Source organism: Symphodus melops, assembly GCF_947650265.1.
Source record: "Symphodus melops genome assembly, chromosome: 1".
Taxonomy (NCBI): Eukaryota; Metazoa; Chordata; class Actinopteri; order Labriformes; family Labridae; genus Symphodus; species Symphodus melops.
In genome coordinates this window covers 13,881,592-14,458,307 of record NC_136691.1, presented here as the reverse complement: position 1 = coordinate 14,458,307, position 576,716 = coordinate 13,881,592, and the positions used below count along the sequence as shown (strand labels likewise).

The following is a 576,716-nucleotide window of genomic DNA, read 5'->3' as shown; positions in this document are numbered from 1 at the left end:
GCAACACACTGTGTAAGACACACTGTGTAAGACAGCAGAAGTGAAAGCGGATCTAGAAGGTAAACTGCTGAATGGTGTTCTTCAAGGCATTTCATTTTTGTGTGTCAAAAGGTTAATAAACTCTATCTGTGATATATAACATCCATGTCACATGGACGCCTTTGATCGAACATGTGAATCTAGCATGTAATTTCCTATCAGAACATTTTCACTTCCCTCCATCTTTCAACCCCTTGGCAACAGTGACCTCTATCTCACAGCTACACTCCACAACAACCAGCTCCAGCAAAATGCATCTATTCTGTTTGAGCTGTTGCTTCATAGCAAAGTGTGATTATGGTTGTGGAGGGTTGTGTTTGGAGGGTGGATGAGGGCATGATGCATCTATTTCTGCAATAAGTTCACTCTGACGCTGGCGCCTGTGTGACAGAGATATCACAGTGAACTGAATATCATTCTCGGAGACGTGAGATATGTGCGCGAGCAGCTTCGTAGGCTGCTGTGCTGTCCAGGGGATGAAAGAAAGGAGAGAGGAGAATCAAGGGGGAGGCTCATCCAGCCCGTGTGTGTGATATCTAAAAGCAGCTATTCGATGGACTAGAGAAGAAGAAGTGGTGACGTCTTGACGTCTTTGACGACATCACAGACAAGACTTCACTAGGGGAATACATCATGTTAACTTTAGGCTAGGTGATATAATATTATTAGGTCTGTATAAATGAATTGTGCTTTGTAATCTTCTCATTTTACTTCAATTCCCTAATCTACACATCAACACAAACACAAACCTCTCTGAATAGCCACAGAGCAGAGTCGCACCACACCTCATTCCGGAGGTTTAATTCTTGTGTGCTTTCGCTCCTTTGACAAAATCCATCATCATCAGCAGCAGTATTTAAAGATGCTCATGAAAGAACATTGCTCGTGTTAGAAAGTGTTTTTCTCAATATTCCTTGATAACATCAGGTGATCCGGTTGTGCGGACGTTTGGCGCTTCGCAACAATCACACTAAACTAAGAGTGCAGGACAGCATCAGGAGCGTGCTGCTGCAGAAAATATAACAAGAGCATTTTAAGATTCTTATTTTAAGCATGCGAGGTGTAAAAAACATGATTAGAAATGATTTAATGCAGTAAATGCCTCCATCATCTACTTCTACAAAAAGGTACAACTCGGAAATATAGCAGAGGCTGAGTAATTAGCAAATGTTTTGCGATGAACTGAATGACACTGGCATTGTCCATTTCTCAATAAAAGCTGACAAACACTTGATAAATAATCATTGATTTAGTTTGGGTTGCATCAGGTTTGTAATAATGAATATCTGTATCATTAGTACACAATAATAAAACACTGCAGGTTTATTGGTTTAGGTGGCTTTATGAATATGAGAGTGTGTCTTGGGTACAATTCATTATGTAACTCCCCATCCAAACTTTCATATTTGGAATTGGAAGTGAAATTTAATTAGTGGCTTAGTTGCCAGGGGTTGAAACAACACTTTTAATACACTGTAAAGGGGCAGACCTTTGAGATGAGGCATTTTCATAAAGGCTACTCTTCTGTTTCTGCAAGGAACACAGCAAGGGTGGGCTGGGGGTGGGGGGGGGGGGGGGGGGGGGGGGGGCTGTGGACAAGTTGGGTTAAGGTTTGTAAAGGGCAACACACCAGCCCTGCCATAGCTGCTGTTCGGCATGCCTCTGTGGCACTGTCTAACAAGTGCTGAATTATTCATTAAGCATCTCCAAATCCCTGTTAACTTTAATTTCTTCTGCAGGAGGGAGGAGAGAGCTACCTACTTCTCTCCTTCTCTATAAAATCTCCTGCACTTGACCCCCCTCCTTCCCCCATCCCACACAGTCTTCTCTCTTTCTTCCTCTCCCTCTCACCCTTACTGTATATGCATTAGGCATTAAGTTAATGGTAACTTACTCACTCTCTGAGGCCACAGTCATCAGGCCTGGTTGGCTCTAATTACTGCCAATTAAAGTAGCAATGCAGAATGGAGTAAATGGAGCGGCTGTGAATGGTACAGAGGCTACATTATATAGGTATCAGAGTCGCCTATGTGTAGAGAGGACAATAGTCTTGTTAGTAGTGCAAGACGAGACTTGAATCTGTTGTAGCGAGCTTGTCCCCTGAAGTTACTGGCCACTAATGTGCGAAACAATAAACAAATCTAGCTAATACACAGTATGGTGATCTAAATTTGGATTTTATTTGTGCTATAAACAAATCTCTTGAGCTTAAATATGGACCTTTGATTGCTCCTTCCTCCTCCCTGAAGTCACAACTATGCAAATAGACGATGTTCAAACTTAAAGAGTGGGTGATGTTAGCCTCTAGCCAGATGAAGTCATCCTGCTCTATAACGAGGCTGTTTAAGCCGTATAAGTTAAGGAGCTGGAGGTTCTTTTAGACAGCCACAGCCCACTTAGGACAGCTGCACCTCCATCTTCCTCAGTGACACTGTGTTTCCAATTATGCTGTCTTTGGAGGAACATTGGGTGTCTGTGGGCATGTGTGAAAGACTAATGTGTGTGTGTGTGTGTGTGTGTTCGCGCCTGTTCACATAGTCATGTGTGAGATACAGTAAATGGAGGGGCAGACGTCAGCAACCTCACAGCAGAGCCTGCAACCTCTCGGTTCCTCGAGGTGATGAAGATGAGGAAATAATGAGGCCAAGTTGTGCTTTTTGTGCATGTGTGTTCTTGCTTTTGTTAGTGTGTGTGTTTCAGGGGCGAAGGAGTAATGAATCTCTTCTTCATCCTCTCCTTTAGACAGTGGCGTCTGCCTCAGCCCATCTTCTCTGTAATTCATCTCACTGGAAAACAAACACAGGCCGCAGAGCGCTGATCTAAACAACAGCCTGTAGAAAGCCACCATTAGAGATGGAGGCAAAGCATCACTGACATGATGGAGTTCTTTTATGTGGTTTGGGCCTAATGACCTTTGCCTTTGTTTGGGCTCAACAACGAGCAACAAACTGAATCTGAAAATTCCACCTGTTCTGTTGTTTTGAAAATAACTCAATTTATCATCCATTACTGAGGAGTTTTCTTCTTGACGGTAGGCCGGATTCAAGGTGGTTGATCCTTGTACGACCTCCAACATAATGTTGATGTAAAGTACAAGTACGCACAGCATTTTAAACAACCTGGCCAACACTGAATCTCCAACATTGACCTCATATTGTAACAGCAGGGGGAACAAACAGAGACATCCTATGTTTATTAAAAGCCCCATCCTTGAACCTTGAACCAATTTACTGTATGCTATTTTCAGACTTGTTAATAGATTACAGTGAAATAGGTGTCCAGCCTATTTCTATCGAAATAGAAATGACATCATCATTAAGGCACTAATGAGCACATTGAGGTCTTGCCATGTTATATCTCCTTCAATCATTAATGATTCCCTGTCTTTTTTCATCATCTTCTATGACCCTTCACAAGAACATCAATAAACAACTACTTCATCTCTTGTCTTGGTGGTCTTCTTTGGTAAAACTACACCAACAAAGCTCTGCTTCACATTTGTTTAAACAGTCGTCTTCTACTGATTTTGGCCTTTGAGCATTTCAAGCCTGCTATCCTCACGAGACCACTTCAGACAACACCACATCATTCACAGGCAGTCATTAAACACTTTTTAGCTTGATGAACCTCTGTTGTATAAATGAGAAGAGCCTGAGATCAATATCATCATTATTCTTGTGACTCATCCTATTTCGACACATCTCTATAATTGGCATGTTGTTTTCCGTATCCTAAAATACTATCCAAATAGACCAAATAAAAAAAGTGTAAATAAATAATCTGTGGCATTTCATCACCCTGACCAGAAATAATGAAAAACAAAAAGCTGATAAGAACAAAATTATGCACAAGATAATCAACATGAGCACTCTGTTGTGAGCCGTAAGCTCCTGATGGGGAGAAAAACAAAGCAATAGATGAGGTTGACTCCAGTACTCTGATTAAGAGCCCCTCGCAGGAACAAGTCCTTGAAAGAGTAATGGGCAGTCGTGAACTGGCTTTACCTCCATTAACCAAACCAGCAAACATTTACATAATGTACACATAATGTGCTGATTCATTCTTTCCTGATTCAAACAAGGCTCACATAACTCACAGCGGCTCTATCACACCATTCATCACAGCAGGTCATTTACATCCAAAAGCACTTAAGAGGAGCTGCACATACATCTTTGTCTACATGCATTATGGGATCTTTTCCGGAGATTGTATAATACATCACCTCATATCATAGGATCAAATTTTCTGAGATAACAAGATGGCTTTGCTCAGCCATTTCTAGCACATGAAGCTGGCTTTAGTCTTTAAATTGATGGTGTGGATGTGATTGAAGGTTTACTGTAGTATTACTTGTATTCATTTTTAAAGAGCACAGGCTGATGACATCACTACAGTACCTCACAAAGATCAAAGAAAGACTTCTAAGTAGAAGTTGGGGGAAAAAACTCCATTTATGTAAAAAAAAAAAAAAAGAAAAAAAGAAAAGATTCTTATGTCCTGAGATTCAAAATAGATTAATAACTGCCAAAAATCAATCAGTCCCTTCCTGCTTAGTGCTAAAGCTAGTTTTTTTTTTTTGTTTTTTGCCTTTTGCCTTTAATGATAGAGGGAGGAAAGTGGATAGAGTCGGAAAGGGGGGAGAGAGTGGGGAGAGACAATGCGGGAAATGGGCCACAGGCCGGACGCGAACCCGGGCCGCTCGCGCGCGAGGACTGAGCCTCAATACGTGGAGTCGCGCGCACTGCCGCTGCGCCACCGGCGACCCCAAAGCTAGCTTTTTTAACAGAGTAGAAAGCCAAATGGAGCAGCAAGAAATTCAACCAGTCTCGCAGATGACTGGCGTAGATCTTGAAGAATGTACCAATTCAAAAATAGACTTTGAATCATGAATCCAGAATAATTTTGAATCGATAATTAAATCTGAAGCAAATCGTGGCCCAAAGAATTGAAATCAAATCAAACTGTGAAACACCCAAAGATTCCCACCACCAACGTATTTGAAACTGTCACTCACAGAGATGATCCAGTCTCAGCTTAACTAGACACTGCAGGGTGATGATAATAATAATAAGAAAAACTTCATTTATATAACAACAGACGTCAACAGACGGGCCAGAGATTACAAAGGTAACATAAATGCAAATGATAAGAATAAGAGAGATAGAATAGGTGAGAATCAAAAAGGACTTAATGTCATAAAATGATACAATGAATGTTAAAATGTAAAAATGTTAAAAGTCAACCAGGAGAGAACAAAATTGCAATAATAATTGAAGGCATGAGACAGCATCACATTACAGCTCTAAACACAAAATGAAGATAAAAAAGAAGGGTGGAAGAGTTAAACATTAAAAAGGAGTAGAAATTAATAATGAATAAGAGCTGTACATTAAATACAATAAGGGCTATATGTAAAGGCTAAAACATTTAGAGAAATGATGGATAAAAAGGTTTAAAGCAATCAAATTCAGAAATGGAATGGATAGAGTAATAGAAATCTTTAAGGTGAAATCACATAAAAGCAAATCCATAAAAGTGAGTTTTAAGATGCCACTGACTCAGCCCGCCAAAGGCTCTGTCTTCTTTAGATTTGAGCATCGACTTTGGAACGACCAGAAACGCGTTGCCTGAGGATCTGAGATGAAGAAGGTGCTGTATCTCCTGCATGTTGGCCTGCGGTGGACTGTACACCGACCAGAATAAATAAAGCAAACTCACAGGGAGAGTGAAAAGGTTTGCAATTAATGAAAAAAAGTTTGCAGCTCAGGAGAACAATCCCTGTTACATCCACACACCAGCCACTGATACTGTCACTTTGCCACTGCTGACATAAAAACAGATCCACTTTTTTTTTTTTTTTTGCCGGAAAGTTGTGCCAGCAGCAGTGCAGCGTCCGCTATCAGTTCATACAGTCACGTCTCTGTGAAACACAAAGCACAGCATGTATAAAAGTCTCTGGTTTTCCCATCTGTAGCTGAAGTTTGTGAAGTTGCGCAGTGAGCACACGTTGGAGAGAAAGAAGCCTGGTAGAGCAGTGCATAGTCACCGCTGGCTTAGACACACGAGCACTCTGGCCCGTTTACCTCTCCTCCGTCGTCTCACTGCGTTGAAAAAGGTGAAAGTACCCTTGACCAGAATGTCCAATGATTCCACAGATTCCGTGAGAAAAGTGGGACATAAGTACAGAATAATAGCTCTTCTCTGTTGAATGAGCTCAGTGTGTTTTAGCAAAAAATTGTGTTAACGCACAAAAACAGACAAAACGACACACATCAACACACCAATGCAACCATTCACAGCGCCATATTGGGGGTGTGTACAATGTTTACATATCTACAATTAATTAGCACTCAGAGAAAAAAAGGAAGAAAGTTATTTTACTTTCACAATCTAAACAATATTCATCTAATAATTGAGACAATGAATTTTCCTCTGACATGTTTCGCTATTTAGCAGGATATTACACATTTAGCTTGACATGCTGCCACCAACTCACGTGGCTAACATTAGCTAAAACTCAGCTAACGAAATAATTAGGCCTGACAACATCAGTTGATAAGCTTCTCTATGAAATCAAGGCTGCATTGTTTCAAAAATACTGGAATAAGCATGCATCTACGATGGAGCATCGGATGGATCACTGTAATGAATCTGTTATGATTAAAGGCATGCATGAGTCAAAGAGGTTCACCAGCTAATGACTTTATCTTTCTCCAATCTGACTCATAATTTAACTTATTGCACCTGCCGCCAGGACCTGCTTCATCCAACTGAACCTATTAACAAATAGCCTTCTCATCCCACACACTTCCCTCTCCAGGGTATATACAATAAATGCAAGCACAGAGCCAACACTAGTATTGAAGGGATTCAGGAGTTAATAGGAACTGCATAAGCCTCAGTCAAAACTCAATTCTTATCTCAGTGTTCCAAGTTTCTCCAAGCCAATGTTTTCTGCAGATCCTTCAGCCTCCTCCTGCTCTGTGCACACATTTTCTCAAGCACCTAACAGCCCTGCAGCATGATTCAGACATCTGATGAGATAGAAAGTGCCGGTTATACTGACCAAATGGATGAAAGCAAAGCCAGCATGGCTGCTAAACAAACCCCTTCAGCTGCTGTTTGGCCTCTTGGCCTCTTCATGAACTCTATCGACGGATAGCAAACACAAAGCAGACACACTTCCCAAAGTTGGTCTCAAGGTACACGCTGCTGCACCGAGGAGGCGTATGCCAAAACAGGTTAAGCCTTTGACACGCGTGTGTGAACAGGACCTCACTAAAGAAGAGTGTGTTCATGCATATGCTTGAACCCAATGGTCAGACGCCATTTTCGTTTCCCTCTGCATGCACGCATTCACATCTCAGAAGTTGATGAATTCAGTTGTTGCGAGAAAATGCTTTTAAAGATTGCACTCAAGCTATAAACGCAGTATCCTTATTTAAATTCTGTGGCTTCAGCAGCAGCAGAATAGAATAAGGGCTGTGTAAGTCCTTCCTGAGATAACACAAAGAAAGCAGACTATTGTCTTATACTAATCCTCCTTTAGAAGGAACATAGTGAGTGTTATCAGTGAAAAATAAAGATGTGTGTGAAAGCTTCAGGAAAATGATATCCTCAGTCCAGCGGGCTGTTTCTCACAATGGATGTACCACCTGATTGTTATTTTATCACACCCTGGCACAGACTGGCACTGGTTGAGTAAGCAGACATTATAAATGTTCTCTGTCCAACATTCGCATACTTGCAACACTTGCGCTTTTTCTCTCAGGGAAACTCGGCAACATGTCTTTTTTCCCTCTCCTCTGTGTTTCATACGTATTCTGTTTTCCCAGGCTCCTTCAGAAAACTTTAGTGAAAGTGATTTTTTAGAGTGTTGCTACATCACAACCTGCACTGCAAATTCTGACCTGGACTGAGCAGGTTTAATGCACAGCAAAAAAGGCTTAGTGCAGGGACCAAACTCAGAATCTATTAAAGGGGCCTTCCTTTATTTTTGGTGGTCACTAAAAGTGATGACCCAATGCTCTTAATGTCTTTAATTTTATTGAGCACATGCGTACAGTCTTAAATAAAGGAGGGCAGGAAATCAACACATTTTGAGTCTGGCTCTGTAATAGACTCTTTACTTCTGATTTTTGGTCTTCAAGGAGAATTTTTGAAGTTCAAGCTTATTTTTGGCAGAGATTCTGGGGTTCCTAAACAGCAGGAAACTGTGTTCATTTTGAGAAATCCACTCTTCATTCTTTGCATGTAGAAGCATTTATGAAAGTTCAGTCTTTATTTGTCCAATTAGATAAGACGATAAAGGCTCCTACTCACTGTTCAGCTCTCAAGGCTTCTGCGATGTCCTTGTCTCTGCCTGACATCACCCCTGCTCCGCCTTTGTCGACTCTTTTGATTATGATGTCATAAAAGCCGTTTTAATGCCTCTGTTTCTTTTTCCGACAAATTATTTTCTTCTTGTTCTTAAGGAAAACAGTTTGTCCACTTTATTGAAAAGTATTCAAAGTAGGGTTGAAAGTGTTTGGAATGAAAGTGGTGGAAACGGTGTTTTATAGTGCATGTCTGAACATGAGAGTGAGAGGCTGCTTGATTGGGGTTAGCATTGTACCAAACCTTGAACTGGAGAAAGTAATTAAACTTCGATAAGTTTACCTTGGTTTGGAACTCATTAGGTGTATTTATGGGGGCAAATGAAAGACCTTTAGACAACACTGAGACATGGCTCCCAGAATGCAGGCCTGCTAGTGGTACCTGCAGTCTCTAAATGTACTATGGGAGGTAGAGCCTTCAGTTATCAGGCACCGCTCCTCTGGAATCGTCTACCAGTCGGGGTCCGGGAGGCAGACACACTATGTACTTTTAAGAATAGACTTAAAACTTTTCTTTTTGATAAATGTTATAGTTAAGGCTGACTTAGGTATAGACCAGCTCATAGTTATGCTGCTATAGGCCTAGACTACCGGGGGAACTGGCACCAGGATCTCTTATCTCTCTCTCCCTCTCTCTCTGCTTTCATATCTTATTACTGCTTGTCACTAACTTTATATTCAAGTTACTAACCTCTCCTTTAGGTTCCTTGGGACTTTTGATGAGGATGGCCTGAAGTTCTAAAACATCAGATGAGCAGGAGTATTCCAGCTCTGAAGGATCGTCATCGCTGCTTGGCAGATAAACAGACACTGTTCTTCGTCTCTGTGGCTGGGTTGTATTTGTGTCTTGGCTTCCATTTGTAAACTTTGTTTCCTTTGTAGTCAGATACATCTCTTTTGAACTTTAGCAATTTGACTTGCTTTATTTCTTCTTGTAGTTTGTCCAATCCTTCTTTCAATTCTTTTTCAAATGGGAGATGTTGTTCTTTAAATCTTGTAGATAACTCCTCTTTCAGTGTGGCTATTTCATTTTGAGTTTGGTTGTTCTGCTTCTTCAAAAAGTAACAGCATTAAGTCAAGGGAGCATTTATTTTGGATGGATGTCCATTTATGTTAAAACTCTGTATCCCCAAAACCAAAGAATGGGAACTGCTCCTTTTCTCGAGTTATCTAGATTTTGTTTTTCAGCATTTTTGACAGGGTAATTGGCTTGTATATTTAGTGACTATTCCCATCTGCCTCAGTATCATGTGAACATTTTTATGTTAATTTTCTTTAGTTCAAATGTGTAACCATTTTTCTAAACCATGTGATGACTACTGATCATATGACTGGCTATAAGCCTTTAAAGGAAGTCGCTTGGCGGCCATTTTGTATCTGCTCTGATGAAGGCCTATATGTCTGAAACATGCTGGCAAGTTTTTTATGAATCTGTAGCCCTGATGAATTAAAGGCTTTCTATGCTTAACCATCTGAGTGTGTCAGACTTCTTCAAGAGCAATTTGTTTCTTCATTTTTCCATCAGCTGAAATCTTCCTGTTTTTAGTCTGTTGTATTTAATGACCGGCATTTGCCAATAATTGTCTAAAAGATTTGTTTTTTTTTATGGTGGGAAGGGATTTATTGTGAGATTCATTCAGCAGAGCAACATAAGAGCAGCAACCACCAATTATTTCGACAATTAAGCAGTAATTAATTTTATTGGATTCATGAGGATGAATTAGAAATGTAGTCACTGAAAAATCTATCATGTTATTCAGAGGTTTTACAGAGGCCTGGGTAGTAATGAAGCCACAAAGCCTTTCCTTCAAATAATAAAACATAGAAAATTATCAAATCATCAGATATGTTATTGCTGTGTTACAAAATGATTAGATGATGCCAATCATTGCTGATTTGATTTTCAAATTGAATAAAAAAAAACATTGTCAGATCAATTGAACATGATAGCAACACTTTTTATTTCAGAAACTGGTAATTATGGTAATATTGGTAATTACCGTAAATTCCGGACTATAAGCCGCTACTTTTTTCTCACACTTCGAGCACTGCGGCTTCTACTCCGGTGCGGCTAATGCATGGATTTTTTATGGGGGACAATGAGCTTCTGCTGCAAAAACATTTGACTTCGTCACGTCGGATCTTAATATCAGTCATTTTGCGCTTCATGCACGCACCCTCATGATGGAAAACACACGGAGAAATACATATGATGCAGCTTTCAAGTTAAAGGCGATCGACCTGGCTGTCAAAGAAGCTAACAGAGCTGCTGCACGTTAAGATGACACTGACAGCGACAACAGAGACTGAGGAAGTGAGTAATGAAGTCATTCTGAGGCAGTGAATGGATGGACTTTTTCTTGTGAAATATATTACGGTCATCTTTTTCATCAGCCGTGTTACAGACACCGTCGGCTAGGCTTCGTATTGTAACGGTTCATGTTGTAAAGTCAGTAGTTGATAATGTGTTCATAATTCCGATTATGTGGAGAGTCAGTGAATGCACCAGCGAGAACGTGTTGAGTGGCTGTATGAGAGAACGCTGGGGAGAGAGTTGGATTGTTACGGCAAGTTATGTGTTGCTCTCTGCTGTAAACGGCGTGGTCACGGCCGACAGTGATCGCGTTATTAAAAGTTATTATTTGAACGCTCTCGTCGTCCTTTAACGTCCGTACGGACGCTACAGTATTTGCGGATGTTACCGGTAGCCTACGTCTGTGTAAATAGCTCTTGTTATAGCGTGGACACCTGCGGCTTATAATCAAGTGCGGCTTATATATGTACAAATACATTTATTTACTTATTTTTAGCCGCTGCGGCTTATATCCAGGTGCGCTCAATAGTACGGAATTTACGGTATATCGTATAATCATCAAAGCTGTACACACAATGTTTTATGTCTCATTATGTTTTTTCATTAGGAAGCTGTCGGTTGCAGTATTTTGTTTTTGGCCACATTCCAGTTAAATATATTGTTCTTGCAATGGTCAGTGAACCACGAGTCTGCATTAAGCTTCCCCTGCAGAACTCCTTCGCCCTCCCTAATCAGTCACTCGATGAAACATTAGATGCTGTAGCAACATTAAAGCAGCGGAAACTTAGTGAAAATACTTAAAAGACGGCCCTCTAGGAAAAAATGGTAAGCATTTTAAGGCTAAATCGATCAGTGTAAGAGTTGAGCAAAGGTTCTTTATTAACTGCGCAGAGGACCTTCCCCACAGATCCAACAGCCCACAAACACAACTGAAGTGTCAGCAGGTATAAAATGTGCTTAGACAGACTTCTGAGCTTTGTAAATACTCTATGTTAGCTGGCTGTATAGCTAATATCAGCTCTTCTGGGCTGCAGAGATCACATATTACTGTTAATGTTACTTTCATCGTCAATACAGAAAACTTTGACTGGCTCTCTTCTTCTTCTTTATTGAATAAACTTCATTAAAACTGCATCAATCAGGCTGCAGCAGTTTGTAGAAAAAAAGGTTTTTTTTCATGAAGACACACTTACGTAAAAGAAGGATGCGCATATGATAATAAAAAAAAAATATTGCACACGACTCTTGATTCCCGCAACAAAAAAGCAACTAAATGGCCTCAAAAGAAACCAAAGATTGTAGGTTTAAAGAAAGGTTGGGCAAATAATCAAATGAATATTTTCATTACAATGTTGGCTTCATGTGATCATGGAAACAGAGATCACAGAGATTTGTCAATGAGGATTATTTCACCTTTTCATTTCAAAGATTTTGTTGTTATATTTTTTATATTGTTGTTAGATTTTACTTTTGGGTCATCACATCAGCTGTGGTCAAAAAATGCTCACTTACATTTAAAGCTACAGACACAGAAATTGCCTGTTCTGAGCTAGGCTGAAATAGAGGGCTTTATAGGCATGATAAAATGCGGGATCAGAGTGGATTTATAAAGAAACTTCACAGGATTGTTTTAGGGAGCGCTGAGACTTCTTTAAACCGGTTGAAAATAATATGGGATATAATATGGGACCTTTAAGAGTGTTTAAAATGGATAACTTCGGGACTTGATGATGCAGTAAAATCAGTGAGCAATCGTGTTTAATAATAGTGATCTCAATATGAATCAAATTAATCATGATAATGATTTTTGCAAGTTGTACAGCCCTAGTTTAAAACCTCTTAATATAAAGCAGACAGAGAAGCAGAATAGTTTCCCTTCTCTTTCAACACTGCCTTCTATCCTTCACTTCTATTTCCTTGTTGTTTGTTATATAACACATCAATATCAACAGATATCATATTCATGCAAGCCACATCTGAAAGAAACAGTGAGCACAATTCAAGGTGTTGTTGTTGGGAGGTCCAGCTTCAAAACAGCAAATGTATTGCTAATTAAAAATCATAGCTGCAGACCACTAAAAATAGCACGTACAGCCAAGGCCCGTCAATTAACTTCATCCCCAGGGGACAGCTGTAACATTGCTCCAGAGGAATGATGTGCTTCAGCTGCATGTGCAACAAAATAGTGCGAGCTAATGAAGTACACACATTGAGTGCTACAAGGCCAGATCCAAGGACATCATCAGGGGAAAAAATGCATTTCCTAAAAGAATCTCTGCTTGTTATTTCATTAGTGTTGTAGGTTTTTTATTTTCATCAACACTGTGACAGATTTGCATAAAAGGGCAAATGTGAATAGATTTTATAACTGTTTTATTGTTATGTATTACCGATCTGACCATGTACCTGAATGACATTAACATTTTATTGTAATAACTGAACAAATACAAACTGGACAGAACAACTTCTTGGGCGATTTGACTAGTTGAAAATCATCGACTATCAAAGCGGTAGAACTGCAGTGTTTTTGGTCTGCATTTTTATTTTTACGGCAGGAACAGAATGCCCAGGCATCAGACTATGAGTGGCATCGTATCCTTCACAGTGATGTAGTCTTTGTAATGTATATTATATGCAACCTTGTACAGTTTTTGATGTCCTTTGACATAAATGTTTTATGCTATTGGTGCAAGGAAAAATTCCCCAAGGGGGAATAGAACATTTGAAAAAAAAAAAAAAAGAAAGAAAGAAAAAAAAAAAGAAAGACCATTTAACAAATATGTGGCGGAAGATTCCATTTGCATTTAGATAATTGTGAGAAGTCTAGCCCCAAAATCCAAGAAGATTGAGGATCCACGCTTTGTGATTATCCTTAGGTCTGTCTTTCTGTATGCTATCTGGCTTCATTTCCACACCTGCCCCTCCAGCTCTTTAACGCAGCCAAGGTGAAATGGTGCACGGAGGAAACAAGGCTTCGACTGTCAGCTGCTGAGGCGAGTTCAGCCTCTGCTCCGCTGCTCCACTAAGGCCTTCCACAGAAGCTTTCTAAACAAGCTTCAATTCCACAACCCCTGCCCATGTCAGTCCAAATAAACAGATACAAGGATGTGGCCCACACAGCAAGGGCCAGGAATATAAGACAGAGGCAGGCGGGAAAATATCAGAGAAAGTGAGTATTTCTCTCAGAACTACAAACAGAAGCCAAAGAGCTAAAGGGCATCTTATTTAGTGCATAAATGTACGCTCAGCTAACTCTGTCTTTCCTCTGTGACTGATAATTGGATGTTTGGCAACACATTAAGGGCAAAGAGGTCATCAAGTTCCAGATGTATTGGATTTTTTTATTTTGCAGCTTGGCATAAAAAGCCCTAACTAGGAGGGGAATTAAAAGTAGAAATAGAGTTTTAAAATGTACAAAAAAACAAGGAAAAGATCTTTCAGTAGACACTCCTTCCAAATACTTATAGAGGCACTCAGATATAAGTTACTTTATGGAGGAGGAACACTGACATCCATGACCCAGCACTATTTTGCTACTCGTGAGATAAAATTGGACATTCAATGTATAATCAATAAAAGAAACACAATTTATTACTCTATTACTGAACCCTCCCTTTCATCCTATGTACCCAAAAAACAGAATATACTCATAAAGTCATAATAAAAGTGTTTTGGCTAAGTTTACATTTTGTGGAGAGTCTGAAGGTCTGTTTGGACGCTCTCTCTCCAAATAACAACATTTTCATTCACAGCAGAAACATTGCTTTATTTGGCTGTAAGGTTCGATGATATTACAAACAGATCAGCAGTTAGTTGAGGGGCTGCAACCATCTGTGTTCATGGATGCATCTGAGCAATTGAAGATGATTTGGCTAAGTAAGAAAGTGATATTTCAGCTCTTCATTTTCTTTGCAACTTTTAGTTTTTTTAGATTTTGATAAAGCATCTATGGGTTTTAATTTAACAGATGCCTGTTTGGCAGCTGCTCTATAGAGGTGTTGACTGCTAAGAGACTGACTGTGTTACATAATCAGTGGTGTGAAAAGAGGGTCAAGGCTTTCCAGTGTCCTACAGTAGCAGTGCAGTAGAAGACAAAGTATGTAGTTCAGACCTTGGCAGAGTTACACAGGAACAGACTCTGAAAGTAACACCTTTAGCCAATTTATCATGTTTGAGAGGCTTTAAGTCAGGGGTTCAGCATTTTTCGACTGGGGTGGCCCAACTGGGGCATTGACTAATGTAAGGGTGCCTTGAAGTGTGATGTGGGCACAAACACAAATACATATCAATACTCCACCCTTTTTAATTTTCAAAGATCATATCTACTAAAGTTAGAATTGAAATTTGCATGCAAACTCTTCCATAGTTTATTTGCCAACAAATTGTCAATTAGTTTTTAGCAGGGGAGACAGAGTGCATTACTTCCTTGTGCACTTGTCTTATGACCGAATCATTGATTTTAACACAAGTCCAGCTTCTGACAGTGCAAATGGCCATTCATAGTGTAGAAGTTTTGGGGTTGCCAGGTTACTAGGGGGGGGGGGGCATGCCACCCGCTGCCACCCATTTGGACACGCCCCTGTTTGAGTCATTAAAATATAAAGTAATATGTGATGCAGAAATAGAGACAAAATCGAAAAAAGGTTAACAAAATAATTTACAACTTGTATACTGTAAGGCAGGGTTGGAAATGTTTCAGGTGACTTTGATCAACTATACCGGCCATGGTGGTGGTGGAATTTAGTAGCATAACAAAGAGATTTGTTACAGAAAAAAAAAAATATAATTTCTGCTTGTTCTGCACTGACTTTATGAGCAGAGTCAGGTGTTCCCACACACTCACTGACTTGTGTCAGAGCAGGTGCCAATGTTCACAATGACAGGCATTGAGCTGAAATGGAAACTCATTGTGGATGGGACTCATGGTCAAAGGAGTTGCTGTACAAACTACTACGCACTACTTTGTTATTTCCCATTAATTCTATGTTGTGTTACTACACTTAAACTTAGTTAGTTTGATTATTATTGTTTTTATAATATGATTTTATTTCTGATAAGTCCCCAGTTGAAGTGCTTTTATTGTGAAACAGAAATGGGTTTTTTTTCAGCTGCAGCAACTTAACACAATACAAACAGGAGACAAAGATAACTTTAAACCGTATAGATTCAATAAAAAGCTACAATATACAGAGAACTGAATAAACATTAACAAGGAAATCATTTGTATCTGATTCATACACACACAAATTGAATATCGCACAGGCTTGTTTAAGAGGGAGGGGCGGGGGTGGGGGGGTTGTCAATGATAAACTTAAGAATAAACTTTATTGATCTCCCAATGGGGGAAATTTGGTAGTAGGAACATTGCCATTGGGAACACAGGGTTAATTCTTAATCATTTCTTAGTTTTGCAATCATAATGACCTACAAAATGTGTTATGATGTATGAAAGTCACACTTACAGTAGACGTCCACCCTGATGGACTTAATGGCTGGAGATCCCAAGCCGTTCTCAGCCTTGCAGTAGTAGCGTCCTCCCTGCGTCCTTAGGATCTTTGCAATGTTCAACGTCTCGTTAAACACACTGGAATCCTGGAAGCGGTCCGACACACTGCCTGCTGTCTTTGTCCATCGGATCTGTGAAGAGCAAAAAGACAATATGACTGTTGTTTAGTTCTATAGTGTTGGTTTAGAGTTCATCTTCTAATAGAAATAAATATAACACAATTTAATCAATATTTTATATTCTCCAATAAAAGCCGGAATCTAATTTTTGGACAGGGGCAAGGCATTAATGTAATAATAATAGTTGGGATTTATAAAGTGCTTTCCAAGGGACCTAAGGACGCAGAACAAACATGTTTGGTTATAGAACAGGAAAGGGTGCTCTCTATAGCTCCATACATATGGAATATGTAGGGGAGAGATAGTCTCTTCACTCAGAGAACAATAGTTACACCCTGTAACCTAAATTATTTTTACTCAGTTTTCTCACATGAAAAAATGTACACAGCAATAATGAAATTGGTTTTCAGCTATAATTTTTTAATCTTCAGCAGAAACATTATTTTGAATTATGTATTATTTCCAACACCTCAGACACAACTTTCTTTTAATCTTGGGAAATATTTAAGTGCAAACATATTACTTCATGCTAATTTTTCAAATCAAAAGTCTATCAGAGAAGGGAGGAATGATGCACTTAGAGTCATGAATCATTGAGAATCATAGTCATGAATCATTGATCACTCACTTTACCTAAATTATATATATATATATATATATATATATATATATATATATATATATATATATATATATATATATAAACTAGTTATAGTTTAGAATAAACACAATATATCTTCTGTTAATATTCTAACTACTGTTGTTAATACCAAGTCATTAGGTGTTTTCAAAATTGGTCAGAAAGTAAATTGGCATCAGAATTTTACTTAAAAATAAGTTAGATGTAAGTAAAAAGCCTACTTGAAAAATTATAACAAAGTTGTGCTTTCAAACAGAGGATAAACAAATATGTACTATTAGCTTGTTTAAAAAAAGCCGCCAAGAACTTTGAAAAATGTTTACTTCACTATTGTTGTTTTTTGACTTCCAAAGTATTTTTCTGCAGGCTGATGAAGGACACTTTGTTCATTCATCGAATGTCACAGTTTATGATGGCTGACAACCGTTTCCGTTTTCTCTGTTTCACAAAGGACTGACCCGAGCTAACCTTCACAGCATGAACACCTTTCACTAACTGATGAGCCCCGGTTAGCCTGTGGCACTGAAGAGTAATGAAAGGTGAAATGGTGTTACTCTCCAACATGAGCTTGTAATTGACTCTCCATCATCTCCCTCTCCTGTCCTCATTAAAGCATACAGCATGAACAGGTACCGTGACAACTGTGGCCTGAGGGGGGGCACACATCCAGAACGACGGAGCATAAAGCTGCATTCAATCCTTCTTGCTAAGTAAGCCACAGATGGACTGGCTTTGCCTGCAGAGCCTCACATATCTCTGTCTAGGCAGGGGAGGCTGTGAATTAGAATCCAATATCTCCATGCGGTACGGTGGGGCATCATCTTGGATGCTGATAACATCCCATTTTACAGTGATAGCATCAGATGGAGCAGGGATATCATAGCAGGGACGGATGGGGATTGGGTGCTATCTTGGGAGGTTGTCGCTGCGCTGCTAAAGCTTTCGGGTTTTTACCCCTGTCGACTCCAGCCTGAGGTTACAAATGCTTGATGCTCGGTCATTTTCCAGTGAAAGCGAATCAAAGGGTGGGGGGTCCAAAACCTGATAATGGAGCTCTATTCCAAGAGCTTGGGGCTAGAAGATGACATGGAGAGAAATTGAAAAGTTTTTCAGAGTAGTTTCAGATTCTCCATTTAGCTTGTGGTATAACTATTCAGTGGCATAAACAAATTATCCTGAAACTTAAATACTTGTTTATGCTGTATTTTCCCTGTGTGCAGACCTCTATATTTGGAAAGGAAAAAAAAAAGGGAATACGTCATTGTCCAAATTGTGCTTTTATCATATCCCCTTTATTCAGCCTTAACTTGATACAACACCATCAAAAATAAATGTCTCTAAATGAATACAATGCACAGAAGAGGCTTCGCTCAGTCTGTTTCAAATGCATCAAGGGGCACTGAGGGAAAGCTCTCAATATAAAAGCCCACACTCAGCAGTAGATCGATGCTAAAGCCCCACTGTTAGAGAATCTTGAAGCATATTATAACAGCTTTGGAGATCATGAGTTCAGCCAAACAAGCCTTAAAATAACTACAGATTGTAAATGAGATGGAGTCAAAATGTTGGGATTCTGTGTCACTCTCCTATAGTTTTCATGCAAATACAAAGCAAGCTGGTTTATGGCAACCTCAGCAGAATGTAATATTCCTTTCAGCTTATACCCCAAAGTATTTCTTATTTTATCAATAAGTGCATTGTTGGAGTAACGCTAAGAAGTGGGTATTCAAATAACTCTTCATTTTTTCAAAAGGAAAGCACTCCTGTTTGTTTTACAGGGGGCGGCAGGTCACTTTATCAGCAAGCTTTCAACTCTCGCCGTACCCTGAAGCAATTTTCACTTCTCTACTCTTCTGACTTTTCTACATCTGAGCGCCTCGAGCCACAGGAGGGAGTCCTGAAGTACGCCTGCTGAGAACAATTTGACCCTCTTCACTCTCCTTACCGCAATGCAAATACTCTTGATCTGAGAGGAGCTGGTGGATTTGAGCGATATGATAATTGCTCCTCCTTGCCCACCGACAGCCTGGTGAAGTTTTTGTGCTATTTTTACAGCTCTGTTCATTCCTCAGCTGAGACCCATAAGGTGTCTGCAAAAATACACAAGGGGATAAGTCAAACTGCTGAAGAAGTAACATCCAGCTGCTGTTTTATGGCAATAATGCATTATTCCTGTCTCCACCTTGCAGTTGAGTGCATATTTCATTAGCATGAAATGCAAATGGCGTCTGTTTTTTTATGTTTCCCTTCACATAGCTTGTGTGATATTTTACATTTACTAGTTTTTACATCAAAAACATGACACCCCTTAGTTCCTAAAAGCCACCACAAAAATAACACCATTCCCTCTTCGATCAGACACCCTAATACAAAGATGAACATTTGTTTTCAGGGGGAGTAAAAGCTCTGTTAGATTAGTATCCAACAGAATATTCCAGCAGTGTTTGAGACCACCCATGCTGCGATGCAACGGCAAGAGATAATTAAAATGCACCCGGTGTCTGTTGTTATGCAGGGATCATATGCTGGAGCATGCCTCTTCACTGAGTCTCCTATAATGCCTGCTGTGACGTTTCACTTGCCCTAACTACACACTGGTTTTTAATTGCTTGCCATCTTTTTTCTTTCTTTTAGGAAGTGATGGCAGTCCGTATGGCTCAGTGGTGCAGCCAAGTGTGGCTGAGCATGACAATCAAGCGTTTAGACAGAGTAACAGGGGGTCTCAAATCACTAATTGTGAGAGCAAAGGCTCTATAGGTCTATAAATGGACATACTGGCCCTTGTAAAAATGTGGATAACGACATGGAACTTGACTCAGTGAAGTCTTTGGTTCTGCAATTTATCAAGCAGCGACACAAAAGTCAGAACCAAAAGGGAAATGTGCACCAAATATAAAAAGGTAGGCTTAAGCTTGTTTTACATTATGATTTAAATATAGTTTAACATCAATGTTGTTGCTATTTGATTTCTATACTGCCTAAAATGAGGTATCTCCTGTGTAAATCCAGCTTCTTCACAAGAGTTTCCCCTACTGTTTATTTATTTTATTTCAGCAGAGCGTTTCTCTGACTTGTTCAAACACTCCTTTCTAGATCCTTGCATGTGTCGTTCTTACTCTCTGATGTACGTCAGAGATGTCACTTTCAATATAAGCGCACACTAAATGTACTGTAGAATTTAAGACTTGTTGTAGCGAGTTAAAAAACACATGTATGGATTGCCAGACAGGTTTACAACTTGTGACTGCAGCCTACACCCAGCATGAAGCACCGCTTGTTGATGAGGTGAATCATGCAGAATAAAACAGCGATTTTCTATGGATGCACCTTCCCCTATCAATTTATGTTTTACTGAATACATGTTCCCCTCATGTTAAGAGGATGCAAACAAAGCCAGGCAGGCAGACGTTTTGGATCTAAAATATGTTTTGTGTCATTTTTAATTTGATAAAGTAACACATTTGAGAGGCGATTTTTTTAAACATGTCAGACAAAGTACAAAATATCATGCCAAAAAAATCTACAAGTTACTGTATGTTGGTGTCTGACAATTACAAACAACACATGTCGGTGCTTTATACAAAGCTAGCACAACTTTAGCAACCAATGTTTTTCTTTCAATGTATTCATAGTCTCTCGTGGCTCTAGTAAGGAGAGGTACATTGTATAAGCCAATGCTGAAGTCTAGGTAAAATAATAGATTTCAGGACTTAATTACTGATACCTGAACATCTTTAGTAAATGTTTGAATGCTGAAGTTTAACTGAATTTACAACAACTCAATGTAAAGACTGCCTGGGAAAGCTGTAGCTCAAGGATAAATATATTTCCCCCAAATCTTCCCCATACTGTCATTTGTATGGCTGACAGTGAAAAAATAAAAAGGCTAAATAATGTGAAAAAAAGCACCATCTGCTAATGATACCAGCAGTGTAAGCCAAATGCCATGGGAGCTTCCAAAACAGATCACATACTCCAATTGGTCAGTATAAATCAAGCAGTCTCAGAGCCTGAGGTCATCGTATTTGTACTCGCTGACCCACAGCGCTGCAAGCTGAAGCTGGACAGCCAATCATTGAAAAAAAGGTGTTTGCAATGTGGTGTAGCTGGCTATTGGAGCCTGGTACTCAAACAACGAAGTGTGGACATAGTGGACGGAGGCCAGGGCAGGGGGGACGAGGGCAGATGGCTTCATCATCAGGGACTCTTTGGTGTCTATTTGCAGTCGTCGACAATGAAGCGACCAGGGAAAACAGTTACCATAAAAGTATGAACAGAAAAAGCTTTGTGCATGTGGTGGTCTTACATGAGGAGAGTGAGAGGCTGTTAAACATGAAGACAAGGATTATGAGTCCTTATTTAATAGAGGCAGGGCTGAAGCCAATATACTTAGTAAGTATAAGTATCAGTCACTCATTGATATCCCAGTAAACAGTGTAATATATAAAAGGTCAAGAATGACTGAGAGAAGTTTATCACAACTCTAGGGACAACTTCCAATTGTACTGGTATTTCCCTTCCATTCATATACACGGAAAAAAAACATCTATTCTTCACCATTGTAAAGCTGAAATCATTGTTCATATTTTCCAATTTGGGTTTTGATTTTGATTTATATTTGTTAGAGTTATTTAAATGTCTTCAGGAATGTGTCCACTGAATTGCTTTGTTTTCCAGCAAGATACAGAAGGTATCGAAAGAGCAAGCCAATGGGCATGCTTGTGTTTCACCAAAAGGTAATAGGCTCAGGCCAGAACTAAGATTTTTCTGTGTTATCGTTCTCCTCAGAGAGCTATAGGACTCATGCTCATGTAACTGTGCACTTTACGTCTGCGAGAGTATGACTTCATGCCCCCAGAGCCTGTCAGGAGGCAACAGCCACAGTCATTTCATGTAGAACACCTCAAACACCTTGAAATGCCAACCCCAGGAGGCTCAGTGAAACAACTACATATTATACTGTGTGCAGATGACTGACAGGAACATATATTTATTCGACAATTAAATTGGAAGGGGGTGTTGTGGCTGTTGAAGGTGTGCTGGCTTTGTGTGTTTTTGAATGGTTCAAATCACACGTGTGATATTATTGTACGAAAGCCTTTGAGGTGGGTGGACGGGTGTGCATGTGGCTGACTGAGGTCTGCTGTAAGGAAACTACAGCCAAGTTGGACACAGTCCAGAGACTCTATCATTGGTAAAGCCTGAGGGGAGCCTTGTAATTTAAGAAGCGTGCTTATTGATAGATGTGAGGAATGAAATGGTGGCGAAAATTGCCAACCGTGGCCCCATTTGATCTGCACTTGGTCCTTTGTGGTGCGGATGTTGTACTTGGCTCGACACCCCTCGGTCTGTCTGTCATCAATGGAGCTCATAGTCTCTCAAAGTCAGGGAAAGAGACTGAAATCTGGACAGTAATGATGGAAAAATTCAGTAACTGATTTTTTTGTGATTTGCTAATGGGAGGCTAATCAGCAGTAGTCACAATGCCAGAAATGCTATCTCAGCCTAACTTTAAGTCAAACTAAAGACAGGCTTAGAGCTGGAGCTGAGGCAGGTTCTAAGCCTCATGATGAACCGTTACCTCACGCAAACCTGCCAATCATGTCAGCTACGCGCCTTACTATAGAACACATGTCATTTTTAAAATTAAAACGGAGCTGTTTTTAAATGTTTGAATTTTATTGTGGTTTTTTTTAGGGAGCCCTTTATAAAATCTGGCCAGGGACAACAGATGAAAATTAGCCTTTTGGCTAACTCTGGCATATTTACAGAAATGTTTATTAATATGCACTGTCACTGTAAAAATAAAAAATAAAAAAAATAAATAAATAAAAAGGAACCCCCCGTGTGCCAGTGATGACAGTAACTAATCAGACCATTTTGTTTTTTGTAATTTATGATCACATGATTATAAACTGTAGCAACCAGTATTTGTTATAATCTGCTGTTGCTGGTAAGATATCTGCAGAGTTTTCAGTTATTTAAGTTTTCTGTAAAACACTGGGGAGCACTTGACCTGATGATGTAACATTGCTCAGGCTAAAGTATAAAAGATATGAAGGCTCGCTACAGAACAGCATCAGCAGCAGTTTTTAAAAGAGAAAACTTGGATGTGGTTGGTACAGTATTTAAACTTCATAGTACTTTTAACAATATATTTGCTCATTGAAATAACATTAGCCGTTTGATTTTATGTTTCAATGGAAGTCTGAGGTGTTAGTGAGTGGATGTGAATTAACTGCTCAAACATTTCATCTTAAAAATCAAAAGAAATGCAGACCGCAGAAGATGTAGGACATATTTTTTTTTATGAGGAATCAAAGTGTTCATTACAGTTTGGATACTGAGAAAGTTCTGTAATCCTTGTTTCTTTTGAAATTTGAGCTTCATTAATGTTTTATATGAAACTAAACAGAATAGAGTGCGCTGGTAGCCTAGTGGTTAGTGTGCGAGCCTCTCGCACAAAGCTTTAGGTCATTGAGGCGGGTGACTCAGGTTCAAATCTGACCCATGGTTCCTTTCCTGCGTATCGTTCCCCACTCTCTCTCATTCACTCTACTGTACCTCTAAAAATAAAGGCATAAAAGCCCAAAAGTAAATCATGACAACAAAAAGACATGCTAGAACAGAAGTTTATACACTGTATGTACAAAGTGTTAATGGGCAAAAGAAGCTTAGGATAAATGTTAATATGTTTTTAAGGAAGTTGCATGCTTAACCCTTTATAGGGCACTCATTGAAATACTTTGAAATTCAAAAATTCAACATCAGAGTGTTATTGGGGGACATAACAGAACATTATTTCTGTTAAAAAAAATAATAATAATAATTTCATTTAAAAAATAAACGAAGTTACCATATTTGGTTCAAATGCCACAACAGCAAGGTCAGTGACGTAGGGTGATCTCTTCTGATTGGCTGAGTGAGGATCACATACTTCTCGACCTTACTGAGGTGCGGAAGGCTGGCCCTATGTAATGTGTGTAATGTGGAAATTATCAAAAATAGTTAAAGGTTGTGTTCTGTTATTGTCATGAGAAAAAGAAAAGTGTGGTTGAACATTATAACCAAAATAGTATTTCTTCCATTAGTTAAAATGAACCTTTGCTCGTGCCATTTATCAAAGGACACTGAAAGTGCACCATAACCTTTGAAAAGAGTACTGATTTTTGACTTTTTTTTCCCCACATCTGCTGTTGAAAGATGAAGAAACTGGACTCAATTAAATGGTGGAACTTAAGAGTGCAGAAAGACTCAGAACATGTTCAGAGGATTCATCTTTTATTCTAAAGAAAAAAGGAGCTGTTATTGTCGCGTTCGCTTCAGAGTCTGTCTCCGCTGAGGTCACGTACCCATGTGTTTTTTTCCCCGCCAACATCACAGAACCAGCCTGAGGTTTGCCGCCACCCCATATAACCTACCCAGATTCCAAATCATCTCCAAATGAGTGTGCGCTTACCCACACAGTCCCATGCCATTACCAGAGGGGGGTTAGAGCTGACACATGCCAAAGTCCACAGAGACACAGCCGAGACCTGCTGTGCCAGGGAAAACCTTGTGAGTCTCATAATGACTCGGTTTCAAAGGAGATCCTGCTTCTACTGCCACAGCTATGCAGGGCTTTTGATCTCCCACTCCTCTTCCTCTTCCCCTCCCCTCACTCCGCTCAGTGTTTCACAAATTGTAATTAAGAGGGAAGATGGAGAGGATGAGTGTGATGTTTCCCCCCACCCTAACGTCAGAAACCGTGGGTCTGTGAGCCTGTCGCCAATTTAAGAAGCCTCACCTTTTTCGATTGAAATATAAAAATCAATTAGCTAGCATCCAAAGGGGAAGTGTACCGACTAACAGCTCTGTCCATCGATCAAAGGGGAGGTTAAACTAATTCATGTTAATGAGCTTGGCACTGTCCAGAGTGGGTTTTGAATTTTGTGTGATTGGTGCTCTAATGCAAATTGGGAGGAACAGTTGATGTTTGAAAATGTGTTTGCAAATCCTGCCACGATTGATATAAGAACAAATGTCATGGTTCTTTTTTTTTTTTTTTTTTGGAGATTTTATACTGTAATTGGAGTTATGAAGTATAATTTTGTTTTAGTGAGGTGATCGATTTTGCCCCTTTTTCATAATTTGTTAAATTTGAACAATGAACAACAAGAGAACAAAAACAGTATCTACTTCACAATAAGGTAAAAGAAAAAAAAGTTTTTAATTAGTTCAGATCAAAACAAAAAATGAAAGAGTTTGGGAATGAAACTCTTTCTTAGATGCCGAGGACCCCTGAGCATTCACATGACCCAGAGACTCTTTATTGTGTGCTCGTTACAGATTTGTTTTGGCAGATGTTTCTGCTGCTTTGTTTTCTGCATTCTCATTAGACGCGGCAGCTTTCATTATCAACATGCAGGTGCACAATGCAAACTGCACCATCAATAATTAACGGATTAAACTTTTAAGCTGGTTTAGTGCAGAGGAACGTGGCCACCCAATGACGCTAACACAGAATTTAAGATTGCTTCTTAAGTAAAAAAAAGAAGGCTGTAAGATTTGCTCCTTTTTTTTAAAAATATTCTTAAGCCAAAAGATAGCACATGATAGGGTTTCTCCTCACCTGTGGTCGGGGATGTCCAGTCACTAGACAGGTGAGCTCCAGTGTCTCTCCCTCTCTGATGGTGTAGACTCTCTCCGTGTGTCTCTCCTCTTCTACATTACAGGCGTGCCCTGAGTGTATAATACGGACCGTTGGAGGGGCTGTGGAGAGAAAAAAAAGAGCACAAAGTGTGTTAGCATTCTGGTCATCTCTTAAGGAATGAGTAGTTTAGCACAACAGATGGTGTATTGATTAAAAGGCTGTCTCACTGAAACCAAGCAACGGGGCCACGTTTGTACCGCACACAACAAACAAGACATATTTGTACGAGAAAAATGTTAAAACAGAGTTGGCACTTATTTTACTTTTATAGCATTCACTTTGGTTTCACTTTTCAAACACTGCAAGTATATCAAATAGAAAGTCGAGGAAAAGCACTCTGGGAAAGTGATTCACTGCCTAACAACTCTGTAGTTTTTATTCGAGGTTACTTGTGAGAGAAGCACTTTCACAGGTTTGTGTTTCTTATAGATTGTAGTATATAATCTACTGCAGTAGATAGAAGTATTTTTAGGCCCTGTTTAAAAAATGATGTAAGATAGTTATATTTCTCTCTTGGATCTTGAACAAATTTCACTTGTGCTTTGTGTGATTATTTTCAACAAGCAATATTTCATAGTGCTGATGGAAATTGATAGCATAGAAATGCAATAAACATCATGCCCTTATTTTTCTGTGTGTTTTGAACTGAAAGGCAGGGCAGGTATTTTTTTCCAGATACACTTTTTAAGATTTTGGTTTAAATTATCTTTAAGTCCTGACAGTAATTCATAATTCATGTGCTCTGAAAAATCTGTCATCGGTAGCAGTTGTAAACATGTAAAAACATCGACTAGTGTCGGCACTAGAACACGTTTTATAAACCAATCAAGCCTCTCTACCCCAAGCATGCACAAGCCCACATTCAAAGCATGAGCTGAGCATCTTACATTCAGATTAAATAACAGGTCTTTTCAAAACAGAAGTTAAACCTGAGTATGCTGTTCATCTGTACCTATGGAAACACAAGATTTAAATGGGCCTATAGCTGTAGTTGTGGGTGGATGTAGTGTCAGGAGCTAGGGAGCCTATAAAGAGGGGAGGCAGGTCAATGGATCACAGAAAAGCTGATTTTTGAGGGGCACAGGTGGCCGACTGGAATGCACAGAGGATCCAATTCTCTAAGCGGACGGCTCAGGTTAAAATTCAACTGTGGCTCCTTTCCTGCATTTAATTCCCCACTCTCCCTGTCCATAATTTCTGACTCTGTTCTCTCTCAAATCTCTAGAATAAAGGTATTAAAAGCCCAAAATAAATCTTTGATAAGAAATGCTTGATTAGAGGCTACAATATTAATTTGAATCACAAAAGTTGATTCCCCACTTTTTTGAGTTGCATTTAGTCATTGTCAAATGTGTGGTAAAAGAAACTTAATTTTTACTCTGGGAAATTTATTTAAGTATCTCAGAAATGCCAAAATGTTGCTCTCTTGATTCTCGTGTTTCTGTCACTTAATATTTCACGTTTCAACCCTGTACACCCTCATGACAGCTTTTTTTCAGGAGCACCTTAAGCCCTAGTCACACTGAGTTAGACTTAATTTTCAATGGAACAAATTATAGTTTGGAGAAAATATTCAGTATCATGCTGGAAGCATACTCCAATCATTATCACTCCACTTTAAATCAGAATGACACTCAATTTGCATCTTTACCAAATTAGCCACTGTAGGCAGTGATAAAACAAACGCAGTGTCAAGTAGACGACCAACTGTAATCAACTAGGCAGCGTAACAAGTTTTTTCTCTCTCCTTATCCTCTTCACTTCCTTGCTGTGGGGAAATTAATTTGAAACTAGTGCAATTAAGTGCCCCTAGGGTTTCATTACTAAATATTATAAATGTGTGAACTCTCTGGAAATAAGTTTCTTTAAAATTCATCACTAAAAGTAATAAAAAAAGAAGCCATTTACATTTTATTTGAATAATAAATTACTTTGACATTTTCTATATACATTTAAGTATTAACCTTGTATGTCCTAGCTGCCATTTAGTCATATGTAGAGTGGTTGTCCATATTTTTAATAATTTTTTAACACTTTTGAAGCTCATCATTCAGCACATTGATTGTGGTGCATCATTTCCTAAAGCACTGCAATTAAGTGTAAAAATAACGGCAGAAATGGTGATATGGGTAACGTAAACCCACTATTCAGCAGCAGAGTCGTACTGCAGTACAAGTTCATAGCAGGAATCCTCTGAAGTAGCCACAGCTGTTTGTCCACAGCTGTAGTTACTGCACCGGGGTTTCTCTGAACCATCAGCTGACCCTTGTGTGACAGAAAGGTCATTTCAATCTGTGTAGCGTGCAACATACCTCATGACATGCAATATGCGCTCGAGGTTAAAAGGAGACAAGAACAAGTCATCTTAGGTAAACTGTTCACGGTCACTGAGCTGTGAAAGCATGTAACCGACCCTTGACAGTACTAGCATCTGTTAGCATTTAGTCCATTCCAGCTAACATCATTAGTAAGAGGTTTGGGATATGGTGATTTAGGGAGCGGATATGAACCAAAGGAAGGGTACAAAATGGAGAAGAAAAAAGAGAAATGCAGCAGAAATCACACAAAGTTACAGAGTGACTTCCTTTCATGTCCGACTAGCAGTTTCCTGTGCGGGCCTCTATCTCTCTCTCTCTTTCTCTCAGCAGACTCAGAGCCGGCAGCAGTCTCGATGTCTTATTCAGGCTGTGATGCTAATGAGCGTAGTGACACTCCTCCCCAATGCTGTGGTGGGAGTCTCAACCAGAGTGTAGCCTTAGCCGCGTGCTAACTATTAGCCAATCCCTGGAGCCTTAATGCTGTTTATCTCATTCAGCGTAATGCTCTGCCATGTGCTAACAAACGGATGCTAACTGGCTACTCATAGAGCCTCGTTGGAGTATTCTCGCTCTCACCCTTCATTGTCTTCCTCTCTTTCATTTGGAGATGAATACACTGGTGGGAAATTCCATTGGGGCGGATAAGGGCCTAAGAAATAGGCTCAGTGTAAAGGAGCTTCATGCAACACTGCCACTTGAAACAAAAAAGGCTTAGAAACAAGACCCCAGGGCACGAGTCGAACACTGTGCTGAGGCGATTTACTCCAATGAGCATGTATCTCTACAGCATACTATCAGTCCTGGAGAGAGGCAGGGAAACACCCTTAATTAATGATCTTCAACTGCTATTGCTGTTACCACTACACAAATCATAAACACAAGTGTTCTATGCAGACAACACTGAGCTTTCAACAGACACAGGCGTATAGCCCTCTCTTAAGTGAACATAATGAGCACCATATTCTCAGAGTCGCACATATCCTCAAACAGCAAAGACGTTCTCTCTTGGCCCGGAGCGTGAACTGAAATGGCTGTCATTACTACATAATTCATGTTTGTTTAGTCTTCATGAACGCAGCATGATGCTTCCCTGACTTTAAATACTCATAAAAGATTCAGAAAACGTTTCTGAGAAGGATACTTTTATGTTCTGGCATTTGGGTAGCATGTAACAAGGTTACATGTTAACCTGGGGACATGTTTAAAATGAGGATGTCCACAACATCATACTTTCTCCAGGACGCAATAGTGCACATAAATGGTTTTATTTGTCACACAGAAAATAATTGATTGGATCTAGTTTGATTCAATTGTGCCCTTATTACTAAAATAATGACAATGTGTTGAACTTCACTTTGTGGCTCCTTTCCTGCATTTAATTCCCCGCTCTCCCAATCAATAATATCAATAATAATAACTCTTATAATTATTTTACTGGACCTCAAACATGTACAGAGTATCTTTAAGGACATTTGTTTGTGAGCAATATTTTTGCATCGCATCAAAAAATGTAGAATTTTTAAGCCTCAAAATAGTGGTTGGATACGACAGGTACCAATTTGAGATTGTCCGAGTACAGGACAATGCAAATAAAACAGGGACCCTCTAGTCCAAATATCTACATCCCATAGTCTCAATACTGTTACAAATGACAACTCCAATTTATCTTTCTACCTTGGAGACATTTTAGACAGTAAATCTCCAAACGGCATGTTTGAACACACTTTTTCTGAAAGGTTGGGCAGGATAAGAATTAGAGGATGGACTTTTCTCATAGGGGGGTTGAAGATACCCTCAGGAAACATATTATAGAATATTAGAATATTAGAAAATCATGTCAAAGTGGATTTTAATAATATGTGACTTTTGAATAAAATACACAAAAATTGAATGATTTTAGTTAATTGCAAGGTTGTGCAGTGGTAAGCGCTGTTGCCTCACAGTGAGGAGGATCCTGGTTTGAATCCCAGTTGGACAGGGTCTCTCTCTGTTGAGTGTGCATGTTTTCCCCATGCATGTGTTGGTTCTCTCCGATTCTCTCCGGTTACCCCGGCCTTCCTCCCATGGTCCCACAGATATAATCGCTAGGTTAACAGGTGTGAATGTGAGTGTGACTGGCTGTCTGTCTCTTTATGTCTGCCCTGTGATTGACTGCAAAACAGTCCAGGGTGTACCCTACCTCTTGCCAAATGGCAGCTGGGATCGGCTCCAGCAACCCTGAATGTGAAAAAGCGATATAGATAATGGATGGATGTTCTTAAGTACTATGCGTCAATTAAATTTTAGTTGTTTTCCGTTCTTCATTGAGTGTACATGTCAAGAGACAGCTATTCTCAAGCACCGTTTTTTCAACTTCCTGCAAGTAGTCATGGATGTTGAGCAGCAGTGCAATGATCAATGGAAGCAATGAGACAGAAATACAATTCTGCTGTTGGCACATTTGAATGTTTGCTAGACACTTTTTCTGTTCCTTTTTTAGCCAGTTGGGGAATTGGCATCGACACAAGGAGCACATCTGCCGCTCACACTGATGTGAGAAAAGAAAAACCCTTTAGGAAAGACAAATAATTAATGCTTAACATTTAGGGTGACTGTGTCTTTGTGTGGTTTCAGAAGGTTTGCGGAGTTCATCTGTCCAACAATTAAACCAATCAAGGCTGACAACGAGTGAATTTAACACACTCGTTAGCCCACTGAGGAACCTGGATGAAGAAAAGCACTTTCAAAACTTTCGAATGTCAATGGGACGATTTTCTTCATAGTATACAGTACTTTCGTACTTTAATATTTCCGTTGTGACTGGAAAAGCAGCTGCCAGATATGATGTTCTGAGCAGACTAATCACAGTCCTTGTGGTTCACGTCAACGCGAACCGTAGGATTTTTTTTAGGCGCACGTCAAGCTACAGCGTAGGGTCTGTGTAGGCGTCCATGTCGATGGCATAGCTACAGCGACGTCGTGACGCAGAAGTATAAAATAGGCTGAAGATGTGCCCTCTTTTTTTTATTTCATTGTCTTATTTCTATAACAGTGACATCATTGACCCTCTGCAGAAACACTTCACAAGAAGAGCAAAGGAGAACTAAAGGATGTTCGAGAACAGGTTTACCCCTCTTTCAACATCTTTCATCTGTATATACATTTGTTTGTGTTGGCTCGAGTCTGCATTATGTCGTTGTGTATTGAATGAGTGACTCCCAGTGAAGTGCCTGGCCTTCCTTGGCCTCAGTTATGGGGATATGGAGACAGCTTTATCCACTACAGCCAATGGAGATTAAATTGGATTTGGCTAAAAGCAGCCTTGTCACCATGCTGCTGGAGTGTCTGAGTGTCAGAGGGGGTTCTTGGCAATAGTGGACACTCTAAATTTGACAAACAAATGAATGTGTGTGTGTGTGTGTGTGTGTGTGGGGGGGGGGGGCGCTTTAACAGCTGGGGATCGTTGTCACTGCGGGCTAAATGTCCTCAGACTGACCCCACAGGACCACTAACCAGATCCTGTTAGTTTCCTGGCTCCTTAATCACCTCTTCAGAATGAGTGAGCTAAAGATAGGAAACAGAAGAGAGAAGGTAGCAGCAGAAGTAAAATATATGCAAACAACTGAAAAACAAATTGTTTTTGTTAAAACACCACACACATTATGAATTCTCTCCAGGGTCATAGAAAATAAACTACTAGCTGTTTAAACTTCATGGGGGAGATGTAATGTCAGCAGTATGATAAAACTGCACAATGTTAATATAAGAAAGTGGAGCTGAAACGATTCCTCGAATAACTCGAATAATTCGATTACAAAAATTCATCGAGGAATTTTCGCTGCCTCGAGGCTTCGTTAATATTTTTTTTTTTGCGTCATCAAAACTTTGGTATGAGTATAAAACACGTTTAATGTAGCTGCAGCTACCTGCTCCTCTCTCTGACACACAGACACTTCAACACGCACGCACACGCGAGCGCGGCGCGCCCCTTTTAACTTTTAGTCAGCACACAGTTGATCCGTGATCCATACGGCCGAGTCGGGAACACGTGATCCGGTCAAACGGTCGGCTTTTCTCCGTTCACTCTCTCCGTGTCTGCAGCTAACATAACGATAGCAGCGTCCTCTCACAGTCTCTGTCATAGACACGTTTATGGTCTCTGTAGTCTGTGAGCGTGCTGAATGCACGCGCTGCAGGAGCAGAGAGAGATACACTTTTAACAATATACAGGCTGATTATATGAAATGTCTAATGTCTTCAAAGCTAAATCAAGACAGAACTTGTTTGTGGAATAATAATTTAGCAAATATATATTTAAAGTTTCTCAATTTCCTTATCTGACATAATGATTGATTCTGTGATTGATTCAACAGAACATAATGCTTTCTCAATTAAATGTACTGTAACAGATGTGTTGGCTACACAAAACACTATTTGTTATTTCAGCCATTAAAACATGTTTGGCCTGTATTTTTCATCTACCTGCCGCCTTGACCAATGAATCAGAAAGTGAATTTGGGACCCTGTCAGTAATATGGTGAGCATCATCAGCAGCTGTAGAGCAGAGGTGGTTGGCTGTAACAAGCAGGCGTTACCACGGTAACTGCAAAGAAGCAGGTTTGTAGGGACGACCCAAGACGAGTTCAAACTTAATTAAGCAAAAGTATGATTTATTCGATTACTCGATTAATCGACAGGATATTCGATAGAATACTCGATTACTAAAATATTCGATAGCTGCAGCTCTATAAGAAAGCTTAGTAAGGACTTGAACACACCCACATCCCAAATAACAACAAAAAAAACTATTCTCCCACTAGCTATGGCTTAAAATAAAACTCACAGCAATCTTCAAATGTCATGAGATATACTAAGCCCACATTTAACCCATTTAAATTATACTCAACAAAAATATAAACGCAACACTTTTGTTTTTGCTCCCATTTGTCATGAGATGGACTCAAAGATCTAAAATTCATTCCAGATACACAATATTACCATTTCTCTCAAACATTGTTCATAAATCTGTCTAAATGTGTGATAGTGAGCACTTTTGCTTTGCTGAGACAATCCATCCCACCTCACAGGTGTGCCACATCAAGATGCTCATCAGACACCATGATTAGTGCATAGGTGTACCTTAGACTGTCCACAATAAAAGGCCACCCTGAAATGTGCAGTTTTTGCTTTATTGAGGGTCTGGGGACTCAGAACCAGTCAGTATCTGGTGTGACCACCATTTGCCTCATGCAGTGCAACACATCTTCTTCGCATAGAGTTTATCAGATTGTCAATTGTGGCCTGTGGAATGTTGGTCCACTCCTCTTCAATGGCTGTGCGAAGTTGCTGGATATTAGTGGGAACTGGTACGCGCTGTCGTATACGCCGGTCAAGCACATCCCAAACATGCTCAATGGGTGACATGTCCGGTGAGTATGCTGGCCATGCAAGAACTGGGACATTTTCAGCTTCCAAGAATTGTGTACAGATCCTTGCAACATGGGGCCGTGCATTATCTTGCTGAAACATGAGGTGATGTTCATGGATGTATGGCACAACAATGGGCCTCAGGATCTCATCACGGTATCTCTGTGCATTCAAAATGCCATCAATAAAATGCACCTGTGTTCTTCGTCCATAACAGATGCCTGCCCATACCATAACCCCACCACCACCATGGGCCACTCGATCCACAACATTGACATCAGCAAAGCGCTCACCCACACGACGCCACACACGCTGTCTGCCATCTGCCCTGAACAATGTAAACCGAGATTCATCCGTGAAGAGAACACCTCTCCAACGTGCCAGACGCCATCGAATGTGAGCATTTGCCCACTCAAGTCTGTTACGGCGACGATCTGGAGTCAGGTTAAGACCCCGATGAGGACGACGAGCATGCAGTTGAGCTTCCCTGAGACGGTTTCTGACAGTTTGTGCAGAAATTCTTTGGTTATGCAAACCAATTGTTTCAGCAGCTGTCTGAGTAGCTGGTCTCAGACGATCTTGGAGGTGAACCTGCTGGATGTGGAGGTCCTGGGCTGGTGTGGTTACACGTGGTCTGCGGTTGTGAGGCCGGTTGGATGTACTGCCATATTCTCTGAAACGCCTTTGGAGACGGCTTATGGTGGAGAAATGAACATTCAATGCCCGAGCAACAGATCTGGTTGACATTCCTGCTGTCAGCATGCCAATTGCACGCTCCCTCAATGCTTGCGCCATCTGTGGCATTTTGCTGTGAGACAAAACTGCACATTTCAGAGTGGCCTTTTATTGTGGGCAGTATAAGGTACACCTGTGCACTAATCATGGTGTCTGATGAGCATCTTGATGTGGCACACCTGTGAGGTGGGATGGATTGTCTCAGCAAAGCAAAAGTGCTCACTATCACACATTTAGACAGATTTGTGAACAATGTTTGAGAGAAATGGTAATATTGTGTATCTGGAATGAATTTTAGATCTTTGAGTCCATCTCATGACAAATGGGAGCAAAAACAAAAGTGTTGCGTTTATATTTTTGTTGAGTGTACAATTCAGACTCAGGTTGTCACCGTTGAAACAAAGCATAAAGTTGTCAGGGACATCACTGCTTAATCAAAGATTTATAACACAGAACGAGTAGAGATGAAAGGACGTCAATGTCAAAGTGGTTACTGCATGAGAGTCAGGCATTGTGAAAGACGAGACAAGCTATTGTGTAACTCACTCTCTTTCTGTAAGTCACTGGGAACTATTTGGAAAAAATGTTCAACTAAAACACTTTCAGATGTGCTTTAGCTTCTGTCAGGTGACCATACAACATTACAAACGGTGAAAACAATGAAAAAAAAAACTATTTTCAGGATTAAATAATAGTCGTGTGAACTTTTAAAAAAAAAAGTATTAATGAATATGCGAAGATCATGGCAGATCCACACTGAGGAGCTTTTGTGAAATTTTCTACGACACAGTAGTGAGTAGTGTGAGAAGAAAAGGTTTGCTTGTTAATTTTCCCCAAAACAATACTATGTGTCAAGGATCTGTAAAGGACTGGATAAGTTAAAGCTTGAATTATACCACCATTGTCCAGGTGCCTTGAATATATATAAGAAAACACAAAATCTAGTTCTTTCATCTCATTGTTGGTCCCCACCAACTACAGAGGGTGTTTTGGGATTTTGCAGCTAAAAACTTAACTCTGTTAGTGAGTTAGTTGCATGTGATATTTGTTGGTGTCCAGAAAACATAATACATTTGATTCATTATTGGGTTTTTTTTGGTTTTTTTATTGAAAGCAATTGTTGGATACTTGGTTGATGAGAGCAATAAACTCAACCGCTAATGGAAAAGCCAAAAATATTGACATATGGCTTACATATTACCTGACATATTGATAATACATAATGACATATTATAATCACATTTATGTAGGCACCTATATGATTAAAAGTATGGCTGACCTAACCAATGTCAACCATCTCCATTCCATCGTTCCACAACCAAGCAGAGCAACACATATTGAATTTGAACCCTGAGTTATTTTAATCAATATGTATTTTATTTAATTTAACCATGAATATGGCCAACAAGGGGTGTCACACAATGATGTTGATTATTTCTTTCACCAATGCATTCAACTTTGAAAAGCTTAGACTACAGCAGCCTTTTGTGCTGTATAATTGAGAAGCAATCCACGGGGTCATCCATGTGTGTAAGGCCTTGAAATGGCTTGCCAGCAGCACATGCATATTAGAACATCAGGGGTTGTCAGAGCCTATTGATTACACACTGTAATGCACTCGCATGCACTCCTCAGCCTACACTGTTATTGTAAATGAAACTCTGTATAGATCCAGCTTTGCACGGCTCAGATCATTTATCACATAGTTTGTACAGTCGGCTGGAGAACACTTTCTTACACTGCAAAGGCTGCAGCATATCAGGTACATAACAACAAGTTTGGAGTCTTTACTAAAATTAAACTTAATAGTCAGGTGTGGTTTTGTTGCACAAGGGTTCAAAGTGAAGCCTATAGTTAGAAACCTGTAGTTGAGTGGAAGTCGCTCATTTTCAGAGTATAGGACATCATTTGTCTGATCATTGAATGGACATGGAGCACCATCAGAGCATAGCTGTGGCTCTGGTGCTATTTATAGAAAGAAGACACATACACAGATAATCAAACAAACACATGCACAGAGTCTGAAGCTGCCAAAGCCCTGCTGAGAAGGGGGGGGGGGGGTGCGAAGGTGGGGAGATTTGGAGGACAGATTCAAGCTTGCGCAAACATAAATGTGATGCTCAGCAGGGGTTACAGATCCTGACTGCATACAGCTGCATCCATTATGTTCTTGCAAACTTAATGCCATGCAACCCATTTTGAGGAAGTGACACAAACACGCCTGGTTTCATCTGTTCTATTACTTAGATGCTAAGTAGACAGAGCTGGTTAAATCAACAGTACAAGAATAAGAGGGGGAAACGCTTTGAGATGCACTTTGGTGTTGGTTAGAAGCAGTGTGATGCTTGTGGCTCTGTCCATGGTTCTGAAACATACAGCGCCACTTATTTGAGCCAGGCAGGGAGGGCTCAGCAAAAACAAAGTGAATAATACAGAGTTGCGATTTTTAACAAATGAATCATTAAGAAAAAAAATTGATAATCAGATAATTGTTCAGAAATGTTTCAAGCACTCAAAAGCAATGCAACTGTATTCAATTTATTTAAAATGTATTTTATTATGCCTATGAAGCCCTCTATTTCAGCCCTGTTCAGAACAGGCTGTTTCATGTGCCTATAGCTTTAAATGTAAGTGAACTGTTATTATATACTGACCGAGCCCCTCTCTTGAATGGCTTGGGTGGCTCAGGCATTATCACTCCATGCCCTATTGATTACAGTGAGAAAGCAAACGGAAGAAAGACCTAGCTGTGAGAGTGTTACCCACCCGGGGGAGGGGTTACTGCCCTTTGTGATGTAATGAAGGGATAAAAAAAAAAAAAAATCTTTTGCAAACGGGAGCAGGTGAAAGACAGAGAGGATGTACTTTTTTCATAATTGGGTTTTTTTAGACAGACTACAGACACATATTTAGCGTTAGTAAAACACGGTCAAATGTATTTTACATTATGTGACCTTTAAGAAGTTTCAAAACTGGTTAGACAGAGTTGACAATGATAGTTGCAAATTCTACTAGTTCAAGAGCCTTTATTGGACAACTTTTCTAACAGATTTTCTCTGAGCGTATGAGAATCGTTATTTTAAATGATCTTAATTCTGTTCAAATCAGCATTTACGTGTTTAGGTTTGGTGATACAGATTTTCACAGTTAACAAGCACAATTGAATTAATTTTTCTGTAGGTATGTTCAAAGTGTATTTTTTAAAGGTTGAAGATCATGGTATGCACAATAAAAGGCCTCGAATAAGCACACTTATTGTCATCAGTTATGTGATTTATGCTGCTAAAAGATGAGTGGGTGAAAGAGTAGTGTCTATAGTAGCCCTCATCCGTCTTCATTTCTGACATAATATGTCTTTGTTGTGTCTCTGTTAATAATGAACAACAAAACAGTGTAGAACAGATCCTTCTGTAAATTGCTGTGAGATAATTTCTTGTGATTTTGTCTCATTTAAATGAAAAGATGACTGATTGATTGAGTTTTAGAAGCATCTCATGCCTCTCCACAACTTAAATAACATCTAGAAAAAGTTTGATATCATTTTATAAAAATATGATCAGAAATAATTTCATGGATTTATGAACAAACAATCTTTTTAGTATGCCCTTACAATGATTTACTAAACAGGGGAGGAGATAGAATATATAGCTTACTTTTTTCACTGGAAAAGTAGAGCTTGTGAAGCACTTAAACCTGTGCAACTTCTGATCTACTGCCTTTGTCAACTTAAAGTGTGGATCCATTAAACAGAACATGAGCACAGAGAACTGTAAACACGTCCTTGGCTGGTCTAACACAATACAGGTTTATGAGGAGTGAACTTGCATGCCTTTAAAGAACAACACACTGGTTAATTTAGAATCTCAATAGTGGAAGGAAGTTGTAGCGCGAGGTATTATTTAGAAAGGTCATCAAGCTGAGGTGTGAAACTACACTTTGCCTATAAACAAAGCTCCACATACAAACCCTCACAGTGTGACAGCCAGAGTATCGCAGCGTAACAGTGAAATAATCCTTTGTGGTTTTTTCCTATCCCATTCAACCAGTTTCTCCATTCACGGTGCCACATTGGCACAGCGTGCCTGTTGTGGCAGTTTGATTTCCCTAAACAACACTAATCGGACATCTGTAGGGAAGGATAAAGCCCCCATTGGCTGTTATCGTACAGCCGTTCTCTGTCGATAGGCCTGTTTCTGGCCAACACTCCCAGGATTGGCTGTCGTGAAGAAGCCGCTTTCTTTATGGTTGGCTAGCAATGAGCCAGCAACAGCTCACTGAGGATAGAGTATCTGGCATCCCTCTGAAGATTGGGTGCTGCCCGCCAAGAAAATGCCTCATGATTGGCTATGGAGGCTCCAGAGTGAACTGATTGTCCTATCAATGCCCACAGCGCAGGCTGGCTGAAGGTACTGCCTGCTGGCTGACTCTGCAATATGCATCTATCCATAACACCTCCAGGGGGCCTATGTCCATGTTTTTGAGTGTGTGTGTGTGTGTGTGTGTGTGTGTGTGTGTGTGTGTGTATGTGTGTGTGTGTGTGTGAGAGAGAGAGAGAGAGAGTGTGTGTGTCTGTGTATGTGTGCGATCGTATACCATCCATAACTTTTTCCAAAGGGGGAGTGTGTGGCTAAGCCCTGCCAGCAGGCTCTAACACCTCATTATTCCAAGCCAGGCAGGAAATGGGTTTTAGAGATCTCTCACTGAGCTGAGCTCTTGGAAATGAAGGCTACAGGTCTCCCAATATCAACAGCACTGAACAGGAAATGTATGTGTAGCTCTATTTAGCCTCCCTGCTTCTCTTACCAATAGTCAAAACCAACTGACAAGACACGTACGTTATGTATCAACAAAAAGTATTGTGCAAATTAGTTTGGGTTTTAGGGTCTCAGAGATTTAATGAATTTGAAATTTTCCACACAGTCTTGTTTACCGAAGGGTGCTTATTCCATGTGATTTTTAATACAGCTCAGCAAAATGATGAATATGAAAAATAACAGCGCCTAAAGCCTCATTAGGGGATTTTCTACATTTGGGGGGGAAATTTAAGCACGTTAACTTGTACACTGACTGAGGCGTTTACAGAAGGAGGTAAAAGAGGAGGCGGATGAGGATGGATTAAGAGACAGAAGAAGAAATAAGGCCATATGTTAACCCAAATGTAAATAAAACATACAATGTTAAATTGTTTTTCCACCTCAGACAGGCTTTGATTATGAGTGGAAAATGCAGGGTTTACTTGTAGGGTTTTCTTTTGCATATTTTGTTACACAGCCATTGTGACATCTTAAAGAGGACATTTTTATCAAAAAAACAAATGATTAACAACTTCAACAATTTTTTTTAAAGATCCATTGATTCAAAAAGCCCAACAGGGCATATATTATCAGTAATTATAGCTAACATGCTACCAGAGAGTCCATATCGTCGTTATTATGGACACCATTCAGTAATTATCCCTCTTACACAATGGTCTATTTCTTGTCAAATAAAACAAGATGGTTATGCGATGGTGGCATGGAATTCATTGCCAAGTTTTCTGATTCCAGAAATAAATTCAAGTTAAGATTTAATTTGTTTCCACAAGACGTATAGGATGGATTTTTTTTTTCTTGCGATTGAGTTGCGAGACATTTTCCATTTTTCTTTTCATAACAACTGAAGTGGAGAATATATAAATATTGAGCTTATGGATGCATCAGAGAGTTTTTGAGTTTGTGTTGTTTGTTGTATGATGCATTTGTTATGTCACGTGTTTTGTTATACTCTCAGTATGAGTGTCATGGATGTGTTTTAAGTAATTTAATGAAATCTTGTTCATGGAGATATGATCACCCCAGGAACAGAAGCTAATGGGGATCTTACTAAACAGACAAACATCATGTGTATGTCATTATGAAGTCCCTGGCCACACCTGAGGCTTTGCCTAATACCCAAGACACTAATAGCCTAATAGGCTCTGGTAAATTGATATTTTACAAGGAACCATAAACTGACCTCCTGCATCCAATCAGAATCTAGTATTTACCAAATATAAAACTATTGGGTTGATTTCACATGAGTTGAGGTGCAATATGATGTAAATCCACCTGAATGATAACAACTCATAACTGGAAGAGGAACTCCATTAAAGCACAGAGCTGGATCATGGTAGAAGAAATTACAAGAACAAACCTCTTGATCTCATATTCAAAGCAAATCTTTATACTGCGCCCACGTTTCTCAAACACCTCTACCACTTAACTCCCCACAAACGTGCCAAGCATGATGGTAAATAAACATGAAGGTGGCTAAAAACACCCTGACAAACTAGGCTGCAAAGATAAGACCCTTCCATTGTGTAATTGGATACAACACTAACAGACTTCATCCATTAGACCGGGTGTGACTGATGTAAGGAGAAGCGACTTACAAACAGCCATACAAACAGCTAAACACAACATCATGATTACAGTGAAGCCATCGTGAGCAAAAAGTGATTCTCTTTAAAGTCAGCTGAATCTAGATGTGCAGCAAGAAGTCTTCAGCCATGCATGCACCACTTACATGTTTAATGTCACTGATGGCACTAGATTACAATTTTAAGAGATCTCTCAAGTGATCTTAAGGGGCATGTGTGCTAAAAGACATTATGATCAGAATCCCTTTCAATCCAACTGCGTTTAAACTTTCAAAAACAGTTTCCAAAAATATATTGACAAGCTAAAGGGCTCAGGAGCTTTTGTACATGTCATCAAAGAAACTGGAATACGGACCAATACTAAGCATTTTCTTATTATTGATGACATGAGGCTTTTAGGTTCAGAGAGTTATTTTCTTTAAGTCTACTTAATTTTATAAATGATCTAAGCATTAAAATAATCACATTATCTACAACGAAAAGCAGACAGAATGGGTTTATATCAGTAACTGTAGCCTGAAGGGAAGGAAACGGCCGACTTTCTTCTCTGACATCTTCACTTCTAGACAGGCTGTTGGTGAGCAAAGCTGATGAGTCACACTCTGCCCTCCTTTTAAATACTCTTGAGCAAGGCATACATGGGGGAAAAAACCACAATGTATGCTTCAGTATGATTATAAGGAGTTTGGGGTATTTCAAGTGTTTGTTTTTTATTTGAAAAGGAGAATGCATGAACAAGAATAGATCGTCTATTTTATTGGCTAGAGAAAGATTAAATGATTTGAGTTTATTTTTCACTTCATCTTCTTTAAACCCTTACTTCCATTTCCTTTGCACAAATACCACATACCAGTATGTGTTTTTTCATCCCACTCGCATGTAACACATTAATTAATCAATCAACACGTTAAACAAACTGTGCTACTGGATTGTATCTTAATGAATTGCATTGCTACAATAATACGCCTAATAAAGACTTCACACAATTATTACAAGTCTGGTAATTATTTCTAATTAAGAAGGTGCTCGTATTTGATATGTTTCTGTTTGTCTGCATGTCAATTAGATTGAACAAGATGTGTGTACTTTCTCAGATTGACTCAGAGAGGGGGGAAACAGAGAAAAAGAGGATGATAGGTTTGTTGTTTTTTTCATACAACGTGTTAAAAAAAATCTTCTAACCCTGAAGAAGTTACTCAGCCATTGGGGAAATAACGCAGGGTGCATGTGGCTTTTTTTAAGACTTGCTTGTCGAAATACACAAGTGGGATCACGGGGGAATGCAGTGTACAAAACAGTTCATTTTTATCTTACATACAGAGCAAAAAGCGAGGGTAGGGAGGGTAAGTAGGCCATCTGTGTCGGGTTGTAGGAGGAGGAGGAGCAGGAGCACGGGTGAGTAAGAGGCAGCAGAGCAGGCTAATGCGTGTCATTTCACACCGTGGTTATCATGGCAGCTGACTTCCTGGCACACACACTCCCACTGAACAACAGTGCAGCCGTTTTAAATGTTAAGCACATTGTTTAATAGTCCATTACGTAAATTGATATTGCTCATTGACTGTTGTCCTTGACCGCCCACGTCGTGTCAGAGACAAAGACGGAGTTGTACTTTAGTGCGGTGAACGGCTCATAGGGAACGCCATGACTGTTTTTTGGTGGTCAGGGACAGTGTGCCAAAACTTCCCATCTGTTGCACTTCCCCCATCACCAAAGCCCACATCTAATACTGCTTAGGTCACAATGAAGTGAGAAATAAGTTTTTCCAGTGCTGCACCTTTAATAAATAAATATATTGATATGCATCACATCCACCTTTGCAGCCTTGATTTGTTGTTGTCGTTTGCACTATTTTTGTGAGCAAACGATCAGTGTGCTCAGTTCAACTGTATACCTTTAATGTGGATGAATAAAGATTAAAGTTGGCTCGGCTTGGTACTATCTTCATTTTACAAGCACTCTACCCCTGCTAGGTCATTCAAATAACCCTGAAAACTTTGCCTCTAAAAGCATCACATTTGGGACCATGTTCTGCAGTGTGTATCTGGATATTCACCCATGAATAATGTTATAAAAGACTTATTACAATTAAGGTTAATCCTGAAATGTCTAAAACCGACACACACTTAGAATAAGAGCATGATAAATACTGTATCTGTTGGCTGACAGAAAACACTAATTTAAAAATGGTGACATGACATAGTTTATCTAGAGCACATTTTGAATCCATATAGATTCAGTACTCACAACAATGTTTTTAGCACGTGCAGCAGTCCGGAGTAGCACTGGTTGATAACGTATGCACGTCTTAAGAGTAAAAATAAAGTTCAGAGTTTCATAAACACTTAACTTCCACTCCCCTCCCCCCGTTCGTCCCTTACCTTCTTCCTGCTTCTCCCCCTATTCCATTTTTCTTCTGTAACATAATAAAGAGTAAGATCTTTTTACCTAGTCATGGCATAAAACGAATAATATCCAATCAATTCAGCTTGTTTAGAGTCAGTTTTCATTCCAGCTAAAAAAAAAATTAACTTCAGCAGCCACCATCTTTAAATGCTGATTGTTTTTTTTTTAATCTGTTTGTTCAACATTCTCAAGACTCAGTTAAAACACACATATCGGTGGTATGCCAGTTCTACTCCAATAACCCTTAATGTGTTCAATCACGGAGTGACTCTGAAATGTGGTTTAGAGTGACATCATAGTTGAGATCAAATCAGAGGAATAAATAAAATAATAAGAGGACAAACAGGCAAACAATACATAAACTCATACTGTGTATTAAACTGTGTACTTAAACAACTTCTGTCTCCCTGAAGCTTCTCCTCTGCTTAACCAATTACAGATGGAGGAAAATCTAAATCTACTTGTTATGACCAGCTCCAGACCGACATTCAATTAAAAAAAAGATCTGTCTTTCCCTGAAGTTTGAGAGGCATTAGGAAAGAAGCTCAACCGAATGGATGGGTCATACATCATTGAGCATTACCTGTGCCGTGCTGTGCCTCTAAAACACAAATTTGATTACCTGTGCACCCACGCTGATCACTCGATTTGTACAGGCACATACAGGAAATGCCCAAACTCTCTCTCTCTCTCTCTCTCTCTCTCTCTCTCTCTCTCTCTCTCTCTCTCCTCTGTCTCTCTCACACACACACACACACACACACACACACACACACACAGACACACACACACACACACACACATGCTTTGTATGTACAGTATATGTGTATGAAGAGCATGATGTAGACATTATAAACTGTACAAATACATAGGGTTTTATTGGGCTTGCAAAAAAGAGACCACACATGCAGCTCGCTGTAAGACACAAACACACACACTTGCAATTTTTGTACCCGAATAATAAATGCCACATTATTCTGATGTACAGCCGAGGTTCGCATCATATAAAGGTTGCCGTGATGGAATCTCAGTTTGAAGCTGTCGGCCTTGACACGCAAAATCAGATCCTAAAACTGTTTATGGCACCATGCAGCTAGACAGCCTGCCTCTTCTCTTGTAAACAATCTACAGGAAGCTCATGATTTATTATCCTGGCAGCCAATAAATCTGAATGCTCATCTCTCTAAACAACCCCTTTCTGGTTTGAGAGTTTTTAAGAAGGCTGCTTTTTATTTCTCACAGTCTGGTGGCCACAGTTGGCCTTTCATGCTCACATCATCACTGATGCAGCAGTGATGCTCCAATAATACATCCCTGACTTTACAGCCAGTCACTAATTGGGCTATAATTATTAGCATCTGAAATAACACATTAAATGCAGAAGCTTAACAATACAGAGTTTATACAGCCAGTAAAAAGGAAGAAGCTGTTGGTGAAATCCAAAGGTTGTAGAGGCCACAGAGGTTGTTGGATAATGGAAATTAGGGGTTTCATAGGTGATGCACTCTTCAAAACTTAAGTTGTTGGTGATTAAGCACATGAGTGAAAGCAGACACTAATAATGAAATTAGCTGATCTTTGGCATAATAAAGAAAGAGTTTCTGGCAACAAAAGTCAGCAATTGGAGCTGCCAAAGAGAAGCCACAAACCAAAGACGGGGTCACAGTGTTGGCGCAGCTTCCTGTACAAATACAAATCTTGATTCAACTTGTTTGAAGATTTTAAATTCCCCTTTGATAATCCATGAAGGAACTGTTAGCAAAGGACCAGAACGTGGTCTTTTATTATGAAGGGTGAACCACAATGTGTTCAAGCTTTGAACTAATTTAATGTGAAAAGCTCTGAGGTCGCTGCTGTAAAAACCAAAAGTGAGATCAGGTGCAAGCGATTGCCTTCAGGTTGATAATGCATCCAACAGATGGATGCCTTTTTTTAGGCCGCTCTAGATTGTTAATCAAACGGTAAAAAGCACAACACAGTCTGTGTTACTTTGGGTTTGCATCACTGCTGAATGGTTTAAAGTCTGAGTCAGGTTAACACTGAAGCAAGGCCCTTTGTGTAACAACAAAAACAGGACACACATTTGGGGATTTAGAACTAACAACTGTTTGTCTCTTTTCTGAAGAATTCCTCACAATTCAGTCCATTAATCTGTCAGTTCAGTTGAATTATAGAAACCTATCATAACAGCACAATCAAAGACAAAACTCACAATATTTTTTTTAAAAAAGCCTACAAAACTCTTAAGGAAAGGGAAAAAAACAAGCTGCATTTGCTTCAACTTCCCAAATGCAAAAAAAAGTAATAGGTCATGACATTTTTTTGTTCAAATGTTGTATCTGTTATTTCTGGATTAAAACTTTGGGACAGGCCAAGTTCTCATGCATGGACTCCCTGCTGGTTGAAAAGGCCATCTGAAATCTGATGCTAGGCGAGCCGACAGCAGCCTTTGGTCATAGTAATCCCCTCCAGAATAAGATTATCCCTGTGTGGCAACAATGTGGCAGGGGCGGGAAGGGCATTCCCATCAGCTGTGTGTTTAAGACAGAGCCCATTGAACACCTACTGCTAATCTCTGTCCATAGACACACCCTGACAGCCTGAATATATAAACTCAGTCCCAGTTGGGATCAGAATCAGTCCTCTGTGACCAAGAGGTCTCTGAAGCGATATCTAAAGCATCACTGGCCCCAGACAAAAATGGACATCAAATCGACGGGTTCTCTTCTGCTGCTGCTGCTTCTGGGTCACTGTAACGCACAAAATGTAAGATAAAACTCACTAATCAGTTTGTATGAGCTGAATGTATTGAAAAATGACCTGTTTAACTTAGGAATGTCAAACAATACATTTTTTAACACAAATTGCTTAATTGAGAAATTTTAATAGGTAATCTTCATTAAGTGCATTTACATGGACTTGAATATTCCGATATTGATTGGGGTTTTAAGTATCCTATTTTTGTATTTGTGCATGTAAACGTCATATCATGGTATCAGACAGTGGTTTTGAGAAACCCGATTCAAGTAAAATGAAATCAAAGATGTATTAGTGAGAGACACTGCCATTTTTATCCATGGTGCACCTGAAGGTACAAAATAGCGTGTGATTAATATGAACGCCTATAGATCTCAATTCACCACCATTAACTACCGCATACTGACAACTAGTTTAAATAAAGCAAAACTGGTTTATTTCTCTTCATTTATCTGCAGGATCTTGGTGTTGATAAAGGTATGAAACCTAACTTTTACACGTTTATGCATTTGGAGCCCAATCTCACAAACCAAATCTATCAGGTATTACACTGTGTGTAACAGAAAATGTTGAGTTCCCTCACTTCAGCTTTACTGTCATTGATTAGATATCTCAGTGAATACGTTGGACAAAGAGGACATTTTCACAACTATTCTGAGGATGAACAATGGTGAGTATTCAACCATGATATTCCAAGAACACGAAGGAACATTGGTTTCTCACAATATGAATGCAGATGGTCTATATTCAATGACAGAACTCACATATAATGGAAGAGACCTCTGCAAACACATTGGGATCAGCTGCTTTGTTTTCATGATGTCATGCCAGGTAGATTTTTTTTCATTCTCCCAACAGGATCCACTGAATATCTGACGGAAGGAGATATGGTGATTCCAAAAACCAGGACGGCTATGAAGTGCATGAGTAAAGCCTTTTCCTGCCTGTGGCCAAAGTCTTCATACAGGGTTGTAGAAATCCCATTCCTTATAAACTCAGATTATGGTAGGTTTCATTTTTAGAGATACTATGTCAATGGACCTGAATTTCAAAAAGTCACATATTTAATTAATTATCTAAAATGAACACCTTTGTTTACATTTCTAGACAACAGTGAGCGGAATATGATTTTAAAAGCAATGAAGGGTTTTGAATACCAAACCTGCATTCGCTTCATTCCACGCGTAGCTCAAAGGATGTACCTGAGCATCGAACCGAAGTTTGGGTGAGTTAATGGCAAAAGCACTTGCATATGTGACAGAAAAAAGTACAATGGTTGTAACCTATAGTTTAGCAGTTATTTATAAAATATAGATTGTAAAATGAATCAAAATTACAACAGTTTGTCCTTCTACAATAAATGCCAAACCACCACAGAGAGGTTAAACTTGACTACATAGGAGATTTAAAATGACAACAAAAAGACTCTAAAAAACTTCTAAGTGTGAAAACTTCTAAGTGTGAAAAGGTGTGCATGAGTCTTAGCATTGTAACAGAGTTTGCATGCAATTTTCAAAGTACTTCTAAGCACATCTCCTTTTCAGTCACCATAGATCCCAAAAGGATAGACAGGGTAACATATGTATATGAATGTGTGTGTGTGTGTTTGCCCACTTCATCATGCAACCCCTTCATAAGAGATAAACAGGTAGACAACAGCCATTTTTCTGTTGCTTAAATGATGAATCTGTAGTTGACAGAAAAACTCAGCTCCCTGCTATGCTACCAGATAAAAAAATAATTCTGACACATAATCAAAAAGCCAATTATTCTCAGCATGTTCTGTGCAGGGTTGCTGATAATGTAAATTACATTCATTTAATAATCAAATGTCAAACTGAATAACTCTAGCTCTGTTTCTGTCTGTCAGCTGTTTCTCTTTACTTGGTCGTATTGGAGACAAGCAGGTGGTGTCCCTGCAGAGGTCTGGTTGCATACAGCACGGAATCATCCAGCATGAGCTCATGCATTCACTGGGTTTCTACCACGAACAGAACCGCAGTGACCGCGACCGGTATATCAGGATCAACTGGGAAAACTTGAACGATTGTAAGAATCTTAAACCAACATCATTCAATCATCAATTATTATCGGTAAAGTATCTTTTTTTTCTCCAGATGTAGCCAACAACTTCAAAAAGAAAGACACAAAAAATCTTAACATTCCATATGACTACTCCTCTGTAATGCACTATGGAAGGTAAGTAGAACAAACTGAAAAAAATAAATAAAAAATAAATTATATATATATATATATATATATATATATATATATATATATATATATATATATAATCATTTTATTTATTTTAAGAAGCACATTTCTGAGTTATTGATTGCATTTTCACCGTTGTCTAAATCTCCAGGACTGCCTTTGGACGTGGAAAAGAGACCATAACCCCCATCCCCGACGCTTCTGTTTCCATTGGGCAGAGAGATGGCCTGTCTAGGGTCGACATCCAACGAATTAACAAGCTCTATCAGTGCTAGAACTTCATGTAAATGAGGATTATTGACACTTGAGGACGAAATGATTAGCCCCCCTATAAATTTCACTTTTTAAAAAATATTTCCCAAGTGCTATTAAACAGAGCAAACACTTTTAAAGACGTTTTTTTCAAACATCCTAGTTATATTTTGCATGCTTAACATTATTTGTCTTAGCTTTGGAGAGCTAATAATTTTGCCTTCATGTGTAGGTTGGATTCTGTCATGATTCTTGACATTCATGTGACAGTATGATAATAAAAAGGTTGCAGTTGATTTATCTATTGTCATTTATTCAACAGCAGCAAAACATCCATTTTGTGTGGGTTAAACTAGCTAGAGCTTAAATCAAATGAACACTCTGACTACGGATTTTCACTGACAGTTCAGCTGGAATTGCTTAAATAGATAAAGTACTTATGTTTTCTTATTAAGTCTTTGCAAATGCCGCTTCCTTAAATTACTTTTAGAATACTGATAATTGTTCTTCAGTTGTACACAATATTGTAGACCTCACTCTGTTGATGTTCTGCGACATATGCAAAAATGTCTATGATAAGTCATATGGGCCTGATACTAGCTCCCATCCATGTTAGCAGGGCTCTATCAATAGTCAGTAGCAATAGATTAAAATTGCAGACATCAAGGACACAATATTTCAACAAAAGTCAGTGTTGTATTAGGGACGGCTAAGTCAAATAACATTTCACGACGACATTCTTGTGTCACATTGTCTAAAACTCAAGTTTAAAAGTGAGCATTCAATGTTAATTTATTTCACTTTTTATACAGATACATGAATGGTAAAAGGATTTTAGCTTGTATAGCGCTTTTCTATTCTTCTAACTACTCAAAGTGCTTTTGAACTGTACGTCACACCTACTTTTTATAAACCATTGATGGCAGTGGTTGCACTTGCTTTTATAGAGTGCATCAGAAGCAATAGGGGCGGCTGTGGCTCAGGGTCCTCGTCTCTCAAAACCAGAAAGTTCGATCCCCAGCTCCAACGAGCAACATGTCCGACGTGTCCTTGGGCAAGACACTTAACCCCAAATTGCTCCCCCTGCTGTGTCAGGGGTGTATGCGGGTCGCTGTTCTTGTGATCGACTGCTTGGTGCTTCTCTGTGCCATTGAATTGCCGCATGGGGATAAATCATGGGTGATTTAAAAAATAAATAAATAATGTATCCCATTCATGCAGTCATACACCGCAGAAGAAGCAGCGGGAGCAACTTGGCATTAAGTGTCACAGATATATTGGATATGTTGCTGCAGTAGCATGGAGTAAAAAAAAACAACCTTTTGGTTAAGAGACAACTGCATCCACCACTGATCTACAGCAACCCCATAACCAAGTATGTCACGACCCTGCCACTCCCACCTGCCTGCCTCTCTGCCCATAAATTCTGCTCACCTATTCGTTTTCATCACACACCTGTTCCCTATTGCCTGATTAGCTCCCAGCTCATCTAACCAGTTCACTTTCACTACACTCTGCCAGATTCTCTCCGTGTTTCCCCACCTTTATAGTGTTTCTGTTGTGTAAATTTATTGATCATTTGACCCGAGCCTAGATATCAGATTTTACCTCAGCCTTACCACTTTAACTGTTTGCCTGCCTGGAATTATTTTTCTGGCTTTTTCTCTGTAAGTAAAAACTGCTGTTTTGTTTTTTTTGTTTCTTTCTTTACCAAGTTTTGCAATGTTTATTTTGCCTTGGAACTGTAACAAAGCAACTGTGGACTGAATCTGTCTGTCTACAGGTATCTCACACAGCACTGACATCTTCAAGCCAACAAAATAATTAAGACCTAGGGCTCTGCTTGGTTTAACGTCTTGCACTTATTTGAAGCTTAAATATTCTGCAAATGAACCTCAGAAAATCCAATAAAATGAAGTAATTTGGCTTTAAACATACAAAATTAACAATCCTGTATGATTGAGACGATTAAGACATTATTCATGACTAGAAAAAACGTTGTATATATCAATAAAATTGTCACAAACTAAACTTTTTTTGTTATTCCACATTTTATAACCACGAAATAATTGTTTCATCACAAAAAAAGTTGTAAATCTTTGTGGAGTTTAATTAGAAATTAAAAAGGCTTAAGGGCAAATGTGTGTTAATATCTTAATAAGTGAGTTCATTTTCATTTCAGTGCGTAATTAAGTTTGGGATTTGTACACTAGTGAGGAGTACGGTGTTTTATCAGAGGAAATCGGTGCTGAAGTATTCACAGAAACTTTGCAGGGCTCTGTCCCTGTAGAGAGACTGCTGCGTTAAAAGAGGAGATAAACCCCTCTTCTATTACTCCCTAATCCTGCAGAGACATCCCATTCTTGAATCTATAGGGTTTCTTCCAGGGTTTTTTTTTCCTTTTGTCCTTTTTCTGTTGGGGGGTGGTTATACTTGCAATGTTTTTTTTTTTCCTTTGCTAACCCTAATTTAAGAAAGGAGCCGTGTTGGCTGAGAAAGAAGTGGCACAGAAGTGTCAGGGTGAAATGAAAGAGGAGAAAAACAGATTCCCATTAAGCAAATGTCCCTCCTTTACATGATGTATGAATGCACGCACAATCATGACAGTGTTGCGTGTATTTCTGTCTTGAATGCAGCTACAGAGGCCACAACATTAGCCATGCTCAGAGAAAACCAGTGAATCTGTATATTTCAGATGGACACAGGGTCTTTAATGTTTCATTGGGTAGTTTCAGTTCATATCAATCGTTTCTGCACATCAAATATTCAAGATCTACTTGTTTATTGAAATATTTAACGCTTCAGCTCTATTCATGCTCCAAGAAGCTGGGGAAGACTTTTTGGCTGGGTATAAGTCAGCGATCCTACCACTGAAGTACAAGCTGGCCAAAACTGGAACATACTGTGGCTAAAAAAATCCAATGAAACTGAAACACATTTTGTGAAATATTTCTACCATTTTTCTGACTGATCAGCTTCTCCTTTAGTTTTGGTTTAACTAGGTCAAGTAATGACAATAGTGTATCAGTTCATATTTCTACTGACAGTTATTTGACGAACATTGTCTGCGAGGCTCTCTCTGGGATAATCTTTGACCGAACATTAAAGGGCAGCTTGTATATGACCAGCAGGGTCTCCTGTAGGAAGTCTGTTCTAATGAGAACAGGCTGAGCGGAGCCAAATGCAGTCTGATCCGTGATGTCCCTGGTAATACGCTGGCAGGCCATAACCGCTGGCTGGCTGAGCGGCTCTTACTGCTGTGTTATTAACACAGATCAGTGTACCTGCATCTCTTCAAACACGGTAAGCTTCAGCACACAGCTCTACTCGGTTCACTGTGTGAGCTCCCTAATACCCAACAAAAAGGAAATTAAAAATGTTCTTTCTGAAGGCTGCTACCATCTTAGTAAGTCCAACGCTGAGACTGTCTCAGAGTTTTTCCTTTGACCTTTCTAGATTGAAATCTCATTTAAAGTTATGATTTCTGTGGCTCTGCAATTGTACACCTCCAACAACAATTGAAGATAAACTTTTCATCCTTATCTGTTGAAATAAATACAAAGTGAAGACTATGAATCAATCAATTCATGAAGGGAAAGGCTCAGGAGAATTGGATGGGAATAAGGTCATAGTGATCGATACCACCAGAATCAAATTAATGCATCCCGAAATTCAAGTGGGAATTTGTGCCAGATCTGAAGAAATGCCCTCATGGCGTACCTTTGAAATATACTTTCCCAAGAATGGAGGGGATTGATAGATGGAAAACCTGAAAATATAATATTTCAAGCCATGTCTGTCGACAGCTCATAGAAACACAAATAGACCAAAATGTGGTTTTTCGTTACAGCTATCATGTTATTACCATGTACCAAGGACTTTTTTATCAAGTTGGTTGTCCCACTAACTGTCATGTGTCATGATATTCTTTATCTCCCAGTGTGTTATAAAGAGAGTAACTTACATGTAAGAAAAGAAAACTGGCCAAACAAGTCGTCTATTTGCACAATATCAATGATTTATTATTTCACTTCTTGTTTGCAGTTAAATTTGAATTTAAGAGTTATTTGGTCATTATCTCCAATGTAATCATAAACAAATATTTCATCTGTGTAAGAATATTAAGAAAAAAGATGCTTCTTTATTGAAGTAGAACTTTCCTGAGAATCAACAAGCAAGATTTCTTCATGTAAAAATACCACTGACAGATCTGTTGGTATTTAGTAAAGAACGGTTTTAAACTAACTGGAATGATTTAAAAAATCATGGCAGGTGCCAGCCCAGCATAAATCAAGTAATCCATTTTGATTTGTAAAAAACATCAATGGTTAGGAGTCCTGCGAGGGTCTTTAACCAAGCAAACAGCAAACAGAGGTGTTCTTTGGGGAGGGTGGAATGAAAACAATAGGCCACATGTGTTTATCACTTGAGCAAAGTAGGCAAACACAATAAGGTAACCAAGGCACTGTGTGCTGTTACAAAAATTAAAAAGCCTTTATGGTTTCATGGTTTCGAGTAAAGTTAGAAACATGTGGCACATTGGCACGTTTCAGTTCATCAGAGCCTAGACCTTTAATCTTTTGTTATGGAACAATGGATCTTGGTCAGCTTTTTGTGTTTGCTTACTTTAAACTTCCGAGGACTTTATTCAATCAAGCGATACACACTTCTAGCCTACTGTTTTCATGAGTCCATTTTGATTGTTTACTTTTGCTTAACTGAAAATGTACACGTAAGTATTTCCCTAATATTTCTCGAGCTCAACCCGAGTACTGAACCATTAATACAATTCTTATATTTGTCAAACATTAACACTTCCTGCTACTACAGTATATACTGATATAATACAGATGTTATGAATCTGTGGCAGTATACAAAAATAAATTCTTGTCTAAAGGATGTTCAAGTTGTTGGCATTTTCAAGTAGGAGAAATTCACATTTGACGACCTGCCTTGACACGGAATGTAGAGCCTTAAAGCCTGTTAATAACAAATGAAATACAAAACAAGCTAAACATCCGTTTCTATGTAACAAGCCATTCTGAAGCAGCTCACAAAGAAACTGGAGAACAAGCAAATGGGAGTGTTGTTTGAAAATGTCTATAACTGCAAAGTACTCACTTGGTTTTTCCATCAGACTGCTCCAAAGACTGAAGCCAGTGGATGTAAGATGTGTTTGTTAATCTTTATTGCACTCCTACATTAAAATCTCATTGGAACGGGACATTTTAAAAGCAAGGTTTGAGAAGAAGAATGAGATCAGCAGACAGTATTTTCTTCAATGAATGCATATCAGTATTGTTTAACAAATACAGTATGTGGTAAATCAAACAGCTGGATAAATTACATGCAGTAGCTTGCCAATGAATATGATTAAATTGCCTATTACCCAACCAGAAGTAAAAAAAAAAAAAAAAAGGAACAGCCCAATGAGTTTTTGCCATTTGTGGTGAGCTTCTGCTTTCAAAGCTTGTCCTGGGTCACAAGCAAGTCAGCTGTTAAGTGCCCCATTTTGAGAGAGATGAAAGCTACGGTCCCAAAAAAAAACCAAGTAAATTTAGTTAAGGAGGCAATCAAACGAAATAACAGATTGGCATACAAATTCTGGGAGACTTTGTTGTTGCCCTGCAGGACCCTGTGGAAACGATCAGTGGCTGTGAGATGGAAGGCAAGTCAAACTCTAACATGTGCTGTTGTTGAAGCTTTCATGAAGTTTCACTTAGCTTCTCTTGTGCAGATCTGAGGAGCCCGCGGAGCAAAAGACGAACTTCTAAGACGTCTAAACCTAGAATAGCACACTGACGAGTTTCTGTCTGTTGTCACTGCATTCTCAAATCTCATAAATATTAGATGCATTGTGTTCCCTGATACTGAGATTGTGGCTGACATTACTTAAATAATAAAATAAAAAAGGGACATTTTCGAAGACAGCAAGATGTGTGAAAAGCACAGACTCTGCCCCAGAGATTGCAAAGGAAAGGAGTGAAGCTTTATGAACGTCGGCGTCTTTGCAGGCCATGTGGCATTTCTATGCATCGCCAGACTTTCTGTGTCAAAGACAAATTATGTTTTAAGAAGGCCTTTGTAAATGTGTAAATCAGACGCAGGCATTAGTCTACAATCCCTCTGAGCTGTGTTTCGCATAGCCGTGCCACATCTCTGTTTGTCAGCATTGAGGAACAGCAGCTGTCGAAAATGATGCGGTCCCATTAGTGATGGAATCCAAGCTGAGTCGGAGCCAGACATAAAGCTGCTGCAGGGACAAGACGATAACAAGGTACTCATTGGAGATGGGAGGTATGGTGTTCAGGCATAACTCCCTATGTGAAGGAGAGATGAAGGGGTTAAGATAAAGACAGAGACAGAGAGGCAGAGCGAGAGAGAGAGAGAGAGAGAGAGAGAGAAAGGAGAATAAGAAAGAAAGGGAAACTGTTCAGGAAAAAAAAGATGGTTGAGATAAGACAAGACAAATAGAGAGGGGAACAATGTGACTGGGGAGGAAGACAGAGTGAGAAGAACGGTAATCACAGGGAGTCAACTCTGAAACACACAAATCAAAGCCTTGACAGAGAGAGGAGCATATACAGAGACCCAATAGCCAGAGTACGCTAAAATATTGGCAGCTTTATTCACAGGGAGCCACTGATCTGTCATCATGCTCATTGTTTCACCTCTGAGATAAGCTATGTGCATCAAAGCTGGATAAAGACACAGGCACACTGGCTCAGCCAGAAAGGTTTAGCTATGATTACCAAGCAGGCTGATTGATTTCTTGATTTAAAAATAATAATAATAACAACATTTTGATGTAGAGGCCAGGTAAACTATCCTTACAGTCAATATGATTGAACTATAGTTCAAAAGGTATATTTTAAAAGTTGGCTAGCTGTTATCACGTCAACAATATGAAGCTGCAAGGTAGGGATGAACCCAGAAAACAACAAACATTGGAATCAATGGTATACAATGCCAAATATATAAAATCTATCAAATCTACAAGTGCATTAACTAAGCAATAGCAAATGTGGTGAACCCTGTCTTTGTCAAACAATGTGGCAGCAACACTAAGCATTAGTAAAACTCAGCATAACAACCCCTCCTGCTTTTCCAAACCAAATTATGAGGGGGGCTTCTGGTGTCTTTATGTTTGACTGTTAGCTTTAGCCTGGCTTAAAGATGCTAACTAGCTAATAAACTAACCAAAATTTGTTTTATTAAATTGCATAAAACACTGAAAAAACTTCAACGGAACCAAATGCCCTTGTTCACAAGTGCTTTACTTGAACTTTCCTGCCACCTATTGTAACTTATAGCTCCTGTGAGGACTTCTGAGTTGGTTATGAAACAGTCTGAAATAGGGCTGCCACCCTTCACTCAATGGTCGATGGGTTGGTCGATGAGCTCTTGTCTGACCAAAATCTCATCTGTTTGACAATCGCATGCATAACTTTCATAGGAAAGACAAGCTAAATCCATTAGGCTTATTTGCAGGGGTGGGAGGGAAACTGGATGAGTGATATTGTGTTAGAAATAAGATTATGACTAAAATGATGTAATGATCTTACTCATATATTTCTGGTTTAATAATAATATGGTTTAATAACAGCCGTCATGACTCTGGAGTCTCCTCTTCTACATGAGACTCACTACCACAAGGCACATTGATCTGCCTCCCGTTGGCAACATGTCAGAAAAAGTATGGTCTACCTCACTGTGATTGATGCTGAAATATATATAAATATAAATAAATATATTATGATAGGCCTAAGCTATTTAGCTGCCCACAACAGAATAGCGATTACACGGTTTTCTATAAATAGATGATTCTCAGACGGGCCACCAGGTATAATAAGCCAACCTTTAGACTACCAGCCAGGGTGCACTGAATTCAACTGTCAATGACTAGATTCATCTAGAGACTTTTTTTTTTCCAACAACCAATCAATTGGTTGATAATTGGCTGTACTTGTGTTCTTTGGTTGACCACAAACCTTGTGCCTCTTTAGAAAAGCAAAACACATCATCAGTATGAAAAAAAAATACAGCCCTCTAAAGAAACAGTATAGCCTTTTTTTCGATTTCTATGAAAATATATTTTTTTAGAATGATAATTTGATTGTTAAAAAAAAACAGGATTAAAAACAAACATTACACATATATGGGACTGATTGGGAAAAAGGAAATATATTTAGCTGGACTCAAACTAAAAGTTGCTAACAGGAGCTTTAGTAATCCTAAAGCTGCAGTGTGTTTCCATATAACACCGCTAAAACTGAGGCTGGAAACAGTTGAATATTATTAAATCAACATCCGAATAGGATTTGAATAAGATATGCTACAATATAACTTTCTAATGTTTGTTTGGTTTTTTTTGTTAATGTATTGTGTTAGATTTGAACCATATTGTGCCACTTAAGAAGAGCCAATAATTCCGTAAATTCTGCTACTCTGATGAACAACACATATGCTGATACTTGGTGCAAACTCAGAGAAATAATAACCTCAAAATAATGCCATACAACTTAATATATAATCAGAGAACCTGATATACAGGAAACAATAATGAGTGGCACATCTATGTACAAAAGTCAAAAAGAAATACTTGGAGTTCAGGGTAATCTATTCAGCACACAGAACACACCACTTTAAATCTTGGACAATATCATTTTGTTCTGATTTGACTATATCAAGATTGTGGGTGCCCCATCTCAAGATTTAGAACTAGTCATAGGAACATAAACTCATGATGGAAAATGCTTCCTGAGGTAGTAAATCAACTGAGAACTCTGATCTTTTCTTATTTCATCAACTCTCATTTGTAACCAGTGCAGTCTACCCCTGTCGGCCATTGCAAAAAAAATGCAATTGTAAGGTACCCCTGCAATGTCTGCATATACAAAATGAGGGGCATTGTCCATTTTATACAAAATGCATAATAGCAACCATCTAAAGGTAGTTTTCAGTTTGAAATTATAAAGTGGAAAAAAACAAAATCTCATTCATGTGTCTGTGCATTATGCACTCGAATAGTAGTGCAAGTTCATTAACTGTGAATGCTAAGAGCTAGTTAGCTTTTACATAGAAGAGAGTGTTTGCTGGAGAGCATGTGCTGTGTGTGAGTAGTGTGTCAGTGCATTTAAGCATGCATATAAAGGTGGGATTGTATAATTACTGCTATAGAAATATAATTGCATCCTTGAAATGTGGCAATTATATGTGGTAATTACACAGGTTTTATGAGTCAGACTTCTATGAGCAGCCAAATGGATGACAGCTCCCGAGCCCTATGAGGCCTTCCAAGACCATTTATTGCATGTTATATTAATAGCACTTCTCTTTCACAGCGAGGGTGCCTACTCTTACTGTTTCAGGTAATTACAATGGCATGACACTGTTGCACACTCTTTGTCCTAGGTGGACTTGCCAGCAAACCCACGGGGATTGTGATCGTGTGACAGCTGTTTCTGATTTTCAGTTGATTACACGCATTGTATACGCACAGCCCTAGTTTTAATTTTGGTGATTGTGCTTAATTAAGATTTTGTGATGGCTCCCAAATCACGTTTAAGCCAATAACTTGGATCTGATTTGCAATCAAACTGTGTTTTAATCAGAGCACAGTTTTTATCATAAGTGCATACTAAAAAATAGATATAAAACTAAAAGACCACGATGAAATGACAAAACTAAAAAGCAATCCCAACAGCATTGTTAAGAGCTCCCCAAAGGTAGGATGTTTACTTGTTCTAAGTGATGAAGAACAACAAATACAAATTCTAGTGCTTCCAGATAAAGCCAATAAGAGGGAATTATGTTTGTTTTATAAATTCAATTTTTTCTCTTTTCTTTGTTTATAACTTAATGTTCCTAGGAGGACATCTTATCCCTGCAGAGATGCACATTTGAGATATTTTTAACTTATTATACATGCAATTCGCCCAATTAAATCTACAATTAATGCAGCAGTGTGTGCTTCAAGGAAAATCTAATACATATGACATAAAGCCAAGAATAAGCTCCTCACACACGCTACGAAATGCATCAAACTGCAAACAAAGAACAAATAGCAACTGTGTCCTATTGTGCTTTAAAATGTTATTGCTATGACATTCTCTTGTATGGTGGTTTTAGTGGTCTCGACCCTCTGCTGATTATGTATCTCTACACATTTTCTCAACCTTTATGTACTTCCATCATCTTACAACAGACAATTGGAAAATGTAATTTCTTCTTGTTGAGCGATTGGGTTGGAAAGCACATGAATGTCCACTTGGGCGATGTATGTCTCCGTCTTGGAGAAAACCCAGACAATCCACAAGGACATGCTTAATCAGCAGATCGTTCAGTATGCAGAAGAAAGCGAGACCATTATGCTATAGGAACCCTTTGTTCATCTCTCCATCTATTACTTCTGGGAAATAAATGCATCTGAGGCTATATATGTTTGTAATAGATAGGAGAAATGTTCTTTGTCCTACGTTTACACTGCCTGTCCATTTTCCATTTTAGTCTGTACTGCATACATGGTTTCGGCGATGGCATTCAGCCATCGACATCCAACTTGAAAATATATGTATCCATTCAGAAGAAGTTTAAGTACACTTCTATAGTCTGGCCTCTTGCTGTCCTTATTGTGCAATGCATCTACTGTACAAATGTTTTACTTTTAAAGGGGAAAAACATCTATTTGTGCCACATTTCAATGAAGAGATGCAAACCAGCAATAACTCTCAGAGAAGAAGCTCCAGCAAAGGAAAAGACAACTGTGCACAGTGTTGGCCCAAATATTTTAGTTCATTGCATCTGACATATATGGAACAAAGGAGCCCATAGTTCTCCCAGCAACCTCTGACATCAATAAGAACAGGAGCTGTAAATGGAAGCAGGCAAGCCTTTTTGACTGTGGTCTGCACACAATACAGGAATACAGCTGATGATTTTTCAAGGCTGCTGCTGCAGTTTTCTGAACATTTTTGAAGATAGTGCTTCTGCATTACAATAGTGCAGAGGCTCATTATCATTTTTCTCAGTTCACCAGTTCTGATAATGAATCCTTTCATCATTGTGTCTGTGTATGTGTGTCTGTTATCTGTCAGTGAGAGTTTGCATCTGTTCGAAATATATTAGAATGACACCTTACGGGTGTTAAGAGTTATATCTGCCAAATGTCTCAAAAAGACAGAAATGTATCTTACGACAAAAAGTTAAATTGGATTCACAATTCGATATCTGAAAGTCATAAATATATAATGTGTTGAAGTTTGAACTCAGGCTCCATTTAAGTTAGCAGCAGAATCATTTTTTTCTGAGTGGCGGTAGTGCCTCTTTTTTTGAGGTAGTTGTTTCACAGCGGTAGTCTTCCACATCAGTTAGTACAAGAAACTAATAAAAAGTCATTTTTTCCCATCCTATAACTAACTTGACATGTTGTGAGCCACTATGATACCTCATGCGACGAGACGGTCATTAAACCATGAAATTGAGAAATGTAACCTTGCCTTGAAAAAAAAAGGAAGGGAAAAAAATGAGAGGAGTAAAGAGTCGGAAAAAAATGGAGGCATGAGAGACATTGTACATTTTTAAGCTACAAATGCATTTGCAAAAGACATTAAAGGCCTGATTCATAAAAGGATTGTGTTGCTTTTGCCCCCGCTAAACCTTTGCACAGTATAATTCACATGCAGTGTTACATACATTCATATCTGTGTTGCAGAGCCAAAAACCTCTACGCGAGCTCTGTAAATAAAGTCTATAAATGTTACCTTGATATGAACTATTATTAATTTAACCAGGGGTTTCAGGCTTTCTTTGTAGGATATAACCTCATAATAGAGAAAAAACTGTGAGCTCTGCACCTTTGTTAAAAGCTATCCCCTAACACTGTCAGCAATGTGTTTTTTTGCCGTTGTCTTATCCACTCATTAATACTGTGTACAAATAGACACAGAGCTGGGTAGCAATTATTAGCACAATGACTGGAGCAAGAGCAAACAGCAACTATGACCATCAGAAGAAAAAAAACAGTGCCTTCTGTCCAACAGAGGCTTCTTGAAGTGTAAAAATCATGTCCCCTGCCTATAATACTTCAGCATACAGAATAACCTGCTGCAGCATTCAGCAAGGAATGAACATTAGATGAATGAATGTATAACATTCGGGTTTGCTGACAGGTTTTGTTACAACCAGACAGAGCTTCTCAAGCAGTTCCTCCTCTCGGCATGCTTACCGAACCATTTTTGGCTGTAGCTTTATTTAGCATAAAGGGACATGAGTTGTAGAATCCTTCTAAAAGCTCAAAACACTAGGCAGTTTGTCTAAGGTATTCATTTTAAGGTTTTTTCTACATGTAATTAATTTTTATGCACAGTAACGATAGGCCACCTTTAAGTGACTGTATATATATATATATATATATATATATATATATATATATATATATATATATGTATATACCAGTATATATTTTTATTATTTTTATTTTATTTATTTATTTATTTATTTATTTTTTTGGGGGGGGGGGTTGCTATGTTCAGAAACTGTGTTTTTTGAGGATATAATTTATAGAACAATTTATATCAAGTAAATGGAAAAAAAAGACTGCCAAGGGAGAGAAACCAATCTTAAAACTTTTGGTACTTTGGAAAGTACAGTTTGTTCTAGGTCTAATGTGTAGTTAAGTAAGGGTGTGTTAAGATGTCAATAATGTGCTAAAACCCACCAGAAGTGGCCCTCAATCACACACAAGACCCTTCAAAGGGAGAGCTTTAAAACTCTACTGGGTTTAAAGTTACATGCACAAGGATAGCAACAGTCTGACAAGAGGCCTGTCATGCAAACATTACAGCAATGTCAATTGAAACTATTCAATGTACACTAACATGCTGGTGCGGGGGTACCTGGACTCAGCAGGTAACTTCTAGGTCTAACACACTGAAGAGTAAAAAGTGCAACATTTCGGAAGGTGTTTTGTGAGGGGTGTAGTGAGGTAATAAAAAACAGTGTTGCTCCATGGAGTGTAAAATGGGAGGGCTTGGCAATGTTGCAGGAGGGGAGGACAGCAGGAGAAGGAGTGTGGGTCGCTGGAGTAATTTAGCTCTGATGGCAGCGCGTTGTCATGAAGCAGTGGGGAGGGAAGCCCATGCATCACACTGCAGCTGTGTCCGGAGTTCTCTCCGATGATTGATCACCTCACACCCCGCTTTAATTTAAAGTCAATGGCGTCTATAGATACCTGTCAGAGCCGAGCAACCTGTAATGTCTCCTCACAGGCCGGGACATGCACTCCTCGTACAGAGGAGATGCCAAACGCCAAGCAGAGCTTTAGCAGCTTGACCACACCAGAAACAAGAGGAAGAGAAAGGAAGGCGAGCCAAGTAATCAGTCATCCAGCTGTTTGATTCCTGGCTGCTGTGGCACAAGGTGGAAGGTAATCAGCGATGATATGAAGGATTGCAGTAAAGTAGTAAAGTGAAACTGATAGCAAACATCTTAAAAATTCCTATCCACAGATCTATAGTTGTATTTTCTACTTCAATTTCACCTTTATTTTAACAAGGATATTCCCAATGACACCGTGTCCTAGCAGCACGCGAGTGCATGTCGCACAGAAATGGGCACTCACTGTCCACTCACTGTCCACACTGCATCCGTTAAATACTAAATTCTCTACAGTATCCCCCTTGCAAGGAGAATATCATCGAGTGTTTTTGTACTGAAGGTGGGCAAACAGATCTGTGGTCCTTTCTTTTAATGAGCAGCTGACTCAAATCACAGTCCTAACTGTCGCTCACAGGCAGTTAGGACTCTCCAATCGCTAATGCTCGCTTGCGCCGCGTGCTGTTTACAGGCTGTGAGAAACAAAATCTCTTCATCAAGAGAGTTCTGGCCTAAAGCTAACACAAAAGAAAGGACAAACAACAGACTATAATGATCCGATACTACATTGGTGAATAAATGAGCAGTGTTCAGCTGCAGGACATACATACAGTGGGAAAATAATCACTCATTTAGATTTTCTTACAAACACCTTTGTTGTCTAAAGCCAGCTCTTATTTGAAATGGTCTTCATGTTCTTTGTTTTTCTCATTAAACTGAATCACAAGGGGAAAGGCAAAGAAGACATATTAGGGTCTTACAGATGAAAAATGGGCAACGTGTAAAAAAGTTCCCTTCATGTACCTGGCGATTCAACATTTCCATCTTACAATCAGGCCACCCAGAGAAGCAAGATCACACCCATTAAATGGCTAATTTCCTTCAAAGACTACAGTTTATTTTTGGCTGGCTAATCATCAAAAAAGAACAAGATGGTGATGCTGAATTGCTTGAGTGCCAAATGACATCCTTGGATGTAGAGGTGGGTGATTGCGAGACGTTTACCAGACTGTGAACGTCTCTCTGGCTCATTTAGAGTTTGTGTTCAAAGTAGGCCACAAACCATCATATTGCAAACTCTTCAGTTCACTGTTTCTGACCCCCTATTGGTTTGTAAAATAATTCCAACAGTTGGATATAACCAGGATGGATTTGTTTTTATGGACTAACTCTTAACTTTTGTTTTCATGTTCAGTGGTGATCCTGCTCTGCTGTAGAGCAAACAAGGAGGGGAAGACGCGCCTGCATCGAAGCATAAACTGCAACATGATAGAATAAACACATCAGTCAGGTTCTGTCTGCTTTGACAGACCATCAACACGAACATCCCTCACGTTCTAAGATTGTTATATCGTACACTACTATCTTGGATAGACGATTAAATAAAAAATAACAGGGATTTTTTTTGGTGGCAAAGATTTTGTTGCTTAACCTTTCAAAATACAATTCTGAAATTAAAACCAGTGTTGCAAGGTTTTTGAAAAGTCAGTCACCTCTTACATCACACTACACGGTCTCCCTCCTCTGCTTTTGTCTTTTTGCCAAGTAGTATCAATATCATTAAAGCAGACCCCTAGGATCCCTGCAGGCAAAACCGTATTCTGATTCGTTGTCCTTGACCTCCACTCTTGCATTCATAATGCAGGACCTCATCCCGGTGGGTAGGACAAGCACCTACACTGCTTCAGGGTGGGAGTAGCCTGGAGCAGGAGAGGTATGAATATTTGACATCGCTTCAGGTTTAAGGTCATGTACTATGGGTTGTACATATCCACAGAAACACACACACGGGATACTTACAAAACAATACGGCTTTCTGTTGTGGAGGATCTGGTTTATGTAACTGTTAAGGAATACTCCCCATGAAACACATTTTCATGGGGAGTATCTAACTGTCGTGTTGTGATGTATTTCCAACTGAAACTGGATAGAACCAATTACAAGATGAAGGCAGGATATAACATCCGGATGGATTTGATTGGATGTTTTGCTTTGACAAAGTAACGAATGGCTGAAACTTTAGTAAACAGCTTTGAGAGCAGGATTAATCATCAGACATTTAAAAAATGAAGTTTCAGGTCAAGCTGGACAATATGGCATAAAAAAGAAATCCCCAATTTTTTTGACACTACACCTGATTTATGATTTTGATCGATTTTTTCACAAACAACCTACAAAGCACAGAACAAGAAATTTATCAAATGTGATTACTTTTAATGTCATTGTTTTTTTGTTGTTTTTTTAAATAAAATGTACCTCTCGTAAAAAAAATGTTATATTATATTTGCATGGCATGCTTAATAGTCTATGTAATAATCAAACATTAGGTGCAGGTAAATACTGCCTGCGGCATGTTACACTGAAGGCCGTTAGCCTTGACAAAAAAATTAAAATAAATAAGACAAATAAAGACTTATTCCAAGGTTCTCTTATTCTACTGTGTTTTCGTTTACAGTCTTAGAAATAGCTTACTTCTAGGTGAACAAATAATTATCAATGATGGGGTGTTGGGGCCAGCCAGAAGGCCAGACAGTTGCAGGCCTCCAGCCCTTACAAAGAACCATGACTAGTAGTTATTTTTGATGACAACAGGTCAAAAGACTCTTAATCCCAGCATGCCTTGCAGATACTTCCAGAATGCTCTGCAACACATAACATAGATGTGAAGTTTGGGGTGAATAAGACTGGTTGCCTCCCACTCTTCAAATGCTTCTAGCATCCAGAGGCACAAGTCTACCTCTGTTTCACATCACGCTCCTCGTTGTTCAAAAGTTTGGGCATGCAGGGAACCATAGGCTTCAAGAAGAACAGTGTTCAGAATCCCAAGCTCAGATCATCCACGGAACGCATCTCAACGGAGTTTCTCGGAGAGCGTCTTATTTTTTACCAAATTAAAATTGTATTTCGACACAGGAAAGATGACGTCTCGTTCCGTCTTGCAAAGAACGAGACATCGACAGAGATTGCCTCACTCGACGGAGAACACACCGGCCTTGCTCATACTCTGGGAACAGCTGCCATCACCACTGATCTGCACAGAAACAGACTGGAGATCTGGTTTCATCGTCTGACCTATCCTCTCATCAAGTTTACAAGTGAAGTTTAATTATGTCTGGGCAGTTTGCTTGAAAGAGTCGGTTTAATAACTGAGTTATTATTGTGAAACTGTGATAATATTTGCTTGTTATTTGACCACTCCATCTTGGGTTTTAGTTGTGTAAAACTTCTTTTATTTTCTTTATTTAGGCTGCTGCGTCCCGTGTGTCTCTCTGTGAACTCTAGCGTTAAAGTCGTACTGTCAAGATAGATAGATAGATAGATAGATAGATAGATAGATAGATAGATAGATAGATAGATAGATAGATAGATAGATAGATAGATAGATAGATAGATAGATAGATAGATAGATAGATAGATAGATAGATAGATAGATAGATAGATGAAGAAGGCTTTTGAAAATATGGTAACAGAGATTTCATTCAGCTATATCAATTTAGAATATACTCTTTTCATTTAGAGAAAATAGGGCGGTATTATAAAGAGGAACAAAATCTTTTTGTGTGCAGCCAACAGAAGGCTATCACATGTTAGGCTTGAGCCAACTCCAGCACAGAGCACCCACTGCAGGGGAGGAGGAGCATATGTCCGTTTTGTTCATTTCACGCACAGTAAACTGTGTCTGATTGTGCCATGTCACCCTGTTGTTCCAAGTCTGTGTCTGCACGTGCATACCTGTGCGTGAGGGCGGTCAGCCTGTGTAGGCAGCAGCTTATCTGCCATAGAGAATCACATTTTTGGATACACTCCATTTCACACTGTAATTGAGATAAGTGCTTTTGCCCTGATCATCCATGCAGAAAACACAGAGGGAGTAAATCAATGTCCAGTCATAAAGCCTGAAGGGTCAGAGAGGAGGTCTGGTGTTGTACAGTTTAGTCAAAGTACATTATTTCCGGGTCAGACCCAGAACCTGCTGCATCCAAACATATAAGATGGTAGAATGTTTTTAAAAAAAAAACCTGTACATTATTGAATTGCTATTAAACTTTAATTGTTTTTGAACAGATGGAGCACATGCGGAAGTGAGAATGTGTCATAAATACAACATGGCTTGCACTTGAACAGATTTGCATGCATGAAGGGTGCAAGAACTCAAAAAAGCCAAGACATATTGTAAAAGTGTGAATGAGACAAAATTAATGGTTTGCACCAAGATTTTTTTTTTTTTTAAATCATTGGGTACAGCCTAGTAGTTACTCTGGTATATTAGATAATATAAGACAAAAAGCTTCATTAACCAGCTTCTTACTTCTTATGACAGACATTCAGCATCTTTTTAACTGAAAAGAGTTTGATTAGAGGTGAGATTCTTCTCCTCTAAGATTCAAGATTGATTCTTAACTTCCAAAAATCTTTTCTTTCTTTTTTTTTGGAACAGGGTGAGGGACTGCTAATCAGAGACTGCCTGTGCTTTAAATCAGTAGAATGCCAAATAGAGCATCAAGAAATTCAGCGAGTCTCACAGATGACTGGAGTAGATCCTCATGTCATGAGACACCCAAAGATTCCCAGCCCTAGGTTTGAGATCCACTGACAAACAAACAGAGCCACCCTTGCAGTCCCAACTATCCAGAAGGTCAACCTTGACTTCAGCAACTGTGCAAACTAAATCTACAAACTACATTAACTATACAGTATTTACATGGTAGCCATGTTTCTCTGAAATCACACTTATTATGAGAACCTGAAATGCTGTTGTAAGATTGTTTTTTCTAGGGTTAAAAATCATATAAACATATAGAAACAAAACAACTCTAATCATTTCACCACTCCTCTATCAATCATCAATAAATAAAAATACAAATAAGTAATATTAATTAAGACTTAAGTATTTCAAGATAAATCAAACAATTTGATAATCTGTTAGCAAATCAAAACAACAGCTAACATAAGCATTCAACTAATTCATTGCTCACATTACCATTAGCTATCTTACATCATTTTATTAAGACTGGAAATTGGTTTTAATAGCTAAATAGCATAGATTTCCATTAGCACATCAGCAGATTACATTAGCTACATTTCCATTAGCAATACATTTACACATTTCTAACACTGTTCAGAAACATTTTCAAATGGTAATGTTGGCTGGGATGTCGTTAAATGCTAACATAGTGTACTTAATTATCTTTATAAATTAAAAACGTGGCCCAATGTTTTCCCATATTTTAAAAAAAGTCAATCAATCAATCAATGGAGAAGTTGTGGAATGATAACAATAGTCCAATAATAGATTCCATTATGTTTACACAATCTGCAACCTAGAACAGAACAATGCTGAAATGACCATAGCATTGAGCTTGCCAACATGAGCATGATGTTGAGAGGACAAAGAAGAAAATGTAAATATGTGAATGTATGACTTAGATACTGCGGAACTGAATGAAAAAGTAAGTTGTTGAAATGATGACTCATAATAACCCGTGTGCAGCTACAATCATTGTGAAAGCCCAAAATTAATGGGATTTCCAAATACCATTTAATGCACTGTTTTTACTTATTTCAAGTGAACTGAACTCTAACACTGAACCAAAGAAATTGCCACTTTTCTTCCCAATGAAAGGCTTCCAATTATACAGTCAGCAAATCACACATTATTACTTAAATTGCAGTAGGCCGTGACATGCATGAACACACTGTGACATACAGAGACATAAAAGGCAGCTATGTACAGAAATGTTTCAAACTGTGAAACATTCAAAGCTTCAATTTTATCAGGAACTCTTCCAGTGGGAGAATTTTATAGCCTGCTCAGTTTGCAGATCATAAAAGGCTTTTATCACCTCCTGCATTACAGTTCATCAACATGCAGAGAACTAAATGTGTGCCTATTTGCATGTACATTACATGATAAGCTCGAGCACGCCAAAGCCAAACTGTTTCCTGCGCTGTACTTAACGACCCACTCCACGCTACGGGGCATGACGGAGCTGCTCTAATAGTCAGCGCTTAGTCAAAGTAGGCATCCCTGAAATGTGAAAATCAATCATGGATGACAGCTCATTTGGGCTATCTAGCAGGAAAAGGCAGAGAACAGGAATAAAAGAGTAGAAATTCTAATTACACACTTGATGACCATATGTGCAACCTCTGGCTGACGGTGTTGACGCCTCCATCCAGTTGTATAATGAGCATGCTGTGGGTGTAACTTATTCACTGGAGTTTAAACATCAGAAGAAAAAAGAGAGTGCTGCATTGTATTAGATATCCAGGTGTTTCTATTGGGGTAAGGATGAGATAACAGACAGCTATTATGTCACTGTCACACTATGACAGGCAAATTATCTCATGTAGCTGGTTGAACCTGGCTCCCTTTAGCTGATTAGAGTAATTAGAGTATAGCATTATATACTGTCAAATAACTGTCTCATGCAATATGCTGTATACCATCTATTTTCATACACAATGCATTGAGCAGAGTAAGACTCCTGCAATTCATATGATAGTGAAATGTATTTAGGGAGTGTGCTTAATCTAACAAATCATTTCTGAAATTAGTGAGAAAAATTGTGTACATCTGAAGAGAGATGTTTTTTTGCTATGTAAAACAGAAATGGTTAATCTGACATGTGACAGTTGATATAGGAAGGATTAAAAAATTAAATAACGATAAAATGTCATTGTTTATTTCACTGTGTCTGAGATGAATAAAAGAGAAAGAACTGTAAACATTTTTTGTAAATGCCAAGAACAGAGGGTATGTCACAATAATCGTTGCCAAGGAAACACATGGATGGAAGTGGGAACTGCTCCTGAAAGCTGCTGTACTGCTGCTGTACAGTGTGTGCTGCTGTGATAAAAACAAAACAAAAAAAGATCATGTGTATATGTAAATTATACTTGGATACATTGTCGGTACACATTCTCTTCATCTGGCTCGGTTTAGCCCGTTCGTTTTCACTACAGTCAACCTCGGAGTCACTCCCATGATTTCCCACCAGCCTCAACGTCATCTTTTGTGATTTTATTCGTTTATAAAGAGCCCCCTGGTGGCAGAATGTACATACTGTGCATTTAATGAGAACACTTTGAACATTTTGTTAGACTGATGACTGAGTTATAGTTTAGATTTGTTTTACATTGGTCCGTCTGCATGAGGGGAAGAAAAATCATCTTTAGGCACACACAACAAATCAAAAGATGACATCACCGTGCCTCAGACTGACAGCAGATTACATGACCCATTTAACCTCATTGCAAGCAATGCAAACCCCACAATCTGTTCATCGGCCCTCCTGTCACCCGTGGACAGAGCAGCACAGCCGCCTGCCTTGGAATCAAACTGCTCAAAACTAATATCATTTTGTCTGGGCAATCTAATAAAACACAGGAGCCATTTTCCTCTCTTTCCCGTCCCTCCTCCCATGTCTGTCCTGCCGGAAACGCTATGATTCATAAGAGATGTAGCGATGGCTCTCAGTGTGCGATGAGCGAAAGGCACCTTGGGGAATTTTATGATCCATGACGAAGCGTCCGGGATCATTTTGGATGTATGCATGTGTCACTGCATATTAATAATGGCCTCTGTCTCATGAAAGCGCTAGCACACCTTCAAAGGAGATAATTTAATCTTCTTCCCGCTGAGTCTCCTCTCCTCTCGGTGCGCTTGCTAAGACTTCCCTCAGAATGGCAGTCAAAGGAGCCATCTCTTACACCGTGCACCTTGGCTTTTGGTTAATAAAAAAGAAACAGGAAATGATCAAGGGGAAGTGGAGCCCACCAGGAGGAGGAAATAAGCTCTGGGTTTAGAGGGAGATAGACAAGGAGCTAATGGAGATTCTCTTGTCTTCTTTTTTTGAGTGGTTACATAATGTCACCAAGGAGCTAATTGTTGAGGAAATTGACTTTTTACCTCATCCGCTGCAGAGAATCATGTGCAGCCACTTAAAAAAAAAACCCTCATTATAAATGACCATCCTGCAGTGCTCTTGTTTCCTATTGTCCTCGCTTTTGCAATACAAGCCTGAACTCAAGCAAAAAAAAAGAAAAAGAAAAAGTGGCATCATCTTCAGTGAGCTCCATGTACCCTTTACCCCGCAGAGAGTTTCCTTTCTTTTTAAAGAGCTGGCACCCTGCGATGAAACTGACAAATGAGGAGAGCGTAGTTGGATCGTGGACTTGTTTATGGAACGGCATGGTGAGAAACAGCAGAGCCAATTGTCATTATTTAGAGTCTGCACTTCGCAGATAAAAACACGGTGAAGCCACGGTGTGCTGTGTGATCTGATAACTGTGTGTAAAATCAAAGTTGATATCTAATAACCTTATATGTCTTGCTGTTTCATCGTCACGCATGATGTTGTGGAGCCAAAGAACGTGTTAACCTCCCTCTAAGGAGAGCTGTCTCCAATGAAACCCGTCATAAAAGATGTTGCATTATGTAAATAGATCCACCGACATTCCCTGTGTACCAATAAAGAATTCACTGCAGCCGTGTATCAGCACACATGATGACATACTGCTGTTAGCAGGGTAATGTCGGGGATGTAAGTGCATTAAGAGGACTCGTAAACCTATAAAAAGGAAACCATTAATAGTACATCTTGAGAGTATCCATCCACAGAAAAGCAACATCAGCGTCAGATCTTAAATACAACATGGCACCTACTTGCAAATGCATGCAAATCGAGGGCTAAATCCATTCAAAGACTGCAAAGAAGACTTAGCATATAACCACAAGAGCTTGACCTCTTGATCCTGACGTGTGTAGACTAAAATAAGTTTTAAAAGCTCCGCGGGGAAGCGAGTGCAACCGTTTCCTTTTGTGTACTCCAGTGAATGGCAGTGATTAGTTATCCAGCCGTTTTACTTTTCCAAGTCGAGAAAATGCTTCATTAATTTTCTTCTTTATCTTTTTTAACAGCGCCGGGTGTTTAGCTTTTATTGAGGGTGCCAATATGTCTGTAGGGCAGCACATATCTGAGAAGAGCAGCACTTAAGACAAAAGGCAAGGAACAACACAGAGGATGTTTTCTTGTTGTTGTTTTTTTATGATTTCTGGTGAAGGCATATGAATTGCTTTTTGGCTGCTTAGATTACAAACAGAAAAACAAGCTGTGAAGTTTTGCAAATGTTGGGGAAACACAAGTAGTGACACATAAAAACTGTGCAAACAGAGGGGGTTTACTATAAATACACTCATTGAGGCCTTAAGTAAAGCATATATGGTAATAAATACGATTGACCTTAACTTTGAGTGTGTGTGTGTGTGATAAATGTAATATCTACTGGCCTTTATCAGCCAGAGGTGTGACTACAGTGCAGGGAAGGATCAGGGCAAAATGTTACTGGAGCACAGTGATGGATTTTTTTGACACACCAGGGACAGCTGTGGAGACAGCTGTAAGTGAGTTAAAGACACATGCTGTGCTATATTGAAGGCATAAAGGGGCCTGAGGAGGCAGAAGGAACAAGCCTCTCTGGTTCCCTCTTCTTAATACGAGTATACAGTACATCTACTTTAAGTCAACCTAAGTATACTTATCTACGCGTCAGCGACAACCCAAATCTCCTCATATGTTATACATGTACAAACAGCTGTGGGACTTTCTACTAACATGCAGCACCTTCATACTTCATGCATACATATACATAGATAGGTCTTTGTCTCTATGTTTCTTTGTAAGTCAATTTGCATCTTGTTTTTTATAAGCGCCTCATTAAGTTGTCATAAAGTGTGTGAACAAGTAAAGTGACTCTCAACATACTTCCTGCTTTCCAAATGCCTTCCTATCAAAGGCAGTGAAATATTGAGTGTAACCCCTTCATTTCCCTATCATGTCAAATAAGAAGACCGCTTCCTGGATTGGAAAAAAAAAGTCTAAGAAAACAGCAGATTTAGAAGCGTCAACATTTCAAAGTATACCGTAGCCCATGTTAAATAACAGGTTCAACCTTGCAACACAAAGTGATACAAAAAGAACACACCAAAGCCTATATACAGTATGTAACCACACAGTCTGTTCAAGAGCTTCCTAAGAGGTTTGACATGACGTGATCGTTTAAATGACATACTGTATAAGAGGTTGTCGACGTGACGAAACATTTGATGAAAAGAAAGTAATGTACTTACATTTTTCTTTTTGTTCTGTTTTCTCGCTAAATTTAAACTTGACCTTAATATTATGATTTGTGCATCCATGTGATGAACATAAGGCGGATTATGTTTCTTGACAAGCATTTTACATCCTGAATTGGACAGAAACAGACAACAACTCTTTACTCGTTCCTTATAAGCAAACACATAGCAGGTCATACAAAGGCTCATTATTAGTCAATTTCAAGAACTTATAAATGCTATACTGAGGACTGGTTCTCATGCTATCTGGTGCCCACCAATCCTATTTACTTCTTGTATCAAGCTGAACCACCTCATACAGCTCAAATGTCAGTCGTCACTGTTGCTGCAGAGCCAAATTATTTTGCGGTGCAAATTTATGCCACAAGTTAATAGAGTTTCTTACGTCATGGGCCAGTGTCGTTAGTTAAGCTTACGGCTGTTCTCTTCTTGGCTTTCAGATGACGTTATCATCACAACTGTCTCCTACTTCTGATGAAGCTTCAAACCTCGGAATGTGTGCAACAAGCTGCTTAATGATGAAATAAATGAGTCCGATGCCTTACGCTTCTTGTTTTCACTATTGTGAAAACAAGTGTGTGTGTGTTTGTGTGTGTGTGTGTGATCGAGAGCACAACAGACAGAAGCAAAGACGCAAACCCATGCAAGTGTGATCCTTTCTGTGTGTGTATGTGTGAATGAAATGCACGGTTCAGAGCGCACTCCTTTATTCACTCACATCCCTATGAGTGAACCCTGTTTGCTGCGATGACGAAACCCTCCGTTGTGTTTGAGGTTTTCTTTTCTGTCGCCACACTCTCACCTCGCCTCTAGAGCATGGAGGAGGTGAGAGGGAGCGAGCCTGAGCTGTCATAACAGTTTAGATCAGTGTCCCGCCTCAACCCCCGCTGCCTCCCTTTGCCCCTGCGCCCAAACCTCCAGCAACACATTATGCAACTTCAAAAAACAAGGTCAAAGAAATATCCAGAGAGAAATCAGAGGAGATAAACAAGAAAGGGAAAAGGAAGAAGAAGAAAAAAAAGAACAACCCCTGCCTCACTTTGTTCTCCATTTCTCTCTCTGCCCGCGCCCATTGCAGTGTGTGATTCAGCAGGAGGTCAGACCGCTGAAACAAGAGAGCCTGCAGCATCCCATGCATACAAATGCCTGCAGACACACATTTACGCTCACACACAACAGTGACACATGCACATATTGGATGGTGCTAGCTTCAGAGATTGTAATTTTCAACAAGAAATCATCAATTTTGTCCTCATTAGTGTGTGCATGTGTGTGTGTGTATATTGAGGTGTGTCACTGTATAGATTAATACTCCCCTGCGGTTAAGATCAACTCTTTCAAACAAGGCATCCTCTTGAGTAAGAAACCTTATTCTGACCCCCTCTTTGTCATACATTATTAATAAGGCTCCAAATGAAAAAAAATAGCCCCACTGAGCTAAATAGACATCACCCATCGCTTCTATTATACACAAGGGATCATCAATACCAACTCCTGCAAGGAGAGGCACGATTAAATATGTTCTGTACTGCTTTTACTACATCGGAATAGATGATGACTGGAACAGAATTGTAACATTGAAGACAAGACCATGCAGACAGAAACAGTAAATGTGTTACATTCTTGGTTAAGCAAGTTAGCATGTTGTCATAATCTGAGTAACACCATTACTTAAGACTTAATAGTTTAAATATTTGAGAGATTGACATTTTCAAATATGTGACAATAGAGTTAAAGGTGCTGAAAATCCATAAGCATTCTCATTAAATGTTTCTTCCGCAGAGACTTTTCCGCAGTAAACACACTTTGCACCATGTATCAACCTCTGGTGTTGAAAAGTAAAGCCGATGTGCAAAACCCTGCTGTTTGTCGAGTATCATCTTGAGGCTGTCAGATAAATAACCATTTAGAAAAGCCAGAAACTAACATGCTTACACACACCCCTCTTCTCAAACCCACCAACACATGCATTCACTGTTCAGTGCACCACTATCCACATATTCATCAGTAATCATCACAATTCTAACAGTGCAACATATTTTTCTACCAGTGAAATATGTATCCTCGAGTTTGATTTCATCATTTTACATTGCAAAACTCATAATAACTGTGCATAATAAAACGTTACGTGCTTGTGTGAAAGCACTTCTGAATCTCACAATCCTTCCATTATAATGGCGAAAAAGGGATTGTGTAGGACTTCAGACAATTCATTTTAACAAAACAAGATATTTAAAGACATCCATCATGGCTCGGGGAAATCATTCCGGTATGTTCCACTATTTTGTGGTGTTAAAATAACAATTTATAACTCAATGAAAACAAATGTTGTATTTGCTGAACCTGAAAACATACCTAATGTACAAGCCTAACATGGCATCTCATTACTATCCATCTGTCACCCCAAACACAGCAGCTCATGTCTAAATCAATGTTTAGTATGATAATGTGACACTATACAAATCACTTGACTCATTCTCCTGGTTATTAACATGCTAATGTAGTTGTATCCGCTTGCAGCTGGGGTTTTTTACATGATGAAACTTGGCTGTTCTCCTTTCCCAAACAGCGTCATTAATAAGATTCAATACCCAAAACTATGCCAAGATTTAGGAACATCACCACCCACAAGGGATCATTTAACATGTGTGACACTATGGTGCACCTTGCCCAGAGCTGAATGAGTCAGAATAGAAGAATCAAATCCAGAAAAGTTTCAAAAGGAATATCCTTTAAAAGTAAAAAGGTGTTAACCTTTATTGAATTGTGCGGCGAGCAGGATGTATATCTCCAGTTGTACAGTATGTCTCTGTATGACTGCTATGCATGTATACGGTCATGCCATAACATTCTAATGAGCTTTCCCTCTGATGCTACAGTGCAGCACAGAGAGACGGACGCTGTGATGGAGAGAACAGGGAACCATTTGATGTTCGCCAGTTGAAAGAATAAGCCTTACTTTGGGTTGTGCTTTCAACAGAGGCATGCTGGGATTGAAAGAGCGTTTGCCCAGGGCTAAAGGGGATTTTTGGTGGGCGTCACACATCCAATTACCTCGGTAGCATCACAGAAATCTGCGGGGGGATGCACACCACACAAACAGACACATACACACATCCTGAACGTGCATGGGGGGGCACCCACACACACACCGACATGTAAAGCACCCACTGCAGTAGGCTCTCACAGCAGAGGGGGCACAGCCAAATTTCACTCTTCTGCTTCTGCTGGAGCGCTTGCTACGGAATTCATGAATAATATCAGCATGTGTTGATATGTGGCTTATGATATAAATATGGATAGCAATATGGGAACAGCACCAAGGTTCCACCTCTTTGGAGACCATTATTAATGCATTCAGCGAAGCTATTACTGGATTTGCATGGGATCTTCTGATGAGCCAAGAGGACCTGCAGATCCACTAATATGTTGAGGTTTATTGGGGCATTTCAAAGCTGTTTTGAACTCCTCTGTTCTGCAGGAAAGCTGGCATTTCTTGCAGTTTAATATCCCCAACAACAAACTTTAATAACTACTTTATCCCACATTGGCAAACCAAACACGTCGCCCCACCAAACTTAACTCATTTACAACAACCAGGAATTAATGATTTCCAACCTTCTTTTTTTCTTCCTTCTTCCAGCACAGGTTAATAACCTTCATTTTTTCCTCATCTCTTAAAACAGTGATTTGAAGGCCAATGGGAACTCATATTTCCCCAGGTATTGAATTGAAATTGATTTTGTGGTACATTTTTAATTATACAAGATTTTTCATTGCTTTAAATAATGTGATTGAAAAGGCCAGGGGCACAGTTTTCATGCTGAAAATGATAAATGCCAGATCTTTGTGTAGTGTAAAACCACCTTTGCCACCAGAAGGGAAATTTATTGAATAATCCAAAATATAACAAATTCAGTCTGAAAGGTTGGAATTTGGATAATTCTGCTCAACCCTTTCTCTAGTCTTTAGATCCTCTGTCATTTGTTCACAAGTAAAGTTTTGGAAGTTTTTTTGTCTAACATAATTTATTTGCATTTTGTACTGTAATATTATTTACATCATTAGCAAGAACAGTGCAAGGATAAACTACCTTTCAAAAAGTGGAATCCTTGATCCAGACTTAATGGTGCATCGCCATCTGCTGCGACAGGATAGGCTTTTCTTTCATATTTTATACATTATTATTCTACATCCTGCACAGCTCCTCGTAAAGGATCTTGTGATATAACACGTTGACAATTATAACTCCACACTGACAGGTTTTGACAGGACTTTGCATAACTGCTAAATTTCAGCCGTAGTCCCAAGGCAGGTTCCAGACAATATAAACTTTAAAACCTCACAATGACAAATTATACAATGGATAATTACAAAACAGAAGACAGATAGACAAGATCAAGAAAACATAAAAGATAAAACAGATCACCCTTGCACTAAATGATAAAGATGATGATGATCACATCTTGGATGGTAGTAATGCTGATGACAACTCTATTTCGCAGCCAATCTTGGTGTATATGATTATATATGAACTTTAATTAATTATAAAAAAACAACAACCGTGTATTGCCTGTCAGCACCTGCAGTATCAGCACCAATCAGACTTAATACTGTTCGTGGTCACTTGTTTCTTCTTTTATAGATCCTTGCTTCTGCTGTTCTTACTCTCTGTTGTTTGCCGCTTTGGACAAAGTGTCAGCTAAATGAATTACAGAATTGTAGAGTTTCCTTAAGAACACTGTTTTGTTCTTTTTGCCTGTATGAGATGAGACAGCTGAAAAGAGAGGAGATGTGGGGATGAAATAGTCGGGTAGAAAGGGCCAAGGCTCAGAGTCAAATTTGTGGATCCATCAATCACTATAGCATCTCTACATCAGGGGCTCGCTGTCAGCTAAGCTAAACAGGCCTCTATGTTTCTTTTCATTTCCGTCCTCCCTGTGTGTCTACACAGAAAACTGCCCCAAAGGAATAGGAGTAATGCATGTATTCAGTAAATAAATACAAAAGTTATTTCGATCTTAAGGACTTGGGACAAATCAGTCCCCAAACGATCGACTTTATAGCCACTATTGACCTGCCATTTCACAAAATCAACCTCACCACCAATTGTGTTTAGAGGATAAACAACCAAAGCCAGTCTAGCTGTTAGCTCAAGAAAAAGTTACCTTTCAGGAAAGCTTGTCTGCAGAGCCAAGAGGCTGATAACCAAAAGCTCAGAGCAGACATCTTTGAAAAACTAACTGAAGGTAATCACACAAATGGAGGATCACTGGAGAGGCCAAAGCTTCCTTTTCCTTATTGGTAAGATATCTTAAACGCTCACACACTATGCCTTCAATGGATGAACACATCAACACTCGAGGGAGCTATAATAAAACTGCATGCCAGTGAAAAAGCAAGGTAAGGGCAGAGCAGGGAGCCGACACAGATAAAATGGAGGGAAATGGAGAGAGGTGAAAATCATGAAAAAAGGGAGGTCAGCTGGAGCTGCAAATGTGGCATTTGGTGAGGCCTGCTTCAAGGCATCATCTTAACATGAAACACATCTCACCAGCACTGAAAAAGAGTGAAAAGGACTACTGAGTTTGCTTCTCTGTATGCACGTGTGTCGAAATATAACTTCTGCCATCAACAGATTTCATACAGTGTGTTGGGTGTTCAGGGGCAAGCCACATAAACCATCCTCTTTGTGCTCTGCGACAGAATGCGTACAATTTGGGCAACGCACTTTACGCCGCCAAATAGGACCCTGCATGTTCTTCCATTCTTTATATTCTTATTCATGTTGTCCAGCCTTGCACCAAGCTCGGTCCATGATTTTGTTAAAATTTACTTTCTTTCTTTTCTTTCAGCTCCTGAACATATATCTTCTATCTTTCCTCATGTAACAGTGTTTCCACCATCATTCATTCAGAGGGCAACATGGCGATATACACAGAGCAAGACTTAAGTTCTGTTGGAAATGGATCTCACTCCAGAGAACAACCTGACGTACATAAGAACAGAATTTCAATTCAATTTCAATTTCTCACTAGATGGGTACATTTTTTCATTTATGTTAACGAGAAGAAACAGCTTATTTTGCTACTTTTTCCAGCAGATAAGACCAGCAGGACTGCTCTGTGCATGTAAGAATGGTTTTGTTCTGTTAAATGCTTTATGTATGTACACAATAGACTTATGTAAATGTTAATATTAATACAACAACAAGGCCTTAATAAATGCTGATTCACCCCAACTTTCAGTCAACCTAACAATAGACCACGGCAGGTTTTAAGCTACCTGTTGATCATGTCAACTACGAGCCGAACTATGGATAACACATATCGTTCATGAAATCAAAACATACACCACCTGTACAGTGTGTGACCATGATGACAATAATCCAATAATTTAGTATTTTTGTACCAGGCTGTAAGCATGTTAATTTATGCTGTAAAACTGGCTTTTTTGGCTGCAGTGCGTATGTAACTTCCAGGGCTGCTGGAGCCAGCTTTAAGCAGACCTGAAACAAACTGCAGGATCTTGCACTTCCGCATTCACTTCATCATTTAAGACCGGAGGTTGCTGCTTGATGTACATTCACATCATAATTGGATCATTTTATTTATCCTCCCTGACATCAGTGAAGTTGGAATCCCAGATACTGAATGTTGCTGTAAGTGCAACATAGCAATAGATTAATATAAAATCATCAAGACAAAAAAAGAAGAAGAAGCAACCAGCTGGAGGAAAAGAAAATCTGTGCCATGATGCCAGCTTTTGTTGAGGCCAGGGGAGAGTGAACCAAATCAAGAGAAAGCGTGGGCTGACTCTTTTGCAGTTTGTGGCGAGGAAGAAGCTCTCCAAAAAGGAAGCACACCTCATGCTGTGCAGACACACACAGTCGGGGTTAGGAGCCAGATTGGATTGCTAATAACTGAGGGCCAGCGCATGCATCTGAAATGATGCACAAGACTCAGAGGAAAGTCTACAGCAGGAATTGAGTTGTTTTCTCTGATTAGACTGAAGTCATTCGCCAAAGAAGATGACTTGTGGCTACTTCGATGAGACAAATCCTGCACACCTTGAGTGAAAACTTTTAGCTCCAGGTTACAGAAGACTTGCTGAAGCAGCCTCAATAGAGAGAAAAAAAGCAGATTGCAAACAATCAGAAATGGGCGATAAATGCCTACATCTGCATTAAATCTTGCTCTACAATTTCTTTCTTTCTTTTATCCACTTAGTGAAGTCTCAGTGGAGAAAAGCGGCGCATAGCCCAGATAACTCTACTTGCTTTGGCATAGGGAGTCATCAACCGGCAGCACACGGCTTGAGGTGATCCCCTTGGGTGCAACAGCCTCTGGGATATACTGTGTCTGGCGGGGAGATGAAGAGAGCATGACGCTAAAGAGATTAGATATAACAATGTGATTTCCTATTAGAAGAATAGGTTTTCAGAGACAGTTGGGGGAAACACAAGAGTTAAGCAATACAGGCTCAGTCATAGTTAACATATCCCTTTAAAAGGGTAGGGAGGTTCAGTAAGTATGAGTGCAAGTGTCGAGCGCACGTAATAACTGCATCACATGTTCGCAGGCACTTTGAGGCACGTTATGCATCTGTGATGAGGCTCACTCAGAAGGGCTGATGTGTGATAAATCACGTTGCAAAATTAAAATCTCAGCAAAGCATTGCCCTAGATAGAAGGAAAAGCACGCACGTAGAAAAGGAGCGCACCGACACGCACACAAAGTGCATGATCATCTAGGTTAAAAATTTCACAGTGCCTCTGCAGAGAAACAGTCTCACACTCTTTCTGCAGACACAGGGAATGACTAGATTTAAAGAGAGAAGGACACAGACACAGGATGGAAGAGTCTGTATTTCTGAGGCTACAGTGGGCCAGGAGGTATGGGCATGGTGGCAGTCATGTGCAGGCTATTTGTAAGTGGCTCCCCTACTGTCTGGTTATGGTTTTGAGACTGGAGACTACAAACGGCTTCATTGTCAACACGTTCATTTCAAAATTCTGACACCCAGAAACTGTTTCTGTCTGGTGTCAGAGAGAAGCTAAAACATCACTCGCTACACTGATAAGAAGGCCTCATCCTGCAGTCGCCTCAAAGCAATGAAATGGTGGTTATTTTTGAAGAGACAAATTCAGTCCCCCCCCCCATCCAACCCCAACCCTCTACTCCCCACCTCACAGCAATCTCATCTGCTCTTGTGCACAATTGTAAGGCTGCTGTGAGGAGCTTGCGTTTCTGCAATCACTTCACATTTGTTTCAGCGATTGATTTCCTGGCATCTGAGGGGAAGAAGAGAATGAGCGAGTGGGTAGGCAGCGAGGGAAAGGATGGAAGGGAGGGGAGGAGCGAGGCAACAGGGAAGTCGGAGGATGTGCAATGCCAGGCTCACATACTGTCACCATGACAACAGACATCACTTCACAGGAGCAGCACTTAGGATGCCTGTGTGGGCTGAAGTGACATAGTTGAAGGTTGGCATTAGCCTCTTGCGGGTGCCACAACGCACAAAATCTCTCCAGGCTTCTTTTTTTTTTGTTGCTTTATATCCTCCACAGTGCAGCTAAAAGGCACCCTGTTGCTTGTGTCAGCTACCTATTGGGATTGCTCCGTGATTTGTACTTTATGTGTGTAAATGTGGCTGCTGCCGGTTTGCCTTAATAAAGACAATTCAATTGACTGAAAAGCGTAAGGGAAGACAAGAGGAGACATTCATATTCAATGAGGGCCTTTCATCTCATGCGTCACTTTGAAGCGGGCTAGCATGTTTAATTCTCTGTGATTTGAAGTGATGCCAATCACGGAAATGATAACTGGAGATAAGGAAACACAACACAGACACTAAAAAGGATCTATCCCGGCAGCTAATCCTGCGTTCATTGACACAAATATATGCAACACTTTATAAGGTTATTCTGCTGATGTTTTTCAAAGCAAAACTAATGAGTCATCAATGACTCATCCAGATCTAATGCGTGTATTAATATCTTATATAATACCAGCTTATCATGAATGAACGGTTGAGTTTATGAAATGATATGAAACCTTAACAATCTTCAATTTAAAAATGGATTTTTAAACCCAGTTAAGTAACACATTAATCAGCACTTAATTTGCTGGTAGCAATAAACCAGGTAAAAGAACATAAGCCTCTCGCTCTCTCTCTGCCTCACTAAACAAATGCATTTATCTGTTTCTTCTCTTCAAGCACACCTGGGCGATGGGATTTTGGTCTGTTCGCATCTTTACAGAAAATGTACTGCTGCATGCCTTGTTCTGGCATGGTATGATGTTTTTTTATTTACATATAGTATAAAGTATATAAAGCAGACGTAACTGTACTGCATGCAAACAGCGCAACAGCTGTTTTCACATATTCACTCTGCACCGGATACAAGAGACTATCCGAGGGGGGGAGGGGCTCCTGAAGTAAGACATAATGTAAAAGGAACAACATAGAAGTAGCAGACGAAGCAACAGAGCTTGCTATACAATGCTATAATGAGATATCTGCGTTTATATCAATGCTGCGTGTAGTTCAACGGAATCACCTTATCGACAAAAAGAGCAGAGGACAACATACTGGAGTTCATGAAACGTAATGCAGCCGTTTAATTACTTGCACTGGGATAGTAGTGGTTGTGCGCATTCACCTTTATGCCCCGAATCCACTCACAGTGCACAGTATAAACATCGCTCCCCCCTCCCACTGGCTTTAGATGAATTCTCCAGATAATATCCTGCTGCCCACTCAGACTTACTGCAGAAAAAGTACTAGGAGTCTGGCAGATAAAATTCTGGTTGAGCCAGAGTGAAAAATTCAGCTCTACCAGCTAATATAAGGATTTTTTTTTCTTTCAAAAATGAAAGCCCTATGTGAGTTTCTGAAAAAGAAAAAAAAAGAAAGAAAAGTTGGGAGCAAGAGTTCACCAAACACATCCAGTAAGGGGCATTTTAGCCAAAGCACAGCACATATATGATAATGTTAATGAACGAGTGGTTATAAGAAAGTAAAAAAAAAATAAAGTAAAACTCAGAGTGGAATACAAAGCGGAGCTCTGACTCAAATGAGGGGATCATGCTTAAGCCTGTGGGCTTTACACTCTATTGTCTTAATTATGATTCTCATTTTTCTTCAGCAAGTCTTTACCCCAGAAATTAAGTCTTGGAGCAAATGCCGACATGGTTTGGTTTTAAATCTGCAAATATTCATGCCACAAAACTTGCACTGATCCAACAGTAACCAGGCTATTAAATATTTGAGAGTTTGCTGCCTTTCTTGCTGTTTCTAAAGTCGTTATAGTGTGACGTTTACGATGAGAATTTTATTTTATGCTGTTTAATATATTTTTTCACAATATGAAAATAATGTAATTTTTACTCCACCGCTTTATCTCAATCTTTATATTCACAATATGATCAGTACACAGAAGTTATAGAAGGACAGAGAGGATGACATGTGGAGGCTGACATTCAACAAGTTCCCTGGCAGGATCCCAATGCCAACAGGAAGCCCCTGTTACAAACATCTCAAAAATACGATGTAGTCTCTATGACGGTCCATCTTGAAGCCAATCTCAGTCATCTTCAGGATAACATTAGGCTTAAGTAGAACTGCTACAAAGTGCAAATGACAACAACAATGACATGACATTAAAGTTTCTCATAGTCATACTGTGCCTGCTCTTTATACTCGGATGTTTAATTTCCCCATTTTCTGTTGAAAATAGAAACAGACAGTATAGAGAGGAATATTGCAAGGCAAATGAGAGTATTATTCCAAAGATCTATATCCACTTTGAGCCATGCATCACCAGCACAATTGGCCAGTTTGTCATTTTGAACCAACATATTGAAGCTATAATTTCTTGGAGGTGTACCATTTGTCTGTCAACACAAGGAAATTAACACTATTACAAGATACAAAAACACTAGAGATAAAAGCCTTGCAGCTTTACAAGGTATTTTTTAGCTGAACCAAGGTTGACATTTAAGATTTAAATCTTGTTTATAATGATTCACATGATAAATGGCCGCTTCATTACAATGTCAGGAAACAAAAGGGGGAGAAAACGTTTCTGATTCAGTGGAGGTGCGACTTAGAGGCTGAACAAGACTTCATTAAAATTGCAGAATTACTTTTTGATTATAAATAAAGCAGGGCAAAGGGGGTGGTTCAGTCATGCACCAGAACAGGCCTTAATGAATGAATGACTACAAGATCATTAGCAGCAGCTTTTCTGTCCTCAGCCCTGTACAGAGCACGACAAGTGGCCCAGGGTTTAGAGATGTGGGCTTAACAGTTGAAGCAGCCAGCCAGGTTACAATAAGCTTCTTTGGGCTGCGGTGAGGGATTTGGCCTTGAATGATCCAGAGGTAAATTGTGTTCCTGAACTCATCCAAATCCTCAAAGTAGAAGGAGTAAAGTATTAAAGCTGTTCATGATGTGTGCAAAGTAGTCACAGCTACTTTTTCTTCTTTTTTGGGGGGAGGAGACACAAATCAAGAAAAAACATCCATACAGAATGATGTCTTTCCTTCAACACAGCAACTCACAACTCCATCTCTGCTTTGAACGATAGATAACGGAAAATAAATTGGATAGCTTATTTTTTGAGAAGAGGACAATGTAGAAGTCGACAATACTTTTTACAACCCTAAAGCTTATGGCTTTAGGGCCCCTACTGCCAAACTTGACTCTGCTACATCTTTTTAGAACAGCTAAAGGGGGCACCAAGAGTTCAAAAGTGAGAGTGACATACAGTGAAAAGTGTCAGACAAACTTTCCCAATTCCCAAACACCTCGCATGATGATGTGAAACGTGTCCTCTTCGCTAAATGAGGAGTCAAAGAAATATAATTAACGGAACACTTCTCTGGTTCTACATGTGTGAAAAGTATGACTCAGCTTGTGATAACAGCTCTATTTCTGGCTGAGGAGGGGCTCTCTGGAGTAAAAGAAAATAACCTTAATGATGTCATACTGATGTCATCAGGGTTAACTTGGCTTGGACTAAGAGATTTATAACAGAGGGCCTTTGTTACAAAGTTAAAGCTTTAAGTTTGAAGATGTGAGCATTTATCAGACAGGAAGATTGAAATGAAATGAAACCTATTGATTGTAAGATCCACTGTTTTATTGAATCTTATTTAGGTCTGAATAATGTGTCGTCTTCTACTTTCACTTCCTTCAACCCTAAAAATATGTCCCTCAGTTTTCAAGATTCTGTTTTGTTATTGTTTGGACATGACAGTGGTTGAAACAGGGATGACACAGTAAATGGTTGAGGGTGGCAGTCAAACCTGAGGTCACCACAACAGGGATATAATGTCTGTACATAAGCGGCGCAATTTAATAACTTGAGCTAAACAGGCGCCCCAAGTCCCTTGGACACAATCCTAAAGCAGGCCGTCAAAAAGCTTTGAAAAAGGACTTGTCACAACATTTCATTCCGACACGCGGCTGTTGAGTTTGCCATCATACATACATCAAGAGTACGTTTTATTCCTGTCAAACATATGGTTAACATCTATTTGGTGGTGCATGGAAACCACATGGTTATTGGTGGGAAAGAAGTAGGTTTGTATGCATATCACAAAAGGAGAGGAATAAGTAAGGAAAAAGACTGAAACTCTTGTTTATTTGATGAAGCTCCTGTTGTTTGACTCATCCATTACCCCTCTTTCCAAGATTACCAATATTGCTTCAGATGGGCTTACATTAAATGTTGTTTAAAGCCACGCTGCATATCATGTATATTTTTAAATGGTACCATATTTTTCTGCACGAGATGCTACAAGGCTGTTGCAAAGCATCTACTGACTTCTATCTCCAACCTCAAGAAGACCTTGGTGGTCTTTCTATAGTCTCATTGGAGCATTTTCTCTAAGGGGCCATTATTGAAGCAAAATAGCTCAGGTAACATTGACTTACAATGCATGTTACTCAGCGTTGGTACATGAGGCCTTGGGACTGTAAACTTGCTGAGGTACTAATTTAACTTGGACGGAAAGTCTTTAGTCCGATAACCAAAGTTCACCACCCTGAAAACAGCCATTTCCCCTTAATCGCATTGTATAAGAGTATTGAAGAAACAATGTCAATGGTTATCCAGATATCAAAGAGCACAGCAGGACTACCTCAGACTTTAAGTTGAAACATTGTCTCTGTAGGGTTTATTCAGAACCAGTCTCAGAGGAGTCAGCCCAAAGAGAACTGACATTTGGTATGATTAAGTTGGTGCTATATGAAGCCCCACACAGGGGTACGTTGAAATCCCTGTTGTACACATCACACTGCTACGTTTTACTGCTGCCGAGCTGTATATCCCCAACCACCTCTGATTGAAGCATATATAGTCTGTATGTCCATCCACTGCTCTTTTCCCTTGTGGGATGAAGGGGAAGACAAGCAGAGGGAGAGACAGCCAAAGGAGAAAGACAGGCCTGGAGATAGGGACTGAGAGTGGGAGGGAGGAGAAGAGATAGAGTTATCCATAGTCTCATTACGGTGGGAAATGTGAGGGTCCCGATCCAAGGGAATGATGAAGGACTCTGTGGAGGAGGCCTCTGAGAATCAACAAAGGCGTCTTTAGTTTCACTGGCAGAATGCATTTGCATAGCTTAGAAGCCAGAGCGTCTGAACCGGGACTCATGAAAAGAAACCCCAGCAATTGGTTGGACTTCAATGCAAACGAGAGGGAGGGAGCAAAGGAGATGGAGAGAGAGAGAGAGAGAGAGAGAGAGGGAGAGAGGTAAAAGTGGGATGGGAGAAAACACAGTAGGAACTTTTCCTCTTGGGTAGTAACATGAAATTAGATCAGGAACATCTGCACATCCCATTGGAGATTGTCGCTGACTGACTTTGATGCAAAGGGAACATACTGAAGGCAGTACAAGCGGTGAAACATCTCCACGCTAACACAAGAGTCATGTTCCATTGTGGCTGTTTGATATGTGCATGCAGTGCACTTTGGTTGTCAAAAAGAACATTAGAAATAAACACTATTTCAGAATGTTTACCAGCTTTGTACGAGCTTTAATTTGCTGTGTTGGAGGAGCAGCGACTGGCCTACACGAAGACAAGCGGTAGCAGAGGTAATAGAGCAATCTCCTGGAGAAGAGTGTGGTGTGTGTGCGTGTATGTTTGTTTGTATGTGTATGTGTGTGTGTGTGTGTGTGGCGAAAGTGATGAGAAAAGTGAGACACACTTTAACAGAGTAATAGATAAGGAAAAGAGAAAGAGTGGAGCAGATGTTGTACTTTTTAGTGGTGCTTCTCTTTTTTCCCCCTCTGTGGCCTAGAGTCATGGAGGGATGACTAGCCTTCATCAATCCTCTTTAATGATTCTGGCAGCACCACTTAACAGACTAGTATGTGATTTCTTCATTACTACATCATGATTCCACCATTTATTCTGTGTGATCACGCGTACCAATGCCCTCAGATAAAAATAATCGGAAAAAGTCTAATTTTTGCAAACTGTCCAATCCATCTGCAGGAATTAAACAAGCTAAACAAAAGGGACAGAATCTATAAGAGATTCAGGTAAATGAAACTGACTTGAAAGGAATAATAATATTAAAATCATCAGAATTTATAAACACAAAGATTTCAGAGTTTGACTTCTATAAAACCTACTCCAAAGTTTTCACCTTTATGTTCCCTCTTTTTGCAGCCCTCATTTCATTCAGTCACACACCCACTGCCTTTCAGCTGTGGCAAACAATACTCAATTTCCCTGACCCTTAGTCCTTCACGTGTCAAAACCTTTGCTGAATACCACTGGGAAGAAAGCACAACAGGCATGCTAATGTTTTGACACTTTCAATAATAAATGTTGGCTTTTCAACCTTGTCAATACATTTTCATTCAGAGCATCTCCCTGGAGAGAAGCATGCTTTAAGGGGGAATATATAGGCTGATTTAAAGAGGGGTGAGTTTCAAGTTTGAGTTCATAAATTGCTTTATATCTTTAGAAGTATTGACACACACACACAAACAAAAAACACTGTGGGGATCTGACTGTGCTCAAGGGAATTTTCATTCTGCACAACATACAAGCGCAAACATTGACAGTTTAATGCTCAAACAATTCCATCTGCTACGTCTGCCTCTTTCTTCTTCTGCTGCAGCTACACCAGTCCTCACATGCTACACCTCTCTACATAAGGCATTGCTGGATATGATTCCCTCTAATGAGCCTGCATCTTCATCTGCACCCATACATGCAACAGAATGGACAGCTTGCTCGCACCAAGACTGTGCAGCTTTTGATCTGACATTCATGTGATCAGTTTTGATGTTTAGCGTTATGCACTTCCCGGCTGAATATATACATACGTCTTAGAGATGCTGATTTAGTGGATAAGGAGATCGACAATGATTTCTTTAGACATCAATATTTGATGAGTGGTTGTGCCCTCAGGCTGAAAGCGAAGCTGGAGGATGCCAAACAAACCTACTTACAAGTCTTACACCACGAGCCAGTGTTTTGAGGGTTGAAAACGAGATATAAATAAAGGTAAATTATCCCTGCAACAGGTGTTTGAATGAGAATTGTGGTAGTATAAGTAACTCCTCACATATATGAGCAGTCATGCAGCAGCGGCCTTGACATCAGATATGATTTATTATCCTATTCACCTCTTCCATCTTGAGCAAAAAAGAAATACATCAAATCCCTGTGCATCATTGGTTAAATGCAGACCCATGACATGCTCACAGTAACCTTTCATTGCGACATCATCTCTAGACACACACAAACCGCAAAACAGATCTTTTTTTGTGCTTGGCAACAGCTTCTGATGCTCCAACCACCACCCTGCAACTTGACCTCACATTCTCCATGTTTTGGTCACTACCAACAGGTCAGGTCTGAGCACCCGAAGGTTCCCTGTGTGTGCAAAGGTTAGTTCACACAAATCTTTATTTCTACCCAACACACTGCTGCTGGCGGCTGCGAGGGTGACAACTCATACAAGACATCATCTGTGCCACTGGTTGCACAGGCAGACAGGGAAAAGAGACATAAATGTGTGCTTGTCATTTTTTTATGTATTTGTGTGTAAGGAAGGGAGAGAGGTTTAGACAGAGAGGTAGAGACCACAGATGATCATTTTTCATGCCTCTGCATGCTAAATGTCACTGCTCAACAGATTACTGTCCATATGACATTTAAAGATACATTCAGCCCAATGTAAGACAAGAGCAATGCCGACCTTTCCAACGGTTATTAAGAAATAACATGTATGTTGATGGCCAGACAGTGGGAAACCCAGTAGGTTCTGTTGTAATAAAGTATAAAGGTAGATGACTAGTTTTAGCCTCATAATAGGGCTGTGCATTATTGGTTTCACATGCAATTTGCTGTTTAACCTCAGGGTCGCTGACGGCAATTAGAGCCCCTTACTTAAACATGGCATCAGACATGAACTGGCACCCTTATGTGAGTTAATTTAGCCTTTCTTGTGTTGATTTAAGATTCAACACTGTTGTACAAGGTCATGATCACGTTTGCTTTTCAGCAGGATACAGAATGCACACACTTACCGTACACTCCCTGGCAACGGATGCCCTCCACGATGAGCGACAGCAGCCCCCAAACACAGATAATTAGATCCATCCTCTCACGTTAATCTCTGCATATCCAGCTCTCAAAGGCAAGAAGTCCTTTCAGGGGGCGGTGTAACTGAGGTGCATCCACAGCAACTGGTCCAAATCAACACTTCGACTAATTTAAGTCTTCGATGTTAAGGTAGTTATGGTTGCAGGAGGCAAACACACTCAGGAATTGATGTTTTTTATGTCCACTGCCATGGAGTCAAAACGCGGAGCACTCGCGTCACAGAGACAACGCTTGAGGATGCGGGGAGTGGGCTGCAGAGAGCCCGGCCTTACAACAAATAGAAACCCCTCCTTGACTTTAGGTGGGCGCCCTTCTGTGATACTGTCTGAGCCTTGACTTTAGCGCGGACCCCCGAAGCGTCTCACCAAAGGGGCACCCTGATACTCTCGACTACAGGCAGATGGAGACTCGGTTTCCGCGTGCATAGCTCCCCAAATCCAGCTGTGGTCACGGCTCGCGCCGCTGATGCTGCGTTGACTTTCTGCTACTAAACGAAGCCATCACCTCCGCTTTAAAAAATAAAAAAAAAACCACTAATTCACACCGTATTCACCTTCCGGGAGGCGTGAGTCTGCTGTTGTAGATGCTCGTGCGCTCATACAGTCACATCACGACTGCACCTCGACGCCGCGCGCTCGACTCATCTCTCCCGGTGGCGATGACGGAGGGAAGTATCCAAGTGGATGCTTTCTTCACAGTTCCCTGCTGATGTCCGCTGTTTTCTCTGCGTTATGAAAACACCTTGTAACGAATTCACGCAACGGTGGGAGCCGGATGTGCCCACCGTGCAGCCAGTGGAGCAGCAGTCACGTTGCGCAATACGTGCTACGGAAAACCGAGTGGCACCGCAAAACCGGTCTGTGGCTACGTCAAGAGGTGCGTGGCTTCAAGCGCTCATCTGTATGGGAGGCTTCGCTCAGCGTCAGGAAAGAAAGGCATGAGAGGCGCAGCTGCTGGAAGCTGAGAGAGAGAGAGAGAGAGAGAGAGAGAGAGAGAGATGGCACGATTGGCATTCAGGAGATTGAGCTCTGACAGACCTTTGCAATCAACACCAAACACACAGTCGCTCCTCCTGTCTGTTCATGTTTCACCGTGCTTCCTTTATCAGACAGGCAGGATGAGCTGCTGTCTGTCATGTAGCATTCATCTGCTACATCACATTTCTTTGGTTTGAAACAGGAAGACGTATTTGTTGGTCTTTCCGAGCAAACATCGCTCCAATAGGGCAGCAAAAAGGAAAACTGTTTTGCAACTTTTTTTTTTTTTTGCAACATATGGGTACACATTTAAAAGTTGTTATAGAAGTTCAGCTATGGTTTCCAAATGGGGTCCTATGGCCCCAGGGGACCTGCTGGCAGTTCCAGAGAGCTCTTGTAAAAAGTGAAGTCTATTTCATTAAGTCCAATTGTGAGTAGAAATACTCCAATTAAAAAAGGTGTAAAACTTGCAGCACTGACCACACGGTTTATCTTAGCATCACCGTTAGAATACAGCACACTAATGACTGACTAATGGAAGTTACTCAAAGTGGCTTCTCTGAATGTAACTTTATTATACATCTCACTTCAGTGTTAAGTTATATCAATACTGTCAGCATCTTAAACGGGGACTGCAGCTGTTTCCTAGCAACAATTTCATTTAATTGGAAGTAATTACCATCTTATTTTTCCTTTTAGAGAAAATAATGTATTTTTTGAGCAGGAATGTCAAGAGCTATAGTCTGATTCCTGCTGAAGCAAGAGTAACAACGCTGTGTTTATTAAGGTTACTCAATTGTGTCAAGGAAACTTATTATTATGTAAACTTTTCATCATATATGAAGCTTAAAAGTGCAGTTCGAGACCAGCTGGAGAAGTGACTGTTGGAGCTGCTGTGGGTAGTTTGGCGCCCTCTACAGGACGCCATTAAATATATTCCTAATTATGGAGTAACTGGGGGTTATACCCAGTTTGTGACTAGGCTATAACTTTGACTGTAATATGCAGACTGTTTAAAATGGAAATAAAGATTACATCATGAGTATTAAATTGCCAGAGTAATTTTGATGATTTTGATCATTGTCATTCAACTGAGAAGTTAATATCTGATCCTAAGATACAGTAGGGACCTCAGTGGAACTGAGGAGTAAAATGAATTTGGGGGAATTAATATTTTATATTCGCTATTCTAAATCTAATTTTAAGATATGAATGATTAATCTTGTCCAGCCCTTTTATACTGTCATTAGTGTGATGGCCTTGAACATGGGAGTGGTGCTGTGAAGATAGAGGCTGTGGTATTTAACGTGTTTCAGATCATTTTCTGGCCATACCTGCCTGTTCTTTATCTTAAGGTGTGTGAAGTTAAGAGCTCTATAGCTTTATCATCTCATTAATTCTGAATGTTTAATTCTTGCTGTCCCATCATTCTCTGTGTTGGAATTTTTTGTGCCAGTTTTTTGCAGAAAATGTGTTCTTTCACAGCTAGACAAATACTAAAATAGCTATGTTAAGTATTTTAATACCAATGGTCTACTTGAACCTGACTTCTTTTAAAACAATTTACTGGCTGAAGCAAGTAGATTACTATAATTCTCTATTTGCCAAAGTGTTGAAATCATTGGACTTTTACTATATCTTTGACAAGGTAACAAAAAAGGCTACATTAATGTACAGTAAGCTACTTATTAATCTGTCAGGGAACAGTTTAGCAGTTTCAACGTTGATAAAAGTTAGTTTAGTAGCTCTGTACATATGAATACTTTTTGTTCATAGACTCTAAATAAGAGGCGGACACAGTCTCCATGTTTTAAAACGCACAATTGCCATAAAAGTTTCTGTCTCAATTTAAAAAAAGGGAAATGTTTGTTTGTCCTCTGAATGGCCAGAGGTTGGTGACTCATGTTGCAAAACGAAGTTTGATTGTATTAAACAAGAAATGGAAGTTCCCAACTTCTAAGATGGTTACCTTAAAAAGCTGTCACCCAATGTTTGACTGTCCTATGGTCTCAATTCTTAGATTTCAAGTTTTTTTTTGTTTTTTTTTGAGGCTTCGAGATGTGTATTTTGTTAATCAGGAAAACGTGATGATACAGCAGGGTGAGCTTTTGAGTGTGGCTTCCCTTGGTGACGAGTTTCCATGATGTTGTTTGACAAGTTCTCCTGCAAGAGATCCCTCCACTTATCCATATGCATCCACTTCTGGCTCTAAAAATTAAGATGCCAAAGGTCAAAATGATGAACACATTTTTAAAAAAACGGATTTACAAACAAATCATTGACACTGTCGTAGCCATGCTAACTTCTATTTTACAGTCCATTGTTTGTTTTTTTTCCACATATTGTCCCTTTTCCACCACCTGCCTGCTCACAATCTTACCATTACATCAAACATCCAATATGGACCAGAGAGAGACACCACAGGGAGAACTTAGACTTTAACTCCCCATCTGTCTATTGTGAGCAGTCTGCTCTCAGCTCTACTCTCTCCCTTGCTCTCTTTCTGACTACAACTTCCCTGGTGGACTATATGCAACCCTTTTTTATCAAAGATGTCTAATGCTTCTACGGTGCACTGACATAGCAGGGAATGCAATTATAAACTCTATTGTGCAACATACAGTACAGTGTCTGTATGTACAGTAGCATCATAATCGTGGCCTATAAATATAATGTGTCCTCTCTACTTGGAGCTGTATGACATTTCCCTAAATGCACTAAGTCTTACAGTACATGAAGTGTTGAATATGCTATGAAACAAGACAATTTGCCATTTGAAGAAACCTCTCTTGGTTTTCTCATCAAACCTAAGAGACCTTGATGATCTCACAGAACAAAATGCAACGGTCAGAAGGGAAGTGGGTGTATATCTGTGTTCATCTGAGAGAGGGTTATGGCTTCGGTGCAACATTCTGCTCTGGTTGGCATCACACATGAGCAAATTTCAAATGGAACAACATGTATTTTTCCATCTCGCTGCTTTTAAAGTCATGAAGCAGCCAATGGCCACCTGTGGAAGCAGTTCTGTCGACAAATTTACCTCAAAGCTTGTTCATTTTTTTCTGTCTACATACTAAAGTTGTCTGCATTGTGGTATCAAAGCAGCATCTGAAGCAAATTACTGCTCTAAATGTCTGTTTCCTCTGGGACTTGTGGGATAGAAAAAACATAGGCCATCCATACTTTGAATAAAAAGTTTTTTAATGCAACAATTAGCTTTTCATCTTAAAGAGTCTTTAAGCATTCAGCTAAAAATGGCAACATTTAGGGTTTAAGAACTCAAAGGACAACACAATTTTGGCCAACACTCAAACATTGAACATACCTGACTTCCTACCAACCATGCATGCGTACCACATTGAATGACACAATCAAGGATCACCACCATGTGCCACTGTTGACGAATGATTCCAGAAAATAGGTCACCTCAGAGCTGCCAGAAAGATTTTAAAAAGGGGTGAAACTAAAAAGTGGGGAGGTGATTTTGTTCCCCAAAGTTGTTTACAAGACCAAAAAGCCTTGCATGTGGCTTATTTGAGTCCAGCTGGAGGGAAAGAGATGTTGGATATAAATGCATCTAACAAGGCAACCATCCTCAACTCATACTCGAAGAAAGCTAAACAGTAATTGTCAATGCCTCGAGAAAAGAGCCATCTCCATTTAGTTTTTTTAATCTTTTTGTGAGAAGAAAAAAACGTCTTTGTGAACTCCTTTGACATGCACAATTGTAAGATTTCTCAAAGAAAGGCAGCCCTTCGCCTGACTATAAAAACAAAAGGCAGTTCTGATGGCCATGACGTGCATTTCTATTCTACAAATGCTCCCTCAGACACCAATGTTTTCCCTGGGTAGCTGCACTTTGACACACTCAGTATTCACAACGGCAGGGAGCCTGTCGGCAGTATTTACACACATAACTGGGGTGAAAGGAGGTAGATTTCACAATGAGGTGCAGCGGTTCATGGCAGCTGGTACCAAGATGCCGTCAGAATTCGAAAAACCAAAGTCCTTTGTGACTGTTTCTGGTGAGATATCAAGGATGGCAACCTCAGTGTTTGAATTGTCATTGACTTCAGTGAAGTGGTGTGAAGTCATATCCACATTTCAAGCTTTGTAAAACTTGTCATCAGTGTGTCAAAAGTGCAAAGCTCACAACTCTAGCCCTTACACATATCTTAAATCAAAATGAAGTTTGCACATAACAGGATTCATAAAGACACTCTCATGCTACTATCTGATAAAATTATCCATGAATCAATGTATTCATTTGCCTATACTGTCAATACGAAAAGCTGTCAATTTTTAACAGAACAGGGATACCACTAGCCTATTGATCCAATGTACTCCCAAGTGATTGGTCCTAACTCAGATTGATTCTGTCGGGCCTGTTATGGTGAGACAGCACAGAGTTAACATGGCAAGCTAATTAAGCAGCATGAACCTACTATATTAATTAAATGGGCCAATACTTGATGTCAAATACAATCAACCTCTATGGATTTCATTTGATGGTTTTATGAAGCAATACATCAAATAAATGGACAGCGTGAACATTATCTGAAGATGGAATTATAAAGGACAAAACACTGCTGCAGATTCCCAAACATTAGCGTAATGTCGTTAAAAAAAAAGGACTTTCCCAGGCCATAAACAAAGTCCCTCATTTCTTACCGGCCTTGACACTTTTGATCCAGTTGTTACCATGACAGCCTCTTGTCCTTTTTGTCCTTTATGCAGTATGCCTATTTAAGGTCACCTCTGTTTCTCTTGCCTTGTATGTTCCATTTTCATTGGAGATTGATTGGTGTAGTGTCGTTTACCAACCTTACCATGTTTTTCTGATACGATCATGCATGTTGGGTTGGTAAATGGTAACTGGACTTGAGCTTGTATATTGCATTTCTAGTCTTTTGTCTACTCAAAGCACTTTACCCTGCTGGTCACACCTACCCATTCACATGCTGATGGAAAAGGCTGCTATGTAAAGTAACTACCAGAACTAATTAATCACATTCAAACACATTCATACGCCGAGGCAGAAGCAATTGCCCAAGGACACATCAGACAGGTGGCTAAAGGAGCTGGGGATCAAACTCCTGACAGACGCTGAGTACAAGTCGGAGCCAAAGAAAATTGTCTCTTTCTGTCAACTTATGTACAGTTATGTTGTTGTTTGGGCAATATTTGTTGGTTTTTTATTGTAATTGTGGTTTTATGTATATGAAGCTCTAGCATAAGTTCAGTAAGGAAGACTATAAGTGATCCATGATTCAGGTCTTTCTCAGTCACCCTATCTCACGCTATAATATTTCCACTGTCATTCTCGAGCTGTTAGTATGGGCTGTCTGTGGGTTAATCAGCTGTCCTGTCAGCGGACTTCATCTAACCAATGGCACGGCGTTCCTCCCTCATTTCCAGCCTATCATCGTTCTGCTCCCCTTTCAAATATGATTATTTCTCTACCCTAGTGCTTCTCCACCATGCTGGTGTCCGTGTGGCCCGCCACCTCCTCATCACCGCCATCTTCAGCAGCAGAGTCATCCATCAAATTCTTCATCCCACTCGCTCTCATCAAATCATCAGTTCTCCACCACCGGGGTCCGGACTCCATGGGGGGATCTATCCTAATGACGCTGAGAATTTCATTCTCCAAACTCATCACCAACCCCATAGAGTCCAAGTGCCAAAGAGTTTCTGTCAAGCCACATTTTCATATTATCATTGTAATAAATAATTTTCTTAAGCTCACTTGTCTCTCCTGATTGAAAAGTGTAGACCACCAACCTGCCAAGGGACTACAGAAGTAAATGAGCTTATGGCCACAGTCCTGCATATTTGGACGTTTATAATTATAAATGTGCACTGTCCCTATTTTAAATAAATAAATAAGGTTGCTTAATGTCGTTTTGTCATTTTGGTGAGATAGTTGGTGGTATTTTTTTTTTGTTGATACAAGTGTACAATGCAGTGGATTTGAACTGTTTTTGATTGCCAAGTTGTTATTGTTTGTGGTTTAATTAGGGTCTTAAAAGCAGTGGTTTTCTGTTTTTGTTTTTTTCTGGGCTATTTTTATATATATAGAAGATCTGAAGATGGATTCAAACTTAGATGTACTGATTTATCAGGTCTTCCTTCATTCTTCCAGCCACAGTAATTATGTAGCCTGGGTATAAAAGTATTAAAAAAAATGAATTTGAATTGACGGTTTACAAATAAAGATTGACTGACTGATTGATATTGGGAGTTATGTTTTTGATGTTCTGATTTTGAGTGTGACAGAGGCAGCACTTGATTTGTATCTGAGTAAAATGTACTATCTGTAGATGTGTGTAAATCATGGTATTTCATCAGCTAAATATTGACCTTCTGCATGTTTGACCAGGGTCCACTGTGTGTTGGTTTTGCTTTATGTAAAGCATAGCATCCTCCATAGAGGATGAGGAAGGGCAAAAGGAAAAATCGCACACCAGTCGCATCTCAAAGGCCTTTGATAGGCATCCTTATTGAAGGACTCGACATGCCGTCCCTTGGTGCTTTTGATGATGCTGATTAACTTCGGCATGGTGCTATCTGTTCCTGATGATCAACGCTGTCAAATGTGTCAAATTACCCAAATTGATATTGACAAAATCATTTGATATCCATTACCTATGGATAAAGATTTAGATTGTGTTTTAAAACATTTATCAACATTAAGAATTGTACACTAAAAACATTGTTCACAGGTTAAACAGTTCTAAAATGTGTCCACCTCTTACGAGCATAGGTGGAGTCTTAAGGTTAACTAATCTGTAGCCTTCAGGCAGAGCTCATGGCCTTTAACAGCTGAGTATGGGTAGATCCCATGGTGCGTGGTGCATGCCGATTGTGAACTTGTTATCTAATAAAGACAAATACTTAAATTGTCTGTCATAAGGTTTTACATTTCAGGAAAATATTAAAATCTCATCATCAAACCTGTAAAAATAAGCCTTAATGAACGTTATTGACACGATGCATGTAAAACGTGTTTCTTACCAGCAGAAAGCCTCCCATTCTTTGTTTAAAACTGAATTCTTTTCATAATAAAATCAAATGGGAAAATGAGAAGATGAAAAAATAATAACTGTGTGTTATCCATTTGGTTCAAAGACCTAAATAAACCTATTTATTTGAGTGATGGTGAATCAGAAAACAAGCTTAATATAAGAGTTGGAAGTGACACACTGATGTTTTAAATGTATCCTGGATAATTTGTTCTTAATACTCATGTTGTACACTTTTTTTTATATCTCAGCTCATTATCACATTGCAGTTGTGTAGAAACTGACCTCTTCTAAGCCTTTTACTCTTTATGCACCTAGTGAAGTTTGGCAATTCATTCTGCAGTTTACAATCTGTTTCCAGGTCAATTTAGTGTACATTTGTTAAGTAAGTGTTATTTTCGCTATAAACTTCAGTGATGATATGAAGTTTCATTGAAGTCCAATGTTTGAACAAATCACTAGCAGATTTGACTCATAGATCTATTTCAATCCAAAACGTGTTTTGTAAATTAATCTCTCCTACTCTTCTTTCTGCATCTTGTCCCATCTCCCCCATCCCATTTCAAGCCCAGCACAGTTTAGCAGATGGCTGTTCCGTCATGAGCCCGGGTCTGCTGAAGATTTCTGCCTGTTAAAAGGAAGTTTTTTCCTGCCACGCTATGACGGATTAAGCTGGGCTCTTGTAATATAGCCATAAGTAAGGTAAGCAAGGTCTTGTTACCTGCTCTTTAGTTAAAGGGATACTTCACGTATTTGCATGAAGCTTTGTATCATTAGAAACATGGTAGTAGTGTTGAATGGTCGTGAATCCAACCCTCATTTTGCCCTGAGACGAGAAAAATATGTTTTTCTTTGCCTGGAAGTTTTCTTCATGTGATGCAATATGACGCTTTTTGCATCACACGAAGTATCCCTTTAATGTTAACAGACAAACAGTAAGGTCCTTTACCTGCGTTTTGTAAAGTGTCTCGAGATAACACCTGTTACGAATTGACGCTATACAAATAAATAAAGATTAAAGATTAAAAGATTAAATTCTCTCTTTGTATTTTCATCTGTAACTCTGTGTTTTTGCTATGGCCTGTCTTGGCCAGGTCTCCCTTAAAAAAATAGTTAAAAGCTAAATAATAAAAGGTTAAATATACTCAACAAAAATATAAACGCAACACTTTTGTTTTTGCTCCCATTTGTCATGAGATGGACTCAAAGATCTAAAATTCATTCCAGATACACAATATTACCATTTCTCTCAAACATTGTTCATAAATCTGTCTAAATGTGTGATAGTGAGCACTTTTGCTTTGCTGAGACAATCCATCCCACCTCACAGGTGTGCCACATCAAGATGCTCATCAGACACCATGATTAGTGCATAGGTGTACCTTAGACTGTCCACAATAAAAGGCCACCCTGAAATGTGCAGTTTTTGCTTTATTGAGGGTCTGGGGACTCAGAACCAGTCAGTATCTGGTGTGACCACCATTTGCCTCATGCAGTGCAACACATCTTCTTCGCATAGAGTTTATCAGATTGTCAATTGTGGCCTGTGGAATGTTGGTCCACTCCTCTTCAATGGCTGTGCGAAGTTGCTGGATATTAGTGGGAACTGGTACGCGCTGTCGTATACGCCGGTCAAGCACATCCCAAACATGCTCAATGGGTGACATGTCCGGTGAGTATGCTGGCCATGCAAGAACTGGGACATTTTCAGCTTCCAAGAATTGTGTACAGATCCTTGCAACATGGGGCCGTGCATTATCTTGCTGAAACATGAGGTGATGTTCATGGATGTATGGCACAACAATGGGCCTCAGGATCTCATCACGGTATCTCTGTGCATTCAAAATGCCATCAATAAAATGCACCTGTGTTCTTCGTCCATAACAGATGCCTGCCCATACCATAACCCCACCACCACCATGGGCCACTCGATCCACAACATTGACATCAGCAAAGCGCTCACCCACACGACGCCACACACGCTGTCTGCCATCTGCCCTGAACAATGTAAACCGAGATTCATCCGTGAAGAGAACACCTCTCCAACGTGCCAGACGCCATCGAATGTGAGCATTTGCCCACTCAAGTCTGTTACGGCGACGATCTGGAGTCAGGTTAAGACCCCGATGAGGACGACGAGCATGCAGTTGAGCTTCCCTGAGACGGTTTCTGACAGTTTGTGCAGAAATTCTTTGGTTATGCAAACCAATTGTTTCAGCAGCTGTCTGAGTAGCTGGTCTCAGACGATCTTGGAGGTGAACCTGCTGGATGTGGAGGTCCTGGGCTGGTGTGGTTACACGTGGTCTGCGGTTGTGAGGCCGGTTGGATGTACTGCCATATTCTCTGAAACGCCTTTGGAGACGGCTTATGGTGGAGAAATGAACATTCAATGCCCGAGCAACAGATCTGGTTGACATTCCTGCTGTCAGCATGCCAATTGCACGCTCCCTTAATGCTTGCGCCATCTGTGGCATTTTGCTGTGAGACAAAACTGCACATTTCAGAGTGGCCTTTTATTGTGGGCAGTATAAGGTACACCTGTGCACTAATCATGGTGTCTGATGAGCATCTTGATGTGGCACACCTGTGAGGTGGGATGGATTGTCTCAGCAAAGCAAAAGTGCTCACTATCACACATTTAGACAGATTTATGAACAATGTTTGAGAGAAATGGTAATATTGTGTATCTGGAATGAATTTTAGATCTTTGAGTCCATCTCATGACAAATGGGAGCAAAAACAAAAGTGTTGCGTTTATATTTTTGTTGAGTGTAATAATAAAAGTGATTTCCCGGTTTAAGAATTCAGCACTAGTCACGGCTTCTGCGAGTGTAATTACTTCTAAAGAAGGTAAAGTGAAGACCATGGTGGCCCCTGTGTCCTTGGCTGCACCGGGGTGGGAAAATAAATCCTGAGCCAATCTCATTCACATTACATTCATTACACATTGCACTTGACAGACAGTAAATTCATTACCAACTCCAGTAAAAATGGTCTGTAAACAGCGACAGAAAGGAAATCCTTACTTCAGAGCAAACTTTGGTTTGAATTTGAGTTGGCCAGAGTGCCACACCAGTCCAACTGTTACCATTAGAAAGGACTCTTGATAATGAGCATTGGTCTCTGTGTGATGCTACCAACATCAGATAATTGGTTTCAAGAGAAAGATACAATAACAGTCTAATTATTTTTTATCTGCAGCAGATCCGAGGACTGATTCTGTGTAAAAGTGTCATTTGAATCCTCGTTACCTTTAGGAGTCATAACAGGGCTGGTAGCAATAGCGGAGAGCAATGAAGTATGGGTAAAGTGTTGTGAGTGTGAATGAAATACAAATTCGATTCCATTCAGCAGGACAGAGTTTGCAATAAATACACACCCAAATGAATAAAGGCCACAATCACTTTAGGCTTAGTTGCGAGCAAACAAATTAATTATTTATGAACAATGAATATTGCATATTGCTCTCAAAATTGTTGTTGCCTCTCCTTCATAAGCCAGCAGATTTGATTTACAGGGCTGGTTGTTCACTTCCATGGAAGCTGAATTTTAATCACATTTTCTACGTCAGCACACAGAGAAGAGAGAAGCAGCCAACAGAGCAGTGGATATTTATGACTGAAAATGATGAAACATTTATAATGAATGTTTTCTTGAGTGATATGTTTTAAATTATTTACATCTAAATTCTCTTGAGACACAACATAAACATGATCCATCCATAGGACACCGAAAAATACAGGCTTTGTACCTCAAAGGCAGCCGAGTTTATGTTTCTATCACCCGAGGTCAACAAACTCTGTGTCTCCAGCAGCATCGCAACATGTTGTGTTGCTTATTTTTTTCACCAACAATGATTTCTGATGTGCCCACTTTATAAAGAAATCGTGTGGTCAAACAAAACTTGAAACAGCCGCTGTGTAACCATCGGCCATGTTTCTATTTTGTGCTGTGATTCACATGTAGGCTAATAATGGTTCCATCATCTGCACCTCAGATTTTCTTTTTCAGTTGGTTTACAACAAAACAAAAGACCAAATGCATGCTGTCTTTTATGCCTGGCATGAATTCAATCTGGCTTTAATAGCACCAAAGATACGTATGAATATATGAGCAAACACTGGGGGCTGATATACTGTATAAAGCAAAAAGAGAAATCATCAATAGTTATTCAATCCACTTCTCTTTTTAAAATGAAAAATAGTTCAGTAAATAGCAGCATTTTAACAGCAGACTCTTATATTCTGTATGCAAATAATACTCATGCTTCTTTGTGTTTGTACAACATTGCCCATACAGACAAAGGTTTACCTTTCCATCCATCCCTCCATCTTCTGTACACGTTCGGGGTCATGGGAGGCAGCACATCCTCGTGTTATTTGAAAACTGGAGGGGGTCGAACAGGAACCGGTCACCAATCTAATACAGTGCTAACACATATGAAGGGAAGGACAACAGCTTTGGAACCTATTTGGAGTTGCCGCTTCAGCTAACCTGAAGATGACTGGACAGGAGAGAGCTAATTGAGCAGCCAGAGAAAAGCCCACACAGACACTTTGAGAACATGTGTTCACCACAAATACAAACTCCAGATGGCACTGGCACTCTCAGACTCCAGGCCTGTCTTCATAATGTGTCATTCTAGGCTTATAATAATCGAAACAGACTGAAATGAATACTAATGCTTCTATATATCCAAAAAGGAAACTAGACCATCAGATAAAGGGCTCTCTACCTCTATTTAATAACTTTGAATGTGTGCAACTCTTGGTACCTGGTTGGTCACAGACAAAGCCAGAATTTTAATTTTTTTTTTTAAATATATTTTTCAACCACAGAATACGACTTAAGCATGTACACAACAAGATCAGCAAGATGCAAGAAATTTTTTAAGGCACCAAAACTGGTACAGAACGGACGTTCATCACAGCAGCTTTCAGTTATAGCGAGCTCCTGGATGTTTGGCTACATGAAGTCGCAAATGGCTATTAACACGCCTGCTCTTTAGCGACAGCTAGGCAACGAAGAAGGACTCTATCAAAGCTTTTGCACGACAGTGCTGATGGGAACAATGCAACTGAAAGCTTCTGCCTGTACTGTAAAATCAAAACAAGGTGATGATGGAGGCTAAAATGTCCAGCATTAAAAAGCCCTGAGGATATTGTTTATAATTCTCTGTGTGATAACAACTTCAAGGAAAACCAGTTTTACAACATACATAGAATTTTCATCCATGGCGCACAACACAATACATAAACCAGTTCAGCTTTAATATTTCATAAGAGGGTAAAGGAATATAAGGTTAACAGATTATTTTTCACTCGCTTTTATCTTTCCGAACAAAGAAGTCTGCTTTTAGATCAATAGAAACTGATATACGGCAACAAACTCCGCTTGTCTCGACTGAACATCAGTCAAATATTGCTGCAGGAAAGGCGTGACAGCAGAAGCCAAAATATATCCAAAAAGACAGAGCCTCGGGGAGTGATCTCTTTGCAATGTGTCAGTAAATTTTAGGAGTGAGATACCGTACTTCATGGCAGGTGATGGATAAGCATTCAACTCGATGCTTTTTCTTTTTTTCAAACATGGATAAAGCTGACATTGGATTTTGCTGTGACCTCAATGAAGAAAGCTTTGTTCATCATAAACACTGTGATCACGAATCTCACAAAGCTTCGCGGCTCAATAATGCTGTGGATCAAAGCCTGACGAGTTTTTACAACTTCAAATACATAATTTATAACAAAATATTCACATAAATTCCAACTTTACACCTGCTAAACTTCCTGCATTTGTGATCAATTATTAAATAGAAAACCTCAGCTTCAAGCTTTTTTCATGTACTGTGAGAGTGTCTGGTGGAGTTCATTGGTCTTTCAAGGCCTATTTTATTCATCCTTTGATTAAGTGGGCTTTTGGGGAGTAATGTGAGCCTACTTTAACATGCTCTGCCAACATTTCAAATATTCATGATGTTGTAAGTTCTGCAGTAACAGAAAACTGTTTCACCGAGTTTGTTGAAACCTCATCATCCGCTAGTCGGAATTTTTTTTTTTGAAATTCTCACCCAAAGCAACACCTGGGACGTGATCGTCTTTTGATAAACAGCTGATGCACACAGTAAAAAGGAGGGAAATTCAGCAACACACTCCCTTTCATTGTGTTCTGTGTCTGCAGAGGCTCCAGTTAACAGTCCAAGCAACTGAGGCTGAGCAACTCACTATAATGTTTTTGAGTTTGAATTCTCACGTACCTGTAGATTTTATGACAATCATCTCGAAACATAAATCGTCCTGCTGAGAGCATTAAGAAAAAAGAATCTTGCTAGAAGCTAAGATGAACATCATATGATAAAAAAAGGATACCTGTCAGCATGTGTAACACCAGCATATTAGAATGTTGGAAGAAAATTAAAAATACCTAAAAAGTGTAGGCGGATAAAACATTTCAATCATCTTTGGCTTTTCTCTCTAAGTATGTACTTATTTCCTATCATCATTTATCACATTTTCCGGCAGTCGTGTAATTGCCGGGCGTGCATCCAACACAGTAGACGTATAGGCTGATAATAGATGTGAAACAAGAAGAGATACTGGGACATAAAAGGGGACATAAATGCAGAAGTTGTTTCAATATAGGATTTGGCATTTTGACAGGCGGCACCGTAATTAGGAGCGATAATTCAAAACCTGATTACTTTGATTCTTTGATCTCTTTTAACACGAGAGCAGCTAATAAGCCCACTTGTACCTTGACTGCGTTTTTTTTCCTTACGAGACAGAAATAGCTGAGAGGAGGGAAGGATCACATCAAGGCCCTACAGTGCATTTGTGTAACATATATTGAAAGCAATGTTTTAAGAATGACTTAACATGTAATCCTTTTTAGAAATGCAATCTTAAAAATAGATTTTTTGTTACTTTGGATTTTTACGTCCTTGACAGCCTCGTATATGTTTGTTTTTAAAGGCTTTATTATCATCGTTATTCAAATACACTGAAGTGTGTTTATTCCTGCAAAGGCACCCAAGCTTGTTTTCGAGCGTATGAGAGTGTTCACCTCTCTGATATGTGCGTCTAAGGCGTGTAGAGTGTCTGGGGTTTGTGTGTGTCGACATGATCTCTTGAGAGCAGAGCCAAGCAGAACTGTTATGTGGAGTGGGGGCCTAATTGTGCTGTGACGCAGGTTCAATGTGCTGCCCTCAGCATTGCTGACCGAACACTTCTAATGGGACACGCAGGTGCCAAAGAACACAAGGAGGGCTGCTTAATAAATAGATAATCACATCGGTTCCCCTCCTCCTCCTCCTCTCAGGTTAATTAAAGCCCGCTCAGGCTGGTCTTCATTAAAGAGCGGGGGCAGCATCGCTCTCGCTATAGGCGGCTGACCGCATTGACACCTGAATGTGTTTCACTCCTACAAGGTTTCACTGATTGTTCTGTTGTTATCATAAGTGGTTCTCAAAGCGGTGTGGAGCTGGAGATGCGATGCGAGTGCCTCCCTGGAGGAGAGTATGGTTGAAGGAAGCAGTCTGCAATGAGTTACACTAACCGTCTGCATACTAATGGGTGAGCCAGCGACGAGAGACGGAGAGGTTGACAACAGATTTAACATCTCAGTGAGCGGATGAGGATGGTGCAAGCTGGCAGCTCTCGTCTTCTCCCTCTCCCTTCTCTACACCCCTGTCTTCACTCAGTTGGCCTCGTTGGTGATGACGGTGGTGGTGGCAGAGAGGCGGTGGCGACGGTGGCAGCAGCGGGCCAGCTGGCGTCCTGTCGGAAGGACAGGTTGGGAGGGCAGCCAGCACGGGCTGTCAGGGGCCTGCCAGGGCAGCCCAGGAACTCTCCGATCTGCTCTGTGTGAAGCAATAACAGGGACCACACACACACACACACACACACACACACACGAGATTACTATACAGCAGAAAAGATATTCTTAAAAGACTAGATTAAGTTTCCTACCCTTTAACCTCTACTTTTAGCTCGTCTCTACACGCTCACGCTAAGGCCTCAGAGCCAAAGCAGCATAACACAGATTTGAACAACTCCAGTAGAACTGCATGATCAGCACTTTGTTTGTGGGATGCTTTGGAATAGGTATACAATTTTAACTTTGATTTTGGCCAGGCATTGCCTGTTTGTAAAAAGACAAGTAGGTGTAGCAGAGTAGGTAGTGAAAGGAGATGGAGGCAGTGTTGACATGTATGAAAATACGCACAATGGTGTCTTAACAACACAATCAACTCTTAATAAAGTTTGTAGTGGTGTTGTTAATGTTTTGAACCTATGGAACTACGGGAATCAGATGTGTCCAGTTACAACACATTGTTTTGTTGGGGGTTTTTTCACCTTCAAAAGTTCCTTCTACACATGAGCTTGTTTTTAATGCATTATTATTATTAACAGCTTTATTTGTAAAGGGACCATGTATAATATTAAACAAATGTTGCCATTTGATGTATTGCACCAGAGTTAGCTCAGAGCTAACATGTACGGTACATGTAGACATGTACAGTCTATACTCAGAAATACCCTCCCTGCAACCCCTGTAACGCCTATCTACCAAGGTGACATTAGCCTAGTGGTTAGTGTGCATGCTATATGTACGGAGGCTATAGTTCTCCAAGTAGGCGACGCAGGTACATATCCGACCTCTGGCTCCTTTCCAGCATGCCATTCTCCACTTTCTCGCTTTCCATTTTATGACTCTTTCCACTGTCCTGTCTCTAAAATAAAGGCATAAAAAGCCCCAAAATAAACCTTGATGTGTGTCCCCTCTCTCAGGCTGATAACAACACCTGTAAAACTGACTGCTGCAAGTTGCATGAACACAAAAGCATGCTGTTTATAAAACTTCGATCATTTTTCCCTTAAAGAAATGAAAGAAACAGCTTTTACCGTGTTTATAATCTCAAGGCCCTGACACACCAAGCACACTGCAAAGAACAAGTGGCAACGAAGGCCGCCTGTTGTGTCACCTCACGCCGCCTTTTGACTTGGCCAAAGAGTTAATAACAATACATAATTCTCCATGCTAGCAGGCAGCAGTAGACCATGGTTATGATACCAGAAGACCATTTCCACATCGCTGTTGCGCACCACTTGGCACTGGTGTTGTCAGCCCTCGGTCTTATCGTGGAAAAAGATGGGGAAGAGCATGAATATTACAGCATTTTCAAGGGGATTTCCCGTATATGTGTCGAGAGCTGGAGATAAATAAAACCACTGAATAGCCAATCAGAGAGACTCAGGCCCCTCCAACCAGCCGGTGTCCAATATTATTTTCACAGAAATAATGTACTTGACACTTAGCAAGGCATTGAGAGTAAGTGCTGTCAGATGGGGCCCCATAAGGAAGGTTTCCTACTGTCATTGCAAAATGTGCACATTTTGAGGCAATGCTGTGGTTTAAAGTTTGCATATTGAATCGGCTGAAGGGGGTGGTATGTCCGGAACACCGCAAACTCCACAAACTCCACAAACTCCACATTTGTGAAGCTGGGTCATGATTTGTGAAGCTGTCATTGGAGTGCAAATAAATAAAGCATCAACTTATAGGTAGATTTTGACTAAATCTTGACATAAGCCTGAATTTTAAAAAAAGTAAAAGTTTATTTCATAACAACAGCCCACCTGCAGCACTTTCAAATTTCAAAATCCTTAGTTTAGAAAATAAGCATTGCAAATATTGGCTAATAAGCACAAACTAAATCTTTTGAAATATTTGGTCTCAGATCCAAGAATACAACATAAAATGTTTAATATGCAATATAACAGAAAACATCACGTAGAAATAGACCCGATGAGCAGAAGTGTGGAAATATTCTCCAAATCATATCATATTTTTAAACTTGCTATAATATTCCACATTCATGTTCACACACTCACTCAGACATCCTTCTGTCTCTCTTGTCATTTATTATGTTTGCCAAACTTCTGCTGTCTGTCTGCATCATCCCACGTATGTCTGCCTGTCTGTGTTTCTGTCCGTCTGTGTGTCTCTCTCCATTAATAGGCTGGTGTGTAGTGAGGCTCAGCAGACATTACATGCGCCATCTATTTGCCAGATGTTATTGCTTACACGGTGGCGATTTCATAAGGTGCTGTGACAATTTCATTAACTTTGGTGGGGAAATCAGGAAGAGATGGAGAAAATTGAAAGAGGCAAAGGCAGTTTCGGGATGTGAATTGTGTTACATTAACAGGATGGGGAGGGGATACATCTATGTGGAATTACTGAGCACAATAGACACGGCAGAGCCTCTCTCCTCTATTTTAATGAGATATGCTCGGCTCATGCTACCTGTAGTCCTGGGCTGTAGGTAAATGAAAACGCACCGGGATGGCATGCTGAATTGTTACTGACAAGAGCCTTGATCTGTTAGCAACGCTGCTGATTCTCATATCTGCTCCAGTATGGATTCAAATTTTCAAATCAAGAGACGTCTGATCATATCATACATATCCCATTTCAGGAGTATATTGTACTCTCAGAGTTAGCTGGTAGGAGGGCTTGGAGAGGAGACAGATTGCAGCTGGAGCTCAGCAGTCACATGGTTAATGGGCTTTCATTGAAAGCACACCGAGGGTTGATAGCCTTCCCTGATCACATTAGTCACATATCGATCAAGCCCCTCTGTCTGCTCGGTAAAGGTGAACACGTAAGACATAATCCCGTTTGCAGCTCTTTCCCTCCCAACCACTCGCCCAGATGGAGAGGTATCGATGATAAGAGTTCCTATCTGTTTGCATCTAATGTTTCCCTAGAAGAGCTGCTTGCAAGCTGCCTTTGTTCAGCCGGTATCTAAACTTACAGTATTCAATGTTTTTTTCTGAAGATCAGAACTGCAAAAGTAAGTTGTTGTCTGTGTCTTTACCACTTACAGTTGAAATATAACTACTGAATAAACACACACAGATTTGCATATATAAATGTGCATAAAGACAGTGTTTTTGACAGCAGTCGTTTGATGCTGAAGCACATGAAGAGATAAAGAGGGAATCATCAAAAAGCAGGATGTTTTTTCTCAGTGTCCAGCGTTGCATAATTCATCGCTGGTCAAATTTGACAACTTCTTATCTTTCCCTTTCCTTTAGTTGAGGAAACAATGCTGCGACTTTTTCCTTCACGGCTGCATTGTCTTTAGCTGCTGCAGGAGAGTGCGGAGCCTAATTTCCATTTTTCGTTCTCGGGCGGCATTAGCATACATTCCTTCACACCGTAGTAAAGAAAGGGATGAGGGAGTCAAGGGAGGGGTATCTGGGGTCCTCATCAGATAGGATTAAAGGAGAGAGTCAGCCAGAGCAGAACAGATTTAGGGAGAGACTGGAGGAGACAGCGACAAAGTGCAGGGAAGTATGGAGAAGGAAGGGACGGAGAAAGTCAGAGCAAGAAACCAGAGAGTTGGACCTAGCATATCGTTCCTCTGTAGTACATCTCAACCACTTTATCATAGAGCAGTTCAGTCTCTTTATAAGAGCTTTGTCTGTTGGCTCTTCTTTTTTCAATTGCCACAATCACTATCTTAAAAAGTACATCCTGACTACCAGGGTCACCATATCTCACTGGTTTCTATCAGACCTTCAAGATGAAAGGGTGCGGGGGGGTGACATAAACATGTTTTTTTACCTCCATAGTTCTTCTTTGTACAATGTCTTGTTGCCCTTGTAACGTACATAAGTGAAACTCATGGTCTTTTTGCATTGACAGTAAAACCTGGACAGAACACAATGAAGGAACAATCACACAAAGGACAATGTTTTGCCAGAAGGAGATATTTTTTAAGCAGTCAAAGGCAATGAACAGATGGACAAGTCTTCAAACTTGCGATGTCGTTATAACCAGGGACCTCATGATGAACGGCTCTCAGTTTCAAAGGGTTATTTCCCCAGCACCTGCCATTCTGCCATTTCAGTCAAATTGTGTCAGCTACCAAACTTCTGCCTTTTCTCTATTATCCCCTGGGTCACGTCAATCAAATGGTATTAAAAGTTGTCCCTTTAAAGCACACATCAAATGTCTTTTATCGAAAGCCAGGATGGATAGTTAGCTCTGCTCTTTACAACCTCAGGAACCTGTACTGAAGTGAAAGGTTTGGTTCAAGGTATAACTTAGGGACCCTGCTTCATGAGAAATCTCTACAGACTTTTTCATGTGAAGTTAAAACTAAAAATGCAAAGGAGGTTATCTGGGCTTTCTGCTGCTCTTGAACGTATGGTCTCTCTGCGGCATGAACAAAGACCACAAAGAGATGAAAGAGTGAAAGCCTTAGAAAAAAAAAACAGTGAAATTAGCAGAGAGGCAGGTGGCAATCCGCTAGGGGGTTTAAATCCCCAGTTTCATCACGATATCGATATGATAGTTGCAGATGTCACAAAGTCTTTCACTTTACGATTTTATTCCATTCAAGGGCCTGCGATCAATTTTACACATTGGTATTCATTTAACAACGTTACATTCAACACATTTAAATTTGTTTTGATGATGTTACTGCGGAAATTGTCATGGGGGGGGGGAATGCACTTCCGTAACTGAAAAAACAATTCAGTTGCATTTACTGCAAATTTAGCTGCAGCTACAATACACCGATTTTAAAATCTCTGCATTGACTACCTGTGTGTTTCAGACAAGGTTTTAAAATTACTTCATTGTTTTTTTAAAGCTCTTAATGGTCTTGCTCCCACTTATTTATGTTATTTGCTTTTAACTTGTGAGCCTACAAGAGCCCTCAGCTCTTCTGGAAGTGGTCTTTTAGTTGTTCCAGCGATCCAGCTCGATGGATGGTTACACCTCTGCAATCCGCCACTCCATACATAAACATGAATCCCAATATTTATTTTTAGACAGAACAAATGTAGTGTTCCAAAAATTGGTCCTCTGATTTTGTATTTCCAATTTCATGTAATCTACTTCAGATAAAACTATCCTATTTAGGGGAAAATGTTTTTCAACTGAAGAAATCTAAAAGTTGTGCTAAATATTGACCCTGAAAAAGAAATACTTTTCCTGCTCTGTGATATCACATGGTCTGACCATTCTGAATGCAACAGGTTGTTCGGGTGATAAATATAGTGTTTATGCAGTGATTTATTGCTGTTTTAATGAGGTTAGCTATCAGAACCATAGATCAGAACTCACAGACTGAGTGGTGTCATGCAGCGGGACATGATATTATCTATTCAGCATGTTAATGGCACCAGCCCTTCCTCCCTAAACTTTCATCATCTCTCATCAGTCTCATGCTAGCCCCCTTGGCCTCTTTCTCCTCCTCTCACTGACAAACCGCTTTGATTTATTCTAAATCCCACTCCCGTGCTCCAACTGGATACGTTTGAGCACATCAATTCTAAATAGTCTAAATATGTAATGTTTGGTTTGACAAACCTGGATCAGACAAAGGCTATCTGTTACATTCTGAGTTGTCTAGGGTGTTCAGAAGTAACGATCTAAACTATTAACTAAACCATAAATACCAGGGAGGGAAGAGATGAAGCGCCGGTAGAGGTTATACACAAAAGTATTTATTAACAACAATATTCAAACTCGAACACAAAACAATCCACTCGAAAGGAGGGACGCCAAATTACAATCAACACCTCTCAACAACAACCAGCTCTCAAGACAAAAAAAAACTACACAGAAGATCTCCACACAGATCTTAACACACAGCGCAAAGGCACAATGAAGGCGAGACGGCGAGACGGCGAGACGGCGTCAATCACAGCAGCACACCGCACAGCTCCACTGACTCCTCCTTTATAACCATCACCTGATCGCCTGATTAAAACATGCTGTGCGGCACCTCCAACCTGCAACAAACAGAGAAACACACACACACACACACACACACACACACGTAACACTATAAAAAAAGGTTCACTGGTGTGTTTGACATGAGCTTTATTCCCACAAAGAAGGAACATTTTCTGTTTTTTTAAAACATTCACATTCAAGACAACTTTTTATTTTGATTTCATGCTGTTTGCTTCCATATGCTGAAGGACTTTTTTTTTTTATTTACCAAATTGTGAATTTTAAGTGTCTGGTTTGAGAGTCAGCTACTTAAACTTTGAAGGTATTGATCTCTGCTGGAAAATGGAGAAGAGGAAGGAGTTATTGATTTAAGCAAACAGTTATGTGTTCTTCCTAAGTGAGGGGAAGTTGTATCATAAGATTGACAGACAGATTAAAGGTAGCAGTAAAGCAGGCATTGTACTGAACTCTTTGTACTGTCTCTCTTGCGGTCAGGAGCTTTGAGTAATGATCAAAGACGGACATTGTGGATCTGAATTAGGTGATAGCTTTGAAGCCTTTTGCAGCTGTGCCCCAAGGTGGGGCAGAAAACGCAACATAGAGGGACATCTTGGCGAACTTGCTAAGCTTGCTGTCTATGATCCAGGCCCAGAAATGCAGGAAAACAAATGGATGGGTGGTTAGGTCTGTTTCAGTTTTGACAGGTTTACCATGACGCCCTGTGTTTAACTTATAGTAGGGGCACTAGTATATAATGTTTAGAGAGTAAAGCTGTTTTAATAACATGTTTTTTTATTGTGTCCGTCCCTCTTAGATAAGGCAAAAATTTGGAAAATCCAAAATGGGAAGAAAGAAATCCTTTACCAGCTTGTTATGAAGATATTCAGCACCAAACTTATTTGACAACAAATACCATTTAAAACAAACTTAAGGCTCAGTCTGAAATATGTCTGCACACTTACACGAAAGTGAATGCTTTCCATCCTTTCATGGGCAGACATACTGAATTGTACACTTCTTAATTTACTCGTCTCCTGAGTGCTCCACACTCTGCGGCCCTGGACACTGTGCAGGCAGGTTTTGAAGTGGCAGTGGGCAGTTTGAAAGAGATTTTTAACCTTGTTGAGGTTTATACAATATCTATAAAATAAGAAATACTGTCACAATGACAGTTGGTCCAATACACACGCTGTAGCAATAATAGTGCCAAGCAAAGTACAGACATGACCTTGTGGCTAAGGACTCTCTGTGTTTGCCAGGTGAGATAATCCCATGGAGTGTATTTATCAGATTGAAAGAGACAAGACTTCACTCTCTCTTCCCATCATGGCATCTCAAACCGGAGGCTTCACTTCCACCTACAGCCGGGGGCGAGACAGTCTGTTCAACTTTTAAGTCGACTCTGCTCACACAAAGGGGTCTAAATTAACATTGCTGCGTGAGGTGCAAGGCATATGGATTTGAGCAGGGATTTATCGGAGTGCAGTAAAGTTATCAGTACCGAAGTGTTAGACAGGATAGTTTGCATTCTGGGTGGCGCAGTCAGTCAAAAACTTTATTCATTGCTTTAGAAACACCATAGAATAATTTCAGTCTTACAGAGCTCCACTAACGCAGTGGGGCTGCTTGATATTGGAAAAATATAAAATTGCATTTTTCCATGAAAAACAGATACAGGAAATAACACCACATAAATGCAGTGTGTTTTCATGCACGTGTACACAATAATTAGGAATGATACTTTTGATAAACTCTATTTTCCTCTCACAAAACCAACCCCACTCTGACTTTTAACCGCCTTCATACCTGCCCATGAGACACACTTACGAGACCGCATCGCAAATACACACACAGGAACGCCGGCCATCACAGCAGCTGTTTACCTTTAGACCAACAGACCAAATCTTTTTTGCCAGGGAAACACACGGAATCCCATCAAACAGTAACTTTAAGATTTGTAAATTTACGGTCACCATGTCTGCATTTATGAACACTCATTGATTTAATGAAAGTAAAGTCATCACACAGCCTGCTGTTAACTGGTCTGGCTAGATATCCACATTATAGATGTCCTATGCTAAATGCTAAAGAGACAGCTAAACCACAGAGAAACAAAAGGCTCTACGTATACTAAAAAGAGCAAACCGTCTCCTTTTATCTGTTCATCATACCTGTATAACACATGGGCTGCTGCTTTACCACTATACATTCTTGGACACATCTGCTCCATGACTGGTCCACATATGTTGCCACAGCGTTAACCAGCAGAGGGATGAGTTGCCGCTGATCTGAGAAAGTTACTGTCTCAAAAGCCAGCTCTTGCAACCGAACATCTGCCTCATGTCTGCAGATGACATATCTGTGACAGCAGCAGTATGTTTACATGGGGGCTATTTACTCTGTGCACAGCCATCAGTTCACTCTGCTCACCTGCAGGACTTCGCTAATGTCATATCAGACAGGTCTTTATTTTAGAATAGTCATTTCAAATCAGAAGCTGGTTCGTTTTATTTTTGCATGAGGCAACAAGAAAGTACAGTACCAGCATGAAATGTTTTCTTTCCTTCATATTACCATATGACTGCAGCATGATTTTTGGTGCGCACTGCAATGATGAGGCTCGAATGATAGAACATGCAGCCCTACTAAGCAGGGTTGCAGCAGTTGTAGCGGTGAGTATAGGTTTAGTGACCAATACTTTTAATGCAGTGACAGCAGCAATGTAATGAGTCCTGCAGATTGCTGATTCCTCTTTATGCATCCCACACAGGAAATCACCAAAACTCTAGCTGCTCATTATCGACGAAGCTGGACATAAAATTCTCAATGTTGATATGAGTTTCAGAACATAGACGCTTCTATGCAACCACACACACATTGCTCAAATAGACCCCACTCCTCTACCCACTCTTTTCCATCTTATATATTTCCAGCATGACTGAGCTTACCGCATTCCCCTACAGAGAGCTACTCCAAACTTACAGATTGCTTGAGCAAACACTGTGTACCGGGCCAATTAAAACTCCTGTGGCGTGGGCGAGGGTGTATGGCAGCATGGGATGGATAGATGGGGCATAACGACCCATTTGGGTAATGACCGTCTTTCCCCTCACCCTCCCCTTCCTGATACTCATACCTCTACTTCTCCTCCCCCTCCTCCTCCTCCTCTTCTTTTCTCCTTCCATGTTGATTGTCTGTCACTCCCTCCAGGCTCCTGGGAGCAGCTAATTGCACCTCTTGCACTCCCCCGCTTCCCCCTGGTGTCATAGGATGCCGATTGTGGTGGGTACTCACTTCAAGCGATCAATGGTGCCAGTTGCTAAACAGCTAAACCGCGCGTTGCTGAAAGCCGGGATTGCGGCTGCAGTTGATGGGAGGCACTTTTACCGGACGGTTCTTTTCGCATTTCAGAGAGGTTTTAACACGCCAAGTATCATCTTTATCTGATGGGTGCTGCGTGGAATAATGTGCATGTCGCAGCAGCCGTTCAAAGTCATACTAATGTGGAGCAAAAACCAAAAAGGAAAGAAGCTTTGTTGACCTTGGATGATGAATAAACGTGTGTTTAGTTTCCTCAAAGTGCAAGTTCAAACCTCTACACTTATAAAAGAACGCCGTCTTCTCTTATGTGTCCCTGTCAGGTGTCATGAAGGTTCAAGTTGACAATGCTGCATTGGGTTCAAGAATAAGAGAGTGAGTTGGCAGGAAGGATAGTGACAGAATGTGTCAAATTATCACTCACAACTTGTCAATCATCCACGCCCAGGGGTGGTTTGTTGTGACACAAATAGCAGCAGTAAACTTAGTCACAGGGAAAGATGACATTTGCAAAGGTATGGGTTATGTATTTGGCATGCAAAGAGATGTTTTTATTCAAAACACCAGCTCTCCTATGTCTGTTAAAAATGGTGGGATGTTCTAACACAGGATTGAGGCCAATGTGCGGCACAAAAAGGAAGCAGGGATTGCTGATAATGATGTCTCGTTACCGTTTATTCACTTTTGCAGACGGATGCAAACAAACACAGCCAATGATTACGTTGACGATTACAAAAGTGCATTTTCTGGAGATTCCTTCTGGCACATTGCTTAAAGAGAAAGGATTTTTTATTCAGAGTTAAACGCACAAAATGTTGTGAGAGAGCTGTCACATAGGATCTGCTAATGTTATTACAGAGTTGTGTCCCCCGGGCGCTGCACGTGAATAGTGAAGAAGGAAGCGAGGAGGAAGGGCTTTTTAAAGTAGGATGGGAAAATCAGGATCAAAAAAATATACGGAGTGTGCTGTTTTTAACTGTATATTGTGGGATTTTGATATGTAAAGTGCCTTTGAGCATTTGTAAAAGAGCTTCCAAATAAAATGTATTATTATCATAAAATGTCTTTACATACGGGGGTGGGGGGGAAGGGGGTGGGAGCATCACTTTGTCTCGAAAACCAGGACAGAATAAAATGAAGACATACATGCCGCTCTCCTCCACCCTCTTGTTTCCATCGCTCTCACAGCAATCCTACTGTAAAGGCTGATCATTAATGCCGCTTCTCATCACTTCCAAATCTAATCAAGTTGAACATTCTTATTTCTAAATCATATTTTCGGAGCAATATTGAACTCTATTCATGTCTGCTAATGAGGGTGGCACACAGATACACTAGACTGGCTCATGTTCCCTTTAATTATCCCCTCCTTGCCTTCTCCATATATTCAACACCATCATTTATTTCTGACCAAAGAAGGAGATCAGCCTGTGAGAATTTTTAACCGACTGCCAGATGTGATCTATATATATATATATATGTGTATATTTTTTGCAATCTCTTCATGGATAAAGCTAAGACAGTGAAACTGCATTTTGGCATTTAAAACAAAAGTCCATTTAAAAGACAAAAGTCTGGCTTTGATAGATTAATGTAAGAAAAGGTTTGATGCCACTGAAGCTGGAATTGGCACTAAAAAGAGAAAGAGTCATAAAGACAACTAAATTATTGAAACTTTTTCTGCTGTCTGAAGTGTATTTCAATGACTCACAATGTTTCCCAGATACCCGGCCATTCAAGTCAATGTTTATTTTCTCTGCCAAGTTCAAGTTTCAATGCCAAAATTGACATCCACTGTATTGGCTCAATTTTCTTGAATGCATCATTTCTTGTTCGAGATCATCAGAGGAGTGTGGCTTGTATTATGTGTTGCAAATAAAGAGAAACCTTGGTTATATTCACTGAGGAAATAGATAAAGGGATACAACTTTCACATCTAGTCCTTACAATAAGAAGAGAGAACAACTTTTTGTCCAAGCAACCTGCATCAAGTTCCTGCAGGGTTTTTCAGGTGTTACTAATGATAGAGATTAATTAGGATAATAAAACTAATAATGTTTATTTAAAGCGCTTATCAAAATCACAAAATGCTTTAAAGGATATAAAAATCTCAAAAGTCAAAAACACAGCAAAAGTGTGAAAAATTAAACAACAATGCAGCAATCATCCAATAAACAGAAAAAAGAAACAACTGAGACAAAGATTGGCAGTAAGTGAACAGTAAAACAAATAAAACATCATGGATGAAACAAGGGTTATTAGAAGGCCTTACAATAAAAATGTGTTTTTAAAAGAAGATACTGATGTGTCTAGTCTGAGATGCTCTGTCTCCTTCAGTTGTTGAATTAGCCGCGTGAACGGTGAGGAGGTTCCTGCCTGAGGATCTTAGGCTGCACACTGGCTGCTACATGTATACTGTGAGGGGACAGCAGTTCAGAAATGTTCAGGGGATTCAGGGAACTGTGTCATTCCCTGAATTGACAATTACCCAACTAGCTAAAGTAAGACCTTTTTTTTCTTTGCTAAGAGTTGTTGAAGACTAAAGTTTGCCACAGTAAAGTAATGCACCTTCTTAATCTGCAATTCAGGACTGAGGCCATCTGGGACCTTAAAAATCAGATCTAGATTATCAGATCAATAACATTTCCCTTTATTTTCATATTTGTGTCAAGAATTTTTTTTTTAAATTTTCCACCTGCGCTAAAATTACCGTCAAACTCCTCCTGAAATCCTCCTTCACAGAGGTAGACAATCTCTCTCGGGCGGCAGAGTTGGGGGTGGTCTCAGGAGACAAGGCATGACGACAAAAGAACAAAACAGAAGAGGCAGCCGAAGAAACAATGTCTGCTATACTGCGCTGTGACTCTTTGCCTTTATATCAATGCTATGTGCAGTTGAACAGAATCAACAAAACAGCGCAGAAGAACATACAGGCAAACAGAAAACTTAATGAAGCACTTCGCCACATCCTCCTGCTCACTTTTACTGAATTTCCTGAACATTTCATGGTGTGTTCTCACATCAGCTCACCCAACATCATCATTATTATTTCCTTCAGGACGATAGCTCAAGAAACAAACTAAACAAGCTAACTAATATGTACCTTTGAAAGCACCTATGACAGTAATAACAACATTACATCACTTTTCCTCCAAATAACGGATGCAGACCTTATTTACTTTAATGTTGCTTCCTACTGATCTTTTATTTTATGAAGTAGTGAATATTTCACTCAACCACAAATTAAATCCACTCAGACTCCTAGGCTTTGTGCAGAACTGCTCTGTGTGCCCTTGCAACAGTGCAAACTGGCTTTATGTGCAGATTCTGTGTATTCACCTTGAGATGGTTTGCTGACATGAACGTTATTGTCCTTGCCATAAGGTACAAGTGGTGAATACATATTTGTTACACTTCAGTTTTTGCCTTATCTAAATGTTTGTTAAACAGTGTGAGAGACCGCAGTCCTCGGATCAATTACAAAAAAAAACATTTGAGCCCCGTTTCCACCAAGCGGTCCAGATCAGTACATTTTGGTGCAGTAAAGCCTGATATATTTATAGTATTCAATAACCAGAGTAGATTGTTTTTCAGAATTACATAACCAGGTCTACATGTCACCAAGTTTGAGCAGAAAACAGGTGATTCAGGCCAGATCAGGTATAATCAGTGCTCCCCTGTTAATTAGCTAATGCTTCACTTCCGCTGGCATCCCACACTTGATGAACGCAGTCCTGTGAGATTACTTCTCCTGAGCAGGAGACAGCCTGGATTACCTAGACAAATTAATGGCTATATAATTTGATTTTCTCTGGATTGTAATGCTTTAGAGACTCCAGCGGAGAGGAACCATCTGAATCAGCCCCACTGCGCTGTGACATTAGCTAATCACATCTGCATGCTAAAGAGACCACCGGGCCACAGGGAAACAAAAGGCTCTGCAGAGGGAGGGAAGAGGAACGCTTATCTTGAGCAAGTGATCTACAGAGGAATCCAAGGGGACAGGTGAGGCTCAAGGTTCACCCAAAAAAAGGTCCATAGTGAAGGATACTGGTTAGGAGGGTGAGAGGTAAATCTGTTACAAAAGGAAGCAGCACACAGTGCATTCTGGGTGGCTGCTTGTCTCTGTTAGGGTGTCTTGTTGAGTCTGTGATCAGCCTACAAACATTTGTCAGGTGTTTCAGGCAATAACCATTGGCTCCATCAGAATACACACACACACACACACACACACACACACACAGACTGACACACACACACACACACACACACACAGACACACACACACACACACACACACGTAAATCTTCTGAAGCCGAACTGACACCTACTTTCTTCCCTGTAGCGCTGAATCTAAGCTGCTCACCTTGCTTTACAAAAACATGCTTCACAGCACTGCAGAGTAACGATTTCACAAAATAAAAGACTGAGCTTAACAAAATAAAAGCCTGAAAGAAGTGTATGTGCCTTGTAGGACACAAATTGATCCTCCGACGATTGGAAACACTGGAAACAATGACATCGGAGAGAACTTGTGTCCTGTTCACAGGTCCCAGTGGAGTGTAATTAAATTGTCTCATCAGGGAATCCTCAGCCTAATGAGCGTCTAACATTTCAACAACTTAACTGCAGCTGCGGAACAGTTGTGACTCAGGCAACCTTTACCGATCCATTCTCTGGGGCAACTCTCTCTGAATGAAAGTATTGCAATTTACTCACACATAATTCTGCTTCTCCAAAGATCAATGTGTGCCTGTGTGTTCTGTTGGACTGATAGCTGGGAATCGGAGTGATTGACGCTGACAGACAGCCAATCAGGGAAGCAGCTCACCCTGTCACCCAGGAAGTCCCATCGGTGCTGACAGTGCAGATTAGATCAGCGCCTGCTCGGGCTGGGGGGTTTGCAAACCGCCCACGTAGCGATGCACTCGGAGATGCTTGGCTTTTCAACACCTAAAGAGATGCAAGCCTTGCAAAGGGGTCGAGTTCTTTATGCAACAAAAGTGCCTCATGCGAGCATTTACAACAGCCATTCTTACTGAAGTGAGAATTCAAGCTTTAATTGTCATAGTAACAGAAATGAATGTGAAATGAGAAGTTGTGTTTATCACTGTGTCCATAATAATTGAAGAACAACATTTTCAGAGGTTCAAACAGAAACCAAAGCATTACAAGCCGGATTCCAAAATTCATGTGGTTACCCTTAGTTCTTCTATGACAGATATGATTTTATACTAACGTACTAATCAAATGAAAGCATTCCTCATGCAGGCTCACTGCATGTATGAATTTTAGGGTTGACATAAATGCAAAATCAACTCCATAATAGCACATTTAAACCCCAAACTACTGTCGCAACTATTATTCTAAAATATCAGCAAGATAAGTCAATGTCCTGTTTGTGATACCCTGAAGCAATTTCATACCGAAAAGCCTCTTTTACAGACACTTGAATACGATTGGGAAACGAAAACAGCCCGTTTCCACCAAAGTCTATCTTATCTGTCAGCAGTACAGCCAATATCAATGAGAGAAGCTCAGGTGTTATTCTTGAGTCCTTTATCAGTCAGTGATCAGCGGGCCTCTTCATCTTGGCACACAGCGTGCTCTGGGGAGACCTCTGGTGACAGTCTCCCTGCTCTGTGATTCACAACACTGAATTGTTGCCATTTGATCTCAGCATACTCCCTGAGGCACAAAGACGGCTCTGTTTTGTGCAGACGAGGAGAGCTGTGGCACACTGTAACTAAGGAGGGTCAGGATGTCAGGACTGAGCCGAGCCACCACTGCAAACGTCCAAACTACTCCAGATACTACAGAGAGGAAGAAAAGCAGTGGAGAAAGAGAAGCAGCCTCCAAAGCTCCAGCAGACATGAAAGGCTAGAGCGTCACTCAGGGGCTTTGGTTGGGAAATGTTCACAGATTAGAGAAGCGAGAAGTGCATGCAATAGCTAGAAGGCTTGGCATGTAGCAGCCTGTCCATGTGCTTGCACGTATTTGTTTTCAGAAACCCATTCATTGTGTTTCTTACTAAGATTTGTCGAGGTTATTTGACGTAAAAGAAACTATTTAGACAAACCTGTGTTCATTATCAGCCACAACCTCATGGGGGCAGCTACGCTAAACGTGGACTATATAGTTCCTTTCTGCAAAACAAAATGACCATCATTTTGGGCCTCATATACTAACAGTTCATATGGAAAAACATGTGCCCAAATCTGAGATTCATCAATATATTCTTACATGAATTTATTCTACTCTGGGAACAAAATATTGAACGTCTTCAGAACAAGCGTACACACAAATGATTGACTAGCTTTCTCGTAAAATGTTATAGACTCTTTTAACTGAATGCACGACATATTAAAAATACATTCAGTTAACAATAATACTTATATAAATGTATGTTTTATTTTTGAAAAGACAAGAATAAAAACGTGACTTAACGGGCACGTGTCTGATGAGTTAGAATGATTCTGATGCACTAATACGCGCATGGTGGTGAGAACAAAATTGGCTTGTACTCCCGTGTAATCAAATCTGACAGTGATTCTGCGTATGCACTTACTTCATGCACAGAGTAAGAACATTTCGACGCACATATTGGTGAATGAGGCCCAATCCACTTATCAACTTGTTCAAAAAGCTACCCAATGCGAGAGAAAAAGCAGAAAAGATGCTGAAAGAAGATCAGGCCCAATTACACAAAAACCATCCACAGAGAAAAAGGAGTCGTTCATCATTTGCATTTGCAACAAAGGTTTGTGGTTAGTCAACAAAGTTTTGATAACCACCATACACAGTGGTTCACACGTTCAAATGAGAAGACAATCTGTGAACTTCAACCTACAATAAACACTGCACATCGAAAAACAACAATAACTGCATTTGTTACCGTTTTACACTCCAGGCTCGAGCTGTAACTAGTGATTACATTAATATTTGGTGGTGACTAAAAACACTGTAGTATTCATTCCAGGCCACTAGTTGCTGACTTTGTATTGAAGTTGTTCAGAGCGGAGAGACGTAAACGTACAAAAAAGTCTAATGCGCAAACGTGCTTCTCCAAGTGACCCTAAACAACACAGTGTATACATTTCACATTTACACATTTACACAAAAGATCTTCCTGAGTAAAACACAATTTTATTAAAACTAGGAGCCCAGTTCTGTCATTACAAAAAAGTAAGAAAACAGCGTATTCTTCCCTGAAGATTTTTCTTAACTTGCAAAGGACAGAACAAAGCAATAAAAAGCTTCTTAAGGATATATCCAAAGAAAAGTAAAGTCTCTCCGTTTCAAATCAGCAGAAGTAGAGATCACTCAGATCGGCAGTCTGTCTGACACGTTGGAAAACTCATCGTCTTGAGGTGAAAGTACCTCTGGGACTGATATTAAAGCTCTGCTTGAATACTTGGCAGGCATATCCACAATTAGATACCGTGGCATCCATGAGAGCATGGGTACAAGCATGGCCTTTGTCTGGATTTTTGACCCTGAAGACGAGGAGTGAGTACACGGAGCAGAGACTCGAACACCTTGTAACAAAAAATGAGGAAAAAAGTAGCCAAAGAACATATTATTCTCTCTAAGCTTCCAGCAGAATTGGTCCGTCTAAAATGCATTACTGCATCATCTCAGTGAAAGCAGTGTGATGAATATCTTTCCAATATGCGGGGGAAGAGAGAATTTCTATTAGCACGCTGCTCAGATAACATAGTAGAGAAAAAAAAACACATCCAGCTGGCTGAGAGAAGCTCCAGTCTCTTCTGCTCGCTGTCCCCTCTGAGGTGCACTCTCCAATCAGCCTCCATTAGGAAATTACACGTTATCTTTTCCGACTGGATCGATAAATTATCACATAACAAGATGTTGGACCCTGATTTGCATTACTGGTCTTGACAGCATGTAACAAACTAATTATTTCTGAGGGCCCCCTTTGCTCTGCATGTGACAATGGAGGAAATGGAGTGGAGACATTTCTAAGATTTGTGAATGCCCACACAGCTCTCACAGGGAAATCAAGAGCAATGACAGTCACAGATTTAAATTGACACTGAGCCAGCACAGAAAAGGCTGCGACGCTAACACTGAAATAATTATAATATAATAATAATATTGTCGTTGAAAAAAACATAACCTCTCCTTACATCAAACTATTCAATTGGCTCAATAAAACCTGAATGTAAAAGATCATTGTGTGCTTGTTTTTTTCAGTTTTTATCACATATATCAGTGTTTCTCAAATGGGGGTACGCGTACCCCTAGGGGTTCCTGGGAGTACTGCAGGAGTTGCTTCCCGACAAATGAGTGGAGTACGATATAAAAATCGTACTCCACTCGTCATGAAGGATCTGAATGCATTGACGATCTGTCAAAGCAGAGAGGTCCTAAAACCAGGCTAATTCTGTCATGCTGCAGTTTGTGCTTCGACACAGACGCTTTTTCCCGATGCATAGCCCGAAAATGAAACTTAAGAGATAGACCGTGAAAAAAACGGTTCCATCCCGGTTATATACAACTGTTAGAGTTATTTCCAAACCGACTGGGTGCGATAAACCCTTATCTGAGGAGTTTGTAAAGTTAAGTTTGTAGTACTTCTGGTAGCAACATAACGAACCCTGAATGAGCCCAAGAGAAGTTAACAGTCTGCTGAGAGTCAGACAGAACCGAGCTCAGACAGTCAGTCAGTGATGGGAGATATAATGCCAGTGTTTAAAATGCTGCTGTCTGGGTTTTCTGCTCTCTCTCAGTTTCGAGAAGTTACTAACAAGCCTCCACTCGAAGCTCACCTGTTGTGATAAGGAAACGGAGGGAGGGAGGCGTTGAGATCAGCCAGGTCAAGACCCTGTTTGTTAAAAAAAAAAAAAAGATTTTTGAACAGTCACCTACAATCATTGATGTCCATGCATTAGTATCTATGCATGCTGCTTAAAGCGATCTCAGCAGCTCTTTCATTATACAGAGAGAGCACAGTCTACCGAAGGTACATTTCTTGTGTGTTAAACATAGCTGGCCAATAAAACTGATTCTGATTTCTCCTCTCCTTCAGTGTGAAGCAGGCAGGTGAGAGTCAGTAACCAATGAGACTGCTGACTGTCTGTCCGTCAATCGACGATGTTCCGCCCCCTCCATTAATAAAACTCTTAATTCAGTAAAACTTCCTTTGAACATGTGTCACAGAACAGTAGCATTTTGGATTATGGTTGAAGTCTACATGATTTTAAATGAATATATAATATATATAAAAGGTTTAAAGACACAGAAGAGGACGCAATACTAAACCATTCATTTAAAGTGGTGCGTAAAAGCATAACATTGTTCTTAAAAAATTGGTCAAAAGGCAGGGAAAGACATTTCTGATTTAAAAATGTACTAATTCTTGAGTGTGGCATGATATCTTTTCCATATCACTAACCAGTGATCTGGAGGAATACATTTTTATGTGATTTACGTAACTCCACATATTCTGATCCTCCCGAAGCATTCTTTGTCTTTTGCAGGGTAACCTCAAACATTCATTTAGTTATGTTCTTTTCCCAAATTATTCCTTGATATAAGTCCTTGACCAAGGGGGTACTGGACTGAAAACTATTCTGAAAGAAGGCTAAAAAAAAAAGGTTGTAAACCCTGACAAAGACTGACAGTTTTTTTGTTTTTAGCATGCCTAAATTGATGTCTTTCAGCACCGTTATTCTGGTTAACTTATGCCCAAGGTGATCATTGCTTCAAAGTTGAACACAGAAAATGTAATGTCCAGGTAATGTCCTGAATAGGCAGCAAATGTGTGGCTCTGTGAAATTGAAAAGGGAATAAAAGATACCATGGCAACAGCTGACATGTTTCCCCTGATAGCGTGCCTGTCTGGACCAATCAGTAACAGTTAGTCAATTAAATATAAATCGGGTATTTTTTAGAGCACAGAGAACTGAAGCCGGAATTTATCAAACAGCAAAATGAATTTACATAAATGTGTTAATAAATGTTTAATATTGTTGTTTGGTTATGTAGTGACAAAGGAAACATTGATGGTAACATCCACCATGTTCAACACCAACAGAACAAACAAAGGAATTGTAAGTCTGTTCATCTTTGACGGTAAAAGATTTAGGTCTTCAAAATGTTTCGCTAAGAAAACATAGAGTGTCCAATTTAGGCTGTTTCGAGAACATAACACATTTTCATTAGGTTCTACGTATACACTGCTCTTTACTGCAGGAATTAATAAAAAATGTACTTTTTATAACTCGTGTTTGGATTATATGAGTCTGTCTGCCAAGAGGACGAGCTCCAACTCTTTGTGTGCTAGAAGACTAACAGAAAGTTTGGTGAAGACAGTATATCCAATGTGAATATGGTTTATGGTTTTGATCAGAATATATTTCTATATATAAAATTAAAAGCTAATTCATTGGTTAGTTGATGGATGGAAAATATTAAGCATTATTAATCACTTATCACTGCAATTACTTTTCCAGAAAAAGTTAAACATTTTAAATCATTCTCTAGTTTGTTGTTGTCCTGTGTTTTATGTCTTTGTGAAAATCTTATGCCAAATACCTTTTGATAACATTTCATCGGAAAGCACTGGTCTACTAATAGAGAAAAGAAAAGCCACCAAAAAGGATCTTTCCTGCTGTAAACATTTCACTCGTAACGCTTGAAACACCTGATGTCACAGCAGCAAATTAAAGCACAAATTAAAAAAGTATTCTTCTTCTTTACTTTCAATAAAAAAAACACTATATAAACACCAAATACTAAATGGAATAATTCTTCCCATTCTGTTCTTCTTTTCTTACCCTTTAAAATGTATTGGATTTCCAAATGTTGGTCACATAAAAACAGTGATTTGAAGATGCTAATGTGGCCTCTGAATAATATAAAATTAGCATTTTTTACAGGCTTGTGATATTTAGACAATCAATTAGTCAAGCTGATAATCTGAGGATTAGTCTACAAAGGAAATAATAATAACCTGTAAACCCAGTGAATACACTGAGAGCAGAGGACATTTTCAGATTGGATATTGTCAGAAAACTCTGATCGCTTATGTTGCACGCGCTCATAGATTCTGGATTAAAGTGGTGTTCCACGATGCGATCATACATTTTACATTAACATTTTGAACATTATGAAATATGGTCCATATATTTCCATTAAGAGCGTTCACTGGATACTAACTGCTTAGAGAAAGCTAAGGAGAATGACAAACAGGTGGTGTGGTTGGAAGACTCAGGAGGAAAGAGAGCTTCCAAGATATATAGGAGTGAGTTTTGAAAGGCTGCCAGAGGATGGAAGGGGGTGTGTGTATGAGAAGGAGAGAAAAGAAAAACCTGTAAGCGAAAGGTATAAAGTGTGTGTCCTTAAAGAGTCAGAGAGTGGGAGAAGGATGCATAACACAGAGAGAGAAAGGATAGAGGAAGGGATTGCAAAATGAAACAGAGGTAGAGAAGGAGGGGTTAGATGTCAGAGAATCTGAGGAGGAGAGTAAAGAACAGGGGATTGGCTGTTTGGGTAAAGGGAGCGTTGGTCCCTATAAAGTCACATTACTGCGAGCTCATAACATGAGGGAAGCTGCTGCCTCCACAGATATGAGCAGTGGCTTTGGTACATGAATAATTCAGCTGGAGGGAAGGACACAGGGATCCGAGAATGCACTGGCATACGGAAGGGCCTTTGCAAAACACCCCGGGAGACGTAACATTGCGGGAAAGTGCCCAAGCTAATCCACATAGCGGTGAGATCTGACCTTACACACCAATGAAATCAGAAAGAAAAATATATCTATCCTTGTACCTTTTCTTATTTGCACTCTACTGGACTCATTAGGCAGTGCAGAAAGAGCATCATGTTTTACAAGAGGTTTGTTAGCATGGAAATGCATGCAAAGCCCCAGTGTGGGACGGAAGCTTTTATTAATCCGGTAAGGCAATAGTTAATAACAGAGATCCGCTGCATGCATTAGATAGCGGCTGTGCTAATGTGAGGCAGGGCTGCTAGGAACCTGGTCAACAGGGATTAGACAGAGAAGTGATCACAGGGAAGGCTTCATCAGAAATGCTGAGGCACCAGGCAGCTCATTACGACTAGCAGCAGCTGAGCATGAGCCCAGAGGTCCTTCTCTGCTCTCTGCAGCAACACACACACACACACACACACACACAAACACACAAGCCAGGAATTACAGTATCAATGCAAAAACAAAGCACAACTGTATATAAAATCGCCATGCCAGCCAACTTGAAAAAAAAAGAGCAAAATAAAATGTGAATCACCTCAATGTCAACTTCAATCATACCCACAATTCATATTTCATGTCAAGAGATGTTGACACTGCACTGCAAATCCGAAGAAAAGGAATGACATGTTTTCAAGAAACAAATTTCAAATGAGGATGAAAGGTGCGACAACCTCTGGCTGAAACCAATTTAAAAACTTAACACTGGTGTTATCAAGTTTTTTGACTTTCACTCTGTGTCCCTATTACCTCATCAGAAACACTAAATTCAAAGTTGCATCCTACCTCAGCCTCCTACACCACAAGAGTATTTAAAGCTCTTTTTGGGGAGATCCACCAGAATAAAAATATCTTGAGGCATGAGAAGTTAGTTTTTCTTTTCTCTCCACTTCTGACATTTCTTCATCTGGGTTGTGGTATTATAGAGACAGTTTGAGGACCCAAAGAGGACAAGTATCTTCTGAACATTAATGTAGTCAAAGTCGTCCGCTCTGTCCTTCAGCTGAAGCTCCAAGTTTGCAGCTATGTCCTCAAACTGCCTCATTACAGAGGGTCGGTAGAGTGGCACGTTCTCAAGTGCTCCTTTTTCTCCATCAGTGCAACAGTCCAAAAAGCACTCCTTAATAAACTCTCCCTCAGAAAACATGTTACTTTTTGTGGCAATTTTATGAGCTAAACTGCTAGCAACGCAGTTTACCTTCACTCATGCACGCACGCACGCGAAATGCGTGCGTCCATACAGATATAATGCGAACAAAATAAAATAAACAAAACAAAACAAAATAAAAGCATCAGCGTTGTATTGCATGCACAGCTTAAACATATGTTTTTGATTTATGATTGGCCTCGCGCAGGCCAGACGGACGCACAACATGCTGGATGTGACCCGCAGGCCGTAGTTTGCCCAGGTCTGATCTAAAGAGTTTACAGAGATAAGTCTGAAAAAAATTAAATAACCCAGTGAGCTACAGTTCTCTGGGCGAAAATGCCTTGTTGATGCCAAAGGTCAGAAGTCAGAGGACAATAGCCAGACTGGTTTAAACTGATAGAAAGGAAACAGTAAATCAAATAACTACTTGTTACAACTAAGGTCCTGGTGTACTAATAGAGCATAATTTAAACAGCACATTCTAACTGAGCATTGTTGCTGACCATGTCCAACCCTTTATGACCACAGAGTACCCATTATCTGATGGCTACTTCCAGAAGCATAATGAACCATGTCACAAAACTCACATCATCTCAAATTGGTTTCTTGAACTGTACTCGGCCTGCAGAGTCACCAGATCTCAATCCAATAGAGCAACTTTGGGATGTGATGGAACGGGAGAGTCATCTGATGGATGTGCAGCAGACAAACGTGCAGCAACTGTATGATGCTATCAAGTTTAATAATAACCAAAATCTCTGAGCAATGTTTCCAGCACCTTGTTGAATCCATGCCATGATGAATTAAGGTAGTTATGAAGGCAAAGGGGCTCCAACAGTACTAGTGATGTGGACATAACGAGAGTGCATGGCCAATGAGTGTACATGTATAATGCTAGAAAAAAGATTGTTTGTCTTTACCATAAACAGAGGAGAGGAAATGTCACAAAAACTTCAACACAACAGTCTCTGACTTTTCAAAAACTTGGAGTGTGCTTTCAACCAACACAGAAACATGTTCTGCTCTAGACTGTACCTACCTGAGGGGAACTGTGTTATTTTATTTCTGTTTTCACAAGTTAAACATGTGTGTTTGTTAAAGGAAGGGACAGGAAGTGGAACATACAGTCAATGGCTTCAAGTCTTCAACCAACATGAGCATTTAATAAGCAGATTTAAAAGGAAAGTTTTTCTGGAAGGTATTTTTGGTTTAGTAATTTTTAGTTAAACTTTTGAGGGAAAAATTGCTTGGCAAAAACATCTCATACACTGCTTATTTTATTTGCTTTTTGTGACTCACAAAAAGTGCAGAAAACACAATGTTTATCCTATAAAGCCCTAAAGCCAAAAATATTTTTATGCACTATGTGTCAGCAGGTTCATGATGGCAATTGTCCATCTCCAGCTCAAAAGACAAAATGACTGTAGTAAAGAGGTAATTGTGGAGTTTGTGTGTTGTGTGAGTGGGTTCACAAGAGACGGCGAAGCACAGCAGATGTTGCAGAGGAGGGATTGGAAAGGACAGTTTGCAACAGAGATGAGAGATGTTTTCTGCTGCAGTTTTGACAGACTTTCATTTTCAGCCAGGCTTCTCCATTAGGCAGCGTTAAGAACAAATGTGTTAAAATTTATCATACACAAATACACAACAAAGCAGAGCAAGCACAGAGGAGACAGACATTGTGTTAAACACAACTTGGCCAGACAGACTGTGGGTAGAAAATGATCACAGTCTGTAAGAGATCCAGACAAAGAAATCAGACACATTGGTGTTCTAAATCCAGACAGATGGTTCAAACAAGTGAGACAATTATTGACTTTGGACGAACAACAGGAGTGAATAAATAGATGAATAAATAAACCACCATTGGAAGAAAAAGTCCTGACACACTTTTCATTAGATGTTCGAGGACATTCAAGTCGGCAGCTTCCCAAACGTACCAATGTTATTAGAATATTCTACAACTTGTAGCTTGTGTCTCTTGGCCAGCTGATATAATTTAGATGGACTGAAATGAGATTTTATAGTGTGATCTGTGTAGGATGTACCTTTGTGACCTTGATGAGTCCTTGACTTCTCCTGAGGTGAGGGAAGTGTAAAATCCCAACATACAACTAATGTCCCAATAAGAGAATCAATTTTAATTTCATAAAGTTGATTTTCATTTAATAAAGCTCTGGAAATGTAAACGTTATGACAACTCATTCTGTTCAAAAGCTTTTGGGAATGTCTTTGGCATTTTAGAAAAGTAACCAACCTGAAATCAAATGGACAGAGCCTCTATGCGTTTTTCTTGGCTCTTTTTATGAACCCAGTATTAAAGCCCTCATGAAAACAAGTAGAAGATGGACAAGTCTAAGACTTGCCAGATCTGCCTTATACCATAAATGGTTACCAAGTCAGGAGGGACAAATTCTCTATACCAGAGAGGTGGTCAGTAAATGGTAATTTCTGTGTCAGTTCTGAGTATTTATTCAAAGTCAAGGATGTGTTCGACATATGAACTGACAAAGAAGCCAGGAACCCAAAGGCTATTTTTGGTGCCAGGACGAAAACCATATTGTTCTTCTTGGATCCGAGGCTTGACTAACAGCCGGATCCTCCTCTCCAGAACCCTAGAATAAACTTTCCCAGGGAGGCTGAGGAGTATGATTCCCCTGTCCCCTGTCTGGAACACAGCCTCTGATCCCCCTTCTTAAAAAGAGGAATCCTCACTCCAGTCTGCCAGTCAAGAGGCACTGTTCCTGACCTCGTCAACCCCTGGTGCGTTGCCACTGAGGAGCTAACCAACCACCTTGGTGACTATGGCTTGGGTGATGGACAAGTCTACCTCTGAGAACTCAGCCTTTGCTTCCACATTGAAAGCAAAGTGGCATTGAGGAGAGCCTTGAAGTATTCCTTCCACTGCCCGACTACATCCCCAGTTGAGGTCAGCAGCTCCCCACCTCCAACGTAAACCGTGTTGGTGAAGCACTGCTTCCCCCTCCTAAGGCGGCAGACAGTTTGCCAGAATTTTCTTCTAGGCCTTCCCGAAAGTCCTCCTCCATGGCTTTCCCGAACTCCTCCCAGGTCTGAGTTTTTGCCTCCACAACAGCCTGGGCTGCAACACGCCTGGCCTGCCAGTACCCATAAGCTGCCTCAGGAGGCCACTCAATAGGTTTACTTCTTTAGCTCGACAGCCTCCCTTATTTAACATGTCCACCACTGGGTTCAGGGATTGCTGCGAAGACAGGCACCAGAGACCCTGCGACCACAGCAGCGTCGACAATGGAGGTGGAGAACATGGTCCACTCGGACTCAATGTCTCCAGCCTCCGCCGTGATTTGTGAGAAGCTCTCCTGGAGGTGGGAGTTGAAGACCTGACTAACAAAGGATTACGGTCAAATCAGAATGTACTACTATTAGAGTCTTTTTTCAAAAACAGCCAAAGACTTAATACACAGGGCAACCAAACACAGGGGAGACTAACAAGAAACAGGGGGAAAAATGAGGGCAATCTCAAGGATGTGAAAACAAACAATGACAGGAAGTGAACGAGACATGAAAGACTGGGGCAAGACCTACAAAATAAAACCAAAAACACTAGACTCAGGACTAATACAATACAAGAGCAGGAAGTTTAACAAGACATAATACACAAGGGGAAAGAACTAAAATAAAACAAGAGACCCTAAAGACTAAACTTAAGAAAACTACATGTGAAATACACACAAGGGACACAGAGAACACTAAAAACCAAATTTGTGAATATTCGGAGTACAGCCACAGGGAGAGAGAAAGCACAAGGATACTAAAACAGGAAGTAAAATCAAAGCACTGAAATAAATAAAATACAAAACTAATTGTCCAAAAATTAGGAGCTTTTTAATTTAATGTTCGCTAATTAATGTCTGCTATTTGATCTATCTGTTTGATGTTCATAAAAGCACAAATAAAAACTGTGTTGTCTCGTACAATTCAATAAGGTTAACCACAATGGCTCTGAACAACTAGATTTTGACAATGGTTATCATCCAAAGCAGAGGCTGTAGACAACATAACCGTCACCTTCAGATTTCTGTGAAAGAAGTGAATCCACTGAACAAGAATGGGATAAAAGACGGTGATAAGAAAAGACATGGCCTACAAGGCATTATTGCCATAATTGCTATGAAATTGTATTTCTGCAGTGCATTTACATGTCTCTACTTGGGTTGATGAATGTAAAATGAAAATGAAACTGACAGGCTAAATACATTGAAAGTGTTTGTGCTATGGTAGAGGGTTTAGTGTGAGCGTGTTTTCGCCAATTATAGAGGAAAGGAAATAGTGAAGAACATGGGCTGGGTTCATAATGAGCAGTTAACCCGGACCTGGCATGCTAAAGGCCCATTGTATGCAGAAAAATTATGGCTCCTATGTTTTGTTTTTTTTAAAACTGATGGTGTACCCCATGCTGCGTAGCTCTTCATGGTGAGTCACCAAAATACCAACAAGACACAGGCAAGAAGAAATCTCACCACTTCAGAAAAAGCCTCGAAGGGCAAAACAAATCCAAGCCTTTTGCAATCCTTACAGGTTCAATGAAACCTTAAAGGTTCAAACCCTTCTCCTCAGAGATCAAATAAAGTTGAACTCACTCAGGGGCCAGAAAAAGACTTCTGATTCTCAGGTTGCAAACAATGAGAATGATCAACTTGCACTTAATGCAGACAAATCTAAACCCATGTTCTTTGCATCATCGAGGATGTTAAAAAAATATTGCCAGGGAAAGATGGTCCAGAAATTGGGAGAAATTAGTTATCATTGAAATTCCTATTTATGTATTTAGCACACATATAAGAATACATCAAACAGGAATGCAAAATATAAAGGGTGTGTCAGGAGAGGTCAAGAAGCTAACAGGCTGATACAAGAGATCTCACCTCCTCAGAGACAAAAAACGACTAAGCGATTAGGTTTCGTATTAAATCTAAAACCATCTTGACTGCTTGAAGTACACACAGGCTCTAACATTACCTTAATTTACATAGGGATTCTAGATGATTACGGACTTTCCAACGAAATAAAAGTATATTGAATACTAACTTTTAGGGATGTAAAGATTAATCGTAAGGCAGTTAGAAATGTATTTAAAGGTTCACTTTGATACTCTGAAAAGTAAATCAAAGTAATCATGGTCCAAAATTAACACCAGCCAAGCGCCAAATGTGGGTAGATTATCCATTTGGTGAGTACATTGCACAGGGCTATCCAAGTTTTATGAAGCTACTGTTCACTGCCCCTCACTCTGCTGTCATGGCAAATATGGACCAAAATCTCAATATTTTTTTTGCCAAATAATAATATATGTCGATATTTACAACAAAAACAACAAAAACAAAATCAGTTCTCTGTTAAATCATCATGGGCCAAATGTCAAAAGTCACACAAACACTCTTATTCACAGCCAGCTGCACAATAACGTGCCATTAAAAAATTAATGAACTGTTTGTGAAATAAATAAAATTAAAAATAATAATAATTGACTCAGGCTTCAGGGATGCCCTGTTGCAGGTTAGGATGTTACCACTGCAACTGAAAACTCTTTCAGAAGGGGAGCTGGTGTTTCTTTGCCAGGTGGCACAGTGCTGAAAAGGCAACTTCATGCCCCTTCCACCATTTTAGAGGGTCCACCTCACATTTTACACAAACTAACTGATAGCTAGAAAGTTATTTCTCTATAACCTCACTCTGTGTGAGTTTTCTGTTGTTGGTGCTTGAAGAAGCTTGATCGTGTTTTCTTCTTTTTAGCTGTGGGTGGTAATGCAACTGCTGCTTCTCCTTGATCTGAAGGCACAGCTGGGTAAGGCAAGTCAGACGGACAGCTTCCCTGATCACAGAGCAGAGACTTTATGTTTCAGTGCATGCAATTTTTCTCTCGGGATTTATTTGGCCCTGAACCGTTGATTCACATAAGAGTGATGTTCAACAGATCTCTCGTAAGTGGATCTGCATATATTGCATTGAGGTAATCCACAATGCTGGTCTTGATGGATTTGCACAGCTCGTTTTTCGCCTTCTTCAGATGCGAGGAGACTGGATTTAAACAGGTGTAGCACAGGTCTCACGTATGAGAGGGTCACAAACTGACCTGAAAGAGCATCAGTAAAGTCCTGATGGGGCTTTAGAGCTTTCTGAACAGCCTCCAGGATCTCTATGTCCTGCCAGGTGGGGACAAGAGATCTGGTTTTCTTGACAGCAGAAAGGACCTCAGCAATTGCTCTTTCCTACTCCCGAAACCTCTCAATCATTTGTAACCTTGATCCACAGCATGTGGCTGCTTTCATAATAAGTTGATGACCTGGCAGATTTAGCTGACCTGGTCAGCCGAATACTTTAGCTGTAGGGTTGTGATCATATTTTAACTGTATTAGGAAATAATTTAATCAAGAAGATGTTTTTTTCTCCAAGAGTCTGATTACAAGGGTAATTGGAGATCTTGCACCTGATACAAGTCTGAAATGAGAAACAGACTCACTGTGATCCTGAAAATGAGTTCACAATGTTGAATTCTAAAGTTGACACAACTCACTCTCATCTCTGGAAAAAATCCAGCCACATATTCTTGTTTTCTTGTTCCTTTTCTAATGTTTCTTCCATTCCGCATCAGCAAATCCAAAGGGATGTCCTTGTAGCGTGACTGTGTTAAATAAAAAACCTGAGTGCGATGCCCAGAGAGGTGGGCTGCTGTCAGCATCTTCTGCTTGATATTCAGAAGGCAAAAAGGACGTCTGAAGAAGCTGGGGAAATTTAGAAATCAATCCACAATCACAAATTCAGTGAATCATTAATGTATCATATTACAGTTGAGACTGCTTTCCGTTTCGATTTTTTTTCTTATTTAGACAACTCGTTTCATGTGAAAATAACAGCAAAAATAAACCAAAACAGAAATAATCATATTCATAACCCCAGGAGTGAGGAAGACTCCAGAAGAACCTGTGTTATGAAAGTGGCTGAGCTGAAGTTAACAGACAGCTTTCACCTTGTCTTGCTCCAGATTTCATCATTTCTTTGCCTTATTTCAACTATATATATGTATATGTACAATAGTAAACTCTAAACCATCACGAGTCATTTTTTATTTGGTATGTTTTAAAAAAAAAAAAGTCTGATTTTGAATTTTTTTAAGCTATCTTGCACCCAATAAAACAAAACATCTTCAATGCCAGGTATCTACATGTAATCATATTCACACTGTTGCCTCTCATGGCACAACTCTTGCTAGACTTGTCCATTAAATGTTGGCTCAGGCTCAAATAAATGCAGACTCATGTACGCACTCAGGGAATGATCGAGTGTAAAGTGACAGAGCGACAATGTCACTGTTTGCAGCTGTTCTAACATGCCATCTACTCTCTTGTTGGGGCTCCCCATGTAATTATGCAGCTGTCACACTGTAATCACTCTAATCTCGGGTGAATCACAAGGAAATAGCGCAGGCCATTCGCTCATTAAGAGCCATGCCTCCACTTCATCAGCCACGCGTTTGTTTTATAAACCTGGAGAAGTAATCTTCTTGTCAGGGATGGGATAAGAAAAAATCTGCTCCTTCATTCGGAAAAAGAAAGAAATGAGAATTAGACTGCAGCTTGTGACAGCCTGAGCAAGATCACACACATGGAAAAACAAATGTTAGAGAAGGGATCAGCAGTTCCAAAAAAGATGTCTGCCAGGGCTGTTAATCTTGGGAATTAACCTGTGGTCAAGTTGAGTTAGTGCAGTGTCCACTTTTTGACGGCAGAAACGATTTGCACAGTCTGCCCATGGAAGAAAGGAGCTGTCAAGTTGTATTGATTAAATGTCAGCAGATGTGACAAGTTCAAAGGGAGGGCATTAAAATGAACGATGGCTGTCATATGCTTCAGTATTAAATGACAACTTGCAAACAGTCGGATACTCACACGCTAAAACCAGAACATTACTGTCCTCATGTTGGGTTTGAACATCTCATGTCATATTTAATTATAATAATTTAGGCCTCAGCATTTAAACTGACCATTGAAACTTGGTCCTCGTAATGAACTGTTTAAAAAGGTCAATATTAACCCCTGATTGTGCGTCTATGACAACTGAAGTTTTCATTCATCCCATTCACTTTACTTCTGACACAGTTCATCTTAATAACCCTACTAAGTACCTAAAAATTCAAAGCCTCCAAAACAGATGTACTTGTACTTGATGTCAAATCTACCTCTGGAGTAAGTACAAATCTCAACTGACAATATAGTGTTGTCAGTTCTCCTGAAGTCTCAAGAGCATCCCCAATTATTTCTATTCTCACGACCATGATGGTAAAACCCTCAAAGTGAGCTGCATAAGTGACTTAATTATTATATTTTACTGTATATTGCACTTTGTACATATGTTGGTATCGATATGTGTTTTGGTTCATTCATATCCTGTACAGTATGAACTTCATTATAGAGACTAGAAAATCAACAGCTGTTAATTGTCAAAAATATTCATGAAAAAAAAAAACCAACAACTGCGGCTCTGTTTTGGGTCTTACTTACAAGCAATTAAAACTATCAAAAAAATATTCATAAGTTTTGTGCAAATGAATTACAAGACGCTGTTTAATTCATGAAACACATACAGGGTTTAAATGTAGCTCTAATTGCTATAATCCAACTGTCCAGTGATCAGGAAATGAGTTTTACACACATGATCTGCATTTAAAGTCTGTAAATATGATTTTGACATTACTATGATTGATATAACCTGATGTTAAAGCAGTATGTGGCTGTGAGCAATTTTATGGGCGTTTGCACCTGAATATCATCAGCTGTACATGCTAAGTGGAATACATCTTCAGTACAGATAGCAGGAGAAAATAGTGCACAATTTTTTGATCTGTATAGTGGTTGCAACCAATCCTCAGTGATTCAAGCACCAAGTGTGGAGACTGTTTAAGTTTGTATGTTGAAGTATGTTATGTCTTTAAGGTTTTAAAATTAAAATGTTAAATATTTAAGAGTACATTTTTACCCAATTACTGTTGCTTGTGTCTCTTTTGTTTACGTTGGAGAGAAGACTAAATGAAAAGAAGGCTAGGAAATAAAATCAGACATTTAAATACTCACACTGTGTATCAGAAATGGAACTTGGACTTTATCAGACTATATGTGTAGCTGCTTAAAGTCCAAGTTTCTTTGTTGGTATTTCCAAATGTGAAATATAAGCATACTTAGTAGGTTAATATACAATAAGGATTTTTTTCTGACATTTAGTGTTATCCATAGGGTTACCTTTATAGAGAAGCGATGTGTAACAAAAATAAGGCTTTTTCAGACTAAAGGACAATACAAAAAGAACTCCTCATACTGCTCCCATGGTGGGTTTACAGATGGACTATGTGCTAGTGGCAATGTAGAGAATGCAGATATTTCTGATGGTCTTACTCCAGGATTTTTCTGCAGAAGAGAGGATTAAACGATGGTGAGGTTTTAAGGCCACGTACCTCGAGGGCCTCTAAGAAGTTAATCAAATGTGTTGGGGAAGGTTTATTTATGTGTGCGGCTGTGATGTATGCATCTGGAATGGCAATGCTGTCACTCCAAACAACCCATGGCTGTATGAGCGCAACTTACTTTTTACAGATGGTATTCCCCATACATTTGTATAATTTCACTCCTCACCATAGAAAAAAGCCCGCTCTTCAAAGAGGGTTGTGTAAATTGATTGGGTAAGAGCTCTTTCTATTCCCCCACCACAGCAATGTGAACACCAGTGCTATGCATCAGAAATAGACCTTCTTTTCAGAAGTATAGAGGGGGGAAGTGGAGGGGCTAGAAGAGCGAGAAAAAAAAAAGTGCATGTATTCAAACTGGAGGCCTCGCTGAATTGATGGGCACCAGGCGTGGAGCTTTTTCTGCGGGGAAATCATTTGCATAATGACAAAGTGGTTGGAGTTGGAGCTGAGAACTCTCCTCTTGTGGGGACAGTCAGTGAAGTGGAAGGAGGAGAGCTCCCATCAGATAAAGGACCAATACGGAGGTTACCCGGGAGGGAGATGTATGCCGCCGATACGCTCTTTGGCTTCCCGTCACCTGCCAATTTCATCTGCAAAACAATTTACCAACAATCTCTCAGACATCCGCGGCCAATATGTACTCAGAAAATTTGCTTTTGAAAGGGCTGGGGCAGATTTGCTCCGTCTTCATTCCCTAAATGAATCTTGCACAATAGTCTTCAGTCAACTTGCAATGATAACGAAGCCGATTCATTCCAAAATTGAAATTCAGCCAAATTAAATTTTTTCGAACACTGCATCTGCGGAAATCGAGTCAAGCTTAGGCTTCAATCAAACATGTCGGCTCAGTCTATTATACTGTAAAACCCTGCTCATACTTCATGCTCATTCAACCATAGGTCCAAATAGCAATTCATGGCCAAGTGCTGCAGCATTATATTGCTATATTATACGGCTAATATTTGTGCTCATACATTAGAGTGGTGCTTATGAAAAATAGCGTGAGAGATGTGGTAGATACAAAGGACAAAGGCGTTTAGACTGCAGCTCTGAAAATGTGTCTTACTGCATGATTTATAGGTCTTTGCCTGCTTTATGCAGTCTTGTGATGTATGTGTGCACTTACCAGAGAGGAGGCATGTAGTGGAGGCTAGGAATCGAGGATCGACGTGAATGATGCTTCGGTCATACATTTTTCAAAAGGTTTAGAGGTGCTCGGTGGTTCACTGTTGCCCGGAATGAATACCAACAACAGTTTGCAGGAAGCAAAACTCTTTCTGGAAAAGTGAAATAGAAAACTGCTGCCCACAGTTTTTCTTGCAGTATGACACACTTTATGCATGTGTTGTTGGGATTTGAAACTAATACATGATGTCCACTTTTTGACAAATGCGGTTGTTTATTAAATGATAGTTGGCATTCAAGTGTTGATTACTAAATATTTATGACATGAAGCCTGGCAGCTAGTTCAGGACGAGCTGCATCATGAAGCAGCGTATGCTTTGAGCAGAGCTTCTTAACAGTCAACACCGACTGGACAGTGTGTTCACTATTTACTATTCATTGTGAACAGCTGCTTTCCCTTTTGCTTCTGCACTATCCCTGCAAAAAACAATATCTGAATATTTGCTATGTATCATATATTTGCACTTGCCTCAAATGATGCAAATGTGAAGCATATTTTAAAGGATAGATGCTAATATTCTGAAGCGCTGGCCTTATTAACCCTGCAATAAGTACTGTGAAATAACTACTAAACTAAACTAAAAATAAGGGCATAGAAAACTGAAGTTCATATGTCATCGATACTTTGATTTGTTCAGTCTCAGTTTTAGTCAAAATCTTGTTGTAACCTCTATGCCCTGCCACGTCTCTGCTTCTCTACTCGCTCTTACTGCCTTTTTAATGTATACCTCCATTCAAACCGACATCATCATGTCAGGCCACGGTGAAAGAGCTGCTGTCAGACGTAAAAGTAACAAATCAAGGCAAGTTTATTTATACCGCACATTTCAGCAACAACGCCAAGACACGCAAAGCATCAACAGAACAGATCAACATGAGCAGACTTTTGTCAATGGCACAGGAAAGAAAATTTTGTTTTCCATTTGTAAAAGTCTAAAAGCAATCAAACTAGAAATACAGAACGGAACACAATGTCCACTGCTTGAACAGAAGAGTGGGAGCATGGACCCTTGCTAACCTTTACTCAAAGGAAACAGGAAGTTTGTGGAGCTGGCGGTGTGTTGGAAAAAGCTCAATGGTATTGAACAGACTACATATACATCAGTCTTTAGAAAGGCCACTCTTGCAGCTTTCAGAGACTCTCTAGTGTGACCGATTGACTTCTTGTAGATTTGAACCAAACAAGCAGTTAATTTGACCTGAGCACTTTATTTTATTCCCGGATGTCTGTTTTAATCAAGGGATGACCGGATGCTTCCTTTCAACCTTTAAAGTCCAGACCACTTACAGATTAAAAAAAGACTAGGTATTTAGAGCTAGGTTACCAATGTTCAGTTTCTTTTCAGCAGCTTTGCCTTGGATATGAAATGAACTCACATTTAGGACAGAAACAGAATATCTGTCTCTTCATAAAGGCTTCAGCGTTCACAGTTGAGGCTTTGAGATGTGTGCTGAAGGTGTTGATGGTTTATTGTAAATGGTAAATTAACTTGAGCTTATAAAAGCTTGGGCTTTTCTGTACTTCTGACTACTCAAAGCGCTTTTAAACTACAAGTCACGACTACCCATGCACACACTGATAGCAGGGGTTGCTATGTAAAGTGACCAAAAGACGTAACTAATCCCGTTCACAAACATTCATACGAGGCCAAAGAAGCAGCAGGAGCAAGTGTCTTACAGTTCTCCAGTTTCTACTTATAGTTGTACTTATCATGCTCAGCATTTTCCACTGAAAATCAGTTAAATCAAAAATACTGTGCATTCAAAGATTACTTTGTGACGCAAAGGACTTTAAGAACACGTGTATAGAATATCTCATGAAGACCTGATGCCAGACTACAACTGGTGCATCATGGCTTGGCTCCACTGTTGCATTTTATTTGAGTGCTGAGATTTGGTTGGTATTTTATATTCAAAACACATTTTTTGCAAACCTGTGAAAACAGACAAATAATTCAACATGTTTCTCTCCTCTTTTTTTTTTATTTCATGGCTTTCAACTAAACGTTCTTTACATGTTTGGCCTTGGAATGTCTTTGTGCATGAGTGTGTAATACTGATGGTAAATGAATATGTCTACAGTAGAAGAGGATGTAATTTAAACATGACGAAGGCTTGTTACTTGGTATGAAAACCAATGCAGATTCCTAAGGCACAGAAAAAAGTTTAAAAAGAATATTTTTCAGCTCTGCAGCATTGACTCACAAATCTCTAGAGTGTATAACAGCAGAGCCTCACGGTTGTTTGGATTCAAATTATCGAAATAGAACATGTCACATTGGCTGACATCGACATGGACTCAGAGCAGTGGTTGTGTTTACATATAGGTAGAACCTACGTTTCCAACCTGTATTTCAAGGTGGTTGACATTTGAGGAACTCTCATAAACTTCTGAAAGTTTGCTTTTATATCAATCAATCAATCAATCTTTATTTGTATAGCGTCAATTCATAACAGGCGTTATCTCGAGACACTTTACAAAAGCAGGTAAAGGACCTTACTGTTTGTCTGTTAACATTAACAAAACAGCAGGTAAACATGCTCATTGTTATGTTTACAAAAAGCAGGTAAATGACCTTACTTATGGCTATATTACAAGAGCCCAGCTTAATCCGTCATAGCGTGGCAAGAAAAAACTTCCTTTTAACAGGCAGAAATCTTCAGCAGACCCGGGCTCATGACGGAACAGCCATCTGCTAAACTGTGCTGGGCTTGAAAATGGGATGGGGGAGATGGCACAAGATGCAGAAAGAAAAATAGGATAGGGTCGGTTTGGGGGGGGGGGGGAGTTTGGGCATATATAGAGGTTTACTCCTGGAACAGTTAGCAGCTATTTACCTAATGCCCTGAGAGGTTCTTATAGCAAAAGACAGTCTGACGCATTTTGGTCCTTTAGTGGCTTCTACCAGTACTTTGAACTCTATTCAGACTTGAAGATTGGAAAGAGACATGAAAACTGATGTGATGTGTGCTGGTTTGTTGGCCTTATGTTAATACATAACATAATAAAAAAATGTCATGAATTGAACCATAAAGATTGACACTGTTCATCATGCATCCACCAAGGCCAAACACTTGATTGGTTCTGTAATGTGTCATGGAGGTTAGAGTTCAAGTCTAAACAGTATAAACAGAGTATAAACAGAGTATAAGAGTAAACAGTATTGTTTGTTTTTCAACTTGAAGTGTAAGGAAGTTAAGATGAATGCTAATCTGTATCCCTCTCCTGTAGTTGCAAAGAAAATACCTTGCTTTTGGCCAAAATATTGCACATTAAAAGTGCAAGTAACGTCTTGGTTAAAAAACTGAGCCAATCCAGAAGTTCAGCAGTGGGTGACTCTCCCGGTTGCCTTAAAAAAAAAAAAAAAGGTAAAGAACTAGACACCTTTTTAATATTGTCCACATGTTTTGAATTACTAATTGTATTTTCTTCTTTCATTAAGCACAATGCTGACTTGGTTCATTCTACTCTCTTTAATATATAATAGAGTAGGTTATGCTTTAAGGCTTGGCTTTCGGTGGTAGACAGATGACTATCACAATGAACTTTTGACCCAAATACAGAAATAGTAAAGTTATATAGTGAGTTTATCAACCTACTTTCCTAATAGAGACAGCAATCACTTAAGTAAAAAATAGAAAGTCATAATTCTAAACCCAAGGCTTTAAAACAGTCAAAGAACTAATGGGTGGTGCCATGCCTGCCGTGTCAACTTCTTTTATAATGCATATTAGCAAATGTTTTCCTTTACAAATGGTTCTATAATACTGTAAATGTTTTGTTGTGCGTCATCTTCAAAGCATAACAGTTGCTGTTGTTGAGTACCATTTACCATTCTGTCGTGTCAAAGGAAGGCAAAATATAACTGGCATGACTATCAATAAATCTCAATCAAACCTCAATCTCAAATCTTTATTTTTTATTGTGCCAATTCATAACAAATGCAATCTCAAGAAACTTACAAAAAGAGGATGTCTAGACCATGCTCTATGATACATATATTCATATTATATTATCATTTACACAGACCCAACAGTAATCAACCATGAGCGCAGCACTAAGCAACTATCAAAGTTACTGTGTCAAGGCAAAACTGCCTTGAAGGAGCAGAAACCTTATGCAGAACCAGACTCACGACAATCTGCAGAAACTGCATTGAGTTTTGGAAGTTGGATAGAGGGAAATGCAGAAAAAGAGATGGTAGTGGCAATTATTTGTGGCACTTATAAATAGACCCCAGTAGGATATGCTTATGAAACATGACTAATGTTTGCCACAGGCTTCTCTTATAAGAGGATAAAACAAAATGCTATTTATAGAGTGGTAGGCAGTTTATCAGACCCACACTAGTAAAGGTTTGATATGCCACTGTAAGTATTAAAGGTGTTTCAGGTCAAGCAGTGTACATTTAATTAACTAATTAATTATTATTTAATTAATTTAAATATTTATTAAATAAAGAGTTTAAATCCATTTTATCACTGGAAATAGAAAAAAAACAATGAACACTTACAATATTTGATTTGTTAGTGAGAGTAAGTGTACCAGGACTCTGGCAGGTCTGAGGGCTTGTGTACTTGGCTTCTTCTTTAGACCCACCTTTACACAGTGAGTGTCAGCACAAGCAGCTCAAAGAACAGAATCGAAAGGGTTTTTTTTATCCTCCACGTTCCACTGGCAGCCCTCAGGTCAATCACTGACTGAATATGAGATAAACATTTTCAACACATTTTTTTTGTCCATTTTTTTCAGAGAGTGGTCAGAAGTTGCGGAAGTGTAATGCTGCCCCTGCTGATCCCAAGAGTCTAAAGTTGAGGGGCTGAAGGGATATTTGTCTGGCTTATGCTGTCGGAAGATTAGGCATGCGTTGGAGTATCTGAGGTGGTGAAGATATTGTAAAACGCATTCTTCATTGCATATCCAATCTTAAGGCGATTGGCTGCACTTCAGTACAGTGGGGAAGTTGTTAAAGAATTCTTAGTGGATGACTGTATTGTTGATTTGTAATATTCAACATTTTCAAGATGTACTGTGGACCATCAATTTATATCCATTAAGACATAAAAGTTGGAAATGTCAGGTTCTAAGGCACAGAGTTTCCTTTTGACTGGACAGGCTGTGCTCTAATTATTAATTTTGCATAAACCTGCCTCCCTCATAGAAAGGAATTATGGAGTGTGTCAGATGCCGATAAAAAAATATGGCTTTAGGTAGGTAGCTCATAAATGTTACACAGGTAACACCCCAGCATCTGTTAAACAGCTAAAGGATGGTATGAGTCCGGGGAGCAGGAGAAAAGAACCTGGCCAGGGAAAATAAATCAGGGAGAGATGGAGAAATTGAAGCGGAGGACTGTTATTAATCAATGTGGTCAAGGGAAGGACTTAACAGATACATGCTTTCTGTTCCTTTTTCATGTAGTCACTTTTTACCCCAGAGCTTTTTGCACTGTTTCCAACCTTGAAGGTTTGTTTGGCTCTTTTACAATCTCATCATTTTGTTGCAGCTAATCTGGTCTGTAGCAGGCACCAAACTAAATCACTAAATTGATTTGGTGATTTAATTAAGACCACCAAAAGTTTCTCCCAAAGTGAGATTATGTTTGCATATTGGTGACATTTTGGTCATATTTTTCTTTTTCCTATTTTAAAAATAAATTGAATATAAATGTGTTAATCAGTTGGAGAAAACCTGGCTAACGCATAACTTACAACTTAGGTCCTACACTTTCAGAGAGTCTTATACTGGATTCTACCTGCTGTCACTCATAGCCATAGAACTGCATCGCAATATTAGGTAAAGAAAATATATGATGCAGAAAAATATTGGAGGAAAACTATATACTCTTTCAAAGGCCCATTGGACTTGAGCAGCATGAAAACACATTCGCTCTCATGATATGCTAATGTCATTTACATTGTCCTATTCTCTCTGCTCACTGCTGCAGTACAGAGAAAGAGGAGGTGAGCGCTGTATATAGTAGGAGCAGGACATGACCACAGCAGTAATACAGTGGCTAAGTATTAATTCACCACTTACTCTCCTCAACAGGCACATCAGGACTTTGGAGTCAAATGGTTTCTGCTGCAGCAGAATAATGGGATCTTTCTTCACGCCACCCTTTGAAGTCAAAGAGCCAGATCGTCGGGGTAAAGACTGCCACTTATGATGTGCCTTAGGTACAAATGAGAGGCATTAGATGGCTGGAGTCTCACATGAATATCAATGCACTGGCCTTTGCTGTGCAAGTCACTTTCTATTTCCCTCTTATGGATGCAGAGTTTTCATTCAAAGTCTCCTCAGTTTTTGTCCCAATTATTTTGCGTTACAAGAATGGTTACTATAACTGTACTACATTTATTAACAGTATGACATCATGTGATATTACAAACTATGTGTTAAATCTATTCATAAATGTCTATATTGCACAACTTTTTTAAATTACCTTTCTTCATCATACTTTCTTTGGCTCAAAATTTGACAGATCTCAGTAATCTCTGAATTAACCCTGTTCATGATTGGTCAAAAGTTTTTCATACTGCAGATTTTTTTCTATATGCTGACCTTGATAAATGATAGTCAGAGCATTGATGATTGGTTTCAATGTTACTGATAACGCATCCAGTTTATGAGCAACAGACCTTTTTTGTGTTCACTTAAAAGAAAGAGCTTGATATCTCCATTCTACACTTCTGCCATTAATGGATTTTTAGTTCTTAGTTTTCTCTTTGGCATTGTCACTATTCTGACAGAAATAAAACTCTGCCACAACAAATGAGAAGCACTGATATTATACTAGTGGGTTTGAAAGGAGAGGAACACGTGTAGACATTTTTATGGGGGCTATAGTAGTTCAGTCTGTAGGGACATGAGAGCCTCAAAGTACATCTGTCTCTAATGCTTGACCTGAAGAACCGAAAAAACTTTTCCTAGCTGTTTTGAGATGATAGATCAAAACTTGTGTCAAAACATAAAAACAATGTGGCGCAGCTGAATAAAGCCTCATTCATCATATCTCCACATGACAGCGTGCACTGAGGCATGTAGCCCTGCTACCAAAAGACAAGCAGAGTGTATCCCTGCACATAGTGGATCTAAAACTGTTGTTTATTACTGACACAGACTGGGGATAACTGGTTTATTACTGCAATATAATCCCACTCTAACAATGTAAATCACGTCATGTGATAGCCTTTAAACAGGCTGCTCAGCTGAAATAATATGTTATGATGCAGAAGTTATGAAACATGATTAACATTGTGCACTCACTGCAATCAAAGTACTTTTATTTTGATGTTCAAGATGTCACTTTGTGTAGGTAAGAGCCTAAAAATAATGTGCATGCACTATTCAAACCTGTATATGCCTTTTTATTTATTTTTTTTGCATTGAATGGCGATAATGCTTATTTTCTTATATTTGTCAAACACTGCCTTTGTGAATGCACTCCAGACGCAGGTCAGCTCAGTCAGGACGCTGCAGCCACAGAGTGTATGAGTTTTTTTTCTTCTTAAAGAACTGACAGACACCTGAACTCTTACTACTAGATTAAACATTTTTAAACCAAATACTAATTTTGGTCTCCTACGATGCCGTTAGAGAGAGAGAGAGAGAGAGAGAGAGAGAGAGAGAGAGAGAATAAGACAGATGGGTAAGGATGCAATGGTCTCGAGCTGGGTTTGAACCATAGACTGTAAAAATAAAATTTAACAGATGATGCTGGGGGCTTTAGCATACCAGTGCATCTGGACACCTTAGAAGAGTTAAATTTTGGGTGTTGGCAAAATTTAAGCAAGTGTAGTTAATTTAACTCTCGAAAGACTCATATCCCTCCAAATGTACTCTCAGTGTAAAAAGAGTTGGTGTCATAAACGAGAGTAAAAACAAAGTGTCAGGCAAACAAATCTGTAAGTGTTACTGGAGCATCTTTAACTCTGAACCTGTCACTCTTAACTCTGAACCTGGATGTGACACTTATCAAGCGTTAGTTATCCCCAACATGCTCAGACATGCCCACGTGCCCAGACCGAAACCAAGCCAGAATGTTTCACTTGATAAAACAGCAGCAGACCATGGCGTGTGTCAACTACTGGATTTGGCCTTACACTTTCAGGTAAGAAAAAACGTAATTTCTGTAATTTTTTCTCATATAGCTATTGATTCCTTTCGAATTGTTTTGAGTTATTGTATTACTGATAAGCCAATGTAGCACTGTAGGCTAATGTTATGCTAACCGATCCAGATATCGCAAGTAGCTTACATGTTTATTTAGCTAGCTTAAAGCCAAACCTCCTAAATTTTGCAGGTAGGGCTTTCAAATGAGCTGTTAGTTAAGCTGTATTGGTTAAATTTAATTTAAGGCTGGCTGAAATAGCTTTTTTGTGTTAACTGCTAAACTTCTATGAGCACTAAGTTAGGGTTGGTACATTATCGTATGGTGAACAACATGAGTAATTTGGCCTTATTTGGTACTCCCAGTTTTTAAGACTTGAATCAATATTTTGTTGTTGTTAAACCACAGCAACCGAAGACAGACAGGCAGCAGTTTGACAGACAGACAGACAGACAGACAGACAGCAGTTTGTCAATACAATATCTGTCAACAATATCTGCCATACAATTAGGCTTTTGAAAAATCATGATGATGCATTTCCATCATCAATAAAGTTATTATTTTGGCTTGTGATCTCAATACATATATATATATCATAGTGCCATTGTTTTAAGGACTTCAGTTATTATATAAAGTATTTATTTGGATTTGATTTGATTTTTTAGATCCAGAAATCCATTTGGTTGCAGAAGAATCAGAGCCATCAGCATCACCAGCTTCTTCCCGTTCAGATTCAACTGTTATTCTCGCATCCACAAAGAACAGGGAGAGGGGCTTGAGAGAACTTCACTATAGAAATATATTGTTAGCTCACCAGTTCTTAAACTGCAAAACTGCAGCTGAAGTAAATCTATAACATTTTCATAAACTTTTCTGTGTCTCCTGTCTTCTTTATATTAAAGTCTGGGATAGTGACATGTCCTCACTCATGCTGCTGTTGCAGCACCTGCCCCCTACGTCAACAGCCAACATTAGCTCAGCACAGGCAGCCAACCACCTTGAGAGATTTGTTAAGGTGTGTACCATAATCTTTTCACATTACCAACATTGTTTTTGCAGCAGTTGTGAAAAAAAAGTGCATGTAGTTTTCTGTAGGAATGCAACAATACACTTTTTACTTATCTGGTATATTTTTGGATCTCTTTCATTCAAACTACAGGAAGGAGTCAGCCTCACTTCTTTTCTGGAGAAAGTTGACGCAATTCAACCCTTCCTTCTTCGCACTGGTGAGCAAAAGAAGAAAATCTAAAGGTTCTTCATTGTTTTGGACAAGAAAGCAATCCCAATTTTTTCTGATGTATGCATAAGACTATCAGTGAGTGTGTGTGTGAGTGATTAATACTGTATATCTGGTGTGCTCTAAGACGGCAAAGTGGGAGATGTTCCTGGTTTTGATTTTTCTTTCGACCCTGCACAGTACCTGTGAATTGCATTGTTGTGGACGTTTGAAAAATAAATGTGATTTTATCAAACATGATATCTGTATTTTTGCATAATTTTGAAAACATTTTTTGATTATTCATTACCCAATGTTTACACCCTGCAGTGTTAATAGAAAAGTAACACTTTTTATAGTTTAAAAATATACTCTAAAAGAGTTAAATTCTAACACTACATTGCAGTGTTAAGCAAAAGTGACACTGGTTAGTGTTACCCAGTGTTAAATTTTAACTCCGAAAAGAGTCAATAATAACACTAGAACAGTGTTAGTGTACAAACTCTCCAAAAAGAGTCAAATTAACACTTTGTGGTGTGGACCCATATAGACACTTTTAAAGTGTTGATATTAACTCCTATAGAGTTAATCTGAGTATCCTGGTTTTGCGTTATTTTTTTTCTTATTGTTCTCTCTTGTCTTACTTTGTTTTTGTAGGTTGTTGAATCGAATTTTTCATTGATTATAATTATCAGTGTGCAAAGTTGAGTTTGAGTTGCACCAGATTTAGCGAGTTGCTAATTTCCATCTGGGGCGCCACATAAAAGTGACGCAAGACAATCCATAAAACTCGACAAAGGACAATTAAGAAACACACCTGACAACACTAAGTACTTTTAAAACTACATGATGAAATGAGCTACACTGTGGAACAATGTATAGAAGACATTGTGTTGGTTATTTGCTCGACAACACTAAGGCGAAACTCTGATTAACGATTCTGGAACTCTTGTTGTTGTATGAGTGAGGGCAACAACAGGAAACACCAGGTCACCTTTAGATTTAAGACGTGACTGTGAGGATGAACTCAGTGACCTGAGGACAGAAGAAGGAATCAGCAGATCTGTAATGTATTGTGGGGCTAATCCATTAAGAGCTTTGTAAACACACACACACACACACACACACACGACCCTGGCTAGTCTCTAGAGTCTTTATTTTGGCTTTATTTTTTGAGCACTGGAGGGAGGGATAGTCATTATTTATCTTCTGTACCACTACACGGTTGTTTGTATGTTTTGTTCAAATAACGTGAAAATGCGAACATAAAGAAGGGATGTTCATTCATGTTTTTGGTGTGTTCTACAGCAGTGGAGGTCACAAGGCACCAAGAGGGATGGCAGGAAGCCTTCCAAAAAAAGTTAACTCATTTAAAGGGATTGAAAAGTTCATGGAAATGACTATTCTGATTCTAGTTCTTCCTATAATACATTACAATATTGATCCATGTGTTTCTTTTGTGGCACCACATGAGTTGAGTTTGGATTGGGCATATTAGTGTGTGTGTGTTTGTGTTGTTGTGTGCTACGTTACCTGCCTTAATCACCTCCAGGACCAGTGGGGATCCCAAAACTCCAACTCTCTCTCTGACCTTTTTCTGGCGGTCCCTTGGTAACCCGTGCTCTGCGGGACCGATCTACAATCAAACTTTGTATTTTGGAGGCAACATACAGAAAAAGTGACTTATTCTCGGCACAATAATAATTCACATTATAACTTGGGTTGATTGAATAGAAATGAGAAAGCCTCCCTGTGCTCCCTCCACATTTCACTTCACGAGCATTAATTTAATGCTTCGTCTATCTAATATTGTAATCCTATAAAAATGTTATGCTATTATAATTTTGCCCATTATCACCTCTGAGTTGAGGCGCACACCCATGAGTCTAGATTCACTCCGACTGAAACTTGACAACTCCGGTGTCTGTGTGTTTGTGTGGCTGAAAGAGCAGGTAGGTCGAGGTTCGTCGTGTTGTGAATGATGCCTTGATTCCGTCCCCAGAGGTGTACAGAGTGCAGTCGTATGTGTGCACGCTGAAAACGCACACAAAAAACACAACCCATCCTCCAGCAGCACTTCCTGTCCCTTGGGAAGTGTGAAAACCGAGCGTGTTTTTTTTTGTGCGTTTGTGAGGGCTGAATGAAAAATATTTGACAGGATTCGAGCCAGAGCACAAACTAAAAACTAGTTCAGGTGTTACAGGGTGCAGTGGCCAATGACTATATCAGAGAGCTAGACACTCCTGGTTTTCCAGCTGGATGAATTAACTGGAATCTGTCTCTTTTATATGGAAAATAGGCCACAAATTACCACCTGAGATGAGCTATGAGCCACTGAGCCAGGATGCAGCCTTCTGACTTTTAATATGCATTCGATAACCTGATTTTGACATTTTATTAATAGGGAAACTGTCAGCGCGGGGATGCAGAATTCTTTATTTAATCAGTGTTACATTACTATGGTGATTGTGTATCAAATGAAAATATGACACAATAATCTAATTTCTATGTCAACGGCATATTAATGTATTTCGGAGGGAGAAGCTATCATTGTGGCGTTTCTCCTCTGCCTGTGGTTTTGCATGAGGCTGTGCTGTCCTTGAGGGAATTGATTGCATGACATTGATATTCCTGCAGCATAAACAACGACCAAACAACCAAAGGCATACGTTTACCTCAACAGCAGATACTGTTGGGGCTGATAATCAATAATGTTTCAGTTCATTAACAAATGTTGACAACATCTTACCACTGCCATTGATTTATACCCAAGTGATTCTAAACTACTTAACACACATTTTCAAATAAAAAAAAAATAAACACTCTACAATAAAGAATAAACATTATTATACCATTAACTGACAATCTGTCCGCAGCACACATCAACCAAAACAAACAGGGAGGAACAGATACTATACTTTAGTAATACCAAAATTCTCATCAGTACAGCATCCACGGCTCGATGTACACTCAGGAAGAACTTCTTTTAACAATATTTTTTACATGTTTTTTTGCGAAACCAGAGAGAGAGCTGGGAGTGACATGCAGGAAAGAAGCCACAAGTCGGATTCGAACTTTGACCACCGGCTTGAAGGACTACAGCCTCCAATCACAGGACGCACGCACCTAATCCCAGCGCTTTTTTTTACGCTGTTGCGTACAAATCAGATGCATTTATTTCTCTCTGATTTGAGTGTGCCTGCGAGTCCACGCGATGGGACGAGGAAACGCCTGCCAGTGAGATAATATCCGATCACTAGGCCATGAAGTTGGGGAAAGCAGACAACGCTGGTGTCATATTTTAACACACAAGTTTTTACATTGCAAGCGTGGAGGCGAGGCTCAAACATGAGAAAGCACGGCCATATTTCAAATCAGCGGCTCATCAAAGAGTTCATAAAAAAGCACGTATAGCTGACCTGACGAATAGATGGTTGGTCCAGAGGCTCACAACCTGCCCTGAAGTTCACTGGAAGTAAGGTTGAGAAAAGCATTTCCATTTTTGATTCCCCACTTTCAACAGTGGACTTTCAGAAGTAGTGCAGTGCAGGGTACACTGTGACTTCAGTGGATTTGCTGCATGGAGACGAATATGGGAGGAGAAAGTTAGACTTTCAGGAGAACACAGGTAGAGAAATCATTTTCTTATCCACAGGGGGTTAATGGATAGAGCTAACACACCTCACTAAGTGGTCATTCAAAAAGAACGTGGTTACTGTTCAGACATGTCACCCGTTCAAAATGACTTCATCAACTTTTCAACCAGCTATTTTGTGACAATTCAACCGATGACTGTGATTTACCTGTCCATTATGTAATGAGGTGGAAATCAAAGGTAATTTGATGGATTGTAGGGTTACTGCTTCCCTCTGTTATTTTGTACAGAATAGGCTACACACTCAAGGCTGAAGGGTCCTCTTACACCTCATACCGCCTGTGACGCTGCCCACTGCTATAACGCCAGATGACAGGCTCTTTTGAAGCACAGACATTTTGCGGTAACTTCAGCTTTCCTGCAATGATGATGAGATTTCTAAGAGGCTCATTTTCAAGACTCGGTAATGACGGAAGCAGTCACTGGATGAAGGTTACGGTGACTCGCGTCTCACAGCTGCAGTTTTAGTTATAATCTTGTCTTGTGTAGCGTCTGTTATTTGGAGCTACATTTTTGTCACAGCCTATCGGGTTGATGGTCAGCCTTGAACTCTGTTTCACCTCCATGTACAGTATGACCACAACCTACAGTGACATTATTGTTTAGACTGGAGCACAGGTCAGATGCTTCAACACAAGACATGAGTAAAGGCTGGGTCTCCACACATTTTTGGGGGATGAACTGCAAAGTATTGTCGAAGCTATAAACATCCTGAAGGAGTGCTTTAGACTTTTATTTCAACCTGGAAGTTGAAAACCTGTGGCCTTGCTCATAAATAGATGCAGATTTCTGAAATCTGAATACAGACAAAAAGGGAGAGAAATAACACCTGTGGACCAACTGTGTGTTTAGGATGGAGGGATTCTTCAGAACCAACTCACCCTCTTGATTAAAAGCGTCTTCTAAGTCAATTATAGAATTGTAGATTAAAAAGGGCACTTGGAGAATTAGTCATTTTTAACTGTGATTTCAGCATTACGCCAATGTGGGGGTTGGCACCGTTTTCTGTATGAGTCCAGTGCAGAGGAAAAAGTATTTCCAAAACTGCCAAAGAGGAAGAAAAAGTAAAAAGTTTCCACAGGGAGTTTTTATGCTTTTTTGGCTGTTATATAAATCTCGAGCTATCACTGAAATGGTTCAAACTGGTAATTTTGTCCAAAAAAGTTTAAAAGAAAAGCTTTGTGTATCTCTGAATGCACTCAGCATTGGAGGGATTGTTCTGAGATAGATTTCATAAACTGCTCTCATGGACCTGACAGACTCAGAGGAAGAAAAAAAAAAGACTTCTTCATTATACAGGATCTCCAGATTTTGCCTTGACTCAGCTCTGCTGTCCATATGCAAATATTCTCCGTCTGTCTGTGCTTCTGTCTGTCTTAGCACCACATAAACATGAATGATTTGTTATGATCCGGCTCATAATACATGAGAAAAACAAGGGAAATACAATGGTTAATTAACCCTGCAAAAAAAAGAATTTACTGGACGAGTGGGGTGTGTTTGTCAGCTGTTGGTTGAGTGTATCAGTTTTATAATGTGAAAAGAAACTCCTAAACTCAAGAACTAAACAACACCGCAATGCCGTAAAGAGCAACAAGGTGAGGAAGAGAGGTTGATGAGAGAGAGAGAGAGAGAGAGAGAGATCAGGTGTCGCTGAACACTGCCCACCAGCGACCTGCAGAAAGAGACACACGCATGCACGCGCACACACACGCTCTGCTGGGGGGAGGAACGACACATTTAATATCTAGAGCCCTCACATCAAGATTAAAAAACTTTGTCATGCTGACGTTTTGTTGAAAAATTATTGGTTAAAAAACAAAACAAAAAAACACAATGAAGCAGGTAAAAATCGTGTTATTGCACAATCACTGAGGCGAAGAGAGACAAATAATTCATAATTACACATTTTGGATTTGGTCGATTTACTTTCAGACGGCGCATTTGAAACAGGTTTTAATACGAGAATTGTACTTTGCAATCCAATACACAAGTTCCTCATGCTGCTTGTGTTGGATTGAGCCAGAAGGCACAGCACATGTGCACGTGTAGGGTTAGAAAGGCAAGGCTGCATTACAAAACAAGATAATGATGAGATACTTGTCATCAACAGCACCGTACAGACGGGTTTAGTCAGAATAATGTCTTTGCAGAATAAGGGCGGGATCTTCAGAGCATGTTAATGTTGCCAGACTGTAGTGTTGTACAGAAAAGAGTCTCAGCCCAAACATGAATTCAGAAAGGCACTCCTGCCCCTTTCCCTGTTATTTGATGTCAACAAGAAAAGCTAATTCTCTCATTTGACTCATCAAAAATAACAGTTTGATATCATCTTCAGTGGTCACAGAACAGACCAATGTGCATGCAGAGTCTGTGTTTCCATTCGACGTCCAATGTAAAAAGACAGGACACACTAGTGCCATCACAGTGACTCATTTAAGCAAGGTAGATTTCAAATCACAGTGTTCCTGCCATCAGGTATCGGCTTGTTCATGCTGTGGCCACATTTAAGGACCATTAGTGGAGCGGACGTGCCGTTGATTGTTTACTCTTAGCAGCTATGAAGTGTTGTGTGAGTCACAGTCAGCCCAAGACGGTGAACTTTGGTTTAATCAGAAGTTACTATCACTGTGCAAACTAAATTAGACTTTTGAACATGGTTGAAAATGGTGGATTTAAAAAAAATCCTAATGTATGTATTTATTTATTTATTTTTATAACGTCAGGTCCTAAATTGAGAATCCAAAAGTGTGAGAGGAAGTCATCCCTTTGGACATGCAGGCTCATGGGTCTCACACTCAATCAGGCTTCTCTGAAAAGGAATCAAGTGTGACAAAGGACACTAACGGCTGACATTCAAGAATAGGTGTTAAATTATTAGACTGAGCCTAAGTCACTTTTAAGATTTTTTTTATTCTGAGATCAAAGAGGAGACGGCATAAGAGAAACCCAAGGTTTGTTTTTGCCTCCTCTGCAGAAAAGTTTGTCTTTGCAGCCAGTGGTTTTGTACTTTCATACGCTATGAAATCAGCTTGTGTGCAGTGGATTGCAACAACAGATGTGATTAGGATTCAGGCACTACTCTCCCACTCCCCCAAACACACACATGCACAAACACACACACACACACACACACACAAACAAACAAAGTCACGGTACCTTGCAGCCAGTCCTTGCTCTCTTCTGGTTTCCAATTCAAATGGGGACACTGTGGAGAGTCGCTGCTAGCAGAAGAGGCTTCATTAATGCGTGTTGATGACACTCTCTGATATCAATAATCAATCATGAAACCTCATGCTAGGATCTAGTCTGTTAAGCACTGCTACAGATCAATACAATGATGAAGCGGCTTGTTCCCCCCCCCCCCCCCCCCCCCTGCTTAGTGTGCTCTGTGGAGACTCTCCTCAGCTGGACATGACTCCCACTGCACTTCTCAGCTGGTCACTCTAAAAACGACTTCCACACCGTCCTCGCTGCAACATGGAGCCGCTGTGAGCTCAGCATACAGCAGGGTGTTTGCATAGAGATCGGAAGCCACATCTCCCCCCATCAAAACAACAGCTTCTTTCATGAGAAATCCACTGATGGATAATAAATATGGAGGCGATAGACTGGATACTGTCATGTTGCTAGTCACCAGTTCAGATTCAGTTCATCTGAGGCCTAAGGCTGTCATAACATATTTCACACTTTTTTTCCTTTTTCTTTACCACTTCAGGCTTTACAAAGTCTGCCCAAGTGTACGTACCTGTTGTATGCTCTTGTTGACTTCTTGCATTCAGAAGAAAGCACAAAGGGAAGTGCAGATGTGACGCCTTTTTTTTTTTGATGCTCTTTCGTTTCAAAAAAAGGTTAATGGCGCATGATTGAATGGAAACGTGTTTTGCGATTTTAGGGGAAGTTGTTGCTCTCTTGGCAACGCTTTTTGGCGAGGCTCTCGTCGCTGCCTCTGCTGCCTGTCAGAGCTCTCTACTGTCTGCTGATTACATCCTCAAGGAGTCAAGGTTTACCTGGAGAGTGTTATGTGTGATGTAAAGCCTCTTGCTACTTTTTCAATCGGTCACTAAAGAAATAAGTTTGCCCTAGGTTTTGTCGCCTGATTGCAGCAGGCCTGAGGGTGCATCATGGGCTATTTTACAAGTTAACCACACGAGCACGTTTGGCGTGGACTTTATGATGAGCTGAAGTGTCTCTGTCTGCATCCATTTAGGTGTATGAATCACAACTACAGGTGATGAGTTGTTGATCAAAGTTATCCTCTGTTACAGCCTACACCTTGCCCTAACACACCTCCACTATTCATACACCAATACATCGACATCATGGTGTGCAGTGATTGAACACTGGGAGTTTTTAAGCCTTAAATAAAATCTATCTGTTCCACTCCAAAACAGAAGGCTGTACAAACTGTGCACTACTGCCACCATGACTCAAGTAGCTGTCACTGTTAACGGCGTCATTAAGTCATTGTTCAAAACGGGAGCAAACGTCACTGAGTTGGAGGTTCAGTGGACACAACAGGTCTGATGGGCGCTTAGTTTTGTTTGAAAGGTCTGATTTGTTGATAAAGGAATTTCTTGTCATGTCAACTATCTGCATGCAAACAGTTAATTATCAATAAAGCCTGAGTGATGTCACTCATCTGTTACTGCAGGGGGGCCTTCGCGGTCCCATCGATGGCAGTGGTAATACTGGAAATCTCCTCTAGGAGAAGACAGATACCGTTATACCAAGTCCAGAAATTGGTTTGGTAGCTCGAGAGGTGCCAATCCACTTCCTGAGCACTGCCGAGGTGCCCTTGAGCAAGGCACCGAACCCCACCCCAAAACTGCTCTGGAGTGCTGGCTGTGGGCAGCTCCCTCACTCTCCATTGATGCATGTCACTAGGATCCTGTTTGTGCATGAGTGTGTATTTATGCATATGTGTGTGTTCATTCCATTAAACAGAGTGTGAAACCAAATTTCCCCTTGTGAGATTAATAAAGTATAAATTATCATATTTGGTCGAGAAAACAATCCTACGCCTTACAGATTGTGCTGATAGACAATGAATGGGGTGTGTATATGACTCCTTATGCTTCAACAGCCAGTCTCAAGTAGAATTGACAAGGATTGTCTGCTGTATGTTGTACCTTTGCATTGGCATTATGTTTTAACACCGTATGTTGTCGCTCGTGTCTGTTTCCTCTTTCCAAAGAAAAGAAGAAAAAAAACGGTACCTAAAATAGGTACAAAACAATAGTTGTGAGTTGAGAGCTCAAATCAGATGCTTCCTCATTTCACAGTGATGTTTTTGGTGTAGATTTTACAAATTGCATAAATCTATCTCAGCTGGGTCTTCTTTTCATTTAAATGAAACCAAAAATGTCCCCAAAGGATTTAGGAACCAGTGCCGTTGCCTTCGTGTCCATGTGAACATAAGGTGTGGTGAGGTTTTGGCGGTTGCCTTTGTTCACTGCTGTTGGCTTGTTTTTACCGTGGTTATTTATTTTTGTGTTTACCGAGACAGCCCCTTAGCTCCTTAGCACACATCACATTTTGATTTTCCAATTATTTCACGTCAGACTTTATGGTTAACTGTTAAACTTCAAAAATGCAGAAGAAAAAAAAAAGTCTCTGTCATTCATTCTCTAAGCATGCAAAACAAGGAAGGCAGACGTTCACATCCATTACAGAGTGAATGGTATACAACAAAGTGTTTTGTAAGTATTATTGGTTTGGCTCTCTGTATTGGCAATTTGCAAATTCATGTATCTGAAGTTTGATCATAAAAAGAGATTAAAAAAAAGGTCTCTAGGTGTGAAACTTATTCTCTAGCTTTATCTGTGGAGAAGGGAGCAAAAGAAAGGTAAGCACACAATGCTCCTGCTAGTAATCATTCCCTTAAGTGCTAATCATGACTACACTGATTCACAACGTTGCTCGATGTGTTCTGTCGGCACTCAATCACACCAACTCAACAAAAAACAGTACAGCAGCTGTTAAGACGAACACCCCGAACAACCCCCCCCAACCCCCCGTTCCACCGCTAGTACAACAAGAGCTATTCATTAATTTATTTATCTGGGCACTCGCAGGAGCAAGGCCATGGAGATACAGCGGAGGGAGCTTTTTAATCAAGCCTTGGCTCCCAACCGGCTGACTGATGTGCAGCGACGCGTGTTTGTTTATCCAGAGCACAGCTGCCAGAGGGCAAGGTGACGAGGGAATTTCGCTCGCTCTCCCTAAGAACAGTTCTGTGAGACTGAATTAAAAAAGGCAAGGAGGATCTTGAACTTCTTCTAACGAGATCTAAAGCACTGGGTGTAATTAGAAGCTGTCTGGAAAGAGGACAATTAAGTGTGGTTTGGGTGTCCCCACGGGTTCTCTCAATGGGTCGAATTAGAAAACTGGTGCAAAAAGATTGATGAGTTCAATGTTTTCCAAATGAGCAGCCTTATACACATAATTACACCACGGAAATGAATGGATCATCATGATACAAACTCAGGCGAGGGTTTGCTAATTGCTCATCAAATGGGAAGGCTGCGGTGTCAGCTACACAACTGCAGTATTCACAGAAAGAAAAAAAGAAAAACGAAGAAGAGCTGGGCAGGGGGCTCTGCTGCTCAGATTAATGTGATCCATCTTCCATTTGTCTATGTTCATTATTCTATATTCAGTATGTAACCCCAAGTTATCTAGTGCGGAGCTCCATGCCAGTCAGAGGAACAAGGAGGCTGGAGTACTTCTCATAGAAGCTCCACAGCCAAACATGTAGAGCCGAGCTGATTTGGGGAAAAGGGGACAGCAGGTTGTTGATATTATCAGCAGAACGACAAAAATTAACTAGCTGACAAAACGGATTGATAGTTAGTTGGTCATGTCATCGCAACTGTTTTTCATCCTGTGGACGAAACATTGTTACCCACTCCTGTTATCTGCATTGGCAGTTGTGTATGTAGAGAATGAACCAGAAAGGGACAGGTAAAAAAAAGACATAACATAATGGTTAGGGCTGGGAATCTGTGGGTGTGTAACGATTCGATTCAGAATCGATTTTCGATTCAAAACAATTCTGGTTCCATGGATCCATTTACGAATGAGTACGTTCATAAATGGATCTACTCCAGCCACCTGTGAGACTGGCTAAATTTCTTGTGGAACTCTACTGAATTTAAAAGAAAAAATGTATGTATTTTTGGAAGATATAAGTCAATTTTAAATCTTGGCAAAGAAAAATCTCGACTTTAACATGAATTCTAATTTTTATCAACTCCAATGATGGTGGAGGCTTCCAAAGAAATCCAGAAACATTTTACCCTCAATGCTGTGAAGCATAGCGTTTACATTGTGTCAGCATCCCAACAGAAGCACATAAGAGACTTTCAGTCCAGTGTCCTTATATGGCACAGTGTCCTGTAAATAGTTTAAGAATCCATCAATATGGATTCAATCATTTTGTAAATAATCAATAAAGACTCGACACAGCGATCCATAGCCTCATCTTTTATCTACACCACGTGCAGTTTAAAGAAACAGACATATTACCTTCCAAAATTTGTAGTTTTAACATACGTGGTCAAAATGTGAGAATCTTCCTCCTCCATCATAAAAACAGATTTTGATTGGATTCTTGCAAAGTTTTCACTCGGCCTAACTTTCCCCAGGGTTTGCAATGACACGAGCTCACAGAACTTACTGGGACATTTTGTCGCTGAGCAGACATCACTAAGTAAAATTTAGTGGAGTGATCTTGGGGATAATGACATGACTAATTTGAATAAATCCCCTCTCTTTGGTACGGGGGTTATAATTATCATCAGAGGTTATAGGACTTCAGAAGCAGCTGCCAAAGCGCCTGTTAAGTTGATGGAAGGAGTCCAAATGAGACTCGGTTTAGAGTGCGAGGACATTAAACCTTTGATCATACTTTTCTGATTTACATTTTTTCAATATCCACACAGTTTCTTTCCCCCCCCCCTCCTGAATTTGACTGTAGCTTACACAGAGGAAGATATTCAGCATCATCTTGGCTGTGGTCCTAGCTTGACCCTGTGTAATTTACATGACGGATGATGTCTCATTTTCTTGCATTTAAATCAGGACAAATCCTTTAAATGACCCATCAGTGAAGTCATCAGCGTTCTGTAAGTCCCATCTCCAAAATCATCAATTCAGACATCATCGCCCACTGCAGAGGCGACCCAGCTCATCTTCACTGCCCGTCAGACCTTTGATATTCTCACACTAAGCCGAAGGTGTCACTGTTACAGGGGACATGATGGCAACGATCTCCTTATCTAATCTCCGGAAACGGAGGGGCAAATCCTTTTTTTCCCCAAAAATTACTCGATATCTGTCCTGCAAGCGTTTCAGCACACTCATCCTGCATTTCATTAGACCACAAGACCCTCAACTTACTCTGCTGGCATGTAGCCTTATAACTCACACGACCCTGTATGAATAAGTGAGAGGAAAGGTTGTCTATCTCTCTTTAAATATCCTCTGGGAGGCTCAGTGTTCCCTCAATGAGTCCATTTAGGATCAGCAGGATTCACGCTACGGGCTCTTATGTCATAATGTATGCCGAATCAACTACATATTTAATATGTTTTTTTTATGGTTCAACAGATGAGCCACACACAGAAACATACAGTATATTAAAAAAAACACTGTTTCAACGTGTAGATGGAATCAAGAGGAAGATCATTTTAAAAATTTCAACTAAACAGTTTCTAATGTTTTTTGGGGTTTTTTCTCTCCCCAGAGGAGTTCGATGTGTCATTAAAGAGAAAACACAAAAGTCAAAGAAAACTCGACAGGCTCTTTAGTGTTGTGATGCTGCTAACGACACAAAGGCGTGTGTCTTCAGAGGGATCCATAGTGAATGTAGGTCACAGCCTGAATTACAGATGTTATGGATCGCTTCATGCGAATGAATGGAGTTGAACTTGTTTGCAAAACATTAACAAACCCATAATGTAGCAACAATCCAATGACTGAGCCGTCCAAACAAGGCCAAAGGGCAGTGAGATGAACATGAAGGGGAAAGAAACTGGGAAACACGTGTCCTCTTCCAGGGAGAACAGTGTTACAGCTGCTCTGTTTCAAAAAAAGTTATTGAGGAGAAAAACAAGTTGTGTAATACAATGTTAATATGAAGCCCTTTTTCAAATGCTTCAATCTACAAGTTCTAAAGGAAGAGCATGTTGGATCAACACGTCACTCATCAATACATTCTTCAAAACGGCTGTTTTGGATCCAGCACCCACTGAGGGATGTGCAATTCTTTTTTTTTTTCCCTTTTGTTTTCATCTTCCACTGAACTCCTTGTGTTAAGAAAAAGAAGAGAATTTATTCATCATTTCAATACCTCAAACTTGATTAGTGTCTTATTAAAACTTTTTTTTTATTGTAGAAAAGCACTGCCCTTTTTTTTCAGCCTTTAAAATAAAAGTGCCCTGATGCCATACCATTCAAATTATTTACGCCCCTGTGACATTTAGCCTTCGATCTGAATGCTGCAGAGGCGTAAAGATAGGGAGAAAAGTGACCTCCATTTTTTTGGGAGGTAGTAATAGAGTCTTTACAGAGGCCAGATAGTTTCAGTGCACCTCTCACTGCGGGTTTACGTGGGGCCCCTCGCTGTGACATGCTTCTGCAACTCAGAGGTGCAATGTCAAATCACAGACATGAAATCAAGAAATAACCTGTGAGATGTACTCGTCCTGAATCAATTAAAATGTTGAACTTGACCCAAAGGAAACTGGACTAGTTGAAGATCTTGAACTAGTCCAGTTACCTTTGGATCAAGCTTCAAATTTACCGTGACGTGGATGACTCACAACCTACACAGACGTCAATGCAAAATCAATAACATCCACTAAGACGTTCAGAAAAAAGCCTCCAAGTACAGGCTGTTCGTCTCTTAGCATCACCTCTCTTGACCTCATCCCCCATAATTCTGTTCTTGACCTCCAATACCTGCTGACACTTAAAATCAAGTATTTAAAAAACGATACGGTAGGGTCAGGTTTGATGGGAGCAGGCATGATAAACCACTGTACACACATACAGTATGAGACTAACTTTTAATAGTCATTTCAAAAAAACTTTTCGTCTCTTGCTAATACTTGAGTGGATTGTTTGACCCAGGCTGAGGTCAGAGAGCAGAACAGAGTTAGAGGAGCTGCAAAACCCTCTGAGAGGGTGAAACATGGACACACATTTAACCCCAGGAGATGTCCTTGACTCTTCTCCCAGCCAGCTGTCACGTTCAGATGGTCACCTTTGAATTATATTTAGATATAACCTGAATTTCATTAATTTCATGTGATGTGTGCTGTGTGTGTGCACGCGTGTCTGTAAAGGATTAACGAAAGGAGGACAGAGATAAAGTAAAAAAAAATAAATAAAAAAAAGTAGGGAGGGAGGAAAACATTGCGTTGTTGTGAAGAGCTTGATAATAGGAGTATGTGTTAGTCAGCACCATGGACAGCACCTTTGAGAAAATTCCAGCCTAAGACTTGCAGCGAGAACATTATCTCAGCCCTCGTGGAGGAAATTGCAACCAAATGAAACGCACACAAGTGCTGGGAAAGCACACTTGGGTCTTGGAAAATATCATCTGCGAGTGTATTTATTCATGTCAGACATGCAGCTTTTCCGAGACCCTTCAGTGAACTACATTGAATCCCATTCTATGCAGGATACATGTAGTCCAGCCTGTGACAAATGAGCTCCAGTGTTAATTATGCTTGGGTTAAAGGATCAAATGAATAAACATGGAACTTGTTTAATTATAGAGATTTTTTTTTTTTTTTAGATTGGAAGGACATAAGCTGTCAGAAGAAGGATAATCTCTCACACCTGCAGGATGACACACACTCTAAGCTCTTCTTCACTTGCCTTTAAATAAGGAGAGTTTTACTCAGTGGAAATGTAGAGGACTGAAAGTGGGGGAGCAGAAATGTATGTGTGGACAAAGAAACGCATAAACAGGACTGACAGACCAACAGGCCCAGAATGAACTGCGTGCCACATCCTTACCTCCATGCTTGGAAGGTTGCGCGTTGGTGGGGTTAACCTGCCGGCTGTCTCAAGGCAGCTCTTCAACTCAACGCCCAAATGCTGGTGTCTGCCTCTGAGCTTATCAGGCGCTCCCAGATGGTGGTTTGAGCGTACTGAGGGAGCAAGTGGAGCACATAGAGGGAGAAGGGGAGTGGAGGTGAGTATATGGAGATGAAACAGACTCTACACTCGGGGTCAAAATAATATTTGGCTTATTCGATCTACCCCTGCACTCCTGTTCTTAGATTCATTTCTGCTGGAGTAAGTACATATTGTCTGAAAAAAGGGCTTGGAGAAAAGTTTGAATATGATGTTTTTTTGAGTTGAACAATATCAATGCTTTTGACACACACACTTAGTATTTGACTATATTGCAATATTGGAGGATACATCTGATATTAAAAGAAGCATTATAAAAACCTATGGTCAAGTAGTTTGACTTTGGAATGTGGTTGCTATCATGGGCTTTTCGAGACACATTTTTGTAAAACTCGAAATGGGTAAAATCAATACATAAAATAGATTACCTATTGATCTAAGCGTCAATCTTCTGAGGATAAAGCTTTTCATGGAGCAACTGCTGCTCACAAAAGATCACCTCGTCAAATTATACGAAGAAGTCTCCTCCTCTCAGAAACAAATGGACAAGGATAATAAAAGCAGGATGTTCAGAGCTTCTAAACTTTCTCTCTGTTAAATTCAAATTTGAATTCAGACTGGTCAACGAGTCTAAAATAAACACCCAGAAAACATCTTGATCATTAACCTATTTAAAGATCAGAAATTGTCCTCCTTTTCAACCAGTTTTTCTCAGAGCTCCCCAAAACATGTCTGTGAAGTTTGTTGTTATGAATCCACACTGATCCTGTATTTAGTCATGTCTTTAAACCTGTCTATTTCAGCCTTGCTCAGAACAGGCTGTTTCTGAGTCTGTAGCTTTAAATGCAAATGAGCTGTGTTAGACCCCGCCCCTTCTGAAGGGCTTGGGTGGCTCATGCTTTATTGAACCAGGCCCAATTGTGGAGGCAGACACAAAGGGTAGCACAAACACCTAGCTGTGTGAGTGTCACCCACCTGGGGCAGGGGTTACTGCCCTTTGTGATGTCACAAAGGGAACATCTCCAAACAGCCTGTTTAAGCACACATTTTCTGAAAAGTGGAGTAGGCAAAAGCTGGAGAGGATAGACTTCTCTCATAATTAGGGGGGTTTGTAGACAGATTAAGGACACACACTAGTGTTTGAAAAACATGGACAAGTGTATTTTGTGTGTGACCTTTAAGACAGCTACCACGGGATCACATCATCCTAGTGTAAACAATGTCTAATTATGGAGTGTGGCTAATGTTAGCAGTGCTTGCCCAAGCAGCCTTCGGTCTTTCTAACAGGTTAATTAACAGGTAAAATGTCTGTGTTGGTTACGTCATTAATGGTAATGTGGTGACCAGCATTACTAGCCTGAATTAATAAAAATGTTGAAAATTAGTTTAGTTCTGGGTCCGACTAGCAAGGGTGACGATTCAAATCATTTAGTCGGCCACATGCAAAGCGAAATTTTTAGACTAACAGTCTATGGCCCCAATTTGTTCTGTGTGTGATAGACTGTTTTATCTATCAATGTAATAATATACTATTATGCTGCAAGTATACTTGCTTTAAGCTTATCTACATTACCTAGATAAATCTTCTTGTGTTTTGTGGATTTATATGACCCTAGTTTATTAATGAGCACTAAAGGGGAAAAAAAGGTTTCTGTTCAACAAAGACAACAAGAAATAAGTCACAACAAGCTTTGGTGAAACATGTGAAAAGCGAGGATTCACTGAAGTGTTTGCATCACAACTGTTCTCTCCACTGTCAATGTGTTCTGTTTTTTCCTGTCGACTGTTTGTTTTAAATAAAATGAAAAATGATGTCCTGTATCGATGAAAGTCCCATAACTACAGTAATTAGTTGCTGTCTTATCCATCAGTTAAACATCATCTATTAACTTGCCGAGGTTTTTTGTATTCGCTGTTATATAATCAATTTCTGTAATTTGTTTACAAAATGTCAAACATGTTTGGCCACGCTAATGGCGGCAAAATAGCAAGCGTTACGATCTGTGGGGGATCAAGTGTTGTGTTACCCGACTGCAGGATGCATCCATGCAAACTCGAGAGCTAATTGACTGTAATGTCGTTTTATCTGCTTCAGCGAGTTATTGACAGCAACATCCCAGAAGCCTGTTCATCCTGCTGTCAACTCGTCAGCATGGGAGAAGCCATTATCATCTCATTACGGCTCGCGCTTTCTTATAATCCTGACATTTCCTTTCCTGCTTGCGCTCTTCCTGAGCTTTGGGATCTGCCTCACTAGGCAGTATTTTAGAGGCAACAGTGGGATGCTCTGTGTGTTGTGTGTCTGTGTGTTGAGGGTGGTGGAGGATTAGAATATGAGGTAATAAAAGACTGGTAACATTTCCAGGAGCTTCTCAACACACCATCATCTCCAAAAAACGACTGCTGACAATTCTGGCCATTGGTAGCATTGTTTGTGTAGCTTTTAGTGATACATACCGTAAATTCCGGACTATTGCGAGCACCTGGATATAAGCCGCACCGGCTAAAAATAAGTAAATAAATGTATTTGTACATATATAAGCCGCACTTGATTATAAGCCGCAGGTGTCCACGTTGTAACAGAGCTATTTACACAGAAAGACGTGACACAAAAACATTGTTTTAACTTTTAATCAAATACGTAGGCTACCGGTAATTTCCGCAAATACGAAGCCTACTGGAAATCCTTTATCGAACAGTGTCTCTAACACGTCCATTCATTCACTGCCTCAGAATGACTTCATTAGCCTGCTCACTTCCTCAGTCTCTTTTTCGTTGTCGCTGTCAGTGTCATCTTAACGTGCAGCAGCTCTGTTAGCTTCTTTGACAGCCAGGTCGATCGCCTTTAACTTGAAAGCTGCATCATATGTATTTCTCCGTGTGTTTTCCATCATGAGGGTGCGTGCATGAAGCGCAAAATGACTGATATTAAGATCCGACGTGACGAGGTCAAATGTTTTTGCGGCAGAAGCTCATTGTCCCCCAACAAAAATCCATAAATAAGCCGCATCCTTGTAAAAGCCGCAGTGTTCAAAACGTGACAAAAAAGTAGCGGCTTATAGTCCGGAATTTACGGTACTTGCTTCTCAAAATAACGTGTTGTGCAGTCAGATAAGCAAAGGTAACCAGTGGCCATGATGGCTGGGAGGTGGTTGTTTTGGGGTGATGGAGGGCTCTGAGCCGTGTGTCTGGGATTATTCTAGTCATCTCTAAATTCACTTGAGGAATAAGAGACCACGCTTCATGTTGTGAAAAGGGGGAAACAACTGTGGAGTCTGTGTTTGTGCCGTTAAAAAGGAGGGAGACAAATAGATGCATGAACCTATTTTATGTTTGCCCATGTGCTGCAGCGATCACATGCTCTTTCGAAAAGGTGTGCAAGCCCAACAGATGACCTTCTCTCTTTTCACCTGCTGTTTCCAGTGACCCACCACTGTGCCCTTTATTAATCTCCCGTAGGAGGAAAAAAAATGTTCTGTTCCATGCGAGCGCCCGATGCAGGGGAATATCAGAGCAATCTATGCGAGGAGCTTTTGTAAAGGAAGAAGCAGCAGCAGCAGCAGCAGCAGGCCTCGTGATGTGGGCGAAGGTGAGAATCCGACCATTTCTCCTGCGGATGCTGCAGAGAACAGAGGGAGAGTTTCATATTTCCACTTCAGCAGCCATCAATAGCTCGCACGCTGTCTCCCTCAGCACTGCTTCATGATTGCAGCTGTTATAGGATGGTTAGGTGTTTGTCAGGTGAAACTGAAGCATACCCACATCCATGAGGACGTGAGCAGAAGCTCTAAGAAAGGGAAGCTGCTGTATTATGTTCAAACTCTGAAAACAAAAAAAAGGTGCATTTCATAAACAAGTTGAATGTGTTTTAGGAAGGACAATTTATTCATCCAAGAATTAAGAAAAGATTACTGTAACACTATCAGATACACACACACACACACACACACACACATATATATATATATATATATATATATAAAATACACAAATCATTATAAGATGAATGTTAATCAATCCATGAAAATGTCCAATTGCATTTTCAAAAATATTGCTGACCATAATTTCTTCGGAAAAAAAAACAATTTGGAAAGCATCATTTTTGTCTGTATTTAACTTTTCATGTTTCTTAATAGAAGTAACGGTTGCCTGACATCAACCTTTTTTTTTTTTAAATTACCACATTGGTGTTCTTTCAGATAAACAAAACAGAAAATACACATTTTGCCAAGTTCAGTTTCAATTTTCGGAAAGATTTCAAAATCTTGGACACACATCATTCATGTGGAATCACATTTCATTCACTTGTGGAAATCAAAGTAGTGTGGTGTTTAGCTGTATAAACCAGACACTTATTGAAGAATGAAGATAACATGGTATTTTAAAAAAAGCTGCTCCATTGGTCTACATTAACCAGTTCCTCATATTATTGTTCTGATCGTTTGTTTGTTATAGTCGTTATGCTCAAATGAACTTAAAATGTTGGTGTTATGAAAACCCCTTTTATAATTAATCATAAATTTTGAATCCAACAGTTTAAACTCAATAACAGAGCAGAAGCCTCTGCAATTTTCCATTTTTCAGTAAATGATGTGAAGTATTACAATAGGTATTATATCATGATGTAGATGTTATGGTAGCATGAGGTCCTTGCCGATACCCAGTCTTAGATAGAAGTGACTCCTAACTGTAGGACACAAAGTCTCTATGGTAAGACGAGTACAGGAGTTTTGCATCCACACTATCTGTTCCTACAAAATCACTTTCTGTGATCATCAGCTGGCAGCACGTTACCTTCATGTTACCGGGGCAACAGGAATGTAACGATTCACTCCACCCACCATACAATTCACCACTCTGAGACCATGATACCCACGATCTCTCATGATTTACTGTAAGAGAATCTGGAGGTGGTTTGAACTTCTCATTGTGCTGTTGATTAAACGCTGCATCGTGTCGGCTGAGCTGTTTGTGAAGTTCTCTGTCTTCTTGTAATATTTTGCACACAGTTTTTGTCTTTCATTTTCTGTCTTGGGAAGTCAAAATGCTTCCACTGCCATGATAGCTTCTTATCACAACCAACCTCCTTTGCTCTACAGCTGCTGACGCTTCACGATATTACAGCGATTTATTTCTCACAGAACTGATTCGAACCTTGACACCTTTGAATCGATTTTTAACGGCCTCACGACTCATCTTTACATCTTTACTGGGCAACAAGACCCACCTTAACAAGCGCATGATTGGCTGCCTGTAGCAGCGACATCGGCACCTTGTTGAACGCCACAAGCTGAGATGTTTCTGTGTTAGCACCCAGAGCGGCTGAATAAACACGAAACAATCACTGTGAGAACTCTGAAAAACACGCTGGGTGCAGCAGTTGCCTTTGCAGAAGCCTCATGCTGCTGATTTCACTCTCTCTCCACACTACTGAAACATGTTAGCGATGCTACCTGCTAGCGGGGCAACGTTTTTATTAACGATCACCTCATCTGCTTCAAACACATTGACTAACATGAAACAAATACCTGCGGATCAATAAACACTATCCAGTGTGGCTGATGTTTAGAGGTGTTTCCTTTAAAAACAGAAAAAAAACAAGGGTTCATTATGCTAGCTCTGAAGCTAATTAGCGAGCTTTCCTAGTAGCTCACAATAGGAGAGACTAGATGTATGAAACTGAACGCAGACATAGCCTCTTTCAGTTTGGATGGAACAACGGATCAAACATTTCCACAGCAATGAAATGTTCCTGTTAATAAGTTCAGAATGAGAGTGGAGATGTGCGTCGGCTGCTCTCGGAAGCTCTCGACTCACGCCTGTCGTTTTTTTCTGTAAAACAATAACGTCACGATGATTGATCCCAGGGGAAATTGACGTTCTTTTTTTTCAATCGTCCAATAAAAAATTCTGACACTTTAGTCAATCCATTTATTTTTTTTTAATCGCTGCTTTAACAGATGCATCCCTACACTTTCCAATTATCACGAAATCTGCTTCAGTAAAACAAGGGGACATAGTCTAACATCTTTAGAGTGTCAGGATGTTGGAAAACTATTTAATTTGCACTAGACACCACAGAAACACTGAAATCATCTTACTTAAAAGACTTTGTGAGTGTTAGGAGAGAACTAATAATGCTTTATAGTAGAGCTGCCTGTTTGGAAAAGTATTTATCTACTCGGCAACATTAATATTATTAACTTCTGGAGGTATGAACGCACGGATTCAGACAACACAATTCTTTCAAAAGAAAAATAGGTGTCTTCTTGTGTCTGATAGAGGTGAGGAGGTGGATTGTTTTGTTTTTTCTCTCTCGTGCTATCACAGCAGTACGTTTCTGTGATCTCTCAGGCTCACGGCCCTTGCAGGACAGAGTGAACTAAGATGCAATCTCTATGCAAGAGACATGATCACTGTGAAGTTGGCCTTGGCTCTGGGATACATTGAAATTATATGAGCATTAGTGCACGCACTGAGACGCTGATGACATTTTCAGATTGTTGTTGCAGCCACCAGAATCGTATTTCCATCTTTCCATGTGGTCTGTTTTTTGCTCAGTTTAATGGAAAGATGCAAATAGTGCATTTATTTCAATTTGTCTGCTTGAACGAAAGCACAGATTTTTTGATTTTTTTTCCTTTGGGCAACTTTACCAACGTTGTAAACATCACACATGTTCATGCTCATCCATTTATCTAAACTGTGACACAAAACGCAACAAACATAAAATACAACATTAAAGCCTGTTCCAAAAGTGTGACAGCTTGCCATAAATCCACTCAGCATAGGAAGAATTATTCTCCCCTGTCATGTACACAACACATTTAGTCGGCTCAGAGCCTATAGAGCTGTTTTTTTTTTTTTTTTTTCACCCTGCTGTTCTAATGTGTCACCACAGAGCTGAAGATCTGCCAGACTGCCAGGAAAGCTCCGTTTGCCAGCTCGGTCCTGTGAGGAATACCTAGAACATGTTCAAACTGCTCAGAGGATGTGAATGGCTCTGTGTTCAGCCTCGGCGTGCAGGCGGAAGGCAGAACACACCGCCGTGTTACAAAAACAAAGTCTAATCGTCTGACTGTGTGGCTCATCAGAGGGAGACAGTTCCTCTTCTTCTGCAGAGCTGAGGCTCGCTGCAGCAGTACTGTGCCTCACTGTACACGTCTGAATGTAACACAGTCTGTGGGCATAAAGTGTGCAAATGCATACGAAGACACCAGCTCTCTCTCTCTCACACACACACACACACACACACACACGTGCAGTCATCATTGTGATTCAAAGGCTGCAGAGAGGGTAGTGCTGTCATACATGAGGGAACATGAGTGATATGGTCTCATGTCTCCAGGCCCGGCTTGTCACTCTGCTAAATTGTTGTAATTTTCTTCTGCTGGACTAACCCGCAGCTGCTCAACAGTCAACTATTCACCTTGACACTGTCCTCAGAGTCGATCGGAGTGAAAAAGTTGTATCCCCACACCTTGTACAAGAGCTACAGAGCAGCAGTACGCAAAACACTGCCTTAAATCTGGTATACTTTCTTGGATTGCTATGTTGTTATTTATTGAATTTCTCTCAGGATCAATAAAGTAAGTATCTATCTATCTATTTATCTATAAAAGTATGCTACTTAATGCAGTGAACTGATATTGTAATTTGTGAGCTTCCCAAAATTCAATGTATTATCTCTCACCAAAGCAGAAGCCTGAAGAGCAAAAATAAATACAATTGCAACTACAACAATCTACGATTTAATAGCAGAAAACAAAAGATTTTAGTTGAACTATAATGTGACAACTCAAATAGTGCGAGCAGAAATATGAAGGAGTAAATAAAAGTTACGTTTGTTAAGTGCATAAAATAAGAGAGCAGATTTGTGCAATGTATGCGGAGGCCTCGAGCCAAGATGCACGTCACGTGACCCGACCTTGTTTTTCTCGACTTGTCTTTAGGTCAAGACACCTTCACCGAACTGATCCTGGCCTTCAACGGCCGTATCAGTCCCATCACAGAGTTACCTTGGCTCCTTCATTTATTCAAAGCCTACAGTCTCTGGCTTCCTTTGCCGATATGTCTTTTTGCATAGCGTCACACAGAGTGAATCGGAAGGACTCATCTTATACTGCTCTGTATGCATTGCTCTCCAGCTCCCTTCTGATCTGACTAGGAGGCGATGGAGTTGTCAGTTTCTCCAACCCAAAGGTCTGATAGCATCTTTCAAAGGTTTGCTTATCTTTGCTCACTGCAGAACACTTAACAAGAGTGGGCTGAGGTAAAAAAGGAATAAAAAAATAAAAAATAAAAAAAGCAGGTGCTTGATCTGCCTCGGGGGCTTGTGTTCAGACGTTTGTGAGGAGTTGGAGGAAATTAATGGAAGACGATATGAGGCCAGTATTTAAGGCAACAGAGGTGAAATACCTGTCACCAAGTGTTTATTTAAAGCCCGACCAGAAGTTGCTCTTACCCACGTTAAGCTTTTCAGACCAGGAGACACACAAAGGCTTCAGATCAGACATAATCTTCCAACATCCTCAAAGCATGTGAACAAAAGCAAACAAGAACTGTATGGGGGAAACCCAACGCCTTCACTCTTCACTGCACGCCTGTCCAGACGCAGACACATTTACACGCCCGGTTTAAGAGACAGCACGCTGGAATGCAGGCGATTCAGACTTTGCCGCTCATTCTGCTGCGGCGTCTCTGACGAGTCTGTTCTGTACACTCAACCTCAGGAAGGACTGGAAACATCATGGTTAAAAACGTGCAGGATTTTCACACGTTTTCAGGAATTTATTCAATCTCGTTCAAATCCCGCAATCCCCTGCCAAAGTTCAGGCCTTGTTTCGTTTATGTACTTTCGATACCTTCAACTGATGTTTTTAAGATTCAATCACAATCGCACAAGATCAGTTGTGGACCTGTACTCAGCTGCCGAGCGTGGCTCTCAGGGTGCCATTTGTCCATTTTCCTGATCCAGAGAGAGGAACAAGGTGCTGAGAGAGACTCCCCGCAGCAGATGGCAGAGTTATGCTCCGCACAGGTGAGAAAGAGCCCATTCGTCTGACCAAAAAAAAAATTACAGCCTGTCTCCTCTTTACAGCTCAGCCTCGGGTACCCCTGACCAGATTGGGACTGTGTCTGACATGATCACCATTCTGCTGCTCTGTTGAAAAAGGCTCTGCCGTTGATCTGTTTTTAGCCGACCCCGTCCTTAATGTAACAGCAATTCACAGAGATGAGATCCACCGGATTAACAATATCAAGAAGAAAATGAAGGAAAAGTTCGGTGGACTCAGTGCAGTTTCTATAAAAAAAAAATATGAGGAGTTTTATGAGTCATCAGAAAAAGAGGAGAAAGGAAAGAAAAAGATTTGAAAAATAGATTAGATAGATATGAGAAGATAGATAAAGAGGCACTACGTAGTTAGAGAACTAACTGCAGAAGGCATCGCAGTGAGGAGTTGGCTCAGACTCACGAAGGCAGACTGAGCAGGGGAGAAGGAGTTTTGCTGCATTTGATTGGGCAGAACATGGTGTACATTTTATCGCTGGGTTTGAAATTACGGAATAATGTTCGTCTCAGAACTAGCCCCGCCCACTCCACACCCAATGCCAGAAGAGTTTCAGAAACTTAAAGGACTAAAAACCGTGAAGAAGTCGTCCTCGAATACTCTGAGAGCAGATATTATGTACCTAAGATCTTAAATATCAAAGTTAAACGCTTGTTCTGGAACGTGCAGTCAGCTGGTCCAGAGTCTTCCAATCGGATGTCCGCTATAGGGGGACAGCGATAACCTGGATCCCTTCTGCCAAATGGTTTATTCCTATCAAGAGGAATTTGAACACAACCTCTTAAGGATTATCCACCAGTAAAAGCTGAGCAATATCCATTTTACATATTCATAATAATCATAATCAACAACCAAAAGTAAAAGACCTTCTTGTGCCACATAAAATGAGTCTGTTGTTGTCCAAACTATCTGATCTGGTTATAAAAAGAGCCGGTGCACTCTTGAGAAGAAGTAATCATCCAGTTTGTCAAGATTTCTTTGAAGCAGATTGGTTTATGGGGCCTCTTTTTCAAAATGTAATTTCTGGCAAATTACCGGGGGGAAAAAAGAAAAAAACCCATCTCTATTCATACCTTAGATTCAGCATGATATAAAAGGATGGTGGACTTGAGCATTCCTATTGAAAGAGTAAGATGACTCTGAATGAATTCTGCATCTTTCCAAGCAAAGACACAGCAGCACAAGGTAGGGACCTGACAGGCACGTGCTGCGAGGACTAGCTTCAGTTATACTGAAAGTAGACAAACAGCCATCGATGGCAGTGTTCTGACGTCGCTTTTGTTGTTTATGGCAGACACTTCTGAGCATTTTTAGGTCACCTACTCCTCACAGCCAACTGAGTGAAAACTGCACATAGCACCCAGTTTATGCTGATGATGTTTATTTTTACAGAAGACAGGACTCAGACTGAGGCAGCTTGGGGACACAATGAAACAGTCACACCCACTTGAATAAGAGGATTTCTTTGCTCAGCTTAAACTTCTGCAGCGTATTAAATTATGTCGGGTTCATAAATAAATGTATAATGTCACAAAGGGCAGCTTCATTAATTTAAGGGATCATTAAAAAAGTCAATTAGGGTCATGAAGGCAGGTGGGGAAATCGTATAAGAAAGTTTATAAAAGGGTAACATATTCAAACACTTGATGATAGACGAGAAATATTCATGACACCGCACACGTGAAGTCAATAAAACATCATCTCACTCGCCGGGATGAGTGCTTTACGGCTGCAGAGCCACACTTCTGTGTTGGCAATAATTATTGGTCACAGTCGTTCACTGATGGTGCCATTAACCATGTACTCTGAAGAAACAACAAAATTGCTGCTGGCTTAAGAAAAAAAAAAATTCTTGTTTGAAATGTATCTGCAAGATATGGAATCTATTTTCTCTGTGTATACAGTATGCCCAACGTTTCAGAAAAGCATGTTGCAGATTCTTCAGCTGTGCTGCATACTGGCAATAACTGATGAACACTGTTTAAATCAGTCTGTATTTCTTTTCTGAGAAGGAGCCTCTAATGACGCAAAAAATGGTCAGTTTGCATCATCAGAAGCTGATTTGTTGCGGGAGTGAAACTACTATGCTAGTTCCTGAAGTTCTCAAACTATTGAAACTACAGACCTATCACAGATCAGTGGGCGGGCCCTCACGGCCAGAATCTAAAACAAACGCCCGCCATCTGTGGAGAAAGCTGGGAAGAACCTACAATGGCGTATGTTTCAACTTCAAAACGATACAGATTTTTTTTTTTTTTGTCGGCAGTGATGAGGACGAGGAGCCCGGGCCGGCTCGAGCTGCGGCCTCTGGACACAGACATCAAGTCTGTTTGCTGCAGGGAATTTCTAGGACGCCAATTCCTTCTGGAAGAAATCTCAGAATCAATTGAAGAGACGGCCATATAGACTCGAAAAAAAGCACTGTAGCTTTAGTGGGAGTGGCCTGCGGTGCTGTGCATTCTGGGAATTGTTGTCTTTATCCGCATTAGCCAAAAAGACACTTTCTGCCTTTTCTCTGTCATGAAGGCACCAACTTCTGTATTTCAAATTTCTACAACATATATGGCCCAATGTCAGTACAGATCCATGTTTCACCACATAGTCAAGGTAAACAAGTCATCTACCAAAAGATAAAACATTAAAAATATTGTTAAGTAGGATACTCACTCAATGTATCTATGCCTTCATCATTTTCCAGTCAGCTTTTTAGAATTAGTTTATTCTAGTGTTTTCCAGAATTATTCATTATTCCGCTTAAAAAAAAAAAAAATGAATAACATTATCATAAAGTTCAACTTAAAATATTGGCCACAAAGCAGAGAAATGGCACATGGTTGTGTTTTCTTTACCCATACTTTAGGTCTACACAACTACACAGCCTGTATCCTGATAAATGTACAAATCACACAGATTTATTTTACTGATTAAAGGTTTATGTTAACATGAAGGGTTACCAGTGCATGAATTAAATACATTAAGGACATGACTTACACTCCTCACATGCAGAGGCTGCATTGAGCTTTCAAAAGAAAGTCACCCAGGACAACAGGAGCTAGTAAGTCATGCAGCATAAACAGAACATGAACATAACAAGTACTTAACATTCAACTTTGAGATGGTTCAACACGCCTACAAATGACATTTAACAGATACAAATACATTACAATAATTAAAATGTGAAAATAATGACTAATGTTGCTTTGCCATCCGCCTTTTCTGTGTATGTGTACAATGGCACAGCAGCTTAATTATTAAAAAGGTCACAGCCTTATAAACCAACAACGAGCAAGTGAAGCTTTTTCACGGTTAAATGATTGATAGATAGATAGATAGATAGATAGATAGATAGATAGATAGATAGATAGATAGATAGATAGATAGATAGATAGATAGATAGATAGATAGATAGATAGATACTTTATTGATCCCGAGGGAAATTCAAGGCATCCAGTAGCAGTATACAGACAGGCAGGACACAAGACATTAGTTACAATACACACCCGCTGTCCCCCCCTCCCCTCTGTATAACAAGATTTAGCAGCCCCTATGTGACTAAGAGTAAATATAATTACAGTTTAAACCTGTGCAGTTAGCATTAGCATTAGACTTAAAACTTATATAGCATAATGTACATAACCTGTGAAGGAGAGAAAAACATGTGCTGGTTAAAAGAGACCTGTAAACAGTTAAAGAGCCTTAGAAACAAAGTGCTGACCTTCTAGAAACTAGTTGCATGTGCATGTACAGAGGTATTTGAGGTAGTGCCAGAGGTGTGAGTACAGTCATTAAACAGTCAATGCAGGGTTGCAAATTGGGCCATTGGCATGCTCAGCAACATCAAGGAGCAGTGATTAGCATTAAGTGTCCAAAACAATAAGGTGAAACCAGGAGTGATTAGGGTGATTGCCATTAAAGTACCCAACTATTGAGGAGCAGATTAGCATTAAGTGTCGAAGACAATAGAGTGAAACTTGACCTAGTTAGAGTGATCATGTCAACCATTACAGATGTAGCATAACACAACAGTAGGATGAAACCATACATGCTTAGGGTGATTATCATTAAAGTGACCTGTGCTCAGTAAGGTGACTATCAATATGCATGAAAGTGTCCAACTGGAGACTGACTCTGAGGTCAGCAGTGCAGATTGAGAGTGAGAAAAAAGTGAAAAATGAGTCCAGGGTTCACCGTGTGCTTCTTCCCTGCCGTGACAGTGAAGTGTTGTACAGTCTTATGGCCTATAGGGGGACAAAAGAGTTCTTGAGTCTGTCCGTGGAGCACGACTGTGACAGCAGTCTGTCACTGAACATGCTCCTCTGCCCGGTGAAGGTGCTGTGCAGAGGGTGGTGTGTGTTGTCCATGATGGAGAGCATTTTGTCCAGAGACCTCCTCTCTACCACTGTCACCAGTGAGTCCAGCTCTGTGCCCACCACAGAGCCGGCCCTCCTCACCAGTCTGTCCAGGCGTGCTGCATCCCTCTTCTTGCAGCTTCCTCCCCAGCACACCACTGCTTAGAAGAGGACGCTGGACACCACAGACTGGTAGAACATCTGCAGCAGCTTTTTGCAGATGTTGAAGGACCCCAGCCTTCTCAGGAAGTACAGACGACTCTGTCCCTTCCTGCAGGTAGAGTCCATGTTAGGCGACCAGTCCAGCTTGTCGTCCAGCTGCAGCCCCAGATACCCGTAGGTCCTGACCACCTCCACGTCGACCCCCCTGATGGAAGCAGGTTCTAGATGTGGTTTGTTCCTTCGGAAGTCCACAACCATCTCCTTGGTCTTGGAGGTGTTTAGCTGCAGATGGTTGGAACTGCACCACGTCACAAAGTCCTCGATCAGGCTCCTGTACTCCTCCTCCTGTCCATCCCTGACACAACCAACTATCGCAGTGTTGTCCGAGTATTTCTGCATGTGGCAGAGCTCAGAGTTATACTGGAAGTCAGAGGTGTACAGGACAGGACAGGGGAGAGCACGGTCCCCTGTGGTGCTCCGGTGCTGCTGACCACAGTGTCAGATGTGCAGTCCTTCAGTCTGACGTACTGTGGTCTCTCTGTGAGGTAGTCCGTGATCCACCTCACCAGGTGCGAGTCCACCCTCATCTCGGTCAGCTTGTCTCTCAGTAGGAGGGGATGGATGGTGTCGAAAGCACTTGAGAAATCAAAGAACATGATTCTCATCACGCTGCTTACAGAGACAGAAAGATCCAAGAGAAAGTGTTTCACAGTTTTGAAGCTCTCCTTTCCTTCGTTAAGTTGAAGTGGTTTTATACCACTTTTGCCCTTCATAGCTGACAGAGCTTTGTCTCCCATCGTGAATCCTCCCGATGTTGATTCCTGATAGCCAAACAAGCTTGATCCGAGCTAACAGTGTTATGTCAATATAATTAGTTTGAGCAGAAGCCAAAGTCCAATCCCTAAAAGGTTAAAAGTTAACTAAACTGATTTTTTTCTTCAGAGTACTATCAGTTTAAAGTTCCAGTTCACCATCTAAAAAAAGGAATTTGACTATTCAACACAACTACAATTTTTATAATCGCGTAGCATTGTCTGCTTGTTGTAATCACCGGATATTCAATACAGCGTCTCCTTGGTTACCTGCAGTACCCTTTTTGACCGGGTCAAACACAGTGCTGAACGTTATGTATTGGACATAACAATCGGGGGGGCGCTGTTTTACCACTTTTTAAAGAACCGTAAAAGAGCTGAGGAGGATAGAACAACAGTATGAAACTGTAAATATTACAATCCTATTATGTGAACGTGTTACAGCACTCAACCCTCTCACCTGGAAGCAAAGAGCCTTCCCAGGTGGGAAAAAGGGGGTCCAACCAATGTAAGTGAATTAATCGATCTTGTGTTAGATTGTAGCAATAACTCCAGCTTCTAGGATTTTATTTTATTAAATAAGCCAAGTGCTTTACTTCAGATTGGTTGTATCAATAATGAGGTAACAAGATGTTTTGCAAATTTCATACAATTTAACTTGTATAAGTGTCAAATCATTTGCCAGCATTTTTTTTAAATAGAGGAAAATACTTAAATAACAGCTAGCAGCAGGTGTTTACGGATTTCAGTGTTGAAACAATTAATTTAAGAAGTACGTTCAAATTAATTTGCCAAAATCAACAGATATGACAAGGAAACATTTAAATCACTGTTTTGAAACATGCTGTGGATCTATCCAGTTTCAGATGCTGAGAGGTCTTCTCATAGCTGAGCACTGCATTATGAACAACTAAAGGTCATATGTAATTTCACTATCTTTAATCTTGTCTAGTACATAGGAATCTTCTGAATTTATGAAACATATATGTTTTTTTATGTTCAAAAAACATTGCAATCTTCTATATCTTTGACTATGCATGCTTTGATTATTTTAGATAAGATCTGATGCATTGAAACATCAAAATCCTAGTTCACTCGGCAATTGGGGCACTTCCAAGAAATATGAACAGTAATAATAAATCAAATGTAGGTATTAAATTATTCCCAACCAACAATAAGGGACATAACATATTAAGAACGCTCTATGACTGAAACTGTGCAAAAGCTATTGAAGATAGTTTCCATTGCAGCAAAAAATAGAGAGGCAAAACAAGCATTAACCAACATTATAATAAAAATAATAAATAGAGGGGATGGGAAAGACAATATGTGCAGTAAGATTTCCCCTGGGCAGGATACCTGTGCTGAGCCAAACTGTGCTGCTGGAAGGCTTTGACTGTTAAAAAACAGCAGGAAGTGTTCGGATTAGCATTGCAAGGGAGTAATCGACTTTCATTAAAGCTGTGAAAAAGCTAAACCAAGGGGAGCTGAGGCTACTATCTGTGTGATGAATGGAACAAAAAAAAAGCAGGAATATGACTTCAACTCCAAACAACAGCAGTTCTGGAGTTGCAGATTGCTCACACAACACTGCCGAAATGCTCCACAAAGTGAGTCTTTTAAATGTCACATTCTCACGCTTCCTGTCTCCCGCATGGCCACACACTCTGGGTCCTGTCAGTTAACTGTGATGTCATTACAGCTCAGACATCATCACACCACGGCTCTGCTCACAAGCAGAACATAAACAGGACTGAAAAATCACCTGCTGAGAATGTGAAATGAAAGCACAGTTTGGTCCTGACAGCACTTCGCTAAAGTGTTCCCCTCTTTGTAGTCTGAATGGAAACATGGTGTATGTGATTAAGTGTGGCATGTACAAAGTGTGCAAAGAAGTATTAGCATGGAAAATAAGTCTGCATTGTGGGGCGTGCAGCTGTACATGACTGTCAGCGATAACAAAGAATTAAACCATGTTTACGAGATGCAAATAAAGGAGAATCTTGATCTGAAGCTGGCAAACAGGTAGTGAAGAGCACATGTAAATTCAACACTAATATTCAGAACATGACTAGTACATAAATATGCATGCAAAGGGACTTCTGAACAGTGCAAGCAATGTTGTGTATCTGATGTCCCAGTAGGAAGACTTAAACTGATGATCACAATTCCTGACATGTAATACAGCTGGCTTAATGCAAAACTGTGAATGCTCGGCGGGACTGTGCCAAATCTGTACTTTTTTCATTGTTTTGCAGATGATGGGATGTTCAACAGAGGCTCAGAGTTTCCTGTCAAAATTCTGACATCTGTTAGATCCCTGATGGTTTCCTTTTTTAAATGAAAGGGCCGACGGCAAATGGCAATTTTCCTCCTGTTGTAATGAAAATGTGCCCAACTTCTACGCTGTGATGTGCCTTAAGTTTTCAACTTTACAGACGTGTTTAACTTCCATAGGTACACTTTGTGTATTCCTGTATGTCCTTCCCACTTCAAATGATTTAGCAGCAGTATGGGTATCCATATGTGCGATATCTCGTCTGTAAAAAGTCAGCAATAGATTTCTGGTATTTTTCATTTTAAGCACTGAACAGATGCACTGAGGTGATGAATACACCTTACTTTGGGAACAAACTTCCCACACAGCTTACCAAGGGATGTCAATCAAAATGTCACAACCCTGTGTGCAGGTGTCTTTGTAACCTTTCACAGTGTGTTCACAGAACAACATCTGAAGTTCAAACTTCAATAGGCATGATATTTTTCTGGACCTTTTTTCCAATTTTTTTCAATAAAAAAATTCTGCCTATGTAGACTGATAAATCTTTTTTTTTTTTTTTATTCCAGGGTGTATTAAAGGTTGATTTCCTCAGTCACAGTTGTCCAGAAAGGCAGAGGCATGAGGCAGCTGAGGTCTTAAGGTAAATAAGGTTGCAAAATACAGCTGTAACTCGAACATGACTTTGAAACTGAATGAATGATGTGCAACCTTACACACACACACACACACACACACACATCAACAGCCGGAGGGAGCTGTGCTGAGACCACAGCGACTGAATGGTCAGTATTTACATCCGTTTCCTGTCCTCATTTGGATGCAGACTACATCAACAAACATAAGAATCAATTGTGAGTGCTGCTGTAGTTCAGAATTTCTCAAAAGTATGTTAATGTACATTTAAGTATAACAACATATGTGTCTGTGTTAACTTGTAGCTGTGTCTGCATTATCATCTTCTGGTAACCTGCAGTAGTGCATTCCTTTTTGGGAATCTGCAGATCAAACACTTGCAAATCGAATAGTGTTGTTCTTTTAGACACAGAATACTGAGACTAACCTTGAAACCTTAAAGAAATAACAAATAAGCACTTTCTGCTTATTTGCACTTCTGGTGAGATGCCAAACCTCATTTCGTTACCCTATACTTGTATATGTGTAATGACAATAAAGTTGAATCTCATCTCATCATCTCAAATAAATAAAGAACCACTCACTTTCCCTGTTTCTTGTTCAGAAATCTCAATTTCCAGGTCCAGCTCCAAATCATTTATACATATGTTTCATCTAATGCCCTACAGTTGTACTTTCTTTCCTGCAGTCACTTCAGCAGTACAGTCATTACCCTGAGAGCAGTCTAATTAGATGTCCAACCTAAAAGAGACTTTTGATGTACCATACATTAGTTGCAAAAACTGCTTCTTCAGTGAGAACCTTTCATGGCCTCAGGTTTCAACATGATTTTTTTTTAAAGAAGTACATTTGAACTCCTCTTTCAGCATGCAATCTATGAAAAGTACTTTAAGTCTTTAGAAGCATCTCTGTTGATGTTGTTAATGCAGCACTGTGTGTTGCCGATATAGAGGTCCAATCTATACAGAAGTCACCTTTTCTTCTGTGCACTTAGTAATAGGATAGAGGCATCATTCAGTGCTCTCAATGGCTCAGGAATCGAGGTTGGATGCCCATTAGTTGATTTTTTTAATGGAAGAAGCTATTGTAATATTTTAAATGTCCCTGTAGGTTTTTTTCTATCTTTTAGTCAAGACAATTGACGATAAAGGAAATCTGTCAGTGTGCACAGTTGCATGTCACAAGGCATACCGTGTTTCTGTAGATGAATGTGTGTAATTAAAATGGGAAAAAAGAGGCAATAAGAATATATTATTATTATTATAGCTTACATCTATATGTGAAATAGTAGTTCCTATGTGCAAAAAAAAAATCGTATAAAATAAATGTTTCCATTTAATAACGACATGAATCACCAACTATAGATGTATTTTTGTATTTCTTTTGTTTATTATCTGTCTTGGTTATGGTTTGTTCGATAAGGACAGATAGTTTACATAAACTGAAAACAGCAATCAAATGCAAGTATGAAAGTGCTTATAGGGGATTCTAATTTGTAGCATTTTCCCGAGCAGGACTTTTGTGTAAATAAAAGATTAAAACATATATAAAAAGAAGAGTCAAAGAGTAAACTGGGAATAGCAACTGTTGTTGAATTTTAAGGTTACAGTAAGAAAACTACCCTGAGCCTTCCAGTTGAAAGACAACCGACTCACCAACTGAGCAGCCAGCCATAACCCTTGTTACTAGTGGATGTTTCTTGTGTCTATTTGTCTTTGTGTTTTGCCTGCCATGTCAGACTTTTTTTCAAATGGGTATTGATGCCTCTAAAAGTAAGTATCGTATTTTAAGTACCCTTTGTTTTGCCAACTTGTTTATTAAATTCAGTGTAAAAATTCAGCATCTGGTGACTTAACTACATGGGACACGTTTAGTATTCTTAGGAGGTAGAGTCTAAAATGTATTTCACCCCACTTTATTGGAAATATTTATCCAACTTTACTCCACCCAGGGCAAATAAAATGTAATGTGTTGTCATCAACCAAACTTCTGCACAGTACACAGCTGTAAAGAATAATTGATTAACTGATTGACAGAATTAACTGGCAACTGTTTTGATTATTGTTGTAAGTATTGAGTAAAGATAATTATCAAATAAGATTTTTTAGTATCTGCAAATATGATGTTGGCACTATTAATGGACAAAAATAACAGTCATTGTCACTTGTGCTTTTTCTTTCAAAACATCTAATTGAATAAATTATTATTATCTGAAAACTGTGGCCTTCTTTAAAATAGTCTCGAGCTCCATGTCAGTCAGCTAAATAGTGGAATCTAATTTTAACATTGATGTATCTAATAATGAAAGGAAAATAACATAAATATTACAAAACAAGGAAAACATGACTGCTCGTACCTCTGAAAACGACTTTTTCCTTTCTTTGCTGTCATATCTACTTTTATCTGTCATGAAGCATCTTTAAAGGTTAAAATGAATATTGTAGTATAATAATTGCAACACTTTCAAATAGAATGTCTTTTTCCCAAGGATTAAACAGCAGTGCTCTCTGTCTCCAGAATACAAACACATTTAAACAGGCCTATTAGAAAATGTTCTTTTCCTCAACAGTTAAACACCAACACAGGACCAAGGACACTTAAAGTAAAGCCTCACTGTGTCTTTACATTGCCCATTCTCTGAGTATGCTTTATAATCAATCACACACTCAATTGGTCACATTAAGCGCGGGGGCCTATTTACTTCGTAAATGAGTATCTGCTCTGTTCATCTGATGTGCACTCCATCTATTGATTAGTTGTCCATCCATCCGACATATGTCTCTCCTTTTCACACACACACACACACACACACACACACACACACAGACACACACACACACACAAATAAACACACACACATTCCTCAAATTGCTTGCTACATGTCAAATCACTTCCTATTTGGGTAAACATGTAATCTTTCAACATCTAGAAATGATTATAAAGAATAAGTACATTATATTGTATATTACGGAGGAATCTCTATTTCACATAATGTGCTGAATTTAACAAGTTGTAGACTGGAACAGCTCGTCTTCTGCACTCCATGTATTGACGTTTTTCTGTCCAATTAGCTTCTATCTTTTGTTTATACACACTCACACAAGTTAACACTGTTTTCTAACTTGAATGTTTTACCCTCCTTATCAGCAGTGTCTGTCTACAATTAAAGGAAGAAAAAAAGGGGTTCTTTAAGAAGTTAGAATTAAGGTGTTCATTCCTTTGGGCTATATACCATTAATTTCACTATAAATTAAGAAATGAATTTTAAAAAAGGATAATCCATACAATGTTCACAAGTGCTTTGCATAAAAATAAGAGCCACCCTTTATTAGTGTTTACTGCAGTCGCATGACGATTTCGCTTTCCCTGAAATGAAGTTATAAAGAGGCATTAAGTGACGATCCCATGGTTCCTGTTAGAGCAGAACTTATCTGATCGACTGTGCAGCTCAACTGTATCCTTCTTGAAATCCATCTGTTTTCTGTCCACGTCTCCACACTGCCCTCCTCAGGGCTCCACAACACTGCTGCTAATGCTGCATGCTGACATAGAGATGTATGTGTAGATCATGGTTTTGTTCTAAAAAAGCGCTCTAGTTATTAGTTGCAGATGTCAATACAGCTTTGAATCCAAGCAGTTTAATTAAAATTGCGGATGTACAGCCTTTTTTTTCACGTGCATCTGCTCTAGTTGGTTTGGTATGCCTGCGGGAGTTTTCACCAACACTACTTGTTTTTGGTTCTGCTCAATATATGTATCCATGGGGAGTTAAGTACAGCTATGTGTATTTGTATATACCAACTGTGCTCCAGTACTATAGCCAGAAACAGCAAATGTTCAAATGTGTACAGCCATGTCAGGCACACTGAGTTTTATCCTCAGAGTAAACATGGCAACGCAGCGTGAAACAACACATCTTACAATCTGAAATTCATTGACAGGATTTGACTTCAGTTCAGCTGTAGTAGCTCATTAACATATAAATAACATGCATAATAAAATGTTTACAAATGACCTGATCCAGTCTTTCATGAGTAACATGTAGAGGAGAAGTGACTTCTCTCTTTTTGTAGGACAATGCTACCAAACAACAACCCCCACATCATCACAGGGTAGAATCAAATGTGATTCATAATGTAACACTTAGGATCAAGTGTTTACCCCTCTACAAAAATTGTGGGAATAAGATATAGTGTTTTCACACTTCTAAAAAACTCCTGATATTTGCAGTAGGCGCTGTTCTGAAATCAGGAGAGATTTGTGTAAGAGTTAACAAACGTTTATTTAACAGTTTAGATAAAGAAAAATATAGCAATGTCTTGGCAAATAGACTCTGTCATGATGATTTCATTTACTCAGAGGGGTAATGAGACCTGTCGCAGGACTGGATAACCCTCTATGGAGTCTAAACACTGGTGGTGGTGATGGTGGTAGAAGTATGCACGATGTTGGGGATTGGGGTTCTGAGGCTGTATTTGACCTCTGCTGTGTCAGAATGGAAGTGAATGGTGCGGAGTAGAGTCACAGCTATCACACTGAAATGACAAACTGATTGTGAGAGAGAGAACAGATTTAAAACTTTGATAGCCCAGATTGATTGGTCCGTAGAGGGTTGTGGTAGAATTTGGTTTGATTATTACTTAAAGCGTTCATAATCTGCTCATCAACACAGCAGCGAGATGTTAGAAAATAACCACTTTTCCTTCTTAAACTTACACTAAGCTCCATGTTTGAAACCAAACAGCTAAGTATATCTTCCCTAACAATGAGATATAGCCTGAAGTTAACAAGGAAATGTATGATGTTTCACAGTAGAATCTTTATCTCAACCACAAGATAGTCCTTTGTGGTTAAGATATAATTTTATGAGTTTGTGGGTGGGGAAAATGTAAGTGCTTAAGATTCTTTATTGAAAAGCTTTCACTGGACATATGCCATCAAATCAACCCTACATTTAAGTGCAAAATCAATACATCATCAATACTGAGACTGTAGACATTCATCAGAGCAGACAGCCTGTCTCCTGATAGCTTCTCTCACTATTACAGCAGGATAATTTAATGCATTTGTGAGATTGGCATTATATAACAGGGGAAGTGATCACACAAACATATTAGACTTGACTTTGATCAAATGTCTCACATTTATTATTTTGCAAACAAATGCATTACAGAGGACTCTTCAGCGATGTTGATGGTCAGGGGGCGATAATGCATTTGCAGACTCGGCTGATAATCAAGTCATTGGTTTAGGGGTCGTTTTTTTGTGTTGTCTATCAGATAGACAATTACCAACATGAGTTGTAGCAAGAGGTCAATGAATGAGAAAGACTTAAAAGATTTAATTTGGCAGTAATTAGATGATGATTCTCTGGGGGTCCACTTTCATATAGTGAAGTTGACTTGCAATCTTGGAAAATGTAGTCTATCATGTGATGACGATGTAAGCCTCTGGGGACATTGGCCAACCTCCAGTGTAGCCAGTTGAGAGTATTATTTCCCTTTCCTTTTCCATGCACAGTTTACAATTTCATCAGCATTTAAAAAAGAACACATGGATCAGATATGTCTGCAGAATAAACACTGACTTGTCGCAGTTCATTACATCCCAGAGAGGAGCACATAAAAAGTAAGTAACACAAACCACAGTATATGAACCTGAGAAGAAAACAACTGTACAATAATTAACTCTCAATAACTGGCCAGTCTGTCCTTGTGAGGAAAACATCTAAAAAATGCTTATTGAATAGAGGTTGGTCAGTTATTTATAAGCCAGAAAGTAAGGAATGTAAGGAAATCCCAACACTGATTGGCAGCATGCTTGAGACATCTTCAGGGATACTGGTCTCTGAAGTTGATATGTGTTGGTATGGAATGGATTGTTATCTGCACTTGCATGCGGATAAGAGCGAAATAAATTGCTGTCCAATTACCTTGAATGGTAGCCCACAGGATATTATTGCAGGTTGCATTCAGCCAAGGCAGTGAGTGTCTGCTTGAGGCTAACTGCAGAAGCACTAAAAGTCACATATACACCCATCAAAAAAGTTTTTTTAAAGCAGAAATTGACATTTTTACAGCCTTTAATACAAATGAAGTAGGTCTGATTAGCTCATGTCTCAGCACACACTGCACAAGGGGGTATTTTTTTGATTACTCATTTGTTTGGATTTTATGAAGGATAAGAGTTATTCTTACATATAGCTAACCTGATTGACAGGATGGTGTGATGTAACAGGTTTTAAGAGTCTTAAAAGATGCCTCAGCTCCAGCTCTTAGCTTGTCATTAGGTTGAAGGAAAGTAAGGGTGAGAAGCATTTCCAGCATGACGTCATTCAGTGATCAGCTTCCAAAGCCCCCAACAGATGGGTGACGTCTCTTAGGCTGCATCCATTAATATTTACAGTCTATGGTTCAGCCTGCATTAGGTCTCAATACAGACTTCTTTTTTTTTTGCAAACACTAAAGCATGCTGATAATACATATAGGACTTCAAACAAATAAAATAAAACAAGCAAATATTTTATTTGTAGATTATATCAACACAGGAAATGTGTGATATGATCCATTGATATAAAACATTAATATAGGACCGTTAACATATATAGAATTAAACAAATCCACCCTCAATACAGTTGTCATTTTAAGGGGCCTTCTGTTTACTGCCAGACTCAGGTTTTATTTTTCAGTTACTTCTGCACTGGATTCCTTGATGCCCCTTCATTAATCAACTCTAATTTTGCAAAAATGCAAACTACTTTCTCCATCCAGCTTTTCTCTCTCTCTCTCTCTCTCTCTCTCTCTCTCTCTCTCTCTCTCTCTCTCTTTCTCTCTCTCTCTCTCTCTCTCTCTCTCTCTCTCTCTCTCTCTCTCTCTCTCTCTCTCTCTCTCTCTCTCTCTCTCTCTCTCTCTTTCTCTCTCTCTCTCTCTCTCTCTCTCTCTCTCTCTCTCTCTCTCTTTCTCTCTCTCTCTCTCTCTCTCTCTCTCAGTCTCTGTCTGTCTTTCCTGTTGCAGCTCCCCCCTCCAGCTCCCTGCTGACAGCTGGATTACCATGTATCAATGCAGTGCCAGGAACTGGCTGCCAGACAAAATCATGTTTTGTCTCATCCCTGGCTACTGCGGAGTGATGAGTGCCAACAGTGTGTGACATTGGGAACAAGACTAGGAGAGCCAGGTGTGACCACAGACAAAGGTGAACGGAGGTCAATGTTTTCTCGTGTATGTTTATATTCAGCCATATATTTATGTTTTTGCAAACACTATGCATCAGCAACTGTCTTTATCAACATGTTGCCTGCCCATAGAAGTTGTACATTTTTGATAGGCTATGTGTGAGTTTTATTTGCACATACAGATATTTTCAGTGTATTATTGTCTGCATTGTGGCCTGTGGAGATGTCTATATGTGCCTGCGTGTGATGTCTGTTCGAAAGTTATAAATGCTTATTGTCCCGCAGACTGTCATGAAATTGCAGCCCGATGAGAAAGATTCTCTGTGGCTTGCAGGGTGAATATTGGATTTTTCCAAAAAGTCAATAAAGGCCTTGATCATTAAAGTGAATAAATATTCTCTCCCCACAAAGCTATTTCAAGACTTGCAGTTTTCTATCGCCACTGTGGCTCTTTTATTATTTACAGTTTTCTGCTGACACACAATCTCTTTCTACACGTTGGCATGTACTGTCTTATATGAAACTGAGAAGAGAAGCAAGATAGGGAAAGTTGCCAATGTTATGAAGACAGCTCTATTAAAATGGATTACCTTTTCCCTCTCTCACTCTCACTCCTTTTCTGCACTCCCAAAAATAATGTTTAAGATTTCTGTCAGGCCGTCTGCAATAGATTGGCTTGTTGTATATATCTGTTTCCCTGAGGAGTAGGAGAGGTTATTTTGGAGCTATTACTTGTTGGTAGTTGGAGGAAGAGATTTGCTGAGGAGGTAAAAACATGACCATGAGGGAATATACAGTATTGTTCTCATTATATGCTCCCCATATAGAAGACTCAATCAGTGACTTGTTTCTGCTGCAGCATGCTGATAAGAGATACACAGAAATAAACCAAAATTAATTATCAGGGAGACGTAAAGTTGACAAAGGCCCTGACAGGCAAACAGAAGGTTTCAGAAGTTCTGATGTTTAGATTCTCAAAATGTCATGTTGAAACTTCTCCAACAGTATATGCCTCTTTATAGTTGATGAATAATTGGAAATGGCATGGGTCATTTTAAATGAGTTGTTAACAAATTGAAGACATTAAGATATATAAAAAATAAGTCAAAAAACAGCTGTCTCTCTTCCTAAAGAAACATTTGCTAAAGTTTTTCTTTTTTATATACGTCTGACCTTCTGTAGAAAATGATTATATAATTTATACATTATGATGAATGAATTTGGGTTATTATGCCATGAAACTCTTTAAAGGTCAACATTTGGATCTTCCAGAAAAATTGAAGAGATTTAAGATTCATCATATTTGCAATTATCCTAATGTATCTCCTTGCATTAAGAAGACGAGACACTCTTCTCCCAGCCCACAGCAGTAGAATAGAAAAAAACACTTATGGAAATGTTTAGAAAAAGCCTCTTATGTATAAACCAATAATTAAAAATAAAATCACAGCTGAAAAATACTCGAAAAACTCTTCAATAAAAGAAATAAAAGTGAAGAGCACATTTGGCTGGACATTTACGTGTCATTGAATCAAAGGTAAAGTATGATACAAGTCCTCAATGCAAACAATGTCCATATAGAAAAAAAGTGACTTTCATCACTGACTATCTGAAATACATCTAAGGCCAGTTGTTCCAGTTTCAGCTACACTTATGAGTCTTTACCTTTATTAGACAAAGACAAATAAAAACTGGGACCTATGATGATATTTTATGACAGTCCAATTTATAGTTTCAGAGATATTTAGAAAAGTTAGTTTCACCACAAAGCACTGCACTTGTTAAACCCTTAATCGTGTTTTTCTCTTCTTCCATTTTAATTGTGTTTTCTAATCATTTCTGCTGGTAAACTGGTAGTTCAGGGATTCCTGTGAGAACAAACTGTAAGAACCAATGATGTTTGCCATCGTCCCTGTTGGTGAAGTAGGATATCCGACGCAGCTTCTTCCCAGAGATGACTAATTGTATCTTGAGAAAGCTGCCCAACTGTTCATCCCTATCTCTGTTGGTCCTTTGCGATATCCCTTCTTCTATTTGCTCACACATTGTTTTAGATTATTTACCAAGCTGCAATCCCCTAAACCCTGAAAGACAGGCGCGGACTGATTTGTATTCATCAGGACTTCTGCTCAACGTGACAGTTGGGAAGGAAAGCAGGAGTGAGTGGGCAGGAAGACGTGAGTGAATGTGTGTTTCAGATAAATATCTCAGAGTTTATGTGCATGTCCAGGTGTGAACACCCCTGCGAATATTGATATGTCTGTGGGACAGCTTACTCCTCCTCCCAGCACCCAGCACTGCCCAAGTTAATTAGTTTATTTATGAGGAAGGCGAGCGGCAAGAGGAGGCAAATGAAGACTTAGTATTGTTACTTATCCTGACAGAGCAGGATAGTGGAGAGATTAACTGTGGGTCCAAGATACAGCTACTGTGGATTGATTACTTCTGAGCAACTGGGAGACAGACTCAACAATTCTTGATTCTAGCAAAGTCCCAATAAACCTTGTATGTCTCACAAGTCACCTCCTCTAAAACTAAAATAAATCAGTTGTCACTGTTTGGGTGCTGAATTGATTCGCTGTTTAATATGCTAAACTCTCATACAAAACATTTTTAATGCCTTCATTTCACCAAGACTTGACACCCGTATTGATTAAAGAGTGAGCCTTTTTACCACTGCTCTCAAATCTTTCAAATAGGGCATTAGTGTCATATATTACTCTGTCCCCAATTCTATGTCTACAGAATTTTTGGGAGTGCCTTCAGGGTCCATCTGCAGGCCACCAGCATTCCTATTCATACAGTACATGCCTCTTAGGTCAGACTTACTGTATGTTTTAATAGAAAATAAGAGCCCAGTAAGGCTTCCAGGACCTCAGAATATTGAAAAAAAAAACAAGATCTTTTAAACTCAGGACAGTGAAATTTCTCTTTAATGCAACTTGTTTTTGCTAAATAATTGACTTAACCTTGTCCAAATCCTTTAGGATCTATATCCTATAAATCTTAATAATGGTATACACACATAACCCCTATATTAATGTCACAGTTTCGTTGATAAACTTGATATTTTCAGCTTTAAGTAACATTACACTTTGAAACGTTTATAAAGCTAACACACAAGTGGATCAAGGAGCCAAATTCAGACTAAACAGTTAGAAAGGACTTTACAAGATCAATGTTCAAATTCACATTCATGGAGTTCAGGATGTGAAGGCAGTCAAAACAAACAGTCCAATTCAAGGGTGCAGAACAGACATTCTGGTCTTAAACAGGTAGAAGGTCAAAACATTGGTAAAATATATCAAAAAGAGAGTCAGGAACAAAGAGGGAAAAAAAGTTGGTTCAGTTGAGTGAACCAAAAATATATATATCACAGCTATCACAACATGGCAGAGTTTTTTAAGGTTTGTTTGAACTGTTCGAAGAAATGTTGAGCAAAGTTTAGAATCTATTCTTTAAATAAATCTTAATGTACCTACAAATTACAGCTATATTGCATCTGTTTTGAAATCCATTTACAGCCTTTGTGTCAAGCTAGATTGGATTCTAAAGTGCTATTGACATGTGCTGTGCCGCAAATCATTACATGTGCTATTTTTTCTCCCCCAATAAACCCCTATCATCCTTCATTTACCCCTGCCATGTCCTCCAGTTGCAGGATGCTGTTAGCTTGCTGAATCAGGAAAAAAGCAGAAGGCAAGCAGCAGAGCAGTTTTCTTCCCAGTTGCTCATCTCTGGCTGCAGATCCTGTTGCAATTAAAAGAAATGGAAACCCTTAAATCAAACACATTTATTTGCACTGTACTCACTAAATGTCACAGATGTTTCCCAGAGGATTAACAACCCAACAGCAGAGACCAAGGTAGAAAAAACAATCCAGCATATTGGCAAAAGGACAAGTCAAGTCTACAGTATCTACGCTGAAGGACTGATTTAATTCAATTCAGAAAACGTTTCAAAGGCACACAGAGCAGTAAATGAACGACAGTGCAGCTATACTAAAAGTTTAGCCAAGGATAAAGTGTCAACAAAAGAAGAAGTGTCAAGATGTAAGTACAAAGTTAAAATTCAAGATGACAAAGATAGATACAAAAGAAGGTATAAGTGGACAGTTGTTGGAGTAAAGATGTAAACAGATTTATATGTAGTAGTGAACAAATGTAAACAGAACTACAGGGCAGTAAATAAGAAATATATATATTACATGGCACATAATAGAACAACACACTAAATATATACTAGAGCTATATAAAAATGATGATATACTGAAAGAATAAAGTGACTGTAGTGCTATGATAGATAAGCTATGAGAACTGATGTCAAACAAAATAAAGTGGAGTAGTACATGAGGTCCAATATAAGCATAATGAACAGTATTAGGGAGTTGAAGTGCAGGCTTGAGGAAAAAACAAACTAAGGTAGGTAGCTAACAATGATGACCACATTATGCAGATTATTATTTTGGAATTTGAAGCGCTGGAATGGTGGCTATATGACCAAGAAGTTTCAAGAGTCTGAGGGCATCTGGTGAACAGGTGCAGAGTTGCAGACCTGGGAAAAAAAAGTATAAGAAAGGTACAGATGAAGCCTGAAAAACACCTTTCTTAATTTCAATGCAGTGTGACTGAGGCCACGCCAATCACAACCATTAAGGTGATAGTAGAATGACAGTTTGATGTTTACATGTTTACATTACCTTTTACCTTTTTCTCTCGACCTCTGTGGCACATTGCTTTTTTTCATTTTTCTTTATCACTTTTTATATTATGGAGCTGCCTCTATTGTATATGTCATCATGACATGTTCCAGTCATGTAATTGAAGTTATTCTGGTAATGCACCCGGCACTGCAGGCTTATACCTGCTGGAGTTGTGTGGCCTATATACTTTATATTCTTAAGATATTGTTGTGTATCTGTAGCCATACATGTTGACATACTTAGATAGATTTTTGCCCTTTTGATTGAATTTTAGTAGCATTTTATGAGCTCAGTGGCATTTTATGAACTTTGAAGGCCATTTTCCCCGTAGGTCTTGTGAATTTCCAAACCTGACATGAACTTATGAACCTGCTGAATCTAGTATAGCAGACAGTTCATTTACTGCCCTCTTGAGCTTTCCTGCTCAAACTGAAGGCTGACAAATAGGACTCAACACTAATAAGAGCAGGTGATTGAAGGTTTTGAAAGCAGACAATGGATGTTGCTTCTGAGTAACTGATGCACAGGTAAACAGACTCAAAAACTGCCACTGTTTTCTTTCAAATGATCTACTGGCCAATTACTCATTATACAAGGACTTTAAGGAGAGGAGCTCGAGATAAAATGATCAATCAATTCTTGTCCTTGCTTGGTACTGCTAGACTGGCAGTACCTTGGATACTTTAAAAGCAGCTTTGAAATGGATCTTTTGTTCGCATGCAACCACCGTAGTTCAGTCAGTGTAGGAGTAAATGTTCCTCTATTGGCTGTAGAGCTGTGGGAACAGCAAGTGCTGTCGTTCAGCACTCTATATTCATAATAGACAATCTGTATTCAGGCTGTACAAGTACACAGAGAGACACTTAAACGAGCACATGCACACACACACACACACACACACGCGCGCGCGCGCACACGCTTAAGAATGACACAAACTCTTCAATATTCCAGGCCATTGTCAGAGGTCTGACGGAAAAAACCTTTGCTACAAATTACTTAGAAAAGATAGGATTTGAGAGTATGAATGCTGTCAACGCAACGTTGTAATGGGTTTGATTCCTGATACATGTTTGAGGTAATGACAAAATGCTTAGTGTGCAGGCAAGGTAATGGATACAATCTGTTTTATTTTAGCACATGTGCCAATTTGGAGTTGTTGTAGTGAGCTTGTTGGGCTGGAACCATCTCTGGTTTGTAGAAACTGACAGTAATGAGCACATCAATGAGAAAACTGAGATTTGCCCCCTCAGCCCTCCTGTCCGAACCTCCTGATGAATTGAAGTCTCCAAAGACACTCACATCCAGGCGAATTTATAGCTATAATATGACTTCCTCTGCTTCCATCAATACTGCTGAGTGGAGGCTTTGGAAGCCAGCTTATGATTGAAGAAATAAAAACACGTGCTGTTAGTCAAGGGTTTGATAATAGAGAGGGATTTCATATCTTCAAACGTCTTACTTTAAATAAAAAGACCTTTAAGAAACAGTTGAATTTTTGGAAAAAGCAGTCTTCCCTTTTATGCTGACAATTTGATGAAAACATCAATTACCCTCCCAAGTATGGGCAATAACGTTACAGCTCGGAGACGATTTGCTTAGCTTAGCTAAGCATAAAGATTAGAAAGAGGTATAAACAGTTAGGACTACTTTTAAAGCTTACATAAAAATGCTGTCTTGTCAAGTGACACATTTAGAATGTTTATGACCATCTGTTGAGTCAGGGGGGTTTCACACCAATTTTTTTTAGCTTTTTGCATTTTGCCCTTGTGATCACATGGCAATCTTTGAATGCAGGCCAAAGCACACTCCAAGGCAGGACTTTCTGTGCACCACTTAATATAATAATTAAATTGAATGCATTTCATGTAATTTGCTCCTGGGTTTGTGTTTATGAAATTCATAAAGATGTCTTTGGACTTTACGAGAAAAATGCTTACATTCACTTTCATTTTGACAATAAATTCGAGAGATTAATACCACTTGGTTGCCTGCAGAATAATCGTGATGCTACAGCTAGCATGTTATTATCTTTGTTAAATACTTGAAACAGGAATGAACATCTAGCTACTAAGTTTGTAGATGCTTAATGGCAATTTTTTTATCCTTCGTACGGTGGCCAGTGAGGGTCAAATGCTCAGCAGCTGATGAAACGACAAACATTTAGAAAAAAGCAAAAAAGCATATTCAGAAAAGCTTCACATTCAAAAGCAAATGCAAAGACACAAATGCTCTGCAAAAAGGCAAAATAACTCCATAAGCATTAACCAGGCTGCAATACAGGGAAAAAAAAACGTAAGTAAAAAAAAACACAGCAAATACAGAAATCCGCTGCATAAAGCAGGGGGATAGATTGTAGATGTATATAAGTCATTATGTTTGTAGCCTGTTCTGTGCACGGATAAGTGAATGCTTACGTGTAAATGTAGGCCATTATCTGATAGCAATACACATTCATTGACCAATGTATAAAATCATTCACTTTGACATGTAGGCTACATCAGCTTCTGCATGCACTTACTGTACATGTTCGTATAAGTGCCTCAAACCTTAAGTCTGGAGTTCGACTCATCAAAGTAGAATCTGATTCCCCAAAAGCTGAAAATGCTGTGCGGTTTTCCAAATGTTTGCCGTATCAGCAGTTGCTGAGCATTTGATCCCTTCCGGCCACTGTACTATAGGCTAATCTGACAGGCTGTTATGTGTAGTGTACAACTTTACAGATGTTGTCGTTATAGCCATCACTAGCTTTTAGCATTCTTTTGTGACTGAACTTTACTTCAGGAGACTCCATTATACTCAGATTGTTTTCTTGACACTGAAAAAAAACTGCAATATTGATAAAGGCTTGGACGCATGAGTCACTTTAACAGTTATATACAGCCAGAAATGTGTCATAGACATAGAGACATGCCGGCCATAAAATGGATTTGTTTGATCACAGAGCGCAGTGTAAAATTGGCTGCCTGTCACATTTCACACATTTATAACTATGGCCTTATTCTAAGTCCCTTGGAAAAGCAGTCATGTCTGGGCATGTAGCATGTGTTTGCATGTATAATTGAGTGTTGTGGAGAACATATTGAACAAAATACGGAGACAGAGAATCATACACATACGTCATAACCGTCAGGCAAATAACAGGACAAGTGACATTTAATTTCCAAATCAGACACCAGCCGAGCAGTAATGGCAATAAAGTCATAGCGATAATGAAATCTGGAGCAGGGGCTCAAACTGAGGTTTTGGAGCTGTATACAGTATGTCTGACTGTGTGCATTCATCCACTCACTCACTCACTCAGGCACACTGTGGGCACATCCGAGTTAAATTAATATCCAGCCAGAGAAGCCTCTAGTGAGTTCCGGCAGGGTCGGTTTCATTCAGAGAGACATATGCAATCAGGCTCACTGTAAAAAGTGACATTTCACTTAATTTTGCTGCATTGTGACCAGATAATACATGCATACACTGAAGAGGGCACCTGTCGGAGCGCTCAAAAGAAAGCAATATCAGAGATTTCTCCCCCTCCTGATAAACAGATTAGTTCAGATTAGCTGGTGACAATATTTCTCTTCCCGCAGGCAATCATTTTCTATCATTGTCTAAAATTTCTACATTTTTTCATGAATTTAGGTTACAAGGGTATTGTAAATTGTAAAACATGGAGAAAGTTCAGGTATTTATGTGAAAAGTCTAGAAATGTTTGTTAAGTACTGTATATTATGATAACCTGCAAACCCAATGTATAACATAATATATAGTGTTTGGTAAAGAGTCAATGTTCATATTAAATGATCCCTTTATTTATGCAAGTGTTTAAATAAAATAAAATCAGATTTAAGACTTCATGCTCACAGTCTAGGTAAGAGAATAATAAATATGAGCCTTTACTATCATTGATTTTCCTCGTCTACAGGTGATGTGAAGTGTCAGTTATAATCTCCAGTCTGCTGTGCAAATGGGAAACTTATCTCCTTTCACTTGTCCCCACTTTAATAATGATACCAATTAAGGATTCAGATCAGGTAGGTGATTGAGCTGTTGTTATCTCCATGGGGTAAACAAGCTTTCTTTTCTTCTCATCCCTTGGCTTCATTAGCAAGCAGAACATACAGCTGAATCCCGACACCCACAAAGACATGAATCTATAGCTCAGAGTGGACTCGCAGATATAACCATGCGGAAAAACAGACACAAACACCGACTTAATATTTGATGAAAGGCTTTAAAGGCAGCATCAGTCCCGGGGAGATGGCGACAGCAGAATGTTTACCTGCCTCAATCTGGATCTTTGCATTTCATGTAAGTCAAACATATGGGAATGGATGGATTGCTCCAGTCCATTTCGAACAACTGCATAGAGAAGCTATGAACGCTTTTTGGAAGGGGACAAACAGGATACACAGTTCCTGCAAATGAAGAAAGATACACTATTGCATGCCCAATACAGTTGTGGCAGTTCTACATGTATCTGGTTCTGCCTGAAGTTTCTGCCTATTAAAAAAAAAGGCGTTTATTCCATTCCACTGCTGCCTGATGTTGACAGGTGCTTTCATTGTGGTGGATAAATGTTGGGTCATCAGACCTTTGATTCTAGATATTCTGTACACACTGATGTCTGTAAGCACCGTTCACTACAGTGCTGTTCGCTGCCAGTCGAGTCAATGCTCCTGTTTCCACATCATGCAGCACGGTCCACCTCAGAAGTGTGCCAGCAGAGCCACTCCGCTCTGCTCCATTTCAAATATGCACTGAGGTTATTTTTGACAGATCGTGCTGCAAATCATGTTGAACAGAGTAGATGGACCTTTACAGGAACTCAGACGAGGAACTGCACAGAGCATCCGCTCAATTTCTAAAGAATACACAATATGAAGAATCCCAATTCTATATTCCATTACTTTATTAACATAAGTCAAAATTGACATAGTGGGGCAGAGTGTGTACTGCAGGAGAGGACAAAACGTTGGCACTGATGGAATGCAGCAGACATGGACTATGTGTAAAAAAAAAAGGAAGAAACTTCTTGTGCTTTTATGTTACAAACAGATGGATCCAATATTGTGAGGATTTCGAACAGAAGGAAACCTTTGTCCTATATGGTTATTCACTTGATATGCTACTTGATTCTAATTTCCTCAATTAGACTTAAACTTCAAACAAATAAAATACATGTTATATACTCACAGTGCTGTAAGTATAAAACATGTATTTATTTGTATTTGTTTTGTTGCTATTTATAACAATACTGTTTGTATTGCCAATGATTGTATTATAGGTTTGTATGTTTTTATTGTAGTGTTTTTAAATGTCTAATGCCTTTCTTTGCCTTTACATTTTTAAAGTAAACCCTTTGAATTGCTTGAATTGAATTTTAAATGAGCTATATAAAGAAAGCTACGTGAAATAGGTAGCTTTAGGCATAGGTAAATAGTTACAGTATATCTCAATATAATAATTGCAGTTATAGTAAACCTTTAACCTTGAGTTTTCCAAACTCCTAGCTTTCCTCACCTGTTGCCAACACTAAAAACCTTTTATAAAGCTGACATTTTCTCTCTCCCTTTTGTAAATGTATGACACCAGACAACCCCTCCTCTTTTATCACCTCATCCCTCCCTATCACTCACCCCCTCTCTGTGTAAAGTGGAAATGCTTTTCATGCTTCATTAAGACCAGCAGCGAGTTTCCATTTAAATCCATTACTGATCAAGCTTAGTGATACACAGTGGTGATGATGTTCTCATAACCCCTTTTAAGATTTCATTGCTTCTAAAATGAGCTCTGGTGTAACACATAAGTAATAATGGCATGTGGACCCCTGTGTTACATTACTGGGCTTTTCGTGGATTTTCATTGGGGAAACACAGTGCTTCATGTAAATCTCTTCAGAGGAATGCACTGAATTCTGCGTCATAAAACCCCCATGTAACATTATATGTCATCAACTGCTGAGGATGCACACACTCCCAAGAGTAAAATATCTCAAACCATCTACTCAAACAGATGAAGGACCCCCTGTCTCTCTTCTGGTGAAGCTAGTAGGAGAGAGGGCTGTACCGTTTATTAACACTGATAAACCTCCTACCTGTACATTCTCATTTTCTTTACCTTTTAATAGGCCCAGGTGATCTGAAATCCATTCTGCCACAATCAGCCACAGTGATTTCTATCTCTTCCCTCTTGCTGCAAGGCTAAATTAGGCCTCGTACATCATCATTTCCTCGAGCTTTAGCAGATGCTCTGAGCAGAATGAGGTGGGGAAGGGTGTATCGAATTAATCTAAATAATTGGTCTTAGCCTGTTTGAGCGGGGCTCTCGTCGTGTTCTCGGACAGCGTAATGAAGTTGCGACCTCTCCTAAGATGAGGCTGGACGTGCGGTCGGCCCTGGCTCATGTGAAGCATGTGTCATAAGTATAATTAAGTGGTTACAACTGAGGTGAGGGAAGCTGCAATGACAGTGTGGCCCTGACCTCAACTCGTAAATCATCATCTTCATGCTGCTGCCTTCATCTTAATTATAAATAACACCGTCAAGTTCCAAGTTTCTGATTTATTGTTTTACTAACAGAGGAGTTCAAATGTTTTTTTTTTCATTTTCTTAAATGTATAATCTGCAAACTAAACAAAGTATTACTGTTATTCAAAAAAAATGGTAGCCATATTGCATGCTCAAGCAATCTTTCAAACATTGCAGCTTTCCTCACCTGTTGGCAGTGGTCTATTGGTGTAGAAACTGGCTGGGATTGGGATATGAGCCATAAACTAGCTTTACAGGATATTTGAAGTTCACTTGTTACCTTATTTAAGCATTTAGGAAGTTTTAAATAATAGCCAAATTTAAAACAACATTAGTGATCACTTAAAAGTAAAGTAAATACTTTTAAATGATTGAAGTTTTACCCTCCAAAATGGTCATTTCCATGTTGCTAATAAGTAGAATATCAAGCTAACCTCACTCTGCTTCACTCAGCTAAGCTTTAAAACCTATTTCAGGTGCTTGAGCATTCAACTTTAGCACATCTTTCATGTTTATTCAGGTAGTATCTTTTTTATTCATCTTTAACGTTTCTTTAACGTTTCCTGTATGAGCTATATCACAGATTTAAACACATTAGCTCATTTCCTTTTTTGTTTTCTGCCTCTCAGCCGCCTATGACATTTTTGAAGTAAATGAGTCTTTCAGGTTCACTGTAAAGGCACAAGGACAAGCAAACAACTAGGGCTGAAATCAAATTACCGTCACTTTAAATAAAATGCATATGTTTAGTTAGTGGAAGCATGAAACATGGTTTTAAAAATACTGATAGTGGAGAGGGATGTCAGAGAAATGGTTAAGAAATCATTACTGAATTGCAAACCAGAGACTGATGTTTATTAATTTATTAAAGATGTTGGTGCAGATGTACTCACTTTGGCTGTTTAGACTCCCCAAATTAAGCTCTGAAAAAACACATATATATATATAAACACATGAAATAGCCATCAAATCATGCATGACATACTGTACGTCAAAGCACATTCACGGATATACCTATAAATAGGCCTCCAACATGGAAAAATATGGAAATTTGCTCATAGAACTTGCACTTTGAAATGTTGACACTCAGCCAATTGGGGATGATTTTGCCCTTGATTTGAAGGAAAAAGTACACAAACTGATGAAAAAATAAATATAGGAAACAAACTTAGGCCACTGAAGCAAATCAGACTGCATGGAACATTATTTCTCACTTGCATTGTTGGAAGAACTGAAAGATTATGCAACTAATATGGCGAAACAGAAGCAACAATGTATATTTGTTTCCATGTGCCTTGTGTCTTTATATACAGTATGTAGCCTATGTACATAATTTAACATTTTTACATCTTTAGAGAGTTTGCATCAGCAACATACTTTCCTCCTGTGATGCAAGTGTACAGTATATAAGAGAGGTATTATTTCATTATATCTGTACTTGTTGGTTTTCCTAGGCAGTATAATGAAGCTGTGGTGTGAAGTCTGCTGTGAGCTCTTTTGTGAGATGTACTGAAGGCATGAGGGCTTGAGGGAACCTACATAATTTACACCGACCTACCTTACTTTAATATTTGACGTTATATTTTTTCTTTATTGATTTTGTTCAATCAAACTTTTTGATAATTTCTCACTTGTGTCAGATGTTTCTTTCTTCTTTGAAATTGTGTGATTTTCTTTTGTATGTTTTGTTAATATATGAAGTTACATATGACTGAATGTTTGTGAATATGTTGAGAAAGAAGTACAGATTTGACTTGATGTTTCAATATGAAAGTCTTCTGAGCATTGTCTGTAGCACATTGTTGTCATAAATACATTATGTTCAAGGTCACAAAGGGGTCAAAATAAATTATTTGTTCTCTTGTCATTTACCTTGTTCTTCCATGCAACTCAAATTATATATATTTTTCTTGTTTGCTCCCATCGTTAAAGGGATACTTCACCCATTGAAACATGAATCTGTATTAACATTGGGTCATAGATGTAGTAGAAATGTGAAATACATTTTAAAGTTGGTGTCTTCTTGACCTGATCTGATGTTGTTTGTAAAGTTTTTTTTTGTGATGAAACGCCACAAGAGGAATGTGATGTCTGATCCTTTCCTTTCCATCTTGGAAACAGACTCTGTCTGTGACATGTCTGTGTCCATAGGCAAACAGTGAGCAGTCCAGCCCAAGCTCCTCGTCCTCGCTGCAGCCAACAGGCAGGTCTTGTGTCTCAGCTTCTGCCGCCTCCTGTTTCTCCCTCCATCAGCCTCAACCGCTTGTCGCTATAATGCGGTTTGTAGAGATCGTAACATCCAATTTGAGAACAAGATCTTCAAAATTCCCTTCATCCAAATCGGTTTAAAGTTGAAACATATTTTTTTCGCTATTTTCGGTTCTTCCCAGCTTTCTTCACAAAGCCTGTTAGCATAGCTTCAGAGCAAGATGGCGGACAAAATGGCTTTTAGATTCTGGCTGTAAAGTCCCACACACTGATTGGTTATGGTCTGTATCTTCAGTGGGTTGAAAACATGAGGAACTAGAGATGTAGTTTCACTCCATCTAACCAAAGCGGCCTCCGATGACTCAAAAATCATTTTGCGTCATCAGAGGAACTTAAGAACTGCAGTCAATGTTGTGCTTTGCCCGTCAAGACCTGTGTATCCAATCGGAGTTAAAGCTGTTTGTTTGGTTTACTGACATTGTTTCCTATTTACTAAATCCTTTTTTGTATTGTACTTACTCTGATGGACGTTGCTTTGGATAAAAGCATCTGCTAAGTGAATTGTAATTGGAGTTTCTAATGATACAAAGCTTAATGCAAATGACTGAAGTATTCCTTTAAGTTTTTCTCTGACTGGTGGCGGATGATTGAGGCAAACCTCAAACTATCTATGTTTTGATAACAGAGAAAATACAATTAGCACTGACAGCAAGAAAAACAATGTGCTTGTGCTGTAATGATAAAAAATAAATAGTTGCCAGTCTGCCAACTAATTTGTATATACAGTATCTCCCAGTCTATGGCTTATAGGTTTCTTTTTATACAAGTGCATGTGGTCAGTAAAAGGAAAAAAATACTCACTTCAGCTGTATCTCTCCACAGGAGTAGGATCAATGCAGATTGTATTGACCAAGAAAACAAGAATCTCCCATTTGGTTTGGATCCATGTCAGAAATCAAACTGTGGCCTGTGCGGAGGTGTCTTGTTGCTTTTTTGCCCTGAAGCTGCTTTGATGGAGTGTACATAAAACAGTGATTGATATGGCAAAGCTGGAGTGGAGGGAGAGAGATGTGAGGACAAACTGGGATGATCAAAGAGATGTGGAGTGGAAGTGGGACCTTTGTTGGATGCTTCCCTTTAAAATAGGTTTTATAAATGAGACTTTTTCTACATTCTCTTTACCTTTTATCATCTGCCCAGTGATCCTCTGTGACATTTATGAATTAAAAAAAGGACAGCAGAATGTCACGGTATCTACTTGTAGTTTTGCCCAGACTGTACTAACAATTAAACCTTCCCCCCATAGTAACACACAAACATTTTAAATCTACACAAATGTTGGTCTACAGAATTAATCTCCCATGGTTTTCATCTTCATATGTACACACGTGCACGCACACACACGCACACACACACACACACACACACACTGACATTTATACAGCAAAATACCATTAGAATTAAGCTAATAAAGTACAAGATACATAATGAAAAACACACGAGTACCACTGTTTATTCAGTAAAAATGCCCCCTTTTGTCTTCTGCACACTGGAGCTTGTCATACAGTGTGGATAAATGAAGGGAGCTCGTGCTGTTCTTTGAGCAGAGAGATAGAAGCATGCTGAGTGTTACTGTGATTTGCTATGACAGCCATGCCCCAGTGCTACATTCATTTAAAGCATAAAGTGCTTTGTCCGTTATTTCTGTTAGTGCATGGGGGATGGTGTGTACAGCAGGGCAGAGAGGGACTAGATAAATGCAGTGACAGTGTGCATTTCCCTGCCAGGTGACTTCTTTAAAAGACAGATGAGCTCAGAGACATCAACATATATCATGTCTCGCTAGACTGATCTGGGGAAAGAGAGAGAAATCCCTAAAGCGCAGATTTTGGACTAAATAATTTCATGAGAGGCTGAACACTGTGAAAATTAAAGCAGACAGAAAGAGAGCTTATTTCCAGGCCCAGTAGGGTGGTCTTCCTGCACACGCTCCCTCTTTGCTGAAATACATCACTAGGTCAGAGACACTAGCACTGTGATATTCCCTCCATTTTGTCCCATCTGTTTAACACGTTGCATTACTTACACAATCAGCACATCTTGGCAGGGTGTATGACAGACTCTGGTAGAACAACAGCAACAGAAGCTTGTGTGTTTACACCACATTTTATCTGAGGCATTGAAAGATTAGTTTAGAAATTGCATCACACCCTAAAATTTAGCTCTAATCTGTTGCTGTGTAACCAACTGAACAGACCTCTTAGTTTGGCCTGTGATCTCGTTTTCTAGAGTTTATTGTAACAAATGGTTACGTTCCCATAGTCCATTGGTATGAAACCAGATGAGATATTGACCTTACTTATTTGAAGGGGCACAGGTTGAAATTTATTATTGGATGGTCCAGTAAAAAAAAAAAAAAGGTGAGCCAACTGTTTTAAAAGACTTTAAACTTTAAAGCAGTCAGAATGATACATTTTTAATCCTCTACAGAGAGCCTCTGTAGATTCCAGCTGTGAAGACCCAGCTCATTATTTCATTGTTTTTCAGGCCTAAACTCTTCTTTTGGCTGGATACATTTTTCATTATGTAATATTGATATGTCTCTAAACTGTTCGATTCACTCAGATACTTTTGGTGTTACAATTATGGCACTGTGTCTTGCATGGGTTGCCACACCTGCATGACTGCCTCATTTGAACACTGTTTTCAGCACTCTTGACTGTCCAGGGCAAGTACCCAGTTGTCTGATAAAGCTAACACGAACAAATCTGGGTGTAAATCCTCATCAGGAGTCAAAAGAGTGAGCTGGTGTCAGTGGGAACAAGTGGCTAGGCTAACTTGTGGCTAAATGAGGCAGTAGAGCCAGGCTGGGTGGCCTCAGATCAATAGAATCTATGGCTTGTCTTCTTCTGTGGCTTGTGGTTTGTTTTTAAATAACACTTTTTAAGAACTTTATTTGACACTGTTGTAGATTTTTAGCCAATGTGTAGTTGACACAGGGCAGACCTGCTGCCTCTCATAACCATAGCATCCAGTTACATTGCAGGGGCTTCCTGCAACTTGTAACCCTTTTCAAGAAGTTATAATTAAACAGATATTTATTTAGTTGCAATTTTATTTTTTCTTCGACAAATTGTGTTTTGCGACTGGCTGTCTGGCCTGTAAATTTTGTGGATGGGAAAAATTTGCTTACACAACAATGAAGAAGTTCAGAATTATTCACCCTTTTGGCTCTTCATCTGTTTTATTTGTGTGATCTTCCTGAATGCCTCCACCTCCCTATCTCTTGCCCTGACCATGTCTGGTGGTCTTGAAGCATTTGTAATGCAAGTTCAGAAGATCAAGTGTGTGTATGTTATTCCCAGACTGGCTCCTTCACACAAGCTGGCTGCCTGTCTCTCTGCGATACCACAGCGAGGAGAAAACAGCATGACACGGACCACGGTTGTCTGCCTCACAGAGGAGCAACATACAGAGGCTATTTCTCATGTTGCTCTGATTTGCTCCAATGTTACATTGATTTCCCGGCAAGATGGTCATGCGGACAGTGTGGTTTGCTCCAGCAGTTTGATTCTGCTGTCAGTCATGCAGCAGCTGCTCTTGCTTGTCTGGAGATAAAAAAAGGTTCACACTTAAAAAATGGGACACAAACACACACACGCACGCACACACACACACACACACACACTGTATAGGAAGGTATGTACAGGCAACACACACCACAGGATCGGCTGTCTGGTGACTAGAGACTGTGCAGCTGTAAAACAGAGCAGTGTACAGCATGTTCTTCAAAAAGGTCAGAGGTCTGGACGTGCTTGTCCCTGTGCTTGTCCTCTGCGGTGGATACAGAGGACGGGCAGTCAGTGACATCACACAGTTCCACTCGCATTGACTTACAGACACTAATTATTGCTTCAACCTCCTGCTCCTGCGAAGTTTGACTCCTCTCCACCTCGCCGCTGACATTTCCACCTGTGACATTTTGACAATCTCTTTCAAATCTCTTGTTCGCTCTTGCTTTAACTTTTTCCTCTCATCTTACCATCAGTGTGTGTGTGTGTGTGTGTGTGTGTGTGTGTGAGTTAGTTTTTTTTTTGTTCAACGCTTGAAAATCCTTCATACAACTGTTAAATACTGCAGCAAAACTTGCAATGTAGTTTTAGTCATCCCTTTGTCCTCTTCTTTCATTCTGTGAATGGACTTTGTCTCATTCAGAGGTCCTTTATAGCTCATTTTGGAACAGAGAAGTTGCAAAAGCAAATTCTAACGAATAACAGAGAAATATTTTTGTGACTATAGAGGCATTTATATAGAAATGTCAACATACATTCGTGAATCTTTCTGTGTGCATTCGATAAATATTTAAACCCATCAAACTCCTATGACCTTGACTGTGTCTGTTTGAGACAGTATATACCTACAAGTATTCCCAAATCCATCCGATTCACAATGACATTACACTGATTTAAAATATTTGATTTAAGATAAGACATTTTCGCAACAAGTCACCACTGTTTGTATAGATATGAACACGCATCTGCAAAGTCACCTCAGAAGTCATTATACCTGTTTCCTAATATTAATCTCTTTAAATGTACTTTACGACTCTGCAGACTTTTTCCTCGTAAGTGAAAATTACTTTTTGTTTTTTTTCTGTACATTTTATTTGCCCAGTATAGATAGAGAGGCAATGGTCCTCGGAGATGGACTGCTCCAATGGTGTTTATGGTTTTGTGGTACAAAAAAAATCCATTTCCCATCCCCGTTTAGAAAACATATTTTTTTAATTTGTTTCTGATCAATCTGGAAGAGATTAAATAAGAACAACTGCAATAACGATTATATGAATTTCAACCTTGAAAAGCAGTCCAACTTATAACAATATTTCAGCTCTCAGCCCTGAGGATTAGTTAACCGAAAATGGTTGCTGTGTGAATATGGTAAAAGGACTGACTGTGAAATCACTTGACTGGATAAAAGGCAACATTTACTGGTATATTTCAAGTCTAAGTTTTGTTGATGATTCAGTTGACATTGTAGGAAAGGTTGGTTCACCCTTTCCAAACTGCTAAATAGAGAGTATTTGGGGTTACACAGATGAATAAGCAAGATCAGGTGTTGAAGTAAACTTTGTCAAAAATTGAAAGAGGTTTGGTCTGCAGCTGCAGTGGGTGGGTCTATGTTTGTGCTCCTGGTTTGCTCTCAGCAGGCTGATATGAAGGAGCCTAGGCAGAGCACTGAGCCTGCCAGCACACCTGAGGAGTAAACATGACAGATGCTGATAGACCCTGACACAGACTGATAAGAGCTCTCCCACAATCCCCCAGTGCCGTCCACAGTGGTGCAGGAACCTTATCATTTAGTGCACCATGCCAAGCCTGCCCTCCCTTACATCCCACCATTCTGATAGGCAGGCCGCACGAGGCTGTTGCCCTATCCCCCTCCTCCCAGAGTGTGACGTAGGCTGCCTACACTCCACCTGCTGAAGCTGGAAATGATACTTGACTCCTGCGATTATTCATTTCATCTTGGTAACCAGCATATTTTATTAACACCCTAAGGCTTGATTGAGCACCACTCCAAATTCAAGTGTAATGATGTAGAGCGGGCTATCATAGAAAAGGAAAATGAATGATGAGATGCCAACATTACACCAGTTATATGTAAATTGGCTAATAAAGAAATCTCTCCAAGAAGTGAAGTGTATGCTGAGGGATAATCAAACAGACACAAGGGCTTGTTAGTGTAAAATATTTCTTTGAAGGGAGAAGTTGTAAAAACTGTGCTCAGTAATTCATAAAAAGATACAGTGGTATAGGATTATTAGGGATAATATTGTTGCTCACAGTCACAGTAAAAGACTTAAGAACTATAAAACGAAAGTACTTTACATGTAATAGAAACTAGAGCACCAGATTTAATTCTGATTTGTTCTGGTTGGCTCAGACTCTCTTCTTTGGAGATTACTTTGGACTTCAGCTTTAAACCCAGGAAGATTCTTTCAGGGCTATACTGAAGGTTGATATCCATACTGGTACGGGTATTGGCCTCCAGTTCTGCCTAAAATTTGTCACCTGGTATCAACCAGTATGCAGGTTAATGAACCAACCCAACATCAAAAGTTATTTGCCACTTAAAATTCACTGTTTCTAGATACATCGTCATGTGATTATATACAAAAAAAAATAAAATACAGAAAGTCCAACATAAGGCAACGACAGCGAAATATAGCCACTCAGTTCAACTGTGTTTTTTTTCACCTATAATATGCATATTGTGAGATTAGAGGGTCGATAAACAAATCTAGTTGCCTGAACCAGTAACAGGAAGGAAAAATAATATCTGGTTCTGCATGTTTGCTAATCTAAAAATCACCGAAATAACTCCCAAGAATGCACTCACTAATTTTCTTCTCACTCATTTGTTTTTTGTTTGTTTTTTTCCTCTAATCCCCCCATGGGGCTGACAAGGCCTGTTGTGTGTGTTGATGTGTGTATGTGCGTCTGCAAGGGACATTTTATGTATATATTGCTATTTCAATCAGGAGAGGACTTAATTAAGAATGAACAATTATTTATTAACAATGAAATGTGCAACAATTGTAGAATGAAATGTACAAAGTCTTTTGGGGGCTAGACTCCGTCATGACGACTTCATGAGCTCTGAGGGGTAATGAGGCCGACGCAGGATAGGAATCATTAGCTATCAAAAAAAAAACAAAAAAAAACTTGAATTTCCCTTGGGATCAATAAAGTATCTATCTATCTATCTATCTATCTATCTATCTATCTATCTATCTATCTATCTATCTATCTATCTATCTATCTATCTATCTATCTATCTATCTATCTATCTATCTATCTATCTATCTATCTATCTATCTATCTATCTAGGATGCCCCCCTGTGGAGTCTAGACACTGGTGGTGGTGGTGAAAAGGATGGAGGCTGAGAAGAGGAGTGGGTTTCAGCCTGGGCCTGGACTCTGCTGAGCTGGATGGAGGTGACTGGGGTGGAGGAGGGTTGCGGCGTATGCCTGAAGTAACGGAATGACTGTGGAAGAGAGAGAGTTTTTAAACTATTGACAGCAAGCCATTGATTGGTAGAGACAGTTCGTGGTAGAGTCTGATTGGTTAATTCCGGGATGATACACGCCCATGATCAGCTGCTCGTCAGAGAGAGAGATACAGGTAGTATTGGGGGTGTGGTTTAAGAATGAATGAAGAGGTGAATGAATGAAAGAATAACACCAGTCTTCTTGTCTGAACTTACGCTGAGCTCCATTTGTTACTTGCTGAGTGATTTATGCTTTTATATATGTTGTTTTGTTCCCTGCCAAAGGGACTGCAGATGTAAATTAGCCTATGGCTAACTCTGGTGCAATGCATCAAATGGTTACATTTATGTTTTTATTGCACATTGTCCTTCACAAATAAAGTTGTTCACAACTTTTTAACTTGCCAACTTTTTTTTCAGCTTTTCACAAGTGTTTGAAATGTCTCCTCATTCATTTCTTTTCTGGAGTCTAAAGCACTTCCAACACCTAAAACATTTCAGTTGATCTTAGTTGACCTGCATTGGTCTTTGCCAATTAATGCACCAATCTGATGCCGCAGCCAATAAGCATCACCCAAAAAGTCAACTGGTTTGATAATGACAGACATTAACAAAGTGGTTAAGGAAAGCCAGCAAAGCCTTTAAAATCATAGCAATCAGTGTTTTCCACCAATATTATCTGTGTTTCACTCTTATTGTAGGAGTACTGTGTATTGGTAAATGTTGGTCCAAGTATCAGAATCAATACCCAGATTGAAAAAAAGGAATCAGAAAACCTTTATGAAGTTGTGTGTGTCCCTCAACTATATTCTGCTTCACAAGCAGGTATCTGCTTGTCGAGATTACATGGCACTTAAAATTTAAAATAACTATCATTAATGTTCCCTGAGAACTTAAAGTATAGAACTAGCTTTAGTAATTAGCATTAATCATTAACACCTCTTAACTCTTGGTGTCGCTCAATGGTGCTTGTTGAAATGCTTATAATTTCCATTGACCCGTCACCATTGATCTCCCTATCTGTTTATACACATTCCTAATCAATCGTAACCTGCCTCTAACTGATCCCTATCACTCTCAATTACGCTGATGAGAGTTTGGTCTGCTGACACCCTCCGGCTTCTGAATATGTGGACTCTGCATCATGTTAACTGGTATCGGATCTTCTTGTGGGCGGACAGGCCGAGATCAATAACCGCAGAGAGGATCCTTGTGCAGCAGCATCAGACAGCCAAGAGTGGGCAGGTCATGCTGCCGAAGGCGAGCGGATGGTGAATCTACTGGGAAAGACATATCTAAGCTCCAAACAACAATGTAAAATGCCAGCCTTTTCTTAATGACTTCTTAAGCCTCTACTTGTCATTGCTGTGGGCAATAAACGATTTTTTTCTGAACCAAGTGATTTTACCTCTCCAGATCCCTGATGTGGTGGAAAATATATAAAGTTACAATGAAATGAACATACGGTGATTTGAGCACAAATGGACCCACTACAGTATATTATTATAATATAGTGTATAATCAAAGGAAGAAAATATCATTGTACATAAACATATGTATTATATGTATAATAATAAGGAAAAATACATTGGCATGATATATTTTCTAATTTTTCTTTACAAAAAAATATAATTATGCCTTGAAAGGTTGTAAAAAAAATGTTTTTACTGTTCATGTGGAGATTTGAACATTAGTTTATTAAAGCTTCTATGAGGAACTTTTGCTATACATTGATGTTGGCGACCCCTGTGGACAAAATGGGACCTCTTACTTGTTTTTTACATAATGTAAATATTATTCTGGGGTTTTTTTGTTTGTTTGGTTTTTTTTTTTTAGTAAAATGTATTGCTCGAGTATTTTTGTCTTGGAAAATGTGAGAAAAAAGGGTGGTACTGCAGTGTGACACCTATAAGGCAGTGGTTTGGGGTATTAAATGAAGGAGAGGGAGGGGAATGTCACACAAAGAAAGCAGCCAGGATTAAGGGCCACAGCCTCTGCACATGGAGCATGACCCAACTGCCAGGCCAACCAGCAGCCCAGGCTCAGGGAAACTTTTGAGCAGCATTTTTCACAATTTCATTTATTCAAAAAGAAGATAAACCTTATTTTTTTCCTGGGGAAAGTTTATCTGCAAGGCTTTCTTCCTGTGTGTCAGACTGCATCTTGCAGTTAATGCAGGAGAGGTAGGAGAAAGTGAAAGTACACATTTCCCCTCATTTTACTCAAGAGGAAAATGGTGATGGTCACAGTGTCATATTTAATGCCAGTCATTTTCTAACATGTTGGTTGGTCCACAGGTATGTTGTGGGTAATAGCCAGAGGTGTAATGGTTATTGTAGAAGTGAGGTTAATAACAAGTAAGAAGAGCTGAAACTGGAGTGAGCAGGAAAGTCTCCATCTTAGCTGCTGCTGGGTTTTCACATTCTGCTCTCTGTGATCCTCTCTGGCTGCATCATTCAGCCTGAAAAATACAGCTGCATCTGTCACATTGTCAGTCAGTGTATCATCCTCTATCTGAATTACCTCTTTCAAAGATGTAAAAAAACTATAGGAAGAATGATGGGGAAAATTAAGTCTAAAAGTCCTCCCTGCTCAGTATTCCTAATTGAACCAGTCAAGTGTAGTTGCTTTTAACCATGAAACATTCATGAGAGTTCATTTTCTCTCCTGGATTAGTTATGTTAGCACCCATGTGTATGAATGCAAAAACAAAAGGTCCAGCGGAAGTGGAGGGTGACAAATGAACGTATTCCTACAGTGCCCATTTTTCTCCGATGCCATACTCATAGTGCTAAGCTCAAATACTGTTACAATGTCAGCTGTAATGCTCAAGCTTGTTAGTCACATTTATTCAGGGTTACTTTGTAGTAATAATCATTTCATCACTCCTCTTTTTATCAACAGCTGAAACGACAATAACAAGTGAAAAGTGTTCTGGCCATATTTAGTTTAAACAATATATGTGTTGAGTACAATTAAACCAAACTTTTTGCTCTCTAAAATGCCTTGAGATTAATCTATTTTTAATTCAATGCTACCCCCCCCCACCCCCTCCCCCCCACCAGAGCGGCCTAATCACCATCTCGTCAAATTATCTGATACTGCACAGGTAGCACTGATGACAGAGGGGGAGAAGACAGACCTTTGTAAAACCAGCATGAACCAAGTGGCACAGTGGTGTGAGCAGAATGCCCTCATATTGAACTATTGGAAACACATAGTACACATCTACTTCAGTTATCATTCACAATAAACTAGCAAACAACCCTCATATTTAAAATCTAAGCGTGTGGACAGTGTCCTTTCCTGAACATGCCAAGTGGATTTTATCCAGAATAAAGTCCAACAGTGGATTTAAGGAGACTGAGCCCTTTTGGTGGCCCAGACTAGTTCTGTGGCCTCTCAGTCCAGGTAAATGCGAAGACTAATAGATCTGCTCAAAGATGGGATGTCACTGTGAGGGGATGTCTTTCCTCAACAGCTGTACTAAGCACACCCTCAGCCTAGCTGATAAGATTGCCCTCTTGACCCTTCTCATGTCCTACATGAGGAGTATCGGCTTTAGCTCTCTGGAAAACACTTCAGGATGTAGAATTACATGAGGAATAAGTTTAAACACTCTTTAATTTTCCATTCGGTATCATTGTTGGACAAAGAAACTATTGTCCAATAAAAGCTGACAATTAATCTAATATGTTGATACATTTGAAATATACGTTTTACAAGCAGTTGTCTTTTAATTTGCTTATTAATCTGGAAGCTGTTCTATATCAACAATTATACCCAACATTTGTTCCATTTACAAGTGGGAATACAGCAGTACATCATTTGTAAGAGAAGAATGCTTCCCTTGTGAATAGTGTGTTGGATGAAAACCACAAAGGCAGCTCAAAACTAGAGTTACAGAGTAAAATATTAGAAACTTCCAATAATACCAATACCAGTGGGTAACAGCTGCTCACTCAGGATCGTGAACATCTGTTTATCATATCAAACAATTCAGGAATTTACTATTCAGAGGGAGGAATTCTGCAGTGGCGCATAACAAATGTTGACATGGTGCAAAAATGGAAATCTTGCATCGATCCATCACTTCCTCTCCTATCATCTTGTGTGCAATACAAAGATTTCCTGCTTTTTTTTAATATGCTCTTCAGGATAATGTTCATGCAAATTGTGTTAAATATTCACTTTCACTCTCAGAGATTCATAAATGTGGATAATGAAAAATGTTAGCATGGGTCATATTCAGGTCAGGCATTGTAAATTCAAAGGTTAACTGGCAAACCAGGGTACAAAACAGATTGACAGACATGGCTCTGTGGGTAGATTTCTATTCCTCATGAAGGGTTAGGGTTATGTGAATTGTCTTTGAGGCATAAAGTCTGAATTTACCTGCGTTCGTACCTTTAGCTCAGTGAAAATGTACTGTCTCTGAGCATGACTGTAATAGGGGATTATAGCAAGAGGCCACACAGTAAAGTATATGATGCGATTGCTCAGCTGTGACCTGTGTGAGAAATAAATTACAATGCTGCCAGAACATCACATCCTCATAGCCGCAAGAAAGAGCTGAAAGACGACGCTCCTCCGTGACACCATTTCTTTGCGGACTGTTAAATGCCACCATTTGATCTTTTCCATTTATGAGTAATATTTTTTTTCCCGCTACCCCTAAGCACTTTGCTCCGCCAAGCTACATATGGCAGGCCATTTGAATACCCAAACAGCCGCTGACCTCCACCCACGTATTATGCCTCCAGTGAATCTCCAAAGCACAGTCTGAGGTCGTTTAACCTGCTTTAACTCAAGGTTTTGTGCCTGCTACCTTCCTTTTCAGCCACATAATGTGTTTTCAAATCAGGCAGCAAATAATAATTTCAGAAAGATAATGGCTCTTCAATCACTCCTCCTTCTCCTTCTCCTTCACCCTTTTACTTTTTCCTCTCTTCCTCTACCTCCATCATCTGCTCATACATGGATATAACAGTTGATATCGAGCACAGAGCAACGATCAGGGCTATCTGTTTGAACATCGTCTGTGTTCACTCTTTGATTTGTCTTTTTTGTTTCGTGAAGGCTGCTGTCCTGCTGCGACTGCCTCACACTTCGCTTCTCTCCTCTTCTCCAGCTCTGCTCTCTACTTCAAATGGCATTGCGTATTCAATTAGATATGCCCCGAGCTGACAGCTTGATCCAGCCTGCAATTCTCTCTCCTTTTTTTTTTACCTCCTGCAACTGGAGAGCTCCTCCCCAGAGAGCAGCACAACTCCTCCTGTCACCTTACCTCCTATCACTCCATGCCTCCTCATCTCCTGTTTCTGGGATTTTTTTGTCATGTGGTGCACCACTGCCCCCACAGGTAGGTTTTAGCGTTGCAACATATTTTTCACTGTATGGTGTGAGCAGAGTGATTTGTTGGTTAGTTTAATGTAAAAAGAAATGTTTGGATGTTAAATGCCATCAACAAAAGAGTAAACAAGTAGGGTATTAGAATCTGTGGCTTTAATGTGAAAAGGTGGCAGCACATTCCATTGACTTAGGTTGGGAACCAGAGGGTGCCAGTTCAAGTCCCTGTATGAACCAAAGTATGGGAGACGTTTGCTTAAGGGGTGCCAGTTCACTCCCAGATTATTGCTGAGGTGTCCCTGAGCTCAGGGGTGACCTCTGTGCTGCCCCCTCCCTCTGCTATCTCTCCATTTATGCATGTTGATAGGAAATGTAGCATTGTGATAACCAGCACTACTATCTTAAGAGCAATAAGCGTTATAGAACGTTTTTTCCATTTTTCATTTTGGTTAAAAAACACAACGACATGTTTTTCATTTCTGGCTGTCTGTCTCATTTCAGGTGTAAAATAACAAAAGCTCATCATCTTCCTCAGACTGTTTTGAAAGGGTGAGATATTTTGTGTTTTCCTCTTGCAACAGGTAAACAGTACTGACTTTAAAATTCAAGGTGATGTTGTAACAACACTTGATGCACAGTGTCTGCATCAGAAGTCTCTACCTAAAATGTGTTGAATAATTCTATTGGAGAAAAGATATGTACATACATCACACAGCAAGGTTATTGTAAAAAAAAAGCTCCAATTCGGTTAACTCATACTGTCTTTATAAACCAGTGTAATAATACTTCAATCGTAATAGCTTTAATAATGACGTACATTCCTGTTACAACACACATTTAAAGGATGAGATAGGTACTTCTCATCCTGAGGCTTTAGCTCTCAGTGATGGGTTTTTTTTAGAAATTGATGCCCGTCATGATTTAAAGTCAGTCATTTCTGTTTATTATAGCAAAATTAAAATTGTAGGTTTTAAAATGTTCACAACAACACACCTTATTTAGTCAAATATTTTATGTTAGACTGGAGATTGGAGTCACATGACAACAAGAAGCAAAATTGGATTTGTAGAGCCAATATCCCCAATGTCGATAATGACATTGGGGATATAAAAAATAATCCGATAACGATATATCAGCCTTAGATCTGTAGAGATAGATGTAGATATATACATTTATTGCGTTGATCCCTACAAAGGCATCAAACAATTGTGTAAACATTTATTCAATGAAGACAAGATGGTCACTCAACAAGAAAGTAACTGTGCATGTCTGTGTATCACTGTTTGACATCCTGGAGAGTGATGTTGTTTGTTGTAATCTATATAGCGCCCTCTGCTGGTTACAAAGAACTGCTGTGTAATAGAATGAAACCAAAACGAAATAACATTTGACTGGTGAATAAATTGAGTAATATCAGCTCATATCTGGGATATAATGAGCTGATACCATTAGTCACTGGAAAAGCTGATTAAAAGGTTGGGCTCTTATGACAACTAATAGTTATAGTCCACAGATGTAGAGGACACAGAGTTTTGTGTAAAACAGAAAAAAGAGTGTTGCTTTTTACAGCAGTGACTTACGAGCAGACGTAGCAAAGATTCAGCTTGTAACACAATGGCTCAGGTCCTTTGAAATGTCCCTGCAAGTTTGTGGTTCAGCTAAAATTCAGCAGGAACCTTTCACCAGCTCAGAACGAAGGAAATGCAGCTATCATCAGTGTGTTAATAACAACTCCTACTGTGACATGTAATCCAAGGATGAAACACTGTCACTTTGGCTGCTAGTCTTTCATGATTTACTGACATTTAATCCTTTTATTTAACATCACTTCTTAAGATAACACAATGTGCTATGAATAAAGTCAGCATTGTGTGCATCGTTGGAGAAATTTATTCAGTGGCTGTAATCTTCCCTGAAATCTATAGAGAAAAAATTGTTTACTAAAGTCATCAACTCCTAAATTGAGTCTTGGCAGCAGCAGCAGAAGAAGCTTATTCCTCAGTGGTTAGAGAATTAGACTCTGTTTGACTGGAACAATTGAGTCAGCAAGGTGCTCCATAGTGGACTGTAATAAAGCTCAGCGTAGTGCACAGCTCACCTCTCAGGGGAATGAGCCAGAGAAGGGGAAATATCCCGGAAAATGCTGTAGTCTTTGGGGTGTTTGCAGTGATATGTATCAGGGTTCTTTAACAAAAGGAAAAATGTATTATTGTTTTTTTAACCTTTGCAGTTAACCTTGCCTAAAGAAAAGGATATCATGTTGTCTGATGTCTGTTTATCCATCTAATTTTAGTAGATAGATAGATAGATAGATAGATAGATAGATAGATAGATAGATAGATAGATAGATAGATAGATAGATAGATAGATAGATAGATAGATAGATAGATAGATAGATAGATAGATAGATAGATAGATAGATAGATAGATAGATAGATAGATAATTGATCCCGAGGGAAATTCAAGTAGTATGCTGCAAACTGTAAATGAGTCCTACTACACAACTTTCTTGTTGTTTGTTGTTTTTTTGTTTTTAGCTGTGTGCACTTTAAGGTGAAGCCAAGTAATCTCATTGTACAATTTGTATAATGACAATAAAGGCATTTTATTCTATTCTATTAAAAACTTTTAAATAATGTGGGCTGCTCTTAACATCCTCTAAGTCTTCATCAATTCATATTAAGACTAAATCATTTCTTTACTGTTTTTTTTCCCATTAATGTTTCTTTTCTATTTGTGCCTGCATGCTGCCCTTTTCGTATTTCCTTGAATTTGCCATCACACTGAACCCACACAGTCAGAAGATGAGGGAAAGCGTGAAGCCCTTTTGAGGAACATTGCAGCAAGAAGTGGCTCTCGGTATAACAACTGAACAACAAACATCTGAAAGCAGGTACAGGTAGACCCTGTGGAATGTTGGTCATGGTTACATGTTCAGTTTATTAGTTTTCCTCTTAATCTATCAGATTGGAGACCCCTGTGATGAGCCATGAGATTTACTCAGAGACTGTAGGTCCCAAACCATCACACCAGTATTCCCTTTAGAGATGATAGGACTTGTGATTTTTTTTTTCAGGTTTACTTTCAGTGTAAAGATGTGTTTGCATCCACACAGCATGTACACAATAATCAATTTAGAAGGAGGCATGTATAGCTCAGCACGTACACGTACACAGATGCACACAGACGACTCCTGTAGAACCACATACAATTGATTTTTCTGTGTATGTGTGCTTCACCACTGCATCGATGCACAAGCATCCCTTGATGGTAAGGAAGCAGCGACCATACAGTGCCATTGTTAAATGAATCATGTTAATTACAATGTAACAAACAATACGTAATGCACTTTGTTCATGTAGCTAAAAATCAAAACCACACATCTCTGTATAGTGTGTATAGTCAGCACTAATCAGTATCTTGGGGATTTAAAATTAAACCAAAATGGCAAGGAATATTGATTTTCCCAGTGACTAACCTAAAAAAGTGTCAAGCCATAATATTGGATTATTAGTGAGATTGTTTGGCTTCTTTCAGCTCATTATTTGGTTTGTTTCTTGGCCCACAAATTTATTGTGGATCGTTTCGAGATTATCTCATCTTTGGCATGAAATCTTGTTAAGAAGTCTATTTTATCAACAGTATCAGCAGTCTATTACAACATCTTATCAAGTTGTACTGTATATTGGATGAATATGAAGATATTGAGATAAGATGACAATAACTCAACTCATTTTAGATTTGTTTTTTAAAATTGCATTTTGTGTCCCCATTATTTTGTAAGAATGCAGTAGCCTACTACTAATTGCTTGTGACTCTCTTTAACATAGTTTTCAATAAGTCTATAAAAAAAATAAAGAAGATTTTCTAATAAGATTTTAAAAAAGCAATGAATGTTATTTGTCGATTGGTGAATAGAACTCTCTAAATATAAAGCTAAGTTTATAAACACCTATAGGCACATTTTTTCAAGAGCTTATTTTGAAATTAAAGGTCACATGTCATGCAAAAAATTAAAAAATAAATAAATAAATAAATATATATATATATATATATATATATATATATATATACAATGGTGCGACCCTAAATTATGAGAAAAGCCTATCTTCTCCATCTTTCAATTCTCCACTGCTTAGAAAATGTGAGCTCAAAGAGGTTGTTTGGAGATTTGCCCTTTGCGACATCACAAACAGCAGCAACCCCTCCCCCAGGTGGGTGACACTCCCACAGATATGTTTGCTCTTTCCTTCAATTCTGACTTGATTTTCAGGGTATTACATTAGTGGCACACGCTGCTGCTACATTTCACTCACAAACTGCTCTGACCCAAGGCACAGAAAAAGAAAGGGCCTTCTTGAGAGGGCTCAGGTCTGATGAAACAACTTCCCAGTTATCACTTGGTTGTCTTGGCAGTGGTGAGCTGAGGAGGCAGCATAACAAGTACATTAATACACTGGAGAAGAGAAATGAAACTGAACTGAACATCAAAGACAACACCTTCCAGCCGCCTCTGTAGTGGACTGACGCAACATAGAGCCCTGGTGTGTTCAGCTCTGTCCAACCAGCCCCCATCAGTCTGAGTTAAAGTCTGGTTACTGCACTCAGATTCAAGAAATCTTATTCTATGTTGCAAAAAAATAAAAAATCTTATTAACGCATATGAGTGTGTGCTTATATAACTGTCTCTATCTAACAATATGCATAAGCCTTGCAGATTTTTCTGCAAACTTTTTGTCTCCATTTAAAGAATGATGATTGTTTCTCACACTATTACTGTCTCAGATGTCAACTATCTGTGCTACACATCACCGTGTATTACAGTTTTAAGAGAATGTGCATTATTCATTGCTTCTAAAAGGTGTTCAATGTTTTTTTTGTTTTCTACAGAGATTAAAGGTCATCTATTCATATAACCTTCACTTTGTTTTGATCTTATTTATCCTTTGCCACATTCCAATCCCCCCCACTGGAATCATTAAGGTTTCATCTTAATCCTGCTGAGCACAAAGTGATTTGTTATTGATGATAAACTGGATTTTGCAAAACATAATTTATTTGTAACCTTGGATTAAATGGCACTCAAACCAAACACTGGGGTGATAAATCATCAAAGTCTATGCAGGATATTAAAAAGCATTGCAGCATCAGCGCAAGCTTAAGTTATAAATGCACCCAAGGATAGTTTTTGAAGAAAAAAAACCCCAAAACATATCTCCTTGTGTTTTAAATCATTTCTGTTCTAAATCAGAGTCCTTTTTAACCACCTGCCTTTCACTTGTCATTGTTCATACACTGACCTGAATAGAAGCTCCCACATCTCTGCGTTCGTTTTGCAGGGGTACAGCTCAATTCGGAATTGTATAAACACACTCACTGATGCTGCTGTTATCGCAAGCGGCTTGGATTCGGGAAGATGAAGTGTTGCTGCCATCTAGTGCTGAACACTAATCCTTCTGTGTAAACTTTTAGAGGGAAATGCATGGAAAACTCAAATCTTCAGTAAATGTTCTGTCAATGCGGACCTGCATACATGTGAAAATATAAAAGAAATTAATTCTGCATGTCGGCATTTGTAAAAGGTCCTTGCCGAGGCCACAGCCTACCTAAAAGCGTGTAAAATGTGTTTTACTTTAGCCAATAAGCTGCTCTTTTCTCCGTGTATTAGATGCTGCGTTGTTTTATATTTTTTGCGGATTTTATTGCGTATTCGGCTGATGGGATTTTTATGTTTTGTAAAGCACATTGTGACGTTGGTCGACTCTTCTTAAGTGCTTTATAAACTTTATCATTATTATATATTAACTCAACTCCTCCAATTTTAGTTGACTAGGAATGACAAAAACCACAATTTGGATGACAGATTATGTAGCTTTCTGCTTTTTTATGTATTGTCTCCCTCTGCCATGATGCCCTGAAAAGCTAAAGACTTCTTCCTGCATCTTATTCCAATTCCCCCATCCCGTTTGCCCAACATTTCTGCTGTGTAAAAGGTTTTTTTTCTTGCCACTGTAGCTTTGCTAAACGTTGCTTAGTGCTGTGATCATATAGCTTTACCAGCATAGCAATGAGTGAGTTATTTTACCCGCTCCTTTATAGCAAAAGAGAAAGTAAGGTATTTCACCTGCTCTTTGTAAATTATACCGAGAAAACATTTAGAAATTGGCACTAAACAAGTTGGTGTGGAAGAATTTTTTTTTGAAGAAACAGACTGTTTGCCTGTTAAGTATTCATGTCTCAGCTTTGAAAGTCTATGTACTAGAGACCCCTCACTTTCAGTGTTGTAGTGGAGGTTCAATAGTTAGTTTACATATTTAATGAGCAATTGGCCACACAACAGGGTACCTATTGAATCGTACCACCTCAGCATGACACGAGTTCCTAGGGGTTGTTTTTATGTGGAGGTATGCTGATTTGATCATTAATCTTTTGAGCAACTGCAGTATCAAATTCTTACAACCACATCTTTACATTTAATTGTACACTTATGTATTAAACTATATTGTGCACCAGTTCTCAAAAGTATAACTCCTCTCTGTTAACTAATCTATACACATTTCATCAAAGTAGATGAGATGCTGCATGGCAATGCTACAACCACTATCCCTTTTAAACAAGTGTATGCACGATATTACGTGCTTACATTTCATCCGAACAAACATTGCACCAACCACTTTATATCAGGCGTGTGCAGCTTTAAATCGTTTTGGTTTCAAGGGACAGCATCAGCTGTGCTAAACTGCTTCTGGATATTTTAGACCTAAAGTGCTCCAAACTTAGTAAAGCTGACAAATTGCATTCTAACACTCATATCTAACAACTTCCAGGTATTTTAATGTATATAGACACTGAACAGCAATGGGTCAGGATACTGGGGTTTTAACTTCGGAATTTGTGACCATTCGCTGTTTTGTAGTCTGATGATTAGATTTTCACCATCCATCTGCATATCCTGACTATATCTGTATACAATCAACACCATGTGTGTAATAGTTTTAGAACATAATAATACACAATTCAAGTAGTGTGGACAAAAAAAACACATTTATTTGCAGTGCCAAATTATCCCATTGTTCCAGGCTTCCACAGGTCCCTATGGTCATCTGGAAGATCAGACATTTAGTCCAGCTGTAAGAAAACAAACATACCATTATAGAAAGTGAAATTCACATGTAAGTTCTCTTCTCTACAAGTCAAACAAATCGAAATTGAATTAAAAAAAAAAAAAGTAATGGCCCCTCTCATCTAAGGGGTCTTCACTATTAATTAAGAAACCCACTGTTTGTTTACATTATACTTTGAGTTAAATAAAGGCTAGGGCTGGGTTGTAAACATAGCCGGACTACAGTGAGTTTAACTCATAAAAATTGTAAATACTTGCCTTGACGAAGCCGATGTCTTTGGCGTACTGCCTGAAGCACTGACGGCACATGTTGAGCCCGTATTTACGGATCAGACCATGTCTGTTCGAGCAAACCCGGCTGTGGAGAGAAAGAGTGTTTTATGATCTTGAGGGTTAAAAATCTACTGAACATGCATCTAAATTCAACTTCTGCAGCCGGAAGTACACACAAGCCAAGAGCCGGTCCTCTCGCTTCTGAAGCGAGAATACAAATAATCTCATACTACCGCTGAAGCTTCTCTTTCCTATGATTATAAAATACTTAACATACATACAACTGTGTTTAACGCTGCCCTTGTACATCCAATAGCTGTATTTCAGCTTCAAAGACTGTTAGCGGCTAACTCATTCGGCTGCTCGGCTAGCTCGATCTTCCCCCGCCATGTTGGCCCCAGAGTTGCGTCCATGCGGTTCATATCAAAAGATAATATCTTGAGGCCTAAAGCTACAAACACCATAAAAATAACACAGCAGTGCACTTATTACAATTAATAACACATTAAAGGCGTCACTGACCAGGATCGGGATCCCTGTCCGAATTTTCTGGGGTGACTCCAATAGAGCTGCTGATGGCCCATCTTGTCTCTTTCGCTCGAGCGTAGGAAAGGAAGAAAGAGGGACGCGCATGCGCAAATGAGGCTTTTAGCTGTCGTGTTTCCGGCTGTGGGGTTGTTTGTTAGCGCCCCCTAGTGGTAGAACAACGTCAGTATCTATGGATAACAATAAATCCTGCTGGTCATATAATATACTTTAAACCCTGTGTAAACCCTGTTAAGCTCATTTAGTGTAGCTGTTCACTCATAACACACACTTGTCAGCTGTACTTTTGTATAAATTGGGAATATATTACAAAGTATGTTTTTATAGGGCTGCTTATCATAATTATGTTGTGCCGAAAAGAGCTAGTCATCAGAAAAATAAAATGCTAAAATTGAAGAAGTTTAAGGCACATAAATCTTCATCTCAATTAGATAGATAGATAGATAGATACTTTATTGATCCCGGGGGAAATTCATAGTACATAGTACAATTAACTATGTACCCATGTAAAACAAGCTGCCTGAGTTAGCAACAAAGAATTTCCATTCCATGTTTCAGGTATAATGACAGATATAATGTCAACTGTCTCCCCCCCCCCCCCCCCCCCCTGTGTATAACTAGCTATATTTATGTCCTGAATTTGCACTTAGAAAATACAAACAATGACACAAACAGCACAGTCCTAGAGAAAAATAAACCCTACAGTAGATAACCAGTTTATTCTGACTCATTCATTGAGGTCTTTTTTTATTATTATTATTAAATAAAGCTGATTTTAACCACTGGTGTCCTGCTCATATCATTGTTCTTATAAGCTATGAATGGGTATGGGTGTAGTACTAAAAAAAAAACTAAACCTACCTTCCACTGTGATATGACCATAGACTGTAAAAATAATAAAATAATATGATAAATATTGTTTCAGCATCATGAGGGTTGTGTCTCGAGCGCCCCCCGCAGGAGCAGTGCATTGTGGGACAGCGGTAGGCTGTGGATCCGTATTTGTGATACATATATATATATTTTTTTTACAGCTAGCTGATAGTTGCGTTTCCATGCAGCCTGCTGGAAGAAATGGAGGAAAATGGGACGCCTCCTTGTTGATGTTACTCTCTGAGAGGACCGCACGGCTGCCCCACTTTTAGGTAAATATTGTAACACGTCGGTTCTGGTTCGTCGTGGACGCTGTTGTTGACGAGGTTTGGTCTGTACGGACTGATTGTAAGTTGTTAGCTGTGAAAGCTAACTTACTGTTAGCATTTAAATGATGCTTCCCCGTTTTAAAATCGCGAAGCTGGGACGCAGACTGGTGTTTTAGTGGATGTGAAAGCGTTTAGTTTGAGCTGGTAGGATAGCAGACACGGTGTGAAGCGTTAACATCGATGTAAGCTCGGTTTGCCTGACACACAGAAAAACGTCAAAGCTTGTAGGCTTCAAGGGAAACATTGCATGTTTACACTGCAAGGAAATACAGTGATGCACTGCAAGGAAGACAGTGTTTGAATTCATCGGTTCTGGTTATGCAATGAATAAGAAATCCGGTTTTTACTGCAGAACTACTTTCACCTGCATAATCCATGTTTTTTTTTTTTCTGATTGTGACCAAATGCAAGAGTGCTGTGCAGGACATGCTCGCATGAAGCAGATGGCCTAGATACCATTTCTATGTTGTCTAATGCAAAACACTGCTTTTAAATATGACTATGTAAAAGTGCATGTCCTTAGATATAATTCAGAAAGCTTTGTTCAGTTTTATAGCAGCTACTTTGAGCATGTTCATTCTTATTTTAACAGATACGAAAAGCTGTCAAAAGCATTAATGAAGTGTCAGGGCTATATTGATACCTCCAACTGGGGAGTGAGAGGCAGGCAGGGAGAGGACACGTTTGTGTTGGGTAGGAAGCCGAGGAGACCCAACTTTTAATAAGAAAACAATTGTGAAAGAGTTAGTGTGGTTTGGGGGGGGGAAGCAGAAAGTGTGATTTTTGATAATGAGGGCCCAGCTGTATTAAAAGATGTAGAAGCATGCTGCAAACGTAAACTGAAGAAACAACAAAAGAGGGTAAACTTTGAACGAGCTTCATTCACACAGAGGCAGGAAGTGGTCCAGGTTTCTTATTTAATCTATACCTTTTGAAAGTGTCACTCTCATTTTTTTTGTTTGTTTTACCAGCCTATTCTTTACGAGCTTGTTTAATTGTTTCTACTGCATCCTAAATATATTTCCAATGGGCAAATGGAGTTACTTTCTATTTTTTCCTGCTTCAGCTTATGATGTAAAAAAAATGATTAATTCATTGTGATATATATATATATGTATGTATATATATATATATGTAAGAAATCTACAAGCCTTGTAGCGTTTACTTTCCTACTTATGTACTATATATATTTCTTTACTTCTGTACTTTTTTTTTTGAGCAAACAGAATTTCCCTCTATTTAGACAAATGTTTTCATCAGTAAACTTAGTTAAAACGAGGATCTTCCACTCCTTTCTCTTAATGTAATAATATCTTCTATTTGTAGTTGAAATGTGTGAAGGTGATCTGACCATATAAAACATTTACACTATGGTTCACATGAGCTCTTAAAACTTGAGCCTTTTTGCATAAGTCTCCATGATGCAATATCCTGCACCCTCACATGACACAAAGATGATGAAATTGTTATTCATGTAGTTGTTTCAACCATTTTGCTCAGTCCTATTTGCCCCAATGCACCTAATGCTATCTATGATCTTATTTCTCATATAGGTGGTTCATGCACACTGCTACCCTGCTGCCTCCCAGCGACCGTAATGCCTTATGGAAAATCCATCCACCATCAATGACATTCCAGTGGGATCCATGTTTACAACAACGGATCATTTTGCCAACAATTAGCCTCACAGCAGCTTTTTTTAGTTAAGCTTGCCCCCTTTGTTAAGCACAGCATCTTAGTTTGAAACCTGTGCTTTTTGTTTCACTGCAACCAATTTTTCTCCTTTTGCAAGAAGCTAACCCCCTATCATGAGATTCCGAATCTACAAGAGAAAGGTGGTGATACTGACTCTGGTGGTTGTCATCTGTGGCCTCGCTTTCTGGAGCAGCGGAAGGCAGAAGAAGAACGAAAGTGCAGCGTTGCCCAAGGAGATAGAGCCGGCGAGGAGAAGCAGCAGCATTAGCAGTAGCAGCAGTAGCATCAACAATCATATCCAGGTGCAAGCTACACCTGCGGCTATTCGGTTGTCTGTTCCACCTCCTGTTATACAAACAAATGACACACACCAGGAAAAAGCTAAGGACAAAGAGAAGATACCCAAGCCAGAGCTCGATAACACCACTTTAGTCTATCGAGGCATTGTTTTCCAGCTTAACTTTGACCAGACAATAAAAAACGAGGAAAAGTTCAAGGCAGCGCGGCAGAAGGATGATCTGGTCGTGGTTGTTCAGGTCCATAATCGACCAGACTACCTTAAGCTGTTATTGGACAGTTTACGGAAAGCCAGAGGTGTAGAGAACATACTGCTGATATTCAGCCATGATTTCTGGTCCCCAGAGATAAACAAGGTGGTGGCCTCTGTTGACTTCTGTCAGGTACTTCAGATTTTCTTCCCCTTCAGCATCCAGTTGTACCCGCAGGAGTTCCCCGGACATGACCCCAAGGACTGCCCCAGAGACATTCCTAAAAAAGACGCCTTAAAGCTGGGCTGCATCAATGCAGAGTACCCTGACTCGTTCGGCCACTACCGTGAGGCCAAGTTCTCCCAGACCAAGCACCACTGGTGGTGGAAGCTGCACTTTGTATGGGAGAGAGTCAAGGCTGTGAAGGATCATAAGGGCCTGGTGCTGTTGATCGAGGAGGATCACTTTATGTCCCCGGACTTTATCCATCTCTTAAAGCTGATGTCGGCTCTGAAGAGGGAGCAGTGCTCCGACTGCGACATCCTCTCATTGGGGAGCTACAGTCACATTGGCTACTCCAGCAAAGCCAATAAGGTGGAGGTAAAAGCTTGGAAGTCCACCGAGCACAACATGGGGATGGCTCTGAGCAGAGAGACGTACCAGAAGCTCATCCAGTGCACCGACACATTCTGCACATATGACGACTACAACTGGGACTGGTCCTTGCAGCACCTGACCGTGTCCTGCCTGCCCTCCTACTGGAAGGTCATGGTAAGCGAGGCGCCGAGGATCTTCCACGCCGGAGACTGCGGCATGCACCACAAGAAATCTTCCTGCATGCCGATCAGCCAGAAAACCAAGATTGAGAACATCCTACAGAGCAGTGGGAACCAGCTGTTCCCAAAGAACCTCCTGATAACAAAGAGACTGCCCGCCAACGGGGCCGGAGGGGTGGCCCCACATGTGAAAAACGGTGGTTGGGGCGATATCAGGGACCATGAACTCTGCAAGAGTTATGTGCGATTACAGTGACCTTAATTACTACTATTATATATTATTGTCTCTTTTGCATCCTCTATAAAGAAAAAAGCCTTTTAAAAGTAAATCTTTATGGACTATCTTCATATTGCCTGTTTTATTGGACTGTTCCAAATAAAGACGAATGTTGGATTTTTGGCTTCTTTAACACAAACATGTCTTCAAATTGACTTATTTAACTGATTCCTGCCAAGTCTACTTTATTACGTTAGTCGTTAATAACAACAATGCTCTTAACAATCTATGGCTTTGTTTCCTCTAACTAGGCTTTAGATTGGTTTATTGCAATAATGTACAAGAGCATTTGACTGAGGTCAATTAGGTAGAGCAAGCAAGTGCTCATGAGGACAGTCTTGAATTTCGTGTGGCCATGCATTTGGTAATTCCACTGTGCATGCATAATTAATTTGAAGATATTTATATAACACAAAATTGCTGAGATGAAAAAAGGTCCTTTGAGACACCTTGTTCCATTTAAACCATGTCTTAATCTTCTACAGGTATGTAGAGCAAGCTGAGACAGTCATTACTCCTGTGACTGCTGAGAGGATCTGAGGTGCACAGTATTCAGACACATGCTAGTAATCCTCCCATATTAGGCACATGGAACTCAAGCAGAGGCTGTTTGTTTGGTGCAGTGCATTTCGTGACTTTTGTTGCAATGCATCAATCTGTAGCTGAGCAGTCAGGGTCCAATCTGACTGTTTAGCCACCTGTATCCTTTTGCCAAGATTTTTTTTTTTTTTTGCAGATTAATGCCCACAATGCACTTGGAGCGGTCCTAAGACACTGATGCAACTTTCTCGTCGCTGTTGTTGCCATTGAAGGTGCATTTACATTTTAAGTGTTTGGACCACAGCTCAGTATTGATGGTTTCCGCTGAGGCCCTAGCTCGATGGCTCATCTGAAGGCTGCATTGATCGACCCTTCCCGCCTCGGGCAATGTTTAACAATCAGTTCTGCACACTGTTCAAAATCTGGAGTTACTGCAAAGTTATCGCTGACTAAACACATCTTTTGGATATTTTAAAATACCTTTCTGGAGAGCTTTCTGAGATCTTGCTCTTGACAAAACTCCTAAATGTTTGCATGAATTAAATATGAAATGCTAAATGTAAGCACAGTGGTTCATTAGGACACACAATTGTAAGATATTGATCAGCACTGGCAGAACAGGCTGCAGAAAAATAATTCTGACTTCGTATTTAATACGTGAACTTAAATTCCTAATGCAGTGTGAAAACGTGTGATTCTGGGGCTGCTGTGCTGAGGTCATGTGGCTGGTGAATTGTGTAGCTGCTCCCTTGGTGAAGTCAATTATTGGGCCCACATCTCAGGGGACACGGCTCAGAATAGAACCGAGAATAAGAGGAAGTGGAACTCTGCTCTGGATTCTTGATGACTAATGTGTTATGTGCACTTGCCTCTAAAAAACGTTTGTTATTCTTCATTTTCTTCATAGTTTGATGACGCAAGAATGTACGGTAATCCTTGACTGCAAAGTCAGTTTGTCAGTAAATGTTTGGGTTCAGAGCACCTTCATACGGTGAAAACCGATGTCAACAAAGAAGAACAGATTGCCCAATGACATGTGGGCAACGTGTGTCAACTGAAGCAGACAGCAAAGATGAAGGATCAACATAAGAATTATTTCCAGTAGCAACACTATAAGGGATGTTTTTTAAACGTAGCCACAGATGTAATATTTCCATGAAATGAATTTTTTCTAAAAAGATAAAGAAACTGTATTATTTCCCTTAATGTGCTTCAATATAGACACAAAACACTTGCTGGAAAATAGAGTCTAACTACAAATATTTAGGACACTATGTATTAATTACACAATATTTTGACTTTATATTTTGATTTTTTTTTTAATGTTGGCTTGCATAGAAAAAGGAAATAACATAATTTTAACTCTTTTTAGCAGAACGACATTGACTTGATTTAAAGTATTAGATTAAAAGTGCTCTAATCACACATTTCAAAATGAGCAAATGAGTCACTGTAAGATATGAATCCTCAGAGAATACTTACCAAACACGACAGCTCGCCTAAGTTTTACACAGAGGTTTAAGGCCTTTAAGCTCATTGTTTTGGCATCCCTGTAGTGACTAGCTTAAACCAATGAATTGTCACTTTTTTACACAATGTAGTTCTTACCTAAACTTATAACTCGTCTCAACAATGGGCTTAATAAATATCCCTGACTCATTTGATAAACTCGGTTCAATTCTTACATTTAATAATCTGTCTCAACCTGTTAAAGAATGACATGACTCCCAACGATGTGTCATTTTGACAACGGCATGCATCCATTATCCCAATCCATTTTATTATGCTGTTAATATAGTGTTTTTTGCAACACACTGAATGCTGCTCATTCTTCTGGGAGGTTATATTTATCATTCACAGCTGTAGCACACATTGCTATGTAAACAAGAGTCGAGGTTAATATGGAGGCACACAGATTTGGGAATTGCGTCTGTGAGAAGATTATGAAAGCAGGCTTCCACATTAGCAATGGGAGTCTCTCTCAATCCATTGAATTTCTATCAAGAGGGACCTATTTCCCTGAGGATGCAAGATAAATGTAGCAGTTTTCAAAGCTCTAACTGTATATTATGATTGCTATTCAAATGGCCTGCTAGTAAAGTGGTTGATGCAGTTCATTTCATACCAAACAAAAAACGTTTGGTATGGTCAAAGTGATGTTTTCTATCTAAGACATCTCACCAAGCACCAATCCTGATACCTGCTCAGTATTGATGTATGCAGCTCTGAGGGGGATCAGACAGTTAGTCAGCGCCTGTCAGGAGTTGATTGATACACTGACAGGATGATCAGGTTTGCCCCAGCCTGCTGATCACTCATCCCACCACTTTCCTTTCTGTGATGCTACACGCTGCAGGTTTTAATGGCTGCAAGTGCTCATATTTCTTCTAAAAGTGTCTTATAAATTATGGAGGAGCAGTTTTATTCCCCCACGTTAAATATAAAATATAAATGAAGTAGTAAGGTTAAGTAGTAGAAATGCAATTGTATAAAGAAGACGGGAAGAGGACATGCACATATAGTGGCTATTTTGGTGATAGCTGTTTTAAAATAAAAGTTTACTTAATGATGAGTACCGGTACTTCTCAAGATTGCATTTGTCTTAGCAATACTGCCACCTACTGGCTACATGGGGTGGGAAAAAAGTATACGGATAGATTTCTATAGTAAGTAACTTGAAGGTGACATGAATCCACAGGTCATATTTAACCAGTACAAAAGCTTAAAAGAAAGATTATCCTGAAAATAATATGCTGAGCTAACCTCATTATTGCGCACAATGGCAGCATGACATGGAGTCTGTCTGTTCATAGTAACAAGCAATATGGTTGTTTCTAGATCATTAGAATCATTTCTTGTTATCAAAACAATACAAGCTTTATTTTCTCGAGGTAATGAGATAAAAAAAAAAAGTTGTCGAGAAAAGAGTGAAAGGAATTATTTGTCACAGGAAAACAAAGTTTGTCCACTTAAGGCTTCTGTGGCAAAAGTAAAAAATGTGGTGTAAAAACACTCAACTACAGCTAAAAATATGTCAATGTTATGAGTCTCATTTATAGAGTTAAAGTAACCTTGTCACAATCTGGTAATTTGATACCACATAATATGATCAGTATAACTGATTCAATGACGTGTACAGGTAACAGAACTGAAAATACCTGTGATTGATTACTGTAATAAAGTAAAAGTGATCACAATGAAAATAAATAGGCTACATAAGCTATAAATAGTGAAAATCTTTTTTTTTTTTTTAAATCAAACAGTAAATAATATTTTAGAAATAGAATAGAATATTGATACTGATGAAACCTGTATGTAAACATAACCATACAGTTAAAATAAATAAAATAGCCAACTATATAAAAGCCAGACTGAATAAACAAGTGGATAATAATATCACGGATCCTCTCATTTTTACATAAAAATGTGTGGTTTGGTCAGCCTTTAAGTAGAAATATTATAAAAGTGGAGCACAAAGCTCATTGATTACTTCATGAACCTGAATAATAGCACCATCTTGTGGCCATTTTTGTAAGACTGAGTTTATCAGTGATTTGGTCTTCTTCACCCAGATAGAAGCATAATAGAAAATAAATTTAAAAAAGTGTTTTTATTTTAAGAGGTCACTGTCTGCAGGCTCATTTAAAGACTATATAGCCTATATACTATAAAAACTAAGCTCCAGTTATTTTTTACATATAGATGGTACATTTACAACAGTAAAATTAATAATGTGAAGTGAACTTTTTAATTGGGTGATAAAGCTGTTGCCAAGTAAAATCTCCATAGTAACCCAGGTTGGTGTCCAGGTTATTCAAACAAAAACAACCTGAAAGCCATTTGAAACAAAACTCACTGAGGGACAGCAAGTGGTTTTAAAGTTTTATATTTTCGACGATTTCTTCCAAAAAGATCCTCATCATCTTTACTGTCGACACGATCAGTACTTTGAGATTAAACGAGGCGGGTGATTTATTAAATGACATTCACATGGTAGCCGAATCTAGCCTCCTGACCGAAAAACACAAAATAACCGAAACTCAAACTATTACAAAGCGTGTAAAGGCCTGTCTTAAGACTATTTCTAGTTAAAATAAGCCCCAATAGCCTCCGACATGAATTTAAGACAACTTTATACCTATAATTTTCACCTTTGTCCCTTTGAAACGTTTATTATTTTCACATCTTTAGGTTAATTCATAATTCATGACCTTTATTTGAGTTTGTTTTTACTAGAGATTATTTATACAAGATATTTTGATGCTCAACTAAATCTAATTGAAATGTTAAAAATGTTAAAACTTAAAAAATAATTATAATTAAAAAAAGGTTTTCATGTGCATTATGAAAGGTAAACAGCATTTTAAATCTCCTTAGTAACAGTTTAAAAGTCGCTGCAGGTTGCTAGGTGACTCAATAAGAAAAACAAACTTCAGAGACTACAGCAAGAGACCAAGAAGTTGGTCTTGGCCATTTTAGTTTCATATTTATTTAATTTTAGTAAGCCTGAAATATGACTGGAACCGGGCTTCATCCAGTAACAACAGTATGATGTCCATGCATCTTTTATTTTTGAGTGTGATCCTTTTTGGTTTGTTTTTTCTTCAGGAACAGGCGCAGAAATCAAAAGAAGAGACAGGAAGCATCCCATAGGAGGCTGACAGAATAAATCAAATAACTAGAAAGATGTAAAAAGATGAGGGCGATGAGTGTCAATGCTAACTTGATGACAACATTTTTCACACTATATACATTTCTCAGAATATAATGCTCACTTTGAGACAAAGTGAATTGCACACAAGTACATTTGTCCAGCATTGGAAGCAACTATATTTATTTATTATTGGTTAATTTAACACAATGAACATTGCTTCTTGTAAAAATACAAAGTATGTTTCCAGACATGGCTAATTTGTAGCCCGTGTCAAGGTTTTCTTTTTCCAAACGCAAATCTAACAAGGTTTAACTATATTCAAAAAGAATTTCACATGGTAGTAAAATAATTAAAAATCGGCATCAAATAATCCACAAAATCCTCCATTAGAGGGCGCTGCATCTGTAGCACCTGCAGTAATACATTTTCCAGCCAAGTCCTCACTATCATCATGTCTGCATTGTGAGGAGGTCAGCTCTTATGAAAAAATGTCTGAGGTGTCTGAGTGGTAAAATCCTGAGCTAAGATGAATACCATGACAATCAAAGAACACCATCTGGCTTACACTAAAAAGTAACTCTCCTCTTTGTTGCCTTTTTGCAAATATGAGTTAACATTCTGTAACAAGTGTTAGTAAGGATCCCTGCCATATCTAAACAGAAATCATTAATTTCCTTACAAACACAAAGCCATGAAATTGGTCAATGCTTTGTTTTTTGCACTAAGCCTAAAGGATCACAGGAAAAGAACCGAAACATGGAAAAGAGTACTCTTTGTGTAAAAGTCTTTATTTAATCACAAAGCAAAACATTTACAAAACACAACACACTGAATCAATGCAGCTGAATGCATCAAATGACCAATGTTTATTTAAAAGGAAGACATTAAGTGTCACTATACTCAACATAAAAAAAGCACAATAAAACCCTCTGCATATTATAAACAAGATGTACTGTATCTATGCTAGCTCATGATTGTCAGTGGAAAAGCAATATCAAATACAAACTCAGTAAAAAAACAAAAAAAACAAATGCATTGTCTGATATCCTGTAAAGGCTTACATACACTGTACATTGAGTTTAGTTTTGAATCTGTGTTTTCTTTCATTCATAAATAAGCTTTTGTTTAGAGGGCATGACGTTAGTGATGCAACATGTTCTTTATTTAAATGGATTACATGAGTAGAGATTTGCAGATTTTAGTCATCATTTTATGTGAAACCAAGTCAACAGTTTACTTATGTACTACCGTAATTAAAATGACCAAATTAAATCTGGTTTTATATGCACTAGAATCAGTACCAGCTTTCAGAAAGAACTCACTATTAGGCTAAATACAGTTCATATTGACTGTCCATAATAAGTTACAAATCAATGGCTGATAATGAGCGCACTCAACTTTTTAGTTAAAAGGAATGGTTCCCAAATGTTGGGATGGGGACCTCTGGAGGGCACAGAGTTATATCAGGGGGAAAACAGAGCGCAAAATGTTGCATTGTGAGTGCTCAGCATACTGAGACAAAAACTTCTGATATCAGATCATCAACAACAATGGCAGAGGCGCTAGTTTTCTTTTTCTTTTAAAGGGAACCATTTCTTAGTCTAGAGCTGCTGCTAATACCAGGACATGACTCCCTCACACTGTGTTTAAGTTTTCTTGAGGAAACTTCCTTGAATTAACACAAATATTAAGCACACTAAAACACACCTCAATGACATTACAGAGGGAACCATAAAAATGTACTTTTGTATTTATTTATTATTGGTTAATTTAACACAATGAACATTGCTTCTTGTAAAAATACAAAGTATGTTTCCAGACATGGCTAATTTGTAGCCCGTGTCAAGGTTTTCTTTTTCCAAACGCAAATCTAACAAGGTTTAACTATATTCAAAAAGAATTTCACATGGTAGTAAAATAATTAAAAATCGGCATCAAATAATCCACAAAATCCTCCATTAGAGGGCGCTGCATCTGTAGCACCTGCAGTAATACATTTTCCAGCCAAGTCCTCACTATCATCATGTCTGCATTGTGAGGAGGTCAGCTCTTATGAAAAAATGTCTGAGGTGTCTGAGTGGTAAAATCCTGAGCTAAGATGAATACCATGACAATCAAAGAACACCATCTGGCTTACACTAAAAAGTAACTCTCCTCTTTGTTGCCTTTTTGCAAATATGAGTTAACATTCTGTAACAAGTGTTAGTAAGGATCCCTGCCATATCTAAACAGAAATCATTAATTTCCTTACAAACACAAAGCCATGAAATTGGTCAATGCTTTGTTTTTTGCACTAAGCCTAAAGGATCACAGGAAAAGAACCGAAACATGGAAAAGAGTACTCTTTGTGTAAAAGTCTTTATTTAATCACAAAGCAAAACATTTACAAAACACAACACACTGAATCAATGCAGCTGAATGCATCAAATGACCAATGTTTATTTAAAAGGAAGACATTAAGTGTCACTATACTCAACATAAAAAAAGCACAATAAAACCCTCTGCATATTATAAACAAGATGTACTGTATCTATGCTAGCTCATGATTGTCAGTGGAAAAGCAATATCAAATACAAACTCAGTAAAAAAACAAAAAAAACAAATGCATTGTCTGATATCCTGTAAAGGCTTACATACACTGTACATTGAGTTTAGTTTTGAATCTGTGTTTTCTTTCATTCATAAATAAGCTTTTGTTTAGAGGGCATGACGTTAGTGATGCAACATGTTCTTTATTTAAATGGATTACATGAGTAGAGATTTGCAGATTTTAGTCATCATTTTATGTGAAACCAAGTCAACAGTTTACTTATGTACTACCGTAATTAAAATGACCAAATTAAATCTGGTTTTATATGCACTAGAATCAGTACCAGCTTTCAGAAAGAACTCACTATTAGGCTAAATACAGTTCATATTGACTGTCCATAATAAGTTACAAATCAATGGCTGATAATGAGCGCACTCAACTTTTTAGTTAAAAGGAATGGTTCCCAAATGTTGGGATGGGGACCTCTGGAGGGCACAGAGTTATATCAGGGGGAAAACAGAGAGCAAAATGTTGCATTGTGAGTGCTCAGCATACTGAGACAAAAACTTCTGATATCAGATCATCAACAACAATGGCAGAGGCGCTAGTTTTCTTTTTCTTTTAAAGGGAACCATTTCTTAGTCTAGAGCTGCTGCTAATACCAGGACATGACTCCCTCACACTGTGTTTAAGTTTTCTTGAGGAAACTTCCTTGAATTAACACAAATATTAAGCACACTAAAACACACCTCAATGACATTACAGAGGGAACCATAAAAATGTACTTTTGTAACCTAGCAAAAATTAGCGCAGGTGAGAAGCTCTCTGAAAGCCGAGGTTGTGGGAGGCTCTTCAGCAAATGTTTGTAGGCGTGGTATGGCTTTGGGTTGTGATTAGTAGACAGTGTAAATGTTTCTAGAACCAAAAATTGAGAGGACAAAAACGGACTGCAAACATTAGCATGTAGTGCTTAATAGTTTCCCAATAAAAGCTGTTATCAAGAATCAAGCTAATGCTATTACCAAACCATTTTTTTCCCCTTTAGGATGAGTTACAAGTAGCAAATGCAATTGTTTTAGAGGAGCTACCAGGGATAGCAGCTCAACCCTTTAATACAAATATAGTATTTCATTCTGACTTTGTATTATCTGAGGAGTAGGTTAACTTTGAGCTATTTTTTCCTCTTTAGATGTAACACCTAAAACAGTTAACATGTGCTATTCAGTGTGCTCTAACAGAGGTTTTGTTTAAAATTAATAAGGTGGCGACATAAAAAATCAAGTGGTGATTGTATTCATATTTTTTTAACCAATTTACTTAGATAAAAGGACGCTATCTGAGTTTAATTAAAAAAGCCTTGGCACATATCACGGATCCCAATCACAAAATAAAATCCTAGACATTTTGGAGCCAATAAAATGCTTGATGCTTGACAAAAATTAAAACATTCAGTGGCAATTGAATCTGGCTCTCATTGTAAGCCGCATTTTCTGACAAAACTAAAATACATCTGACGTTGGTAGGAATTTTCAAAGGAAACTTTTTTGACAGTTGCCAAAGCTCTGTCCCGATTTAACTCATACAGTGTGGATTCTGACTTTGTGCTTGCCAACCAAATTGTACAGCATGAGCACATAATTCTTGCTGGCCTTGGTTAAAATCTTGACTTAGTTCCAGTATTTACGGAAGTTATTAGTTCAACCTGTGCATTCCCGATATAAAAAGTCTCTGCGGTGAAAAGAAGTCTCTGAATCAAGTATCTACAAGATGACAAGCGGGGAATGACAACTGCTTAGACTTGTTCAAAATTTGAGTCAAATCCAAAATATGAAGAAGATGACATTGATGGTAAGTTTGATGTAGTTGGTGTATCCCATTTAAACACCTGAACCTTGTTTAAAAACACAAACAGAGTTTAATCTCACTTTTACGAGTTAAAAAATGTTTTAATAACATTTTGTTGTGATATAAAAGAGGGACAACTATTTTATCAGCTTATAAACTGGAAGCATGACATAGATGTTTGGGAACTGCTAATAAACAGTAACAATGATCACATTGACAGTAACGTTAGAACGTTTTAAAAAATAAATAAGTTATTTTTTCTATGTAAAGACCTCCTATAATATTTGTAAAGTGTCAAATTTAGCACCATTGTGACCTGCAAGGATACAACAAAACAGAAGTGGATTAAAAATGCCAACAGGAACTATCCAGGCAGTTTCATAGCTTTGTGTCCTCTTAGCCCTGGAGTTAACATTCAACGAGCATGAAAAAACCTGTAAATGATAGCATAACAAGCACTGAGTCTATCCAGAAATAAAACAGGAATGTCACTGAGTGTAAACACAGGAGAGGAGGAGAGCTGGATGGAGTAATTTAAACAAACATCAGTCAAACCCACTTAAGTTCTCTCATTGCAGAGCATGAACAGCACAAAACCTCTTCCAACTAACTCAAATGAATTTTAACCCCACACAGACAAAATGAAAATCACGTTTTGGTTCAAAATCTTAAACATACCATTGTACTACACAGTGTTGCTTTGGCGTCTTGCCATTAGCTGAGTGGTGAGGTAGAGAAATGACTGAATGGCAGGCCTGCTGTTAGATAATTTATGGTGGAGATTGCATGTGGAAGCTGTTACATCTGGAGTTCTGCTCAGCTGTATGAGAGGAGCATCTCTACGCCTTGCACAGGAAACCGACCGTAGCCTGCTAATGCACGAAAGAGTTTATGTAAGGGTGTCTGTATCTGTGTGTGTTTGATTCTGTCTGACAGAAATGTTCTGTTAATGTGTGGTTATATCAAACAATTTGAAGGTAAAAATTCACATCATGAATACGTGAGTACAGATGTCCAGGGAGTTATGCTTCTCCGTATGCTGAGGCTTTGTCTTTAAGCATGTCCAGACACAGGTGACAGCTCCAGCTCCCTGTGGAGGTAAAGAAGAGGAAGAAAGAGAGCCTGAAAATCTTGGCCTGTTCCATATACCCTATGTTTACAAGCTGTATACCCATACAAGACATGTTGACATAAACTCTCTGATGCATATTAAATCCTATGAGAGCCATACCTTCTGGAGGCTGGGTCATTGGAGGCTTCAGGCAGTACATGTGGTATCCTCTGTCGCAATCGTCACAGAACAGCAGCTGGTCCTGCACAGGTAGCACACAAACATATTGAAAAGATAAAACCCACAAAATATATGCAGAAAGCAGGAAAATCATTTTAACTCTGCTTTTTAGTTAGTCAATCCTAGTTTTAAATCTTGCTTCTATTATGCTTAACGTTGCATTCAACAGAGAACTTAAAACTCCTATGAGAAGTTTCAAGCTGGTTGGGTTTTACAAAAGATATCAAAGAAAATCTATTTTCATAAAAGAATGCACAAGGCTTGTTTCTCCTTACATGCTTATGTATAAATAATGTTGTATGTACTGTACTTACGTCATTCTCTGAGGTGCCACACAGGCTGCAGGACTTGCACTCTATACACTGCCACTGGTACGTCCTCACTGCCTGCATCATGTTGTCAGTGAACTGCAGACATGTAGGGTGACCTGTGAGGCGAGGATGAGGAGAAACAAGAAAAGTGAATAGGAAGTGAGGATGCAGTGACTCACTGTATACACACCACTTGATGTCTTTTGTCAAGTTTACAGCTACATCTGGGATTAGCTTAGCTTGACTGAGAGGTGGAAAAAAGCTGGCCTGACTCCATCCAGACATAACACATTTGTCTAATGGCATTTCTAAAGTGTTTGTTTATCTTGTTAGTTCGAAGCTCCTTTGAAAATTGTGGGTTTTTGTCAATTTAGCTATACTTTAAGTTACTGAGTTATTAATACTGTTCTTTGATGAGTCACATAAATACCTTTTGATATCCCTGTTAACAAAAACTAAAACTTAGCTGTTCCTCCCCTTCTTCCTAGTTTTATGCCAAGCTAACAGCTTACTCTAGCTTCATAATGAAAGCCTTGATAAGCCTTGGTTTTCTGGCTGTGATTTTGAAATCAATCATAGTTTTCTTTAAAAAGCACTGATTTGGGAGGAATGAAAAGAACCACTTATGGTCTCCTTCAATTTTACAGACCACAAAGACCCTGAAGTTTGATGAGAAACCCCTCTATGTGACAGAAATAGCAGACTCACCTGAGCGTCCACAGTCAGAGCAGGACACCAGCTCCTCAGCCTGGCCCGTCTTCCTGTTGGAGTCCTGGTCTCCCAGGCAGAAGTCACAGTAGTCGTTGGGGATGATAGAGCCGTCTGGAGCTTTCTGAGCTGTCAGCAAGAACAGACACAAGAAGGAGAAGAACCAATGAGCTGTTATTTGACAGGTTTAAGTTATCTTGGACTTTTCTAAATAAAAACACAGACTCTCACTCGCTACGTGGTTAATGTAACTAAATGTTGTCCAGCGTCTTACGTTTGTGGTTGTCGGAGTACCGTGGAGGGGATGGGGCAATATCTGTTTCCTTCTCCTCCTCACCCTCCTCCTCCGCCAGGTGAGTGTGGGTGTAGTGGTAGCTCAGGCCAGGCCGGTTTTTGTAGCGCTTTCCACAGACTACGGAGAAAGCACAGCAGGTTCATTAGAAGAACATACAACAATGTGATACAGTAGAGAGGTAGTATAATGGACAAAGAGTCTGCTTTTACTCAACTGTCAGCCCTGAATAAACTGGACAAAAAACAGATTTATTGCAAAGAGACAAATTGCAGACGCTCTCAACTCACTATTAGTTCTAATGATTGGTAGTTTACTCTGCTTCACATTTATTCTATGTGATTAACAATTATATTTACTGCAGGAACAAGTGCGCTACATCCCCAAGCCGCCATTAAACTGTAAAAACGACTCACTGTGAATACTGTTACAATTAATTCAAGTATAAAAAGTCCACTTAGTAAACACGAATAATTTAAATAATTAATACTCCGATTTGTTTAAGACAATGTTGATAAAAGGTTTGATAATATGCCTAAATATCCAGAACGTTGAATTATCTAGCTATTGTCTGTTCTTTAATAATTAAGAAAGTTACATTATAGCTAAATTAAGGCAACACGATAGCTAGTAGGGATAGCTACTGCACTAAATTCAGTTGCAGAAAGGACAATCATATCTCTGTCTCTAATTAATAAAACATTTTTCCAGGAAACTGTAGCGTATATGGGACATTGGGCCTGTGTCAGGAGTACCAGCCGAAAGCTGTTTTCAAAAACAGCTTGACATGTGCCTTTTTTTTTCAAATTGTGATACCATGAAGTCATAACTTTACCAAATAAAAAACGATTGGCTTGGAAACATTTTGTAAGATAATCATAGGGGAACTAGACTCTACGGTCTAAAATTGTAGGAGCTCTTGGGGTTTTTTAACTAGCACACTAGAGCTGTAGCCATCATAGAAGTCTCCTTTTGCTTTATTTTTCTGCCACGTTTCTTGATGCAGCCAATTCTGCAGCAACTTTAGTGTTACATATTTTATCACAGAATGCCGCCAATTCAACCACTTGGCTAAAAAAGGATCCATGTGAAAATTTTAAGGAATTCCACCCACTATAAACACTTCTACAATGGCTACATCTGTGGATCACATCACTGCTAGAGAGGCCCTAAGAAACATGCATCACCCAGTGCGACAACAGCTTCTATTCGAGCATTATTTGTGGCATGCCTTGCAATGAGCAAGCATGAAGGCTCATGGCGTAGCGTTAGTGACATGCAAATGCTTGCAATGAACTGAGGAGCAGCAGAAAGCATTTAAAGCAGCAGAAACAGTATCTCTGAAAGTTTAGAAATCAGTCAGCCATTTCCACACCAGATGCCCATGAGCAAGAAGGCCGATAATAAAGATGCTACAAAAGACAGGATGGCGACAGTTTCAGGTACCTTCTTCGGCCTTTTTTGAGTTATGCTTTTGTTTGTATCTATCTGGAACAGAGAAGACACAAAAGCAAATAATAAAGGAAAGACAGAACAAGACACAAAATGAGGATGAGATTGAATTTATTGAGTAAGGCTAACTGCGTCCACATCCCCCATTCCTGAAGGATTCTGCCTAAGTATGCAAATGGCATGCTAGTCAGGTCTCGATAAACAGAAAACCCTTTCATCATGCTGCAGAGGACTGCTCTTAGAACAAGAGGGAGAGGTGGCCAACACGAAAGATGAGAGAAAACAACTCGTCTGCTGGTTTTTTCTGTGTTTTCTTAAACACGGCGTACGTAAGAATTTGGACTAGGCATGTCGACAAATCATACGTCATAAAGAAAATAGGTTAGCTTAAAGTTATTTGCTGGAATTCTTTCTACGTTTTCTCTGACTTTAAGAAACAGTGTGACTTACATAGACTTACATGTAAACCAAAAACACATGGCACAGATCACGTGATTTACAAAGAATGATGTTTTCGGTTCTCTTACTGTCACAGACGTAAGGTTTGTCCTGGTCGTCCGTGTTTACAGGTTCTGTTCTTCTGCGACTGGATCCTCTGTTCTATGTCGGGAAAACAACACCAACCGATGATTCAATATTAAAGCACAAATCAAAAGGACTGTACATATAACCGTTTAATAAATACAAGAAACATAGCTTATTATGTTCACTTGTGTATGTTATATTAAGATCAACCTGTCAAATGTCTATTATAGTAGATCTTCCCTGATTTTGCCGTCAGCAAAAGCATACAACAGCAAGAACCTTAAAACGTCTCACTTCAAAAAGGCAGTCACAATTATGTCATTATTGCAACATCATTAGTCAATGTAAAATTTGGAACAGTTACTGAACCCTTGTGGATGTTTGTTTTTCACATGGTTTGTTCACGGCACCTCACAATTAAATTATATGGATTATAAATATCCAGAAAAAGGAAAATAAAAGGACAAACACCAGAGCACAAGCTCGAGGAGACTGTGATGTACTGAGGCGAAGAACTGAATTTAGTCAAAAAAGTGGCGTCTGTTAGAAGCACACAGTCCTGTAACAAATTTCCAGCACATATCAGCGATTGTGAGAACTACTTCACCTTTAAAAGATAACTCAAACATTGGTTAAAAATACATCAGTCCTGTTTTGTCCTATTTTTTCATTGCATGTAATTTCAACATACCGGCACCTGAAAATGTAGGCTGGTTGTGCACAAGTTGTCCTTTTGGTCGTTTAAATAAATGAAAACATTTGTTGAGTGTAAGACCCTTAGGACATGGTTCAGTATCTCATAACATTCTGCTTCAATCCTGAAAAGATGCTGGATAGATAACCTTCACGTTCACTCTATTTAGTTAATTGTACGTTGTTTAAAGTACGGTACATTCCTTTTGGACAGCATGAATTAAACACATTGACTCTTACTTTGCCTCTGTTTCTGTTCTTTCTCTTTGGAGTGTCAAGTTCGAAGTCATCATCATCTTGGAAACCATCTCCGTTTTCTTCTGCCTCCAAAACTCTCTACAGATCACAAAAACACACAAACAGTAAGAAACACCATTAAAGAAAATGTTGGCTTTAAAAACGTGTAAATATTGTTTATTCATTTGATCATTCACACCTCACAGCTCTCATTTAAATCCCTCATATGTTTGTTCTTATATGGCATATTTTCATATGCCTCATATGTATGCATTATACAGCTCATTTGGCTCAAAGAGCTGAATACCTGTATTTCCAGTAGTGTCTCCTCTTCTTTACAGATGTTGTTTTTTTTCTCCAGTACGTTGTCCCCCCTCAGGAGAGCCTCCAAGGCTGTGGCCTCTCCTGGTGGGACCTCGCGCTTGGGGGCCAGCTCGGCCTCTAAGCAGGATGACGATAAAAGAGGGAAAATATCATTAAAGGTGACAGCTCTGAACAAGCTGTGGTCCACACCTGAATACATCATTTTGTTTTCCTGACCTCGTATTTGGGATGACTAAAAGGCACGTCTCGCTGCAGATCGAACCCATCGATATCAATATGTGACATAGTGAGACAGTGTTAGTGATCCCTCTGTTTTGGATGCCGAGGGAGTTTTAGGAACAGAGCCATAGCATGTTCAAGATCCAACAACAACAAAGAAGAGGAAGCAGCTTTAAACAATAGAACAAAATAAGGAACCTTAAAGAGTTGTAGTAAATTGCTTGATTCTACTTTATCTTTTTCCCTCTCCCTTTTTTCATTTCCGTGGCAATGAATTGCTGCTGCATCTCTGTCTTCGTCTTTGAACACTAACACCAGGATGAAGGCAAAATGAAAGCAGAGATCTGATAAGAAAGGCAGGGAGGGAGCGAGACTGTAGAGGCTGTGATGTGTTTTTATTGAATTTAGAGCTGCTGCACGTCCCTAAATCCCTAAACCTGCCACTAACACCACCCACCCCGCCCCCAATAACCAATATCTTATGTATCTTTCTTCACCGCTATTCTCTGCTGATCCCCCCTACCACTCCTCTTCTTCTACACTGAATCACTTTCACCCATTTTTTCTATGCCTTCACCCATCCTGCTTGATCGATGCCTAAGTCTATGGAAGAGAAGAACAACAAGAGAGCTCCCCGAAAGTAAAGCAAAAAGGTTGTGAGTTCCCATTGCTGACTGGCTGCAGTACAGGCCATAAACTCCGTCTCCTTCATGTTTAACAGATGGGACAAACTCTAAAATCACATCAAATAGTTCTTTCACAACCATCGTTTCTGTCTTATGGATAGTAATTCTCATGCCTATTTATAAGTCCAGTGTTTATTTTTCAGATAACTTTAGTATTAATTTGTTATTTTTTTAAAGAAAGCCACACTGTGTGATTGACAGCTCTTTCAATCAGCTTTTTTTTCAAGGAAACGTATCCAACACTAACACCACAGTCATTCAAACTTTCCATAATAAGGAGTGTCACCTTCGAATTGACAGAAGATTGTGTTCATGTTGTAGGCTGATCTAAACGATTTGTAGGATTTCTTCCGTTTTTTTGGGGTAGGTAAAATATGTTTTTTGGCATGTCGAGAGGGTTGAACAGCAATGGGTTGAGACACATAGTCCATCCTCATATACAGTCAATGATTGATACAGGGCAAAGAAGTTGTTTATAACTTTGGTGAAGCAAGTTTCCCACAGATGATATTAGGCTAATGACGCCTAACACATAAGCAGCAGAATAAAAAACATGCTGTAAGATGAACACAAAAAAAAACTGTTAAGAGGTAAATGAAAAAATAATAATAAGAGGTGATTATGTAAATTGTAATCTGAGCGCAAACAAGGACTCAGTGTATACAAATCCCATAACTGCCTCCAACTACAATTATTTCCTGGGCAACATCATTGATTGTTGTTTTTCCAAGGTTTGCAGCTGTTTGTGTTTAATGCAGTCATTTCAAAGGTAGGTAAACTGATGGAGAACTACAAGGGATCCAGGATTGAAACCTGTGGTACGACAGATGTTGGAGGGCGTGTTTCAATAAAGTCTGAAATCTTTCCAATCAAATAATGTTTGTTCTTTTATTGATTTTTTTAGTATTGCAAAAATCTGAACCTAATTTTCTTGCTGATTTTGTTTTAACCCTTAAAAATATGAAACAGGATGCTTATACTGAGGGAGCAATATGACTGCAGGGGTAAACCACTCACACTTTAAGCTGTGACATTGAGGAAAGCCGAGGATTTTGGAGAATTCAATTTAGGTTTCAAACCATGTCAAAATAACCTTGTTACAAAGTCTCCACGTATCTCCACACACAGAGACAAATCTCTCTGCTCTGGAAGTAATAAATAAACATAAAGCATTTTCGAAAAAGCACCGAAAGGGGCGCACACACATTCCTCTGTTGTGTTATGATAGATATCTGGGACAAACTGCAGAGAATTGAATCACTGAAAAAAAAACAAAAAAAAAACCCTCTTCTCTTTTACTCAGCTACAAAGCCTGTCGTGCTCCTGTTAGTGTATGTCTTCCAATGCGGGTACTTAGGTTGGTTGGTTGCTTTGAGGAGTTATTTCACTTTTTTCGCCCTTCAAATAACACTGTCCTCTGCTGAAAGCTGAACCGCTCCTTGTAGAAACCTCTTGAGTATTACATTTTGTCAGGAAGACTATGAGAGGGGACCAATAGTGTGGCAATGGCATGACAAAGATCTGCCTTTATTTCTCCCCCTTATCAGGTTGCTTGGGCATTCCTTGAGCTAAAATCCCCTAAAACACACACACAGGCATGCATGCATGGTTGTACACACGCACGCACACACACACACACACACACACACACACACACACACACACACAGAAAAAGCACACACTTCCACCTCATAGGACTCACTTACATTCTAATGCCTCATGGACAAATGATTATAGAGGCCCACTAAGGGTGCTTCTGTGCTGCAACGGAGAGTCATGTGTGGGGGTGTTTGTGCATTTCGTGTGTGTATGTGTGTGTTGGTGTGCATACTGCCAGAGAACAGAGAGAGGAGGCATTGATTCGGGGGAGAGAATGAACCTGAAGACCTGGCGAGAGAGACAGGCTAACCAGAGCCAGATGGTCAGATAGGGAACATTAAGGCCACTGAGCTTCATGCAGTGATACACTGTGCATAGAGTGCACAAACACAACATATATTTGCATCTCGAAAAAAGGAATGTGAATCCAAGATGAATGGAGGCAGCAGTAAAAGTGCTTTTTACTGCATAACTGTTGGTCAATACTGCCGTTTTTCCTGGTATTCACTCTTGATGCATGTCAATGTGCTGCTTGGTCCTGGTGGTCCTTGGCTGGTGTGTGTGTGTGTGTGTGTGTGTGTGTGTGTGTGTGTGTATTCTGTTTGTGTTACCTAGCCGAAGCTCACACAGGCGGAGCTGTGGATCCAGGGGAGGGTGGAGCCGCTTCTTCTTTCTCCAGCATCTAGCAGGGTATGTGTACATCTGTCCCGCTGCCTGGCCTGGACACACAGACACACACAGATATTTTATGGACGCACACACAAGCAGGGAGAGGAGAGGCACACAGGAAGAATTTTAACAACCATTGGCAGGCTTACAATTTGAACAAAACTTGCATTGAAACCTTGACCCCAGATATATAACCCCCCTCCCAACACACACATACATGCACATACAAAACACAGTACACACAGAGGCGTAGTTTTGTTTTTTTGGATACTCAATATGTCTCTAGTCCAGGTCCATGCAAAAACAGTTTTTAAGTTCATACATATGAAGCTTTTTGTCACAAAAACACTTAAATTGAACACGTTTGGCACTTTGTCAAACATTTAAATGTACAGACATGTATTACTTAATGTTGTGGATGGTGTTATCAGTTTCCCTCTGAATAAATAAACACAATTTTCTGTTATTATTTCAACAAAAAAGTAAGTTACTTTGTACTTAAATTTTATTTTTTGTCTTTGCTCCTGTATGTTTCAGTTTCAACCAGTAGCTTAGCAAAGGTTAGCTTAGTTAGCTTAGACATCAAGATGAAGGGTAAGAAAATTATGTTTTCCTGTCAGCATAAGCAGAGAAAAGATCAGGAGAAGGAGGGGGTATGGGGGATAAACCCAGAATAAATGCATATAATGTGAGTTAGGTCTGCCACAAAGTATAGGGTGTGGCCTGAAGGGCTTTGCATACAAGATGGAGCGCAGGCTATTTGTGTCTGTGTCTCGGTAAAGAGCAGATTGTTCCCTTTGGCTGTACAGGCGACCCAGATGTGTGTAAGAGCATTCTGACTCTTCGTCTAAGGAAAATTCAGCAAGTGGGCTGGCTTTATTGCAGGAGGGGATCCATCCAGTCATCTTTTTTTTATCCAGCAATATGTGTGCATTCCTATTCTCCTAGTTTCTGCGTAGGTCGAAAGTTAACCACTTTCTTTGCATCTTAATAATGCCACAGCCACCTCCAACATAGTTTAATTTACCAGCGAGGCTTAATAACTGAATACAGCACACATGGTTCTGTCCAAACGACACACAATCTGCCTACCAGCAACCCTAAAGCTCCCTGATTGACACTTCAGATATTTTTTGTTTTATCGGTTTATAAAATCCTACAGCGACAATAACACACTAGGTGAAATGAAAATCCAACAAATAACCTCCTGAAAAACCCCAGCACATCGGTTTTACGTCTTGATCAGTTTAGAATCTAAGATATGAAGTTCTGAGTGAGGAAGAGTTATATTCACAATATGAAAGCCACATCAGTGACAAGAAGTCACTATGGGGATTAGATTGAGTTTCCCACCTGGTTGGCGGTGGCGCTTTTCCATCCAGATGTAGCAGTTGTTCTGTGCAACACCAGTTTGCGAGTCCAGGAAGGGCATGCGAACACTGCGTTCTGCACAGAGACGGGCATTGTAGCTGCGACAGTGTTCGATCGCCTCCCGATAGAACTGGTCACCAAGCCTGAACACAGACAGAAAACATGGTGGGTGTGAGTGGTAAGATTACGAGGTAACTCTTGATATAATTCAGGAAACGTGGCCCACGATAACAGTGATGTGATGATACAGGGATGCTGCAGTAATTGATATATAGCAATACAATCATATATGATAGACCTCGATATCTGAGTAACTGAAGAATTCATCTTTCATTCATGCATAAATTCTTTCCACTGCGACAAGACATTATCCATATGTTTTTTCTTCTTGTTAATTTATCCTGCTATCAGCTTCTTCTTCGGCCAATCAACCTTTGTTCACCTAACACCTGTTCATGTTGTAAGCATCATTGTGAGGAGCCATGAAGTAGGGACAGGGTGAGTCACATTAGCAGGGAAATTTGTTATTATTAACCAACAGTTTGATAACTATATTATACAAGACAAACAATGATGATATTAATATGCAACCATATAAATACATTTCCTCTCTGTAGCAGAAATAGATGAGAAGGAAAGACAGAGATATAGTGTGATTTATGTACTGTAATGCATCAAGCTTGTAGTCATTTACCCCTTAAAGGGCCGCACCATTCATCCAACATCTCAAGTAATGTGAAAAAAGATCTCGTTGTAGCTATTAGTAACATTATAGCCTCTTTCTGTTATTGATCTAGGCTATTTGGAGCATGCTTCTTTGATTTCTGCTTTCTGTGCACTGAGTCATTCCTGCTGTTAAAGTCCTGTCAGCTAAAAAATGTTAAGATGGCTCATAGCATAACATGTGCAGAGAGGCTGATAATTTGGTACGGACTGCAAATCAAGTATGATGGAACCTGTTCAGCCTTGGTTAATGTTGGCCTAGTAACAAAACACAAAGCTCTCCACAGTTTTGCTCTGTTTGCCTTAAAGTGCTGGATGTGCAGTTTAAAACAGCTGAGCTTTAAAGGAACCTTTACTCAGGCTGGGAAAAATGTTTCATCTGCCAGATTAATAAATAAATCAGAGTGCTGGATTGAAGATTATACAACAGACTGGCTACACACAGAGAGGTAAGAGAGTATAAATCAAGATGCAAGACATGAATTGTCTCCACAGTACCCGTTTAGAGGCAAGATTTCTGCAAGTAATACCATTACAGAAAGATCAAACTAAACCAACATGGACCGACTATGGACAAAAAAATACATCTGAGTCGGTCATGCTGTATTTAATTACACCTGAAATCCAGACAGGAAGCTAGAGAAAAGAACGTTTTTTTGTTGTTTGATGTTTTGCAGCACACATGGCTCAGCTTCAGAGACCGGACTGGACTCGAATGACGTCTTTAGACCTAGCTTAATGTTCATTTGCTTAAACATTTTTTTTTTTTTTAAAAAGACAGCCATATAACATAGTTTGCTGTTGGTATTTCCACTGAATGATTTCCAGGAATTCCCTTCATTTAGTCCAGCAATGTTGACATGAAGGTTGTAAATGTTTTTACAAAAGGATGAATGCAACTATTTTGGCATTTTCTCCTGTGAGGAGGATTTCATAATGTGTCTTTCTGAATCCAGACAGGCTGAGAAGGGATGGTCTCTCAGTGGATTCTCTTCACAGATATGTAAAGAATGCCAGAGCTGGACAAAGACCAGCACTCTGGTCACTCCAAATCTCACAAAGATGAGCAGTGTTTGGAGGTGGAGGGAGGGGAGGGTGGAGGATGGAAAAGGAAGAGGGTGAGGGAAAAAGGGCAAAAGATTTAATTTGAGTCGTAAGAGGAACTTAACCAGGTTCTACATGTATTAAATAGATGAGACAAAGGAGATTCCAAAGGAGGATACAAAGAAGGCACTTGTCCAGCCTCTGGACAATATTTAGAGGTGAAGGGGAGATTTGTAGCTAATAACAAAGTTATTGGAGGGGCGCAGTCGTTAATGTGCACGCCACATGAAGCGGCCTGAGTTTGAATCTGACCTGTGGCGCCGTTTCTGCACATCATTCCCCCCAAAAATGTTTTCGCTTTTTACCTCTGCTTACCTTTTTGACACTGTTAACAATTATCATGTATCAAGTTATTTCATTATTTTGGTTAGGCACCAGCTGACTACGCGAGCTAGCATCGAGTAGCAGCTCTCTCTGCATTTTATGTGCCTTTATGTGTAGAGACTGTACAACTTATTGAAACACAGGGTTGATGCTAGCTGAGGTCTTGTCAAGAGATCTACGCAGATGAGCAACACAGCTGGGGGGTTTTTTTGTTTTTGTTTTTTATAACAGTGTGACAAACCAGCAGTCACAGAAATCATGTAAAAAAATCCAGATCTCCAGGAGAGACTTCCTGTCACGTAGCAGCAGATTCCCAGAAGGGAGCGTTTGTCTCTGCTTTTAGTATTTGCTGCCTGAGCTGAATCCTGTGTGTGTGTGTGTGTGTTTGGGAGGTTAGACCTTCAGGCATTTCTCTTCATCCCCACTTTTCCTCCATCTCTTCACTGTGTCATTCCATATTGCCTGCAAAGTGTCTGCAGCTTCATAACATCTTACATAAGCAACTGTGCCTGCTGTGCATTTCTTGTTGATGTGTTTGGTTAAGTGAAAGTAAAGAATGTGTATGTGTTTTACTATGTCTGTAAGGCCATCTGTCTGTTGGTTGCATGTCCTCAAAGATCCTCTGCCCAACCTCAGATTCACCCGTCTCACCCACCAGAGATGGAACTTTGCTCCTCTTCTTACCCATTAGTCGTCTGTATGCCTGATCCTTGTGATGAAGCTTATGTAGGTCCAGTTTTGCATGTTGGGGAAAATTCTTCTTGGCCAACGGCTTCCTGGATACTGATGAAATCTGCATTTGTTGTGTGTGTAAGTGCGTGTTTGCTCCCAGACCAGCACAAAGGAGCTTTGTGTGTGATGCTCAGTCTTATCAAAGTACAGTAGTGATAAGTAAAAGTTGACAGAGACAGAGCTTAAGGACAGTGCAAAGTATTTTTTTTTCATGTACAAGAGGTGGAACAAAATATTGATCCAGCAATATATGTCATCCTATAATATACAATTATACAATTGGTGTAAATTATCTAAAACTTGCAGTGAATAAATACAGCATTCCTGCCCTTTACCTTGTAAGGACAATTTCATATTCTTCAGTTATTAGTTTGATATCATTATATGGTTGTTAATGTTTTGTGGTACATCTATTATCACAGAATTGATTCATCTGAATACGGTATACTGTAGATGTTATATTGTAAAAGGAAGCTTGTATAGCGCTTTTATACTCTTCCACCCCACCCCTTTACGTCACATTCACACACTGAAGGTTGAGGCTTCTATGTAATATGTCTGTCAGTGTTAACTCATCCATTCAGAAACATCCACACGCCGCTGATGCAGCAGCAAGAGCAATTTGGGTTCCAGTGTCTTGCCCAAGGACACTTTGCAATATGACTGCAGGATCAGGGAGTTGAACCCCAACCTTGTGGTTTAGAGACTTGCCAGGCCCGGAATTATGAGAGGACTGAAAAGGATTCATTTCATTTCTTAATAAAAACACTTATGCACCCTGTAATCTCTTTGACTCTGACCAACCACTTCTGCTCGACAGCTGCTGATGCTCATGATATTACTGCGATTCGTTTTTCAGTGTACCGATGTGAATCTTGGCACCTTTGAATCGCTTTTAACTGTCTCATGATCAATGTTTACATCCCTACTATAGACAGTAATGTTCTTAAACAACCAAACAGTAGCCTTGGTCAGGGAGGTCTATGTTTAGGTGGAAACACAACCGTAACATTGATTCAGTCAAACTCTGACTGGTCTGACTGGAAACACAAGCTAATGTTGGTTAGACAATATGTATAATAAAAAGAGCCAGCCAGACAAAGCAAGATTTAAGGGGAAAGCTTTAGAAGCTGACACGCTCCGATGCACCAATAAGTCTTTCATCATATCAAGCTTGCAGCTTTTGGTAAACCATTGGAGATGACACAGGTAAGTTATCAGGGCAAGATCAAGATGCCAAATGTGCAACATGAAAAAGAAAAAAAAAAGTGCAAAATGCAAACCACTGCTCAAATGTATGAATCAAGTGAGCCTAATGTATGCAATACAAATAAGTTATTGGCAAATAGTATGTTACAAAAAGAACTATGTTTGAAACACAGCTATGTAGCCCCTCAGCAGCAGCCCCTCAGTTTCCTACTGAGAGTGAGAGTGAGGAAGAGCCATGACCAAGCGTAGATAATAATAACGTGATTTTTAAAAAATACTCTATAACAAGGTTGCAGGTTTGTAGGCCAAGCAGCATTATGATAACGCAGAGAGAGAGGAAGGAGATGAAGCGGGGGAGCCAAGGAGAGAGAATGGGAGGGAGAAGGAGGGGTCCACTATATCTCGGGGCACACGTGTTCCCTTTCAAACCCTGTCACACTGATTTTCTCTCAAATGTGCGGATGTACATATGCACGAGCGCATTCGCACACGCAGACTAGTGCGTGCGCAAACAGAAACACAAAGGGGAATGAAAGGGAAAGGTGGAGAGTGCAGACAGGGGGGGGGGGGCAAGTGGGAGAGGTAGGGGGTAACCCTGATTCAGATGCTGCTGTTGTTTTGCTGAGGAGGAGGAGGATGGTGAGGTGAAGGAGAGGAAGCTTTAAATGTAGGCAGAACGATAATTCCCATCAATCAGCATGGGATTGTAAGGAATATCATGCATCCGTATTCCATCATCCCACTGTCCTCTTTGAAATCTCACACAAACATGGGCCACATGTGCCAGCTCCATGTGCAGGATGAGATTTTTTTAAGAAAAGAAAGGGCTTGATCACCGCATGGAGCCTTCTTTTTATAATAAAATGTTCCTGGCCATTTAATTCCACATGCCTGGAAACCATTCCCAGATTCCTGGGGCTTGCAAAGGCCAGAGTTTGCCTCCTGTGCTCAGGAGTACTCAGTATTATAAATGTATGCAGTAGTAAACGCAGCCAGACAGACAACCCCCCACATACCCCTCAGCCCCAAAAACCTCCATCACTCACTCACGCTGCCTCTCACGCAAATTGGGGGGAAGGGCGGACAGCAACACACAACCGCCTACAAATGCAAAAAAAACACACACGCACTGACCTCCACAGTACACACCATCACTTTCTCTATTTTCCCTAAATGTCAGCCTCTGATTCCCAGTGCAAAAACAATCTACTTTCCACCTGAGCACTGTAGTGTATCAACCTAATGATAAGAAACAAGGTCAAATGGACCCATCATAACCACATTAGGACACCTCTGCATATATAATACAACACTGATTTGAATAGTTCTCATGTCAGCTCTTCATAGCTAAAGGCCTCAGAGGTTTCAATCACAAAGAGGTCTTTTAGAAATGAGATTTTTGGATAAATATGCATGGCTAAACATGGAGAGGCAGAAATATTCAGTGCTGGCTCCAGACATTTGAAAATCATCTTATAGAGCTAAAAATATTATTATTACCAATGTCCTATTTACTGCATATGATTTATCTGATACATCCTGTGGGACAGACTCAATACATTTTATTCAGATTCTACAGTGTATGTTTGCTTTGGTTGTTAGTTTTGTCAGCAACCAAAAATACACTCATTGTTTTGCCTTTTTCCACGTATTGGAGTGGGGGTTGGTTTAGAGCAGTCTTTCTGATTAAATCCTACCATATATGAAGGGCAGATGGGGTTCTCGCTCCTCTGCCCTAGCATCTTGTCTTTAGATACCTCTCCCTCTCTCAACAGATGGACCCAGGAGAATACTGGGACAGTCCTAATCTGCTGCTTTACATGCTCAACTGCAGAGACACTAAACACACATACACTGTGTACCTACATTGTGTACAACCTAATCTGTTTTGATAGAATACAGCAGCTTAAAGCAGCATTTTTTTAAGTAATGGTGATGGGTGTAAAAATGGTTTGGCTCTAAGCAAAGAGCTCACAGGCATCACAGGTTTTTCTCCTTTTGTTGCTCTAAATTTTAAATCTCTGTTTTATATCATTGTTGGTTATGTGAAAAATAGGATTTCCAACTTGCCTGACAATAAATACTACCATTCAACAGTACTGTAAAAAATATGGGTGGACACTACTAAAATGTTATTAAGTGGAAAAAGTTGACTCTACTCCAGACTATTGGTTCAAACTGATTGTATTCCTGTAAAACGTGTATTTTTTGTTTTTAAAAAACTATCAAGATTATGTGCGTGAGATTATGTGACAGTTGCAGACTGTGCACATTCCAGATGATCAGTTGTAAATGTTTGCTGTCAGCCAGTAGGAGGACAGACATGCATTCAGTAATATTAACTGATCTTAAAGTTATGAATACACTTTACTGCAACACAAATGCAGTGCAGACATAAAAGGGGTGTGTTACAGTCTATGGTTCAAACTTGTAGAAAATTAGATCTTTAGGCTATATCAGGCAGTATCAATATGCGATCTGTCATGGAGTTGTTTTCAATATGCCTGTATTCATACCTGTATTTGCCAATATTTAATCTTTTCTTGAAAGTAACATAAATGCTGTCCAATATTGTAGGTCAGATGAAATGAGAAATTGTACCCGTTCCGATCATCAAGATCACACGGTAGCAGCATCGCAGTGCATGGTACATCTTGCTACATGCACAAAGGACGGATATCGCGTATACAAACATAATAATCAGCTATCTTTTAGGAAAAACGCATGTGGCAATCGCAGCAAAAGCACAAACCGCGCACGAAGCTATGGTCAGCTCCTTACTGTGCGCTTTGTGTCAACAATTGCATCAAATTATCTATGCAAATTCGTCCCATTAACACTGACAAAAGATTCATGCGTTAAAACGTTTGTCAACCGTGTTTATGAAGCAGATGATGTGGAAAATAGCAACTTCTTAAAGTCAAACCAAGTGCACGAGTGTTTAAGTGAGGATATCTCCGCGCGGGTTTCTGCAGATTGTGCATAAGTGCATGGCTTTTTATTATACAAGACTGAAAACAACGGTACCTGCAGAAAACACACACGGTCACTGACCAAGTCCATTGCAATAGTTAATTTAATGATTTTTACAGAAACGTGCATTTAACTCTAAATACATTGTAAAGGCAATATTAATTAACGATCAATCATCCAAACATTTTACAGTTGTTTTTCTTCAATGTACTTACGATTTTAGAGGATTATGAATGACAGTCGCCATTTTCCTGCTGGACTGTAACGTAATATTCCAAATCTCGGTGTAGTTTGGGACCCTTATGAAAAAAACACAACAGCCAATGCGGTTGTGGGCACTGTGCTCCCTACCAATACAGCACCAGCATCAAGACAGGGGGCGTGGCTTAATGTCAACCTCAATGTCCCTTTCCACAGAGTGATGATCTCAATTTCTATTTATTAAGTCTAGGATTCACTTTTAATCTGAGAATTTCATAAATAACTTGCCTTGTTATGTGTAGTTTTAGTCAAGGGTTTTGATACCTGTTTTAAACAACAACAACAACAAACTTCTAATCTTCAATTTTATATTCTTCAGGAATCATAAAGCCACAAATAAAACTACATTTGACTGGAATGTACATAGTTGTTTAAATATTTTCAATTTAGGTTGTAAATTCATCATAGTAATTTAATCAATTGCTACTATTGTTTTTACATGTGTGGCTAGTGTAATCACAAAACAACCAATGGGTAACGGAAACGTCATGAAGCAGTGTTAACTCTTAGCCAATTAGTGACATTTAAAGGCGGGACAAAATGGCAGGAACTCAACGTACAGTAGCTAGCATAGTTAGCTTATGAAGCGTCACAGCTATTGAATTTGGTGAGAAAACAGCGTTTTTATTCAACGGAAGGGTTGCGTTGATCTGTCATTAAAAGATTTTTCTAATATTTAATTAATTTTTAAAAGTCTGCCATCAATATAAAGGTGCCAAGCAGACTGATATAACGAGCGTAAGCTCAAGAATGCTAATAACAACAACTTCCTCAGCAAGCTCATATGCTGTTTCACCAGCCTTACTGTCTCCTACTCACTGAAGTGATTGAAATACAAAGCCTTGTCAGGGGTATTTCTCCACAGCATAGATGAAGAAGTGGAACTGGAGAGAAGGGCAGCGACCAAACAGGCGACGCCACGGCTGGTACAGAAGTCACAGACAGAGATCCACGCAGGACCAACCTGGGTGGGATGTTGTCACAAATATAGCTTATTATAAACATTTGGAAATGTTTTACTGTTCCGCTTTGCAACGACACACATGGTGTACCATTCAAATTCTTGTAAAAAAAATGATGTTCCTGTTCCCAGGTCTGGACATAATGAAGCAGGCTCTTACCACAGAACATCCCAAAGATATGATGACCAGACACCCTCATCCTCAACCTCCTCCTCTTCCTCATCTTCTTCGTCTTCCACCAGTGTTGCACCAGGTTAGTAAAATACACTATTTCTTATTGCTCTTTAGGAGTAAACTATGTGTACAGAGATTTCCTTCGTGAAATCAAGCACCCCGATTATGTACTACTATATCTTCATGCTTGATTGTGTTGTCTGTTCTGCTTCCAGAGCTGCCCGGTTTCTACTTTGACCCAGAGAAAAATCGTTACTTTCGCTTGCTGCCAGGACACAACAACTGTAACCCGCTGACAAGAGAGCAGCTGCAGGAGAAAGAACGAGAGAAACAGAGAAACAAAATGCTTGCAGAAGATGAGAAGCCCAGAAAAGTGAGTCTCTGGTGTGGTGAAAATAAAAGTTAGGCCCAGGCAAGATATGCAGTCTCGTTTATTTTACTTACAAGTGCTCAGGGAAGAGTGCATGAGACTTGTTGCTACAATGCAAACCTATTCACTGTGCCTAGAAAGGCTTCATGACTCTTCAATGAAGGAACTTGTTTTTGCTTCCTCACAGAAAGCTCCGCGTACAGGACTAAACACTTCACTGCTGCTACAGAAAAGACATCTGGGCATGTTACCGGAGAACTCCTATCACAGGTACTGAACTGCGTGTACACACATTCATAGACATACTGTAGAGCTGACGTCATTGTATACTGTACATATTACGAAAACCATAGCTGTGGTACAGAAAGCAACCCTAGCAAAAGTATGTTTAAGTCTAATGATAATCAGTTCTGTATGTGGAGCGTGGTTTTCTTTGGAGAACATAGGCCACTAATAACGATGCTAATTGGTTTTGACAGCGGTTTAAAAGACGGAGACATAGAAAAGAACAAGCCAACACATGTTACTGCTTTATTGAATTATTTTAATTGAACTCACAAGAAGAACAAAATAGATTTATAGAAACCTTACTTACAACGTTTCTATCAGCGTAATAGAGATTGGTTCTTATCTTTGTTACCATGGTAACCATTTAGGCTAGTCCATGAGGTGAAGGTGAGTGCAATGAGACGACACAAACTGGAGATCCAGAGCACAGACAACAGCAACCCAAACACTGACAACTTCCGGCTGATAGTGGTGAGAATGCACGTGCAACACGACACTGTTATCACTGTGGTAGTCGTCTATAAATACTTAGAATTATGATCTCTCCTGGTTTATCTCAGGGCGACTCGGCATGTGAGCGAGTGTTCACCGTCAACGATGTGTCGCACGGAGGCTGCAAGTACGGCATCATGAACTTCAGCAGCAGCAGAGGATCTCTGTCTGTGGAAATGTGTGACAACCTGTACTTCACCAACCGAAAGGTGGGTGCTGCCCAGGAACTGCAGTAGTGACACTGAACATTGAGATGTTTCTGGATTCACAACGTACCTACATTTAAAGGAGTCATCATCAGTTTGGCTTATTTTGCTTCAATTGTGCTGAATGTGTCAGCCCACTGATTTTCATTTGAACTCTTAGTTTTTGTCAGTAAAAATCTGCAAATGTGTTTCAGGTGAATTCCATCTGCTGGGCTTCAGTCAACTATCCCGACTCCCACGTCTTGTATCCTTCTTTGGCTTTATCCTTCTCGGTAAACTTAATTGTCTGAACTCTGCCACTTCTCCTTCGTTTCCTTCACTGAGCGGACTTTCAGGTTGTGTCTGGTCGGAGCAGCTGACACCCCCGGCTGCGTCAGCTTACTTCCTGCTTCCCTCTTCAGCAACTCCAACCCAGGTTGTATTGAGGAGGATCTCCTCTCATTTCACAAACTTTCCACACTCTTTATTTTATTTCTTTGCAAAGGTAGAGTGTGTTTACTTTTTCAGATTTTGTCTCAAAGCTGTTATTGATCTGTTATAGGTATTACAATTAGAATAAGTAATTTAATGTACTCATGTGTCTGCAGGCAGAAAGGGAAAAAGACATTTTATGGTGGTTTGTTTTGTGAAGATCTTCATGTTAACGTCTCTCCTCTCGCTTCAGACCAGCCCGGGATGCTGTGTAGCTTTAAGATATCTTCAGCCTGGTCATGTGCCTGGTGTCTCAATCCCCAGTTTGACAAGACCTTCAGCACCGGTGGGTCTCAACCTAGAACAGGTTTTATTTTGTACATTAATGTTCATATATCGCATCCCATATATGGAGGCTGTAGTCCTCAACGTGGTTGGCCCAGGTTCGAATCCAACCTGTGGCTCCTTTCCTGTATGTCAGTACCAACTCTCTCTCCTTAACCTCCTTCTCTATTCACTGCCCTATCTCTCCAATAAAGGCACAAAAAGACCAGAAAAAAAGTCTTAAAAGAGTATATGATTATTATAATCACACATTTATCTGCCTTGGATTCTCTAAAGTTCAGAGTTTGTTTTTGATATATTTATTCAGAGCATGTAACATAAGACAAAGGTGAACATAGAAAGAAGAAGAAAAAAAACAGAACAAAAAAGACAGACTAATAAATTATGACTACAAACAGTGGGAAAGTATAATTCAGAAAAAATAAAATAAATTTGGATAATATAGTTGTAAGATGAACAATTTACACCTACTCGTGTTGTAATCAGTTCATTGACATGTTTGTTGATTTTCTGAATATTTTCGCAGAAAGACCAATCAGATTGATTATTTTTGATTCATGTTGTGATATGACGACGCATCATTAGAATACTAATTAAGAGGAGAGAGCTGTAGTAGCTGTGCATAGCTGTCCTCCTTTCAGATGTATTGATCCAGATTGGCTCATTGTTCTGGCTGCATGTTCAGGTTTGTCTCGCAGAGTGATTCTGAAAGATGCAGAGACGGGTCGAACACAGACGTACGGCACAGGCAGCGATGTGTTGGCTCAGCAGTTTGCCGTCAGAGTGAGTCATTTATTTCATTCAAGCTTCATTTGAGTTCACTTGCAACAACATGTCATATACATTTCTCTCACATTTTTTTCAACACACAAAAGAGAGACTAAGAAAGCAGTGTACCTTTTTTTTTTTTCTTTTTCTTTTTCTTTTTCTTCTTCTTCTTCTCTAGGTTCCTGTGCTGTTCAATGGTTGCAGATCAGGAGAGATCTTCAGCATTGATCTGCGGCAGCGCGGCCGCAGGGATCAGAGCTCAAAGGCCAGTCGTTTCCATCAAGAATCAGCCATCACATCTGTACGCGTTCTGCAGGATGAGAACTACCTGCTGGCTGCTGACATGCTGGGCCAGGTGAGGTTAAAGGCCTGAACGTGTTCTGTGGCCTGCCGCTTATTCTTTGTCTCTTCTCACAAACATTTGGTTAGATATTTCTGCTGTGTTGACTCTGAGTAAGCCTGTTCTATACGTGATAAATATGCAATGAGCAATAACGTTCAATGATGCAATAACAATATGAAGAGCTTTAAACTCACACTTTTATGTCTGTCAGAGGTTCTTCCTGTTTTTTTCCAAAATAACCTGTGTGCACTATGCCAATCCTGAATCCACCAATTAATCCAAAATAAGATTTATCCTCTTCTAAATCAACAATGTGCCCTCTTATCTTTCTTACCTCTTAATCAGCATCCACACACTTTACCCCAGGAGTGAAAAGGTCATTCTTTTAAACATGTATTTCTGTAAAATCAGCGAGTCAGCAAGAAGGCTGCTCACAACATGGAGCAGCTTTTGTGTTAGTATATGACACAACATGCTAAGCTCTTTATATGGAACTGAAATCGACTTGCTTTGCTGGCCAATATCAACCATACCAATGAACATGATGAATATATCTGGTTTAAAAAGCTTTTAGTGTTTACAAAGCTGCGTTATGTTCAATCCATCAGCTACTATATAAATGGAGATTATTTGTTTGCTAGCTTTAACTTCTGTTCTGAAGAAGATATTTCTAAAATAATGTCCAACATGGATACTTTAACTTTGGGCTGTTTTCTTTCTCTCTGTGCAGATTAAGCTGTGGGATGTCAGAGTGACGAAGCCAGTGCAGGAGTACAAAGGACACTACAATGAGCATGCCTACCTTCCCATCCATGTCAATGAGCCTGAGGGGCTTTTGTTGGCAGGTAGGAGAGGACCGGGTTGTCTGCTCCTACGACTGTAGTCTTTGCATGTGGAGCATGACCACTAGGCCATCTGCACCCCAATACTTAGTTTGTGAAGTAGTGCCCCAAGCTTTAAGATGAATGTGTCACACAGTAGCAGATTTAAAGAAACACTGGTATTTAAGTGATTTTGAGAATTGAAGCTGATTTACAACCGTCTTCTAAAAACAGTTTCTGACTCCTCTGTTTTCGTCCTCAGTTGGTCAGGATTGCTACACACGTTTATGGAGCCTGAAAGACGGACACCTTCTGAGGACTATTCCTTCTCCACATCCGGTCGCAAATGACCTGATCCCGAGCGTCGTCTTCTCTTCAAAGCTGGGCGGCTGCAGGGGGCTCCCCGGTCTGCTCATGGCCGTCAAACACGATCTTTACTACTTCCCGTACAACACCGACTATCAGGACGAAGGAGAGGAGCAGGAGGGCGTTTAGGGACAGACAAAAAAAAAAAAATCTCCTGCCAAATTTATCAGAACAATTATTTGCTCTTTTTAGGTATTTTACTGTTAGTGGAGTGGATTTAAAGTCTCAGGGCAATGTAACGTTTGACTGACTATTGGTGCCAACAAAAAACAGAAACAAACAGGAGCAGAGAATGACTAATAGTTCTGTATAATAAGTCCTTTACATAAAGTGCTCTTAATTTCAAGGATGTCTGTGATGGGACTTTTTTATTCAAAAGATACTGCAACTCAAATTAAGTTCCTACTTTATTTTGGGATTGTACACAACAGAAGCTGCTACAAGTTAGCCTTTAATGAAATGAGATGTGGAGATATGACTTGTGATCTGGAGCAGCTTCTGGTGTTGACTTTTTTTTCTCTTTTTTTTTGTCCAGTACTGAATGATGTGCGTGCTGTTTTATATCTTACTGTTTGTACAAAGAATCAGCAAATACGGAGTGATTTTCTGCAGTTTAATACATACTGTATGAGCATACAAGAACATAAAGGTATTGATTGATCGTTCCTTGTAATGATTATTGAACATCTTACTCTGATATGGCAATGAGCCCCTTCACTGATATTTCAGCTTATTTGTTGTGACACCAAAACTGAACCAACGCTCCCAATCAGTTAGTGAAAGAATCCCATCACTACAGTTTGATATTGTAATACCTCGGTAACATCACACGTGATATTTATCGGACAATTGTCAAGTACAGTCTTGTTGCGGTAAAGGCAACATCACACATAGCTTACATTGCTACACAGCCTGAGTCGACAGAGTCATGGAATAGTCTTCTGATAAGCTCCTGTTTTGAGGGGCCAGCCTCAAAGACGCGTTGAAGTCTTTTCTTAAACCACAGTAGGTGCTGTGAGCCAGCCACTGTATCAAAGCAGAGTCTTCTATGTTTCATTACCCTGCAGTCAGATTTTCTCTTGATAGTAGTTTGGACATTTGAAAACAAAATGAGGCCATTTCAAAAATATCCGTAATAAAGTAAACTTTTTCTTCCCTTATATTTATATTCTATGTAAAATTTCAACAGTCGATCCAGGCAGCATTGTCAAGGCTGTCCTGTTATCTGCCCATTCAAGTACACACAAACAACCAGAAAGGATTATAGTAAGAAGTAAATACTAAGTAATTGAGTTGGAATGCATCTTGGTGCTACAGTCCATCATTGGCTTCTGATTGTTTTAAATCCTCCTGAAGCCAAAGACAAGCAAAGAGAAACTAGCGAACCGGTAGTCTAACACGCATCAGAATTCATTGAGGTGTTTCAAGTTTCACATCGTCTTCTGTCAAAGCCAACCCTGAATGCTACATCCATAGCTCTGCGAGTAAAAGTGCAAACCTGGAGTCACTTTAGGATGCTCAGTCAGTACTTCTGATAATTCTTCTTTTTTTTTTTCTTACACAAGTTACACCAGACTGAAGAAAGGTGCTATTATTATGGGTAAGTTACACTGGGAGGGATTGTCAAAGGGGTCAGGGCTTCATGTGAATGGCTACACATTTTTAAAGGATCAAATATACAGTAGGTACATGGCAATGAACCTGACTTTTTAAAAAACATTGTAACGGTATCTTGTCAACCTAGCGCCTTGACATTCAAGTCTCGGTCTGACTGGCATGGTTCACAGTGTAAAATATAGGCAAAATAAAGTGAAATAGCAACGAAGAACTGCCACAGGCGGTCCAGTGGCGAGAATAAAAAGCGTAAGCCTTTTAGTAAAAAAAACTTCCATTCCAGTTTTAGAGGCCGGTGTCCTTGATTGTTTCCTCCTTTTCTTCCTGCTAGAGCTCTCCAGGTTTCTGGTTGCAGCCATTGCAGACCCTCACAGGGTGGTCCCAGCCCCGGGAGGGAACGGCACGGCGCTCCTGAGAGCATTCGTCACACACGCCCTGCCCACAGGCGCGGCAGTGATGGATCGAGAGGCGAGGGGAGAACTCCTTCTGGCACTCACTGCAGCAGTGAATGTCCTGGTCTGGGACCCAGTAGGTTGGACGAGCCGCGTCCTTCATCAGGCCTGAATGAAGAAGAGATGGGACAGATTTCTACAATGATTCCTTTCTCTAATGATTTGGTCTGACTTTTAACAATTATGACAAGAAATTACAACAAAATGGGTAAAATAGTGGTTTAACATTCTCTGGGCAAAGCAGGAAATCAGACTAAAAACATTTACAGTGGAAAAAATTCAAGCGATACTGGATGTGGAATTCTTCTCGCCAATGCTCAAATTTTTTGGTTCCATTTTTGAGATTTTCCAGAACTACAGGTCTATGTACATGTTGCTTTTTTTATCTCTAATGTCTTGTAAAAAGTGACTGCTAAGCAGACCAGCATGACATTTTCATTTCCTGTTATCCATCAGCTGCATTCAAATAAAACTCAACACGTGTTGATTTAGAGGCTCAGACAGTGAGTGTGTGTCCTGCCCTCGGTTGATTCTCCTGTTTGTCTGAGTTTCTGTTTGTAAGTACGACTCATCAGCAGAAACTCTGCCTTAGGGGTCTGTCCTGAACCCTATGTTGTTTGCTCTGTGGCGGCTCCCTCTGGGGCATGTTATAAGAGCTTTTAAAGATTTCAGACGAGATTCAGCTGCACATGTCGTCAGTTTTGCTGGAATTTTTAACTGTAACTGTATAAAAGCTTGGAGGGCTGATCATTTTCTCCAGGTGAACACGGCTGAGAAGTTCTTCTTTCTGCTGTAGTGTGTTAATGGTTTGGTTCTCTTTTTTTTTTTATCATTGTAAAAGTATAGTTAAACTCAGGCCTGTTCACTTCCAGATCCGAGCTGGAGATGCTTTTTTTTTCTCATCTCGGCTTGATTGCTGTAGCTCTTTTGATGTCTTAGCAACTAATCCTTGAACCGCCCACAAGTGGTCCAAAATACTACTGCTAAGCTGCAGACAAAATCATCTATTTTAAAAGGTCTCATGTCACACCTATCCTTGTGTCTTTGCACTGGCTTCCTATTAATCTCAGAATCCAGTTTAACTCGATTGTGATTGTTTATACAGCGTTACATGCACCTGCCTATATTATAGAGCTGCATGCGTCATAACACCAGCAGAACTCTGCTGCTTGTTCTTCGTACAAGCCTTAAAACCAAAGGAGACTGTGCATTTGAGCTTGTAGCGCCTTAACTTTGGAAAGTACTTCTGTTTTGACACTATGCGCTTTTATTCTCCTTTTGAAGACTAAATAAAAATAAATTCATTAAGCAAGCTGGGAAAGACATCTGGAAACCTACCATGAATGGCTTCTGGGTTTTTTTTACACTATAAGATAACATTTTCCATGTTAAACATCAGCTGGGCAGTATGATCACCTTGGTCAACTTTATCTTCAATGTCTTGATAATGATAAAACCATACTATACATCATGCTCACCAAGAGGTATGTCAATGGCACCCACTACAGCTCCTAAAGTATTCTGCACGGCCTCCCCGACCTTCCTGGCTATCAGGGTGCCTCCTTCCTCTTCCAAGGCAGCGTCAAGCAACTCTGCAGCAGGAAAACATGCATATGATATTGAGCGACTTGCACAATATTAACAATGACAACTTGAAAACTACAAGCATGATACAAATCAGACAGTCAGTGGATGTGTAGAAGATAGCCTGTAATGGACGGGTTGCAAAAGGATAGTCTTTTTTTTCTATTACCAGTTGGGATTCCTCTGTTGTGGAAACAGGCATCGCAGACTCGGACAGGCGCGAGACCCCACCCCCTTTCAGGGACGGGTCGGGTTTTTGAGGAGCATGAATCACAGAAGCCCTCTCCACAGGCTCGGCAGTGGTGCTTGGTGTCATTGGGCTGGAACTCCTCCGCACATTTGTGGCATTTCTGCAACACAAAAACAACAAAACGCTGCTGGTTATATTCCTTACAGTAAGAGAGGTTCATGAAAAGTTCTCAATTCCAAATAATAATAAAAAAGCACAATGTTATTATGTACATACCAGGATGAGAGAGTTGGGTTTCCAATACGTGGGTGCAATCTGGTCGGTAAGCCATGAGGTGACTGCTTTGGCAGGTTTGACACTGAGCTCAGACACTGACTGAGAAATGTATTTGACTCCATCAAGCAACCTCTGAGCAGCATTGTTGTTGTCTTTTAAAAAACCATCAGACTGCAGAGAGAGATGTTAACATGTTAGCTTTCACACTTTCTCTTCCGCACATATCATACTAGGCCTACATGTTGTAAGTGCAACTTTCTGTTGAATTATTTTGGTACAGTAGGCTTTTTTTATATTCATTTCATCCAAGTGTCTATACTTGGATGAAATACCTATCCAACATATAGCATTAGCTTAAGTCAACATGTCACTATGATAAAAAAAAAAAAAAAGCATTTATTTCACGGGACATGCACACAGGTGTTGTTTAAAGAAACCTCCATTGGTTTAGGCAGAATCTCATTTAGACTTCTCGTCTGTGTTCGTCTTACCCCAGGCCAGATGTGCTGGATCTCTGTTCGGACCACAGTTTCCACTGGGTCCTGGTTTCCATACCAGTACTGTCTGCTTCTGTAGATCACTGCACAGTTGGGGCACTCGATTACGTATCTGTACAAAAACAAAGAGGGACTCATAAGCTTTGTGTCCTTTGTCTTGAACACCTCACATCACCGGAAAAATCACATTTTCTGAATTGTTGAAGCTACTCAGAGCAACTTTTAGCCCTCACTCGTATCTATTTGCTTTCCTATTTTGTCCTGTACATGTGCAAGCGCTCTTGATCTTAATGGGTTAATTATCTTTTATATTTAACACTCCAGACTGTGTGTGTTTTTAATATCTGATCTGTTTTTCCACGAGTGAAAGTGTACATAGTGTTTATGCCTTGTATTATTAAAGTCTATATAGCTGGGGGGTTTTTTACTTTGTTGCTATTGATGCTGTTTATATTTCGTGTTTACCTGGGGTTTTTTTTTTTTTAATGGAGCTGCTGTAACACCCAAATTTCCCCCATTGGGGGATCAATAAAGTTGATCAATATCCTAATCCTAATCTGGTTAGAAAATCTCCCATTGCTTTCTTTTAAGAGTTAAATGTACCATTTATCAATGATCTTTGAAGGGACAATAAAAAAAGGCTATTTTTGTAGCATGCTGCTCATAACTTTATCTCACACCTGCCTCCCAGAAGTTGTTTCCGACATTAAAAATAACTTGATAAAAATAGTGCTGGATGTCCATTTTGCTTTCCTAGATAAAGCTATTTTTTCACTCTTTCGTAAGCAGCTGCAAAACTTTTTAAATCATTTTAATTAGGTGCAACTGACCTAATGAATGGAAAAACTGTTGGCTGGATCATAATGCTTTGACATATATATATTGTTTTCCATATTTAATGCTGATTCATGTGGCTGTTGTTATTTGATTACTCTATTTTCCTAACAGGAAAGACTTTCAAATCGTTTTTGAAATTGTTGCCAGCTGGACTCACCCAGACCAGGCGTAAATGGCCAGGCCAAACCACGGTGAGTCAGATGAGGCCGTCGTCTTTGGAACAACTATAACCTCTTTTCCTCCTTCATAGCAGACCTGAAAAGTTCATAGGGAGAAACTCAGAGCATAGCCTGGCAGGTTTTCACCAACACGTGTGGCATTCATGTGTTCTTCCCTCACCTTGCAGGTGTAGATACGGTTGTCATACTGAGCGGAGTAGCGGCAGCGATGTTTGGCTTCATGCTCGAGTCCTTCCTTCAGGTGATTCATGCTTCTCTTGCAACCAGAACTGAAATACCAGATTTTGTTTGCAACTGTTTTAGACATTTAATATTTTAAGACTATTAAAGTTCATGTAAAAATACTGTTGGATTACCATGCCTTTGATAGTTACAAACCTGGTTACTCATTTAATTGACACAAACAGAGAGAGTAACATTACAGCTAAGCAGCCTTGTGAGTGTCTGTGAGATACTTCTTGGCTTTACCACAGAATGCCGCTCTGACATCTGAGACTTAACCAAGTTACGCATTTTCAATGATTTTTATAGTCTTACTAATTCTACAGTAACGAATTGCAACAAGGAAAGAAAACCACACACACCCGCAGCTGAGGCAGAGACAAGAACAGGTAAAATACTCGTCAGGAAAGAACGAGTTACTGGTCATGTGCTCATCAGGAATCTCCCCACTGAAGCTCTCACTCAGTGCCTAAAAGAAAGGGTGAACAAGACGGAAGGAAAGGCAGAGTTTAAGACCTTCACTATCAGTAGTTCTTGCTAATCGTGGTCGCCAAATGATTGAAATGTCAACACTGAACTATGATTACAGTTATTAAGCATTATTACCTGCAGAGCCTTGTAAATGACGCTGGCGGAGCGTGGAGAGCGGGTGGTGTTGTTGTCAAGCTGTTGCTCCAGGCTGCGCAGCAAACCACTGAAGTCAGTGGGAGGGTTGTAGGTCCGAGTCCCACGGTACTGGATGGAGCTGAATGCTTCTGGGAAAAGTCCCAGCTTTCTGAAACGCTCCTGGAGAAGACGCTCTGCTGATTCAGTCGGCTTGTCTAGGGATAAGACAAAAAACATATTTGACCAATTGAGGCACCTCTTATCATTAAACTCTGACAGATTTCGCTTTTAAGAATAAAAAGATGACTTCTATGTACCAGATCCTAGCAGCTTGGTGTGAACCGTCTCATGGAAAATGATAACTGCGGGGCCCAGAGTGGACAACGGGACATCCAGACCACAGCGGGTGGTAGTCGCCTTCAGCTCCTTGGTGAAATATTTCAGGTATGCATCTGATGCATCACCAAGAAACTTAAAGAGATCATCATGGAGACGGTCTGCATGGGTTCGATAGATTACCACGTCGGATATGGCTAAGACTTTGAGAAGCAGCCGTGTTCGCTGACCCTGATTGGCCCCTGATGGGAGGAAAAAGTTGCAGTGAATGCCTGTTTCAAACTACCTTTAACTAACTTTAGGAGAGAAGAAAAGAGAAAAGTGACTGTTAGTTTCATACCAGCTCCAAGCAGTCCCTCTGTGTCGATGACTACCACTCGATGCACAGGGTCCATAGCTGCCCATACACCCACGGTGCAGGACTCTTGTGTGGGTGAGGTCTTGAACACCTCTCTTCCAAGGAAAAACGTGTAGTTCAAGGTGTGGGACTTGCCCTCCCCCGTGTTTCCAAAGATGGACACAACTTTGAGAAGCTCATCTGGCTTGCAGCCCAGTCTCTTCACAAAGTCGTCCTCATTTTTCACCTTAAAGTCAAAACAATAACAACCTCATCAACTTGACAATACATTATTGAGTTGGCTACAAATAGATGGGGGGAAAAAATGCTCTGAAAAATGTACCTGCATCTCCTCTCTGTCGTCCACCAACAGGAAGCTGCACACTTTCTCCAGCTCGGCCTTCAGCATCTCTATCTGGGACTCTCCAGCACCCACGCTGTTATCCTGGGGAGCCTTAGCAGGAGGGTAAGGTGTCAGAGGGTGCTTCCTCTTGTTGACTCCACTATGGGTGCGTTTCTGACAGTCCAAACACAGGTTGATCTTACAGCCCTGGCAGCGCACCACCGCCCTAAGCCGCCCACCGTTGACAGAGCCGCTGCTGCCGTCCCCTTTACACGAGTCGCAGAATGGAACATGACCCGGTGCGATCCGGACCCGGTCGTGATTCCTCATCCGCTCCTGGCGATGGAGCTCCAGTTCACAGCGGACACACTGCAAGCTGCCGCATTCATCACATTCAAAGGCAGCTTCATCTGAACCCCCGCAGGCGTAGCTCTCCTGACAGCCGAGGACTGTGCTCACTCCTTTGTCTACAGCAGGACCTTGACCACTCATCTCAAACTTTACAGGGCAGGACGACTGACTGTGAATACTGATGCGATGAGGAGGAAGACTGACAATTATAACCCCACTTAAACAACCTCTATGAGCACACAGGGTGTGTTCAAATTCATAAATAAGTCAATTCACTCGTCTCCAATTCAGTCAAAAAGTTCTAAGAAATGTAATTGAAGTTAAAATGAGTAAGTTATTAGTGACTACTTTTTGGCGATATTGTGTCAGCAGTATGTGTGTGTGAAGCAACTCCAGGCAGCTAATTTTAAACACACTTGTCCCGACTTGTAATAACTCTGTTTTGGCACAACAACAACTCGCCAGCTAACATTAGCATGTCTTGGCTTGATTCAGTAAAATGTGACAAACTTGGCTCACAAGTTTCTATTTAAAAGGCAGCTCGACATAATTTACACAAACAAACAAAAAGATCCGCCCTGAAATTCGGTGATAAATACGCTATCTATCATTAACAACACAGGAGTCACTTCTAATAAACAACCTTCGTCCATCAGACTGACCTAGTAGTAGCTACCAGTCCGGCTGAGTCGACTGATTCCCGGACTAAAAAGCTGCCTCATCCCGGTCTAAAAGTGGACTCAGTACAGTACACACATACAGCTAATGTTAGCTAGTGGAGCGATTTGGTGTCAAAACCCTTGTTGATGTTGTTGCTGCTTTTACATCAGCTGATCGGCTTGTTTTTTTTATCAAGAGTTCAAAAGTCATACAAACGCAGTGCATGCTGGGAAATGAAGTATTTGTGAGCTGCATGAATGAGCCAGGATATTTACAGTCTGTAGAAAGAACGCGGGTTGTTAAATCTTATTTACATGATGTATACAGGGTTTCAAGACATTCACTAACTATTACTCTCTAAAATACTCTTTACGTTTCTAAAGGTAGTTTGTTATTAGCTACATGGCAAATTCAGTTTAGCATCGTCTACCCACAATGCTTTGTACCTTCCAGCTGTTATAAGGTGTTCCTTTTTTTATAAACCGGCGTACACCGATGATATCCTGCTACTGTAAACAACATGTACGATAGTCGGATTAATGTTTATTGATGTATGTATATAAGTATTAAGTGTTTGAAAAAAAAAACAATGGGACGTGTTGACATTATTACCCGCCTGTAACCTTTTCTTTTGTATCACTTCTTCTAAACTCCGCAAACATCCCGGACATGTGGCCACAGCGGTGAATATAACAAATGCACCCAACGTTAGGGCAGATTTATTAGGACAGCGGTATTTCGGTGTTTTCGCTGCTACTTACGTTTTCCAGTGTTTTATTTCAGTGGTTGAATTTACAAGTTGTAGTTTGTATGCAAAATACGTCTCCAGTTTCGCAACAACTTGTGTCTATGTGACTGACCTTGCCTGTTGCCGGTTGACCTACGAGTTCAGCGTTAGCTTGCTAAGCTCATCCTTTGAATTTGTGAGTTTACTTGATGCTCACTGTTCCTCGACTACTTGCTTTGAGTAGTTCATGATGGAAGATGAAGCCTTCACAGACATCAGTGGCAAAGCCATCTCTCTGGACTGCCAGAGTCATTCGGGTTTGTGCAGGGAGTTCACCGTCAGCTCCCCTAAAGTGTCCATCGGTAAAGTGATGGTGTACACCTGCTCTGTTTGGCTCTCAGCCTACACCGTGTTCTTCTTCACGGAGGTAAGACTAAAGACGTGCAGGTTTCCACGCTGCAACATATGAATGGTGCACATATTGACAAGAAGCAAACCCCGTCTATTACTTGTCGTTTGAATGGCGTTTGTTTTTTCCTTCAACGTAAGATTTTGGTAAAATGAACTTATAACAGAGTCTAAAACTGTAATTTAACTTCTCAGAAGGCTTAATGCCCAGCTCCAGTGCCAATAGTAGTTGTAGTAGTGTTTTTTACTGAGCTACAAACATTTTAAAATGTGGTTGCTGATAAGTCACCATGCAGATTGATGCCATTTACACTAAACAATAGATAGATAGATAGATAGATAGATAGATAGATAGATAGATAGATAGATACTTTATTGATCCCGAGGGAAATTCAGGTTTTTTGTTTTTTTTTGTTTTTTTTCCTCTCGGTACCTCTCATTTGCCCTGGTTATACTAAGTGTACCATGTAAAGTGAAAACGAAGCTATCTGTGATGTAGTAATTTACATAATATGACTGTTTAAATAAACTTAATTTGTGTGGCACATTTTCCCCACTATAGATTTTGACTCCAGGCCTTTAATACTTTCATTTCAGTTGGAGTCTCTAGTATTGCTTCTTCTCTTAATTTAAATCTTATTCCAGTAGAGGTTAAATCAGCCTACAATATTTCTAATGAACAAAATACTGGAAATTTTCTCAGTGATGAGTAAATTCAGATATTAATAATATATATGTATTATAGTGGGGTTGTCCTACATGGTCAAATCTGCATGTGACTGTCTTCCTCTTCCTTGCAGAACACTGCCGTGCTGTCCTGTGCTATATTTGTAACCCTGGTTGGCATGATGCTTCACATCCACTTCGTGAAGGTGGACCACGAGTCCTTGCTTGTCATCGGCTCTTTAGGCATTCAGGTGTCCTCCAGCTACGCCTCAGGACGAGAAACCACAACGTTCATTGAGATGGGCAAGATCAAGGATATTGTCATCAACGAAGCTATTTACATGGTGAGTGAAGAAATAAGCTCGCTGTCTTTATTACTATGTGTGTTAGCTTAAATATTTTGCATGGAACTAAAGTTTTGCTTTATGAAGAGTGAATTGATGTCTTATGCTTCATTTTAGCATCAAATCATCTATTACCTGTGTGTGCTGTTGAAGGACTCGTCCGAACCTGATGCAGTGTCAAGTGTTGTGCCTTTGTTTCAGGTGAGCTGAAAAGCAAGATGTACACATTTCTTCTTGAACAATTGCTTTTCAAAAGTAACCTTTTTTTGTTCATTGTTCACCTTTGGCTTTTTGTACACACACTAACATGTTTATAATGAACACCCTGTCTTCACATTTCAGAGTTCAAAGCCCAGGCTGAACTGTTTGGTGAAGGTTTACAAAAGCTGTCAGGAGATTCTTTCAAAGTGCTGATGCCACAACGTGCTGCTTATCCATTAGCCATGTCTTTGGTGAAGCAGCATGCTTTAATATTTCTTTGCTGAAGAGCTGTTCTTTATGGTTAACAACAGACGATAGTTTTTCTTTATTTTGGTGCATTTAGATATATATATTTTTGTTTTTCAGTATATTTATCCTTTTTTAACTTATGAGTACACATGTAGTATATTAATATAATAATAATAAGTCTGCTGACCAATATTATTAATTCAATGGTTTGTTTTTTTCTTGTTATGCAGCTACTGGAGTAAAAAAAAAAAAAAAAAAAAAAAAGCACATTACTTGTTAAAGACCTTAAAGAGCCCATCCTTTCTTTGACATTGAATTGAAAAATAGAAATGTCCTTTGATAACTTTTCTTATTTATTTGTTGTTTTAGATTTTAGTGCACTTCTTATGTAATTTTCTGCTGGATTTGATAAACATTCCTTAACTGTATTTTTCATGAAAACAAATAATTCAAATAAATTTTTACAAAATCAACATTGCTCCTTGTATATTTATCACAAGTAGGAGTGCATGTTCGGGCTGCCAGCCAGTAGGGGGCAGCATTACTCTTACGTTTATTCAAAAATGGATGAATCAATCAGTTCAGACAAAATCACTGCAGATGTAGCTTTTATTGACTTTTGTTTTTTTTATTCACAGCAAAGTTTTTCTTGGATTTCCCCTGTACGTACTAGAAAACTTAAAGTTATTTAGAAATGTATATCACTTAAGTTTAAGATTAGCTCTACAGCACATTTATAAATAAAACTCCACCTTCTGACTGTAACATGTTTCTACTTCATAACTACATAAGCCCTCATCTCTTTGAGCCTCTTGGTCACGTTTACCTCTGTTGTTTTTAATCCTACTTTTGTCTGTTGATACACCAAACCTGTTTTCAGAAATGTTACCCAGGGTTGCCTCAGACTCGGACAGTTATAACAAGTGTGTGCAGAGCTTCACAATGTATGATGAAGTCTTTGACATGTTAAGTTATTACCAGATGTTATTTCTGATTAAACCTTGTAAATAAAAATTCCAATTTTAACTTATCTCATTCAAAGAAGATTGTCTCAGTTAATCTCCAAAGTTTTTGGAAGTTTTTATATAGAATTCATTTTTGGAATATATCCAAGCAAAACATTTTTTTAACATTAGTAATTCAATACATATATGTTAATGTGAATGACATTAACACAGAGGTTGTGTAAATGTTTTCGGTCAGGAGCGGAAAATGTTCCTCCTTTAAATACCTTGTGGCTGTAACCAATGAATTACAGTTGAGGGGTCTCAAATCCCACAGTTTAAAGTTCAGAGTACTTCCTTTGGCCTTTGTCTGCCCTCCAGGCCTTATCATTTCCATCCATTTTAAATGTTGATGACCAGCTGCAGCTCCGCGTCAGACCTGTGTGTGAACTCAATGGTCTACAGGCCAACAAAATAAGCAGGGGGGTGTGATTTTCACGGGGCAAAGTATTCTGCCGTGAAGAGTGGCCCTCTGACAGGATAATAGTCCCTCCTGGAGGTGTGAAACAGTCAGGAACCAAGCAGAGGTGAAAAAAGCTGGGAGCGACACCTCAGGGCTTCTGAATAGGCCTCATAAAGCAGCAGCCCCACTGAGTGTAAATCATAGATGGTGGTGTGGAGGTTTGGCAGGGCTAAAACACACTGAAGAGTTCTTTAGCCACAGGTGTAGACTGTTAATTACCTGTGTGTATAATCAGCCTGTAATAGCACATTAACTTTGACACTCCAACCATAGTTTATTTGTGATTTGTCCAATCTTTTAAAGTCAGAAACACTAAACACCAGTAGCCTCTAACGTGTCGATAGATGATAGATAGATAGATACTTTATTGATCCCGAGGGAAATTCAAGAGTCCCCCTTTTTCTAAATATAAAACATGTACCATATCATTTTTACAGTTTTCTGTTATTTGCACATTGGTGGTGTAAACGTGTGTGAAATCCCTCTGTCTGTTTTGGGTGTAAGAACGTCGTGGTTTGATGGGAGTGGAGGGGTTGGAGCCCTACTGAGATGGGGAGTTGCCCCTTTACCTCCTGCAGTACATAATCACACTCACACACAAATGGTCACTCATTCATTTGGGAAAATAAGCTTGACCACTTTTTTGCAGAGCTTCGATTAAATGAGAAACTTGTTCAATGCTTACAATGTAAATACAAAGCAACTATTAGCGTTAAGTTAGCCTTGCTAGCATCATGGCTGGAAACTGGGAGAGGCAGCTCACCATGCTTTGTAAAAAGGTCACAAAATCCACACTGTAGCACCTTTTTAGCTGAAGTTAACGCGCTATATTGTTTTAAAATAATTTTATACAAAATCAAAAGAAAAGGTCATTGGTACAATTTGGTTTGGTTGCCTTTCACCACTCTAAGCCAATACGTCCAGAACAAAAGTGATGAAAAACCGTCATATAATAATTTCAGTTTAAACAAAGGAGGTATAACTGATGAATTACTTTGCTACTGTCGATCTCTGAAGCTTCGAACAGAGCCAGGCTAGCTGTTTCTCTAGCTCTTTACATGCACAATACAGGTTGAGTGGCATGTGTTTACACACACATCAAAAATGTTTTTACTCTATTCATACTTTTTCCTGCTAGCTACCTTGTAAAAGTTTGTGTGAAGATAGCAAAAATACAGGGTTTTTGCTCCTCTTCTAATGACGCTCTCACACTGTGAATGAACAATGTACGAATCAGGAAGATATTCATCGGTGGGATTTCCTGAACTGTTAAAGAAATGTTCGAGTGTGTAAAAGCTTTTGACCATGCTTTTTATGTAGTAAGCCTACACAAACCCATGAGAGTATCAATTTTCTGAATAAATTCACATCAGGAAGCGATTATGAGTCCACAAATTAAAAACTAGGCACAAATTAAAACAGTATAAAAATGTAGTATCGAAGTCCAACATAATGAATAAAATAGGATTTATGGATGGTTTATGGAAATAAAAAGTGTTTCATAGAATGCCATGATCTTGTTGTGTTGTGTCTTTGAATGATTATTCTTTTGTTGTGAAATCCTGGAAAACAGATGTATAAAGAGGAAAAAGTCATACTATTGTTTGTAATGTGACAGTTTATCCCCTCTTCCTGTCGGCACACACAGGCAGGTGTAACATGATGTCTGTTTAGATTTGAATCTTTAAAAAAAAAAAAAAAAAAAAAAGGAAAAAAGCTGCCATACGTCAGGCAGCGAGTTTTACCTGTCACCTCATTCTGCCTCTACTGAGCACATGTACAGTGTCATGTCACATGGAAGACTCTCTTTCTGTTGAATAAGCTGTTATATACACTTGCAAGCTGTTGTTTCTCTGGACTCATTCAGTAGAGTGGTTTTCTTCTGAAGATAGCGGAGGAAAAAAAATCTATTCTTTATGAATGAATGGCATGATTACAATTAGAGACTCCCGTTTACATTGAGTGTTTGTCATTGGATCTTACCTCTGAGAGTCTAACTGTAGAACTTCATTGTTCTCTGCCATAATGCTCCAACTGTAAATGTGGATCTTTGTTTAGGATGTACATCTTGTTGAGTCAAACAAATACAGTGTATCGTGGAGCAAGTGAAAGATAACAAATGTTTCATCTAGATCTACATAATATACCACTATTACCGTACATAATCCACTAGCCTAACTGACATATATCCCTGCGAATGGGTATTTTAGGATGTGCAAATTTACAGCAAATCATCATGCTCCACACTGCACAGTGCAAACTAGATTGTATTCACGTTAATGTCAAATAAGTGCAGATAAAACTGAGCAGCAGGCTGGAGGATAAGCCTGGTTGGCTCCATGGCATTGCAGAACCGGTCTTGGCGCAACAGAGCACTAATAAAACTCTCCTTTGTAACACAACACACTCGTGAAAAAAGGGTGTTTGAATCCTTTTATTGTTTTCTGCGTCACAATATTTTCACATTGTCTGTGTGATCTTCCACTCTCAAAAAAAAGCTCTGATTCAATGCTACCATGTGTCCTTATATCAGAGCTGGGTGAAAAGTCTTGTCTTAGTTCCTATAAGGTTATTCGAAAAATGCCTTTTTATCTGAGGAATATTCACTAGTAGTAAAGTAAATATGTAACAAACTTTGGACATCTATGTAACCTCTTAGTGCTGTAACTAAAGGCACTAACTTTGTCTTGCTTAAGATGTGTGCAGACGTGATTTATTATTTTCACCTTGGGGGAAATGTGCTTATTTGCTTCCTAGTTAGTTTCCTCCCTGGACATTGAAGTCTATTGCTGTTCTCCCTCTCCCCTCTCTCAGGCAAATACGTTGAACTAAATTGTCGTTGCACTCACAGTTGCTGATGCTGTTTTTTTTTTAATAATCTGCCAGTCAGTTGAAATGCAAATTGTGTTTCAAAAAGCACAATGAAACAAATGAAAGAGACTCATCCAGGGCCACACCTTAGTAGCGTCACCTGCTACATGTGAGTTAAGTGAGACAGACTTCTTGTCAGGCCAGCTGACAGCAGATACGAGAACGAGAAGCCTGCTCGACAGGTCTGTCCAGGGCTCTGACAGCAGTGAGCTGTGGCTGCAAACACACATCCGTTGTCTCTGTTTGTCTTCAGTGGAAAGAGCTAGTCCATTGAAACAAGTGTGTGAATGGGCATGTGGTTTTACAGTATGTAGGCAGGTTAAACTTTCATATTCAAATCATCTGCCCCTATAATAATTGTATTTTTATTAGTCTGAATTTGATTTGATTATTCCTTATACTGGGTGATTTTTTAAGTTTGCTGATTACAGGCTTTATTCCCTCTCCTTTATAAGTCACATTGTTGCTGTGGGGCTGTGAACACAGCTCCCCTTCAAGTGGTGCCATATTGTCGATGACTGGTGATTGAGTCACATATATAATGTCTCGTGTCTGTATATAGAACTTTAAAGGCACAGCATAACTTAACACTTGTAGTAACGCACTGTACATTTTTTAGGCTGTCTTTAACTTTTTATTCTAATATTTTTGCAGCAGCCATCTTTTTGCAGAAGTTTTGCTAGGCTAAACTTTATTAGGCGGTACTGCAGGGATAACACTTGTTTTTCATATGCAGAGAATTGAAAAGACAGTAGACAGTGAATAGCTGAAAGGTAGGCTACATTACTTCATATTTAAAACTAACATATAACAACATATTTGTTAGCCTATAAGCTACCATCAGACAGTTTATGTTAACATTTAGCTACTTCTTAGCTTGATCATGTTAGCTAGGAAGTGCCAGAATGCATTTGTTAATACGAAAGAACACACTACTGTAAATGAGAAAAGTAATGTAAGCAAGGAGTTGAATGCTTACTTAAGCTGTTATCTTGCTAAAAGTGGTTAAAGGAGGAATGTCAGACTTTTTGATCCCGTAGATGTTGCCCTTGAGCACCAGCATCAAACTAAAACAAACTCCTGATTAGTGACAGCTCGCTATTTCAAAGCCTCCTCTTTCCTTCCGCAGCTCACCTCCAACCTCTCTCTACTCGTGTTCACACTAAGGAGTTATGAATTAGATCATACTCTGAGCATCATCAAGCAATAATCCTTTGCTTGAGATGATTTCGTGTGGTCTGCATTGTTGTGTTAGCAGGCTAATGCTAGCACACTAGGAGAAAATTATCCTGCCTTTTCTAGGCTAAGAGTGACGTAGAAAGAAAATGGTTGCTATGTGTAGGCTACATGGTGAATTGTGATTCATCCAAATTCTAAGAACTCATAACAACATATGTAATGACAGTGCTCTCTTCTTCATGTCAGATTATAGTCTCACACAGTTATTTGTGTCACAGATAAGTACAAGACAGATGCTCAATAATGATCTCTTGCAGAGATGTACATTTTGATGTCACTTGGTTGGAAATGCCCCCATTGTAACCGCATAGTAATGCCATTCACTCCACACGCAACGTGACATCACATGAAACAGACAATGGAAAGGATGAGTGAGCATGGATTAAAATACAATCAGGATTTAGATCAGAGAGATAGTATTATTTGACTGTGACCTGAGTTCTTTTTGGAAAATATGAATTCTTCTTTTGTTTCGAAAGTAACAATAAAAGAAAGATCTTCGATTTTGAAATGAGACAAAATAAAAATCTGTCTTTGTACCTTTAAGGAAATATGACTCCAAAGTAAAAACAAGAAATTATCCAATCTTCCTGAAGAAGAAAACATGATTTTAAGAGATACAGGGGTTTAACTTGAAATGACTTAAAATGACTATAATCGGATTAAATTGTTATCTGAGATGTACTTAGAGTCAATAGTGAGGGTCAAATTCACTGGAAAATAACTGAAGTGGTTCATCCTGCGTGCCGCGTCGTTGTAACAATTCTTGGGAAGCCCCCGGAGCAAGTTTCCGTTTTGTCATAAACACATGTCCCAAAACATGTACCTAAAATGACTTCAAACGTCATCATGGCAGAAAAGTATTTTACATTAGAAAGTGCTGAGTGGTTTTATTTTTTACTGTTTCATAAATTAGTTATTTCATAAATTAAACACAGAAAAAATAATTAATTAAACGGTGTATCTATGGCTAGAGAAGCCCAAACTCTTTAATAAAGTTGATTAGATATCAGTGATCCCCAGGCACAGAAGAAAACTGCTTCATTCTGTTTTCTGTTCGCCAGTATGTGCTTCACAGATTTTGTGTCAACCACTAATGATGTCTATATGTTCGTTGGTATATAACAGCAGAAGTTGTCATTATAGCGGATCTGCTCCACCCCTCCCGAGATGTTCTTTTTACGTCATGTCTTGCCTCCTGAGATCCTCTGTCCAGTCTGTCACCTTTTGTGACGTGTGTTTTTCAACAAATAAGTCGGGATTTTGAAACTTTCTAGACATTTTCAGGAGTGCATATTTGAAAATGGTTGATAACTCATCTGCTTTGATTTTATGGAGGATAGGCATTCTTCACAAAAAGCCACGTAGCTAACTTGACTGACATGCGGACGCAATGCTACAGTATGTCAAGAGGCTAAGAACCCGCCTCAGCTCCAGCTCTTAGCTTGTCATTAGGTTGACTGAAGGTTTGGGTGAGACAGCATTTCCAATATGGCCCCGCCATCGATGGGACTCCAAAACCCTCTGCAGTAACAGATGGGTGACATCACTTGGATTTCATGCAGTTATATTTACTGCAATCTCACACTGGGAGAGGACAATGGTCAATGAGAAACTCAGCAAGATTTCACCTGCAAACTGTCCTGACATTGTGTCTAGAAATAATTAAGCTGTCACTCACACACAGACACACTTGTTTGATGGTGACACAAACACACTGAGTAAGCCAATTTACTGAGCTCTGAGTAACCGGACAGCAACCACTCACTCTCTGCTGAACAAGTCTAGACACACCTTATCACTCTGTCAGAAACTAGACTGAAACCAACAATATCTTTTGTCATTATCCCTTCAACTACATCACCTCTTGGCAAATAGTCAGACAGATCATTGTTTTTGTGTTTTTGGGGCAATATGAATTCATTTGTATTAGTGCCTTTTTCTTACTTTACAGCAGTGTTTCTTTCATGTATTATTTCATTATGTATGTGCACACTAGCTGTATGTGTTTGTGCATGTAGGAGTGTGTACGTGGGACAATATGGGTTTTGTTGACTTGCATCATGCCCTCACTTGCTCCACTGCCACCATGTGTGCTGTGTGGATGTCACAACAACCCCCCTGCCTCCCTCCTCTCTCTCTTTAACCCCCAGCCAATGTCACTGTGAGAACACCTCTCCCCTTGGATTCCCAGACGTGAACACACCCAATTTACAGACTCTCAACCAATCACATCACACACTTCCCCATATGTAAAATGGCACTCTGTTTTCTCTCAGAAACACGGATAACTGTCACTTTACAAAAGTGTGAATAAAGAAAACTCCTGGCGTTGTTAAATTGGAGCGATATAGCGCTTTACGATAAATGTAAAGTCTGTAAAACACCCACACAGGCAATTGTGAAAAATCATAATCTTATTTATTTTCAACGCTAGTTGTGGGGAGACAAGTAAGATAAAGGTAAACAGATGGCATACACCAAAGCATTTACCTTTAAGCTAAGCTAATACTATTAAAGCAAGGATAATTTTGGATTTCTGTCCTTGGATGGACCTTTCTTTTAAAAGCATAAAAATAAACACTAAATAACCAAACACAGTCAAAGCCACACTTTTTTTCACAAATTATAGCCTATAGGCATTTCAACCATTCTGAACTTTTGTTTGGAAAGAGATTACAGGAGTAAATACTATTTTACATTATTATTTTTTATTATATATTTTTTTTTCAGAATCTACAATCTCGTAGCTCACACATGATAATGATGTCTAGCTGTTTCACTCCCGAAGACCCTCTTGACTTCTTACAACATAAAGGCTCTTTGAATTCAAATCAGCAGGAAGGTTTTACAGTCAACCTGTTTTCTGTGGAGATAAAACAGATGTTTCACATCTTACAGAGAACGGGGTTTGAAGATGTGTTCTGCAAGGGGTTCAGTGTGTTGATAAGATTGTGACACCTCTGGTGAGTAAACCAGCACTCACAGTTTAGTCAGATTACCTCTTTTCATTACTGAAGAGAGCTTGTGCTTACACAACAATAGAGGATTTCACAATTAACATCAACTTGAACTGTGTGTACAAATGAGTGAGCAAAAGGTGAAGAAAGTGTATTCACACATTAAAAATAGAGACAATTAAACACCATTTTGGAAGAAAGAAGGATATTTCCATTAGCATAAGAACATCAAACGACAGCCTTATTATCTTTGCAAACTATGATTTGACTGTTTTGTGTTTTCTCTGCTACTATTCACTTTTTAATTCACCTCTACTGAGTATTTGATAAAACACTGCACATTGGTGCAACACATAATTGGGTATAGGGGTCAATGTTTGTCTATCAATGTCAGAGTATCTGCCATGTTCATGGCTTGTTCTATTGATTGTACTTAACTTCACTGGCTGCCCAGTTGGGATAATAAAGTTAATTACAGTTGTAAAAATATAAATAAATAAATAAAACAAAAAAAAACCCATCAAATGACAGAAGGAAGGTATATTTAGGGTTATATGTTGCTGTTTTAGTTTTTATTCACATCTGAGTGTGTGTGTGTGTGTGCGTGTGGAGAGACTGGGAGGTCCAGGTTCACTGTGGTTATGACTCCGTCCTTGAATCTGTTTGTCCGAGCTGTTCTTCCAGTCTTCCAGAGGGCAGCATGTCGAACAGATGAAAGCTGGGGTGAGAACTGTCCTTAACAATGTGTTTTGCTCTGTTCAGGCAGCGGGAATTGTAAATGTCCTTTAGAGAGGGGAGATGGCAGCCAATGATCCTCTGTGCTGTGTAGAGTACTCTCTGAAGCCCCTTCCTGTCTCCTTCAGTGCAGCTGGCGTGCCACACTGTGACGCAGTACAGTACAGCAGCAGGCTCTCTATGGAAGAGCGGTAGAAGTTCACCAGCGGCTTCTCTTTCAGGTTGCACTCCCTGAGCACTCTCAGGGAATTGACCCTCTCTATACAGACATCGTTGATGGGAGGCTGGGTCTGCACGGTGCTTCCTGAAGTCGAGGATGATTTTGATTAGTTTTCGTGGTGTTCAGTGCCAGGTTGTTCATTGAACACCATGTTATCAACTTCAGGATCTCGTCTTCCCCTGAGATTGGTCCAACCGCAGTGGTATCGTCTGCGAACTTGATGATGGTGTTTCCAGGGTGCGTTGGGCTACAGTCGTATGTGAAGAGGGAGTACAGTAGTGGGCTCAGCACACATCCTTGTGGAGAGCTGGTGCTTAGTATGGGGGTGAAGGAGGCGTGGTTGCCGGTTTGTGAGGAAGTCTTTAATCCATGAGCAGGTGTGTGAGTAGAGGCCTAAGTCTGTATTTTTAACCAGAATGTTTGGGATTATTGTGTTGAAGGCTGAGCTGTTATTGATGAAAAGTAGCCTTACATAGCTCTCCTGGTGTTCCAGTGTGGAGAGCTGTGGCATCTTCTGTGGATCTGTTTGCTGTATAAGCAAACAGGTGTGGGTCGAAGGTCTGAGAAGGGCTGGCTTTGATGTGGTGTACAATCAGCCTCTCAAAGCACTTTATGATGACCAGTATTCGAGCAACTGGACGGTGCATGCTCAAGAGATCAAGATCTGGGTAACCTGGCCAAGAGAGCAGCAGAACCCATCCTAATAAAAACATGATTCAGAACAAAAGTGAACAAACAAGTTCAGAGCAACAACAGTTAAATGTGCAAACTGTTTTGCAGACAAAGGGCAGGAGTATTATTTTCCCAGCGTTTGAGGCATGAAAAGAGAAAATACAAAATGTGCTTTTAGTGTATTTTCTCTTTTGTGCGTCCACTTCCAGTCCATTTTGGGTGATAAACTTAACCCAATGAATGCATGAATGTCATGAATGTGAATTCAGTGAAAGACGGTGAAAGCTGCAGACACAAGAGAGCAGTCTTCACACATCATTTCAATTAGCTGAAGAGAGTGACTCGTGTCCTGCATGTCTGTGGGTCGTCAACGAGCCCTAACTGTTTGAAGTGTTAATAGTGTCGTCGTTCCCTCAGTGCTAAGACTGATCTTCGGTCATCTCATCTTGAAAGCTGTACTCAGGCTGTGCATGGCTTTGATCATAGTCACTCAGAAGTCATTATGTGCATGATGACTGCAGATTGAGATAAAGCAACAAAATAAAAGACAACCTACAGAAAAGAAAAAAAAGACGTGTATCTGATAATGACCCAGGTGTATTTGAAGTGCCCTGCAAGATGTGCAAAGGTTTCTGATTACAAACTGCTGTTGACTTTGCAAGCGTCTGAGGCTGTTTGCATGTTAACCCCTCGTTGAAGGATTCGAGTGCATGAATGACGAACAGCAGAGTGATGGTGGCAAACCGAAGCTGTTAACTGTGGGACAGAAATAATCGTTGTTGCCTGCAGGCATCGTCACAGCTAGGAGCTAGGACGATTCTCACTCGCTTTAGCTGTCACCGAAACTGACAGTTTATGTTTTGACAGTTTTTTTTTTTTTTTTTAATCAACAGACCTGCACTTGATATGATTGGCAGGTTGGCTTTTGTCATTCAAATGTATTCACTGAGGGGATGACTAGTACATGAGCAATATTAGAAAAGCAAATGTGCAGTAAACTTTTTAAAGTTATAGCTTGTTTTATAGCTTTGTTTAAATACTTAACTGTTTATCATTAGTTTTAAAAAGTCTTCAAATTTGTTTCTAACCATTTTTTTTTTTATCTGTGCCTCCTCCAATCAAATTTTTACACACACCTGTCAAAGATTCTCATACACATATGCAGATAGTTAATTGCCAAGTCTCCTCTAAAACAATAGTGTCCAAACTGCCATATTCAATGGCGTAAGGAACAACAATAGAGAGCCAATTGGCTTTATCTGCAGCCAGACAGACCTGTCTGTGCACCTGCTGATTCCCAGGCCTCGCTGCCAAATCTTACAATTATCGTGAAACCCAGCGAGAGTGAAACTGGCACTGAGCCAGAGGGAGACCTGGCTGACTGCTCCTCCTTACACATTCGCTGAAAAAGCAGGAGATCCTGGGAGCAGGACCTGCCCTGTGAGAGCATAAGAGAGAAAGAAGGATGACTAACCATGTGAAGAGAAGGAGGAGGAGAGTAGAAGGAAGAGTTCACTGAACTCCTGGGAACCAAAAACCTGTCCAACATGGCCTTTACGATTGCTCAATGTGTGTACTGTGACTGCCAACCTGTGCATGCATGTGTCCACATCTTGTATGAGTGTATGAACACACACATTTAGGATAGGACATTTTGTTGTATTCATATAAAGAAAACTGCAAAGCAGCTGTATTTTGGAATTCCCTGAAAGACAAAACAAAGACAAACTACAGAGCGCCACTACTCCCCAACCAGCTGAAATATGGCTACTACATTTAATTGAAAAACACGTTTGTTGTCAAATTTGAAGTTGTTGTTTGATATAGTGTTTGACAGACATGATTTTGATGATGGTATTCCTCCAAAATCATAGTCTAAGACCTGTATACATAAAGACTTTGATCACTTTCATCGCTTTATGAGGTGTATAGCATTCACAACACGCTTCAGAGACATCACAAACAAAGACTGTATGTGCAAGTAGCTGATCTTTGGAACGGCCACTGGATGACGACATTGATGATTGATACCTGACAGGAAAAACATTTTGGAGAGAAATCACTAAAGATTATGGTGGTATGTATGCGCTTGAATGCAGTTTAGTTTTACACAACATATCAAATCCAGATCAACTCAGGCTTGCAATTTTTTATTTTTCTATTTGTCATTATTTTGTGGCTTTGATACACTGCCAAGTAATGTGATCCATTGTGTTTCAGTATATAAGAGGTACAACCTTTAAAATGTTTCATGATTAAAATAAAATGAGAGAATCAGATTTTCTGGTGAGATTTGGTTTAGAAAATAAATTACATCAATAACTGAAAAATGTTACTTTTAAAACCAATTTAAACATTCTTTCAACTAAAGCCATAGTCGTTAAATTGCTTCTCTGTGGAAAAGCATGCACATTGGGTCGGAAAACAGTCATAAATAAGCGATGACATTTTTCAAAAATGAGTGCCCTGACCTGCCTTAACCAATAACTGCCACCTTTTAAGAAATTTATAACCATACAGCTCCTGACAGCTTCAACTCAAAGCAGATAATCTCTTCACTTTCTGGGAAGACAGGCGAATTTAATGAAAAACAATCCCAACAGATTTAAACTCAAAATGAGTTTTCTTGGATTTCATTTTAGCGTCATAGAACTAAATCCACTCACAAGTTAATTGAAGTTGTTTGCAATTTCACTTTTTATAAAAGTCCACATTCTTTTCTCATGACTAATTTCCTCCTGAGATTTATGAACATGGTAAAATGGAAACGGATGTTGGTTATAATCTCTCCCTGCACACCAGTAAAACACTATACATAAACTGTAGTCGTTTGTCAGTAATGTTCTCTTTGTTGAAAAAAAATCTCTGATTACACAGAAACCTTTGTGATTATCTTACTGCTTTTGTTTCATCAGTGTGTGTCTTCTTTTTTTTAGCTTAGGTGTCTCTCTTGTGGGGAAATGTACATGACTGCTGATTTTTAATTAACCCCTTGACACCTGAATTTGTTTCCAAGTAGTATTGTTATTTTTTTTACATGTGTTTCTGCTTTTAAGTAGATACTAAATTAAGTTGAGAACGTTTATTTGAAAATAGCACACAAAATAGATATTACATACATTAAAAACAGATGTTGCTCTGTCTCCAAATGGTCCTCTGATAAACTAATGCTTGAAAAAAGGTTCCGAGGCACATGTATGTATTGAAAGTGCATCAACCGGCAGTGGAGGAATACGGACGCTATATTGGCTGCATTTGGAGCAGAGCGGTTTGATGCAAATTCGCGACAATAGGCGTCAAGGGGTTTTAGGCATGAGATAGATAGCGTATAGGTAAGAATTGTTTAGTATAGATAAAACCTCAGCACATCAATTTCACAAGGCAGGTGAGTGGGAGAGCAATGTCCATCAAAAACTCAAAGGTACACTCCCGCACTGTCTCTAACTTGAAAACAAACGTTTATTGGTTACATTACCAGACTGTCATCAGGTGAACAGCTTGTTAAAATGAACACAACATCTTAAATAGTAAGAGGCTATAAGCCTGAAATCCGTCATTATGATGTTGGCTCTGAATCAAGAACTTAACAAACAAATAGACATCAGCGTCCTGGTTGAGAGCACACATCAGAACCACTTCTGCCTCAGAGGCCATCCTAAATAACATATCAATACATCATTTTTAGTTCATGGGACACTTAAGGTCCAAAAATATAAATTATAATCCAAACACAAAATCAGAAACATTGCAGTAGATAAAAAGTACAAAACTGGCTTGTGGACTAATTTAATTTTTCATCACCTATAAATCCCCAGAAAATAGAACAGTCACCAAAATGCACAGAAATGACAAACATGAGACAGTTGAGGAGATCAGTTCAGGATGAGTACAGAAAAATCTTTTTATTTTTAATTGACATATTCATTTTAGCTTCATTATCTGTTTATTCTACCAGTAGAAGTTATCACATGGAGCTGTACATGCAATAATGAAAATTAATTTACCGTATACATGTGTATAGCAAATGTGTTAATGCTAACATTTGCTTATTCATGCATGAGAAGATACACAGCAACATCTAGCCCTTTGGATGACTGTAAGTCCAGTAATCACTGTTCTTTTAAGTGTTTTTCATATTAGCTGAAACCTCAAGGTAATACCTGGCTCTAAAGCACTTACATTCACCTGTGTTCAGCAGCTAGCTGTAATCCTTCTCACGTTTAGTTTACCACAGTCTGTCACATCTGAAATATTTTAAGTACCGGTAGTGAAAGTTGACCAAACCACTAAAGTGTAGGACTATGGACTCCTAAATCAAAAGCATGATTTGAAAGATGCTAAAAGCTCCAGTGGAGCTATCAGCATACTCAGACCTTTCACAATATCTCACAGTAGTATTACACACTTAAATCATAGCTACACTAATTAGTATCCATCTTTCGAAGTCACTGGAGAAGTTTCCAAAATCTAGCACCAGCGGCTTCCCTTAGGGTCAAAACAAAGTTCATCATGAGTCCAGCTATGTCAGCAGTGTCAGATGACCAAACACCAGCTCCGCTCTGTGACCTTTCCATATGAGGTCATCAGGCCGAGAAGAAGGATGTCCTGCTTTAACCCGTTGACAACAGACGTTCAAACAGAACCCTGAAACACGGCTTTTTGACGAATGGCACTCTGACTTCAGGCAAACAGATTTGATGAATTAGGATGAGCTCATGTTTTGTTGTTCCGCTCATCTGTGACTCATTCAGACTGCTTTGAACAGATTCAATGAGAAACGTTCAGGTCAACACGGGCTACTGAAAACCCTCCCTTCTTCATTATTATATCGCTGCCAATTACCACAGTTTACTGCACAAAGACACCTCCGTCATTGTATTTTATTTATTTAACTCAACTCTGGCTTAAAACTAACACGGTGGAGCATGTATTTATGCTGTTTTTCTATCGTGACACGTCAATGATACATTATCTATTTAAGGGATCACTGCTACGGATTATTTACAATCAGTGAATGTGACTACCCTCATTCATCTCTTAAGCCCTTCAGAGGGGCCTCAGACACAGCAGTCAGTCACAGCATGGCACAGCCAGAGCCAGTCAGCAGCCATGTGGATTGTTTTAGAATTGGTCAACCTGAGGCTCAGCTGGAGGTCAAAGGGTTTCTTTTCATATCCTTGGTAAGAGTAATGGTTCAGGAAAAGTACCTGGAGTGGTGAGTAGGATTATTCTGACTTCCTGCAGAGAACAATGTTCACAGATTTTTAGTTCCTTCACAAAAAAAAAAAAAATCTGCTCCCTGGATGCAATGTTGCCACTACTTTAAGATTTGCTAAATGGTTGTTTGCGTTTTAACGTTTCATCGAAGTTGTTCTAAAAAAAACACATAACTCAGGGGCTATAATTTGCACGTCATTTATTGGCATCACGTCACTCCGACATGTAAAAAAAGACGTGTTAGAGAAGGAGATGACGACAGGGCTATGATCAAATATAACAAAAACAGTGTTTGGAGTTAAAATCCATGTTTTCTTTTATATTTCATTTACATAAAACATGAAAAATGAACTGTTTAAAAAACAGAATACCATTTACAATCAGTTGACTTCTACAAGAAGCATAACAAAGCAAAGTCCTCTCCGTGATCACTTCTATGTCCTCCAGGTATCATCAAGCTGCAATGCAAAATATGAATCCCTTTTACACATACATAACAGACTGACAAGGCTTTTTATAGAAGCGTATTCGTTTACACTAACATTCAAAAGAGGCACTAAATCATCCGCTCACTCTGTGCATACAGGGCCTTTGAGGAGATAAGGAGTGTATTGAGCATACAAACAAAGAGGGGCGAATATAAAAAGCCATGTGGGAGGGTCTGGGTGGAAGTCAAGACTCCTGCAGTGCTAGCTTTCACAAATGCAGATTGATGGGAGGAAGAGACAAAAAGACAATGATTACAGCTCCCATGCAACCTTTCAGCTCAAACAAGAGGATTTCCAAACAAGTTCCTGTGCCTATCTGGGAATTAAGACAAAGAAAATACAATCATTTCTGATAAGTATTAAATGAATCATCCTGCTTACTTTCTTTACACAGATCAGCTCATCGGAGTCTGTTCTCCAAACATACAGTATGTATAAGTGATAAGACTGCCATATAATTAACATGTTTACGAGAACATAGCAGCCAGGGAAGCTTTCACATGAAAGTAAGACTGTGGTGTCTCACACTGCAACATGAACTTTCAGCTGCTGCATATAAATAGGCTGAAGCAGCCAGACAGCTCTGATACAAGACAAGTGGCTAACTCATATGTTTAAACAGAGCATGGACACTTTCTGTTTCTCTCTCACTTGCACTGAAGGCTGCAAAGACCATGCATCATGCAAATTGACAACATTTACATGATAGCCTGCGCTCTCACTCTCTCTGTCTGTCTGTATGTTGGTGATTTTTTTTGCCTCCCTTTGCCTTCATTCAAAGTGCTTTTTTCACAAGTGGCTGCATAGAAAGCAAGGAATATAAATACTTTGATTATATCAATTAAGATGTGTTTTCCTATATAACCTTGGAACAATCAAACATGAATATAATGTAAACAAGACAGATATCCTGAGTGAAACCAGACCCTGAAACCCAGAACGACCCATAATCCTCTCTGTTGCCTCTAAAGAGGTTAGTTCTTAATGCTCTCTGTACTAATGTTTCTCTGCACAGTTTTGATTCCAGAGAAAAAAAATCTATTTTGGGAAAGATTTTAACCTGCCACAGATTGGAGCTGTGACATCAGGCAAAAGTATAAATTAGAGTTCTGTCCACAACCCACGGGGTTAAACAACTGTTAATATGTTTAGACAAAGCAAAAGAACTTTTTCCAGCTACACCTGGAGAAAGCTTTGGTGCGCCTGTCCGAAAACCTCCTCTTCTTGCCTTTGCGTGTTTTGCTCTTAATTGCAGCGAAGATGGCCGCATCAAAGGCCTCTTTCAAGTTCTTTTGTGTGAGTGACGAACACTCAATGTAGTCTGTAGCCCTTATCTTCTCTGCCATGCTCCGGGCTCTGGAGCTCAGAACTGGTTTCACATTTGATTGGTCCAGGTTGATGAGGACGTTCACGTCAAGCAGGCGGTCTGACTGAGTCCCAACCAGAACAATGGGTGACGAAGGGTTATGGGCACGGATCTCTGAAACCCACTTCTTGGTGATGTTGTGAAATGAAGTGGGGTTCACCATGCTGAAGCACAGGAGGAAGACGTCTGTGTGGGCGTAGGACAGAGCTCTGAATTCGTCAAACTCCTCCTGAAAGTAACATAAACAAAGAGTGGAGGGTTGAAACACACTGTGCCGTCATGGTCGCGTGAAAGAGGCTGAGTCACTGAAGTGTCAGGAAATGATCATTCAATACACAATACACGTTGAAAACTTTTTCCTGGTTCACGGGCGGGATGAAGCAAGAAGTTTTTACTATCTTTGTTCATCTTTTACATCATTCAAATAATCAGTAGGCCTATGCTGTGGTATTAATGGGGATTAAATGGCAATAGATTTAATAAAAAATAAAATGGAACAGACACAAAAGTCCCACTGTCGTAAAACTCTCTGAAAAGTAATGCATCTATAATTACAGATTAAATAAATGTATAATAATGTCAGTGAAAATAATGTTGGCACATGCCTACATCATTTCTGGATTACACAATAACACTGAAATATAATCTTACCTGTCCAGCAGTGTCCAGAAGCTGAACTTTGACCGGAGATCCTTCTACTTGGACCTGACCTGAAAATGAAACACAAAAGATTTCAATTTAGTATACTTTATTTTGCACAACTCTCAAAGACATAAAACATTTTCAGGCTTTGAAATGAAGAAAATACACCACCTAATACGCAATTTAAACCCTCCAATCAACATATTAATTTGGAAACATAGTGACACTTGGAAACTTTTAAGACCATCATTTCAAATCCATTACCTCCATACTGAACCAAATAGGAAACACCAGCTCTCATACCAATTTACTGACTTCAATTTATAGCCTATAGGCTACCTATAAACTTGCTATACATCAGAAATAGGCATCCTTATATTCACATTGTCAATAAATACTTAACAATCAATGGATAGTCAGTAAAAAGTTCAGACAGAACTCCTGTCATAAATTTAATTCAAACACTATATTAATCCCACTTGGATCAATTTGTAAATCAATAAATAATAGCCTCCATAAAAGCTATTATGTTTATCCTAGATCGATACTGATAACCAAGCAGACTGATGGAAGGAAGAAACTCACCAGAGAAGACATCAAAACCAGTCTGTTGGTACTCCGCCGGGTATCCATTGGAGGTGTAGCTGACGATCATGCTGGTCTTCCCCACAGCTCCGTCTCCGACCAGCATGCAGCTGATCAGCCCGGGCTCCAGCTCGTCCTCCCGGGTCAGCCCGCAAGAGGAAGGGACTCGGGACTCGTGGTAGAAATAATCCATGTTAGGTGGCATGTCGAGCCGCACATTAAACCTCTTAAAGCAAACTCTCCTGTTGTGTTTTATCTTAATGATAATACTGGATATAGTTGAGGGACAGTTTGATTAGTCAGTGTCTTCTTAGTCTGTGTACCACCAGGTTACCTCTCCTGTTCTGACTGACGGGACACATGTGTGGGGAGGGACGATTTTAGGGTAAGTTTGTGATCAGACAGGTTGTGATTTGCATAGACACTCCCACAAAGGCTGAATTCATGTTGTTTCCTTTTGCAAATGATGCACGGCTAAAGTTGTTTTGATGTCTAAAGTTTATTTTATTTTATATTTATTATTTATTATTTACTTATGCGTGCGTGATTTGTGCCCCTTTTTTTTACAAGTTGTTTATTTTTGCAACACAAGCAAATGATCTGTAAAGCAATGGTTATAATAATGCATTTGTATTCGCTCATCCACTTATTAATAAAGCGTGAATAATATGACGAATATAACATGTTGATATACATAGTGTAACCGAGCTAGTATGCACATTTCTAAAACACATATACATGATGTCATATGTTTTAATTAATTTCTAATCAACTAAATTCTTAAAAAAAAAAAAAGTGAAAATATTTTCTCGTGTTTTAGACAAATTGCGCCCCCTGGTGACAGAAACTAACTATTACAACAGACGTGGTCACATGATTCCATGTGTCACCTGACTGTCCGGGTCCACCCTGTGTTGTGTAGTCAGAAGCTAGGCTAGTTGTTGTATTTATAGCATGAATGATTGAAATATAATATAATTATATGTTCGCTACACGTATATAGTGCTGTTTTCTTCTCCGTTAAGGTTTTAAGAGTCGAGAGGTAATCCCTCTTATACGACCTTAACAGCTGGCTGTGGTGAAAGCTAGCTAGCTTTTTAGCCATGTCGTTTTAAGATAACTACGTCGTTGGTCTTTGTTTATCTGTTCATAACTCCTTTACGGATCGTTTAAATAAGGCGGAACAAGGTCAATAATGGCTTCAATTCTTGACGAGTATGAGGACTCTCAAAACAGCAGGCAAAGTGCGCAGCAGCACAGCCGCTTGTCTTCTGCCAACATCGGCTTGACTCATTCAGGTAAGTCGCCCTCCTTTCTGGAGAGGCTCTGTCTGCAAGGATGCATTCACAATTGAGTTACTTTTGAGGAGTGTACGAGCTCACATTGATAAAATCATGATGTGGACTGAAGGCTTTTGCTGACATTTAGTTGTTCTCGGTCGCCAGGTTTTGTGAATGTGAGACTGGAGGAAGAGAAGCCGATATTCAACAAGCAGAGGATCGATTTCACCCCACCAGAGAAGATAAACCATCTTGCTGTCTGCAACAATCAGCTGTGCATGAGTCTGGGAAAGGACACTCTGCTGAGGCAAATAACACTATCATGACACTGTGATACTGCTCACTATTGCTTGTTAGGATTTGATTTGATTATAGTGTTTGTTTGCTGTGATTTAGTAATCCTCGTCTTTTTGTTTGCTGGTCTTGTTAAACGGAGCTTAAACAGGATGCTGATACTAACGTTTCATGTTGTATTGTACTATATATAGGATTGACTTGGCCAAGCCTGATCAGCCCAATCAGACTGACTTAGGAAGGAAAGATGAAAGCAAAGTGCACAAACTGTTCCTGGACCCCACTGGTAAGAAAAGATATTAAAGACAAATACATGTCAGTTTTGCCAGTTTAGCATGACAAATAAAATCAATGTAGAGACTGCAGCCCAAAAATAATCACAAGATGTTTCTAAATCAATTATTTGATTACTTTAGAAGTGTTATCATGACTTATTAACACAAACTATTTCCTCTTCTTTAATCCCATGCTGCAGGCTCCCATCTGCTGATCAGCTTGAGCACCAGCGAGTGTCTGTACCTCAACAGGAACACGCAGAAGGTGCGCAGTCTGTCCCGCTGGAGAGGCCACCTCATCGAAAGTGTCGGCTGGAACAAGCTGCTTGGTAATGAAACCAACACGGGACCCATTCTGGTCGGCACCAGTCAAGGCATCATCTTTGAGGCGGAGATCTCCACAACTGAAGGCAGTCTGTTCAACACCAATCCAGACCAGTTCTTTAGACAGGTCAGAGGCTGATGAGGGGTGTTTATATAGTATTTAGCCTGTGTTATTCAGGTTTGATGCATCGTTGGTCATGCTTACAAAACTTTTCCCTAAGAATCCTGATATGTTTGCATATTATACATTTAGTATTACTTTGAGGTCTTTTCTTACATTTGTAATCAATAAAAACTGAAATATATATATATATACATCCGTTTTGAATCCAAGGGAAAAATAACCCATCACATTTTCTATCTGAGACAGGTCCATTCCCTGGAGGAGGATGGGAAACCTGCCCCTGTCTGCTGCCTGGAGGTGGAGCGGGGCCTGGAGAACAAGTACTTCATCATTGCCACCACCCGCAAACGCCTGTTCCAGTTTGTGGGGAAGGTGGCTGAGGGGTCCGAGCAGCAGGGCTTCAGTTCCATCTTCAGCCAGAACCAGGACCTGCTGCCCAGTTTCCAGGAGTTCCCAGCCAACATGGGCTACAGTGAGATCACCTTCTACACATCGAAACTCAGAAACTCTCCGAAGGCTTTTGCCTGGATGATGGGAAATGGAGTTCTTTATGGTCAGCTGGACTATGTCAGGCCTGATTCCCTGTTGAGCGATGTGCAGGTAATGCTTACGGTTCTCTCAGTAAAGTGTCATTTACCCCTCTCCACATGTACCCTTTTTTTGATTTTGTGTGTTTCACATTTTTCCTCCATTTTTCCTTCCTTTCATTTTAAAAGGTATGGGAGTACACCCCGGACATTGATCTGAGTGTCAACAAGCCCATCTCCATTGTGCTGACTCAGTTTCACTTCCTGCTGCTGCTCCATGACAGAGTAAAGGCCATCTGCACCCTGAATGGACAGGTGGTTTATGAGGACGTGTTCCCAGATAAATTTGGCACCCTGAAGCGAATGATCAAAGACCCGATTGGCGGCTTAGTGTGGATTTACACAGAGCGAGCTGTTTTTAGGTACCACGTCCAGCGCGAGGCCAGGGACGTGTGGCAGATGTACATGAGCATGAGTAAATTTGATCTGGCTAAGGAGTACTGCAGAGACCGGCCCGAGTGCATGGACATGGTGCTGGCCAAAGAGGCGGAGCACTGCTTCCAAAACAAACGTTACATCGAGAGCGCGAAATGCTACGCACTGACTCAGAACTACTTTGAGGAGATAGCGCTCAAGTTCATCGAAGCCAAACAAGAAGAAGCCCTGAAGGAGTTCTTGTTGAAGAAACTGCATAATTTGAAACCGAGCGAGAGAACGCAGATCACCCTGCTGGTCACCTGGCTTGCCGAGCTCTACCTGAACCGACTCGGCCAGCTGGAGAGCGACGGCAACAGCATCATTTTCCAGGAGACCCGCGAGGAATTTCGCAACTTCCTGAGCAACTCCAAGCACAAAGAGTGCCTGTACAACAACCGAAGCACCATCTACGACCTGCTAGCCAGCCACGGCAATGTCGACGACATGGTTTACTTCTCAGTTGTTATGCAGGATTACGAGAGAGTGATATCCCACTACTGCCAACACGACGACTACAGTGCCGCTCTGGAAGTCCTATCTAAGCACTGCGATCAAAAACTGTTCTACAAGTTCTCCCCGGTCCTCATGCAGCACATTCCCAAAAAAGTGGTGGATGCATGGATTCAAATGGGCAAGCGACTGGACCCAAAGAAGCTCATCCCGGCTCTGATGAACTACAGCCAGATGGGCAGCACCCAACAGATCAACGAAACCATCCGCTACATGGAGTTCTGTGTGTACGAGCTGACTGTGACAGAGGAGGCCATACACAACTACCTGCTGTCTCTCTATGCCAAGTACAAGCCAGACTCTTTGCTCTGGTATCTGGAGCAGGCAGGGACACATGCATCAGAGATCCACTATGACCTGAAGTATGCCCTCAGACTGTGTGCAGAACATGGCTACCTCCGAGCCTGTGTCCTGGTTTATAGAATTATGGAACTGTACGAGGAGGCGGTGGATCTCGCTTTACAGGTAGGTGTTTGCATTTTAACAGTATCCATCTGAGTTTTTTAAAATCATGTATAAATCCAGTTTATTATAAATATTGCTGCCGTCTTAAATCTGAGAGAGATTTATACAAACCTGTTTCTAACTCGCTGTATAATTCTTGTCTAAAGGTGGATGTAGACTTGGCCAAGTCCTGTGCAGACCTGCCTGAGGACGACGAGGAGTTGAGGAAAAAGCTTTGGCTTAAAATCGCCCGGCATGTGGTGCAGGAGGAGAAAGACGTGAAGAAAGCGATGAACTGTCTGTCCAGCTGCAATCTGCTCAAAATTGAAGACATCCTGCCCTTCTTTCCAGACTTTGTCACCATCGACCATTTTAAGGTGTGGGAGAAAGTGTTTCCTTTTTGTGTTTCTGGTTTCTGACACTTACAAACGTAATTTTATGAATTAAAAAAAAACCCATCAGCACACATGTTTTTCTCCAGGTGTCATTAACTGTAGAAGTTAACCTGGGTGCCCTCTGCAAAAATTTAACTATTATGTGTGTGCATGGTGTTTGGTGTACCTAACTTAACACATGAACATAGAATATTTATTGATCATCCTCCGATTGTTATGGTTTGTTAGGAGGCGATCTGCAGCTCCCTGGAGGAGTACAATCAGCACATCGAGGAGCTGAAGCAGGAAATGGAGGAGGCCACAGAAAGCGCGAAACGCATCAGAGAAGACATTCAGGAAATGAGGAACAAATATGGTGTCGTGGATTCCCAAGAAAAATGTGCTGCTTGTGACTTCCCATTACTCAACAGGCCCTTCTATCTCTTCCTGTGTGGCCATATGTTCCACTACGACTGCCTCTTCCAGGTAACAACCTAACACTGCAAAAATCTCTGTTTCAGTTAGTATGTGCCTGTCCATGTTTAACAATGTGTCACTTAGTATTAATGCCACAGTCTTTCCTTTTTTTTTTTCCACCTTCCAGGAAGTGACCCCTCATCTGTCGGTCTACAAGCAGAGTCGTCTGGAAGACCTGCAGAAAAAGCTGGCTTCAACCACACAATCCTCCAAGTCACGCCTACGCACAGTTACTAAGGACGAAGGAGACACCTCCAGTCTAGGAAAGGGCAATGCGGGCACAAGCCGTGAGCAGATCAAATCTGACATTGATGACATCATTGCATCAGAATGTGTTTACTGCGGCGAACTGATGATCAAGACCATTGACAAGCCTTTCATCGATCCACAGAGATTTGAAGAGGAGAAATCCAGCTGGTTATGAATTAGACCTCCTCAACTTACTGTGAAAAGACCGGATAGCCCGTCATTTATATGTCAAAGAAACTGCACCATCAGTTGTAGTACTGACTAGTTCAGTTGAAACAGACTTAACCTGATTGCCTGTTGGAAGTGCCTCCTGCAGAAACTTGAATCAGCTTCAGTTGTGTACACTTATTTTGCTGGCAGTATTTGAGGCTCGTTTCAAGACCTTTGCACTTTGTACAGGAATGTGAAGTAGATAGTTGCATATAATTGGCAATGGTATAAGATGATCTGGGGGTGTAAAGAATAGCAAGGGTTGTGCAGTGTGTACAATGTGCTGGATCCTCTAATTAATATGGCAGAACAAGGATTTGAAAGCTGTAATCGGATATGATTGCACCAAACAATAATTAACTCATTAGCTCATGCACCTTTGTTTGTCTATTGAAAACATAACCTGCACTTAGACCATTTCTGTCATTCCTTTGCTCAGTTTATCTGCTCTTCTGTGTAGCTTTGTGTTCACCTTCAACTGAATAAGGATCTGCATTTATATATCAATTCAGAATTCCACTGTGGCCAATTCAGGCTTGTCTGTGTTGATCAACTGTTTATTCTGGTTGTTTGAAATGTAATAAATATCTAACAAATAATTTCAACTATTGATTGAACTGAGAATAGAGAATAACCTTCATCACAGTGAAGAATCAACATAAATCAGCACATCTTGGAATGGAAGCATGACAAGGATACATCTTTGTCACATACAGGGAGTATGTAAATACGTTCAGTATAGTGTAGCTGTAAAACTGGTTTAGAAGTTAGATTTGAGTTTACACAGTCCTTTTAACGAACATATTTTAAACTATAAATTGACAATAGTGTTGTAATTATACAAAGGAATATGTTTACATGTAAAAAACAAACAAACTGTAGAGACACTTTTCAAGAGTAAAATCCTAAAATTGTATTTGTATCACAGACTGTTAAAAGATGTATCCAACTGGCTTACTATACCTAAAAAGGAGTTTCCTTCTGATGACGTAGAACGTTGCTCGGTAATCTTCGCAGTGAGCAGACGTTACTAATCAACTTCGGAAATTCATCGATTCAAGTGCATAAGTAGTGCTTAAAGGTCCAAATTAGCACGCAGAGTGGACGCGTACCTCACCTTTCTAAATACGATACTGCTTGGATTACATGTCCACGATCATGTCCTCGGAGACAACGACTGCAGGCGTCCCTCTCTCTGTGATTGATTAATACGCCTGCTCCTTGCTGTCCCCTCGCCATGGCGTCGTGTCTCTGCTCTCTCAGTAACAGAAAGTGGCCGCCTCTCTGCTGCTGCTGCCGACTCAAAGCTCACAGACTCGCTCGGCGCCTCACACCGCCATTTTGGAGTCAGAGAACCGAGAGTCGGCAGCAGCGAAGAGAGAGGCGGAAAGGGGGGACACGGGGCTGAGGTGAGAGTCTCCGTGGTGGATGTTATGGCGAAGGAGCAGTGGGGGAAGATGGCCGGGAGGGAGAGAATTAAAACATGGGGATCATTCGTTCACCAGGCAACCGAGTCCCCGCTCGTGCTCACATCATGGGCACGAGAGGCGCGGGCCTCGGGCCTGGCTGTCTCTGCATCACGACTAGCATGTTAAAGTAGTTACAGTCTACTGATGTGGTGTCTTAAAACAGTGTTTAGGCGGGGAGGTGGTGGCCTTAAAGAGACAGGGCCGGTTTGAATGCTTCATATTAATGGAGCGAGAGGACAAAACGCCTTCAAATATCATAAGCTAACGTCAATGATGACAAGCTACATTAGACAGGAGATAGCAAAGAGGCAGCAGCCCTGGGACAAAGGATAAAGCTTTACGAACAACAATAAACGTAAATTCACATATTTATTGAGGGTTACTCATGTCAGTGTGCGTAAACCAGCAGCTTGACCCTTTACTATCATTGATCGGAGGTAACGCCGCTAGCCGTGGATAGCTGTGAAGGTTAGCCGGCAGACTGGCTAACGCTGCTTTTGACATGCTAACATGCCAAGGATAGCATAACGGAACAAACCGCAAAGACAAGCTTTATCCAAATAAAGGGCACTCCGTTTATTTTAAGAAGGCCAAGCTCATCTTCTTTCTTTCTTATTAATTTTTGCCATCTTCCAACACATGAGGCACAGAGAGCCAAAAGTGAAATACAATGACAATTACAAAGTACAACTAACTGAAGTTTACAATACCATCTTCACTGTCAATACAAGCACTTCAACAAAAGTATACGAATACAAGTCCCATTATAAATAAACTTTTAGAATATAACTGTTCTAATTTATACTCTAGTTCCCTTTTTACAAATTTGATTGGTATGAATTTAACATACAATGTGGGGATGACAACAAATAGTCAAGTTTCCCTGCGCATCTTAAGCATCGAGGTTCACAGTACATTTCCCTATTTATTTTTTGTTCTATATATTTAAAAAAAAACATACATGTGTAATGCTCCTATTTCAGGTGTTGCACAATAAATGAAACTCATTGAAACATAACACAAAATGTATTATTATGCATACCAGTGTATAACTGCGGGTTTCTCGTTCTGTAGGGGTCTTATCCTTTGTAGAAACATTCATCTTGGAATAAAGAACAATGGCATCCCTTACTGAGAAGGTAGGTCTGCTGTCTATGTCGTTTTTGCTGGTCTTATGTTTGTACAATTCTGTATATGCAGACATTAGACAACACTAGTCTGATATTGGACTTAAACGTTGTCATAGTAACAAAAAGGTTAAGTTGTAGGCAGTGCTAGAAAGGTGAAAACTAGACTAGAAGGAGAGTAACTCCTACATCTTTTAAAAGTATCCTCTTAGACGTATCAAGCTTCATACCTTCAGTTCCTGCCAAGATTTTGGTGAATTGCAATCTAAGAGCAGAGCCTTACCGTCCCACAGTAAGTGGTGTCCTGTGCTGCTTTTTCTGACCTTGAGACATCTGCCTGTCCCTTTTTTCTTCTTTGCACTTTTCTCTCTCCAGTAAAAGTTGCTGCCCTGCTGGGCAGAGCTGTCTGTTCTGCATGGCGTCGGGGCAGGGTGGCCGACTGGAGGTTGAGTCATCGGGGAGCTCCGGCCTAGCCAAACCTCTTTACCTGCAGCGCTTGGAAAGATCCCTGAGGTTGGACAGTTTTCTGCGTCAGACATCCGTCGTCTTTAACCGGGACATAACCAGGTACTGGAGGAGTGGAGTTGGGAAGGGCAATCAAATTTCAGTTTCAGTGATTTCAGTGTGATTTTAAAGAAAAGTTCATGTTTGGATATAGTTTAAGTGGTTGACTCAAATCTATGCATGTTCCAGTGATGATAGTGATGACAGCGATGACAGCGATGGTGCTTTGGGGTCAGGCCTTTCCTTGGACCCCTCTACTCAGCAGACAACGCTGACAGTGAAGACTGAGCCATGTGAGGAAAGGGATGACTTGTCAGAGGGGAAGCCCCTCAATGGAGTTCTTCTGCAAGGTAAAGGTAAGAGCCATACAGACACACTGATGTGTTACTACTCACTACTACAATGCAAACCCCCTCTAGGTTTATTTAACTGCTCATGAAAGAGGATGTCTCTCTCCACAGAACAAAAGGCAGACAAAGCTAGTCTTTACAATTTCTCCAAGCTCAAGAAGAACAGGAAATGGCTGAAGGTACTTTTTTTATTTTTAAAGAAATATTCTCCCTTGTGTTACATATTCGAGTATTCATGCAGCTGCAATACACGATACAACTCAATCACATTGTTCAGAAGGTTCCACTGCTTTGCTAATCTTCTTACAGTTTACATCATTTCTCTTTGAGCCCATGCATCCTCCTCTGTCTCCAACAGAATATCCTGCTGAGTGATGACACCACAGACTCAGACACGGACTCGGATGACTCTGACTTCTGTTTGTCTCGGGAGGAGCTACATGACATGCTACGGCTACATCGCTTCACCAGGCAGCATCAGAGCAAGTTTCACTCTGACCGAGAGGTAAGAAGCACACGCGGTGTGTCGTGATAGTAAGGATACACTTCACATATGTTTAAGACATACATTCATTATTATTATTATTATTGTTTATATATATTTGATTTTTCCCTACAGCTTCATCAATACCAGTATTATAGCACAGGGCTGCTTTCCACTCATGACCCCTTCTATGAGCAACAGCGCCACCTCCTGGGGCCGAAGAAGAAGAAAATCAAAGACGAGAAGAAATTTAAAGGTAAATACGCAAAACAGAAGGGTCAGACATCTGTTAAGGAACTATTTTGTCAATGTCAAGCAGCAAAAATTAAAGTATTTTTTACTGGAATCAAAGACAGGATCTCATGCTGATGAATCTTTTTCTTTTTTTCCCCAGCCAAACTTAAAAAAGTAAAGAAGAAGAAGAAACGTGGGGAGGGAGACTTTCTGGATGAAGGGCGTCCTTACGTCACCAAGATCTTTGCAAAGTTTTCCCATGATGCTCCAGTGCCCGTGGTAAAAAAGAAACATCTGACCATTGAGCAGCTGAACGCACGAAGACGTAAAGTCTGGCTAACCATCGCTAAAAAGGAGATCCCCAAGGTTAGTGTGCACTCCATTAAAAACAGATGGCCTTTTGAAAAAGTGTGCAGTACCAGTGTTTGTGGTTTTTACTCATGATTATTCCATGTACGCCTTTAATACAGACTTTCAAGCAGAAGACCTCTGCAAAGAATTTGGTGTTAACAAATGCTAAAAAGGTGAGCTGACTCATTACACGATCATTTTGTCAAATTGACTTGCTTTGGTTCACTTTCTTCTGTTACTGGAAGTCTTATGACTCTAGTTCTTATAGTCGGATGTTTCTAGAATAAACAGTAGATGAAGCCCGACATTAAAGCTCTGTGTTATTTTCTCAGTTGGCTCATCAGTGCATGAGAGAAGTTCGGCGAGCGGCTATCCAGGCCCAGAAGAACTGCAAGGAGACATTACCCCGAGCTCGCCGCCTCACCAAGGAGATGATGCTTTACTGGAAGAAATATGACAAAGTAGAAAAGGAGCACAGGAAGAGGGCAGAGAAGGAGGCGCTGGAACAACGCAAACTGGACGAAGAGATGAGAGAGGTAAGTGGAAATGGAAATGATGACTTTTGAAAAATGTTGGTGAAGATTTGGACTGTGATTGAGTTGAACTTCTTCGGTTGAGGGTGCAAAAGTGAAATTGTTTTTCCTTCCACGCTATCTTTCGCAGGCAAAGCGTCAGCAGCGTAAACTGAATTTCCTCATCACGCAGACGGAGCTGTATGCTCATTTCATGAGTGGGAAAGCAAGCGTCGGGGGTCCGGAGGGAGACGCGACTCAGGAGGAAATTCTGAGTAAGCTGGACGACAAAGCAGCGCAGAGACAGATTGACATCGGAGGAGGAGTTATGGTCAACATGGGACAGGAGGACTACGGTATGCTAACTCTGTTACAGGAGCAGTCGGCTTACAATTACTACTGAAATCCCCTTTGAGTGACAAAATAAATGTACCAGTTGTGATGTTTATTTGCACACTCTGATATAGGAATTTCATGCGTGAACACTTCAGAATCTTCTGCTTTATTCACTAGATCAGTACGTGTCATTTCAGATAGTGAACACTACAAGTCGCAGGCCTTGAGGAATGCCAAAGAAGCTTACCTGATCCATCAAGAGAGAGTGAGTGGATGCAATCACCCCCCCGGCCCCCCCCTCGAAGTTTCCCTCGACCCGCACAGAACCCTGCCTGTTCTCTGCTAATGCCTCCCATCTCTCTGTGCAGACGCGCATGTTTGACGAGGAGGCTAAGGACAGTCGCAGTGCATCGCTGCACACGGCTTGCGCCGTCCCTTCAGGCGCCGGCTCCGGCTTTGGAGAGAGCTACAGCCTTTCCAACCCATCCATCCATGCGGGTGAAGAGATTCCACAGCCCACAATCTTCAACGGCAAACTCAAGGGTTACCAACTCAAGGGCATGAACTGGCTGGCCAACCTCTATGAGCAGGTACAAAGGACTTTGCTGTCTGGATTTGTAGATTCTTTTTCATGTTGTGTCCATGAATTAAGTTAATATTTCATTTTTTCATATTGTTGTACAGCTTTGCATATTCCATTGTCGTGTGTGGGTTGACAGTGAAGAATTTGTTTCGTCCTTGATGTTCTTCTCTCTCTGCAGGGAATCAATGGAATCCTGGCAGACGAGATGGGCTTGGGGAAAACGGTCCAGAGTATCGCCCTTTTGGCACATCTGGCAGAGGTTAGAGAGAGAAAGAGAGAGATTCTTTCCCACACAAACTTCCCAAAAGCTTAATGTAATGCTTAATTGTCTCTGCTGCTAATTAATCACACATTAAACAGCTAGCTTCTTCCAGCAGCGACATCCTTGTTCTCTTTGTTTCGAGTAGCTGACAATGGGACTCTTTAGATCGCTTATGAAACACAAGATCAAGAGAATTGAATTGAGTGGAAATCTCTGCTTTTCAGTGTTGAACTTGACAATAAGATTCACGATGTCTTCCACCATAGCCTTCTCTCTCATACTCACTCACAAAAAAAAAAAAAACTATTGCAGCTGCTGACAAACTTTTCTATTGTGTGTTTGTGTGCAGAGAGACAACATCTGGGGCCCATTCCTCATCATCTCTCCTGCATCCACTCTCAACAACTGGCACCAGGAGTTCACCCGCTTTGTGCCTAAATTCAAGGTGAGAATCCAAAACGACGCTGATAAAGTGAGGACGCTGACAGAAACGCCTGTATTAAGCTCTTAAAAAAAGCAAGCAATACTGTAGGATCGATGGCTAAAGGCTGTAATCATATCCACATCTTTTCACTAGGGGGCAGTGTTGCTCTAGCATAGCCCGTGAGAACACACTTCGAAAGCTGTTAATGCCTTTATTATTGTGGCCGTCCTTTCAAAAATGTTCTTCCTGTTTCCATTTATCAAACACATCAACATGTTGGCTGTGGTTGTATACACACACACACACACACACTATCTTATGCTGTACATAGCTCCTTCTTGTGCTCAACTATGCCCGTTTTCTCCTCAAGTTTGAAACATAAATCTCTCCCAGACAGTCTGTGTTGCTAATGAGCTGTGAAAAGAGCCTATTACAAAATGTGGAGATAAGCTTCCTGAACACTCAAAGCAACACTGACTGGAAACAATGGAATACCAGCGTGTGATGAGTGATGTAATGATGTGCAAATCTTTTCACATTACATTTCACATCAACAACTCAACGACAGAGGCAGTGATTCATACATGATGCTGTGATTGAATGCCTCCTCTGGGAAACATCACCTCAGCGCTGTTGTTGTTGTTAAAACGCTCAGCGCAAATGTAAAGTGTTCCAGAAAAGTTTGTGTTGTTTGTTTTTAAGGTGAAACGGACTCACAAAGAAGGGATCACTTTTGGTGTTACTGATCTTGGGATAATGGACTCTTTTTTTGCAGGTGTTGCCGTATTGGGGAAATCCTCATGATCGCAAAGTGATCAGAAAATTTTGGAGCCAGGTAAGAAAGGGCTGCTGAAGATGAGACACATGCTATATCGAAACACACAGCGCGTAAAATCCACCGCCAGGGGGCGTCTCAAGCAAAACAAGTGCAAAAGATGACATCGAGGCTAGTGGGGAATCATGGGAGTCCTCGTTTTGACATATTATAACTTTCAAAATATGTCAAAGAGGAATTGAACAGAAAAGTAAATACAGTTTCATGATATGGTTGTACAAATCAAAGTCATATTATAAAGTCATTAACCAATTCCTTCACTTGTTCTTTATATTACCCGTAATACATTTAAAGTGGCAGCTTCTGTATTCCCAAATAACTTTGCCTCTGTGTTTTTTTTCTTCCCGTTCAACAGAAAACACTTTATACACAAAACGCACCTTTCCATGTTGTGATCACGAGCTACCAGCTTGTTGTTCAGGACGTCAAGTACTTCCAGAGGGTCAAGTGGCAGTACATGGTTCTGGACGAGGCCCAGGCGCTGAAGAGCAGCAGCAGGTAAAACAATAACATGGATGTTGTGTAATCCCAGTCTGACTTTCCGCCCACTCACTTTTTACTTTGGTCTCTAATCAAATGATGCATTTTGAATCTGATGTTAAATGTTCATTCAATCAAAGTCAGTGTTTTTTCTTCTTCCTGTAAAATGCCTGATGACTCATTCTGCACTAAGGGCCGATTTTATTATTATTTTTTCAACCATTTAAAAAAACTTTGTTGATGCAGACAAATTCATCCCAACGTTATGTCCCATCTTATGTCTTTTTTAATCCTTTATAAGCTGTGTGTGGGGTCCTTAAAGACCCAATTCAATTTAAAGCTAGTCAATTTTTCAAAAACTAGCATGATTTTGTAAATAGCATCCTCTCCGTTTTCCGTATTCACACCCCTCCTCCTGCTCCTTCAAAAGCCACGCCCCTCACTTACATACACGAGCACCATTGGTCCAGAAGCGGATTTCAGCTCATGCTTTGAGTGGGTTAGAACAAGCAGGGAGACATGATTAGTTAATAAAACTTGTACTGAGTGCAGACAATGGTCAACGTTTACAACTGGCTACAGATGACAAATTTTCTTTTTCATGAATTATGAATTACCGTCAGGACCTAAAGACAACTTCAACCAAAATCTTAAAAAGTGTATCTGGAGAAAATGACTAGAGCAGATGTACAGTGAGAAGCACTTCATTTCAGCTCGAGTGATTATTAGACGTTAAAGTGGGCCACAGCAGTCTGAAGTGTGGGAATGCTTTTTGGAACAGAATAAATGATGATGGACTGATGCAGCTTTGTGTCTCTGCTTCAGTGTTCGGTGGAAGATCCTGCTGCAGTTTCAATGTCGAAACAGATTGCTGCTCACCGGGACACCCATCCAGAACACCATGGCTGAGGTGAGAAACGCGTGTGTGTGTGTGTGTTTTCATGTGAGCTTGTCAGAACTGATGTGTTCTTGTTTTCTCTGTCCCTCAGCTCTGGGCCCTGCTGCACTTCATCATGCCCACGCTGTTCGATTCCCATGAAGAGTTTAACGAGTGGTTCTCCAAGGACATCGAGAGCCACGCTGAAAACAAGTCTGCCATCGACGAGAGTGAGATCAACTTTCTCTGATGCCCTTTCCAGTTTTTTTTGTTTTGATTTTTTTTTTGTTTTTTTTGTTCATATTTTCCAGCCAATAACACATCATGTTGTTTCTATGTATTTGTGGGGAAATTCTATCTTTTCGGTGCCAGCATTGAAATGTTATCGCGGCTCACTGTTGCGTGTAATTTGTTCTGTAGCTTAATAATTGTTTGATGTTTGTTTTTCAGACCAGCTTTCCCGACTTCACATGATCCTGAAGCCTTTCATGCTGAGGAGAATCAAGAAGGATGTGGAAAACGAGCTCTCAGACAAGGTAAGGGAGCAAAAGCTTTTCTTCTTGTGCATTTGAACGCACCAACAGGCGGTTGGTTCTGTGATGTGAATCCTCGCTCTTCACATGAAAAGCCGGCTGTGCATCATTAAGATGCTGCTGCGAAGTAGGGCTGGAGGATATATCGAGTTTTTTAAAGATATATCTATATATTTTCAAAACAAGATATAGGGCAAGACCATATGGTTGATATGGATATAGTTTATGTTGCATTAAAATAATGTTATACGCATCTTTGGTAGAGCTGTCAACTCAGAAAACAAATGGATAACAAAACATTATATTTTCATGTACTGTACATGTTGAACTTGTTCATATGAGACATACATAAGACATAAGAGAGACTTAAGTTTTGGTCTGTACCGCCCGGCCCTACTGCAAAGTTCTCAAACCTCACCAGCCAAGTTTATTGAATGTCTTTAACTCAAATCATGCATTATGTTTAGTCTTATTTCTCCTGTGTGAACGAGCACCCGTCCTCAGTCTGCCCACCTGTTCACCTCATTAACGCACAAAGCATTGGAATAAGCTTGTGAGTGATGATGGTGCTGGTAGATCCTCTTGACAGATGTTGGACTCGAGGTCTCTGGCTGTCACACACTTTGCACACATACTCACACACGCACACACACACACACACACACACTCTGTCAGAGGAATGGCAGAGTTCACGGCTCCCACACATCTGTCTTGTTCTCTCTCTCTCTCTCTCCCCTCCTCACACCCACACTAAGCCCTGCCAGTCCACTTCCTCCTCCTCCACTCTTACTTGTTGCGTTCTCGTGTTTTGTCTGCAAGTTGAAGCCAACAGTAACCCGGGGGAGTTCACTTGTGGTTCATGGTTAGGTCCTTATGGCTCGCTGTTGTTGGGTTTTAGCGCTTTTATCAAACAAGAGAAGCGATCGAAGCTGACACTTCAGTGTGTTTGAAGAAACGTCGGTCAGGCAGCGCATGGATTCTGCACCCATCAATCCTTCCTCGTTAAGCCCATGCGTGTTTGAATGGAGGAATAGCATGCCAGTAACGCTGAATCATTTGTCTCTACTGTGGCCTCATTTATTACAGATACAGCCAACTTTTCCAGAATAAATCTTTTTCTCTTGGTTCCACTTCTTGCATTTTTATAAAGTATTCCCACACCCACCCGTTGGTCACTTTAATCCTGAAGTGCAGGCAAATGAAGACATTTTATAGTTTCTTTGTATTTTGATGTTCTCTCTCTTCTCTACAAATGAATCTATTTATGAGCTGAGTATCGATCGTTGACAGATAACTGTCTCCCTCCATCAGTGTAAGTTTGGAAAGCCATGTTGAGCATACTGTTTGCTTTTAGAATCAGAAACGTACAAGCTCCTCCAAACCCTCCGTCTTTATTTTAGTAGCTGTGACGTCTGCTGTAGACGAAAATTTTCCATGCTTTGCTTGTATTGCAAAAGGTTCGGAGTGATTTTGATTACGCCTTTTCCCCTCTACCCCGTCATAACTGCGAGTTATTGTCAATGTTGTGTACCGTCATGCTTATGTATGAAATGTACCGTGCTGAAGCTCACGTCTTCGAAGCGCGTCAGGGCCAAGGAAGTGTGCCGTGCATGTACACGGGTTGAAGCGATCACACTGGTCAAACGAACTGGACTTTAGGCATGTTAGAGCCCAAAACGTAACGTGTTGATCCACTTTGACAGGATTGCTAGTGTGATCACACTCTTACTCTTGGGGCGGCAGTAGCTCAGTCTGTAGGGACTTGGGTTGGGAACCGGAGGGTCGCCGGTTCAAGTCCCGGCACGGACCAAGTCCGGAAACTGGTCTGGTAGCTGGAGAGGTGCCAGTCCATTTCCTGAGCACTGCCGAGGTGCCCCTGAGCAAGGCACCGAACCCCAAAACTGCTCTGGAGCGCTCGCTGTGGGCAGCCCCCTCACTCTGAGACCTCTCCATTAATGCATGTCACTAGAACCCTGTTTGTGCATGAGTGTGTATCTCGGCTTATGTGTGTGTTAGACAGAGTGTAAACCGAATTTCCCCTCGTGGGATTAATAAAGTGTAAATTATTATTATTAATCTGTGCGTCTCTAGTTGTCATCCTTCAATGTAAAGAAGACCAAACATAACCACGCGTGAAGGATCTTCATTTCTCTTAACTGAGAGACAGGATGTTGTTATTTGCTGCTACAAGTCTTTCCTTTTTCCTCTCCTCGCGCAGATCGAGATCCTGACGTACTGCCAGCTGACGTCCCGGCAGAGGTTGCTCTACCAGGCTCTGAGGAACAAGATCTCCATCGAGGATCTGCTGCAGTCCTCCATGGGCACGTCCCAGCAGTCCCACAGCACCACCTCCTCCCTCATGAACCTAGTCATGCAGTTCAGGAAGGTATGACTAAACAGAATGAGGTGCAGCTCGATGAGCTTTGACTATTTTGTCAAATGTTGCAATCAGGATGATTAATGACGGTTATTTCTGTATTACAGGCTATTTGTAAGTATCATATGATCAAAAGTCTGATTATTTTTTTTCGAGTGGATTTTCAAGGGAATTTTAATGTTCCAATACTAATAACAAGCCTGCATTTTATTGGTGGTAATACAGTTTGAGATGTGCAATCAATCAATCACACAATGATCTGGCCAAAAAAAGCAAAAGCAGTGTTCTTTTTTTCCTGTTTTTCGAACCACACTGTCTCTTCTGTGCTTTTGTGTAGGTGTGCAACCACCCCGACTTGTTTGAGCGCCAGGAAACTCGCTCTCCTTTCCACATGTGCATCAAGCCCTACATCATGTCGAAGTTTTTGTACCGGCACGGCCTCATCCACGCACACAACCAGGCCAAAAACAAGTAAGCTCTCCTACGTAGACACACACACACACACACACACACACACACACTGCACATGAATCCAATGAAAACAACTCCATTATAATGTCCACAATCCTTGTTTTAAGAAGGGTTTGGTTTAAAATTGAGTTAAATACCAGTAAAACTGTTCTTGTGGACATTTGCTGATTTTGGAGTTCCTCTTGTCTGATTATCTCAATTAGAGCTGTTAGCAACGTAAATGTGAAACGCCATATTCTTCTTTTTCTCAAAGTCCCTCATGTAACCCTGTCTGTCTCTCCAATTCTCTTCAGGTTACTTCAAGTGTTGCTGTCTCCCTTTTCTCCAAGTCACATTCAGCAGTCTCTTTTTCACAGAAAAGGTGAGGACTTCTTCAAGCTTAAACGAACCGGGACCTCTGAGACGATCTTTTTTTTTAAATGTATTTATTTTGACATGCAGATCTGTTTTTTTTTGTTTTTTTTCAATCATTCCTCTTCCTGTTTTTTTCTTTTGTTCTTCCAGGTGATGACAAAGGAAGCTGTTTCTCTTTCCTGCGCTTCATCGACGTGTCACCGGCAGAGATGTCCAGTCTCATGTTGCAAGGCACCTTAGTGAGGTGGGATCTAAGTTCCTGTTGTTGGATCTGTTACTCTCCGTGTCTTTGTTCCAAATAAGTCCGAGAAACATCTGTGCTAGTAAAAAAAAAAAAAGTTTCCTTCAGCAGAAAGTCCAAAATGTGTCCAAAAACATCATCTTTGCAGTCTGAAACTTTTTTTCACTATGTAATGATATTATCTTAACAACAGTTATGCTAATAGTAGGAATCTCCATAATTAATTTGCTTCCCTTGTTTTTCTTTTCTTAGGTGGTTAGCCCTTTTTCTCTCCCTCAAATCGGCGTATCGGCTCCACTATCAACGTCTGTTCGGCCTTGTAGAAGAGAGTCAGGAGGACGCCGGAGACTCGGAGGGAGACACAGGAAGGTCACAGCCCAGAAGTCAAAAGTGTTTGTCTCGCAGGGACCTTATCCTGTGGCCTAACAGGCCCACGAGTTTCCCCAACACGCACACAAGCTCAGTCCTACAGGTATGAAAACACACACACACACACACACACAGACACACACACACACCACCTTGTAGCCTTCTGCTGTAAATGTGGGTGTGGCGGGACCTCCACTAGAGAGCCATGTGCTGCCGATGATGCTGAACATTTCCCCCACAGCCATCAGTTAGTGTTTGGCCACACAGCTTGCTCTCTGCAACCCCCCCCCCCCCCCCCCACACACACACACACACACACACACACACACACTCACACACTCACACACGCCCCAGGCTTCCTCTCCCTCCTCTGGGATCCAGGGTGCAACCCAATCCCACTAAAGGCCAGTGACCCAGCAACACTGTCCTCCCTCCCTCTGTGCAGACCGGCCACTGTCCATGCAGCTTCTGTTCGAGGGGAGAAAAAAAAAAATTCTGCTTACAAGAAAAGTCTACGAATTCAAGGCCAAGTAAAACTGGAAAAAAAAGAGACCCCTTCTGTTTTTGAGCTTTTTTTGTCTTTATCTGAAACATTGACATTTAAACCACTCGTCTTCTTCGAGATAATGTGTGGTATATGAAACCAGGTTGGCCGTCCTTCCAGCGCCTTTAGAGGCTGTAGTACTGACAGGAAACGTGGTTCAGAGTACACTAACAGTCGTAACAGAAGCTGGATGGGTGAGGCTGTACGATCTGGAAAATGAGTCGACTACATTGTTGATGTTCCTTTTACTGGCTGTGTGGATAACCGAAGCACACCACAGTTCTTCTTAAATGCTTTCATTTGTCAGGTTCGGCCCCTCAGAGCTGAAGGGCTACACACGTTTCCTCCATTTTTTTTTTTTTCTTTCTTTCTTTTGTATTATTTGGCAACATGGGAACCTTGCTGTTAGTCAGGAAGACACGGTACAAAGCATTGATGCCAGCTCAGATATACAGATCAGCCCAACATGAGCAGCCTGAAGATACACTTGGAGGTCACTGCAGCTTACAGAGCTTTAGTCAGAAAACTGATACAAACATTCAGTTAAATTGTTCACCCACCAAACAGCTACCACCTTGGAGATATGTATCAAATTGCCAACCTCTACCAAATGTAACTTCACTTGTTGGGTGGAAAATCCTCTGGAGAAAAATGCTGTGGGGGTAATTCCATCCTCCTCCTCTTCCTCCTCTTGGCCTCATCGCTTAGTCAGGCAGCTGCCTCGCATCTTAGGTTCCCCCCTGGAGCGGCATCAGGAACGGAAGAGCAGGAAGAAAAAAAAAATCCAAGAAAGCTAGTTAAAAATGCCAGAGACGGAGAGAAACTTTCAGACACCCGGGGACTCAACACTGGATGTATGTAACGAAAGACCACGCTGACCCCAGACTCCCACCGCAGCTCCTCGAAAAACACACACAAAAAAAAATCACTCACCCCCACAGTTTAGAGCAGCTCCTTTCAACTGCTCATTTTTCTTTTGAAGCTGCGTGAAGCTGGCGCTCAGTGCGGCTTCTCTCGGCTTGGCTCATCTCTCTTTCTCTCTGGCTGTGTTGCTTAACAGTATGCTCACTGTTGCTTGCAGCTAGCCTGCTGCTCCTGTTGAGGAATTGAGGGAACGAGGCGATGCTGAAGACCTCCTATTACTCGTAAAGCTTCGGGGGCTCCGCTTCAAACGGGCCGTCTGCATCTCTACATCCTTCTCCCCCTCTGTCACGACACATGTCAAACTCATACGCACGTTTTGTTCCTGTCTGATAGTCTTCATGTTGTACTCTACCTGTGTTTTATTTAAAATAACGGGTAATTTGGTATCTATGAATGAGGGATTATTTTAAAGGTTGATTTGTCTTGTCTTGCTTTAGAAGTAGCCAAAGTCGAGAGAGACAGGAGAAAGGACATGCAAGAACCTGGGCTGCCTGCCTGGAGGAACACAGCCTCCTTACACTAACCACGAGGCTACCAGCAGCCCGTCTCTGTTTAATTAACTTTTATTTTTATCCAGAAGTCAACCTGTCTTCTTTGCCATCTGTGTTATCCTGCATCTTAAACGACAGTACATCCCTGCGCTCTCTTTAGCTCCCACACAGTAGACCACCCACACATTAGTGCACATTGATTCCGTAAGTTGCGTGTGCTGAACAGTTTCCCAGCAAATTAAAAAACTCCATAAATCGGATCGTTTTTGAATCATAAAAATGAAAAACCTTTCCTTTCTCACAGAGGGATGGGACGCTCTTCTATCGGTCCAAAGTGGAGACAAATTAAATTGTGTTCTCCTTAAAGATATAAACCTTTGAACAAAAAACCCCCAAACAAACAAGTATCTGTGGCGGGTCATTGCTGCTTACTGAAGACGATATTGGTTTGTTAAGTAGAGAAGCGAGTACCTGCTTACTCATGGTGAAGACGATCAGACCCTGGCTAGAAGAAAAGGATGTGATTTTCTAATCTCTGCCATTAGGTGGCACTGTGTATCCATCATGTTGTGCAGTCACACATTATACACACACACATTAAATATAACCTCTAACATATCCCTCTTCTATGTGAATAATTCATCGACTGCTCTTCAGGATCCGACTCAGAAAAGATGTCATGGTTAGACGGGAATTCAAAGTATGCACTGGAAATCACAGAAGCTGAATAATCATACATTCGCTGCGACCGTTTTAGCATTTGGTTTGAACATGTTAGGCATGTGGCCAATGAAACTTAAATATACTGTCAGAGCAGTTTACAGTGCTACGCTCGCTAACCTCTGAAGGAACTCGGCTTGTTCAACATCAGTTACTTTGAAGCTAATTGTTCAAATGAGCTATAATTTAATAAACATATCTTCCCATGGATCACATTCGAACCAGCAATCAGTTCAGCAGGAGGAGAAACACCAATAAGATGTTCTTGAAATAAACATCACTTCAGCACATTTCACCTCGAACATCTAATTACCGCCCTGCTGCAGTTTGCTCAGTAATGTGGATGGTTTTTTTTTGTTTGTGTGTGTGTTGCAGGAGCTCGTGTTCACAGCCTTCAGGTCCGGCATTGTCGGACACGCAGACGTGATTATCCACAGTCGAAGCCATGCCACCTCCTCGGTGCGACCCTGCAAGCTCACACCGCCACCCAAGTTCCTGCTAGCTGCCACACCCAGGGTATGTCTGTCTTTATAAATGTAAGCAAGAGCAGCAAGTGGGCCAAAAGTTGTTCTTGCAAATCCCCAGGACCGTTTCTGTGATTTCTGACCTTTGTAAGACACACAAGCGTTTGGGTGGTCGTGGAAGAGGGAAGCACTGTGCACATTGTCTTTGTAGGTTGTCAACAATGAAAAACTCCAATCTGCAAAGTGTTTTTTTTGTTTTGTGTGTGTGTGTGTGTGTGTGTGTGTGTGTGTGTGTGTGTGTGTGTGTGTGTGTGTGTGTGTGTGTGTGTGTGTGTGGTTGGGGTGTGGGGTGACCACTGTGGTTTGCAGCTGCATTTAAAACAAACAGAGGCTCTAAAAACAGGGCTTCTGACTCAGGGCCACCAGTTCTTAAGCTTCCTCTTGCCCTCCTCCTATACAAACACACATATACACACACACACAGACCCTGCTGAGTCAGTGAAAACAGCCCATGCACTATTTTTGCACAGATCTCTCGATGTTTTTCTGTCACACGGTGTGTGTTTGTTTCATCGATCAAAAACAGCCACATGCAACAAAAAATGTTCCACTTAGAAAACAACAAACACTTCAGCATGAAGTCTTCCAGTTCTCTGCCTCACAATATTATTTCATTTCCATTATATAAATAGAAAAAAAAACACATCTTCTCTTTTGGTTTCCTAGGTTACAGCAGTTCCCATGGAGCGTTATTGTGACGACCGCAGTGCAGAGTACGAGTGGCGGGTGACGCGCTGCGGCGGGGGCACCATCTTCAAACAGTGTTTCCTTTACGGCTCCCCTGAACTGGCTTCAGAATGGCAGGCTAGGGCCAACTCCTTCCACCCACAATGCCCTGGGGGCGTGATGGCCGTGTACCCTCGACACGGATGGTCCTTCATTCGGATACCTGGTAGGAGCTTCGTGTTTCTGACGTCCTTTTTTGGAATTTTTATACATATACTTTTGTGTATGTTGCAGTGTTTTCATTGGGCAGATTTGTTACTCTGCTTTAGCTCTAAAAATTGCATAAAAATGGACAACATGACAGCTCTCCAAATATGAAGCCAAAACATTTGGAGTCTCATTCAACAGATGAGATATAGGTCTAACTATAACATAAAAAAAATTATTTAGTTCTTAGGTTTAGATTTAGCAAAGAAAAAACAACTATTTATAATTGATGCTAAAGGGAGACATACCTTGAGTGACAGCTGTGTTGACGGCTCTTGCAGTGCCGTGTGCACCAGATTCCCACTGTAAGGGAGGAAAGAGGTATTAGCACTAACACAAGAGCCTCTCTCTCTTTATAACAGAAAGTTAAATGTGTTATTTCGAATAGGGAAAATGATGTAGCATCAGTTCCTCAGATACAGAGCCATTACTGTACCACTCTGGCTCAAAAGGACATTTCCATTTCATTATGTTGGTGCCTGTTGTGGTGGGGGTTTTTTTTAGCTTCACTTGTGTTCAACAGAAGGAGGTTTAAAATCCCTTCTTCTTTATATACAGTCATTGCTGAGCTCATACTGGCTAACTGCATGTAGCTAATTGATAGAAAATAAACAAAGTGAATTGAGAAATCATAAACAATGTGGTCGTCTGCCTTACAGTGGAAAAAGACACTTACTGGCAAAGATATGGTCCTGTTGACTTTTTATTCCCTGGTTTTAACTGACAGTTTTATCATATACTGGATTTCCAGTTTATGACAGAAGCGTGATATGTGGGCCCGTGGGAGAGTCTGCAGAGGTCAGCCCAAGGTCAACAGGGCACATCACCCTCCTCTGTCACTGCCTGTCTGTCTGCCAGGCTGCAGGTCCCTCACAATCTAACACTGAGATAAAATGCTGTTGTAAAACTCCCCCCTCACCCCCCACCCCCCCGCTGTGTAAACACACACACCGGCGATTTCCATTTGAGGTGTGGATGCAGGGTTGTGGGTGTACGTGGGTTTATGCGTCTGCTTTATGGGAAGAGCTCTGCTCGCTGAGGTGAGGGTCAGCAGGAGGAGAGTGGGAGCTGATTCTCTGCCAGGGTTTAGATGGCTGATGGATGTACAGGGTGATAGAGGCCAGTGCAGTTCTACAGACAACACTTCCCTTCTCACTGACCTGAGCAGGCCCCTCACATTCTGATACACTGAGTCAGTGGATAATGATGACTGCGAACAAATCGAGGTGTTTTGTCCTTCACGGCTAGTTTTATAAAACCGACAGTTGACATTTAAATCCTGCACAATCCCTTCTTATATATATATATATATATATATATATACCGTATATATATATATATATATATACACACACATATATTGCGACGTTCTTGTGCTTGGTTTCTTCCTTCCACCCCTCTGTGAGTACATGCGCCCGTGAGAGTGTTTGTGTGCAGAAGTGATAACCAAACAAGTATTTGTGTGTCAGTGTGAGAACAGTCTGAGAGCTCTTGTGAAGTTATACGAAGGCAGACAAAGCGAGGAAGTTTAGCCGCTGGTCATTGTTCAAGTGCTCAGTTAGGTAACACTAATAGATGGTCCGTCTGTGTGTGTGTGTGTGTGTGTGTGTGTGTGTGTGTGTGTGCGCGTGCGTGTGTGTGTTTTCATGGGTGTGTAGGAGTGTGTGTCAGTGCACCACGGGGTCCGTTCAGCGCTCACACGGGGGGGGCCCCTGAGGTGTCCCTCACCTCTGCACACTCACTCTCCCACGATCGCCGGCGTTGGCCTTTACTTTGCCCAAGCTGCACCTCCGTCCCTCACGCTAACAGACAGAAAGCCGCACGCCGATCTGGGATCAGTATCTGGATCGCGGCCTCTCGGCCCGTCTGGTCTCCCACCTCTTTCTCAGCCTCAGTAGGAAGGAAGTGACCTAACAGTCCGGCACCCGTTCCTCCACTCAACACATTGTTGCCACATCAAGGCCCACATATACGTACAGCAGCCCGGCTGAAGTTTCCCAGCCTCTCCTCTCCTCTCCTCTCCTCTGCGCTCCCAGTCCCACACCTCGCAGAACAAATGGCAGAGCTGAATAACTGTTTGTTTTGAGCGCCGTGGCGTGAGTACGGCTGCCCACTGATATCAACGGGGGAATCTAATCAGAGGACTTATTAAGAACCAGGCCACAGAGGAGGAAGAAAACAATTGAGGCTGGAATGTTTTGGTTTGTTTGTTTTGTCCAAGTGACTCTGGCAGAAAGATGCTTTTCATTCAGAAAAAAAATCCGGATGTTGATGTGCCACCTTTCAGACTCCTGGAGTGGTGATCACAATAAAGATAGGTGCTATCGATCAGGGTATTGTTAGCCATGAGATCCCCATTGCAGTCTGGGCCACCCGGACACCACAGGAGAACCATATTCAAACATAAAAATCTGAAACATTGCAGAGCTCTCTCTCTCTCTCTCTCGCTCTCTCTCTCTCTCTCTCTCTCTCTCTCTCTCTCTCTCTCTCTCTCTCTCTCTCTCTCTCTCTCTCTCTCTCCATCTCTCTCTCTCCTCTCTCTCTCTCTCTCTCTCTCTCCTCTCTCTCTCTCTCTCTCTCTCACTCTCTCAATTTTATTTGACTTCATACAAACATGAAATAAGACACAAAGGCGCATATATATTATATATTATGTTTGGGGGATTTGTATACAGAGGGGAGGGGGGACAGCGGGTGTGTATTGGTAACTAATGTCTTGTGTCCTGCCTGTCTGTATACTGCTACTGGATGCCTTGAATTTCCCTCGGGATCAATAAAGTATCTATCTATCTATCTATCTATCTATCTATCTATCTATCTATCTATTCAAGCAGAGAGATGTCGAATGTGAAAATTGTTTTGCGTGCTGTACGAGTATTTGCAGAACATTCCTGGGTGACACAGAAATAAGCTTCCTGGCTGTTTGTGTGGCCTCTTGAGTCGCTCGCCGTAATTAGAAGGAAGCGCTCCACAAAATGACGGCTCTCACTATAGCGACTGACTCTCGGCTCCTTCTCTAGCATCGGCGCGAGCTGGGAGACGACAGTCAGTGCTGTGTCTGTGTGAAGGAGACTGGACTTGTGAGTCTCTTAGTAAAGAGAGAGAGAGAGAGAGACTCAGGTCTGGCCCAGCAGCCCACAGCAGGCTGTGGGAAATGCAGTCCTGCCTTCCTGTCCCTTCAAAGAAACTCTGCTCTCCAGCAAAATGGCAGGAAGCTTCCATCGGCTTTTATGATAGACGGGCACGAAATAACTCACCACATCAGCGTCTGCCCCTCTCAGTCTGCGTTAAAGCTTGGCACCAGAACCCGTCTGTGGGAGTTTTGCCTCCTTTTTTTTTTTTTTTTTTTTTTTACCAGCAAAAAAAAAAAAAAAATCCAAATAAAAGATTTGAAGGAATAAGAAAAGGAACTGAGATCTTTTGATTTCATTCTCCAATTTACGCCTATTAATCTCCATATTAGTGTTCACTGACACCTGAGAAGATCTAGAAGCAGGCTGAAGGGGGAGACATTCGCCACTTTTCTCCTCCTGTGATGAGATCTTTAAACGGGAGGACGCCAAATAATCTGTAGCCCACTCTGTCCCTGGGCCAGCCAGCTTTCATGTGTGCTGTGTGTTGAGTCAGTGCCGGCCAAGGGTAACTAGCACTAATCTCTCTTAATGACAGAGTTCGACCTCGGCTGCTGTGGCGCGGTGAGAGTCTTCTCCTCGAATCTCTGAGTCCTCATCAGACTGTCTGTCTCTCTCCCTGCTTAACCACTCCGGGAGAGCGGAGAGAAGCGCTCTGCTTGCATGTTTGAGGGCAGACGGTGATTTTTTTTATTTTTATTTTTTCTCTCTCACAAACATGTTCGATACATAATCACACGTAATTGCAGTCCGCCGTTGATGCGTTGGTCACGTATCTTGGCTTTCAGGAATGCACGTTTGTCATTTGTCTCTCCCTTTTAGAGCGCCACAGATTTAAGAGTTCAACACGCAGATGTTTTTAAGTGTGTTTAGGCAGCGACTGAAAAACATCATCAAGCGCTGTAAAAGAAGCTTTCTGATCGGTCAATCTGGGCTGTGCGAACCCGCGGCTGGCATCTGGCTCTTAGCCGCACTGATGCTGCGTCAGCCAGAAAATTAAGTTTAAGTCTGACTTTTGTCGATATGTGCAGCAGCAGCAAAGTAGTGTCAGTGTAATATTTCCATCATGAGCAGTGCTGAACAAGTGTTGCCCATTGACTTATTGATTGCACAGTGTAATGTATCATTATACAGTGAGGGGCTGACGCTCGCTTCGATCCCCCCATCTGTCTCTCTTTCTCACATAACCATCCATCCATCTTCATGCCCCTGACTCTTTTCTTTCTGCTCTGCTCTTCATCTCATCCCTTTCGATCGGGTCTGGCCCGCTTCCCTCCCCGGTTAGGGAGGTTCAGCTCTTGGCTTTGGCAGCGTAAGCAGAAGCAGTATCAGAGGGGATGGGGGGGGGGGGGGGGGGGGACAGGACAAAGATTGTAGCAGCGTATTAATGAAATTAGCGCCGTAGTTAGTTTGGGAGTATCAGGCGCCAGGCACCAGGGCTGGGCCGGGGTTAATTAGCTGGCAGCAGGCCTCTAATTGGGTCAGGACCGTGTCAGGCCCCTGGCTCTGGCCCTACAGGGATTGGATTACACTGTCAGGGGACTAGACAGTAAATGGGGGGAGGGGGGTGGGAGAGGAGGATGGAGAGGGTGCAGTAGATGTGGTAGAAAAGGGGGGGGGGAGAGAGGAGGGACAGGAGTGTAGCCCTAATCTGCCAGCAGGAGGTACGGAGGGGACGAGGAGGAGGAGGAGAGCTTGCTGGCTGAATACCGCTGTTGGACTGGATTGGATTTAGATTTGGGGGGGGGGGGGGGGGCTGCTATGAAAAAAGGGGGGCAGGGCAGGTGGCGAAGCTTGATATGTGTATCCATAGCAACGGCAGAGCGGTGTGACACCAAGTGGGATTTGCACGTGTTTTTGGGGTGTGGTCTCAACAGGATGCTTGTCCTTTCAGTCTCGAATCAGAAAGTCGTTTTGACGCTTTTTTAAGTCAGATTGCCAGCTGGACAAGACGTTCTATTTTTCAGTCAAGTGCTCTGTTTTTTATTAACTGTGTCACTTTTTTTTTTCTTTTTTAATAATTGTATTGAGCTGTTGCTGTGAAAACAAATCTTGTAGTCCAATTTATTTCCAGCAGCACATGAGTGAGATGTCCCGACCAATCCATTTCAACCCTTCTAATCCCTCCATAATTCATGTTACACGCATGACACCCACTTTGTTCACAGCTATGACCCACTGTCCAACATTTCACTGCCGCCACACTTAGATTATATATTGTAAGCCATAAGTGTAATGTTGGAATGGTGCAGACCACCAAAGCCTTCCCGAAATCGTAATTATTCATTCTCTTGGCTTGGCGGCGTCGGGCAGCGATATTTAGAAACAGAGATTTTTCTGCACGCGGCACTAAATGTTTTGAACTCGGCCACCTCTCTCTGTAAGCCACACAGCGAGGCTTTTGGGAGTTTGGGTTCTTTCAGCGGTGGGATTTTTTTTTTCAGCCAGTCCCGTCATTTCTGCTGGACATCTGTTTCCCTGCTTTCCTTTGATTATTTTGCACCTTTTTTTTTTTTTTTTTGTCGTTTCTCTTTGGGCTGAATGCCTTTCAAAGATGAGATATGTTAGTGATCAGATGGTGCTCTCAGCTGCTACATAAAGATTAAATCCAAAGAGATATCACATGTGTAGTTAAGTATGAGTGTCGCTTTCTTAAGAAGCAGAGCATTAAATGTCTCTTTTTATAATCCTGCCATAAACAAGAGGATTAGCCCGGCGGACACGTCTCTTCTTTCAGAAACAATGGCATCCAACTGCTTAATATGGGATTTTGAGATTTACAGTATATGGCCTTTCAAGACTTAGTTTAAATACAGACAATATTTCGATCTGCTTGGTTACAGAAACCCTCAGATGTGGGCTTTAAACCATCTTCAAACGTGACTTCAGTCTGCAGGCTTAAATATAATCTGCTAAACTGAACCAGATTGGTGGCAGGGGTTGAGCAACAACTTTTATCTGTTGCATTTGCACGTTTGCCAAACTGCGGTTTGCGTCTTTGTAGTTGGCGCGATGGCGCACAGGCACCACTAGCGGGGTAAACCATGAAATGAGCATCGAGCCTGCTTACACTGGCACCTGCGGTCTGTCCGGTCTTTTAACCATAACACCGCTGCTGCCGCCGCCGCCGCCGCCTCACACCGCTACGTCCCCTTTAACTCTCTGTCTGGAACATCTCTTCAACGGCACATGACTGACTCGACTCCGCATGTCTCACCCTCGCTTCTTTTTTTAACTTTTTCATTCTCTTTTGTCAGACTTGATGCCAAGGTCTCTGACAGAACGAGTGTGCATCCCCGGGGTTGTCGTTTTATGGTCTTTTCAGGCCACACAAATATTATTGAACAACTCATTTCCTAAAGTTAATCTACAGTTGAATTAGATTTGCTGCAGGGTTTAATGGTTGTGATTTGCTGTAAAGGATTCGTGTATTTTTTTCCCCCTCTAATATTTGGCACCCGGGATAAACAAACCCGTGAGACACAAGTCACAGTGACGATATGTGACGATATGTCCCTATAGCCAGCTTTTGTCCCTCCCATATTCCTTATTATCCTCCTCTCTTGTACCCTCATTTTTCCTTGTACCCAGTCCCAATCTCAACTCCTTTTATATTTTAGAACTCAAATGAAAAATGTTTGCCTCAATCTACCAGCTGTCTGGAGACGGGAAGGTTTGTAAATGAAAGCGTGAACACAACTTTGATTCAAGCCTCCTCCTCCTGTCGACACTTGACCAGTAGCTCCCCTGACTGTGTGACCAACACTGAATGTGTGCCACAGACTGACCCCACTCCACGCTGACCTAAAGGTGAGGCCCTCCAAAAAAAAACCTCCCCAGAGTGTTTTTCCCTCCGTTCATCTGTTCTATTAGTTCCTCTTTAACACCTCTACAGGGCCTGACCTTTTTGGGGTGGCTATACTGGGGTCACGGGTCAGGGTTCAGCCTTAGTACACATTAGCATGGAATGCTTCTGGCTCCCTTTTGGAAGGATCCAGTTTTTGTGAATCCTGTTAGATCGTCAAGAATAGTTTATTTGTTATAATAGTAATTTGAGTGCCTTTGATTGTTTGTTAAGAGTACGTATCAGGGCTTTGAATGAAGTCATGTGGCAGACTTGTTTTTCAGAGCTTCGGTTTGAAATCTCTGACCTGGTGTGTTTTGGGATAAATGGAACGTCATTTAAACACTTTTTTTTTTTCATCGACAAAGCAAGGAAATTAGAAATAGAAATATTTATATTCTCGTGTTTTCACTGTACAAAAGGACTTGGGAACAAGTGTCTAACTCTTGATAAAGACGGACCAAGCCTGACTCTCCCATAGGGACTCTCTTGGTAACCCTGGCCCGACCCTGTCCCCTGACCCTGGACCTGGCCTTAGGTTCTCCACACCCCGGGTCACGACCCCTCACTCAAACACCATAGTGTGCCTGTCGGTGGGTCGATGGCTTCCATTGTGCTGCATGACGTTAATTCCTCATCAGCTGGCAGTGAGGGACAGCAGACCCAGGCTGTGGTCAATCATTCCTGCTTTAAAGAACACTCCATGTGGTTTTGGAAGACCAACTGCTTGGCCTGTCCCTCCTTTTTTGCCGTTTGTCTGAAATGTATTACACATCGCCCATTTCTCTCCATTTCTCATTCATTCTCGTCCCCTCTCTCTCTCCTTCTCTTTCTTTTTTTGTTTCCCTTTTCTCGCTCTCTCGGCTTTCATTATCAGTCCTGTCAATGAGGGCACACGCTTTATTTAAACAATCGGCAGATCAGGGACACATTGATCTGCTGGCTGATCCCCCCCCTGGTGAAAAGGATCTTTATCCTGAAAAAATCCACTCTTCAGGACTTCTTGTATTGATTAGAAAGAGTTCATAACATCTGAATTGATTAGGCTGCTTTGTTGTGTGCTGCCACGGAACAAATGTCCCAGACGATAAATGTTTGAAACGAACGCACAAAAATGACGAGCTGTCGTCACAGATTTCTTTTCATGGGGAAAAAAAAACAAAAACGCCCCCGTATATTTTAATGCCTGTTACTGCTGTCGTCACAGAAGTGTCAGATGATTCACAGCATCTTTCTTAAACTGCTGGCGATACATTTGACAGTGAGAAAAAGAAGCTGGATGTGTCCCTTTTTTTTTTCTTTTTTTTTTTCTCTCCATTTCAGAAAACACAAATCACAACAAACAGGGCGAGTTCAGCAAATGCAGACGAGCTTACTTTATCCACAGGGCATTTCCAAGTTAAACACAACAATGAAAGTTACTCACAGCAGCTCTAAACTTGCTTGAGATGACGGTTATGCAAAAAAGAAAAAAGAAAAAACCAACAACAACACCTATCCAGTCTAGTCTGAGTTGTGGCCTGTTTTTCTTTCTCTCTTCCAGACAAGGAGAGCCTGATCACAGAGAGCGGCAAGCTTCACACCTTGGATATCCTGTTGAGTCGGCTGAAGAACCAGGGACACAGGGTCCTCATCTACTCCCAGATGACGCGCATGATAGACCTGCTGGAGGTATGAACACACACCGATACGCAGACAGCAGATCGGATTGAATACGTAAACCACAGATTTTGGAAAATTGGTTTTATTTATGCTCTAACCGAAGATCCATTTTTATAGGAGGATGTCAAGTGTCAAGTAGAGACACCTTTCACAAACACCTTCAGTTTGCACATGTACCGGTGTTGTTCCACCCCGGTTGTTATACTGGAAAGACTGGAGAAGTATGGCGCGCCTGTAATCGTCCTTCCTGTCCCTCGTTTGTGCAATCATTAGACGGCTAATTAACAGGTCAGGTCTAATTAGTGGGGTCTCATCTGCAGGGGAGGCAGCCAGATGGGAGGGAGGACTACGAACAAGGAGGGGAGAGGGAGTGGCACCATCATTTTGGATTGCAAGAAACTAGAAATTCTTCTTAAAACTGGAAGACAAAGCTAATAGGAGACAGACTGGAGCCAAAAAAAAAAAAAAAAAAAAAGATGGGATCACATTAGGAAAGATAACACAAAGCCAGAAAAAAGGGAAACGCCATATAGATTTATGGCGGCTCTAACTTTCATCGACACGGGATACAGTAAGTGCTCTGCAGTGCTTTGATGGGCACAGATTCAACAATGATATGTCTTCATGGCGTTTCAATCACTCATGAACAAGGCCTTTTATTGCCATGCTTAAGAACCAGAACATACAACTCAGCTGAATCTGTCTGAAAGTCAGAGTTTGAGTTATCTGCGAATTCTGTTCATCCTAACTCTCTGTGGGCGATTTTGTGTCCACAGCCTCAGTGCAGTGCTCCATTGTTGACTCCGTATATGTTGTCGCGGCGGAGCTGAAAGCATTTGGCATGATGTCATCGGGAATTCCTTCCCCATTCACACGGTGTGGAGCTGTTTCCACAGTCCGATCTCTTGATGGCACATGGACCCAGCCCAGGTGGTTAAGGACCGGTCTTCCTGTGCGTCTGGAAAAGTGGAGGGATTGCTTAGACAATGCTGGAGAGTCAGTTTGATTTAAAGGCTTTCTCACTGACTTGTCTCCACCTGCATTCATCCTTCCAAAGCTTTGGTTTCCAGACCTATTACAGCCAAATTACAGCCCTCCCGTTTTACAGTAAGTGACCTCATCATACAGTGATGGGAGTCAGTGACAGCACATCCTCTTAAAATGGCTTGAAGAGATCCAAGAATGAAATCATATATTCACCCAATCTGGCTTCAGTTTTCTTGGACTGTATCATCTTTCTCGCTGGTTGGGGATACAAAAAAAAAAAATCTGCAGATGGAGTTGATTTCCTTAACATGCGACTATGACTAAGAGAAGGATTGAAAGAGAGGCTGATGCTAATCTCTCTCATTAGCGGCATTGTTTTCGTCGCCGGTCGGCTGCCCGTTCTCCTGGTGACATCACTTCGCTGGGTGATGGATTGCAAAAATCCGGGTGGCCTGAAGAAAAATAACATGGTTGGCTTTCTCTGGCAGCGTCCGATAGTGGACCGCCAAGTCACTGCCCTCTGTTTGAGTCGAGTGTCTGTGGCTGCTTCGAGGGCACTTTACTGTACTGTTAGTCTGCGGCTTCGATTACACTAATTGATGGAATGCCCACAGTGGAGTTTTATCAAAGAATACAAACTATTATTATTATTCAATCTAAACCTGGATGCAGATCTTACAGTTGACTGGCCGGGTAGATTTAAGTCTGGTGAAAAATCAATTGAGCAAGTCAAGCAATGGACTTTATGGGGCTTATAGTGGATGTTAGGCCTGGGTTACCCACAATGCAACTGGACAGCCGACAGCTTGTTCTGATGCTGCTTTACAGTTACAGTCCCTCGGTACTCAGAGTTGGGAACGACAACACACAAGTCGGAAAAATCACTGTGGACACCTCCAGGAGTGTCTTTGTTTTATTTGCTAATACCAGACTATGACAACAGTATGTGATAGATTGTGTCAAAAAATACCATTACAACATCTTCTACAGATAGAACTTGTGCAATGCTGTCAGTGTGATTGATTTAATCACACAAAAAGAGGAGCAAGCGGCTAAAAAAAACTACATTTACACCTTAAAGGTTATGGTTGATGCACAAAAACTCGGACTACGGAATTTTCTCGCCGAGTGTTCTGGTTCAGCTTCCGACTTCAGGGGGTGCGTTTCTGATGACGTATTAGACCGGGCAACTCTGAATTCTGAGATGAATTCAAACGCAGCATAAGGTTTTAAATTTAGCACGCTAGCTAATAGCAGCTAAAGTAGCCTGAAATAACTCGCCGTGTGCAGAAGTGGAGTAGGTGGGTGTGTCTAACTCCACAGCGTTTTTATCATTGTCAAAGCGGCACTCTCCGGAACTAAACTGATGGGACTCCAGTGACATCGCTTTTGGCCCTTTATCAAACATCTCATGTTTTCATTTTGAGCTTCTTTTGATCACTTTTCCAGTCTCAGTTTCGCCGCAATCCTTTGGTTTCAATCAAAGTTTCAAAGTTGTTGAAATATAATGATGTCAAGCCTTCTGTCACAATGAAAGCAATCTTGACTGATTGCATTCTTACATATTTATCCTTGCCAGCGCACCATATGTTTTTCACATTTTGTGGTTTTTCGGAGTGAGAATTTTTGCACTCTCAGTTCCCAAACATGAGAAAGCAATGAGTGCAAACTGTTGAGACGTACTTCAGAATGCTTTGTTATTCTTTTATATACTTGTGGGATTTTTTTTATGTTCCAGGAATTTGAGAACAACATGGCTGCCGCTCCTCGCTTTTTCTGCGAGTGTGAACCGTGAAGGTTAAAGCATCGGTTGAGTTTAAGCAACAGATGTAGAGATAATTGACAGAGAAGAGGATCTTTCACCGTGCTTCTCGACAGATGTCTCTATTCACACGCCTCTCTTTTCCCATACATCCTTCCAACTTCGTATGTTCCATATCAACTGCACTCATGTGCACGACAAACTACTGACTGTTTGTTGAACCACGTTAGCGCTTCATCAGATTACAGCTTAATCTGACCCTTTGACTTGATTTATGATATTTGCAAAACACTTCACAATATCACAATCAAAAATACATGATTTTCACTACCAGAAGAAAATCTGAGAAGTTTATGAGTTTGGTGTTGTACTAATCTTCCAGAAGTCCCCAGCAGAGATTTAATCATGGCAGACTGTAACCGATGGATCCCAAGGCGGAGGGGTCTTAGATGTTTTTGGGAAACTCTCCGATGAGGAAATAAAGTTAAGGCGGAGATGAGTTCTTGAGATTAGAAAGGCTGAGTAAGGCTTTCTGTAAGAGCAATAATATCTGCAACATCCTGCTGGCACGCTATCAAAGCTCAATCCAACAGGGTCAGCAGCAGTTTGGCAAGAAGCGGGCTAATGGTCCCTAATGTAGTGTTCACTCGGAGCAGATGGGGCTGCTGGGAACGAAGCCAGTGAGCTCCGAAAAAGAGGAGGGCAAGAGGCCCCCAGTGTCATGACAGGGGGGTTCGAGGTGGAGGGTCACAGAAAACATAGTGTGGAATCATTGCCTTCATTGGTAATGATTGTGAGAGGTGACTTGTGATGTGTGGCAGTGATTGGGACGGGTAGGTTGGTTGGTTGGGGTCCGGCGGGGGGGGGGGCAATGACATGTTTGAGTGAAGAGGTCGGAGGTTCTAAGTGGGGGGGGGATCAACATGTCACTTCATCAGTGCCCCCTCCTAGCAGACCTCACACCCACACACACAAACACACTGTCTTTGCAGAACAGCTAAGCAGACATTTGGGGGGGATAGAATATCAAATTCTGCATTTCTCAGCGCCTCTGTGGACGCAGATTAAAGTTTCAACTCCAGAAATCGTGTTTAAGAAATGTGGGATTTTGATCTTTTGGAGCAAAAAGTTGCAATCAAAAAGTAAAATCTTACATCCTGCGTTTGTATTTCTCGACCTTTTGGAAACTCAACAAGTAGAGCTGCAAAGCTTTCCTGCTCCTTAGAGAAAGACTTCATTATGACCGCATACTTAAGAATGTGCTAATCCACTTTGAGATTTCAGTGTTTGAAGTTTGAATGACACAAGTTTCGTTTTTTTTACTTTAAAAATCCGTAGCAAAGGTGATCCAGGGAGATTCGCCCGCACAAATCTGTTTACTTTCAAACCTTTTTCTTGCCTTTTTAAAGCAGCACCGGGTCCAGTTCTTTACGTTTCAGAAGCTTTAACAGTGGAACGATTGTCTGTTTTCTGTTGTCTTGAACCCCTTGACTTGGGAAAAGTATAGCTCTCAGAAACAAAACGAATGTGGGTTGAAAAAAAATGAAACTAAATGAATTCTTTTATCCCATCTCTCAAGGAGTACATGGTTTATCGTAAGCACACCTACATGCGTCTGGATGGATCCTCCAAGATTTCTGAGCGCAGAGACATGGTGGCGGACTTCCAGAGCCGGTGGGTACACATAGATACAATCTCGTGTGTGTGTGTGTGTGTGTGTGTGTGTCTGTGTCTGTGTCTGTGTCTGTGTGTGTGTGTGTGTGTGTGTGTGTGTGTGTGTGTGTGTGTGTGGGAAAGAAACGAATCACACTAAATCTGTCTTTTTTTCCCCTATATTTCCATCAATAAAGAGAACAGTTTAATCTTACATGTTCAGATCCAAAAATGTGCATGTGTGTGTGTGTATATATTTATTTCCTCTTCCCGTTCACATTCTCTGGTTCACATTAGTAAGAAGCTCTGAGGCGCCAGTGATACTCTGGTTCTTGTTGTAGCGGGCGTAGGTGAGAGAGTTTGTGGTTTATTGAAGCAACTCTATTTCGGGGAACTCTACCATCGGTATCAAATACATATTCTGTTTCATGTCTCTCTCCTCACGGAGTGGAGTAGACTGTAGAAAAGTCAAATTCAATGACTGCTGCCCGGCCGGACTCTTAAATTACATTTTAACTTCGTTTTGTGCTTTGGTTTAGTAATTGTACTGTACAGTTGTAAATTCTGTGTGTCCCCTCCCCCCCACCATAGGACGGATATCTTTGTCTTTCTGCTGAGCACGAGGGCCGGAGGGCTCGGCATTAACCTGACTGCTGCTGACACTGTGAGTCACACTCTACTGTAAAAAAATCTCCCAGGATGCAATGTAAAAGCTTGTTCCACGGCAGTGTCAGGGGAATGTCTCAAACGTTTGGAATGATCTCGGTTCAAGCCTCGATGACAAACTGCGGTGGCTCTCTGTGTCCCCTGTTTAAGCCTTGTTTAAGTGAGGTTCGCTTTTCTGACAATGACTTTGTCCATGAGTGTTAACGCAGAACATCTGCCATGTTAGGGTGGCAGCTCACATTCCTGTAATTTGTTTCGATAACTTCAGAAAAAGAGGGTGTGTTTGCATCACCCAAATGACGCCATGTTATTAAAAAATGAAAAGATAAAGCCGGGTTAAACACTTGATATCTTGTTTTTCTTTTCTTTTTTTTTTATGACTTGATGTTGTTTTTGTTGCTTCCGTCCAGGTTATTTTCTATGACAGTGACTGGAACCCCACAGTGGACCAGCAGGCCATGGACAGAGCTCACAGGCTCGGGCAGACCAAGCAGGTCACCGTGTATCGGCTCATCTGTCAGGGAAGCATCGAGGAGAGGATCCTGCAGCGGGCCAAGGAGAAGAGCGAGGTCTGAAAACACGTTCAAATGATTAATGTGGCGAAGACCGTCACGACATAAAGACTTTAATAAGCCTGCACTATAACAAACAAATAAATAAGCACACGAGCAATTATACAGAAAGTGTGAATTAACAACACGGCTGATTGCTGCTTTTTTTGCTCCTCTGCTCTTGTGTGATTAGATCCAAAGGGTGGTCATCTCAGGAGGCAACTTCAAACCAGACACGCTCAAACCCAAAGAGGTGGTCGGCCTGTTGTTGGACGATGATGAGCTGGAGAAGAAATGTGAGTGCTACAGGCCTACAGTTACACATGTCTTACTTGGTTTGAGCTCTATGAGGGCGACAGAAATGAAGACATGAGTCGTGTTTGGTCCTGCAGTGCGTCAGAGACAGGAGGAGAAGAGGCAGCAGGAGGAGAGCAGCAAGGTGAAAGAGCGCAAGAGAAAGAGGGAGAAGTACGCAGAGAAGGTACGGTAACGCTAAGACGGTCTTAATCTTATTCCTGTTTATGCATTTAAAAAACAAAAAGTTTTCATCTGTACCATCATGACAGAGTGTCACTGAAAACATTTGGGTGGGGGGGGGGGCGTTCTCGAGGGAAATTGATTTGAAGGGAAGCACATTTGATGAAATCCAACCTTTTTGTTTGAGATACCTTGTCTTACATTAAAGTGGTGCTAGATGTGAGGTCAAGGGGTCACCAAGATCATTAGATATCATCCTCCGGGGATACTTACCAGATTTCATGTCAATCTGTCCTGTACGAGTTGAGTTATCTGAGTCTGGACTTGTGTTTGACAGACGGACATGCCCCCCCCCCCCCCCCCCCCCCCCCCCCCCCCCCCCCCCCCCACACACACACACACACACACTGCAGGGCTCATCTGCGACAAAGACATAAAATGTATGAAAGCGAACCTGTTCATGAACTACACCCTTTTCTGTAGAAGAAGAACGAGGAGTCTGAGAACAAGAGGAAAAGAGAGGTGAACCTGGTCATCTCTCATGCTCCGTCAGCTGACAACTCCAACCTGTCTGCAGACGGAGATGACTCCTTCATCAGTGTCGAGATGGACTCAGCCATGCCCAGTCCTTTTAGTGAGGTAAACAAACACAATAAAAACACATTTAAAGTCTTATTGGGAAAGTGTAAGCAAGCTGAGACAGAAGGATATGATTGTTACTTACTTATGTTACAGATGGTAATGGCTTCCGCATTACTGAAGTGTAAATTGTCAATCTGTTTCCTGTTCATATTTACTCTGTTCTTTCGATACTTTAGTCCACTTTTCATGTGATACTATTTATTTTTTATTCCATCCCTCCATAACTCCTGCTTTCCTCTCTTGATACCTTCTTCCCTTCTTGACTTCCTTTATTCCTCACTTTCGTTTTCTTTTATATTCAATCCTTCCTCTCTTCTTCTCCTTGTTGCTTCTTGCACCTTTCCTCTTATATTTCCTTTTGCTGTGCTGGCCTGTTTCCCTTGTTCCCTTGTGGTGCTGACCCTCTAGCCTGTGTGTGTTTCTGTGTGTGCTCCCATGCATGGTCAGATCTCACTGAGCAGCGAGTTGCAGCCCGGTTCGTTACCCCCAGATGCCGATGCCGACGAGAGCAGCAGTGACATGCTGGTCATCGTGGACGATCTCGTGTCCTCCGCGCCTCAGTCTCGAGCCACCAACTCCCCTTCGTCTGTGTCCGGATCTGTGTCTGACAACATGAACGGTGAGAGGAGAATTTAAAAAAGCCTTTTAAGTAGTCGAATCGCCTTGTTGCTGTTTAAAAGCACCACACAGTACAACATGTCTGTGGAGTTGCCTATAAACCCTTCTATTCCAGCCCTGCTCAGAACAGGCTGTTTCTGTGTCTGTAGCTTTAAATGTAAATGAGCTATGTTAGACCACGCCCCCTCTCTGGAAGGGGATGGTACTCGGGCTCTCTTGCACCATGCCCTATTGTTCACGGTGAGAAGGCAGACTCAGAAGACAGATCAAACACCTAGCTGTGGGAGTGTCACCCACCTGGGGGAGGGGCTACTCCCCTTTGTGATGTCACGAAGGAGAAATCTCCAAACAGCCTGTTTGTGCACACATTTTCTGAAAAGTGGAGCAGATAAACGACGGAGAGGATGGACTTGTCTTAAAAATGGAAGGACGGAGACACATGAGTGTGTTAAAACCACAGTAAAGTGTAATATGTGACCTTTAACTTGCTTGAATGATAAATGGACATTCTTCTCCTCTCACACGTAGCATGACGCACACTTTCAACATGTTCATATTTTATGCCTCCTACATTTTCAGATCATTTGCGTACATGCTATCTGTGAAGCTGATGTTCCCTCTAAAAAGCCCCTAATGTGCCAAATAAAACCTGACCCCGGTCATCACGAGGCAGCTTTATCATGTTGGAAAGATGTTTGAAAAGCAAAGCAGACTTCTGTGTGTGCTGATAAAGCTGGTTCAGTCAGTTCTCTGCACTATCAGGACTTGTGTTTGAATAGGCATTCATCCATTAGAAGTCGTCTGGTACCTCGTGTGTGATATTTTAGATTTATGAGGCTTTGATTTTGTCCCAGCCATAATGTTCTAGCAAGTTCTGTTCTCTTGGATCCACATATGAAGTGAACCTATAGCTGATATGGCTTGCACTGTATATTTGTACTTTGAATGCTTTACAATAAGGTATGCACGCCGCTTCATTGAAACCCTTTAGGGATTGTTGCCGCCATGCTAAGAGGCTCCTGTCAGAGAGATTATTAATGACTCCACTGAACAGACCCAGAGGGCTCCCAGCAAGTTGGTCCTTTTAGTTGTGAATTATGTTATAATGAAGGGTTGGGAGGACTGAAGAAAGGGAGCGCTCTGCAAATTTGGACAAGTGGTGAAAAAAAGGAGGAAGAGTGCGATTAGGAGAAACAGGGAGGGTACGAGTTAGGGGATTTATGGAGGAGTTTTCCTCTTTGCCTGAGTGTTTCGTGATAGGGTAAGCTCATCTCCTCCTCAGAAGGGTTTGCATACCTCAAGGTTTTAGATGGAAGCATGCAAAGATGATGAAGACCAGTGGTGAGACCTGGGGTACAGGATGGATCAGGAGCATAAGCACCATCGAGGCAAACACTGGCTTTGAATATGCGTGTTGCTTAAACCTGTACTTATGGCCATTATAGATGGAAAAAATGACAGAAAATACCATTGAAGCATCTCTGAAGGACAATGATTCACTTTTATTTGTATAGCACATTTCATACAAATGTAAACCCAATGTGCTTTACAGAAGACACAGATAAACACAATACAATCTCATTGAAAATAATAAACAGAAGAAATCAAAACAAGAGAGAACACTTTTAAAAGAGCTTATATTTTCTACAGACCATGATGAGGGATGAATCATCAGATTTCTGCCTCATTGGATTTCTGAACCTGTAAAAAGTCTGTATGACAAAGATGCATCTTAATTTTTAAAAATCCATTTTAATTTTAGAAATTGGACAAGATGAGTATCGGAACATTTCTCATCTTTTTTTGTAATGTTTGCCTTTCATCCTCAGGTGTGTCAGCCTCCGATACAGTCAGTCCCGGGAGAGGCCGGTCTGGGCGGAGTCGGGGGAGACCTAAAGGCTCAGGAGGCGGGGCAAAGTCTGGTGGAAAAGGACGAGGGCGCAAGTCGACGGCAGGCAGTGCAGCAGCTATGGCCGGAGCCATGGCCGGTGCAGCGGCTGCGTCTGCAGCAGCCTACGCTGCTTATGGTTACAGTGTTTCTAAAGGTGAGGGAATGTAAGATCCTTGACTGAGTAGAAATTCTCAGCCTGGTTTTCAGTTGTCATCTCCATGTTTTCATGTATTAAGGAAAACATTGATTCAAATATGTGCTGAGTTCACACAGGACGATCATTTTATAGATTCAGTTGCACCCAAAACATTTTTGATTGAACAGAACTGACCCAATTTTCCCATGATGCATTTCAAATACATTTTCTGGCTTACAGCTGATTCTTATTTTTTTTAATAAAGAGGCTGTAAAAACACCCAAAGAAAGAGTAACCAATAAATACCTGATAACATTTTATTGCGTAGTTGGCAGTAAACTTCCCAAGTCTCAGTCCAATTGACAGGGATTGGCGCATTTATTCTGTTGTTTCATTTCCTGTTTCTATAAAATGGTTTTTATGTTAAAATAAGTGCCAAAACAGAAAGCTGAAACTTTAACATACTGAGTTCTAATACAAAAGTGGATTTATAACAGCTCAAATAACAGACAGCATGAACAAAGGACAGAGAAAGGAATAGATAGATATGTTATTTAAATGCTGCTCTGTAGGGACAGTTAACCCAGTGTTGTAGTTTTGTTTCACGTTTTTGTTTTGAGATTAAAAACAAATTGTACTGCAGAAAATGGTGAGGGCATTGAATGTTGCATTTACAAGTATCCTAGCAACAGCTGTAAGATACAATTTTAGACAAGACTAGCGCATAGCATTACTAACTTTGAAACTTTGTATTTGTAAACTGTACACACAAAGCATGTAGTCATGAATAAGGACACCAAACATTTCATGTTTTCATTACTTTTTCCAGCAGGCCTCTCTGCCTCCAGCCCTCTACAGCCTTCCCTCGGTCGGTCTAGTTCCAGCCCTGCCTTCAACCCCAGCAGGAGCTCCTCCCCTCAGGCCAAAGGAGGCGCCTCCACCCCGAGCCCCCACAAACAGCTGGCCCACAGCCACCACCACCTCCACCACCACAGCAGCCACGGCGCAGTCAGGAAGGGCAAGGGGCCTGCTGCTCCTGGGGCTCGATAATGCACTCATGACACACCTGACGCACACACACACACACACAGAACACCAGATACCTGACCTACTCTCACTGTGACCCCCACAGACACACTACATCTAAAACAAACATTTAAAAAAACAAAGTCCTCTTCAATGAGGACCATGCTGTGTCTGCTGGTTCAGTGACTAAAGCTGCATTTCCACCACCAAGAGCACCAGGGACTTTTAGTCTAAGGAGCCCCATGTCTGCATTTTCAACAGGGTCTAATGAAGTGAAGGAAATGTTTCTGATGTGTTTAAGAGTCTTCTGAATAACTGTTTTTCAATCCCATCAAGAAGTCCCTCTTCCTCCCTTAGCAGGGATTGGGGGTGGGGGAATAAAGTTCCTGGGACTTTATTTAGACCCTGGTCCCTGTAAAGTATCTTCTTAAGTCCCCAGTCCCTCGGAGGACCCTCTTCAGACCTACACCCACCCACACAGTCTCTTAAAGGTACAGTCCCTACCAGCCTGCACATTTCCTGGTTCATTGATACTTTCAGTTACGGACAGAAATCCGCCTCGAGTATTTTTGCTTGCATTGTGACTCGAGTATTTTCAAGTGCTTTTTTGGGGAAGAGAGACTTTTCTATCCATGTCAGGAAACTTTCTCGATATGCTACCTAGTAGTGATGGACAACAACAAAAAAGGCGTGGAGTAACACGTAGCTTCAAGGGCTGTGAAATCCTTGTTGGCCAAGATAGAGAGGAAAAGAAGTTTCTGTCAAATGCACTGAGCCAAGTCTTCCGTCATTGAGTGTTATTGATTCTCTTAATTGTACATTAGGGTTATTTAATTGTTGTGTAAAAATTAAATGCTCACTGCATACCTTTAGATGAATCAGCATCTCAGAGCATAATGTGAACCTTACCGACCCAAACTTTACCAAACTACATGTCCACAGCTTTTCTACTAAAGCTCATATTTTTGTAAGAAAGATGTAAGTTCCCACACCGACATAGCAGGCCTTAGCGTTTTGAACATTTGTTGCCGCACTGACGGGAAAACGAAATTTATGATATATATTTTTTGTTCAGGAATGAATGAATGGATGATGTTACGAATTTATTCCAAAATGACACAGCAATGCTGCTAACAGAAAATGAATGAAATTCACTCAAATCATTTGGTTGTTTGTATGGTTAATTTATTTTAGTGTTTAAAAAAAAAAGAAAAAGATGCAGTTCATGATAATTGTGAATGGGGGTTTTCACCTGTTGAACAGTGTAAAGAAAAAATAGTACTGACACCATTTTTATTTTTTCCGATGTTTTCTCGTGTTGAGGAGTCTGTGGTTCTCTTTGATGTCAGCAATGTTTTAGAAAGAAGACACAACAAGTTTGCATCAGTGTCCTGAGTTGAGCACTATATTTGTTCTAGGTTTGTTTGTTTCTGTGTTAATAGTGTGATTAAAATATGATGTTCTATATTGATGTACATAATGGTGAGGGCGACATCGTCCTCAGGCTTTCCCCTTGTTTGCCTGTTCTATTTTTATAGGTTATATGTACATATGAAGAAATGCATCTTCCATTTTAATAACTGAAGGAGCCAGCCGAAAATAAAAGAGTCAAATCAGTTTTTTCTGCTTATTTGAGTTCCATTCATTGTTTTTATTACACTTTCTATTGCGTTTACAGTGAGACCAGTGACCCGTTTCAGAAAGAAGGTTGATCAAACTGTCAGTCTCACCCTGAACTCTGAGTTGGTTTACCCTCAGGTGGGAAACATTGAGGTTTGGGTTCCAGATCAGCTGGTTTTATTGAAGAAAACCTGCTCCTGACTGGTAAGGTTACAAGACTCGGTTACCATAGTAACTGACAGAGCAAGTTACCTCCCTCACTGGAATGGCCTGAGTTCGCCCTCTTTCTACCTTTATGGGCAACAACTAAGGTGAACTACGTAAAAAATTCCAGTGCACTTGTATTCGCAAGATCCATTTTTCATGCGATTAGGTGTTGGTCAGTTAGAAATCTGGATGAGCGTCCTCGGTTGTTCCTGGTGCACTCTGACATGACCGCAGAGCAGACTGTAAACACAGGACTTCCAGGACTCAGCTTGTTCTCTGCCAAAACTTATATAAGCCTCTTCTGTGATAGATTCTTTGACTTGAATCCCATCCAGAGTACAAGCTGCCCTGGCCAACGTTTGGGAGTGTCCGATGCGTTTGTATACATGCTGCACTGTTAATGTGTACTGCAGAGACCAGTTCCATTACGCAGGTTCTCAAAGTATCTACTGCATCATCTGGGGTCTCACCTTATATGGTTAAACATTAGAGTGCAGAGTTTATATTAATTGTATGTTTTGTTAATGCTAGTTAAGAATCTCATTTTCAAGACAAGCCTTTCAAAAGATCCCTTTGAGTGTGTTGGACTAGTTTTAAATTACTAAATGTTTACTTTAGCATTTCTGTACTTCAGAAAACTTGAGCTTCCACTTCATTTGTTACTGCAAGGAAATTAAGAAACAAACTTCAGGTTGTTTTTTTCTTTGTTCATTTTATTGGCATTTGACACAATTTGAAGGAATTTTTAAACAGGTTTTTACTTAGAAAAATCTCATCTGTTTGTTCATGTTGCAATTAGATTGAACAATTGTCTTAAATGTGTGGATGGAATTCAAACTGTGCAAATAATATAAAGTTTGTGTTGTCTACGTCACAACTTTACAGTCATGAACAAACGTAGATAAACATGATATCATGCAACAGAACAAACAAACTCTTGCATCCCTTTTTCCACACTTCAACAGTATTTAATGGATTCAAGTACACTGGATGGTAATGTGAAAATGGATTCCACAACTTAAACAGTGATGGATACACTAGACTGGTGAAAAGCCTGCGAGTGTAGTGTGCATTTGTAAGTGTAGTGTAGTCATCTGTGATTAAAAGCTAGTGACACAAAGGGTACGAGCTACTGGGCTGCTAACAGACAGGACACCACGGTCAGTGCTGCTGCCTCGATGGAGAACAGATGGTGGTCTTCCACATGTGGGCATTTGCTCCTCATGAACTCTGCCAGACGAAGCAGATACTCCAGGTTGTGGCCGGTCTTTCCTCTGCTCACAGCGATCTGGACACCAATCTCCTCTGGGCTGGCTGGCCCCAGGTAGAGGGGGTTGTCAGACGTGGCGATGTACAGCATCGCCTGAACTGGAGGCTCATTCTCACCCTCGGGGAAGAAATCGACCATCTTGGTGCTGTAGCCGCCGCAGACAGTCTCACGCACATTAAGGTACTTAAGGGACTCCTCCACCTGAGAGCCTGTCACCTCGAACGCCACACCCCAAGTGCTCGCCTTTGAGAAGGAAAACATACCAAGTTAATACGCAGCAAGTTTAATCACAACTTACCCAAGGATGGAAGAGTATATAGCAACAATTTTCCTTTGACAATTTGCTTCAGGTGCATGGCTTTAATGCGTTATTATACTTCTATGATCCAGGTTTTAATCCATTAGCTACCATCAGATTGCAGCAAATTGTGACATCATGCCACCTCTAAAGTTAGTTTCAAAGTGGCTGAATGCAAACTGCGTTTTGTAAGATAATGTACTACTGTTCTTATTGTCTCTTTTCAATGTACAACAAATGAAAAAGCAGTTGACAATTTTTCTAAATGTCTGACAACCTAATAAAAATAGCATCCAAGCATATAAACCGCACCATCCCAAATTTGACGTCAGAGGAAAATGGCCGCCACTAGAATATGAACGACAGGAAACCCCGCTATCCACTTACGTCATCATCTTCAATCAGCGTCACCACTCTTCCGGGCTGCAGAGAGAGAGAGAGAAAATTGGGTCACGTCATGGACAACGCCTAAACAGTTTCGCACAACTGTTGTGCCGACACAGTCAAAGCAGCTTCATGTTTTTAAAGTAATAAACACAAACACGTCTCACCAAGTCGTCGTTGCCGCGGTGGAAGTTGTCTCCGTGCCAGAAACGTCTCTTGTAGCCTTGAATGTACCCGACCTTGCTCCTCCTGTACTTGAAGTCAGGCTTCCACACCAGGGACCCGTACCCGAAGATCCACATACTAGTCTTCCCTGTGACTATGTCTTGAGGCTTCATTTTTTTTGATCGATTAAGTTGATGACGTTAAGATGAATCGATGAATTTAGCTCGATGCTATATTAGCTAGCTAGAGTTAGCTTCCTCCGGTCCAGGAGTAACGGGACCGGCTGGCTCGCAGGTATACCGCGGACGGTATAGGAGCCCAACTGCTTTGCAGTTGCGAAGATGGAGTTTCGCACTTGATTTCGCCTTGCATTATGCATTGCCATTGCATTACAGGAGCCGCATTATGCCTTAAAAATCCATAGCAGCCGCTTCGGCCTGGTAAGCAGTGTTACAAAAAATTAAATACAACGTTTCGGCCAGCTGCTTCGCCGGCCGGTCAATCTACGAGTCGATGTTTGACAAAGTTATAGCGAGGTCTGGTTTTCGATGTTGTTTCAGGAGCCTTGCGTTCAATCTTCTCCTGGTTTTCAGCTTTTCGTCGACGATAACATGGCGACGCTTGACTCAGGGTTTTATACAACCCAGCTCAGGTAGGCGAGGCCATGGTAGTGTTTTCAACCAATCATATTTAAGGACACACTCGGTGTATCTTGAATTATCCAATCTGATTTCGGTGCGCCGAATAAGGCTGGAATTCCAACCTAGCCTGTTATGCTATTGGTTAAGTTATTAACTCGCGTGTGCTTAAATCATTCGACGCGATTGGCCGTTTAACTGTCCGTCCAGCTGACTCGATGCATGATTGGTCGCCTGTCTTGTCAATCTCTGAAAATATTTGCATACTGTGGAGACTTGATCTGGCTGATGCAACTTCCCATAGCATTTCAGAGCTGCAATAGAATCACCACAGGCAACATACCAAGACGTTGCATCAGACTTGTGGTCTATAGGAGGGAGGCCCATATAGGGACTTGCAGCCTTCTCTATTCAAATTAAATATCTCATAGTAAAGGTAAAACAAGTTACTTTAATAAAAAACAACAACATAAAAAGGCTTTCGGAGAAACAGGACCTGAATACAATATGGACATAAGTCAGTGAGTTAGATGAACGACCTGTGGGTGACTATAAGAACCAAAAGGGCAAGTGGTGGCTTTGACACCCTATGTGAAGAGGTCGCTGAAAAAAGACCTCATCACCACAATATTTATGAGAAAGATTAACATCAGCCGGAGTACCTGTTTATTGTGCAATCAAAGTTTAGTTTGTTGTTGACATTTTCAGCTGGAAGGGTCGTTCTGACCACCTTCATTTGATTGGCTCACATCAGACTGCAAAGATCTTACTTGTATTATTCCCCACTTTGTTGAATAAACACCCAAGTCATGTTTTATCCATTTCACTCAGACCTAGCCTGGGCAGATACTGCAGACACTTGACAACCAATCCAGATTGAGATTGTGCACAACCCATTACAATATAAACCAACTACTTGACAAAGTACACAAAAATGCCCACCTGTCAAACTTGATCTGATATAGACTACTGTAATACCAGAGGCTCATCTGTTCTCAATAGATGGATTACCTATAAATAGCTGGCATTATCTTCCTTGATAAGTTGCCAGACAACTGTATCAGCTCTTCACAAATCTAAAGCGAAGCACAATCCAGGCCTTAAACCAAACCTGTGTCCTGCACAATAATCCATCCCATCATTCCATGGCCTTGCATACCCATCCCTTCCAAAAGGCTGAAGCCTATCTGTTAGCCGCATGCTCCCAAAAGCACAGCTTGTAATCCAATGCAGTGCTTTATGTTTCACTTGTCAAATAGTAGCCTTTTAGTCTTTGCGTTCAGAATACATTTGAAAAGCAATGTGACATAAACATTCTTTAAAGGTCAGGCGCTTGTGGTTGGGTTACTGGGACAGGTTGTTGGCTCCTAAAAAGAAGATCCTAAGAGCATGCAAGTAAACAAGCACAACACATACACATAAGTGTAACTCTTTAGAACCATGACACATATCTCCTAGTAGGTTTGGATGCTTGTTTTATTATGGTTTAATACACAATCGTATGCCAGTTTTGCGTGTAAAGGTTGCATGTTTCTTTTACAGGATTTCTCTGGGGCTTTAGCAGATTCTTCAATGACAGGAGAAGTTAAAGAGAACCAAGAGAAAGTCCATGTCCCCATCTTTAAACAATAAGAAGGGATTTTGTTTTAAGCCATTGGTAATTTAAACCTTAAGAAGACTTGAATTAATGTCTAAATATCCTTACTGTCAAAATAAAGGCATTTTACATGTTAAAAAAAAGTGCCATGGACGTTTTTAATCCTCACAAGTTCGACACTTCAGAAAAAACAGTAACAATTAGAACCCTCCTTTATTTCTACAGTTTGAACAAAACAGTATGTCTTTATGATCCAAAGAGCTTTTGTTGATTTCCAGTTGACTATTTTTACTCCTTAAATTAAGTCAGTATTCTGTTTTAAGCACACAGGACAGTCCCTTTGATTGTTAGAGTCTGTTGAAAGCCCTTCATGTGCTTTGATATGGCCTCTGCTCGTGTTTGGTAAATTGTCTCAGTCATTAACAGATGTGCAGACAAACTGGAACATCAGGATCTTATTCCAACCACTAACTTTATTTTTTGCTTAAGGCTTCATTTTACTCCCATATTTGTTGCGCTATAGCATTACAGTCTAGAGGTCTGTGCACTCCTGTTTGAATGCTGTGTATTTTAGGCATGCATCTGCATTCCTAACTCCAGAAAACAGCTGTATTGTAAATGATCGCTTCACTGCCACTTACTGTCAACACAAAGGTGATGTTGAGAGTTTTAGAAGAACAACTGACTCCTAGAGTTGATTTTTATTCTGGGAATAATTTGATTTAAAAAAAACAAACAAACAAAAAAAAATGTTCTGAAAATTGAACATGAGAAATGTTTTTATAAGGATGCCAAAGCAACAGAGGCAAACTGTAGTTATGTTGCTTTAAAACTGAATCTAATGTGCACCTCTGGGGTCCTATTTTGGCATTTTGTGTGTACGGGTTTGTTACTGACATCTGTTAATTAATGAGAGCACAACAAGCTAAGTACAGAACATTACAGAACATGGTCTCATAATGTATCGATCTGCCTGCATAAAAACAAGTAAAATGAGTAAATGAGTAAAAAAAAAAAAAAGCATAGCAGCTATGAAAAGAAACGTAGATATTAAAGAGGTTTTGCAGATACGCAGAGTTTTGCAGATACACACTTCCACTCATTAAGATATGATAAAGTATGAATCAAATCTGCTTCCTGCGTCTCCATTCACAGCATCTGTATCACACGTTTCCTCTCGTCTGTCACCAGAATAAATAGTGCTGATTAGCGTGTTTGTCTCACTTGTTTTGAAGTTGTTTCCTGAAAAACCCAAGTTATCTGCGGAGTGAGTGCAGGTTGAAGAAAAGCAATGCGTGAGAAACTCACTTGGCCCCTGCCGGCATGATCTGCACTTTTTTTTTTAATCAGAAGTGGGGTTGGGAGGTGTGTGTGTGTGTGTGTGTGTGTGTGTGTGTGTGTGGGGGGGGGGGGGGGGGGGGGGGGGGGGGGGGGGGGGGGGGGTGATGTCACTGGGTCACAAACAGGATGCTGTGATTATAACACAATGAAAAGTGGCTGTGTTTAGGAGGCTCAGAGGCCAGAGAGCAGAGTGTTAGCATGTGTTTGCCACTGTGAAAAGTGCGAACAAGAGTGTTTGTGTACTTGTGGGTGTGAGTATATGAAGACTTTTAATGAGGTCCCATGAAGCATGATGGTCCCCCCCCCCCCACCCCACCAAAACAGCTTAGCTTTGATGAGCATTGCTAGTTCAACATGCTAACTGGGCGAGTGTGAGTCGAAAGCATTCAGATCCTCTTCACTGAGTGTTGATTGCTTCTGATTAGTGGGTGTTGACTGTCGCAGGATTTCTGTAGAATGGATGATAATGAGGATGACACTTTTCCGAAAATGGATTTTCAGACACACCAGTAGGGGCAGAGTTTACGACAAATAAATCAGCGGCTTCTCAAAAAGAATGCTGAAATTGCTCTGATAAGTCAATATCTCTGAATCAGAGATATATTTTTATTTATGTGCATTCACAATCACAGCCTCCATCTGGTTTCCCCTCCCCTCCGGACGGTGCCGGGCCCAGCTTTGTTTGCAGTTAGCGGGTAGTGCAAAATGGAGCTTTGAAAAATTGCTCCTCTAACCCTAAAGGGGAGGCAGGCAGTTGGGGAGCCTTTAAGTGCTCGAGTGCTTTTTTATGGGAGGAGGCCGTGTACTGTGTGTCATGCACACGGGGCGATAGGCCTGGCATATGCTGCTGTTTTTATGGCACCGCACACTCACTCTGCACTACCCCCACAGCATCTGTTTGATTGGTTCTAAGTGTGTGTATATTTGTGTGTGTGTGTGTGTGTGTGTGTGTATTATGAAGGGTGGGGGGCGTTCCCCTTTGCCCTGTGCCTGGCTTTGTTTCGCCATTTCCAGCTTGAGGGGGTGGTATCCCTGGAAACGGATTTGAATTTCAAGCCAATTTAGGGCTGGAGAGAGAGCGAAGGGTGGGTGAGCCAGAGGCGTTTCCAGAAATTACTAGAAGTAGTGATGCCACAGTCAAGAGGTGCTTCATGTATCGACTTCATGTCTCCAACATTAAATATGATGTTTGAATGCAGCAGAGAAGCTGGATTTCATATTCATTAACAGGCTCACATTTTGAGTCCAGCTCGGCAATGCAGGGATTCAAAAGAAGAAAGGAGGAATTTAAACCCTGGATTAAAACATAAATAAATAAACGACACATTTGATCATTTGTTGTCAATTTCCTTATTTAAAAACACCTCAAAAATATTCCTTTTTCCATTCACTGACATGAAATTTAAAACAATTTTCAAGGAAGTTTTATTCTTCAGAAGTTTGGTCCTTATAAATATGCATTATATACAAAATAATATTAAAAAAACATATAAAGAGCAGTGTGTCATATTTAAATTAAACTCTGGAAATAATCATTTAAAAAATTACATTATTGGTTCTGTAGTTTTGAAATGTATTATAGGCAGGCAGTGGTGTGACAGTCTTTCTCCGTGTTATTTTAGTCTCTTTGTTTTTCTCAGGCAGGTTGCATAAAATAACACTTCTATGCAAACTTTTTCTTGGATCTTGCTGGCACAGCACTGACTATTGCGCTCCTGTGGGTTTCTCTTCGATTCCCTGTTGATTGAAAAGTATCCCCCCCCCATTTTGTTGTTGTAGTGCAAATGATCCAAGGAACAAACAAGGGCACACATTGAGCAGTCAAACCCTCTCTTTTTTTAAGGCTTCTAGTGAATTTGGGCTGCATACAATCTTCACCGTTGCATGAAAAAAAAAAAAAAAAAAAAAAGGCCAACCAGTCATTTTCACGTGATTGACAGTTGAAGATTAGCTTCAGACATTCATTAATCTTAGTGTTCGGATTGTAACAGTGGGTGAGTTCACTCGTCTCGACCCTGAGTCTTGCATAGCAGGAGGCAAAGAATGGCAGGAGTGCGTATGGAGGGTACGGAGTCGAATCTTAGGCACCTTTTTTACTGATTGGTTGGCTGTAAAAGTCTTCATGATTATCACACAAGGCCGGGTCAGACTCGAGGGGCAAAGATCCACCTTCACCTTCTTCTACTGTCCAATATTATAAGTTAATATCTGCAGTCAGTCTATCCGCCAGTCTGCTTCACAACTGAGAGAGGTCCTTCACTGTACATGTTTTGCATACAAACACTCGGTCAACATAAAGTTTCTCAGTTCTGTTCTTTAGTTTAGTTTTTTTTTTCCAGTTCTCAAGTGTTCCAGAGCAGCAGTGGACATCTCAAACAATCTCCAGTCTCTTCTCAGCATTTGTAAACAATCCAGAATATTCAATTCTGCCTCGATTGTGTCTTTTTTTCCTTCCCTTGTTCCTTCGGTTTTACAACCCCTTACGGTTTATACCTGTGGGGGAGAAAAAAAAAAGGAGAAGAAAGTTGTAATTGTAGTAGGAGTCCTTCAAAATGAAATCCCCCGAAATAACCCCAAAGCTGACATTCCCTTGTGTTTTCACAGCGCTTTTTGAACTGATAGAGGTCACACGCTCCAATATCAACAATATATTTTTCTTGGAACTGTACACCTTAAAAATTCCACTAAGTGCCACAGCGGTAACACATAGCACCTTTGAGACCAAGCAGAGCCAAACATGTGTGAGGAATCAGTATACGTTTGGACTTTGGGTCATCATATGGCCAAGATAAAGAATAGCCACTGTAATTTACTGAACATGTCCACAAGGTTAAGAATGCATACTATAATACAGACTTCCTACAAAAAGCATCATCCCTCGCGTTAGAAATGTTGTTTTATTAATGAGGGATTCTTCCTTTGGGATGCATTTTAAAGGGAGACATTAAAATGCTTTCGATGAAGATGTGATTTTTTATTTTTTTTTGCTTACCTCTGTTGCTATGACGCACTCCCTCCTCTCCTCTGCTATAACAAATACCGACTGGTACATGGAGTCTCTTGAGGAACATATCGTTGATATCCTGCACTCTGGCTTTTCACTGCAAAACACAAATCACACTCTGTGTTAACACAAACTAGAAGCACATGTCGGAGCTTTGCATTAGACAAGCATTTATATAGTGAGGCAGCCGAAAGATATGAATGTCAGATGTATGTAAACTGTGTGTAAATGAAGAATGTGGAAAAATAAAAGTTGCTGGTTTGGAAAAAAACAACCGTATGTGAGGGAGAATAGTCGTTAATAGTCCTTAGTACTCAGCAGGGTTTAAAACATGCACACAAAGAATAAAAAAGCCACTGCTTTAACACATTATCACATGCTTTCAACAGTATTCTATAACATGAGCAGACTGAAAATAGTTTCTTACCTGTACATTCTACTCAAAGGCATTTTATCTTCTAAACATTTGTCATAAATTAGACTTTTATCCTCTTGTGACTTTTCATCCTTGAACTCCTTCGATTTAGAGCTGTAAGAGTCCAAGTGATAGTTTTTGTGGATAAAGTTCGATTTCTCCTTATCGCAGTCCACCTCCAGGCCAATTTTCTGGTTGGTGTTTTTTAGCTGGGCCTCTGGGATTAAGTTATCTTTCTGCATGTTAGACATGTTGTTCATAGTCTCTGTGTCTCTCCGCTCTCTTTGGGCCTGCCTGTGGATGTGTCTCAACGCCAGGGCCACCATGCACAACAGAACCAGGAGAGCAACCAGCCCTATAGCCAGAGAAACTGCTGCCCACTGGAAGCCATCTTGGATCTCTCCATGGGTCACAGGAGAGGTGACAGCAGCGAAGAACTCACAGCGAGGCCCGGTGAAGCCTGATGCACAGACACAGGATGCTGGAGGTTTCCCTGGTCCACCTCCTCCAGTGCAGGCACCCCCATTTAGGCAGGGCCGAAGGGAGCATTCGTCCAAGACTCGGTCACAGTTGCGTCCACCGAAACCTGCAGGACAGACGCAGGTGTAGTCATTGATCCGGTCTTGGCAGGTGCCTCCATTGAGGCAGGGGTTTCCGGCACACTCGTTGATGTTGATTTCACAGCGCTGGCCGGTGAATCCCGCACGGCAGCTACACACACGCACACCTCCGTGGATGAGACAGAGACCACCTACGGTGCAGGAGAGGAGAGGACAGTTATCATCAACAAACATGTCTTGCATTAACATCAATTACGACAGGCATTTCAAAATCAGTCTTTAATCAATCCTTAAGCCTTTCCATGAGGCATCTTAGGTTTACAAACCTCAATCTGAACACAGAAGTGTGTATTGTTTTTCAACCTAAGAGCCCTCCATGTTTACAAGAAGACAGAAATCGAGCTGCTCTGGATATTTGTCCCCTTTCATCAACAACCACAAGCAAGCTGTGGCGACATTTACAAGTTGCTGCTCGGAGCTGCCGAGTGTTTACATGGAGGACAATGGACACCAAGTTCCCACTGATTCCTGTTGTTCCACAGTGCTTCCAGTTGTAGGAATTTCAGGGGGGTGGGGGGGCAAGGGGAAGTTCAGTAAAGAGAAAGGGGGGTCAAGGAGGGGAGGAAGACCGTACCATTAGAACAGGGAAGCGACGTGCACTTGTCCACCCTCTTCTCGCAGTTGAGTCCAGTGTATCCGCGGGGACACTCACACATGTAGCTGCGGCCATTGTCCTTCTCCCAGCATTTGCCGCTGTGGAAGCACGGGGAATCTGCGCATGTCAGCAGGCTGTGCTGGGTGCAGTGCGAGCCCTCGAAACCTTGGGGACACTTGCAAGTGTAGCCACTTTCCAGATTCTGAGAAAATGAAAAAGTAAAGGAGAGTTATTCAGGTAATAAAATCCTTTGGAATTAGCTAAAACTTTATTTATACATCTATTTCCAGCTTACTGTGCATATCCCTCCGTTCCTGCAGGGGTTGCTGTCACACTCCTGCATCTCCAGCTCACAGTTGACCCCTGTGAAACCAGGCAGGCATGTACACGTATAGCTTCCCTGTCCTGTGTTCATACATGTGGCACCATTCACACAGGGCCGATGATGGGTGCAGAAGTTCAGGTCTGGAGGAAAGAGAAGATTGTTTGTTTACAGCAAGCCAGCAGGAGGGAAAATGCTAACTAGCTAGCTTCAGAGGAAACCTAATTTACTAATGCTTTTGAGTTGATCCAAATGAAAACAGTGTGTAGGTAATATGAGATGATATTTTTAAAAGGAGCAGCAGCAGTGGTCTGAGTTGTCGGGTGTACCTTGGTCACATAATAGGCCTCCCCAGCCCTCTTGACAGTTACACTGCCACGGCAGCTGGCAGGTGCCGTGCTTACAGGCCGGGTACTTCTTACACTCGTCGCAAAATGTGCCCTGCCAGCCGTCTCTGCATCTGAAAAATGACAAAATGAATCCTTTAATTAATCTTTTAATCCTCAAATTGTAGATCTTATAATTGCTATGACTAACACACCTGAAAACAGCCACTGTTAAACATTCATTTGGTAGACTGTGTTTAAATTAGTGCAGATGTCCATGCATTACGACCCTGTCACGAATTAACTGGAGCTTACATTACAAAACTGGCCATCAATCATGTAACAAAAGATTATAAGCAGTGCAAAGTTGTAAAAAAAATCCTTAAATTCTCATATTAAATTTATTACAAAAAAGGTTCAATTAAAACAATCCCCCCCCCCTCCCATCAGTGCTTTAAGTGAAAGTAGGCCTACACACCAGCATGGCTTACTATTCTCAGGGTTTTTACATCATTTCACAGTTAGACACTACTTTTCTGTATTACTACAGAGAATACTAGCAATATTGTGTACATCGCTAACAATATGAATACATTACAGGATAAGCAGCCAGCCTATATACTGTAAGCTTAAAATGTGTATATGAACACATTGAGAATAAGTAATGCTAAGGTGAAATATTGCTTTAAAAATATCTGGCATCCAGCCAAAAGGGAAAGCATTTTTTCCTCGTTTCCCATGAATATGTATTTCTTATTGCAGTTTGCAGAAACCTTGCAGCCTGTGAGATTGTAGGACTTAAGATGTACTTTTAAGGTTGCAACATATTCTGCCGTGTGAGCAAAGGCATGAGTGCAGCTATATGGCATAGAGTATCTGAAGGGTTTAACCTCAATTTGGGTCAGTTTTCGCGGTGGGAATCATGGATCATGGATTTGGGTCCAAAAAAAGAGGGCAAAATAGGATTCAGGAGACATTTCTCACAACGTGTGTGTGTGTGTGTGTGTGTGTATGTATGTGAGTGAGAGAGATAGTCTGGCTTGTGAGTGGTTGAGACAGGGTAATGACAGGAAAAGAACATGGGAAGCAGAGAAGTCAGTGAGTGATGTATATGTAAACATGAGAGAAAAGTTCATGAACATTTCTTGAATAAGTGAACTTCAGCCTTTATAAAAATGTGAGACATGTCTCTGTTCATCTGCAAAACATTAAATACTCTGTTCCAAAATGTTAAATTAGGGCCTACACATGCTTTAGTGGAGAAATAGTTTATAATGCTATTACCAACTTGAAAGTTAAAACAAATTTCAGATAAACAAAACGGAATTTTGCCATGTGGATGTAACCTACACTGTTTCCATATAGTCCTACACTCATCAGCCAACATTTCAACACTTCATAATTATGAATACTTACACACACTCGCCAGGTTTAGAGCAGTTTCCGTTACTCTCACTGCAGCCCTCCAGACAAATTGCTGAAGCAAAAAGAAAAAACAGTCAGTCTGCTGTATTTTTTTGTATTCTCATAGTGTCATTGCTTGATATTAAACACCAAGACTTTCAAACTATTTACACCTAACAATGAGAACATATTGGCCTTTTTGTCAGACATATCCTATACACAAATACGCCTATTTGTAAAGTTTCTGAAAGTAATGTAGGGATTCCTAATACCAAAAAAGAGCTCTCATTGAAATAGCAAAGAGCCTTGAAGTTTTGTGAACGAGTCCTCAATCTGTCTTAACTTTAACAGCCTTCATTCGATCTAAACCTGTCCGCCACACCCCCAGCTGTCACGGGAGACATCGGTTGAGGGTTTGTTTGTCCTGCTTTAAGTATACCGGTCTTGCATGACACTGATTCTCAGGGCTACATATCAGACTGTTGACGGTAAGCGGCAGGGTCAGTCCAGAACAGATGCTCGCTCTCAATAGCAGACAGCTGTCACTATTGTTGTTTGTGGTCTGCCAGAACCATATTTGCAGCTGCTACTACTGCGCGCCCAACAATGGAGGGGACTAAACATGGATGGCGCGTGGCGGATAATGATGCCGCGATTAACCTTGGCGCGTGCAGTCGGCAGAGCTTCTCCTCTCAGTGCGTGAGCGGACCCTTTTCCACCCGCCTGCAGATTATATTACAAGACCCGCGCGCGGATGAAGTAGTTAATGAACATAAAAAAAAGTTATTGTGAATGTTGTCGCAATTGGTTATCTCCATTTAAATCAGGAAGTGCCATGTAAATGCACAACTGTGTCAAGTAATATGCATTTTGTCAAGCTAATTAGCATTTAGAGCTGTGTTCATTAGCTACCACTGGATTCAAGGATGTAGGCCAGGAATGCGAGCTTGTGTTTATTTTAAAATGACTGCTTGTTTCTGCTCTGTGTGGGGCTTAAAAGCTATGTTTCTTCACCCTTATCAAAAATGTAGGCCAAAATGAGCAGGCTTGTTTAAAACTGATGAATGGGATTGTGAGAGAAGGGAAATTATAGTGTCTGAAAGATGCCCAATCTATCTTATTCATGTATATTTTCTGTAGTCACCCACGATTGATGTGTCTGCATTCACAACACGTGAGCCCATCTGGTTAGAATTTGGCGCCACAGTCAAAATAGCACATGCCAATTTCTCTTTCACCACCCTGTGACATGGGATAACAGATCCGCTGTCACCCATGTGGTCACATACATCCAGCACATGGTAACTATTACTCTCACGGGGCCTCCTTCCAATCTACTCCTTGATTAATTTGTTTTGGTGAAAAGGGCCCTTGGTATTGTGGAGCCAAATGGCAACGGGCCTCTCCTTATAGGCCCCATTCAGAGAAGTCCATAAACTTGGGAGTGCTGCAGTGTGATTTTTGCCAAGTGGGTTTGCACAAGTATTTTCCTGTTGTCATGCTAAGCCAACGGTCTCTCAGCCCCTCTTCAAGAGCATTCACAAACCCAAAACCAATTACACATCACACAAATTATATAGAGTATATCTGAAAAATGCACTCTACACCAAAATTGCCCATCAGACCTGCCAGATATGATTACGTCATGTCTAGTTAGAGTAGTCACCATCTTGTGGCCTTGCTGATGATGCCCCATGAGCTATTTTACAACTACATAGCCGCCAGCATTTGTAATAGCTCACAAATCTTTATCGTCTGCAAGAGCGAAACCACAGTGATGAGGGCTAAAATGTCATCAGAGATGAGCTCACAGAAACTCCTTAAAGGTAAGGACTGTTCACTCAATCCTGCAAAGATTTCATATGGGACCAAGCTAGCATACCAAAAGAATGATCTTGAAGTGATTTGCAAACATCATGTCAACAACAAAGTAAACATAAACAAAACCAGACTTCTTGTAAAAAAAAAAAGTAAATCATCCAAATGAAAACAGGCCTATTAGAAGAGATTTGTTCGATTTCTTACGTTCTTCACAGTATTTTCCCTTCCAACCAGGCAGACAGGATAGCTGCCCATCACGGTTGCAGGTGTAGTGTCCAAATCGGTCGTCCCTTGGCGTGCATTTTTTGGAACAACTGTCTCCGTAGTAACTGTCGTTGCAGATGAATCTGTATGAGTATCTCAGCTCTGTTTGTTTTACCGGCTGTATTTCTTGTGACCAGTCAGTTCCTACACCCATCTGTCTCTGGATGGCAAAAAAGCTAATCAGGAAGTCTTGGTTGTTCGTGTCTGAAAGAGGAAAAAGCGAGAATGAAAAGGAATTAATGAAGGATATTTTGTTAATCTCCCAGCTTGATTGTGATTTTACGTCAACAACTGCATCATTAATGGTCTGCTAGTTCAGAAGTCATCCACTTTCACTTTAATAACCTGCCCATTATCAAGCTGCATCCCTTATTAAACCCCATGCAGCTCAGATGAAAGATAAACTCAGGTTGAAATTTCCTCTTTCTTTTCCGTCAGCGAAAACATTCCCAGGCCCAGTCCTCACTTCCAAAGGGCGGAACAGAGTAAGGTGTAAAATACAGGAAGATGCAGTCAGGGCTTTTTGGCAGGCACTGTGTATTCTCACCAAACCCCACCGCTCGTTCCCACGCCAAAAATAAACCAGAGGAAGTTCAATTGTATTGGGTATAAGAATGAAAAAGGTGTTCTGAAGTTCATAACAAAGGAATGAATAGGCATGCAAATGTGTGAAAATGCTGAACAATAATCAAGCGGGGCAGAAGAACATGTTGAAGGATTAATTCACATTTATTAGCTTTCATTTTGCTTTTTCGAAGTGCATGTTTTTTTTTTGCATAATGGGAAAGAAGTCTGTGACGCTCTTGCATCAAACATACAGGGAGAGCTCCCCCCTGTGGTTAAAACTGCTACACTTACCTACAGGTAGATTTCCATAAGGTGAATGCCAGGCTTCAATTATTAATGAAAATGACCCCTGAGAAGGAAACACACACACACACACACACACACACACACACACACACACAGTAAATTAGGTACATTCATCTACATTTTTTCAACTAACTTAAGAGAGCAGAGCCTGAAATGTTTATTTTAAATTGAGTTGCATGGACTGCTCTTGGTGAAATAAGCTATTCATGAATAAATTACACCAAGAGCGTTGAGGATTTTAAAATAAATAGTTGACCTGTTTATCGGGAGAGAAGTAACAATTACACGAGATGACCAACACAAATGCCAAGCAGCTCCCTTAAATATAACATGAAGTGACATTGTATTAAAGTAAATTAAATGTTGTAGCTCTTACCGGCCAGCCAAAGTTGAACGGTATCTGAATCGGTCTGGGTAAAGTGCCACTGTCCTTGGCGCTGAAAGAGTTTGTCCCTAGCACCGCTGTTATTGTACTCCCAAAGATGCAGTCACCTGGCGACACCACGGCCTGATAGTTCTTCAGGCAAATTCTAAAATAAGTCCTGCAATATGGTTTGCACGCGTTCCCGTTCGCCAGCAAACCTTTGTGGTTTTTAAATTCGTGCAGATCGAGCTCAAAAACACCGGAGCCAAATACCTAAAAGAGAATGAGATAGAGGTTTTAGGGGAAATATCGATTTATACAGCTTAATTTAAAAAGGGAAAAGAAACTCCCCCTGTGCTTTTGCTGTGAGGTCTTCCCTCATACCTGTGATATCAACGTGGTGCTAAATGCGATTGTTAAGGTGAACCAGGCTGCCATCCTTCTCGCTTCTCCAGGGCAGCCGCTTCACCAGCCAAACAAGCAGCAAAACCTCCCTCCTCCAAAGTATTTACACCAAGGTAAACAAATGGATAATGAAAAAAAAATCGTCTTAAAAATACGTGTAATTCCTTCTTCACTCCCAGGGAGTTCTCCTTTAGCTCCCTGGTGCCGTGCGTCAAAAACGTCCAGAGAAAGCGTTTCCAATCTCCAAGTTATCCAAAGGTGAGTGAAAGAAATATCCACAGCCGTGCGTCTGTCTGTCAGCAGGCGTCCCCTCCTCGCGTGGTACTGTACTCCACAAATAGTCCCTCCGTTGTGTGCGCACAGCTCAGAGGTTGTTTTGGTGCTGAACTTGGTGCGTAAATGCGCCACGGATGTTCACCTCTCGTCTTATTACTCGTGAATGAACTGTGGCGTGCCTCCTCCCAGATATATAGACTTGCTCTGCGCTGCTCATTACATAAACTGTCAATCGGCCCAACCGACACCGCCCACTTTACATATTCAACCCCCTTCCCTTCCAACCCAACAACAATTATCCAGATTTAATACCCACTGGCACTGCGCACAGTGACCACCATGGATACTGGGCGATTATTAACAAGCCCAAACATCTGTTGACTTATTTTTAGCGCACGATACGCCGGACACATTTACACACTGTGGACAGTGAGTTAGGACAATGAAGGGGAGCCTAAAGTTGGAAATAAAAAGCATAATTTCAGTCACTGTCTTGTGTCCTTCTCGCACCCTTGGTGCCCTTGGTTCCATTCAATTGCACGCCTAATAATTAGTCCTTATCACCGTGCTGTAGCCGTACGTTCCGTTTCCTCCCAGAGGACTCACCTCTGTGAGGTCAAAAGTACCCCCCTTCTCTCTCTCTCTGTCTCTCTCTCACTTTCTCTCTCTCTCTCTCTCTCTCTCTCTCTCTCTCTCTCTCTCTCTCTCTCTCTCTCTCTCTCTCTCTCTCACACACACACACACACACACACACACACACACACACACACACACATCACTAGCCTACACGTATATATTATTCTGAATTTCTTTTCAAGTCTGTATACGATCTGGGTTTGTTTGCATCAAAATATCCATATTCGCATATTGTATATTATATGCTGTCGATTTATCCTGATATTATGACAGACTGCTCCCATTACGCACGGACACAGGCCTACGTTGTGTCCACGTTTCTACCCAACATGATGTTATTTGGGGTGTGTTCCCTCTTGTTGGTGGCGTGTGCCCCATCATGCCCACCCATGCATTTTACGGTTCTGGGGAAGCGTGCCTCCTATTGTTGTGGCGCGTGCCCCTCTCTCGCCCTCATGCGGGTGTAATGTGCGGGACGGGAGACGTAACAATTCAGCTGTATGCAAATGAGCGCTCTCGCTCTCTCTCTCTCTCTCTCTCTCTCTCTCTCTCTCTCTCTCTATCTCTCTCTATCTCTCTCTCACACACACACACACACAAACACACACTCACAGTCACGCAGACAATTACCTTAAAATTGGCTTATCCTTTCTTTTAGATTATAGCAGCTAATAGAAATGACACAGGAGGTGCACGTCGCCACGATTTAGTTCAAAGATTTCATTTGATGGATAAATTGACATTTATGACGTGCAAAGAGACAAACGTCCCTGGGTCAGTTTGCAACGAAGAAAGTAGGACGATAACTTTTCACACTCTTTAAAAATCAAAGATTTAAATTTACGCAAATAACTGCACAAATTAAATTCTTTCTTTAAAAAAATGGATGTGAGTAAGGAGATGCAGCAAAAATAATAGTCCCCTAAGAAATCAAAAATAATAAACGGCATGGCAGAGGCATTTGAATTCTGTGAAAGTCACTCTTCTCCACTGTTTTTCATCGTGTACTTGGGCTGTTTTGGTAATCTAATTGGTTGTGTTTGATATTCGATCGCCCCTGTCTCTCTCATTTACCATCTGGTGGGAGACTGGCAGCCCCGCGCACCGTTTTGTATCGTCTGTTCACGGAAGGGACGAGCCAATTTTCTCCAACCTGTTCATCTACATGCTGTTTGGCATCAGTTGGGCCGTTTGTCGGGAATTAATACAGTAATACAATTCTGAAGGATGTGTCCCCCCCCCCCCCCCCCATGTTAAAGCTGGAAATCAAAAAGATTGTTTCCCGAATGAAAATAGTTATCATGCTTTTTCATAGTTGACTCTTCCTTGAACTCGCTATCATCTCTGCGTGTTTGCCTTTCATCTGTTTTCATACAGTAGCTGTGCATTGCTGAGAGTGAAAATGGAAAGCATCTATATTTATTCAGTGATTATATGAGCTGGGTGCAGTGGATTGGTTGAATGCTTGTCATATTGACACACCTGTTGTGTCTGTGATGGGACCACAGAGACACAATGGCATTGGCTTTGTGATCTTGAAAGCCACACAGCTTCTGTCTATCGGTTGGCTGCAAACTCTGTTACTTGTTGACTTTGCATTGTGGATGATTTTTGCACTAAATCTTTGCCTGAAAACACAGTCTTTGGGTGTTTTATGCTCTTCATCAGAATCATAATTCATCTGCTCTTAACCTGTTTGTTTTCGACCTGGGTGGTAAACTGAGCTGTGATTCCAGGTTTGCACATATTATTGCCCCGTCTGTCCAGCCAGTAATAGCTTTCAAGCTGGATATTACCTCTCTTATCTACTTTTTATAGCTGTATGTCTTCAGTGGAGCTACCATGAAAGTGCCATAAAAGAAGGGGATAATTGCAGTTTATAGTAGGTTTCACAGGTGAGCACAGCTGATAACACAACACTGTGTAGAAAACATCTGAGCTGTGTGCTCCTTTGCAAACAGCTGAAACAAGCCATACACAGCAGCTATAGTTTATCATAATGCTGTCAGGCTTTTATTATACAGCCTGTCCTTTACATAGACACACATGTTAGTTTACGATCCCAGCCTGTTCATTCTCAATGGGTGTTTTGTCCAAAACAAATATAAATGGTTAAAGGTAAAGTGGACAAGAAACTTTCATTTTGCATTTGTACTGAATATGTCAGAATGACAAATGCATCACACACCTAAAATGCAGGATCCGCTTTGTCTGCAAATCATTCTGATGTATTCATTTCTTCGTCAGAATTAAATCAGCTCTTTTTCCTGGAAATATTTTCTTCCGTCATACATCAGAACGTTTTTTCGTATTGCTACGTTAGCAAATAACAAGACTGCCGTGCCGGCTGAGAATATACAGTTTTCAAAGCTCCACTCAATAAAAGCCTGTTGTATTTCAATGCACATAGCACATATTAGCTTGTTTGTTGGTGTTTTCTGTGTTTATAAGTAAGCATTCCTCTTCTTGTTCTGAAGTTTAGCTTCACTTCCTGACGCTGCTGTCTTTAATAACCGCACTGGTATCAGATTGCTTTGTATCTGCAGTTCTACAAGTCAGTTATCAGGAGAACGTAAATAGAGATACGGGAACGTCTCAACATTTTTTGAATACTATGTTGGGGAAAATAAAGTAAGAGAAACCCAGTGTAAGTCTTTCGCATGTCTCGGCTCACCATTGTTTCCAACAGAAGAGCCGAGGCAAAGCTGGACTGCTCTCAACAGCTGCTTTCTGTGGTTTTATTTATATCATGCCTCACTGAAAAAGCATTGTATTATTACACTCTTATGCAATACCAGGCAGCAACCGGAGCCTGCAACAAACCGACTGCTGTGGTGCTGCGCATTCCGAGCCTATTTGGACCAATTCACTGAACCACAAGCTGGGACCTTGCATGTATTAAGATGCTGCATCAAAGCTCAGTGCTTCTCAGCCAACGCAGCAGGGTTCGACTGACCCGACTTCAGTCCACAATCAGGCCTTCTCTTTAAACGCTTTGATGTTCGCATGCGCGTGTGGACAAGCTTGATGTGGGTGTCGTGGAAGATGAAGAAAGCGTCTCATGTCCCGTCTGCTTCCTCTCGCCTCACGTTCGTCAGAGAGAAAACTTACAGGGATTGAAAGTCCAATTGAGATTGCACAAGTCTGCTTTTTTTTCTGTTGATTGTTTGTGGACTTGAGGGATGTTTTTGAGAAAGCATTGGTTTCCTGTTCTCACCATTCTGGTCAGTTCTCATGAATAAACAGTGATCTTCTGACAAGGAAGCATAAACAGGTTGATGTGTGAGAGAGTGGACATGAGAATATCTATTGTTGTCGATGGAATGTGGAGAATGCCGCTGTATTTCATATGAAGCAGTGCGGCCATATTGTTGGCTCACATTTATTGTTAGTCACATTTACTTAATGAAAACAGACAATACATAAAACATGCAAATGCACGGTACATGGGCAGAAATGAGGCATTGCATGAAGTGCACAGGTTGTAGTCATTTAAGGGCAGCCTACCTGAAATTTACAAGACTGTTCCATTATTGCATTTATAAAAAGGCTTTAGTTTTGACCATATGGTGTCTGGCAAATTAACTGATGATAATTGAGTCATGTATTTTTTTATTAATTATTCTTAAACAGAAACCTAAAAGACATCTAATGCAGTTCAGTAGTACTGATTCCAGTCATCCACCTTTAGAGTTGATGCTCAGGTTTACATAAATAAGAGTCTGACTTCATCTTCGTTTACTATGAATGATCTCATTTTCCAATTCACTTCTTTTTTCCTGTTTGAAGGCAGAATAGAAGGCAGAACAGATTCTGCTGTTCTCACATGGATTCATTTAAAAGTCCAATGGCTTTTATGTGTCTTTGCTGCAAATATGACTTGGAAAAGTAACAGAAGCCCAGCAGGTGAAATCGATTTAAACTTTATGTCATGTGAATATGACAGCCGATTGAGTAGTCTATATACTCTACATGTCTGTGTGGTCGCTCGTATTTATCTGATCCCGTCTGATGGGCCACCTGTTATATTGATCAGCCTGCCTCGGCCATATTTGCTCTCCTTAATCCAGCTTATGTTTGATGTCCAGCTGGGCTGTATCGTAAAAGTGATATAAATCTTGATTTAAGTGACGGGAGGCCAATATGTTGTAGCAGATTGACAGTGACGTGGGCAGTAAGACCAGAGGAGGGAGGCAGATTTACGACCTGCTCTCCAGAGCCACAGGTTCAGAACCCAGCTGTACGCCGGGTCTCTCTGAGTCACCGCTCAAAGAGCTCCTTAAGAAAGTCACAGGTGACCTACTTGAAAGAAAGTCCGAGAAAATCAGTCATCAGATCAGACTCACTCTGGATTTCTCATTTTCTCCAGTTACAGGTGAAGGAAACGACCTGCAGAGGCCGTTAAGATTGGTTGATGTTTCCAATGAAAGCAAAGTGAAAAGTAAAAAACTTGGAAGTCCTTTATGTTGGGCTTGATCAGAGGAAACATGTTTAGAACGAGGAAACAAGGATATATATATATGTGTGTGTGTGTATGTATGTATATATATATATACAGTATATATATATATATATATTATATATATATATATACATACTGTATATATATACACACACATATATAGTGAATAAATGCCTCTATCACTGTTAAACAATAATGTTCTAAGTAAAGTTTATTTAAGTAACACATACAAAGTGCCTTAGAAAATATCAAAGCCCAACAACCAATGACAAAAGGGACAGAGATACAGGATAAAGGAACTATTTTATACACTTGCTGACTAAAAGGAGTATTTAATGGATAAAGCAGTACTGTATATAAAAGTGTTTTGTAAAGCTGACTTCATGAGGAGCCTGACTGATCAGTAAAGTTCAGATATATATTAAGAGATGTAAAGACACGCGACGTCTCATGTACCAAAAACAGCAACCGTCCTCAAGTTCACCTGTGTCTTTTTTTTTTTGACATCACAGGAACGTGATGCCCCTTAAATCTGATCCGTCTGCCCCGGCTCTGTTTTGGAACTTTTTTTTTTGTTTCTCCTTTCTTTGACTTTTTTCCTGTTTACTACAAACAGAAATGCACCAGCACTCACCTGGCCTTTCCACGAGTACACTTTCAACATGAACCAACAGGGCTGTGAGGTGTCGTCATCGTCATCACAGGTGTCACCTTCTCCTGAGAACACCGTGATCTCTCACACTGCCAACATCAAGCTCTGCTTTAGTAAATTAACATGAGGTTCACACATATTTCCTTCATTGTAAAAATCACAATTAGCGTTAAGTATGGACAAAAGTTGTGCTAATTGTCCAGCTAAGCATATTGAATATTTGAAAATGTGGTTTTTGCACTTCAGCAAAAATCAAACTAAGCAAAAAGCACCGGACTATGTAATTTAAGGATTATTGGTATTTAAATAAGAAAGTACATTTTCTTAACTTGTTTCATGGTCGACTGAGAGCATTTTGGAATACCCCTTTAAATTAGATTCAGCGTGAGGACAAGTCAAAGACATGTAGGTGCGCTCATATTATTGGACCCAGGTGGAAATGGTTTAGAAGTCGGACACCCAAGCTGTGATTACTGACATGATGTCAGAGTATATGGATCATATAAATTTGCTGCCTGCACCACACTTTAACAGTTGTAGCCATGGTAACACCCGCTATATATCCAGGCTTTTTTAGTGGCAGCAGCTCCTGAAGTTGATAAAAGCACCAGATATCATTCCCCACAAGCAGAGGAGCTTCATAATTCATTCAGATAAGAGGACGGACTCCCACTACTCTGAATGATGGAGTCCATGTAGCCCATAATAAAGACCACATGAAGCCATGCTCGTCATGTCATCAATAAAAGAGACCTACATTTTATGTTCAATCTATAAAAGCAAAAATCAAATTTGAAGCCAACGAGTGTGAGTATCATGAAGACTAAATAGCAGTTTTAAGAGTTCATATTTCACTCATTTGAAAATCAAATCCCTCATCGGTTTAACAGAGATTGTGAGAACCTACACCCAAATCCATCCTCGGGCATAAATGTCCCAACGGATTGGTGCCACAAATGCAAGTGTTTAAGAGTGAGAGTGAAGTGGGTGTACACGGTCTCTCCAAAGCCTTTACCACAATGAGATTAGTGTCAGTCGGCAGCATTAATCCCAAAAGTCTCCCAGCAGAAGCAGCACCAGGTTGGCCCAACGTTAGCCGAGGAAAACACGACGGGGAGACTGAAGGGACTTAACCAAATAATGGATTAATCAGATACAGCGAGAGGAGGAGACGTCTCTTTGTATAATTTGTAAAGCAAAACAAATGGAGGGATGTTAGTGATACAATAGGGTCAGTTAGGGAAGGCTGGGTGACATCACGGAAGAAGATTAAGAAAAAATGCTGCTGCTTTTTTTTTTTTTTTTTTTTTTTTTTAAATAGAGGCCTGCATTTGTAGGGTGTGACTTAAAATATAGACTGAATAAATCCCATTGATAGTTAGTCTAGAACTGAGTTAACATGGTCGTTTACACATGTATATATTTTAAGTTTCTTCAGGTAACATTTAGCAAGTCAAGTCAAATTTGTTTCTCCAGCAACGAGGCAATTCAAAGTGCATCTCAAGTTGTTATGAATTGGCCCCCTTACCAATAAAGATCGATGAATGATTGAAGACTATTTAAGAAGCTTTGCCAAATGTTATTCTACAATAAGTTGACGCAAACAATTATTAAAACAGGGAAAGGTAATTGGCAAAGAAGGTTGATTTATTTGTCATACAGTCATTTAAAAGCAATCAATCACTGACTTAAGCTTTAAATGTGACTGCACTCGATGACAGTTAAGTGCGTGTTTTTGAGGTTCAAGCGTGTTGATTGAATGAAATAAGTTATTTAAATACATCTAAATAATGTTTATGGGTTAAAAAAACAGAAACCGTATTTTCACAGCTGCATGATATGACAAAAAAAGGGAATTATTTAACAAAATGTTTTACAGATTATTTGATAGAATAAGTTATATGCCGCCCTTAAGGGATATATTTAATGTCTTATGTGTTGTTGTTGTTTTTTCCATTTATTTCTTTAAAGCACAGTGCACATTAATCAACATTTCTGTAAATGTGCCAGTGTTAGGCAGCAGGCTCATTTTTATCTGTAGTCCTTTGGCAAGATGTTAAGCTAGGCACAGGGTGGCTAGCTTAACATTCTTCTCCCGTAGTAAAGAATCCTTTATTTCATGTGTTTACCTTTGTTTGCTGAATACAAGATGAGGATAAAAGCTCACCAATGAAAGACTGTATAAAGATTATTCTGCGACACATATTATTCCCACAAATCAGGCGCTCATGCCCGCGCTCAAATACGTACAGGTAAAGTATTCAATCGTGTCATTGTTTGTGTTTATGCTGATGAAAAGTGTTGTCAGTTGTAGCCAGTGTTGATGAGCCCCTCATCCGAAACACACCTATCTGTGTTTCCAGAGATTAAACCTTTTTTCCTTATTTGGCAAAGCGGTAACTATTGAGCCGCTCTGTGCTGCAAAACCTCTCGCCTACCCGCTGATTCCCCACCAGAGACATCCCCCGGCTCCTGTCCCCTCCCTTCCCCTTCGACGTTGGTACGATCCAAAAGCCCGGCGGTTTGTTTGCTTGGGAAAGGGGAATATCCTCTGAGGTCAAGTCAAACAGGATGTGCTAGTGTGGTCCTTCGCTCCTATTGGCTCTTTGTAATAACGCTCTCAGTGGGCCTAACACACACACACACACACACACACACACACACAAACATTTATGAGCACGTGCATGTGGGTGTGTGCACATACACATCTGAAATGCCATACCTAATGACCGCAAACTTAGTTCAGTGCAAAGCCTATCTGACAGGCGCTCCAGTTGTATTTACCTTAAAAGAGAAGTTTGTGATTAAAGCAGCGTGCTGGGAGCAGGCTTGTTTGAATAAGACGTTGTGCAGGGAAAATGTCAAACACTAAAACTAATAAACAGAAACTGCTGCAGATGAAGATACCACTTAGTGAGAGCCAGCGTCGGAGAGCACAATCACAGGAATCGCTGCGTCAGCGAATGGTTACGTCTCAGTTGATGTCACAGGTGTAGGAGGGAGAAAATCCAAATGATTGTTTACTTTTGGTTTGCTCTGTGGTTTTTGCCAAACAACTGTACAATGGAGAAGCTTAGTCGATGGAGCCTTCATCCATGCAGGATTGTCTTCATCAGTCTTTTTTAATAATGCCACTGTTTACTGTTTATATTTGGTTAACATTACGTTCTCACAGATAAGAAATCAAAGGCCATCTGGTTTGGCAATGCATCACAATTTGAAGTGGAGGGTTGTATAAACTCAGTGTGGGGTTTTAGTCAAATTTAATTTATGGTCACATAAACAAAAAAAAAAAAAAAGAACAGTAAATAAATGAGAATAAGACGGTAGCACAAACAAAAGGTGAACCAATCCTCCCCGAGTTTAATTACCCTGATGTCACCGATGTTTACATGCATACAGAGACAGGTCTGACTTGGCCTGTGTTGTTTATGGATGTTAAACCCATCTGAAACTTTGTACACTTCTCTGTATTTTCATCACAGAAAATGACCTACGTACTGCAGCACCTGAAAGAGAATGCATGCCTGTGTCAATAAGGGACGTGCAAGTTCTTCAAAATCAGGAAAAAACATTGGCACTATTTATGGGTTGGAACAGTGTCAAAGGGTAACCACGTACACTGGATGTTGAGGGAACAGCGCGCTGGTGTGACATGTGCATGTATTGTGCGGCCGTCAGTCTGGAGCCTTGAAAAGGCAGCGCCTGAAGGCAAAATAGTGGTCACGTGGTTTAAATACTCAATGATCTGAAACTCAAGACAGTTGGTGGCCAAATGATCAGACTTAAATTATCTTTAATCTAACCGCCAAATCGAATGGAACAATGCATATCCTTTATGTAAAACTAGGCAAAAAATACTTGACATTGATTGACACATGATCAACTTGATTGATTTTTTCAACTTTTCAACTAGGTTATTTTAAAGTCAAGACAGCTATGATGTTAAAACAAAGTCATTGCTCCTTCATGCGGTCATTTAGCTAAGGTTAGCTGATGACTGAATCCCAGCAGGTTTTCCTCCTTTTTCTCTGTTTGTAGTCCCACATAGAGTTGAACAGATGACGCCACCGGGTCACTAAAAGGTTAATTATGTCACTGAAAAGTTATTGGCCTTTTTGGAGTTTTTAAACCTGGACAGTTTTACGGACATCATATGTTGGTAGGAAGACAACAGTGAGAAAGAAAAAAAGATTTCTCTCAGGGGGACGTCGTTTTTTTTGGAGACACATGATGGGATGTTAGGAGGCAGAGCTCTGTTAAAACATCCTAATAGGAGGCCATTGGTTAGAAAATTGAATCAATGAGGAAGAAGAGGTCAGAGGAAACGACCTCAGGGTCAGTGAACTCCACCTCTGAGCCACAGGCTGACAACTAGACTGGACAACCTTGTTTACTTAAATGTACTGAATGGAGCAGATCTTCATGAAAGGCTTATGTTTCCCTTCAATAAGCATGCATACAGATCTACTCCCTAAAATATCCCTGCACTCTGACATTCGTGAATCCTATAACTCGTATTCCATTCTGTCTTATTTTATTCTATCTGTCGAGCAAAACATACCATAGGGAGTAAAAAAAAATGAAAGAAAAAAAAAAGTACCAGGAGAATATTTAGCTGCTCCACTAACGCTGCATTCAGGGTGAAAATAATAATGGGAACAATTAGTTTGTGATGGGGAAGAACAGGCTTCATGTTGGGACAAAAACCTAGAAAGTAGGAAGGCACTGACACCAAACATGCTGAATGGACTTGATAGACAGACTTGATAGCATTTTATTCAGAAACTCTCTTGACTCAGTCCTTAGTGGCGACCATCTTGGTTCCACTTTAAAGCATTAAAGCGACTTTGATCTGAGGAGTTTGTGAATGCAACATTTTCGCTTTTAAGCTCAGCGCCTGATGGGTGCAAAGATTGACCCGTCTGAATGGCTTCCCAACCTCTGTGAGAACGAGGAGCACTTAAAAAGAACGATCTGAGGAGTAATCACGCTGGATAAACATCTTCTGCTACTTGAGCTGAATTAGCCTCTGTCCCATGGAACAGATGGTTCAGGATCAGAGGAGGAGGTGGAGGACATAAGTAAAGAAAAGTGCCCCGAGTGAGAGGATGAGAGAAATGACATTTTTGTTTATCTGCAGAGATGGTCCTGAGGTATTTTTGGATGGCCGTTGTTTTTTCCTCCGTAAATTCCAGGTTCCGGCTGTTTTTCCTTCTCCTTGTTCCCAGCCTGTGAATGCACGACCGCTTCCTCTCCCTCCTTCCTATTCTGAGCCTCTGATTGCACTGAGGTGGGGGTGGTTAACAGGATAGTGTGTAGATGTGTGGGAGGGAGTCGTGTGTGTGTGTGTGTGTGTGTGTGTGTGTGTGTTGCATATGGGGGGAAGGAATGTGTCAATAAGTATTTTTTGACTCAGTGTGTCTTAAACTAATGAAAGCGTCTGTGTGTGTGTGTGTGTGTGTGTGCGTGCACACCGGAGTGTCCCGCTGTTGGGTGTGGAGGATGTAACCATTAAAGAGATCAGTGTGTCAACTGTTCCCAAAGTGTGTTTTTTTTCTGATCCAGCTGGTAATGGGAGGCGTGTGTGTGTGTGTGTGTGCGTGCGTGTGTGTGTGTGTGCGTGCGTGCGTGCGTGCGTGCGTGTGTGTGTGTGTGTGTGTGTGTGTGTGTGTGTGCACTCTATGCCCTACATGCTCCTCTCAGCGAGGAACAGACAGATGGATCCATGCTTTGGCCAATGTTGTCTGAGACTGGCTTCAGATCGGAGTATGCAGTCAAGCTGCAGGCTGAATTATTCTGCGTCTTCTCCTGCAAATAAACTTGCTTTTATCTAAACAAGAGCTGCAGACACCCGAGAAAAAGAAAAGGGTCTAAAAATGCCCCAATGTTAGCATCTGTACTGCAGTGTTTACACATGATCATTGTTAATCTTCTACTTCTGAGTGCTGTTTTAATTGCTTTTCACCATGTAGTGACATGTCATACAATAAACTTCATCATCAAATTCTGCGTTAGTTTTGTTGTCTTCTGGTTGCTATGCAACCGCACTCAGTGAAGCAGCATAAATCTCTGTTGGCCCTTTTATTTGACACCTTTGATCAGAGGTTGTTGGATTGGTGTCTGATCTGCTAATGTCTTCATTGTGTGACTTTCTTTTTTTATAATCGCTTCGTGGAGTTTTAAAGATTAAACAAGATTTGTTGTCGTAATTTAGTTTTTTCTTGGAAGTGTTTACACGTTGAAATATATTTCATAGCTGTGTGACTTCGGTTTTGAGAGCCAACTGTTGTTGTGAACACTTGAAAGACTTTTGCACATAAAAATATTTTTAGACCCTAACTGTGACATTTTAGAGGTATTTGAAGCTCGTCTGATCTGTTTGGTGTCTCGGAGCCTACAATAAAAGCTTGATGTTTCTTGTTACTTACCCAGCAGGGATAATAGATGACTCATATTGAACATACACAGGACAAACAATACAAAAAAAAACACGCAATAAATGCAATTAAACGCAAGTGCATCCCATATGAAATGCATAAAAACGCATGTATACACTTTACTCTGTCATGCTACACTACAATCTTTATATGCTGCTTTCCATAACACTCATGCTGAAGTTTCCTTTTTATAGTGTAAACCGTTTGAATTCAGTGGAATTAGAAATGTGGTTACTCGTTAAATCCCATTCCAAATTCTAAAAGGGGACACTAATAGCAAAGGTTTGTCATTTTAGGAATCAAGATAATCTTCTTTGTAGCTGAGATAAGGAGATTGACAGCACTTTCATATCTTTACACTAAACATGAAGCATCACTTGATTAGCATGGCTCGGCAAAAATGCTAACAGCATGGGTAGACAGTTAGCCTGGATCTTTGTTGTGGCATCTCCAAAGCGCTGCAATAATATTGTATAGTTTGTGTATAGTATGTGTTTTAAGTGAGTTGGGGTCATAGGTGTAATGTGTTAACTTTCGGCAGAGGGCCTGTTTTCACAAAGTATACATGCCAAGCTAAGTTAGCTGAGTGATGGTTCCGCTTTATGTATTGCACTGAAATACTGTAAGACAGTGAAGTTATTGTAGTTGAGTCACACATACAGAGCAGGTGACATTAAGAAGTGGGTCAAAGGGAAGAGACAAAAAAAAAAAAAAAAGTGTCCCTTGCTCTTCTGGATGAACACCTCAGAGTTGACATAAAAACAAAGTCACACTGCAGCCGGCTCCTCTGTTTACTGCACAACAAGCCACTCAGACCACGGCCATATTGAATTTTTTTTCCCCGTCTGCAGTTTTTTAAAGCTTCATAACCAAACTGCTTTGTTTAAAGTCGAGTACAAACACATTGACCTGCACATGAAAGCACGATGTCAGACATGTTCCCCCTGAGGGGTGACTCCCATTTATCATCCAGATTCTCTGAACTGCTCTGGACTCTTTTTTTGGCCCCTGATACATCAGATACAATGTTTAATGAATCCCTCAAGCACTTCCAAACACGATAAACTTCCTTGAAGACGTGCCCGTGAGACTTCAACTATCATTTTGACTCGTGTTCAGGAAGTCCACGGTGCATTTATAAAACATTTGTTTGCATCTCTTTCCCATGTATCTCACATAGCAAGTCTCCTATTTTACTCACTTGTCTGTTTCCTCTCAGGGACTTTCAGGAATATGTGGGCCGACAGCTGAGACGCTCACTCTTGGACATTCAAGTTATATATAGACACAAAATAGACGGCGTAACATTTTCTGGGGATTATGAAAAAAATGTTCCAACCTGGACAGGCGAGGGATTTCTTTTCCTAGAGATATGTTCTCACCCTGGGGATGGTTGTGTGGATTTAACAGCTGAAACCTGATGCAAAGAGATAGGGGAGCCTTTATCTGTGTTTGGACTATAAATGTTTCTCAGACATATTTTAGAAAGTAGCAAAGAACAGATCTCGTGTGTGAGTATGTTCGTGTGGTGTGTGTTTTGAGAGAGACGAGAGGAACACAGCGTGGTTAGAGACTCGCCACCGCTAAGGTTTGTTTTACTGGGATAGAAGGAATTTGTCTTTTCCTGGACTCATACATCAATATGGCAGATGTTTCCTAAAGGATGGATCGTGAGTCCTTTCAAGCGGATTCACAAACTACCTTAATTGCCGTTTGTTTTGTCTCCCTCCGCCCCCCTCTACTCGGGGGTCTTGCGTCAAACATCTGAGGAGCATTTTCAAGAACAAAAAGGAACTCGTAACGCTGCTGCATGTTTGGCTCTCGGACACACAGGGAACTGGGTATTGTTTCCAAGCTTTCATCCATCCACCATTTGATCTCCGCTCCAATCCCCGATCCGAAATATACTTACCCTGCTCCAGCTTTTTATTCGAACTGAATCTCATCTACGGTGTTTTTCCACGCATGTGATGGTTATAGGACGCGGATAGGATATCAAGCACACCTAAGTGCTTCCCTTTCCTCCCTCTCTTTATTTTCTTTCCTTTTCTCACCGACTGCCGACTCTCTATCAGTCACCCCGCACATGCTCTGTGTCACGTCCTGTAGCGTACAGACAACAGCTCTACCTTCCCTGCAAGGCTTTATGAACACATCTGAAATGTTTCAAAGTGAACATGATTTATGGAAAGTTTGGCGAAAGATTTACTGTGCACTTTTTTCTCACCCCATCCCGCCGACCTTTACACTCTCTCTTACAATATGTCCTCTCTCTTCTTATTGAAGTACAAAGACACCGTTCGTGGTCTCTCTTGGGTTCCCATCCTCTAGAAATGATTCCTAAATAAACTAATGATTCAGAGCTTTCAAGGACTGCACTCTTCTTTTCATGTTTCTTGACCAACAGCCATCTTTCAGCCCCTATCATTACCATCATGAGGTAGGACTGTGATTGTTGATGTTGTTTTTGGCAACACCATGGGTTGCAAAGACTCGTCTCACCACTGCTGAAACGGAGCAAGACCCTTAACCTTCGCCATAAACACTCGTCTCTGGCGCTACCATGAAAATGATCTGTTTAGACCTCTTGGAACTCGAGGCCGTTGAAGATGTGTTGACATTGAAAGTGTGTTGAGCACCTCGCAGGATTCTTGAGACATATCCAGGTCCAATATGACTGTTGTCATCACTCAAGCTCAAGGATTTGTTTTATGTCGAAACCCTGGCAAGAGGTTTGTTTCATTTAGAAAAAAACAACACACTGTGTTAAGGCTCGCTAAAGATGTGCCAACAAGACAAGCTCCGTCCTGACTGGCATCTTGGTTTGAAATCCATCAAGGTAAGGGAGCTCATGTTCGAATGACTCAACACTTGTCTTCAGTATTACCTTACCTGTTCAAGTTTAACATGAAGCAGGACTTTATAGTAAAAGGAAACGACTGAATTACGATGTGTGTTGACTAACAGCAGTGAGTTGAGCTCACCATACGGTGAAATCTCTTCCGAGTTAGTCCACTGTACGTGCACAAGGACGGTAGTTTATAGCTGCTTCCAGCCCCTCACCCTCCCTGTGGCAGCGGTGATTCATGTGATTGAGTAGAGTGTGGGAGGGGAAGTGGAGTGGAAGGGGAGGAAGAGAGGCAGGAAGTAGGGGGGAAAAGCTGGTCTATCAACGAGGCCTGATAATGGAGACCCACAGGAAACCGCTGAGGAGGATTTTCCACGATGTCGCACAGGAGCCCTGGCACAAGAACCGACTTACATACACAACCAACCAACCAACCACACGCACGCTTAATTCTATCCGCCGCTCCCCCAACATCTAATCCCACACAAACAGGGCAAACCCACGCCCACATGGGGGCCCTTAATACAGCTTTGAAAAAGTAGCCCGCCGTCTCCCATCTCAATCGGTGTTTTTTAAGTTGATCTGCAGATCTGTCAGCATGTTCTCCTTATCTCTTCATCTGGCTGCACCTGCTCCAGAGGGGGCACGCTTGCCAGCTCCCATCCCAGGCCTCTTATTGGCTGCATTAGCTCTCTCATCCATGGGTCATGTTGGCCAATAAACAAAGATGTGACACAAGTGTACACACAGAGACAAACACGTCCCACACCTTCCTCTGAGTCTGAAACTTAAAATGAACCGCTCGACGTCTGATCTAACATCAACGCTTTTCTTCAACTGCAACGCGTAGGAAGGTGTCCAAAAGAGCACCGGATCAGCCTGAAAGGAGAGTAAAGGATGCGTGTGTGTTAATGTGTGTCGAACATGTTTGTCCCATAGTCGGACAGGGAGGGGTCCTTGTTTTCCTTCTGCTCTTCCCTTTGGTTACACTGTTGTTTCCTAGGCACCCCCTGTATACAACACATCCCATTAGGAAGGCTGCTGCTGCTCAGACCCCTTTCACACACACACACACACACACACACGCACACACACACACACACACACACACACACACACACACACACACACACACACACACACACACACACACACACACACACACACACACACACACACTCTGATGTGCACACACACACTCAGCATGAGACCCAGGAGGAATAGCAGTGCTGAGAAGACCTGACTATGGAGCTGTCATTAGGCAAATGAAGAGGCAGTTCCATCTGTGCACTGTTTTTGCTAACGACGTCTTTAACACGGTTTAGGTGCTGATGCGTTTTTTTTTTTTTTTTCCAAACCCTGGTCAGGGTTTTCTGCATCATTTCCATAAACAGCTGCTTTTTGAATGTCCTCCCTATGAAGATTTGATTATGACAGTATTGTTGCTTTTAAATGAATTCATATTGAACGTCAGTTTTTGACTGATGGTCCTCTTCCCTTGAACGTTCTTGTCTGCGTTCACGCTGTTACGTCAGCCTTCAGGCGCTTTATGATCGTTTTGTTTTCCGTGAGCGTTGCTTGATGTGGTGTGCGCCTCGTCCCCCGTTCTGTGGCTTGCTATTCTCAGGACGTCCTGTAGAGAACCCCCCCCCACCCCCCCACCCCACACACACACACACACACACTCCCACCCCCTCCTCCGTCAAAACAGAGAAACACACACAAACAGACACAAACAGACACAAACATGCACACACATACTTCATCCGACCCCCTCCTCCTTCTCTCTCACAGCTCCAGCTCCTTATCTCAAGCGTCCAGGCAGCTGCATGTTTGTGTGTGTGTCTGAAAGAGAGGAGACAAAGTGTGCGTGTGTGTGTGTGTGTGTGTGTGTGTGTATTTATGTGAATCCATGCGTGTGTGAGTGTGGTTGTGTGTGAAGGCAGAGAAATAGGTGTGAAGTACAATCATCGAGGTTGCCTTTCAAGTTCTCCTTCCCTCCGTGAATGTGGTCAGTGGTCTGAGCTGGGAGGGAGTAGGATGTAGGATTTACTGCACATGCTCAGTGAGTCTGTCGGCTATCAATAAAGGAAGAGTTGTATCAGTGATTAGCTTTACAACCAAAGTTTATCCTGGGAACATTTCTGCAAGGAGAAAACACAAGCATACTGCATCCTTTACGATTGCCTTTACGATACTGAAAATAAGGTCAGTATTAGGTCTGCACAATGAACCATATTACATCTCATCAGGACATGAACATGGGTGATAAATACACCACAAAAGGCCTTTTTCAATTAGATTTAGATATGAGGCGGAATTGATTAGGTATGGATACATTGACCGTGCACTCCCCCCATTTGACCAATCAGGTAAAGGCTCACACACATTCATTGGTGTCAATTTGATGGGGGCTTTGGGGGAGGCTGCGGGGTTCATCATGATTCTATGTTGGAGATGTATATGTAGGCATCTCTGAAGTATTGCAATATGACATATATCATGATTTGCACGTTTTTCTTCTTGTGATTTTGTTCTTAATATATTTTACAGCTGCAACATCGAGGTGACCTGTCCCCACAAATTCTCGTTCTTTGTAATGATCATGCGTCTGTTTTCTTTGTTACCAAAGAGTCACACCCAGTCTAGTCTATGATTGGCTGTCTGGAGCAGCGTCCATCCTTTCAATTCAAATGCTTTTTTTGGGTCATAACATTTAATACACTGACCAAGGAAATAACTCCCCATCTTTGGAGCAAGTCACAGTTTTGATAACCCAATTGCAATCATTTCATCTCTTGGGGTTATGTCCTCTATTTAAGGCTGTGAATCTGTCCAGAAAGTATCTGGATAAAGGACAGAGATAACTAATGTTTCTATGTGTTAAGATTTCTACTGACACCTTTTCAGATGACAGCCACAGTTTCCAGTGTAGATTATCACCAACACAACTCGGACTACAAACTGGGATCTGACAACAACTTTATTCCCCTGAGCCTTCAGAATCTATCAGTATTCAGGTATCTGTTGTTGACATGAAACTAGGTGTCGACCACATGTTTGATGTTTTGTATTTCAAAGTTAAAGAAGCTGTCTCGCTCTGCTGGTAGAGTTGGATTGGTTTAACTTGCCGAGACAACTTGTACACTACCCAAAACCTGTCTGGCCTCTTGTGTTATGAGACTGTATTCCTTTAGCTGATAGTAGGTACAATAGTTTCGGGGACAGGACTGACAATCTGACCAGCCAGAAATGATAGACGGAGCTATTAACGACCACATCCTATGTGCAGCAGAAATGTTAACAACATAAAGACGGACTCCTCTGGAGGGCGGTGTACGTAAGTCAAGTTGAAGAGGATACAAAAGAGATGAGACCAATCTTAACAACAGCTGAGAAAAACTGTGTGCAGATGGTTTATCGTGGGTTGCTGTTGTTTACAGCGTCTAACAAGTCAAGGTCCAAGTAACATGTTTGCGTATAGACATTATACATGTATGTTTGTCGTCCTTCAAAACATCATCTGCAGCTGGCAACAGGCAGAGCTCGCAGAGCAGACGAGGTGTGTGTGACTCTCACTCAGGACATGAGGCAAAGGAGGCAGTGTCGTCATAGAGATAAGGTTTAACGACAGTTTGCTTCTAGAAAAATATTTAAAAAAAAACAAGATTATCCAACTATGTAAATTGATCTTCTTTAAGTTTGATCAACCATCACTTTTTCAAGTCAAACACAAAAGATGTGATGTTTGTCACACCATCCTCTGTTTATGCCTGCTGGTATCCTTCTCCGCACACATCTCTCGTTGTTTCTACATGTCTGGTTCTCTGTTTACTGGGCTGTTTAGGTTCACAAGGCTTTGATTTTCTAAATGGCTGCACATGATGTTTGACATCTGACTCTTTTCTAGCAGTGAGGCCCGCTCTGTTAACACGGGTTGTTTGTCTTTCTCCAGCGTGTTGTTTTGGGGTTTCACCGTGTTATCTGTCACTTTTGTGTCTTGCTTTGATTTGAGATTGTTTGTCTGCGTTTTTGTCTCGATTATTATGGGATACAGCTTGCTGCTGAGCCACTTCCTGTTTATTGTCCTCATCCTGGCCCCGGGATCATCCCTGACATCACAAGGTTGTTTACGCTGAGGGAACCAAGGTGAGTTATATATTTACCAAGAGTGTGAAGCCATCTCCTAACCTCTGACCTTATAAAAGTCAGATCCAGTATTTTTGTAGATTAACGCAGGGCTGTGACGGAAAGGAAAAGCTTACAGTCTGTTTATAGGCTCTATGGCTTGTTTTTTTTTTTTTAGAATTGCACCATTTATCAGTAAAGCAGTGGATCTAAAGAGCCTCTCTCATTCCTTAACAGAAACATTGACTGAAACGGGTACTTTGTTGCAGTTATCATTCACACATTTCTTGAAACTGTAGCCAACTGACCGCATGCCAGCATGTTGATTTGTTTTTTAAAGAAAAGAGGACATTTTATGAGAATGTCCTTGAGCAACATATTTTACATGGCTGAATCGTGTTCAGACACTGTCTCTGTCGGGAGTCTGCAACCCCCTCATAAACTGCAGCCCGACGTATAAACAATAGGTTTGTCTACTTAGCACACTTCACCGTAGTTTATAGGCCTTTTAGCACTGCCTTTTTTTTCTTTTTTTTTGGCAATGAGATACGATTATAACTTACTTCCTTGTGTACATGTTTAAAGTTTTAAATTAAAAACATCACCCATTACATAAGAAGCCCACAAGCCATTGTAAAAGCAGGCCTCTAAATATTCTTTTGACAGGGATCAGTCACCTCACACTTTGGAATCTGTATGAGCTTTTCCAAAAAATGTTGAGAGAGACAGAAGAAAATTTATAGTCCAAGTGTGTCAGGACACAAGCACACATAGCGCCTGCTGCCAACTTCAAGAGAAGAGCTCATTGATCACTTGCAAGCCTGTTTGGAACGTGGAGATCGACAACCGAAATTAAAACTCCTGCGAGGAGTTTCTAATGGAACAGGCTGAAATGAATTCTGATACCCCAGGAGACCTCCAAAAACACCAGAGACCATCAAAATGAAGATTGATTATTCAAGTTATTATGTTGGGGTACGTCTCATATGTTGGAAAAAACAAAGCGGAGCACAGAGGAAATACAAGGCGATGAACAGCCTTTTGATATTTTTCTCACCAAGAAGATGTATCGTGAGTTGCACCTTAGACATACAGTATAATGTACACCATGATGATGGATGAGACTGGTGGAGATGGAGTTTGACTATGTTGTATTTCACTCGGGTTTGTGTGTCGGTCTACAGTCGGTCCAAATGCCGTGACTTCCTGGAGTTTTGTGCAGTTGCCTAAAAACAGTTTGAATACAGACTAAGTCATAAAAGCACCACATTAACACTTGGCTTCGATAAATCTTTAGAATACATTAGAATACATCATGTGTACAAAAATGTTTCTTCAGACAGAGCCAAGCCAACTCTTCAGCTGCTGCTGGCATTAGCTTCCTATTGTTGTATAAATATGAAAATGATGTCATCCCCCCCCCCCCCCCCCCCCCCCCCCCATTGAACTCTTTGAAACATGAAGAATACCAACCCAAAAGATTTCCTTAAAAACAATGTCATGACAAATGATCTGATCTTTGAAACACACAAGAATCTGTGTGGCATCAAAGCAGAACATATCCTCATTCACTGACGAGAGAAAAAGACAAAAGATTGAACACCAGAGGAACAGAGCAAGTAAAGCTGTACGGTTGTAAAATAAAGGAAGAGAGTGGGATGCTTCATAATGACAGACAGAGGCAATGAGAGAAAGTTTGGCAAGTCGCTCTGAGGCTCCTGTGGGGTGAGTCATTTGGCAGGGCGGAGTCTACGCCGCTTCGCCAGACAAAGCGCTTTGATGCCAACTTCTTTTTGAAACAAAACAAAAAAGGTGGATATAAAAGCAGCTCACAGCCCCAAACTCTTCCTGTTCATCCCACAGTGTCAAGCTTAAAGATTCTCGCCCCGTTTTAACTACGAGTGCGACCGTCTTTCCCTTTTATCTCTGTCATTGTGCTGATCTCCTCCACTTTCACTTTTCGACACGACGAAGGATTCAAAAGTTCGCTGGTAATTCCTCTTTTGGGGCCTCAGTATGAGAAGAAGGAGGACGTCAGTGATTCTTGATGCTTTGATGAGCCTGAGACGGTTTGACTTGATGTGCAGACATGCCCCTTCAGTATCAGCCATCCCAGAGTTTGGAGAGTCAGTGTTTAGCAAATCATAATAATGCTGCCCCTATTACCCATATTTTTTGTCCAAATCAGCACGTTTTGTTGTTTGCCTCTGAAGCGCGTCCTTCAAGTGATGAACTCAGAGAACCTGTTGCACTTCTGTGTTTAGGTCAAATCCTTAAAGGCCTAACACCACACAGCATTGTTTAAAAACACAAAACCTCGTTCTACATTAACACTCTAAATTTCACATTTCTAAACTTTCACCAGAGTTCATAATAGGATATAAAGGCTCCCAGAGAGACCCGTGAACACACTGTGCTGTGTTTCCTATGTTTCTTTATGATCTTTCTACAAGATCAGCACAGATTTTACAGGGTTTTTAAGCAAACACTGAGGGTTCACAGGGGCATATAAACTGGTTATTGTGTGAAGCAGGCAGCACATGCTGCACTTGGGATATAATGTTACTGGCAAAGCTATAAAAGCAGCACAATAGCATAGTTTTGAGGCTGCTGTAAATGAATTATTACCCTCCCTCTCTGCACTGTGACATGAGTCAGCTGCTGCCATGTTTCCACCACAGCTAAACTTTATGTTAAATTGAAAATGAGTTGGCTTAGCTGTAGATAAGAGACCAATACATTCAGAAATAACTGGTCTCCTGTGAAATGAAGAGGCCTTGAATGCTGGAGTTGTTTTTTGCCCTCAGTTTGAGATAAACTGCGAGGTCTCTGGGAATTCATGACTGATGAAACGCACATGGTGGAGCTTTGCTTGACAGGGAAGGGAAATCGTATATATTCTAATTAATGTCAGAGTAATAGTCAACATACTTTAGGTAAGAGTTAATCGGATTTCCGTATGACAATTCTTCTAGTAAAATCAGAAAAGTATTCCTAATGAATCCATGATGCACTGATCTGATACCATATTATATTAATAATCCAAATGTTTATTATTCTACAAAATAGTAATGTGTATTATGGCTCCCTTTGGCAATGACTAATGTTAGGGAAAGGAACACATCACCCTGTAGAGCCCTGTCCATACATGGTTTGAATAAAAAAACAATAGATTAAAAAGTCCTAACGTGTATATTTTATTGAAGGGCAGTTTAAACGTTTGGAGGTCAGATTTGAGTTTTTGAGTCTAAATGTACACGTAAACCATTTTGTTTTGGTTTTACTATGATATTGTACTTACCATATTGGCCAGTATTGATTAGACATGAAATACAGGGAGTTTGATAAAATTGAGTCTGACACGGAAAGAAACTCAAAGGATCAAAAGATCAGCCAGCCTTTCAAGAACTGAAAATGATTGCACAAGAAGGTCTGTTGGCTTTGATAGACGTGAAGGACTGCCAGTTTGGCTAACACCTATGGATTTATTCTTCCAAAACACTTCTAAGAGACATCTGTAGCTGGACCATTTCTTCTTCACCCACTTCCAAAACTTTACTCAGTGTATGACCATTAGCTCTCTCTTTTAAAAGCTAAACGCTTGCCAAGAGGCCACCCTGGTTCTTCCCTATAGGGTTTTGTGATATTTGGGTAAACTGCAGCCTCATTAGCGGTTTGCAGAGCCAAACATCCACACCAGTAAGAGCAGCTAAGTCGTTCTCTGTGGCTCCTTTCGAACACTTTAGGGAGGCAAAGCTTTGCGTGCCAATATCACATCTTTTATTACATCAGCTGATTAGTCTGATTAGTTTTTATACAAAGAGCGGGAAGGGGCAACAATGTAGTAATGAGCAGGGAGTGAAGTAGGCTGCACTGTGACAATGCAAGAAGTACTACAGTCTGTACTCCGATGTAGAGCTGGATTTTTTAAAGACACGCCCCCTTTTCATCTGTCTAACACATCAGCGTCAGGAGTTGTAGCGAAGTTCGCCATGGCTACAAATACTCCTGTAGCATAGGTCTCCCTCTCACCTTCCCTGACATCTCTCTCTCTCTCCCTCCCCACTCTTGTCCATATACCTCCAAGCCATGGGAGCGGAATTCTGGGAACATTTTTCCATGTGAAACAGCGAGGGTCAGCGCAGGGGTGTGACGCCACAGCATTGTTCCCGCTGCGAGGAGAGGAACCGTGCGCCGTGAGGCCAATTCCTGTCCGCTCCAAAAAAACAGCCACTTTCTCACACCGCTTTCCTTCCTCCGCCAGACAGCTCAAAACAATCCCAGAGTGTTTTCGGGTACGAGTCGCAGCGACAGCATGGAGAAGAAGCTAAAACAGAAGATGAAAGAATACTAATTTAAAGGGGAGAAGAAAGTTTTATTCAGTCTGTTTAGCTCACAAAAAAAAAAGAAAAGAAAGACGCTCACTCAAACAAACAGTAGATAGACAGTAAATCACTCTTATTGACCCTGAACAGCAGTGTGTTTGCCAGTCCGCCTGGGTCTCTGCATAATCTGTTTTTTCTAAAAACAATGAAACATTTCTGTAATAAAAAGAGCTTTGCAGGTCCCTTGGCTGTGAACTTTTCAAATTTCCTGTCAGCATTATCATAAAACACCATCAAACGGTTCCTTTTGGTTTGCTTCGATGAAACCTAACCTTAATACAAGAGTTTGTGCATGCGTAGGAGCGTGAAGAGCATTTAAATCGGGCTTTGAGTGGCTTCAGATTTTTTATTTTTTTCCCCCTCTCTTAAACCCATTTTGCACATTTAACCAAAAATACTCCCCATGAAGTGCTCCTTTAAGAGAATTTAGGAACGCTGAGTGAAATAAAATACACAATACTATCATAGCAGGTTGTGGATGCAAGAGCTACATTTTCTCAGACCTTTACCAAAAACAGTCATAACGCTAGTGTTCTCTTTGAGGTTATTGACACTGTTGTTAACCCCTCTAACACCCAAAACTACCAAGCCCCCAAAGAGAAATCTTCTGCTGAGTTTAAAAAGAAGTTTTTTCAAACATCAGCACCAGTTTTAAATGCTTGTTGATTTACGCCTTAAAAAGCCCAGTCTTGATGCGTCTGTTTTTACTAATTGGAGACTTATTTCAAAAACGCATATTCTCTTCAAAGTTTTCAAAAATAATGTTCGTAAAGTGTAAATCAGAACAATATGTTTGGTTGAAGTCTGCAATATAATCCATCAACATGGTTTTTTGTTCCATGGCTATGCTGATGATACGCAGTTATACTTAACGATCAAAAACGAACCATCCCAACTATCTGAACCCACTCAGAAACTCAGCCATCAAAAGCTGGTTGACAAAAAAAGGCGGTATTTGAAAAGACAATAAAACTAAATTAGTAGTGTTTGTGCAACAACGTGCAAGATACAAGGTTTTACAGGACATAAGGTTCTGTTGTGACGGCGGTTGTCACATTATTTAGTCCAAACAGCTAGAAATTAAGGAGTGATTTTGAATCCAGGGATGACATCAATCAGTCAGATCTTTATTTTTATAGCACCAATTCAAGACATGACACTTCACAAAAAGACAGGTGAAAGACTCATTGTTAAGTCACATAAGAGCAAGTAAAGACATCAGGCCAAGTTTAGGTCAGAAAGAGCCATTGGCCTGCAGCCCACCTTTAGCCAGGAGTTTAATAAGTTCCGAATGTGTGACTGTGTGTGCATGTTGTGCTGTGTGATAAATAGTGGATGCAGCCTTGCATACGTGCACCTCAGAGAATCCTGTTCCTCAATTCTTTCATCCCTCCACTCTCACGACCCCGTAGGGAGGCAGTGACGGTCTCATTGTTTTATCCAGCTATACAACCTGCACGTATGGCCTCCTACTGCTCCTTCCTTCTCTGCTTATTTCTCAGAGTAGAGCTGTTTTAGCCCAGCAAGTATTCAATGTATGTTTTCCTGCAGAGCACAAAGAGGAAACGTGACAGGAAGGATGAGCTCTCCAAATCCCTCTCATACGTAAAGAAAAAACACGAGACATTCCTATTTTGGTGCAGTTTCTTTTTGGTACCTTCTTCAAGGTTTATATTACTTTTTTGTTGCTCTCCTGTTTACCTTTGTTTTGTTTTATTCATGACTGGGTTTTTTTTTACCCCTACCTGTTTTGCCCAAAATGGAAACCAAGAGCACACAGGAGGAGAGAAAATAACCGCGGCTGCTCTCTAGAGTTTCCTGCCTGTTGTCGGGCTTGTCTGCGTGCGTGCCCTGTCCTCCGTCCTCCTTGGCCTGCTTGTCCTCCCCACCCCTCCCACTCCTGTCTGAGGATGCATGCCTGTGTTTGCAAGTGTGCGTTTGTGTGTGGGCTGGATGTCTGGGAAAGCCTCTGACACAGCGGAGGGAGGAGATGAGCAACAGGCCTAATATAGTTCCTGTGTGTGTGTGTGTGTGTGTGTGTGTGTGTGTGTGTGTGTGTGTGTGTGTTGTGTATCATTAAGGAAGCACCTGTCCCGAGTGACCGTCAGTTCTGTTGCATTTATCTGACCCCTCTCACATCAGGTGGCTTCCTGGTCTGTGTCAGATGCTGCTCTCAAAGGTCCGCCGGGATTGGACGACACAGGCTCCTCCTCTTCCTGTTCGGCTGTTCATTGATCTTAAGAGGGTTGTTACCATCCTCATACTTCTTCCATTTCCCAATACTGGACAACACTTCACAGGCTGATTCAAAGTAATAATCCGATTTTTTTTAGGGGAAAAATTGTAATCGCTTCACTTTAATATTTTAATATTTTCTTACGACAGTTATGAGTTACGACAAAAGACTATTTTTTGACAGTGGCCTTCACCATTTGAACAACAAAATCCTTGAGTGGATGTTGGAAAGAAATAAAGCCTTTATGCACTCCTGAGATAAAAAAATCCTCAAAATCTCCCTCAAAACATATCTTACCAACAAGATCGACGTCTTTGATCCAAGGCAAAGGTTCGAGATGTTTACAGGTATTTTCTGTTGTTTCCTTACAGAACTTTTGTCCTTCAAATAGCAGTATAAAAAACATGTCCATCAGACATTGTTTACCTAAAATCCCTTTAAAACCTACTTAAGACTCAGCAGAGACTTCCCCCGACCCCTGTGCGATCAGTATCTTTACAGCCTTCATCAAAGTCTGTCTTCACCTGGTAAACAGGACACTCGTGTCCTATTCTCATCCTCCTGTTGTCTCCCGCTGTCTTGCTGTCTTGTTATGCCTGTTGTTTGGTTCTGTCCTGCTTTTCATAATGAATGTTTTTGATCTCATTCTCTCTATCATCTTGTGCGGGACCCCTTTATTTGAGAATTTGGTCTCATGTCTTCATTGATTCGATTGGACATTGTAACAGCGTATGCTCGTGTCTGTGCAAGTTGTTTGAGTTTTTTTTTGTTTTTTTTTTAATTTTCCTTTTCGTTTTGTTTTTCAACACATGCATCCTTCACAGTCACTTTTTCGTCCTCTTTTTATACTCGGTCGTGTCTGTTTTATCATATTGCTTCCACACACATAAATCCAAGAAAGCCAGCAGAGTTTTTCTTTTTAAATCAGTCCTGCTTACGACAAATCGAGCTTGTTTTTTTAACCTCCAGCCAGGGGAGGTTTTGAACTCTGTTTATTTACCAGCAGGAGACTTTTCCTTGATCCCTTCAAAGGCAGCCTACTGTATTCTCTGATCCAAGCCCAGGATCAAACCAGCTGGGTTTACCGCACACATCATTTGGAGAATTAAATGACGGTGGGAGAACAGAAACAGCAAACAGACCCAGCAGACGCTCCCCTGGCCCTATCTTCCATCTCCTTTTTCCCTCCTTCTTCCAACCTCCAGACACAATCAGCTACTTTTGTGCCAGTGTTTCCTCCATAGAAAAAGCAAATACTGTCCTTCATAATCTAGCTGTACCCGAAAATGAAATACTCTCCCACTTACTCCAGAAGTTATAGACAGAGCCTGCATGGACGGCGGTTGTGCACCATCTCTAGAAACTAAGTGTCACAGAATCTGTAGTATTTGGGGCACTATGTTTCTAGAGATGGTGCTTTAAGGTAAGACTCGCAGAAAAGAGCAGATGTGACAAAGTAATAAAGCAGTAATAATAATTTGGTTAAAAAAAAAAAAAAATCGCCTTTTCTTCAGTACCCTTGACTGGACAAGGACAAATCCTCCCCTTCACTATCTAACATTATACATAAGGTTAATACTAGACAACAGCTCCCTGACATCCCTCATTGCTAACTCCTACCTGCTGGTATTCCTTAAGAGCATCCTGAAGGCTAAATGGACCCAGAGGACAGCTAACCTGAGTGCATTTATGACGGTCAGTAATCGAATACGGCTTAAAGGAAGTGATTCAATTACTTTTGTGTGTGACACGTCGTGCCCTCTCTCTCTTTTTCTCTTAGTTTAATGGCGTGGTGCCTGTAAAGAATGCAGTTTGAGTCGCTCTGTTTTTGCAGTGAAGCAGAGCGCTGGGATCTATACTTAGCAATCAGAGGGATTTTTAATCGTCTTGAGTGCCCCCCACCCCACCCTGTCTCTGCGTTTAAGGATGAGTGAACGCTAACCCCTTGTTTGTATTGATCATGTTATATTGGTGTTAATGTCCTCATCTTACTATTTCTCTGCTAGTCAAGCAGATGCAGTTTCTTGATTCAAGACGATGAATAATCGATTGCCTACTCAACAAACGAACATCCGAATGGCCGATTATTCAGGTCCAGCCCTAAACTGAAGTTTTTGTGGGGCAGAAAGCAGTCAGCCAATCACACTGGTTACCTCCCTGTAGTCTTCATGCTCACTTTAGCGAAGGAGATAAAGCTTCTTAATTAGTGTTCAGACACAATAACTAATAACCAATGCTCAGAAAACCAGTAACATCTTAGATACCAAAAAAGATCTTGCTCGTCTTTGAAGGAGGTACAAATGTGCAGCTGAGACTCCTTTTTACTTTTTTTTTTTTTTTTTGTGCTCCAGGGTACAGAAGATGATGAGTAAAGTACAGATTCCAGACAGCCTTGTAGTAGATAACAGACACGACATGTCTGGAGCAGAGCCTGAGTGGAGCCTTATCACATCTAGAGAGACTGAGATGTTGTCTCTACAGTTTGCTTTGGATTCTTCAAACAGGTTTTGTTGTCGCTTGTCTCCAGGCTCTTTGTACAACATTTCAGAGTTGTGTACATGCTGTTATCCAGCAGGTGTTTTCACCCCCTCTTTTAAAATCCTCTTATTTTGACCTTGTGTGACATGCAGCCTGATTCAAGCAACTGTTAAAGGTGGCTGTTTCCCTTCTGGCACACCATTCCCCCCCCTGAAGGAAAAATAATGAGCCTAATTGACTCTGGGGTAATTTTCCAGTAATTTCCCTTTTAATGGTCAACGGTTTGATGCCATTTGTTTAGTAAATGGCATGTGCCCTTAATGGTCTCTCTGTTAAGCAACCCCTCCCCCCTTTTCTTCTCCAGTCCCAAGTGATCTTCAGATCCTGAGAGGGCTCAAGTAAAAAAAAAAAAAAAAGAAAAAAAGTCCAATTTTAAACAAGGCTGTGTACCCAACTGGGAGAACAACAAATGTCGCAGTGGCTGCTAATTGCATGCGCAGAATTGGCTTTGGATCAGGTTTCAATACAGCCTGATTAGGAGTCAGTGCGGTCAACTCTGCATCTGATGCTTTTTGTCTCCTCTGTGTCGTCCTAATTGACGATAAAGTGAGGTTTGAACTGCGCCCAATGGATCTCCTGTTTTTGTTTGACAGTTGGACTCAAGAGTTCCTTTCACCACATACTGTATGTTATTGTGTCTTTTTGTCTGTGCAACATTTGGTGGTTTTTGGGGTTTGGCGGTGAGTGTGCATGTGTGATTTTTTTTACCTCTTCTAGGGGGGCTTGGTTCCCAGGGTTATTTACTCCCCGAGGCAGAAGAGTGACATTAGCCAGAGTGTGATTTGGTGGGAGAAACACAGCCCCTACATCATACAGGGAAACACAGGGCCTCTCGAGCACGCACACGCATTTGCACACAAACGCCATCTGGGCAAGGCAAGCGTCAATTACGACCAATTCACCTCGTGTCACTCAAGAATTGAAGTTGATGTTTAATAGTATTACAAATAGTGACGTACAGTATACTTAATAATATTTTTACTTTGAGGAGACTTATGATTGATACATTTATTATCAGCTTTCCTTCCAAACATTCGAAAAAAACATGACAATGTAATGGTTGTGGCTGCACTAAGATGAATGAAGTGTCAGTGTTCTCCTCTGTGAGTTCACTGTATTTAATAATATATTGGCTCAATTACCATAAAGCGGTCTGACTGTGAGAAACTATTTTTTCATATGTAAGAATTATGTGTGCTAAGCTAATCACACGTTTCCTCCAGTGCTCTGGATAATGTTCATGTTGAGGAACTATACATTTCAGAGCCGTCGTTCATGGGCCGTTTGGACACTGATTGATTCGAATCGAGTCGGCGGAGATCAAACAAACCTTCACGGTGTGGGCCTGTGTGATAAATGCAACGGAGGAAAAGTTTCTTTATAAATGGCCACGGGACTTTCAAACAGGGAAGTGATGTCATCTCAACTCCACAGACTTGGCTTTGCAAAACTCTAGCTCGAGCTGCTTACTTTCAATCTTGATATTAATCTTTGAAAACAAATGAAACTCTTAATCTGGTGTTTGACGTGTGCGTCTACGTGTCCCTTTCCTTTAGAGATCACACTCAACTTCAAGTGCTGGACTCAAAATATTTCAACCAGACATTTGTGCTGAAAATGATTTTTTTTTTTTTCATTCAGGAAATGTAGACTGTTATTTATAGATATACTATCTGTGCATTGTTGTAATGTTCCTCTTTTTTTTAAACGTTATGTTTAAGGGCATTGTGAGCCATAATTAGACGGAGGACAGGAAATGAGGAGAGAGAAGGAATGAGAATGACACGAGGTCCCGGGCCGGACATGAATCAGGGATGTTGTGGTTTATACTGCCTTAAGCCTGAGACCACCAGGGCACCACTTAATGTGTTTTTACACTCAATATTAGGAGAGTGTAGAGATTTAACCGTGAACTTGGGAACACATTTAAGGATTGACTTACTTATTTAGCCTGTTTATTTTTCAAGCTTTAATGAACGATGTCGACCAGCTTAGAATATTCAGCCTTCCTTTTAATGTTGGATGCTGTTTTTACCGCCACTCTGCAGGGACATCTCAATGTTATTTCATTTTTTTATATTCTCTGCAACGTCATGTTTCATTGAGACAATCTCCTTGGCTCTCTTTAACTACCAAACACAAAGTTTTTCTTTTTTTTTAGTCTCCAGTGTCAACATCCCTGCTGCCACTCTGCACTGTCTTGCACATCATCTCTGTGCGTCAGACTTCAGCGACGCTTCAATCTGACTGATCGTCGATCAATGCCGGGGTGCTTTCCACCCCTGTTTGGTTGCACGCAGCACAGCCGGGGCGGGGGGGGGGGGGGGGGGGGGGGGGGGTCGGGCGGAGACACAGACACACTCTCCCGATCTCTTTTCCCTGCGTGTGAGATCTTGTTTGGGTTCATTCTTATCTTTGAGATCTGCAATCTGCACACAGCTTGAGGGACTGGAGGATTTTTCTCTCCAACTCATTTAAGCGCACGGACAGCGCTGTGCAGTGTGACTTCACTCAAGCAATGCATGACAGGAAGATTGATAGTTTGTTTATTTCAACCTAGTTTGCTACAGCAGCACTTTTTAGAAAGCGGATATATGTCTCACTTAGATAATACACGTTCACCAAGATGCAACAAAAGAAAAAAACTCTATTTACACATCAACAGAAACATGCACTTATTTAACTGCTGCCAAATGAGAGTTTAACCATAAGAAGCCTTAATATTAATGTTATCCATCATTTCAGACAGGTATTCATTTGTGGTGTGTGCGCATGATTCCTACCTTTCAGTGTGAAAGTAGTGTATTACAGCAGCAGCATTAATGAGAAAGTGTAAATGAGTCGTGTGCGGCAGCAGCCCCACAGTGCTGCCTCCGGCCACAATCAACCAAAATCAAAGTGATACGTCCCCTTCCTGTGTTTTTTTGTACAGCAGTGTGTCACATATTAATATGGAAAACATTGTCTCTCTATATGAACGGGATCCATGACTTGGCCAAACCGTGGCCAAAAATAATCACACACAAAAAAAAATCTGTTTCATTTTTACCCCTTTACTTTCTTTTTTTTCTCTGTGAAATCAGCAGGAGGTTTTCAGACATTCCAGTGGCTAGAAGAGCGACAGCTCGCCTGGTGATTGTCTTGATCAGGATTTTGAGTGGAGGAGAGAGAAAAAAAGAAAACATAGCAGGCCAAAAGATCAACAAGGGAGGAACTTTTGAAAATGCAGATTTCCAATCCGAGGGAGAATTGCGGGAAGGGAAAGAAGTTTAATTCTTTTGGATATGAAGTCAGATGTAAGACATGTTGTAGTTAAATGCATTTAAAGTACAGAGAGGTTACACTTGACTGCAAGATAAATAATTCAAATGATGTAGAACAAAGAATTTACTTCTGTGTCACTGAATAAATAGAAAAAAAACAGCTTGTTGCTCTTTGCATTGGGCTTTGGAACAAAATAACTTTTTAATGTATAAACCTTTTCAGCTTGAATCTATGGCTCTGCAAAGAAAAACATTTAAAAGATAACATTCAAGGCATTTCCTCAAAAACAGCTGCCCAAACCTTTTCTTACAAGGTCAGTCAAAAATGTTCATAATTATGTCAAATAGTTGTACTTTTAAACTTCAACCTGATTTACTGGTTTCCAGTTAAACCTAAAAGCTGCACAGCTAAGCACAGCTGCCATCAGGTTGGTATTGATGTGCGGATGCTCGGTTATTGAGAGCAGTCCAAATAGTTTACATTGTCTCTTATCAAAATATGGCATGCACAGTTTCACTAACCTTCTCATAAACTGCTCTGTGCTGCTTGTGCTCCGTCATGCATTGTTGTCCTTATCTTTCTGACACCATGCCCCCGTTACAAACACATGGCACAATGGAAATATACACACAAAAAAAAAACTGTGGAAACAATTGTGATCTTTGAGTGCCCTTGTAATTTGTTTCTGTATATATATGCATGCTGGATTTTTCTGTGTCTCTTTGTGTCTGCGTGTATATTATACAGGAGCTGCGGAGTCTGTTGATGGTGATGACAAGTCAAGGACAGAATTTCTTTTTCCACTATTTTATTGTAAATAGAGCTCCGGGGCTGAAGAGAAAGCACTGTGCTTTTACTTTGAAAGTGAAAACACAGGCACACACCTGGAAGAGAAAAAAAAAAAAAAGGCAGAGGAGGTTTGAAGCTTTTGAATGTGATGATCCAAGAAACAACTAGGATGCAGCACCTCAGTTCCTTTGGCGGTTTTTTGGCAAGCAGCAAGCTTTAGAGACACCGATTGAGTTTCAGCTTGTTGGGCAGTCTCAGCAACTCTGAGATGAAAAAAAAAAAAAAAGAAAGTTTGTGCTTTAAACATCTTTTTAGTAAAATTGCTCCTTTGTTCTACTATAGCGATTGCATACGTCATTTGGCACACAGGCTAACGGGCTAGAGTGTGGTCGCGCGACTGAAACACTGTCTTCTCTCATTCAGGTGGCTCTCCTTCTGGTTAAACCATTAGCCTACAAATGTGGCTGAGCACAATAACCGCAGTGAGACACAATGGTGCCGACATATGCTGACAATAACGGGAGTGAATTTATATGGCGTTTTCCCAGCCCTCTTGAAGCTCCTTATGTTGTAAAAAGAAAAGGGGGAACTCACACATGGAAAGCTGAACAAAAAGGAGCTCAGGTGGCACATCGAGCTAGACATTGAGCATTGTTTGATCCTGCAGACTGACGCTGACGTCTGGAAATCATGAGCGTTTTATGAAGCTCTTAGTGTTACAATAAAGGTCAGTATTCTCCCCAAGATGAGTCGACGAGTTCCTTATTCTCGGAAAAGTCTTCAAGTTATAGTCTTCAGCTGAGTTAGATGAAGAGATAGAAACGTCCTCTTCTCCTCTGTCTGAAACATGTCTTGACTTTCTCTCTCCTTACTTCAGTGCCTCAGTGTTTGAGGTGTAACCGGGGCCTGACCTGTGTGACCTGCCCAGCAGTAATACGATGCGTCAGCTCGCGGTTCAGCTCTCACCGCTTGTTAAGCAACCTGGCCAAATAATAGACGCAGTAAGTCAGGCATCAAACAGGGTCTTAAATAACAAGCTGAGCAAAGAAAAAGTGTTTGCATCTAAAGAAGCCTCGAGAGGGTCAATCAGTCATCAGAGGGACTGAGGAACGTTTGGAAGAGCATCACTCGACGATAGTTTTCCACTTGATGTAGTATGAGTTTGGAGTATCTTTTATCACTCTGTCATAACCAATGCAAAGAAAGGAAACACCTGATACTGTGTCAGCATCATCGGTGCATCCAGAAACCTTTTCTTCATTTTTCATTTTCTTTGTGCCTGTTTCACAATCCCATAGCTGCATTTCTAGCCAGGCCCTTAGCTTGGGGAACAGCATTTTTGATTTGTTGGCAGTTGGGTCCACAACTGATTATGAGTATACAATTGCTAAACTGGCAATCTAACAGACATTGTTTCCTTCTCAACCTTGTTTGTAGTGTCTCAAAGCAGCATAAATCTATTAGTATGATTAAAAAGTTGAAAACTAGAGTTGGTCTGGTGTCAGTATCCATCTTAGAAATTCCTCCCTAAGATTGGGTTGAGTAAGCAATGCACAGATCTAATATCATTATTTATTATCACCCAAGAACATGAACTTGTACTTCTTTTCCAAAACAGTAGCCTGTTCTATAATCTGTAATTTTACAGTAACAAGCAGTAGCTCAGTCTGTAGGGACTTGGGTTTGTAACCGGAGGGGTCGTCTGTTCAAGTCCCAAACTATAAAAGTTTGTCAAAATGCTGGAGAGGTGCCAGGTCACTTCCTGAGTACTGCTGAGGCGCCCTTGAGCAATGCACCAAACCCCCAACTGCTCCGCCACGCTCTCTGTGTAGCAACCCCACGCTGATATCTCTCCATTAATGCATGTCCATATAGGCCCCGTTTGTGCATTGTGTGTTATTCAGGGACCATGTGTATGAGAAGCATGACTCTTAAAACTAGAGTTTTCCCTCTGGGATTGTAGAAAAGAAAAAAAAATGGAAATAAGTCGTTTTGCATCACAAACTTTGAAGCTTTTCTTTCTATAAATATCGAAAGTTAAGAAAATTCAAAAAGCAAGCACAAAATCCTTAGCCCAATAAAGTCTGTAAACCTGTATAAAATAAACAGCCAAACATGTTTTTTCAGTCAGGCGTGTAGTGTATTATAATACTATCGGAGGAAAACTCATTGTTTGATGATTCTGAAGTGTACAAATGAAAGAATCAACACCAAGAGGAAAAACGATGATGAAAGATCTCTATTCAAAACACACAGCTCAAACAGAGACAGCTCCTCTGTCCTCGACTTTAACTTGTCTCTGTTAACCACAACAATACTCAAGAGGTCTCGCAAAAAAAGCTACAAAACGGCAAAAACAAAAAAAAGTTGGAAGAGATCCCGCTGTTACATAGTTTAATGGAATGAGTGGGATTAGCACACTGTCTTTACACCAGCTTGCCTGGTTTGATCTCTGTCTTTCTCAGTTACTTTCCTTACCCACGGTCGGGAGTCTTCAAAGGCAGATAAATAGAAAACAGATGCAGGCTAACTAATTTCAAAGGTTTAGATCTAACTGTTTGTGACACAGTCCGTCGATGTGGCAGTCCAGCTCAGCGAGCTGGATGATAAAGGTTGTATAGTCGGTGACGTTGCGTATGCATGTGCACCTGCATCCAATATAAGGAAGAAGTTTTTTTGACGAGAGAAGTTTTTCTGCTGCAAACAAGCCGTGACCAAAAGCAGGCGGCTGCAGAAAAAGAGCCTGGATTAAAAATGATTGCTTTGGCTGGGAGGAAACGCAGCCGTGGGTAAAGTTCACGTTATTAAAACCTGCACACAAGGATTTGAACGTTTATTAAAGTTATTCTCTGGGGCCGATGTTTTTGGTCTTGTAATTTCCTTTTGTGGCGACACAGATTTCTGTGATGTCTCCGTCTCTGTTTTGCAATTTGTGTATTGAGCTCTGTTTGTCGCTGCTAATGTGTGTATTTGACTGGAGCATTTCTGATCTTTTTGAAGTGTGGGTGTTCTTCACTGGCCGCAGACGAGTCCTATCAAACAGAAATACACATTGTTCTCATTTAGCTTTGCATGGGAGAGCAGAGACCAGCAGAGGCCCCTTACATTCACACAGGAGGTCATCTAATATAACTTTAAGTGACGTTTATGTGGAAACATTTGACAAAGGTTTATCAGTGAGTCAAAGAGATGAGGTGAACAATAAAGAATATATGAGGACAACAACTATGTGGCCAAATTTGCACTCCTTGCCTTTGTAAGCGTAGTGATTGCATCATAAACTGTTTCGCCCCATTAGTCGTGATCTAATCCTATTTAAAATTTGTTTTCAATATCTGTGAATCAATGTTTGCCTTATGGATGACTGAAAACATGTGTCGCCCAGAGAGTTTCTTCATCTCATAATCAGTGGCGGCAGCCCAACATCGACTTACACCAGATGTGATTCTAATTCTGTATTGAAAAAACACTCCTAGACAGAATGCTCAAAGAATTTACAGCTCTTTAAATATCATGAATGTTATTTATTTTTTTCTGCTACCTACTGTCAAATAAAGAACTTTGTTCCCCCCCCCTTTTCTAATATGAAGCCACCATGGTTCTTTAAAAACCAGTAAAACAATATGTTTAGTCTTCTCATATTCTCCATTTCATTTATTCTCTGTCTCTTAGATGAATTCTCTTGTGAGGTACTTTGGTGTGTGGTGGATTTTGCGACCCCTGTGGACAAAGAGATACTTCTCATTTCCCTGCTGATCTTGTTTTGTATCTGTGATTTTTATTTTTATTTTTTTTAAGTGAGTGTGGTATTTACATGTATTTGATTGAACAGCTGAAGAGAGACGGGAAACGTTGGAAGCAGAGGTTGGGGGGTAAGACACGCATTAAAGGGCCAAGGCCACCAGGCTATCCGGCGCCAATGTTGATTTATTTTTGTATGAAAATTCTCATCCTGCTTTCGTTTAACAGTCAGATGCATCTCTCATCGAGAACATTTGCTACGGAAAGTGTAAAACAAGGTTGTTTTTCAGAGGTTTGCAGTTAATCACTATGCCTGCCTGGGAGCACTTTAACTCATTAATTCTAACACTATAAACAATCAATCTTTTTACTGATGGACTTTTTTGCTTTTGTACTACATATAGAGGTGTCAGTGTTAGTACCAGTCTGATCCTAAACCAACTTTAAACTCATCACAAGAGCTTTAACTGTTGCAGTATAATCACTCTGTGTAATGTCTTATTCATCAGTGACGACCCCCTCCCCTATTAAAGTGTGTGGTTCTTTAGACTCTTCACCTTGTTGTTCTGATTTAAAGGTAATCCACTTATTCAAAGACGCCGGCACTCTCGGAGGCTGAGCTAACCAATGAGCAGTATAATCCTGATGTGTGTGTGTGTGTGTGTGTGTGTGTGTGCGTGTGTGTGTGTGTGTGCGTGTGAGGGGGCGTTTGACTCTTAAGTAACATTGGTAACAGTCATGAGGTCCCCAGACCCCTGCAAGCAAGTGTTCCCCTCACTGAAAAGAAAAGGATGATGCTCCAAACGTTTCATACTTATAATCTTTCAGGTCATCAGCTTGTCAGCTTAAAAAAAGGCTGCCTATTTAAAAGCATGGTTTTTTTCCTTCCTTTTATATGTATAATTTCAGCCAAAATGTAGGCTGAAAAAAGCCTAAACGTAAAGGTGTAATTAATGTTGATTGTTGTTCAATATGCAGAGTAACAGCCCGTTAAATTGGTTGCTGACATAGGCAGCCACTACAGGCCCACTGAGTGTAATTGAGTGGAAGAGCTGCTTCATGTAGTAGTGTGTGACAGGTGAGAACAGCAGGAGTTTAGCTCTTTAAACCTGTATTAGCGCCCCACTGCTATGACTCCACCTGCTCCTGCAGTGGAAAACAACCAAGACTGAATGTTTACAAAATACTAACTCTTAATCTGTTCTGTTTGTGATGCAGCTGAACCTCAGTGTATTGTTATTGCGCAAGGCTAATTCATTTTGAGAAAACATGTACATCATGGCCGACGTTAGAGGAAAGCTACTGACACATATATTTGATTTCTTAAGATGAAAGGATTGATAGCACTCAGCTAGCAGTTAGCGTAGCTCTGTGTAGATGATGGAATAAGAGGGACCAGGTGAAACAATGAAATTACAAACTGATGATTGAATGCTTCTGTCAGGCTGATGAGAGAATATTACCTTTGAAAAGAATCAGCTCTCAGTCTGATATGTCAAGCTAAGCTAATTTGCTACTAGCTGTAGCTTTTTATCTATCTTAAATCTATCGTGAGTAAGTCAGTCTATTCTAAGTAATATTCTGTAACAAAAACAATCCTCCTGCTCTCTTTTATCTGTCAAATATATTCTTTAACTGTGACTCTTTAATGTGATACTTGCTTTGTCTGACATTAACCTGGTAGGAAGTAGTGCTAGTAGCAGTAACAGACAAGACCAAGTCAATCTTCTTGATAATGGGCTTATTAGCCTTTATACCATATAGAGGCATCAGTGTACATTTCAGTGATTCATAACCAGAAACAATCTAAAGGAGCTTTAAGGGGGGATTTAGCCATCTGCTAACCTTATCCATGTCTGAGTCATCCAATATCACATGACTCGTCACCATAGTAGAATCTCTCCTGACTCTCAGAGGGCACACACACATCTCAGGCCCTTCTGTGAGCTCTTGTTGGAAGCATGTTCCTGCAGTCTGCAGATTTTACACATCATGAAATTACATATCAGCTTGAAAATAAATTAAACTCCTGGTGCTCTGCTGACAGCTTTCTTGCAAACATGCGTGACGCACGTGAGCTTCAGATTAGCTTGATGTCGTTTATTTCTTATGTTTGGACTCCTCATGCTATAGTTGTCACTACCAGCTTTCAGTCCTTGTACTATGTTAAGGATACCAGCTGCAAACCAAAGCTTCATATTAACGTGTGGTCTTCTATCCAAATTCTTGGCAAGACAGGAATAAGGGCTTCTCTTTCAATGTGTCCTGCTATTAAAAACATCTAACTGCAAGGGGGATTTGTAGCATGGGTTGAATCTGCTGAAACAGGCCAGTGATGCGAGCTCAGGAGAAAAAGCAGGGTGGATGGAGCGATGGCAGAGAGGAATTTGTCTTGGAAGCATGCAGAGGACAATACAGAAACATCTGTGAGGCGATGAAACATGGAGGTTGAGAACGTCAAACATTCAGGACATGCCAAACATACAAATGTCTTTCATCGATCCTGAGTGTGTGCCACGCTTGGATCAACATGGCACTCCCGATAAATACCGTTGAATCATACTGCACGTATTCAAAGGAGTGCCTTCGAAATAGTTTGGTGGTTTGTTAAGCAACTGGCGTACACCATGTGGCACTACAGACGCACAATAGCACAATCAAGGGGTCAAATGGAGGGCACAGGGGGCCTGAAGACACAGGCTGCTCTCTCACTTATCTTCCATTATGGGCTTATTCAGAGTTGTCGTGTGGGAATGAGCTTCTACTGGTGACATTAATGTCGCTGTATGATTTGCAGCGAGCACAACGTGCACCCTAGCACTCTCATCTCCTCGATGTGGAACTGTTGTGTTTAGATTCACAAGGGAGCTGTTTGCTGTGGCACCATTCATTCTTGCCATTGTTTTTGCCCTCTTAATGACAGACTCGGCCACAATGGAAATCAAAATGGAAACGGTGCCAAGTTGATATGCATGCACATTGAAAGTTCATGGGGCCGGAGGTGAAGAATAAAAAAGAAAGTCTGTTTTAAGGATCTGGTTTCTTATTACATGTGAACACTATAAATATCATGAAACACAATTACCAGAATAAGTTTTCGATCCCCTTTATTGATCCAATGTGAAGAAACAGTAACTTTAACTTTAGTTAAAAAAAAAATTGCCCAGTAAACACGAAGTTGCGGAAAAAAAAAACTACAAAAAAAACTTTTATAACAGAAGTTTTATTTACTCCTATTGACTTATTATACTCAACAAGAACACTGTTGTCTGGTTTGTGCCGTTAATCTGCTCTGTTCAGTCTCTGGGGTTCCCCCCCATCTCTCTAAGTGAACCAGTCAGCACATCTGCAAATTACTGAGGCATGCTGCGTTGGATTTCATGGTTTCTTCGCAGATCCAGACACTCTTGAGTGATTGAAAGTTTGTCATGGATGATGATTGAGAGCTTTACCTCGAAGGCAACGTAACTGACGCGTCTATAAATTGCTTCTCAAACTTTAAACACGTGTCTCTGTATGATTGTACAATCATGTATAATAGTTCATGTATCTGCGGTTTGGTTTAGACGCTGTCACTTCATGCAATAAGTAATACCTACATTTCAATCAGTGGTTTATTTGCCTGTCATGCCAAGGCCAAGTAATGTAATCTGAGGTGTGACTTTCTGTGGGGAGTTCCTCAATTTTACGACTATTACAAACGCTTGTCTGACAGGCAGGTTTTCCCTCAAGGGTATGACAGTTACCCGGGCCAATCATGTTCCCTCACTAGCAAAGCTTACAGAAAACAAGTGGTGATTAGGTAAGACAGGTTCCAGTGACCCTCTGTCCTTTGTCTCCTTGTAGACGAGCGTTTCGTTTCCTTGTGAAGACGGACGGAGGAGGAGGGAGGCAGAGGGAGGAGGTGCGACTGCGAGCAGGCGAAGATAAAGCCCTGTGCCAAGGCCTGCGCAAATAAACAAGTGGATGATTATTTCAGCACACGACTCAGCTGATTCACGATGAATTAAAAGTGCCCCGGCTCACAGCGGCGATAAGCCAAACCCCTGTCGCTCCGGGCCCTCGCCTTTTTGTTTTCTTTGCTAATGCCCTCCTCGCTCCCTCCTCGGGGCCTTTTTTAATCAGTTTAAGATCTGCCTGGATCTGCTCACCATTCAGGAATGGAAATGTCAAAGCAAATTATCTGAATGAGCCAATTCACACATCCTATGTGTTCATTGTATGTTTATTGTAGCTCTCTTAGTGCTAATCTGGAACCTTTTTTACATGTGTCGCTCCTCTCGACCTCTTTACCTACAGGCATGATATAGTGCATGATTTAGTGCATTCACATGCAGTTCCTACAAAACTTTTACTCACCGGCAAACTGACATTCTGCTTAATACAAACTCCTGGCAAGCAGAATAGAGATGCACTTTAGAGGCTGATACATTGCAGCCATCCGTTTCTTGCACAATATAAATACAGAATCACTTAATGACTGCGGCCAACAAGGATTCATCGCAATAATTCAATTAATCCTCTCCTTTTTGGGCAAGCTCCCCTTATTTTGAGTTTCATTCCAAGCGGATGGTTTGCAGATGTTCCCTCGTCAAGTCTCATCAGTGAACTTCAGCGCTGCACCGGAGCTTGGGTTACACTTTTTTTTTTTTTCCCTGGCGAAATGAAGTTGAAGGTAGATAAAAGAGGGAGTGCTATTCTATGATTAGAGCCTGAGCAGCTCCTTAATGACCCCCCCTTTGCTCCCTCCTCCCTTCAGATCAGTCATCGGCCGTCTGGTCTCTCTGGTCAGTATCACGTAGACCACAGACCTCTGGTCCCTATTAGTAACCCCCCCCCGCCCCCCGCCTCCCTGTACAGTATCTGCGCTGAGTCCGATGGTTAAAAGACCCAGCCGGGTTCCGTTCCACATTAGTTTTGGCTGGGTATCTGGCCTCAGCGGCGTGTTTTTGCCGCTGCCCTGCAGCATATCATGATGATTACGCGGTGCAGAGTTTCCCCTGCTTTGATGCCCTAAAAGTCCCCTGATAGAGAGGCGACAGACTGTGGCATCTATTACTGAAAATTTCAGCTCTTTTCTTCAATTGTTGGCTGACACAATTATATGTTGATTATAATGCTAACATGTGTAGTTAGTGTGTTCTTGTGCAAGGGGTTTAAGGGGGTGAATCTGTGTGTATTCCTTTGTGACTTTGTCTTATGGCCCATTGAGCCAGAGGAAGCAGAGCTGGGGGGAAATGAGCGTGTTAGTTGTGTCCTGTTCCTGTTGTCGATGACGTCACAATGACCAAAAAGAAGCAAATAGGAAGACATGACTTCATCACTGCTGCAGAGGATGCACAATCACACATCGATTCTGGATCAATCACACAACCAAGGTCATGACATGATTATTCAGTTTGTTTTTTTTGGTTTTGTTTTTACTTTCACACTTAACTGTCATATTGAAACCAACACCATGGAAGTAACCACATTATGAAGACTAGAGTCAATCCATTGTTTTTGTTTCATCCAGAAAGTAAAGAAACAGAACCAGGGAAATAAATTAAACTAAACTTAAAGGATGCTTTTTATAAAATATTTTAATCGTTCTGCTTCTCCCAAAATCTGATCCTAATCACACAGAATGCAGCCAGACAAAATGAAACACAACTATTTACCTTAATACTTTTAATCCTGAAATAAAACTCTTTTTTTTCTTCCCTTTCTCCATGACACGAAAAAAAAGTACTCTATGTGTTGTGTGTAGCTTTTCTCTGGTACCTTATCACTGCAGTGAATTTACCGGTTCTCCCTGTGGTAAACCCCTGTGGTTAAGAGGTTTCTTATCAGCTGCTTCTGACATCCTTGTCTGATTGTTGGTCAGCTGGGAAGGCTCACTCTGTGTGTGGTATTGTGTGCAAGTGGAGTTTTATTTTCCCTTCCTTTATGTCGCTGCAGGTTTATCTCCAACAGAGCGTACGCAGGGAATTGCTCAGGTGTTTTCGAACACCTTTTAAAGAGAGTTCACTGAAAACACAACAGTTTTAGTTTTTTCTACGTCAGATGAATTTAAAATGAATTCCTTCCGTTTTTTTTTTTTTTTCCTCTTCTCGTATAAAATTTTCAGGGTGTTTGCATATACTTTCATGGCTCATATTAGGGAGCACATGGTGTGACTTCATGGTGTATCTGATATGAAAAGAGAGATTCTACAAATCCTCTTTGTCCACTTTCGCTGACATGCTTCCAGTTTCACAAGTAAGACCAGCCAGTATTCCCAAATGTGCATATTCTAATGCTTCAGTTGCATAACAACAGTGTCTGTGATTGTTGTAAGAATTGGTCCTGTCTCTGTTGGTCAAAATAGTCCAACGACCAATCACAGAGCTCTCAGTATCTCTCTCTATACTTGGAAATCTGCTGAGTGACAGTGGCCATGGCAACAGCCCGGCTCAGTGCAGCTCCCTGGCACCCCTGCTGTGTAGCGTTTGATGGCAGTTAAACGTGTCGTGGAGTAATTGGGTTGTGGACCGGATGAGATATGTCCTCTAAGGTGTGACAGAATGTGAGAAATGGAGCAGGTGGTGGAAGCCCAGAGGCTCTCCCTCCACCAGAACCACATTACCGCCGATGGTTGTTTGTCCACCAGGTGTTAACTGCTCCGCTTTGTTATCCTGTAAGAATGAAAGCACGAGGAGGGCACAGGTCTGGAAATACCACTCATTGCCATTCTACACAGGCTGAAAACTTCAGTCTATGTCCCCAGATTTTCGGGGTGAGCTGCATGTTCGGAACACAAACGGGCCCATTTTATCACCCCAACTTCTTCTTGACTTCATCCTGCCAGCCCCATAAAAAAACACTGCTGCAAGAAAACTGGGTGTGAACACCGCACGTTATCGTCATGGAGATCACCACTAGTGAAAAGGGAGGATGATGTATATACAGTCGATTATTCGACCACTGCATGACTCAATCGAGTTCGACGCACATAATAAAGCTGATACATACTCTTTTCTGCAGCATATTTTTCCCACATGTTTTTCAAACATTGCATTTAAAAACTGCCATCTGAGCAGCAAAAGTCTATTTCTGGGAGATGTTGTAAACATTACACTTTGGCCTTTGCAGCATCTTTCTTACATTATCGGTCGCCTCTTAAGAGGCCACCCCAATTCATGTTAAGACAAAGAACAATTAAAGATGCAAATCAAAAACATTACTTGAACCACTAACAGAAAACATAACTGCCCCAAACCTCAAAATATCGTCTTTCAGTCTGATTCACTAGATGCAGATATTTGTTTGTAGAGTTTAGATGACCTGAAAAAGAAAAGTAGTAGACAGTTCATTCCCCACGTTGAAGACAAAGGTCGACAGAACAAGTTGTAGACTATTTTATTGAATCCCATGGTCTTTACCAGCAGTAATAGTGAGCTTTCAATTTAAACACACAGTGGCAGTATGTATCAGACCCAAAGAGGAATAAAAGTGTTTGCTCTCTGGTAACTGTCTATTTTCTTCCAGCCCTTATAAAATATAAATATCATTCGAGCACTGAAATATGAACTATGAGCTCGCTGTAATATCATTAATAGTGTTGGAGCGATGACATGCTGCAGGTGCGGCCTGCTTCATGACATTTGCTGAATGACTTAAAGTGATGACTTTGAACACATGCCATTGGCAGAATCTTCTAAGCAATGTCTAGTCAAAGTTAACAGCCACAAGCATCTCCAAAATGCAAACCTGATCCAACTCAATTGTCCGAAGTGATCCAAATGGATCTGTGTTTCCTGTGTCCTGGCACTGAAGAGAGCTGTAACCGAGCAGTATAAGCCTACCAGCGTGTGCAGAGACGACATCAGACGGATGCCATGTGAAAGGAACGAGCTGTCACATTACACTTGTTCCAACATCCATGAACAGCACCAAGGCCATGCCAAACGTGATCGGGTGTCACAGTGGCAGCAGAGGCCAGCCAGATGTGTGACATCACAGTGTATCACAGCCATCACAGGATGCCAGCTGGGCCGCTACGAGCCACATATAAAACACGTTTTGTCATAAGGAATGATCTTAACTATCAAACACACCTACTCCGTTGCCTCTCAGAAGGATAAAATCAGTTTTGAGATTTTTCTTTGCCCTTTGCCTTCATTACATGGTACTGTTTTGGGAGGAAGAAAAAAAACAAGAAAAAGAGAGCAGTGATGACAGCCCAACCCTGGGCTGATGTAGTGAGTAGATAGACCTTTACCAACAGCTGCCAAATAGACATTTATTATATTCAGTGCTATAGTGACTATTTGCAGATGGTTTTTTTTCATTTACCCAGAAAGAAAACATGTTTTTTTCTATTTTAATCATCAAGGTTGTAGTGGGTGCTGGTGTTGTATTGTAGTGTATAGAAAAAGCTGTGTAGAAAATATGTTCTAATTTCTTTTAAATCATGAACCGAGACTGACAAACACAGAACTGCTCTTTGTTCCCGCTCCTGTGAACTATAAATCTAAAGAGTCAAGTGCATGAAGGAAGCGCGTTTCAACCAGTGGCATGTTGCTGTTTTATATGGAGCAATTCATTTCCGTTGTAACACCCTTAAGGACAAACATAACTGCTGGACAAAGCAGGCTACAATGGTGTGAAATAGTACCCGTGTGCAGGACATCTAGCCAGCATAGCAACAACACAACACAGTTTGCCATCAGAGGGATTAAGTTGTTTTGAAGCCACAGTTGATTGTGCAGCAGATAGTAAACGAGTGAAGGAGGCAGAACATAAAGCCAGATAACGGTGCAAGATAGCCTCCCACAAAGCTGCATAGTCCAGCCTAGCAATACCTGGAAGTGTGTTTGTGTGTGTGTGTGTGTGTGTGTGTGTTAACGCAAAAGAAAGTATGTGTGCTTACGTACGCACGTCCATCTGTTTGTATACACATGGTAATCGGAATCAACCGCGAAACTTGAGCCGGCTCGCCCACCACGTCTTCAATTATTCAAGGTGCTTTGGCTGAAAACTCGATCACCTGGAGGCTCCATTCTACCGCCACGACAGTCCCTGTTCACTGATAACCTCGGGAAGGGAAAGGAAAGGTGGTGGGGTGGGGGGTGGGGGGGGGCACAAGAGGAGACCACTGGAAAGGAAAGGAGACCCCACCGTTTGTGGTTTGTTCGCCTAAACAGGCTGAATCGATCATCCAAAGGTGGTGGATAATACCTCAGGAGCTGTCTGCAAATCTGCAAAGCTGTCGTTGCCATGTAGAGGAATTATTGAGCACAATTAGGGTTTGCTAAGGGATTACACACTATTCCCTTTTTAAAAATGTCCTTACATTTTGTAGACTTCTCTTTCTAAAATTGGTGTGTCCCTGATGGTTTTAATCAGAATAATGTCAACCTCCAGAATGCTCCCAATCCCTAACGTGCTACAAGCAGCTGGTTTCTTCCAACCTAATTTGCAAGTAAAGCAAATAGTGGGCATTTGACCACCTGGTCCTACGCCTTTCCCCCAAAATAGTCTTTTTCCTGCCCAGTCAGAGGTCCCAATTTTATTAACAGCACTGGGCAGAAGACACCCGGGAATTAACCCTCTCCCTAAGTATACCATGGGGGATGTATAGACGGCTCTGAAGGGGAAGTGAAGCCAAGAAAATAGTAATTTGTCGCTGTTGTAGCTGTGAAAGACATCTTCCCAGGGAGCAGAGCTGCTCTAAAAGCCTCCAACTGGCAGGGTATTACTTGGTTCAGTAGAGCAAGGGGCTGAGTTTGTTCAACATCCCTGTGCCATCCAGGCCTGCAGGATGATGAGGCCTCATGAGGGCCAAAAAGGCCCACAGCTACTTACTGTGGTTCCCACCCTGATGTTAGAGGAATTCTGTGGTGAGGTTTTTTTTCAGGAGAATGTAGGCATAGTGTGTGCACTTCAAGTTAAATATTATCATAATATCCAGTAAGTGTCTATATACAGTATTCATGGGATTCTTCCTCATTTTCCTTTATACGATGTCTCAGAGGCGCAGAGTAAATTTATGGTTATTATGAGCTAATATCCTGCTATGATCTACTAATATTTAATGCTTTTATTGAAACAATGTGTATGCTGTTATGATGTCGAGCTCATAAGAGACATATCATAAAAAACATGTCACATTGTTCATGCTGGCAGTAAACCGCACCTCATGTGTTTGGATGGGCCCCTTGGCCCCCATATAAACCCCCGAGGCAGCAACACAAACATCAGCGAGCCTATGATAATGTGGCCAGCTAAATGAATATTCACGCCCAGCAGACTTACTGCGAAGCTGAGATAGCAGCTGGGGCCCGAGGCCTGGGGCTCGACCACCCCACAACTGCTTGTTAGAACGGCTGTTATTCATCCAGATGACGAGATGACCACTTGAGCCAAGCTCCACAACTGTTTCCGGAACAGGACTTGACAGGCCAGGCAAGAGGGACAGGGAGGACCTACTGGAGAGAGGGTTGAAAGTTTTAGGTGATGTAAGGTGAAATAAAACACATAAAAGACATCTAGTGTGGTTGATAAGTGACTGTCAGTGATGCAGACATAATGAAACATCTGCCATGCCTCTATATTAATATCAAATGATAGCAACAAGCCATCAGCAGGCTTTTATGGCTTCCTGGAAAAACACACAGGTGTCTTTTAACTCCACACTCAAATCATAAAGCAACAGTTTCTGCTGCATTTTTTGTTCTCATAATGGATTTTATTATGTTTGTTTGGTGTTTTGTACTGAGAATCATGTGTTAAACAAATACCGGCCATATGCTCCTTTTACCATTTGGAACGAGAGTGAAATCAGTGTTTGTGTTTTTAGACTGAGCTTTAAATTGTCACCATAAAAACAACGATAAGTCAGAAGCAAATCTTCAATGTCTCTTATCTCGTATTGTCTACTGAGTATATAAAGGTAGTGTTTCCCAGTAATTACTTAACACATATTACTTTGTATTAAATATTACTGATATCCTAACAGTCAACAATATGAAATACTTTAAAAGTCATTACATGTATCCAGGTTTCCACTCCTTTGGTTTTCTTTTAATAAATCAAATTCTGCATCAACACCTCAACTCAGGCTGTTTGTTATGTTGATGTCACTCTTCTCTGTTTACCACTGTCGCTAAAGCATTTCTGGTGTCTCCTCTTCGTCTGTTGATGAAACTGTGTGTCCTCGTACCAAACAGAGCAGTAAATATCCCTTCGCTTTTTTGATCCCTGAGAAAGGAAGAGTCTTTGATCACCCTTCCTGGAACCCACGGTGCACCTAGTTCCGACAGAATCGGGATGTTTTTTCCTTACTGAACTACATTCTGTCGTGTTTTGGAGGTCAGAAAGAAGCAGCAGCAGTTTTAAAGTACATGGTAGGATACTGGATACTGATTCATCAAATTAAATCTTGATTGTAATGTATTATGGGGGAGAAAAGTAAAAGGGCATTATTGATTTTTCACTGACATCGATGAGATCCTACCGCTTCGATGCAACAACCAGGAGTGGCACACATTCTGTATTCATTATTGTATTCTGTGTTAAACAATGAAAATCAAGCCTTTGAGTTAGTATTAATAATCTTTCCAGTGCAATGATTTCATCCACAACTTATCCATGAAAACAGGTAAATAAGGTGGCATGGCTTCACTACCTGTATTTTTTAATGCTATCTAACACAAGAAGTACTTCTCTTTAATTTGTTATTTAAAGCCATAAAGCCACTGCCAATATTTCAACGTTAATCAGATAAACACAATTAATCTTTTTCTGAAAATCCACCAGACAAGTGTTTTAATGATATATGCTTTATTATAATGCAAGAACAGAAATACATGCTACATATTTTTATAAACGGGGTTAGCTTACATACAGGGGAATAATATGTAGCATAGCGTTGCTATGATACTAGATTTTCTCAGCATTGAAAAGATTTTTATAGAAGAGAAACGATGTTGAGACCTTCTTCAATACGAGGGCAACAAACATACAAGTCGTCGGCACATATTACTGGGTCATTTCCAAGAATGCCAGAAAACTGCTGCACACCGTCTAAATGAAACAAAGAAGTGGTAATACTTGTCTTAACAGCTCCTGGCAGCTGTTCAAAAGATGAACGAAGAACTGACGTCGTTTTTGAATAATCAGTAGGTTTTTTTTGCTTCTGACGATCAACAACAATAACAGAAATCGTTTTATAAGTGGTGCTGAGTAGTATGATGTATGCAAACTGTTGACAACATTAGTAGAGCATTCATTTAGGTATTGTAGTGTATTGTAGTTGCTGTACTAATGCATAGCATATAGTTTATCATAGCATGGTATGGACAAACAAGGTATAGTTTAAAAAAGCATGTCATAGTATTTAAAGTAGGATCAAATACCATACACTGTATTTAATACTTTGAGTATGTTACAGTGTTATTTAGTGCAGTAAAATAGCAATGCATTGTTGTATGAATTCACGTTATATTATTTCTTAAAATGAAGATGATTAGGGGGAAAAAAAGTTGTTTTCTCATAATTTATGTTTTGGATGAGCCCATGTGTACGTGAACTGCCACACTTGACGGATCACCATAAATAGTCAAACATCAGTTAGAGCAACCAGGTCACTATAGGTCATACAGCACACCCCGTAATGAACAGTCCCGAGGATAAAGAGTCAAATAGAATCCTATTCAGTTTCAGTGCATGCCTACCTACTGTATAGTAATGCAGCATACACAAACACTTGCACACGCGCTTGCAGACACACAAGGCCTCATCCCAGAGGGGCTGTAGAGGATCAGAGAGCAGAGACAAGAGGATATCCATTAGGAAGTCTCAGTGATTAGGATGCAGTGGGGGGTGGGGGGTGGGGGGGGGGGGGGGGGGGGGGACTCATGCAGAGCAACTGTCCAGAAAACACTGTGAAGAGTAAATTAGAGCCTGCTGTCCACATGTTATAAATATCTGTTCATAACAGAGCTGATTCCTTCTACTTCATACTTCCTCCAGCATGTGATTCATTTATCATTGCAGGCTGTCAGAGGAGGGTGGATGTTTCACAGATGTTGGCTTTATAGTTGTGCTGGCGCTCATCGGTGATAAAAAAGAGAGATTTGTGAGAGTGACAGCAGCAAATTGAATCGTTTTAAAGCTGTCACGTTATCCTCAGCTGCCACCAAAGCCTGCTTTTTACACTGCTGCTGCTGCTGCTGCTGCTGCTCTGCTGGTACTTCACACCGTGCACAATCATTTGAAAAGGAAGGGGGTCTGCATTGTGTGACGGTAAACACGCTCCTTTTCCTCAAAGTTGAACTCAAATTAATGCAGAAAAGTCATTGGACTTGTGACGTGTTTTCAGTATGGCTAACATCGAACACACCTCCATCCCTAATATCATTATCTGTTTGCTCTTAGCACCCAGCAAGGGTTCAAGCGTGAACTTCTGGTGGTTATCATTCTATTTTCCGTGTTTTTTTTTTTTTATTGCTCTCCCTTCCCAGTCTCCATCCATCCATCGCCCCTGCTGTTTGTTTGACAGGGTGTGTGTGTGTTTTTGTCAGAATGACATTGGGTCTCTTTCGAGGGCACATCCCGTGAACAGCGGGTTCAGACTGATTGCTCCCCTGGGCCCTGCCCCTTCATGAGCCTCCATGTTCTCTTTGCTAAATCACAACCTGTCTCATAGCACAGACATGCGTGGGCATTCACGTACGAGCAGACACCAACACACGCAGCACTGTACGCAAGCTGCAAAAGTCACTCTGTATGGACTGCAGGAGCGTCTGGGCTACGTGTGCACGTGCGCCTACTCACACGCATGTACACAGTGCATGTTTATTCAGGTATATCCTTCCTGACTTTGCCAGTAAACCTGTCGTAGTCATGGAGTTAACTTTAAACCTTTGTGTGAAAGTAATAAAAAAAAAGACAGAATAAAAGGAAGAGGAAGAGAGGGAAGAGAAAAAGAAAACAAGAGTCACAGAGTCCTTCGTGAATGTACACCTCGTTGGTTTCATGAGAGTCTTTGGATATGTTGGAATTCATGAAATCACTGAAATAAAACAGAAAAAAAAAAGGCCTCTTCATTGAGTTAAAGGGTGAGAAATGTGTCTTCCAAAGTGAGACAGAGCGAGTGATTGCCATGGGCTCTGTGATAGCAGCGCTCTAATTAATAGGTTGTAAAAGTAGATGAGCGAGTAGGATGCAGGATGTTGGAGTTGCACACACACACACACACACACACACACATGGACTCGGCAAGCCTGCCCATTAGAGATAAACACAGCCACTCGGTGGTAAAGGCGGAGTCATCCTTCTTCTCCTTTCTATGCAGAACGCTCCCATAACAAATTAGGACATTATCGGGGATTTAAAAAAAAAAAAAAAAGCATGAGCAAGTGTGACTGTGTAAACATCTGTAAAACAAACTCCTAAATGACACTTCTAGGCCTGATCCTCTCTACATTACAGGCGTTTACCCATAGTCTTAAACTATTTCTATATGGTGATTGATTGGCTGTCTGAACTGTGTACTCTATTAGCACATAAGGCCAGAGTCTAAGCCTTGCTAGTAAACAGACACAGCGGACATGACAGCAGGCCTGCAGTCCATCTGTGTGGCTGGTGGCTATTTTATGTTGGGGCTTTGACCCTTGGCAGCTTTACCTCTGTGTTGTAACTAAACCTATGTCGCTACAAACATATATTATCCCTAAACAACTGGTTGAAGTCGTTTCCTTTTTTCTTTTTTTTCTTCAGCTGAATCTTCATGAATACCTTTGTATCTTCTCTTTAAGTGAGCTACAGGTATGAAAAGTTCACCCCAGAAGGGTGCACCGTGTTACCCGGTACTGACCTGTGTAGCTCATCTTGCGTCAACCATTTTTCCATCAGCCCCACCTTGTCATAGGTACACAAAGTGTGTGTTTGTATGAGGAGGGAGAGTTCTGGGTTAGAAGTAGTGATGGTGGGGTCTTAGGAGGAAAATGATACTGCAGTAACCGACCTCTCCTTTCACCTTCCTTTTCTTTTAACAGCCCTCTTCTTTCCCTCCTTCCCTTTATGCATCTCCCGCTCATAACACATCTACTGGTGTCCATTTCTGACCGTAACGTCCTAAAACCACCCCCTATTCCTTTCTCTCCTCTTTTTCTTACCTGTTTGATGACATTCCTAAGTTTGTGTTCTGTGTTGATTCAGAAGAAGAAAAAAAAACCGATGTCACTACTTTTACACAACCACAGCCGCTTGTTATGTCAAAACTATAAACTACAAGGTATGACAGCTTTTCTATAGGGAGACACATATAATACTTTAATACCTGAGCAGTGCATTCGATCCGATGTGCTACTGAGGCTCTGTTGGATTTTTACACAGCCTTCTTCTCAGCTTTGTTCTGAGCCTTGTGCAGTTCTCCTCACACATCATGCCAACGTCAAAACATATTTCTGACATATCTTGGTGTCTACCTTGTGTTTCCATAGTAACAGATTGAAGCCCCAGGGGAAAGAAAACTATAAAAAGAAAAAAAACACAAGTAGCTTGAAGGAGTGTGTTCCTTGTTCTGTGTCATGTCTTATCTCTCCTCTTCACACACTGGGGTTTTGCATTCTGTTTACCTAGACTTTGTGTTGGTCATTGACCCCTACTGGTCTCCTTCAGAACAGCATCTTAGTCAAAATTATGCAAGGTCAATCACTTATACCAGGATAAAAACTAAACTAAATGTTTGATATTTAACTTATATGTATGTGCAAAATGTCTAACAGTTGTAAACACTGTTTGTTAGTTTTTGTTTTTCTCTTAAAGCTCAATTTTTATTTTTGATTCGGCATGAAATGAGGAAAAAAAACGACACTTTTCTCTCCTGGCTGGTCTTTTTGTCCAGATCTGCTTTCAGCTCCATCCCTCCCTCTCTCTGCCTCACTCTTCGGCCCACTCAAACTCCTACGCACCGCTTATCTACCTCTCACCTACATCCTCTTCTCTTCGTTTGCGGCTCTTCCTAACTCTCTCGCTCTCTCTCTCTCTCTCTCTCGCTCTCTCTTGCTCTTTCTGTTAATACACACACTTCTCTAAACCCCTCTCCACTGCCAATCATTGACACTACGATGCCAACATCCAGAGCAACTGTGACCTGTCAAAACCTTACATTATGTATAAAAAAAGTAACAAATAGAAACTGGGTGAATTTTCCTCCTGACATACTGTACGTGTGAAACTTGAAATAAGCCACAAGCTGCAGGTGAGTGTTTCTGTATTTTTGATAAATGATGATAAGAAGAAAATGTAGAAGGATACTTACTCTGCATAATAGAGACAGGAAGACGTTCTCAAGGAAACCTTTAAAATGGAATTTGTACTGTAAATAGCCTCCCCAGTTCACACCACTACAGAAGATAGTTGTGTGCATAAATGCATAACATCTGTATGTACACACCGAGGGTAAGGCAGTGGAGTGGCTCCCATTTACACACAACTGTAAATTACCCAACACTTCTCAATCAATTATTCATAATCTGTAATTAATTATGAAACGATCAGTAATCCAACACCAGTCCACTCCGCTTGTGGTTGCCTAGTAACCGTGACCCATATTAAATGCCACCATTGTTTGCCCGTAACCAGAGCACCATTTTTTTTTTTCTCCATATCATACGGCTTTTGCTTTGAAGGTTGATCACACAGGGTAAACAAGCAGGGCTGATTAATAATGCAGTATTTTGGCTCATGCCGTGAATGAGTTGTGGCCTGCGAGAGACCACTAATGGGACACGCCATGGGGAGCACGAGCAAAGAGCACGGCGCTCACAGCCAGACAATGATGCTATAACACGTCTATGGGGACACGTAACCACACGGAGCGCTACTTTGTCGGCACTTGTTCCTGAACTGCATCAGCAAGTTCCCGTATGGTGCCCTGGAGGCCTGAATGAATGATTTATACAGAGGTTTTGGGGTGTTGAGTGGCCATTTTTAGTAGCAGAGCGCACGGAAGATCACTTTCTCTGCACTTCACCGCAACAGTGAATTGAAAAATTGTATGTTTCGGTCTTTTTCTTTCGCTTTCTATCTCTGCCACCTCTTATTATCACTTGATTTAGTCCTTTCCTGTTCCAAATTCTCCATTGCTGTCCTTTTAAATACAACTTCCACATCCTCCCTCCACACCAGGAGATAAACACAGCCTGCAAATATAGAAGCTGTGTTTTTTGCTGTCAAACCGTGTCAGTGACATGTAAAAATATCCTTCGATCTGGGGAACATCCTGCGTCCATTGACAAAACTTTGTGTCTTTGTTTTTGAGTTGGGGGGGGGGGGGCTTCTCCTATAAGACGTAGTTGTTTTTCTATTTTTCCAGTTTAGAAATCTGTATGGGCTTGTGTGGGAGGCGAAGGGATACAAGGGCGAGAGAAAAAAAGTCAATGACATAAGAGGGATAAAGGAGTAAAGAGGAAAAAGTGAACGAGAGAGAGAGAGAGAGAGAGAGAGAGAAGTGTAAAGAATAAAGAGAGGGAGGGAGTGGTGGAGGTAAAGGGCAAGCACCGTGTGACCAGACTGAGGTTCCTTCCTCGCCAGCCTGAGAACCAGGAAGTGAGGTTGCTTGTTCTTCATTATTGAGACTAACAGGAAATGCAGAGGTCTTCAGGAGGGGTAAAGTGTGTGTGACTGTACGTGTGTAGGTACTAAGCTCTGCTCATAATCATAAAGGCCAATTCTCACGAGTATTTCACATTTTCATTGCAAATAAAATGACCAAATCATTATTTTATTAATGGATCAAACCACTATGTATGATAAAACAGTCGTGTTTACAACCTACTGTATGCCATGTTTGAACAGTTTGAGATTCATCAAGCAGTTTTCTCAGAACTCTACGGGTTTCATCCAGTCACATGGCTCTTATTCGTCTCATTTACAGCACAGAGGAGCTGATTATAGCCAACAACAAGCCAACAACCAAAACGTCAGCTCCTGCTCAAGCTGGCAGGTGAACATGTTTTACTAATGGAGCATTTAGCAGCTAAATCGAGACGACTTTTCATCTCAGTTCTAAATTTCAAACACCAGTATTCTAGTGTCATAGAGGTTAACAGGTAAACACTCTGATAGACAGTATAAGTCCACACCAAACAGTGCAAACTGTCCTTTGTAATTCAAAATAACTGCTGTACTGTTTTTTTAATGGATTTTTTTTTTGTTGAATTACATTTTAAGCAGAAACACACTGATTCATTTCAACAGTTTGATGTTTTCACTTTTTACTGTAACTGACTAAATGATATTAAAACTCTGGTTTCCTCCAACGTGACTCAGTGCCAAGTTCCCATTGAGATCCTCTTTGATGGGAGTTTAAACACTCGGCTGTACCAGATCATCAGGGATCCAATGCTTAAGGCTTTGTGGAGCATGTTGCAACCATCAGGCTTTGTGTGTATGTTCAGGTTTCTGCTCTGATTGTTTCTCTACTCCTGGGCTTGGTCATTCTTTCGCTGCATATACGGCACATCCTCAGCACATTTCCAGCTGAATAAATGAATGACATCTAAAGGAGAGATGTTAGATCAGTGGACCTGGTGGCCTGCTATGTGGGCTTACAGCAAGCCAAGAGATCATCAAAATAATCACTGTTGCCTGTGCAAACAGTGTGCAGGTGCTCAGGCACAACACGAGATGAGACAGGGCCCCCCACGCCAGCTCGCAAGGGCCAGGGAGCAGCAGGTTGCCTTGGGAACCCCTCGGCTCCCTCTTTCTTGTCATTACTCCCCTTCCACACTCCCCCTTTTTAATCTGCACCATGCTTTCAGTGACAACCCCCACCCCCTTGATACACACACACACACACACACACACACACACACACACACACACACACAAGACTTGCAACCACGCGTGCACATATAAAGAAGCTGGGACACACAAGTTGGCACGCAGGAATATAAGAACATGCGTGCACACACACTCACATGAACATCAGGCCTATAAAGATAGCCATGCTATTATATCCATCACTGAGCCTGTGAAGCCTCGATCAATGTGTCCTCGCCTACGCTCTGTTCGGAGGTTTTGTCAGGAATTAAAGAGCACTGTAAAGAAGTGTTCCTCTTACATACTTTGTTAATCAAACAAAGCTTTGGATCTGCTTTAGACATGCAAATGCCTCTATTTTACACCACCATACGGATGTATTAATGCGATTGCCTCTTTTGTTTTCTCGTTGTTTCCCTGCGTGTCTCTAATTATTTTGTTTCCAAAGAGGCAGGCCCGTCCTTGTCTTCCTCGCTCTCAACCCTTGGCTCCTCACATTATATCCTAAGCCTCCACTGAACAACCCCCAACCCTTTAGCTCGCAGCACCCTCCACCTTTGTCAAACCACACATCTACTTTATGTATACGTAATGTATACAAGACTCAGGTCGCCGTGGTCCAGTCAGTGACCTGTTTGGTGCAAAGCTCGCTCTGATTGCCCGTTTCGGAGGCAACATGGTGAACTGGAATGACTTCAATTTGAGCTGAAATGGTTCACATAGTAAATCTTCATGAAATAATGAAAAGCAACCTGTTATGGCTCCGAGGTATGGCTGTAAATCAAAGTCTGAGTGTAAGATTTGGACAAAGTGTGTATTTTTCTTTTGATAGAAATGGTCATTTTATGCACTGCGTATGTAGACTCGGAGCATTACAGCGATATATCAGCACCGTCCTGCAGCCTTTGGTATGAAGTGTTTTATTTAGCTGCATTTTGGCTTTGATTAAATATGGTTTGGCCTGCAATATATCAAGAAATACTGAGTGTGTTTATGATATGCTTGGCTCCAGGCGCAGACAGCCCTCAGGACTGTATGGGTGGTGTGTGTTCAGTTCTGGATCTCTGCTGCCTCACAGTGGGCGGAGGAGGGCTTTGAACTCACATCTTGAGCATGAGACAGTGAAGGAAGCATGAGTCGGCTTTCACTTTGAGCAGACAAAAAAAAGGCTTGTCAATACAATTTAATAAGAGCATTTTAATAGGGATAAAAAAATTTCTTTGAAAATTCAAACCTGGTCTGTGAGATTTTGGGACGGTTATCTTTCACTGCTTTTCCACATCAGGTTTCACAGATTATCTGATTCAAATAAGTGTAAATTGCTGCCATGTCTCTCACACTATATATATATATATATATATATATATATATATATCCATATATATATATATGTGTGTGTGTGTTTTTCTCCTTGTGTGTTTGAGCTTTGACGTTAAAACTTTCAGTAACTACAACTTTTATATTCTCAAAAGATGGACAAAGTTGTTTATGTTTTGTTACTCAGGTGTGTTCATCATCATGATCATCCAAAAGTCTGAATCTTCTACACAGTTATTTCTAAGATGTCAGCTGTAGTCTTCCCTCATGCAGGGTCAAACACACAACACTCGAGGTTATCTGGCTGACACTGAACACACACACACACACACACACACACACACAAACACACATGCAGTCATTTTGGGTCATGGGAACGCGACGGTGTGCTCACTCTGTGTTTATTCTGTATGGTTTCCTATTTGAATGTGTCCTTCTCACGGGACTGTTAATGGCTTCCTCTTTCCCAGGGCAGGGCAGCGTGATCAGACCTTATCCAGGTCATGCCAGGGGTGCCGGAGAGAGACCAGGAAGAATGAGGTAAGTACCCAACAATCCATCCTTCTCAAGGACTTTGTGATTCAAGGTTTATTCAGAAACTGAACGAACAGACGTGGCTGAAGAAACATAACTTGCGTGTCAGTGAGGAACTTGTCTGATAGAGTTTCATACCTTGTCATTAACGTATGCTAATGATTCTTCAACTTTTTCTTTTCTTTGTTTGATAGCATTGTTACATTTACATTAGTGTGTACTGTTGAAAATTGCCTGGTTATCATCATGAAGGTCATGGTTAGAAAAAAGTGATGATGTTAAGGATGTGCCTTGTTAGAAATTATTGGGAAGACATTTAGGGCAAGAGTTGAAGAAATTATAACTTTTTATTATAACACAGACACTATCAGGATGGGGTTCTAAACCGATGATGATTTATATCAATGCTTATATGTCCCAGCGATGTGTTGAATTTTCCAAAAGTATCCAGATCAAAATGAAGTGGAAGAATTACCCTCAACAGCATTTCTCTACTGTAGGAATATAAGCAGGAAATTGAATATAAATGAAACAGGAGGTGAAGTGAAACCCACTTTTATTTTCAGTCACCTCAGCTCGCTCACTTTTATTGCAGATAATAAATGCAGAAGGATGTTCGTCTACTAAAGATTCTATCCACTGTGGTTGCCGTGGCGAGGGGCCTTATCCCTTCAAATGTCTAGCCTAAAGGTAAAAAGATGTATCTTAGCAGAGCGCTGCGGGGGGAATTGATTCACCAAAAGAATGCAAATGTGACATTTTGGGTTGAATAATGTTCAGTCGTCTGGACAAATGTTGACATTTTGTGAAAGTGATCTGCCTTCAGAGGCTGACAGTAAGCCAAGGTCCTCTTACTAGCTTCAGTCTCAGGTGTAACTTTTAACATACGGGAAAAAAAAGGTGGAACTCTGTCAACTCTGTATTCTCCGTCAGAATACGAACGAGGAGACGTGTTAATGATCTGAAGTGGCAGGAGTAGGAACACTTTTCACCACATGGGGGAGCTGTTGCTAGACGATTGCCAGACAGATTCCTTAGCGTCAGATGTCACAGGACTTAAAACTGTGTTTATATAACCAAGTGCACTGCTCGAAACGGAATAATTTCAATGAGAAGAGACCAACTTTCAAAGGAGCAACACTAGAATGTATTTTGCATAATATTCAAACTGCACATACACACATATCTGCTTGCATAGTTTGGATGATTGCATGCACATATTCTCATAATGCCCTTTTGGGAGTTTGGCATGCAGCATTGTTGCATATAGGAATGAGAAAGGCTCTTAGATAATGTGGATTCAAATATGTTACATCCTCGAGTCGCCTGCAACTGGACTGAACCGCCATATTTTCTGCCCCCAGGGTTCAGAGGAGCCTGGGGTTAAAATCTTAGTGAAATGAAATGATAGGCACTTAAACTAGAGAGGCGAGGTGAAAAACTGCTGCTGGTATCTCATTAAAAAGCCACTGTTTAGTATGGACTATCATAGGGGCGATATTGATCGGATTGAGCCCAGCACCTACATCGATCGGCTCAGTGTGGGGCCTGCTGGGTAATATCCTTGCTCTGTCGGTGCTGAGACTAAAGGTCATACCCCCTCCTACTTTTTGTTCAGTTCCTCTCAGCACCCATCACTTTTTTTCATCTCCACCTGTCGAAATGTCTTCTTCCTTATCTCGCTATGATTGCATCTTATTATTCATGCATTATTCCACTGAGAAAACACTGTTATCATTGATTGTGCAGGCCAGATAATCTGCACTGTTTTATTGCTCTCCGTATAAGGCAATTAAAGGTATTTTCACCCTTGACAAGTTTAAAATGAAGCGGTAAATGGTGAGCGCTTTGCAGGTCGATGAATATGTGAATGTTCCAGTTAGTGGTGGACAACCTAATTTTCTCTGCAAACCTTTTCAAATCTATAGCTTATTTATTTTGATAAAACACTAAAAATAAAACTATGAATTAAATGACCAATGTAGGGCATCCTTAACCTTGTCAGATCTCTGATCTCTCTCTGTGTGTGTGTGTGTGTGTGTGTGGGGGGGGGGGGGGGGGGGGGGGGGGGGGGTGCGCATTGGATTTCGTGGTGGAAGTGGTTTATTAAGTGACTGTTAATAGAGTTCAGCTATGGAAGGCCTAAGTGAATAACACAGCTCTCAACCTAACCAACGCCACTAGCCAACCAGCACAAGAGTAGGGTGGGGTTTGGCAACACTTGCGGTGGCTGTGGCTCTGTTGGAAGAGTCGTCACCTCTCAGTCGCAAGGTTGATGATTCGACCCCCAGATCCTGCATGATCCTCCACATGTTCGAATTGTCCTTGTGCAAGACACTGAACCCCAAATTATGAATGTGACTTTTGAATGCGCATGAATGGGATTAGTTACCTCTGAGAATGTTGGTGTAAAGGTGGGTGTGACATACAGTGTAAAAAACCTTTGAGCAGTCAGAGGACTAGAAAAGTGCTGTACAAGCTGACGTCCATTTGTGTGTTTGAGCCAGCCCTGTGTTAGCATTTTATGCTATAGGCTTGCTGTCCTGGGCCCCATGTCTGAAATCAGGCTCAACAAACTCTGAGCTCCGAGGTTGATGAAGCATGAGCTGGGAAGCTGGAAGGTTTTGGTTCCAGAACTCCTGATTTGAGTTTGTTCAGTCAACTAAGTAAGTTCCTTTGGGGTTTAGCCAAATACAATTAACATCTCCGAAAGTCAATGTAACCTTCTGTGGAGTAATAATCTTCATCTGAGACTTCCAGACTTAAGGACATGCCATGTTCGACAAAATAGTAGACTATGTTTTTTATAGCCTATATAACATATATTGAAAGAAGCTAGAATTTGTATTCAGACAAACTAATCTCCACTAACGTGTGCAATACAGAGTGAATAAGAGAATTAGGAAATAAAACAATGAATGAATCATTATTTAAAAAAAGTTTGCTGAAAAATCAAGATGATGTCATACTAAATTATTTAACAACTTTACATAGGTTAGTGGTTTAAAGGTGCAGCTTTAGAAACCCTGCAGGGCTGGAATTAGTGCAGAAACACTACAAACCTGCAGTCCATGTTTTTAAAAGTACACATTATTGTGTGAACATGTATCTGATGAACACCAAAGGACAGATATGATACATTGCCTTTGTGTTTATAGAGTGTTTCCACATCTCCATGGCCAGTGGCCAAAATGAGCTATGGCAGATTTAGACAATCTATTTAAAACTTAATTGCCTTCTGATACAGTAAATGCATCGATGTGCAATACGTTGTCTTCAGGCAGAAATGAACGCTAACTGTCTTAGCCCAGCAGAGAGCAACATAAAGTGGAGGAGGACATTTTCATTAGTCTCTGGCCAGCTCTGTTCTCCAGTTTGTGGTGTGTGACTGCTCCAGTGCAGCCAAGTCATTAGCATAACTGACATGGTGCTATACTGACTCTGCTACTAATGAAATGTCAATACAGACCACCATCTACCCTAATCAAATGTTAATCGAGGAAGTGATGGATAGTGTGTTCCACGCTTGGTCTCGTATACATCTTCCTTTCCTTGTCTGCATGTCTCACCTGCCCTTATCTGTGTTTATGCAGGAGAAGGGAAAAGTGGGGGAGCATGTTGGGAATGTGTTTAATACTTCTTCCTAATAAGACACATCCTGCTTGACACAGTATAGTATCAGCATATCCTTTACATCACCTTTGCAAAAAATCCGAGACAAGAAAATAAAATTGAAAGAAAATGATCAGACAAAGGCAGGCTGCAAATCCACATGGGTGAGTTCTTCACCTCTGGATATAATTTTCCATGAAAGCCCTCCGTAGGTGGCGTTGCCCTTTAAGACAATAAACAAAAACCACAACTATATTCATCTCTCTCCTCATGAGTGCTGCAGCATTAACTCCGGCTCCAGGCGTGGTAATAAACTCACTTGTGTCTTTGGGTAGAAGGGATAGAGATAAGTAGTGGAGGACACTGGGGTCATTAGTGTTGTGGAGGAGAAATGGAAAAGGTTAGTAATTCTTGCTTGTGTTAATTGGCCATCAGCATTAATGAGACGCAGTGGCAGGAGAGAAGAGGAGGGAGGTTGAAGCACTGGGTGCAAAATGTCACGAGCAAGGTAACTTCGCACTGCAGAATGGAAATGTCAGCTCACTTTTTTTCGGGAACATGTGAGTGATTGTGTGATTGCGTCACATGAGTGTATGTGTTCGTCTGTCTCCTCGGCCTGCGGTCTGTGTGAAATTTCTATGAAGGGAAGAATTTGAATCTCAATCTTGTTAACATCGACCTTTAGTCCAATTACCTAAACTGCTAATGATGAGAACGCACACACACACACACACATTTTTCCGCCTTACCCCAGGGTATGAGTTAATGCATGTGCCGCTTGATGCTGCCTCAGTTTATAAGTAGCTGTACATATACCAACATGGGCCTCATGCATCTCTTATATTACAAAACCTAATGTTATGGGGATTCATCAAACATGTATGTAAGAAGAAAACCAAGATATTTAGACCTGACCATGTTAATCTCTGTTGGTAAAGAACAATTTCTGTTTCACTTGGGAAACATTAACATTCAAGGCAGGGTCGGTAATTTTCTAAAACTAGGCATGATTTTAAAAGTAGCATCCTCTCTTTTCTCCGTATTCACCCACCCTCTCCCCTCTGTCGCTCCCTCAAAAGCCACGCCCCTCACTTACATACAGAGCGGCATTGGTCCAGAAGTGGATTTCAGCTCATGATTTGTGTGTGGGCTCGTGCTTGCATGGGTTAGAGAGGCTTGATTTGTTTATAAAACGTGGTCAAGTGCCGACATTTGTCAAAGTTTTTATGTGTTTATAACTGCTACAGGTGACAGATTTGTTTTCATTTCTTGTTCAGAGCACATAAGATCTTAATTAGTGTCAGGACCGAAAGACAATTTCAACCAAAAACTTAAAAAAGTGTATCTGGAGAAAAAAATGTAACTTGCCTTTAAGTGTGCATAACGGTTCCTTATATCATCATATGTTTAACAGATAGCTGATCATTAGCATAACATGAGGCAGCTGCTCGAGGTCCTGAAAGGTCCACTACATCGGAGAATTTTTCACACATTATCATATGCTTCCTATTCCAGTGTTGCAACTCCAGGAACTTCTCCGCAACACTTAGTGATGGTTCTCCTGGGGTAATATAGGTGGGGCATGAAATATGTGTACACATAAATATCCACTTATTATATTTACTAACACTTAGGTGTCATACAGAAGTTATAATAATGTGTACTGGATTTTAATTAGAATAACTCAACATGGTAAAAACGTATAAACACATTGAAATGTCTCAAAGCCTGTTAAATGAGTCTGAACTTCAGCCTGTGACTGGGCAGGTGGTCAGTCGTAGTTTATGCTTGGTACCTGCGATTTTTTATTCAGATGCCCATGCTGCCTAAGGTGACCACCTGGAAATCCCTCTGGTATCTGGTATCACTTTATATTTGATGTTTTATTCATTATACATTTTAATTAACCGTTAACATTTTTAAGGTTCAAGAATAATTTTATTGTGGAAATGATGGAATCGATTTTGTAGAAGGCCCTGCACAAACGCTTCAGGAGCAGTGATATTACACCACATGCTTTCTCTGTCTGCCTTTGTCCAAAATAAATCATATTGCAGACCTTTTGTCAGCCAGCACAGCGTGGTGCAGTTCTCAGCATAGTCAGTGGGGGGCAGTGAATATCAGCACGTCAGTCCCTCTCTACTGTAAGTTTGAGAAATGGGAATGTAAGAGAGAATAGTGTTCCCTTCCCTCCAGCTCTGAGGTTGAATGGCGATGGCAGGTCATTTACAGTGATTTAAATTTGACGGCCAGCTTGAGTGTCCGGTTCAGTCTCTGGGGCTGTCTGCAGTGTGAAAAACCGTGAAAGGAAATAGCAGAGGAGCGAATTGCTCAGATTAAACTCCTGGAGAGTGCAGGAGAATGTGAGTGAATAGAGCAGACCTGTTCGACTTGCAGCCTGTGGGTGTAATCTGCCCATTTAAAGACCTCAGTGTTACACTTTAACTATTTATTACAGTAGTAAGTATGGAAAAGGAATAAAGTATCAAATAAACAACTTTAAGAATAAAATGATATTTCATGTTGTTAATGCACCGATGCCAAACGTCATTCATCAGCCTGTGATATACCTTCATAATTTGACATTTTAGTCAATCATGTATATGAGTGTGTTAAAGACAAGAATGCAAAGTTTTATCCATGGCTGTTTGAGCAGAGCAGACTTAGAAGAAGCAAACTGGATAAAAGAAAACAAAACAAAACATTGTGTTTATTATTTTTATTCAAACAAGAAAACTATTTAATGTCCAGCCCCTTGCCATTTCACTTTTTTTCTGAATAGGTCTGTGTTGGAGGAAGTATGGATATGCAGGTGCTTTGTGTACGTCTGTGTGTCAGTGTACATGTTTTCCTGTCTGTTTTGATTTGTACACAGCTCTGACCTCCATCAATCACTGTTGTGCCTGCCAGTTTGGGTTGAATGGCCAGAACAGAGTATGGTTGTGTGCTCCAGTAGTTGGCAACACACACACACACACACACACACACACACACACACACACACACACACACACACCAATTGTAGTATATCAACAAGCATATGGCCTCACCGAGACCAACGGCAGAGCCATAAATCAGCCCCCTTTCACACTCCTGAAGGACAAAGAGGATAAAAATAAAATCCGTCACTCATATTTTTCCTCCACTTGTCACATTCTGTGTTGTGTTAGAAACATAAATTTGTTTACTTGTTATGGCTGATTTACAGAGTAGCACAACATAACGTCACATGAATCATTTTCATCTTTTTATTCCCCCTGCGGTGGCTGCCGCTGACAGCTCTGTGGATACAAAGTGGGGAGTTGTTCGCTGTGCAGGCTTTCTGCTGTTGATGAGACAGAACTGCAGAAGGTTTTAGAGACCTTGTGTCTTATTGTGAAGTATCACTGGGGAGGAGGATCCTGACTCTGTAGGTGATGGAGGCAGTCTAATGTAATGTGGAGTAAGATCCAAGATGGCGGCGCGGGTGCACGCAGCGGCTCCTCTCTCTCCCGGCAAACCTGCGTTTTTATGTTTTTTAGGCTGTTTATCTGTGTGTAATTGTCTGTCTTCGTCGCGTCCACTAACCCCACTAACCCCAAGGCGCACATTCACCCGTGAGGTTCTGCTTGACATCGGTAAAACCACAAATACGGAGGTTAATGCAGTGCTAGCGGAAGAGCTACGGGACTGCGGTCTGCTCCGGAGGCCTGCTCGATCACCGACCCCCACTCCTGCAACCAGCCCACAGTGGAAGCGCCACTGTCGGAATACAAGGAAGCAGAAGAGGGGGAAGCGTGGAGGTATCCGGGCTAGGCTAGAGGCTAGCCCTCACCGGCCGGCTATCCCGACCATCACTCTGGCCAACGTACGCTCGCTGGACAATAAACTAGATTATATTCGCTTGCTCCGGACAACTTCCAGGACTGTGAGTGAGTCTTGTGTTTTTGTTTTTGTGGAAACATGGCTTCATGACAGTGTTCCGGACCATGCTATTCAGCTAGCCGGGCTAACATGCTACCGGGCAGACAGAGTGCTCGTCGAGGGTGGTAAAACTCGCGGCGGGGGTCTGTGTGTTTACATCAGTGATGCCTGGTGCCGTGACGCGGTGGTAGTATGTAAGCACTGCTCACCAGTCGTGGAGTTTATGGTTATTAAATGCCGGCCATTCTACCTGCCGAGGGAATTTAGTGCCATATTGCTGGTAGCAATTTACATCCCTCCTGGCTCCACCAACAACAGGAGTGAGGCTCTGAATTATCTCCACAAACACATCAGTGAGCAGCAGACAGCACACCCTGATGCTTTTCTCATCCTGGCTGGGGATTTCAACCACGCAAACCCCAAGAGTGTGCTTCCACAACTTCATGGTCACATCAAGTTTCCCACTAGAGGTAACAATATTCTGGACAATGTTTACACTGTAAACAAAGGGGCCTACAAAGCCCTCCCCCTCCCCCACCTCGGAGCCTCAGACCACACCACTGTTATGCTAATGCCAGCATACAGGCCACTGGTTAAAGTCACCAAACCAGTTAGGAAGCGGGTACGGGTGTGGCCTGAGGGGTCCACAGAAGCACTCCAGGACTGCTTCTCCACCACTGACTGGCACATGTTTAAACAGGCGGCCACCAACAACAACATCACCGACCTCCAGGAGTACACAGAGACCGTCACGTCCTACATGGAAAAGTGCATGGACGATGTCACGGTAACCAAGACCTTCACCATTCGGGCCAATCAGAAGCCATGGCTGACAGGTGAAGTCCACAGGCTCCTGAAGGCCAGGAACACTGCCTTCAGAGCTGGGGACGCGGTGGGCCTAAGGACTGCCAGGGCCAACCTGTCACGAGGCATCAGATTGGCCAGGAGGCAATACTCCAGGAGGATCGCAGACCGGTTCACCGACAGCAGAGACACCAGGAACCTGTGGCGGGGGGTCCAGACCATCACGGACTACAAGCCCCCTCCGCAGACCTGTGACAGCTCCACCTCTCTGCTAAACAACCTCAACAACTTCTTTGCTCGTTTTGAGGCAGACAACAGCACCCCAGCACAGAAGACGCCACCTTCTCCTGGCGACCAGGTACTGACGCTTTCCCGGGATAGCGTGAAGCGATCCCTCAAGAGAACAAATGCACGGAAAGCGCCAGGTCCTGACAACATCCCAGGTCGTGTCCTGAGAGACTGTGCTGAGGAGCTCACAGATGTCCTCACCGACATCTTCAACACGTCACTGAGCCAAGCTGTTGTCCCCACATGCTTCAAAGCCACCACCATCATCCCGGTCCCCAAGAAGTCGTCTCCATCCTGCTACAATGACTACCGCCCGGTCGCACTAACCCCCATCCTCATGAAGTGCTTCGAGCGGCTGGTCATGCAGCACATCAAGTCTGCCCTCCCCTCCACCCTGGACCCCTACCAGTTTGCATATCGGCCTAACCGATCGACTGACGACGCCATCTCCACTGCCCTCCACTCAGCCCTCACCCACCTGGAGACCAAGGACGCCCACGTCAGAATGCTGTTCATCGACTTCAGCTCAGCATTCAACACTATCATCCCGCAGCAGCTCATCCACAAACTGGACAACCTGGGCCTAAGCACCTCCATGTGCAACTGGCTGCTGGACTTCCTGACAGGGAGACCACAGGCAGTCCGGGTCGGCAGCAACACCTCCAGCACCATCATGATGAACACGGGGGCCCCCCAAGGATGTGTGCTGAGCCCCCTCCTCTTCACTCTGCTGACCCATGACTGCGCCCCATCTTCCAGCTCCAACCTCTTTGTTAAGTTTGCGGACGACACGACTGTGGTGGGTCTCATCAACAACAACGATGAGTCAATCTACAGGAGTGAGGTGAGCAGACTGGCCTCGTGGTGCAAGGACAATAATCTCCATCTGAACGTGGAGAAGACGAAGGAGATTGTTGTGGACTTCAGGAGAACGCACACCCAGCATGCTCCTCTACCATCGACGGTGCTGCAGTGGAGAGGGTGAGCAGCACCAAGTTCCTGGGTGTGCACATCTCTGAAGACCTGTCCTGGAGCCTCAACTCTGCATCACTGGCCAAAAAAGCTAATCAGCGCCTTTACTTCCTCCGCAAACTGAGGAGAGCAAGAGCCCCATCCTCCATCCTGCACACGTTCTACAGGGGCACCATTGAGAGCATCCTGTCCAGCTGCATCACCGTGTGGTACGGCGCCTGCACCGTGTCCTGCCGTAAGACTCTGCAGCGCATCGTGAGAGTAGCTGAGAAGATCATTGGTGTCTCTCTTCCCCCCCCCCCCCCCCTTCTGGACATTTACAACACACGTCTCACCCGCAAAGCCACCAGGATTGCAGGTGACCCCACCCACCCGTCCTACAGCCTCTTCAGCCTGCTGCCATCTGGGAAGAGACTGCGGAGTCTCCGTGCTCGAACCAGCAGGCTCAAGAACAGTCTATTCCACCAGGCTGTCAGGAGTCTCAACTCCCTCCCTGCCCTCCCCCCCTTTCGTCCACTCATCCCCTTTCCTGCCCCTGCCCCCATCCCCCCTCCGCCTCCTCCACCCTCTGCCCTCAGTTCTCTACCCTCCTTCATCCCTCTGCCCCCTCTGCCCTCCATCCCCATCACTACCCTCCCTCACCCCTCTGCCCCCCATCCCCCCCCCCCCCCTTCATCCTGCCACAGTCTGCCCCTACAGGACCTGGCATCACCCCCCTCCTCCACCCCCCGCATGCTCCAATAATTCACGCACCCTAAAAACTCTGCACAGCCGTTATTGAACTGTATTGACTATGCTATTGCACTATTGCACACTACCTCACTTTAACGTTGTATCTTTAATCTGCACTCTGTTTATATTGTTAATACTGAAATCTATCTACCTCATAGTAATTTTGCTACTTGCACTTGCACTATTGCACACTACCTAACTTTAACCTCGTATTTTTAATCTGCACTCTGTCTATATTGTTAATACTGTAATTTATCTACCTCATAGTAATTTGCTATTTGCACTACTGCACACTACCTCACTTTAACTTCGTATTTTAATCTGCACTCTGTTTATATTGTTAATACTGTAAATTATCTACCTCATAGTAATTTATCCACATTCTACCTCAAAGCGTAACACTCACAAGTGCCCTTGTCTGTCTATTGTCTGTTGTTCGTTATTTGGTGTCCAAATGTCTTTAGTTAAGTTATTTGTTGTCTGTTGTTCGTTATTTGTTGTCCAAATGTCTTTAGTTAAGTTATTTGTTGTCTGTTGTTCGTTATTTGTTGTCCAAATGTCTTTAGTTAAGTTATTTGTTGTCTGTTGTTCGTTATTTGTTGTCCAAATGTCTTTAGCTAAGTTATTTGTTGTCTGTTGTTCGTTATTTGTTGTCCAAATGTCTTTAGTTAAGTTATTTGTTGTACAGTATTGCTAGTTTTTCTTTAGTGCTCTTTTATGCACTGCAGGTTTGCACTGGGGGGGGGGGGGGAATGCAATTTCATCTGTGCTGTATGTTTAACATGTGGCATATTTGACAAATAAAGAACCTTGAACCTTGAACCTTGAACCTACACGGTTGTTTACAGCCTAAAATGTCAATCATTACATTTCTCTTTAAAATGTGTATAATGAGACTTTGGAGGTTAGTAACTTTCAAACTAAACATTCCCATGCTGACTGTAAAGTCTTTAAATAAGTAGAAGCCCACCTTAACCTTTGAAAATGACTGATCAACACTTGAGGCTAAAATCCAGAAATGATCAATTTATTACATTTTATAACCATCCCCTTCATTCAAGAGGATCTACAGCAATGCAGTGGAAATCATAGACTGTAAATATTAATGGACAAAGCTTGAGTGACATCAGCCATCTGTTACTGCAAAGGGCTTTGGATGCTCATCAGCAGCAGCTGCCAATCTGGAAACCCTGTCTCTGCCTAACTTTAAGACAATCTTACACCAGACTGAGAGCTGGACAAACTCTGGTTCCTGTCAGTCAGTGTGTGCCAATGAGGACAACAACTAATCAGTTTATTGTACCAGGATGTAATCATGTTAGTATCTGGTTTAAAACAGGCTTGTTAGATGTACTGTATGTGAATCCCATCTGCTTCATTCTTCAACACTGAAGGATGCCACTAATATATATAATCCATCATCATGTACATTACACATTAAAATGAAATAAGTGAAATTACAAAATTATAACAGCAGGGGAAACACTTTTGTTTCTATTGTACTAATTTGCTAACCCACCTGTAGTACTTTGAGCAACCAGGCACTGCAGCCTACATATTAGAAATCAGGGCTGGGTGGAACTGACAGTGAAAAACGTATTAATAGCTAAAAGCATTAAAAGGCTTCATTATCAGACTAAACTTTAACTCTGCAGCTGTTTTACATTGGCTGGTCATCGTGCTAACCACACCAGGGTATAAGTCACACTAGAAATCTGATTAATGTCTGAAATCTGATTTAAATCCAACGCACGGCGGGGACTGTAGATGAGCTCTTAAAAATCGATTATTCAATAAAAAAAAGTCAAGGAAGAAGTGTCTGGGGAGCAGCTGAAAAAACAAAATGGAGGAAAAAATGTAAATGGTTGGAAGAAGAAAATGATTCCAGTATCTATATCTACCCAAGGCTTTTAAACATACCTGTCTTAGGGGACACTTTTAGCAGCTAAAAATAGATAATCATTGAGCCTGCTTCCCCCTCCTATTCTTCCCCCAGCCTCCAGAGACTCTTTCTCAGACAGAAATGTTAATGGCTTCTGAGAGTTTTTTTTGCACCAGCACTTTTAAATGAATTCTTAATTTGTGAGGCCAACATATGTGACACCCCTTGAGAGGAGTGAAACTCTGTGCGGGTGTTCTCCTGTCGTAACCTCTAGTTTCGCCGGCATCGGCTGCCTCAAGCAGCCTCACTGTCATCAAAGGTGAGATGCTGATAGCCGACATCAGCCATTCAGCCCACAGCACAGCCTGACAGAAAGATGTGTTGGTGAGTAGAAGGAGACAGTTAATACACCATACTGAGTAAAAAGACATTTGATACCTTCTCAAAACATTTGGGATTTCGAGGGTTCAACTTGAGAATGGAAGGAGCGATGTAGCAATGTAGAACAATAAATTAGGGGGGATAAAAAATAATTGTTCCATTTGATTCACACTCAGATCAACATATGTCTTATTGTAAGAATTAAATACAGAATATGGGGCTTTGGTGGTCTAGCAGTTAGGTCAGGTCCCATGTACAGAGACTATAGTCCTCCAAGCGGGCAGCCAGAGTTCCCGTCTGAGTAGGGGCTCCTCTCCCTCCTTGGTCATTGTACAATACAAGTTATACAGTATAAAGCCTGTAACTTCAACAAGATGAGCTACGACTTAAGATAAATGTTCAACTGTGAAAACGTTGACATATTGCAACAAGTTATCCAGTTTACCAGCCAATATGTTCATAAATCAAATGAGAAAAACATTGAGCCAAACTGACCATCAAAAGGACACTGAGGCATTGATTGCTGTAACTATAAAAGCCAATTTAATGGTGCGTCTAAATGGCATTCACGCTCACCTTACAGCCTATGATCAAACAATTGGCTACAATGGTCTGGTAATAAATCAAAATTGGCAGTAAACGCGCTCCTGAATAGGTGAGCAAGGCTGAAGGCCTAAAGTTAGCCCAAATTAGCACTAGTTACTGAAAGCCGTCTTTCAGTGACCTTTGAAGCAAGAAAAAAAGAAACAGCTCCACCAAAGAAGTAAGTTTTGCACAGAGTAGTTAGACTGAAGCTGATGGAACTGAATGTCTTTTGAATGAAATGTTAAACCACAAAAGAAGAGCGAAAAGCTCCAGCAACACATGTAGTTTAAATATTCACTTTATTATGACTCGTTTCTGCTTTTAGCATTCATGAGGGTCCTCCTGGGCAAACCTGTAACCTGTCAGTCTTATAAAGTTGATCTTTAAACTACAAGTGTTGCTGGAACTTTTTGACATCTTCAAGCTCCATGCACCTTGTTAGTTTGTGAAGTTGTGACTTCAAAACCCTGCTCTGCTTCTTCTAGGAATTTATCCAACAGATTGCAAACTTGCCTGTGCAGAGTTTGACTTTAAGTAATCAATAAATTGAAATTCTGAAATCCAAATGATAACGTCAGTTAGATTAGTCTTGCTAGCAAAAACATATTCCATGCTATCTGTTAGTGGTTAGTCTGAGATCTACAACGTCAATGTTTTCTGTTACTCGTCTTTTAGGACTACATAGCCTTATTTTGTTCCAATGAATAAATGCCTTTCATAGTACAAATAAGCAGTTAAAACACCTCTTACAGGTGATGAGTGTGAAGGCCTGCATAGTCTGTCCAGTTCATTTCCCTTTGAAGCCAACATACATATATCATCACAGGTTTACACTGTTAGCATGGAATTGATTTTCATGTCAGTGTTACAAATGATCTAATGGCATTGGAATTCGATACTGCATGAAGCCACCTAAGCTCTGCAAAATAAGTTATCTGATGCAAAGTGTTTAGCAGCCTATATTGGCACATAAAAAGGATGTTTTATACCAACAGATGATATCAAACAAGTGCAGAATGTCACTTGTAATGTGTTTTCCCTCTATTGAAGCATAAATGTCAGTATGATGTGCACCCTGCTTTACCACAGTAGGATGTTAATGCCCTTTCCCTGCACTCCTTCCTACCTCCACTGTGCCTTCAGTTGTAAACATACACAGTTGGTTTCGGTTCTCTGGATAACACACAGCTTTCTTTCTTATAATTAGAATGCAGAATAACACAATCTGTCAGGAAAGGCAGGTGTCAGAGAGGAGCCCAGCAGGACTGAGCTGCTGAGAGACAGGGAATATATGGAAATGTTACAGTTCTCGGATCTTTCAAATAATCAATTCGAACGAGCATACGGCAGAAGGAAGGGACGGATTAGGCAGAATCAAAGTGCTCTTTAACCCCTTTGACAGCTTGTCCGTCTGTCAGCCTGGGTTGGTAATCATTAGTGTGCAACACACACACTCACACTCACACACACACACACACACACACACACACACCCACACACACACACACACACACACACTTCCTGAAACAGATATTTGGAGAGCCTGTTTTTCACACTGAAGAACCATGTAATGTATTATTTCTACACTAACTAATGAAACAGCATTCCTTTCCCGATATGTTCCTCCAATTTCCCCTGCCTCCTTTTCAATTGCAATAATTGGTTCTGCCTGAGGAACAAAGCAAGGTGGGAGAAATACAGTGGGTGAGCATCAACTGCATGTACAATAAACCTCCATTTGAACCAACTGCTGTACCTTCACCTGAAAGCCTTCTCTCAAAGGACTTTCTGCACAGTGCTCCAGCAGCTCTGAATGGTCAAGTTTGAAGTAAATGACAATGTGGATGGGAGGTCGGATTTCATTCAGACTCATAATGGCAAATACAGCAAGGCCTTTTGTAAAACAATGTTACGTTACTCTTGATGGATGTTTTTTTTTGTACAGCAGATTTAAAGGCAGGGTAGGTGATTTCCACCAGATACACTTTTTAAGATTTGGGTTCAATTGTCTTTCGGTCCTGACAGTAATTAATAATTCATGTTCTCTGAAATTGAATTAAAAAAATTTGTCATCTGTAGCAGTTGTAAACATGTAAAAACTTCGACCAATGTCGGCACTTGGTGCACGTTTTTTAAACCAATCAGGCCTCACTGTCTCCCTTGCTCTCTACCCCATGCATGCACGATCCCACAAAGCATGAACTGAAATCTGCTCCTGGACCGATGGCGCTCGTGCATGTAGGTGAGGGGAGTGGCTTTTGAGGGAACAACAGAGGGTAGGGGTTGGTGAAGATGGGGCTACTTTCAAAATCATGCTAGTTTTTGAAAATTACCTACTGACTGCCTTTAAGGCTGATGTTCCTTTAAGGCAACCTTTTAAGACTTTGGAAGCAGTGCATGAAAGGTGAATGACTCTTTATTTCTCTTTCAGTGTGGCGCCATTAGAGCTGAAGCCATTTCCCACTGTAGTTGGATACATTTTTGTTTCTATTTTTCATTAACACACCGCTGCTTATAACATAAATACACACACTGCACTGCAATACAAGCTTCAGTTTTAATTTTCAAAGTGGGTTTCTGGCTCTATAACACTGCCAACGTAAATATTGAATGGTGCAAAATATGTAACAACATTGTTTTAACACCACAAATGGTTTTTGATGATGATTACTGATAATCATTTTAAAGGTGACTTTCCCCCACTAAAGGTTGTTGTTGAGGAAGAATTATAGAGCACTATAGAGACCTAATCAATGTTTATACCAGACTGTAAAGGGGTTTATTTATGCTGTTCAGTTAGACATTTTAACATGGAGCGACATGGATGTTAACTCACTTTAGGATCCAGCCTCAAGTGGCCATATAAGTAACTGTAGTTCCTGGCTTATGCTACGTTCCATTTACCTCAGAGCTAGGAATGACATCACACCCGAGTTGAGTGTGTTTAAGTTGTAAATCAGAAAAGCAAGATGGACACCTCCATGAGTACCTTTGTTTTGTTACCTAATACCAGACGATAACAACACAATACGTGATAGTTTGTGCACGAAAACTAAATGACAACATTTCCACAGATAGAAACTTGCACAGTAGTGTCGGTATGATTGATTTAATTACACATAAAGAGGAGCAAGCAGCTAATAAACACTATTGTTACAGCTTTAACGGTGGATGCACGTAGCAGTTTCTAACCCGAGCTACTCCAAGTTCCTCTGACGGTCCGACAAGTAAATACGACTTCAGGGGGCATTCCAGTCCACACTTCCAACTGGGAATTTCCCACTTCCTAGTTCAACTGGAACATAGCATTAATGTCAATGCTTGGTAAATACATCACACCATGACACTTGCAGAGAAAAGTATGATAATTATGTTTATATTTCTTCTAAATCATCCTTTATTATCCCTAAAACTGATGGAAAGGAAAATTAAGAAAAATCATGCAAACGGAACAAAAGCTTGCAAGAATGTAAAAGATAGATGAAAGAGAACTGTAATGTGAGATAAGCAGTACAGTCTTTGGGGTTATTTGTACCGTAAAGATTAAATCTGAGACTTTCTACGTAAAAGTGAAACCTCCAGTTATAAGCAGATAAAAAACTTTATTATTTGGCTTAGAGAAAAACAAACAGTCTGCCTCCCATTTTGTTGGTACAGAAACACAGTATGTCAACATGCTCAGTTTGCTTCTGGCACTGGCACACTGCTGTTCTGTTGTTGTGAAATGGATGTGTGTTTTTCCCATTGTATTTTGGTATGATAAATCCTCTCTGGAATTCAAACTGCAATGTTTATGTAACCCCAAATACAAGAGATGACTCTATTCCTTGCAAGAAGAATCTCTTGTAACTGGCTGGTGACATGGCACACAGAACAGAATTTGTAAAATGGTCACGCCCTCACAGCTGAGTCACACATCCCAGCAGTCCCTGCAGCCACGCACAACTGTCTGGATAAAAAAAGAAATCCTTTTTAAACCAATGAAATTAAGCCGTGAGTGCAGATGTTAAAAGGTTCATCACGGTAAAACGATAGCAAACAGATACACGTATTAAACATACAAAAAGACGTCTTACAATAAAGTTCTGAAAATCATTAAAACACAATGAAAATACTGTTGAGAGACCTAATTGTGATCATTTTGTCAAGAGATTTGTTTGGCATGTAATATCATAGACCAACCAGTGTTTTTTTACCATAATGTTTTGTTTTTTCTCTTTTATAATCAGATAATTCCTCTTAATCTGTCTTTCTTGACCTTTAGTGACAAATGTTAGTGTTCGCAGTAATGATGCACGCAACGCCTCGTAGGGTAACAAGTGATTGGGGCCCCCAATCAACAAGTCATATTAGGGGCCCCTTAGGTAGGTTTCCAACTATTATTGCAGAATGTGCCCATTTTTTGCATGGGTTAAGTTTGTGAGTCCCGCACGGGCCTGTTGACAAGCAGTGCCTCTGATTATTATTATTATTTTATTTTTATTTTTTTGAAAGGGTTAAGTGTCTTGCCCAAGGACACATTACTTGCAGGAGCTGGGGCTCGAACCCTCTACCCACTAAGCCACAGCTGCCATCTGCATATCAACATATCTCCTTAGGAATTACAATTACACCAGGTGCTGTACTGGATAATAATGACACCCTTTAGACTCCAACTTCTGAATATAGGAAAGATTCTGCATAAGAGGATGACTAAGCTCATTACTTCAATGACATCAATGGCTTCCTTAGGCCTACTGTATGTATGTTGTTGACATGCTGCACTCCTTTAGTGAAATTAATTAATCAGTTGTGATAAGTTTCTTGTGTTGGAAACCTACCCAGAGTCATCATAGATGTGTTTTTATGTGCTGAAAAATAGATGTGATTGGTGCTTTTTGGTTGGCTTGAATCAAAATTGTGTTAAAACACTTAACCACCAGGGACACAACAAGATGATGCCAGAATCTGTTTTTATTGCTGTCTGAATGACTCATAGTGTTTGTTTTGTGAAATTATCTTGCACTGGCCCTGATACTTATAGATTAGCCTGCTCCTGTAAATCTATGGTGCCCAGAAAGGAGATGTTTGAAAGTATTCCTCCATGCCATGTTCAATGTTTCCAAAAGTACAGACTTCATGAATAATTGGTGGGTGAATCATTTGAAAGCAAACAGCAGTGGATGGTGGGCGTCCACTCTGCTCATTAGCAGGACTGACAGAGTCGGAAAAGATGACCCTTGACTGCTTTACTTTAAAAAAGTAGTGCCAGACAGAAAAAAAAAATAAGGTTCTCATTACTGGCTGGGTTGTTTTAAAAGCAACTTCTTCTCTCTCTCTGGTCGTGTCCGTCAGCCATGAGGGTTTTGTCTTTCTTTCATTTTTTACAGTTAGCGGTGAAGAGAGCAAAACAGAAAAGAACAAAGAACAAGCAGAGCCTGATCTGAAGGCAAACGGGTCTCGAGATGAGCTGTTTGAGATGAGATCAAGCAGGAGATACTCTGCACAGACGTGAGTGTCGTGGTTTTGATAGAGTGAACGGAATAAAGGGAGGGCGAAAAAGAGAAAGGCAGGCTATTGTTTAAGCAAACTGAGAGGACAGGAAAGTGAGAAAAAGGAGGAAATGATTATAATGCCTTCTTTCTTTTGCTACGGCAGGATGACCTGTTGCTATGGAAACAACACAGATCATATGTGAGAATAAAAATAAATTTCACTTTGTGATTATTGGTGAAAGCATAATTGCCATCCATTACTTGGACTTTCTCTGACAAGATCGACTAATGTGAAAGACAGATTAGAACTCAAATTAGAATAAAATAACACAACCGATATTCATCACCACCTAGAATGTTTTTTGTGTTTGTTGCACATTCAACACACTGACTTTACATACAGCATCATGCTGCATTTATTCACATAGAGTAAAACCATCTCAACAAGCAGCAGCAGAAGTAATCAGTCATTTCACTACTGTAATACAGTCAAGTATTGATTAGACGAGTAATATAGTGCATTTCAACCGGTATAGCTTCAGGACCCATGCATTACCGACCCCACCACAGAAGCATTGAGACCCAGATTTCACCAATCACATTAATTTCATGAAAATTGTACAGCTTGGATCTCAGATGCTACAAAACATGTTACAGAACAAAGAAATGAAATAAAGCAAACACGTTTAAAATTCTTTGACAAAATTATTGTTCCAGGCACACAATCGCGACCCTCTAAAAACAGCCCTGCAACCCAATTTTGTAGAGATCTAATGGTTTAAACTGAACATATTTTTCATTCTAAGTGCTCAACTGTGCTTTGGAGAAAAATGAAGAAAGAAGTTTGGGTTAAGAGTTTTTGGAATTTATTTTATTATTATTTTGACTTATTTTGACATTTGAGCCTAACATTGCAACTAGTTCAGATGTTATCATGCCATTACATGGCCTTTTGCAGTTGTCATTGAGGTAAATTTTAAGATTGCTGATGTTAAAAAAAGAAAGTCAATTCAGAATAGCAAAAACTGCAGTTCCTCAAGTGTCCACTAGAGGCTGGTTGCATAAACCAAGATACCCCATTAGGTACAATATTAAATTGCCTTTTTTCCTTTTAAACAGCAATATACAAGTTTGCAGGCTGGAAATGATAAATGATACCCCTACAAAATTAAAAAAAGTAATCAATGCCTTAGTGATAATATACGGTTATTATATATTGCTCTTTTTAATGCCTGTGACCACTTTTTGGATTCAATAAAGACGAGAGAGAGAGCTATGGTTTTTAATTGTATCTGGGAACAGTTGAAAGGGACTAGTTTGTCAGTCCCTTGTGATTTGGTTTTTGTAAAACATTCTTGTAAAGCACAGTCTTAACAGTCTTGTCCACAATTTCTGCCAAAATCGACATGAATGATGCTGAATGATCTTCAGAGCCTCTTATGTTAGACATGCCCCCCCCCCCCCCCCCCCCGCACACACCTTTTTTTTTTTTTAAGAGTCTTGAGTTACATATTTTTTACTAGAACCATTATTCTCTCATATATCCAAAGGAAGTAGTTACGATACCAAGACCTCTGCAAACTGGGACAGCTTCGCAATGTAAACCACAAGTTTATCAGTTTTGTGTTGATAATATTTACCATGATCCATTCTGCCCACTGATTGATTCAGTTGGTCCCATCTAACCCTTTTAATAATCTCATAGCGGCCAAATGATATTAAAAATGTTGTCATAAAACATCTGCATTATTTCTGAGAGTGAATATGCCACAACTTGTGCAGCTATATCAACTTCATCCACACTTTTAGAGCCAAGTTCATTAGATTAGTTAGATATAGCCTGGAATCATGTACTTTAGCAACTTGGAAGAAAATGTCTCTATTCTTTATCATTGGTTACTCAAATGTGGGAAAATCCTCATGTATGTGTACAACACAAGAACTGTTTCATTGGTGAACAAATCAGACATGAGGAGAGCAATTTGAAAACTTGTGATGAAAAGCTTTGTACTGCATTATTGTAAAGACAAAAACCTGTTCACCTGTGCTCCTCTATGTATGCAGTTACTTTGCAGGTACAGCCAAGGTAAATAATCTTAAACTCAGATTGGTTGGTTGTTATTTTCTCCAGATGGGAGAAAAAGCTGTAAATAAGCAATTGATTTGGATGGCAATTCAGAGGTTGGGAGACATATAATAATATTTGATTTGATGCTGCCACACAGAGTTGATGTATAATTTAAAAACCTTAACTGGGGATGATGGAGGGATACTGTCTGTTATGGGGTTAAAGATAAAGATCTCTTCTCAAAAACATGTCAAAGGCAATCAATTGGACGATAAAAACCTGGGTCTTCACACTCCCATGTTCTTTATTGGTCAGGGATTTCAGGCAGCACCTCTTTGGTCACAAGCTCTGCCCTGAGTCTGAAAATTGAGTCTAGTCGCCCGGCCTTCTCTGCACTTCCCCTGTTTGATCTTGTAGAGCTCTCGGTCTGAGTTTCACGGTTCAATAATGCCTGAAACTCACCTGGGACCTGTTGCCATGTCTTCATACTTATCAGCAGTCTTGCTCCAGCTGTGGGAGTCTGGACTGTGCAGGCTGCACTGACCTTTCTGAGGCAGTGTTGAGGAGGCAGGCTGGGGTTGCATGCAGCACGGAGAGTCTCAGAGGGGAAAACAACAACTTAGCATTGAACAGTGTTTGCCCACAGCAAGACGCTAAAGGTGTTAAGAATGAATGTACTCCACACTACAAACCCACATCCTTATCCTCTCTGACATTGTCTGGCTCAATATCTTGATGAAGAAAAAAATCATTCAGTGAGTAAAACTAACACTAATTCATGATTCATACTCTGCCACCGAAGCAAGCAGCGGGAGCAATATGGGGTTACAGGGGTGTCTTGCCCAAGGACACATCGGCTATGTCTACATCCTGGTTGAGAGGCGACGACTCTTCCAACTGAGCCACGACTGCCTCTGTTATCATTGTGATATTCTGTTGACACTGTAGAAATACTACCCTCACACCCAATATTCAGTAAAGCTATTTTGACTGCGCGTTTAAATCTAACTAAATAAATAAATACGCTATTCTGTACAATCTATACCTTTTTATGAGAGCAAATTAAAAAGAGGATTAGGTTGGGGATAAATGATACAGTATGCAGTTAAATCTGCTTATTAGGACAAAAAAAAAATGCAAAATATGATGTGTATCCACATCCTATCCACTTTAGGAAATATCATGAACATGTGGACATTACATCATGTCTTTTAAACCACTGCTGTCCACAAACTCTGCATTAGACATTACATTAGAGATGGAATAACAAACTACATTTTTCAGGAACCCCTTAACTAATGGACAAACTGGCAACAACAATGCACTGTAAAAGATTCACGTCTATGTCTGACTGACGAGGTTTTAAAGGTTCCATAATAAACCAATAAAGATGTTTTTTAAATGATCTTTCAGATAGGACAGATAATGCATCCAATATGGAAAATAGCATTGTCTGTGCTTATATGAAGCTAAAATCGTGAACCACAGGTCACATGTTTGATAAAGAAATGCAATGTGAAAATCAGGGAAATACATTAGTACAATTATATATTATACATACTTTTATTTATAGATTTTAATATGTAAAATGTAAATGTACATGTATGTAAATGTATTGTATTTGCTTACAGTTTGTTTAGCACATAGTACATTCACTTTTTTACGTCTGTCTTTGCATTTTCCTCTCATCCATTTTTACATAATTTAAATATCAATACATTTCATAGGGCAAGTTTGAATCTTAATCCTGCGCATTTTAATGATTTCCAAGAACTGCAATAGAAAATGTGAATAAGATCATTTCTCTGTCCGCTACTGTTTTACCACTATTAGTAATGAAGCGCCTGAAGGCTCAAGGAAAGGAAATAGATACAGTTAAAAAGGGCAGGATGAAACACAAATGGAGGAAAAACTGATTAAAATGTGATGTTTAATATGCTGCATCTGAAGGATTGTAAAGTCAGATTTTTTGTTTTATCATGCGACCACTTTTAAACCTCCACTCTTTTTATTTTTTAGAACTCAGCCAAATCTAAAAACCTTTTGCCCTATTTTACACCATCATTGGGCAAAACAAGCTCTAAATTTTCATGCCAGCACACACACACAGGGGTGCCAGGTAGCCAAGTTGCTTGTGGTGACCGTGGGTTCGATTCTGACCTCGGCCCTTTGCTGCACGCCAGTTCCCTCCCAACATTTTCTGTTTCTCTTTGGCACTCTGAAAAGCCCTGAAAAATAACTTATCATAAAAAAAAACACACACACACAACAGTAATTCCCATTCTATTTATAGAGGCTGTTGTTTGAGTCACTCACTGCAAAACCCCAGCACCAATAATTACCCTGCACTGTGCTGTGCTTCCCATCAATGACAAAAAAGCTGATGAATGCATCAAAGCTAAACAACAGCACAGTTATTTCCATAGAGAATTATACAGTTGTGCATAGGGAACTAGAGATTAAGACCGAAGATGTCCATGTTCCCCAAGCACACTGTGCTTGGACACCTGTATACCATTTCCATATAGATTGCCTGTCCGTCGTTTCCATTTCGATGTTGCAGGAGAGGCTGATAGAACAGGCTGGGGAAGAAGAAGGAGGCAGGGAAGACATTACAGTTGGTGATTTGTGTTGGTATGTCATGGGGGACATAGAGAGAGCATGTGTTCAGGTGGATGTGTTTAGGTGCATAAATCCCACAATAACGCGGTACATCCCAAGGTTTGGAAAAACACTGAAGTATCACTAAGGTCAGACATTGTTGAGCTTTGAGAAATAAAGTAATGATTCTGAGTCAAGAGGGAGTGTCACATGAGGTTTTTTCTGTGAGTCAGTGGTGGACAGTGCTATGCTGTGGGTCGTGGCTTCGAACAGACTTAATTAAGTGGTACACAAAGCCAGTAAAGTTTTCGGGTTGGAGCTGGACTCTCTGACAGGAGTGTCAGAGAGGAGGATGCCTGCTAAGTTGCACATCATACTGGTCAATGTCTATCACCCACTCCACAATATGCTGCTCAGACACAGGAGCACATTCAGTGCAAGACTGCTTCCACCACGATGCACCACAGAAGGCCACAGGGGGTCATTCCTGCGCGTGACCTTCAAACTTTACAACTCCTCCCTTCTGAGTGCCAAACACTCTGTCTGACCATGGACTAGTTCACACTGACAACCATAAACTCCTCCATTATTTATTATTCATTTAGACTGTTCCATATTCTGACTTTTATCTGTTCAATAATTAAATAACTCTGCAATACTGAAACTTCTCACCACCGAAGGTCCACTGCACCCTTCTGGTCATAATAGTTCACCAAAAAGGGTCCCCAATAATCCAAATCCATTAGATGCATCTCTTTAAATGGCTGCTGATACATTCAAGGTGATGTTAAGTCTCACAGCAAGGGGATGTCCCCAGGTCTCTATACCCTACCTCTGGGATTATGAGATGGAGTATCTGGAGTAACAACAAGCTGCACAAAACCCAGAGTAAATTCATTGCAAGTGCAGTTAATGAAGTTTTGAAGTATTTCCTTTGCTAGCACCAAAGAGCTTGGCATGCTCATCTCAAGAGAACACCACAATAGCAAAACATTTTTGTCCCATTTTTTAACAATACTTGTAATTTATTACAAGTCGAAACAAACAAAGAATTAGTTTTTGCTGCAAACATTTCTTTTTTCTTTTGTACTCCTTGTCCTTGTGTTTTCCTCTGCATGTAAATTCTGTATTCTTGGAAACTCATATAAGTCTTTCTAAAAGATCTACATTTATGGAGCTCAGCGTAAGTTCAGACAGGAAGACTGGTGTTATTCTTTCATTCATTCACCTCTTCATTAATTCTTAAACCACACCCCCTACTACCACCTGTATCTCTCTCTGGCAAGCAGGTGATCATGGGCGTGTATCCTGGAATTAACCAACCAGACTCTGCTACTAACTTTCTCTACCAATCAATGGCTTGCTGTCAATAGTTTAAAAACTCTCTCTCTTCCAGTCATCCTGTAGCTGCAGGCATATGCCGCAACCCTCCTCCACCCCAGTCACCTCCTTCCAGCTCAGCAGAGTCCAGGCCCCGGCTGAAACCCACTCCTCTTCTCAGCCTCCATCCTTTTCACCACCACCAGTGTCTAGACTCCACAGGGGGGCATCCTATCCCGCGTCGGCCTCACTACCCCTCGGAGCTCATGAAGTCGTCATGACGGAGTCTAGCCCCCAAAAGACTTTGCACATTTCATTCTACAATTGTTGCACATTTCATTGTAATAAATAATTGTTCATTCTTAATTAAGTCTCTCCTGATTGAACTTTAATGTCAACACTACATCTTTTGTTTTTCCCCAGACAGTTTCTAAACTCAGTTCATCATGATAGTGTTTGAAAAACACATTGGTTCATGTGTGTCATTCACAAGAGGGCACCTTGTCCCTTGAACCAAGAGCCTCATTAAGAATCCAGCATTGACCCTCCATCACCCCAATTATGGCATACATTAATCCCATCATTCTTCCTGCTGAAGATCAAACCCCAGTACACTCACACACACCCACAGACACACATTCACTGACTCTCCCTGCACTGATAGCTCGCTGATTGTTTCTTTTGTGTGAAAAATCAATCAGGGCACAGGGTTTATTTGCAGCTTCCACTAAATACGCACTCAGTTAAGGTAAGTGGAACAGCCTAATAAAAAGGTATTGTGACTTTCACATGTGCCCATGTGGAAAAACAAATGGTCATCGATGCACATAATAAACTGTTGTCGGAGCCACTAATGTATAGCTTCTATTTGATCACAAAATAAATACCATAGATGAGGTTATGGTTCCTTTCTTTGTTACAGAGAGGGACTGATAGGTGGTGAGTTAGGAAGAAGTTGAATGCTGTTACAGTAAACATAAGCACTGCTCATGCCTGTGATTCTAAAAAGCGTCACAGATTGAGTTCCAAAGATAATCACAGCCATTCCAATAATCAATACATCAGCACAACCTGGTTTATATACCTTTAAAGAAAGAATGTGAAACAACTATGTCCTCTGTAACTGTCTCTCCGAGTCATGACTGTCTACAATAAGTGAGAAGAGTGAGTCCCGCCAAATGTTCTCTTGTCGGAGCCGTGTTGCATGGACCGGGTGGCCTTGTATATAAAAGCTGTTTTATTAAAGGACTACAGAAAAGAAGAACAACATAGCCAACTAACTGCTCACATATGTAAGTGTCTTTAGATCAAGGCTTTGCATTTTAATTTATGTGCAAGCTATAGAGTTTACCAATGTGTGCTAACATTAGCCTGCTAACACAAGAACGCAGGACACAGGCAACTGCAGCTCTAGCAAAGGACAATACAGGCTATAGAAAAGCAGAGCTGTCGCCAAACAGCAGTTTGATGTTTGTGTTGGTTTAATGCTGGTGCTCAAGGGAGACATCGACAGCACATATTACTACGCAACAAAACGATGTAGAACTGGACTGTTGCTAAACACAAACAAAAACTATCTCGATTTTTTTTTACATATTTTAGCCACATGCATCTGATATATTATTCTAAGAAGGGTGAATGTGTTTTCTTCCTTTTTTATGTGCCTCTTTAGCCTTTTGGATCATCCATACTAATCTCTACCCTTTCACTATATCAGTTCTGATTGAGTCTATGCACTCAAAGTGACCGGACAAACAGAGCAACTCTGTCCTTGCTTCAGGTTATTTGTGATCTCTTGCTGCAAACTCGTCCTGCTTTTAATCTTTCTTTGCTGCCACTCAAACTCCTGTTGATGGTATAGTAGTGTGCTGCTTCACGCCCACTTCAGCAGTGACAAGCCAGAGTGAACATGATGTGCCCAAGGTTAAAAAAGTCATCTGGGCGTCTTTGCCCCATACTTTTAGCTCCTAAAAGCCCATCTGTCTTTGATCCACATCTTGCCCTGCAGTCAACAGGAAGGCAGATTTTCGGCCCATAAATGAGGAGGAGAGACTTCTTCTCTTCAGATTTTTTGAGTGCAGAGGACGTGCAGACTGCCAAATACTTCAGAGTAAATGGTTCAAATTCTTATCTTGAAGGTTGGATAATTGTCAACACTCCCATCTCTCTCTCTCTCTCTCTCTCTCTCTCTCTCTCTCTCTCTCTCTTTGTGTCTATCTCTCTCTCTCATGCACAAGATATGTTTATTGTCACTGTACAAGTACAACAAAATAGTGTACAATAATGTAATTTCCATGAAATGTTCATTCAAGCTAACAAGCTATGTAGTTTTGGCCTGCAAATTAGCTTATTATTTTAATATAAAAAATAAACAGATATGAAGTTCTCAGAAGTTAAAAGCAGCTCACAGAAGCTGCAGAGTTAGGGCAAATGGGTCATCACATATACGGTCTAATGATTCTTGTGTGGATTATTTCCAAACTTCATAATGTAATTCTTTAGTCCAAACCAGGAAATACATTATATACTGTATAAAAGAGAAGTGGGAAAGGAGGGAAGTTTCAATATTTCTGTGGAGGGCTGGAAAAGAATATTTGACACACAGTGGAGTTCAACTTGTTCAAATGTATGGCAAGAATGTGGTTGGACACCGCTGTCTATGAAAGAGTTGTATGGAACTATAAAAACAGACTGGACACGTCTCCCCTTGAAATTCTTTTTCAGCCAGGATGGATCAACAGATGGCAAAATTCCCCATTAATAAAAAACTTCATATGAAGTTGGTTGGGTCAGAGAGAGAGAGAGAGAGAGAGAGAGAGAGAGAGAGAGAGAGAGAGAGAGAGAGAGAGAGAGAGAGAGAGAGAGAGAGAGAGAGAGAGAGTCAAAGGCTTATTGATAATCTGTAATACTTGGAGCTATTGAGAAAACAAGCTCCTTCACACTTTCATCTGTTTTTTTTTGTTTTTGTTTTTTTAACTTTTATGATGTCACAATTGTCAATCCAAGGGGAATTTATCCATTTTGGGAATCGTCCAATTGAAAGCGATCCTTTGATAAATACATTTTATAGCTCTATTGTTACTCTACTGTCTCCAACAACTATACGTTAAGCTCAATATGTGTTGGGTCATCATGCGGTCCGGAGATAAAATCCTACATCTAAGCCTTTGAGAACAGAGAAGTGTGCAGGTTCACAGATAAAAGTCAAGCAAAGGTCACGACTTTACTTCTTCAGCTCTGCACCTGCTGCAGAGAACAAAGTTAAGACGAAGCTGCTAACACACCAAAGAGAGATGTGAAGAGATGAAAGATGATCTCACAGAGATCACCTTGAACAGTTGTAGAGAGCTGTCTCTTGACAGTTTTTCTTCCTTCAGTGCTGCTTCACTTGCTTCTCCAGCCGCACACTATGACATTGATCACTTAATTTGTCTTCTTTCTTGTTGGAGAATAAGTAGCCTAAAAGGTCGCCTGTCAGAACGAGAATGAATTATTCAATTTAAGGCTAAGATCCTCCACACTTGAAAAGTAATTATTTCCATTTTTGTTTTTTACATTAGCACTTTAAACTTTAACAGAGTTATGATTATTGCTTGACGTATCAAAGAATGATATTTTATTGTGCTTTATGCAACTTTCAACAACTTTTGTGTTGCCATAGCACTTTTGATGACATTTTGGACCGGAAGAATTGAAAACAACAAACAGCCTGTTTCTTTTTTGTTTTTTAGTGTGACAAAAATGATCTTTCAATGATTTTAAACACACAGACTTTAAGGTAGTGAAAGTCTGACATTCAAAAATAAGTCAATGGATTCAATCTGATGTGTGCTGAGTAATTCAATGCTTACGTTCTAGTTTTGCGTATATTTTCCAGAATCCAGAAAAAGAATACAGCTATGAGAAAATTTAGTGTCATTTTTGTCTATTGAACTATTTGAGTTGGACTCTGACCAACCAAAGCTCTCCAGATACTGACTCACTTGATCAACTTCTCTTCACCTAATTGTGCTAATAGTAGTCAGAAGAGGTGTGTTGTTAGCACAAGGGTTTAAATTATACCATTTTTAGGTATAAATATAAAAGATCCATGTAAAAGACATACTGCCCCTGTCTTGGTATTAGCAGAACGTTTTGTCATCTTGTCACCACCAGTTATCACTTCGATCTTTATTAAAGAGTAATTTGTCATGCCGAAAAACAGTCACACATCTCTTTTGCTACAGATTCTTAACATTTATAACCTAAATATTTCTCAAATACAATACTTGATTGTGCCCTCGGGGGAATTTTGTTCTCGCAGCTTTGCACGGTCGATACACATGAAGAAAACATATAATAGAAGGTAGAAACACAAAACACAGGTAGAAAACACAGCACATTATGGAATATTTATTACCATTTGGCAAAAATATTATTGTGAAATAAAATTATCATACAAAACCTCTATGCGGCCTCTATACGGCGGAAGTCAGGGACTTCTAGGATCCATTGACTGTATAGCATCTACTTGACATTATTGCACACAGCTTTGTTTTGTCTTGAAGATCTATATCTACATTTAGTTACAGAATTGGCTCATTTTGCCAAATTCAGGATTAGTTCAGGGCTGGAGCAGGGAAAAATGAACAGATTGTCACACATAAGAGTATTAGAAACCATTCCCCTCTAACACTCTCACTAATGACTAACACAAGTAGGTAACTAATCTTGCATAATCCTTGCATAATGTGTGACTTCTTTGATTCAAATTCATTGTAGTACCTGTTTTGCTGTGGCACATTGCACAGCCTCTCATGTATGTAACTAGAATTCACTCCACTGAAGCAATGAAAGGAGGCCTACTTTCTGGAAAATGATAGTCGGAGATGGAAAACAGAGAGGAAAAAAAAAAAAAAACATCAAGTATTCATCTTCCGATCTCAATTTGTCTTGGTTAAAAGAGAGCGGAGGCAAAAAGGGAGCGCCGGCAGCAGACTGTAAAATGAACGGGTGAAAGGAAGTGTGAGGAATCTGCTCGGCTGTGACATGCTGACTACTTGTGTCAGAAATCGCAGCTGTTGGTCCTAATTACTAAACTGTTATGTTAGAGCAAGCGAGGAGCGTTGGGGAGCTGGAAAGAGGTTGTGTGCGTGTAGTGTCTGGTGAATAGATGGAGCTTAGAGATCCATTATTCACTTTAAACTCCCTACACAGAAACCAGAAGTATTCTCTAGAAGCAAATATGCAATTATTCATCAACGCAAAATCACTCCAAATGTGAGGCTCATGGGTCTGACTTTTATCTGCAGACAATGATGCAGGTCACAACATCACTCAAAATGATTCTGTTAATGCTGTTAATGTTCATTTGAAACTCAATGTTGTGCTTACGTTCGTGCCAGCCTTGCATCCTTACACACATCATAACCATGACAAACAAAGATGCTAATGGCTGATTCAGTTACAGCTACAAGTTTTTTTTTTAACTATTCATGTTAATTTTAGAAGTATTCTCTCAATGAACGAGCATAACTTTGGATTTAAAGCACTTGCTTGTTACCTGATTATGAATTTACCCTCTTCTGTGCACGTTGCAGCTCCTCTCAATTTTTATTTTGTAACCCCCAGTGTTAAAATTCAATTGCGCTTTTCTCCCTGTTCCATTTTCCAGCCTCGTGCAGTTTAGCATATGGCTGTTCCGTCATGAGCCCCGATTTGCTGAAGATTTCTGCGTGTTAAAGAGAAGTTTTGTCTTATTGCGCTATGACAAATTAAGCTGGGTCCCCCTCCTCGGGCCCAGGCTGTAATATAGCAATAAGGCTCCTTTGTATAAAGTGTCTTGAGATGACAGTTGTTATGAATTTGCGCTATACAAATAAAGATTAATTGCTCGATCATAATGACAAGCCAGACAGTTTTCTCCAACAACACCTTTAGTTGGAACCTGAAATGCTGTAATTCAGCTTTATACAGACTGCTATTTCAAGCGGTGATATTTCCGCCCTAGTGACGTTTCTCCTTCAATCCAATAATGCTGAGACATAATGGAGGGAGGAAGCATCCTGCCATCTTCAGAGGTAGTAACAAACAGAGGCGGGACGGTTTCAGTGGAGCCAGAGGGAAATAGAAAAAACAGACTGAAAAAGGGATGATGTTGAACGTATGTGTTCTTGGTTTGCAGGTTTATTAATGGTTCAATCTGACAAATTGTTTATCAGAATCTAAAAAGACATGACAAAGGTAAGATCTGGAGAAACATCTGACCGTATCTCAAAATAAAATAAATCCTGTCTGAAGTGCTTATGGCAAATGATCAACAAAAATGTTCACGTTCATAGCTGTAAGTTAAAAAAAACAAAGATCTAGCATATCAGCTGACGCTACCGAACTGCAATGCTGGCTTAAAGTAATTTAATGCTAACATAAGCTGTTGGGCTACGGTGGCCAATGGGTCATTAAGTCTGATTTACGATTGTAATCGGGCCAAATGTCGCTAAAGATTTTTTATTGTCTTTTTTTAAGCATTAAAATGCTAACAATTTACCTACATTTATACAACTTGAAAGTTCTGACAAATTTTTTTTGCTTGTCTTCACATGAGGGCGTGATGCCAGAGGGACGATAACCAGTGTGAATATGTAAACGCTGCTTTGGTTTTAATTAGACTATCAAACAGCTAAACCTTTAAAAGAAAAAGGAGGACATTTCCTTCTACTTGAATGTAATGTGCGTTGATTTCATATCATCCAGTTCACAGGTTTGTGGTGATATGATCAAACACATGATTACCTTTGGCTGTTATAGAAGCCTATCCCTGCAGATCAAAAAGATGCATTGAGGGGTCTTAAGGGAAGCCTGAGTGTTGGTGGCTGATAAGGTGGCATGTCATGGTGCCTTCAGGTGCTTCTGCCTTCTTTCCTACCACACACTCAAACAAACACGCCCACACACTCAATGCTCCTGCTTATCTACCAGGAACGAGCCCTCCTCTCCAACTGCTCAACTGTTCTGCCTTTTCCCCTGTCTTTATCTCTTCTCAGTCATTTATTCTGGAGATGGAATCAGAGCAGCTCCCACTGCTAACATGCTGTAGCTCTGGAGACGTCGAAAAAAGAGGCACTGAGAGGACATGAACGGTGCTTTGGCGGCGAGGAAAAGAGGTGAAGGAGGCTGGCTGAGCTGAAAAAGTGTCAAGAAGTGGTTGAGAAAGCATACAGACACCATTTCCCCAAAGTCAAAGACACTGTGCACTGTGAAAAGGGGATTCTAAAGGGACAGGGTGAAAATCTTGAAAAGAGGGGCAAAAAGCAGTCAGATTAAACTTGGAAAGGGGGCTGATACAGTCAATCTGAGGAGACAATCCGTGGTGTAATAATAGAGTCACACAAGAGAGGTATCTGACACTGGGGAAGAAACCATGCCGAATCCAGCTGTGGGGGCACAAAGTGGAATTGGTTTGTGGAAAAAAAAAAAGTAGTAATATTAAAGACTGAATCTGAAGAAATATCAGTTTTCAGCATTTGGCCAATCATTTTTTCAGCCATAGGGACGCATTAGAAAGATAGACGTAAGAGGTCCAGTTTTTAACACACATGATGCACACACCTACTTCAGAGTTTAATATGAGTGCATTTAGTAATACAATGCAATTTAGTTTTAATGGGACAGGAAGAGAGACAAAAACTGAGAGACAAAAAGCTTTTGTTTTCAAACTCTCCATCGAGTGCCCTCGCTCCAGTGTGCCTTCTTTCTAATACATGCAATAACAAGTGCAGGGGCTCATACACTCTCATGCATAGTTTGAAATAAATCTGTGTTCAGGGGTGCAACGAAAGCAGAGAAGTGAAATGAGCTGGCCGTAGTTTGGTCTATCTCAAAATGAAGACTGAAATAGCAACGTGCCAGCCTGCTTTAGCACATCTGGCTCTTAAAGGGAATGATTACTGACACTCTGATTGGTTTTATTCATGCTACACCCAAAAACACACCAATCTATAATCAAGCCACTTAATATATCCTCTTTGCACTCTGCCAAGGTCTGTGCACAGATTGAAAACTGCATAAATACCAAAATAAAGCCGAGCAAATGACTGTGCACTACGCGCTTTAGACAACGCAGAACGAAGAACACTACGGGAACCTATGATATGCTACAGAATTGATTTGGTGAAGAAGTATTGATCAAGCTTAAGACGTGTAGAACACTTACATTAGCTAAATAGTTCAGTCATGTCAGGGAAAAAACTTAGTTGGATAAAAAGAGGTAAAAGAATTTGAGCATACTTTAAAAAACCATCTGTAAACATTTAGTTGTACTTTTGCATATAAAGCCTATTCATGCTACAAGTGAAGTTGCTCATAAGTAAGGCTTACCTGGCTGCCGCTTCATGTTGACATTACAGACCTAACATCATGGAACTCGGTCATTTATCTCAAAGGTTGAACTAATCTTGCTCCTTGTAAAGTGCGTTGGTATGTTGCCTCATCTCAGTCTTGGCTTGAAGTGATGACATTCAATTTTGATAAAGTCAGACAGGAATATTTAAACAAGTAAACAAAATCATAAGGCTTCTGTGCTAGGGTTTTCATCTTATAGTTATTTTTAGTCTGAAAAGAGGGGCACATCTTAAGACTTACTCAGGAGAATATAAGTCAAATGAAACATCAGTCTCTGTTGTGCCAAAAGCAAGACTATGACTAAATAAATTGAGTTATCTGAAATTAGAGCACCCTTGGGGACTCCATTAGTAATAAAACAAGGAACCATGGCCTGTGAAATATCTTTGCTTTAAATACAGCATTTAGCGGTGGTTTGATGAATTAAAATGTTATCACTTTGTATGTTTTAGACAATTGGTAAGCGTTGTTATACAAAGGAAAGCTTTATAAAGGTGGTCATTTGTTGAAATAGATTGGTAGGCAATTTGGTTGTTCAGTTCTGATTGGCTGTTAATAACTATCTGATCACTGGTAACTGATATAGTTTAAATTGAAATATGTACTGTGGTACTAGAAAGTACTGGGAAAGACGCAACGATCTACTATAAGTGAATACGCAGCATAAATGTTGAGCAGTAGCTTCATCAGCAGTTTGCTGGTGTCAGATCAGAGCTACATTGCTCTGTACAAAATATACACAAGATGCTGTGTTTGCTCTCTACATTATTACATTTAGTATGAAGATATGAAAGAGAATAAACTCCATGGTTTACAGACATATCAAGTTATAGACATTTGATGTTTGCAGTTCAACAGAGAAAATGTTAATTTGACTTTAACCAAAAAAGCCCTTTATATTTTTTTGCTAAAAGTATTGAATATACTGTATTTAGCATGCTGTTATAAATGATAAGAGAGACATACCTAGACATAGTGTCTGGTTTCAACCTTAAAGACAAAGACTGGAATTATGTTAAAAAACGGATAGCAGGATTGTACCATGTTGTCAGTAATGCATGCATGTGACATTTGTACTGCAGGGTATATCAGTCTATATGACAGCGCAAGCAAATGCAAATTAATAACATAATTGTATCCCAGCTTTATGCATTAAACATTCATAGAGGCATAATGTACTGCATGTTTCAGAATGTTCCTGTGATGCACATAGGCCATGTCAAAATGATGCACATTAGTCTTAATGTACACTCTATACCGCGGCGCATACAGTATGTGAAGTCAAAGTTGAATACCTGGAACATTTCCGTAGTCGTGCTTTCATGATTTCCTTTTGCAAGCATCAAAGCAGTCACAGCGTATTCTTATGGAAATTTCTCCCTCTTGCACACATCTTAGGCAAAAAGAGACATCCTCACACAAACAGAATCACAGCTTAAGATGTGACTGACAGCAGAGAGGTTATAAATCTAGGCACTGAAGGAAGTGTGCCTATTTTTTTTTTACTCCTGCAGGGTAGAAAGAGGGGATGATGAAAGGAGAGTCATGTACCTGTGGGAGGTCAATATCGACACAACCCGAGCTCTGAAAATGACTGGCCCGAGGAGGGGAGGAGTTGTTCAGGGAGAAGCCAGATTGAGTACATGGCAGGAGTGTAACAGCAATTCTGTTCAAAGCCTGTAGGCTCTTGGTCACTGCCATCACTCCTGTTATGATCCCTGCTGAAGGTGCTTTGCTGTTTCATGGGGCAGCAGAAATGTTACTGTGATAGCTGTTTACACATTTGAGTTAGAGACACGTAGGTACAGAAACATTTTAAAGCTGTAGGCTGAGAAAAACTCTTGCATTCTTGTTGCAGGGATCCGGTTCGCCATGCTGCGGGCCACATCCAGCACCAACCAGCGGAGCCAGTGAAAATGCACTGCAGGGCAGTATGTTTGAAGGAAGGGAGCGAAGGCTTACAAATCTGAGTCTGACTAAAAAATGGTGACACCAGGAAAACAAGGTAAGCTACATTGCCTAGAGAGAGTGTTCAGACCCAAAAAGTTTTCATAGAAAGCTAAATGGGCAAAAAAAAAAATCACACTTTGTTTGATGCTAGTTAAACAGCATTGCAGTCTTGGTTCATTTCAAAAGACAAAATAAAACAAAGCACACAAAACAGAAGACTTTGGTATACAAGTTGTCCTGTTTCTAATCTAATGCTTTGAGCATTTGCTTGTGACGGGGATGATGTACAGTTTAGAATTATATATTTAAAGTAATATGGTTAGACTGTTGGACCTAGAGGCTTTGTTATTCTTTAATACTTTGAGCTTAATGCTAGAAAGTACATCCCTAGCTTGTTAGCATGATAACAGCTGGTAATTAGCACTAAAAATACACTTTGACATCCTCAGAATGTCATTGTATTACTCTTGAAAGTACAGTACTGGAATTAATATTAATTAATTAATATTAATATTTATTTCTGATGGGAGCATGAATGCTTCTGCAAACTTTAAATTTATCATTAGAATTACTTATTAGGCCCTGATGATGCTCAGATGATCTACTCAGATGGTTCACATGCAGCCTGTTGATCAACCATTTAAGACTTAAAGACTGACATTTCCAAACCTTGTGCCAAGCCACAACTATGTTAAAGTCATACTTATTTTCCAAATCGTATCGAGACAAACCTTCATCGTCATGCTGTGCAGAAGATACAGCAAAAAATGACCATCACTCAAAATCAAAAGAAAAAAAACATACACATTTGTTTTAAACCTCAAGCTAAATACCACATTTTACATTTTATTTGTATTTACAAATGCATCTGTAGATTTTAATTACATCTCTTAGAAAATCTCTGCACAGGGAAACTCTCACAACCAGTATGATGCTCCTGTACTGCTGAGAGAGAGAGAGAGAGAGAGAGAGAGAGAGAGAGAGAGAGAGAGAGAGAGCGAGAGAGAGAGAGAGAGAGAGAGAGAGTCCAGGGAAACTTATGAACACTGTTTCTCCACCAAGTAATCAATCCATCTACACAAGATCTCAGATCAGACTTCACAGAAAAAGATGTATTGCAGCATGACAGGAGCAGAACATGAAGTCATGGGTTACAGTGTGGTTTACAACAAGGTTATACATTTTTTTAAGTAACACATACAACAATATGTTATTGCAAGACATGATGTAAGTAAAAGATTAAAAATCTGGTTTTTAGCCAATCATACACCTAGCTCATAACAGACAATGTGATGTCAAATAATTTGCCACTACCACTGCAGAAAAAAGTATGTTAGACGCCTCAGTATATTTCAGGGTCTCAGTAGGGTGTGTGTTTTTGGTCTGATGTGTCCATTAAAACGCACTGCATGCTCTCGCTGCTCTCTACCGCACACACTGACACACTCGCTGAGATGATTCTGGAGCAACAGGTCAGCCTTAAAGTGGACACTAGTATTTTTAACACTAGGAGCTTCAACACTGTCTGAATGTACATCATGGCCATAGAGGAACACCGATCAATTCAAAGGATGGCCTGCATGAAGCAGTCACAAAAAACCAAAAGTACATAAATTAAAAATGCAACAATAATATGCAACACATGCGTAACATGGGCTATATTGTGGTAAATTGTCTGTCAGTATGGTTCCCTGAATTGTGAGCATGATTATCTCTACCTCTTTATTTTTCATACTGCTAATACTGCTATTGATCAGCAACAAGACTAGCATGATAAACATTACTTTAAAAAAAATCCTTCTGAAGACTATAAGTGGGAGTTCTCATTTCAGTCCAAACATCACTTTCCAAACTACTTGCTTGGTTTGCACTTATTTGAACACTTGTTTTTTTTAAGTGTTTGCTTTTTCCCCCGTATGTGTATGTACAGTAAGTGTGGAATGCAAACATTATTATTTTCTTATGTTTGGCTTCGTGCTTCTGTGTGTTTGTGTTTGTAATGTCTCTCTGAATATATGAATTCAGAATGAAAGCTGAAGCCAACCCGCCTAGAATCTTTAAGTTAGTGTGTATCTCTGCATGCAGCTGAGCACATCTATGTACACAAATACACAGCCTACTCGTTTTCAATGGAATTCCTTATGTGAAAAATAAATATTACTATTGTTGAGATTAAAAGGTCTTTGTGACAGAAACACTCAGGAAACAGAATTAATAAATCACACAAATATTAACTGTCTATAATGCATGAGGATATCAGCAGAGTTATCTTGATGAAAAAACAAGAAGACAGACTCACAAACACACAGTTAATGCAGTTAGTCAGGCCTTGACAGCATAAATAAAACGAGCCTCACACACTCGTTCCCTCTTTGCACTATCAATATATAACATAACTATAACTATAACATATGCCGAGGAGATAAAAAAAAAAAATGAATCCCTGTTGCATTATCAGTGATGTTGCCTCCTTAGAGGGAGCAGTCAACATCATGCCTGTCTGTACATCAACTGTTGCCATGGCAAAATACTGAGCTATGCGTGCTGCTGTTATAGGAGCTTTTCAGGTGGAGGTTAGAGAAATAGGAGGGGATGATGATGTGAGCAAACAGCATCAGATTGTAATGGTGCCATTGTATAAATATGATGGTGTCTTTAGTTTCATGTAGACATTTTCGCTTTTTTTTGGTACAGCACTTAAAAATGTAAACTATTATAAAACGTCACTGCTTGTAGACTGAATGGTGCCTCAGGGTTTCTTTCTGGGCCCTGTTTTTTTTCTCTAATCTATTCCCAATAGGTCACATAATGCATAAACAGAATGTGTCTTACTGCTTTTTATGCAGATGATAACCTGTTTTACTAACCCTCCCTATTTAATCAATAGTCAATCGTATTGACCCTAATTACAAAAGTCCACTGCTTAATTTTGTAACTGTATATTGTTTTAGGACCTGTCTGAAGCAATAGCAACAAAAAAGGAGCACTTATGTGTCTAAACTGGATATATAGACTCTTTTGGAGCCTGTGTTGAAACCCTTCCTTAGAACCTTGGTATTTTTTTTAAGTGAATCTTGCTTTTAAGAGGAGGTCATGAACGTTGTCGAGGCTGGGAACTGTCTCCGAAATTAAGTATTTCCTGTCTCACAGTGACACAGACAAGGTCAAATATGCTTTTATCTTTTCTTCACTTGGCAACTGCAACAATCGGCAGTGCTTTTCTACTGAAAAGCAACTCTCCTGCCTCTGACTGGTTTAGAATTCAATTTGAAGATTTGTGTAGGCATACACAAGAGGCACCATCACTTCCCTGTGTCGACACATTAATTATACTGTAAATGTTCAGGATATCGTTTAGAATATGTATTTTCTCATCTCAGGCTATGAACACAATACGCTATAACTCTCTTACAAAACCATGGCCCTGATCATGGTGTTAACTCCTCTAAGTATATGCAAATGCACATGCTTTGGGATAATAAAGTAAAGTTGAGGAACAGAATGTAGGAGCCATTGAATTTGTCAAATATTATGTTGTTTGTTTTGTTCTGAGGACTCTACTGAAATGCTAAATTATAATCATAATGCCAAATCCCTTAATATGTGAAAAAAAATGCATTGATTGGAAACCAAAGCTTGAAGACTTCCATGTCGACACATGTTACCACATCATGGCGGTGACATTAAGTTGAGAGGGAGGAGACACGACTTAAAGCATGTTGTGTTCCCTTAGAAAGGAAGAACGTGACCCAGTTTATTATTTCTTCCATGTAGTGAGCCAGTGTTGCAACATTATCCTACAATTTCATCAAACAACATGTCAAGAAAAATGTCAAGTGTTGGGGGTGTGAACTTGAACAGTTGATGGGTTAGAGGGCAACAATTCAAAAACAGAGGCTGGAGGCAAAATCGTTCAATATTTCCCATCCTGTGTGTGACTGTTGATGGATAAGGATACAGTATACTGTACTGTATTGCTTTACATGAAGCGATGTGCTTTAATTTTTATCTGAAAGAAGTGTTTGGAGGGTGTCTTGATGTTCAATTTTAAGCACATTTAGCCTTATTTATAATGTATTTCTATTGTGTTTGTGTTTCTCTGTGTATCTTTTGAATACATTCAGGGACATATGCAGTATATCCACACCATATGCACACACACACACACACACACACACACACACAAACACACACGCACATGCATCCACGCTCGCTCAGACAAAAGCATAAAGAAACATTTTACTTTCATGGCATTTTTATTTAAAATAGTGTATAATAAGATTCTGAGAAAAAAGGAGTCTCATTTTTCATCCCTCATTATCTATAATTGAAAAACAAATAAAGGCATTATTACTTATTCACTTCACAGACATCACATGAATATATATTTCCTCAGACCAAATTGCTGCGAAACTTCAACACACCGGTATTCTATCACAACTGCCTCCGTAGTTTGTGCACGCAATGTAAACAGGCAATCACTGATAGAGGGTTCTCAGGTAATTTGCAGGAGCTATTTGTCTCGGTGCAAAGGCTACAGAGAATTTGTTGTCTGTTTGAGAGGGCAGCAGAATGGCAACAAGCCAGGAAAAGCTGGTTTACAGCTCAAAGTGGGAGTTTGGATTTATTTGAAGCAGCATTTTGTGCGGACACTTATCAACCATATAATTCAATTTATCCACCTCTCCAATTTACATTTACACAGATCCCACAGATTTGTTCGTGCTAAGTTTACTCAGGTCAGTATTCTGTCTCACACTTGTTTTTCCCTGTAAATCCTGAGCTCAGCTGGCTTGTTAACGTCTCTTATGAATTGTTCCTGATATGTATTCACAACACCGATCAACCAAACATCTGCATAAGAAAGACCAAAACAAAACAAATTAACCTCTGCCTTGAAACAGCTCTAACTGGCAGGAAAAAGAACTAGAAAAGGCTTTCAACACTTTTTGAAGCAGAGACATTGGAATAATTACAGGCGGATGTTAAGATGTCAATCAACATAAGATGAGTCGATAATTGTGGCTTATCTGAAAACAGACTGCTATCTAATGAGCACAATTGTATTTATAACTATGAGTCTTCTCACTTTCCACAAGCTGAGAGTTTTTTTGAGCAGAATGTTAACTTAATGCGAACAACACTTCCTATAGCTCTTCCGGTGGGACCCCCAGGCATTCCCAGGCCAGCCGAAAGACAGTCTCTCCAGCATGTCCGAGGTCTACCCTGAGGCCTCCTCCTGGTAGGACATGCCCAGAACACCTCGCTAGGGAAGCTGGTTGGGCGAACTCCCATGAACTCAGTTTGAATTCCCATGAATTCAGTATATTATGCCAGAGTTATCAGTATGCAGATGCAATATTCTTTCATTTTTATTAAAATATAATGAGTAATATTCTGGTTTGACTTGTGAATCCACTTGAATTTGCAAGAATCTCTTTTTGATTTACATCTATAAACTACTGAAGCAGTGTAGGTATTGAACAAACGAGTAGAGTTACACAGTGTGATTCACTCACTAAACAGCTCTCTGTGGCTTTCCCGTACATGCAAAAGTCTTTACAAAATACAGCAGAGAAGTGCTTTTGTCATCTTCTGCGCTCGTTCACAACTTGAGTGGCCTTGAAAGCGTCAGTCGGTGCTGGCACAGACGACCAGGTTCAGGGATTGCCACCATGGGATCTGTGAGAAGCTCTCCCACAGGTGGAAGTTGAAGACCTCAATAACAGAGGGTTCTGCCCGACGTTCCCAACAGACCCTCATTACCCGTTTGGGCCTGCTGAGTCTGACCGGCTTTCTCCCATGCCAGTGCATTCAACTCACCACCAGTTGGTGATCAGTTGACAGCTCTTTTCGTCCGAGACACACGGCCGGAGGTCAGATGACAGGAACACAAAGTCTATGATCGACCTCCGGTCTAGGTGTCCTGGTGCCATATGCACTTCTGAACACCCCCTCGAACATGGTGTTTGTTATGGACAAACTATGACTGGCTCAGAAGTCCAATAGAACACTCACAGACCCATCACCTAGGACCCGTTTGCCTTGGTAGACCCTACTGGGGGCATAAAGCCCCCGACAACATATCTCCTCGGATCATTTAACCCCCCCCCAAAAGGTAGCAGTTCAGGGGGAAGTATACAGCAATAGAAATCATTTCTCAAAAGTTTTCTATGGAGGCATTCTTACTCTAATGTTATCTCAAATATTTCATATACTGAAGTGTTGGAATGATGTACATTTTGAGGGGATGAAAATTGAAATACCAAAGATATTAAATCGGTTAATGTTCATAGAAAGGAACATGTCCTTTGTTCAGCGATCAAAGAAATCTCCACTACTCTCAGCTACTACAGAGCTGTCAGCATTCTACCTTTTCTCATTTCAGACTCCTTAAATATGAAATTGTCACTGGCCTCAGGGTCTCATACAATACATTTTATCATCTATTCAACTACTCTAACATCTGTTAAAGAAAACCAAATGCACGACTCAGGAGACAAAAGGCAGTTTCAAAGTCAGGGTCGATCAGAGTCGGTATACAAAAATCCCAAAACTCCAAGCAGAGGTGTCCAAAAGGAGAGGCTAAAGACTAGGTCACTATACAAAACATGTCAGATTAAAAGGCTATCAGAAAATGCTACTTGAAATGCTAGGACGCTAACAAGGTACGAGACGAACTGGCACAGAGGGAGGGAAACACAGAGACTATGGGTGCTTCTCACGTGCATCGAGTCTCCTCCAAGTTGCCTATTTCACTTGCGACTTAGTTCCGCCCACTACAGATGCTCAGAGAGACGCAAGGACATGAAGCAGAGGAAAGATGAATGAGGAAATAAGTTTTAAGAGACATGAGATGTCCTTTCCTCGACAATGTCACGCAAAGCAACATCAGCTGATCTGGTTTAGCTGTCAGTCAGCTTTAACAGCTGTTTATGTCCGCACAAATATGCACTGTATTATTTAATTATTCCAATTCAAAAAGTTAGTTTTTTGTCTCTTTACCTGACAACAAACACCTGAACAACCTGCAGTCTGCTTCAAACCAAAAGGACAATTTCTACTGACAAAAAGAATTCATATTGAATTGTCTATTTATTATTTGTTATAATTATTTTATAGTTTTGACTTAGCCACACCTCTATTTTGACAATGAACTCTATAGTTTATAAACATGAATATTGTTGTCTCAGGAATTCTGAAAATGATTTATTAGGTTCTAAATGATGAAACTTCATGAAATAAATGTAGACGTAAGACGTGTTTGTAACTGACAGACGCCCTCTGCATCAAACTGTCATCCTCATCATCATCAGACATTCAACCAGTCTGAAGGATGATGAACAGAAAATGAAAGAATCTTCATGTTAGATTCTTTTTAATCCCAGCTCATCATAGACCAACTCTTTACAAACTCACAGATGTTTCCTTGGTCATCGCTCCTCTGATCGCTGTCTGGCGTTTAAGAGCTTTGGGACGATCCTTAACATATCTGGAACTACTTCGGGTTCGGCCAGGGAGCAAGGCGCAACGAGGTAGTAAATAAGAGAAGTGAAACGTTCTCTGTATACTGAAGGGAGGTGGAGGCATCAGGACACAGGTGAGACACATCAGGTAATCAACAGCGGAGCTGTGACAACCTCAACCGGTCTACAGCGTGACAACCCAAACCAACTGCTCTTAGTGACATAGTACAAAAGATCAAAAAATATATATTTCGGTTTTCTATTTGACATATGACCCCAATGATGCTACGATGAGCCAGGCGTAGACTTTACAGTTGTTAAAACAACATTAACAACACATAAACATTGCTCAAGCAGTATCTTAAGCAGTATACCTGCTGTCGTTCATTTACTGCTCTGTGTGCCCTTAAATTGCCCCTGGGGACAAATAAAGTAATTTGAATTGAATTAATTTGAATAACAAAAGCACAATAAAGATTCTGTATTTATGGATTAAAATGGCAGACATAAATTGTGTATAAGAGAAAAGGTGTTGTTAGAATGGATATTTTTCTAGTTTTTTAGCTTATAAAATAAAAGTACCTATGTCCTATTCTTCTCAGTGAAGGCTTGTTAAAAAAATATTTGAAATATCATCAAAAAATGAGGAATGACTGTCAGCTGTGAAATGCTGAATGCTTATTTTTCATGCCACAGCCGTCTCTGCAGGCTCCAGCAGTCAGCAGCAGTGGAAACGACTAATCTCCCAGACTCACATTTATTAATAGGTCTCATTTTATAAATCCTGGAACAAAATGACATGCATTCACGGTCTCTCATCAAGGCTTCCCCCAGAAGGTCTGCGGGGGAATTTAAGAATATCACATTTAATGGAAATTGGATTACCTTTTAGCTTTCATGTCCTTCCCATGCATGGTTCATTTCACTTAACTGTCTCTCTGATGAAATAGATGGGAAAATAGTTTTTTTAGTCCTTTCGAGAGAAAAAAAACATCAAAACTAAAAAGAAAAAAAAAAGACGGGTCAGGAGTTTGCCATCTTAAACAGACGCCTCAGAGAAAGCATTTTAATCACTTGTTATATGCAAAAATCCTTTACTTTTTACATGAAGTAATTTTCATGTGAGAAAATATTTGTTATAATGAGTTGTTGATAGACGGTTACTTAAATAGAAAAACTAATTTAATGAAAAATCGCTCAAGGCAGCAGCAATTCAAAGTCTGTGAATTGCAATCCGCTGATTAGAAGAACAATTTTTCTGTTACCAGTGTGCTGTATTTCAATCTTATGTACGTTATTGTAATAAACCACACATTGCTCACTGAGTCTTTGCTCCACAAAGAAAGTTGCTGTCTTTCTTCTGAAGTGTTGAACCTCCCTCCAAGCCATTTATAAACACCAGTCCATGCAATAGATCGGCAGGCAGAGACTTTGTTGTTCACCACGGTCAGGATAAAGAGAAAAACACATACTTAAGTTGGTTTATTTTTAAAAACATGCTATCCATTCACTCTGGATTCCCACCATCACCTTGCTCTATCCTGTGCCTGTTTACTCAACTCTGAAAATGTATTCCTAATCGATTCATTTTCAGAAACACAATGATGCCTGAGGGGAGGCAAAACTAGTGGCAGTGATGATGAGAGACGAAAAGCTAATTTACTACTTGTATGGGCTTCATTTGTTCGATCTAATGTTTATAAAAGGGAAATAGAGCTATTTAAAGTGTGTTGTTTTAATGAGGGAGGATAGTGCACCTTTGGAAACTACAAGGACTCTCTGAACATTATCAACTGACTGTTGTGTCAATCAAGGCATTTAAAATAAACAGCATGAGGAGCATTCTTACATGGAACCAGATTATATCACTTTATAGAAGCTGGACATTGTTTCCATGGAAGCTATCAGGGCCTACTGTATATGCATAGACATTACTGTTGTTAAGTGACCTTTATCAGAAGACAAAGTCAATTTTCACGAGGTTTCAATTCTGCTTCAATTATATTTGCAATGCATATGTGCAGCGTATTTCTAACAGATGGAAACAGTTATTCTGTACATTCACGTTATTCATACTGAAGTCATGTTGCTCAAACGTTCATTGTTTTGACAGTCATAACTTGTCTTTTGAATGTCATCACATGATTCAGCTACTGTTTGACATTTGCATTGGTTTGGGTTATATAACTTCATGTAGTGAATGTTGTTTTTTAGCAGGATTGGTTTGATGTGTACATGTCTTCAGGAAAGGGAACAATGCAAAGAATGTATCCATCACCATAGTGACCTAACACTGAATCCATACTCGTAAAAAAACGTTTATCAACAATTTATATTTTTATTCTTTATAGTACACTCATTCCTTATTGTTTAAAGCTGCTCTCACATATTTTTGACACTCCAAGGATATACATCCCCAGACCATCCTTTTTGGTAATGTCTCCAGACTCTTTTATACCTGTCCACATTTGCTCAGCATGAACCTGCTGCCATATATAGTGGACACTCCGTCTGGTGTTCAGTGGTAAATGCCAATCAAGCTTCATGGCGCTCTGCAGTGGGCACAGGTCCCACTAGAGAACGTTGGGCCTTCATGTCCTCCCTAATGGAGTGTGTTTCTGACAGAACCAGGCACACGAGAAGCCTGCTGGAGGTAATTTTGCACTGGCAGTGCTCTGTCTGTTCCTCTTCGCTCAAAGGAACAGATACCATTCCTGCTGCTGGGTTGATGTCTTTCTACAGCCCTGTCCAGCTCTCCTTGTTTAAAGGCTGGTCTCCATTGTCACAACCCGCCTCAACAGTATGTGACAAAAGAGGGAGACCCCACATAGTCTGTAACATTATTCAAAATATTGTTTAATTACAATTATTAATTTACAAAGTGTAATGTTTGTGAGGAGGTCAGTGCATATGCAGTGAGGAGTGTGTGTGTGTGTGAGTGTTGGTGTATGAATCAGTATCAAGCTCGAACACAACCAAACAAATGCTGACAGACGTCTGCAGGCCAGAGAAAAGAGAGTAGATTGCGAGGATCTGCTTTATAGACTCCTGAGTAGCCTGCTCAGGTGTGCTGCATGAAAGTCCTCCTTGACTCCACCCACATACCTGCAACAAGGAGAACACAGCCAGCAAAGAGAAAAAAAACAGGAATACGCCAACCTTGAGGCTGTCGCACCATGATGAGCCATCCTCGAGAAGCTGGACGAGCTGTGCAACCTGATCAGGGTGCATGTATAGACTCTTTCTATTACCAGGTGAAAAAGGCACTTCCAGAACACAAAACTAGAGAAGAATCAACAGGAAGTATAAAGAGATATTAATTGTATAGCCAATGCTTGCAAAAAAAAAAAATCCCTTTTGGAGCTTGTTTTGCTCCCTTTTTTTGAGCTTTGTTTTTCCAGGTCTTCAACCTTCTATCCATCCATCATCATTTAGTTACACTCAAAGAGTGATAATAATTTATATAAAGAGTAACATTTAAACAGAAAAACAGGGATATAAAATACAGCACAATCCACGTAACATAACTGCATGACGTGTACACACATACTCAGCACCATCATTTCCAACAATAAAATAAAGCATACAGTCAAAAAACAGGATAGGGTAGACCTTTCTTCTGCTTTATAGTGAATAAGTCATCGCCAAAACTTTAAGGCACTGCTTTTTTGGAAATTAAAAAGCCTTTAACATATGAGCTATACGCCTACGTGTTTCAACTTTCAAGTCTTCATCGGGGTATGTTAAAATCGAGTGTCTGCTTCCACAGAAGCAGATCAGCAGTGGGTAACAGATTGTCAGGAAAAAGGCATTCATCAAAAACAACATTTTGACATCAACAACAACAACAACAAAATTCTCATCCTGCACAAGCACCTCTTTTATACATGGAGTAAATCAACTACAAAAAGGAGATTACAAGGGATGGATTAAATGAAGGAGAGAAAGAGGGGGTGAGGAGAGAGAGGGGAAAAGAAGGTGTTAGTCATCTCACAATTTCATATTTCATTTCATATTTACAGACATGGGACCTCAAGCTCTTCATGGACCCTCAGTAGACCTCAGCTTAAATATCCAAAATATTTCTCTTTGTAAATTTTAAAAAAAATGTGTAACGTTCTATTTCAGACAATAAATAAACAACAAGACACTCTGGGAATAGTCTTATTGCTTCCCCTCTGTTCCTTGTGTTTCCACTCCTCTCTAGTGTTTTCTTTGTTTTCCAAACTCATTACAGCCACAGGTGGAAAGACCTATGTAATGGTGAAGCCTGCTGTTGTCATGGGCAATCTGTAAAAATCAATTGACTCGCCTATTTTTGTCTGACATTTTCCCATCTGTGTTACTGTCTCTGCATTTCACACAAATGCCAAGCGTATTGATGCATGCACAAACTTCCTCTCTCTTTGACTTACACACACACACACACACACACACACACACACACACACACATGTTGAGGTAGTTTACTGTTAGGCTGCACTCACAGAAGGTGAGTGGAGACTGCACTGGTAGAGCAGCAGGTCATTAACTGAACCAGTGAAACATGCATCTCTGACCTGTCTCTGCAGGGGAGCAGACAGCAGCTTTATCACACACTCCACCGCACAACCTTACTAGTGCCATCAGTGGACTTCATCTAGATTTGTTTGTGCCTTTTTGTGTGAGATTGTGTTTGGATATGTGTATACCCCTCAAGGTTGGCCTCAGGGCAAACGCACACTCACACATATGCACACACACACACACACACACACACACACACACACTTACCTTGGTTGGCTATGTAGAGGAAAGGGCAAGGATAGAGTATTGGTCTTGACCCTTTGTGGCTCTCAGTTAGGTTTCATTATGAGCAAGGCTTCAGTGTTACTCTGAGATGCTCTTAACCTGCATGTGTGATGATTGTTTTTTGAATGCTGAGGGGATACAAAGAAAAATCAGAAGAATTTGAGGGGAAAGTGTGATAATAGATCAAAAGGGCTTCAGCTTTGTTTAAAGGTCTGTGCCTATGAATTACATGTGAAGTGACATCTGATATGGGGTTATAGGAGAAATGACTCTGGCTTTGTTGACTACATTCTGCATTTTAAACATACAAAGAGTTTTTTGTGAGATTATATTCGTAATTTTATCAAAGAGACTGGTTTCTACAATACCACAGACCAAATACCATGTCAGTCTCTCTAATAACTCGTGAAGAATTTTGTATGTTGGAGCCCACCCAGGGCTAAGTTGTACTCCTTATCTCTTTGCTGTTTTGTCTGGCACATGTCTGGTTATTTGACACTCATCCTGCTTTCTTTTAACAGTCAAATATTGGTTTATGAACATCGCGTAAGTAGTAAGTAAGTTTGTGTTTAGTAGATTATTTCTTTGTTCTAACAATACTTTTTCCCTTTTAAATTGTGCCACATTTGTAAGGAACATGCATTCGTGGGATAAGCAGCAGAGTATTTCTTGCACCAATAAAAAAAAAAAAAATTCTCTGCCAATGCCAGATGCTGACAATCTGGTGCCTGATTGGCAGCACCTTTGAGCATGGGTCGTACTGCATTGGTCAATTGGTGTCTGCTTGAAGCAAGCCATGTTTGACTGATCTGGATATGGCCCGTGCAATAGGGCTACTTCAAGCTACTGTTCTGCACAACCAAGTTGCATCATTACGTGGAGCGAGGCCTATTCATCTTCAAACTGTAGGCCCGTTCCATTTAACGGGGGATGTTAGAGACAGGCCCAAAGTGGGCATCCCAAGAAAAAGACACACCAAGAAGACGTTTCCTAAACCTGTCAGCACTTAGGAACTGTAGGCAGTCTTCTATAGATTTGTGGTCAAGGTTTGCAGGACGATATGGCTGATGACTCTCTACCCAGACAATCAGGAACAGACTGCACACAGCCAATCTCCACTGCCCTTTAGTGTTAGACCAGTGCTGGTATCAGCAACATGTAAAGAAACGTTGTGTTCAGCAGAGTCCAGAATGGGCAGGTATATGCAGACAAATATCGAGACGAGATTCATCAACCAGTGGCAATCTCATATCTCCAGTCTGCGAGACCGAACTCTATCCTCCAAGATCACAATGCTCGCCGCCCTCGAGCGACTGCCTGCAGTCCTGACCTCAACCCCATTGAACACTTGTGGGATTAGCTTGGGTTTGCTGTTCATGCCCGTAACCAACACAACCACATTGGCTGACTTGCGACAAATGCTGGTTGAAGAATGGGATATTTTTTGTGCCATGATTATGTTCCTTTAGTGTGCTGTAAAGTAGTCATAAAGTCTGACACATAGCAGTTTCAGGCAATAAAAAGAACATACAGAGATTTTCAGTCTTATAAATGATGCTGATGCAATCCTGAATTATTTTTTTGTTTCCAGTTAATTAACTTCCCATTAAAAACGTTGTTTGGCTGTGCACCTATAGTTTAAATGAACTCACTGAATCTGAGGAATGCAATACCACTGTCCATGAGACTTTAATTTGACAGCCTGATAACTGACATGCAAATGTTTGCATAATAACTATGTTGATCTTATTCATTTTTTAATACATTTAGAGCAAATCATACTGTTGCAACGGGTCACTAGATAATGTATAAAGTAGTCAACATCAAAAGACATAACCATGTTACAGTAAGCCACACCTTACCATGGCTGACTGTTTTTGAATTAGGCTGGGAGCTTCATTAATATTTAGAAAAAAAATAATTTATGATAAAGAACAAAGAGAGGAAGAGGGAAAGACGAGTAGGCAGCAACAAAAAGAAACAAAGAGAGAAAAAGTAAAAATGAAATGACAAATTTCAGAAAAAGCAACAGCTGAAGGAAAAAGGTGTCAAACTCTAATTTCTGTCCATGACTAAGCACATCTTTGAAGATGTTTCTGTTGATATCACATTGAAAATAGCCTCTCTATGGCTCCAGTAGGCTTTGAAAAAAAAAATTAGATTCAGTTTTTTGCTGTGAGGATGAGACAGTGGAAAATTGGTATTCTGAAAGTACAATAAGGATTGTAAGACTGCACAGCGAGAGTCTGTTTCACGATAAGCTCTCTTTGAAGACTTTATTCAGCTCACATTTGTGAGAGCAGAGCATTCAATTTATCAAGTATAATGACCTTTGCTTTAGCAAAATGATTGGATGCTGTTTCGGGTGGTTGGCTTTTGCTAAATCTTATCACACGGTGAAATACCAAAAACAAATTGGTGGGATAGAACAAATTGGATTGAGCTCAAAAGTACTATTGAGATAAATCTCAATTCCAGCCCCTATGGTCAAAAGCTAAAATGAGTTGAATTGGCCTTGTACTTTCTGCTTGAATTGAAATCGCTTTAAAAAAACGCCACATCATATTTTGATTTCAAAATTTCAGTTTTCTTTGTAGCTAAATGTTTTCTACTTTCTGATCATGATTTGTATTATTAAAGTGGATTATTACAGACTACTGTGACACTACAGATATTCCAACACTGAGATAAAAAGCATTGTGTCCATAAAATAACTGCTCCTGCATCTTATTGAATGAAATTAAAGAAAATTGCAATTGTTCTATCATTTTTTTTCTGATTGGAAATGCTATTATCACTTTCTTCATAATTGCATTTCCATGCAGTTGAAATAGAATAATGTGTATCACTGTATTCATACATTAAGGCTAAATTGCCACTAGAGCTGTGGTGGCTCATCACCAGGTAAAGTGTTAATTACAGGGGAATGGCAGAAATGCTCCCAAGAGCTCCTGCTGAATGGTGTTTCATGGAGCAAATTAGCAGGACTAGATAGTTGATTCATTTTCTCTCTCTCTCTTCAGACTCACAGACACAGTGTCTGTATGTGTGTCCTTGCAGTCACAGCTGTCACAGAGCTTTGGTTTCACCCCACTCGACCCGAAGCTTTCAGGCCATTGTGTGCTGCCTTTCAATTTCAGTCCCCTCCCCTCCGGTGGATACGAGCCGTTTTGGAAACTGCTGAGTATATTGAACTTTTCTGCATGGCTACCAAGAAGAAAAATCAGCTCATCAGAAAAAGCTCTCTGGGGTTTCAGACAGTCTGTGACAATGTCCGGACATTTCAATGCTTGAGAAAAAAAGTTTCACAATTGGGACATTTGCCTCTAGTTTGAGAGATTAATTAAAAGAGATTAATCTCGAAATAACACTTTCAAGACCAATGCACAAACCGTTCGAAAACTGTGTAATAAATGATAATCTCTTTGCTGCTTTTTAATATGTAGATTTATTAAGATATACTTTAACGCTCCTGTGAAGAACTTTTGTTTTATGAAAATTTAGCGCCCCTTGTGGACAAAGTGGTAACTTTTACTTCATGGCTGATCCTGTCCTGTCCTTTATACAAGTAATGTTTTCTGAAGACAAAATATCCCCCTGTTGTTCTTAACTCTCAAATTGAACCAACTGACCCATTAGCTTGGATAACAGACAATTAACTTTTTCTTCATCTTCATCTTTCTGCATCTTGTGCCATCTCCCCCATCCCATTTCAAGCCCAGCACAGTTTAGCAGATGGCTGTTCCGTCATGAGCCCGGGTCTGCTGAAGATTTCTGCCTGTTAAAAGGAAGTTTTTTCTTGCCACGCTATGACGGATTAAGCTGGGCTCTTGTAATATAGCCATAAGTAAGGTCCTTTACCTGCTTTTGTAAACATAACAATGAGCATGTTTACCTGCTGTTTTGTTAATGTTAACAGACAAACAGTAAGGTCCTTTACCTGCTTTTGTAAAGTGTCTCGAGATAACGCCTGTTATGAATTGACGCTATACAAATAAAGATTGATTGATTGATTGATTAACAAAATTAAAAAAGTTAATAGTTAATAGAGTTAATCTGTCTTCTTGTTGATCTCTTTTGCTTTTGTAGGTCATGTAGTTGCCATATATCATGCTATATAAGTTTTAAGTCTAATTGCTAATGCTAACTGCACAGGTTCAACACATAATTATGTTTATTCTTAGTCACATAGGGGCTGCTAAATCTTGTTTGGGGGATTATTGCATACAGAGGGGGGGGGGGGGGGGGGGGGGGGGGAGACAGCGGGTGTGTATTGTAACTAATGTCTTGTGTCCTGCCTGTCTGTATACTGCTACTGGATGCCTTGAATTTCCCTCGGGATCAATAAAGTATCTATCTATCTATCTATCTATCTATCTATCTATCTATCTATCTATCTATCTATCTATCATATCTGTTTAGATAGAAGCCTCCGTATCAACAGTCTGTAAGGGAAACTGTAATTGAATACATTCAGAAAACCCTGCCTTATATTGGTTCAAATAATAAGTCAACGTGAACTTTTTGTTTACACTGTACTGGTAACCAATTTTACTTCACTATTATATCCATCCTGATCTTTCTACAAGTTAGCTTTACAGTATATGTCTGTCTACAATGACAACAACTTTCTCTTGCTCAGGTTACAAATTCCAATATTATTAAGTCGGTTAAAGAGCAATTACTGACCTATATACTTAGGCAAGTATAGATAAGTACAGCAGTACAGATAAGCTTGCCTGTAGGCTCCTCTTCTATATATTTATCTGCTTTAATACTGTAAAGGTTAAGGTTATTTTCCTTTGTTTTTCTGCCACTCTAACACTGTCTATAATAAAGTTCACTCAGCAGTGTCTGTTTGCAGAGCAAAGACTGGTCAGCATCACTTTCCCATTTTAATCAGTTCAGCTGCTGAAACTATTACAGCAGATTTGCTCTTTCATCGCTATTTGCTTTTCTCCTCCTCACACCTTAATTCTCTGCCTGCTCCTTTCTGCCACGAGAGATCACCCTTTTCTACCCCCAGCTGCTGTATGATTGTATTTTCACTCATAACACTCCCACATCCTCAAACTGCACACACACACACACACACCTACACACACACACACACACACACACACACACACACACACACACACACACACGTACAAACATATCACTCCTTTCCTGTGTGTATCTTTGATTTTCATTTGGCTTTGGCCAGGTCATGTTTGCTCTCTTCCTTTTGCTTTGCAGTCAATACTGAAAAGAGCAAGGTGGCTGATTATTGTTTGCGAAAAATCTGTGTGGGAGTAAAAAGGGAGAGAGAGGGAAGGGGTTGCAGAGATTGTGTGGATTTCATTCATAGACTGATGGGACATGTGGTGTTCAGCTGGCAGGAGTGTTCATGGTCCCACTGTGCTGCAGGAAACTGAGGGAGATGAAACACTCATCAACCTCTGACTTGCTCCTCATAGCTGGTACACAGAAGAAGGAGCTCAACACATTCTTATTCCTAACTCCTCAAATACAGCAGCTTGCTCTGTAGCACTAAGCCTGAAATATGACTATCTTGGTACCACTCTCAAATAATAATAATGCATATTGGGCTTTTTACCAAAGTAATTAAGCTATAATAAATATTCAACATTCTTTCAAAACAAACACTTTTGCAAGATCAACAAGCATGCATAAATTGTGTTGGTTTGTTGCATTATTTGGGACAAAGGTAACATCTGAAAATAAGTCAACAGTGAACATTATTTTCACATTGGAATTGAGGCTCCTGAATCTCCTTGCTTAAAATCTGCTGTTTGTTGACTCATCCATCGACTCCCACCAACCCTCCAAGCAGACTCTATTCTACCTCCATTATATCACAAGTAAGCAAAAGATAAGTCCAAGGTTTGGGATTGTGTTGATTGTTTCCTTAAACAAGCCCTGCACTTTTCTATGTTCACACCGCACTATTGAGTTGGGTAATTATAATGATATATAATTATTATATATAAATATGGACTAGTGTTCAAAGCCATGGTTTTGTAGAAATAACAGTGTTCCAAAAAAGTGAGGATGGTTTGGTAAGGTTTGCCATGTCTTCAGCTAAATAAAGATTAAGATTAGGATTACTTTATTGATCCCGCAAGTGGAATATCTGTGTTTACACTCTGATGATCATGCAACACACACATAGGCTGAAATATAAATATGAATATGGACATGCATTAATGACGAGACATCAGAATGATGGAGCTGCCCCCAGCAGGTGCTCCGGGGCTGGTGGGGAGCACCTGCCACAGCCGGGTGCCTTGCTCAAGGGCACCCGGCTGTGCTCAGGAGATGGCCTGGCACCTCTCCAGGTCCAAGACCAATCTCCATATTTGGTCCGCTCTGGGACTTGAACCAGCGACCCTCCGGTTCCCAATCCAAGTCCCTATAGGAGTAGCTCAACTGCCGTCCCAATTGGAAAAAACAATTTCAGAGGTGCCCTGAGTCCTGTTATCATTAAGCTTAGTTTTACTCAATTTCCCCATAATTCAAATCATAGCTTTGAGAATACCATGTAGCGTTGATCATGTTTTTTAATACTGTTCAAAAGCAACCACACAAATCCATTTTCCTTCTCTTTTCTTCCCAAACAATGACCTTTTCGTGGATCCTTCCAACTCCAGGAGCGATCAGGCAGAGAGTGGTCCGGAGGGGCCGCCGTCTCATTCTGTGTGCCTGCCAGAGTGCTGTTGCCCTTTTCGCCTACAATTGCACTTCCATTTCAAAGTTGATTGTTGTAGCCGTGCCCAGGGGTCCTGTAGAAGAGACATTCAAAGCCATGCCCTTCTGCTCATTTTACGGCCGACAGACCATGGCACCATTGGTCAGACCCTTGTGCCAACTACAATTGGACAAGGCAGCGTTATGATTCAGATGGTAAAAAAAAAAGAAAAAGAAAAAAACAACAACATTTTAATTCTACCAGACGAAAAAAACCAAAGAACCAAAAAGAAAGCTGGCATCAGCCCCCGAATTCCAGCAAGTTTTGATTGTGTGGTGAAGGGACATTTCTTCAAGCAGTAACAAAGAGAAAAACAAAACTATAAATAACCATGCATAACTCCTGTGACTGCTGAAAAAAAGCACAATCGATTTCCATCTTGGTTGGTATCTCACTAGGACTTTGGTGCCAAGGCTTACTGAGAGGACAGCTTTTTTTAGTGAAAGATAAAAAAGTTTTAAGTTCTGTTTCTGCAGTAAGAGCTCTGTCGTAGAGTCCTTGTCTTTTCTGAGCTTTGTGTCTCCAAAGGTCTCTTATGGCACGCTTATTTTAAATATAATCTGGGAGCGCTTGTTACCCCTCATGGTAAAGGACCCGATGTCCTATAATACAGCGCAGCAAGAGAGAAAGACAGAGACATAGAGTGATAAAGCGAGCAAGAGCAAGTGGCAGATTAGCATGGCGGAGAGAAAATCAGTGACTGCAAGAAAAAGAGGAAAGAAGAGTGAAGAACGAAGTTGAAAGAGGAAGATAACACTCAATAGAATATTCATGAACATTGCCTCATATTCATTCATGCTCTGCTTCTGGTGATGATGGGACCTTGACACCAGAGTCTCTGCTTTCTGATAAGCGTGCTCTCGCATGCTCCCACCCACCCGACAGCACTCCCACAATCCCAGCATCCTGGACGCTAATCCTCACCCTCTGTTCAGATCCCCAGCTATGGGGACCAAATCGTCTTCCTACCCTGAACCCTTGGAGGCTCCTGAGCTGCAGTACTGGCTGTGTGAAATATGATCAGACTGGAGCAGAGCCCTCAGCCACTGTGGACAGCTTGCCCTGGAGATAATTCAGGCAGAAGGGAGGTCACAATTTTCATGTTTACCTCACTGAATTGCTAATGTGTTAAAGAGAAGTAGATAGAAAAACCACAGCAGTAAACCAACAGGATCTCAGTGTCTATAATGCACAAGTAGTACTGCAGTAGCACAAAGCGTTAAATATTATTTTCTATATGATTATGCTGTTGTGAGGAGTGGCAAGCTCAAGGCATCAGCTGCATGCAGTGGGGCAGTTGCAGCGGAAAGCACCAGAAGCAGTGACAAGCCCTAATCAAAGCCTTTGAAAATTTGGCTGGAATTCTCATATGCATTAATGATATCAAAGATTGGCGCATAAGTCAAGATCCACAAGTCATGAGAAAATACATGTTCATAGCCATACAGTAAAGGGACCTTGTTCAAAACCTACTGTTACCCTGTAGTAAAGACCACTAGTCAAGACTCTGTATGTGGTGCAGATCATGATTTGATTGATCTCCCTCGGCTTAGTGGGCTCTGAACTGTATGTTTATGGGGTCTGAGTGAAAATGCCATCTGAAAAGTATTAATCTGAATCAGTCATTCTACATTAAAAAGTCAAAATGTTTTTCTAAACGCAATCTGAGCAGTTCGCACACATGCATATTGGTTAAAGGGCCCCATTTGTTCTCAAAGCTCTAATGCAATGCTAAATAATCAATATCCTATGTTAGCTTATACTTTAACACGTAATTAAAAACAGATAATCAACATTTCCTAAAATCCCAACAGTGTTCATGCTGGGTTTCCAACTAGCAGCCTATTAGAATATTTATTGCATTATTTCCATATTGACTATCAAAGCTCAACAACACCCAATTCACACTTAAAATAAAGAAATATTTTTCAAATGTTATTGACAATGATTCTGATTAATTCATGATACCTGCAGATATTCTGTGAAATAACAGAAACATTTTCAGTTGCACAAGAGCCTAACTAACATAGTGGGAGGGCTGTCACAATGGACTTTACTTATAGGAGTAGTTTAGGTTTATACATTATGAGGTAATTATTAATAGTAAATGGACTGCGTACAGTAGGTTATAGTCAACATGAACTCTGTTTGGAGGAGCTGGCAGAAGCATCAACAGAGCACATGAACTATGTGCAGCTGTCACTGGTCAATGAGAAACAATGAATTTTGCCACTTTGAAAAGTCAGACATTTATATTTAAAAACATCACTGTTATTATACAATTATATAATACAATTTATTTTGTATATTTTGAGTGCTTCACGTCATTTTATGAAATTGTCTTTTGAGACTTTACTTTTAACTGTACATTGGTTCTTCATTACTATGATTTTTGTGCAATGTTTGACAGTGTTTTTATTTAGGGATCTATAAGTGGCCAAACATATTATCTACATTAGTACATACTGTAGCTTTGATTCTATGTAGGTTTTTCTCTTATTCAAAAATTAACTATAACTTTAACCTGATACTTCCCTATTTAAAAAAAACCCCAAAACTATCACTGAAACTCAGGAATAAAAAACACGAGTATGAACAGCTTAATCAGCTAGAGGAATGTAAAGGCAAACTAGCTTTCAATCAATATCAGGCACTTCTTGCATATTTTCCATCTAAGTTCACTTTCATTTTAGTAGTACCGAGTACACTGCGTGTTTTTCTCCACTGAAACACATTCTCAGTTGTCATTGTGAGGGGGCCTTGGTGTTCTTTCATTGACCTAAAGAAATTCAAAGTTCCCACAGTAGCACCATCTGGAAAGTTAGAGTCAATTTTCCATTAAAGTTGTTTCAGTTTTTGGGCTCCACAAACTTTTTTTTCTCAGGGGCTTGAGTGTGTACAAAAGAAGCTGCATTCCAATATGCAGGCTTCAAAGGTCACACTGGTGTCATCTTCCAAGAAGAACTCATTTCTGGTCCAATAGTGGAGCCGGGGTTGTTTGTTAATGAAAATCAAGCAAAAAAAAAAAGTATATAACGTGTACTGAAAATGGTTCTGTTCTGCTGATGATGCAGTTGTCATTTTCCCTTTACTGTTGGTGGTTTGGGGCAAGTGCAGACTCTGTAATAGAGGCACTGCAGTATAGAACCACAGCATAACACAAAACGGTGTACTGCCCATAGGTTTAAGGATATTGAGCGGCATGCAGTCTTACAGTAAGCCTGTTGTAAGCAGCAAAATGTCAGCAAGCCTGTTGTGAAAAGAGTTGCTGAATTTACCATCTGACAAAAGCAAATCAACACACATACACACACACGAAGAAACAAAAAAGGAGGCAACAGAATCTAAATATTGTGTTTTATTATATTTGGTAAATAATGAGGGACTTTGGCTGGGATGCTGAGACAACTCTTTTGGGGGCTTAAGTAGGGAGCTGCAGCCACCCAGTGTTGTCTATTTAGTGTAATCCTGAACGTTTGATAACAACAAGAAAATCCTTCAATTTGGCAACCTGATAATTCCCATGCTCTTTTCTCTGGTGTCCTTATTTTAGACCAGTATCCTCAGCAATGTTGTCCATTTCAAAACTCACAACTTGCATCACACAGTCGTCTATTTAAAAGGGTTTTGTTGTTGTTTTACTTTAGTATAATACATAAAATTCTTAGTTTTATATCCTTCAGCACACCAACACACTGTGGATAGATGGATGGAGTGGGTTTTTTTTAACCTAAATTGCAAAATGACATGACTGATTGAAGGAATACACTCTGGTCCCATGCATATTTGTTGTAAAGAGAACACATTAAAATCCTTGGCATGTAACTCAATGGTGGATGTAAAAAGTGGATGTGTCCACTGTGACAGCAAGCAAAGGTTAACGCCTTCTTTTGAAGCCACAACAGGTATAACACGTCACATTGTTACATCTACATGTTGGTTGGCAGACCTACGTGGTAGTAATTTGTCATTATACATACTGTAGCTGTGCCTTGAGCAAACCTTGCTTATTGTCGTTCTTACTCTAAATAGGACCACTCAGATACACAGCCACTAAACACATTTAAGAGTATCATAAAAAACAAAAATGTGGAAACTGCCATTTTGCCTTTTTTTTCTCCAAAACAACCTGTCACAAAAACAGTTTCTTCCCCCAGGCTGTTACTCTGATGAATGCTAAACAGTCCGACCTGTCACTATGGAATAACCCTGGTACTAAACTGTCACTGTGAATGTACACATATTATTTAATTTAAATGTTCATCCACGTACACTCTACTATGTAAATACTGTAAAGATAACTACCTCATCTTTACTTCATCATCCTTTTGCACTACTCACCACTGCACTACTATCTTATTTAGTCTTGTACATATTAGTCTCTAATTATTTGTATATATTTTTAGTTGATTGTTAATATTTAATGTCTACATTTGAAAGCATAGTCTACCAAAGTTAAATTCCTTATGTGTTAAACATACCTGGCCAGTAAAGCGGATTCTGATTATTGGATAAAGAGACAGGAAATGTAGAGAGATAGGGTGGGGGATGGCATTCACCAAACACTGTCAGAATCAGGAGTCTGACCTACAACCAGCGGTATTATTTACCAACTGAGCTTGAAGATTGTGTTCCTCAATTTGACCTTGTAATAAATAAAGGTTAAATGACTTATAACTTGACTGGCAATAGGGTTGCTATGGAGCTAATGTTCTTGCAAAACTATTTCTGAATGGACTATTAGATCCACAAATGTTTACACAGATCTATACACAGATAAAAAAAATTGCTTACACATATCCAAAAATGCGTACACATTTGTTTCCCTTCCATTTGATCTGTGTTTGTTGATTCATTTGCAAATTTGGAAACAATTGTGCAACAATAACAGCACCATACTCGTTTTTATCACTGACCATAGTTTGGTTGGTTAAGTTAGTAAAAGGTATTTACACATCAGGCAACAACATTAAAGATTAATATATACACAACCAACCCCTAACAATCTTAGGGTGACATTTGTAGCTACAATTCCAGTTTTATATTACACTCTGGAGCTTTTCAGTCCATCTACAATGCCACAAAATGAAAGAGAAACTGGTTAACACATTTTGATAACGCAGACCTTCAGTGTGTTTGAGTCAACATCATCCTTACCTGTGCCATTGAACCGCTGCACAATGTTGCAGGTGCTTCTTGTCAAAGAGGTCTTAGTACACCCTCTTCCTCTCATTGCCATGTTCCTCCTCTTTACAACACACTCTCCTATTCAGCTCTCACTCTCAGTTCAAGCTTTTTCTGGCTCATGCATTCACTCAGATTCAGTGCCGTTTCCTCTTTCAAGTACTGGCACCATTCAAGGTGCTTCATGTACATGTTTAACCATGGTGACTGGCAAATACAGTAATAGATGTATGGCGTCATTTAACTTCTGTGACAGACATGTCATTTTATAAAATAGTTCAGGCCCAGTGTTAAATCTGCCTTTTTAAATCTCAATTGGCCAGGATCTAATGTTGTTTTTATATTAAGACTTATTAAGTAAAAAAAAAAAAAAAAAATAGTTTATTCATCATGTCACATAAAGAGTTGTGTTCCCATTGTCCTTGATCCCCACGCCTACTCGATGATCTTCAGTCTGCTTGATTTGTCTGAAATTCTTACTTGGAAATACACCCACATAGAGTATCTCATGATTAACAGTCGCTTGATTGAAACAGCTCCAATTTCTACAAGTATTTACATTCAGCACAGGAAATAACTTGTTTGTTAAAATAATTGCGACATATGTTATACGTGATTGAACTGTAAAAGTTTATTTGAGTTTATTATTTTTGTGAAGGACTCACATTGACAATGGTAACATGGACATGTCCAGAGGGCTGTCCATGGGTGGTCTGGCTTTGGTAGAACCCCAAAGGCCGTCTCAGCCCTACAGTATATCATTTTCTGTCTATTACCTGGTTGACTGAGAGTAAGCATTTTAATGGGGTGACCACCATCACTGAGTTTCAGAACTATCCTTCAGTAACCAATGGGTAACATCACTGAGACTTTATCCATGTGTTGTACAGTCTGTGGCTGCCCTTTGTAGAAAACCTTAGTAGTGTATATAACAAGTGCAAACGGAAATAAATGCAGTTCATTTGAACATGTCGGCCGTCCCAGTAAAAAGTCTAGATATGGCCCCTCATGGATTGAATGCTTCCATGAAGTTAAAAACAACGTTCTGTCAGGACCACTTTGTCAAAATAGATCATTTGATGCAACTACGTATATTTGGCAGTATGTACTCAGAGGGATCTCCCTGCCCTTCCACTTGCTTACGTGGAAAGCATTTGGCAGTAACTGCACATATTCCTGTCCTTCCCGTGCATACACAGAAAGCTATAAGGCAGTGAGATAAGCAACAACAATTGTCTTGAAATCTGGATTTATTGCAGTTGTTGCTTTGTATCCTTGTTACAAATAAACAGCCCTGTTACAATTCCCAGTCTCTAGATGACCATTGCAGAATCAATTCTGCTAGCTGTATCAAAATACATTCATACATGTAACAGGCTAAGCTCGCACCAACAAATCCAACATTAAATTCAACCTTGTACAGTAGTGTTGTCAATATATCAAGCTCTGAAAACTTTACTGTACTGAGCCTTCTTTTACATCCACTTCATTCTTCTGCAGTGAAGCCTGTCTGAGATGTCAGGTTTTCTATCTCATTTAGGATCTATCTGTAATAGCATCCCTCCCGAAACTCATCATCTGTCTCACTCAGTGGAGATCACATGACAGCAGACAAACCAGTCCATTGCTACAGATGCTGATTAACCAATGACACCAAATACTCTCCCTCTTCCTTTGAATAGGTCACATCAGCTAATATGAGCGTTCTGTTGAATAATAACACCTCTGTTCAATCTGACATCGAAATTTGTTTCCATACCACCAACATCCTCTTCAATGAAAACATAATCTCCACTCAATTAATGTCTGCTTTTAAACTTTGTAGAAACTTAGCTTGTTTGTGTTCCAAGTCCATTTATTATCTAGATGGAGCAGTTTGAAAACACTCTTATTTTAATTGTTTCAGTTTGATTCAAGGGCCATTAATTAAAAGAGAAAAAGACATAGGGGAGATAAATGGAGACTTAAACTGCCAAAGTGATCTTCAAAGTGCCCCAACAAGTAGCAGAGGTAAACAGTTGTGCAAAAACTTTTCTTTTTAAATCTGTTGAATCATTAACTGTGTGCACATAATTCTATATTCATATTTACAGAAACACTATGGGAAAATTATTGCACACAGACAGTGCTGGTTACACAAAGAGAGCAACAACATATAATGTGTGTGTTCTTCTTCCCTCTGCAGCCTGGAAGGAACTAATAACCCAAACTTGTCCATGGGGATAACTGAGCTGACTGCAGCCTGCGATCATAGAGACCCTGTGTGTTGCATGTTCACCAGAGTGAAAACACAAATTTCCCTTTGGGAATCAATAGAGTATAATAAAATAATAATAATAGTATTAGTAATAATAATAATAATGATGATAATAATAACAATAATAATAATTATTATTATGATTATTATAATAATCATAATCATAATAATAATGATAAAAAATGTGTGAAGTGTTGACACTATAGTGCAGCAAAATGTCTACAAGTTTGATATTTTAACAACATGTTTTAATAACTTTATTTAAAGAATTAAAGTGTGTTTTTTATTTGCCTTTTATCTTCAATTGCTGCTGTAATATGCTGTCATATTATACAGTATTTAATCAGCCAGGGGCCTCAGCCAATTTTCCATGTTACAAATAGATATCCTGTTACACATTTTTCCCTCCGACATCAAAGCAGAATTATCTCTATGATGACCCATAGGCCGACCTGCTCTGTTAGCGTGTTAGGCTGAAAAAGTGCTGAGTGGCCACTTCCAACAAATGGGATTTTCTTATCTCTACTCTGAGAGTATTCTGTCACCAGCAATAGATGACTCTCTCCATTTTGCCCTGTTATTCATTTCCGGGTTTACTCTTTTTTTCTCTCGCATTCTGCCCTTCTGACAGTTGAGATAGATAATACAGGGTGGACCAATTGATTGCTGATACACAGGGGTGTGTACAGACTGTTTAGACTAAGGTGTCCCAGCTGTAGGATTTACATACAGTGTGCAGGAGTGGACTGAACTATGATTTGGGCATTGTCACCATGACGTCACCAGTTGGTTTCTCAACAGCAGAATTTTAATCCTTCAACATCTAAATGCCATGTTGGTTTTCTGAAGCAATTTTGCTAGTAGCTAGTATAAAACTAGTAGCCAATTTATTACATGACAAATTAGCTAGCTTAGCATTGTGTTTCCCACAGAAAGGGATTATTTTTGAGTGACTGACCACAGCTATTTATATATCAAAATAAAGAAGGTCAGAGAATTTGTGGAATTGGCAAACTTTCCACTTCTCTGAGACAACAGCAGGTGAACATCATATACAAGGTAACTTAAAATAATCAGTCTGCTCATTACTATGGTTCACCTTGAGAAAAGGACAACAAAACTCCACACTCATATCACTAGACAACAACTATATAAATGTATAATAAACACTGAAAAAGATAACAAAGACATACAGTAAGGTTCGAAAGCATGCTCACAGACTTCTTAGACAGTATAATGCCACAAAGCAAACAAGAGGCCAGATTATTTGTTCAGGTTTTACACTCCAAACTCTGCCAACAACACTACTGCCAAGAGGTTATGTTCAGCAACTGGGTTTGCTGAGTTGTTGTCTAGCAGGCACAAGTATCTACGAGTCACTCAGAGGGACTATGCCCCAAATCATATGTAACTGTTGCCTTCGTATAATTTAAACACATAAATATATAAAAAGTTATAGCCTGAGGCACAGTGCAGTCCGAGAAGATGGCAACAAACATGCAATTTTTGCTCTAAAAGTAGGCTTTTTAAAAATGCCACCTTTCTACAAGCAGCTTCTTCAACCAAACATAATTCTTTAGACAGTCAATCATTAGTTTAGGATATTGGGTGGCAATGAGGTTGGCTGATCATAATTCAGAGGAATGGGGCATGCCACCTGAGGTCACCATCTGGAGACGCCCTTACTGATGTGCTGTTAAGAGTCTCAACCACATACACAGGCACTGTGTTACTGCACCAAGATTTCTATTGCAGATCTTCACGAGCTTTGAAAAGAGAAATGAGGGCTACCGATAGCATCCACATTTTATTTTATAATAAAAAATTGAAAGCCGCATTCAATTATTTAACATGCAAATTAGGAAGATAATTTGGCGTTTTCTAATTCAAAGAGAGCCTCTGCAGTGTTATCAGCTCAACTGAATTATGCTTGTATGATAATCTGGTGTGTTTATAATCTAACATTTGCAAGAATTATGCTTATCAACCACACACTGTTATTGGCTTCAGTGTGGTGGTCTGTTGGAGAGGCCTCTGGGCACTGTGCCAGCCGAGCACCATGTCATTATCTCTAGTCATACAAATGCTGTGGACGTGGTGAGAAATGGGCAATGCATTGCAACACTTGTAAATGACGGGTGAAGTCAGGACATGCTCTGCACAAACACCAGCAGCTAGAAAAAAAAAGCAGAATGGATGGACGTGGTGCAAACTGAGGGAAATGTCCATATTTCTTGGGCCATCTCCGAAAACAAATCAGACACGTTTGCATTTACCATCCATCTGTTTTCAGAAATATCCCTCTGGACAAGAGGTGAATGAAGGACAGGCATGGTGGTTTGAGACTTTTAGAGAAATATGGATGGAACCAAAAAGCATATGTTTGTTTACAGTTCCAGGTGGATAAAAACAAATGTAAATAGTCTGGATTATGCTTCTCTTTACTTACTGTAAGTCCTTAGCTGCTCAACATCATGGTCAAGGTCATTAGAGAGTCATTATAATCTCCTCCTCTTTGCTCATTTCTCAACTCTTTAATGATGCGTGCATACACCTGCCATCAGACAAAGCGAGAGGAGTGAAAAATCATGCGTCTCATTTTCCTGACCTCCTCCCATGCTCTCGCTCTTTTAACTCCTCGTCTCCGCCCCTCTATTAACGTCACTTCTACTCTTCCCTCACTCTGTAATGTTGACTAGGTCAGAGCAATATCTTTCCTCTCCCATTCAACATTGATTCCGGTGATTTAAATCCCCCAACTCGTGACGCAAATCACCTGTAATTTACAGCCTGCCCCTTCATTTCATTCATAATATGCTCCAGTGAGAATTCAATGTTCCTTCTGTCTCTTTCTCTTGTTTTTTTTTTTTCCCTTCTGTTCTTAGCTCTTTGTTCTCCTCTTTCACTCAGTCTCCTTGCTCTCACACCTTTACTGCAATAGGATTTATCGCCCTAACTGTTCTGCGTAGCAAAGAGAAAAGCCCATGCAAGCACAGAGTGAACTCCAATAAAGTCAAGTCTTTGAATTTAAACTGGGATGTAAAGCTGGAAATTAAGTCTAAATCCAGGCACTAAAATAGGAGAAAGTCTAGATCCATCATTACTGGACCCAAAATCATGCTTGAATACACCAGTGGAGAACCTTACTTTCCAACAGAAACAGGAATTTGTCCATATGTATAAATAATTCACCTTTTTTTTACTTCAACCAAGAGAAAGGGAATAAATGTTTTAACTTGGAACATGTGGGGTTTCTTTCAAGTAAGGATAAGGATAAACTTTATTGATCCTATTGTAAGGGGGAGTGTTTCTGTAATGCTCTTCCATTTGGTGTAGTTGAAAGGAATTCATTGGTTGACTCAGCTTGTCACAGCATATATCTTGTCTTTTGTTTCCCCTTCAAGGTGAAGTCATCAAAAAGCATCACATCAGACACACTTTTTTCCTTTAGATTTGGGACCCTTTTCAAAAAAGAAAAGAAGGGGGTTGGACTGTGGCAAAAAGCAGTGAGTGGAAAATGTCTTTTGTCATTTGAGTGTCAGCAGGTAGAAGCCTTGCAGATATGGCACTTCAAGAATGGAGCTTCCAATCACCTCTGAAATGGAATTATGGAGTGCGTCACAGCTCACTGGCATTTCAACGCTTTCAGCAATATGCTGTGAAGGCAAGGACGCTTAGACAGCTAAGAAATGAGACAGACAACTGGACTAAAGAGACAGAAAACCTGAAGAATGCTCATCAAGTATTCCTGCTCTGCTTTTTAATGCCAGGCTCAGACTGCAGGAAAATCTGACTTAAAAGCAGGTTGCATCTCAAACAAACCCCCCCCCCCCCCCCCCAGATTTCTTCTATTAATTTAAAACATTAAGGTACTGCAACATTTAAAAACAATAGTGAATCCCTTTACACTTGATATTAAAAAGATTGTTTGTGCTAGTAACGGCCAGAGCAGACCACCACATGTAAAGAATATAAAGTATAACATTTGTAGGGACATGTAGATTTACCAAATATGCTGCATGGTCAGTCTAAGTATCAAAAGAAACATTTCTGAGAAAAAGCAGAAGTCCTTCAGCTTCAAGGACTGGAGATGTTTGTTCATTTTAGTTCTCTCAATAGTCATTCCAGATGTGTTTGTTCACCACCTTATTGGGCAGTGGGCCCATCAGGTTTATTCTCTGATGGGCCCACTGCCCAACAGAAATGTAGTTTTGCTTATGTAAATTATGTTATCTGATTTTTTTTTTCTAGCTACACAAAAACCTCAGAGCTAGAATGCTCAACACCATCATGTCTTCCATCTTGTTTCTCTTTTTCTGATATTATCTAACACATAAAGTACATTATTGATTGATGATTTATTTTGAGAGGTTGTAAAGTGGATCTGTAAGGACACCAAATCTCTCTTTAGCTGTCCTATCCAATCAAGACGAAATGGCCAAAAGAAGTCTTTAAAAAAAAACAGGGGATCTGTTAATCATCAGAACATCATTGCTGATGGCCCCAACCAGATTCTTCCCCCGATTTTTAGAAGGGAAGACCTTGCATTAATTCGCCCAGAACTTCTAAAATCAGAGTTTCTGCCTGAGGTCCCCCGCTAATTTCCTCTTTCTTGTTGTATCAATTTTCTCTTTCAGCAAAGAGAAGCATCACTGAGTTGGACTGTGATTGGAACCTTATGAACTTTAAAGTGTCGATATAACACTGATGGGGGTGAATACAGATTTATTTTGAAAGTAACTTCTGCAATAGAGTGTATACATTTATAGGAACTGGTGACCATTGCCAATGTCTAGAAAAGTTTTCTCGTCATAAAATGTTTGAGTTAGTTCATCTATTTGAAATGTCTTTTTGACAGATAAATGACTAAGAAATGTTCTGCAGGCAATGGTTCTCTAACCTTCAAATACTGATTAGAGAAAAAATGTCAGTTAAGGTCAGCTACTGTAGGATAGCCGACAGTAAAAGAAAAAGGGCTAATTTAAAGAAACTTACCATCTGTATGACATACTCTTAATGATAAAACGAACCCTATTTGGATAATAATCATGCAGCGAAAACAACCATAAGTTTATTCAACACAACATACATTTGAGTTATAGCGTATATGGAAGAGTAGATGGTAAAAAAAATGCTTGACATTTCTATTTTTTGTTTTGTGCTAACCTGTAATTTCCCTTCAGACTACATAATAAAGAAAGAAGACAAAATCGGTCAGTCCAGGCCATCTGTTAATCAACAGAGTTCCTTAAGGCATATACTGCAACATTTCTGTCATTAAGGTTTCATCAAGCTGAAATGTGTTGATCACCCTCAGGTCTTAAAAATTGATTTGATGTATTGTCAAAAGCATTAAAATGATAGGACATCTCAGTTCAACAACTAGCAGTCCTGCACTCTTATTGCACTTAAATTATCACAGAAATATTTAGGATTCTAAATTTGACATCGCCCATCTCAAATACATTTCAGGTTGAAGTGGTTGATTTATTGCTTTATGTGTGGGGGTGCGTGTGTGTGTGTGTGTGTGTGTGTGTGTGTGTGTGTGTATGTGTATGGTAAAATAAACCCAAGTCTCACATAACAATAAAAATGCCAACTATATCTTTTATTTTTTATTTGAAGCACAAACTACAAGCACACACACACACACACACACACACACACACACACACACACACACACACACACACACACACACACACACACACACACACACACACACACACACACACACACACACACACACACACACACACAAACAACTTTAATCTCCATTGAACAGTTTGCTCCTGCCTGATATTGTTATGCTTTACAAGCTGCAATCAATCCGTTGAGAGCTTGAGCTGGCTTCAGCACCAAAGGGATTAAAGTGACCATCAGATTGAAGGTTTAGTATTCTACTGTGGTGACTTAAAAGTAACAGCTCACTGCCTTATGACTGTTTTTATTTATCTTTTTTCCAAATGAGCCATAGCACTTCCCTCTTCAGCCATTTGTCAAATGATTCCAGTGTTAATCGTTATATCCCTTAATGCTGATGATCTAAAGACCAAAAGTTAAACCAGCCATGTACTCTTTTTAATTTAATTTCTATGGCTTGGTCTTACTCTTTCCTTCACAGCTTCAGGGTTGGAGTGATGGAAGAGGCAGAAGATCTCCTTAGAATTGACTAATCCAAAGTTTTCCTTGTATTTTGGTTCTGCATCTGCTCTTCACTTTGTCAGACTTACCATGCTATTTTAATAGATTTCACAGATTTTCTCATTTGGTGACCTATCAGGAGGACTTAAATGTCTTAGATGTAATGTTTCCTATTTTTATGCAAGAGCTGAAGAGGGCATTTTTCCATGATGTCTCTTTGGACAAATGACATACCTTTTAGAGGTGCAAATAAGAAGCCGGGTTTCTGCCGAAAGAGCGCATATCCTCTCAAAAAGTCCAACAATAAACATAAGTCTTAGTAAAATCAACAGAATTAGAAAAAAATACAGGCAGCAATTATTGTTTGGATTTTGGAGGAAGCCAGTGCTGCTATCAGCATTGGCATGAGAGAATCAGCAGAGTAATAGTAGAGAAGTTTGAAGTGCTAAAGGCTGCACCTGCATGAATATAATTGGCACGACCTGTCAAGCTGGTGGACAAACAGCTGATGGAAATGAAGATGATTGAACAGCATGAATAAAACAGCTGACAGCAATCAGCCTATCTTTTTTGTTAACTGAAACATGAACCTCTGAAATGTCATCTTTTTATATGCTGACAATTAATGTACTTGTAACCTAATAAAGGGTTACAAGTAAATAAGTAAATTAGGGAATATTCAGTGCAAATTTGCCCTTTTTCTAAAAAGCCTTGTTTCAAAATACCATGCAAAACACCAGCGCTGACTGCCACAGACAGTTCCATCGGTGCTAGTTTACTCCATTGAGACCGAAGTATCATATCAGCGCAATTTCTTCTTCTCTCTTTTCTCTCTCCCTCCCGCTTTCTCAAATAAACGACTAAATGACTGAACCTAGCACTCAGCTGATGGTATCTGAGGTTCTTTTGTAAAAGATGTCACATGCAAACTTTTTAGTGATCAGGAAAACAATTGCGCCCCTGTATGACCTAAGAATGAATGATCTATTAAATATTACTTTGACATTACTTTTAAAATTATCACTAGGGCTTAAATCATTCTACGGCTGACAGCTACTCTCGCCGATGCAAGTTTCTTCCCCTTTTTTAATTTTATTTTTTAATTTTATTTTTTTATAAAGTTAAAACATTGTTCAGTCTTGGAAAGCCTTGTACTGTTAACATGGGAATGCGCTTTGTTTTGTCTGATTAGTTTTCTGAAAAATGTGATTCAAGAAACAATTTTGAATATCCAGCTCTCTGAATAAAAAAAAACCTGACATTTTATAAAGCCTGACATTTCTGCATGCATAATTCCAGTCTGGTAGTTTGTTTGAATGTCATCAGATGAGTACTTTACATGTGCCACCATGATATTTAAATTTACATTGCAGAAGCTCGTGATACCTCAGTAACAAACAACAAAGACATTAATGTAGAACAAAAATCCTCCACATACACCATGCTTACAATTAGCTTGTACGTTCAAAAAACCCAAACTAGTTTTGTGGTCTCTCGACGCTTATTCTCTTTCATGTTTAGCTTGTTAAACAATGTATTAGTATCATTTCAAGAAAGCATTTATTTGCTATTGTAGGAATGTTCTGTACATAATGCAATTACCTATGCATAATTACCTCCTGCAATTTGATGGATTTCACAGCTTGGATTTTGAGTGTGTGGGCTAATGGAAGCTGACAGGAACGATTCCTCTTCATTAGACTGTTCTAACATCCTTGGTGACACGAGAGGTCCTGCTGCCATATGATTTCTTTTTCTGTCTGCAGTCTTTATTAACACAATAGATTTAGCAGTACAACAACACCTTATTTTAACCTGCCAGTATCCATCCAAAAGAGTAAATACTAAATCTGTATCAGAGGGACAGATGTTAGCTAGCAGCTTCTTTAATCTAACCACAGTGAAGCATATTTGCCACAGTATTTCTTCAGTAATATACATTGGCAAATGTGATGACAGAACACACCTTGAAGCTCCTGCATGTTTGTGCCTGAACAGGTGAGTTTAACATCATGGTTAGTTATTTTAGCGCTCCTGAGGATTGAGGAGCATTTGCAATGTGAAATATAGATCTTTTCTGGAGCTGAACCCTTCTTCTGAGCTGCATGTTTGCAGTGTGGGGACCATCTGGGGGGATGTTAGAGGGTGGGTAATTGAAGATGTGGGGGTTAGCGACAAACCCCCTCCAGGAAATCCCCAGCAGATCGGCCATTATCTCGTGCTGAGGATTGGCTGCTCCTTTGCTGACATTTCCATTTATATCTGTCACGTTTGGATCCTGAGAAAGAGGACGAAAAGGAGACAGAGGGAGGAGACAGTCAATGCAAGCTTGTTTATGGCTCTAAATAGACATGTGAAGCATCTGTTTGTACAACAACTATAGACTGTGGTCTTGGACTGTTGTGGCTGCTAGTGGGGGGTGTTTGGGGTCTCACAGTTTGTGTCTTAGACTGTTGAAAGAAATATGATAAATATGAAAATAGAAAACATTTGATATGATACAGTTCCATTAGCTAAAAGGAAATTCATCTTTGTTAAATGCAATGCTTTTGAAATTGTGCGTTAAAATGGTAAAAATGCATTGCAGATATGGAATTTAAGTATACCATGAACTGCATAGTTGAGAACCAACACCGTCATAAAAAAAAAAATTAAAGTATCAAGATGAATCCTTGCATTTTTATTTTTGCTGTTAATACCTTTATTAAAACAATTTTTAGGTTGCAACATATGTTTTAATCCATACTTATCAATAAAGCCTGTGACTATATATCAGCATAGCGCAGCCCTGTTAGAGCCCGAAAGGTGACAACAACCCGAAATGTAACAACGACCGGAAATGTAATAACTGGTCAATTATGTAATAAAATGCTATGCCAAAAATGTAGTAATTTTGCAAAAAATATGACATATTCAATTATGTAACAAATATCAATGAGTGCATAACCATGCCTACAAAACTTTACAGACCATAAATCAGTGAAGATTACAGAAACCAACATAAAAGTATTTCCTATTTGGAGTGAGATACTTTTTGATTCTTTAGATGCTCACTCTACTTTGAGCTTATAAGACCTTTTGTAAGGTTTGATAAAGGCTTTTGAAGATGTGCTTTTTTACAGGCTGTAAATTAGTTCTTTGAATTAGTAAAAGAAAAATGACCAAGCTTTCTCTAAGCAGTCGAAGATGTGCTCAGACAACAAGTGAAGGCTGTATGGTTTGTGTGACATTTAGAACTTTCATTTTGTTTCTGGAATCTTTGAAAAGCTACATCCATCACATTTACTCAGCCTCCTGCCAGACACTTTTTTATTGTTTTGAATTGTGACAAAGCACTTCAGAGTCATGATTACAATGGTAAAGATGCTGCAATTGCAACCATTATTCAACATAACTAGAGGGGTATGTATTTTCTTTTTGAAATTATAATGCTTCTGTGTGTCACAAACTCATCAAGACTCGCAGCTAATGGAGTTTTCTTCTGTTCTTTTTGACTTTAGGAGTTCTCTGCTTTAAATAGGCATCACCAGATTTTCCACTCTGAAGCCTTTGAAATCCTTTTGTCAATTCATAAAAGGCTCCCACAGAGAATTCTAACAGCATAATTTCTCCAACTATATGCTTATCCTATTTATTGGACGTGATGCCTATGCACTTCAAGGTGACAAGCAACCATGACTGCTGCTTGAAGTGATATTGTGAAATTGCTGAAGAACTATTTCAAGACAACTGCAGAAAATATGACTGAATTTTTTATTAAAACATTTTTTTTAAAAACAACAGACTTTTTTGTCTGAATACAAAAAATATGACTAAGAAATCCTATCTAATAATACCCACAGGCCCCTACAGCATTCCTAAACTGTGAACATGTTGATGTGTTAAATTTATTCTGATTGAATATATAACCTGTTAATTGGTCTTAGTCAATTAACTTTCCTTCACTATTCTCTCTTCAAAAATCTTTGCCAGTGTAAATAGAGGAAGCAGTAAGGCGCCTCAAGATGTCTCTCACGGGCAAGAAAATTACACCAAACCTAAACAGTTGCAATTAATAATTGCCAGGCACCTCCTCAGGTCCTGAGCGGGGGAATCTATCCACTTGTCTGGGAGTAAAAGGCCTGTGGGATCAGCACAGTACAGGATGAATGAGGTGTTGTGCCTGACACCAGGAGATTCCAGTTAATAAATGGTGTGCTTGATCTGGGGCTGGCTGTGCAATTGTATTTGGACAGTCTGATGAATTGGGGACCAGGAGCTGTCTTCACTTTTTTTTTTCGAAGCAGAGGTGATAATTTATGTTGGAAAGCTTAGTGTCGTCTTTAAACTGTACATTTTTTTTCCTTCCTGTTTGAATAGTAACCAAGAATCCTCACACCACTAAAAGGACTTTAGAGTAGTGTTCATTTCATCAATGAAAACTATGATGAAATGCATTCATTATGAAATGTTCTTTTCCATCATTAAATAATATAATTACTGAAAAGAGCATTTGTTTTATAAATGGAAATTAAGAAAGCCTGACAAATTAGAAATAAAATTAGGCATTACTAAATTTTCATCTAATTATTACCATGAATCTGTTTCATATATAGCAGTGCATTCTTGTGCGGGGTGAAATTAGATCCATCAACAACTAATTTTCCCTCGAATAAGATTGGATTTGAAGTTAGTTGCATTTTGTCTTACTTAGTAATGTTAGCCATCTGTCCCTGCAAGGAAAGGCATTCAAGCATAACATCTTCTGAAATCTATCTGGAAAAAGAGACAATGAAGAGAAAAACAACAAATGTAACCAGGTCTCATCTCTTTGCCGTATCATACAAATATTTACATTATGATACAGTAAGTGGCAGCAGCTAATTGTGTCTGAAAGACCATTTATAGACTGACTAGCATCCATGAAAAAACAACTCTGACTCTCACTCTCTAACTCTCCACTTTCCACTGATTACATACTGTATGTTTGCTGAGTGTGAATGCACGAGTGTGAGAAGCATTACTGTCACGGCCAAGAGAGGTTACATTTAATATCTCATTTAATCAGCTGAAGTGTTTGTTTATTTCAAAAGACAAATGCCATATTAAATCAGATTAAAAAATGTTTAGAATTTTTAATTATCGCCTTACGACACAACAAAGACAGGCAGAACGCAATGAATTCTTTAACAAATCCAATATAGACTCTTTCTTAAAACACCTCTTTAGGGTCAGTGAAGTACAGTGTTCATACTGTAGGGAATAAAATAGTCTGTGAAATTCCCTCTTACACTTTGCACAGTTGGACAGCTCAGAGACTTTGCAGAGTTACTTTGGCTAACACTTCTCTGGCTCAATGCAGGAACCCAGATTGGATTCCTCTCTGCAGTACTGGTTAAACTGTAGGACCACTCTGGATACATGAAACTATGATATTACTTCCTTAAGGCAGATACAAGAGACCAGATGTCCTCTTTTGCTACATTGCCTGAAATAACATACCACATATCTATTTCTCATTTCTCTCCAGCAGGGAGAAGGAAAGAGTGAAGGACAAGGTGTACAGATCCCAGTATAGTTTCAACAAAGAAAATAAAACAATCATCGTGAAAGCATGTCAGCAAAATCGCTTGGTATCTTTTAATACATTGCAATACCCCCAACATGAATAAAATGGATAATGGAGATATTCCTCAATTTTCTGTCAACCATCCGACTAATAAAAACACTTTCCAATGGTTTAGGTACAAAACAACTCTAACTAGTAAACATGTTTGATTGCAGGCTACAAATTACATCCAAAGTTTTCCGGTGACCCTCAGTGTTGAATGATATAATTTGGACAAACCAAACACTCCGTGACTCGGTCTTTGTATTCAGATGAAGCCTCTGTCGAGCTCTGTGCCCAGAATAGTTTGTGATTGGATGCTAGACAGAACTCAGCCAGACCATGCCTATGCCAAATTACTACTTGCTTACATGAAGACAAAACATTAAACAGTGCTGCTTGATCTGCGTGTGTCTCATTGCAGATGCATAATGCATCAAGAGTATGAATAATTTACATAAACAAGTGGAGGGAATCTGTCTGGTGCTCTGCCAACACCATCCTCGCCTTCTTCCACCTAAAAAGCTGTCTTTTCTCTCTCTTTTGTAAAAATCCAAAACAAGACTCCATATTGTTGAGACAGATGGCAGACAGGGTGAAACTGAGTCTGCGATCCAGAATCACACTGGGGTGGCAATGGAGGTTGCCATGGAAATCAGTAAGAGATGCAAAGTGTTAGACTCCCCTGAAGGGACATGGTTGTCACTTGGCGGACTAACACAAAGTTATGTAAATATTACTTTCTAAATCTTTAGTAAAGATTGAAGACTTCAGTCAAGGAGTAGGGAATTTTAGTTACTACTAGAACCCATTTTTTTCTGCAGTCGTATATTGAAGGGTAAAAGGGGTTATGAAATTATCTTTCGATGCAACCTCTAGGATTAAGAATTTTGCCAACTCAGTGGGAAAAACACCCTGCAATTCCTCAAATGGCGACATGATTGACACTATTTCCAGTAGACAAGAGGTCCACAGAAGCCCATGCAATTAAAAACACAACTTAAGACAAAAGCTGACATGATTAGTAGCATTGAGTTTCCCTCTTTCATTTCCCCATTCATCAAACTTGCACTATTTCCCAGAAATGTTCACAGTTGTTTTTAATTCTGTTTTTTAAACAGTTTACTTTTTTGTATGTTTTTATTGTACTGACAGAGTTATGCAATTTTCTTCAATTCGAATATATAGATGTTTACTTGTTTCTTGCCTTTACACAGTAGTTAACCACTAACCAGCTAATGGTTCAATCTTTATACATATGTCCTGTATATTGTTATACAGTATGTATAGGGTGTGACTTGACAAGACAGATTTCATCTGGAAAGTAACTGTAGCACTGGTTTGGGTAACACTGCCAAAAAGAGTCTTTCACTCCAACACGACCTTGGTTTGACTTGAAAAGAAAATTCAAATCGTTAAATTAAAAATGGTCCATGAAGGTCACTGGGAACAGCAAGTCCAACCCTTTATTTCAGCTACACTGAAGAATCTCTTTTCTTTCCTTACTTGTTTCAAGGACTTCTCTTTGTGCGGTGAGTCAACCTTAAATGGGAGTGAGAGATTACCAATGAATGTTGGTAGTGGAGCTGGAAAATCTCAACTCTAAAATACAATTGGATGTATTTTAAGTTGAGAAGATGTAACACAGACATACATTTCTTTCCTCCCTCATGTAAAATGCCATGTAGCCTGATTTTAATCAGAAGCTGGTTCACTGCTCTAGCTGCAGTCATCAGCTCCCATTAAGAAAGAAACGAAGACAGAGGAAGAGTGTTGAATATGTTCAGTTGCTAGGAAACTGACACATCATCATGACAACACTGTGTTTCTACATAGTACAATACAGATACAATACAATACAGAGCTCGATGGTTGATTTTTTTTTTTTTTTAACCTATGGTCTCACTGTGCCTGTTCATTTGTTTACATAAAGATCAATTTGGATTTTGATTATGTTTGGAATTGATTATTGCAGTTTTGGTCCGTGATTGCATCACAAGTGTAAGTTAATGCATATTAAGAGCAATTCACTTGTATTAAGGTTTTAAATATTATCAGTCACTACATTAAGACCAAGCAATCCTTTTAAATCAATATCGTTTGCTTTACATTGCGAATGGATGGCAAAACTTGAATTTTAAAGCTTAATTCAACCCACACTTCATCCCACTGCTGTCAATATTTCCTTTGATATTATAGTCTGTACACCCTCTGTGTATTTGCACCACATGCTGCCCCTTTATTTAGCAACTATCAACATTAGATTTTACCTCCCACGTTGACAAAATCGTGTTCTTCAGCTGAGGAGGGAGCTTTCCTGCAGTGATTGCTCTACCTCCAGTCTCAGCCCTCTGTTAGATGTCAATTATGTTTTTAGTCAAAGTAAGAGAACAACAGATGCCATTGCCAGACCAGATTATAAAATGAAAGATGACATTTTTGATGAATAGCAAAAGCTGATTGTGTGAAATTTGAGTTAATTTGTACTTAAAGATGATAATAGTAACCTTCAGGTTATGACTACTTTGGTTGTCTTTGTCAAGCTCAAAACTCACCAATCATTTACAGTAGATGCACAACAATACATTCAGTACATTCTGTCTTGTATTTTGCTTTGGCAATCTTCCATGTGAATAATATTATTTAAAGACTAATTCTTTTTCAAGCACAATGATATAGTCTCTTCACAAATGTTCATGTTTTCCTGGGCTCAAGAAACAATTTGTTCCTGCGTTTTGATACATTGTTGTTGGTTAAGGAACACTTTGTTCCCATTATCTGGATGAAGAAGCATGAAAAAGAAACAATTTGTTCCCACATTTTTTAAAGGTCCTCGGTTCACATTAAGATTTTTTCAATGTTATGATGGATTTATTGTAATTCGTTTCCACCTTTTTAGCAGTCCTGCAGCTCTAGCGTCCATTTGAAGAGCTCTCCAAGGTGCTGATCCTGCTTCTGGCAGCAGCTGTGGAGCTGTCCAGAGTACTGTACTCCTCTTCTCCCTTGCCCAGTGCCCACAGCAGTGGGATGATCTGGGCTGGTTAAAGATAAGCCATTTGACTATTGTTACAAGCTACACAACATGTTATTTGATTTGTAAAGGGACCATATGGAATATTAGACATTAATGTTCCCATTTAATGCATTGTGCATGAGTTAGCTTCGAGCCAATTTACATCTGCAGTCATGTTGATGGTTCAAACAAGGTTTTTAATGCATTCTATCCAGTCACAATGAAATACTGGTCCTGCTGGCAAGACTATACATGGCTTCACTGTTGTTATAGCTTGAATTACAAAATAAACAACGAATGACTTACTTCAAGATTGTGATACTTTTTTGTTGTCATATCCTGCTACCTTTACCTTTTTGATTTACATTTTCATGAGCTAGCAGCTCATGAGTCCTTGTTAGCTCACATTCACTTAACTTTGCAATACTTTCAGCAGTTGCACATTTGGTCCTAAAATAGGACAATGTAAGGTTTGGTTTTGCAAATTGAAAGATCTCTCTTCAAACCAATGAAGATTTTAAGGGTATTGAAGATGAATGCACTTCATTTCATGCTGCTGCATTCACACTTCTTTAAATCTTTGATAATATTTCCTGTAAGTTTTACAACATCTGTCAGAAAGCAACATGTCTGCCTGTCGCTCTTAATCATCTTCTTTTAACAAGGCAATTTGTTGTGGATTGACAGCATCCAGACACAGCGGGAATGATGAATGGCATGCTGTGCTTCCAGCTTGCAGGATTATTTTTTCACAGATATAACTCATAAAATGATGTTATTGTATAGAATATATGCATGAAATCTGCCATTTTTTTCCTGGACAACCAGCATTATAAACCTGGCCTGGAGCTGTTGATATCACTATCACCTCTCGAATGTTTTAAATCCTGCAGCTTATGGATGGTGGATTTTCTCACTCCATACATTTATCTGATTAGATATGCAGAGTGTGGGATCATACTGTACTTACTGTGTCTTCTCCTGCTGCTGAACTTGTCAAAGAAATACCTCTTTCTCAAATGTTTAGAGGTTTCGCGCTTGGTTTGAGCTCTTGGTCCGACCTGCACTTTAACTCCCATCTCAGACGTCCATCTGGTACCCACTGACACGAGAGCAGTGGGTGTGGAGGCACTCTGCAGACACACCACAGCAGGAAGCCATTAAAGCCACTTGTCAGCTTGTTAGATGATGGCGTGATGGGATGGCTCACATGTCCAGTTCACTCTGGCCTCCAAATGTTGCTTGTTTCAAGCTGCCAAAGTTGGACGGGATACAACAGGTACAAATGGATGGTTGACAGATTGCTGACACACAGATTCATGTTCCATTTATTAAAGAACAGAGATCAACTCAATTGACAAAGAAACAAGTATCACTACTACAGAACATAATTACCTTAATTATTTGTGCTATACATTTTTAACAAGAACCTGCTATCCCTAAAATCATAATCAGGCAGATTATGGTGCAAAGTAAATTATTTTGTCCCCATAACATTTTGTGGAGGAACTTTCAGTTTAGGCAAATCAAAATTGGACAATGTATGTGTTATGCAGTCCTATTAAAATATCTTTTAGATTTTCTTTATCCTTTTTTTTATCTTATTCTAAACATTTCATACATACTGAACGTATGCTGTTGTGATGATAGTGAGGCAAATATTGTGTCTCTGAGATGTCGACGCATGTTATGCTAACCATTTATGAAATGTATCACATGTAAAGCAACATGTCCCCATATTTGACAGCACCTTGCTGATAGCCAATGACAACAAACTGATATGATATATGAGATTGATCAAACGTTTGCCAGACAAAATGTCTACAAGGGTTTAACAATATGAAATCAATCTTTCCTCAGATTACGTTGACATTTGTCTGCTGTATTTTAGCAGCATAGGAGACTAACAAGTGGGCAGAAATGTTCTGCTGAGTATGACAGGTGTTGAGGGCGTTATTGGAAAGAAAGCACAGAGGAATCAATCACAGGTGCCAGGTGATTATAGAACTTAAGAACTCTAGTCTAGGAAAGTCACGTTCATTGCACATTCACTTTTATATGCCTAGGCTTGACATTTACCAAGTAAGTATATTTAAACGCGATTGAAATGTTGCTTAATTAATATTTTAAGGCTATTTAAATAGTTAAACCAATCCCACCAGAGGAAAGCAAAAACACAAAGCCTATTATTTCTCCATCCAGGCCCCAGAGTACTCATGTTTCAAAATAAAGTTGCATCTTACCACAGAGAGGACTGAGCAGGCAAAGAATTCAAGGGCAGATCTCATGAATGAGATATCTGTTTGAACGAGTGAAGAAAAACACTTTAAGAGAAAGAAAAAGAGAAACAAACAGAGAGATTATGTAAAGACATCACACACACACACTGAACAAAGACAAAATATAGTGTAGTCTGTCTGTCACTTTTGTTGCCTGTACCACTGATGTTAAAGAGCCATGGGAGGGAGCATCTTGGGGTTAATTAAAGTCTCAAATTGCATGAAGAAGGAGAGATTGTGAAGGAACTGAAAGCAAGGCTGAATCTGCCACTTAACACTCTCGGGCCACGCAAGAGGCTCATTTAGATTCCCTGTCTAGTCAATCAAGCTGTCACTGTTGGCTCTCACCAGGGTGTGCCAGTCTGTCAGTCTCATCACCTCAACATCAGGTGCTGCAGTCACACTGACTGTCTCTTAAAGTGTGTTTGAGGATGTAGACTTATATATGAGAAGAAGTCAACATCCTATGTAAATGCTCTGTGTACAGTACTTTGCAAAGCTAACAAGGAACTTGATTTGAAGGACTGACCAAAATCGATTGTTTGCTTAACTAAAACCCTAGAAGCTCAAAAATAATTGCTTTTAAACTGCAAATGCACAGATAACCTGCTGTTTCATGACATATGTGTTCTCATACTTGCCTATGTACAACACATGTTACCGGAGGGTTCCCCTCGAGGGAGCACCACATAATTTAAAATGTATAAAACATAGAAGTAGAGATGATCTCCAGGTATTTTGGCACACGTTTGTTGCTATGCAACGGCAATGTCACAACATTACAAAAAAGAAATAACAGCCCAATGTCACTTCTGGCTCACCAGAGTGATCATGTCCCCTTTTGGGTGAAAACTAACCTATTTTACAGCTGCAGAGTTCTTGCTTATTCTAAGAATTGTTTCCATTAGTGACATAAAGTTTCAAAATAAAGACTAAAGGATGTCAAAAATGTATTACCTGGAGATTCATTAAGGTAATTGTAAATGTTGCTGTATGAAACCTCCGGCTACAAGGTAGGATCATTGATCGATTTATGGGAAGGGATGATTGAAGGATGCTCTTGGAAGCCTGTTATTTTTTCTTTGTAACGACCATGGCAATCAAGCTAAATTTTGGCTTACCATAATTTTCCATTTACCGCCATTCATTTAGAAGGAGTGTTTTCTCCCAGAAAGGGGCGGATGGGTTGATCTCATGAATAGTACAGGTAGTTCTGGACCTCATCTTTTCTTCAATACTTGCCACAATTTTTGTAGAGGCTCTCAAGTGTCCAGTGAATGAGCCCCAATTAGTTCTCAAATGGTGGGTTTCGGTGAGTTGCAAACGTGACGAGAAAAGAAGTGTAAAAAAACTGCACTATGTTTCATTCAATCAATCGGATTGGTCGAAAGAAATATCAGAAATTTGGAGAAGGAGTTGGTGGTCCTTGGACTAGACCAGTTGAGAACCACTGACCAAGAGGATTCTGTTTCATTTTAATTCTGCAAGTAAGCCTTGAATTTGGAGGACAAGATCCTTTAAGGTGGTGTTACAGGATTATTTTTTTTGAATTTTCACACATTTTCAAAGAAGTGTAAGCTGTCTGAGGCCGCTCATTGAACTTCTTTGTATTCCTCTTTAGTTGGGCCTCATATCCATCTGTTAAAAGTGCCTTATGGTTGTTTTTCAACCTGCACTTTATCACTGTCAGACCAGGCAGGGGTGACTTAATAAACGTGACATTGTGGCAAAACCAAAAGAATACAGAATGGGTTGCAGTTTTGAGAAGTAAACTTACAAAAGAGACTAAAGAGAGAAAGAAAAATGAAGAGGAGGGTTTTTTTCTTTTTTTGAAAATATCACTCAACACATTTTAAAAGGATTAAAAGGAAATTCTAAAGACAAAGACAAACGTCCTTCAAACAAATCAACTAAAGGTCCTATTGTATTTTTCTCCTCAACATATTCATACAACCTCAAAGAATTTTAAAGAAGCATGTTGACTATTTTCATAAAGTTAAGATAACTTGGACATGCCAGTCCAAAAGCAAAAATGGTCTAAATAAATGCAGAGGCTGAGGTATCTTTTAAGATGAAAAACCAAAAATGATACCACTTTAAAAATTCCTAATAGCCTCTTTTATTAAACTCTCCCTTCCCGAAGTAAAGAGTACTGTTATTATTGATATTAGACTGTTCGAGACTCTCCCCTCTGGTAAGAGGCTGCGGTCCGTCTGGACCAAAACCTCTCGCCCTAAGAACAGATTCTTCCTCTCTGCTGTCAGCCTCATGAACAATGTTCCTGCCTTCCCCTATAAGCCCAAATAACACAGACTCTCAACAAGACCCACAGTCAGAAAACATTACAGTAATGTGAAGAATTAATCTGTTTTTATACTTCTTATATTTTATTTTTATTTCAGTTCTTGCTATGTTGGTTTTATTTTCTTTAACTGTTTTTGAACCAATACACTAAGACAATTTCCTTTTAAGTGTAAATGTACTTGGCAATAAAAGAATCTGACAACACTTAATAACACTTCAATGAATCTTTATCAATAGTTAAATGTTTATTATAGCTGCACTGTCGTTCATTTTCTGATCTGGATGCCTTTGAATTGCCCCCTCAGGGACAAAATAAATTTTTTTCAATTCAATTCAACTATGTTTTTTGTTTTTTTGCATTCTCTGTACATCCTTTGGCAGATCTGAAAAGATACACGTGTGCATTGTTTCGATGATGAGGTATAATTTAATTTAATATACTTTATTAATCCCCTCGGGGGAAATTGTGGTTTGCACTCTGATATTGTAGAGACATGCTTCTTACACACACCTGAATCACACACATGCACAAGCAGGACCTGGGACATGCATTAATGGAGAGATGTCAGAGTGCGGCACCACCCTTAGTTGGTGGGGGTTTGGTGCCTTGTTTAAGGGAACCTCAGCAGTGCTCAAAAGGTGGTCTGGTACCTCTCCACCTAACAGACCAACTTTCATATTTTGGTCCACATCAGGACTTGAACAGTGACATTCCGGTTCCCAACACAAGTCCCTATGGACTGAGCTACTGCAGCCACTGTATACAGACATACACAAACTTTAATAACAGAAAGAAGAAGACACTAAATCTACTCATCTTATCAATATGCAACAGATTATATGATTGGTATTTGAAATTGTCCATGTTGATCAGTCAGGCATTTAAAGCTATCAAAAAAATCCCTATTCAATAAAAATGTCATCCTCTGATAAAAGTTGTAGTTGCATGTTCTACTTTTAAAGTATCTCTTGCTGGATCCTCAGAGAATTTAAACAACAGCTGGTTTGTGTGAACTCCCTTCTCCTCTCTAAAAGGACCTGCTCACACCTGTTCCCTGAGGTCTCCATTTTAGAGGCAGGACAGAAATCTACAGAGGACGTTTTTTTGATTTTTTTTTTATAAAGCTGGGCCTGTTTTTTTAAATATAAACCACAGAATAAAGTCAGTGTAAATTATATAAAGTCAGTATGTGTTATTATATCGTGAAGGGTTTATGCTAACGGTCACACTTTTTATTGACATTTTATGTCTGCAAGGTTTTATACATACATTTTTACTATAGTCCTTATACACATATTCCTATTCCTTATTCGAAGTCCTCTTTAATCAATAGATAAGTACGATGAATGAAAATCTTTCAAACATCTGAAGTAAACTCTTACAACTTGTGAATTTGCATGAATAGCTGAGGGCGTGTGTTTAAAAGCAGAAAATGAATACCTGTTCTTCAGTAGATATTGGACACCACACACTGTCAAGGGGCTTTTTCAATACAAACCAGGGTTCATCATTAATGAAGCTCAGCTGGCTCACAAACAAAAAGTGTTTCGAGTGCAGAAAAAGACAGATCGGGCTCCTTTCTTCTGCAACTGCTTTGCTTCATCTTCCCTGGGAGCAGGTTATTTTGTGGTCATACGGACCTCTGGGAGCCTCTCTGGGGGCTCGATACCAAACAGCTTCAGGGAGCAAAATGTGACTTTGAAGAGGATGACGTACAAACCACAAAACAGATTTGCAATTGTTAGTTCCCAGAAGGTGTCAGGTGAAGGTAAAATAATGTGTAACGGTCATTTTTGAAATAATCTTATTTCAGTAACAATGGTCTTTCAGTGACTGTGATATAGTCACATGGTTGTAGCAGATTGTTTGAAACTACTTGTAACATGTCATTGCAAACTGCCTTCTCATTTTCACTCTGCTGTGCTTTCACTTTAACATTTTGGGCATGCTGCAAGACTAGTTAGATTGTAAATCGCGTTAGCTCGTATTCAAAACGTAGTTAGCCTGATTTAGGTTTAATTTTAAGCTCGATAGTTGTCTTGACTGTAGCTTGATTTAAGTCCATCATTTAATTTTAGCTTAACTTCATCTTAATATTCAGCTTCAGTTTCAGCAAAATGTGTTTGATTTTAGACTGACTTGAGCTGGATTATTAGTTTGATCATTCGCCTGAACATCAATCTGTTGAGATTTGGGCTCGACTTCATCATGGCTTGGATCAAGAAGTAGAAATTGTATTTAAGTCTTGTGAAAAATGCAGGTTTTCTTCTTAATTCTGTCAATGTGTTTGCAATCAAACATCTTCATCTGTATTCTTAACAGTGTAGAAACAAACACATTTTGGTATGTAATTCATACGTTTGTTACTTATTTGAGTACAGATAAAAGTTTTCTGTGGGGAATTAATGAAACAACAAGATAAGAATACATGGTTGGTTTGTATCATTTTTATGTGAGCACATTTTTCCTTTCCCTTGAAGTCATCTTATCTACTATGTCAGTTTGTATTTTTTTTCCCAAAATGTACTGCTTAATCTTTTTTTTAATTATGTATTACAGGCTTAAATTAGTGTTTTAATTGTCAGAGAATTTGTCACATTTAAAATTCAAATGTGTTTATCTCTAAAGGTCAATGAGAGAAGTTCAAAGAAAGAACAGTTTCTGCTGGGTGCCACTTTTAATGTTTGCCAGAGTAAAGCAAAGAGCCCCAAGGGCTCAATCTGCAGTCGCCTGAGATAATGAAAAAGTCCAAGTCAAAGGGGAAGAAGAACATTTGATTTGCTGGATGATATTGTGCCCACACTCCACAGAGACCATAAAGGAACACAAGATCATGTTCTGTTTTCCCATTTTCCTTTTTCAGCAAAAAAGAAAGAACATCCTGACTAGAAAATATACTACTGTATTCAGTAAAGTGTTAGAGGTGGCGTTGCACCCTTTATTTAAATTTAATTTAACCACAAAATAGAGGTAATTATGAAGAATACAATGTTGTGAACAGATTTGTTCAGGCAAATTTTTCTCCAATGTTTTCTGATAATTATTTGGGGTTCAGAGAAGTGCGTCCACAGCATGTGTTTAGTTTTGTGTTTGGGCTAACTCAGCACATCAGAAGTCTCTTTATTACAGTGTCATTTAGTCTACACAGGGCTTTACAAATATAAAGCACCTGTGAGAGACAACCATATTTGCACGACCAGAAAGATGACACAGCTGAAGTCAAATACAGTGAGTATTTTTTATTTTTTTTTACTGTAATAGTAGTGTACTGACAAAATACTACTGAGTTTACTTCCTGTTAAGACCACTAACTTCAAAGTGGTAAACGAGTAAAGGCCTGTAACACAGAGCTGGGTTTGATTGTCCTGATGCAAACTTGGTATATGTTTAACTTATGATTAGACTGTGGCTGCTGTGGATCTGTGAGTTGCAGACCATTCTCCTAAAGATCATCAAAAACTCTGGACAGTGTTTTCAACACTGTTATTCTTGTAAAAGAAAATGTATTGTGAACTCATGAGAAGTAGTTAACTGTTGGGATTTATTCCCCCATGTTTGCTACCAAACATCACATCACATCACATCACTGGGGCGGCAGTAGCTCAGTCTGTAGGGACTTGGGTTGGGATCCGGAGGGTCGCCAGTTCAAGTTCCGGCACAGACCAAGTCCGGAAACTGGTCTGGTAGCTGGAGAGGTGCCAGTCCACTTCCTGAGCACTGCCGAAGTGCCCCTGAGCAAGGCACTGAACCCCAAAAACTGCTCTGGAGCGCTCTCTGTGGGCAGCCCCCTCACTCTGAGACCTCTCCATTAATGCAGAGTGAAAACCGAATTTCCCCTTGCGGGATTAATAAAGTATATAAAAAGTTATTTTTTAAAAATTCAGGGTGTGAGAATGACAGATCAGACTGTATTGAAAAATATGCTTGAATGTGGTACTTTAGCAAGAGCATATTTATAAGCCCAATGTGAATTTAATAAACCACACTCAGAGATATGAAAGGATTTTTAAAATTAAACAAGGCCAAAACTGATGAAAGTAGAACAGTAATTTGTATTTCATGATTCATTTGAGATATTTTCTACATTATTTCTAAGGTCAGTATTATCGATTACATTATGCTTTGATGGGGTAGGAATGGTAAAAATAATCATTATCATATTTCTATGTCCATTTTTCAAAATGTCTCACCACTCCTGAGCACCAGCACCCTGCTTGCCTTTGTGGTCTGCATGTGGTCATCAGGGTGGCTTTAGGAATGAGCTTAAATATTTCTGAAAACTTCTGAGAATAGTTTGGGAAGTTCAAAAGGATGTTCTACCTGCATGAGTACAGCTGCAGGTACTTTTTAATGTCCTAGTAGGATGTTCCAAGGTTAAATGCACAGTCAGCCAGAAATCCAGCTCTAAAGTGTAATGATGGTTTCCATCAGCTCTCTAAAGGTGATAAGGACATTAGAGGAAGCTGTTAAGGTGAAAGAAGACCTACATTTCATTTCAGCAAGCATTTTTACAACAATAAAATGTTAACTGGGTGCAGGTCACTGTAATGATCCATCATTACATTTTTGGTACAGATTCTATAGATGACAGGACTGCAGACGCGGGCAAGCTCTTGAGGAACTTATTGAGTTCACTTGAGGAGATACTTTAATCATGTTTGGGGTCTGTTTGTTGTTAAGCAGGGATTTGGGGGTCAATGGATTTTAAAGGAATTCGTGAACTTAAGGCCTTGATCCCTTTCATAGGTTTTTGAAGGACTTCCTTAGTCTATATACTGAGAGTACCACAATCTAAATTTCCTGGAAAAATAAAAATCTGTTTCTGAACCAAAACATTTGTTCAGAAACTGATCCAGCCTCCCCGTTGAATTTGAAGAAAAGTACAGTCAGAGCAGAAATCCCAGATTAAATGGATATAATCGACACACATGCTCTCCTTTCCACTCTCAAATCCCTGGACTCAGTGAATCACTCTGCCCTCAGATTCATTACCAGAGATCCCTCTGATGCTCAAATTGCACTCTGAGTACAGACTTGGTTGATCTGCTCAGGCGTTCTGGAAGCGAGATAAACACTTCAATCTTTTTATCTAATTCTTCAAGTCCCACAGGTTTTCGTCATAAACTAGAAAACCTGCTCGTAGTGAAATTGTTTACAACACATTCCCAAGTTTAATGCATGGGTTTGTCCTTTCCTTAAGAGTTTAATCCTTTTTAAATGTCTTGTCGAGTGATATTTGTGTGAGTGATAAACTCCCCTATGATATACTTCTTTTTTTAGTACTGAAGATTCATTTTCTACAATTCAAAGTGATCAGAGAGTAAGTACAACACAAGCAAGGATGTAGAAAAAGGAAACGGTATCAGTAAGTATAAACAAGCAGCTTTAAAACCGATTTGAAACACAGGTGCTGACAGGCAATGCTCAGAGGCAAAGCACACATTGACAGCAGCTCTTAAGAGCTCTAACCAGTATAAGCCATCTTACAAGTCGTTATCAGACAAAATCATCATTACCATCATCATCTATTGAGACAACCATAAATTCACTAACACTTTTCAATGCTGCAACTCATTCAGTATTGTAATGGATTTGCCACAATGTCTCATTCATTAAGTAACAGTGATAAAGTGCAAGCTAAAAACAACGAGATTGTGATTTTTAAATTGCGGATATTTGATTATTCTTCTGTCCCACCAAATTAAAAAAGTTATTAATGATAATGATTCAGTAATTCAACAAAAAGAAACATTGTTAACAAACATTGATCAATTATGAATAATTGTACTAGTTTAAGCTACTAGAGCAGATATGTTCTGGCTGAACGGGGGACATAAGAGTCCATGAAGTAGCTCTTAAAATGCATTAAAAAAAACATTCCTGGGGGCGCTGCAGTTAGTGTGCTATGAATCGAGGCTGTAGTCCTCATGCGGGCGGCCCAGGTTATCCTTCGGCCTGTGGCTCCTTTCCCGCATGTCAATCCCCACTCTCTCTCCCTCATTTCCGTCTCTATCCACTGTCCTTCCTTTATAATACGCGCAAGGCGCAAAAATGCCCAAAAAATAAATTGACAAAAGTACAAAAAAGCCTAATAGAGCCATGATGCTGCTGATAATGTGCAAGCACTCAAGAGTTGTTTGTCAAAGAGCATGACTATCCAAACCTATTAGTGGTACATTCAGCAGAGAGAGTTCACATCCCTCACCTGGGAGGCTTAGAAGTGGATGGCCAACCAGTAAGCGACTATAAAAAAAGATTTAAGTCAAGCTACACTTGTTTGGCTGAGATAGTAAGAAGAGGAAGGAGTGTCATCCGGGAACCTTGACTCCGCATGCTCTACCCACAGGGGTCAGTGGGCCAGAGCAGCCGCAGAGTCCATTAGCACATTACACAGCCCTCTCAGCCAGGAAACGAGGAAAAGCCATTGAACATCCCTTTACACCCTGCAAACACAGATTAGAGTGGTCCTAATGCAACTGCAGGAAGGTAGAGGAGAGGGAGGAAGGAACTAGAGGGGTGAGAGTAAACGGAAAGTGAGCAAGTGAGAGGGCAGCAAAGGGAATATGAGGAAGAGAAATGAGGAAGTAAATGAAGTGTGCGCTATTGATGATGATTCTCTTTGATGACGAATTGGTGGATCGTCCAATAGTGCACGCTCATTAGAAGCTGAGGACAGAGTGCCACTTCTCTGCAAACGCCTGGCTTAATCAGACCAACAGTTGAGATAGCAAAAACCAATGGACACATAAATACCATTTATCCTGCTTTATCAGTAGGTTATCAATAGTGCAATTCCAAAAGTGTCGATCTTGTCTCTTTTTATTTATTGTGCCTCTGATATAAAGTTCTTGGAACATAAAACATTGCAACTTTTCTTGTAGTTGAACAGTTGTTTTAAAATGCCCCTTGTGTGGTTGGAGTTCATTTGTAAGACACACATTTAACCCTTCTCAATAGTTCTTTGTACTCTTTGTGGTTTTCTAAGACATTGCAAGTGCACCAATTACAGTACACTGATGTTAGGAAGCTCAAAAGTGTTACTATTGCGAAACTGCCATGGTCAAGGTTGTAAGATGTAAAAAAAGTAGGGAATGAGCCAACTCATTTCACAGCTTCTCAATTAATAAGCCACCGTTAGCAAGAATGATGATGGCAATCTGGAGGGACATTGGACCATATTTTGTATGAATATTCATATCATATTTATTGCCAACTACTGCCCACACATTCCCTGCTGTTAAACAACAGCTAATGTTAGCATTTAACCTTTCACAAGTTAACATTGTGTTAGTGAGGGAGTAACTTCAAAGATAACTAGCTAAGACTAGCTATGCTAGCTAAGAGTTAAATTTGCGCCGACATGATGTTTGCTAAGAAAGCAATTCAGAGCTAACTTTGCATTAGCCTTTTCTATTTTATCAAGGCACTTTTAAAGTAACATTGCTTATCGCTAACATTAGCAGTAGTGTGGCTGTTGCTAATACTAGTTAGCCTCCTAGTATAAGAAGATGTTTTGCTTTAATTGATCTTTCATTCTCTCTTACTCGTTTGTCCTTTGATTTGTTTTTCTTTCTAATGCTTAAATGAAATCTCTGTAAGATGGATTATTAACTATATTTGCACACTCTTCTCTGCAAATATTATCAGTCAGAGGCTTTGTGTTTTCACGCCAACTATAATGCAGCCTGTGTTGCAGCCTGTGTCGGAGGCAAATGAAAGCAATCCATTAAGTCAAGTTTTTTAAAGTGTCAGCAATTTCAGGGTGTGCTGCGTTTATAACTAGCTTGAAATCATCAAAGAAAAACACTTTTGTTCTTCTTCCTTGAATGTTTCCTTTAATGCCAAATCACATTAAAGAAGAGGGTTGTTTGACATAGTAACAGAGGCATATAGACAACTCATCTCTATTCATTTATTTTCATAAATCATCATAAGAGGTAGATATGAAAAAAAGAAAGATGAAAGATGCAGACATGTCGGTGAGGAGCACAACCCTTCATTTAAGATGATTTGAGCGCGTTGTTGAATTTCTTGCTATTCGCCCCTGCAGACATTTAATGCCTCTGGGTATATGAGAGACAGTGGGAGGATGTCCTGTGTAACTGATTCGCAGATCGAGCAACAGATAGAAGGAAAGCACCAATAATCTGTTATCCCTTTAAATAAATCACTGCCTGTCTGTGATATGGAACCTTAATTGGAGGAAGAGGTATCGAGGAAAATGTCAACTTTTATGAACTTGGCGTGCACAAAATCTTAAAATTCCTTGATCTTTTAAATTCCTTTTTTAGACCATTAGGAAAAAACACTTAGTAATTTGTCAGCCAAAAGGTTAAAATAACTTCTGTCATAACTTGTTGCTTAAATAATGAACTAGACCTTTTATGTGGATGGACTGTTTATTTAAATATTAAATGTAATTTCCTTTCCCATTATTCTTTAAAATTGAAAGTTAGGTCATAATAAGCAAATGGATTGATTAGCATATCTGTATTTGATAATTACATTTTAATTAAAAGCAACAGCTTAACATTGCAGACATATCTCTATAGTCACTTTACCTCCTCAGACCTGCAATTACTGCATTAGCTTTAAAATTGACTTACTCAATTTAAAGTCTCTAAAAAATAATTAAAATAATTGTTCCATTTAACTAAAATGTACCACAAATTTAAAGAAAAAATTAAGTAAGTTTATTGTTTCACATTGTTGTGTATTTGTGTGCATGTGTGTCTGTCTTGTCTGATCTCGGGGGATAGGTGGACACCTTTACTCTACATCTGTGAGGCGGCAGTAGTTTAGTCCATAGGGACTTGGGATGGAAAGTGGAGGGATAGCTGGTTTAAGTCCTGATGTGGACTAAAACATTTAAGTTGGTCTGGTAGCGAGAGAGATGCTCGAGCACTGCCGAAGTTCCCTTGAGCATGGCACCGAACCTCCACCAGCTCACCCCCCATGGTTTAGTTTAAATGTCAAGCCCTTACAGAGGAACTGTGGACTCACTGCTTTTGTTTTAATAAAGATGTTGGTGATGGAAATGAACATTTTCTCAAACTGTCTTTTGGTTTTCCAAGTTTGCCGTGAGGCTTTAGTTTTGGAAAAGACAAAAAATATGTAGGAAGGTTTAATTATGAGGCTAATAAAAACAACCAAATTTGATCACCTATGAAACAAGGGATTCCTGAATAATCCTGATCATTAGCAATCAAGTGAACTCCAGTTTTATTGGAACAAGATGTAATCTCAATGTTTACTGAGCTTTATAAGTGGTGTCGTTCATTTGGCAGGGCCACAAGAATGAAAAAAGATCACCAACTAAACACATCACAAGTCATTGACTCTATTTTTCATCTGCATGCACTGCATTATCTAAACGTTACAATATGTTCATAATAATTTGTTTTTGGGAACAAGATAAAAACAAAGAGGTGAGTGACTGCTCAAATAGCATGCATTGGTAGCAATTCCTCAGAGAAGTGTCTGTTTACAAAGAATAGGCATCTCTTTAAGAATGGCAGCCTCTGCAAGACACAAAGACCCAGACAGGAGGGAAAACAAAACACATCAAACCCTGATGCCAAAATGTTGCCTCTCATAACATCCTATTCTAACCTCACCCTAACAGATGCTGTCAATCTCTGTCACTGTAACCCTGGAAAGGCAGAAATTTATGGTATACTGCCCATTCTGGTTATTTAGGCCACAGAGAGTGACAAAACCCAACACATAGAGCTCATAAACATTTTTTAGCTTTTATAAAAGTGTTCAAATGCAGGGAGAGGAAATAACAAGCTGACTCAAAAAGCCAGTTTAGTCCACACTCCTGCACGGTTTCAAAAATAGCCTTACATATGAAGCCGTTTAAATGGCTTGGCTTGTTCCTCATTTAGCCTGTTCAGCCTTTCACAGAATAATGGAGCGAAAACTGCCTCTACTTGCTCAAAGATGAGGAATTTTGGAAAGCAGGAGCAGAGTGGGGCATTGTTGTGTACTGAAACAAACAAACATCATGCTATTTTTGGCCGGATTGCTCATATCAATATTGTGCTGATTTGAGAAAATGCTAGGCAAAGAATGGCATGTTTATTTATATAGCTAGAGATAGAGCTGCAGTGCCTGAAAAATATGAAACACAGACAGAAAGCTTAAACCCAATGTATTCTTCATAAACACGGCCCAAAAACTGCACTACTATATGTACTTGTAAATTCATGGGGCTTCTTTAGGTCTACGGAATGAAAGAATGAGACTGTAAATAAATGAAACATGGTGAACATATAGAATCAATACAATCTACTGTCAGTCATAGTCAGTAAAAACAACATGTTATTGGAGGCCATAGGTGGTATATTTAAAGGGTTTTATGTCTGCTGCTAGAAATGTAACTAAAGCATTACATTTCATTGTTGATATGTTGGGAAAACATTGTATCAAAATTGTTAATTTTTTATGTAACACATAACACCTTTATCAAATAAATAAAACAGTTTAAAAAACATGGCTTCAAGGGCAACTCTGGATTTTGACTCAGACTGTCTATGTGTATGTATATCCAGCTCTCATTCCATCAGAATGTGAGTAATTTGTGTATGTGTTGTCAGAAATAATGTTGGATCATGATTATGATTATATATGACGTACCTGGAGCCGGTTGCATCTGGAATACTATCTGACTGTTATCACAGAAGAAAAAAACAAAACACAGATGAATAAATCTCCACCATGACAGGTCTAATGGTTTGACAGCTGTATTAATCAATGCACGTCTGTAAGATCTGGCAGATTTATTATATTCACAAAGACAGGGTTTGCCTTTGTCTGTCTACTGAACTGAAGATTTCTGATGAACTTTCTTAATGTGATTTCTGTGTAATCATGATGTTGACCAAACAGCAATTGTGATGTACAAAACTTAGTACCTGAGTAAGCCTGTTCCCAAGTGAGTAAATATTTTTTATGTAGTCTACCTATATTTTTATATACTAGTCTTTTTAAATTGGTGTAAACGAGTGGAATAAACATGCTTATGATCATTTTTGACAATAAAATACAAATACATACCTACAGCTTCGATCATCAGCTCCAAAGACTGTGTCTTTTGTTCCAGGAAAGGATTTACACTTTGAGGACTCATAAATCTTAATTAATTTGGTCCTTAATCTTAATAAGCTTTAGCAAAAGAAAAAAAAGAAAAAAATATATATATATATTATATGTTGAGCCCAGGCAAACTTTGATGAAACTTGGCTGCTGTTCCCTCATTTCTGAGCATTTCTGTAGACTTTGTTGCAAGCTGGTTTGTGGAAAAAGTAATTTACTCACAGGGCAACCACTTGAATCTCCATCTCCCCACCCCCACCCTGACGCACACTCGCTCCACTCCTCTGACTGGAAAATGTATAATACACTCTGGCGTTATGCATGGGCCAACACAAAGTCTGACATTTTAATTGAATTTATAGAGAAAAGGCCTTGACAGCCAGATTCCAGCGCACACTGTAGTGACTCTAAGTTAAGTTTAGGAACTAAAACCCTCCTCCAGCTAAATCTTTCAGCCATAATCTCAGGAGCTGGAAGGTGTCATCACTTTCTGCAAAGTGAGAAAAGAAAGTTATTGCTCCATACATAACCCTCTTTAGCTGTCTGTATCTTTCACAAAGAGATTAGACAATATGAGGGCATGATAAATGAGGCTGTAATTGAATTGGGGCTTTAATAAGAAGCACATGTATACAATCACATTCGCTTCCCATCTTCCCCATATTTGATATCATTCAGTTGTGAGGACGTGCTGTCAGAACTCTAGTAACTGTGTGGACCACAAAATCCCAGCGGAGCAAAGAGATAACTCAGTTTATGACTGAATGGGTTGTGAAATTTGAATAGAAATGACGGTGATAACTCTTCCTTATTAAACAAATTGGTTTTTAGCAAAGTGATTAATTATTAACAAATCTTTTTATATTAAGGCAAACTCTAAAAACAAGAATTAAAATAGAAACTATATACTTCCATCTGCTTTTTGTGAGCATAACCTAACAGCAGTATGTGCAGTATACAGTATTTACATCAATTGAAGAGACGGCTTTAACACGCACTAGAAGAATACGTTAATTATGACTGCTATAGGGGGCACCTGTAGCGCACTGGCAGGGCACGTGTCACCATGTACTGACGCCATAGTCCTCACGCGGACGACCCCAGCCTGAAGCCCCCTCCCGCATGCTATTCCCCCCTCTCCCCGATTTCCTACACCATCTACTGTCTCTCTCTCAATAGAGGCCAAAAAAGCCAGAAAAAATAAATAAATAAATAATGACTGATATTTAAAGATGTTGATTTACACGTAGCTACTTCAGGTGCTATAAAAACATGATGGCTAAAATGTTAACATCAAATAAACTATTACATTTATTTTACCAATGTTAAGTTGACCCTAGCCTCAGGAGTTGAAGCTCAAGACCAATGAAATATGGTCAAGATTATGTGCTTTGCTTTGTAGTAATTCTTGTCTATTCATGTGTGTGTGTGTCTGTGTTTCAGAACTCAGACTTATCCTATGATTAGACTCCTCTGCTTCCTTCAGCACTTAGCTGTGAATTTTCCTCCTACAGTCCCTCATTTTACCTTCTGACTTATCTCGAGGTTTCCTCTGATCTCTGCACACAATGATGGCGAGTTCAATAACTGATTCTCTGAAAAACAAGGCAGGTGTATTTTGCCTGGAAGAGTGCTATTTTATATTCATCATAGAAATGTGGGTTTAACCACATTGTGTTGTTCTTTACCAAAGTGTGAAGTTTGTTTGTAAAATGAATTAAGTGTGATTTTCTGTCTAGGTCACATAGAATGTGAGTGTTTATACAATAAGCACAGTTGTTCAGCAAAATGCACAAAAAAAAAAAAATTAAATAAATGCTGGAAATGTCCTGTTTTCATCTCTGTGTTGATTGAAAAAAAAAGTTCATATATTTTAAGAAAAGGGGAAGAAGAGTAAGATTGTACTTAAGTTTATCGATGAAAAGAACAATGGTAAGAAATTGAAACCTACATTGTGATCCTGGATGCAGGAAGCAGGTAACCTCTAAAAGCAAACAGGAAACATGTGAAAGATGATAAGGACAAATACAACAAAGTGTTATCTGCATACAGGAAAACGAAGTATGCCAATATTTGGATTTAATCAACAGGACCTTAACGGCTCTTTAAGGAGTTTGTAACTGGTTATAAGACAGATATTGATATTAATCCGTTTTTAATGGTATTTTTCGTCAACATTTGCTTCATAAATTTTCTTCTGATGGTCTCAAGTGAAAAACGTTAGAGAAAGAACCCTTGATATTTTAGGCCTGTCAGCATTAACTAGTTCATCACGCTGACTCAAGTTCTTAAAATAATGTTGTTTTTTTAATTGTGAGCTTAAACATAAACCTGCACTGCTGATCAAAGGAATTAAAGAAAACAAAAGGGAAAAACAGATTTAGCAAGGTTGTTGATGTGGGGTTTATGTTGTGTGAGCATCAATAAGAACAACAATAATACTATCACAGCATATGTTCCAGGCATTCACACAGAGCAGATGGCCTTAATCTGGAGAAATAACATCTCAAAGTTTGAACTGTGGGTGAGAATTTGTTCTCAGAAAGCTGCATGAAATGTCTATATGGTGCCCTTTGACTGGCATTTGGACATGCTGCTCTAATGATTATCCACGGTAGCCAGGACTGTATTCTCTGCTAATAGGGCAAAACTGACATGCTGTGCCTGTTCATTAGAAGGGCCTATAATCAAAGGTACACAGGTCCTCATTAAACAGTTGCCAATCACGTTTCCAGGATCAAGTGAGAGACAACCTCAAGAGGCTCGACTGATTACAAAAGGATGGTGAAATTAGACCTGGAATTCAAAGAGACAGCCTGCTTTTTGCAATACCATGCTGGATGAGAGAGGCAAGTGTATATGGGGTTTGATTCTGAACCACTGAAGAAGTGGCTTTTCTTTCCCTCTAAAGAAATTGAAAGTTATCTTCCCTGAATGAAAGAGACCATACCACATTTAAAAAAAGAAATGCATGACTTATAATATAATACTAATAAGAGAGGCACAGTCTACCCAGCTGTGCCACTGTCTATGCAATATATTTCCATTATGATAATTACATTTTGTTTAATTAATTGCTGAGGGGACTGAGCTGCTACAGTCATGCAGACCAGAACATATGTTTGAGAAAATCCTTTTCAAACACCAATGGCTCTGTTGGTTTTTCAGATTCCTTGGTCTGGCTGGGAGTGTGATTACAAAGCAGTCTTTAGGTGTAATCCATGGACACACAAAGGGTGAGGCTGGCTGGTGGGTGGCTGAAACAGTCGTGGTCGGGCACAGCGCAACCAAGCGCAGGCAGGTGGTGAAATCAAAGAGCCAGAGAGGGATGCTTAATAGGACACCCAAAGGCTGGCAGTGATGCAATAGAGATGGAGAGGGTTCTGATCAAAGAGAGGGATGAGCTGAGAGCCGTCATCAGTGGGATTTATTCCCAAAGAACTGCCATAGTGGTTTGCACTGTATCTTCTATGGTTTATTATTTGTGAAAATGCAAGCCAATTACCATTCAGACCAATATGCACAATAAATTGGCATTTGAAAAACCACCTTGAGGCCAACTTCACCTTATGTTTTCTGTCTGTTGCCATCATAAAATTGATCATGACTTCACTGTATTGTAAGTTTTTCTCAATGGTGTTGGTGTTGTAAAATGAAGCCAATGCTAAAGTGGAAAAAAACAAACTCTGCAGTCCCTTAAAAGTGTTGATTCACTCCAAAACCCCCCAAAAAACATATAATCAATAAATTCTCATTGGGCCCCATGTTATAAAAAAAATGTTTTAGAGCAAAATTAAACACGTTAAACAGCCTGGTTCAAATAGGGATAGAATATTGAATTGACCATGGAATGATAAATGGTCCCCTTATTTTGTAATCCTAAAATCAGGATCTCATAATAAGACAGCTTTCCTTGTAATCATGAGGTACTGATCTCAAAATAAAAAAAAAACATTGACAAGATTGTAATTTGAAATGTGCTTAAAGGCACAGGAAGTGGGGTGCGGTGCTGCAACACTCAAAGCAGGCGTCCCTATTGTGAATTTTTTCATCCATGCCAGCTCCAGATTTTGTTCCCTAAAAGTCTAAGGGTGAAGAGAAGGCCGATCACTTGAAGTTACATGTTGGTTAGCCTCCTCTCTTTCAAAGCAGATTAGGGCAAACTTGTGTCAAATCTTCTATAAAGTGTATGGATCTTTTTTCTAAGCAGAATGGTTGTCCCTGACCACAGTCCACTGTCTGGTTTCCCTAACAATAACACTCTGATCCTGTCTTGAGAGTAACGCACTGGATGACTTTATCTGAATGTTTTATTGCAGTTGCATATTATTTTAATTTAAAAAGAGTTTATTAGAATAACTGACAGTGAATAATAAGCACAGTAGAACCGACCGAAACTATCTTCTGACAAGCAACTCTGTGTTTGAGGATTAATCTCAGTCTCAGAAGGTCTCCATGTCTGATCTACTTCTGCTTAAATCGGACACCGGAAGTCTTTTATCCAAACCGTTTTTTAAGAAGACATCAAACTACTAAATGCCTACCTATACTTTATTTGGTTGTCAGCAGTAGATAATTCCTTCATGTAGTACAATTTCAGAAGAGAAAAAGGAAATTTACTGCATGATTTGTGAAGTCAATGAGTGAGTGAAATGTCAATCTCAACAGAAAAGATGAGAGACCATTAAAATGATTGATTCAAAGGGAGGCTAATTAGTAAAATGTCAGTAACTTTTAGCACACATACTAACAAGCTTACAAACACATCATGTTTGACAAGAGTATGGGCAAGAAAAGAAACATTTTTAGGCCTCTGTAGATCAAACTGTAGACATGTATTTGATGGAAAAAAGGCAAAGCACTAGAGAGACGATAGGTTTCTGTTTTGACATGCTTGGCAGAAATGATAACGCTTCTAATAAGCTGTTCTTTTTTCATTTTTCTACAGGAAAAATGTTTGAAACATACTTCAATGTGACTTTAAAACACTTTGTATTCAGAATGAAGAATAGTTGCTCTTCCAGCTTGATTATTTTTTGGAGCCTTTTTTATTTTCCATTTCATGTGATGCAGAGAGCACAAAGCACCATCTGCAAAAGCTCTTGTGAACTTCTCTCGTTCTGATTGTACAAATCTAATGAATGTTTAAATGGAGCAACAGCTATCTAAAAAAATGAAAGGTGTTTCATTTATATCACTACTGTGCTTTTATTCAGACTCAAGTGAAAAGATTAAACTACAAAAAAAGTGTTTTCTTTGTGCGATGACTTCAGAGGGATGCTGATGTTGTGTGGGTAACAAGCAGGCGCCGTTTCTACAGAATGTCTCTTCCTGGCTTGACTTTTTCTAAAAAATGGCAGCAGCACCGGGTGTATATAGTCTCCATGCCATCCAGTATATTTGACTGATGTTCTCACCTACTCTTCTAACCTTCAGCTGAAGGCTTTAAGGCCTGTTTTTGTGTGTTTTTGTTTACCTGTGTTTAGTATGCCGCACACAATCCTTCAGCTCCTCAGCGATAGGCACATTAAACACATGCAGCAAAGGTTGGACTCTACCCACCTTGCAATTATTGTCATGAGACAACATTTTAGCCTGAGGGTCAGGTATACATTCAGTTGGAATTCAACATTTATGTTGACAGACTCACTCTAACCCTGCCCATATATACAGTACATTATATTCCACATTATTTATTTAGTGTAGCACAGAATCACTTTTTTCAGTGCATTACAAGACTGCAAAAACGTCAAAGAGCATTCTTGTTTGTTTGTTTTGTGTGTTGCCTGGCAGATATTTTGGGAGGCTATCATTACCTTCATTGTTGTAAGGAATGAATAAATATATTAATCTTACATCTTTGCACAACTATGTAGCTGCAACCAGCTGGGCTGATGGAAAGCCTAAAAGCTGGATAAGTCATCATTCCAGCTTGGCTTTGTTTGAAAGTGATAAAAAACTACAAATAAATGCTGATGCTAATGTGCTACCATTTCTTTGTTTTATCAGTTAAAAGAAAGTATAATTTCTGATCTACGGTAGTTTAGGGGAAAGAATACTTATTGGCTGGAAAGTTGTTGCAAGCTTATAAGAGGAGACCTAAAAGGTTTTGGTGGGCAGAAGCCTAAACAGCAGACTATAAGCATATAGCACAAAGACTTGAAGTATGTGTAAATAGCGAGCAGGACTTTTTCTGAAAGTAAAAACGACAGCTGCCTCTAGATATATGGTAAGTTTACATGATTTTGTTTGTTTTAACTAAAACATGCTGATTAATTTCATATGTGTTATTGAAAACATTTATTGGCAGGCTGTTGCCGTCGGACAAAAAGCTGAGATATGAAAGTTTTAGGCTGTGGCCAAGAAACAGTCCAGCACACATAACCACATACAAAAACTTGTTTTGATAATTAATTTCAACAATGACAATATATTGCATAGACATTTATGAGTTTAAGGTAAATACAGTCTTTTTCCACTATCCAGCTTGGCTAGAAGTTAGCTCCTTCAAACTTTTTCTCACTTTACTACACATTTGTATTCCCATCTGATCGTCTCTGTGAACGTCTGCCGAGAGGTGACTGCAGGTGTTGTTACTCAGAGCACGACACCTTAGATGAGCTCTATACCTCCTAATCTCAAACGAGAAAAGGTCCCTTGAGGTTAAAAGATGAAACCATGAGGGAAAAATCAAGAAAGAAGGTGAGAGGAGAGACAAAGGGCTTAAAAAGACAAGGTACCTCAGGGTCTTAAAGAATTCTCTCCATGCATTTGCCATTTTTCCCAGTGTGCCTGTCTCCTGTCTCCAAACTGAGCTGTGAGCCAGTGAGCCCAGGGATATTAATTTGCAGCCTTAATGTTCTGTGGCAAAGGAATTGGAGTCATCTCGGCACAAACAAATTGGATCTCGCGGCTCATCTTTGATGCAAGACAGACCTGCAGAGCTGAATGACCTCCTCTGAAAAGCAGAGGGGAGGATTCGACTAAATTCGTTGGTGTGAGAGCAGATTCTGTGGTCAAACTGGGCTCAACACAAAGACAGAAAGAAGCCGTGCATGATATCTATGATTGATAGGATTCTGATGAGGTCCAGAGTGCAGCCGGCCAGTAGATCGGAATCTATTTGTCAGATATGATTGCAGTGATATCGAGTTAGAAAAAAAAGAAGACAGTCTACGACGATATGAAAAAAGCCTACAACTTTTGAGGGAATGAAAACCCAACATGGTGGGAACAGACGTCTTTTGAGTAAACGTGTGGAAATGGAGTGGGGAGCAGCGATGGCTATTAGACAGCCTGTCAGAGCCAACTCCCTTTGTGCCAACACTCTTTTGTCACCCAGCCTTCCCCCGATCATTCTCCAATATGATCATTGCTGCTCCTAGACTGTTTCTGACCCTCTTACTCTCTGACTATTTGTTGACTTTTTTTCCCCCACCTTGCGTAACGTGTACAAGTTCAAGCACAAAATTCACAACATGTACTTAAAAAGAAGGGGGAAGTGTAATTACTGTGGATCACTCGTAGGAGCTTTTTCATAAAAGATCAAAATGGCAAGATTGTGGTCAGGACTCCACTTACGAGCTGTTAGAGGAGATTCAGATCCTAGATAATGATAGGGGGATTTCAGACCTGGTTCTTTGCTACCTTTGAAGTTCATCCACTTGAACGCGGTACTTGAACCACATTAACCATCAGGGCTGTCTTAACCTTTACAAAAGTCACCTTCATTTCGCTGTAGCATAATCCAGAGCTATTTAAGATTTATAGCTTTTCAATATATATTTTTTTTATTGTTCTCCTCATAGTAATAGTCAAAATCATCAAAAAATGGAGACATGCAGCATGTTTTCAACTACATGAAATCTTACCACTGCAGTGATGTCAGGCACAGCTTATTATAATCACATCACATTTCTAAATATATAGACGCCAGTGAAATGACTGCGGTGAAAGTGACACTACATTTATGAGGCAGAGTCCTTCAGCACAGGAAACTGCTGCACTCCTCTGTTTTCATTTCCACACGGCGCTAATAGAATTCCCTATCAGTCTAAATTCTTTTGGAGATAACTGAAGAATATTTTCTTTCATGTGCAATATATTTGGCCTCATTTGAACCTTCTAAACAAGGGTTAAAAAAACATCTAAAAAAAGAGAATATTTGCACATAGAGCATGAGGTTTGAGTCTTTATTCTCATGATGTGTAGGCGTTTCGTATTCTCTCTCTGTTTGTTGGTAACACTGTCACCAAGAAACTCTGTATACTTACAAGTAATCTGCCTTCCTAATTAAATTAGAATGACAAGGACTGCTTGTTGTTCAACATACTCAAAGTGGCTTATTACATTAGTAATACAAGTTAATATAAAAACAACAGCAAGCCAAGGAAATTGGAATACATAGAAAAGACTGATGTACTTTAGCTTTAAATCTAAAGTGAAGATGGTCATATTATTTTTTGAAGGTTGGGGTTGGTTAGAGTTCATTGATTATCTTTAAAGTACATTAATTAACAAGCTAGGTCCTGATGACAAATAAGTGTTTTAACTGTATTAACATGAAGGTGATAACATTAGTTGATCTAGTTTTTAAGGTGTAAGTGTCTACTCATGTTCACATTTCTAAATGTAAACAAATATGTGTCATGCAGTAAAATATTTTTGACACAGGTCCAGTGAAGTAAATATCCAGATCTATTCATAAAACAAACTATTTTAAAATACATATAAAGTACATTTAATAATATGTTATCATAATTTACCCCTTGTATGTATCAGGCTTGACCATAATTGCCAAATAGGGCAGGGTCAAGAGGACCACTCAGACTTACTATAATGAGTAGTTGATTAAATGGTGGAGTCTGTTATAAGGAGGGTAGCCTATATAATTATCAGGTACTGGCAGAGGGTAATTTCTTTTTTTATTTTTGTAATTTCACTAATTAGACTGCAGTTCTACTTATAAAAGGAGGGTAAAGGGGGCACAGCCGGCATTTGTGTTGATGTTTTTGTGATATAAAGTATCCACTGATTGTTTTTTTTAGCTTATCAAAACTTTTGCTGTCAAATAATATGTAACAATATGAAAAATTGCCTTCAGAATAAAATATTTCCTGTTCACATTTTTTCTTGTGAGACATTCCAACTTAAACTGTCTGTAGGGCGATTCAAGATTCTGTTGGAGAAAAATAATTAGGGGCCCCTCCAACAACCATTATGTTTGCCAGTGTCCCAACACTCTTCCTCTTTAATTTTTTCACAACCAGAGAGATAATTCATCTTTGGTTAAATCAGGAATAATGCACAAGGTGCTGCGCAGAGCAACAAGAGTGATTGCTGTCAAAGGAGGAGGTTTCCTACTGTCATGGGATTAAAGTCTGTCAGCCCTTTGGGGGCCTCTTACTAGCCTGGGGCCCTATGCAGTTTCCTGCCTTGTCTGTTGACAAGCAGCATTTCTACCTGTTTGCATCAACAGGCCTGTGGTAGTGTCTTTTGACCAATGGCGTGCAGTTATAAGAGCCAGGAAAGAATTTCTGATATGATGCATTCTTTCACGATTTTACTCTCATTTCTGCCAAGTATCACTGGTTTCTTCACATAAGCAGAAACTGAAGAAATCTCTCATGTTAAACAAATGAAAATTGTTCTAAAGTTGTCAAAGTAACACTCAGAAGCTAGTTAAGAAAATGAATTGAGGGGTCCTTTAAATGTCCTTATTTTAGCTCTCCCGCAGGGTCCTTAAGAAACTTAAGAGACTCATTTGCATGCTACAAAATGTCAGCAAATGCTTTATTATTGTTGGATGATCATGCAGGTCTAATCAAACGCTCACAACAGACAGCAGTGTAATTGTAGATGCCTCCAAAGAAAGGAACTATAAACGCTGCTTCCTTAAAAGTTGTGATTCTTTCTTACATGTTTTCGTGATGGATTTAGATCTCTTTAGGGCTTTAATTGACTCGTTCTACGTGATGGGGTTTTGGACACTGTAGCCTGGAGAATATTTTCAGAACAAGAAGAAAATTTCACTCCAAGATTAACCTCCTCTTTCAAAGTATTATTTAGACAAAGTAAAAAACGTGAATTGAATGAGAGTGAACGCTGTTTTCTCATTTTTACGCGCGTCGTGAAGCGTATCGGAGTGCACTCCTCTCTCTCTATCTGCGCCTTTCTTTCTGAACCTCCCCGCACCAGGACGCATCTCCCTCTTCCTCACTCTCCCTCTCCCTCTCTTTCCGCCAAGGCTGTTTTAACTTTCTGAAGGCGACTACATTTCAGTCGTCTCTCAAGGTAAACGGTTTATTGGGGAGGGGAGACCTTCGTGTTTATAGAGGAGAGAGATTACGAGCTGTGACGGCGGTGGGTTGTGTTTTTTTTTTCATCTGTCAAGCGGAGACCTGTTCGCCAGAAATGATTTGCAATTTCATGAAAAAGAGAAAGTCGGAGAAATCTATTTTTCCCTGGGCGACACCTTCAGCAGCCCAGCCATAATGCACAAACGGAAACAAGCGAGTGTTTGCTTCTTTCAAATAATATTTGGATTGTCAAGAACTCAAAGGTAAGAAATAAATTAATCTTGATAAAAACTGCATCTTTTTTCTTCAACGTTTGCTTTCTATGACCGCGCGTAAATTTGTTTAAAAGCTGCTCAACGTATCTTCATAATGGTCGAAATGATTCACATTATTCTCAGTAAAATATGTTTACACATTAAGACACAAAGTGTTCCGTATCCAACGGAATTGACCAGAGTAAAGTGTCGCAATGTGTGTGATGGGCTGTTGTTGATGAACAACTCTGCACACAGTTGCCACCTGCGTACTCTGGAGCATACATCCATCTCCTCTTCTTTGTGTGTTGTGACTGGAGAAATGAAGTCATCTCGTCACTGTGTTCTCAGCTTTGTTAGAGAGCCTTTTTGTATGTGTTCAAAAATGTGTGAACACACTCCATGTGTGGCCAGAGATTTCCAAGATCAATTGGCATCCTGTAAACAAAGACTAAGGGGTAAAAAGAAGAGGAAAATGAGTGGTTGATGACATTTAGTAAGCATTATCTTAGTCTATGCATTCGAGTAAGTGATTGATTAAGGTGGTGACAGATTGTAGATTTAGCAGTTTTAGAAAAATTAAGCGTTATACAGAAAGGGTCTTAAATTCTCCAACAAAGTTACACATACAGCTCTATCTTTTAAACAGTCTTTTCCTCTGATCTATCCCTGTTGCCTGCAACAATTGGATTGGTACAAGTGATGTCAGGTCTCATCGCTGCTTGAATTGCAGTCCTAATAGACTGAACAAACCTTATGCAGGGAGAGGCAGTTTTGAAACTCACTGCTACAGTTGAGTATTCGACAAAAAAAAACAGCTTGAAATTTATTCCAGACTTTATCCACAAAATAACGAAGCACAGATTTGAATTTCTATCTATCTATCTATCTATCTATCTATCTATCTATCTATCTATCTATCTATCATTGAATAATAAACAATTTCAGAAAGAAATTTGCGAGGACAAAAATCACAATCGAAATCCTGTGATGCCATAAATAGACGATGAAGACAACTTTCCCAGTGCCTGCCTCTCTCTAACAACAAACCACAGCAGTAATAGTCTACATGGCTGCTATTGACAGCAACGTCTCATTGAATTATTTAAACACATGTGGCTGAGATTTTCAATGGAGGATTTACACATCAATGAACACTTTGAATCCTCTGACAGAGGTGTGGAAAACACTAAGCTGGGTGATAAGAGTGTGGCAGTACACGAGAGGAGACAAGGACACAAGAGTACATAGAAGGAGAGCTGAAGCTTCCTTTTGCTCAGGGTGGAATGTTTTATCAGCTTTAGATAGTCGTGGGGACAGAGTGGGGACAGAGTATCAGTGGCAACTGCTGACACAGGAGCAGGATTCAGATTAATTTCAAGTGGATTATGACATTTTTACACAGTCTCCTTTGATGATAATAGTCCATAAAAGGATAAGTCAATACGCTTTTAAGCCCATTACTCACTTTATCCTTTTCCGTAGCTTAATCTTTTATTGGACTTTCATGCAGAGGCCAGGGGAAAGGTTCACTGACAAATGTGCATTGGGATTTTTTCTGCCATGCACGCATAATCTGCATCCGTGATCATCCATAACTACCTGGCGTTCACTTATTATGCATATTATACGCCAGCAACTGCTTTCAAAATCAAATTACAGGAAGATGAAGTTGTTGTTGTCGAGCGCACCAACCTGAAATATCCAGGAAAATCTGTAAGAGACAGAAGCTGGATGGAATGGGTGGGTAAACATGGCCGACAGATAAGACACATTGGTATTCAGCTGCATTCTGCCCTGCTGGCCTCAAGGCCTGGCAGATAATACCCACTCTCTGCTTCAGGGTCAGAGGTCTGAGGTTGATTGGCAATGGGCTGACAAAGGGAAATAAAGTGTGCTGACTGGAGTCTAATGGGGTTGCAGAGAACAGACACATCAGCATGGCTGGCATGTTAGCAATGTCTCATTCTTAGCCGTGTGTACCTGGATGCTTACAGGTTGTTTGCTAATCTATTAGACCCCTTGTCAGACACCTTTGGGCTTTCTTTTACTGCAGCACATCGGCCTTTTGCAATGCTGAATTGTTTTCCTCACAACAGCCTTTGCTCTGCCTCATTTGCTTTCAGTGGTACCTCCCAGCTCTTCATACCTCCCAGCCATTGCTGTCCTCCAGCAAGCCTTAAACTCACTCAACCAAAGAATCACATATAAATATGATCTCTCTTCCTATCACTCTGGTTTTCTCCTAAACAATTCCACCTTCTCTTAGACATGTATATTTACTCACAGCCACTCATGCACAGACCACAAACGCCCACAAACAAATGTTGCACACGCACAAAGACTCACAGCAGTGGTTATTCAATGACATTCATCCTCTCTGGTTCTGAAGTGTCCTACATTACTCAGCTTGGACTAAAATGGCTTATACATACTTACAGTCCCATTAACCAGAGAAAAGCCTACCCTGCAACATTGTGCAGCAGAAGCAGGAACTTATTTGAAAGCATGACAAAACCAAAAAGATTCATCAGAGCAGCTGTAGGTAATGATTCCAGAAGTAATCCGCTGTGAGCTTGTAGCTTTTGTTCAGTAGAGAAGTGTTACAGCGGCAGAAACAGAAAATGCTTCGACAACACCTTTTATTGTTTTGTCAAGGACCTCATCAGGTACTGCATTCTACTTTTATGCAGATGATACCGTTATCTACTCATCGTTTTTCAGAACAACATACCTTTTAATTGTTCTGTTTTTCCTGCATACCAGTTAAAAGACCATCAGAATAACCAATTCACTCGCACTGTTCTACAGATATTAAAATGCTGCTCCCTTATCCAAAAAGGACTTCGAACTGCCATATCTGATAGGGGAACACATTTATAGAATAGTGAAATAAGTAGTTCTCTTGGTCAATTCAATTGCCAGTTTTAGCTGGACTAAGCCCCATTCAACTTAAATTAACTCAAAAACATGGTGTCCAAAGGAAAAACTGACAGGAAAGACCAAAATGGACAAAAATAGAGGACATTTATAAATGACTAAATCAATAAGAAGGTTAAATAAACAGAATTTAAAAGCAAATAAATAAATAAAAAAATACAAATAGTCAGTCTCTTTTCTATCAATCTATAAATAGGACAATCTATTGTAAAATCAATGATTCAAACAGCTTTGAAATTGTTGCTAATTAAAAGCCAGATTCAAAGATATGGATCTTCATTTATTTATTACCAAAAGAGATTGCTGCTTTAGATTTATAGGCAGTGAGTTCTACTGTTCAGGGAGATGAAAAAAAAAAGGCTGACTTGACGGTGCTTTTGTGGAAAATAAGAGGAACATTTAAAAGATGTCAGCTATGTTGTCCCATATTGTAGTAAAGGACAGATGCTTGGCTCAGTTAATGCAGGTAACAAAGTCCAGGTTAATTTGATAGGCAAACCAGCACAGGGGACTCAGCGTAAACGTTTCTTTGTTATCCAAGGCTTTACAATCAGCCACTGTGAGAAACTTTGGAAAAGCAACATGCTGTTTTTATCTTTCAGTTTTAAGGCTGTGCCTCTTTTAACCAAGTTATCCCCCTACCTAATCTTTACTGCGGCGTAGAAGCTTCAGAAGTAGCTTGTCCTCTTGCAAACTGTCTCTTGGATTATGCTAATGAAATTGCAGCTTCAGTATTAATGAAGTAGTGATTAATTGATGATAAAATGCTATTTGTAGCCCCTTTAATTTAAGTAGCTTTCCTTTGATTTGGAAAGCTTTTCAGACATTTAAAAAAAAAAAACCTGAGAAACTCCAGGGAAAATTATGTAAGAGTGGTCTTTGCACCCAGTCAAAACCGATAAATGGAAAACAGTACACATTTATTTAAAAAGAGAAGCCAGATCATGTCCTATAAATATGTTTTCATTATTCATCAAACCTGCCCAGGAGGTCACAGTTAATTTTCAACAACAAATAAATCGCTTGGAGTCGGAAGGTACGATTATTTTAAGGACACCTTAAATACCAGTGAGCCTGACGCCAGAGGCCGTCCTTCCTTCGAAAACCAGAAAACTAGCAATGCATGCAGCATCCTCAGCAGACCGCAACCTCAGCACCTGCTCGTATTTACTTTTTCATGAGAATTTGTAAGTACACACGATTTTATCCAATTAATAAAGAAACTGCATGAGTGTGCGATCCCCAGGGCTACATGTGGACCAAAGGGTGCTGTGGTGTGGAAGAACAGTGTCAGCATATTCAGACGCATGAAGTCCAATGGGGGGGGGACCGTGAAAACTTTGCAGACTGTCCGGTGCTTACTGTGCTTGAGGAAGCCTGGGAGCATGAGGCTCGTATTTTATTCATGGGGCAGAAAAATATGAAGTGTAGCAAACATGAACCCTACGTTGGGGCAAATGATAGAGAGAAAGAGATGATGATTTATTGAGAATGGAAGAACTCTTACAGATACTGCATGCCTGCTTTTGAAATGAGTGTCTGACTTCTTACAGTATATACGTTTGGCAACATTTCAGATTTTAACGTTGCCTTTTATAATTAAGCAGATGTTGTGGAGCGAGATCAACAAAATGATAAAGAAAATACATAAATAATCCGTAAGAAGATACTGTACAAGTTATGATCTTTAGTACAAACAAACTATCAACCATATCCCATTCTAACATGCTATATTACATTATGCTTAATCTTGTCTTTTTCATTTGGAAATACCATCTATTTAGTTTGGCAGTAGTGCAGTTACTGAGCCATACATGATTGGGATCAAGACCCAATGAAGTAATCTGCTTTGGTTTGGTTCCGTTTTTAAAACACTGATTAATCAGACAAAGGTTAAGGTTGACAATGGAGATGCAGAGAGTTTAATTTTTATTTTTTTCTATTTTTTTAAATTAAACGGCTAAGAGGTTAGGTCAGTAATTTGATTGTAAAACTGTATTTTAGTTAAACGTGGAGTAGATCCTCATTCCAGAGCTAATTTAAGACTATTAATAATCTATCTTGTTTTAGCATCCCCCTGAGCCACTATTTACCTTTCACTGCTGAGTTTGCATGAGTATAAGAGGGATTCATCAGTGATAGCTTACTTGTGCCAGTTAGGCTGTTGGTGTCTTTTTGTAGTGTTGTGTGTCATCATATGTTATATATCAGCCTGATCTATAACCTTTTTTTTATCTCAGCAACTTTGCACTCTCAATACCTTTCTTCAAATGCTTGTTAATGTGTTTTAATATATCAAGCTTTTAACAGAAATATTTCTATCCAAAGACCCAAATAAAAGAGTTTGTAGTTTGAACCATGACATCTCATTTGTTGTTTAGCCACATCTGTGTTCTTTGAGCTAACTAAACACTGAACCCTTAGCCCTTGTCACATAGTAATAGTCTAGTTTGGCTACATCAGCAATCGGTACAGCAAATAGGTTTTGAGTTAAATGGCTGCAGCTATGGCTAAAAAGCTCGAGTATGTTGGCATTAGCTCCAAAGGGATCAGCTTTAACTGTCACTGAGAGGCGTAAAAATGAACAGATAGCGATTCTTTTAAACTCTGATCAAAAGAGCTGTGCTAGGCACTAGCACACAGGAGACCTTGTTAGATATCTAAAGAGGAGGCCTTGCTGTTGTTTTTACCAAACATATTCAACATTTAACTGGACATGCCATGTAGGTCGTATTTGATCTAAAGTTTGGTAAAATGATGTATGGTCCAACAGTTGCTTCACTGGTCTGTGTGTCTGTCCACAAGTATGTTTGTTAGGTATAAGGAGAGAGCTGGTGTGTGTCATCCAAACTGATGCAGTCCATCTTGTGCGCAATTATATTAAACTTTTGTGTTTTTATGACATTGTCAATATTATTGTAAATTTGGGATTTTTATGCATTTTAAATTTCAGATTTTGGAAATTACTGTTTGAAAGTTAGTAAATGATATACTTGACAACCCTTTTTGATTTACAGCCTTAATTTCATTCCTTCTTATTCAGAGGGGGCAAATTATCAAAGTGAGCAATAGCGATAATATTGAAATAGTAAAAAAGCTGGGGACCTTTTTAGGATTGACTTCTTTTGGTAATTAATTACTAAATTTCAAAAAAGTCTAGCAAGACCATCTTAGGGCTCTTTTTAAACAGTCTGTTGCACATGATCTAAGTGTGGGCTTTAGTACATTTAGGGTGTGTCTGACCTATTTTTGGTGGTTAAACAGGGCACTATCTTGGTGTATGATTCAAGACATAAAAAGGTTATAGTAAGTCATTTTATTATTTATGTGGGTTGTTTGGGAAAATCAAACAAACTTATCGGAGCATTACCTCTGGTTCCTTTGAAAAGTGAGATGCACCTTTAACAAGCACATTGCTGTATGTTGCAGATTTATGCTTTTTTTTAAATGGTTGTTTATTTTTTCTTTAGCCTTTTCTTCACAAAAGAAATGTAATGTGCAACCTGTCAAATTATTGTCAGCATAAATTAATGCATACAGATATGAGACATTCCAGCCCTGTGAGCCCTATAGGTGTAGGACACCATAACCGATCTATTGCATAGAGCGAAGCTATTATAGCTGATACAACCTTAACAATGCAGCAATAACTAGCACAATTTATTAATGAAAAGGGGCGTGCTCTGATGTATTGCTGTCATTACTCTGGTATCTGAGGTTGCGTGTGTGCGTGCGTGTGTGTGTGTGTGTGTAACTGTATCGAGAGTCAGGAAGCAATTCAAACTTAATTAAATCATCTGCAGGTGCAGCGTTTCACAGGCAAGATGCTGTAAAAGTTGCCGCAGAAACGACATCTGAACACTGAGCTTATGTGAGCGAGTGTTGGGCAAACTGTTACCTGCTGATATCAAATAACATTTTTACTGACGTTCTTACTTTGACTCTGAAAATTGTCTTTTTCTGTTTCCCCTCTAGATTCCCACTGCTGAATGTCACCCACACACTTTAATTTACATCAGCAGGGCCAGTGAGAAGCACATCCTGTCTTATTCCACCTGAAACATTAAATCTAACTACCTAACGTCACAGAGAAGCCCCACCTGTTCATCATTTGGCCTTGGTTATTATGGAGAATCTCAGTGAGCTCCAAAACCCATTGTTGGACAAAAACAGTAAGCACATGGTCAACGGTTATGGGGGTGACTTCCCAAATAACCAGTACCAGGAAAATATTATCAATTACTTTGCTGGAGGAGGAGGAGGTGTAGGTGAGGGAGGAGGAAAAGTGAATAATGGCGACGTAGGGAGCGTAGGGAGCTGTAACACCAATGGGAAGATAAAATCCCAGCAGCTTTTGGATGCCACCTCTCTGCATCTGGCGGTGGAGGCGTTCTACAGGCCAAACTTTATCCTGTATAAGGAGGACAGCAGCAGCATCAAAGCTAAGGAATACAAAAGCGAGTGCTGTGAGACCACCTTCACAGAGAAGAAGGCGAAGGAGGCATCCAACACGTCAGGGGCCGACACGCCTGGCACGGAGGATCCTCAGGCGAAGCTGCTGGAAGATGGCGAACACGTTAAGATCCAAACCGTGTCTTATGAGGTGGAGGAGGAGGAGTATGTGGAGTATGAGGTAAGAGAGAAAACGCTTTCGATCAAAGGAATGATGTAGGAAGGCTTCAATTAGAGGCTGATAAGATAACCTGTTACGCATGCAGTTGTATGATTCTTGCATCATCATCCATAACGTTGCATGCACGGTCAAGGACGCTCAAAGTCTCTAAAGAATCCCATACAGGGTGAATTTATAAACCTATTTTTAAGACACGGGCAGGTAAGCTTCTCCTGGGTCACAGATAAATTTTTTGAATGTAATGTTTTTCCTCTAAACCAGGGGGGTACCTGTTCTGACCATGAGTTTTGTATGAACGTCTGCTGTGTTTGTTTACACATATGTATCGTCACATGTTTGGGCTCCATGCCTGAACCAGACTGGCCACAAATCCCATACAATCCACTGACCTTGGCCTCAATTCCTGACTGTAAAAAATTCATTCGTTAGATAATAATAAACCACCCTGCCTGCCTCAGTTGGGGATATTAGGTGCTGCAGCGCTAAAGCATTAGCCGCAGTATTTTCACTCTCAACTGGCATCGCCAATAGTACAAATCACTCCAGAGGATTTAGGGGATTGGGCGGGCGAAATAGGGAGTTCAGTGTCCTGCAAGACCTAATGGACTGACTGTCACACACCCGCAAGTCCACTGGAATTAACCTGGATTTCTGTGATAAACATGTAGCTGCTGAGATGCAACGTGACATGGGCACGTAGGGAAAGTGTGTTTACATTAAAACAGAAACATGCTTGCTGCGGTTATGAAAAGGGATGTTCATGTGCAAAAGCGAGAGAGAAAACATCCTGCACATTTTTCAGCTGCTTTGTTCGTTCCAATTAAGTTTTTCTCCTCACTAGAAGCCCATAACATGTTATCAGGTGGGTTAGAAACAAAGTAATGCTCCAACTGCAGGGCTCCCGATAGCCGTTCAAAGGTTAAGTGTGCACATTACCATAGTGTTCATATATTTCCACACACTTCCACTTTCAAAAATGAACAAGTCCAAAAAAGCATCATCAAGCCCCACGGCTGCTTTTTCAGATATAAACAGGAAAATACACAGTGGGACTCATTATGGAGCCTCCCAGCAGCAGACCATTGACACCACAAAGGGCAGAGTGTCTCCCCCATCCTGCCCACAGTCTGACACAATGCAAAGACCTCCGAAAAGAAAGCTCTTCTGCTACAGGCAGCTCAGCTCCTCATGTATTTATTATGCAAACTGAGACTGAATTTTCAGTTAACACTCAACAATTATTTTCAGTGTTTACTCTATTTCCTTTTAATTCTCCCACAGGGCATTATACATTAGGGGTTCAGGGCAAAATGTAGATCTGTGTTTTCTTTGATTTCAACAACAATTAGCTTTAAGGTGTCCCTGTAGAGTTTTTTTGTAAACAAACAAAAGTTATGTTATCTAAGATGTGTGCTTTTGTGTTTGAATAATTTCCTACCTTGTGAAAATGCTGAATGCTTATCTTATGAACCATTGGATTTGTGCAATATTTAGCCTCTTGCTCTGTGCTTAATGCGGTCAAACGTTTTCAAACATTACTGTGATCACCTTTTAATTAGATGAATAGCATCAAAATAGTAGCAGAAAAGTGTTTTTTTTTTTCTCCACATGCCAGTGTGTGCAAGCGTGGTGAACGTATCCAGCATGTTGTCACCCATTGGTCTATATGCCTTGATTGGAGTTGGGCATTTGGGCTCCTTCTTGTTTGTTTTCTTAAGACAGAAATTAGCATATTTAGAAGGAGAGGAGCGAGGGGGTTAACAGATTCAAAGAAGAAACCAACTGAGTCTATACTTCTGGCTGATTTGCTGATGAATGACTGAATCATTCATCATTTGTTCGACAGACAATGATTCAGACTTTTATTCCTTAAGACTTAAGACTTAGAGAACTTGTGGGAGGTATAAAGCAAACTCACCACTTGTGTGACCAAATCTGTGGTGAGAGAGTGGCGGGTTGAACAAGACATACCGGACATAACTTAAGACAACTGATCCCCTCATCTCTGTGGCCTCCATACTGAGGCTATATGTTTCAGTTCTCAGCCCCCAAGGCTGCTGTACAGAAATAACATTTTGAATAATTGTCGAAATGATACAGCATGTGTAAACCAGAGAGTCAGATACTTCAAAAAACAACAAAATAGATTTTTTTATGCTTTTAATTACACAACAGCAATACAATGTTATCAATAGTTTCTTCTAATTTAATTATTTCTTTCTAATATTTAACGGCAATTAAACTTCAATGTGGTCGTTCTGCATGAATCTATGTGTTGAAGTTCAACTAAGTTTATGTTTCTTCCAATGCAAATGGATATCATATCTTCAGCACATTGTGGCTCGTGTGGGTCTAGCACTACAACACTACATTCAGTTCTTCAAACTGTTTCTCTCTTTATTGTGGAGGAACACATACAGAAAGAAAGACACACTGGTTTAGATAGTAAAGGCTTCCTCACTGGGGGATGAGTTTAGGCTAGTACATGACAGGTTATTTTCTGGTGTAATCTAACCTGCAGTATTTTATAGTTACACAGCAGTTATGTGTGTGTGTGTGTGTGTGTGTGTGTGTGTGTGAGAGTGTCTGTCTGTGGTGTTTGAGAGAAAGATTTGAGAAAACTATCTCCTCTAGGAACAGAGGGAATCTTTCTTCTTTCAATAAAAGCGAAAATAGAAGCGCTCTCTGTTGCACAGCATGACATCTTTTGTCTTTTACTTTGATTGTGGGTACAACAGGACTAGTAGGTGGTTTGGTGTTACTTTATAAAGAAGTGTTAGCTCCAATGCAGGACACATAAGAGGGCTACATTTCTAGCTATACATCTATTTAGTAATAAATAATATTTAATTACATGTCCTTGGTACGTTGCATTTAACATTTGTGATGCAATTTCAAAACATGGTCAGACTGGTGTTTTAATCAGTGACATCAGTGATGTAATCACTATGATTTGCTTAAAGTACTGCATTCATTCAGTCTAATGTGATGTATTCTGATGTTTAAGGGAATAGAGAGCTTGAAGGTAACAATTAAGTAAATTAGACAAGTTTATTATCTGGTTTTCCTCGGATGAGCTATGATACTCTACTTTATTAACTGTACATAGTAACTCTATATACATGAGCATTGTGGTAAATTGGCCTCTAGCTGAAAGTCAGCTACATGAATTTGGTCTAACAAGTCCTATAGGGACATCTTTCAGACATTGAGCCGATGTTCCCTTTTCACACTGCACAACTGTATGTATCTCAGTCAAGCCTCTGACTTTTCCTTTATATGCATCTTCTCCTTAATGAACTGTATTGATTTAATAAAGAAATCAGCAAGGTGTAATGGATTTTTCTTGATTCAGCACAAAAAGTTGGTGTCCCTTCCAATTATGTTCCTCACTGATCCAGTTGCCTGATTCAATCTTGTTTGAGGTCTAATCCATAATCATCAAAAACCCCTGCAATGTGAAATGAAACAGCAATATTATATTTTATACAATATGTCTGAGATGTTTTCATCATTACTTTTTAACAAGATGAGAAAATAACAGTGACAATTCTCAAAAGTTGAGCTTTCATAGAGATTTACAGATTTTTACAGAGATTCCAGTTCTAGAGCAGAACATTTGTCAATATAATACAATATGTAATCTGCTGCTTTGGTTAATTATAGGACCAGATTTGTTATTTGTTGACATGGCCTCTGTTAGATTTGGCTTCATACTGTAAAGTGACAGAAGGATTTTTAGAGGTAAAGCCTGCTATGGAAGAACGTCACTGCTCACCAGCTGTTACGTACGATACTGGAATTAAATAATAAGCTTTAAATCCTCACAAACTCATTAAAGGTCATTTACTCCATGCGGTAACAAGATGTTCTCGTTTTGCTTTGCCTTTACTTTTTTTCTTTTCCTATTTTGAATAATAATTTTTGGGATCTTTATGACCCGTTTTAAAGACAGGACAGTGGACAGAGTGACACACTTGGGAGAGAGAGAATGGGGAATAACATCCTCTCCTTCCTTTTTTTAACAACTTATGTTGATGTTTGAGCAAAGTATTAGGGAACATTAAGTAGAACAAAAAGGCTCCTTGATGATAAGCACTAGGCCTGCTGAAGTGTCCAAAAGCAAAAGACTGAATCCCTCTCAGCTGCAGGGTCACATCAGTGCACTGTGCCCTGATGAAGAAGATTAAAGCTTAAAAATCTGCCTTTAGGCTGACCATTGAACACAGAGATGAACACTTGCAATGTTCGAGACTTTTGTGCTGGACAACCCAGAAAATCTGGTCTCTTTTTATCAACTCAAGCTTGAACAAATGTGAGCACTGGAGGTCTGCCAAGGGGACCTTCCTCTGCCTCTGCCCCCCTGAGACTCTCTGCTCTCCAGCAGGTGAGATCAGGCCCACACTCACAAAGCTAGATCTGAGAAAAGCTTCTCTGTTTGAGCTTCTCATCCACCCATCTTAAACAGTGGGGTATGGATGACAAACTGTGGCATGCTGTAATCACTTATTTAGACTGTCAATGGAGCTGATCAGTCATGACAAGTATGTAGACCTGTTTTTATTTATGCTTTGAGGATTTCTGAAGCCATCAGAAAATCTACAACAGAACATCTTCATCTGTCAGCTTTTGTCCTACTGAAGAGAATGTACAATAGAATGCAGCCATTTTCTCGTCGCAGTGTCAGAGTTGTCTGGAAAACTTCTTGCAAATGACCTTAAGGTGATGTCTTAGTCTTTAGTTCAGTTGGACCATTGCTGCAGAGAAACAGCCCTTGCTGTGAGAAGAAAGCGTGCTGCAGGCCGGCCTGATAGTCTGTGAGGGACAGAAGTTAGGCCATGCTCTTCTACATTTGGACTACATTCTCAAACATAAACAGCTTCTGCTCGACGCTAGCAAAATATTCTTCAGATCAAAGTGAGTGCAGCTTACCACAGGGGAGACTGCTAAGATGAAGAAAATGGTTTAATCATTAAAAAATAAATAAATAAATAATGTTAATAGTTGTGGAAGCTTTGGATTCAGGAACTCAATGAGGTTAGGGTTAGGTGAACCAACAGGAAATGATTCACCTTGATTTTATTCCCAACACATTGTTGTGTCTGAGTTTAAAACACTTTTAAGACATTTAAAAATGTACAGTATTTTGGTTGGCCTTGGAAAAACAATCCTTATGTTTTTTGTTTTTTAAACAGAAATCACCAATGTGGAAGAAGTAAAGAAAAAAAATCAGCTTATTTGTTATTTTAAATAAAAAAAAAATACATAAATTAAATACCAATTTACATAAAGGAGCTGATCTTGAATATTGTCTCTGTTATTTACCGATAACTAACATTAATCCACCATGAGCACAGCACTCTACAACACTTTGTTTCACTTTGCAAAATAACAGCGACAAGTCAGATGGAAACCTCGAGCAAAACCAGACTGTTGAACAGCCGTCTGCTGCCACTGTGTTGAAATGCCACATAAACAAAATACTGAGTTGATTAAACTTAAAATCATACGTAATATAATTTGTTTGGCCCAGTGATTCCTCTCAGTACTTCAGAAGAGTAAAATCATGTTCTTTATGACTATTTTTGCCCAACAACACCACCACAACACTAACTAAACTTATTTTACTTTTATGTTCAGAAAAAAAATACATATTAGTTTTTATTTCATATAAAACGTCTTCAATATTACAACATCAAAGTTTGGTCCGGTGATGACAGGCATGCACGTAAATATTGTTGCATATCTGTTTTGGTGTGCTGTGTATCGTTTTTAAGGAGTAATGCGGAAAATGACGCTCAAGGTAAATGATTAAATTGCAAACTGTACTCAACAAAGATACTTTTAGCACTCTGTTCGTAATGCCTGCAGCACATGTAGTCGAGCAACATAGCTGAGCAGGAAACGATCCATAATAGATCCAGATACCAGTTTGTATAAAAATGCTAAATATCATTTGTAATGCTATTTTTGTTTCATATAAAATATTAAAGAAAGAAGCTTGTGTTGAGTAGATTACACATACAAAGGTAATTTTATTACTGGATCAGCTGCAGTATTGATATTTGATAAAGTTTAACCCTTTAAAATTAGTCAAAATTTCAGAAACCCCTTGTTGTCCTGGCTCTATTAGAAATGACTCAAACTTGATCACATGTTCTTCTTCTCTGGATCTCTGGACTGACAGAGTTCCCCACTGAACATACAAACTATAAACAGAGATGGAAGTGAAATGCAACAGCTGAAGAGACTGTGGTAAGTGCATTATCCTTAAAAAGAAAAAAAAAACACCTGCATAAAAAAAGCACTTGAGCTAGGGATGAAACCAGCCTTTTTCTATTTGTCAACCATCTGGTACACCATCCCCAGTGCAAGGATTTTGCATTAATCAGAACATTTGATATTCAGATAATAACTTGAGCATGTGGCAGCCCTGCCCCATGAGCTTCTTTTTTTTCCCCCCCGTTTCTCCGACTGAACGCTTTCAGCACAGTTAATGGCGTTTTTAAATCGTGGACTTGGGTATGAAATCAATAAAAAGATTAGTTATAAAATACGTATATTTGTGACTTCCCTCTACCTCACCTCTGTAGCAGTTCAGACCAGCTTTACTGTATGCGTTATCTGTTCTTACTAAATCTGAGGGGACATGAGCACTCATGTCTTCATTAAATGTAAAATGTAGTCATGCTGCAGTTCACTGCACACATATCGCTCCTTTCTGAAGGATCCAGCATCTGCTATGAGTCTGTGTCATCTATTCCAGTGAAATCTTTCAGATTTATCCCATTTCTCATTAAGCAATAAATGACAAACCAGTCTCTCGGATAAATTCAATACAGCTGTAAGTGGGTCTGTCCAATGGATTTAAAGCATGCTCGTTTCTCCTAACGGAGGATATTTTTCCAACGGTTTGGTGCATCGGTCTGAGTTGTAAAATTTGTAAGCTGCACTCACTGAAAGTTGTGACATATCCAAGGACACAACTATATGAATTGTTGAATAAATTCTGTAAACCTACAAAGGTGAAATCCTAGTGTCTTATCCTTGGCTCCTGATGAAAAGCTTTGCATCGTTAGAAGCCTGGTTGTATTTTCGAATGGTTGTGCATCCCACCCTCATTTTCCCCTGAGACGGAAAAACTCTGTATTTTTTGTCTGAAAAGCAGCCCAACGATTACACAAAAATCATCATTTTGTGCTCGAATTGGATATCTCTACAAACCACAATATAGCGACCAGGCAGGTCTTGTGCTGCAGCAGCCGAGTCACAAGACCAGCCTGTCAGCGGCGGTGAGAACAAGGACCCTGGACAGCAACAACTCTGAAAACTATCTGAATCATCATCTGAATGGAGTAACTAACATTATCTGGAACGGCTGTTGGAAAAAGATTGAGAGCAGTGGATTTTTTAAAACTATATTGAAATAACCATTTGAATACATAAAAAAATTTGCGGGCTGGAGAGAAGCGTGTCTAGCCCTGTAGAATTTCTTATGTTCCTTTATACAGGTATAGCCTTTGTAAAGTTGATATTGTATATAATTTAGTAGCACAATATTTAGTTTTTGCACTTCAATCACAAGAAAAATGAAAATTCAGAACTTCAGATGTGAATGTGTCACTTTCTGTGACATATAAGATGTCATCTTATTATAGTTGTTTTTCTAAGTTTAATTTACTCTCACACTCAAGTTCCCACAGTCGCAGATCCGTACACACAGAATTTTAAACTCAGGGTTTCGGATTTGGAGGATCACCTGTTAATGTCCTTGATTGTTATCAAGAGGCAGCAAAACCAAAAAATAAAAGCAGAATTCCACAGTATTAGCTGCACCAAAAAAAAAGGAGAGAAGCGTTGCACTACGACATTATGCATTTAAAGAGACCTAACAGCAGACACTTCTCTCTCTCTCTCTCTCTGGTCACATACAAAACAGAGATGGGACATACATGGGGGTTTAGAGCAAGAAGATTGACAAAGTTAAAGCCATATAGTGCTTCATACACTGATTAGACACACCATTTTTCCTTTGTTTCTGAAAAAAAATAACTGAGGTCCTGACATTGGTGACCAGAGCTGAGTAATTGAAGTCATGTCATTAGGATTCCATCATTTTCATCATACTTTTTTATTGTACTGTATCATGAAAAAAAACAACGTCCAACCAGAGAGTTGTTTATCTGTTTTTTCCCCCCAAGCAACTCTGAGGGGTTCAAATTTGCTTGAAATGTTAATAATGTGATACGAGCAGCCTTGGCATGAATTTCATTAATAAAATTACATATTTATCTTTCATCTGTTTTGGTGCAATGTTGTGAACCTGCCCATTTAATTTATCTCCCATAAAGATGCTAAATAAGAAATCTCTATTTTTTCTCTGCCTGTGTCCATTTTTGAACAAACAATCCATCAACCTGCTCTCATTAATGACAAATATTTGGGATGAAGATATTTACTCAGAAAAGAGAAATTTTTTAGCCTGTACGCAAGGTTACATGATTGGTGCTGTAAATCTTGGAACTTTTCTGGCATTATCTGAGAACATCATACCCTCTGGGAGTGATGGGAATCTTTTCAGGTTTTAACTAGCAATTAGTGATAAATAATGCCAGCCAAGACATACTCTTCTGTGCATGTCAGATCAAAAATTATCTTCGATAGTGGATAAGATATCTAAGAGTAAAACGTTTGCTCAATAAAAAAAGCTAAATTGTCATGTGCTGTCCATTAAAGAGTTCTGGCTTTGAAATATGATGTGATGTGTCTCATCTCTTTTATCCCACACAGACTGTTTTCCTGCATAAAGACAAAGCCCACTGACACGCAAGTGGATGATCCAGAACATATGCCAAAAGATTTCTATGCTATCGTGTCTCCCTTAGAGATTCCACCCCAAACGTATACAATGGGTGCTCATTTTTTTTTCTATTGGTAGAGCAGATGCTTTATGTAGTAAAGTCCACAGTCCTTGACGAACTGGTCGCAGGTCTGACTCCTAAACAGCAACCATTTAGTGCAAGCCTTTCCTCACTCTCTATTCCCCACATTTCCTTCCTCTCTTAAGCTGTTTAATAAACTAGAATCAATCCATAATAATGGTGCAAAGGAGGACGTGGCAGTTCAGCCTCTAAATGTGTTCAATTCCAGATTTACAGCTATCACATTCAGACAGTTTATCACTCATTGTTCTGTGAATATTCAACAGAGTGGTGGAGCAAAAACTCATCCGCCCACCACTGCAGAGACTTCAGTCTAAACACCAGCAGCAGCTCTTTAACCATGCACACACAGTTGGCAATGTTCCCAGGGAAACTCGTGAGGGATTTCTGTCACAATTACTGTGATTGATACAGGGTTGATTGGTTGTCTCCGCTCTCCTTCTGTCTGCCCAGTGTGAGTGGGAGATAGCATCTGTAGCAGGTAGTCTAGATTTTAGTAATCCAGTGTTCATAACTCATTTTAGAAGGTCTGCATCTGCAATGTTATTGCATATTTCTTTCCTGGAAGCCACTGGTTATATAAAGAATGAAAATAAAGCTAGAATAAGAAGTATGATCTGAGGCTGCTATAACACCTCCACACAGCTGGCTGTGGAGTGGGTGGTAATATCGAATAGACCGTTTCAGAAAATGAAAGCACTGGTTGGTTACAAAACCCTGTTCCACATCCAACATCCTGAAAATGTAGGGGGAAGTGGGGCTAATGCTTTATACATCCAAGAAGTTCTGACAAACTACACTGACATCCGAAGACTTCTCTGGGATCACATTTTGCATGTTGAATTAAGGTGCACAGCATGTTGCATTGTTGAAGTATTTCAATGATACACTAGAGACTTAAAGGTACAAGTTGCCCCAATGTAAACACAAATCTGAAAACACAGAATTACAGCCTGATATCTCTCCTTAAAAGATTGACTGGTTGGAATTCATATATTTTGGAGCACCAATCGACTGGTCGTGATTTAAAATAACCACCATAAGATACTCTTAACAAAAGAATCTTCAATTAGGCAGATTTTTGTTTCAATAATCCACATTCCAAATCCAAGTCCCTGAAATGAATAAAGCCTACAGTAATATGCAACACGTTACAACATTTTCACCTCTAAATTATCAGTAAACAACATTATTTACCATCCTGCCCCCTCTCTGTTTAAAAAAACAAAAACAAAAGAGAGATACATTGGTACATAGAATGAGTGGGCAGTTGTACCTTGGAGCTCTTCAGCCTCTTATCCACACTAGTCTGCCAGGTCACCTTCTCCCTGGGTTTAAATATATAATTCAGACTTATAATAGTGTATTAAATGTCTATGTGCAGGCTTATGGAGGGCCTGCTAAATTATAGATGTTAGCACCTTGAGTCCAAAGGAGCTGCTGTCTCAGTCAGAGGAGCACTTAATCAACATGTAGGATGATGTAGGTTTTGCTAATACTGTTGATGAAATCTCTGAAGTAAAGAGCATTCATGATTCTTTTTGTCTTTTTGTTCTCCTTGTGGAAGGGTGATGGAATTGAGTTGGGAATAAATATATCAAAGCTTATTTCGATTATTCTATCCGGTACATCTGCAGCACTATGCATCATATCACGTATTTCAAACAAACTTAATATTGTTCTCAATTGGCCACTGAGGGATGGGGGATAAATTGGATCAAGTTAAGACGTGTGTTCTTGGCGATGGAAGAAATTTTATGTGAAATGCACGTCATCATTTTGGATCTGTCGATCCATTTATTTAACCTTTCATATAATGATATTGTCTAGGTCAATAATAGATGGAATTCCACTAATCCAAAACAATACACTCAAATTTAACGCGCTGCATGTAGCCTTCTTTCACAAACTGAGCTCAGATCACTTAGAGCCTTTTTTTTCTACCTATCCTTTATAAAATCAAAACAGCTTTTTTTTTTGCCAGCTGCACGTTATTAAAACATGTTAATTTCCCATGTTAAGAACTGTTTTAATGGGTGAAGTGATATGTGAACAATGTCAAATATCAGAACATTTAGAAATGAAATAAGAGTAATTCTGGTTTCTTTTGAGAACAGTTTTGTTTCGTTCAAGGTGTGTTTGCCATGCAACAGTTGTGCTTTTGCATTTATACCCGTTTACAGCGCTCCATGTGAATGCTAAGTGTGACGTGAAGTGTTTCCTTGTCATAGCATCATTACACTTCACTAAATTACACACCTGTCAACAAGAGGCTACTGGGACAGAATTGAGAAAAAAACATAACAAACATTTTGTTTATCAATTCCCTACTTGTACGACAATCCCTCTACCCCTCGTGATTGCAATACATGTTGGAGAGGACTGCATCTTGATAAGACTCTTATCATTGTGATCACACATTCTGTGTCTGAGGGTCCCTCTGAGGTTCCTGAGTGTGGGAGACCTCTTAACCCCGACCAGTCTTATTAGCCAGTCTTAGTAAACGGCTTGTATTTTTTTCCATCTACTGCACCCTTTGGTGGCTCTCTATCCTTCTGCCTGATAAATTATGAAGTCAAGTCAAAACCATAGCTATATCTGGGGCCACGGGCTCCTACAACGAAGCACAACCATCTGGAGCACGGGTACACATTGCACTGATGCTGCATTAGGATGCAGAGGGTGAGAATGAATATTGTCTTGGCTACAACTGCCTGGCGACAGACAGGAAGGCCAGATGACCCATTGATGACTCCTGTGTAAAGCAAACATGCTCCGCCTTTTGTAGAAATCTAATTAAATAAGAGGGTAGCATTATGAGGGCACACATCCTAATGACTTCTGTCTGCCCCCTTTTTCGTTTAAATGTTTCACTCGCACAGAAAACAATGATGCAAAAGCAATCATAACATCAGGTATAGTTTTTGTGGTTTTTATACTCAAGCACGACTATAAATGTGCTGAAAAGTATTTTTTTTTTCTGTATTGCATCTTTTATGGCTTTGCTCATTAACTTTGCTTATGCATTCATCCAAGTAATTGAATTCCCTTTGGTTGTGGAGTAGTTGCTGTCTGCTGCCAGACCCCGATTTGTATTTCACCTTTGTCTAGCTGCAATGCAAAGCAATTAATTTCTATAATCATGACTTCTGGGTTTTTATTCTTGAAACAGTTTGAAAAACAATTTGGTATATATATATTTTTTTAATTTAATATAGAATGGTCAGTTTATTTCAATTTGTTATTTTGTGTTCTGTTGTTTCTCCTTCTTTCTCTTTTGTAAGTTAAGACTATACTGTAGCAGCACTCCGTTTTTGTCTGGACTTATTGATTGTGTTGGATGTATTATCTCGCAGAGAAACGTGAAAGGCAAATCTTTTTACTCTTTGGCATGAATCTACTTCAAGTCAGCACTTGTGAAACAAATTTACAGCCGTAGCAAATCAAATAAATGTGAAAGAGAAAATGTGAAATGTTTGATTTTTATTACCTGAAGGACAATGAGGTCGAAACTATTTGTTCAGCTTTAGTCAAGCGGACACAGTAAAATGCTTAAATGAACGAATCTGTGTGAGGTTATTTTACTACTTTTACTATTTTAAGATTCAACAAATGTACTATTAATGTGGTTTTAACTTTAGATAGATAGATAGATAGATAGATAGATAGATAGATAGATGATAGATAGACAGACAGACAGACAGACAGACAGACAGACAGACAGACAGACAGACAGACAGACAGACAGACAGACAGACAGACAGACAGACAGATAGATAGATAGATAGATAGATAGATAGATAGATAGATAGATAGATAGATAGACAGACAGACAGATACTTTATTGATCCCGAGGGAAATTCAAGATGGCTTCTGTTGTGTTTAACTGCTATGTTCAAACCATGAACATAAACTCTCTTGATCCAGAGGTTGTCCTGGGACACCCTTTAAATCTGATTGGCTGCTTTGGGGACTTCCCCAAAATCCTAAAGTAGATGTTTAGATGAGATATGAAGGGTAAATATATTCTCTGGATTTGTTTTTGTGTGTGTGTGCGCGCGCGTATGTGTGTGTGTGTGTGTGTGTGTGTGTGCGCATGTGTGTGCACGTCAATGCATGCATGAAACATCAAGCCAGCCGTGCATTAGTCAGTGCACCAGTTGGGCAAAAAAAAAAAAAAGAAAGCCACTTAGTTTGTGTATTTTTGGAGACTTTCTAAAATGAAAATTATTGTTGCAAAATATATGTTAAAACATTTTACACAAACAACCCCTTCAAGCCATTTTCCCAGGATTACTGTCCTTCCAGGATAAATGACACAACATTCACTTGACACGATCTGCAAACACTAAGACAAGTCTCCAAAGTGGATGGATTGCATGGGTTAAAAAAAAGTGGACAGGGGTAAATTTCCTTTGTGTTGCGTAGGCAATTTGGCAACAAATAAATTACACAAGCCCTCCTCTTGGTTCTGCTGTCATGGCAGAGTGCTGAAACCATCCATTAGCTCTTCATTACCTGTCAGCCTGTTGCCTCATGTTGACAGGATTTACGCCCCGCGAGACATATCTGTGCTCTGCTAGTAGCACCGGCATGCATAGTCATTAGGTATTTCTAGTAAAGGGGAAGGAGGATGAACAAATGACGACAAGTGCGTGCACACAGACGCGCGCACACACACACGTTCATTAAAAGTCAGACAAAAAATGGAAAAAAAAACAACTTGTGTTTACTTCACAGCTTTGCAGCCTGTCAGTGATCGAGAAGTTTTTTTTTTTTAAATGTGTGTAATTGTAGTTTGCTCTCGTTCTTTAACCCCTTGACGCCTGAATTTGTTTCCAAGTATTAAAACGTTGTTTTTTACATGTATTTCTGCTTTCAAATAGATGCTAAATTACCGTAAATTCCGTACTATTGAGCGCACCTGGATATAAGCCGCACCGGCTAAAAATAAGTAAATAAATGTATTTGTACATATATAAGCCGCACTTGATTATAAGCCGCAGGTGTCCACGCTATAACAAGAGCTATTTACACAGACGTAGGCTACCGGTAACATCCGCAAATACTGTAGCGTCCGTACGGACGTTAAAGGACGACGAGAGCGTTCAAATAATAACTTAATAACCCGATCACTGTCGGCCGTGACCACGCCGTTTACAGCAGAGAGCAACACATAACTTGCCGTAACAATCCAACTCTCTCCCCCAGCGTTCTCTCATACAGCCACTCAACACGTTCTCCCTGGTGCATTCACTGACTCTCCACATAATCGGAATTATGAACACATTATCAACTACTGACTTTACAACATGAACCGTTACAACACGAAGCCTAGCCGACGGTGTCTGTAACACGGCTGATGAAAAAGATGACCGTAATATATTTCACAAGTTAAAGTCCATCCATTCACTGCCTCAGAATGACTTCATTACTCACTTCCTCAGTCTCTGTTGTCGCTGTCAGTGTCATCTTAACGCGCAGCAGCTCTGTTAGCTTCTTTGACAGCCGGGTCGATCGCCTTTAACTTGAAAGCTACATCATATGCATTTCTCCGTGTGTTTTCCATGATGAGGGTGCGTGCATGAAGCGCAAAATGACTGATATTAAGATCCGACGTGACGAAGTCAAATGTTTTTGCGGCAGAAGCTGATTGTCCCCCATAAAAAATCCATGCATTAGCCGCACCGGAGTAGAAGCCGCAGTGCTCGAAGTGTGAGAAAAAAGTAGCAGCTTATAGTCCGGAATTTACGGTAAATGGAAACTGTTTCTTTTAAAACAGCCCATGAATAGATATTACATAAAAATAGCACATACATAGCACATCAAACGGATGTTGTTCTGTCTCCGACTGGTCCTATGTTAATCTAATGCTTGCAAAAGTTTCCGAGGTATGTATTGAAAGTGCATCAACCGGCAGTGGAGGAATACAGACGCTATTTTGGCTGCATTTGGAGCGGAAGCAGCTTGATGCAAATTTGCGACAATATGCATCAAGGGGTTACGATTCATTTGAATTTATATATTTATATTTTTGAGAAGTATGAAAGATCAATGTCTCATCATAATCTTAATATTGTTGCATGGGACAGTTTAGCGGAGGGATTTGGCGCCTGTTTTAATCCGCTTTGTACCTCATGTCATTTCAAAGGTTTTGATTAATGACCCTCCAATGTATCCGCTTGTATGAGAGGCTTCAAGCATACCTTCCCCCTAGTATAGACACAGCTTGCTCTACTGACTTCCTCGTCTACCATTTAACTCCTTTCTTCCCTGATAAACCAAAGCCAACCCATCAGCCAAGATCACTGGATGATGATGTGTGTTTTCATTCCCCAAACAGCCAGGAGGCAGTGCAGATATTGTCCGTGAGCTCGGAGGCACAGAGCAAAGCAGGCCTGGCTCTGCAGAGATTGCACCACAGCACTGGCTTTAGGCAATGAAGTCAGCATGACATTATGGAGACTGTAGCATGCATTATGCTCGCGCATTATGACCTTTTTTCCCCTCAGCATTACATTATGAAGAGAATGAGAATATATCGATCATCATGACAGGGCCCCGTGTTCACAGCTTTGAACAGATTCATTAGAAAGCCTGACAGCACAGAGTTGTGTTGTCTTGTGTTGCAGACATAATTCAGAAAGGGTTTGCTTGCGCAAATACTTTTTTATTTTATAAAACTAGTTGTGTCTTGTAAAAGTCTATTTTTGGATTATATTAATCCACTGTTGCCTCTATCATTAGTGGACCGGGCTCCCACACATTTCCACCATCCACCTTCTAATGCCCTTCATTCATCAGGCAGCAGGAGTATAAGAGCTGCTGCATGTTATTAAAACTAAATGAAACCTGCCTAAACCTTTCGCACAAACACATTTACGGACACCTATTGAACTTTGAATAGAACCAACAATGTACTGTAATGTTCTCCTTGAATTTAACAACTCCAAATGCAAATAAAGAATGGCTGTTTTTAAAAAGTCTGCATTGACCTTCTTTGTTTAAAGATTGTATCATCTTACCATTAGAAACTCTGCCAAAAAGTCTCACCAGTTTCAACATTTATATTTTCGTTGAATGTGACTGTAACTGCAACTTTCACGACTCAGATTAACAGAATGGAAATGGCCTAAGCCAGAAGGTTATGATAGTCAATTAAACATAAATTGTCTTGAAAATATTAATAACCTATTTTTTTCCATCTGATTTTGCTAAATAAAGATCTTTAAATGTGTCATGTTGCTAAAATCTGTAAAACCTAAAGATGGCAACAGTAGTTACAGTATGTATTGTTCTAGCTAATATGATTTTAACGATATTAATAAAACAGGACCATGACAACAACTCCTTGTTTTAGTTCCCTGCTTTTTGCACACTATCAACCTTGTTCCAGATTATTGGTGAAGATGTCGCCATAAACAAATTTACAGCTACATTTTGAGACACAAAACAGGATCCTTGGATTTCCTGCTGGCTGATGCAAAGAAAAAGAGCACTGGTAGTAGCTGGTGTTGATTTTAATATCAATTAATTCAAAGAGATTTATTAAAACAACAGATAGAAATGATCTGTCATTTGAAAAGGGTTAAGTTCACAATGTGGAAAAAACAACAACAGACTTAATTTATCTCATAAAACACCTAACAACAACTTCTAGACTTAGGGAGTCATGAACCTAATGAAAGAGAGACTGAAATGTCTTCATTTTTAAGAACAACACAAGCTCGAGGTAAACCAACAGCTCTGTCAAGTAACAAAGATGTATTATACACACCCACTCTATATTTTCCTTCAATATCAACCAGTGGTAGAGTAGAGACAGAGAAAAAGTAATCCTTGAAATTAAAGTGTAAATTCATTAGGGTACAGCGCATCAACTAAAAAAGGAAGGGATTTAGTGGTAGAAGTCTTCCAAGGATAAAAAAAAAAACATGAAGGCACGAGGTCAGAACGTTCAATGAAAATGAAAAGAATCTTCTTTGACAGATTATTATCTACAGTACAATGTTTTATCGTATTTCTCCTATTTTATGATCACAATATTAAGCTTAATATTAAACTCAATTTCTTCGACACAACAGTGTATTGTTAGCCTTGATTCCTTTCATTTATTTGTCGTGTTCCACCCTCATGCTGGATCATCCTTCAAACAGGATGATGTGTGAAGGATGCAGCTTAATGGCTCGCATTGAAACCATGGCCTCAATCTGTGGTTTCTTTTCATTACAGGCTCAGAGGAAAATAAATCTCTGTTCTTTGTCTTTCCTTTGTTGTGGGGGGACATGCACAGTATATGTATGTTGAAGGTTGTATGGCAAAGTACGGTCATACTTTCTGCCTATGATGAGGCCTGAGAGTGTTTAACCCTTTTAACAGTATGCAGATGTATGGATGTCTATTTTTTTGCCGAGAGGCGATTCAGTTCCATGTGAGGAATGTTGCATGGAGCGTGAAATAGTTTCATAAAAGCTTGAGGGGAGAGGTGTGTTAGATTCATAACAGTTTTATGTCTAAAATGAAGTGTACTCTCAACCGTAGCTTTTTTCTTATGCCATCTGTTGTTTAGATGCCAAAATGTACGAATCTGCATATTTCTGAACTAATGAGAAAGTAATGGGCCATCACCAAAAGTTCATGAATACGAGCTGTGACATTATGAGGAAGCAGTGACTCGTCTGTGTTTTGTTTCCTATTACACAAATGTCTTTTCCCTTTTCACTGACTGCAGATTCTTTCTCCTCCCGGTCGACTTAGAAATCACCTCTACCTGCACACAGGTTGTAGTACAGGGGAGGAGATGTATTTTTCTCGTCTCCTATCTTGAAATCCCTATTGATTCACTTCTCTCTCTACAGATTTACAGTACTAAGCAGCCCAATAAAGGAACGCACTGACCTGTTCAGACGGCGCTACATACATACATCTGTTGAGACGGCACTATATGTATATGTATATATATATTCTTTTTTGTTATGTGTAGGTTTTTTTTAAGCTATTATTTTTTTACTGTGATGAACTGAAACTGACTTTTTCCGTTTCTTGCTAAGATCTAGCAGTAAGACTGACACTATCCTGATATGTGAATGCTGAATATGACACATTAGCCAGTTAGCTTAGCTAATGGCACAAAACGTAGATACAAGGAAACAAGCAAACATAGCTCTGTCAAACTGATGTAGCCAAATATGCAGTTTAAATGTTAGGGCCTGAGTTAATAAGATCCTAATTAAAGAGCACTAAATTATTTGTTCACTTCAAGAAATTGCTCGTTTGGTTTGTGGGTGTTTTGCGGGTGATTTACTAAGGATATTTGCATGAATGACATCAGGTGCAAACTTTGTAGAGGCAGTAGTACTAAAAGGACAATACGAGTTGTTTTGCTGATATGAAAGACGCAATCCTCACGACACGCTGTTAGTAGATCAGATAGCACATTTTTTGCTGGTGGTATCAAGTTTGCACACGTTTTAAGACATGCAAATGTTTAGTAAATCAGGCCCTTAGAGTGCTTTCAGTCTTATACTTTAAGTTTTAGAAGTCAAGTTAATCTTTCAATGAAATAGTCTTAACAGTTGAATGGTAGCATAGTTTTTAAAATGAATGTTGTCTTTACCTTGACCTGCTTGCACTTCTACATTACCCTTCAAATTTGCCGATGTACAGTACATGTGTAGGTCACAAAATGGGCATGTTTTCTGACCCTAGTTTCCGTTCTATGTGCAGACGGACTGCTCCAGTGACAGTGAGAGCGAGGACAACTTCATCGTCGTCCCTCCTCGAGACCACCTGGGCCTGGCCATCTTCTCCATGCTCTGCTGTTTCTGGCCTCTGGGGATTGCAGCGTTCTACTTTTCACAGGGGGTGAGAATACGTATACAATATGACTTTATATATAAACAGATGCATTGTCTTTTACACATGCTTTTAAATGATGTAGTGGTTCCTCGTCAAAGTCGTAAAAACAGGTGCATCTTTCCTCCCACCAACACAGATGATTTTGAATGAATTAACTGGCACACGAACACATGACTACTCTGTCAGACTCAGCTCTTTGTGTGACTCATCATCGGCACATTAAGGGCTATCACAAATAAAAAAGAACTGACAGCTGACTGTCCTACTGCCAACCCAAGGCCACTTTTTACTGAGCTACCCATCAATAACTCAAGGCCGATCTGTAATGGCTGCTTGACGCTCTGCAGGCATGCTGACACTTCTCGAAAGAGTTTTTAAGCAAGTCTAACATCAGGAGTGCTCTGAGATGAGAGACCATCTTCGAACTAGTAGTGTTTTACAGGGGGATTAAAGATGAACCCTATTATAGGTGTGTAGACAAATTAAAGGTGATGAGCTTTCACACACTTAACAGCCTTATTAAGGCTACGGCCCTTAAGGTTTATTATTTGGGAATTCTTTAAGTCATACCTCAAATCCCTGAAAATGTCCTTTTTTGATGTCTTCAGCATGGTTTTTGTGCTAAGTCTAAAGAGAAGCTGTTTTTCAGTTTTTATTCATCTCCCTGCCATTTATGGACGAACATGCTTTGAATGTTAACTCTGAAATAAATATTTAGAAGAATACAATTTGTGGTTAAAAAATCTGATTGTTTAAAACACTTAGGGCCAGATTTACTAAAGGTTTGCGTGTATTAAAACGTGTACAAACTTGATACCACCAGCAAAAAATGTGCTATCTGATCTACTAACAGCGTGCAGTGAGGATTGCGTCTTTCATATGAGCAAAACAACACGTACTGTTCATTTAGTACGTTTGCCTTAATGAATATGCAAAACGAGGCGTTTCTGCCTCAGCGTGCAAAATACCGGGAGGAGAAAATGCGAAGAAGTTCAGTTAGTACAGGCAATGTGAGTTACCAAACCAGGCAAAAATTGTGGTGGTTGTGACAGTGTCTGAATTTAACACCTTTGAAAAGAACGTGCTAATCCAAGAGCCCCAGTGTAACGCACTGCAGCCTGCAGTTAGGAGGAGACATAGGCACAATAAAAGACGTGTTAACATGTTTAAATGACAGAAAAATAAACGGTGTGCATTTATTTTGTATCTTGCTTCAATAATAGTTTAAAAGAAACACCATGATTAAACTGTAACTGAACATTCACAGCGTCTGCATTCTAAAGAATTTTAACATTGACACTAATGTCGTCCTAGTTCCCTCTTCTCGCCAACATTACATTTTAAACTGGGCATTTCATTTACGCGTCTCTGGTGCGTTCCGGAGCGCTTCTCCAGAGCGCGCTCGTCTCTTCACTCTACAGCCCCCTCCCCTGCTGCTGCGCTGTGGGACGCTTGAACGGGGGGCTCACCATGCTTGTACCCCCAACTTCAGTACGTGTTGCCATGAGATTTATGTCTGATCAGACACAGCGCTGACCAGCTTCTGGTGCGCAGTGTGTGTGTGCCACTCGTGCCATTGTTGCGCACCAGAAGCTGGTCAGCGCTGTGTCTGAGTGACACAGAGGACCGTGATTAATTTAAAAAGGTTTTCTTATAAGCCACTTTTTCATTTAGTTATATTCACATTTATCTGCTATTCCTTGAAAATACTGGACGCTCATTTGCCTTTGGGTTGGCTTTGCCTCATCTATTTTGCGCCTGCAGTCGTCCAGCTTTCCGTTCAAACTCTCTGTGACGTAAACCAGTAAAACACGCGAAAGCCTGACAGAAATACTACCGCCTCCACAAGGTTTGCACCTGACGTTATTCACGCAAATGTTCTTAGTAAATCACCCGCAAAACGCCCACAAGCCAAACGTGCAAACTTTTGCGGTGAACACACAATTTAGTACTCTTTAATTGAGATCTTAGTAAATCTGGCCCTTAATGCATGGTTAATCTCTGCATGAGTGAGAGATTGGCATTCAACCTAACAAATTCACAAAATTAAGATGAGAAAATCAGTATTACTTTTTCAGATATATGTATTTTGATGTGAAGATAAAAGTGCATGAGTGTAGAAAGGGTAGTTGTATGGTTTTAGAGTGCATTTTGACAGACAGGATAAAAGCACTATTTGAATTTGAAGCTTTTCCAATATGTTCTCAGCCAAAGAAAATGGCAAACAGCACTTATTGGCTGTCTGATTGATTCCAGCTGGACTGCCTCCCTCTTTTCAATACTGTTAGAAAACATCTCCGGTGGTGGTGTGTCAGTCAAAGAACAGAAGGGATCGCTATGTGCCCTGCTGATAGTCAATTCTGTCCCTCTTAGAGGGCATGAGTAGCACACACAGGCTATGCAGTGTTTGTATTCACGAGCGCAAGTAAATACACATTGTACACACATGTGGATGAGATACAGGAGCTTTCCATTTAATCGTCCTGCCTTTTGAAACAAAAACAAAAAAAAACATTTAGCCATCTTATCTGTTGGCGTGAGCAGTCCGCAGCAGATTAAGGCAGTCAGTGAATTATCTTGTCAGGAGCTAATTTGATTCTTCCTGGGTAATTATGGGGAAGTGATGGCTGTGTTTAGGGATGGATGGCTTTTCCTGCCAATCTGCGTCCTTTAGAAGGTACCGTCCAGAAGACCTGTCAGGAAAAGATATGGTGGGAGTCTGGGATGGCTTCATTTTATGGCTCAATAACCCACTTCACTGGTCTTGGTTTCATTCAGTCGCACAGGGAGGCCTCTGACTAAATGAATTAATTCTGTAAGAGTTAGCATGAGGATAATGTACATTTTTATTAGGACACAGTTTGGCATTGAACTATCTGTGTTAACTTTCATCCTTACGCACTGTTCATAGTAAAAGCAGAGCATCGATCTCTGTGCTGAGCTATAGAGCAAAAATAAAGCCTGGTCAAAGAGCTCTCTTTTATTTGACTATTACAGAATGAAAGGTCATTAGGCTATACCAAAGTAATGTCTTAGTAATTTAAAAACACTCGAAAAATAACAGGAAATGCAGAGAGAGAGTTCTGAGAAGCCAAAGTTTGAGGGTGAGGGAACATTACCTTGCATTAGCCATATGAATCTTTAACTTCCTACCCTTGACCTTAGAGGGGAAAAAAATACACATACGCTGTTATTTTGATAACGCAATTTACTACTGCATGTAATGTAGCCAAATTATAGGGGAATTGACAAAAAAAACGCATGTAGTATCTACACTTTTTAAAGGTAATTTCAGGATTGGTACGAGGTTGTTATTTTCTTTTTTAAACTTGCCAATAAAGAGATTGTGTATTTTCTAAAGTCATGTATGTTCAGTACCTTGGGCTAACCATCCTTAAAACTTTGTCCCATTATGTTGAGCTTCATCTTCATCTTCTTTTTGTCAGTCCTGTCTGCCTTTTGTACTCCTGCATTATGAGAAAAAAAGTTTAGAAATGATCACACATCAGTTTCGTCACTCACTCCGAGGACACTTTACAAACAAACAGGTAAGCGACTGTAATGGAGTCTGAGGACGGCGGATCAATAGTGTTTTTGTTTAGTCCCAACGGAAGGTCAGTCCTTGTCTAAAAGAGAGAGATGGGTAATAGCTTCTCAAGGAGAGAACACGGTGATAGAGGGCAAGAAAACATACAACCAGACAAATTATCTTCTGCATTTAATTGCTTATATCCTATTTGCTAAAGTCTACGTCTTTAATTTCCGTGTAACGTCTATATGGCAAATCATGCTATACAGTGTTAGAATTCAGCGTTTACCACCCACCCACACACAAAACTCATAATGACTAAAATAACACGAGTATCTGGGAGAAATGAGCTTGGAGCATTTGATTGGGAAACAGAATTGAGTTTCAATTATTGCCACTAATAGGGTGAGTGTTTTGTTTTGGAGATACTGATAAATGTTTCTCTCAGCTCAGAGACATCTGTGCTGAAAAATGCAGAGTTGAGGAGCGGCAAGCAATTCTTCTCATGATTATGCAAATAAGACTCCCCTCAAGTTATCTCATGGCAAACAAGTCATCATAATGGTGGAAATGAATGAGCTAATTATTGAGGAATGGTTTATATGTATTTGCACGCACGTCTGTTTGAAGGGGGTTGAGCCACGGAGAGCGAAAGAGAGAGAGAGAGAGAGACCCAGAGATTCAGGGGTTTAATGCGTTGTTTATTGTAAAGAAAAAAAAACCTGTTATGGGGACTGAATTGACTTCCATGAGCACATCCAATAAATCTCTGTGCAGCGAAGTCTGAGATGTTATCTTTTTTTCTCTATGACACCACATTTCAATCATTTTGTCAAGGTTGTGGAGATAAAGCCTTAATGCTTCTAACCGTTTCCCTCTCAAGGAAACTCAAGGTAAAAATCCTCATGTTGACGTATATTGAGCATTGTAATCAGAACGACATAGGCACGCCATCATCTCTTTAGTGCACATCATAAACTTATTATATTTCAGTTTCGTGTTACTCGGGGAGAGCCTTAATGCACTTTAATTTAATTACTTGTGTGAAAGGGAGAAAAACACAGATAAATCAATTACAAACTTTTGGCAGGAGAGATTCAATAACACGCATGTGTACTTCAACACTGTTTTCCTGCCAGTGATTTGAAGAATAAAAATGTCCATTATCATAATATAACTCTATTCAGGATAGTCTCCTCAGAAGGACCTTGCTAGTGGGAGTAATACATCTTTAAAAGGAGAATGTGTTCTGTCAAGTTTGGAAAGCAAACCAGATTTCCCAGAAGGCCTCCATAATGCTGCTTTTGTTTCAATAATTACTGTATTGACATGGAAGCTGTCTTGATTACAAGTGCTTTGTCTTGATTTACCTCCTGACCTTTTCAGCCATTTGTCTTTCATTGGTCGTTCTCTTTCATGCTCTCTTTGTCTCACAGGTGAGGTCTTCTTAAAGCTTCCCAGCACCAATCTCGTAAAATGAAATGACCTTTTCTTTATTCAGTTGAAATTAAAATAAAGAAAAATGATATACGTCATATTTGTTTAGAGGTGCTGTAGTTACAGATGCAGACAATATAATTAAATAAAAATTGTCCAAATACTAAACAGAACTCTAACACAGTTAGAAAGCTACATTGCAATAAGGACCTGGTTTGTATTTTACTGCGACAAACGCCAAACACAACAACCTGTTTCAATAAGCAACAGAAACAAAATTGCTGCCAAAATAATTGTACAGAAAATGTACATTGTTGAGTGCTTACATTATCTCAAGTATTTCCAACAGTTATCAAAGCCAGAGAAATCCATAATGTTATAGTTGTAACGGGACGTATCTCGTCGGCGGCTGCATTGATGAGCCTCCATGACGGACACAAAATGTTATCGTTGCCTTGGAAACACCAGATGTTATGTCAAAGAACACTGTATGAGGTAGCGGGAGCTGCTCCTGAAAGCTGCCGTACTGTTACCGTATGTGCCACAAGCAGCTGTACTTTGAACACATGTAACTTAACAAGATGATAGAGGAATAAATAAATGAAGTGCTGTCCAGTGTTCATCAAGTGAGAGATATTCACTGTGGGTCCTACTACAGTTCCATAGGAAAAAGCCATCCCGTTTTTTGTACTTTTGTACTTTTTCAAAAAGCACTTTGAAAATGACTTCAGTCACATCACATGAAGATGATAATTGCTGTCATTCTGGATTTTGTTTGGGATGATCTAGCTCTGTAGTTAAATGTTAAGCTTGATTAAACCAGTGTTTTTCATAATACTAGGTACAGTGTATGGCTGAAAAGGTGTACCTGGACAACACATTCAGAATAAACACAAACATCTGTAAAGATGGCAAAAGGCTGGCACGCCAACCTGTGTGTGTGTTTAAAAACGCCAACCTGTGTGTGGGATGTTAGACTTTTTTGGGGTTACAGACTTGATGCTGCAAGACTTGCTGTTACACTCTTAAGTGATTCAAGACTTTCTGTAGCACAGAAAACATTAAACATGAGTTTTTAGCTGCTCTTCTGGTTTGGGATCTCAATGTCAAATGAGGTAACGTGACGTCCTACTGGGAGTTTTGGTCTCAGTGATTGTTACCTTTACCTCAGGCTTTCAATTCCGTTAGCAACAGATAGCACTCATTCAAATAAAGCAGCCACGATGCTCCTCTCAAGGAGGAAAGGTAATAGCTTTACTTCTATGTCCTCCTCCATTTTCATTCTGTTATGATGACTAAGATTGGGAATCCAAGAATGGAACCAAATTGAAGCCACTTTTATCCACAGTCCAAATGTTTGTGAGAAAAGTCAAAGGTGTTGAGTTTGCATTAAATACCCATGTTGGATTGGAAATCCGCTTCTATGCAGACGACGCATCAAACTGCAAGGTGTCACCTTAAAAACTTCAGACGTAAATAAGTTGTGTAACCTAACATATAAAGAGTCTTAAAGTTCACTTCCAAAAAGAATGGTACTATTTTTTATTTTATTTTTAATAAAAAGGTGACCATGGGCTCAGAGTTGGAGGTATAAAGCGGACCCTGAAGCCAGTCACATCACATTCAGATAAACTACTCATCAGCTGCTTTATCATTTTAATTATTGCAGCATAATAATGAGCGTCATTAACTCATCAGGACATCCTTAAATGTGTTGGGATGCATTTATGTCATTGTGTAAGAGGTACAATAAATTATAATTCTGACTCAGCAGAATAAGTTGTTTACACCAGTGGGTCTCATTAATTAGAAATAATAGATTCATTTAGGCTGGCATTTGGAGTAAAATGGAAATTACTTTTGAAGGGGGAACAATGGAGATGGCACATACAAAAGCTTATACAATGCTGAAGTGCAGTAAAACTTTTTACTGCTGTGTGTGTGTCATTTCTGCTTCAGTGCTGACCTCTTCAGCTATAAATGGAAACAGAAAATCCAAGTCGACGTCTCCCTTCCCTATACCTATTCTCCATCGGCAGGCAAGTTCATTCAACCAGTCGGATAGCGAGAGGACTAACTGCTCTGTAAACACATCTACAATAGGCTCCATATAAAAAAGAAACTCTTATTCAACCACTATTTACTGTCCTGTTTCTCAGCCAAGTATACAACAGAATGTACGAAACACACAATCATAAAGAACCCAACCAAGTTACCTGCTGAAATGACCTCTCTGCCCGTTAATAAAAGTTGGTCCAGTAGGACATTTTACCCAGTCGAACTTGTATCAAGAAACTTCAGTGATGTTGTATTGAACTGTTTAGATTTCAAGAGCTCTATTTAAAAAAAAAAAAAAAAAGTAATGAATGAATAATACAAGCAGACCTAATGTTGTAATTGTACAGGTCATTTAAATATACACACAAAATGTAGTATGTGTAGTATAGTGAAGACTTCATGTTTATTTATAGAATATATTAACTTTAAAAAAATACAGGAAACCCCTGGGTTTCATGTATTAGGTCAAAGCTTATCAAGTCAAAATCAAATCATCTTTATAGTAAATTTTGCCATTCAACTAGACATGCAGAAAAATTGGCAGAGAAGATTTGGCAAATTCTTAATGGGCGCAGCTCACATCTCAGCTCTGCTGCTCATCCCACGGATGCATGTTCATCACAAATGTGGCACCATTTAAAAAGAGAAACAAACTGGACTTCCAACGGTATGAGATGTATTGCCAAGAAGCATTGTTACATCAAAGAAATAATCTACCAAACACACATTTCCTACTATTTGTGCAATGTTTTTATAAGGCACTAAATGAGTTTAATAGTGTATTGAGTTTATTGTTTTGGTTCATTACCATTCAGCAGGGTTCTGTTCAACTGACTGTACTTCATCAGTCTCAAGACAGAAAAGGGTAAATATAGTTGTTTTTAAGTATTACACAGTGTTAAGCTAACGGTAGCTGGTGGAGACTAAAAAGTTGTTGATATTTGACCTAACTTAAGATCTTGCTTAATTAAACATGTTTTTAAAACATACTACATACAATCATTGACTACTTATTTAGTTAAAAATAAAAATGAGATATTCTACATCCTGTAGTGTTTAAAAAATATTGTCCATCCATTTATAAATTACCTACTAAACCATGATATGATAAAATGTGGTATAAAGTGTGGGTTGTTCTATGTTCAGAGTGATGTCTGTGTAGTGTAGTTGCGAGAGTGTCTGTCTTTGTGCCTCTTTGAAGCACAGACGAGCCTTAGGAGAGCCATCAGAGGAGGAAAACAGCAGGGCAAGAGGGCCACTAACTTAAAAGAGCAAAGAAGGAAAACATGATGACAAGCTCCATGCAGTCGATGTTTTCATGAGCTTTTATAAGTTCAGAGAAGTCACATGATTTAAAAAAAACACAAAAAAAAACTGAAAACGTTTTGGTTTTGTGAGCTTTCACCAAGTCAAACCAATCATCTTTTGACTCCATGCAGAAAAATACCTTAAAGGGCAAAACTAACTATTTACAATTGCAATTTTCAACATGTATTATTGAGAAAAGAATTGTGTGAAATATACTAGTTTGACTTGCTGTTGAAGCATAGGACAGGAAGCTGTTTAAGACTAAGTGGTTAGTCCCTGTGTGTTATTAAAGCAGAAGGGTTGGCACAGCACCAGAGAAGATCTATATGTGCCAACAGAGGGTTGTTAGAGTGCACTATAACCTTAAATACACAGTAACTGGGTCAGGCTGAGGGGGGCTTGTTGGGCTCAACAACAAAGCAATGAGAAAACATGAAGAGGCTGCTATTTAATGACCTATATAAGCTTTTAAATGTGTAGCTTTGACCTTTAGGCCCAATTCTTATTGTGAACGCGATTTCAAATGTGGTTCTATAAACAAAACTGACTTATTTGGGGGTTTTTTAAGGGGAATTATGATAAATCTGCTTCCCTGACATGTCATTTATCATTCAGTGCAAGCAGACAAAATGACCGTAACCTTTGCCCCTTGACATTTCACGCTAATTGCATTTTTTAGTCCTGCTATGCATGATGAAATCTCCTAGGTGACACTTTCCTGCTCAGTCAATTGGTCCATGCATCCTCCCATTGTATTCCTCTTTTTTGTTTAATTCACACTGCCACAGAAATAACAGACCGCTTCTGTAGTCATGGTTCTTTGGAAACATTGGTCACTTTTTCTCTTGAGGTGCTTCTAAACGGTCTTATGTTCTTCTTCTTCTCTTACATTTTTCTCATCTTTAGACCACCAAAGCAGTCAACAAAGGTGACTTCCCTCTGGCCAACATCGCCTCCCGACGAGCTCTGTTCCTCGCCGCCCTCTCCATCACTATAGGCACTGGCGTGTACGTGGGAGTGGTGGTAGCTCTCATCGCCTACCTTTCAAAACCAGGACACATATAGCACTTCTGCACCTTCCCCTCGACGCACACCTCCGGGGAGCCCAGGAAGTAGAACAACTCCCTCTCTTGGGAACGGCTTTGCTCCAGCTGACTTCGAAGGAAAGTTTTTTTTTCCGGGATGTACAGTTTTCTCCTCCACCTTTCTTTTCTTTCCAGCTTTCTCTCCCTGCAGGCCTTCTGTCAGCCAAGATTAGACGCACTGACTGGAGAGGGGTCAAGCTGGAGGGTGAGAAGACTGGGAATTGGGGATAGACAAAGTTTTTTGTTGATACAGAGAAACAGTTTAAGTAATGCAAGTATTCCATGTTGGAGTCCAGTTTGCATCCCATTAACTTGACTGGATTTCCATCATCCAAATCCCTGACGGAAGCATCGAGGAGAACAGACTGAGACAATAACTCTTTATCATTTGTTAAAAAAGCAAAGGTTGAGGAAGGTTAGAATTCAACACAAAATCACTCTTAAATCAAGTCCTTGTTGTTGTTCTTTGCGCTCCAGTTGAAATCGTAGCCTCTCTGTGGAGTCCTGTCTCTTCCTGTCACAGTTTGCCACACAGGACCGTCTTTAATAGACCGTGAGCTTCCCGCATCAACTCAAAACACCGAGACTGAATTTGTCCCTGGGCTGACTGCCTCACAGCTTCTTAAATCATAACAAAGGACTGCTTTTATTTCCTGGGAAACTCTACAAAAAAAAAAAAATCCAGAACCTTTGAAAGTAATTTCGATCTATGAAGAATACAATACTGAAAGAGAAGAACAATCAAAACAATCAAACGCTGTTCATTTCTCATTGAACAATATGCACTGGCATGAATTGAAAGAACCTCAACGGAGACTCGGACCTGAATTTTCCCTCTGACGTCCATCCCTCAAAGACATGCCCTAAAATCACACACAACCTGCTCATGCCTGATATGGTTTGCCTATGTCCATGAAAACGTAGTTCGTTTCTTTATGTTTGTCTTGTTATGTTCCCTCCAGTTCAAAGCCAGCTTAATCTTCACACATTGAAATTTTCATTTAAATCCTTTGAAATAAAGAACAGAATCCAGAATCCGTATGGTCAAAAAACCTGGGGATAAGGTATGCAGTCCCCCCGAAAGCATGGCATCTGGTTACACAATGAAATGAAACATCAGCCGTTAACAACAGGAGAGGAAGTTATAAATCAGATAGATAATGTCATTAAAAGGCAGACCTTGCATACCCTCTGGGGCGCCACATAAACAAAGTGTTGCAGACTGACAGTTTAGGATTTAGCTGTGATCAATTATTCTTTGTATGGGAGGAGTGTGCTGCTGCACATGATTGAGCAGGTTTAGAAAATGTTTTCTTAGATCATAAAAAAAGCCTCCGTTAAAATTGATGAGGTGGTGAAGGGGATTGTATTTGATGAAATACTTTAGCCTACGTTCCCAAAACCAGCTATTAAAAAAAAAGACGACACTTCCGTGTAAACAAGCATTGAGATATCTTAGGTTGTTCAACATGATTTAAAGAATAGAAGTTATAGAAAGACACTATTGAGACATTTACTCTCAGTATGAAGGGCGTCTTAATCACTCTGATTGTAGTTTTGAATCATAGACAATGAATAGTCAGATGCTACTTCAAACAGAGAAGCCCAGCGGAGGGACATTTTACACTTTTTCTCTGCAATGGTCCCGCATTAGTCATACCTGACATTTATGGTGCACAATTAGCTCTGCATAATGGCTTTTTACAGAAGGAATGTGTACTCTCTGGAGCTTTGCCCCCAAAATAGCACAACCACATTCATTTCACTAATAAGACACTTTCTGGCATCGCTGTTTGCTGTCACACCCTGCAACTAAACAATCCATTTTCACATCCTGTGCTTTATGAAAGAAAAACATGCAAGTCAAATCTGTTGTGCTAATGAAGAGTGAATATTGTTTGTGTTCTTCCCCAGAGCAGGACGTTTTCAATTTATCACAGTTAAATTAAACTGCAGATTTTCTTTTAGTTTTTTTTTTTTTTTTTTTGGCTGCCTGGAGAGGTAAACATCCTGCTGTGTTTTAATTCATGGCACGTAGATAATCATTAACCGAATCCTTATTGATTTGTTAGAAATTGTTTTAAATCCTACCCTAAGACTCACAGAATACACAGCACAGTTTTTCAAATGGTTAAACCAGAATAGGAGTGATCCAGAAGTGGAAAGCCATTGCTCTCTGTCTGTCCAGGATCAGTTAATACAGTGCCATTTTGTCCAAAGGTTTTCAAAGAACAACTAGACTGGCACAACCTTTTCCAGATCCAAACTTTAAAGTGGCACTGGTTATCCAGATTTGTTCATGCTTGAAAGAGGACCCGATCCGTTTAGATTCTTTAATCTTTTTTTCTTCAACAGCCAGATTTCAAATTTAAGGCTGGGTCCTGGTCATTTGAAATGAAGAAGTTTTTTTTTTTGGCCTTACAACATGTCACCCTTCTTCACCACATGTTCCTGTGGGAGCTCTGGAGCAACTACGTCATTGTTCATACACATCTTGACCATCACTGTAACTAAACTGAAAGAATCTGTCGGCTTTCATCATGTCGAGAGAGTTTTATTGCTGATAATGATGAACATGCTTTATGTTATGTAGGGTGTCAATCAAACAATGTGTTTCTATCCAGCTTCTTTGCCAACCGTGCAATGTGTTACAGCAGTATAAGGGTTTTCAGTGCTGTTATTTTCTTCTCATTGTGATGATCTGATGTACACATCCACCCAACAATGTTTGCTTAATGCATTCCTCAATGCCAGGCGATTATGCTCCCTGTGTGTCGAAAAAAAAGAACATTTTTTTGTTATTGTTTTTGGATTTATTTATTTTTTATCTCATGTGCAGGCAACATGTACATAGTGCAAATAAAGACATGTTCAAATGTAATGACAATAAATCAGAAAGGAAGGATGGCCTTTCTTAAAAGCAAAGATTGTTTTTCTCTGTGGTTTATATAACGTGGAGCTGAGCAGTCGGATTCCAAACCCTTCACATCCTGAGAGAACTGACTGAGTAATTGAGATGCTTCAGTTGTCCTTAAAGCACAGGCAAACGCACACTGAGTCATGGAGTGTAGGTGGTTTCGGCAGAAAGCGATGGAGGAACAGCTCTGAAATTTGTAGCTGCATTGTTCTCATATAGCCGAGTGCTTGAAGTACACCTTTCTTTGTGTTGTCACCACCACCACAGTTATCGAGCATGAATGCACAGCCATACTCAAATCACCATTCCACACACTGAACAATACACATACAGGAAAAATAGACATTTCACTATGTGTATTAATACTATCAGGATAGTCCCATTCATGCAGGGTAGGTTCTGTTTAGTTCGTAGTGTTTGTATTGAGATATAAGGCTTCTTATCTAAAACAATGAGGAACAACAATTGTTTGCTATATTTTGGTGCAACGTACCTCAGAGACAATCAAGTAAGCCTTTGACTGCCACCCAAAGACTTCCGTATGAATGAAGAAATTTATTCAACCATTACTTTAAATCAATAGTTTTCAAACTTTTCAAACGTCCAAGATTTCAGCTCATGCTTTGAGTGTGGGTTTGTGCATAGGGTCACTTATTCATTACATTAAGCTGCCAGTTTTATAAGCTAAACTCATTTTTATTGCTGGTTGCTTTTGATTTTTTTTTAATAACTGTTGTTCATGGTTTTGAGGTTTTCCCAGACAGTTTTGAAAATGATAAGTAGATACTTGAGCCCTAATGAAAGGATACTTTCTTAGTGAATAAAGCCCTCAAACCATCTACGTCCCAACACCTTACTGATGTGTTACATTTATGGACGGTAGTAGCTCGGTCTGTAGGGAACCAGAGGGTCATCGGTTCCAGTTGGTATGATAGACAGTAAAGTTCCTGATTACTGTCGAGGTGCCCACTTTAACATCTCTCCACTAATGTGTGTCCACAGGTCCTGTTTGTGCAAACTGTATGTGTGTGTAAGTAGCATGTCTATCAATAACAGAGTAAACCAGAATTTATCTCCGGGATTAATAAAGTATGTCAAAACCTTAGTGGCCAATGCACCCTAAATGCAACCTTCAACGGACCCAGGCTTTGTTTATGAGAATTACCAAGTTGTGACAATGTTTCGACTACTTACCCCACCACGTGGCCGCTATCACTCTCTCATCACATCATTGGGATTGTCAAGTGAAAACCTCCATTCAAAGGGTGTTTTGCCCAATTAGTCCCAGGATACCTTTGGAAGGCTGGACAGTGAGCTTCCGTGTCCCAGAGTCACACCGATCCATGCAGGCTCCAACCCCCCCATCATACCTACAGGAAGGAGAGTCTGAAGAAGAGATGTTATGAGGATGACCGCGAAAACGGAAGCAGGGCAAGAAGCCTTTTCAGGCTAAAGCGCAACAATGTGGTTAGGCTTCAAAAAATAAGTATATATAAGTTGTGTTATGCTATTTCAGTTGTTTATCTTTTATTCAGTGCTATGTCATTTACTGAATGTATCATTATCAAGCTAGTTATTTCATTAACCAGGAGCTGCAGCTTGTGTTCACTCAATAGCAACACATCTCTATCCCTGGTCAACAACACTAAATAAGTCTTCACCCTATGTAGGCTGGAACTAAACCCCACATGCAGCTGAATCCCTCTCTGTCAGAGCTGATCCTGAGGTTTTAGAGGTTTAAGATGGCTGGGTTGTGCCAGTGTGCATAATAGCTGTGGGTGTGTCTTCAGCACCAGCTGGAGAAGAGCTCTCCATTACAAGAGTGAGTACAGAGTACGTCGCAAGCCCATGTCTTTTTTGCTTTATACTTGGCAACTTGGACAATGTTGAGGTGCATTCCTAGTCATCTGGGGTGAACATGCATATGGTACAAAAACAAAGTGCATACTCCACTGTTTCCACAAGGGTCTGCTAAACAGACTATGTTTGATGCCAGACACACTGGGAGAGAGAATTAATAAGCACTAAAGATCAAAAGGAGAGTTGTTTATCCCAGCGTTCAAGAAAAAACTGAGCAAACAAGACAAGAAGCAGAATGTGTTCATTCTCTGGTGTTCTTTTACATTTGTGCATAAGGGATTTAATTAATCTCCTTAAAACTGATTTGTAAAGTTGTTCAGGAACGGGGCCTGTCATAATAAAGTTACCAATAGAATCATCACCATCATTCAATCATCAAAGAAAAGAGGGTTTTTTTTAATTTGACTGAAATAAAAAAACCTTCAGGTCTGACTCCACCGGCTCCTCTCATCTGTGGATTAGTCAGATGTCATTTCAACAGCTATTTCTCACCCGCAGTAGTGGATCATGCCAAAGATTATCGAGTCAGCAGTCGTGATCTGTTCTCTCAATTTGTGTTTCTAACTTGAAGCCACAAGTCTAAACTAAGGTCTTTTCATGCAAGCACAGTTTTCAAGATTGGTTATTGTATTTCATTCAAAGGAGGTGCAATGTCCTGGAAACTTCCCCTGTACAATCTCAAACTAACTCACGCATGACAGGAACTGCAAGTAAGCAGAGTTTTACAACTTGCTGTAGTGTTGTTCCCAGGTGAATGAGGTACAATTTTAGTTATAATTTAAGCACGGCAAATGTCCCTCTTTTGCTTCCTTCACATTATTCACTTGACTCCTAAAAAAACCCCACAAACATTGTCCAGGTGGGGTGCATTTATGCAAATGGAAAATTTACTGCAGACTTTTTCCCCACCAGCTGCCTAGCAAACAGTCAACAGGATGTCGGTATGTATGAACACAGCCGATATCCGTCCTAAACATTGATGTGTCAGGAGACTTTTTCTAGCTTTTAAATTGTTCTTACTGCTGCAAACTCTATTAGATTCCAACTGACATGGACTTGATAGCCTTTCTACAAAGACCTTGGACAGCTGTTGAAAGACTCATCGGTGTTGTTACATTTTTGGTAGTTGTTAAATGTCGGGCTCTAACTCTTTTTTTGTAAATTTGCTAGGATACACAATGTTTTCCCTTACTGGTACAAAATTATGGGGAGTAACACTCTGTAATCTGAAGTTTCCAAAATTCTCGTAACTATTTTGACATTTGAAAAATGTCTTCAAGAAAACCTTTGAGGATTTGATAGCAGTGAGCAGTGAGGTCACTCCCCACAGTGGTAATATAACAAACCATGCAAATAATTTAATATGTACATGTGGATTTGAGATTTTTAATTTAAATGATTTGGGAGTAGAATGAATTTGGTTGAGGGGGGGAGGGGGGGTGAATAATAAAAACTACAAGTCTTGTGAGTTTCAAATGGAAAGACTTACAAAAAGGTACATTTCTCTCAGGTATGAAAAACAGCTAATGTATATTATGCTCACTAAATGTTCAAATCTCAGTTGACATGAGTGGCCAGGCCTCAGGCTGTTTAAGCTCCATTTCCACAGCAGTCCCAAAAGCTACAGCAGTAGAACATAAAAGCAATCCATTGGAAAGTAAACCACTGGTAAAAACAAAGAAAAACATATTTTCATCTCCACACTAAGCAGGTGCCTTGCCTATCCTTTAAAATCCAGCCTTTATATTTAGACTGGATATTCTGTGTGTGTGTGTGTGTGTGTGTGCGCGTGTGTGTATTTGCTTTGACTTATCTCTCAGTGAGGTGGTGAAAGATGTGTCCCTGTTGAATAACTTTGATTAGAGGACTGTTCTGTATTTTTCAGATAGTCATATTTTGATCATATTCATGAGAAATAATGGGAAATATCACTGGTTGGAAAGTCGTGTGAAGTACTTAATATTTATTCTGACAACAGTTAACAATAAGGGTGGTGTAAAACATCCACACAGCTATATGCTGTCATCCTAACACATCTGATAAAATGATTGAACCATTGTTCCAAATGTGGATATTTAAGAAAAAATACTCTGAACAGATTTCTCTGACAATTTGACCCAGTGCAACATTGCTACATCACTCTTCACATTGAGGCTTATGCTATGAATGAGGGAGACGTAAACAAAAGTTTATAGCTTAAAGACAATGGCAGTGGGATAAGATTGCCAGATTGAGCATTCATGTGCGGCATGGGCTTTGGAGGTTGCATAATAAATAATGTGGAAGCTATGGGAGTGGACTTTTCCATTGCATGTTCAGAGGACCTCTTCAATGAAATTGTCCCATAATCTGCACGTTTACTGTCTCTTTCTCAGTACAGCATCAAGAGTGGCGTTTACCTTGCAGCAGCAGAATTTCTACAGGCTCTTACTGCTGTTAAAGCTGGTGAATAATGCAGGCCTGACTGAGAACCTCTCACAAAGAAAAATCGCTCTCTCATCCATGACTCTGCACACCTCTGAAACAGTATATAGGCAGAGCATTTCCAGGAAAGCCCTTTCAAATGCAATGAAAGTTGGTTCACATAATAACGTTTTCACATAACTCCGGCTTTTATCTTGCTGCTGCGCTCATCAGTTTGTCTGTAAGCTAAGCGGAAAGAGGGGCCGAGATGGAACTAATTTTATGGATTTTGAAGCCCTCAGGAGAGAGACAGATACCTCTGTAAAGATTTATTTATCAACTCAAAAGCAAACAAAGGAAAGTAGAGTCAGGGGGGGAAACATGAGATAGTACAGAGAAATCTCTGTATGTACAGCTATTCAAAGCCGGTCAGAGGCAACAGCTGGGCGGCTGAGGAGAACATTTCCTTCTTGGGGGAGATAAGATAAGGCAAAAAACCAACAAAGCAGTTATCACTGGGAATAACAAATTTTTAGCAGTTTATTATTCAGCTTACGCCTTCAAGCTGTTAGAATGGCACATTTGTGAAAATCTTACTTTGCAGGGGTGCACAGCTTACCTAATTCTGGCCAACAGTAACAAAATACACTTCATTTCATCTGGAGCGGAGACGACGTATTCAATTTACTTCAGGGGTTTGTGTGGATTAAAAAGTGGGTTATTATTACAACCAAGAGTTGTAATAATAACAACAATAACAACAGTACTCCATGTATAGTAGTGTGCTTTGTTGAGTTGGTTGATATTTTGTTCATGTCCTAGTTTAAGTCAAGATACATCAAGAATTGACAAAAAAAAAGGACAAAAGATTTCATTTTTTGCCTGCATTGAATCCATTAAATAAAAACTGAACTGGTTGTACCTACCTGTGCATACTTTCATTGAGCAAAATGATCGCAATGACAACACTGATCAAAATCCAAAGGCTTCTCAAAGATTCCTTAAGGACTCATCAGCTGTGTTACTGATGTACATGAGGCTGGGCATGCTAATGTGTTTTTTGGATAGAGGCATTCACATTTTCTGGTTCAATTCTTGTCCACCCTCACGAGTGCACTAACAATGCTCCAGGCCTACCCAGGGTGGAGCATGCTTAACTTTTGACACCTCGTCCTGGATTGTATCTCGTTCTTATGGATTTTATCCCCTCTGAATAATCTATGATGAATCGATGCCTACATTTTGAGTAAACACTCAACTTTCGCGTTGGACTTTTTGCCTCCATCATTTAAAATTGTGGTCGAGAAAAACTGTTGTATTAATTATACATGTCCACTTTGTGTACCTGTGCTTGCACATGACCATCGGTACCGTGCCGAGGCCTACCTCTACTATCCACGCTAGGGAGCATTCACATTAGTCAAACACACTGGACTCTGGGGGTCACACGTACCTGGGCACGAAATGGATTGTGTAGTTAGAGTGGTCCCTAAAAAGGGCATATTGAGAAAATTACAACACCACATGCGGCAAAAAATAGAAGACTTTTAATAACTCTACATCTCTCATCTCAGTATAAACAACAGAAAGTCTATAGGTATCTTACCACAGGAGCACAATATTTAGATGATCAATTCCTCAAAAACATCTAATAAACATTCTTTCATCACCGCTGCATACACCCATCCAGGAAAAAACACCTATTAAAATCTGTAGCCTCTGGCAAAAGCCCATGTTTTAGGAGAAGTAAAAAACAAAGCTATGATTTCCCACCATATTAACTTATGTTTCTGTGTGTGGTGTGTGCGTGAGTGTATGTCTCTCCATGTGTGTTAAGGGCTGTGTGCCTAATAAACATTTCGGAGGAGTCACGGCTGTCTATGAATTCAAAAGCTTTGGTCCTCAGGACAAAGAGAGGGCAGGATGGGGAGGGGAAGGAAAAAACAACTCAAAGCAACCTGTTCGGAGATGAGCTGCAGGTGTTTGGTGACAGATGCTGGTCCTAAGGAACTGTCTTCAAAGCAGCTTTTTTTCACTCCCTCATGGGTGATAAAAAGCTCAGGATTTAGACTTATCCTCGTGTCCGTGAAATTAAAGCTTTTCATGCCGGTATGAGCGACAGACACAGCAGTCTTACTGTGTCACAGGTGGAATTAGAAATGCTACTTCATTAAGAGAAACATTAAAAAAGAATCAGCACAGCAGTTAAAGGGGGCTCAGACCTTTCACACTGGCAGAGGTAAGGTAGAGTTGATGCTAATCAAAGTCAGTGGTTAGCCTCAAGCAGTGAAACACTGCAGGGGTAATATGGGAATCCATTGCTTTTATTGTTGTATAATGTCAATTTGCACATGTTAATTGAGAGCGACTGAACACCTACAAGGCAAAAATGACTTTGAAATGTCAAGGTTGGAGGTAAATGACTCGCAACTGAGTGACGTCAGTTATTTTGTACAGATCATGTTATCATTTAATGACACATTGAAGCTTGATTCAAAGGCTACTGGACTTGGTTGAAGAGCTTGAAGACAGTTCACCTGTCCTCTAAAAAAGGTTCTTCAGTTTATAAACTAACATCTCAGGTAGAAGATATGTTGTCTGCCTTAGCATGCTCAGGAGAGTCAGCTCTTCAGGACAGGATTCTGCTGTCCACTCATATCTGAAGGACAAAAACATGTCCTTAAAGATGACAGGGTGCACTTCCTGACCAGGCAAGCCAAAGAGGTGACCCTACAGACCTACAGCCGACTGGGGGTGTGAATGACTTTAAGCGAAACGAGGTCAACGACTTGGCTAACAACTCCTATGTGACCATCCTTGATCATAAGCATGCTCATCATTCACAGATTAATACATTTCTTCCGGTGGAGAGGTAAGGTGTCTTTAAGATCTTCAGTCAGGTCCAGCTGCCTTTGGATCAAGCTTCAATTTACCCTCACTTGGATGATATAGAAACAACACAGACATTATTTGACACTGTAATGTGTGAGATAAAGAGTTAATCCATAGAATAGTCTAAAAATAAATGGAAGAAGGATGACAATCAGTTTCTCCTGAAGTGATAAATCTGAATAATAAATAAATCATACTGATTACTCATACGAGTTACATCTGACTTGTTCTCATGCTCGATTTACTTAACAGCATCTTATTGCAAGATTGACCACAGTTTTCCCTGCAGACTAGATGAGGTCTTCAGTATGGTATGCAGTTATAATGTCTGCAACATGAAACTTAGACCATAACACTTTGAATAATGCACCAGACACCCACACAGAAAAACTACCTACCGTCATTACCTTTGTCAACAAACCCAGTGCTGTAGGTACGTTCCCTGCAGCCTCCACTGAACTTCTGCTGTACTCGACTTATAGCCCCCCCCACCCCGTGTCTGCAAGTTTTAGATAACTACATCCATTATCTTAGCATCAGCTACTGTAAGCATGTCCTGTAAGCTTTAGATGAGATTTGTTGTTGTTACTGTATACTCTTGTTTCCTTAGCTACAGCTCAAGAAACAAGGAATTCCTCGGGTGTGGTTGATTGAAACTCTGAATATTTACAGCTATAGTCAATCTGATTGGCTAAAATGTTTTGTGTTTCTCTGATTTACGGCCATGCTTAATTTTGTCATGGGTTAGACTTAATTTCTGGGTAACATACTGTCTTGTAAATATGTTAAGCTGCTCTAATTGAAAAGCGCCTTTACTTATTGACTGCGTTCCAGCATTGTGTTTGTGCTCCTGAGCCCAGCCAAAAGCCACCAGCTCAATAGAGCTTACAAAGAAAATTGCAGTTTCCACAACACATTTAGATCTCACACTGATGAGATAAAAGGGAATAATCTATGTGCACGAGTCAACAAGTCTAACCTCAGACAGTCAGCTGGTGATGGGAAGACCTTTAAAAACAGTAACCACTCACTCAGTTGGCTTGACATTGCGATTGGAGTGATCACTCCTCGGAAAGGTCACAGGAAGACACAAAACGCTGTATATTTTGTGAAGGAGGGTTGGCAAGAGACAATACAAGTGAAAGAGCAGGATACTTCAAAGGGAACCAAGCGAATGCCGATGAGAAAAGTAGACACATAGGACAAGAGTGAAGGGAATGAAGACATGTCAGGGACAGGCGAGGTCGTCTGATGGACAGGTGATTTACTGCCTTCCTGCTAACTCCCACATTGTTGTCTATGTCCTTAATTGACAGCCAATTATCTGCCAATGACAGCCCCATCTAATGGCTGGCTAGTCTGCTTGAAGGCTTTGTTCACATCCCCAGGGTAGGGCAAAGTCTCCATGTCTCGACTCCAGGTGACAAATTAATCCTTCTTGTTGACATACTTCCCTTAGCCCAAGGAATAAAGAAAAAGACCTGCGGCATACACGTGTCAGGGAAACATGGATGCACCTACATAGCAGGAAGAAACAAAAAAATGCTTTTAGAAAGGAGCTAAACAGGCTGATTGTTGGGTGCACAAGTGTGCCCCAATTATGCCGTTTTACAAGAACGGATGATGATAATGACAAGGACGAGAATATATCTGCTCTTTAAATGTCAGGTGTTTTGATCCTTCTGCATTAAAGGAGGCTCTCTGACTTTTTTCACTGGATTCATCTTGAAGCCATTTCCCTCAAGCTCAGTGTGGAAAGCTCTACAGCTAGGTTGCAAGTCTTAAAAATGATGATTTTACTGCTTTGTGATTGATCAGCAGCTGGCAGGGTTAACCTCTTCCTTATCAACATTCCTGTTTGACAGTGTTTCATCACACGATAGGAAAGGCCAACATCATTCTTAGATACTAGAAGTATTGGACTTTGGCATTTTAAGGTCAAACTAATGTAAGCTTGAGCTACAAGCTGTTTATTTTGCGAAAAGCTAAGTAATGAAAAGGAATACAAAAATCAGTTGAATGCCGATGTTAGCTCTTATTTGATGACTCATTGGCAACAATTTAATAAGTTGTTTAATCTTACAGTGTCTGGTGTCTCCCCAGATTCTCACTACCCAATGTCTTACTGGCTCCTGTTTATCTAACAGACGACATTACAAGTTATTATTGGATTTATGCAATCTCAAATTCCATTGATTATCTTCCGTTGATGACCAGCCTCTGGATGTGAAGGTAACTTTTTGATTATTTTGGTGTAGCCAGTGGTTCTCGTTTAATATCTTCCCGACGAGTGACTGAGCAAAATGGCAGCAACATGAATCTGATCAATTGGATAGTATTTTACATATAGAAAAGGGATACAGCTGTGTTATTCTTTCTTTGACTCTGTAGGGTTTGAGGGTTTTCTAAAGGGCTAAAGAAACCATGTGGTTTCAGACAGGATGCATTAGCAGACCAACCAGCTGCTAATCAATTCTTAATTTTGCTGTGGTCAAAAACATCCAGCTGTTTTGGTTATTGTAGAAAAGGTTTTAGCTGAGGTCAAAGGGTGCCTGACGAGCATGCATGGTGGCAGCTAAATCGATGCATTGATGATTGAAAAAGTACACATTTTTGTAATCTACACAACTATAGGCTATACTGAAGAGCATTAGAAACGATATGGAAATGTTTGCCTTGCTTTGCTATGCGTGCCTTTGTTTTTTTTATTTGGCTCGTTAAATGCAACTCAGGTCCCAAGGTTTCCCTCAATCACAGCTGTTGTTGTAGGCAGCTTTTTTAGTGCGAGGTCTCATCTCTAATCATTGATGAGAACAGGCTGATAAGGGTGTGCACTCAGTTTGGTAATGAAAAGATGTGCCATAAGCAAGAGAGCACTTGCAAACAACCCCACAACACCTGTCCAATCAGCCTTAAATGTTTTCCATCAGTGCTGCGGGTGTTCAGGAGCTTGCAGCAAAATGCTAGTATTGGCTTGTGTTTGTTACTGGCCTTATCAGTGTATTACTTTCATGGATAACTTGGAACTAATTAATCAGGGTATGGAGGAAGGGGATGGGATTTGGCTCTTTTTTCTCACTCCTTAATTTTTCTATCAGCTCCGCTCTAACTGCCCTGCAAGTTCTTTTTTGAAACAGTTGGAAAACCGACATGAACCCGAAGCAGTCAAAGATAGCCACTTCAAGGATTTCTCAACTTAAAATGTTTTTTTCCACATCCCTAATCTTATGTTTTTGTCTTTTCTGTTTTGTTTTGATGTTTAGCATGTGTGTCTGCCAGCTGCCCTGCAGCATCTCTCGCTCTCATTCAAATGCAAAATAACTAAATCTGATTTTCTTTTCTTTTACATCACACTGTGCTACAATAATTGCTTTTGCTTTGATACAATCTGGGAATTTCATCTATTAATGCCTTGGGAAGTTCTTTAAATGGAAACCGACTTACTCACATTATTACACATCTATTAAATAGCAATATTAGAATATAAAAAGGTAGATACAGCACATTTAAAAACAAGGGAGATATGCTCAGCCCTGATGCCCCTTTGATTCTGCTAATATCAACAAGCAGGCGTGTCATGACATTGTTTTTGGTTATTTCTTGTGATGAATAAATAAAGCAAGGACATGGGTTTATTTCTTTCATGAATGAACGTGTACTATTTTAATCAACTTGACTTAAACTTGTTTTTTTCCCCAGTTTATGCTTTATATACAGTTTGTTGTAAAACATGTGGCTCTCAGGCCACAATATGCAGTAAGTTAATAAAAAGAAAAATGTCTTTGAATAATACTGCAGAAAATACTTGCAAAGTCCAGTAAATCAGACAAACCAGGTCCTAACCCTGTTTTACACCAACAAACTGAAGGTCTGTGATCATACACAACATCATTCACAACAGATTAATGCTCATGTCTTGGGATGAATATGGAGCCTGAATGACCCCATGTCTAATCAGTTCAATCGATCTACCTATCTTTGCATCAGCTAATTGACAAAAGCTGGAAAAATCTACATGAAGATAACTTACCATGGTGTTTACAGTAATACTGTGGTTCAGTGTTATAAGAAAGTCAAAAAATAATACTCTGATGGTTTTTAACCAGTTAAAAGCATAGAAAATCTAAAATCACAATACTGTTAAAAAATAATAAAATGAAAAGGTCTGACTACAACAATCAATGTTTACTTTTGATCGGTCTTTGCAAATGCAGCTCATTCTCTCAACAGTGTAGCCTCTGGGATTGACATTGAACTTCTTGGTATTTCAAGTGTACAGGTGTTAGTCCTATTTGACTTCCAGCCAAAAATTACTTTCCTGTGCGTTGCAATGTATACAGTCCAAATAACAAGAGAAGAAACTGAGTTCAGATCATCAGTTAAGTGAAATGTGCCATCATGTACATACGTGTGCAACTGAACCCCTTAAGAGGGTACCTGTCAGTCTCAGTTCAACCATCAAAAGTAAGACAGTGAAAGGCTTCAGAAGTACGAGCTTGAGAACAAGTTATAATGCTTAAAAAGTGTCTATTTTAGATAGTTTACTTGATTTGTTGCGTCTAAACTTCGGTAGAGTTTTTTATGTTCTTAGCCTGAGATGAATTTGTTCTGTCTGCAGCACATACAAACAACTCCAGTATTTCTCTTAACTGGACAATTTTGCGAAAGAAATATAAACATTTAAGTCTCCTGATCATGTCTACCTTATTCTTCAGGGGGCCAAACATGATAACTTTTAAAGTACACTCCCAAAGATAACCTAAATGTGAACAGATATAAGGAGATGATAGAGCAATATACAAAGACCAGATATAGCCACACATGTTGCCGTTGCACAGAACACAGCCCCTATAGTTCCTGAAGACTTGGCAGGAAGCCCAAATTCCAGGCTATGTAAAGCCCTCTCATAGCTTATACAGTGTATGAGCTGTTGTTTGTACAGATAAACAGCTGCTATGAGCTTCTCGGAGATGCTGCTTGTTATACATGCCATGTTGCACACAAGACAAACACAAACTTCCTATTACAGGTATTGAACAGAATAAGAAATGACAGTAGAAAAAAAAACATCTTAAGCGTCTTCATTGGACAGTTCTGAACCATGCCACATCAGAGTGGGCAGCTTAGGTACCCAACAACCACAAATAGAGTTTGGTGCTGTCAGCAAAAACTTTGGACACAAGAGGGAAGTATGGGTGTTCAATTTAAACAGGAAACAAGAAATACATGAAAAAAGAAGCCAAATGAGATATGTCCCACCTCTGTTTAACATTTTAGTTATTTCATCCAGGACAAACTACTTCCGAGAGTAACCTGCTCCAAATCAACAACCCTTTTCAGCGAGCATTTTCCACAAAAAGTGCCACAACTTAGCTCAGCCGTTACTACATCTATGATCCTTCATACTGATTCAACAAGGGTGTGATATGGGTGTCCATGTTTGTGTTTCGGCATTGAGGGAGCACAGCAAGGTAAAAGCTCTACATACACACAGTCAGACTTGTCCGCACACACACACAGTGCTGTGGTCCCCGCTGGCTCAGCTGATCCCATCCCACCTCTGTAATGCCTGTTACTACCTCCGAAGACTTTGCCCCCTCATCACGCCTCTGCAGCAATTAGATTGAAGGCGAAACGTCACTTGGGCGTATACATATAATGGCTTGAAACAGCAGTCTGAATAGAACTAGAGATTAACCAAAACATCCAACATGAATCCAATCCAATATGACACAAGATTAGTAGCTGCCATTTTTGCCTCAATTGATGGATTTGTATTTACAAAAATGTTTGAAACACATTGACACCCTATAAAATCTACTTGCAAGTAGTTCAACACTGAAGGTGCTTATACATGCAGGGTCACAGACAATAAACGTACTGAAAGTCCTCTCCTCACTCCATAAGGTTTCTGGTCACTGTGTCGAATCTAATGTCCCTTCCAAATAATTGTATTGGATATTCTTAATGCTTCTTTATCAGGAGGGACTTGGAGACTTGCAGAGGTCTCCAATTATTTAAGACAGCAGAGATCATATTTGGGGAATAAAGCACTTTGACACATTTCGATGATGAGGAAATGCATCCTTCAACCTCTTACCAGCATAAACCGCTTTCACTACAAATCTATCATTTGAGCAGCAGCCCATGGAAGACCCGCCTCGCTCCCTCCCCTACCTCAGCCTCAGAGTGTGGGAGGAGCAGAGAGAGGCCCACTTTGATGCCTCCCGCTTTCAAATGGTCGACGCCTCGACTGGGATGTGCGTATTCATTACATTCACTCCGTATCTAACTGGGAAGGAGGGATGGAAGTGTGAGGATTAGCCAGCAGACAGACTCACAGTGAGAAGATCTGTCTGGTTATGTTGACTCTGTTGGCTCCCGATAGACTCTGAGCACACATGGGGGGGAACTAGGTGGGTGCTGCAAAAAACATCGATTTGTGGACCCGACACACACTCAAGAAAAATGTTAACATGAGCACGCAGACATTGTTTTTCATGTGGAGATCCTGCTGTTATAAAATTCTCATTTTAAAAGAAGCACAATGTTGTAGTTGTTTATGCCCTCCCTGCTTTTAAATGGACTGAAACAGAAGCTTCACAGTAACAGATTGACTTCCACCCACATCAGGCTTAGGAAATAACTTGGCTCTCTGAGTTTTTTAAAATTAAACACACAATAACCATGTTTTTATATGCTACATTGTGTATATTCCACACCTTCTCTAGATCTGCTTTAAGTACACATTTTTTTTGAAAGATTTGTTGCTATGCAAATGAAGATCAATTGATTGGAGAAGCTGTTTTATATGCCTCGGTGTGTGAAATGTGCTATAAAAAAAAGCTGCTTCGGCTTCTTTTTTCTCAATTTGGAAAAAGAGCATCCATTTTTACCTACAATCACTCTGACATAATTGGATTCAAAAGTAAAATTATTTCAAGCAAAAGGGGAAAATAACTATTTCCAACTTTCTGATTGTAAGGAGCTGTGTATTCTTCATGTTTTCTCTTTTGTTTGGTTTGTTTGTTTTGGGGAAAAAAGTGATTTGAAGATGAGATCTAAGACTTTACTAAATGTGATTATGATTTTTCTTTCAATTTTCTAAAATTAAAAATTAGAACAAGAAGATTTATTGATAAATGAAAAAAACATGGTCTTTCTGCATTGCACCTTTAACCACTAATGTAGTGCAGTTTCCTGTGACATTTAAGGCTGAACAAATCATTATTCTTATAATTACAATTGATCACCAGACTAATGTATGTTGTGAAGACAGATTTATGAGAACATATGATGTAGAACATTGCAAATAAGCAACTGTCTCTGCTAATCCCATAGAGAACATCTTTTGTGCCATCTTTCTGGTTTTCCAACTTCAAAGTTTAGTTCTGGTTCACTTTCACTTGGCCATTCTTTAACAGCCACACAGCTGTGAATTTGTTTTATTTTAATTTTTTTTAAAAGTGCGACTTGTCCAGCACCAAAAGTCATAAAGACATTGAGAACACTGTTAAAATAGAGCCTTTAGTAGTTAAAGGGCAAAATATATCTTCAGTGGTGTCAATTGTACATATCATGAAGGTTTTATGCTGGAAGTGTAAATGGAAAACTGTTTGCCAGCTTGATAACCTTTTACATTGGAATGTACCACCTTTCAAAGCTTTTTGCAGTTTAAATAAATATGTCTGAATGCAATCATGTGATATTTTGGCATGAGTAGGTTTGTGTATGCAAAGAGTGCAGCTGCGATGTAGAGGGATCCATTCGGCTGCAGTAGGCACATACTGGCCAGTGAAGTGTGCATACAGTATATGTGCATGCATAGTGTCTGTGACACTGAGCACAGCTGTGATATGGCAATATACTCAGTATATGAGTTCAGCTCAGGCTTTTATTTGTGAAGATAAGCTTTACTCGCTGATCTTCACGGAAGCTTTTCAGCAGTGCATGGCCCTTGTGCATTTTCTGTTACAACTTCATGAGACACCGAAACAAAATTACTTTAAGCTTTTAAGGATTCACGATGGTAAAGAATAGATGTTAGTTTAGCCTGATGATGAACATGCTCAAATTCAAGTTTGTGAGAGAAGGTTTTTTGATTAAATTGGGTCTCATACCCATTGTGCTGCATTCAAGAAGTAGCTGTTTAAATTATTTTAATAGATCTTTTATTGTTAGACTGATTTTCTGACAGCAAAGATTTAGCGGAAACACATTACAATAAGATACACACATTTTGAATAGTTTGTGGAAAAGAATGGGAAGCTAACTACTAGGTAACCACTAAGTAATGGGTAGATGGTAGTGCTTTCTCATCACATGTTGAGTAGCTAATTATTATTTAACAGATAAATTGCTATGTACCCATTATTCAAATGGTTACTTCGTGGTTAGTTTCCTATTCTTTTCCCACTAACTATTTAACATTTTTGAACCTTATTGTAAAGTGATACTGATTTAGCAGCCCTATAATACCCCACTCCGGCCCATCGTGCGCGTGTCTAACAAGAGCTGTTCTTGATTCTTGGCATGTAAGCATGTGTGGGTGTTTTCCAGGCCCTGAGATAAAAAGCTTTGGGATGAGAAGAACAAGCCCTTTATTATTTTCTCACAGAGATTTTTGTGCAATCTTCCACTGCGGCTCAGTCAGGCCTGATATCGAAGGCCGGTAAGCTCAGCTGTAGATTTACTGGCGGAGTCAGAGGGTAAATGACCTCTTTAACCACACACAACTCTTATCATGTGGCAGTTAACTAGACCACAACAGGACACTCCAAACCATAGCCATATTGTTTCGGACGCTCAGAACCTAAAGAAATCTACTGGCCTTTGCAGCTTGTTGCCTCCCTCCGTTAGCGCACAAACAGTCCACGTTTTCTGAAAACTAAAGAATATAAGTAAGGGGGTTCAATTTTATTTCCTGTAATAAAATAATACAATAAAATGTATGGATATACGTTTTCTGATATCTCCCGCTTTCGTGGCCTGATTCAAAAGTTTTGCATTAAAATACACAGCCGAACGAAGCCAAGATGCAGATTTCCTTCAGTAATCCTGAAACACAAAGAACAGATGGATCCCAGAAAAGACATCTCATGAGAAAAGCCATTCTCAGAGTCTCAGAAAATAAGATCCCCTTGGCGGTTTCTGATCTGATCCAAGTTTGCTTTTCAGTTTAAAAAGGAGCTTTAGAGGCAAACAATAGACTATCATTAATAAACAACTGTCTTTGATTTCTCTACTCGTACCTCCCAATTTTGATTATTCAGCACTGTTCTAATATGTCTCTGAGCAGCCATATAGTTTGAAAGCGACTGGGACAATTACTGAGACACATTGACACGAATATTTAATTATAACCTCATTAAAAGATAATCAAAAACGCTGCCATTATAATCCCAGCAGGGCCACTGCCTCCATATTTGCCTCTGCTTAGCCAGCTCAGTGGCCTATGGGGCCTGTAGGGCTTGTGCAGGCATTCAGGAATATTGGCAGAACTGGCATCATTTCAAATCCTGCAAAGTGCACAAACACAGCTCTATACTCAAACCTACATTTGGCATTTAAACATCCATGCATGCCAAGCCACTCTAGCTGTATTTAAATGTGTAGTTTTACATCAATCACTAAATAAAAAAAGAGTGAAACGTCTCAATATGTGGATAGAGTGAACACTTCCATCCTGCTTGGAACACAACATGTTCCAATCAGGATGAATTAGAAACACTTAGGTTGATCCAACTATTCATCATTTAATAAACTTACTAAAAGCCAAGTTTCTAAAAGCCTCAGCTTACTGTTAGCTTGCAAATTCGAAACTAAAATGGTTCACATAAAACATTGTAGCTACATAGGATGAAGATGCAATATGCAAGCCGTTTATTGTGAGTGTGTTAGCATGCTTAATTAGCCTTTAGCTCAAAGCTGTGCTTGCACAAAGCCTGAAATATCCACTAACCTTGCTGTCAACTTACTACAGACTGACATTTTATTTTTTAATGATGTCTATGTAGCTATAATCTGAAACTGTGAAGCCCCTTAAAAATTATCTACTAATGTTATAAATATAAATATGTTTTATATTGTCAATGCAATTGGGAAAAAATGTGCATAACAAAATTAAAGAATTACTTCATAGAAGTACAGAAAAATAATTGTTACAAGTGACTCCAAGTACAAAAAATACTGGCCCTGAGGAAAATCAATGATAAATCTAGATTAAAATGTATTTTATTGATAGACTTTCTCACTGCCCTCAGGGTTTTATCCCAGGTTACACCAGTCTGCAAATGGTTTGAAATTTTTTTCCTTCTAGGTTAATAAGGCTCTTCATTTTCCTCCATGAAATCAAAAGTTCCTGTCTTTTTTAAGGCATGATAAGAAGCATAAGGCCTCATCTCTATTCTGTTCCTCTGCTGGTGATCTCTGAATGTCTAATCTACCAGCAGAGAGAGATATACAAGACTACACAGACACAAATACTGTTCTTTAGAGTGGTAGCTGTGATTGCAAGCTTCTTATGTGCATTTGGTAGAGTTGGCTTGTCATAAAAATCATAGCTTAGATGTGCTTCTTCTTTGATGAAGATGAGAGAAAACCATTTCAACCAGGGAGCAGGCAATTCTCTCTCTGTGAATCACTCTGGGGCAGCTGTTTGCTTGCAGAAAGCAGGTCTCAGAAAAGGGTTGGCAGGTGTGGTAGTGAGAACAGTGGTGATTTTTCTTCAGTAAAAGTATATGAAACACTGAATGATTCCATGCATCAAGTTGCTGAAGGTTTTCAATTAGCTCAGACAGACAGACAGACAGACAGACAGACAGACAGACAGACATGTCCGTAGCTAATCCTGGAGTTATTGTAGAAGGTTACCCTTTTGATTAGTCGAGGGTGAGTTTTTTTTTTTTTTTTATCTCGGCAATTGCTACAAGAATGTGTCAATATGAAAGAAAGGAGGAAAGAATGTAGAGTATACTGGGTAATAGAGTAGCTCAGCTGGCACAATGCATCGAGTCAATGCCACTTACCTGCTCTATTGAGTGTTAAACAACGGACCACAACAACAGACTGTTGTCAACAGTGGACCTTGGAGGGGGAAACAGCTCCTGGCCTGTCCATTTCGTAGTAAACAATATTTGGCTTATTTCACACTCTTCAGATCATTCCCATCATGGTTCCCATAGCGGCTGTAACAGAAAATAACATTTTGGCATAAACCTTAAAGTGTGCAATATCTGAAAGAGCTTACATTATACAGCCAAACAAACCAAATGCTTACTGTAGTTCAGTTCACAGGTATATACAACCCAAATACTTTACAAGTCCAGAAAACTGTCAGGTGTACCATGAAGACAATGTTAATTGTTTCACAATGAAACTCAAATAGAGTGGAGGACAAGACTTAACACACAGGTGAGACTAATCAGACAGGTGAAAACAATCAGGCACTCGATCTCTTCTTCTTCTTCTTCTTCTTCTTCTTCTTCTTCTTCACCATCTTCTTCGTCTTCTCTCGAAATGCTGTACACTGTAGAGTGTAATGCTGCCCTCCACAGTCTGAGTGTATAATTATTTCATATCCTATAATTCAGTCCAGTAGTGTGTAAGAAACAAAGAACTGTGCCAGCAACACATTGGGCATTTATTTCCACAGAAAATATGGACTTAAATGAGAAAGATGAGAGTCCCAAGTCAGATAATTTCCTGAATAGCTGACTTCTATCATTTTTATAATTACCACACACAAACACAACATATCGGACTGTTTGCTCCTTCCCACACTGACAAAGACCATCAAGATGTTACCTTTAAGTAACTGGCTAGACCACAATATCCTAACTTCAGCCAAGTTAAAACCACATGGTCCTTTCTGCTTAATTTCAGCAGAAGCCTCTTTTTTTAACTGATGGTTGTAGAGAGAAAAAATGCCTGCCCTTTTGCTCTTTATCCCATTCACTCTGCCACGGATACTGTAACTTTTCTTTACACACACTACAACATTCACCTTTTCCCAGAGACCAAAAAAAAAGAAGAAAGAAAAAAACATTTTGGACACTTTGGAAGAGTAGAAAGAGTAGATTCTCATTTCAGCCTCACTCAAGTTTTTTGTCATGTTCTCTTTTAAGCTTGTTGTCTCTTCAAAAGGAGAAAACAATGAGACACACAAAAAGAGAAAAATACTTCTGTAATAACCACACACTTTAACCTTCAAAATAAAATGAATCAACAATGAATGTGCAAAGAATGTACAAATACAAACGCAGACATACATTACACCCTATATTAAAACAGTATGGTAAAGTGTAAGGCAGTGCAATAGTGTGTTGTATAAAAGCTGCACTATGTCAATACTAATGTGCTAATTGTCTAATTAATTGATAATTTCAGAGCTTTACAAGATTTATTTGACTCAAATTGAGATTTTGTGCATTTTGTTCCTCGAGAAAAAAAAAGAGATGCATAGTATCTCTTTACTTTTAGACAAATTTCCAAGTAAAAACAAATAAAACATTTTTTTAAATTTCCTTTCAAAATGTATTGTCTTCTGCATGTCATCCTTGATTAAAACAATACCAATTAGTTCTCTTGACAAACAGTGATCAACATGTTGAAAATATGGTTTGTTTTGAACCATATTTCAGCTTTTAGAAAATGTATTTGATGCCAAAACACTGACAGGCACACACATTCATTCAAAAGCAGGTCTAAATTATTTTTACCAAAGCCTCTCTTTATCATTAAATAAAATAACTTGGTCCACCTTACCAGTACCTTACATTTCTAGACCCTAGAAGTGGCTGCAGTGAGCATCACCTCACAAACACGACAGATGAGTGGAAAAATATCTCAGGCAAATGGAAAAGTAAACAGCCTTGGGTGGTGAAAGTATTAGAGGGGATTATACAGGTGGCAGGCTGCGGGGCTGCCCCGGCCCCATTAGCATCAATAGCGTCCTGGCTTGAGAGCAGAGGCGGCGTGCTGCTCCTGTAAGCCCTGCTGCAGCCCCCCCTCCCTCTTCTCCAGGTGTTTGGTAAGCCCTCTTACATCCAGTGAGGGCTGATACAGGCTTAGCCTCGCACTTTTAATGATGGAAACAGGGAGTATATGTGGAAGCATGATCAGAAAAAAGACATGTTCCTTGTTTAGCTCACATTTCACCATTTGGAGCATTATTCAATCAAAATACATATTCAGGGTTTAGACTGTTTTATGTGTGTAATTTCAGCTGAGATTTTTGGGATTTTGCAGATTTTTCTCAGTCTGAGTTCTTGTAAATGTTTTAGAAAATGCAGCTCTAAAGTGAAGAGCTCAGGTATTATCTGCTTTTTTATGTCATAATAATGGCCTGTTACTGAGCAAAAGTCAGTTCTTATCACATCCTTTTTGCTCATGCAGTGCCTCCTTTTTCACTTCCATCAACATACCTCGACATGCAGTTGTATGGATAAAGTAAAATTTGGTTTTCTGATTTCTGTGTGTAGATTGATTGCCAATTTGGCAGACACCAGGAAGGAGTTGGTCCAGGTTTTGGGACGGCTATTGATGCCCCAGGCCCTCTTGCTGTGCCTTTGTCTGGCATTTTTTGTAAGATGCATTTGTGCTACCATGGGGGCATAGAAATGAACTGTTCTCCTATTTGCACTCCTCTGTTCTCTCAGAAGGAGTAGCTTTTGGAATGCTAAACAGTGTTGCTATATCTTCAAAAGGCGACATTGGATTGATCCCCTTGAGCAGCCGAGGACTTTTCCATCACGTCTGGAATCAATTTACCTCAGTGCCCCACCCAGATTTCCACTTCTTAAAGGGAAAATGTATACACCATCAGGATAGTTTACAAAGACTATATAAGTTACTTATAGTTTAACCGCTCATCAAAGAATATTCAATAATCCCTTTTTATAAGTTCTAAGAATTTAATGTGTGATTAAAGGCATCATTAAAGAACACAAGCAAATGCAAATTACAGGAAATAGAAATAAGTATCGACATTGAAACTTAAACCAGATGCATTATAGAAGCAGGAAATTATTGCAAATAACAATTTATGATTATGTGAGTTATTAATTAGATACTTGCCGGATTTGCATTTTCAAAGTGTTTTTGTATTTAGATGCAGATCATTTACCCTGCCTTTGGTCCTCCACAATAAAAGGCCAGACAGAAATTAGGGCTCCACTAAAAGGGTTTCCAGCTCTTTGCAATCTGCATAAAACAATAGGGTTGATAATGATACAATGCCAGAGTTCAATCAGTTTAGAGAAAAAGTTCTGCTCCTGACCAAAGTCTGTAGGTTTTCAGCCGTCGGGACAAATCTCCATCAGTTCACTGTGAGACTTTCAGAGGCAGGTGGGTGAGAAAGTTCTTCTGTTGTATGTAAAATATTTAGAGAAGGGTGAAAAGCAACACTTTGTTTGTTGTAATTATTGACATTGGCAAGATGTAGCTTTTACAAGTGAAATTTTAGTGTATGTTTACCAGTGACTACGTGTATCCTTCCACACTGGGTATATGCAATGATTCAGTGAATGAGCTCTTGCCCATTTGTAAGAAATCTGTCCTGGATTCAGCTCCCTGAATGCTCAAGGACTTATAAGGTTGTTGCTGTAGTGTTTGCTTTGGACTTGTAATACATGATGGCCCACCAAATCCCATATACAACATTTAGTATTTAAGATACATTTCTCATGCAAATAATAAAACGCCTTAAAGATTTATTATGGCACTCAACTGTAGAGTAAAAATCAAACACATGGCGTTTTAGAGGGTCATACTGTATATATAGTACCTAAGAAAAATACTCATCCTTTTGACTACAAAGCTGTTCCCAAGGGCTTCATTGATGTAAGGCAACATAACCAACCACTGAACCATGACCATATCATATCTTATTGTATTGCGCTATACCATATATACTGTACTGTCATATATTATAACGTACATATGAATCGAGTTATATTCAATTGTGTTATATCTCGCTATGAGCTCAGGCCATCATCGGAGCACTCAAACTCATCTCATGTCCCGCTTGTCCTTATTTTGTGCCTAAAGGAAAAAAGCAAGCCTTTGAAATTAGAATTTATGTATTCTATAGGGGCGGTGCAATGTAAAATGGTTCCAGTATAGATCATGAAATGGAAGTTTTGCTCAGCGATTTTATAGCTGTTGCTTATCTTCAGCTCTTGTCCTTTGATTTTTACTCATGTTCCGGCTGTGGTATAATATGAGGAAGGGATTCTCCTGCTTATCTTTCACAAAGCCGCCCATCTTCTTTGCCGTTTGGTTTACACACAAGGATGCATTGTGATGGCCTGTGTTATAACTCTGACAGTAACACTAGATTCCTTTACCAATCTGACGCTCTTCTTCTTTTCTAAAAATCACTGCGGTTTTGTACATATATCTCTACCCTCACAGTGACATTTGGGGAATGCTACTCACAGCAACTTTGTAAACCTCATAGGACAGAGACAGAGGCTTAAACATGTTTGAAGATCAGCCTTTGAGAAGAAAAAATATTTTAAGATGAGCTTGACAGCCAGCTCAATTACTGGTTTCTTCTTTTTTATTTGTTTGTTTTTCAAGCTATTGCTTCGTTGTTCCTCAGTTTCTTGGAAGACAATGATGCCTTGGTGGATATGCAGAACAAATAAATCATCCTTTCCTTGTGTAAACAAAGGCAAAAGATAGGCAGAGTCATGAGGCAGGAAACAAACTAGATGAAAGAAAACTTTACCCTGTTATTATGTTGAAACTCCACAGAGCAATGCATGGCACACTTCCCAGATTTCCACTGTTTATTTAGTTCAGCAGGTAGGAGATGAGACAAGACAAGATAAATGTTCATGATTTCTGTCGGGAAATCAGGTTATACATACAGGAAGCAGATGCATTACATCCCATTAAGCATTGGCTAAATTTGTCATGTCTTTATTAAAAGCTGAACAAAAAGTGGCTTGGAAGTCTTTTGAAAGGCAAAACAAGAGAACATTTTAAAACAAGGGACTGATTTTTTTGAAATTACTCTTAAGAAGGACATATTATCCCACTTTTTCACCTTTTCAAACAGTCCCATGTGGTCTAAATGAAACATTTCTGCTTTGGGTGGAGATACCAGGGGAGGGGAGGGGTTGTTTTTTGTGTGTTTTTTTTTTTTTTACCAGAATCCAACTTGTGATGTCACAAACTGAGAAAATTTGAAACTGAGCATTTTCTCTGTGTGGTTAGACACTCAGGTTACCCACATATATGTTCAAAAAACCTTGTAAAAGTATTTTTTTTCATAAACTGTCCCCTTTAATGTTTTGATTAACTAATAAGACAAAACATTAATTGTTTCGGAACATATTTTCCATCACTCTCATTCCAAATGTGAAATTGTTGTCGTCTCATGCAAATAAACAAAACTTCACAGCCTGTAGCCAGTTAGACGTCGGGTGCACATATTTTTCAGTGACCTACACTGATCACAGGAGGTGGAAGGCAGAGGCGTGCTCCTAAGCAGCCCATTTAGGTTGGTTGTCGGCAGCCTTTCTCTCACTAACTCTAGCAGTGTGTGCAAAAAGCGGCTTAATCTTTGCCTGCAACTTTTTGAAGGAAACCGTAACTTTCCGGGATCGCTTCCTGCTTTTAAGCAAGCAGATTTTACATGTCACATGTCTTGATATAATCAGTATTGACCTTTGACTTCTGATGCATTAGTAACATTTATTGGTCACAACAGCAACAGCCTGAGGCAATGACATTGGTTAACATCCATGCAGGGTCAGTATATTGGTGCATTATTTTGGTTGGTTAAAACTGGAACATGTTGGTGTTTTATAGATATTTGTTGGGACTTGGGATACAGAACTTGAAAATCGATCACCCTAAGTTATCTTTGCTTAGCCCAGAGACTTAAAACAGGAGTCAGACATACTTATATGTAATGATAAGCTATTGATCTTAAAAGGTGCTGGAAGTTAACTATTATAGCTTCTTAATACAAGCTGGCTGTTCTTCTCTGAAAGTGATAAGTCTATTATACAGTAATGTCATACTTTTCCTTTAAAGTTGTTTTTTTTCTCCAAAGAGAGTTTAACAGAACTTTTTACATTCTGACCTGTCAATACAAGCCTAAAGGATTTCTTGCTCTGAAGTATCTTAACATGCACAAACTGGCTTCAAGTATTTATTATTTTCTTCTTTGGAGTCATCTTTATTGGAATGGAGTGATAAGCGGGTTTCTGACGGCTGTGAAGCTGATGTTCTCATCTAGTTTTCCTTTGCCGTTCGCCTCTGGAAGAGCAGTGAGCATCCATGGAAAGAGTTGATTAAAAAGCTATAAAGCTACAGAGGGAGAGACAGACAGAGACTGATTACTTAAGACAGAGAAAGAGAGATAGACGGAGATGTATGATTGCACCGGGATCATCTCCTTGTGGCCAGACGTCCTCCAGAGTATTGCTTTTGATAGCTGACTTCATTGAGTGTGAGTTTACTAGCGGAGACACTCTCAGCTGATAATGAGTAATGCAGTCAATATTCTCCTGACAGATAAGACCCCTTTGGATTGGACACATGGCAGCGCAGACACAGCAGCTGGCTTCAAATAAAGGACCTGGCCCTGGGGATCAGTTGGTCATCTGTTGCATGGCTCCCACTGTTTGTTTCTAAAGTTAATATATTAGGATAGATTGAAGATCTGGCCTGCAGGGAAAATGACATTTAATTTACACTTAATGAAAACAAAGCTTTGCTCCCTTCTCCAAAGTTCTATTCAGCTGGAGTTATGGTGACAATAACTGTTACATGTTTTATGATGTGATGTAGGCATAAAACAAATCGCCAAAATACAATTTCAGTAAGACTTTAAGAGTTATATGATAGTGTTTGAATTATTGCTCCTTCCTGCAGAAAGTTGCAAGTGTACATTTTTCTCATGCTATGCAGTGTAATAGTATTTAAAATTCAGTCTATTTATTATCAGACTCAAGTATCAAGCTGTCATATTAGTGTACAGTACAGCAGAGAAGTGCACTGAAAAAAGGAGTAATTGTTGACTAGGGTATCTTTGGTTTCAGAACAATCCTACGATCAATTGACATGCTTATTTTCCTGCCTGCTCTTGTTTTCAGTCCTGCATTCTATCAACTTCAATGTGTGTGTTATAATAATAACCAACAACATATGCAGCAGTTGGGCAGTAAGGAAAATTCAATTTCCATTTGTTTTACTGTCTGCAGCAGGCTAAATTTCTCATCTAGAACATCAGAGCAAAATAAAAAAGGGTTAATACTATAACAAAAACGCACTGACTGCATCCTGAGCAATCTGCGCACAGAGCCGTTTCAATGACAGCCGCAGGGTTTTCAGGTGAAGCTAGATTTTTTTAATTTATTGTGATTCATTGTGTTTATGGCTGTTTCATTGTGCTAAAAGTCTAACTATATGCTAACAATTTATCTTTTACGAAAGTTGATCCGTAGAAAACGCGAATATTTTCTCAAAAAACAACATGAGTAATGTCTTATTTTCATTGCGAGCTGTGGAGTACATGCAGTAAATGGACCTCTGTACATGCTGATGCAGCAAAGCTAAGGCAGCCCCCCACCCCCACACCTTTATCAGCTATCTTTTTTTCGCTTATTCTCCTTCTACAACCACTACAGTTAAATAATGAAGTCAAATTACCTTTATCTCTAGATAGAGAGGAGCTTCATGTGCTCAATGTGAGTTCTAACCAATAGGAATCCTTACTTTTATCTTTCAAGAAATGCAATTGTTTTGTTCATAAGTACCTTCAAGCAGAGTGAGTTCTGAGCCCTCGAGGACATTTTTAATACATCATATACAAAACCGACTTATTTTATGTTTTACCTGTTCTAAATGGAAGTATTTTTTCTTCCTTAGTGATTTTTTCTTTTTTAAAAAGCAATGTAGTCCAATTCTCCAGATGCAATCAATGAATTGTGCTTTAGAGCGGGCGGATGAAGAAATGTACCTAGATGGAGGAATTTGGGACTCCTCTGCATTCCTGTGAAATATTACACAGCTGATTGGAAATGACATTGCTATAATTCAGCATGGTGAGAGGGACCAGCCTTTTGCTCTGGCAGGCTTACACACTCACTCTCCCTCTCTCTCTCTCTGACACACACACACACACACATGCACGCACGCACGCACGCATGCACGCACACACACCAGTACATAGAGACACATACACCTTTACTTGTAACAGTTACAGTTAATCCTCTCACACTGGCATTAGTATATCTTCATCATGTATAATTTCTGAGATGGCATGATGATGGTAAGATCATTTAAAGATGTCTAAGGACTAATGTTTTAGACAAAAAGATAATGTTTCTATTGAGAGAAATTAGACCTTGTTTTCCTCTTTCCACATATTAGAGAAGTTTAACCAGTCTTTGTTGCATTTATAAAAGATCATTACACATCAAAGACTTTAGATATAGATTTATGCAAAAATTATTTGTCTGTAAAGTCTGTTTATTTCTCTATGAGGCTGTTTTTCTTTGATTTAGTGAATACATCTACAACTTAGTGCCTTTAGAATTTAAGCGGTGTCAATTCTTTTGGAAGGATTCAATGCAATATGCAATAAAAAAAAAAAAAAAAAACAATTACTGAACATCGATGTTATCTTATCTGATGGCATTAATAAATCATTCAATATAAATGGCAAATAGACCAGTTAATGCTTGGTTAAGGATTGTACTGCAGAGATTGTAGAATAAGTATTTTTGTCAGTGTATAAATAATCTATGACCTTGTGTGTAAGTGTGCAAACCATAGAAGAAAGCCTCCATACAAACACGTTAGGAATAAAGGGCTCACTTAAGGCAGTTGTGTAAAATGCTGGGCTTGAGTGAAATGTAATTCCCTTAAGATCATAAACATTCTTAGTGCAATACTTTATTTTGAATAATTACAAAGTAAAAGTTTTCTAAATGACAAGAAAAGCTCCAATTATTTCATGTAATATATTTAGCAATTTACCTGAAAGGACGCAGTGAATGGGTATGATTTATTTGGCTTTAGTTGAAAGTATTGTGTTGGCCAATTTTCCTTTATGCGAAAAGTTGGTGCATAAAATCTGTAAAGTAATGTGTGAAACTTTGAATTGTATATTCCGGTGAAACTGGCTGATTGTAAGACATCACATTTTGCTCCTGGCAACCTGAAACTTATCTGAGATGATCTTTGCTTGAACCTGGAAAAATATAATAGAACAGAAAAGTGCAAAAGTGGGTCATTTAAAGATAAAGCAGGTCCCAAAATTAGATACTAATGTCTGTATATACTGTCTTTTTAAACCTTTATCTGGGTCCTATCCACTAGTAATATTTGGCTGGTAGGAGAAGGCTGAAGGCACCGAAAGGACAGCTCAGGACAAATAGACCCTAACATGAACTGCACTGACACACACAAAGGAATTCATGCCATTCAGGATTATTTCATATTAAAAGGAAAACCAGAGAAGTAATATAAACGTGTCGGAAGTTGTGTTGACATAGGCAATCAAAAACTCTGCAAAGCTCCAATTTGAAGTGTTTGCTGGCAGTCACTAATGCAGACAGGCACTTATTACCCAAAGTCTCATTTCCATTCCTTACTTCATAGTTGTCCCTCTGTTCCATGCTCTTCCTTTCTACCGCTGAAACAAAATCAAGCAATTAGCTCTTATCTTCTCTCTCTCTGCAGACAATAGCTTGAGCTGAAATGAGTTCATGGTTCATGGTCACGCTGCTTTTAATCACAGCCCCGGACATTAGCCATTAGCTAAACCAACAGCTGTGCTAACATCCACCTAGCACACAATGGAGACGTTGTCATTACGGGCGGTTCATTTGACAAGGTTGAGGTTACTAATAAGACTGTCTTTTTAACAAGGGAATAAAAAAAAGCATTAGCTCGGGTGTTGGGGGACAGTTTTCTCATACTTCTCAAAAGCAAAGTTAAACAACCTTTAATCCGGCAGAGTGTATTTACACCAAGACCACAAGGCGAGTATGTCATATGATAGGCATTTTTACACTGCCTTTTTCACAACATTTAATTAAAAAAAATTAATACTTAAGGACCAAGTGTTATGTTTCCGGTCTGAAGGGGAACTTAGATACAAGATAGTAAATGACCCCTGCTTTTTCCTCTTTAAAGAAAGAACAATAACACAAGTCACATTCAGAGTTACTAAAGTTAAACAATGTAATTAAGCTACAGTCCATAGTCCTCATGGCAACAGTTGAATACACATCCTACACATGCAGACAAACAAAAGCACGGCGTCGATGAGGGGTAGATGTATCAACTCTGTGTCTTATGACAGAGCAGTGGCCCTCACAGACCTTTGATGGGCGCCACAGTGCATCAAACCAGATGTCTATATATTGTTGCTTTAAATTAATAGTTTAATTTCATCCTTATGAAGAGAGACAACACAAACAAGGGTCTATGTCTGTAAGTCTAGGTTTTCAGTGGAAACAAATAACAGTGTTATATAAACTGTTCTTAGTATTTTCATTGAGAATGTGTATGGATGGAAGCACTTTAATCATTCTCGCTTGGGATCCACTCACTCTGTTTTACCCAGAAGCCCCCTTAGACTTGACATGGATGGATGGACAGACAGGTGGATATAGATGTTTCCCTCCACCTTCCTGTCTTTAGATCTTTTATTTTATCGACCCCACTCCATCTGGTGGTTCTGCTCTCAGACTCTGAGTTTGGAATGTTTTATTGAGGGATCAGGGCTCTGGCTTTAACCGGCTTGTGTTGAATCAAAATTGAACAGGTGGTGGAACTGTACAATACTGGCAAAACATACACAAAGGATTACGTGACTGCAAACATGGATTACCCATCAATGCCTTTTATTTATCTGACCTTTCACCCTGATTATGTGGCCATGTGGTCCGGAGCTGGAGCAATGACTAGAATCAGAGTCGTAACAACTGTTCTTATTAATACACCCACAATCCCTCCTGTAGCCCACACACCCATACACAGAAGTGTACTCACTTTCATCAGCAAAAAAACAATGGAATTATTGATTCAGCACATACAAAGAGTGAAACAAGAGGTGCTGCAAATAAAAATGCCAGGTTGTCACTCATTGATTTACTTCAGTGTGAAGGTCTCTGATCACCAGAACCTTATACAGTATGTGTGTGTTGGAATAGCAGCCACTAAATGAAACACAACAAAAGCTCCAGTAAATCACTTAAACGAGAGGGGAGATGGATGTGGCTGCAGTAAATACTTTCTTACTGAATACTGCTCTCCTCCTGGAGGTTTTCTTTGACAAAACCCTCCTTGTGTGCCTTCAAGCTCTGAGCATGTTTTTCTTGCTAACATTTTGCATAACTAAGCATGCAAATTGCACATTATTCATGAGAAATTCACAAAAATGTGACTAGTCATCTCGACTGACATGAAGTATTCAAAAGCCCGTTTCGCAAGCATACACACCTTAATTCACATCAACCTGATTCCTAGTCAGATGTAGTCACTTTGTCTCTGTGGGGCTGCCCTGCTTTAAACTCTGCAAAACTTATTTTGTATTGAAATAAAACACAAGTCTTCTTCTGCTTATGCACACAAAACCCTAGATACACTTTGTTTTGTTTTTGCAGCATGGCATGGCTTGATGCTGACTCACATTAAGTGTGTCAGCTGGAACAGCATTGATACCATTTGTCATGACTAGATCTGTGTGCAGGCCTTTAGAAATGGCAAAAAGAGGACGATAAGTAATCCAGTGAAGCTAAAACATAAACCTGCTTTTCAGAGAAACAAAAAATAGGCCATTTTAATTGAAGTATTTCTTTCCAAAAACATGTGTATTATATTTGCCGCACTTCATGGATTAATGTAGGTCAGAATAAATGTGCATGTTATCTTTTAGCACATGTATCAATGTTTAAGACTTCACTGCATGTTGATATAAATATGGTAGCATAATCAATATATAACAAGTGTTTTTTTTACTGAGTTTGATTAAACATGCTGTTTGGTTCTCAGCTCCTTCAGAAGATCATATTTGATTCTCAAGAATCATGACTTAGTTTGCACAAAGTTCTTCACAAACAACATCTTACCTCTTGCTCTCCAAGAAATCTGTTTTGATGCTATTCAATATATTTTAAGAAAATAAGGTTTGGCTTTCCTGCAGTTAAGCACCATAAATAAAACAAATGTGAGGAAGCAGTCAGTGGTTTAATCTTTTTGACACACCTTTTAATTTGTGTTTATCGTTTGTTTGTTTCATCAGGTCTATTGATTATAGGGTGCAAAGTTAAAAATATATATATATATATATATATTATAGGAGTTAAAACCCACAGAGAAATCTAAACGTCATGCCCTGAGTCCTGCAGTAAAACATTGATTTTGTGTTAATCTCTTTGAGTGCGCCTGAAGGGAGCCTTTTTGAAGTGCAGCACTGTCACCTAGTGGACAAAGATATAGCATGTGCTGGTAGTTCTCAAACTTTACTGGAGCCATATGTGTAGACCAAATTTGTTGAACACGTGTCTCTTAGGAGATTACATGCAACACAAATGCAGAGTCCCAACTTGAATTCAGTTTTTTTGTCTTGAAATTGCTCTTCTGTACCTCCTCTACTTAATATTTTTCCACACTTAGGTCAAGTTTCAGGGTTCTTCTGAGTTCACGTCAATGGCACCATCAGAGGTAAAGCTGGCAGCAAATCGAGTCCCACAGCTCTGTTTTGTTTAGTGAGAATATCTGGCATCGTTGAAACGCCTCTCTGTTTTATCTCCCTCCTTTCTGAAGCAACTGCAGCACAGTAATCCTTGAAGACTGAGGCTCCCACCTGCCAACCCTCATTATTTTCATGCTATTTTTGAGATAAACAATGTTAAGTAGCTCTGTGCCAGTGAGGGTTCTTTCTATCATACAGTAATGAAGATGGAGATGGAAAACAGACCCACAGGTAAAACAACACACTCTATCAAATATTTGCTTATATGACAAGGTCAGCCATCTGCCCGAGTCTTCAAAACTGATCCTATGAGTCTTTGAAATAAAGGGAACACTTTTCATGGAGAAAAGATTTTTAATGCCCTGTCAAATGTGTATGCACAGTTGAGCATATGGCTCGTTAATGCTCCTTTAAAAACAATAGGAAAAAAGTGCTTAATATCAAATTGAAACCCATCTGTTTCCTCCTTCAACATCAAGATATTTGATCAATAGGTTCACATTTTTTAAAACGTGCAAGAGTAACTGGCAGTCTGCCTGTAAGAATACAGCCCCCTCATTTATGTAAATGGCGACAGTGGTCTCTGGCAAAACAATGTACAGTTGTCCTTCACAAAAGTCTAACAGTGACATGGCCAGTCTAATACATGAAAGCTTTGTTTCACGGTCACATAGTTGCTCTATTACACATTTTAACTTTGTGATGGATGGGAGTGTCTCAAATTGATGCCTTGATACATTTCTACACTAAAAAAGTTCAGTCTCAGAATTAGAAACATTTTGACATCTAGTAAACCTTAATCACAGACCTAAATCTTTATTTAGACTTCCCTGGTTGTATTTGCTGTCATCATCCAAACGAACTCCCAACCACCAACACTTCAATATGCACTTTAAAATTCAGTTAAGCGGCTCAATATTCTGGATTAAACAAGATGTTATCTTCCAGTTTCAGTCTTTTTAGTATAAAATCATTCATGGAAATTGAAAAATAAATACAACAAAATGAAAACAAAAAGGCAATCAGTAAAGTAAAGGGAATCAGATTGCTGAAATGTTATACAGGAAAAAAAAACAACCATTGGATTGTCTTTCAGTATTTCTATTAGCTGATGTGAACAAGAGACATGATAACAACCACTGCCAATTCCTTTAATGTGCTTATCATGTGAATACAGGAACACTCTCAAGGTTATACTGTGAATTCTTAGATTTCATCACCGTATTTATAAATCACAGAAATTCAGATTGAATTGTTGCAATAAAGGAAAGTCATTTTTTAAAAACTTGAAATGCAAGTCCAGTTCAGTTCAGAGCAAACTTAACATCAGTATGCATGGACCATTCAGGTATAAAAATTGTTATTGCTTCTCACAATCTTTGCAACTCTTAAAAATAGACTGAAAAATAAATTTCCCTGGTACATCAGTACATTTGACAATGCTACATGAGGCCAAATTGATAAATCAAAACTAATTATTCTTCTCCTTAACTATTCATAGGCACATACAGATATGTTTCAGCCTAATACAACAATTGTGACTAAAGCAGACATTTAATACACAATTCAAGAGCAGGCTTAAACATTACCATCACTGTTCACTGCTGAAAGAAACCATTCAAAAGTAATTCAGCAAAACAGACATCCCCCATCCTCATACACTTCTTGCCCTCCCCCAAACTCTTGGATGTTCTT

At 40.0% G+C, this 576,716-nt stretch overlaps 14 protein-coding genes and 2 long non-coding RNA genes across 24 annotated transcripts in view; 8 read left to right on the top strand and 8 right to left on the bottom strand.

Annotated features, from left to right (window-relative positions):
* Positions 1 to 89,563, bottom strand: part of LOC306839172 (MAM domain-containing glycosylphosphatidylinositol anchor protein 2) — a 174,983-nt gene extending 85,420 nt beyond the window's left edge. Inside the window, exons 1-3 of one of the 2 annotated variants that reach the window (XM_079367710.1) lie at positions 88,245 to 89,563; positions 25,605 to 25,744; positions 16,191 to 16,365 (exon numbers count right to left, since the gene is read on the bottom strand). In XM_079367710.1, the coding sequence (XP_079223836.1) occupies positions 16,191 to 16,365; positions 25,605 to 25,744; positions 88,245 to 88,317 (388 nt within the window). In that variant the 5' untranslated portion in view covers positions 88,318 to 89,563. The remainder of the gene's footprint in view (positions 1 to 16,190; positions 16,366 to 25,604; positions 25,745 to 88,244) is intronic. The other variant, XM_079367711.1, reaches the window with a different exon arrangement.
* On the top strand, positions 45,286 to 47,827 carry LOC306833443 (low choriolytic enzyme-like; the record flags this gene model as incomplete). The annotated part of the gene is made up of 5 exons (XM_079358694.1): positions 45,286 to 45,713; positions 46,163 to 46,181; positions 46,312 to 46,374; positions 46,563 to 46,709; positions 47,556 to 47,827. The coding sequence occupies exons 1-5, from the start codon at positions 45,648 to 45,650 to the stop codon at positions 47,825 to 47,827; spliced, it is 567 nt and encodes a 188-aa protein (XP_079214820.1). The 5' UTR covers positions 45,286 to 45,647.
* Positions 89,564 to 95,496: 5,933 nt separating the features above from the next.
* Positions 95,497 to 346,458, bottom strand: dll4 (delta-like 4). Of its 2 annotated transcripts, none has more exons than XM_079367743.1 (11): positions 345,990 to 346,458; positions 345,618 to 345,878; positions 345,227 to 345,284; positions 344,309 to 344,572; positions 342,296 to 342,356; positions 340,883 to 341,013; positions 340,527 to 340,696; positions 340,211 to 340,433; positions 339,029 to 339,767; positions 338,587 to 338,698; positions 95,497 to 95,506 (listed from the first exon to the last, which is right to left on the bottom strand). In XM_079367743.1, exons 1-11 carry the CDS (start codon positions 346,041 to 346,043, stop codon positions 95,504 to 95,506), a joined length of 2,076 nt encoding a protein of 691 aa, XP_079223869.1. In that variant the 5' UTR covers positions 346,044 to 346,458; the 3' UTR covers positions 95,497 to 95,503. The 2 variants fall into 2 exon arrangements, with proteins under 2 accessions (XP_079223869.1, XP_079223868.1); XM_079367742.1 differs by lacking the exon at positions 95,497 to 95,506 and adding an exon at positions 337,005 to 338,090 and having other exon boundaries at positions 338,590 to 338,698.
* LOC306839347 lies at positions 147,862 to 175,742 on the bottom strand. Its single transcript, XR_013781183.1, has 3 exons — positions 175,398 to 175,742; positions 160,986 to 161,119; positions 147,862 to 147,922 (listed from the first exon to the last, which is right to left on the bottom strand). It is a non-coding gene; the product is annotated as an uncharacterized lncRNA (long non-coding RNA).
* Positions 218,441 to 219,448, bottom strand: rps29 (ribosomal protein S29). Its single transcript, XM_079367967.1, has 3 exons — positions 219,337 to 219,448; positions 218,800 to 218,899; positions 218,441 to 218,546 (listed from the first exon to the last, which is right to left on the bottom strand). Exons 1-3 carry the CDS (start codon positions 219,396 to 219,398, stop codon positions 218,538 to 218,540), a joined length of 171 nt encoding a protein of 56 aa, XP_079224093.1. The 5' UTR covers positions 219,399 to 219,448; the 3' UTR covers positions 218,441 to 218,537.
* mgat2 (alpha-1,6-mannosyl-glycoprotein 2-beta-N-acetylglucosaminyltransferase) lies at positions 220,305 to 223,937 on the top strand. The gene is made up of 2 exons (XM_079338998.1): positions 220,305 to 220,505; positions 222,116 to 223,937. Exon 2 carries the CDS (start codon positions 222,371 to 222,373, stop codon positions 223,775 to 223,777), a length of 1,407 nt encoding a protein of 468 aa, XP_079195124.1. The 5' UTR covers positions 220,305 to 220,505; positions 222,116 to 222,370; the 3' UTR covers positions 223,778 to 223,937.
* Positions 231,335 to 251,301, bottom strand: dpf3 (double PHD fingers 3). Of its 2 annotated transcripts, XM_079341506.1 has the most exons (12): positions 251,025 to 251,301; positions 243,727 to 243,887; positions 242,316 to 242,423; positions 239,184 to 239,317; positions 238,880 to 238,975; positions 237,949 to 238,021; positions 237,416 to 237,457; positions 235,952 to 236,089; positions 235,678 to 235,806; positions 234,973 to 235,085; positions 234,599 to 234,680; positions 231,335 to 234,457 (listed from the first exon to the last, which is right to left on the bottom strand). In XM_079341506.1, the coding sequence occupies exons 1-12, from the start codon at positions 251,054 to 251,056 to the stop codon at positions 234,390 to 234,392; spliced, it is 1,176 nt and encodes a 391-aa protein (XP_079197632.1). In that variant the 5' UTR covers positions 251,057 to 251,301; the 3' UTR covers positions 231,335 to 234,389. The 2 variants fall into 2 exon arrangements, with proteins under 2 accessions (XP_079197632.1, XP_079197633.1); XM_079341507.1 differs by lacking the exon at positions 237,416 to 237,457.
* wdr21 (WD repeat domain 21) lies at positions 251,587 to 257,010 on the top strand. 2 transcript variants are annotated; one of them, XM_079346484.1, is made up of 14 exons: positions 251,587 to 251,677; positions 251,936 to 252,038; positions 252,164 to 252,285; positions 252,422 to 252,579; positions 252,764 to 252,846; positions 253,233 to 253,335; positions 253,425 to 253,565; positions 253,757 to 253,806; positions 253,898 to 253,977; positions 254,227 to 254,319; positions 255,004 to 255,101; positions 255,265 to 255,441; positions 256,160 to 256,274; positions 256,513 to 257,010. In XM_079346484.1, exons 2-14 carry the CDS (start codon positions 251,941 to 251,943, stop codon positions 256,743 to 256,745), a joined length of 1,551 nt encoding a protein of 516 aa, XP_079202610.1. In that variant the 5' UTR covers positions 251,587 to 251,677; positions 251,936 to 251,940; the 3' UTR covers positions 256,746 to 257,010. The 2 variants fall into 2 exon arrangements, with proteins under 2 accessions (XP_079202610.1, XP_079202609.1); XM_079346483.1 differs by having other exon boundaries at positions 251,598 to 251,677; positions 251,920 to 252,038.
* zfyve1 (zinc finger, FYVE domain containing 1) lies at positions 257,216 to 265,589 on the bottom strand. Its single transcript, XM_079346470.1, has 12 exons — positions 264,090 to 265,589; positions 263,750 to 263,993; positions 263,391 to 263,651; positions 263,074 to 263,288; positions 262,830 to 262,936; positions 262,406 to 262,514; positions 262,224 to 262,321; positions 261,224 to 261,341; positions 260,733 to 260,903; positions 260,436 to 260,616; positions 260,161 to 260,274; positions 257,216 to 258,790 (listed from the first exon to the last, which is right to left on the bottom strand). The coding sequence occupies exons 1-12, from the start codon at positions 264,579 to 264,581 to the stop codon at positions 258,558 to 258,560; spliced, it is 2,343 nt and encodes a 780-aa protein (XP_079202596.1). The 5' UTR covers positions 264,582 to 265,589; the 3' UTR covers positions 257,216 to 258,557.
* pigh (phosphatidylinositol glycan anchor biosynthesis, class H) lies at positions 265,743 to 267,906 on the top strand. The gene is made up of 4 exons (XM_079352958.1): positions 265,743 to 266,254; positions 267,036 to 267,245; positions 267,363 to 267,446; positions 267,588 to 267,906. The coding sequence occupies exons 1-4, from the start codon at positions 266,075 to 266,077 to the stop codon at positions 267,657 to 267,659; spliced, it is 546 nt and encodes a 181-aa protein (XP_079209084.1). The 5' UTR covers positions 265,743 to 266,074; the 3' UTR covers positions 267,660 to 267,906.
* rhov (ras homolog family member V) lies at positions 283,259 to 286,894 on the bottom strand. Its single transcript, XM_079367956.1, has 3 exons — positions 286,158 to 286,894; positions 285,582 to 285,640; positions 283,259 to 285,159 (listed from the first exon to the last, which is right to left on the bottom strand). The coding sequence occupies exons 1-3, from the start codon at positions 286,360 to 286,362 to the stop codon at positions 284,713 to 284,715; spliced, it is 711 nt and encodes a 236-aa protein (XP_079224082.1). The 5' UTR covers positions 286,363 to 286,894; the 3' UTR covers positions 283,259 to 284,712.
* On the top strand, positions 287,038 to 292,321 carry vps18 (VPS18 core subunit of CORVET and HOPS complexes). Its single transcript, XM_079367698.1, has 9 exons — positions 287,038 to 287,455; positions 287,603 to 287,744; positions 287,926 to 288,017; positions 288,207 to 288,457; positions 288,701 to 289,054; positions 289,171 to 290,433; positions 290,580 to 290,789; positions 291,036 to 291,272; positions 291,391 to 292,321. The coding sequence occupies exons 1-9, from the start codon at positions 287,353 to 287,355 to the stop codon at positions 291,685 to 291,687; spliced, it is 2,949 nt and encodes a 982-aa protein (XP_079223824.1). The 5' UTR covers positions 287,038 to 287,352; the 3' UTR covers positions 291,688 to 292,321.
* On the top strand, positions 292,776 to 329,694 carry ino80 (INO80 complex ATPase subunit). Of its 5 annotated transcripts, none has more exons than XM_079367580.1 (37): positions 292,776 to 293,131; positions 294,266 to 294,330; positions 294,694 to 294,885; positions 295,012 to 295,172; positions 295,284 to 295,351; positions 295,531 to 295,677; positions 295,792 to 295,912; positions 296,051 to 296,256; positions 296,361 to 296,414; positions 296,574 to 296,777; positions 296,905 to 297,109; positions 297,287 to 297,354; positions 297,458 to 297,679; positions 297,851 to 297,931; positions 298,284 to 298,379; positions 299,134 to 299,193; positions 299,549 to 299,691; positions 300,499 to 300,583; positions 300,663 to 300,780; positions 301,001 to 301,086; positions 303,302 to 303,469; positions 303,798 to 303,931; positions 304,225 to 304,292; positions 304,436 to 304,529; positions 304,779 to 304,998; positions 307,950 to 308,090; positions 308,765 to 308,990; positions 317,550 to 317,677; positions 321,997 to 322,091; positions 322,662 to 322,734; positions 323,147 to 323,305; positions 323,481 to 323,583; positions 323,680 to 323,768; positions 324,248 to 324,403; positions 324,854 to 325,025; positions 326,854 to 327,069; positions 327,884 to 329,694. In XM_079367580.1, exons 3-37 carry the CDS (start codon positions 294,734 to 294,736, stop codon positions 328,099 to 328,101), a joined length of 4,737 nt encoding a protein of 1,578 aa, XP_079223706.1. In that variant the 5' UTR covers positions 292,776 to 293,131; positions 294,266 to 294,330; positions 294,694 to 294,733; the 3' UTR covers positions 328,102 to 329,694. The 5 variants fall into 5 exon arrangements, with proteins under 5 accessions (XP_079223706.1, XP_079223705.1, XP_079223704.1 ...); XM_079367579.1 differs by having other exon boundaries at positions 292,777 to 293,131; positions 327,881 to 329,694; XM_079367578.1 differs by having other exon boundaries at positions 292,778 to 293,131; positions 295,012 to 295,178.
* Positions 330,597 to 332,673, bottom strand: chac1 (ChaC, cation transport regulator homolog 1 (E. coli)). The gene is made up of 3 exons (XM_079341692.1): positions 332,024 to 332,673; positions 331,860 to 331,895; positions 330,597 to 331,417 (listed from the first exon to the last, which is right to left on the bottom strand). Exons 1-3 carry the CDS (start codon positions 332,192 to 332,194, stop codon positions 331,034 to 331,036), a joined length of 591 nt encoding a protein of 196 aa, XP_079197818.1. The 5' UTR covers positions 332,195 to 332,673; the 3' UTR covers positions 330,597 to 331,033.
* Positions 343,222 to 437,961, top strand: LOC306839350. Its single transcript, XR_013781184.1, has 3 exons — positions 343,222 to 344,109; positions 402,988 to 403,057; positions 437,911 to 437,961. It is a non-coding gene; the product is annotated as an uncharacterized lncRNA (long non-coding RNA).
* Positions 437,962 to 504,936: 66,975 nt separating this feature from the next.
* On the top strand, positions 504,937 to 543,587 carry syndig1l (synapse differentiation inducing 1-like). The gene is made up of 4 exons (XM_079367929.1): positions 504,937 to 505,440; positions 512,347 to 513,004; positions 531,673 to 531,810; positions 541,043 to 543,587. Exons 2-4 carry the CDS (start codon positions 512,498 to 512,500, stop codon positions 541,199 to 541,201), a joined length of 804 nt encoding a protein of 267 aa, XP_079224055.1. The 5' UTR covers positions 504,937 to 505,440; positions 512,347 to 512,497; the 3' UTR covers positions 541,202 to 543,587.
* The last annotated feature ends 33,129 nt before the right edge of the window (positions 543,588 to 576,716 follow it).

What these genes read in the sequence shown, in the direction of transcription:
- rps29 (XM_079367967.1), bottom strand. Translation starts at nt 219,398, where the DNA reads ATGGGCCATCAGCAGCTCTATTGGAGTCACCCCAGAAAATTCGGACAG. An exon ending in GGACAGGGATCCCGATCCTG is followed by an intron (nt 218,900 to 219,336) that starts GTCAGTGACGCC and finishes TTCTCTCCACAG; the next exon opens with CCGGGTTTGCTCGAACAGAC.
- mgat2 (XM_079338998.1), top strand. Translation starts at nt 222,371, where the DNA reads ATGAGATTCCGAATCTACAAGAGAAAGGTGGTGATACTGACTCTGGTG.
- dpf3 (XM_079341506.1), bottom strand. Translation starts at nt 251,056, where the DNA reads ATGGCGACTGTCATTCATAATCCTCTAAAATC. An exon ending in ATTCATAATCCTCTAAAATC is followed by an intron (nt 243,888 to 251,024) that starts GTAAGTACATTG and finishes GTCTGTGTTCAG; the next exon opens with GCTTGGTGACCAGTTCTATC. An exon ending in CTCTGACTGTGGACGCTCAG is followed by an intron (nt 235,086 to 235,677) that starts GTGAGTCTGCTA and finishes CTCGCCTCACAG; the next exon opens with GTCACCCTACATGTCTGCAG.
- wdr21 (XM_079346484.1), top strand. Translation starts at nt 251,941, where the DNA reads ATGAAGAAGTGGAACTGGAGAGAAGGGCAGCGACCAAACAGGCGACGC. An exon ending in ACAACTTCCGGCTGATAGTG is followed by an intron (nt 253,336 to 253,424) that starts GTGAGAATGCAC and finishes GGTTTATCTCAG; the next exon opens with GGCGACTCGGCATGTGAGCG. An exon ending in TATCCCGACTCCCACGTCTT is followed by an intron (nt 253,807 to 253,897) that starts GTATCCTTCTTT and finishes GCGGACTTTCAG; the next exon opens with GTTGTGTCTGGTCGGAGCAG.
- zfyve1 (XM_079346470.1), bottom strand. Translation starts at nt 264,581, where the DNA reads ATGAGTGGTCAAGGTCCTGCTGTAGACAAAGGAGTGAGCACAGTCCTC. An exon ending in GCCATTTACGCCTGGTCTGG is followed by an intron (nt 261,342 to 262,223) that starts GTGAGTCCAGCT and finishes GTTTTTGTACAG; the next exon opens with ATACGTAATCGAGTGCCCCA. An exon ending in CAACAGAGGAATCCCAACTG is followed by an intron (nt 260,275 to 260,435) that starts GTAATAGAAAAA and finishes TTCCTGCTGCAG; the next exon opens with AGTTGCTTGACGCTGCCTTG.
- pigh (XM_079352958.1), top strand. Translation starts at nt 266,075, where the DNA reads ATGATGGAAGATGAAGCCTTCACAGACATCAGTGGCAAAGCCATCTCT. An exon ending in CCGTGTTCTTCTTCACGGAG is followed by an intron (nt 266,255 to 267,035) that starts GTAAGACTAAAG and finishes TCTTCCTTGCAG; the next exon opens with AACACTGCCGTGCTGTCCTG. An exon ending in GTGTTGTGCCTTTGTTTCAG is followed by an intron (nt 267,447 to 267,587) that starts GTGAGCTGAAAA and finishes TTCACATTTCAG; the next exon opens with AGTTCAAAGCCCAGGCTGAA.
- rhov (XM_079367956.1), bottom strand. Translation starts at nt 286,362, where the DNA reads ATGCCACCTAACATGGATTATTTCTACCACGAGTCCCGAGTCCCTTCC. An exon ending in TGGTTTTGATGTCTTCTCTG is followed by an intron (nt 285,641 to 286,157) that starts GTGAGTTTCTTC and finishes TTTCATTTTCAG; the next exon opens with GTCAGGTCCAAGTAGAAGGA. An exon ending in TTCTGGACACTGCTGGACAG is followed by an intron (nt 285,160 to 285,581) that starts GTAAGATTATAT and finishes TGTTACTTTCAG; the next exon opens with GAGGAGTTTGACGAATTCAG.
- vps18 (XM_079367698.1), top strand. Translation starts at nt 287,353, where the DNA reads ATGGCTTCAATTCTTGACGAGTATGAGGACTCTCAAAACAGCAGGCAA. An exon ending in CATCGGCTTGACTCATTCAG is followed by an intron (nt 287,456 to 287,602) that starts GTAAGTCGCCCT and finishes CTCGGTCGCCAG; the next exon opens with GTTTTGTGAATGTGAGACTG. An exon ending in ACTACGACTGCCTCTTCCAG is followed by an intron (nt 291,273 to 291,390) that starts GTAACAACCTAA and finishes TCCACCTTCCAG; the next exon opens with GAAGTGACCCCTCATCTGTC.
- ino80 (XM_079367576.1), top strand. Translation starts at nt 294,734, where the DNA reads ATGGCGTCGGGGCAGGGTGGCCGACTGGAGGTTGAGTCATCGGGGAGC. An exon ending in CATGGGACAGGAGGACTACG is followed by an intron (nt 297,110 to 297,286) that starts GTATGCTAACTC and finishes GTGTCATTTCAG; the next exon opens with ATAGTGAACACTACAAGTCG. An exon ending in TGATGAGCTGGAGAAGAAAT is followed by an intron (nt 323,584 to 323,679) that starts GTGAGTGCTACA and finishes TTGGTCCTGCAG; the next exon opens with TGCGTCAGAGACAGGAGGAG.
- chac1 (XM_079341692.1), bottom strand. Translation starts at nt 332,194, where the DNA reads ATGAAGCCTCAAGACATAGTCACAGGGAAGACTAGTATGTGGATCTTC. An exon ending in ACCGCGGCAACGACGACTTG is followed by an intron (nt 331,896 to 332,023) that starts GTGAGACGTGTT and finishes CTCTCTCTGCAG; the next exon opens with CCCGGAAGAGTGGTGACGCT. An exon ending in CGCTGATTGAAGATGATGAC is followed by an intron (nt 331,418 to 331,859) that starts GTAAGTGGATAG and finishes TCCTTCTCAAAG; the next exon opens with GCGAGCACTTGGGGTGTGGC.
- dll4 (XM_079367743.1), bottom strand. Translation starts at nt 346,043, where the DNA reads ATGGCAGCCTGGTTCACCTTAACAATCGCATTTAGCACCACGTTGATA. An exon ending in GGAACGGAGGGATATGCACA is followed by an intron (nt 340,434 to 340,526) that starts GTAAGCTGGAAA and finishes TCATTTTCTCAG; the next exon opens with AATCTGGAAAGTGGCTACAC. An exon ending in CCTTTGAGTAGAATGTACAG is followed by an intron (nt 338,699 to 339,028) that starts GTAAGAAACTAT and finishes TGTGTTTTGCAG; the next exon opens with TGAAAAGCCAGAGTGCAGGA.
- syndig1l (XM_079367929.1), top strand. Translation starts at nt 512,498, where the DNA reads ATGGAGAATCTCAGTGAGCTCCAAAACCCATTGTTGGACAAAAACAGT. An exon ending in AGGAGTATGTGGAGTATGAG is followed by an intron (nt 513,005 to 531,672) that starts GTAAGAGAGAAA and finishes TTCTATGTGCAG; the next exon opens with ACGGACTGCTCCAGTGACAG. An exon ending in CGTTCTACTTTTCACAGGGG is followed by an intron (nt 531,811 to 541,042) that starts GTGAGAATACGT and finishes TCTCATCTTTAG; the next exon opens with ACCACCAAAGCAGTCAACAA.